We start from the raw sequence: 470,808 nt of genomic DNA, 5'->3' as shown, positions 1-470,808 counted from the left end.
GACTGGGCAAAGTATTGCTCTTTCATTAACTTTTGCTTTCAGGTGGAAAACCACAACACTTTCTTGTACTTCCGATATTCAGAGGATTGTTGCATTATATATCTAACGGAAGACGAAATGAACACCTGCTTCCATCTCATAAATAAGCATTCTAGTTCATAAAGTTCACGAGAGAAAAACCTAAAGAGAACTAGCTGTTTCTCGACACCCAGTTTCACTTGTACAGAGAAAATTGAAGGCAAAGTGATATCAAAAACATAGTTGCAAAAGTATTCCAATTCATTACTACTTGGCACATCTCTGGAAAACTAAAAAGCCTGATATTAAAGATACCAGTCTGAATGTCCGGCTAAAGCCGGACTACAGACCTTCTGTGGTTTTAGCTTCTCCACTGATCAATGAAAATTTACAGTAGCGGCATTTTCTATAAAACTGACTTTGTATTTTCCTAGCAACGCTTTCTTTCTCTTTTTTGTTATAAATTAAGGCGAAAGATTGCGGGATTTTTCTTCTAAACGCGTCAATTCTACATTTGGAGAATATTCAAGCATCAGCTTCAAACACTCCTTCGACACCAGAATAATATAGAACAATTTGAAATCATTACTCGAAGCATGGGGGTTCCTCCTGATTTTCCCCAACAGTTATCACAGAATGCTTTAACATAAAATGACCTAAACAACATAATCGTACTGATAAAGATAACGTCCCCTGTAAGATCATGTAAAGTGTTGGGTACTATTTAAGCAGCCGTTTGTATGGGTGTTTCCACTTTCTAAAGAAGGCTTGCTACCAAGTTGAGATAGCCGCAGTGGTTTCATCTGATACCCAAGGGCGAATTACCTCATTAATTCATTGTCGCATTAAAGGCATCACCCCACGAATCTGAGGTGGTACGGATTTCTTGTGGAGTATTCGTATACGGAATCGTAGATTATGGAGAAAAGGGTAATCCCGTCCATTTCTTCCTAATTGTCGTAAAAAACGGCCTGGAAGATACGGCTTCGAGCGTTCCGGCGCGCTACTTTCTACAACGAGTTCGAATGGAGCGCACCAGCCTTGTGCACGGGCCGTATCTTCCGGGCCGTTTTTTACGGCAATTAGGAAGAAATGGTATGAATTACTCCCCTCTCCATAATCTACTATGCCGTATACGAATACTACAATCCGTACCATTTCAGATTTGTGGGGTGATGCCTTTAACGATGTTGCTGTGCAAGCACCATCAGAGTTTCTTCTCGAATACCAAAGGTCTCATAATTTGTACGGTTTCGCGACACAACAAATAATGACGCTGCTAAGTGAATGTGTGTGATGTTCGTTTCCTTGGTTTGGGCAATACTAAAGGCAGATGGAGGCTTAGGGACTGGGCAAAGTATTGCTCTTTCATTAGCTTTTGCTTCCAGGTGGAAAACCATAACACTTTCTTGTACTTCCGATATTCAGAGGATTGTTGCATTATATATCTAACGGAAGACGAAATGAACACCTGCTTCCATCTCATAAATAAGCATTCTAGTTCATAAAGTTCACGAGAGAAAAACCTAAAGAGAACTAGCTGTTTCTCGACACCCAGTTTCACTTGTACAGAGAAAATTGAAGGCAAAGTGATATCAAAAACATAGTTGCAAAAGTATTCCAATTCATTACTACTTGGCACATCTCTGGAAAACTAAAAAGCCTGATATTAAAGATACCAGTCTGAATGTCCGGCTAAAGCCGGACTACAGACCTTCTGTGGTTTTAGCTTCTCCACTGATCAATGAAAATTTACAGTAGCGGCATTTTCTATAAAACTGACTTTGTATTTTCCTAGCAACGCTTTCTTTCTCTTTTTTGTTATAAATTAAGGCGAAAGATTGCGGGATTTTTCTTCTAAACGCGTCAATTCTACATTTGGAGAATATTCAAGCATCAGCTTCAAACACTCCTTCGACACCAGAATAATATAGAACAATTTGAAATCATTACTCGAAGCATGGGGGTTCCTCCTGATTTTCCCCAACAGTTATCACAGAATGCTTTAACATAAAATGACCTAAACAACATAATCGTACTGATAAAGATAACGTCCCCTGTAAGATCATGTAAAGTGTTGGGTACTATTTAAGCAGCCGTTTGTATGGGTGTTTCCACTTTCTAAAGAAGGCTTGCTACCAAGTTGAGATAGCCGCAGTGGTTTCATCTGATACCCAAGGGCGAATTACCTCATTAATTCATTGTCGCATTAAAGGCATCACCCCACGAATCTGAGGTGGTACGGATTTCTTGTGGAGTATTCGTATACGGAATCGTAGATTATGGAGAAAAGGGTAATCCCGTCCATTTCTTCCTAATTGTCGTAAAAAACGGCCTGGAAGATACGGCTTCGAGCGTTCCGGCGCGCTACTTTCTACAACGAGTTCGAATGGAGCGCACCAGCCTTGTGCACGGGCCGTATCTTCCGGGCCGTTTTTTACGGCAATTAGGAAGAAATGGTATGAATTACTCCCCTCTCCATAATCTACTATGCCGTATACGAATACTACAATCCGTACCATTTCAGATTTGTGGGGTGATGCCTTTAACGATGTTGCTGTGCAAGCACCATCAGAGTTTCTTCTCGAATACCAAAGGTCTCATAATTTGTACGGTTTCGCGACACAACAAATAATGACGCTGCTAAGTGAATGTGTGTGATGTTCGTTTCCTTGGTTTGGGCAATACTAAAGGCAGATGGAGGCTTAGGGACTGGGCAAAGTATTGCTCTTTCATTAGCTTTTGCTTCCAGGTGGAAAACCATAACACTTTCTTGTACTTCCGATATTCAGAGGATTGTTGCATTATATATCTAACGGAAGACGCCCTTGGCTAACCACATTGGGTAGTCTAGTGAGTGTCCAGCGAATGTCTCCCGTTCAAAGTGAAGCCGTGTAACATAGCGCCGGCGTCATATAATAGAATAAACAACAAAGATCCGTTTCTGCTTCCCTTTTATTTCGGATGGTATGAGCAATACAGTGCGAGCGAGTTTACGATAGGCGATTCTGCAGGACTCGGTCGGAGTAGTGGATATACCAATTGCGAGCCTGAAAAGCAGCTAGTCCGCAATCGTGCCCATGACAGGTTTCGTGAGACACCTTACTGCATCATTTGTCAAAATGGAAGGCAAGGGGACTGCGTGTTATCGGGACGTCATCTGTCTGATCACCTTTCAACGATGCGAGGTTGGGTAGAGTGGCGAGACAGAAACAACACCATGTACTCGGGTAGGGAAGCATCAAGATGGGCTCGCAAAATCGAAACCACTACCCTCTTTAGATGTTCATCGCATGCAGTTTCATGACAACACCTCTTTCAAGGTAGCAGTCGCGATCTTGGCACGCGAACCAGACATTCTGACGCGAAAAAATTGGAAGCATTTTATACAAGAGAAAAAAGTCCAATCCTGAATCACAGAGAGGAATTCATCCCTGTGACCAAGGAGTTAGCGCCGTTTCAAGACCTCTTCAAGTCTTATTTACGGAGTCAGATGCAAGGGACATTTATAATAGTTACTATTAGCAGTTCAACTCTAAAAACGGATGTTCGCTAACATCACAGTTTGGTGGATATCGACGCGGGCACTATTGTAGTCTGATTCCCTGACGTCTATGAATAATCTCTTACCCGAACCATATCTTATAAATTGACGAGGCGTTTGAGGAGATGGATTACACGTGTCTTTGATTTTTCAGGCCCTGAAGAAGATGACGACGCGAAAACGTTAGCGAAAATGAAGATCGACAGCAATCTTGGCCTTCTGCTTAAAAAAATAGCACCTGATCCAACTGTACAATGCCTAGATTCAAAAAAGGTCAAACTTGGGACTTAACGAAAATTTGTTTATTTTCATAAGGATGACATAATTTTCCGTATTCTCATTGTGACCTAGTCGAATAAAGTACTTAAGACATTACAAAGTTAAACAAAATAAAATATCTTACTTCCGTAGATAAAATGCAAACTAGATATCGAATATCAAATAGAAATGCTCTTATGATCAGCGATTGTGTAAAATTCTTGAAACACTGAATTGACATTCAATTGGAACCCGACCATAGAAAGCAAAAAAAATAGATCGAAACATATGAAACAACTCAACATATGATCAAATAACAAGAGATAACGTACAAATCTGAAAGACATTATGTGAATGACACTGAAGATGAATAACGAATGGCTGGCTAAGAAACGATAAATGCATGGACAAACAATGTGCACAGTATTTCATTTAATAAATGCAAAAACGGAAAAATAACACAGCATTACTGTAACGAAATATTGTACATATCGAATAAAAAGAAAGAAAGATTTCACCTGAAAGACCGTGGTGCCGGTCCCCACCATAAGTCCTCCTTAGGTGGTTTATCCGAATCACCTCCTGGAGTGAAATAAGGAGAAAACTCAAGCGTAGAACTACATCTAGCAGGTAAACTTGTTAATGAGAATTTGCTTGAACTTCTTTGATGCGGGCCGAGAGGGGAGTTAAGAACAGATCGACTCTTCTGATAATATTTGGCTGTCGGTTTGATTTGTGGAAGAAAAGGTTCTTGATGCATTTTGAACTTATCATCAGGTTTATGAGGGGAGGAGTCCCATTGAGTGCGGCTATCAAGGTTTTTAGATCTACCGTCGGATTTGTAGGGCGAGGAATCCCAATAAGGTCGGCTATAAAGGTTTTCAGATCGATGCTCAGACTTGTGCGGCGAGTAGTCCCATTGTGGCCGACTATAGAGACTATCAAATTTGTCATCGGATTCGCACGCGGAGCTGTCCCAGGTACGGCGACGGTTATGAAGGTTCTCAGCAGAACGAGATATCGTCGCCACCCTGTCCATTGAAGATAAGCTACAAGACTCCTCCAGAGTTAGATCACCAGTAGACTTTGTTATATGTGTCTCGTGGCGGCGGGTTGCAATTTTTCTGCTAATCACTGCATGATGTACAGTTCTCGAGGTGTGAGGTATCTCCTCCTTCGGGAGCGATCCCGTCCTTGACATCCTTACCGCAGTTCCATAATCTGATGTCCATGTCGGGCTTTCCTCGACTTTCTCTTTCAACTGTTTAACATGAATATTGATTTGTTGTTCTCTGTTGAGATCAGAGGTTCTCTGGAATTTGGTTCCTGCGCTGATCTGCGACCCTGACGTTGAAGCTTCTTTGCTTGAATTACGGTTAGGAGAGCGGTCAAGCAGATCCAATCGGTGAACTGACCTTCGAAGAGTGACATCGGGGATCTCTGGCGAAGAAGAACTTTGAGTACTTCTCCTGGCTTTCTTTACTGGTTCTTTAGGCACAGATGTTGATGTGGACGGCATCTGACAAGGCCTAAGTTGTTGACGACCTTGAATATTCGGCTTGATCTCCTTCGTTTCACGTTTTTTAGATAACTGCTGATCTGACGGTTTTCGTTTTTTCTGAATCTCTGGCACTTGCTTCGATTTCGTAGTTAGTGTGCTTTTCTTCGTTTGTTTTGGAATATCAACATCTGTTTGAGTATCTGAAAAGTCAGCACTTGAAAATGTATGCTTCGGTACATAACGTTGCCATTCTGTTATGGATCGAGTAGTATTTGGAGCAGAAATAGAGTAATCTTGAGGCTGGTTTTGCAAAGCTGCTTCAGCTGCAATCTCGGCGCTTTTCTCGGAGATGCTCGACAGTTGGCGTTCTGGACGCCGCAGTTTTCTCCTGGTAAGAGGTATAGTTTCCTTCACACGACCAGTCCTTGCAAGACGTTTGAAGACAGCAACCTGAACAAAACTTTTTTTTAAAAATAATTCTACAATAAATTATCTTGAAGAAACTAAATAAGTTATCGTCTGCAGCAAATTCTTTCAAGTTGGAGGCCGCATCGCGTCTGGTGCCAAGTATACGCTTCCTCTGCTTAGCCTACACTACCACAATAATCTACAGTACCAAATCGAAATCGAACTGAGCTTACCCTCCCGCACATACTGTGCAACACTATAAATCTAGAGAAAATAAATATGTTTACAGGTTGTTCATCAGTCTGCAAGATTTGTCAAAACAGCCTTTAGAAAGAGATGTTAATGCAGTTTTATTTTTTAGGTTTGTTCTCTGAATATGCTGGGGTGTTCGGAAAACACTGCACCGAAAAGTTTGGGGATTCAGATTTCTCCAGAATCCGGAATCTTTTCCAACTGCAAGAACTTCGAAGAAGGTTCTCGAAGCTTGGCATAGGTCTATGATTGTGTTTTGTTAACTTGCAAACATGATAACTGAACAAAAAATTCGAGCGGTCGTCTACTACGAGTGACGCCAACAACTGAATGCGACCACAGCGGCATCAAAAATATTTTGAAGGAGGACACTAATTTGCGTTGGACAATTGGTTCAATTGTCAATATTTGTAATTGACAATTGGTCGAAAATATACGGAAGTCCACATGATGTGTGACGTGCTATGGAAAATCCAGGAATGCGGTGATTGCTTGAGCTAAGAAACCCGGTAAGGACACTTACCGGACCTTCCTGGAAAACTGGACGCCAGCCCACGGCGCAAAGAAGACACTGGGGTGGTGTGAGAGTAATCCTCCAGATTTCTGGACGAAGGTGTTTGGCCGTCAAACTTGTCCGATCTCAATCTTTTGAATTTTGTTTTCGTCGACTTCAGAGCAAAAAGTTTGCTCTTTTAAGCACAAGTCACTGGATTCCTGACAGGAGCCCTAGAGCATAGGGCACGGGAACCGATCGCGCGCCATCTCAAAAATGTTCGGAAGAGATTGGATGCTTGTATTGAAGCTAAAGGCGGTCATTCTGAATGTGGTGTCTGAGAACTTACGTAGAATTTCCTGACTGTTGAAGTTGAAAAAAACTTATTTGAATTAATTGATGCGAAGTTGTGGGTGGTTTTTGCGTAACACTTCATGCGAACCACCCTGTACATGTTTTCAAGGCAACGAGCGCAGTGGACGACCGTGGTCTTTCGACAATGACAAATTAGGACGAAAAGCCACTTCGTAGATGACAAATTATCCCAGCAGCCATCGTGTGTGTGACCTCAAAAATTAGCCGACGCGGAAGAAATGCCCGAAAAGCTCTAACTGTCCGTTTTCTGTGTGCCAACGCAACGCACCCCGATTCGGACACCCGCAAAGAAAATGCAAATCTCGCTTGGCGGCTGGTTGCACACCCAGTTGAATTCACCGAACCACACGCCGTCAAAATATCATTTGTTGCTGCCGGTGAAAAATTACTTGCATGAGGGGAAGCTCGACAAATACGACGACCTCAAAAAAGCGATCGACAAACTTTTCGTGTTGCAGCATCCTAGATTCTGGGTGAAGAGCACCAATGATATGTGCAACAGATAGGCAAAGGTTGTAGATGTCCACAGTCATTATAGTGTTCGATCTTGATAGTTTTAAATAAGGTTATTTTAAAATTTCTAACAAATTTTAGTGGACGAATTTCTGAACAACCTAACAGATGTGGGATAGAACAATGCAACTTCTTCTTCGCTTATGAAATCATAGTGAATCAGTGGTTCTTTTCGAATATTTGGGAACACTATCATTTAGGTGCAAGGGCACATGGACTAGAGTTGATTGAACTGTTCTGGATTGTGAATAAGCTTGTCAAAATGAAGTTTCACGTTTGGTGGCCGGGTCTATCGAATGAACAAAAGAAGGAATATCTGCTTTTCGGAAGTTGCTTATAAATCATAAATGTATAGAAAAATACCGTGTGCAAGAGTCTGACATAAGAATTAAAATAATGGAAAAATTACGGTGCTTTCTCTATAAATTTTTGAGCGATTGCAAAGAATATTTTGTAGTTTTCATCGGAAAATGTACTTCAATGAAAGAGACGTTACCTCTGGATCACTTTCTTCTGTTGAACTGTGCATATATCGCTCCGGAGGTTTTAAAAGTTGTCGAGAACCTATAGTAGATTTTGTTGCGAAGCGGTGATTTGGCGAAGTTTTCAGAGATTCCTTTTCTTTTTGTTGTTCTCGTGCTTTTTTGGGGATGAAAACAGCATTATTAGAAACTACAGACGTTGTAGCAGTTTTCTCCTTCCTCTGACTGCTTTCTTGTTTTCCCGAATCAGATTCCGTCACTTCAACGTCCGGTACAACGGAGAGAGCAGGTAATATGGGAACCGGATCAGCATCGCTATCCGTTTTAACATCAGATTCGATATGGGACGGTAGCGTTATTTGTGGTGCAGTTTCGATTATTTTTTCATCACGTAATAGTTCGGCTTCATTTGTAAGAGGAATCGGGAGCATAATCCCTTGTAATGTCATCTCTTCCACAATCTGATCGTCGGTTTTGTCCAGAGTTCGGCTTTCAGAAGGTTTTTCCTGCGTTGGTGAAGATGAATACGATGAGTCGTCAAGAGTCACTCCAAGCATTTCTGCCAATCGATGGTTTCTTTCGCTTCTGAAAATGAGAAATAAAAAAAAACATGACGCTATGTAAGAAAAATTAGTGGTTTTTAGAAGAATAAGTTTAATTACGTACCTTTCAGTCACGGTTGAACTGAGTGCACTAGATGTTTGAATAGTGTCTTCAGTTTTAGGACCCGGTACAATCACAGACGGCATAAAGGTTGGCTCAGTTGTTGCTGTTGTGGTTGTTGTTGTTGGTGGTGGTGGTCTGGATTTGTTTTTCCGGTTATATCCCATATAAACTAGCGATTTAAATAAGTAACCTACACATTAAACGATTCATTTGGAGTTGCAGGTAAAGGAGCAATTAATGTAGTAGCCATATGCGGATATCGACTATAGATGAGAGCATCTAAGGAGCTGGAACTGCCTTTTCGATCTGGAAAATATGAAAATTTTATTAGATCGGAAATCCAAAATGAAATTTGTCTATATTAATTGCAGCGTACGGCATCAAAATTAAAACGTTAGTGGTCAGCGGTAGACATAATGTTTAGAAAACCTCACTAACTTTATAAGAAAGAAGTCTTAAGAATTCATGGATAAGCTATATACTAGTGTGGGAAAACCTTGTTTTACAGATGAAAAAAGCAGCTGTGTGTGGGAGTTACATTGATCCAACCGCTAAAATTTTATTTTTTTAATCAAACACTTTATTTTCACTAAATTCTATTAAATTATTATATGTTCCAAATCTAAGTATATATATATATATATATATATATATATATATATCAAAGTACTTTATATCAGCAGAGAAGAACGTTTTCTTTGAAAATGCGTTGAAGACCTCCTACCTATGTTATCTCGTTTCGCATAAACGTCACCCAAAGCTTTGTAGGACTCCCAAATTGTTGGCTGTACGCCGACTGAATGAGTAGAAATTGATCGGGCAAGTTTCCTCTAAAAATGTATGATCTGTGAAATCAAATGTTTAGTTTCATTTACGTTTCGGTATGACTTACATCATGCGGCTCACTACTTTGATGAACCTCTACGACTGCTGGGATTGTTGAAGGTGCTTGAGGCTGTTGTGGCGGCGATGGTGGTGGTGGTGGTGGTGGTGGTGGTGGTGATGATGGTAATGGTGGTGGTGGTAGCGGCGATGGTGGTGGCTGGGGCGCTGTTGTTGGAACTGAAGCTGGCGATGGAGCTGCTGGAGGAGGTGCTGGTGGCGGTGGAGTCGGTGATGGCACAGAAATTGGAGCAGCAGCAGATTTCGGAGTAGACGTTTCTATCGGTACTGATGTAATGTCGCCAACAACCGGCGCACTAGTTGTAGCAGAGGGGAAGGCAGCCTGAAAGATAGGTTTTAAAAGGAATATCTTATAGACATAAAGGAGATTTTTGCGAAATTTCTCTATCACATGCCTGAATAATCATCTGAAAAAATCCAGATCAATAACAATTGTGACGTTATTTTTATTTTTGATTTGAAAGGAGAATTTCCGATAGTAGATGTAGACATGACTCCCCGAGGCTTAGGAAAAAAAATGAGGCGATGGTGGTGGCTGGGGCGCTGTTGTTGGAACTGAAGCTGGCAATGGAGCTGCTGGAGGAGGTGCTGGTGGCGGTGGAGTCGGTGATGGCAAAGAAATTGGAGCAGCAGCAGATTTCGGAGTAGAAAAAAAAGTAGGCAGGGCAAGAAATGAAGAATATTCACTCTTGCTTGCAGTATTTCTGTTCTATCAATAATTATCGTTAGAGCACAGAACTATGATGATCACGTTACTATTACTATGATATAGCTTTCTTTTCCAGAAAAAAATTACCAAACATTCTTTTATTCAGCTACACGATAGCCGCTGCTTTCTACGACAACAGGTTGAAACTGATCAAATTTGAAAAATTCTCACAATATTTAAAACACGTCCAAGACCAAAAATGCAGAGAAAAAAAGCTGGAGGACGTTCTTCCAAAAAAAAAGATACCTTGTTCGAATCGGTTACCGTAAAGGAATGCTGTGAAATACTCCTTTGACCCAAGGGATTACGATCTGTTAGGCCGATCGATTTGTCCGGTGTAGAAGGTTTCAACACTTCAATCATTGGTGGTGGAATCTAAATTTTTTTTCTTGAAATACAAATACATAGTTGATATTTGAATTTATTGAATATTTCTTGCAAAATGAGAGATCCTTACGTACCTTGTCTAATATAGGTGTTTCTCCGTATGGAGCTGGTACGGTTCCAGGAATGGATGAGATCTCTTTCATCATTAATGGTGCACCATTAATATTACCACTAATCTGTGTGATACTGTTTGCAGATGGATTGTTAATGATTTTTGAAGAGGTTATCTAAAAACTCGTGGATAATTCTGCAGGATTCTATGAAGTTTCTATAATCACTATTCATATAAAACTGTAAATATTGCCTACGAAATATTCTATTCATTTAACTTACTTTGATCTACATTGTAATGTAAGTCTTCAAATATAAAAAATATGGAAAATCTAAGATTTAGCTATTCGATAGTGGTAATTTTGTCTTAATTTTCTAGACAACGGAACGTCTGGGATGAAAACGATATAAGCATTCCATTACAAATTCATCAGATTTTCTGTACCTTACTGAGGAGTGCAGGAGAAAACTGTTTTCAAACTGTAGTATTTTCGCATAAGGTTTATGAAAGAAACCAAAATTGAGCAAATCATTTACTTTATAAAATTAATCCTACTTTATTCTGCTGTATTGTAATTGATTGATTAAAGTTTGAGATAAACTGATATATTATAGTTTTTCTTTTTCAGCGGCTTCAGCAAAAAGTAGAATGTAACATTGTAGCCACAAAGTGGAGAGAATATGATCATATTGAACTGAAGACCAGGTTACTGATGACTAGGTTGGCTACTTACTCCTTAACACTTCGAGTAGAAAAAATTGACAATTGAGAAAAAAATGAGAAGTTTGAAAGGTAGGACACATCGTTTTTCTTGACATACATACATAAGAGTTCTGCGTCTATTCTGTGTCTTCGGTGTCATTGTTGTAATGCAAATGGATCGACGTCATCTCCCAGCGATCATCTTCTATGACTGGAGCACCGCCCCCCGAATGTTAGGCGACCGCCAACGTCAGTGGGGCGTCGGGCGAGGGACCACTACGCACACTAGCATCAACAATTGCTTCGATGAGAGAAACTTCTCTCCATCTTCGGGACATCCGGGTGCTGTCTTCACGGCGATTTGGGCAGTCTCTTGGAGCAGTTCCGAAACGTCACTTACGCAGACGATGGCTGCACAACTCGACGTTGATAAACGCAGCATCGAGCTTCACTTACGTGCTCTATGCTACAGGAAAGTTCTGTCGAGATGAATGTTGACCGAGACTAGATGTTTATGAAAGGTGAGGATCTGTCAGTCATTACTGGTGCGCCAGCTCCGATCGGAGTTTCTGCAGGATAACCCAGCGGGAGACAAAAGCTAAGTCTTCTATGATAAAAAATGTTGGCGTGCCTACATTTTTTATCTCAGAGGTGTTCAGTAGCCGCGGCAGCCACAACCGAATCAACACCAATAAAAGGTTCTTTTCTGCTGATTCTGGGACTCGCGGAGAATGCTTCAAAGGGTGCCGCCGCTCACAACTAGATGTTCAACGCCGGAGTCCATACGCGACGTGGTTGGCCGCCGCAATCGGAGAAGAGTGACTTGCCGCCGTTCACTTCTTCCACGACAACAAACAGCTGCGAGTCGCGTCGGCCACTCGCCGCAACTTGAGGCCCTGGCTTGGGAAACGGGCCCATGTCCACTTCACTCCCTAGGCCTTGCCCCGTCAAGCAACCACTTGTTCTGGCCCCTTGGCCAATGCCTAAAACAAAAATTCGATTTCTTCACCAGTCTCAAATCCAGTATTGAGCTGTTTTTGAGTCTCTCAACCTGCTTCTACTCCCAGAGAATTGTAACCTCCCAGAAATATGGAACACTGTGACAGACACTCATGTTAAATGCACTAACGCATGGTCATTAATGTGTGATTAAGGAGCTATGAAATACACACGTAAACCACACAGCCCTCCCTTTGATCATTTTCAGAATTCCAACAAATTATTCTTTTGTAAACTTGCGGATGCGCAGAACATAATAGGGACGTCGTTTCAGGTTCCCGTGTTCAGAGACGAACTAAGACCCGTGGTCCGGAGACTTGCGCAGCATTCCCTCTCTTCTTTGCGCTCACTGCCTCGATGAATCGTTCCCGCCTTGTCAGTTAGTCGAATCAGACAGCTTATAGTCGCGGTAAAAAGTTGTTTTATCAGGATGATGCACAAACAAGTCTGCGTTTCTTCTTTTCTTGTTTTTAATTCTTTTCTTTCTTGATAAAATAGTTCACGAATAAAATTACATTCTAGTCTCTCAGCAAACATAGACGGCGAAGAAATGCAGAAGAATAATTAGACCTACAATGAAAAAAGCTGTACAAAATTTGGGAAAACATTCTCGAGCAAAACAAAATTCTGCACAGCTGAATTGCTGCTATCATTTGAATAAAGAGAAGGAGAAGAAAAATCATACCATCATCAGTAATCACAAAAATATTACAAAAGTCACTCACAGAAATTGAGCAAAAATTGAACAAACTCACCGCATGCGCATCCTCAAGCCTGGCCATTTTTGGTTGCGCAGGCACAGTTGTGGTTTTTTCCACCTCCTGCTCTCTCTTTTTCAGTTCAGCAAGCGCCATCTTCATTGCCATCTCTCTAGTACCTTAAAATATTCTCTAAGAAGATTTCGGAATAAATGAAATCAAGGAAAAATAATAGGAAACGCAACAAACCTCCTGCATTTTTCTCCAATAATGATGACATGATAGCAGCGATATGTTTACTTTCTTGGGCACCACTTCTTGTACCGCTTCCTTTTCCGTGAAGATTCTACAAAATTGTCAGTATTAATGCTAGAACGTTCCTAGGTATTCTAACCAATGCTTCCAACAAATTTCCCCTTCTGATTCAATTTTCGGTGTAAGAAAAAGCATTAAGATTATCTGACCCCTCCTTCATTGTCCTTTTCCTAGCTACATAAATTTTCTTTTTTTTTAATTTGTTTCCGTGACATACAACTCCAATCGGCTTAGTTGGGCACTTCACTGTGTGACTTGCAGCACATTATTTTTGCCATGGCATCATGTCTGTAGTCGGGTTAAAACAAGCTGAAAAACTGCAGAGTTCGGCGCAGGCGCAAAAGCGACTGTGCTGTGTATGTCGCGGTGGAGCAGCGATGGTGGAGCGCTAGATTCGGCATCCTCATTGGAGCGATGAGTGATGCCAGCAAAGGTTCCCCAGTCGCTACGGTTCTTCGCGCCGCTTCGAGCGCAGCCGTTTAAAAACAGCGTATTATGATTTTGACGAGGCGCTCAACACGCGACGAAAGTATGCAATTCGGGCGGTGGATTGCGAACTCGGCGTGACTCCAGTCGACTTTCTCTAATCGTCGTAAAAAAACGGCGTGCGATCTGTGCTCAAGTTTATACGAGGCAAGTTAGAACGTGCCTCTAAGTACACGATCCGGTCTCTTGACCAGCCTATTCATGTGTCTCACTTGAATAGGCTGGTGAGATGTCATCATTGACTTCGACCGCTCGCACTTGGATGCGGCGCGCTCACAAGGGCGGTACGTTGCGACTGAAATCGCCGTAAAAAGATCGTTATGTCGTAAAAAAAACGGCGAGGAAAATAACTATCAGGGAACGGAACCACGCTGGGTTCCGCACCACGTCAAAATGAGTAGCCGCTTTTAAACAACTGCGCCGAGCTTCATTTCGTCTTGATCATACAATACGAGTTTGATTATTACCTACACTCGCGGTCCCTCTTACGTTCAACGCAGATGCATTTGCGTCTACAGCCTTCGACACGTACGAGCTATTAAGTTGCATAGTTGATTAGCAGAAATTCTTTAAATGTTGCAAAAGAAGGCCTGTTCACGAACACACCAACAAAATCCATAAATAGACAGATAAAATTTATAAAGGGAGCACGGAATCGCTGGTAACACGCTCCTTTCATTACGCTGAACTGCTAAAAATTCTCAAATGAAGGATCGATCAGGGCAGTCGATAGGCAGTTCTGGCAAGACGCATAATCTCCAAGGATATGCAAAAGCAACAAATGTATGGATTCTGTGCGTGCTTTTACTGTAGATCGTGAAGGTTGGTCAGAGCTGTGTTCAAGGATGACATACCTCGGTGAAGATACAAGCCACTGCGGCAGGCGATTATGTTGGCCCGCTGTTTAAGTCAAGTAAGTATAGCCGGGTCAAGCTTGAAGTGGTCCGGTTGCAATCTATATTGGACCAATACTAACTTCACTCGCTATGCGTGCGTAGCGAAGGTCCCATTTGGATCGCAGCCGCTAGCTCCACTGCGCCGCATATGCAACTGCAATTAACTTCAGGTCCTTTTGACCTATAAGTCACATTTATTATGAAACGTGAAGTTATGCATTCTTATCATTTCTCTAAATAAGCGAATCGATCGATGAGATCAATTAGGTACATATCTCCACAAAGTCTACAACGAAATCTATAAAGCATAGTGAAATCTTCTACACCAGCTTAAAAATTGACACTTCAAAAGAATTTTTAATTCATAACGTAGTCGCCGTTGTTGAAATCTCCTTCTGTTTTTACAGAATTTACTGAATTCCTCTTCTCAATGGCTTTATCTGTGAGATTTTAGAGGAAAAAAATAGAGCGTTTTCTTGATTCTTCTTCAAAATAATAAACAAAAATCCGCAAATTTATGTGTGTTTTCTAAAAACTCCCAGCATTTCGATGATTTCGAAGATGTTCGCTAAGAATGAAGAGAAAGAGTCGTTGCAAACATTTTCATGACAATTTTAGTCAATAAATCTCGTTTCAGCGAAAGCACCCAGTCAAAAAATATTATGTAATGAATAAATAAATAAATAAATAAATAAATAAATATATATATATATATATATGACCTTGTCTTTGAAGTAATTAATTTCCAGCGGGATACAGAAAATTTCAGTCACAACATTGATAAAGAGAATTAATCGTAATTTGATAGAACCACAAAAATATCATTTATTATGAATACGTAAACACATACTATGTATTGTAAATGAAAAATAGCAGTTTCGTTTTATTTTTTAACTGCTGTAAAGAACAAAATAGTTATTCTGTGTTTAGAAATGTGCACATCGAAGCCACAAACGCACAAATATCACTTATTTGTATTCCCGCTCTTTGAGGAACAAGAATGATGAATAAGAATTGGAGTAGAATTTAATTAATTAATTAATTTAATTGATTGAAGAAAACTCTTTTTGACAAGAAACATCACCGCTTCTTAGGAATAAAAATTAAACGACAGAATGTTCTTTTTTTTATGTTCAGAAGAAAACACAGTTGTTAGAAGATCTTTTTAAGGGTTCTGTAATCTGACGCAATATCAATTACGTTAGACTAGACAATATAGATTTTAATGTGTCACAGAACACATTTCGTGCCTTATTTTTTGGATTTATAGAGCACTTACTTCTTATTACAGCAATTAATGCATGATCTTGTGAAGTTGACCGGAAAATTTCCCAAACAATGAGGTATTTTCCGGAAAATATTATAATAAAGAGTGTTTGCTCTACAGAAGTACTTCCCTTTGAAAGCAAATCCATTATAACAAAAGAAAAAAGTGGCTCACCAAGCCATCCTTCTTGGGATGAATTAAGTTCCCTCTTCCTGGGCAACAATGAGAGAGAAGGAATATGAGAAGCGGAACGAGTAGCAGTAATCCAAGCAGTATAATTAACCAAAAGATGAGACATGCGCCTAATATCATAATGCAACTGTAATGTTTAGTATTTTAGAAAAATATTGACAGTTGGCCTTTGTTAAATGTTAAATACATTCAACTTACTCGTCATCTCCCGGAACACCTTCACAAATTCGTCCTAATCCGTTTGACGTATCATTTGTACCTTTTTTGCAGACACATTTTAAATGCACATCCTCCACAGTACAAATCGCATAACGATGACAGTAGTTGGTTGAACTGTCCTCACATAACGGTGCTTCTGTAAGCTACTAATAAGTCTAGTATATTTCATAAACTTTCGAAGCGGAAGTTCTGGAACACCGAATACCGTATGCTTACGTAATTATTGTGTTTTTTCTATTTTATTAAATTTGTTCCCTAATAATGAGGGGTCTGAAGGGAAATGGTGGACAAGAAAAATTAGAAGAGCACTTTTGTAACGTAATAATTCTCAGTCAGCCAAGGTGAACGAAATAAAAACCGATTTAGGTAGGAGCCGATCATATTTCTCCCAGCTCATGGCAGCTAGCGTTGAACATGTCTAACGGTAGAATACGATCGGTATGTGATTGGATGCAGAAGAAAAAGAGAGTGAGACCGTTTGTTAGGGAGACGTGTCGCGGCCATTTATTTGAACATATTTCACGTCGACCATGAAACAAATGCTCAGTCCACACTCAGCACATCCAAGATAGTATTTTATGAAGAAGAATCAAATATTATAAAATTCATATAATTTCATGTTTACCTTCAATCGTCACTTTTCTTGTATCGGACGCTGATTCTCTCGTTAGATCTCCGAAATCCTTTAGAGTACAGTGATTTCCACAGAATGAGTTCACTATCACATTTCCTGCTGAAGTTGTTCTAGCACATGATGGAATCTTCAAGTTTTCGGCGATCTCAAAACAGAAATAACTCAGATAGATCTGTGGACGTGGAAAAATAAGTAATGTGAAATTAACTCTGTGCTAAAGAATACCTTGCCAATTGCTATCCATTTCTTTTGTTCAGTTGTCAATTTATTTTCACCACAAGCAGAATGGATGTCAAGTTTGTAGAAGGCCATATCAGCCTCATGAGCTAAAATTTCACGTACGGATTTATTTGCAAAGATTTAATTACTGTATTTTAGTGGCCTAATTTATAGAAAAAAAGAAAGCTTTGTGAAACCATTCTAAGGATTCTCGTATATTATGCATAAGAAAACTCGAACCTACATTGTTATAAAAGATCAAAAATCTAGTAGAAGCATCGAGAATTTTCTTCCGTAATTCGCAAATATCCATTAAAAAAAAGATTTTTTCTAACGCTTTGTAGTTAAAAGGTAAAGCATCCGACAATTATTAAACGTTTTAGGAAACTAACAGTAACTTCCAACATTTCATTTAAATAAGCAGAAATCTATCAGTTTAGTACAAATGAACATTAACCTTCACATTTTCTTCCGACTGCCCATTCACCGGTTGGACATTCGCATTTGTAGTTCGAATATTTCTTCTTCGAATTGTCCACAAGATCAGCTAAGCATTTATTTTGAACAGAAGCCTCAACTCCTCCCGTGCTAACTGAGGACGATACGTCTTCAGCGGCTCTTCCCGCCGTTTGTACAACATCACCAGACGCAGGCGGTAAGACAGTTTTGTTTTTGGCAGCATCAGTGGATGAATTTTTCATAGACAAATGCGATTCAGTCGTAACGTGGACAACTCCCATCTCTGAAGATGAAGATTTTGCGGATTGTATCCGGTCATCGGCAATGGAATGGCCTGTCAATGGATGTTTTGTTGCTTGGAATTTTGGATTAAGGTTACCGTACACATCTTGCGTTAAATCAATATCATAGTTAGATGTTCGGCTGGATACTGTAACATCAGAAGGTGAAGCATGTGGAAACGTAACAAGTCCTGCCTCGTTTTCTTTTGATGAAAGGTCTACATGAGATAAGGGTATCGTCCTTCCGTTACTGTCCTCCTCTTCGATTCCAACATTGTTTCCAAAAATTTCTAACACATCATTATTATTAGTAATCATATCCAGTTCCTGCTTTCCGGTTTTATTCCCTTCTTTAACGTCCACAATTCCAACTTTAATATGCGTAATTTTTGCAGTTGTACCGACAGATGGAGTAGTGGTTGTTGTTCTCCCCCGACCTCTGACATGACCGAACCCACGTTTTTTCGTACTCGGTGACATTGTTTGTTCACTAGGTGTGGAGCTCTGTATTGTCGAAAACACAGGCGCTGATGTTGCTGAAGATAATGTTTGTAGTCCTTGACCAGATAACGAATAACCAGAATCAATCGGATGAATAGGAGTAATCCCGGTAGTCATCACCGAGTTTGGAGAAACAAACGGATCGTTTGGAGTTGTCGAGATTTCAGGGACATAAACCGTTCCTACTGTAGTGGAATATAGTAGGGAATGCGGTCGGGATGTAATCGGTAAAGGTATAGGATTCGATGGTGGAGGTGTCAATAGAAGTGTCGGATACGGTGGAGGCAATGGTGGTAGACCAGTAATCCTTGAAAGTTGTACAGGAGGTGGTAAGGTGATTGTTGGAGGTGGTGTTATGTGAATAGGTGGAGGAGTATGCGATAGCACAGGAGGGAATAGTGTCGGAAATTGAGGTGGTGGTGGTGGAGGACGAAATCCAGGTAGCATAGGATTAGTGATCCTCAGGAAAGCTTGTGTATAGTTGAGCGGTGTTGGCATAGCGACTTTCTTCGTTCTGTTGTAATAGCAACGAAATGACGTTTCGAGCGTTCTGACATAGCTCTGATCTAAATATGAATCCATAAAATTTCATTCTTTTCGTACAAGAACCATATTTAGCTGGCGTCTGATGGGTTCAACCGTGTTAACGCGACACATCTGTTGCTGAGAAGACTGGCGCAGAGAAGAGAAAGAGTGCGTGAACCCGAAAAAGAGCGTGCGCAGCAGCGTTTACGCGGTTGAACACATTCGGCTGCAATTATGTGTCTTAATTGTGTAAAACGAACCCTCATCGCTGCCATCGATGCAATCTTTTTTACCGTCAAGCAGCCATTCCCACAATACGCACTCACCATATCCCTTGCAGGGAAATGAGCTGGGATCACCACAGAGCTTCTCCTCTACAAATATTTGGTCAGAAATTAAGGATTTTTGCACTACTCTCTGAGTTCTCTTCATGGATTCCTAAGGAAGGAATATTATGGTTACGTAAATCAGCCCCGGAAGCCCGAAATAAGAAATGATTTTAATTCCAACAGTGATGCTGTGGTGTGGATACTATTTATGCGTGCGCAATTCGCGCTGATTCGTGCATGTATACGTAACAGTGTTTACGGATGCAGCGCAACAATGGAAAAGTCTTTGTCTCAGTCGAAAATTCCTCTGTGTGGGCCTACAAAAATACTAAAAATAACAGAGTTGCTTCCACATGATAAGAATAAGATGTCGACATTTGTCCAGTGACTTTTCTTGGTAAACGCTAGGACTTCGTCTTCTGTTCGGTACTGTAGATTTTTTAAGAACGTGTATATGGCCTATGGGGAAAACCATTGCATCTAATTGGTGTTTTTTTTTCTTCACAAGCAAGTTTGGCCTGGTTTTTCTTTGCCTCCGAAAGGCTGAAAAAAACCGTTTAATTTCGGATTACGTCCAACCATTGACCATAAAAACGTAGTGGTGACCTCGTGCAACTGCGCTACAACCGTTGCAGCAGAAGATGTAACTGTCTTTCAAAAAAAAAAAACTTACTCGACAGCGAACACCATTGTGGTTGACGGCTGGAATCGTCACATTTAGACGAAAACAAACAACTAAGCGCATGTGACATATCAACGCAGTATGCGCCACACTTGATATGGCCGAAAAAACACCCTAAACTTCTAGGTTATCATTGGCGCAATAAATGCTAATGAATCCAGAAACTTCTGGAAACTAACACTCATCGCTGCCGTCGTAGCAGTCGGGTTTCCCATCATGAAACACCTTAACTGGTACGCAACGCCCAAATCCGCAGTCGAAGTCGCCTGGTAAACAACGACCGGGTAGTCGAACGGCGACTGCTGAAATTTCCAGTAAATTCATTAAAAATGTAGAATGGATTAGTTCCTAATATGGTCACAAACAATTCTTCAATTCTTCTGAGATTGTTTTTAATAATAAATGATATGGATAAAGGGGGATATTTATTGCTTTTTATTCTAACAATGAATTTTTATTATAAAAAAATCAAGTGTTGTGCACTTTCAATACCAATGAATTTTTATTATAAAAAAAATCAAGTGTTGTGCACTTTCAATACCCCCCACAGTCGGCCGTTAGCTTGAACGTATCCTTGATTGGACGTTTCCTCCATCCAGCATGTCCACTTCCCTGTATAAAAAGAACACCGGAGCTGCCATGTGGAAAATCACGTAGAGATGCACTTCGAAATCGCGAACCAAGCCAGGAAAACAAACTTTGCTTCTATTTTTTTTGAAAAGTACACACTTGCTGTGCGAATTTAGTTTGTGAAATCTTCAAAATTTCCAACAAAAAATCATTTCAATAATCCTCACTAGCTAATCGTAAGATTGACTATTATTAACTTGTCGTATTGTTTTTTTTAAATGGAAATGTCAGATTTCTTTTGAAAAAATATCCGAAATTTGAAAGATTGATGAAACAGATCTACATTTTATTGTTTTGTTAGAAAATTTCAGAACCTTTCATAAGAGTTATGAGAGTTTATAACAGATGGTCTTTTTGAAGGTTAAAAAAGACTTTTACATGTGTGTTGATTCGGTCGATAAAAGTTGAAAGTATGGAGGGAAAAAACTACTTCCCTCCCCCCTTCTATTGCCCAGATATTGCCCTTTTCAACTATGTACCGTTTATGCAGGACTTTTAAACAGTATTCAAGAAATTTTTTTATTGGTTCAAGGACCCTGTAAAATAGAATCGTAGTTGTTTCTTTTTAAAAATCAACTGTTCCCCGAGGTATGAGCCTAACGAATCCAGAATCTAGCTGCTCGAAGAATGAAGGCATTGTATGGTGACTAAAAAGTTGCCAAAAATACCTCTTTTGCTTAAAAAAAGTAATAAAAAAATTCAGAATCGCGAAAAAAAATTGGAAGAAGCTTATGGAAGAATCCAACTGTTAGGGCGAATGAAAGACCGTTAATGCCACATTAAAGGCATCACCCCGCGAATCTGAGGTGGTGCAGATTTCAGGTGGAGTATTCGTATACAGGATGGGAGACTACGGAGAGGGAGGTGATTCCGTCCATTTCTTGCTAATTGCCGTAAAAAACGGCCCGGAAGATGCGGCGCCGCACAAGACTGGCGCGCTCCAATCGAACCTCTTGTACAAAATGGTGCGCCAAAACGAATGAAGCCGTATCTTCCGGGCCGTTTTTTACGGCAATTAGGAGGAAATGGACGGAATCACCCTTCTCTCCATAATCTACGATCCCGTATACGAATACTCCACTTGAAATCCATACCACCTCAGATTCGTGGGGTGATGCCTTTAAGCAGATAAATAGACAAATAAATAAATAAAAGAAAATCATTGGGCAGGAAACTGGAAGTCAACACATAACTTTCATCAAATTAAAGACAAACGATTAGAAGTATGATAAGGTTGTTGATGTTTACACCAACAGACTCCCACAATAAATAAAGTGAATGTAAGAAAGTACATAGTTGACGTGGGAAAGTCATTCACGAAATTTAGAGAGGATACCACAAAAATCAGGAAACTGAAATAAAATCAATAGACAGCAAATAAGACTAGAAGCTTCATTGCGGAGATCAACCGCATTTATTGCACAGAAAAAGTTTTCTTCTGGGAAAATAACGTTGGAATCTTTCCTTTGGGGTCTTTTAAGCATCGATTTCAATTCAGAAGTAAGGTAATTATCACGATATCAAAGGAAGAACAGATTTTCTTTTGGAGGAAAAGTCGCGCTTCTAATAAGGAAAAAGGTAACAAGTAATGTAAATAAACATTTTTTTATGAAACAATGAAACATCGCTTTTTCATGCCTATAATAGTATTTGAACAGCAAGATCCCTTTCCGTTACTACAAATAATAAAATAAAAGACTCAATCGTTATTCCTCTTCATTGCTGAAATTCACACTGTCTCATAAAACATGAAAAACACTGGTAGAGAACAAAATGTATGACTGATTTATTCTTTTTTTTTAACCAAATGTGAATGAAAAAAGAGACACAACACTTTCTCTGGTAGAAAAAATTATTCCCACACCTAACATTTTTAAAGTGAATACAAGAGTTCCGAGAAAGCACTTTCCATGGACACGAATTTAGCTCGTTCCTCTTCCAGAAAACGAAAAGTCTTTTTGCAAGAACTGTTGAGGAAAGAAACGACGCTTTATACGGATAAATTACTATAATCGCTTAGAAGAAATCGACAGGGAACATCAAAGAAAGAATGCTCACCATTCTTTCTGTGATGCTTCTTTGAATTCAATCTTTGAGTACTAATTCTTTAACTAGAACTTTAATGTGGGTGTAGTGTAGCGGTTAGAGGTTCCGCTTCCTGCACGATCGGTCGGAGGTTCGAATCTTCCTTAGTGCACAGCAAGCCTTTCATCCTTACGGAGTCGATAAATTGGTACCATCTTGTCTGGGAGAATAAAAATACTGACCTGACACATCGGTTAGTCCCGGAATTCGATGTATAGGCCAGTTACACGTTCGTAAACTTCAAACAATTTTGAATTGAAGTGGAGGTGATGGCGCGTCCCAAGCGGATGGATTAATGCCAGACACTTTATTTCTTTGTTTTCTCTAAAACGCTATACAAAACTCCAACCGAACGGTAGAAGGTTAGAAACCGCCCTAGTACCAATCGAGCCTTTCAAACACTTTGGAGTCTATAAGTTGTTTGGGAAGATAAAAACATTGACTTGGTCATCACCGGCACCCGCAAGTCATTGTATAGGCCAATACGCGTTCCAAAACCTCAATGATTACGAATCGAGGAAAATACGTAGGTAAATCTGAAGCGGATTGATAGCCTGGGGACTTCATCTTCGTGTCCTTTTAATATCAGCCAAGAACATTTGAAAAGAAAAATATCGAGTGAAGGATATGTTGGAAAGAAAAAGAAACTACTCCAACACCAGGATATGGTTTCACTCCCGTTATATCAGAAATGTTTTCAACATTTTGAAAATTTTCATGCACGTAGTGTAGCTCCAATTACAGTCGGCAATAACTTCAATCGTATGACCGCACCGCTTCTTACTTTCTTTCCTTGACAGAGATTCCTTCATTTACCTGTCCTAACCCATTCAGAGACACATCACGTTCACCCATTCGAAAACACTGTCGAGGACACATAAAGTTACGTCTAATGTCAAAATTACGAGATAATTCTTTCCGGCGAGCGCTATGAGGTGTCAATGCGGTAACATCATAGAAGCAAAGAAAAAAGCTCCAGAGTTTCTGCTCTGACACTAAAATACTACTTCCCGGGAAGTCTTAAACAGCTGAAGGAGCTTTCGTAAGTCATATTTTAACCCAAAGTTTCACAGCAAAGCAAAACATTATCGTGCACGTGACCGCGATAGATTTCCCTGGACGCGAAACAAAATCATGACCGACTGGACAAATGAAAAATGATTGCCCACACTCGGCGCCGAAAACTTTCAACCGAGCGACCACGACGCGTCGTGGTCGCTCGGTTGAACGTATTCGGCGCCGAGTGTGGGCAATCAGCGCACTTGCGCATGATCCACACTCCTTGCCTCCTATTTCTTCCTCTCGCTATAACTTATTCCATTTAAAAGCTCATCGAGTCATCCGGTAGAAAACATGGCAACGTTTTAAAATAAACAAAAGACTAACAGATAGAAAAATTGATTAAAGAAATTAAAGAATTGGTTTAACCAAATTCGGAGAATTTTTGAGGATTCATAAAACGATGAAAAGTGGTTCTATTACAAAATATCCATAGGAACGGTTATACACACAGCGCTATAAAAAATACACGAGTTAACAGAAGGCCAATAAAAAATGTGTCTTAGTTTTAAAGAATATTCGGACGTATGTACCTAAACAACAAAACTTCTGAGTACAACTATTAAGTATTTAAAACAATAATGGAATAATATATTAGTAAGGAATTTAATGCTTACCATTATAGCTAGTGTACTGAGCGTATGCTAGGCGCAAAGCTAGCAGGACAATCAGCATGGAGCCATGAACGAAGTCCTCGCCACAACATCAGAATTGCATGTGAGACACTGCAAGTACATTTAGACAATATTTAAAAGGTTTTTAAAATCCATGCTTATGTTTGCCGTAAAGTAATGACCGGTAATAGTAAGAAAAAAAACCATTTAGAAGCAAGAGAAATTTCTGAAGAAGTGTCTGACGGAATAAAATATCGATGTTACTGATGTTTCCAAGAAATTGTGCAATTCTTCGTTCGAAGAAAGAAATCATCAACAACAATTTTCTCAATAATCCTACTAAATAAGGTGCTTTTTTGATCACAGGCAAATTAAGGGGAAAAAGTAGCAACGCTAAATACCTGAAGTGTCACTGCTCGAGCGGTTCAGGGGCCTCATACTTGGATAATCAAGCTTTTTAGTAAAACAGAGTAAAATAGTAGAGGAAATTATTGTATGCAGATAGGAGATCACTAAAAGCAAGAGAATTCAGAAAATCGCAAAAATTACAAGGATGTGCTTAAAAAGTAATAGGTAGTAATAGAAATGCTTTCAGGAAACCAATATGCAAAAATGCAGAAAAAGTGCCGTTTATACAAAACAACCCATTACAGCACCCCACTGTTGGTGTGGTTTTCCACGGAGTTTGTGACTACAGTGGTTGTATGCACTCCCCAACTTATGCTCTCGTCCTAAACAGATGTAAATGTGGATATATTTTTGGATAGTATTTTAAGTGAAAAGGACGGATGTAGCGCACTTCGATGGTTCGAAACGGCACTAGTGCCAACCAAGCCGTTCATCCCTCCAAGGTAGGTGAATTGGCTCCAGAACTTTCTGGAGAGGATAAAACAGTGACATGATCATCGGCTGATCCCGCGAGTCACTGCATGGGCTTACAAGCGATCCAGAAACATCAACGATTACGAATTGCGGATTAGGCGTTGGCGCATCCTAAGCGGATTGATACGGCAGAGACTTTACTCCTCTTTTTATTTCAAGCAACATCCACTTTCGCTGTTAAAAAGAGAAATCCTGATAATTTGGAAATGAAACTGACATTTAATACGACAGCAGACTTGAGTATAATTGCACTGGGGAAGTATGTATGGAACATATTTGACGACCAGATGGTTACATGGTATCCACATGCATTTCGTAATAGGAACCATGAGTCAGATTGTGCAATTTTTTATTCCGAAATAACATGTTGTTGAGGTGTACTTAAGCTCTACCATCCTTTAGCAAACTAGGCATTGAACGATTATTTCGGTTCCCCGCAAGTGTTAGCGACACCTCGCCTTCCCCTCCCTCTGCCACTTGTTCTGCTCTCGGAATGAGTACGATTAGATGTGAAGGAGTGGAAAAGTGGCCGTAGCGCAGTTCATTATCCTGCATTAAGAACTCAGAAAAACGTTTCGTTGTTGATCTGCGTTTTTCCGCTTAAAATCGTGTGCCGGGAGGCCTAAGCAGCCTAAAGCAGGCTTGTAATGTGCAGCGCGGAACGTTTGGTCGCCCCGTTTCCTACAATTTTCTCCGTGATTGCACTTAGACCTGCCATTGCTACTGCTCGTTCAACGCCTCAGACCCCCACTTTACGTCTCATTTCAAATTTCTTCAATCGTAGGATTAGACAACAATACTTTTCTCCCAAAAAACGAGAAACTATTAAAAATTCCACAAACTTGTGATTGTTTCGAATAAATGTGTAAAGTTATGATGAAGGACGAGTCGGAGAGAATATGTCCAGAAAAACTATGGATACGCTACAATCAACGAATAATTATCTCAAAACAACTTCCAACAATTCTTAAAAAGAAATGGATCGAAATCAAACGTGAAACTTCTGCGAGACACAATGGAACCAATGTGTGCGACTAGTTATTGGTCAACGCTGGTAGGCAGAAAATTGCCCTCAAGGCGGTAAGAGTTTCTTTGTAATGCTCAGTGAAGCCTACATAGCTGGTGGTCACTATAGTTGGGAGACACCAGACAAAGATCAAAGACGTGTGGGTAGTGGATGACGTCAAAGAACAATTTGTGGATTTTTTAGTCTTCTTCAGATGAGATCGTAGAGAACCACTTGAAAATGATGAGGAAACCGAAAAATGATGATTCGCTCAAATTCCTTCTCGGATAAGGGAAAAGAGCAGGAAGTGCAGATGTAACAAAAAGTTCAGATGAAATTTTGATGGAGAAAACCGCCCATGAGTCACCAAATAAGGCCTCAGCACACATTAGGGGAAACACGGATTGATCATGGAATATATAAAAGAATTCTGTTATTGATACAGTAATCAGTTTCAGAAGTACCTACAATCCGCACTACCTCGGATTGGTGGTATGCTGCTTTTAACCCAAGCGCATTGCTCTGACGATGCAGAATTATCACCTTGGGACCCACAATATCTGAACTTGCTACTGTATGTTCCAGTGTTTTTATCCACGGAGAGAAAACTTTTTGAAATCAGTTGTTAATGACAAATTATACTATATGAATGACACAGACTGGTGAGTAATAACGAAGTTATTTTTTGTGCAGTAACCTATCACTTAGTTCAGTAATGTTCGAGTGAATTTTGAGTAAAATAAAAACGAGGAGTCTTCCAGAAGCACAAGACCTGCGCTCCTGAACGAAACAAATCCATAGGTGTCATTATCGAAGCTGTTCAAAATTATCTTTAAAGAACAGGTAATTCATGCACAAAAATTTTGAACCGACACATAAATATGAAGATGCGAAATTCAAAGAAAAACAAAACATTCCAAGTGTTCTTATTTCTACAGAAAAGTGAAGTTGTAAGGTATAGAAATACTTTTAAAAAACGAAAAAGAGAAGAATATGCCAAATTTTGGTTATGCTGGGAGTATTCCTGGTTATTAGGTATCATATTATCTGCCATAAAATCTCCTGTAAGTAAACTATAGGCGAATAATAATTGGATTTCAGTTCTCGTGGAATAATCTGCCAAAGAGGCTATCGAAATGTGCTATGGAGATACACAATACACAAACTTTTAGGACCAGTAAATCCATTAATCAAACAACCAATAAAATTATTAAATGGTTAAAAACAGAAATTATCAGGTATTTTCGAACTTATGGATCCCATTAGAGAACTGCTTTTCGCATGAGCAACTCAGAATGCGATAGATGCTGTTTTGTCGATGATGGTATTACTCAAACCGTGATCGAAATCTTTGTAACACTGAGTTCACTCCTTGCAGAAGTAACGATCCTTAAATAATGGGTTGGTAGTGACATCCTGGCAGGCAATCCCTCCTACGCTGACAATTAAAATTGTTAATTAAATTAAATTAAATTGACAATTAGTTGTTTCAGTTAAAGTACTACAACAACCAAGATGATCCAGAAAAGATGAATGCAAGTCCGGATGTCCTTAATAGTGCAGAAATAGCAGAAATGAGTGGAAGATTTAATAGCGCTAGTTATTAGACAATCGCAGAAAGTGAAACGTAGTAATAAAAATTCGGGATCTCGTCGATAGGTCATTGCGAACGAATGTGTGATTATTGAGAGATTGAGGGAGAGAAAGAGACAAATCGGTGAGTGTAGAGGTAAGTATCGAATAAGACTAGTGCTGACCTAAACAACTTTTGCTTCTGCGTCGATCCGTTGAAGGCGAAAATTGCGCCCCCGTGTGCACGAACGACAACGTGAGGCCCAATAGAGGGTGGCAGCAGCACCAGCGAGGTTGGCCTGGATAAACAGCCCCACTCAAGCCCGGTCAACTTCAACGTATTGGCAGTCAGCCAACCACCACCATCACCACCAAACTTCCGGTCTACACCGAAATATCCTAATAATACGTCTCGATTGTCTTGACAGCGTGCTCATTTTCGGTCAAATACTCCCTCGATCCATAGAATGTAGCCAGCAACGAGTAAAGCTATAAATTGTGATTTTGGCACGGCACGAGTCGTTCTGCTTGAATGCGTACCACTCAACCCCTAAAAGTATCAAGCGCTTGTCAAAATACTCTTATTAGTTGTTTAAAAAATAACCTCCAAAATTACCAGAGCAAGGATAAAGGGCGCACGTCTATCCACTGTAGTGTCATTGTACATCCAGGAGCTACGCAGGTCTTAGCTTCAGGATCAGACAAGCCCTGTAAGCATTATTTGGCTTCCGGTACGGCTCTAGATATATCCGAATGAATAAATAATATGTAAATAAATGTATCGTCAATATACGTGCCCAGAGAAACGTCCGAGGCCATCCATAAGGATAATGTCAAAAATTGAATTTCACTAAAATAAAATTAATAGAATGTAGAAATACCAAATTAATCACAAGCAAATGTAGATTAAAAGCATAAAACCACTTCTCCTATTATGATGTGAGATCACGTGCCAAAGATTTTTCCGCAAGAAGTGAGAACTCGTACGAACTTAATTTCTAATATGCAGAACAGTTCAAGGATGACTTGCATCAGGGTTTGCATGTGATCTTCACCTGAATTCCCTTCATTTATGCTGCATTAAAATCATCCGAAATTTTCAAGATTTTTTTTTAAATCGCCGCTTCAAGAAAGTTCAGGTTGCGTCTCATATTAGAGATGAGCTTTGAAAGTGAAGTTCATTTTGCTTCTATCCTCGTATTTTAACATTTGTAAGGATACCCCCTATTTTATTCGCATTCCCTCAAATTTTTCGAGCACGTGCCAAACATTAACGAACGATTAACGCATCTGTTACAGTCTGTGTTCAGTAATGTGTAATTGTACGTGTACTGTAGAATTTTGTTTGTTAGCAATGCTAGTATTATTACGTTACTCAAAATCAAATTTGTGCGAAAGGAAGGGCAAGGTGCTTCTTTTAATTTGACACGAAAATCCTCTACAAATGTATTAAAAATGGTTGCGAGCTAGCTACAAGGTCCAACTTTCATAACGAGCGCACGTGATCACATTAGGTTCAACCGAGTGAACGCGACGCATCTGCCCGCGGCACATGTTTTTCACTTTCCTTGACGCTAACACACTAAATTCTTCCGTAGTAGTAGTTGCAATATTTGCTTCAATAGGTACGAAACTATTTTCGAATACTCGTGATTATGAATTTTACGTCATTTCATATACAGGTTACGATCTTTGATTATATGACGTTGATGACGTTTGAGCTGCACAGTCGCAAGAAGAAAAATATTTAAGGTATAGCAAATATAACTAATTATAGAATGTAAAAATACCAAATTAATCACATGTGCATTTTTGTGGAACTAGAATCACTGACATTGCTAGCTGCTTCAGTTAAGTTTCGTATCAAAATCCCCCTGTAATGAATTGAACCTATAAAAAATGCTCATATTTTTTATGTTTGTTTGGGAGGATAGGTTTTACTGTTTGGGGGTAATATAGTTATTTGTGAATTTTTTCAGTTGAAAAAAGCGTATTCTTCTTGGGAACATTTAGGAACTTATATAATGCATGTATCCGTGTTTCACTTGGAAGAACAGTTTTTTGTAGGTTTTTTTTCGAGCGGTTTCAAGAAATTCCTAGCTATATTTTGCTTTTCCAAATTTGTTCAACCGGGTGCACGCAGCACGTGCTCTATTCCTGACCGATATTTCACTCTCACTGCTCACTTGGCACGCATCATCATTTTTTATTATTTATATTATTACCTATTATATTTTATCTAGTTTTATTTTTTGTATTATATTCACATTATTTGTCACTTTTTTATTTGCCTACTATTTATATGAATTCGTAATAAATTGTCACTCTCATTATTTTGAAATCCATGAAACGGGTACGAATCATGAAGTACTGAACTTTCTTTCAAAAAAATAATTTTTTCAAAAAGGGTTTTTTTGTTTATCTCGGCTAGGCTATTCACGACGTCTACGCTGTCAAATTCTCAGCCACTTCCGCTTACCATAATATTTGGTATTAATTAATTGCATGCTCCATAAAGTCTAATCCAAAATGTTGGAATGTCCCTCGAATTTCGATCCCGGACGTAGTTGCACTCCAAAGTACAAACCACCAACCGCGAGGCACTTGTTCCCGTTTTGAATGTTCCGGCCTTCTTTGATTGTTCCCTCATAGAGGAACTAGCCGGAAACGGTTTTTTATCCATACTTTTTCTTCAAAAAACTCTCCATTCTTTTGTACTTGTAGTTATTTCAAGACAAATGAAAAATTACAAATAGTGCTGACTCATTTTTATTCCGACAACAAATTTATCCTATATACAAACAATGAAAAATTAAGATCAAGAGACCCGTAAGAGCAGGATATTTACATTGAAAAAAATTCCAATTGCATCAAATTATCTTAGCTAAAACTATTAAAACTATTAAAAGTATTGTAATAGTTGTAGCTATCCTTGTAAGCATTGTTTCCATTCAATGATGAGATTCTGGATCGTCGTAATATCCTGGATAAGGTTGGGCGTTCATGTAGCGGGAAAGCGGCACCGTTCTCGTCGAATGTCAACTCATTCGATGAATCGTAACTTCGTGGCCAAATCTAAAAAACACTACGTATGAATAGCATATTATTATTATGAATAATAAAAGTCTTTTCACTAGTGGGAAACGGTACAGTTCGCCGCCCGATGTAAAACATGCTTCACACGTCGACGACGGTCGCGAGAACGATAAGCGTTGACGTCGCAACGTAAGCGTTTGTTGGTCGTTCGGAAAGAAATGAGAGAGCGGAAAGAAACGAAAGAAAAACATGAATTCTTATTTTCCTCAGTAAACAGCCCCCACACGAAGTGAGCAACGTGATTTTTAATGATTGTTCAACTTTTTTTGTTTAACATTTTTTTGGCTGAATGTGACCTCTACTTCAAATTGAAGGGAATTAAAACAAAGCTAAAAGGATTTTGGCAAACCCAAAACTTGTGTCACTACTTTGAAACGTGTCTAATTGTCCAAAGATGATTATACATTCGAAAATTCACTACAATCAGGAAGAATAGTCGTAAATAGTCGATTATCTGCTTACTCACCAATTCACCACCTACTGATCCAATTGGCCGAATAAGATTGAAAGCGAAGGTATCGTCAATATTTCGTTCTTTTTCTAAAAGTCGTCTGTAGACGTCCACTGCAGTGATCGACCAACATCCTAAAATTCGTAAATCATACCCGTCCATGATTATCCGCATTTATTCACAACTATTAATTGATATAGTAGAAGTTCTTTATTAAAATGTTAGCTTTTCCTTCAGCTTCGATTTTATGGTTAATTGAACTCAGTTTGAGTGTAGTAAACAAACAAATAACTAGGTAAATAAATAAACAGGTGAATAAACAAGAAAGTAAGTAATGTGCTGGTTTTGTCATAAATGGACTGTGCTGACAGTGCCCAGGTGAGAAACAAGATGCACATTCGGCTTAACATACACCTGATCAAGCAAAACGCTTGGAAACTTCTTTAAATCATTCAAAAATTGTAATGATTTTGTTTTCTTTCAAGAAATGAATAAGCTAAGATTAGCTATACCCTTGCAAAACTTTTCATCCTGAACAAGGAACCAATACGAATTTGTTTCTTGAGATTTCGATTCAATTTACTATGAAATTCTGGAAAAATTACGAACCTTGGATTAAAAAACTGATCGAGAGTCCAATGAATAAATGTCTGGAGGTGATGTACATTTTTGTGTACGTTCTCAGATTATTAATACACGCACACAGTAAACGCGTGCTGCGATTTGATACCGCCCATTTTCTGATCGCCTTTATAGGAGCGCCTTTGAAGAACAGGATCGGCGGTGAAGTACGTCACGACCTATAGTCTGTAGAGTAACACATACGGTTCCGCCTTTCTTTTATAGAGCCGCCTAGGAGAGGTGATGAACTCCGAGTCAATAAAGCAATTAGTACCTCAATTCATCGTCAGGATCCTCTGTGGAAAAATATTAATCCGGTGACATGAATGGTTTAGGTCTATTGCTAAATAATTTTTCTTTTCAGAGTCATGGATCGTTGGCTAATATTTTCGACATAATTCTTCTGAATTAAGACTAGATAAAATAGTAGGTGAAGCGCTCTAAAATTGACGTCATTTTCACTGGAAATAAATAGTAGGTGGCTCCAAATTATGCAATAAACGATTAATTTGTTCTTGAAATTTTTTATCACTTACTCCTCTTGTACGTTTGATCTTCGCTTCAACAATCACAAGGTTTAAAATGAGAAAAGTCGCCGCCATAATTGATGATTGATAACAATGTGATGCTACAGGTTTTCAATCAGAATCTTAACAATTTACCTGTGATCAATAATAATTTGCAGACATCTTTTATGGTGAAATATTCGAAAGTTTTAGGAAGAACGTGGCAACAAAAAATAAGACAGAGGCTGTACTCAACGTTTATTATAATCTAGTGAAAGTAAGAAGTAGAAAGTGTGTAGCAAACCAGGAAGATGGCTCACTTGAAAAAAAAAATGTGTACGATAATCTTAGACTAATGAAAGTCTCAAAGCAAATTTAAAATTAATTAAATAAAAACTGATAAAACAAGAAAAGTGACCGCGAAATAAGATTGAAGATCATTTTTGGAAAAACGCAGAGCTATTTAGCATTGAAAAATAAGTTTATTCTATTTTTGTAACATTACTGCTTCTAGTTCTTAGAAATGTAATTTGGATACAAAAAATTAACTTCCATTTCCCTCCACTCATTCTTTTTTTCTGATGACATAGGTGAGATATTTAAATTTTGGATAAAACCTCAGATATCTAGAACTAGACCAAGGACTAGATTGAGAAGCAAAAAAGGAAAATTAAGGTCTCAGCTCATGCTCATAAAAAACGAAATATTAAGTTGATGTAATTTCTACTTTTTCACCTTTTCACCAACACGCACGGAATCCGATAACTTTCCCCTTGCGATTCCTCAGTAAGGTAGGGAAAAGGAAAGAAACTAGTTACCTATAGTAATCAATAGTAGGCAAAACTATTATTTATTAAAATATCAATTTAATAAACTTTTTTATGAGTAGATTTTAAAACACACTTTATACTATGTATCTATGTGATTTTGTCTTGTTCTCTTACTACTTACCTACTTGTCCGAATCTCGTAAAGATTCTGGAGTTTACTGTTATTTCAACGGTTTTGCTGGATATTTTTCGGTGCACATACCCATTTAGGACATGATTCAGAAACTTGAGCAATGTCAACATATAGATCCATTTCATCAGCTCGAAAAAAAGTCCTAACGATTTCTTCCCCAGAGGAGGCCAGACAGATCCTATTTTGAGGGAGGAATTCATGGGATTTTTGAGTGACATGAAACGTTTCATTGGATTTACTAAATCACGTCACCAACACTGCAACATTCTATTTAATAACACTTTTCAAAATCTCATGAAGTTACGTAATCCTAAAAAATACAACGACACGGTGAAATAAGATTTATTAATCAAATAGAACATCTGAGAAGAGAATCTGATCCTTAAAGATATGAAGAACTGGATCAAAAGAAATTGAAAGCACAATGATTAAAAGCATGATTAGAAAAGCGAACACCTGTTACATTATTCTAAATAAATAGGTGAATATTTGTTTTATAAAGATCAATGAAGAGATAGTAAAATTCCAGAGGAATTAACGTTGTCTGGTGCTAATACTCTCCTCTTACTCTTCTATTTTAATGTTGCGCTTTTGAAACAGCGGAGGTTCGTTTCCTGCTAAACAAATCCATTAACTCCCGGTGAATTGTGAATAACCGTTTCAAAAGAATGTTTGATGAATGAAAGTCGACAACGTCAACAAAAGCAAATCGAATTGAGGTCGACGGATTTGGTAAACAAACTCCAAAACAACTACATATTCCTTGACACATCTTAGAAAAAAAAATAGAACAAAAGAATTCTTTTCATTACTTTGACTTAACCAGGAAGCTGTGATCCTCAAAGAAGTTTTGAATATAACGTGACATTGAGGAGAAGACAATTAAATGACAGTAATTTCAAAACTTCAAGAAAACATACACTATTAAGAATAGTTTTTGTATTTTCTGTCGGCTGATTAGGAGCTTGAAGGAACGAAATCACTTGAGATTTTTTATTTTCCAGAAATAGAGAAAGGTGATAATCCCTAAATCTTAGCTGTACTAGTTATCGAAAACAACACCTTAAGTAATTTAACTTTGTTCACAAAATTCTGCTTTGTGGAAATTATTTCTAACTAGTAAGGGCTTCAATACTTCTAAATGTAAAATACGAACGTCCGAATATTCAAATTCTATCAACAATGACAAAATATAATCAGCGCTAATTTTGTCATCGCATACACCCGTTTGAAAAGATTTTGCACTGACTTTGATACGAAAAGGTTCAACGGCTCTATTTTAAATCATACAAGTTCAACATCTTTACTGAGATAAAATATGGTTTAAACCACCTTCAGTTCTTCGGTTTCTAAAAATCCGTTAAAGTCCAGAAACCCAGAAAAAAAAACTCTCCAAAAGACAAGCATGTGGACGTTGAGTACCAACATGTTCACATAGCCATTCGACGGCAACGTTCCAAAAAAACAGAGAAACAAAAATTTTGCTTAAAATGAAACATAAATGTGTGTTTTACATAGGCACAACTGTAGCTATTGTTTTTTCGATCCTCCGACATGTTTGCGTCTTTTTTTAAATACGGTATCTATGCGTAGCAATTTTTACATTACTCAATACATTACTAACATTACTAGAAGGAGTTAATTAAAAATCGTCACAAAATTTGATACGGATGTATAGTTAGACCACTATTAACATGTGTATATAAAACAATAATATATTATTTACAATAATAATGTGGCTCTGCGATGTGCATTTTAAATAATACAAATTATAAACACATTTTCACAAATAAAAAACACTTTCTGGACGGTTCATCCTAAAGAGGATTGAACGAATTCCACCTGGAAGAACATTCTGACAATTTCCTTCCATGCTTTTGTTGTACATACCGTACACGCGAGCGATACACGGAAGAAGAAACAGCTGAAAGATGAAGTACAAGCTGTAATCCTTAAAATCCAGTACCGATCATGTCAGGATTTCACATAGGTCATTAAATGTTGCGACTTAATTGCTGACACTGGAACCGAACTCAAAATTTGCTTACAAAAATCTTGATTTTACTTGAATCAGGAACTCACTGATTGGGACATCGGAAAAACATATTCTGATTTCAGTTACTTTGCGATGTTTCCTCTTCCTCATCCACAAACCATCCTCCATTCGTCCCAATAACTAACGCTACATTTTTCAAACGTTGTTTGAATGCCATTTCTAAAAACAATGAAAATATTCCCCAATTATCCTATGGATCCTCATCTAAATATCATGCTATATAATAACGCGCTTAGTTCGTGTGTATGTGTGTGTGTGTGTGTGTGTGTGTGTGTGTGTGTGTGTGTGTGTGTGTGTGTGTGTGTGTGTGTGTGTGTGTGTGTGTGTGTGTGTGTGTGTGTGTGTGTGTGTGTGTGTGTGTGTCACGAAAACACTTCATAATGATGCAAAAGTCTGCACCGGTGGAGTGCCGAACCATCGCCATGCACCTGATAGGCGAGCGCTCTACCTCTTCACCATTGTCCAAAACGAATATCTGCTTTGATAAGGCAAGTTAGTTTCTCTCATATGTTAGTGAGAGTAAATAAACTTTTATGTGAATGTATACTCCCAAAATTGCAAACTGTCATGCTGTACAATAACGGGCTTATTCTGCCACGTGTTTGCGTCTGTGTATGCGTGTGTCTCAGTCAAAAAATTCCTCAAAGAGAGGGAGAGAAATACTATGGCGTCGGTTTGGTGCGCTGGAACCTCAATGCGGTAAAATTGATTGAAACGTGTACTACGACGTCGAAATCGTGCCCCGGAGCCAGATAGCTGTAAAGTGGGGTGGGGCTCACACGGGGTTGAAATGGTGCGTCGGTGCCAGAAAGCTAGAGGGGGGAGAGACAGGTTCCATTGCGTCAGAGTGCGCGGGAGCCCCAACGCAGTAGAATGGGTTTCCATAGTTCCTTCGCATATCTATTTCCCAGCATGTCTCTCTGATGCTGCTAACATCCTTTCTTCAATGTGAAGAAACAAACGTGCTAACGACTGCTTAAATGCAGTACATAGTAACCAACAGTTTACGCGATCTGACGTAGAACGTTATCTTTATCACTACAATAGTGATATTCACGTCATTCCATGATAGCACATCATTCTTGCTAATAGCTGAGAACGGAGCAGACTCATACTTCGAATAACGCTTCAAATTGTGGAGGTTTGAGGGAAACATGGACGAGAAATCAAGCTGGATTGCTCTCCGAATATAGAACTGAGAGTTTAAGGAAAAACCATAAAATCATTCATCTATACTTAAGTTTTCGGTTTAAAAAAATGGATAAAGCTTTGATAAAAAAGCAATTCTAATTTCCCAAAAAATGTCGCTACTGCTATTTCTTATTGTTCGGTGAAAACGAGCGGAGCGAACACCAAAATAAGCCTGAAGTCCGGCTTTAGCCGGACGTTCAGCCTGGTCAATAAATAAACATCAGATGCCGTATTGACAGGAGGCTATCTCTAGAGGTTTTTTTTTTTTAATTTCCAGCAGTGGACATGGATTTCTCACTTGGGATAACCATGAATAAAGAAATCTACCTAATAAAAAAAGAATCAATATGTGCACAAAGTCAGAAGCGGTGCTACCTACAGAGATGTTTGGATACTCGTGGAATTTCAACAAAACGGAGAAATTTAGAGGGTAAAGAATAAAGTATCCTTGTAGAGTTTACTACTTTGCTATAAATCTTCTTTATAGTGGACGTCAGTTGTGTTCAGTTGGATGGGTGGGTCGCGTCTACCGTTCCTTTGCTCAAGCACACTTTCTCTTGCCTCTGCTCGAATGAAAGCGTCTCGTGCTCAGCTGATCGAATGAAATCGATACCGACATCCACAAAATCAGAAGACTAGAAGTCTAAAAAAACAATAAAATCGTCTTTTCATACTTTCAATCTTGTTTCGCGTTGTAATCTTCCAATAAAAAAGGAACGTCACGAGCTCCTCTTTCATTCAACAAAACATGGACTACCGTCTATTAATTAATAAATTCACCATTTAAAACGGTTTTTGTACTTTCTATATGCTGATTTGGACTTTGAAAGGAAAAAAAAATCATCTGAGATTTTTTACTTTCCAGAGTCCGGGGAATGTGATAACCTGGAAATGACTAATTGTCCATGATAATTTCAGTGAATTAAAATTCACTCCTAAACCGCTCCCTAATCAAAAGTTTTAAAAAGGCATTTCCAATTCTGAAAGAAATTACACCCTTTTTAATGCAGTATTTTTGGTGTTTGTGGGCACAAAGACCATCTACGTATGGAGTAAGCCAAAAGGCTAGTAACGGCAAGATAAATGACTTTGATGACATCCAGTTCCAGTTTATTCTACTAATTCCCAAAATAACCAAGGATATCTAGCTTCACTATTGTTCCTATTAACGGAAAACGTTATGTATGGAACTTCATCAGCTGAACTGGATTACTAGGCACGCGATTAAAAATCCTTGTTTCCTTATTCGGACTACAACTAAACCAGTTTCTAAGACTTAACAATGAGTGCTGACACACAGCGTTTTTACATTTGATATGTAAGAGTTGATTTTTTTTCCTTTTTTGACAATGATTACTTCATTTTTTTATTTTTGTTGGATTTTCAAAAAGTTACCCTCAGTGAATAGTCGAAACGTTTCCGCTTCTTCTTCTTGTAATCGTTGCTTCATTTCTTCTTGAAAACGTGGTTCCTCCTCGGTGTTGTCAACATCGTCCCTCGATTCCTCACGCTAGAACACACCATACCATGTGTGGTGAAAATATAAATTAAGATGGAAAAACAAGAGGATTTTTTTTTGAAAGTTTTGCTAAGACAGTATGAGGTGCTGAACAATTTAGTGCAACAATTTGGAACAATTTGGTGTACAATTTGGTGTGGCGGTTAGAGGTTCTGCTTCCTGCACGATCGATCGGAGGTTCGAATCCGCCCTAGTGCTCAACAAGCCTTTCATCCCTCGGGGGTCGATAAATTGGTGCCAGACTTGTCTGGGAGGATAAAAACACTGACTTGACACATCGGCTAGCCACCGCAAGTCATTGTACAGACCAGATACACGTTCGTAAACCTCAAACGAGTCTGAATTGAAGTGAACGTGGGGGCGCATCCCAAGCGGATTGATTAACGCCAGAAACTTTATCCTTTATCCTTAATCCTATGGAATTTCCTGGTGTAAAATTACGTCATCCGATAATCCAGTCATCCAATAATAAAACGAACTGAACCGTTTCTTATACGAAGTTCGACAGCAACTGTGACCGGTGATGATCGTGTCGTGTACGTGAAATCGCCCAAATTAGGCGCACTGTGACCGCTGGCGAGCGCGCGCGACTCGAGCAACTTGTATCCTGTAAACGTACGCCGAAACCAGTTACCGTATAAACTAGCCGCCATCGCTAATTTGAATTAACGTTATCAGCGTTATGTTCAACAGATCATAGGGATCCACGTGAATCAAACTCAATAAATGTCAAAATGCATTAACGTTGTCTAGGTAGATAATAAGAAAGACTACAATTTTCTAAGGAAAAAGACCAGTTATGTAGCCTCAGAAGTAACGCTAGCAACGAAAATATCAAAATATTATTATACATGTTTGTTCTATGCTGTAATATTCTAATTTTTATACTTATTTATTTCTTTCTTCTTATTACCAATAGTGAACCGAAAAAGGGAAACCATATTTTGTTGTAGCCGAAACAAAACAAAAACCCGCAACTAATAATATTATCGTAATTAATTTATAATTAATTCGATAAGTAATGCATTAACTATTGATTCGGTCAAAAATAAGTCAACACAAGCAGTATATCTAGTTCAAAAAAATCAAAGAACGTGGTTGCACGTGCGTATACTACACGGGTTCATTCGCTTCGTTCTATGCGGGAAATAGCTCTATTAGATGTGAAACTTGATCAATAAACCTTCTAAGGACATAGCATGCCAGCCAAAATTTGTTGATCACAAGGAAGATTCCATTAATTTTCCAGGAAGCATCTGGTAGAAAGGGATTCTTGTGCAGGAACTCGTAACAAAATCCTTAATATTTTTGTGTTCAAGTTATTTTCAGCAAAACCTAGAGAATTCCTTCAAATTTTGAACTGAATTTCCTTACAAGAAAAATGCAAAACTAAATACTACACTTCCTATTTTTATCTCTCAAAAAAATTCGTGCTTCCTGCAACTGTTGTCTAGGTGTTCCTGCATTTTTTTTTGTTGTTGCAGGAAACATGCATAACCTACATAACATCAAGAAAAAATTAGAAGCAATGAAAACAAGAAGAATAAACTACCTACCATTACAATACAAAAAAGACTGACTGTTTTCTTTACAAGGTATCTTAGAAGTTCCCACACCGTTTTTAAAGACGAATAGGAGGAACTGACTGATATTTTCTCATACATGCAAAAATTCTTAGAGAACGAATCAAATGAACTAAATGAGTTATAAAAAAAAACATCATTTCTTTCCTAATAAAAGTAATAATAATAATATTGAATAGAATATTGAATAAATAAATATGAATATTGCAAAGAAATAAAAAAATAACAAAAATATGGAAGAAAGTCAGTGTTTTTTGTATTTTCAGACATGTCTGGTGCTAATTTTTCGATCACAGTGGCATCGATAAAGTCGGATCAGAAGTGGGTACCAATCTATCGACCCCAGAGTATTCTTTATGGAAAAAACAGAGATATAGAAGTTTATTTCAGGAAAATTTGTGAACGCAAATACTTACACATGTAAACTATACAATGCATATAAACATAACAAATACATATGAACTTCTCAAATTTCTACAGTAATAGAATTGAAAATTTTTGTTGTTTGTCGTCTTAGCTGAATTTTTTTTAAAAAGTGTATATTTCTTACCTCAATAACAACCATACAACATGTCTTATACAGAGTGTAATCCTACGTTCAAATTTCAACAATTTGATCATTTAAATTCAACAATAATGATAATCTGAGTAACGATTTAATTTAATTTTAATAAAGGATTCCGACTACTCCATTCTTTTTCTACTCAACTATTTAATTTTCTCTTAAATAATATATGTATGTGTAAAACACTCGCAACAAATTTACTTTTTTTAATTTTTATCACGCTGTGTATTTGAGAGTCAGCTGGATTTTTCCCACCCCTGAGAAGTTTTCCTTTGTCTTTCTTTTGGGAATTCGTTGTCTATGTCTCGCACCAGAGGTGGGCGACATTTCTCAGCGGGAACCGCAGCAAACGTCATTGTGACAATCAGCCTGGAGAAAACAACCTGCCAAAGGTAGCCAAAAAAATATATTATTCTTAATACGTCTAATTACTGTATTTCCCATGTATCGAAAATATTTTGCGAATTTCCTTGAAGAATATAATTTTTAAAGACATCATTGTCAGTTCAGAGTGATCAGTTCGCATGAAAAGCAAAAACGTCATCGAAAACATGCCTGACGTAACTGCTTACGGGCGTTCTCACTTCGAGGTCCAAAATTGAGAACCATCGCGAATGGTTCGCCCAACAAGACGAGATTATGCTTAGAGGTAAACTCAGGAAAAAAGCGAACCTTGTATTGACTGTCGTAGGCGTTTTCGCAAAAGTGTTGTGTCGTCGTAGAGACTGATCCCTCTGGGATCTATTGATCATCTTTCTTCCAAATTTTTGTTGACAAATGTGTTATCCTTGTTTTTTTTTTTTTTTTTGGTGCACCACTCGAGCATGAGAATGAACGAGTGGATAAATGAATGAATTTTCAAGCATTGTCACTGATTTCTAGCATGGACACTTCCGATCTACACCACGGGGCCAGGATACTGTTGGAGAGATCTCAAAATCAGGAATTTACGTGCAAACGGTAGATGCCATACAAAAGTGCTTTCATTTCTATGAGCGTTTTTAAAGTTTAATAAGAACAGAGGGAAAAAAAACTTGTAGAATACCGCAACAGTATAGGTAAACACTTAATTTTGTTCTGCAGCGCTGCTTTTATTATATGATATGTACTACAATACTCTTGTTGTATGGATTGCTCGGTAGCTTCTGGAATACTTCAGCAGGTAGTTTAATCCATTGAGAGCACCACACCTTTGCGAACTTCTTTTCTCTGACGGAGGGTCGTAATTCTCCTTTCGTCCAACTCCAGCTGGAGTAATCTCACGGTCCAAGCAAACAGTAAACAAAATATATAGTAAAAATATATAAAAGTATATATAGATATATATACTTTTATATATTTTTAGATACATCATATAGAGGGAGTACTATATATAAAATATATAGTACTCCCTCTATATGATGTAGGAAATACATAAAGCCAAGAACGAGGATTATGGTGCAAGATTAAAGTAATTTTGAAATCAACTCATTTAATAAGAACACTAACAGAAACAGGTGGCTCGCAGGCAGAAATACTCTAAGAAATTCACAAATAGGGCAGATTTTCAATTACGAAGATTTAAGTCTCCGGAGAAGACACTAGAGCTTGATATTCTTGACACTGAAAGTTTATCAGAAGAAGAAGACTGTATAAAATAAAGTAGAGCATATTTTAGGTTCTTCTTAATCTAGAACATTTTTTTTTGGAGAAGTCTAAATTGAATTTGACTTCGTTATTTCAAAAGATAAAGGGAATATGAAATACAGTATCATTCATGGGATGTCCTAATACTTATTTACTCTTCGTCTTAGTCCATATTACTCCAAAGCTACGAATCCTCATGTTTAATTACATACAGAATATTGGGAAGGAAAAGAAAACTATTTTTACAGAGCAAAAACAAGTTTCCATTAATATGGATAACCGTTTAAGAGTTCTGAAAGATTCCAGCCATCCTTTGGAAAAATTGTTTTGAGTGTCCTCTCTTTGAAAATTGTCAGATAAGAGTACATGATGCCCTTCTGTCTCACATTTAATATTTGCCCGGGCCCAAGAGCCTTGGAAAAGCAAACACACAGGAAATCTTGTTTTTCGCATCAAATATTTGCTGATTCCAGTTGATAGCATATTGAAAGTGTATGACTTTGTTCGTTCAATTGAAGTTCTATAATAAGCGAATAACGATTCCAAATTAAATGCAACAGCAAAGCGATTTCGTAGGAAATGAGAGACATAAAAGATGGTAGAAACAAATGCTACAAAAAAGAGAGAAATTTGTTTTATTATGTTTTTTTGAATAATCGTCCAAATTTTTTGTCAACAATGTTTGTTTCGATCTAGTGCTGTCAAAAACATTTCCTTCTCTACAATTCCTAATTTCTAAATGGATAAATATAAAAAGTTCTTCATTTTTATAATTCTTGCACACCTGTAATGTTTTACTCCCTGATAGCACGCATTAATTCTGGTTAGCATCTCGTATGGATGCTAACAAACGCTTTTATCACCGAACAGGACGAAAAGCAGGTGGCAGGATCTTTCTTTTACCTGTACGTAATTACCCCCCTCTTCGAACTGTCTTGTAACAATAGCTACCTTCTCATGGTCTTGGAAAAACCTACATAACCGGCCTTGAATGCGTTCAACCAGGTGAACGCGACGCGTCTGCCACAATTTATGTCCCACCTCTGCTTCATATACACTTCCTCTTTATTCCACTATGTCCCACTCACTTCCAGGTTGAACACATTCACTAACGCTTCTTTCTATGAAATATTAACATGTTGAAATTCAAGGTGGCGAATAGGTCCCATCGAAACTTCAACTACAGCAGAATTCTACAGCAACCAGCAAGCTAAGTATGGTCCCGTCGAACATTTGCGTTATTCCTGCAATATTCCACTGCGCTGCTTGCAGAACTACAGTTGGCATGTGCGTGGCGGGACCACTGTGCAAGTTCGCCTCCAGGGCACCTGAACCTAAGCTATACTGCTGTGATATGTCGCCATATTGCGCTACAACCTGAGTGGTTTTAACTCCACAGTCTTACAACCACTGAATAAAACGGGAATAGTCCCTAATCAGAACTGAGTGAAATGAGGAAAGGTTTCCGTGGTAAAGTTAGCGAGTAGGAATAGCAGGTTTCTTTCTTATCTCGATCAATAAACAAATTTACTAATTGCATTCTGTGGTAAAAGGCAAAATTTCTTCGCGCATTCATTGTCATGCTGATTATTCGGCGATGTGATTCATCGTCATTACAGAGCTGGAAGTGGAAGTCTTGGAACGTAATTAAAAGTAAGATTAAATAATTAGTTTTATAAGGCATCAATAACTCGAGTACCGAACAGTTAAAGTGTTAAGGAATTCACAAATTGTACAAGAACCTTTTGATCGCCCTTATAGTAGATATTGAGAATCAAAATCAAAAGGAGAAAAATGCGCTCAGTAGAGGAACGGATGACTTTCGACGAGAAAAAGTTCGCATTCATGTTCGCAGCTCGAGAACTAGTTTACAGTAACCGTATTTAGTGGTTCTGGTTCAAACCAATGTAGTAACTGTGAGAAAAAACACTAGGAATTCAAGTTCAATACAATTCAACTCAATATCACCTCAATAACTAGCTAAGGCAGATTCAAAAAAAAAACGATGCAATGATATTTAGTATATGTTGAAAAAAAGAACTACGTAAGCAAGTGTAAGCTAAATTAGGCTCACCTTCTGTAAGAGTCCACATTGATCCAAAATACAGTTGTGTACTAAAGCTTTAATATCAGAATTTGGATCTAGAGAATTCAATACGGACGATAATTGTTCCCGTATCGCTTCGCCTAAGGCTTCCATGGCCGACGGCAGAACGATAAGGTGAAATCAGGTGTGTGGGAGGAGCCGGCGCCAACACTCCTCGGCTGTACTTGAATAATATGAGCCGAAAAATCACAGCATTAATGGGAATGTCGGCACTTCCCGAAATTGTGTTTATTGTGAACAGCATGAAATGGAATCGGCCCCGAAAATAATGTGCCGATCTCTTTCTAATGCGTCCCGCATGCATGATTCAGTCAAGGCCGCTCACTAACATTCCATTTTCGATAACATCAAATGAAACGTACTCACACGTAGTTGATCTGACCTAGCAGGATCCACCTTTGTACCAGAACAATCCTAATTCTTTCCTCTAATTCAATTCTCCCAAGAAAAAAACTATATATCACAGAAATGACTTCGTTATGGACACGAAAACAAATCCAGCCAGGCAAAGAAAGGCAGTTGTTTGGATCGTGCAGAAAGCGCGCTCTAGTCAACATTCCACTTTCTTTCGCTTGCGTCACGTACAGAATTCACTGTAGCATCCAGGAACAGCTGAGTGCGGTGGCATTCATTTGTTGTTATTTTGATCTTCTCGTATTTGTTTTTCTATCCGAATTGCCTAGCCGTATTTCATTCTAATTTGAGGATATGGACAAGCAGAAGTACGTCGCAGCACTTTGGATTTCTTCTCCCATATTTGGTGCTCTTACTTTTCTTTAAGTCGCTGTGGTGCCCCTTTTTCTCTTTGTTTGCCTGTTTTTCATTTCTCACCACTTTCTAGGAAGTGCACGCTATTTTTTACGACTAGTTTGAAGGTCATATTTGGCATCGTCTGAGGGTAAACCTCAGCATTGAAAAATGTCTTCGATTTGTATTTGCCTTGGTCATACGACCCGTTGTTGCTTTGTCTAGTTGGTCACCTATCGATTATTCATTTTCCTTGTTTTTAGTTATATATGTCGGCTGGTTACACCGCTAAAATTTCGCGTACACTTCAAAAATTTCTCATATTAATTTAGGAATGGCGGAAAAAACGGCGATCTCACAGTTTATGAGGGATAAGGCGAGCAGAACCAGACTGGCAATCGAGTCGTTTTACGCACAAACCGTTACACAAGCTGTTGAACGTGACTCTCGTGCGAAGAAACTTGAAGAAAAAATGGCTGCTGAGGGTATTAATTAGCAGACTTCTTTCATTATTTATCATTTGATCAGCGCTTCTCTAAGCAGTTTCTTGTACATTCCACGATTGTAAATCAGTCAACTTTTTAGGTATTAGTGAGGATGAAAAGGAAGAACGACGAAGGGTGCAACACTCGAAAGAAACCGATTTTCTGCGGCTCAAACGTACTCGCTTAGAAGTAACCGATTTTGAAAGTCTCAAAGTTATTGGTCGAGGTGCTTTTGGAGAGGTGAGCGGTCATTTTTTTTCTTGAATGTCCTCCATCTTTTGTAGAATTTACTCCGTACACTTTTTGTTTGTTTGAAAAAGAACTGATGTCAGCGGTGTGAGCATTATTTTATCGTTAGAAAGTTTTCTGTTAAGCATACCGTCAGCACCATTAGTTTTCGCTTGTCGATGATCCGCAGGTAACTAATCTAAAGTATGGATATGTTCTTCTCTAGGGATTCTTCTCCTATTTTGAAAGATGTAGGTAAACAGTATTTACCATATCAACTGCTGCTAAAGAAATAGCGGTAATGATACCCTGCTTAGAAGACTATTCAGCCTTAATCACTTTTTTATGGTGGTTGTGTAATGGTGATTTGGTAAAGAAACGTAATTATGCAGCTTTTTTCAGGTCAGATTAGTACAAAAGATTGATAGTGGTCATATTTACGCCATGAAAATTCTTCGAAAAAGCGAAATGTTGGAAAAAGAACAGGTGTGATTCTGGTTCATCTTTGAGACTTTGGGAAGAATTGTATTATGGATGTTTCCACTAGACTGCTCATGTTCGTGCGGAACGAGACATATTATCCGAAGCCGATTGCGAATGGGTGGTAAAGATGTATTACTCTTTCCAAGACTTCGCCAATTTATACCTTGTCATGGAATTTTTACCTGGAGGTGAGCATTCATGTTGTATTTTTTTTTGAAATATTTGGAGTGTTTATGTACTTCAACATCCTTACTCTTCCACATGATTTCATGAATTTACCAAGTTTTACTTATTGAAGGGGCAGGTGAATTTGGATAGGCAAGTCAGTTCTTTACAACATTTTTGTTGTATTCACGATCGATATGCAAAAAAAAAAGAACTTCGAGTCCTCAGTAACATGTTCGTAGGGAAAGAGATTTCAAAAAAGTGAAAAACATGGTCCCTTTCTGCAGCATAGTTGACATTTTTATCATTAAGGACTTCAAAACTTTTTTATCTGACTTTCAGTGAATTTCGTTTTTGGGTTTGAACAACAAGGACGAAGTTGATATTCAAAGTTGTTCTGTTCATCTTCGTCCTAATTTCGCTTTTTTTGCCGCCGCTTATAGCAGCTTTGTTTTAAGGTGATATGATGACTTTGCTTATCAAGAAGGATACTCTAAGCGAAGAAGCAGCGCAGTTTTATATTGCTGAGGCAGCTTTAGCTATTCAATTTATTCACAACTTAGATTTTATCCATCGCGATATCAAACCAGACAACCTTCTTCTGGATGCCAGGGTTCGTTTGCTATGATATGCTATTAAGGCTTGTTTTTTCTTTTCGAGAACTCCAGGCCTGTTTTAAGGGTCATGTCAAGCTTTCCGATTTTGGCTTATGCACAGGATTGAAGAAAATCCATCGTACGGAGCACTATAGGTACTTTTTTCAATTGCAACAGAAAAGTTTTATTACGTAGTTTTACACATGATGAATGGCTGTACACCAGAATGGACACTCGCGATTCACACTTTGGTAGTTGGCTTTTTTTTCATTGTCGTTTTGATTGTTAATAGTTTCCTCAGCATTCAAATATTCTTGAACTTTTCTTTGTCTGGAAACGTCTGCTGCTTATGTTTCTTTTTTTCAAATTCAGCTTTGTTTTTTTTTTCTTTAAATGAGAACGTTCTACAACAATGCTATCATTTTAAATTACCCGCGAATTGTGAGTTCTGCATCCTGTTTTTGTTTTAGATTGTGTGTTATGGTATGTTATCATTTTCCACTTGTTGCGCACAATGCGAAGGCAAATCACTCTCATGCCCTCTTATACCCAAATTATCTCGGTCTGGTTGCCCTCTATCGTGAGAAACTAGGCGTTTCTGAATTCTGGAAATGAGAGACTATCGTACTATCCTCCTTTTTATTATTCATATTGGAATAATTTCCGCCTTACAGCATATAAAAGTCCTCATAAAACAACTGTAGGCACGTTCATGACACATCTAAGCGAACCGTTCCCAGCAATCATTTATCTGCAATGTTTGTGACTGAGATGAAATTTACAGAAAAAATCGTTACTTAGTAGGGTTTGTATTTTCTTCATTTTTCAAATTTTGGACAACCAGAGGAAAAGTGACTTTCCTTGTAGGAACTGGCCCTCTCAGCTACCTCCTGACTTCGTTTCGAAACCTGTCGAGTCTAAGCGTAAGGCTGAAACGTGGAAGAAAAATCGAAGAGCATATGTAAGTTTCCAATTTTTCAATGGTTTCACATGGACGACTTATTATGCTAAAGGCGGTGGTCTTTCACTTTTTCTTACAATTATTATTCGCGAATATTCGGATATACTATTATATAGTTGTGCGATTCCTATCAGTCTCTTTTCTTTGCTCACCCGTTTTAGATGGATGGTCTGAGACTTTTAAGTGTAATTCTTGGAGTAGCGTGGAGATGCTAGGTACGGTAGAGCAGTCGTTTTTCAATTGTCTTGCAGGACACCACTATTTCTAACGATGAAAGTTTTAAAAAAGAAGGAGAAACTGGTAAGACCTGCGTATAACTCCCATGAAATCGGATCGAAGGAAACTGAGAAGAAAAAAATCAGAAGCCTAGAGTTTCTGAATGAGTTCAGAACATAGTTGGAAATGTTGGTAATTCTAGATTTTAGTGTGATCCCTCAGTGCTGTGGCATGTACCTTTACTGAGAGCTATGTAAGACTTTATGGAGAAATTTATGGAAAACTTTTTTTTTAATGGAAAGTTGTCTGTAGTAACAACTGCGTGCACCTTCTAATTATCTTCTAACTTGTTCGCCAAGTATCTAGTCGAGCTTTTTTTCTGAATTTTACCTAGCAGTTTTTCATTTGCAAGTTTTTCTCCATTAGACCCTAAAGCACTAGTAGCTAAAGTATTAGCTTCAGGAAGTCGGTTTAAAGCATAGATGCGATAGTCGGAGCCGCTGCTCTGACCCCCTTCACTTTTGAACGGTTGGGGAAAGGACCTCCTTCACTTTTAAACGGTTGGCGAAATTACCCCCTCCACTTTTGGGTGGTTGGCGAAAGGACCCCCTTCACTTGAGCTGCACCACATGAATTAACCCCCTTCACCTGAGACGGATCCGGCTTCTCCCTATCGCACCTATGGTTTAAAGGCATCACTCCACGAATCCGGGGTGGTGCGGGTTCCAGGTGGGTTATGCCTGTACGTAGATTATTGGGAGGAGGGTAGTTTCGTCCATTTCATCCTAACTGCCGTAAAAAAATTGCCCGAAAGGTGCGGCACGTGCATAAATTTGGCGCGCTCCAATGAACTCGTTGTAGAAAATAGCGTCTCGGAACGCTCGAAGCAGCATCTTCGTTTTTTACGGCAATTAGGAAGAAGTGGACGGAATCACTCTCCTCTCCATAATTTACGACCCCGTACAGGCATAAGCCATCTGGAACCCGCACCACCCCAGATTCGTGGAGTGATGTCTTTAAGGAAGAGTTCGAAGACCAATCTTTGCTATATTTTTAAAACTACACCAGCAAAAGGAACCTGATAGTTGCTGATTATTTGGCGATTTTACGAGGAGGCTAGAGTGTCAGTGCACATGACCAGCTAGCCGTTTTCAGAACGATTTCAATAGATTTCGGAGGGGACATACATTTTAACCTAGAACTCTCTGCAAACTGTGAGCTGATTGCTTCACTTCGGCTATCCGAGCTATAATGTTGAAGTTTGTTTGTTTCGTTGCTGTAAACGAAGTAATGATAGCTAATCGTTCACAGTCAGAGAGATGTTTGAGCGAGGTAAGTCACAGTTGAGATGGTGATTTTCGCGAGCGGACTAATTTGCTACAATTTGAAGAACTTCTTTTGCCTTCACGTTGTATAACTTCATCGAGACTAAGCTTTTCAAGGGCTTTTCATTTTCTGTCCATTAACTCTTCGCGTTCAGACGCTGAGTTTTTTTTGCACTACTCTAACATTCAGGCGTATTCAACGGTTGGAACTCCTGACTACATTGCTCCCGAAGTATTCCAACCTAATGGATACACGAAAAGTTGCGATTGGTGGAGTCTCGGTGTTATACTCTACGAGATGCTCATTGGTAATTTATTCAGGAATTTGTTGTGCAAACAAAAAACGTTCTTAATCTATGTTGCTTTTAAGTTAACAGAAAATATAACTATTTTAGTGTCATTTTTAGGGTACCCACCATTTTGCTCCGAAACTCCACAAGAAACATACAGAAAGGTCGTGAATTGGCAACAGACGCTAGTTTTTCCGCCTGAAATGCCAATTAGCGTCGATGCAAAAACGGTTAAGCCATGTTCCAATCCAAAAGTTGTATATAATATTTGTAGATTTTACCTATTGAAATGGATGTATATTTAAGACTATCAAGCGATTCTGCTGTGAGCCAGAGCGCAGAATGGGTCACAATGGAGGTCTTGAAGAAATAAAACAGTGTATCTTTTTCAGAAGGATCGATTGGAATCACATCAGGTTGCTTTTTCACGCTAAAATTTGAGAGTTTCTCAAGCTTGTTCAAAGCTATGATTGATGTCAACAGTTTACTTGATAGTAATGGGTCACTAGAATAGAATAAGTGCTGATGTTCACTTGGTGAAGCTATCTAAAGTACAGTTAAGTGAAAGCGTGCAATCCTGTTGTGGCTGAAAAAGAATATGAAAATAAATGGGAATCAGTTATTTTGTTGAAGTGTACGCAGTTTCCCGACATTCCCATTGTTCATCACCTCCACTTCTTATGCGCAATGAATCAGTGGGTGTAACTCTGTTTCTTCTTCCTGTGATGTCTTTTCAAATTGGTAGTAGTAATTATTTTGATCAAATCCATTTCCAAACAAGTAATCTGGCCTGTCATATTCCAGAGAGCGACCTGCACCGATACGGGTTGAAGTGAAAAGTATTGATGATACGAGTAATTTCGATGATTTCCCAGATGTTGACTTGCGATGGCGTAAGTTGTATTCCCTATTCAGAAATATATGTGTTCATAGCATTGTTCCCTCCTTTGACGTCATTTATCTCACCTTTAGCCGTTGTATCTGCTCCTCAAAAGCCAGAAGAGCAACCCGGTCATCGTGGAGAATTCGTTGATTTCACCTATAAACGGTTCGATGGACATACACAGAAAATGCGATATAATGAGATGCATAAGGTATGTGTGAACATTTAGTCACGCCAGGTTTTTTTCAAATTAAACAAGCATAAATCTTGTTCGAGATTAGACGAGATCTATGAGCTTCACTAAGCTTCAGCTGATTAATTTTTTTTTATGCTTACACTAGGAAGAATTTGGCAATAGTCAATTTTGCTAGGAATACTGAAGGCGAAGTTATCTTGGTATGAATATTTTCGACTCAGTAATCTTGCTAATGATGCACACTGTACGCCATAAAATCGATATAGTCGGGTCAAAACGACATGAATCACGAGTGTAGTTGCGGAGCATTTGCGTACGCGCTCGAAATGGAGCGGTGGAGGCAGCAGTTGGAACCAAGTTGGGACCGTCGCAAACTGCAGCGGTGGGTGGTGCCAGCAAGGGTTTCACCACGCTCCTGGCGGCCACGCTCCACCGGAGCGCCTTGAAGAAGCCGCGTACGCAATTGCGTACGTGCTCCATGTCGTTTTGACCCTACCATATATGGAATCTCATTGGCAGATTAGTAGACTTACAATTCTATGTATGACCTTTATATAATTCTATCCTATTTAGCAGTCCCGAGGTTCCGGTGTTCCAGGCGAAGGGACGCAGACCGCTGTTTAGACAACATTATTGAAAAGATTCTCCATATTCAACTGTGATCTTTGAATTGCCTGATATGCCGTCATTTCTCAACTGTTATTAATTGAGTTGCGCCCAATTATTTTGTACAAAACCTTCACAAATCGCGTATTTGCTGCATTCCTCACTATATCACTACATGAAATTGAATAGAGTTTATCTTTTCTCCGCTAGGGTTTCGTTTTGTTCGAAATTCAGGTGACAGGTTAGTACAACGATTTATCTAGAGTTAGATTTAGACGATGAATGAAATACATTGTATAGGTGAGCAGTGGAGCTGTGAGTGATTTTGGAGATGTGGCATATTATATTCATTGCATATTTATTCCTAACCCTAGGAAATATAATGCATGACTGGAGGACTATGACCGGATAACTTTAATTTTGCGCAGCAAAGTTGGGTCTGCAACGCTCCCAGTGACCCTGATCCAGTCTCGTTATAGTTCAAAGCCATACGTTTAAGATCTACGTAGTCAAGTTGAACTCCGTAAATACTTCTCAGGATGTTATCAGCGGTGTTGCTTTGCAAAATATTTGGAAGATAAATGAAGCATCCATTTATTTATCATTTCCTACATGCTGTTACACCCTGAAACCCTACGGTATTTAGTAACCTAATACGACTTCGACAGGTATAACTGTTGCATAAAGAAGACTATCACAGAAGTTCCCAAGGTACACTAAATCTGTTGAAGAGGTTGAAACGAGGAAAAAAAGAAAGGAAAAACTAGCTACGGCTGTTCCTTGTCAATAGTAGGTAAATATTGTGGTTGAGACGCGTCGAAGGATGACCTTGTGGACTCCAACGCTGAGAAAAAGCGTCTTAAATTTACGCGAATTCGAATAATACAATATGATCTCACCTGTGAAATAGTTTGAGCTTGGTGTTCTTATTGGACAAATTTGCGAGTTGTTGCTGAAACTGCAGATTTTTTCACGAATAATTGTAGAATGCTGATTAGACATCAGAAAGGGCATTATCCAGAATAAACCTAATGCACCTAATCCCGAGAATTTTATGTTATACAAGTACTTTATTGTCATAAATTATGTTCCAGTTTGCACCTTTCCCTCCATATAAGAGAAAATATGTGCGTCAATGAATATCGGCGTTGTAATGAGATTACTTCAGAAAGCAGGAACTACAATGTTCCTAACGGCAAGCTACCATTTCCATATACGATATATATATACGATTAGAAAAGATGAATGAATAACGGTTGCATACTGTAATCAGTCCACATTAGCACAAAGTTACACGACAACACTTTTCCCTCAGTGATGTAATACCAGAACGCAGCTATGTTTTCGAGGCAATGATAAATGCACCCAAATCAAACACAAAACAAAGAAAGAAGTCGATATGGTGCGAGTGAAGAGGCATTGATGTGAAATTGGACGAAATTAAGAAATAAAATTAGATGATAGAAAAAAAATACATGCGCTTGAAGGAACAGTATGGGAACAAAATGTCATGGTCGGGTCGGTGCAGGTGCGCGGTGGAGCCGGCAGTTGCGGTCGATGAGAAAACATCGTTAGCTTCACTCGAAAGAACAAGAGAGATGAGTAAGGGCCTCACCTCGATTCCCCCACTACCTCTACCGCGCGGCCGACACAACTACACAGGCTTTAGATCGTCTTGACCCGATAAAAAGAAAAAAAGTTGTCAGTGTTTTTCTCTAATGACCAGGAAATTTCGAAACATTGTAAACAAGTTAGAATTGCTACGTGGTTCTCTTTCGCTTTTTGGTTTTCAAGAGTAGGACGCTCGTGAAATATGACCCACACATATCTATTATGTGTTAAATGTGGGTTTAAGTACTCAGCCGTTTCCCAACAATGAAGTGTGTGAGCAAAATCGGCGACTTACCTTTCGGTTTGCAGGGCAACTGTTAGAAAACTTTCAGATATGCGTCAACGGTGAGCGGAAAATTAAATCATGTTACGTTCGTTTAAGGGTACTGTCGTGACACCGTTTACTTCTTAAAGATAAAACATCTATGAACTGCCATTAGGCCACTATAGTCGGGTCAAAAGGAAATGAAGCTCGTTGCAGTTGCGTAAGATGCTGCGTTCAGAGCGACTCCGAGTAGTTTTACAGTTAGAATCGAGAGAGGACCCCTACTAGCACCACTTGTGAATGCAGTTCGGGATCCCACCACGATCCCAATCGCTACGCTCCACCGCGCCGCTTTGCTGCCGCCTCCGCAACTGCACCGTGCTTCAAGTCGCTTGGACTAGACTATTGCACCGATGTCTTCGCTGAAAGCGAGAAAAAAAAAACTCAACACCATTCTTTCTCATCTTGAATGCAAAAAAGCTAGTGCTGTGTGTTCTACTGTTGTCGGAAGCAGAGGATGCGAAGATTAACTTACCTTTGCTTAGGAGATATCGTACTAGGGCCCTCACCACTGGAAATAGAGGTGTTTGAACGATGCGATGGAGCTGAACATAATAAATTCAAGTGAAGCGAAGGGTTAAAAAGAATTTGGTGATAGAATTGTTCTTCTTACATGGTGGTTCATCGTCTGCTTTTGATGGAGATAAGAAACTTTCAAGATCGTTCAGTAAACGAGGTGGTTTATTCCTGAAAATGTCGGTTTTATATGCAAACAATTACAATTATAATTTACTAAAAACTGTGGATACGATTCTCATTGTTTCTTCACTCAGTGTTAATGAGACTGATATACTGTGCCACTAATTTCAATGGTGGAATGTATTTAGAATAATTAAATCGTTCAGACACCTATCTGTAAAATAGTCCTTTCTATTTGCCGTTAGCATAATCAAGATATGGGATGACTCTACCTCTAGGTAACCGAATTCCCAAAATTTGGAATATTGCGGTGATAAAACACTTTTCAGTTGGCCGCTTCTAGTAGGTGTCACTCTCAGATAACCAAAATAATACAAAAAAAAAAACTTGTACATTCTTCTCACTCTTCCTGTTACATTCGACAATGAGATCAGAAAGTTGGGAATCGCCTAACGCAGCCTCCGATCCGAGTCTAACTCTTAGGAATAAAAATAAACTAGAATTACGCAACTGTAAACAGCAGAAGAGTAATTCAGTCAAATAAATCAAGTAAATCAATGCATGAACATACGCGATCATAATCGTCTCTTGATTCACAGCATTGAGGAGCGATGGATTAGCGATGGCAGACCAGTCAACACTCTTGTTCTCATCTGTGGATGATTGCGTATTATCTTCTGGTAGAGTTCCTATTGTATAGAACAGTACAAACAGTTGCCTGGCAGTACTGAGATTGAAACATGGTGAAGGAAACCGTAAAGAAATTTCAAAAATGATCAACCTTCCGACACAGGTGATTGACGGCGATTTGGTTGTTGAACTGGCATGGAAATATCTGGAGATATCATTTGCACGTGACTACCGGCTGATGGAGATGGATAATTCTTCTTTCGAAGTGAATCTCGCTTCGTTTGTAATGATATCTGGACATGTTTAGCGAGAAGTACCATGTAGACAACGATCACTACCCTAAAATAAATCCAACCTTTCCTCTTGACAGAAGTGAATCATCACAAAAATTCCCGAAGAAAAATGTTGCTGCAAACCAATTTTCAGAAATAAGTCGTTACCTTGGAGAAACTGGAAGTTTTTTTTTTCAAAGCTTATACGATAGATATACAAGCGAGACAATTTCTATTACTCACTTGGTTGTAGGTAGGGAAACTGTTACCTCCAATCTGTCCATGAACCTGTCTCGAAAGCTGTATTTACATGAGTTATCAGCATAGATGTACTAGTTACTATCTCTTCTTTTCGAACATTACGAATATACCGCTGATGCAGTGAAATAGCGTTCGAGTTCAAATAATACAATTCCATTGAACGAAGGCAAAATAAAGTCATATGATTCTGCACTTTCTTTGCATCCAGCGTGTGTGCCAGTCTCCCAGAGAACAGCACCCACAAGATTAATCCTTCCCCAGATCTTTGTGTTGGATTTCGTACAAAGCGCCTAATAACGCCTTCGCTTCCCTCAGCAACCTACTCATACGTTTTGATTGAGCAGGCTCGTGAAGGAACTACATTGGTTTTCGTCCGCTCGCTTTTCCACATGCGGTGCGTTGTAAAACGCTTAGTAAGAATACTCGGATATGAGTGCCGTTTTCCGCGCCGTTTTTCAGAGCAACTAGGGAGAATTGAACTGTGATGACACTCATACAAACAATCTACACCTCTAGTCATATCTTTTCGTGGAGAGATCCCAACATTGTCAATCTCGTTATATGCTATCTTTAAATACACAACTTGTACAATCAAAGGATAAATTTCGGTCTTTTTCTCTCTCGATTTGATGTGTTGTGAGGAGTAATTATGACTTAAGCATCAGCGGAGGTTCTCAATATTGGTTTCTTCCCACTATCAGGTGCTGTGTGACGTATGGTCGGGTCAAAACGATATGAATCACGGACAGTTGCGTAAGCGGCTGCGCTCGAAGCGGTGCAGCGGGTACAGCGGTTGGAAACGAGGTCGGACCATGGCGAACTGCAGAGATGGGTGGCGGTAGCGATGATCCTGACGCGACCCCAACCGCTACGCACCGCTTCAGGCGCAGCCGCTTACGTAATTGCCCGTGCTTCTTGTCGTTCTGACTCATCTATAGTTTTCAACCACGGCAGAAAAACGGGAAAGACCCTCTACAAATCCATGAATAAGATCTGTCAGAAGTGCTTGAAGGTTTCATTTGACCCAAAGAGGGAACTATTTACAACGATAGGACTGCTATAACGAAAACAGTTCCAGCAGCGAAACTGATGAATAAGTTTCCCGCCGCATGTTTCTATGCTAGACGACTACTTCAAGTCGTTGAACTCGTGCTTTCATCGTGCAAGGGGTATCGACAAGCTGCCCGAGCACTGGCGTCGAGTGAAAGACGGCGGTGGTGCCTATCTCTGATCTCTAGGCCTGTTCTTTTTAAAACATTTACAAGGGCGGAAAACGTATGGATCAACCTAATTTCTGATGGGAAAACTGTTTTATCGGTCCTAGTGATGAGATCTAATTTACAAGCACCCGTCTCATCATTCGTGTAAGAGAAAGAGCTGCCTCCTTAGTTAATCAGAAGTCTTTGATGCTCTTTGGACCTCTCCATATATCTCAGTTTATAAAAGGCTCTCCACACTTTTTTGTTGTTCTTAGAAACTAGACCGCAGTGTCTACTTACAGGTAGAGTGAACGGAACATGAAAATTTCCAGCAAACGGTACGTCTATGAAAGACTGACCGAACAGTAAAAGGTACACCCCAGTAGAAATGATACAGTACATAATAAAGTTCAGAAAAAAAAATGAAATTTGGCATAGAGGCAAACATTAGGTTATGACTGACAAACATTGATAGGGAACGTAACATTGAAGGGAACCATTCAACACATGAAATCAGCTTTCGAATTTTTCGGTCCCGCAGTTTTTTTTTTCTTTAGAACAGGATCAAGTTGACGATTCAATTGGATTCTGGATACATGAAGTATATGCATAAGTATCACACATGAAAATCCAGTTTATTTTTGAAATTTCACGTCAGACAAACACATTATATATCAATTATGCTTAACCATACATTCACCGAATGTATCTCTGAGGTGCACATTACAAATGAGAATATGGTGGACCTGCTGGCTCCACGTTAGGACCAGTACGAAAGTTGCACCGGTTGTTTTGTTTAAAGTATAGCCGGAGCTGAAAATGTTCAACATGGTGGAAGCACTAGCCTAGTTCTTAAATCGACCTATGGGAATCCGTCCTATTAGTAAGGGGCGAGTGTAGTGCAGAAGTTAGATGTTTTGCTTCCTGCACTATCGATCGGAGTTTTGAATCCGTCCTAGTGCTCACCAGGCCTTTCATCCCTCCGGAGTCAACAAATTGGTACCAGACTGATCTGGGAGGATAAAAACACTGACTTGACACATCGGCTAGCCACCGCAAGTCATTGTAGAGGCCTGTTACACACAAACCTCAAACGATTCTGAATTAAAGTGGACGTGGGGGCGCATCCCAGGCGGACTGATTAGCGCTAGAAACTTTATCCGTTTTCCATTTATCCCTATTAGTAAAATTCCACTGCAGTTCCCATTTGTTCCGAAAATCTCGTTGTCCCCCAAACTTGCTCGGGTCGGTCGTCGTACACCCGGAGAATGAAACTCCGTATTTAAATTACTGTGGACCTCCCTCTATAAAGGTTCTAAAATACCTACTACGAACTCTTTTTTCAACCAAAACTATTCACAACATGGCACTCAAAAGGAAATTTTGTGAGAGCTGGAAAAAACTCCGAACGCATATAAAACTTGATAGGATATGACACTTACACGACATTTAAGTACATGACAAACAGAACTCGAGTCATTGGATCAGTTCGGAACTTGCGAAGAAAGGACCGAAACGATTTCCGCACATCTTCTTTGGACAGCGGGACATTTGCTTGAAAATCAACCTTTCTACCGAAGAACTGAGTAGAAACCTTGCTCTGAAAGAGAAAATGATGAAGAGTTAGTAAAAGAAATAAACATATGCGAACAGTTCTGAAAATAATACGCTTAAAAAAAGCTCCGAGAAAGCTAACACTTACGTTACCCTTCAAGAATTCTTTGATCTTGGTAACAACTCCACTGGGACCAACAAAAAATTCACTGGAAAAAATTTTACTTTGCAATAAGTTTTTCTTTTCATAAATAAAGACACAGAGACTGTAGGCGAAAATATATTGAAATAACGGGGACGGTAGAGAACACTCCCTTGAAAACAAGCTAATGAGTAAATTCTCACTTATGACGCTTACTTCATTGAATTGTTCATAGAATGAATGAACTTGGGCACTTTCACGGTTGGTACATTTACGTTGTATCCAAACACGTTGATCACATGTTTGTTGTGGAGTGCTTCTTGAGGTCTCTGCAAAGATGAAACATAAATCGGGAAGCCACGGTCGCACAAAGGTATTATCACAAGAAAAGGGAACTCAGATTTCAAAAACGCATTTAAAAAACTACTGATAGTGAACTATTCCACTAGCGTAAATTTTGACAGATGGCTGAACAAAGGGAAACTGGAGAAGAATTATTGAATAGACGTGAAAATTAAACCTCGAGAAAAAAAAGGAAGAAAGTCTTGTTGGAACTCCAACATCAACAACAAAGCTGGACAAACCTTGTTGCCCTAGAGGTCAGCCTTCTGAACAATTTTCAATGTTGGATTCTCTCCAGTAGTAGACAGGGTTAACCACGTAGTTTGCAAATATCATTGCAAAAAGTGCTTTCGTTGAATCCAGAATAGGAGAAATCAGCAGAATCACTGTGATCAATTCGCGAAACCAAACAATTCCTTGCACCTCCCCCAATGATGAAATGAAAGCGTATAAGACGGATAAACGTATCACAAATACCTGCTATACACCACACAAATTTCATCACATGCCTACTCTACTCATTTGCACGGGTAAAACGAGTTTCTTTGTCGTGGAGACAGATCAGTCCACTCTTCCTCGTCTATCTGGTTTCTGGATTTGTAGGTAGTTTTTTGCATTATTGTGAGATTCTCAAACCCTATCCAGGACCTTATCTTAAAAGGGATTACCCCAACACATTCAGTAATGGATTACTCACGCAATGAAATCCCACAGGGCCGATACTTTATCCTCGAAGCAAATTTAATGTTTGCAGCAAATCAATAAGGCAAGTAATACCAAAATGAATATGAATTTGAAACACACTTACATTGGATCTTGTCCTTCGAATCCATGGCTGAACTGACTCAGAATGGCTTACTTTGTAAGGTGGCAGAGAGTGACAGAAGGTAGAGAAAATTATGATTAAGGACAAGAGAAATTTCATGAGTTTCGCTAAAAAGTGTAGAGAAGGTATTGAAACAAACACAGTAAAAGTAATACAACCTACATGAATAGAATTTTTGGAAGAGAACAGCGAAATGTAGACGTAGAATTTTTGGAAGAGAACAGCGAAATGCAGACGGGGCAGCCAGCGGCTCGCTTGCCACCTATCCAATCGAACTCGAAAATCCGGACATGATCTACGCACCTCCTCCAAGATCATGAGCAAATATGGAATTTATGTACTGATGGATATTGGAGATAATGCATTACGATCGAACCGCACATCTGCATATATTAATGAAGTTAATGTACACGGACCATATCGGCATAAGTGCGATAAGGAGGAAGCTGAACCCTCCTCAGGTGAAGGGGGTTTGGCCCATGGGGTGCAGCTCAAGTGAAGGGGGTCCCTTCCCCAACCGGTTCAAAAGTGAAGGGGGTCAGAGCACCGACTCAGACTATCGCATCTATGCATATCGGGCATGTATTTGAACAGGTTATCCTTCTTATATCATCTCTCAGCGCATGAATTATATAATAAAGTTAGAGAAAGACTCGAGATAGAATGCGTTTACCAGTGGACGACAAGACAAAGTTACGCGGCAAAATAAAGGAGAAAAACAACACCATCCGGGAAAATTGTTCGTTTTCTACACATACGTCTATCGATCGCTCAGTCATACAGAAGCACAGCAAGATATGTTCGTACGCTTAGTCCACATTTGGAAGTCCAATATGCCATGGATAACTACGAAATAAGTCTGGACGATTGTTCCGATGTTCAGAATGCCTGTCCAACATGTCGACTACTAACCTGCAACCAAAGATGTGAGCGAGAAAAGGACCGCTGGTTTGCAGCCACATAATGGGGACGTTCGAACGGTAGACATCACAAGCCTAGAGCATGGCACCAGGTAGAGATGAGCAACTGCTCTTGTAATGGGTAAGCAAGAATATAGCAACCAAGCTCAGCAAGCATACAGGACGTTAGTTTCGAAGGTCCTCTCGGTCACCTTTCCCATAGCTAAGAATATTTCGCGAGGTCTCTCACTTGTTTGATATCTTTACTGTCTGAAGAAAGGACGTCATGTACGCGTTTAGAATTACGCGAAGAGAATGGCCACCAGCCCGAAGGAAACCTTCCGATATAAAATCATGCTCGGGAACTGTGCTAGGTTTCATGCTCTTGACCGGAATTCGTGTGTCCGAAGGAAGAAGCTGGGGTGGAGCTTTAACAGCGGGAATGATCGGGTCTGACATAGGCATTGACGAACGGAAAAGTTTCATTTAGAACTTATCCGTGATCGTTTCCATCTCACAACGAAGAGGTACGAATCCTGTCTTCATTCAGCAAAGCTGTTAGCAGAATTTTATGTTAGCGGAGATCCCTGCGGCATTTCTTTAGACTTGTCTTTCATTCACTCATTTATTTCATTGGTACTGCTCGAAAAGAGAAAGATGTCGTCCGCAAAACGAAGATTCGAGAGAAATGGTCCATCAACACGTATGTCCCTTTTTTCCCAGGAAAGTGATTTCATTATCCATTGCAATGCAGCGGTGAACAGCTTCGGCGATATAATATCGCCTTGTCGTACTCCCTTTCCAATGGGTATGGTGAGGGAGCGGTGGAAAAGCTGTATCTTAATGGTGCATCAATCGTAGCAATTGGCTAATGTCCTCACATACGACGCGTCCACACCTTAATCGACCAGCGCTGACAGTATTGCACTCGTTCCTATGCTGTCAAAGGCTTTCTCATAGTCGACGAAGGTTAGAACAAGGGGCAGGCGGTATTATCGATAAACCCCTATCACCCTCGACACGGTCTAGATGTGGTCCAAGCAGCTGAACCCCTGACGGAATCCAGCTTGTTCTTGAGGCTTGGTTTCATCCAGCGTCCTAGATATGCACGTGAGGATAATTATGGTGAATATCTTGTATAACACGTTCAGCCAGCGTATGGGACAGTATATAGATAGATCGGTAGTTCCGAAGGTCCCCTTTCTTATGGGTAAGAACGGTTCGCGAGGTCTCCCATTGGTCGGGGATCCTTTCTTTCTGAAGGGGGACTGTGCCAGGTTTCATGCTCTTGATAGCGACTCGTACTTCCAGAGGGAAAATCCGTGGTGGAGCTTCACTAATGGAGATGATCGGGTTTGACACAGGAGTTGATGAACGGAAAAGGTTCGAGTAAAACCTGTTGATGATTTCCATCTCACGACGAGAAGACGTGCGAGTCTCGTCTTCGCTCAGCAAGGCTGCTAGCGGAATATTATGTTCGCGGAGATCCCGGCAGCAGTTCTTTAGACTCGTTCTTCTTTGTGCTGCTTTCACAATTTTCGTCTGACTGTATTTTCGATAGGAGGATTCTCCTGCAAAGCCTTTCTGCAGCTAGTGTTTGCAACTAACCACTCAATATGCGATGCATTCGGATCAAGGATGGCTTTCCAAATTCAATCCAAATTTGTTTGACATCAACACATCTAGATAATTAAAATTTTTAATCGGCTCCACTAATCCAGATCCTTTAGTCTTGTATTCCTCTTCCATGGGATTTCCCAATTTTGCGTTGAAGATTCCGACAACCAATTTGCAAGATAACACCTCGTTGCGGATCATTTCCTCCAACTTCTAATAAAGCGGGTTAAATTCGGATTAATTAGTTGCTGATGTTGGTGAGAAGAAGTTGGTGATGCTTATGGATTTTTGGCGAAGAGGGCGGAGGCGAAGAATGACCTGATAAGGTGACAAGATTTTGCAAGAATCGGTGACATAGACGACAGACGGGTGCACCACGAAATTATTTCCCCCTACTTTTAGTGCCTCCACAACGGTTTACCGCCTCATAATGGCGTGGAGGTGACACTGGGCGTCGAACTGCGATGCACAGCGGAGGTTCGTCCTCCGGCAGAGTCTCCCAAGCTGAGAAGGAGTTCGACACATCCGACATTCCGACTTCTCGGAATCGGAAGCCTAGCTAAGAGTAAACCACTGCTAAGATTCACCACCGTCTTGGCAAAATGTTCCCTGATCCATATAGGTCGGGCGACGACCTGTGGTGAAAGCTAAGCTCGCCGTGGCATGACTGCTTAGTTTGGGGAAAAGTCTCTTTGCCACTCCAGCATATTCACTACCTCAGTACCCTGCACACTGGGCCCTGCCGTCTCAGACGTCGGACGGTATGGCGACCAGTGAGAGGCGATCAAATCTCAGGTTGCTCACGACGTCATTGATTCTGGACCAAGGCGACACACGCACGACTCGCCATGGAGATTGTCTCAGACTGTGTAGTTACAACGTGAGAACAGTTTCCACAGACGCTGACCTGCATGCCCTTCTCGGAGCTGCAGAGCGTATCAAATTTCACGTGATTGCTCTGCAGGAGACCAAGTGCAGAAGGAGCGACGTACGACAGATGAATGACGGTACACTCGTCATTCGTGGAGAGAAGGTTCCGTCGCGAAATGTAGGCGGTGTTGGTTTTGTTGTGCACCCATCTGTCGTCCATCTCGTCGATTCTCACGAGATCCTGTCACCTCGTCTGGCCATTCTTCGCCTCCGCCCTCTGCGCCAAAAATCCATCAGTATCATCAACTGCTATTCACCAACATCAGCAGCTGATGATTCCGAATTGGACGCGTTTTACGAGGAGCTGGAGGAAGTAATCCGCAACGAGAGGTCCTTTTACAAATTCGTTGTCGGAGACTTCAACGCAAAACTAGGAAAGGCCACAGAAGAGGAATAGAGGATTGGAAGATTTGGACTAGGGGACCGGAATGAAAATGGCAATCGTCTCGCCGGGCTGTTGTCCGCCGCTCGCCTCTTTCATGGGAACTCCCTTTTCATGAAAAAAGATCATCGTCGGTGGACATGGAAATCGCCCAATGGCGCGACTCGTGCGGAGATCGACCACATACTCACCAACCGGAGGTGGTGTTTACTTGACGTCTCAGTAGTACCATCCTTTTGTAGCGGTCCTGATCACCGTCTCCTTCGTGCGAAAATACGACAAGCCACACGATGGAAAAGAACATCTGCAATCGGCAACGAAGGAGAAAAGAAGTCGTCTACGACGATTGCGTACTCGAGGACTCCCTGTCCCAAGGTGACTGGCACATCGAGGAGGACCCAAACGTGGACTACGAGATGCTGCTCAGAGGATTACGAGCCTGTGCTGAACGTGCCTCGAAGTCGCGCACGACAAACTTGGATCGAATTTCGAAGGCCACCAAGGAATTGTTAGGAAGAAGAAGGGCTTTGAGGCTTGATCCGAATGCATCGCACATTGAACGGTTAGTAGCAAACACTAGCTGCAGAAAAGAGTTGCAGGAGGATCTCTTGAAGTACAGGCAGAAGAAGATTCTAGAAGCAGCACAAAGAAGAACGAATCTAAAGAAGTGCCGCAGGGATCTCCGCGAATATAATATTCCGCTAGCAACCTTGCTGAGCGAAGACGGGACTCGCACGTCTTCTCGTCATAAGATGGAAATCATTACGGAGAGGTTCTACTCGATCCTTTTCCGTTCATCAACTCCTGTGTCAAGCCCAATCATCCCCACTGGCGAAGCTCCACCACGGATTCTCCCTTCGGAAGTACGAGTCGCTATCAAGAGCATGAAATCTGGCACAACTCCCGGACCTGATTTTATATCAGCAGACTTTCTTCGGGCTGCTGGCCATCCGCTTCATGTAATCTTAGCAGTGCACATGACATCCTATCTTCAGAAGGAAAGGATCCCAGTGGAAGTTCTCGCAAACCGTTCTTATCCATAAGAAAGGTGACCGAGAGGACCTTCGAAACTACCGTCCGATATGCTTGCTGAGCGTGTTATACAAAGTATTCACCAAGATCATCCTCACACGCATATCTATGACGCTGGATGAAGCCCAGCCTCAAGAACAAGCTGGATTCCGCCAAGGGTTCAGCTGCTTGGACCACATCCAGGCCGTGTCGAGGGTCATAGAGGTTTGCCGGGAATACCGCGTGCCCTTTGTTCGAACCTTCGTCAACTATGAGAAAGCCTTTGACAGCGTAGAAACGAGTGCAATACTGTCAGCGCTGGTCGATCAAGGTGTGGACGCGTCGTATGTGAGGACATTAGCCAATTGCTACGAACGATGCACGACTAGGATACAGCTTTTCCACCGCCCTCTCACCATAACCATTGGAGGGGGTACGACAAGGCGATACTATATCGCCGAAGCTGTTCAATCCCGCATTGCAATAAATAATGAAGTCGCTTTCTTGGGAAGAAAGGGACATACGCGTTGATGGAAGATTCCTCTCGAACCTTCGTTCTGCGGACGACATAGTTCTCTTTTCGAGCAGTACCAATGAAGCAGAAACGATGCTCAACGAATTGAACGAAGCAGGGAAGAGAATAGGACTACGAATAAACAGAAAGAAGACACAGTTCATGAAGAACGCCCACTGCGGGGACGGAGGAGTACAACTTGAAGGGTCCCAAATCGTGGAAACTCCGTCATACGTATATCTCGGACGTTCTATGAACATGGAAAACGACCTGAAGGAAGAACTGAATAGAAGAATGAGAGCAGCATGGGCAGCATTCGCAGCCGTCAGGGAAGCTACGGACTAACTGACGGACCAAGATCTTCGAGCCCATCTGTTCGACTCGACAGTCCTTTCAGCGCTCTGTTACGCAGCGGAGACGTGGGCAGACACCGCGGCCACGTTTAAGAAGCTACTTACTACCCACGGAGCCCTTGAGAGATGTTTTCTGAAGTTTAACCTGCACACACAACACCTAGCCCGTCTTCGCAGCTCCGACTTAAGAGGAATGTCCCGTCTTCGCGACCCAGCGGAATATGTATCGAAAGCAAAACAGATGGGCCAGTCACATCATGAGAAGAATCGACGATAGATGGACTAAAAGAACGCTAGAGGGGATCCCAAGGGACGCTAAACGCCCCCGAGGGAGACCCCCAACGAGATGGGGTGACGTGTTCGCTGCAAGGATGGACCAGCTGAGAGCTCAGCTGGATACGGCTCAAGGACCTCGTCAACGTCACTCACGAAGCTTGAGAACATCTTGGATGACAATGGCGAGGGAACGAAACGAGTGGAAGAGATGCTGGGGCCCGCACGTCGAGTGAAGACGGGTCATCTAAGTATCTAAGTAAGTAAGTATCTAAGTACTTTTAGTGAGGGAACCTTTTCTTCGCAAATGACGAGTGCACCGTCAGTCATCTGTCGCACGTCGCTCCTTCTGCTCTTGGTTTCAAACGGAGCAATCACGTGGAATTTGATGCGCTCTGCAGCCTCGAGAAGGGCATATAGGTCAGCGTCTCTGGATGCCGTTCTCGCGTTGCAGAGCAGAGTCTGAAATAGTCTCCATAGCGAGTGGTGCTTTTTGAGCTTTTATTCAGAACCAAAATTGTCCTGAGCAACCTGAGATTTGTTCTCCTCTCACTGATCGCTATAACTTCCGACGTCTGAGAAGACAGGGTCCAGTGTGCAGGGTACTAAGTCAGTGCAAATACGAGAGCGGCAGGAAGACTTCCCACTACTAAGAGGTTCTGCTGTGGAGAGTCCATCTTTCACCACAGTTCGTCCTCTATCTATATGGATCAGGGAAAAAGCTTGCAACATCTTGAAAGTGAGGAATCTTGGCGATTGCTCACCCTTAGCTAGGCTTCCCAATTTCGAGAAGTCGGAAATGTCGGGAATGATGAACTCCTTCTCAGTTTGGGAGGCCCTGCCAGAGGACTTACCTTCGCTGTGCCTCGCAGTTCGACGCCCAGAGTCACCTCCTTGCCATTGTGAAGCGTTTAACCGTTGTGGAGGGAAAACGGGAACTCACAAATTCAGGTCAGATTGAATTGATGCTTAGTGCACGTGCATTAGCAACCACGTTGCGAGGGAACCAGCAGCTCCGATCGACATGGGATAATCGTTAACTCTGCAGCACAGTGGGATTAGGAATGATCCCACCTTACAATGCAACCGTCAACACAACTGTACCAAATTTCAAGTCGTTTTGATCGAACTATAAATTGAGTGAATCAAACGTAAATTTTTCTCATTTGGGTGATTGAGTTTCGTGAAGTGTCATTTCACTGTCGTATGTAATAATAACCCATCTCAATTCAGGAAAATTATGGGACTGTCTTCATGACTTTCATTTTGTACTCTAAATCACTTTCTATTTTAAGAAATAGGTCGGATGTCTCTGCTTTTTATTGAAACACGACGTACTCGTACTAATTTGTAACAAAGCCATGGAGTACTATAAATTAAGGTCTTTGTTTCGCCACAGTATCGCTGAAAGTCCAACTTTTTGCTTGAAATGATATCTTTTTTTGTCTTATAACTTTTTGCTTTAATCTATTGCAAGGAACTATTCGATATTTTTGGGCCTAAAGGCAGCATACCACAAAATTGACAATGTTGGGATCTTCCCAGCGAAAGATAGGGTTAAGAGTGCAGATTATGAAATTGAGAATCCAGTCAATTCCTCCTACTCGTCCTGAAGAACGATGTGAACATTTGAATCCACACTTCACACAGGAAGGCCGCATTTCATGTTACCTACCAGGATAATTAGGAGAGACTGAGCGCGATTATGCTCGTACTCGTGATCTACACCCTTGACCATATTTTGTTTCCCAACATCGTCAACTTCGTAGTATGCTGCATTTAAGGCAGAAGCGGATGTGTAAGTGTTACTTCGCTCTAGAACCTAACCTTTTGTTACTCAAAGGGGTTTACTCCTCAGTTAAATTGTGAATACACTCAAAAAGGTGGTTTTGCTTAAAATGAGGAAATCAATCCCTTAGGAACTGTTGATACCTGATGTTTTTCTCAATTATAAGAATTCGAGCTCAGAAAATAATTCTGGAACGATGCAGAAAGTTCGTGGAAGGATACTTTTCGTATATTAGGTTGATGCCACTGCATGGTTCCAGAAGAGGCATCGGAGAGCTCAGCATCAACCGAAGCTCGCCTTGGCAGGTCTAAGAAACGAGGAATGCAGAAAGAAGTTCTGCCAACAGTCACGATGAATATTGGATTACAGACCAGGAGGAGAGTCGTCCAGACTGCTGGCTGTACGCCGACTCATTCACCAAATTCGTTCAGAACGCTGCAAAGAAAACGCTTCAATTCAGAATCGTTGGAGGTTTACGAACATGGCTTATACAATGCTAACTGGCTTATACAATGACTTGCAGTGGCTAGCCGATGTCTCAACACAGTGTTTTTATCCTCCCAGACAACTCTAGTAAAAGTTTACGGAGTCGCTGTCTTGGTGGCAACCCTACCCATCTGGAGGGAACATTTCTACACTTTGCTGAACCGACAAGCGCCATCAGTCGCTGAAATCGTGCACGCCCAAAGACAGACATACACCGCGGTCAGCGAAGAGCCAACGACGGACAAATCGGAGGTTCTGGTTTGTATTAAAAAGGGAAGATTGAAAATTTGACGTAGACGATGGAACTCGCGCAGAAATGCTGAAATCTTTTCTTTCCTCTGGCATTCGTGAGATGAAAAAGATAATCGGTTCAATATGGATTGACGAAAGGACACCTTATTCGTAAAGACACGATATTATAATTCCTCTGCACAAGACGCTATCCGTCACGGAATTCAGGAGTTACCGATCAATATCATTGCTGCAGGTAATGCACAAAATTTTACAGAAGATCAACCTGGGTTGGCTAATCCGATATCGCGTAGAAACCAATCGTCACCAGCAAGCCGGCTTTTGCACTGGTCTACCGACGATTGATCAGGCGTTCATTATGAGGAGACTGATTTCAGTGTGGTAGCGGTATTTAGCCTCTACAATTAGGTTCCTTGGACTTTGAAGCTGCTTTCGACTCTCCCCGTCTTCTCAATGCGCTCCGTACTGATGGAGTTCCAGGATAATTCGTACGTCTACTAAACAACATGAATAGAACCACAACTGCTGCGGTTCGAACACCAGCTGGATATACTACACCGTTCGAAGTGGAAGCTGGAGTGAGACAAAGGGTTGTGGCTGGACCCTTTCTGTTCAACTTTGTCGTCGAAGACATGATGCAAGGAACAGTCAAGCAGTGTCCCGCCGATGTCATTTCACAGCCGCCTGCTCGTCTCTTGGTGGATCTCGAGTACGCCGACGATGTATTATAGTAATATTCGCTCCTAGCACCAAAAAGTTACATCATGTTGTTAACCTCGCATCGAAATTAGCTGCAGCCTATGGACTGCGACTCCGCCCCGTTAAATGCAAGCAGATGTGGGTCTTCTCGAGATCTCAACGGAAATCAGGGTGGACGGACAACCGAGCGAACTCATGGATGAGCTCTACTATTTAGGCTGCATGCTGAGAAATGATGGCAGCTACGAGAGAGACATTCAGCAATGATGCACTAAAGCTAATTCGGCATTCATTGACCGAATGCCCATCGCCAACGAAGTCAATCTGCAAGTCTATCTATCCGCAATTCGCCCTATCATGATCTACGGATCGGAGACTCCGGCAGACCCTTCGTCGGTGACGGAGAAGCACGACTACATGGAAAAAAAGCTGCTTAGACGGATGCTTGGCTACTTCTGCTCAATGGTGTACCATAACAATGAACCCTACTCGGAAGTGCATATGGTGCGCCGGCGTGTGACGCGAGGAGAACATCAAAATCATCAATTCCCTCGACTTTGTGGGGTGGTGAGGTTTTTGAAGCATTTACAAAAGAATCTTTGGAGGAAAATTATGCATAACTTAATAAATCCCTTCATTGCTCTTGCAAATGTAAGTCAATTTTCTTTTGAAGACAGTTGAACAGTACACATCGTTCGGTGTTTTCTATTAACACCAATGCATATTTCTAGTATGCTCTTAAGGGCATCATCCCACGAATCTGTGGTGGTGCGGGTTTCAGGTGGGTTATGCCTATATGAAGTCGTAGATTATGGAGAGAAGGGTGATTCCGTCCACTTTTTCTTAATTGCCGTAAAAAACGGCCCAGAAGATACGGCTACCAGCTTTCTCGCGCTCTATTTTCTAGAAGGAGTTCGACTGGAGCGCGCCAGCCTTGTACGGCGCCGCATCTTCCGGGCCGTTTTCTACGGCAATTAGGAAGAAATGGACGGGATCATCCCTTCTCTATAATCTATTATCCCGTATACGAATACTCCACGTGAAATTCGTGCCACCTATAGATTCGTGGGGTGATGCCTTTAGAGTGTGTGTAATAGATACAAGTGCCTGGCATTAATCAATCCGCTTGGGATGCGTCAAAGTGTTTCCTTCCATTCAGAATTATTGGAAATTTACGAAAACGTGTCTAGCTAGTACAATCACTTGCGGGCAGGTCGATCTATCAGGTCAGTGTTTTTATCTTCCCACATAAGTCTAATAACAATCTTATAGCTGCGCTACAAAGAGCTACAATAGTTAAAAAAAACCAGATAGGGAAATATTTATCCATTTTAGCCAATTATTTCTCAAGAATCTAATTGTATAAAACTTAACATGATCTGTTTAGAAGATCCAGCAATATGTTGACATTCTTTATCTTTGCAGCGAGTGTGTAAACGACGTCGGACGAGACGCTTCAAGAGCTTCTAACGATTCAAAGAGATTCAAACGTTTCGTCATTCAATAGCTCCGGTACATACGAAGTATTCAATAGAGTGGAAGAATTCGATAGACAAGATAAAGGTATGACTCCTATCTGCATTTTCTATTTCTTCTATGATATTCTGATATTTACAATAAATCATTATTATTTCTCAGCACACTACCGTACAATACATCCGCGTGGCAATCCAAAAAAGGGTGTTAAGGCGAGCAATATCTCTACAAGTCCATTGACCCCCGATAGAAAGAAACACTTGGCTGGCGTTAGACCGGCTCCAAACCTTTAATTGATCGTACAGTCCAAGTGGAACCTCTTACCGACTGCGCTGCACGTTCCTCACGCAATTTATGTTTTACTTTATCCTTATCATAATTTCCACATACTGCGCATATGTATCACTTTCATAGACATACCAACATTTGAATTCATATTTATTTTGCTCAAAGTAATTGAGAGAAAATAGATTTGGGCAAGACTTCTGATAAGGTATAATTTTTTTTTATAATTTAGTATTTTAAAACATCCAAATAATGGTGAAGATTTTAGTTAAATAAATCTGGTAATAATATCTGGATTGAAACGAGTACAAACCAACATTCAAACAAACAAAGGGAAGAAAATACTTTCACAAAATAATTAAGAGCAAGATTGGGATGCCTTGTAAGCTCTTCATAGGATCACTACGCCATATAAGGACGCAATGGGCAAGAATTTGGATACTATAGCATTTTCTCATATACAAGACTAGAGTGAACAACGGCTTGGCTCATGAAATTCGCAGTGTCAGAAACATGCTGAGAATTACAGTAGTTGAATTCGAAACATGAAGAAAGAAGGATCTGCTTCGGCAGTGGAGAGGATTATGGAGATTCATAACAGGCACACTTGACTAGAAAACACGAGGCTAGAAATCGAGCATACAACAAAAGTGTTAGTTATTCGTCATACTAAAATGTTTCGAACACTTCTTTTGTATGTGGAAGAATTCCAGGATCTCTTCCGAGAACATAATTTATCGCGGAAAAGATCTAATTGAATCATTTGAACCCTAAAAGATCGGTGCTTTGTTCTCATAAGAGATTGATGTAAGTGAAATGAAAGCATGCAGAGGCTCGGGCTACTCGGGCATTCCGGCGGTCGAACCGCTTAGAAACGCAGAGAGCCAGAGCGACGGCATCGCATCCACTCAGTGTTTTGAGTTGGAAAGACGATGATTCACGATTATATAGCATTGAGGAATGAAGGAGGAAGAGGAGGCGAGGACTTTGTTGGTACTAGTATATACGACACACATGACACGTAATGAGTCTAAAACAAGTGGGTATTGCTTGGTTGGTCCCGACGAGAAAGCATATGAAGGTATGTGTTCTCGAATATTCGCATTTTCTGGTTGGGCTTTTTAGACATCGTGCATCTTGCCCTCTTTGTTATCACAGTAATTGTTCCACAACGTTTTCGCAAGTTCATAACATGGTAGCTCTCCGGCATGTGTCGCCACCATCCGTAACAGAAATACTCCATCCTGAAAATTCGTGAAATATCCTCATAAAGATAACAAATTTTTGATGTAGTCGTGGATCCAGGAAAAAATATCAACGTCTACGCCCTTTTGTCTTTATCACATTTTCTTAGGGCGGGGAGAAACGACTGTGAAAGGAAAAAAAGTGGAATGAAATATTCCACGAACACTACCTCCAAGAATGAGGACCTAGTATTATCGAAAAGTCCTTACTTACGGTAGAACATTGCGTGAAAGCTTAGCGCAGCTCACGGCTGGCTTCCAGTTCAGGAACGGAGTTGCGCATAAGTCCTGACGCGTAGACGACTACTGTAGATGCGCCGCGAACACAATGAGAAACGGCACAGCCGAGTCGACTTTTTGACCGTACTCGGAGAGTTTGCTTATCGGTTTCATGAGAAGTACGAGGCAAGTTTTGTTGCATTTAATTAAAGGACTCCAGCTCTCGAGAAGGTGGATCAATTTCAGCGCTGAAGGTGGTGATACATTAAAGGGGAAGGCGAGTGCATTTTAATAACGTTGCATGTTCTTGTCATCTCTAACGCGGAGATTTTCCACGGTATCACAAACTTCTTTGAAAATCATACGAGGATAAATCAAGTCTTCAGCAACTCCGTTGCGTCTTCCATTCATTTCTATTAGGAGAGGAACGGACTACCCATCATTCTTTTTAGTAAGTTATGTTTGCTGAATAGTTTTTTTTTTCATTATATACATTTGGAGGTATTAACGTTGGAACGAATAATGCTGAACTTATTCTAAATTTTTTGGATATTCCAGGAAAAAAAAGGTACATTACTAACCTGTCGTAGAAAATGGAACACAAATCTTCTTAAAGATTGGGAATCCACCATCTTGTATCCCTCAATACCTGTGAGGTACTTGCCTACGAAGTTCAGTTGCCTTAAATAAAAGGTTTTTTTTCTGACTCTTTTTTTTTTCTGACTATAGGGCCACAATAAGTGAAGAAATTGTCCTTCAAGACGAAGGCTATTGGTGAAATGAGATAAAGAAAGCGTATATAATCCGATTTTTTTTTTGAACGGACGTTTTCTTTTTCGAAGGTAAGGACAATTTCATTGCATTAATGGACAACTGATGATCTGATTAACGTTTATCAAAAATGAGCGAGAAATGTAAGAATTCCTTGGGTTTCACTCCAGTAAACATTCACCGTCCCTCTTTATGGATGAGGTGAGCGTTGTAAAAGGAGAATAGAGATCCGGCGTAAGCGAATAACTCTTCAAGAGCCGAGCGCTTTATCGCTTTTATCGGGCGCTCCAATTTTTGCGTGATGAGCACTTGTCATGTACGGGTTTGATAAACAAGCAGAGGAACAACAAACCTGCTCGGCACCACTGATATATAAATCCAGTAGAATAAGGAGCACACAGTGGCACCAGCTAATAAAAAGTACCAGAACCTAAAGTAATTTTGTAGTGAAGTGTACGATACTTATTGCTAGACAAATTGAATCTATCAAAGAAGAATCACGGAAAGGTGAGAGACAAAAGTAAATAAGAACTCACCATAGAAACAGGAATATTTTTTCATTGAACATATTGATCATCAGAACACACTGAACGGTGTGACGATGCACATTACCTAATACCTAAACATTAAATTTTATCACTACTAGTACAAAAAGAAACACACCTAAAAGTTTACAATCCGCCTGCATAACTCAAAAATTGAATATTAGATGTTGCTACACGAGATAAATGGGTTAAGTATGATCGGCTAAGTGCTCGGAAAAAAGCCTGCACCTTCATATGTGTTGAATGTTAGACCCTTGATATACTCTTGATAATATCAATTGTGTAGATTTGTATGGATTTGGATATGCCACTATGCATTTTGAGCGAACATAAAATGAAATAACTCAGAAAAAATGCTTCAGCCAGCACAAACTTGTTGTTCAAACGATAGTACGTTGGATCAGATTATTCCAGTGTAAGCGTTTGCAGCAGTATTATGTCACGACGGATTCACGTGTTGTCCCTATGTGTATCTTTATTAACGTGTAAAAATGAGCGAAATCGGTTATTTAAGCTCACTCATTCAAAAATAATACATTTGATATCATCTCAGCACATTTTTAGCTTCTTTTGCGATTGAGAGATTTGTGACTGGCATTTTTTTTTTAATTTTGTTACTTTTTTGGTAAAATGAGATCCTACGGAGTGATTGAGTCAAAAGTGTTTTGCGGACTTCTAGGATTTTTCCTCCCCCTCCAAAAAGATGTGAAAAAACGCGTAGGCGTTGCTATTGGTTTACCGCATCTACTGCCTTTAATATATTAGAACAGAGATGTGTTATTTTTATGGCGATATTTCATGCTTTTGAGAGTGGAGTATTTCTGTTACGGAAGGTGGCAACGCATCCCAGAGAACTACCATGTTATGGGCGTATATAACGTTCAGGGTGTAGATTACGAGTAAAATCGTAGCCTCACTCAATTCTTCTAAATTGTACTTGTAGCTCCTCTTAATTCTACGGAGTTTATTCCTACGTTTTAACGAGATACGTTAGAACGCGCCACTTTGTACACGCTACGGTTCTCTCAGCAGCCTATTCATTTGTTTTATTTGAACAGTGAGGAGATCTCATTGATTTTTCGCCGGTTGCTCGCGGATGCGGCGCGTGTACAAGAGTGACGCGTTTTCATGTCCCTCGTAAGAACAAACGCTGTTTTTCAATTTTTTTTCAAGACGAGTAGGAGGGATTGAACAGGCCCAAGTTCACAGTTGTAATCTATGTACTCCCCAAACTCTATATTTGAACACAGAGACATTAACATCGTCGGTTTCGTGATACACTGCCTTTAAAATACGCCCACTGGATTTTTGTTATCGGGATCGTTTCATGTCAGTCAGTATTCAGGAATCCATCACATTCTCACCACAATTTGATTTTTTTCCCCTAAGCAACAACTGTGTTCTTTTTCAAATTACTTTTCCAAGTAAGGAGAATTGTGGATTTATTAAATACCTGTCTGAGGAACTAATTTCATAAATGTGTGTCAGAAATGTCTGTATTTCAAAACTACTAATATTCTCACGGCTGAGAAGCAAAAAACAAGATAAAGCAAGGAATTCATCAAGGATTTATCCGTGAACAAATCCATAGCTGTTTTACGGACTGCCCTGAGAAACGTTGGAAATACGTTGCGAAACTATCGTTTTGCGTATTTCCGTTTTTCAAATGATTATTGTATCAATTAATACGGATCCATAATTGTTTTTAAGTGATGAAAACGATGATGTCCAAATCTCTTTTTGTACTATTTTTTTTTTGCATAGCATTGTTCGACCTCATTCATTCATTCATCAGTCATCCCTTTTTTTAGTCACTCGTTCATTCATTCATTCATTCATTCATTCATTCATTCATTCATTCATTCATTCATTCATTCATTCATTCATTCATCCATCCATCCATCCATCCATTCTTCCTTTCTTTCATTCATTCATTCTTTCTTGTTCCCTTTCTTTCTTTCACTCACTCGCTCGTTTGTTCATTCATCTGATTATCCATTCTTTTCCACATCATAATTATTCGAAACTAGCTTTTTTTGGATTACTTCCCGAATCAAGCAATGGAAAAGGAAAGAACTCTAGGAAAAACGGTAATTCCCTACCCAGTAGTAGAAAAACTTTGTTGAATACTGAGAAATGTATAACAATACCCATTAAATTTTCTTTTCAAAAAGTTGACTTGTTAAACGTACTTTAACTTCAAAGTCACAAAGTGTGACACGCGGAAAATGTCCCGATTCTTCCCATTCTCGTCCGTTCATTAAATCATTGAGCACCTTGAAAAAAATTAATTTCACATGATAAACCTCTTCATATAAGATTTAATCAAGTCGGCAATTCCAGGGATATTCCTCGCTATATAGTTGAAAGTGAGTTTGTGTTTGGAAGAATCTCAGTGGAATATCCAAGAAAAGAAGAAGTGAGAAACGAAAGGAGCATTTGTTCTGTCATATATGTACGCACCTGCAATCCATACCATTTGCTTCGATTACCAAGGAACGTGTTAAGAAGGAAGATTTGCCCAACAATATTAACCGTATAGAGTATTTTCACAGAGATGTAGAGGAATGTGACAGCCGCACCCGAGGAACGTGTGCATATTATGAGATTTAGTAGCTTTAATCGATTGCCGCTCATCTGGAATATCCAGCAGTAATAAAGCATTTCAAGATATTATGATGAAAAGAAGGCTAATCATAGAGGGGGATTGCATTCGGCTAGGAGCAATGTCAAATATCCATAAAGATGGAAGGAATCTATGTGAAATATAACAATTTTGAGTCCAAGATGTGCTTTTCTTCTACTTTCTGGACGTTTCGCCAAGATAGCTGAGTGGTTATTAAGTTAGAAATGAATAAGTTAAAGTACATCTATCAGAAAAGGTACAAGTAAAAACAGTTCCTAGAACGGTAAATTTAACTTCATACTGCTTTTCTGGCAGGTAGCAACGAAGCGATTGAAAGACGTCTGATATTAAAAAAAAATAAGAATTAATTTCAGTTCTAGGAGAAAGCTTAGAAGTTTCCATCGGAAGCAGTGAAAGAAAAATGATTTTGGGATATTTAAATAAGTCATGATTAGGCTTGGACAAATGTTCCACTTATTATAAAGAGTTTATGGAATGTAGTCTTTATAAAATCCTTAATTAACGTAAATATGCACAGGAAGGAAAATTCAGAAGAAAATTACCCCAGGTCCTTCAGAACAATTTTTTCAAATCAATTGAATTTAAACAAATTTTTATGGAATATCTCAGAAAAATCAGATCAATAGTAGTATGTTGATGGAAATATCGGAAATGGCAGGACTTGCGGCAGACAAAATCACGTCCGCGCACACAGATCAGCACACAGGTCTATCACGACCAGAAAGACTTGTATTCGTGAACCAGGAGCGTCCCTTGTGAAAATTGTTTTGACTTCACAAGAGAGTAAGATATGATCTTTGTTGATGCTAATTTATTTTATTTCAATATTTGTGGGAAATTAAATAGAAACGTTCAGTATTAAGTTACACAGTAAACTAATAGACTTTTTTTTAGTTGATATTGGAAGTTTTTTTATAGTCTTATAAGAAAACCTCCAACTTCTCCTATGAATATCCGACCAGGTGGAGGGAAGACAGGGAGGAAAAATGCAACCTCTTTCATAAGGTTTTGATAAGTAAAATTTTAACGCAACTTCTTTCCTACGCTGAACAATTAATTTTTTACATTTTTCTAAAAATAAGCTTATGCTTAGCTTCATTGTCTTTTTGGTAATTCTTTACAGTAAAGTCAGACGTTCGTTGGAAATCTCTGCCAGAAAGAAGTCTACAGAAGACCCGTAAAGAAGTAAAGCAGTTGTGGGAACTCAACTATGGTTGTCGTAGCATGCATAGTAATACTACATTATATTACCTTCATATTTTATACTTTCTTCCACATCGTTCTTTCTACTTCCATTATTCTATTTCTTTCACATTTTCTTTTCTTTCCTGCTTCATATTTAGTGTTCCGGCAGAGACAAGCGCTTATTGTTTAGGTTTAACATTTTTACTTTCTTTGGAAGCATATTAGGATGGTTTGTTGTTGTAATTTCCAGAAATTTGGGTAATCTCATGTTGAAGATCGGAATAAATTGTTATTCGCTGCTGTTCTTCTAAGAGAACCATCACCTCACAGAGAATGAAGGCTGAAAGATGAGGAACACGCGTAAGACGTTTTCGTTATTCTTATCTTGCACACTGCGTAAATATTTTTTGCTTAACTGCTGTCTTTTTTCCTTCCGTCGTTATTTTCTTTTTCCAAATCGCACATATCATCACATTCCTCTTCAACCAACATGTGCTTCAAATAGCACAGGTGGCTCGGATCTCTCATGCACACGGGATTGACCGAATCCACAACATTTAAACTAAACAAATCATTGATGGCGTTCTGAAACTATTTGAACAAACATCTGTGCATCTTTTTACTTAACAAACCAGATGCCGACCACATATGTTTACGGATCCATCAAAAATATAGAATATTTTGTTTATGTTTGTAAATACCTCATCAACACTTCATCAATCTGTGGCTCAGAGGCTTAGAGAGGAAAAAAAAAGAAATCCAGATAACAGCGAGGCATTCCTAGCTGGTACTGATTGTTATTGCTGTGCCAGCACAACCATCCTATTAAGTGGTGATTTACGATGTCATTGAATGGTGGAGAAATTTCGGGAGCGAAAACTAGTGTTGTCATGACACGCAGCTGCAGAAATAGTAATTCAGGAGAAGCAGCTGACAAGAAGAATTACACTTGGTTTAGCTATGGAGCACATAAATAATTTTTATTTAAAACAATATGCCAAAAAAGGACTTAACTATGTTTAAGAATGCAAAAAGAAAAGAACAGGTAAAAGTGTCTTTCTATGAGGACAGCATTGTTCATTGTTCATTTATAATAAGACATTTCTGACTACTCAGGAAAGCTCTGATTAACTTTGAAAAAGTAAATATCGAAGAGAATTTTTGTTACTAAGCAAGTTGCTAAAATTCGACGAACATTGGCAGCATTAAAAGATTAATCCAGAACTTTTTCCAAACAAAATTATATGACGTCTATATAAATGTTGCCTTTCCAACATTATAGTTGCCAATGGTGCAATAGGCCAGCCTTGGTTGAGGTGCGAAAATAGCCGGGCCACGAAGTCTGATAGAAAAAATCTCGAATAGTTTCGAAAACGATATCATTCAACTTAAAATGCTGTGGCGAACTTGATGTTTTGTAAATCAAAGGCCGTAGTATTGAAACAGTTGCATAAAATTTAATTGGAAGTTTCATATTCTTCCCTTCTATGGAAAGTTATGAAAAGAAGATGTTATAAGAGAGCGTGAAAATCTATTCAGAGGAAAAGAAGCTTTATAAATTAAAGTACATTATGTGTTTCAAGAGTTCTGCTTAGGTTCTTCCGATTTGAACTCTGTTCTGGTGATTAACGGAGGTGCAAAGTAGAGATGAAATGAAAGGAAAAAGACGAAAAGTGGGATTTTCAAACTTTGCGATACTCTAGTGTACGAGTGGGGTTCGACTGTCTGTATACAATACAAATCTCACAAAATTCAGGAATAGTTGTGCTCAACCGCGATTTTGTAGGCTGTTTTGACAACTTCTTTCTTTGCAACAAAAGTTCAAAGTAAGGGCGAACCGCTATTTTATGCAACAATTAAAATGACTAAAAATGACGCACAAATGACTAAAAAAAATAACAAAACAACAGTTTCAAGTAGTTGTCTACAACAGTTTCTTGCTGTTCTGACCAAATTTGAAAGTTTGAGTCTCTGAACACCCTTTTAACTATAACCTTAGGCTATGTTAGGTTCCAATTATTGCTTTTTGGCGCGTATTTGGCGTCATTTTGCTCCTTTCTCAACAATATGTTGGTTTTTGTATAGATCTCAAAGAGAGGAATCTAATGATATATAAGTTGTCCTCAAGTTTCTATTTTGTGAGCAGTTATGAGCAAGCGACGGTGGCCGACGGTGCCGCACCGTCACTCACCGTCGGTTTTTCAATGTTCATGCAGAGTATTGTAGGTTATCACGTTATGTATCATGCCGCTTTATTTTGCACATGCATTTAGAATTCCCTTAATTCTTCGTTACAAAATAGAAATTTTTTTCAAAGCATGGAAATATAAAAATATTCGCAGAATGAGGATATTTAGAATGGGACGAATCCTTCAAATTGATTCTACGCACATTTCAAAGCTTCTCCAACATTATCTTATGTTTGAAATTAACAACGACAAGAAAATAAGACTTATTAACTAAGCTACATGAGATTAACGTCTATTTCCAGGAAAAAAAAATTTCTGTAGAGAGATGTAGGCCCTTAAATTACCGTACTGCTCCAATGAATCAAATTCTGGGAAATTTGATGGAATTTTTAGCGTTTGTTCAACAAGCTTAGTGACTCATTAATGACTTATTAATATCGAAACAGGAAAATTTTCAACTTATTTTGCTATTTAATAAAATAGGACAAAAATGCGGTGCAAATGGGAGTAAATATTTTTCTCTGAGCAGGATGAATTCTCAGCTGATCTAAAATCAGAAATAAAAGCTTTCAGTTATTGATTACGATTGATTTAGTACTTGTTAGTGACAAATATTGGGGTACAGGTCAATTATTCTTGCATTTGCGTCTAATTGATCCACTATAAGCTTCAATTTGAACCTGAGTATGAATTTATGAATATTTATTTATCTATTTATGGATTTTTCGAATGTTTTAAACCGAACATTTATTGAAACGTTAATTTTGAAAAACAATATTTTAGAACGTTATGGTTGAATTGACGTCGATAACAATACATAACGATTTGAACGGATGACAAATATGTTTTCTTCATTAAAATTTTCCAATTGAGATCCCTAATCGCTTCCCACATCAAATAATGACATTCATATTGAACTCCCAATTCATACGCGTATTATTTTTTTTTCAAAAAAGCTATTATTTCTTATTTCTTTGCTTTTTGAGCAATTTCTCTTTCTAACAAAGTTTTTCCAGTGAATTTGATGGAATGTAGCTACTGTTAGTTCCATATTATTGTATCACAACCGATTAAAATGATTTTGATGATTAAGAAATCCAGAACCTCAAGGATCAGAATGAGAAATTCACTCTTTGCAACGAGTACAGCTCAAAGTACGCATGAAAACTCTGCTCAAGCGTGTGCTAATCAGTCCACATCGTTTTTGTTCCAAAAAAGAGGCATATTAAAGCTTCTCATACGCTTCTTTGCTATTCTTTTCATTCACTAAAAACAAACCTACGAAAGCACCTTAATTACATGAATGTGTCAGTAAAAACGACTAATTCTACCATATATATGTAGAAGACCAATAACGCATGAATAATCAGGGATTCCTGCTGAACGCGTACGTCATCATCGCTCCGGAATGAACAATTGCTTTTCAGGAATGAGCGAAAGGATCTGTGAACTTTTTTTCTGCTTCTGACGATAAAAGCGACAACGATGCACGAAGTGACGGGTCGGTCATAAACCGTCACGATTTATGATGGTTAATGAAAGACTGGCAGGATGCGTCTGCAGAAGTTTTTTTTTTCCTGGCGCCTCATATGTTCTTATTTTCGAACGAGAACGAGTTGACGAGAATTTCTCGGACGTGCTCGTGCTCATTTAAGCACGATGGTGGTTGGCGTGCCAGAAACAACGACTAGCATCGTGTCACATCCGACAATACGGCTCGTTGTGAAAGGAAAACAACAGAGAATAAGGAAAGGAAAAAAAAACGTTGTGCAACATGAAAAGGATATACGAATAAAACAATAGACCTATAGAAACCTGCTTTGCGTCTCTGGATTGAATATTCCCAAATATGAATATGCTTGAATTGTTTCGAGAAGGAATGATTGAGAAGAAGACAATGTCACTTGTTTGTAAGTGAGAACGAGAAAGAGAATGGGAAGAAGTTCAAGGATATTCAAAAAGGAAAAGAAAAAAAGGAAAGGAATGTATAGAGGCATACCACTTGGTGTTTGACATGTAATGCCTCCTCAACATTAGTGGCAATAGTCTGTAGGGCACGATTTCGTGACTCTAAATCCAGCAGTCGTGAATCGCATGCCATTTGTACTAGTGATTGCACGTGAATTCCTAAAAATTTATGGACAATGGTGATCACAATAAAGCACTCCAGTTATTTGCAGCATCATTTTTGTACAAGTTACGAATCGAGACACAACTTTCAAAACATCTAAACATTTTAAGAAGCTGCGCTAAAAATTGAGAAAAAATAGCCATATTACCTTATGTCTCAGTCTAAAAAATTGCACTTTTTTCTTTTCCTAGTAATTACGAAAAATTTGAAGTGCTTCAAAAGTTTTCTTGCAAAAGTAGAATGAAACGGAACTCCTTGTTCTCAAAATGGTCAGCTTATAGCGATGGAAGAATTAAGAGGTGTTGATCGACGATCCAGGTTTGATAGCCTGAGGCACTTCAAAGCGAGAAATGCTTATTGGCTCTCCGATCACTTTTACTACGAAAACAGAGAAAAAATATCGATTTTCAAAAATTTTAACAGTTTTCGTGTTAGTACTATTAGAGCTTAATTTGATAGTTGCTGCACTTATTTCATTTCATTGCAACTGAGTATGTGGAACTTCTCCGAAAGAAAGGGAAAAATCATGCTGTAACCCGGAGAAAAACGCTCTGGACTCTTTATTCCTGGAATATCGTGTAATAAAGTGTCCCTAAGCTAGAAAGCAGCAAGAGTCAAATCCATGCAATATACCTTAGCGGACAATAGACGTGTGACGATGAAAAACAAATTTTCAGTGGTGGTTTCTTTGAGGCAATCAATTGTAAATATTTATCGGTAGCGATCAGCGGATAAACACTATTGTGGATGAATGCGAATAGAGAAAGGCGGATAGCACAATAATTTGTCGGAAAATAGGTGATGGGTTGAAATGCAGTGATGTTCACAGAATGTGGGAATACTTCATGCTTTTAAATATTTAGAAAGTGGAGTTTTCGGATTTGGCACTAGAAAAATCGAGAAGTAACTCCCCCCATTAAATTCAACATACATGAAACATTTCCGAATTCTGGAAATACGCAGTAAAAATTTCAGCGGAAATTTTAAGAAAAAAAAACATCGACAATTGAACTTATAACTAAAAGTCAAAGTAAAGTCACTGGCGTATCAATCCACTTGGGATGCGCCAAAGCGTTTTACTGGAATTCGTAATCGTTGGGGTTTTGGAACGCGTGTTGGCCTATACAATGACTTGCGGGGGCCAGCCGATGATAAAGTCAGTGTTTTCGTCCTCACAGACAAGTCTGGTACGAACTTATCGACCCCGCAGGGATGAAAGGTTTGGTTTGCATTGAGGCGGTTTCGAACCTTCCGCCGTGTGACTACAACGGACCTCTAACCGAATTCGCCACACTCGCTCTTACGAACTAATAAGTCTAAATAATAATATATGCGCCTATAGATCAATATAATCGCTTTAAGTGCAGTAATAGTAAAGTTTTCTACCAAAAAGAAACAAAAAGAAATTATTTACCTGATTGCCAGCTTAATAATCTCCAAACGATAGTTGGCACGTAAAATAGTAATGCTTCCAAGGCTAACACAAATGGCACCCATTGATAATACCTAATAATTATAATATGTAGAACTATATAAATATATGAGTATATATATATATATTGGATTGCTGAGAGGAAGAAAAGCAAAAATCTACCCGATTTGTCGATTTTCTCGTTCTGCATAATTATGCGGAATATAATCATGTAAAGGCAAGAAATAGGTGTTCTGCACCCAACAATAATTTTCTGTGTACTGTTCCATAGGCTCAGTAAATGTGGCCGGTACCCAACACTGTATAGGAAAACCTGTAAACAATACGATTCATGAAACGAAAGCTATGATAGAATTTTAAGGAAATCGTAGAATATCATGTATTCCTTGATTGTAAACCCTTCCATTAACACCATTGTAATGTAAGGTAATTGTAATTAAAGTAATTGTAATTATGGAATAAATGACTAATGCAGGAAAATCTAGGGATTTTATGGTAAGAAAAGGAGTAGACTTGAAAAAATCTACAGTATATATGTATAGCTCCAGTTATGTTCTTGTAGATAGTGAAGCCAAACTCACCAACATACTGCTTAGCTGAGACGAGGATTGCGAACACTAAAAAAGAACAGGATAAGGTTCAAATTCTGAAACATTAATAATGCAAAGAATTCTATCTGTAGTTCTTTTTTTTGCTTCAAACTCTATGAATTTTCATTTTATTTTTTGGAATCCAAGTAGCTGAATGGGAATTAGGCGACAGTTTTTTAAAGTTAGCAAGGACTTGCATAATAATTGATTTCTGTTCAATTCATAGGCAGCAATTATAAAGTGAAAATAAAGGCAATATTAGAAATTGAGAGCCACACCACTTTTTTCCCGCGTCATTTCCGCATAGAGATCCTATATTTTGATATTTGTAGAAGCCTTATGTTAAACATAGACATTAACTATATTGTTACCAGCATCGAAAAAAAGTTGTTGAAGTGAATCACGTTCCCCCATGAGGGCTACAATCACAAATAATTACTAGTCAGTGGAGAATTAGTTATCATGGTAAAATAGTGCTTATTACGCTGTATAAGTAATACTTCAGGCACGAGCACTATATTTTAGCACTATATTTTATTTTATTTTAGTTTTTCAGGGGAACTATTCATTCGAATTACTGCAAAAAATGCTAGTCAACGAAATGTTCGTCATTCTTCCCGGAAATTTCAGGAAACGAGCATAAAATTTCACGAGCACCTTTGATGTACCGGCAGGTTTCTTGTTAGGTTGAGATATTATTAGGCACAAAACGCTCAAAGAGAGCTAGACCAAATGCACAAAATCTCCAGAAACTTTCATATCTATCTTATGGAATTCATTTGTCTAGGATATTTTAATCAGGTGACATCAATGGATTAAGAAGTGAGCAGTGCGTAGAAGGAAAGATCAAAGTGCATGAGAAAAGATCAGCTCCACGAATCTGTAGTTCTCGAATAAGATAGGATCGAGTCATTAACTGCCGCTCATTTCCATAATTTCGAATGTCAGTGGCAACATTTGATGGAACTTAAGAAAAAAACCCGCTTCAGCTTCTCTTAACCTTTAATTTGCAAGGTCTATATACATGCGGCAAGGATTCCATTTCAGTCAGCTTTTGGCCGGGTGAGCTCAGTGACAGATTAAGAGATGGTGACGAGAGTGCCATCTTAGCGAACGCGCTTTTTTTCATGTCTGTGTCTCTTTCCAGAAGAAAGTTTACAGCGTAGCAGTGTGGCTTTTTCCAGGATATTCATTATTCAAAAGAAATTATTAAAGTAGAAATGATCAACGTATGAAAGATAGACCATTTTACACATACAATCCCATTAAACTTGAATCAAGAACAACATCCATGTGTTGGGCCCAATGAAATGAACTCATACTGTGACTAGTAGAGGAAAGAGGAGGAGGTAATGCAATTCATGTCACGATTCCTTCGTTTCAAAGTGCGTGCGTGCTCGTAATAGTTGAGCGGACTGATTCAGTTATGGTCGAGGTCGCCCCCAATTGTGCACGCTAAAATTCATTTAGACGTGAAGCGGTCCCCGCAAATTCATCATCTGGTCGAGATAATTTTAGAGATAATAAACCAATAAAAGTGTAAGACATAAACAACAAATATATAATATACCAGTAATGATGGCAGTAGTATAATAGTAGTTGAGCTTGTCGATAATATCATCGTCCACATGGAACTGTATCGACTTGACCGCGCTCGCAAAATAGTAGAGTAACATGTCCACCGTCTCACACCATGCCCAATCCTATGAGCCCACTTGCGCTACAATCCTTGAATACAAAACTCATGAGGATTTTGAGGGTAAGAGATACGTTGCATAGACTGACGAATAATAGTAAGTTAAGCTATGCACAATTGAATTCGACGGATAGGGTACATCCCTGTAGACAGAGAAGCGATGAAATTATGCAGAATGTAGCGTGAAGCTTGAAAATGGATAGAACACCAAGTAACAATAAGAGATGACGATAAAATAGATGCTGTTAAAAATATGTTCACTGATTCTGGAATGAAAAAAGAGTTTGTGTATTTGTGACACATCGAACTCAGAACGAAGTGAAGAGGCTCCTGAGAAATGAGTCTTTTTTTTCTTGCCTCATTTTGATTACTGCAACTGGTTTGGGTTCCCCGATAATACAGCGGTTATGCAGCCAGAAACATCGTTTTAGCTTCCCCTCTCACCATTTTAATGGAGACGACTTAAACCAGGACAAATTTTAACGTGCACGTGAAATTGAGAATGTAAAGGCGGAAGTGCATAGCGCTATGCTCAAACGAGCGAGCGAGCGAGCTGTCTAGCGCATAACCACCCCGAGGGCCAGAACGTTCAGGTACACGGGGGTGCGGACTGATTAGGGAGGCGAGTGACGCGTTGAATGAATGAGGGACATGAGGGTTAAAGATGGAGGGGAGGTGGGTTTGAAGGGTTCGGCCACACACAGACACATACACAATTCAGGTCTTGCTAGTCTCGATGGGGCGCGGCGCGATCGATTGCTAGCCGGAGGCAATGCACATGCGCCGAAGTCGGGGTGGCGGCCCGTCGGCCATACCCCCACCCTCCACCCCGCCTTGGGACCACTTGGTGTCGCGGGCCGCCACTCAAACACCCGCCCGCGTTAATTATATGCTCCCATGAAACATCTGAGCTTACATTCTCTAACTGATCATCTTCGTTCGTACATCATAAGCCGTGCGTTTGAGTCCAAGAACGTGTTTTCCGCAATAGAAATCTTCTCCTAGAAGGACTTGTGCTAGTCCAGATGCGACAATTGTTCCAAGGAGCACTTTGCTACGAACCTTGCTATACTCTTCAGCGTTTGAAGAGTTCCGCAAAATTAATAAGTGCAACAGCATTTAGCACTGCGTTGCCTTTCACTCGCATTTTCTTAGTAAAAAGGCGAGGAACTCGAGCGAACATGCACACATTTTTAGGATAAAGGTAGAAAATATTATCTCTTCTGCATCGACTACCTCTCTAACATTCTACACAGGAATTAGAAGAGATATGAAAATGTGGACAAAAATACGATGTAAATTTACAAATGATGAAGTCAAGAAAACAAATGTATTGATAAGTGATAGTATTAATGTCCTAATTCCAAAATACAATTTCAATGAAATTAATCATGATAACTTACAAAACTGGTATATAGTAGTAGTTTATACACAATTCTTTTTAGCTGGGAAATTCTGTCAATACAATAATTAGAAGTGATTTCATAGTTCTCAGAAGGATAATTGTACTAGTAAATGTATTGCATGTACAATAAAGCTCTTTTTTTTTACTTCAAGAGTTTTACTCCAAAAATATTGTCTGAATTAAGATAACCTGAACATTATTGCAGCGTTACTGGTAGCATTCACACTCCAACATAAAACGAACGAATTCACTTTCAAAAAGTAATTGTTTGCTAGTATGTGGCAAGTAGAGAAGACTCAGTATACGGCCAGAAAACAGAACTAAATAAAAAAAAATAGAAGAAAAAGTTGTTTTCAAAAATGCTACAGCAATTCTGTTACTGTGAGAGAACTATGGTGTTTTAAATAGCGAAAAAAAAAGAGAAAAAACAATTAAAATCGTCATTTTTCACGAGCTGCTTTTCAATAGCAGCCGCATTCCGGGAAATGGTATGTTTCGAGACTTCAGCAAATGATTTAATGACGTCATTCATTTATTTCAAAGTGAATGCATTGTTCAAGTTGACGTGATGCTAACGTTACTTCACTACTTCACTTAATTAACTATACCAGAACAAATAATCTACAACTATAGCTACTCTGGATAGATATTTAATTAAATTCATGTTGTCAACGACCCCTTCAAAAGTTACATAACAACAGCGGACGAGAAGTGAAAATTTTTTAAAACGTACTATTAGTCACTTATTACTATTTATACTTCGCATTATTTTATTACTTCGTATTATTTTATTTTATTTAATTTTTAATTTGTATCACTACTCTATATTATTATTATTCACTTATCTTCATTGCTATTCATCCTTTCATATCTTAGCTTCAGTATTAATGAATTATCATTAATTTACTAATTATTTTGTTTATTTTTTTCGGCAAACTAACAAAGAGCGCAAAAAATTAAGGTGTTGTTCAAGAATCAGTCAACCTAATCAACAAGTCAATCAAACAATCTTAGTATGAAAATATATGATAAAGAATGCTCAGCGCAAAAACTTAAATTCAAATACAGGGGATAAGATAGAAGTATAGTATCTCCATATTTAATAGCCTTAACCCTAATATTTATGAGATGAGCTTTAGGATTGTGGCTACTCTGATACGATGAGCTATTGACATGAAAATTCAAGCTGGATTTTTTTTTGTAAAAATCATAGTTATTCTGATAAAATAATGCTAATATACAATATCTCTCTAGGATTGAAATGTTAGCAATCGGTGATTTCTGAAAAAAAAAGTATCTAAAAATAACGGAACAGCTGATATAAACCCTTGGAAAGAACAGTTGATCTGTTTCTGAGTGATTTCAGGAAATTCATCTCGCATCTGCTCGTGACATGTGCATTCAGTGAAATATGAACTGATATCAGCTGCTTTTGTGATTTTGTCGAACTCGTAAAATACGCAAGTGTTAACGTTACCCTTATCATAAGTCTCGTATGTTTTATTTGAAAATATGTGCAAATGAGCGTCACGTGCTTAATTTATGAGAATTTTGTCGAGTTTTTTGGCAAATGTTTCCATTATCACAGCTTTACTGCATGTCTATTGGTTAACTTTACTTTTGCCGTTGAGAAAACAACCAGTAAGAGTTCTGGATCGAAGCTAAAACAATGCAACCAATATCCATTGTCAAAGAAATTGCTTGCTGATCGTTCGTAGATGTTCACGAGTGGTGCTGAAAATTTGCTCCTCACTATTCCTGTTCTCTGTCGTTTTTATTCTCTTCTGAACTTTCAGTTTTCTTTAAAGGAAAAAGGATAAAAAATAAAGTGAGTGGCCGTCGGTCAACCCCTTTGGGATGCGCCAACGCTGTTCGATCTGAATCTAGAATCGTAAAAGTTTATGAGCAGGATATACGGCCAATACAATGATTTGCGGGGCCAGCTAAGGCAATAAGCTTGTGTTTTATCCTACTACACAAGTTCGGTAATTTAATTGGTGTTGGTTGGCCTGTGGCGATTTTGAACCATCGACTGTGCACGCATAGTGACGAGCTGTTACCATTGGTCCACACCCACTTTCTATTTTATTTAATTCGTTCAACATTGTCTGTTGCACTCATGTCTAGAAACTTCACAGCAGAGTTCTCAAAAGTTTAAACAGTAACGATCGAAGAAATAACGAAGAATAGGAAGAAAATCTTTTGACTGTGCTCTAAAATCAAAGAAAGGAATCCAGACACTACATACCTTCATCACCAGTGAGTGAATGTAAAATAATTTTGAAAAATGAGGCAGCAATTCGGAATCTGGCGCACCAGCTAATAGCGAATCGATCTATAATGATTTAATACATAGCGTTGGGTGGAAAATCAACGCTAAAAGAGGTTAGAAATAGAAATAGTTATCAGCACTTACAAGATATTTTCAAAAAGATTAACAACACAAATTTTCATGTATAATTGGGTGCGTTTCAAAAATTTTAGTTCGTTTTTGCTGTAAAATACATGGAAAAGGCCTGAGAAAGAAGTTTGAAATCGAAATGCACCCAACTACGTATAAAACATGAAAAATCTATAAAATAAATGTTATCAAGAGGGACATCCAGAATTCGACGAATCGAGGCAGTTGTCTCGATATTTGCGTGGTCAAAACAATTTCGCTTTCATATCCGGTAGTCAAAGACTAAATGAATAAAATGAAGTGATCATCAGTCACTAATTCAAAAAATCTTTACCGTCAGTCATTTAAAGTGAGAAATAGATGTGATATGATGTTCACTGAAATTAGCAAAAAAAAATTTCAGTTGTGTATAAAGTTCCATTTAGTCAATAAATGACATAGACATCGGTTGAAGCAAATTATGGACACATAAAGAAAGCCAAAGTTTAATCTACAGTTTGCGATTACGGTGACAGCAACAGTTACAACGATTACAGTGACCCGTAAATGATGTTTATTAGGGCGTGATGAAGTGCTGTAAGACATTACCTTAACGAAATTTATTTTATTTGGAATCAAAGCATACGGCCGTATTCAACGACGAAAACGACGTGTTGAAATTCACAGTGAAATCCTTAAGCTTTTGTCGGTGTTTCAAAATGTATGAATAAGCGTTGCTTCGAATATTCGGTCTAGAATAAATCACCGTGAGAAAAGTGCATAAACATTAGAAATACTTCATTAGCGTTGAGGAAGATTTTTCAAATTGTTTGAATCATCTTATCCAAATTAATGACTTACTATTATTGATGGGAGTCCAATTACTTTGTTGGAAGTAAAATCAAATGAAACATAAATTTAGTAAACACATGCATTTATAGATATGGTAAGTGTTTGGTTATGGATACTATCCTAAAACTTCTCTCAAATGTCAGAAAAGCTTTAAAACCGTTTGAGTTTTATTCTCTTCCATCTTTCATAATATTAAAGCTGTAGAAGTGAGAATTTTTTTTTAGTGTTCTTTTCAAAAAAAACCAGGTAAACACATCCGAGTTTGCATTCGTTGGGAATTTGGACATTGGATTATTTCACTAGTGGGTAGTATTCAGAACGTAACTTGCAGAAATTTGGAACACTGCCAAAAACTCAGATCTAGGGCTCAGATGGACTCGAAACGCTCATAGTATCAATTCACCTAACGAGACAATTCTTTACATTTATACTTTTGACGAAATGAATCCGCATAAAGTGGTGAAAGTAAACTATCAAGGAGCTTTTTACATCACACGACTAGTGAAATCCGCCTGTTGACGTTTCTCGTTGTCGACCTACAGGTTTGAATAGTCGCCAAGGTGGCAGATAGCTAAGTTGATAATTAGGATGCTCCTGATCCTCCTAGCTCCTGATTTCTCGTGAAATTGGCAGCAGTACCTGCAAACTACTTCTCGATTACTATCTACCAGCACAAATAACTCAACTACGGAAACTTCTCCAAACGTTGAGCTCGAAGGAAGCTCGAGATGCGTCAAGCATAGTCTGTATGTTTTTATTTTGGTTCCTCACTCGTGCCGGATATTGAGTTGTAGAGAAGTTAGGATGATGAAGAAGCATATATTAGGAATGCTTGCCTGACATTACTATACTAAGCTGTAAAGTATCTTATGAACATGACTACGTACGCTCTTGAGCCCTTTTAGAAAATGTCCCGAGTCAAAAAGTTGAAGACCTGATAAAGGATAAAGTTAAAGGATAAAGTTTCTGGCGTTAATCAATCCGCTTGGGATGCGCCCCCACGTTCACTTCAATTCAGAATCGTTTGAGGTTTACGAATGTGTAACTGGCCTATACAATAACTTGCGGTGGCTAGCCGATGTGTCAAGTCAGTGTTTTTATTCTCCCAGACAAGTCTGGTACCAATTTATCGACCCCGGAGGGATGAAAGGCTTGGTGAGCACTAGGGCGGATTCGAACCTCCGATCGATCGTGCAGGAAGTGGAACCTCTGACCACTACACGACACCCGCCCTAAGAGCCTATTACCTGATATTTCTTGATAAAACAGACAGTGAACGCAAGATTCGGAAATAAATCGAATCCAGGCGTGCAGCTTCGGATTATTTGGATAGGGTCCTCCGGTGTTGTCGAATGGTGAATAGGTTTTACCAGGAACAAAGGAGCAGAGTTTGATGCCATTGATAAACATGGATATAAAATGCAACAAGAAGAAAAAAGAAGAAGAATCTCTGTTTAAAAATAAATTGAAGAATAAAATTCGAGTTTCAGTCAAATTGTATCAAAATTCCTCATGTAAGGCAGAGGTGTGAATGAAATATTTGCTATAGTCAAGTGTTTACATCAATTTCAAATCGTAGCAGTATTTAGCTATTTTGATTTCAAGCATTATCGAATTGTTTTTCTTACATTCTCAGGTTTTCTGGCATGTAGTAAATTAGTTTTTATTTCCTGTTCAAGAGAAGAAAAGTTGTAAATAGTCTGGAAAAACCACAACAACCGATTCATCATTGAAAACGTCATAATGTTGATAATCATCAACAACAGAGATGTTTGTTTACACTGATATGACTGAGTGAGCGAGTGAGTGGATGAATCCTAGATTTCGTGAACAGATCACATTTCCTTGGGTGCCCACCTCCATCAGCCATTCTCAAACTTCAAAATGACGTATGTGTTAACGTTTTTCTTCGTAACAATTCCAAATACAAAATATCCAAAATATCCGTGAAAAGAGTTAAAAGCAAATTTTTGAATACAATTTACGTTTCGGCGATGTAATGTAATTCCGAACAGAGGACAGGAGGAAATCCACGATCTGTAATCATCGTATGGATGAGCGGAGAAGTAGCCATGTGGTGGTGGTTGGTTGAGCATTCCAATGCGCACAAACTCTCTCTATGCCGACAAGTGTAATGTCGCAGCTAGAATGTAAGAAGTGCAGAGCTAAGCTGAGAACGGAACATTTAGAAAGCGATTTGATAAGTATGTACATTACAGATTCATCCAGAAAATAATGTACATTCTACGCCGATCTACAAAACAATATTTTTTTCATAAATCATAATTGTTCCTATTTTATGTACATTTCGTATCAACCACAGTTCTGTCCAATAATTCTGCAAGTACTTACACTCTACATTCTTCTAGAAACAGAGTAAACTCTTAACATTATCTGGATATCAGATTTTTCCACAAACATGTCACTCCGCGAGATAGAATCTGTGACCAGCTGCGTAATTTGTTTTTGTTGCTGGTAAAGAATACCAAACATAGAATCGGGAAAAATGCTCGCAATTTCTCAAGTCGATATCGTGGGACTCACCTAATGGGACCTGGTCGTGATGATGTCAGAAAGCAACCAAATAACTAGTAAAAAAAAAATTGGTAAAAATTAAATGTAAACCTTCGATGAATATTGTAAATCCTAATGTGATTTACTGTCAATATAAATAATAAAAATAATAGTGTTATGGGGAAAAGAAAAATTCTCCCGCGTTATAAAAATTGGTTTTTTACAAAATGTTATTCATAAAAGATTAGACTGGTCAATAAAAGCGAAAAAAACATAAAATTTCTCATTCCTTAACCGTACTTTGTCATTATTTGTATAACATTTTAAAGTTCACATTAGCAGAAGAACACTCTTGAGATTCGTTTCTTCTCAAATTAAAAACAATTTTTGTTGTTCTTCCGTTACAGCATACAAAGAAGAGTTAAAGAAGAGATCATATAACTAAAGAGGTTTCTCTTCTTTAATAATAGGACCTCTCCTTTATCCCACTTTAATCTACTACTTTCCAAAGAAAGATCAACGGAATCCATAGCATTTCTGATTGTGAAGCAGGCAAAATTATTTTCTAGTTGTACTGCACTATACATTTTTTGGACTGTTTTTTTTTTGTTTTTGTTTTCCCAAAACTGCCGAACCTCCATTAGTACTGACTAAACTACAATAAGTTATGTATAGTATTGAACTGTATAATATATTAAACTAAAATAAAACGTAATACTGCTAACGCTACCACTACCAAATGCTAAAGAATTCTAAGATATCCGAGGGAACACAAAGGAATATGCACTTACCTCGTCAAAACTATGACATGAGACACCTGTTAAGTGGAACATCACTAATCAGTTAAAAAAAAACAAGTTGAAAATGACGAACACTTCACCTAAAAAATGACAGCAAGCAGAAAAAAAGTACGAGGACTGAAGAACGATTCTGCCGATACAGAATATGCACTTTTGCCTGCCTCTCTCGCTGAACAAGAAAATTCGAAGGCATATTTTCGTGCTTAACTTGTCTTCGTTGCTAAGTTTGTCCCATACGAAGGACAGAATTCATCTATCTTTCTTGGTCAAACATCCCTATATGTCAACAGGACTTTTTCTGTCCATGTCATTCCCATGCGGTTTACTGTCATATCTGGGTTTAGAAACATTTCCGAAACGGAGAGTGATTGCCATTAAGAAGAATAATAAGGAAAGAAGAATGGAGAATGATAACAACAAGAGAAAAAAGGGATAAGATGAGAAATGGAGAAGGAAGTGTACGAAAACAAAGAGTGATGGGTGATACATAACATAGTGTATTCCACCACCATTTGTTCAAATTATACTGCTCGTAAGAGTACAGTAAAGAAATCAATGTTACTATAAGAAACTACGTGGGTGTTTTCTATAAAAGAACGTTAGATTCTTGGGAAAACACCAATATATTCACTAATTGCTCATTGTTTCTATTCTAATAATTTATTATTGGTGAAGAAACACAAACGATTGTAAATTTCAACAAACAGTAAAAAATGAGAAACTATTACAGGTAATGTTACTTCAAAGCAAACGTAGTAAAACATTGCCGAATAATTTCGGGTTCAGAGGCGGAAAATAAATGTTAATGATCGGAAGAGGAAAATGTAGAATAAAAGAAGTTTTTTTTTATAGATACATATCGACAACACGCTGCAAAACTCACTCTGTGACTATTTTCTTTTCATACAAAAAAAAAAACTAAGAAATGTTTAAACAAGCATTTTACCTCGTTTTTATCAGTGCTAATATTTTACAGTTGAATGAGAAAATCTGCGTGAAAGATTCTGTAATTTTATGGATCGATATAGCGCAAAGATCCGGAAGAAGAACGTATATGAAGTGGAATAGTAGTTACTCTAATAGAAACACTATGCTTGCATGATATTTACTAATTTATTTCAATACACAAAATTAGAGACAAAAATAAACAGAATTTAAGTATAACTCGAAATTCATATTCACGCATGTACGAAAGCAAATGTCATGATCAGTATGATAGGTTCTGAAACTACGGAAAGTCTTAACAAGTCCGCGCCGAGATCCTTTTTTCTTAAACTCGGAACACTTTTAAAGGGCAACTTCTACTTCGACTTAGAAAACCAACTCAACAGCCAAACCGAGAAAGAATCTGCCTGAAACCATTGACCAACATATTGGAAGTGTAGGGATGCTGCATCAAACATGAAAAATAATGACCAATGTTGAAGTGTTCAAGAATTCTGGATAATCCTCAACATGTACCTTTTGTCCTGCATTCTTTTCGACCTACGTATTATTTTCTGTGTGTAACGTGAACAACGTATCATTATTCTCATTTCTTCCTCAGCTGTTTAGCAAAAAAAAGGGTTCCGAAAAAAAATCTGGGTAATGTTCACTTTTCTCAGTTTTACTGAGTGTCATAAAATTTCCATTCCACGTGAAAACTTGAAATGGCTCTTCAAATCACTGAGAAAAGTTGACTATCAATATATTTTCAACTAGATATTGAATATTGTGGATGTATAAATTATTGTTTTCTAATGTGAGTCGCAAAGCAGTAAGTAAATAAACAAATAGGTAGGTGTATACAAAGCATATGCTATTGCTACGAGCATCGCGGGAGTAGATTCACTATCATCATCAGAATTAATAGGTAATAGGACTATTTATAGGATAGGAGACACTTTAATGTATTTAGCGTTCAGGATGAATACGGTTGTCCGGTTGATGGATAAAATGAAAAGAACGTCACATACGATGCGTAAACACGTGTAAACAGGATGCTATGCTGTCGGCTTCTAGTGTGCGGCTGCAGTACAACGTCACTAGGCAATGAAATTTCACTCTTTTTCACTACTTTTGCCTCCATTCTACTCCGTAAAATATTCGCGAATTAGACTTACAGTGTGTGCAATCCGTTACTCTTACTTCAACATATAAATGAAAGAGCATCAAAAAAAAAATAAAAAGTGATGATGTAAGAAAAATTAAGTGAAATTTGACAAAGATCTGAAATGTGAAAATACGTCAGAACACATCATAACACAAAAGTAAAATTATTTCAGTTGACGTGAGCGCGTCTTTTAGCTGAAAACGCAAAACACATAGTCAATTCGTTCGAGCAGGGAGTTGAGTTCACGTGAACGATTTTCTGTGAGATTATGAAGGAATTCTTCAGCATTGAGGGAAGTTAAAGAAAGACAATGTCTCTGTTGAATGGAACTTTACTCCTTATTCGAGTCAAAATCGCAAGAAAAAGGAGGTAGAGCACGAATGAATGCTGGCAACAACAGCAGCGCCAGCATTTAGCATCATTTTGAGAATCGGCGAACTTATTGAGAACAAAGTTCGACCTCCTCCCTCCCGTTCTGAGTGGTTCCTGAAAGGTTGCTCGTGCGTGTTGGGCAAAACGTCGACGAAATCTTGATCGAGATAACGAAGAATGACTTCAAAGAAACTTCCGTCATAGACATATTATCTCTGGGTTAAGAGTATAGTACGATGGATATTGCGGACTCATATCCTCATATGTCTACCCATTCAACCGCTAATGCACCATAATTCCATGTTTGATGCAAGTTAAGAAACATCCCATTCGATTTCTGGATACATATATGTTTGGCCGGTCTTTGCCACAACAAGTGAGATGGATTCGGTTATTCGGATGAGGGCTATAGGCGCCGGCTAAAATTCCCTCATGGGAAAAGGTTGCGTGATGTCACTCACATCAAGAGGAAACCGCTTGCATGTGAGCAGACTACGCTTAGAGCACGTCTGATAAATTTGCTCTTTGTGAAGGTAAAATGCATGCTTTGCGTTCTTTAGGATATGTCTAAACGCGTACTCGTAAAAGACCATTTCCTGTTCGGTGTTATTGCTTTTATACGTTCTCGACTGCAGAGACATACTTTTGCAATACCCCCCCCCCCCCAGCATAGAGTTGAATCGAACATTTCCAGAAGACTAGCAATAGTGAAACGAGAACTACATATGTACATCTGGGTGCAATGAATTAAGTATATAGTGCAAAAGTTGGCTGAGGAAAAAAATGCGATTGAAGTAAAGGAAATAACCCTTGGAATAGGGAGAATGTTGTTATAGTGCAGCACGTAAAACACGACACACTTTAGTATTCATGGAATAAACATGGAAGGCTATTCAGCGTTATGACGGAACGGAAAGAAGTTAGAGCAACGAGGAACTCGGATAATAGTATTCTCACGAATAACAATGTAGGGCCCACATACTAAGCTGGGTTTTTATAGTTTTGTAATTTTCACTCAACAACAATTTTGCTTCAATCAATAATGTGAAGCAATTAATGTTCTTTGTCTATTGATCCAACAGATTGTTTGTTCTTTGGCCCAGATCTAAGACAACTGGTAATTTAAGACTTCAGTGACTTGATTTTCAGGGGTCCCTACATTATTAGATAGATTTCTTCCTTAAGAAGGATTCAGGAGCCTCAACCCTGAATAGCAGATGTAACAGTTAGAACCACAGATTGGCTAAGACAAACTTTCTCTTCCCAATTTTTCCAGCTTTTCCCGAAGGACTGAAGACACTTATAGATTTTTTAATGCTATGAAAGAGTATGTCATAGCTTCTTTTTACCGTTTTCCTACAGTCTCCTTCAAAGGAGATCCACACTGGTGGTTCAAGAATTACTTAGCACCTACAAGTTTATATAGTTGCCTATTAATCCTGAAATGAAATATAGCATTTTTAAACGATGTGAAAAAAAAACTATGAAGCAGCCCGATATATTTTTTTTTGCTACATATGAGACATTTGCAGTGACAAGAATATGGAAGAAAAAAGTCCGACGACCCTCATAAACTGATATCGTCTAAAATTTATAGAACTATGTACATATAAGAAATCCAAGGTAGAGTAATTAAAGACTGATTTAATTGCTTGAATTGTGCTCGCATGTGTTTCCAGAGTTCAAACAAGCGATTTGGTTGCAGAGAGCAACTAACTTATATATTTTTGGGTGGCAATCACACACTAAACGTATATAATTAAAGTGCTAGAAATTATCCTCAACATTTTTTTTCGTTGTTGAGCTCTCAGCGGGACGTTCTCCTAACAAATGCTGAGCTGCACGCAAGACCTGCTTTAAAGGCATCACCCCACGAAGCTGAGGTCGTATAGATTTCAGGTGGAGTTTCTTCCTAATTGCCGTAAAAAAACGGCCCGGAAGATGCGGCATTGCACACAGCTGTCGCGCTTTAATCGAACCCGTTGTAGAAAATAGCGCGCCGGAACGCTCGAATCCGTATCTTCCAGGCCGTTTTTTACGGCAATTAGAAACAAATGGACGGAATCACTTTCCTCTCCTTAATCTACGATCCCGTATACGAATACTCCACCTGAAATCCGTACCACCTCAGATTCGTGGGGTGATGCCTTTAAATGCAGCGCATCGCGAAATTGATGTTGAGATCTCTTTCCGGATTGATAGGGATGAGAGTATAGTTCACGAGCATGGACTGTAGTGTAAGTTGTAATCAACCCCTCGTTCCTGCTCATAATCTGGAAAAAAAAAAACATGCGAGGTAACCCTATGTGACCCCGCCTCCCAACGACGCAATTTATTACGGCTGATGTACTGCAAACAATCCGCAACGCGTCCCCGATTTTACGCGAATGAGGTAGCTTCTGGTGCTTATTTGAGTTTTTTGTTGGATCACAGACGTTGGACAATGTTTTTTTTGGATTGTTATGGAGATTTGAGCGTGATCACGCTCATACATGTGAGCTTCGCCTCTACCCTCATCTATCCTTGAAGAGATCTCAACATCGTCAATGTCCTGATACAATGCCCTCAGTGATAAAATGATTTTTTTTCGGAACCAGGTGTGCGAATATAATGTCAAGAAAGTTTTTTCCCTCTTAAATAATCTATCAAACGAGTATTTTTCGTTGAAATACAAGTGAATTATGTAACTTTACTTAGACTTAACCTGTACATATCTAAAACTGTTTTTAAAAGAATAAATTTGGTCACTCTAGTAAGAATTTTGAGAAGACGATTATGTGGAAACCCCTTGCTTATTTGAAGAATGTTGCTCAGCAGTCATTGTTTGTTGCACCAACTTTTTTCATCTTTTCTTTATTTTTTCATTATTATTATTATTATTTTTCACCAGTACTGTTTAGTTGGCAACCTGAATTGGGATATTTAAAAATGCAGAAATTTGCAATTCTCCGAAATACGACCTAATCAATATGGGATTGCATATCCAGAATAATACCGTTTAAAGGCATCACCCTACGAATCTGAGGTGGTGCAAATTCCAGGTGGAGTATTCTTACAAGGGATAGTCTATTATGGAGAGGAGGGTGATTCCGTTCATTTCTTCAAAATTGCCGTAAAAAACGGCCCGGAAGATGCGGCGCCGCACAAGGCTGGCGCGCTCCACTCGAACTCCCTGTAGAAAATAGTGCGTCAGAACGCCTGAAACCGTATCTTCCGGACCGTTTTTTACGGCAATTAGGAAGAAATGGACGGAATCACCCTCCTCTCCATAATCTACTCCCTTAAATAGAATACTCCACCTGAAATCCGTACCACCTCAGATTCGTGGAGTGATGCCTTTAACTGAGATATTGGCTCGCTTTTGATGTTCACCTTCTCGACGACAAATATTAACTAAACATTGCGTTATTGGACTGCTTTTGCGGTATAGCATGCGTAACAGTAGTGTCTCATCAAAAAAGATTTCCCCTTAGGACCCCTTATTTTCCTGTAACATTTTAAAGGAAATTCTCCCATCAAATAGTTTAATTATTTGCGTAGAACTGCACCGTTTGCTCAAAATATCGTCGAGAAACTTCGAGCAGAAATTACATATATAAAAATAACTTCTCAACGTGTTTATCCACAAAAACATCAGACATGAAAATATTCCACAGTCTATGTAGATCTCATATGTAGATCTACAAGACTTCCTGTTGACATTCAAGAAACGAGAAGATAAAAATCCGCATGAATTTTGAAATGTGAAGTTGCTGAATGGGATGCTGACTTGTTGTATGATGTATCTACTCGCTTTCGTCCATGATCCCGGAAAGAATCAAAGCAAGGAAAGGCAGATTATTTCTAGTATCCTTAGTAGGATCTAGAGGCTGACGAATTGAGCAGAGGACTTGCGATAAGACCACTTCGAAACATCCTCGCTCATCAACATTGAATTTGTGCCGCAGAGACGTTCCAACAAATTTCGAGTGGCCTCAAATTCTCAGAAACGAAGTAGTCTATGAACTTGGCAAAGTTTCAAAAAATGAGCTGTGAACTTTGTAAAGCTTAATAGAGGGAAATTATCAAAAATGCGAAAAAAGTGCATTGAGAAAATGTTTGAGATACGTGGTACGGAGACTTAAGATAGTATCGTTTAGCAGTGGATAAGCAAAAAAAAAAAGAAATGAGACGACTAATACGAAAACAACACAAATTTTGAGCTTTTTTCTAGACAAATTTTTCTGTGTTCGACTTTTTGCAGTGCAAATCATAGTATTTTCAATAGAGTGAGGATATTTGCAGAACTATGTACATATATAGCAAATATAGAATTGCTCACATCAAGGTCCACAGATCTGCATTTGGCTGAACCACGAGAAATACCATGTGAATGAAAATTAGTCCTATTTCTTGAGCACTATGTAGATAATTGAAATTAAGAGGAATACACAAAAAAAAACTTTAAATAAGCGTTTTTTAAAATAAAACAGATTAAATCATGTTATCATTTACGAGTGAGTTAAAATCGCTACTATTCCTGATAAATTGGTGCTGACAGAATACTTTGCTTGAATTTTACACTAGTTTTCGTAGACTTTCCATTATGTTGGTCGCATGCAGTGGTTTCTTTTCTTGCAATTGCTTTTCAAATAATTTTTATACTTATATGTAATCATACTTCAAACTCACTATATTGCAACTGCACCAGCCCACTAGTACTATAACAGGTTAGCCTTTAAAATCACTTAAAATTTCAAATTTCAAAATTCTCCTGAAATCCGCCAAAATACTAGTATTCTGTCAGAACCAGTTTATCAGGAATAGTAGCGATTTTACCTCGTTCGTAAATGGTAACATGATTTAATCTGTTTTATTTAAAAAAACGCTTATTTATGTCAAAAATACACATTCATTGTAGTTTTTGTGTATTCCTCTTACTTTCAATTATCTACATACTGCGCAAGAACTAGGACTAATTTTCATTGACATTGTATTCTTCGCGGTTTAGCCAAATGCATATCTGTGGACCTTGATGTGAGTAATTTTTTATTTGCTATATATGTACATAGTTCCGCAAATATTCTCACTCTACTGAAAATACTATAATTTGAACTTCAAAAAGTCGAACATAGAAAAATACTAAAGAAAAATACTAAAGCCTCCGCATCTCAGTGTAATATTTCTCTGAAAAGAAAACTCAGCATACTTTGTCATAGAAAAATTATTAGGTTTTTAAATCTTTCTCTTGAATAACAGAGTGATTTTCCAAAATTACCGATGCTGATAGAGTTTTTTTTCAATATAAAATCAATGCAGCTATTAATAAGTTACCCATTTAAGGGATTCGAAAGAAACCAAATTAAGGTCCTCACGAAATTTTATATACCTTATTAGCTAACGATGGAACACTCTTTTTTGCTTTATAAGTGAAATAACTACTTATAACTACTGATTAACTGACTTATTAATTGACCCGTTGAATATGAAACAGACATCGGCTTATGTACTGAAAATGAGTTTTCTAGAAATGGAAATAGTACATACCTATAGAAATGACAAACACCTTTTTAGAAAATAGAAAAAAACCCACTATATCAATTTAGCAGAGAATCAGCGTTGTCGTGAATAATTCTAATTTTTTATAGTGGTCAAAATCTTTCTACCACATTCGGAATTACCAAGTTTTCAATAAAAAGATAATCCATAAAAATTGCCAGTTCTGTTTGGAGAACGTAATGCAGAAGCATCTTTAACCTCCTCACCTGTTTTTTACTTTTTGCATTTTTATTAGCATTTTTAGCTCATTTTTTAAAATGTTTTTTGTCATGCTCATTTATAAGAGCTCCTCCTTCTCATCTTCTCGTCATTTCGGATGAACCTGAATGATTTCATTTCATCGCAAGGTGCGTCGAAACCCATCCGACCCTCCATCTCAAAAAAGTCAGAGTGAATCTTTATTGTTTGGTGCTGTCAAGAGTATGAAGTAATTGAAAACATACCCAAAATAAACTGTTTTGACTTTTGTGATTGGATCTGCAGGTCAATTCTGACTAAACTCTCTTTAGATGAACAATGGAACACACTGGATATCCTACAATCCTTTATTTTATGTCTTGAACTTAACACATACGCTTTAGCCTCTTTAAAGGAAATATGATGAAGTGTTGCGCACCTGATACTAACTGATTTACAGCCCATGCAAGGATTGCTTCGTTTTGACTGTCTTCATTTGCTTAGAGCGGTTTTGAACCAAACTACCGCACAGGTGCAGCGGAACCTCTTACCACTGCGCCATTCACTTCAAAAGTACTACAAAGACTGTCTTTGAACACGAAATTCTAATCTTTTTTGAGTCCCAAAATATTAAATTTGTTGTTGGTTGAAATGTGACCAGCTAAACAATGAAGTGGACAACCGCACATAAAATTTAAATCACGTTGTGATTCTTATATTATCTCTAGCGATAAAGATCAGTTAAATTGAAATGATGAGTACCTAATATCGTATTTAAAAAGAGTGTGTAACTTATCAACTTCAAATCAGTATGCGCGTATCATTTCAAAATTGCACTCTTCCTCTAAAAAAAGACTTAGTTCCATGTTGAAAGCATTGAAATGCGAATTACTTTTTGGACAAACAGTATAATTATTTAGCCACAGAATACCTAATTTTGCGAAAAAAAAAATCAGATTCATAGTTGAAGGAAGAGACGAAATGTCCTCGGAAGCAAATAAAGAAACTGTGACAGTGTAGGGGTAAAAGGTCGTATCTCATTCAACGTTGTAAGCTTTAATTCAGGCTATTCTTTGTGAAGAAGAAAAGAGTGGAAAAAAATCAAACTTTTTGGTGAGTACTGAAAAATATAAATGACCTAATAGCTGTTTAGCAAAGAAAGAAAAAGAAAACCTGCAGACAAAATTTCCATGATTTTTCAGAACAGAATGATTTAATTTCAACATACATCTTTTAGCCGAATTCTTGAAAATCCAGGTTAGGACCAGCCACATCTAAAAAGGGGTTACCTAGATAGAAGATAGCGCTCATCAAGAAGAAATACCGTCTAGAAGAAATTCATAAACACCATCTCAAATACCCTATCGGACTGCATCCGAGATTCTTCCCGCATTGGCCTACCGACCAAGAAAATGAGTTGTTTTGGACATTCTCCAAAGTTATTCCTAAAAGTGCAATGCCGAATCACACTCACTGAAGACAGTGGATACTTACTACTTAGGTTATAAAAAAGTACGATAGCTTCTGATACTTCCAAATTTTATGCCACACAAACGTGACGAAGGTCTGTCCTGCTAAAGGCATCATTAACCCACGAATCTGAGGTGGTACGGGTTTCAGGTGGAGTCGTTTACGGCTTTTAAATAGACGTGAAAGATCGTATTGCACGACTTTAGGATACGGCTTCCAATCCAAGGATTGAGTACTACGATAGCGAAGAAATATAAGACAGCCCGTTTCGTCCTTGTATCGGCCGACTGACGAGTGAAATCGGGCGAAAGAACTCTGACGAGATGCCGCTGACAAGTCACTTGATGTTCCCAGTAGACTGATGTTCGAATTAATTTTCCGCTTTGAAACGCCTTTTCAATCCCAACTTACAGGAAAGAAAATTACTTTAAATGTTGAAGTCATGAGGATCACGTTGTCACTACAAAACTAACGGAAATCTCGGCTTACTGGATAAAGAAACAAAGCATCTGCATATGTCCGTGATTAACTCACCTATAAATCAAAATTTTATGTTTATATACACTAAAAGTACAAAAAATGGATGAAAACAATATTGTGTCTCAGTCGAAGAAGGTTTTCCTGCCTATTTTCTTAGCAAATAAACCAAGCCTTATCCGTGATGGTAAGTCACATTGTTCTCCTCCTAAAATGACTCAATGACACCCTTATTGTGCCTGTTCTTCGAAACAAAATCCAGAGCAAAATTTCTCAAGAGTCAACATATTTGCCCCACGAAACGAACATATCATAAATGAATCTTCCAAAATCAAATCAAGTTCTTGAAATGCTAAACATTAGTAATTAGGGGTATAAAATAGTTCTAGCAAGGATGTGGGTCTCAAAGATTCACATTTCATAGATTCTTATTTCCACTTTTCCACACTCAAGAGTCAAAAAGTATGAACACGATATGATATATGATTATATTCAACTCGAGTGTCTACTGAAAATGGAGGATTTCAATCTAGACTAGCTCGTGAATTAGCGATCAGATACATGTGAGGAAATCTGTCTTGCAGGTAGACAAGACGATTACTTTCCATCCCTTAGTTTCAGTTAATTCTAAGGACTTCAGAAAAAGTATACAATGACAATTGCTTCCACGCCTTCACATGATGGTTCCTAATTAAAAAAAGTGGTTTGCTCTTGTCTTATATTTCAAAAGGATCGTTATAGTTACTGTAATACCCTCCGCTATATATTTATCCATACCATTCCCACTTATTTGCGTTCATATATGTGTTTTCTTATGCATATATTTCAATCTTACACGATACTTCCCTTTGCAAGCATCTTTATTTTTGACCCTATCCCCTACGCGACACCACAAAGTTGTCATCAGCTTGCAGGGTAGACTCCGTAGATGCAGACTCTAGATTTGAAATAACGGATATTTTTTTACAGTTTAAATATGCACATGATCAGGGACCTTCCAAGGTGAGGCCACATGAGTTCGTCGATCATGAGCGGAAAGGGTTTTGTTGAAAGTTGCCATTACTACCCGGTTTCAGGGAACTCGCCAACGTGATCGCAATCATTCCAGACAAGGTTGGGGCTTTTCTAAATTTTTTTCTAACATGTATGACTTGTGTGGTGTTTGAAATCTGTCGGGTAGAAACTGCGGTCTCCATGTTATCGACAGGCGGGTGTAGCGCAGTCGGCAACATGTTCCGCTGTCTGCACGATCGATCGGAGGATCGAATCCTCCTCAGTGCACAGCAAGCCCTTCATCTCTCCGGAGTCGATAAATTGGTACTGAACTTGTCTGGGAGGATACAAAACATTGACTCGAAACATCGGCTAGCCACTGTCATTGGATAGGCCCATTACACACAAACTTCAAACGATTTTGAATAAAAGTGCACGTGGTGGCGCATCCCAAGCGGATTGATTAACGCCGGAAACTTTATCCTTTATCCTTATGTTAGTGACACGTAGCGACATTATTCAGATGCTTAAGCACTCTGTACGATCACACTGAAATTCTCTCTGCAGTGATTATCATCATCTCCGCGATCAACGAACCAACGGTCCATCTTATTCCACCCTATCAGCGAAGGCGCAGTTTTCAATATTCCTGGGTTTCGAGTTCGGAGCGTTATTTTTGATCTTTTGCATACAGATACTCGTGGATCATATTGTTCTCAGTGGTAGTATCTTGGATAGAGTCACGTGCGTAAACATGTACTGTATAACACACAACTGTCTTTGATAAAAGATTCAAGATTGCTACTGAAAGGGCAAGAAACGCTTCTTGTCGGGAGAGTCGAAACTTTGCACGCAAGTGTAGATAAATTCTACTATTCTAATTCAATATCTTCAATATCGACAATATCATTTCTTCAAAAAGGTCATTATTGGCTGCTTTGGTGTGGTTGTTTCTAACACTGAAGAACTTCAGGGGCCTATGGTCTACAATGGAGCAAAGAGGAAGGGAGAGGCTTCCCGTGTTTGTCATCGTGACTAAGATCATCCATTGAAAAAACACAACATGTATTCTTCTACGCGGAGCGTGGTAATCATCCACTGTCATCGATTCAAGACTTTGTCTAACTGATGTTGCTAAGGGAAAACAGTGAGTTCCACGAAATGAAGATTGTCGTGCCCCGGGTCCGCTCCGAGTAGGAGCAGCGGGCATCGGTGGGGGGACCCAGGGCCGACTGCCCGGATCCGGAGGGGCCCTGCGCTGGGCTAGTCGCCGGATGGCGGCCTAGCCCCTCCGGACCCTGCGGGCTCGATCCGAGGGTCCCTTCCCCCTGCCCCGACTCCCCCTTTGGGGGCCTCGGGGCTGCCCCCTTGATCCCACGTCCCAATGTGTTTCCTAGGGTGCAATGCGGTTACAAGGGTTTTACAATTAGGGTTTATCCTTAATACATCAATACACGACACGGCACGCACAAATATAAACGACATAAGGTGGATCAATAAAGGGGCCAGTCATGGCTAGATGGTTAAGTGGTTCTCGGCGACAGATGGATTAGGGTTGCGGTTCGGACCCCGTGGGCAGCCTGCCAGGGATAGGGTTGTTGCGGTGGTGTGGCGGTGCGGCTATCGAACGAAGCGGAATATAACACGACACCACGAATAATGCGAATAAGAGACTGGTCCGAAATCGGGAGAGTGACGAAAGAAAAACTGGAACCCCGACTGCTCGGTGCCAGCCCTTATATATGGCGGCCGCGTGGGAGCGCTACCGTAATACATTGCCATTGGCAATGTTTCCCACGCGGCGCGCGAGAACGGAGACCGGCTGGCTGGGAAAGTCGTGCCGGGCACGACACTGGGGGCGGCCGAAAAGAACCGCTAGGGCGAAGATGGAGGCCTGATGGTACTGGCCACAAGTGGGACCCCGAAGGGCCAATGGTTGCCGAGAACCGGTCATCTACGAGTCAGACAAACACAACCTACGGGTTATTCTAGCTGCCGCCCATGCTTACCTAAGTCTACCCTACAGGACGGCAGGTGTATGCCCGCAGGTAAAGGTCTTGCCTGATGACGACGTAGACGACTCGTGGCGTTGTACTGGTTCGCTCGACAAGTGGTTGACCATGAAGACGACGTTGAATAAGAGGAGACGGCGATGTGCAGCGGCTCGACATATACAACAACGACATGACATGGGTTCAGCGGCTCGACATGGGTTAAGTGGTGAGGCATGACAGCAGCGGCTCGACAACAGCGGCTCGACATGACGGTGGCTATACATGGACGGTGGACAGTGGGACCCAACTAGTACCTGGAACATGAAGAAATTTATGGATTTTCCTAGGAGGGCCATGGTGAGGTTGTGAGGAAGAATTTAGCTTCCTCACTGCGGTTTTCCTGAGGGGAGTGGAAGTCCCATGTCGAAAGATGGCGTCAAGCAAATGAAGGGGAGTTATTGATTGATCCCTTCCCTCACAAGGTGGGCCGTACAACTATGGTGGTGGTAAATGTGGTGATAAATGCGGTGGTGAAGATGGTTTAGTATGTCGTGACGAGATGGTAGATGGAATGTTGCCGTGTGGTGGTTGATTGGAGATGGTAAAGGTGGTATATGTGGTTTGTGGTACGATGTGTTGATAAGATGGTATGTGGTTGTGGTGTGGTAAGATGGGTATGTGCGTAGTAAATGGTTAGTAATGGGATGATGGAAAGGGCAACTAAGAAGGGAAAGGATAAGGATTAGACAAAGAATAACAGAGAATAAACCTAAAAGAATGACTTCTATGTCAAGAAATAAAGGGCAGAGCGCTATTGCGCAATAACTATAGAGATATTACGAAATAAGAGAAAACTTCAAAAAGATGAGTGTTAGACTACAAATCTAAGATAATGAGTAATATAGTACGAGAAAAACTTATAACTACACACTATAATAAAAGAGAAGGAAAAATAGAAACAATTGAATGATAATAATAAAGGAACAAAAACATAATGTATAAAGGTATGGTGCGGGAGGGTGCGTTGGTATGCGGAAGAATGCGGCAGGGTGCGGAAGGATGCGGATGGATGCGGCAGGGTGCGGAAGGATGCGGAGGGATGCGGTAGGGTGCGGAAGGATGCGGAGGGATGCGGTAGGGTGCGGAAGGATGCGGAGGGATGCGGAAAGGGCAAAAAATAGTGGAATAAAGTGGTAATTAAGTGGTAAACGTGGAAATAAACGGTAAAACGTGGGAATAAGTGATAAAACGTGGTAATAAGGGCTAAAACACAACAATACAGGAAATGGTAAAGTGAAATAAAATGCAATGGAAATGGCACCGAAAGCAAAAAAGACATCAAACTAAAGGTGTAAAAAGCATCAAACGGGAAAACAAAAAGCACAAAATACTAAAGCAAGTAAATACTCACGCTCGCTTCGTACCAAGTGCGAATCGTACCCGTTTGGCTGCTCGTGGTGGTTGGATCCATGTAGGTTGCAGTTGTTGGCGGCTCTTCTTCGGTCGTGGATCTTCCTTTGCAGAAATCTCCAATGGATGTAGTTGATTGATCGATCTCTGCAACTCATGACCGTTTGCAATGCGGACAGTGGCTGATCTGGGTATGTTGGATTTGGTGCGGTGGATAGTGGTTATGATGGCTAAAGGCCATTGTCCACGTGGAACATTCTTATCGGCAATGAGAACAACGTCTCCTACCGATGGAATGAGTGGACTGGACCTTCCTTGATGGATACGGTGTTGGTGACGTGCGGATATTGCGGATAAGTAGTCCTTGTACCAGATGTCCCAGAAGTTGTTTAATACGGCGAGTGTCTCCTTGTACCATTCGGAAAGACGGTTTGGAGGGATGTAGAGAGGATTGTGGTGCGGAGATGGTAATTGGAGTTCCACTTGCGGTGAGACGAAATCTATTGGTCGAAGGACGTGTGGTGAAGATAATGTGTCACTGATGGATAAAAGTGGTCTGGAGTTGAGCACTGCTTCAATTTCTGCAACCAGGGTCTGAAATTGGGAAAGTGGTAATAGGGTATGTTTGATGGCTTTTTTGAATGCGGATTTGAAGAGACCGACTAGACGTTCATAAAATCCTCCTTTCCATGGGGAAAGAGGAGTGATGAACCTCCATTCGATCTTGCGGTTGGCGAGTTGAGTGGATATCTTTTCTATGGCTTTGCGGTTATAGATGGTGCTTTGTAGGGAATCGTTGGCTGAGCGGAAAGTGGTGGCATTGTCGCTGATAATGAGGTCCGGAGTGCCTCTGCGAGCAATGAAACGGCGAAAGGCGAGTAAAAACTCGAATGCGGTGTTGTTGTGGACTAACTCGAGATGTACAGCGCGGGTTGCCATGCAGGTGAAGAGACAGATCCAAATCTTGGCCTGAGAATGGAGCTGATCTCTATAATAAAGTGGTCCTAAGTAGTCTAGTCCAACCTTCTGGAACGGTCTAGAGCGGTTGACTCGTTCCGGAGGGAGACTAGGCATCTCAGGATAGCGGTAAGCGTGTCCTTGGGCTCTTCTACATACTGTACAGAGCCGAAGGATTCTGGTGATGGTGGTTTTGATGGAAGGGATGAAATATGATGTGCGGAGAGCGGCTATTGTGGCATGAACACCTGAATGGAACCTGGTTTTGTGGTGGTACATAACGAGAAGATGGACAAAGTGGTGCTCCGGAATAAGAAGGATTGGTGCAGATGACTGAGACGAAGTCCGAGCATGGTCTAATCGATTCGGACATCGGATCAATCCATCTGCAGCGCGGTGAGCGTTGTACTTATCCAATGGTAGTCGTTTCAACGTGGATTCACCCTCGCGGTAATGCTCCATAATGAGGAGAGTTTCTGCGTTGGTGATTTCCGAGGCTGAAACGTCCTTGGACAGTACAACAGTGGCTAGGTTAAGGGTGTAATTGCGGATGCAGGTTTTTAGGAATAGGGCTTTGATGAACTTAAGCACATACGCGGTTGAACGGATGAGCTTAAGGTAACTACTAGTGGCACGGAAGCGAAGTGGTGATTCATATGCTTGTGTCGGAAGGACACTAAGGGCCTGAAACTCGTGCTCCGCCTCAGGACAAAGATCCTGAGGTAGGGCAAAGTCCGTATCGGCCTTAGGCCAATCCGACTGTGGAGAATGAAGGAAGGATGGTCCATGCCACCAGATGTGGTTGACAGCGTCAGCGGTCGAAAGTCCACGAGTTGCACAGTCAGCTGGATTAAAGTCTGACTGCACATAGTAGAACTTCGTCTGAACGTCTGTCTTGTGGAAGGTGGTTAAAATGGTGCGGATCTCGTTCACTCGATTCTGAACGAATCGTTTAAGTGGACGAGACGAGTGGATCCAATGGAGCACTATCTTCGAGTCAGAAACGAAGTGGATGGTGCGGATTTTAAGATGGAGTTGGTGATGGAGGAAGCGTGCTAGACGCACACTTATTAGGGATGCGAGCAACTCTAATCGTGGCATAGTCATCTGGAGTTTAGCCGTTGCTAACAATGACTTAGCCATGATTAGCTGTGAAGAAGTGGTTGATGGTGAGCGGCTAATAAGGTAGGCACAACAGGCAAAGAGACGTTGTGAGGCGTCTCCAAAGACTGCGAGCTCATAAGTGGTGTTGCGGTTTGCGGAAGCGGTGAAACGTGGAATTGGTGGCAACGGATGTTTGAGCTGCTGGACCAATTCGTCCCATCGCTGGTGGTCTTCTTGGTCAAATGGAGTGTCCCACTGGTATTCCTTCTTCCAGATGTCTTGGATGAATACCTTGGAGGGCACTAAAAATGGTGTGAGAAGACCAAGTGGATCAAAGGTGGATGAACATGCACTGAGCGCTGTGCGCTTCGAGTACACATTCGCGGATGCGGTTTTAAGTGGTATGAGAAGGGTGTCGGTGCGTGAATTCCAAGGAATACCAAGGAGCTTCACGGAGGATGGATTCTTGACTCGATCAGATGGCTCTATGGACTGGTTAACGGTGTTGGAGTTGCACAAGAACTCTCGAAGGTTCATGTGCATGGAATTGAATAGGGATTTGGAAAGGCGGTACTTCTTAATGGCTTGTCGCTCGGACGAGGCACTAAGAAGGATGTTGTCGACGTAGATGTTGTCCTCGATCTCCTTGTGGAGCGGCTTCGATGGTTCAAGATGGAGGTAATACAGTATGGATGCGGCTAAAAGGAATGGTGATGCGGTTATACCGAATGGTACGCGGGTAAACCGGAAGATCCGAAGATTATCCGCAGTTGGTGGTAGGTTAGGGTTGCGAAGCCAAAGGAAACGAGTGGCATCCCGTTGATTACGTTGTAGACGAATCTGGAGGAAAGCCTTCTCTACGTCGGCAATAAGGAGATATGGTGTTAAGCGGCTACGGAGAAGGATTCCTACCATGTCTGGTAGGATTGCGGGGCCAGAGTGGAGACAGTCGTTTAAGCTCGGTGCGCCTCTGTAGTGGGAGGACGCATCGAACACGACTCTCAATTTAGTGGTGGCCGATGTTTCCTTTATGACTGCCTGATGCGGGATATAATAGACTCTGTGGTCGTCGAACTGGTGCTCGTCGACCTCCTCTATTATGCCCTGCTCCAGGTAGTCCGTAAAGGTTGCGGTATATGCTTTCCAAAGGGATGGTTTGGTTTGGAAGGAACGGTACTGGCTCTGAAGACGCTTAAGGGCTAACATTTTGTTGTCGGCAAGGCGAGGATGCGATGACTTCCAGGGAAATTGAACGTGCAAGTAGCCGTCAATCACCTGGGCGGTATCCTGAAAACGTTTCAGGATCCGTACGTCCTCTTCCTTGTCGACAGAGGGATCGGGATCCTCGGTTATGCCTAAACGGTCGAGGTCCCATAGGCGGGTGATGTCGTCTTCAGAGCGAGGTGGTGTAGATGGTGATGTGGTTAGATGGTTCTGCGATTGTCTCAGTAAATCAACGAAAAAAGGTTGAACCCGAGACAACTGGTCCGAATCGCGTGTTAACGAGCATCAATCCTGAGGGTAGCTGCTTCGGTGAGTCCTTTTTCAGGACCTCCCAGAAGTAGTCGATACCCAGCAGGATATCTGGCGTAACGTGGCGACTGATGGTAAGGCTGTCTGGGTTAATGCGGAATGTGCGGAGTGCGTGTTTGTCTTCTTTACTGAGACGATATGGTTTGAACTGGGAAGTTAGAACTTCCTGAGTTCGTAGGGTTACGGGGAATGGTTTGTTTGCGGTATCTAAGAGGGTGGCGTCGACTGTACTGGATTCTTGGGTCGAACGATGACCTCCGAATCCGATGACGATCAGCGGCTTGTGGTCGTAGGGTTTAAGGGATAGGCGCTTAGTGGCTGCGTTGCTTATGAAGCTGTTTTGGGCTCCTGAATCCAGCATGACGTTGACCGTTTCAAGGGTCTTCGTCTTAGGATTACGAATGTGAGCCTTAACAGTCATAAGAAGAGGGCGTTGGTGGTTGGATGAAGTGGTAAGGGTGGTGGGGTCGTCGACCGGACGGCAATCAAGTGCGTTATGCATCTCGTCGTCTGTGTCGGCGACATGGCTACTGGATTCTGGGCTGGAATGGTTTCTGCGGCGTACGGGTGAGAGACTATCGCGCGGATTAGCACGAAATCTGACCCCGTAAGGTGCTGAAGATGGAGACGGTGAGTGGCGGCGTTGGTTGCGGTGGCGCATTCGCTCTGAATCACGTTCAGATCTACGATAGGGAGAATGGTTGCGATGAAACTGATGGTGGTAGTCTCTATCGCGGGGATGGCGCCTAGATGGTGAATAGGGATAATCGTACGATGAAGAGGAATAGCGTGAAGAACTTCTTTCCTGGGACGATTCCCTAGAAGGGTACCGTCCGCGGGGAGAACGATAAGCATATCGATCATAACGAACACTATTATGACTATTACGACGACTATCATTAGAACGCCTAGACCTATCACGAGAAAAGCGCGAAACAAATGAATACGAACAAAGAATGGTGTGATGGTTACGTTGGCAGTAACGAAAGTTCGGAGCCCGGCAAGAGTTGGCCATGTGCCCTGGTTGGACACATTTCCAACAGAGGTCCAGGTTCCGCACTATCATACGGCGAACGTAGGTCTGCATAGATGTGGTGCAGCGGGTCGAGCGATAGCTCCTCGACCCGCAGAAACAACATCTATGCGGATCATAAAGTGGTTCTGGAGATGGAGAGCGGTTGCGGTATGTGGTGGATAATGCGGAATAGGGTTGATCGTGGCTAGGTGGAGGACAGTGGCTATCGTCAAGCTTCTCAAGTTCTTGGATAAACACGTCAATACCCGCAAGAAACTCATGCATCTTCCAAATCGTACCTGACCGGTGTTCCATCCTGTTCACTTCCAGTTGAGTCTCTCGTGGGAACTTGCTGCGAATGAGCTTCTTGAGCGATAGCGATGTTGACGTGTCCTCGAAGCGGTTGAGCTGCAGGATACATGCTTGGATTTGGCATAACGTGTCCCTCTGCGATGAAGCGGCCGCAGACGACGCTGGCAAGTTCTCTAATTTCTGCAAAAAGAAATTATGGGTGAACTGCGGACGGTCATACCGTCTGCGTAGGGCTTCAATGGCTAGGTGGTAGTTGGAGGGATTGGTTATGTCGTACCCCTGTACAACAAGTGCGGCGCTACCTTTAAGGCTGCTACTAAGATGGATAAATTTGGCAGCGGTGGATAGGGATGGATTGTCGTGGACCGCGGTCTTGAATTTGGCCCAAAAATCGTAATAGGTGGAAAAATCCCCGCAGGTAAGCAGCTCTACTTTGCGGAGTTGTACATTCATGGTATCCGCAGCAGGGTATGGTGGTGATGAGCCTCCGGACATATGCAGTGGTGTTAGTAGGGTTATACTGTGGTGTGGAGGATGCGCTTATGTTGGTGCGAAGCCTATCCGCAAGTTCGGTTTCCTTGCGGACAAGATCGTCGAGGGCAAAGATGGTAACGGTTGCGGTTGGTTCCATTTCGTCACCTTTGTGATCGCGCCAGTAGATGTCAAAGGCATCCATAAGCTCTATGGCGTTCGGTTGGTTTTCGATGAAGCTTATGGCGTGTTCGTGGCGCTGTTGGAATGTCTCCAATGCTATTTCAATGGAGATCTTAGCGTTTCCCATGTCCTCGATTCGACGCTGGAGAGTGTGGAGCTGTACTGCCGGGTGAGCGTCCGAACGAAAGACGGTTGGGTAGTTGGAATTCGCCGAGTTGACCAGCCGCGTCAAATTTTTGATCGCGTTGGTCAAGCGTGCTTTGCAACCACGGAGCGTAGACATGATAGCCGTATCGTAGAGTGATACCACCTAAAAATGTCGTATATAATATGCTGTTGCCATGTAGGGTATACGATGAGCCATAGGCTAGTGGTGTGCGACTTCCGATCCTAGGTTCCCACCGGGACCCACTACGCCTTCCCTCCTACAAGCTGCACTAACCGCAAGGCGCTTAAGGAGCCTACATCCCAAAATGCGTGCGCGCAGGAGTGCCAGGGCAACTACCGCTATGGAGATTATACCCCTAGGATTGCTGCCACCAACCCTAAGGGTAACCCTGGTTCAGTCCTCTACATGTGGGATGCAATAGCCCCAGTCGTGACCCTCGCACATGAACCCTTGCACTCGCAAGCCCAACCCCCAGGCTCGAGTGCAGTGCCAGCCCACTGTTGATGGGCACGCGGCACGTCATGGGCAGCGTAGGGCAGCGAGTGCTCCTACGGGATCGCCCAGCGCACGACAACGGGCTCGGTTCGCCGATGCACCATTGTCGTGCACGTGTCGCTCCGAGTAGGAGCAACGGGCATCGGTGGGGGGACCCAGGGCCGACTGCCCGGATCCGGAGGGGCCCTGCGCTGGGCTAGTCGCCGGATGGCGGCCTAGCCCCTCCGAACCCTGCGGGCTCGATCCGAGGGTCCCTTCCCCCTGCCCCGACTCCCCCTTTGGGGGCCTCGGGGCTGCCCCCTTGATCCCACGCCCCAATGTGTTTCCTAGGGTGCAATGCGGTTACAAGGGTTTTACAATTAGGGTTTATCCTTAATACATCAATACACGACACGGCACGCACAAATATACACGACATAAGGTGGATCAATAAAGGGGCCAGTCATGGCTAGGTGGTTAAGTGGTTCTCGGCGACAGATGGATTAGGGCTGCGGTTCGGACCCCGTGAGCAGCCAGGGATAGGGTTGTTGCGGTGGTGTGGCGGTGCGGCTATCGAACGAGGCGGAATATAACACGACACCACGAATAATGCGAATAAGAGACTGGTCCGAAATCAGGAGAGTGACGAAAGAAAAACTGGAACCCCGACTGCTCGGTGCCAGCCCTTATATATTGCGGCCGCGTGGGAGCGCTACCGTAATACATTGCCACTGGCAATGTTTCCCACGCGGCGCGCGAGAACGGCGACCGGCTGGCTGGGAAAGTCGTGCCGGGCACGACAAAGATTAAACACCCTCACTAATTTAGGGCCCATAGCGTCCTTTTTTGGTTTTTGAGGATGTATTGACAGCTTCGACGAAGAATATGATAAAATTAAATGGATAAAATAACATTTTCAAGCTCTACTCTACCAAAAATCTCGCGAGTTTCCGAGAAACCAGAAACATCTGTTTTGAGGGAAGCTTGAACTGATACCCTGTTGTTGATCTGTAGGCAATCATGAACTCACGTTGTACCTCATGAAGCTTTGGAAAGAAGCGGGAAAAGAAGCTGCAGAGGTCAGAAGAAAAATATTCGCCATGTTCTCCTAAACTTTTCCAGATTCAAAACGAAGATTACCATCATGCAGAGTACTGATGGAACAGTTATTGCATCGAGAAAGAAGGCCTAGAAATTCTATTTGTACTAGCACTGCAACGCTGGATAGCTGAAGAAAGTCCTGCGCACCTTTTCTGCTAGATAATGTAACTAGAGCGATACGGATAAGTTTAGCAACATATGGTCTCGAGGACCAGTTGAGAGTTGGACAAATACTGTTCACAGATTTCAAGAAACAGTTGATTTGCAATAACATGTACGATCGTTATTGCCTAACTGCAATGTTGAAGGAAAAAACGACATGGTTCTTAGTGTAGTAAAATCACTACCTTGCTAAACATATGGGAAACAGCAAGGCAAAGTAGAGTAACCATATTATGTTCGTACAAAATATAGACATGAACTAAAATTTGGGCGAATAATATCATCGACGCCATCATCTTAAACGAGAATGAACCGTTTTTACTTCCGAAGACCTGTGTATGCGGTAGATGTCAACTCTCGAAGTTCAGCCGTCAATGCATTGCTGATAGGGAACATTCCTCGCTGAAAGTCTAAAGTTGTCTGGAAACTGCATTCGATTACGACCACCGCTATGTTTTCCCCGACATGAAGATACGGAGAATTCAAAAAATTCCACACCAACAGAAGACCAACATGGAATGTTTGAAGGACAAACAATACAGAAAGGAATTCTGCCAAAGGCTCAAAAGTGCAGTACGGATCAAGAAAAAAGTTAGTTATTCCTACTCTTTCAATAATTTTATTCAAGACGTTGCAAAGAAAATGCTCTCGATTTTAAAGCCAAGGAGGAAGTTCGCTTTCGCATTTGCGGAGACGAGATCCACATATTACAAAGTAGTTGAAAAGTTCGACTTTCAATGAACCTCGGCATAGTTGAATATAGCATCAAGTTTGATTGATGATCCTCTGATCGGAAGAACCATTCGAGATATACAGGTTGGTCGTTTAAATTGTAGATTGAATATCGCTCTTTTCAGGTTCTGAAGAAGGCGATATAGCCGAAACGTTAGCCAATAAATTTATTTAACAACCTCGTGTACAGCTTATCAAACTCGATACGAGATCCACATACAATTTTATATGTGCACTGTTGCTACTGCTGATCTCAGTCAAAAGAAACGCCTGAAGAGGAATCTGCGTCATTAGATGAAACATGATCGCAAGAGTGAATGGGTGTCAAGAGCAAAGAAGTTTGAAAGGGAGTGAGGAGTAATGAACCTGTGGAAGCTTCCGCTCTACCAGGGCAGTATACGACCAAATAAAGAATTGTTCACCTAGTATCGCGCTTTTTCGACTGTCCTGTACTGAATCTTGGCATGCTGAATACGTAGCTATTTGTTCATGTCCTTGAACTGTAGGGCGGGTGTGGTGTAGCGGTTAAAGGTTCCGCTTCCTGCACGATCGATCGGAGGTTCGAATCCGCCCTAGTGCTCACCAAGCCTTTCATCCCTCCGAAGTCGATAAATCGGTACTAGACTTGTCTGGGAGGATAAAAACACTGATTTGACACATTGGCTAGCCATTGCAAGTCATTGTATAGATCAGATACACGTTCGTAAACCTCAAACGAATCTGAATTGAAGTGAACGTGGGGGCGCATCCCAAGCGGATTGATTAACGCCAGAAACTTTATCCTTTATCCTTGAACTGTAGCCAAGATTTGTACAGGTATTTATTAACAGCTAAGGTTTCGGCGTTTTCGCTTTTGTCAGAGCTTGGGGAAAACCAAACCCATCAGTGATTTATTCTCTCAAGAGCCTTTTCACCCTACAGAATTCATATAAATGGTAGTTAAACTCAAACAGCAACACAACGGCTAATTGCCTTGCCTTGATTGCCTTGACTCCCGTTGATCTTCGAACTGGTCGGGCGGGCGCCAGTAATTCTTCCATTTGTCCCGATCGCGTGCCAGAGTAGCCCAGTGGTTCCTCCTTTCGCGTAGGACACGAAGAGCATCATATTTTTCTTTCAAGGACTTCGTGAAGAAATCTGAGCATCGGGTCGGCGGTCTTCCTGTAGTGCGCTCAATATCGCGGGGAACCCAGTCGCTCACGGCTCTGGTCCAACGGTTGTCATCAAAGCGCATCACGTGTCCGGCCCACCTTATTTTACTTTCCTTGGCAAACGCGGCGGCGTCTCTAATCTTCGATCGCTGACGTAGGAGGGAACTTCGAATCCCGTCCCTCACTTGCGTGAAACGGGATACTCCTAGCATCACTCTCTCAATTGCGCGTTCAATGACGCTCACCGCGTTTTCTTCCTGCTTGCGAAATGCCCAGGTTTCCGAAGCATAGGTCAAAGCAGGAAGTACGGTGGTGTTGAAGAGGTGAGCACGGAGCCGGGTGTTCCTGGTCTTCTTCACTACATCCTCGATGCTCTTGTACGCTTCCCAAGCCGCTCGTCTCCTCCTGCCCAGCTCGGGGTCAGGTCGTTCATCATGTTCAGTTCCCGACCCAGATAAACGTAGCTGGTGCATTCGGATATGTTCGTTCCGTTGAGCGTGAATGGGGCATCCGAGACCCATCCGTTGCGTATGAACATCGTCTTTTGTAGATTCAGCTGAAGGCCGATGCATCCACATGTTTCGTCGAATTCGGTCAGCATTCGTTCCGCTTGGCTGATGCTAGGTGTTACCAGTACGATGTCATCAGCAAAGCGCAAATGGTGTAGTTGCCGACCATCAACCTTCACTCCCATGTCGTCCCATTCCAACTTTCGCATTGCGTTCTCGAGGGTGGTTGTGAATATTTTGGGTGAAATTGTATCACCCTGTCGGACCCCCCTCTTCACGTCAATGATGATGTTCTTGTAGAATGGCGAAATTCCGATCGTGAAGTTACTGTACAACTCTCGAAGTACCTTTATATACTGAGTAGGGACGCCTTGGTTGTCCAAGGCTTCCACGACCGCTTCCGTCTCAACCGAATCGAAAGCCTTCTTTAAGTCGATGAAGGTGAGACAGAGCGGCATCTTGTAATACCTCGATGAGTTTCGAAACAGTGTGAATGTGGTCAATCGTGCTGAATCCTTTTCGAAACCCTGCTTACTCGCATGGCTGTCCTTCATCCAAGACTTTTTCAATCCTATTAAGGATTACTCTTGTAAAGAGCTTGTAGATGACGGACAGTAGGCAGATTGGGCGATAATTGCCGATGTCATGTGGATCTCCCTTTTTATACAACAACACGGTCTTGCTGGTCTTCCACTGTTTAGGAACCTTGCATTCCGACAGATAACGTGTAAAGAGCCTCGCCAGGGTGTTGATGAATACTGGCGGAAGGCTCTTCAGGTGTTCTGGTCTTATTCTGTCGGGACCGGGTGCCGTACGATTTCTTACCGACATGATAGCATGTCGTATTTCGGACAGGAGAACCTCTGGAATGACTTGTCCATCTTCCTTCAGATGGTGAGGAGGCAAGTGGACATGGCTGTCGAAGAGATCAGAGTAGAAGTCGTAGATGATTTTCTCCATCCCCCTTCTCGATGCAATGGCTGTTCCCTTTGGGTTCCGGAGAGCAGTCATCCTCGTCTTGCGACTGGCGAAGTCTCGACGGGCATAGCGGATGCTTTTCCCCGCCTCTGCAGCTTCAGCCAGCACTTCTGCTCTTCTCTCTTTAAGGTCTTCCTTTATCGCCTCTCGGCAAAGCCTTGCGAGCTCGGACGTGAGTTCTTGGTTCCCTGCGGCTCGTGCTGCTCCACGCTGGCGTATCAGCTCAAGAGTTTCAAGAGACAGGCGCCTCCTGGTGGTTTTAAAACTCTAAGCCTTCTCCGCGCAGTCGTGAAGGTGTTCGACAAGCCGGTCATATTCCTCGTCGATGTTGTCCATTGCAGAATCTTCCCAAAAGCCGGCTAGCGTAGCGAAGAGATCCCAGTTGATGGTAGTCCTGGGATTTCTCTCTCTGAACTTGGCGGCTTTCTCTGCTCTCCTTGTGAAGGAAAATCTTCCTCGGAGGAGGCGATGGTCCGATCCCGTATAGAACTTTGGTACAATACCGACGTCCGTCAGGCAGAACCTTTTATTGACGATGATGTGGTCTATTTCATTACGGTACCCTCCACCGGGTGACTCCCACGTCCAGCGTAAAGAAGAGGGCTTCTGAAATTGCGAGTTCCCATGGATGGTCTTAGTCGTCATGATGAACTCGGAGAGCCTCTCTCCCTGGTCATTCCATTGTTGGCCGTGGGTCCCGATGTGAAGTTCCTCCGGCGTTCTTCTTGGGCCAACCTTAGCGTTGAAATCGCCAACTATGACCTTGTAGAAGGCATGATCTTCTTGGTAGAACTTCTCCAGGTCCATATAGAAAGCTTCGACTTCTTCTTCTTCGTAGCTTGATGTTGGAGCGTAAACGACGAAGATAGTCAAAGCTGGTATTGGACCACATCTTCTCATCCGCAGACGTCCGATTCGGGTCGTAAGTTGTTCAGAAGAGTCGATGTTCTTTGCCATACTCGTGTTGACGAGGACGCCAACTCCACCAACACCTCTACTGTCGCATGTTCCTAAGAACAGTTCTTCTCCAGTTTCATATACGGCGTTGAGAGGGTGACGTCGTCTCGTCTCGGTCAGTCCGATGACGTCGTACTTGATCTTCTTGGCTTGCATCATCAGATCTTCGATGGCCGCTTCCGATGCAAGCGTACATGCGTTATAAGTACAGATCGCCATCCTAGTCCTTTTCCGTTTTGGTAGCCTACATGACTCCTGCAACCCCTTCCTACTTGGCGCTACCGTACCAGGCTTTCCTCCGGAATCAGGAGACTCTTTTCTATTACTGTGTTTTGCTTAAAAATTTTAAAACCCATGGGCAGGTTGCAAGCCTCTAGTCCCATGAGTTTCTGGGAGAACTCGTTTCGTTCTCCCGGTGTGGACATGTGGAGCTTATTTGTTGGAGGCGACTCCAAAACGCCTCCCTTGCACCTCCCAGTCACTTGATTGCAGGCTTTTGGCCGGACCGACGTGCGGGATACAAGGATGTCATGAGTCAGTCCTGGCTCAGCAGAAACAGGGAGTCCATCCCCTGAATCCACCTGCGTCTCTGGGCAAGCGCAAGGTCGCTTTTGGTCCGCGATTAGCCTATCCGCCACCCGGGGACGCGCCAAGTAGCCTCGCGACTAACCGGCTGTGATCCCTCTAGTGAGGGAGATCCGTGGCATCGGCTAATGCTTACCCCATTTGCTAGATGTGGCAACGCAACAGCCCACCACGCACCACAATTACGAGTCACAACGGTTTCTTATAGGCACTTGTTTTTTTTTTTGGGAAATTGTTCACCTGTTCTCAACACTGACAGCGAAAAACGCTATAGGTGAGACAACCATGCTGAGACAATTTGGAGGGAGATTTTCAACGTCTTTCCGAACCAAAAAGCACAAAAGTCCCTGAATTCGAGCATACACAACGACCGACATGCAGCATGATCACCGAGGGATCACGGCGCGAGTCGGAGGTTCTGGTCTGTATCTAAAAATTGCAGAATAAAAAGTCCGGCAGAGATTATGGCATTAGTGTGGAAATACTGGAATCTCTTCCTCGGTCTGAGAATCTTGAGGTTATGGAAATCATCCATTTAATAGGAAGCCACAAAAGAAAACCTCTCGGAGATTCGCTATTATATTTCTACTCCACTAAACGTTATATGTCACGAAAACAAAACCAATCGAGGAATTTTTGCTGCAAAAGTACAAGGTCTTGAAGTGGATCACCCTGAACTGGCCTATAAAACATCGCGAAGAAACCATCTGTAATTACGAAGGTGGCTTTATTTCTAGTCGATCTACGATCACCAATTGTATATTGTCAGGAGATTAATCGAAGTGCGGCAGCGACATCCAAAGTTTGAGCAGTTATCCTTCCTGAACTTTAAAGCCGCTTTCGACTCCTCATCGACGCCGTCTTCTCAACTCACTCCGCCCCGATGGTATTCCGAGAGAGTTCGTTCGAATGACTGAGGCCATGAATCGAAGAACAGGCTGCAGTGTGAACACCAGCCGGTGTACTTTATCGTTTGAAGTTGAGACTGGAGTAATACTAGGGGTTCGTCGCTTGATCTTTCCTTTCCAACTTTGTCGTCGAATATATCCTGTTGATGTGGCTTTTGCACTATATATTTGGACGTCCACTGATCAACATCGAGTACACCAACGATGTTGTAATATTCGCTTCGAACACTGCCAATCTGCAACATGTCGTCGACCTTCTTTGGAAACTAGCTGCAGCTTACGGTTTACGACTCCGTCCTCATAAATGTAAGCAGATATTGGCCCGTCGAGAAACCTCAATCGAAATCAGTATGAATAAATGAGCGCAGCTACTTAAGAGTCTTCTGATTATATTCTATCATATTCATACATTGCTATGAATAACTATAATATGACACCTGGTCCTGACAAAGTCAAACATGGATATCTTGTGAACATAAGGTCAGTTTTAATCATCATCCTGATAAGGGTTTTCAAACCTTACCTGTCGGAATGCGAGGTTCCCGACCTGTAAGCGCCAGCAAAACCATATTGTTGTAAAAGGTACAAGAGGTATCTGCACGACATGCATCTATCGTGTTTTCTGCTAGTTGCCTACCAATTACAAGCTCTTTACGAGAGAAATTCCAACCGGAATCGCAAGGACTTTAGATGGGAAATGCGAGAGAGCATAGGTTCTCCAATTCAAAAGCAGTCCATAGTTCCTCGATTCTATGGTAGTGGGTGGCTTGAGACTTAGGGTATTTTATCACCCTAATTGAACAGACCAAAAGCGGTGGTTCAGTGGAATGTTTATTAAGTGAATACAGTGAGTGCCAGCAAATAGGATTCAATGAAAAGAGTGGGCACAACCGCACACTTGGACGGTACAAATCGTGATTGCAGCCAAATAACCATAACGGCCAACGGTACCTTATACCACGCCCCCTATCTATCATCGGGGTCGATGATACTGCCGCGGGCGACAACAGAACAAAACAAATTCTAGTTCGACAGGTCTTTTCCTTCGTGCGGCTCGACTGTTGCGAAGTTTGTGGAGGGGCGTGGCTGACGTTGTTGATAGTGGCATGAGTTCGGCTTGGTGCGGGTGAATTGATGACGGCTTGTGGCTTGTTGACGATGACGGCGTTGAGATGGTAGTTACTTCTTGTATGGTCGCTTCGTGGGAGGCTGCAGTTTTTTGGAGCAGCAAAGCAAGAAATTGTGGCCAAGACCACAACTTCCACACTTCACTCCACATACGTCCTCCTGTGCCGTTTTTAGGCAGAGGAGGCACATGTTTAGCTTTGTGACCTGTGATGTTTTTGAGATTGGATTCGGGAACCGTGGACATCTCCCGGAATGGTGATTGTCACGATTCTCGTCCACAGTGCAAAATAGGCAGCTGAACTTCGGAGCGGTTCTTTCCAGAAACGTTTGGCAGGCCTTTTCGAGATTGTCGAGGCCAGGGAGCAGATGATGCAGTAGTGTGGCGATGTCGCATCTGTCCAGATCGTCCAGGAGAGTATAGCATCAGCGGAAGAAGACATGATATTGTGTCTCTTTGATGCTTTTTCACCAATATTTATACGTGTTCAGATAGTCTGTATCTTGAACCCACCCTCAACGAATAGCCTAGATGTAAGTTTCACTGCTCTTGATGGTGCGCCAAAGTGCTTTTGAGTGCGTAATAACAAGTTGTAATTGACTGCGGGCACCCGAGAAGGTACATCGTTGTAATTGGAGAACTTTGTCCAAGACGATGATATTTTCGAGCGAGCCGACTTGGTTAATATGCTTTTGTGCATACGTGTGTGAACATAATTGATAACATGTACATACAATGGATAATGAACAGATATTAACTTTGTACATTTTCTCGTATTGGAACACGAGATCAAACCCATATCACCCGTATCACTGTGAAATACAAAGCTCGCACCTATATAATTTGCGGCACTTTTGATCTTTTGATCTCTGGATTATTTCTGCTTTGCGGTCTAAGCCGCTCAGCCCGCTCGGTAAGCCAACTGATTTTTGCTTGCTTGTGGCTGCATGGTATCAGCTGACCGTTGAATCGGTTGCTGACCAGCGCGCTCAGGCTGTTTCCGCTGCAAGCAGCTCCATGCCGTCACAGTGTTTTGAGAATGTGGAGCAAGCATTTTGCTACGTAAAGGTCCTGCTATGTAGGTTAGGTAGGTTAGGGCTTAGGGCAGCAAGCATTAGTGTAAAGATAGTTGCGGCCACAGCCAGCTTCCAGTGGTTTGTGAAAGTTTGTTTTGTGTAGGGGACTCACGTCCGGCATACTTATGTCCGCGAACCACTGGTGACTCAAGCTAGCTGTGTGAGACTGGTGGTCGAAGATTGAGGAGTTTTGCATATGTATGTGGTAGTACAGGTTACCTGTTAGCACGATTTTGTTGTGACCACACTGGAGTACACATTCTTCCGTACCTGGTTATTTTTGTTTGCTCCACAGCTGAGTGTGAACTGCTGTTCGCATAAGGCTGTGACCAACATTTGTTTCGGAGACTCGCAGGTTAACGTTAGTTCCGCACCTGTTGGAGAATTGTAGCACCCGGTAACATTTGTAGCTGTTTCTAGAGGTAGATTTGTATCGCTGTTATTTCAAAATGTACTAATTGAGCCTTCTGGGCACAGGCAGTTGTTTACTGAGTTGCTGCATTCGTACCTGATCCTGTTTATGCACTTATGAAATTGAGCTTGAGCTTCCCTGTAGGAGGTACACTCTGCTGCTACGCGAAAGTGTTCCGGAAGGGCAAATGAAGCGCCTTTCGATATCGCAAATCGTTGTTTGCGATGGTACTTGCGGGTTTCTGCATTGAAATCACAGTGACGTTAAATACGTCCGTTTTTACCAGCGCATACGGGGAAAACGATTGGGTGAATAATCGTGTCTTGTTGAAAAGGTTCACTTCTATTTCCAACTTAATTTCGGGACTCCAGTGAGGACATCTGGTCACTTCGTACACCCGTTTGGTTATAGGTATTTGTGCAACTCTATAAAAGGTGCAAGCTGCTTGTGGCATGAAACACCCGCACAGCAGTCCCCCGCAGCTACTGAAACATCCAGAGTATCCTGGATATTTTGCTGCCGATTTCAAGTCTGGGATTGTCTCGTTCGCACTGATGGTCTCGCACATTTGTGTAGTACAAGAGCCAGCTTGAGCACATCGCTTTATATGATAGACATGCGTTCTTGTCATTCTTGTAAAGCTCTCGGTGGCTTTGGCACATTTGAATTCCACTGTTTTTTTTTTGACAAATTTGGCTGTGCCCACTGTCTTATTTCCGTGGAAAATTTCAATGCATAGCACTGACTGTAACTTGTTGAAGTACAACTCTCTGTTGTATTCGTAATGGCACCGAGTTTTTCCATTGCAGATTAGATCTGCGTTGTGTCGCATGTAACCATGCTGGCATCCCTGTGCACTTGTAATTACTGCGCAAATTACGGCGCAAATTATAACTGCTGATGAACCAGGAAGAGGAGCTAGTTCGAAAGTGTTCGCTGGAATAGCTGAACAAGTTGGTTGACTACACTCTCGCCTACTAACCATCGCACGTTTGGCTTTTCTCGCTAGCTGGGATGTAGCACAAATAAGGATGATTGACATTATCGTTATCAAGTAGACCATCACTGCCACAGTAGTTATGGCGCCAGCTGGCCAACAGTGTGGATTTCCTAAGAGACTTTTTGTGAGGAGATAATGATGGTCACAAAACTCAGGTCTCTCGCACGTTATTGATTGCTCTTGAGTGCTGTTATATTGTAAACTACGCAAACGGACCTTAACCTTGTCATTGGTTGGAGAAATTAGAAGAGGAAAACTCAGATTCTTGTGATCTGAGAAAATCTTGCATTCATTGTTGATGAAGCAAAGTTCGAAAGGCTGGCCTAGTGGTATTATTCTGACCACACCTTTGTTCCATAAGACATTTGGTGTTAGTGTTTTTGTAGCTAGGCTTGGGGATATCAGGCAAAGGAATGATAATATCGTAACATTAACAAGGAATGATAATATCACAACATTTAAGCTTATGGAAATAGAGCTCTGTGTGTTATCCAATTCTTCTTCGAATTCCTTCATGACATCATATGCTCGCGTTTTTGATGCGCGGGTCAAGATCTGTCTTTTGTTGCTTGTTGAGGGAGGTGCCTCACAGGTTGTATTGTCGCTGTTCCGGACTTTTGCGGAGCTTCGTATTTCTAAAGGAAAAAATTTATTGAGCGGACGTTGGATGATCCGATGATTTGGCATAAGGATTTTTGCTGGTCTTATTAAGCCATCCGCAGAGATCATGACCTCCACTACTTTGCCGTACGGCCAATTTCCTCTAGGTACTACATCTTTCTCGATTAGTCCTATCTCTCCGAGCTCCGGATCTGTTCTTTTCAGATGTCTTGGTTGTTTGTAGTTCATTTTATCATTTTCTCGAAGAGATATCAAGTGTTGAGACTTCCAAGATTCTCAAAATTTTTCTGCAATCGTTTTGGAAAAACGGATTGCTTCCAGCGCTTGTTTTTCAGTTTGTATAAGCGTAGGATTATGTACTGGATCTGTTAGATCGTGCAATGCACTTCCATTTGAGATGGAATACTTGATGTTTCCTTGCAAGAAATCAATGGGGCGAAGCAGAAGTTTTGTGATGTCATCAGTATCGCATTTTGTAAGCGGTCTCGTGTTGGGAATTGCTTCAATTCTTGTCAGCACCGTACACATCTCAGGGAAGTTTAACTTCCTTCGTCCTATTGACTTGTTTAGAGCCTTTTTCACTGATCCTGCTAGTCTTTCCCATACGCCTCCCATCCATGGTGACGCTGGAGGGTTGAAGATCCAGTTTATTCGTTCGTTTGCGCAGTAGGTCATAAGAGAGCTACCTGTTTTGTTATCTTTTTTGAATATTACTTCTATGATGCGCTCACCACTTTTTAGGTTTGAGCCACAATCACTGCGCATGATCTTTGGCACACCTCTACGCGACACAAAACGTATAAAGCTTTCTAAGTATGCTCCTGTTGATAAGTTTTAAAAACTTCGAGGTGTACTGCTCTTGTCGTTAGGCACGTGTATAAGCACACATACATTTTTCCTTGGGTTTTCGAAGTGAATGTCCCCATGAAGACAAACCCAGTGTTTTGGAACGGTTTTGAGACCAGGACTCGATCTCTTGGAAGTGGTGGCATTATTGGAGCCCCAAGGGGAGTCCTTGGTACTTTTTGCATGTTGTGCATTTGCCCAAATACTTTTTGAAGGCACAGGCAAGGCGCGGAATCCAGAATCTTTGGCGTACAATAGTCAAAGTATGATCTTTCTCACAGTGTGCGTTTGCATTGTGAATTTTGAGCAGGATTAGTCGAACCAATTCGGACTCTTTGATGATGAAGATAGATGATTTTGTATCCAAGGGAAGATACGCATTTTGTAAGCGTGATTCATGACGAATTATCCCTCTGTGGTCTTGGATTACTTTCTTGTCACGAAATTGTTTCGTAAGATCTTCAAGTGTATAATGACTTTATTCGGTGGCTATCAGAATTTCCTCGGCGAGTTCCATATCTGACGATGTTATTTCGCTATCAGAATCAAAATCATTAACCTTTTTGAGGCTCATAACAGTAGATCTACCTTTTTCCGTAGATAATGACCACTGCTTGAGAACTTTCCCAACTGTTGCCATTGTTCGCAATGCTTTTTTGAGTGTGGAAAATCGCGTCAAATCCATAAGATCATTCCAAGTCTTTTTTTTAACTTTAGCAATTACGTTTATGGAAATCGCACACTCTTCTTTTGTGTTGGCCACTTCTGCGATTGTATCGGTGGACCTTAACGGCCATATGCCTGTGCTTTGTTCTAACTAGCGTGGTCCTCTCACCCAGTCATGATTATTGATTTCTTGACTTGTAAGACCACGAGTACCAGCATCAGCTGGGTTGTGTGAAGTATCAACATAGAAGAAACCTGAGGGAATTCCATCTGTTTTGAGTTGGTCTCGCAGCTTGTTTATGGGTAGTTTTTTTTTGTTGATTTCAACCACCACAAAGCTATTTCGCTATCTGAGACGATAGAAATCTGTCCGATATGTCCATACATGTTGGATATTACTGATCTGCCAAGGCGTATTGCCATGAGAAAACCAACTAGTTCTAGTCTTGGAATAGTTTGCCGGCACCTTTTTGGGGTTCCGGCATTCCCTTGTATGCTGCCGTTAAACCATTGACCGGAACTATATGATATATATACAACATTTTTTCTGCCCTCCTATAGTAGCACTCACCACCTGGTTAAACACTACTGTATACCATTCGTTAACTAACCTACAAAAATATCTAAGATAACCGACGAATCCGAGACTTATAATAACGAGCTCGAATCAAACACGCGTCGTAAACGCACCGCAGGCGTTAGTCTGTTCCTCGACATGCGATCTTGCCTCCCATGATTCTGCCCTCATCTGGCTGCAACAGTTAGCAGTTGCTTTTAAAAGGTTCAATCTATATGACGAAAATGAGAACTTCCTAGGTAATTCTGTAGATGCCCTTGATCATCCGTTAATTCTTCGCACTCATGTTCTTGTTGTTATGCTCTATTCTCAGCCGGATAATTAATTATTTCGAAAGGTGGAGAACTACTGGAACATGTTCTGTAGTGCGGTAAAATTAAATCTTCGTAGGAACAAGAAACGATTATTTATTAGTTTCTCCTCTTCTAACTAGTACAGCTAAACATTCTCACATCTCACGAAATTGACGATTTTGAGATTTCCCCACGAATAGATAGGAGAAGGAGTGTGACTCAGAAGCATGAGCGCAATCACACTCATTTCCTCCTAATAAGTCAGAAAAGGACCTCTGAAAATACCTTGTCCAGTCTCTCCAACGATGCAACCCACTACGGGTACTAAAACGAGGTCAGCCCACTATGCGTCTGCGATTGTGTAGAGCGGACTGCTTCTGTTCCTTATTTGAAATATACTAGTTGGATTTCGAACTCTAGACGATGGGAGGGTTGCTCGCGTCCCATCGCGTATTAAGTTACATCGTTTGGGAGACGGAATTAGACATGGCTCTTTCATACACTCTTTCTGAATTACTTGGGAGAATTGAGCGTGATCACGCTCATAGTCGTGAACTACACCCTTACTGCTATCTATTCGTGGACAGATTTCAACATCAACAGTCTCTTCAGGAGGAATAAACTCAATCACCTAGTTATTTTTGATTGGACTTCGATTTGGTGCTTGAAATATTCAAAAGCACATAATAACTATGTGATGAAAAGAAGGCATCACCAGCGTCCATCTATTTTGAAGATAGTCATCCTTACAAGATAAGAAGCAAGAAAAATACAAAGCTGTACTAATTAAAAGAGGGGGAGCAAGCCAGTGATCCTAACTATTCAACATTTCTTGAAAGTTTCATTATTATTTACATTATTATTATTTTATTTTTTTTCATTATTATTTTTTTATTACATTATTGTCCCGCGCAACATGTTCTATTAGTCACTCATCTCCTGAAATAGTTAATTCGTCCATTTGAGGATAGAAATAACGATTACCGATTTCATGGCATGCTGCCCATAAATATCTATCCGCAAAGCTTTACATATGCTCAGCAATAAATATATCCAGCCGGGTTGTCACCATGCGCTTTTGAGTGGAATGAGGCAAACAGGGACGAGAAAAAGAAGATGCGTTGCATTCACCCGGTTGAACACGTTTTACACATCTAGCAATTGCATTTTGTATTGTGCAATGACTATATTCGTTTGCCAGGAACGTATATTCATTTCGAAATTGGAAATATATTGCTCACATCTTTCTTGAATGAAAAGAATTTGTATTAGGAAGCTTGTAATGATGCATATTTTAATCAACTCTTCGCTTTGGAAATGTTCGGTAAAGGTCATACCTTTTTGTTTATTTTGTACTTCTACTATTGTTCTGTGGAGACTAGTTAGACGCTGAATATGTGCTTATAATCTAATATTTTTCTGAGAATTTTTGATGCAGCGTAGCAGTGTTAATCCTCAGCCAGGACGTCTAAATAGAATGTTTGTAAAACAAGTTTAAATAAGTAGTTTAGATAGAAGTAATCGAAAAATTCCAATTCATGGCACTGATCATAGTATTTTCTGTCGTGTATTACCGCAAGAGAACATCCAAATTTCTCGTTTCTTCAAATAAAATCCCGAAGGGAGTGAAGCGACGGACTCTTATGGCAATCATTTTCTGAAAATGTAGTATGGTGAACTCAGATTCCGCATTGTGCAGCTTCAGAATGACTTCGGCGTAGTTTTGAGTACATTTTTGACAGAACATTTCGATTTATGATGCGATGTCGCGTAAACACGTTGCGTGGAAGGCGATGCAGTTTCCAGCCGTTTGCAGATGACTATAAGGAGATCTTCGAAGTGCAGTCGGCAGCTGGTTCCTAGCTTGAGGATGAAACAAGCGCGAGGGTCCCGCCGCGCAGACGTCCGCTGTAGGCTCACCATAAATAGTGGATTATAGGAAAGAGACCATTTTAGAAAGATTTTTTCACCGCAAAGGGTAAGAACGAGCTAACGTATGCTTGAAGTAATAGATGAATTTGATCAATGGTTAGATAGTTGTTATTGAAGTCTTTGACTTACTTGACCTAATCGGCGGGCGGGTTTTACGGCCTAACGCGGCTATCCGCATTTTCGCCGGGGTCTGCCGTCCTTGGTGATATCCGAACCCGTCTTGTTCGATCTTCAGCTAACGTTTGCTCTTCCATCGCTATTCCATAAGCGGCCGTCCCCAATGAACTGCCTTTCAACGCCAATTGTCCTCACATCTTCCTTTATCACATCAGTCCAAAACTTTCTTTATGATCAGATGGCCTTTTCCACTTAGGATCTGGAAGTATCCTCAGGACAACTTGGAAGTTGAACAAGACGATCAGACGGTCTTCTCATCAACTGAGTAAAGATGCGAAGACGTTTTCCGAGACTGCTTCAGAAACCCAGGCAAAATGTTGAAATTTTCCACGTTGTTATTCGCCGGTACATCATATCCACTTCTGAGTAAAGTTCTTCGTTATGGCATACCATCGGCCAAAAGTTGCCCAACAGTTGTCTAAACAGCTTTCTCTCCATGCAGTCAGGCTCATCCATCACCGTCGACGGCGCTGCCCAAGTCTCCGATCCCCACATTATGATAGGACGAATTGCGGATAGGTAGACTTGCAACTCGACTTCATTGGCAATGGGGGTCGACTGCAGGCACTTGGTTAACAAGATGAATGCCGAATTAGCTTTAGCGCATTTTTTTTTTGAGTATCTCTCTCGTAGCTGCCATCGTTTTTCAGCATACAGCCCAAATAACAGAACTCATCCACAAGTTAGCTTTTCGTCTAGCCTGATTCCCGTTGAGGAGACCCACATCTACTTACATTTATCGAGGCGGAATCGCAATCTGTAGGCTACAGTTAGTTTCGATACAATATTAACAATGTGATGTAACTTTTCGCTGCTAGGAGCGAATATTGCTACATCGTATGTCACTCCATTCATATTACTACATAATATTACTACTCGAGATCTACCAAGGGACGAGCAGACGGCTGTAAAATGACATCGGCGGGACACTACCTAACTGTTCTTTGCATTATGTCTTCGACGGCAAAGTTGAACAGAAAGGGTCCTGCCGCTGCTCCTTGTCTTACTCCATCTTTCTGTTCGAACGGTGCAGTATATCCAGTTGGTGTTTCAAACGCAGCGGTCGTTCTTCTATTCATGTCGTTTATTAGACGTAGGAATTTTCATGGAACTCCTCCCCCCTGAAGCATATTGCGAAGACGGTCTCGGTGGGAAGAGTCGAAAGCGGCTTAAAATTCCAAAAAAGCCAATTGTAGAGGCTAAATACCGCTCCAATCAGTCTTCTCATAATAATCAACTGATCAATGATTAATAGGCCAGGGCGAAAGCCGGCTTCCTGGTCACGGATGGTTTCTTTGCGATGTCGGATTAGTCGGTCCAGAATAATCCGCTCCAAAACCTTTTAAATTACACGCAGCAATGATGTTAATAGGTAATTCCTGAATTCTGTGACGAATAGCTTCTTGTAGAGAGGATTTATAATACCGTGTATCCACGAATCAGGTATCCTTTCGTCAATCTATATTGAACGGATTATCTTCGTCATTTCACGAGTGCCAGAGGAAAGAAGAGGTTTCAGCATTTTTGCGCGAATTCCGTCGTCTACGCCAGATTCTCCATCCTTCATTTTTTAAATACAGACCAGAACCTCCGACTCGGTCGGTGGTTCATCGTTAACCGCATATGTCGGTCTATGAACGTGTTCGAGTACAGGGACTGACGGCGCTTGATGGTTCAGCTGGTGTAACAATGTTCGCTCGAGATGGGCGTGGTTGCCTCCCCGACAGCGACTCGGTTCGTGGCTGAAGTCACCAGTAGTGCGGGCAACAGATGCAGAATCGTACATGGATATTTTCTTTGCAGCGTAGTGAATGCGTTTAGTGAAAGAGTGAGTCCCACTATCTTCCTGATTCGTAATACAATACAATAATAATTGATGTATATATTATATATAATTGATGGACACTCGTTGGCGGAACTTCTTTATTCCTCGTTATTTAGAAATGCTAAGTCGAGCTTCGGTTGATCTTTTCTGGAACCGTATTATAAAGCTAAGAACAGGGTGGTGGTCGAAATCGAATGCGTCGTCCCAGACAGCTCTATATTTTCGGATATGACAGAGGTATGTTCTTCGTCGGAACGTAGTCGAGCTGAAACCAGGCATCTTCCGTTTTCGCTGCTTCTTTGGCGTTGGTGGGGTTGTCCTTTGCCTCGTAAGCTGATGACATCGATGATTCTTCTTAAACGTGGATGCAATGATGAGCTTCGTCTGCTCGCAAAGGTCTATCAGACCATTTCCGTTGTCTGATGTTTGCTTCGTGGATACAACCATTTTCCAAGTACATCGGATTGTTGTTCAATTCCCATTTTTGCATTCGTATCAATTCTGACAGTTACCGCCTACTGGCTTGGTATCTTGGATATCACCGTATTGAGTTCATCATAAAACGCTTCCTTGTTGTGATCTTCAGCGGTTTATGTAGGCGGGTGAGCACTTACGACCAAGAGTTTGAGTACCCTGCGATCCCGCAATCGTACGAAGGCGCACCTTAACGACGTTGAACCAAACCCCTCCACCATGCACTTGGAACCGTTCCTAGCAGCTATTGCACAGCCTCCTACTTTCCTTCCACAACATTGCCCCAGTAAATGGTGTAATTGTCGATACTGATGAGAGGGCGATCCTTGATGTGTGTTTCCTGCAATGCAGCAAACGGTACATGCAGATATAGCAGAGGTTGGATAGAGCGACTTTTCAAGTTCACATGACAGTGACTGGCAGTACAGTGTTACAAAACGGATGTTTGTTGCCGAAGACTCCATGTTTCTCTCAGGCACCTTTCAGGGTATGAGTTCTAACATAGTGCCGGATGACAGCACTTTTTTGCAATGTGTGGAAAACTTTTGCCATGTAACAGTACAGGTGATATGTCTCGTACGTTCCTATTGCGTATACTCAAGTGCTTGATTGCGTTTAGTAAAAGCAGGGCCACCACTTACAGGAAACAATCAGACTTGTATACACGGCCCCGCAGTGTAGTCCTATAAACGAAATATCTTGGGACGCCTGCACTGAGCAAAGCCCAGAAAATGGAATTTAAATTTGATTATTCTTCTTTTTAGTACTTCAAGGCTACCCAGGCTCATTGCCATGATCAGTTCACGTGTTTCTTAGCGATAGAATGCCTTTCGTTGATCATTCCTTTTGCAACGCGCCAACGAATCATTCACGAATGATCTATCAAAATCCTTAAATAATTCTTCTAGAGCAGAATTTTCGCTTCCCTATCCCAAGTTTGAACATCTAGACAGGCAATACATGAAAGTAGTAACCTTAAACTGAAAAATTGTCTCTAAATGGTCCATGCAAAAGTTGGGATTAGATACTTGTGTTAATTACTACACAATTTTACTTACTACTACACCTTTAACAGCGCGAACAGCATTTGTAATTTTCTTCGACATAGGCCTTTACTGCATGAATAGTGTAAGTTTTTTTTTCAAATAATATAGTAATCTTGTTGGATCTCTGTGTAGCTTACTGAACTTCCTACTAGTACAGACAGAATTTTATAATCCTCTACGTCGCTTACTACAGTTGCGCCATCTTTTCTGTATCTACTTCGCTTCAAGTTATTGTTTGTAAGAGTAGTTTGAAACTTTGCAATCTCTGGACTAAGTCATTAGATTTCTTGAAGCTTGTGTAATATTTCTTCATATTTGTACTCTTTTGTGTGAGAAAAAGACGTCCAAGGTAGCTATATTATTACCACTTCCATACTATAGTAGTAATGTTATTCCTTTTGTATCACTAATGTTTTGATCTACCTGTTCGTCCTGGAAATTTCTTAAAAGAAACTTCATGAGCTTTAGCTAGTAATACGCTACAACGTCATGAGTTTGCCATCACCGGCAAAAAGGAGATGTGCATCTGTACGTCCTACAAGTAACAGTTCTCAAAAATGCGCTCCTGAAAGTAAGTATTGATTTTTTTAAAATTTCGTTTTGCCCATCAGACATCTACACTCGCTAGTCAAGTTTTTTCTCTTAGTTTCTATCACTTGTCAAGATATGAAAACACCTGCTCGGTGTTCTACCGCATCACCACTGATTCCCACAAACGCGACAGTTTCTGATGGATACTATATTTCGAATAGACAAAGGTGATTACAGTTTACGAAACATTCTTCCTTGTGGATTAACATTGCTGTGTGCTTAGAAGTAGCGAAAGCCCCCTTTTGCTCGTTTCTAGCACATATATATCATTTACAACATCATTAATATTTGTATTACTAGTTGTTATTTTACGCGGGAAAAATGTAGTTGGGGAGGGGGGAGGGGGGTGGCACTCGGTGGCGCCCTTATTTCCCGACGCTCTAACTTACTTTTTTCTCCTTACATCTTTAGTTTAGATGTCGTAGATCCTCCAAGACTAATGCTCAGACCTTTGAGCCCCGATTGATTTGATTATTTACTCCGAGAAATAAGGGCGCCACTGAGTGTCCCCCTCACTCCAACTACACTTTACCCTTTTATGCTTAGTCTCATTATTTTGTAGTTAACATTACAGAACATTGCTTCATCCATCTTTTTTCACAATTTTTGAAAACATTTTTTACTTGTCCAGCCTTTGAGCGTACTAATCAAATAAATAAACAGATAGTTCATGTATCACTTTATTAAAAATTGGGTTCAGATCGCCGGAATCTCCTCTAAAGGTTCTACGTGATACACACGCCAACATCACGACCCCAAATGGTAAGCAGTTTCTGTTCTCGTTCAAAAATTAAGAACATTCTCGCTTGGTAAATTACTAAAGGAGCATTTTAGTTGAAGAGCACGACATTTCGTTTGGTTTACTGTAGGCTAACAGAATTAAATTGGATATGGAAAACAAGCAGTCTACCGCTGGTCTCCACATTGCGTTATGCTGCGCTTTCGACAGAACCACTGTAAATGTCTGCGTAGTGAGACCTTCCTGTAGTTCCACCCTTGTATTGGAACCCATTAAGAGTACCACGGTGACACACCCACGCTCGCGTGCGAGGTGTTGAAAACTATTTGCGTAATTATTCAACCTTATTTTACTATAAATCACTTCGACCGGACTCTACCTTATGATGCAAAAAAATCTCCTGATATATTCCTTTGATATACATGTGCAGAAAATTTCGTGTTTTTTTTCATCTTTTGTGAACCATGTGGTGAATTACCTGGCAGGTTTTAACTAAAAGGAACAGCTGCAGCTACCATTAAAGGTAGCATACCACAAAATTGAGGGTGTTGAGATCTCTTCACGAGTAGATAGGGTTATAGGTCACATTCGAGTATGGGGCCGATTACGCTCCACCCTATAGTGATCCAGAAAGATAGCTTAGAAAACGACCTTCCCTTAATAGGAGCATCGAATCTCCCTACGAAACACTTAATAACGTGTCACATCTGCGAGCGGAGGTGTACGCGCCGCATCCGTGCGGGAGTGGCAAGCCGTTAGCTGTCCGCTTGCACGCGCAAGATCACTGCTCCCAATGCATGTTACTGATGCCTAGTGGGCGGATTCGGCACGACAAAGCTGTTTCTCATGGAGTTTTCCTGGATAATTAAGTAGAACTGAGCGTGGTGGCGCCCATGTTGTAACCTTCAGGCCTAGACCTATTCAATCGTGAAGAAATCTTAAAGCTCTCAATTTTGTAGTGTGCTGCTTTAAGCAAGGGAGAGCACCATTGCTTTACTAGTTGTACCCAGTTCCAGTAATCACGACGCTCCAATATTAAAGCAAAGTTGACCATTCTTTTACCCACCCCATAGAGCGACAAGTTGAAGAGATCAATATATAGTCAATCAATCATCTGTATCACCTGTGCTCCCGTTGTTCGTCGATTTGCTCGAGCGCGCACCAGTAATACTTCCATTTATCCCGATCGCCACGCATCTCCCTCACTAGAGGGATCACAGCCGGGTGGCGGATAGGAAAGACCAAAAGTGACCTTTGCTTGCCCAGAGACGTGGGTGGATTCAGGGGATGGACTCCTTGTTTGAGCTGAGCCAAGACTGAAGCATGACATCCTTGTATTCCGCACGTCGGTCCGGCCAAAAGCCTGCAATCAGGTGATTGGGAGGTGCAAGGGAGGCGATTTGGAGTCGCCTCCAACAAATAAGCTCCGCCTGTCCACTCCGGAAAAGCGCAACGTTCTCCCAAAACTCATGGGACCTGAGGCGTGCAACCTGCCCATGGGTTTTAAAATTTTTTGCATGTCACACTGATAGAAAAGTCTCCTGATTCCGGAGGAAAGCCTGGTACGCCAGGAAGGATGGGGTTGCAGGAGTCATGTAGGGTACCGAAACGGAAAAGGACTAGGATGACGATCTGTACTTATAACGCACGTGCAATCCAAGAAGATTAAGTACGACGTCATCGGACTGACCGAGACGAGACGACGTCACCATCTCAACGCCGTACAGGAAACTGGAGAAGAACTGTTCTTAGGAACATGCGACAGTAGAGGTGTTGGTGGAGTTGGCGTCCTCGTCAACACGAGTATGGCAAAGAACATCGACTCTTTCGAACAACTTTTGACACGAATCGGACGTCTGCGGATGAGAAGATGTGGCCCAACACCAGCTTTGACTATTTTCGTCGCTTACACTCCAACGAATCAAGCTACGAAGGAGAAGAAGTCGACGCTTTCTATATGGACCTGGAGAAGTTCTACAGAGAAGATCATACCTCTTACAAGGTCATAGTTGGCAATTTCAACGCCAACGTTGGCCTAAGAAGCACGCCTGAGGAACTTCACATCGAGACCTACGGCCTACAATGGAATGAACAGGGGAGAGGCTCTCCGAGTTAATAATGACGACTAAGACCATCCATGGGAACTCGCAATTCCAGAAGCCCTCCTCTCTATGCTGGACGTAGGAGTCACCCGGTGGAGGATACCGTAATGAAATAAACCACATCGTCGTCAATAAAAGGTTCTGCCTGACGGACGTCGCTGTTGTGCCAAAATTCTATATGGGATCGGACCATCACTTCCTCCGAGGAAGATTTTCCTTCACCAGGAGAGACGAGAAAGCCAAGTTCAGAGAGAGAGAAATACCAGAACTATCACTAACGAGGAAGGTTGAGTTTTATAACCACCAAGATACGCCTGTTTCTTGAAACTCTTGAGCTGATACCCCAATGTGGAGCAGCACGAGCCGCAGGCAACCAAGAACTCACGTCCAAGCTCGCATGGCTTTGCAGAGAGGCAATAAAGGAAGACCTTCAGAAGAGAAGAGTGGAAGTGCTGGCTGAAGCTGCAGAGGCGGGGAAAAGCATCCGCTGTGTCCACATTCACATTGTTTCGAAACTCATCAAGGTATCACGTGAATACAACATGCCGCTCTGTCGAACTTTCATCAACTTGAAGAAGGCCTTCGACTCAGTTGAAACGGAACCCGCTATGGAAACCTTGGACAACCGATGCGTCCCTACTCATTACATAAGGGTACTTCGAGAGTTGTACAGTAACTTCACGACCGGAATTTTGCCACTCTACAAGAATATCATCATTGACGTGAAGAGGGGGGTCCGACAGGGTGATACAATTTCACCCAAAATATTCACAACCACCCTCGAGAACGCAATGCGAAAGTTGGAATGGGACGACATGGGAGTGAAGGTTGATGGTCGGCAGCTACACCATTTGCGCTTTGCTGATGACATCGTACTGGTAACACCTAGCATCAGCCAAGCGGAACGAATGCTGACCGAATTCGACGAAACATGTGGATGCATCGGTCTTCAGCTGAATCTACAAAAGACGATGTTCATACGCAACGGATGGGTCTCGGATGCCCCATTCACACTCAACAGAACGAACATATTCGAATGCACCAGCCACGTTTATCTGGGTCGGGAATTGAGCATGATGAACGACCTAACCCCCGAGCCTGGCAGGAGGAGACATGCGGCTTGGGGAGCGTATAAGAGCGTCGATGTAGTGAGAAAGATCAGGAGTACATCCGGGTCCGTACTTGCTCCTTCAACACCACCGTACTTCCTGCTTTGACCTATGCTTCGAAAACCTGGGCATTTCGCACGAAGAAAGCGTCATTGAACGCGCAATTGAGAGAGTGATGCTAGGAGTATCCCGTTTCACGCAAGTGAGGGACGGGATTCGAAGTTCTCTAGTACGTCAGCGATCGAAGATTAGAGACGCCGTCGCTTTTGCCAAAGAAAGTAAAATAAGGTGGGCCGGACACGTGATGCACTTTAACGACAACCGTTGGACCAGAGCCGTGAGCAACTGGGCTCCCCGCGATATTAAGCGCACTACAGGAAGACCGCCAACCCGATGGTCAGATTTCTTCACGAAGTCCTTCAAAGAAAATTATGGTGCTCTTCGTGCCCCACGCGAAAGGAAGAACCACTGGGCGACTCTGGCACGCGATCGGGACAAATGGAAGAATTACTGGCGCCCGCTCGACCAGTTCGAAGATCAACGGCAGTCAAAGTGATCAAGGTGATCCCGACCGCGCGCAGGCGTTGCCGGGTAGCATCTCTTCTCGCGAGGGACCCGAAGAGCGTCGTACTTTTCTTTGAAGGACTTCGTGAAGAGGTCTGACCATCGGGTAGGCGGACTTCCTCTAGTGCGTTTGATGTCGCCTGGTATCCAGTCGCTTATGGCTCTGGTTCAATGACTGTCGTTGAAACGCATCACACGTCCGGCCCACCTAATTTTTGCTTTCCTTTGCATATGCGGCAGCGTCTCTGATCTTCGATCGGTGAAGTAGGAGTGAACTTCGAATCACGTCCCTCACTTGCGTGAAGCGGGTTACTTCTAGCATCACCCTTTCAATTTCGCGTTCTATGACGCTGATAGCATTTTCCTCCTGCTTGCGAAACGCCCATGTTTCTTAAGCGTAAGTCAAAGCAGGAAAAACGGTAGTGTTGAGTAAGTGAGCACGGAGCAGGACGTTTTTAGTCTTCTTCACTACATCCTCGATGCTCTTGAATGCTCCCCAAGCCGCTCGTTTCCTTCTGCCCAGCTCGGAGGTCAGGTCGTTCATCATGTTGATTTCCCAACCTAGATATACATAGCTGGAGCATTCGGAAATGTTCTTTACGATGAGCGTGAATGGGGCATCAGAAACCCTTCCGTTCCTCATAAACATCAACATAGTCTTGTCTATGTTCAGCTGAAGACCCACCTTTCTACACGTTTCATCAAATTCGGCCAGCATCCGTTCCGCTTGATTGATGCTTGTTGATATAAGAACGATGTCATCAGCGAAACGTAGATGGTGTAAATGCTGGCCGTCAACTTTCACTCCCATGTTATCGCATGTCAATCCTCGCATCGCGTTCTCGAGAGTGGCACGGATTAATTTGGGTGAAATTGTGTCATCCTGACAGACCCCTCTCTTCACGTCTACTATTCATTGTAGAAAAAAAAGAAAAAAAGAAATTGAAATCATTGTAGAATAGGGAAATTTTGGTCGTGAATTTGCTATACAACTCATCTTATCTATCTTAATTATCTTTATGTATGAAATAGGGTGCTTTGATCATCCAAGGCCTCCATGACCGCTTTGGTCTCAACTGTATCAAAGGCTTTCTTCGAATCGATGAAAGTGAAACACAGCGGTATCTTGTACTCTCGCGTTACTTTTATGAGTTGTGAAGCCGTGTGTATGTGGTCAATCGTAGTGAACCTTTTTCGATACACTGTGTGCTCGCATGACTGTCCTTCACCTAATGTTCTTTCTATCTTGTTTAAGATTAATTTTGTGAAGAGCTTGTAGATGGCAGACGGTAAGCAGATTGGGCGATAGTTGCCGATTTCTTGTGGGTCTCCATTCTTATACAAGAGCAGGGTCTTGCTGGTTTTCCATTGTTTAGGAACCTTGCATTCCGACAGATAACGAGTGAAGAGCCTGGCAAGTGTGTTGATGAGGACTGGCGGTAGGTACTTCAGATGTTCAGGCTTGATTCTGTCGGGGCCGCGTGAAGTAATATTCTTTACCGACATGATGGCATGTCGGACTTCGGAAGGGAGGACCTTTGGAATGACATGTCCATCTTCCCTCAAATGGTGAGGAGACAAGTGGACGTGGCTGTCGAAGAGATCTGAGAAGAGGCCATGAATGACCTTTTCCATTCCCCTTCTCGATGATCTAGTTGTTCCATCTGGGATCCGGAGAGCAGCTATTAGTGTTTCACGATTGGCGAAGTTCCAGTGGGCTTAGCGAATGTTTTGTCCCGCCTCTGCAACTTCAACCAACACTTCTGCTCTTCTCTCTTTAAGGTCTTCCTTTATTGCCTCTCTGCAAAGCCATGCGAGCTTGGACGTGAGTTCTTGGTTGCCTGCGGCTCGTGCTGCTCCACATTGGGGTATCAGCTCAAGAGTTTCAAGAAACAGGCGTATCTTGGTGGTTATAAAACTCAGCCTTCCTCGTGCAAGTATATATGGTCTACAAGCCGTTCATATTCGTCGTCGATGTCGTCCATGACGGTATCTTCCCAAAAGCTGACAAGCGAAGCTCCTAGTCGATGATGGTTCTGGGAGTTCGCTTAGTGAACATATCAGCTTTCTCTCCTCTCCTTGTGAAGGAAAATCTTTCTCGGAGGAGGCGATGGTCCGATCCCATATAGAACTTTGGCACAACAGCGACGTCCATCAGGCAGAACCTTTTATTGACGACGATGTGGTCTATTTCATTACGGTATCCTCCACCGGGTGACTCCTACGTCCAGCATAGAGAGGAGGGCTTCTGGAATTGCGAGTTCCCGTGGATGGTCTTAGTCGTCATTATTAACTCGGAGAGCCTCTCCCCTGTTCATTCCATTGTAGGCCGTAGGTCTCGATGTGAAGTTCCTCAGGCGTGCTTCTTAGGCCAACGTTGGCGTTGAAATTGCCAACTATGACCTTGTAAGAGGTATGATCTTCTCTGTAGAACTTCTCCAGGTCCATATAGAAAGCGTCGACTTCTTCTCCTTCGTAGCTTGATTCGTTGGAGTGTAAGCGACGAAAATAGTCAAAGCTGGTGTTGGGCCACATCTTCTCATCCGCAGACGTCCGATTCGTGTCAAAAGTTGTTCGAAAGAGTCGATGTTCTTTGCCATACTCGTGTTGACGAGGACGCTAACTCCTTTACTGTCGCACCTTTACTGTAGCACCTTTACTGTCGCATTTTCCTAAGAACAGTTCTTCTCCAGTTTCATATACGGCGTTGAGATGGTGACGTCGTCTCGTCTCGGTCAGTCCGATGACGTCATACTTAATCTTCTTGGATTGCACGTGCGTTATAAGTACAGATCGTCATCCTAGTCCTGCCACCCCCTCTTTCCTGGCGCTACCGTACCAGGCTTTCCTCCGGGATCAAGAGACTCTTTTCTATTACTGTGTTTTGCATAAAAATTAAAAACTCATGAGCTGGTTGAAAGCCTCTAGTCCCATGAGTTTTGGGAGAACGTTGCGCTCTCCTGGAGTGGACATGTGGAGCTTATTTGTTGGAGGCGACTCCAAACCGCCTCCTTTGCACCTCCCAGTCACTTGATTGCAGGCTTATGGCCGGACCGACATGCGAGATACGGTAGTATTATGAGCCGATTCTGGCACAGCAGAAACAAGGAGTCCACCCCCGAATCCACCTGTGTCTCAGGGCAGAAACAAGGTAGGATTTGTTCAGCGATTAACCCCCCATCCGCCACCTGGGAACGCGCCACGTAGCCTCGCGACTAACCGGCTGTGTTCCCTCTAATGAGGGAGATCCAGAGAATCAATCAATAGTAAGATATAATTGTTATATTTAGAATGAACTTCTGTTCTAGAGTGGCGTTTCGGAAGCAGCTGTCAAAAGATTATCAATTGTGGAAGAGTTTCTCTCAACAATTGCTTATTGTAGGAATATTTCGTACCTTATATTTCATTCCCTATGTGTTGCAATTTTCTAATCAAGGTGTTTTGAGTGAAAAAGTCGGAAGAATTCTGTTTGAGTGTCTTCTTGTTAGTCGTCGATAAAATCCATGCTTGATTACGAAATTCCGTAGTTATAATTATTTTCTCCAATACAATTTGAATAGTTGCTAGTAATTCATTGTTGTAAATATTTGTGAATGTACGTTTTAAAGATACTGGTAACATCTTCGAAATCCGTGTACTGTATGACACCTTCTTTCAAAAAATCTGCTGAGAATAATGTTGTTTTTCAGCACACTTTGAATCTGCTAGTATGGCGCATCTTCCGAAATTCGCCGCCTCCACGTGGGTTTTTCGGGTAATGTTGATTCATTGGCTTTATAAAATTTAGGCTAGGATTCTGGATTTATTTGTTCAAGAATTTTCGGGACCATTATGGAAAGCCCTACTTGACTTGCTGCTTATTGGTGAACAGTATGATTGATTTATGTTTTCCTGTTATGCCAACGAGGTTTAGGTGAAACTTTTTTATTAGTCTGACGTTTCGACAAATTCGTCTTTTTCAAAGGCCTGAAATGGTTTGAGGTCTTTGATACCATGCATATCCCATCAAACTCCTCCTCTCCTCTTGATATTGTTTAAAGTACATCACGCGAGATCTTCAAAAGGAAAACAACTGACCAGTTCCACCGACTAGCGGGTTGGTAAACCACCGCGTTCTTAAAGATTGTCACCAAGGCGAATGAGATCTACGCACTGTGCAGTATCCTTAAGCACCGGCGTCTGGATAACGTTAAGGAACTGCATGTGGGGCAACCTTATAGCTCACAGAGTGTTACGAACGGCAAGAAGTCATTGGTAATAGATGAGCACTCATTTTTGTTATTCATGGACGGATTCCTGACGGAAATCCAGAATGTTTCCAACGCCTTCCTAGCAGATATTTCTTTCTCGTGGGCTAATATCGTACATTTTACTTCAAACTCATTGCCATCATGTTTATCATTTTTGTGGCGCAATAACGGTGTCATCGAATTCCCTCGCCTTTTACCAGCCAAATGTTCCTTGATACGCACGTTCAGCATCCTTCCAGTTTCTCCAATATAAATGGCGTTGCACGTTAGACATTCTATTTGGTAAATAACTCCAGTGTTCGTGCAATCACCGGCCTTACCGAATGGGCAGACCACGCAACATTCTGACACGCATTGCCTATCGTAGAATCTACTGCGAACTAACTGTCGCTTGATGCTGTCGTTCGGGATGTTCACCAACACAACATCATCTTGCAGGTGTGCTCGCAAAAGAATCCGGTGTATAGCAGCAGTTAAGGAGTCAGAGACGAAGGGGATGGACAAAGGAATTCTACCTTCACGTGGGATCCTCACTGTCTTGTTTGTAGTTCGAGATTGGGTGTTGGATTTCGTTCTCGTGTAGCCGTTTGAACTAGCTATGCTTGTGGCTAGTTTTAGTGATTCCTCCCGTTCTCTATCCCCTGTGCACATTACTGTTGCTGTCTTGACCATATTTCGGATAACTACCTTTTTCATACCATTAGGATGGGCTGACTTTGCGTTTATCTGTACGGTTTTCGAGCTTTCCTTGCGATATAATTTTACACTTGCAATGCCATTGTGTAGTTTTATTTAAGCATTCAAATAAGGCAGCCAACTATCTTTTGGTTGTTCTCGAGTGAGTTTTATGTACTGCGATCGTTCATTCAAACTTCTAAATCATTCGCCCATTTCGGATTGCGTTGATGTTATAAGGAAGCAATCATCGACATAACGGCAGTACATCTTTGAAAAAGACGAGTTTGTCGAAACGTCAAGCCAATAAAAAAGTTTCACCTAAACCTCGTTGGCATAACAAGAAAACATAAATACGCTCTCAAATGCCGAGGTTTCAAGAAGAGAGGACTTGGAGATTAATATGATTGATATTTCAGCGAACAACGCATAGCTGAACTCCAAGAAGAGCTAAGGCTAGTCGAAGCCGGCGAGCATCCGAAATTTCTGGAAAAATTACGTGAATTTCAGCAAAAACAGGCGGACGAAATTGAAATGATAGACATCATGTATGAGGTGAGGCTAAACAGTTGTACTTAATATTTTTTGTTAATAAAATTTTGATCTTCTCGTTAAGAGGGAGAAAGAAGAAATTGAAAGAAAGTTCCGCCTCGAACATGCGGCAATTCAACGAGAATTAAAAGAGAGGGAGGATGATCTAGTTCAGGTGCACTGATACTTTTATTTAATTTTCCTTTGCGACGAAAAAAAAGTAGAGTCACAAATTCCTTAAGGCTTTGCTACTGGAAGTCGATGACCGAATTCGATTTATTGAAGCCGAAGTAGCGGTACTAGACGTAGCAGGTCCCGCATGTCCAACCTTTAGTATGAACAAGAAATGTCTTCGTCGGTAAGCCAACTATTATATGTACGATATTTTAATAATAGAAGCAATTGAATTGTAAGGAAGAACATTGTGCCGTTTATTTTGTTTACGTGTAGTCGGCAACGAACGCATCCACCCGAGTGGGCACGAGTATCTCGCGCAACGCATACTCTCTTCGCGCTTGTCTCACGGCTTCTTTTCTCTCGTCTTTGCTTCAATCGAAGGCATTTCGGGCTTGCCCAGTTTAAATTTTAAATCTAAAATCTGAATTTCAGATCCTATTATTAATTACTGATAATTAACTACAGATGCTGACAAATTCAAGTTCCGCTTATCCTTCGACCGAACCCCATATGAGTAGAAAACCCTTAGAACGATTTCAAGAAATAAAAATAAAAGTTAGCGCTGACTACTTATCAAGTTGTATGGATCTCTTTATTGTTCCTAATTCAGTCGACCTCATGACACTCCAACATCAAGTGAAAAGAAGAAAGCTCGTACCAACGCTCCCGCGATTATACATTTACTACCAGAGCATATAATTGCAGAAGATGTTCGACTGGTTTGTCTGCAGTTCCGCTATTAAAGGCATCACCCCACGGATCTGGGGTGATACGGATTTCAGGTGAGTAGTGCCTATGTGGAGTCGTGGATTGTGGAGAAGCGGATGATTCCGTTCATCTCTCTCTGTATCAGTGCGACAGGACGACCCTGAAACGCTGTTTCTTACGACATCTTCTGCTGCAGTGCGTCACCCTTGCGCCGCTCGTCGTCTTCCGAAGTCGTCGGTTTCACTCATGATTTCACATTACTGGTACATTGAGAAATAGGCGGATTCACCCTCTTCCCACAATGTAGGACCCCGTATAGACATAACCCACCTGAAACCCGTACCACCCCAGATTCCTGGGGTAATGCTTCTAAGTTAAAGAGTGCTCCTATCAGGATTTCAATCCTCCTTCTTTTAGCTTGTACCCGCAGAAAGTATTCCTAGCGTTGTTCAGCACCACAAGGTCAGCATGGAGAATGGAAAGCTGATATACGAAGGCAAAACGTTAGTGTTTCCGACTGTATCCTATTCCAGCCATCTTATTCTTTAGCCCAATTAAAGTAATAGTAGTAATAGCAATATCAATAATTTATTAATTAACGGTAATATTATTATCGACGGCGCAGTTTTACTGCTATTACAGACTCCTTGGGCACCAGCGCCCATCTTCGCAGTGTACGCGTTGCGTAAGACAACTTGAGCGTTCTGTGACTGTACAAACGTATTGTCGGGTCAAAACGACATGAGTCACGAGGGTATTTGCGGTGCTACGAGCGTAGTTGCGTACGCGCTCGAAACGGCACGGTGGAAGCAGCAGTTGGAACCGGGATGAGACTTGTGAGCAAGCGTTTCACCACGCTCCTCGCCCCTGCGCTCCATCGAAACGCCTCGAAAGAACTCGCTTACGCTTCATGTCGTTTTGACCCTCCTGTAGTAACACTACTGTTATTATTGGATCAAAACTACATGAAGTAGGGACTGCTGCGTTAGCAGCTGCGCTCGAAGCGGCGCAGTAGAGCGTGGCGGTCAGGATCGTGTAAGGATCCTCGCTACCGCCACCCATCCCTGCAGTTCGCCACGATCCCACATCGATTCCAACGGATGTCTCCACCGCACCGCTTCGAGCGCAGCTGCATACGCAACAGTCCGTGCTTCATGTCGTTTTGACCTGACCATACTTACATTTTTACGTATTGTAACGTGTATAAGCTGTATACTATTAATTCACCTTAACCCATCTTATCTTATCATCATCTTATCCTTATCTTCTTCTCTCTTAAAGGCATCATCCCACGAATCTGAGGTGGTGCAGATTTCAGGTGGAGTATTCGTATACAGGATGGGAGACTACGGAGAGGGGGGTGATTCCGTTCATTTCTTCCTAATTGCCGTAAAAAACGGCCCGGAAGATACGGCTTCATTCGTTTTGGCGCACCATTTTGTGCAAGAGGTTCGATTGGAGCGCGCCAGTCTTGTGCGGCGCCGCATCTTCCGGGCCGTTTTTTACGGCAATTAGCAAGAAATGGACGGAATCACCTCCCTCTAGTCTCCCATCCCGTATACGAACACTCCACCTGAAATCTGCACCACCTCAGATTCGTGGGATGATGCCTTTAATCGACGAGCTGGTATTATCGCCTGAGGCGGTTCCTCACAGCCGAGACGTGTCGTTCTCGAATATAGCTCTGCCCAACCTTTTCGATCTACTGCAAGAACTCGCACAGAATTCAACATAACATATATAATTACCAAATCAACTACTAGTAACAAGTAATCATCAACTACTTCTTTGTTTAATATTAAATGATGTTCTGTTTAAAAAAAGGTACGCATCAAGACAATATTCTGAAGGTATCAACGTGGACAAGCTTTGGTTGTTCAAACGGAAAATTACGGTGCATTTGCTGGAATGATATTGTCAATATGCGATCAATATATTCAATTCAGATCCACTGTTCCAGGTTGGTTAAAACAGTGCTTGCGGTTTCTTTAAGCTACATTATCTGCAGTATTTGTGATAATATTTGTAGGAGATACTCGACAAGTGCTGGCCACAATGGACGATTTGGAAAGTGGACGAGTGATACTTAGAAAGAAAATTGTCTGATTTTTATATGTTTATTACTTGTATCATACATCAAAAATGCAGCTTCCTATTCTTTGCTGTTACGCCGAGCGGGCAAGTCTGTCGCTTTACTTTCTGATACGGTCTGTACTGTTGTTGCATAATTACTTCTTTACTTTATTATTATCATTGGTAAACGTACATAAGTATCGTCGAAGTAAATTTTGAAGGAGTAGTTTTTATTAGAATTGATATAATTTTTATTTGTAAAGTCCTGTAGATGCTGCTATTCATATATGATACAATCTACATTAGATGATTCAATTGCCACAAAATACATGTCACATGCAGTCTATCAATGTCAGCTTAGGTTACAATACTGTTTAATATGTAGACATACCTATACACTAAATTCTAACTTGTAGTTTTTAAAAACAAAAACCAAGAAGAGTCAACAACTCTATGGAGTAAATTAATATTTGTTTGAAACTAGAGATCCATGCAAACAATCTTTCCTTAACAATCAACCTCCGACAGTTTTCAATGAAGAAAAAGACTTAATTATTACATATGACAAAAGTTCGAAATTTGATCACCTTATCTTACCCAATTACCCAATTAAATAAAAGGGAGAGACATTTTATTTTTCAAATGTTTACTTTTTTACATGTCTGCATTCTTTTTATTGTTAGAAAAACTTACAAATCCTATGTTATACCTATGTTTGGGTCTTGCGTAACCATCTCGAATCTATTAAGAAAAAATGCTTTCTTGCCAGTTTCTAGCTGTCATGTAAGTTGTTTTTCACTCTCTTCACTTACCTGGAAGAAATCTATTTTCTTCTTTATTTTCTTATTTCTTTTTCCAATATTTTATTTCCATTCTCATTTCATTTCCATTTTTGTTACTGGGCAGAAGATGCCCAATACACGAAATCCCAAAATCAGCCAGCAAAATCCCTTTAACCTTACTTTGTCGCGCAGCATGAAGTCTCATTTAAGAAAACTCGTAGAGAGAAGAAGAAATTGCTGTTTTTGACTTGAAAGAAAACGGATGAAAAGAGAAATCAAGTAGAAGTAATCTACTTAGGCAGTAGAATCCTAGAGAGCTTTTATCTACCTTTTTCTGCATGACTTCGAACGATGCCTACTGATTCAAATTATGGTCATTTCTTCACATATCGTATCAATCCTGGACCAAAAAAGAAGAACAATGTTACGCACTAGTCAAGTCAGGATTTTTTAACTCAACTTTCTGACTATAGAAAGTGGTAGATATAGATAGGTACAGTAGCGAAATCCGGTCGATCTCCATGTGCGGAAGATGAGAGGTCGTTTTACGGGACCTGTTCTACAAATCAAGACACCTCCACAACATAACATGTCGACCTTTCCTTTCGCAAATCTGATGACATCAAGACCCTAGAGAATAGGCTTCCTAGATAAGATAAATTATTATTTAAAGATTATTTAAGGTATACTGAACCGTTGTTCTAATGGCAGGCGAACAAATGCAAGTGGAACTTCACTTCGAAGTGGTTGAAATGTGAAATGGAATAACTCTGATGAACCGGCAATGGAATAACGATGTCGTTCTTCAAATCGGGAAATCTACAAAAGAATTTGCTAGTTGCTCGTTCATTCCTAGCAAATTCCAAGTCCACGATATTCCAACAGCTGTGTATCACTGATTTATAGAGATTTATAATTTGGTCTATTTCTATTTCTACCCTTACCTTTGAAAATATTTCTTCTTTCACTTCCCTAGAAACCTGCATAAATAACAATGGGTAATTTCAGATATTTGGTGTACTTTGCAACATTAATAAATTTTATTGCGTGAAGCTCTCAAAAAGAAAGTGATGTTTAAGCACTTACTTCCATTGATCGTCATTCTAACATTCCCGAAATTCACATTACGTGTCCCAGGAAATGTAACAGTCGGGGTTGAAAAGACCTCAATCTAGTTGAGTATGGATACCCTTTTTTTATGCTACTCGTTCCAGTCACATGAGGAAAAGTTCCTGTTTAATTGAGAATTGTTTAATCCTACGACCTGAACCTTTGCCGGTTGCATCACGTTCAGATCGCTATGACTCGCTGGCTTCTGCCGACAAAGAGAGACTATTCATATGAAAAGTCATCAAATGCTGCAATACACTGAAAATAGTTCTGCATTCGGTTTCAGGAAATTCTTGGACAGGTATTACGGAAGACTGCAAGTCTTGGAAAAAAAAACCACATGTATTTCAGCAAAACGTCGTATTAGAAAAAAGCATAGTTCTGATTATTCGAGAAAGTCGATTTTTGGGGAGAAGAGCTATGACCTCCAAATGGTCCATATCATTTTAAAAGTGAGTTTGCTAGTGAAATGTTGTTTACTCAGTGTTTTGCTGAAGCAGTGCTTATGTTGACAACATCATACTTGCATATTATTCGACACGCTAACATTTTCTTAGTTAAAAGGGATATTTCTTGGGCATGTTTTACACTCCTGATTCATAGTACACGTATTGTACTCTCCTCTAAACTAATGTTACCTCATATCGGATTAGACACGGTGCATAATACCCATTACATTTACTTATTTTCCCTGCGCAAAGACAGTGCAAGGCAACTCTCGTGAGATGGGGATCGTTGTGGTTATCCTCCGGATATACTGGTATTTCGGATAGTAAGGTGAGGTAAAGTTGGGAGCATCGAATCCTACACTGCAGAACACCTAACGAAAGGATGATCCTGGCGTTGTGTGCCTTTGCACTAGCTGCCACTGCACGTAGCTCTGTTTGTGCTGTTCGGTTTCTTTTCTATCTATTCTTACTTAAATAATGATTTCTAACAATACATTTTTGTGGTAACAGAATTCTTTTTGCTGCTTGAAGATGTAGAGCCACGTTTTCATGCGGCAAACAGAATTCTGTTACTCATTTCCTCCTTCCTAAGGAGAGATGCCTCCAGCTATCGTTACCTGCGCCTCTGTTAACAGAATGTTCACGCCGGAACTATAAGAACTTCACATTTTGAAATCTAGTATAGGAAATGATTTGTTCCTACAGTGATCGCATCATTTTGCAAAAAAAAAATGCGTTATGAAAACGATTTTATTATTTGCCTTAGAATATGCTGATATCAATTTTTAGAATTCGTTTCGGGGATTCTGTACGGTGATGCCCAAGTTTCACATATCACATCATATCCTAACATCTATCGTGGTCTTTTTCACAAAACTAATCAATCACAAACCAATAGCTGAAAACCACATATTAGAATGTTCCTATTGATTTAGAAAAATGTGACTGAACAACTTCTCTCTTCATTTGGTTCGATGCTTTCGTCAAATTCATTACGCATAATCAATGAGAATGCCTCACGTAACGCATAATCCATTCAATGAAACCTGAATAAATGTTGCCTTGAAATATGAGAAATCATTAATGGACAACATCTTTGATCGGTTGATTTTGATGAAAATTTTACTCGAAACGATTCTGAAAAGGAACATAGAAAACGTTAATATAAACATAATAGGTGTATATTTGCACTAGTTGATATATCCAGACACCTTTTGAATTTGTTGTACGCACCTTATGACGACTTACAAATTATCTGGGATCGTGATGAGCATCTGTAGATCGAACCACATTTAAAACCACTACAAACAAACTGTGACAAAATGTCAACATTTCTAGTACCTTTGTTTTCCTTCTTGTCCTTCACAATTTAAAATTCCGAATTCCCAAACATATTAGCGTTATTTTTTCAAATCAAAACAGAGTCTTATTCTTACAGCCAATTAGTATACGCAACAACATATAAAAATAAGTCAACTTGAAAGTCAAATCATTCAATGTCTTCTAGGTGACAACAGCTGGAAAAGACTGATGATATCAGTAGTGCTTAATATTATAATAAGAATGCTCACTTTCAGGCTTTCGGTCGCAAGGAGTTTACGCACTTTACCCCGTATCTTTTTTTCGTCAACATATTTGAGATAAAACTGTGATGAGTTGTTTCCTGTGTATGCAGTGTCGAGGGTTCGACGTCATCTCAGGCCACCCAATGCTTTATCTCGCGGCGGTTAATGTATACATGTCAGACTTCTTTGTGAAGATCAGGATACTGATCTGATAGTGTTGCTGTAAAAGTGCAAGTAAAAGTTCCTTTTTAGAAAAGACTACCTAACACTGAATTGAAGTCGAGCGCGATTCTCCATCCCGGAAGGATTGATCTTCACTTATGACCTACCAGCCTGAACATCCGGCTTGACCTTACTATTGGACAATAAAGAACAGACGTTGCTGTAGGCGGAGGACGTAAAAAAGATGATGTGTAAGAAGAAGCGCCTTACTCACGCCTTTCTCACCAACAAGGTGCCAGAAAAGTGGCAATATTACAGGAAGGGGAAAAGGTGCGCGAAGAAAGCGGTGGCCTGCCCACTACGGTGAAGTTTATAAGGGTTTCGACACAAACACTGCACAAAATCTCATCATCGTCAGTTCGAGGACGCCAATTTTTTCTACGGCGTCAATAAGAAAGATAGAAGTTGAAAGAATGGACCGAAAAACGGTGCTAAAGTGGTAGCAAACTACTTTGAGAGCATCTCCACCATACAAGCAACTCCCATAGCTCTGTCTTCATTGTCAGTTTAGCAGATATTCACTGTGTAAAATGAATCTGCCTGAAACGAACGAAGACCGCGAGGGTAACAGGTCCAGGCGATCTGGTGGCGTAACTGAAAAAGGCACCCGGGGTGGGGTTAGAATGCTATAAACTAGCTAAGACAATTTCTGAACAACAAAGCTTGGAGAAAAAAAGACTAGCAACGGACCATAACAATGCCCATTTGAAAGGAGAAGAGAAAGAAGACAACAGAGACAAGAGTGCTCGAAGGGTTCAGGAAGTTAATTCGGCCTTAACACAATTTTTATGAACGACAATACGCGACCGCATCTAAAGGCGTCAAGAGACGTAGGTCCATTCTTGTCTCTTGTACAAAGTTGAAGCCATATGCTGCTGTGGTTTACCGTGGCCAACCAACTCTTCCCATTCGAGCAGCCGTGTCTGTTGTTCGGAAAACTTCTAATACACGAGAAACGATGGTGTCAGCAATACTAAACTCCCGAGATGCATTCGTCACACTTCGTCCTTCTTCCAGATTCCCTGTGCTTCTTTCCCGCACTAAGCCATCAAAACGATGTCTCCGAGCCATGTTGTAATGAAGAACTATTACAGTGTAACTACTCGCCGACTGATGGACACTGTCTTTTTCGCCCTTTCAAGTGCCTCGTTTTGCGGAGGCAATCACAATTGACATCATAGTTACGCTGACTTCACGCCATCTCAAAGTCCAGCTTTCTGTGCCACTGGGAGACCTCTGGCAACATACTCCTGCACTCTCATTCATTTCCACCGAGTTCCTAATATGCTATGTCACTTTACCCATCTCGTTAAGATTTGTACACAAGTGCATATATATTAGGTTGGTGCAAAAATAATGCTTGTTTTCCGTTGCAAATTCATGACAAATGTTTTCCGGTTGCACTCATCTTCAACATTAGAAGCCGTATAACGTTTTGTAGCACATTTCGTTGTGGTTATTAGTGCTGAAGTGATTTTAAACGAGAGTCAGTAATTGGTCAGTACCAAGAGTTAGAAGATAATATGTCCAGGCAAGATTTTCACTAAATTTTCTTGTACGAAATCAAGCTGGGCAGCTCTGCACCGGAGACCGATCAGAATGTCAACGCTGTTTGAGGTGAGGAAAGCACCACCAAATCCGTGATACGGCGTTGGTTCTAAAGGTTTCGTTGTGGCGATATGAGCCTCGAAGTTAAAGGCATCACCTCACGAATCTGAGATGGCACGGATTTCAGGTGGAGTCTTCTTATACGGGATAGTAGATTATGAAGAAGGGGTGATTCCATCCATTTCTTCCTAACTGTCGTAAAAAAAACGGTCCTGAAGATGCGGCGCGTGCACAAGGCTGGCCCGCCCCAATCGACCTCGTTTTAGAAAATGCCACACCGCAGCGCTCGAAGCTGTATCTTCCAGGTCGTTTTTTACGGCAATTAGGAAGAAATGGACAGAATCACCTTTCTCTACATAATCTACGATCCCGTATTCGAATACTCCATCTGAAATCCGTACTACATCAAATTCGTGGGGTGATGCCTTTAAGGAAGATCGCGTTCGCCCTTCCGAAGTTGACGACCACTTGCTAAAGGCAATCATCGAAAATGATCCACCTTAAAGGACACGAGGGGTTGTACGAGAACTAGGCGTTGACCATTCAACAGTCGTGCACAATTTTGAAAAAATTGGAGAAGTGAAAAGTTGGACAAGTAGGTGCCGCGTGAACTGAGCGAGTCCCAAAGAAACCGCTCATCTGCTGAATCTGCTTCTGTTACGCAGCAAGAACAATCCATTTCTTGATCCTGTTATTATGTGCGATGAGAAATGGATCCTTTACAACAACAAGAAACATTCTGCCTAATGGGTGGACAAGTATCAAGGTCCGAAGCACTTCGCAAAGCCGAAAATGCACCCGAAGAAGATAGTATTGACTATGTGGTGGTGTGCTGGAGGTGTAATCCACTACAGCTCCATGAAACCTGGCGAGGCCATCACTGCAGAAATGTACTCTAAAAAAAGAACGAAATGCACCGAAAACTCCAACTTCTTCGCCCGGCGTTAGTCAACAGAGAGAGTCCAATTCTCCTACATGATAATGCCAAGCTGCAAATATCGAAGGTGACCTTACTGAAATTGTACGAGTTAGGCTACGAGCCTCTGCCTCACCCACTGTATTCGCCAGAGCATGAGCCAGTCGACTATCACTTTTTCAAACATTTGGACAACTGCCTCAGAGGTAGTGATGCCGAAAACGACTTCCGGAATTTCGTGGACACCGAAAGCTCGGATTTTTGTGCAGCGGAAATAATCAAACTTGGTCCTCGAATGAAAGGATGCGTGGACTGTACTAATTCTTATTTCGATTGATAAACTTGATCTTGAAGCGAGAAACAGCGTTTCGAAGTGAATGATTGAAAACATATATTATATTTGCACCAACCTAATAGTACATATATTAGGTCAATAAGAAGATCTTGTTAGTTTTGTAATTTTTTTATTTCTTTATTCAGAATACAACTGAATTCAATCCACAATATAAGCTTGGAGTCGAAGATCGGCAACTAATGTCATGAAACTTTGTGACAGCTTTCATAGCCGAACAAACCTTAAAAGGACTCGATAAGCAATATGAGGCTCAGAGACAGAATGTTGAAAGCACGTCATCCCGTTCGATCTGGCCAGTGAAACAACGTTAGGCGTAGTTAATACCTAGACCGGAGGCGGCTTGGGAATCCCAGCTGTCGTAAACTTTTGCATCTCTTCACTTCGAGAAGTCCTTAACAACGTTAACGTGAACTCGTGAAGTTCATTGGAGGGAATGCTGAGGAAATTGCACGCTTACCTCTACACTACGTTGAGAGCACGCCATCCCGTCCGACCTGGCTGGTTAGACAGCGTTAGGGTAGGTTAATCCCATACATCTAACATATTTCAGTTTTTTTGTTTTAATAACATAGAAGGAATACAGTAGAAGTAGACATACAACATCTCAGGATAACAAAAGGAAAGGAGAAGAGGTACAGGGGAGCAGTGTTTACAGTATCCATGAAAAAGAAGAAGGAATAGGGGATAGGAGAAAGAAAAGTCGACAGAATTGTAAATCAAGTTCTTCTGAGATTCCCATTTTCTTGGTTCAATCTCTGTCAAAGCAACACCGGTTAAGCTCTACTCCTCTCTGCTGTTCCTTCCATTTTGTTTTCTTGTATAATCGCACATCTCGTGTTACAATATCAGGTTAGTTGCTGTTGCATTGTTTGTAACATTGTTGGTGAGAGTACTGTGTTGTTCGTGAGCGCAATGGTAATCGATATGCGATAACATAACTATTATAGGAGCGAGGCGTCGGCTGCTTACCTCGTTCGGAACAACGAAACAAAAGAAAATTGCAGGTTTATGTGGATATTGAAAGTTGATGTGGAGATTAGAGAGAAGAATAAGCATTATGCTTCCCCCCCCCCCCCCCGAAGAAGTTGGAGTTTTCGGTGCATTTCGTTCTTTTTTTAGAGTACATTTCTGCAGTGATGGCCTCGCCAGGTTTCATGGAGCTGTAGTGGATTACACCTCCAGCACACCACCACATAGTCAATACTATCTTCTTCGGGTGCATTTTCGGCTTTGCGAAGTGCTTCGGACCTTGATACTTGTCCACCCATTAGGCAGAATGTTTCTTGTTGTTGTAAAGGATCCATTTCTCATCGCACATAATAACAGGATCAAGAAATGGATTGTTCTTGCTGCGTAACAGAAGCAGATTCAGCAGATGAGCGGTTTCTTTGGGACTCGCTCAGTTCACGCGGCACCTACTTGTCCAACTTTTCACTTCTCCAATTTTTTCAAAATTGTGCACGACTGTTGAATGGTCAACGCCTAGTTCTCGTACAACCCCTCGTGTCCTTTAAGGTGGATCATTTTCGATGATTGCCTTTAGCAAGTGGTCGTCAACTTCGGAAGGGCGAACGCGATCTTCCTTAAAGGCATCACCCCACGAATTTGATGTAGTACGGATTTCAGATGGAGTATTCGAATACGGGATCGTAGATTATGTAGAGAAGGGTGATTCTGTCCATTTCTTCCTAATTGCCGTAAAAAACGACCTGGAAGATACAGCTTCGAGCGCTGCGGTGTGGCATTTTCTAAAACGAGGTCGATTGGAGCGGGCCAGCCTTGTGCACGCGCCGCATCTTCAGGACCGTTTTTTTTACGACAGTTAGGAAGAAATGGATGGAATCACCCCTTCTTCATAATCTACTATCCCGTATAAGAAGACTCCACCTGAAATCCGTGCCATTTCAGATTCGTGAGGTGATGCCTTTAACTTCGAGGCTCATATTGCCACAACGAAACCTTTAGAACCAACGCCGTATCACGGATTTGGTGGTGCTTTCCTCACCTCAAACAGCGTTGACATTCTGATCGGTCTCCGGTGCAGAGCTGCCCAGCTTGATTTCGTACAAGAAAATTTAGTGAAAATCTTGCCTGGACATATTATCTTCTAACTCTTGGTACTGACCAATTACTGACTCTCGTTTAAAATCACTTCAGCACTAATAACCACAACGAAATGTGCTACAAAACGTTATACGGCTTCTAATGTTGAAGATGAGTGCAACCGGAAAACATTTGTCATGAATTTGCAACGGAAAACAAGCATTATTTTTTGCACCAACCTAATATATATGCACTTGTGTACAAATCTTAACGAGATGGGTAAAGTGACATAGCATATTAGGAACTCGGTGGAAATGAATGAGAGTGCAGGAGTATGTTGCCAGAGGTCTCCCAGTGGCACAGAAAGCTGGACTTTGAGATGGCGTGAAGTCAGCGTAACTATGATGTCAATTGTGATTGCCTCCGCAAAACGAGGCACTTGAAAGGGCGAAAAAGACAGTGTCCATCAGTCGGCGAGTAGTTACACTGTAATAGTTCTTCATTACAACATGGCTCGGAGACATCGTTTTGATGGCTTAGTGCGGGAAAGAAGCACAGGGAATCTGGAAGAAGGACGAAGTGTGACGAATGCATCTCGGGAGTTTAGTATTGCTGACACCATCGTTTCTCGTGTATTAGAAGTTTTCCGAACAACAGACACGGCTGCTCGAATGGGAAGAGTTGGTTGGCCACGGTAAACCACAGCAGCATATGGCTTCAACTTTGTACAAGAGACAAGAATGGACCTACGTCTCTTGACGCCTTTAGATGCGGTCGCGTATTGTCGTTCATAAAAATTGTGTTAAGGCCGAATTAACTTCCTGAACCCTTCGAGCACTCTTGTCTCTGTTGTCTTCTTTCTCTTCTCCTTTCAAATGGGCATTGTTATGGTCCGTTGCTAGTCTTTTTTTTCTCCAAGCTTTGTTGTTCAGAAATTGTCTTAGCTAGTTTATAGCATTCTAACCCCACCCCGGGTGCCTTTTTCAGTTACGCCACCAGATCGCCTGGACCTGTTACCCTCGCGGTCTTCGTTCGTTTCAGGCAGATTCATTTTACACAGTGAATATCTGCTAAACTGACAATGAAGACAGAGCTATGGGAGTTGCTTGTATGGTGGAGATGCTCTCAAAGTAGTTTGCTACCACTTTAGCACCGTTTTTCGGTCCATTCTTTCAACTTCTATCTTTCTTATTGACGCCGTAGAAAAAATTGGCGTCCTCGAACTGACGATGATGAGATTTTGTGCAGTGTTTGTGTCGAAACCCTTATAAACTTCACCGTAGTGGGCAGGCCACCGCTTTCTTCGCGCACCTTTTCCCCTTCCTGTAATATTGCCACTTTTCTGGCACCTTGTTGGTGAGAAAGGCGTGAGTAAGGCGCTTCTTCTTACACATCATCTTTTTTACGTCCTCCGCCTACAGCAACGTCTGTTCTTTATTGTCCAATAGTAAGGTCAAGCCGGATGTTCAGGCTGGTAGGTCATAAGTGAAGATCAATCCTTCCGGGATGGAGAATCGCGCTCGACTTCAATTCAGTGTTAGGTAGTCTTTTCTAAAAAGGAACTTTTACTTGCACTTTTACAGCAACACTATCAGATCAGTATCCTGATCTTCACAAAGAAGTCTGACATGTATACATTAACCGCCGCGAGATAAAGCATTGGGTGGCGTGAGATGACGTCGAACCCTCGACACTGCATACACAGGAAACAACTCATCACAGTTTTATCTCAAATATGTTGACGAAAAAAAGATATGGGGTAAAGTGCGTAAACTCCTTGCGACCGAAAGCCTGAAAGTGAGCATTCTTATTATAATATTAAGCACTACTGATATCATCAGTCTTTTAGTCGAGGAAGGTTAGAGCAACGGGCAGGCGGTATTATCGATAAACTCCTATCACCCTCGACGCGGTTTGGATGTGGTCCAAGCAGCTGAACCCCTGACGGAATCCAGCTTGTTTTTGAGGATTGGTTTCATCCAGCGTCCTAGATGTGCACGTGAGGGTGATTATGGTGAATACCTTGTATAACACGCTCAGACAGCATATCGGATAGTATATTGATAGATAAGTAGTTCCGAAGGTCACCTTTCTTATGGATAAGAACGTTTTCGAGGTCTTCCACTGGTCTGGGATCATTCTTTCTGAAGGTTGGATGTCATGTGCACTGCTAAGATTATATGAAGAGGATGGCCACCAGCCCGAAGAAAGTCTGCTGATATAAAATCAAGTCCGGGGGCTGTGCCAGATTTACTGCTCTTGATAGCTACTCGTACTTCCGAAGGGAGAATCCGTGGTGGGGCTTCACCAGTGGGGGTGATCGGGCTTGACACAGGAGTTGATGAGCGGAAAAGGTTCGAGTAGAACCTGTTCGTGATGATTTCCATCTTACGACGAGAAGACGTGCGAGTCCCGTCTTCGCTCAGCAAGGCTGCCAACGAAATATTGTATTCGCGGAGATCCCTGCCACACTTTTTTAGACTCGTTCTTCTTTGTGCTGCTTCCAGAATCTTCTGCCTTCATTTCGAGAGATCCTCCTGTAACGCTTTTTTGCAGCTAGTGTTTGCTATCAACCGCTCAAAGTGCGATGCATTTGGACCAAGCCTCGAAGTCCTTCTTCTTTCCAGCAATTACTTGGTGGCCTTCGAAATTCGATCCAAGATTGTTGTGTCACTCGATGTGCCAGTCACCTTGGGACAAGGAGTCCTCGAATACGCAATCGTCTTTTCTTCTTTTCTCCTTCCTTGCTGATAGCAGATGTTCTTTTCCATCGTGTGGCTAAGTCGTATTTTCGTACGAAGGAGACGGTGATCAGAACCACTACACGAGGTTGGTACTACTGAGAAGTCAAATGGACATCACCTCCGGTTGGTGAGTATGTGGTCGATCTCTGCACGAGTCGCACATTTAGGTCCCCTAGTTCAAATCTTCCAATTCTATATTCCTCTTCTGTAGCCTTTCCTAGTTTTGCGTTGAAGTCTCCGACAACGAATTTGTAGAAGGTCTTCTCGTTGCGCATCACTTCCTCCAGCTCCTCGTAAAACGCCTCCAATTCGGATTCATCAGCTGCTAACGTTGGTGAGTAGCAGTTGATGCTACTGATGGGTTTCTGGCGCAAAATGCGGAGGCGAAGAATGGCCAGACGAGGTGACAGGAATTCGTGAGAATCGACAAGATGGATGACAGATGCACAACAAAACCAACACCGCCTATATTTCGCGACGGAGCCTTCTCTCCGCGAATGACGAGCGTGCCGTCGTTCATCTGTCGTACGTCGCTCCTTCTGCACTTGGTCTCCTGTAGAGCAATCACGTGAAATTTGATACGCTCTGCAGCTCCGAGAAGGGCATGCAGGTCAGCGTCTGTGGAGACCGTTCTCAGGTTGCAGAGCAGAGTCTGAAACAGTCTCCATGGCGAGTCGTGCTTGTGTCGCCTTGGTCCAGAATCAAAGACGTCCTGAGCGACCTGAGATTTGTACACCTCTCACCGGTCGCCATACCGTCCAGCGTCTGAGACGGCAGGGCCCAGTGTGCAGGGGCAGTACTGAGGCAATGAATATGCTGGAGCGGCAAAAAGACTTTTCCTCGAACTAAGCAGCCTTGCCACGGCGAGCTTAGCTTTCACCACAGGTCGTCGCCGAACCTATATGGATCAACGAGCCACCTGCGACACTTTGCCAAGACGGTGGTGAATCTTGGCAGTTTACTCTTAGGTACAGTAGTCTTAGTACACCAAAAGCAACTGGTTTCCAATACAAGAAATTTCCACCACCATTTAGGAAAGAAACCTTTCAAACATGATTGGAAGATACTATTTGAGAATGTTGTTTGTGATGTCCTCTACAACGGTTTACCGCCTCATAGTGGCGTGGAGGTGACTCTGGGCGTCGAACTGCGATGCACAGAGGAGGTTCGTCCTTCGGCAGGGTCTCCCAAGCCGAGAAAGAGTTCGACACTTCCGACATTCCGACTTCTCGGAATCGGAAGCCTACACTAGAATCGCTAATTCTTCGACAGAAGACGAAGAAGACGCGGATTCACGTCTTTTTCGTCTTTTTTTCATAAATCACCTCAGTTTGATCTTTATTATAAGATCTACACATCAATAGATTCGTGAACGCGAACTCTACCGATTGAATATAATTAGAACTTTCAAAACCTATCAAGGAAACAGTTTCCGAAAAAATTACCTGCAGATACATATTAACAAGGCTGAGTCCGAGATAATTGCGCCCCAAGGATATATGATCTTTGAAGTGAACATATTTCTCGAAAAGTGAAATGATTGTTACATATTCTTAATCTACGTAATATTGCGAACAATTTGATATCTCTCACAGCTACAAGTCCGTGACTCTGAAGAGTTTGTAAATTTGACTAAAGTGACATGTTTGAACTCCAGGTACGACCGACATTACCAGCTTAAAAATTGCTTCCTTGCAAAATATGTGAGAAAACTATTCGTTGTAGGAGGACCTTATCTCTTGGTTTTCCGGCTCAACAGGATTTTCTGTTTTTTACAGCTAAAGTTACAACTTCGGTAATTTGCACTTTTTTACTCTGATTTTTGACAGTTCATAAGTCGCTAACAAACTAGGCAAGCCATCTGTCGGCGCAACACAATAGAAAACACTTTTAATCCTATGAATTTTTCCGATTTCTTCTTTGATATGTTTCAGCTTCGGTCACTTTTGAATCTGCAAAGATATAGAACCTTTCATGTGCTTTTACAGAAAACTTATTTTTTGCGGTTTATTGGAAGTTTCTTCAAATATCAGGTGGATATGTCTTTTCAGGAGAAAGAGATCTATTGAATGGAATGGTTATATTCAATCGGTAGAGTTCGCGTTCACGAATCTATTGATGTGTAGATCTTATAATAAAGATCAAATTGAGGTGATTTATGAAAAAAAGACGAAAAAGACGTGAATCCGCGTCTTCTTCGTCTTCTGTCGAAGAATTAGCGATTCTAGTGTAGGCTTCCGATTCCGAGAAGTCGGAATGTCGGAAGTGTCGAACTCTTTCTCGGCTTGGGAGACCCTGCCGAAGGACGAACCTCCTCTGTGCATCGCAGTTCGACGCCCAGAGTCACCTCCACGCCACTATGAGGCGGTAAACCGTTGTAGAGGACATCACAAACAACATTCTCAAATAGTATCTTCCAATCATGTTTGAAAGGTTTCTTTCCTAAATGGTGGTGGAAATTTCTTGTATTGGAAACCAGTTGCTTTTGGTGTACTAAGACTACTGTACCTAAGAGTAAACTGCCAAGATTCACCACCGTCTTGGCAAAGTGTCGCAGGTGGCTCGTTGATCCATATAGGTTCGGCGACGACCTGTGGTGAAAGCTAAGCTCGCCGTGGCAAGGCTGCTTAGTTCGAGGAAAAGTCTTTTTGCCGCTCCAGCATATTCATTGCCTCAGTACTGAACGACGGCACGCTCGTCATTCGCGGAGAGAAGGCTCCGTCGCGAAATATAGGCGGTGTTGGTTTTGTTGTGCATCTGTCATCCATCTTGTCGATTCTCACGAATTCCTGTCACCTCGTCTGGCCATTCTTCGCCTCCGCATTTTGCGCCAGAAACCCATCAGTAGCATCAACTGCTACTCACCAACGTTAGCAGCTGATGAATCCGAATTGGAGGCGTTTTACGAGGAGCTGGAGGAAGTGATGCGCAACGAGAAGACCTTCTACAAATTCGTTGTCGGAGACTTCAACGCAAAACTAGGAAAGGCTACAGAAGAGGAATATAGAATTGGAAGATTTGAACTAGGGGACCTAAATGTGCGACTCGTGCAGAGATCGACCACATACTCACCAACCGGAGGTGATGTCCATTTGACTTCTCAGTAGTACCAACCTCGTGTAGTGGTTCTGATCACCGTCTCCTTCGTACGAAAATACGACTTAGCCACACGATGGAAAAGAACATCTGCTATCAGCAAGGAAGGAGAAAAGAAGAAAAGACGATTGCGTATTCGAGGACTCCTTGTCCCAAGGTGACTGGCACATCGAGTGACACAACAATCTTGGATCGAATTTCGAAGGCCACCAAGTAATTGCTGGAAAGAAGAAGGACTTCGAGGCTTGGTCCAAATGCATCGCACTTTGAGCGGTTGATAGCAAACACTAGCTGCAAAAAAGCGTTACAGGAGGATCTCTCGAAATGAAGGCAGAAGATTCTGGAAGCAGCACAAAGAAGAACGAGTCTAAAAAAGTGTGGCAGGGATCTCCGCGAATACAATATTTCGTTGGCAGCCTTGCTGAGCGAAGACGGGACTCGCACGTCTTCTCGTCGTAAGATGGAAATCATCACGAACAGGTTCTACTCGAACCTTTTCCGCTCATCAACTCCTGTGTCAAGCCCGATCACCCCCACTGGTGAAGCCCCACCACGGATTCTCCCTTCGGAAGTACGAGTAGCTATCAAGAGCAGTAAATCTGGCACAGCCCCCGGACTTGATTTTATATCAGCAGACTTTCTTCGGGCTGGTGGCCATCCTCTTCATATAATCTTAGCAGTGCACATGACATCCAACCTTCAGAAAGAATGATCCCAGACCAGTGGAAGACCTCGAAAACGTTCTTATCCATAAGAAAGGTGACCTTCGGAACTACTTATCTATCAATATACTATCCGATATGCTGTCTGAGCGTGTTATACAAGGTATTCACCATAATCACCCTCACGTGCACATCTAGGACGCTGGATGAAACCAATCCTCAAAAACAAGCTGGATTCCGTCAGGGGTTCAGCTGTTTGGACCACATCCAAACCGCGTCGAGGGTGATAGGAGTTTATCGATAATACCGCCTGCTCGTTGCTCTAACCTTCCTCGACTGTGAGAAAGCCTTCGACAGCGTAGAAACGAAATTCAATACTGTCAGCTTTGGTCGATCAAAGTGTAGACGCGTCGTATGTGAGGACATTAGCCAATTGCTACGATCGATGCACCATTAAGATACAGCTTTTCCACTGCTCCCTCACCATGCGCATTGGAAAGGGAGTACGACAAGGCGATATTATATCACCGAAGCTGTTCAATGCTGCATTGCAATAAATAATGAAGTCGCTTTCTTGGGAAGAAAGGGACATACGCGTTGATGGAAGATTCCTCTCGAACCTTCGTTCTGCGGACGACATAGTTCTCTTTTCGAGCAGTACCAATGAAGTAGAAACGATGCTCAAGAACTGAACGAAGCAGGGAAGAAAATAGGACTGCGAATAAACAGAAAGAATACACAGTTCATAAAGAACGCCTACTGCGAAGACGGAGGACTACCACTTGAAGGGTCCCAAATCGTGGAAACTTCGTCATACGTATACCTCGGATGTTCTATGCACATGGAAAGCGACTTGAAGGAAGAACTTAATAGAAGAGCAGCATGGGCAGCATTCGCAGCCGTCAGGGAAGCTACGGACCAACTCACGGACCAAGATCTTCGTGCCCATCTGTTCGTCTCGACAGTCCTTCCATCGCTCTGTTACGCAGCGGAGACGTGGGCAGACACCGCGGCCTCGTCTAGGAAGCCACTTACTACCCACAGAGCCCTTGAGAGATGTTTTCTGAAGTTTAACCTGCACATACAACACCTAGCCCGTCTTCGCAGCTCCGACTTAAGAGGGATGTCCCGTCTTCGCGATCCAGCGGAATATATATCGAAAGCAAAGCATAGATGGGCCGGTCACATTATGAGAAGAATCGACGATAGATGGACCAAAAGGACACTAGAGTGGATCCCAAGAGATTCTAAACGCCCTCGAGGAAGACCGCCAACGAGATGGGGTGATGTGTTCGCTACACGGATGGATCAGCTGAGAGCTCAACTGGATACGGCTTTAGGACCTCGCCAACATCACTCACGAAACTTGAGAACATTTTGGCTGACAATGGCAAGGGAACGAAGCGAGTGGAAGAGATGCTGGGGCCCGCACGTCCAATGAAGACGGGCCATCTATGTATCTAAGTAAGAAAGTTTGTGATGTCGAGTAGTTCTCCCCATTGATAACTTACTGTGGTTGTATAAAACCACATTTTTATGGTTTTTCATTACTTTCCCGCAAAACGGTAGATGATTAGAATTACATGGTCTTAGTGAAGTCCTTCCCCATTAGTTCTTTCGTTTATTTTGCCCTTAGGATGCCTCGTTGATCTTGTGAGGGAGGTTCTTGTGTGCAGAGATTTAATTTCATTCGTTTTTTTGTTCGCCATTTCGTAGTCGTAGCCCGGAGGAAGCCCTTTTTCACCAGTTTAGAAGTTTCTCCTGTTCCCAGCATCTCCCCAAAGGCTTCGGTTCGTAGGAATAAGATTTGCCCCTTCTCATTCAACTGTTCATAATTAGTCTTCTAGCCAGGACGACTTTTGTAATTCTACCATGATTCCGATTATAAGAAACGCTAATCGTGCAGAAATACACAAAAAGAGGGACAAAAATGGAATTTATACAAACTTGGATCTCATAGGCACTCGAAGAGCAAAACAAACGATAAAATTGTAGAGATAGAACTTTGAAAAAAAATCCCGCAAGCTTATCCATTATGAAAAGCAACAAAAAACTTTAAGGGAAACATAACAATCAAAATGAAAAGAGTGCTGAGAAGTTTTCTGCAAGAAGAGAAAGAACCATCATTGAAGATTAGACGAAGGTTAATAAACGGGCCAACCACAATGTCGCAAACACAACTCCTTTGTTTCTGTTCTCTACACACATTTTCATCATTCATTTTTACATGCAAAAGCACAAATAAAAATTAAGTGTAAAAAAACCGTCCAAAAAACCCTCAAAACTGGCTAGTACGTCTAATCACTAAAAAACGACAAGAAGGCTTCTTTTTCTTCTTTTCGTCCCCTGTCCTCAAGACCATCACTAAATGGAGGTTACCGAACCGACCATACCATACTTCCGAGCTCTTCCTACCGTCACACTAAATAGTAAGAAAGTACACAAAAATTAGGAAACACATGGACAACGTTAAGAAAATCTATGGAAAAAGAAAAAAAGAATCTATGGAAGTGATTAATGGCAAAAGTGAGAGCGGGACTTCTCGCGACCACTTCTATTCGTAGCTATTCGTATTCGGAGCGGCATAGCTGCTTCTTTGTCAGACATGATCAGATAGAAGGATACAATCCAATGCCGCCAAAAGACTCACCGTGAAAACAACAAGTTACAAGTTTTTTTTAGAGAAACTTGAATGAAAAAAGGCAAATAGTTATATCAAAATAATAGGAAATAAAGAATACGACTAATGTCAGAGTAAATTTAATGGAGTAAATTGTGAAAACCTTGTTTGAGCTGTTGGAGCTTATTAATAAATGCTTCCAAATAGATGGTTATCACTGAACAACTAGTGTAAAAGCTCATCTTAATCTTTGCAACTGCAATATTAAAGTATTGTAAAAGATGAGCAGAATACGAAATCTGAGGAATCGAAAAATAAGAGAACTCTCAAAGGATGATTTGTTGCATCGAATATCCGATAAAAAACCGAAGAAAAATCCCATACTGCTAATTTTCGCATTGTGTATCGTATCCTTTAAGAATATGTCAAACAATAAGAGAGTAAGACATGCCCCTAACATGGAGGTGAAGAGCATATCACTTCTATGCATATTCCCAGAATACAGCACGGATTTTCTCAGTGTCAATTTCATTGTGAAGAATGTATCGAAGATTTTGCCTAGATTCCAGGGATGGGGCAAGGACGACAAAAGGCGCAGAACATCCATGTGCCGATTCAGCTCGAACTGTCATAGTAAACGACTGAAAATAAATATAATAGATAGATAGACACTCTTCAGAAATAAGTTTATTCTGCACTACGGAGTCAATATCGAACGGAATGTTTTTTTTAAAGTGGCGCTCTTTACATTTCGAAGAAAAGATGAACAAAAAAGCATTGAGTTGAAGTATGAGTAGTGAGGGTTTTGTGGTGTAAAATGCCAAACGAATAGAAAAATATTACCAAATGTCTCCATGTTTTCTCTTCTTGAAATATCAGCATGGTGGACGAGGTTTATGCTCTCTTGTTTTGCCAACACCATTTTGGTGAAACTCTATTTATGGCATGACGTGTCCACAACTATGTCTTAATCAGAGGCCTGAAATAGGTTCGAGTATGTTTTATGTTATGCATATCACATCTTCTCTCTCCTTGCCAAGCTTCGATACCGTTCCAAGGACACTACGCAAGAATTCCAAACCAGAAAACAAAGTAACCATCATTACGGACTAGCAGGGCTGGTAAACCAACGCGTTCTTACGGATTGTCACCCAAGGTGAATAGGACCCACACACTGTGCAATATCCTCGTTTTTGTCATTCATAGATGAATTCCTGAGGGAAAACCACAATGTTTCTATTGCCTTCCTAGCAGATATTTCTTTCTCGTGAACTAAAATCGTGCTTTTTCTTTCGAACTTATTACCATCATGTTTCTTATCCTTATGCCACCGTAATGATGTCATCAAACTTCCACGCCTTTTACAAGCCTAATGTGCCTTGATATGCAAGCTCAGGATTCTTCTGATTTTCCAATTTTAATGGAATTGCATGCCAGGCACTCTACCTTGTAGATTTGCTACATGCATAGCATCAAAAATCTCAAAACCATTTTCAGAAGATTGAAAAAGACGAAGTTGTCGAAACGTTGGATCATAAATAAAGTTCCATCAAAACCTCGTTGGCAAAACAAGAGAACATAAATCTGTTTCCAAAATGCTATATATCATGTGATAAAAATTTCCTACCTTACAAGAAAGTCCTGTTCTGGTTTTGTTTTATTTTACTGATTCTCACTCTTGGAAAAACTTTGGAGTGGAGGGTCATGTTGGTAGAACATATTAGAATATTTTCGACACCTTCACTCAATTTGCAAGGCCGCTAACAGTGCTTATGAGATGTGGGTTGTGCATGTACAGCATCGAATGAGGTATACAAAATCTAACGACAAGCAAAAAAGATTTGAAGAAACATTTAAAAAAAAACAAAAGAAAGCATTTAGAAACCAATAAGCAGCATAGAAAAACCACTTAACAACGAGAGGAATCTGTTGGAAACGATGAGAGGAGCAGCAGTGCAGAGTATATTTTTGATTAATTTGCTGCTTTGTCAAATAAAAAGGAACGAAAATAGCGGAGGTTGACTCAAACTAATTAGTAATATGTGACATAGTATTGATAGAGGAATCACGAGCGACCATCAACTGGCATGGGTTCAACGAGTGTCCTTGGCCCCCGTACATAAATGATCATAAATGATCAAATGACCATTTTTCAAACATACATTCGATACTTCCCTTTATGATGGAATAATGCAGCTCCATCTTTTCTCGGAGTCATAACAAGTCTAAATACTTAAGTTCAATTTAAAGAAAAGTTAGTAGTCACGCATGGAATAGTGGCCATTACTGCCGTTGCGCTGGAATTCGCGCATATGAAATGATTAAATGACAAGGTGAGGTGTATAGTTAGATGACATCCCATCTGTTGAAGTGGGATCGATGCGCTCTTACAGATTCGTGTCCATGTCTACATTTTCACAAAAGTTCCTAACTCTAAATGGTTAAACGAGTTACAAAAACTCGGGGAATACACAACAAAAAGTAATAAAAGTAAGAACAAATGCTCAAACCAGGAACTATAGACTAGGAGACCCTCATCCTACCAACACTGGGATTGCTCTCCAAAGTTAAGTATTCTTACTAAAACCTGTCTTCATAATCCGATCACGAACATCAGGTCTTCATAAACTCGTTTTCGCACAAGATACTAAGAGAGTATTTGTCAAAGCGTTATTCTTCGCAATTGGCAGGACTGCTTAGAATTGATTTGGACATATTTGAAACTATAAGGAGGAAACTTCTTAAGAAATGCAAGAGCAGCAGTTGATAAAAAACTTAAAAATACAAGTAACCAAAGTAGTCATCCTGTTCTAATATCTTACTACCTCACTATTGCATCCTCTAGGGCGGGTGTGGCGCAATCGGTTTGAGGTCCCTCATAGCCACACGGTCGATAGTTCGAAATCGCCCTAGTGCAAACCGAGCCTTTCATCCCTCCGGAGTCGATAAATTGGTATCAGAGCTGCCTGGGAGGACAAAAAGGTGACTTGATTATCGCCTGGCTCCCGCAAGTAGGGTCAAGCGTGTGATGGGATTTTCCCATCGAGAGGTGGTAACGGCAGAGGGTTGCAAGGGAAGAGGGTCGTAAGAGAGCATGCCGTGGGCAGTAGTGAATGAAGGATAACCTGATAACAGGACCAAATATTATGTAGTATGAAATAATTCCACGGATCTCCCTCTCTAGAGGGATCACAGCCGGTTAGTCGCGAGGCTACGTGGCGCGTCCCCGGGTGGCGGATAGGGGGCTAATCGCGGACCAAAAGCGACCTTGCGCTTGCCCAGAGACGCAGGTGGATTCAGGGGATGGACTCCCTGTTTCTGCTGAGCCAGGACTGACTCATGACATCCTTGTATCCCGCACGTCGGTCCGGCCAAAAGCCTGCAATCAAGTGACTGGGAGGTGCAAGGGAGGCGGTTTGGAGTCGCCTCCAACAAATAAGCTCCACATGTCCACACCGGGAGAACGAAAGTTCTCCCAGAAACTCATGGGACTAGAGGCTTGCAACCTGCCCATGGGTTTTAAAATTTTAAGCAAAACACAGTAATAGAAAAGAGTCTCCTGATTCCGGAGGAAAGCCTGGTACGGTAGCGCCAGGTAGGACGGGGTTGCAGGAGTCATGTAGGCTACCAAAACGGAAAAGGACTAGGATGGCGATCTGTACTTATAACGCACGTACGCTTGCATCGGAAGCGGCCATCGAAGATCTGATGATACAAGCCAAGAAGATCAAGTACGACGTCATCGGACTGACCGAGACGAGACGACGTCACCCTCTCAACGCCGTATATGAAACTGGAGAAGAACTGTTCTTAGGAACATGCGACAGTAGAGGTGTTGGTGGAGTTGGCGTCCTCGTCAACACGAGTATGGCAAAGAACATCGACTCTTTTGAACAACTTACGACCCGAATCGGACGTCTGCGGATGAGAAGATGTGGCCCAATACCAGCTTTGACTATCTTCGTCGTTTACGCTCCAACATCAAGCTACGAAGAAGAAGAAGTCGAAGCTTTCTATATGGACCTGGAGAAGTTCTACCAAGAAGATCATGCCTTCTACAAGGTCATAGTTGGCGATTTCAACGCTAAGGTTGGCCCAAGAAGAACGCCGGAGGAACTTCACATCGGGACCCACGGCCTACAATGGAATGACCAGGGAGAGAGGCTCTCCGAGTTCATCATGACGACTAAGACCATCCATGGGAACTCGCAATTTCAGAAGCCCTCTTCTTTACGCTGGACGTGGGAGTCACCCGGTGGAGGGTACCGTAATGAAATAGACCACATCATCGTCAATAAAAGGTTCTGCCTGACGGACGTCGGTGTTGTACCAAAGTTCTACACGGGATCGGACCATCGCCTCCTCCGAGGAAGATTTTCCTTCACAAGGAGAGCAGAGAAAGCCGCCACGTTCAGAGAGAGAAATCCCAGGACTACCATCAACTGGGATCTCTTCGCTACGCTAGCCGGCTTTTGGGAAGATTCCGCAATGGACAACATCGACGAGGAATATGACCGGCTTGTCGAACACCTTCACGACTGCGCGAAGAAGGCTGAGAGTTTTAAAACCACCAAGAGGCGCCTGTCTCTTGAAACTCTTGAGCTGATACGCCAGCGTGGAGCAGCACGAGCCGCAGGGAACCAAGAACTCACGTCCGAGCTCGCAAGGCTTTGCCGAGAGGCGATAAAGGAAGACCTTAAAGAGAGAAGAGCAGAAGTGCTGGCTGAAGCTGCAGAGGCGGGGAAAAGCATCCGCTATGCCCGTCGAGACTTCGCCAGTCGCAAGACGAGGATGACTGCTCTCCGGAACCCAAAGGGAACAGCCATTGCATCGAGAAGGGGGATGGAGAAAATCATCTACGACTTCTACTCTGATCTCTTCGACAGCCATGTCCACTTGCCTCCTCACCATCTGAGGGAAGATGGACAAGTCATTCCAGAGGTTCTCCCGTCCGAAATACGACATGCTATCATGTCGGTAAGAAATCGTACGGCACCCGGTCCCGACAGAATAAGACCAGAACACCTGAAGAGCCTTCCGCCAGTACTCATCAACACCCTGGCGAGGCTCTTTACACGTTATCTGTCGGAATGCAAGGTTCCTAACCAGTGGAAGACCAGCAAGACCGTGTTGTTGTATAAAAAGGGAGATCCACATGACATCGGCAACTATCGCCCAATCTGCCTACTGTCCGTCATCTACAAGCTCTTTACAAGAGTAATCCTTAATAGGATTGAAAGAGTCTTGGATGAAGGACAGCCATGCGAGCAAGCAGGGTTTCGAAAAGGATTCAGCACGATTGACCACATTCACACTGTTTCGAAACTCATCGAGGTATCACGAGAGTACAAGATGCCGCTCTGTCTCACCTTCATCGACTTAAAGAAGGCTTTCGATTCGGTTGAGACGGAAGCGGTCGTGGAAGCCTTGGACAACCAAGGCGTCCCTACTCAATATATAAAGGTACTTCGAGAGTTGCACAGTAACTTCACGACCGGAATTTCGCCATTCTACAAGAACATCATCATTGACGTGAAGAGGGGGGTCCGACAGGGTGATACAATTTCACCCAAAATATTCACAGCCACCCTCGAGAACGCAATGCGAAAGTTGGAATGGGACGACATGGGAGTGAAGGTTGATGGTCGGCAGCTACACCATTTGCGCTTTGCTGATGACATCGTACTGGTAACACCTAGCATCAGCCAAGCGGAACGAATGCTGACCGAATTTGACGAAACATGTGGATGCATCGGTCTTCAGCTGAATCTACAAAAGACGATGTTCATGCGGAACGGATGGGTCTCGGATGCCCCATTCACGCTCAACGGAACGAACATATCCGAGTGCACCAGCTACGTTTATCTGGGTCGGGAACTGAACATGATGAACGACCTGACCCCCGAGCTGGGCAGGAGGAGACGAGCGGCTTGGGGAGCGTACAAGAGCATCGAGGATGTAGTGAAGAAGACCAGGAACACCCGGCTCCGTGCTCACCTCTTCAACACCACCGTACTTCCTGCTTTGACCTATGCTTCGGAAACCTGGGCATTTCGCAAGCAGGAAGAAAACGCGGTGAGCGTCATTGAAAGCGCAATTGAGAGAGTGATGCTAGGAGTATCCCGTTTCACGCAAGTGAGGGACGGGATTCGAAGTTCTCTCCTACGTCAGCGATCGAAGATTAGAGACGCCGCCGCGTTTGCCAAGGAAAGTAAAATAAGGTGGGCCGGACACGTGATGCGCTTTAATGACAACCGTTGGACCAGAGCCGTGAGCGACTGGGTTCCCCGCGATATTAAGCGCACTACAGGAAGACCGCCGACCCGATGGTCAGATTTCTTCACGAAGTCCTTGAAAGAAAAATATGATGCTCTTCGTGTCCCACGCGAAAGGAGGAACCACTGGGCTACTCTGGCACGCGATCGGGACAAATGGAAGAATTACTGGCGCCCGCTCGACCAGTTCGAAGATCAACGGGAGTCAAGGTGATCAAGGTGATCAAGGTGATGAAATAATTACATACATTATAAAGTAAACAATACAATAGAAAAATAAATAACAACAACATAAAACAATAAATAGTATTGAATAATTGCAAAAAACAAAACATTACACTTATTTTCGGGCGCAGGACAGTATAGAAGCTCCAACATTTTGTTTTGAAAATGTATAACGTGTTGACAACGTAATAATGAGGCTTCATAGGTTAGACATCCCATGGGATCAAATTTTTGCAAAGGAGTTATAAACTTAAAATCACTGTCACTGCTCGAGTGCTTTGCCAGATATCAGAACAGGCTTTATGATGTCCTGTGGGAACTTTGCTATGATGATTTCGCAGAATATGGAGTCACAGGTACTCCGCACATAATATCCTGGTGATATCATTTGGTTGACCAAAACTTGAATTTGATCGAAAACAGATGCACAGCTATCTGCTGAGTTGTTTGCTGGTCTCATATTGACCATTTTTTGGACTATTTGAGACCTATTTGTGGTTGTATTGCAGCATGCTTCCTGCAATGTTTTTATGATCCAGTCGTAGTTTTCTGGAATCAGTTTTATACCTTTTATGGCAATCTGAGCTCTTCCTCTCAAGCTTTCCTTGAGTAGTAGTATTTTTTCTATGACATCTAGCTCTTTGCTTTTGTGAACTAATGTCTCGAAAATCGCTCAGTATTCGGCGAAATCTTCAGCATCTCCGTAAAATTTCGGTAGGGATGCCTGAGGAGGTTTTATCGATCGATAACGGAACTGTTCTGTTTGATTCTGTACCGAGTCGATTGAATTTGGCAACCCTGATTATGAAATGCTCGGTTCACTCTCATTATGGTTGTTATTTTGTTCTCCATAATCATTTTGTGTGTTTTGGGTTTCTACCTCATCTGAATTTTGGTTTTCACCCCTTGTACAACGAGTGGTGTACCCGAGTTTTGCACTCATTCGGTCCAAAATGCAACTGTTTTCGTCGAATCGTGCAGTTAACATGAATATGAGGTTGTTCGCCTCTGCTATAGCTATTTGCAATTGAGATTCATCTTCAATTTGCTCTATTTCGAGAATTACATCTCTCTTGGCTGATTTTTTTTTTACAATTTTTGTACTTGTCCCTTATTTGATTGTGCAGTTTCTCCAGATTTTCTCTGCCTTCTCTAATCTGCCTGATAGCGCTCTTTAAAGGCATCACCCACGAATCTGAGGTGGAACGGATTTCAGGTGGAGTATTTGTATACGGGATAGTAGATTATGGAGAGGTGGGCGATTCCGTCCATTTCTTCCTAACTGCCGCAAAAACGGCCCGGAAGATGCGGCTTCGGGCGTTCTGGCACATTATTTTCTACAAGGAGTTTGACTGGAGCGCGCCAGCCTTGTGAATGCGCCGCATCTTCCAATTCAGAGGCCGGCTTTGCAATAATTCAGAGAAAGATGAACGGAACCACCAACGGATAAGGTGTCTTTAAACAATACGGGCTAAATTGCTTGGCATTGATCAATTCTTTTGAAGTGCGCCAACGCTTTCGAATTCGATGCGGAATTGAAGAAGTTTCTCAACATGTACGAAATGGTTGTTGGGTCCAAAATGGCTGTTGGCTCCAACAATCCATCTGTCAACTGCGTAGACATAATGTTTGCCTCTAATCATTAAGCTACACGTTCTCACAATCATTGATGAACGTTTACAGTCAAGTCAAAATGACGTGAAGCACGGTGCAGTTTTGGAGCGTAGCGGTTAAGATTGAAGGGGAACCCATGCTAGCAATTTTCATCGCTACAGTTGGCAGTGGTCCCACCTTCAAGCGCTGCCGCTTGCGCAACTGCACCATGCTTCATTTCGTTTTGACTCTAATATACGTGGCCTAACACTCACTCCCGCATAAGTGGGGAATGGAGAACCTAGATCCTCAACATGTTTGTGGACTGGGTCTGAAGGCTGCGTCGCAGACATCAAAAACTGTTCTCACAAACTGTTTTTATCACTTTCACTCCATTTCGTAACTCAAAGTAATGAAATAAGTTGACATTTACGTGACAAAGTAAGTTTATATACTCATTTCATACTATGTCGTATATTCATTTTGCGACTGCGAAAAAGCGGGATACACATTAAAACTTAAAGGTAGGATACCACGAATCTGACGTGGTATGGATTTCCCATGGAAAGCTTCTTTACAGGGTTGTAGGCTGCGGAAACCATGTGTTTCCGCTCATCTCATCTTAATAAGGTCTCCTCACCAGTCTATACAAGCTAAACTAATGAATAGAATGTTTAGGTGAACGAAACATGTATATAGAGGCGCGTTCTAGTGCAGATGGTAGGAAGCAGAACGATCCCCGTGTCGTTTCTAACTACGATTACAGAGAGGTACAACCATGTGGTTTTCCGCAATCTACGATCTGGTATAGTGGCTTTCCAGGAGCAATCCATTCCACGTCAGATTCATAGTATGCTGCCTTTAAGCCAACGTCAGTAAGTTGGAAGAGCCCCGTTTTTATTTTCAAGAATCACTGTTCCGGCATCTATCTGGCTGGCTAGCTTTGGTAAGTGAACGCCTCTCCTTCCACATCAACGTGTCCTAGTTAAACACGAAGAATATTGCTCGTAAATTATCCAGAATGCATATCATCACGTAAGTCTCAACTTTCGAGCAAAGAACTGCCATCAAACATAAGTACGTGTAATAAAGAGATTGACGTCACTTCGTGGCACAGTCGAGTAACTAAGCTGCTGCATATATCTAATATGAATTCTTGTAGAATCCTGTTTCTACGTTACACAACACTTGGAACGATCATAATATCCAGATTATCTTAGAATTAAACTCGTGGGTTCTAAGACATTTCTTCCTTACGTAATCAATTCATCCACGCAAGCATTACAAGCAGTAACTTCTATATAGTCTAATTTTTTTCTCACTCTAAGTACTATTATTAGAAAATTGCTTGTTCGGATTAAGATCCGCAATACGCATCGCGCATAGAGCTCTAGCTCCTTCTCTGCACAATAATGTGAACAGTCGTTGAAGGGCCGTCAACTCCAGAGTTCACTGCGATACGTGGGCCATTGCTACAAAAATTCAGATAAATGATACCTATAGTGGTCCTCCAAAAACAGCACGGGTAAATCTTCTTATCGTTGCCTTTCACCGGAAGCTGGGAACAGCTCATTCTCCCCGGATTCAAGATTTGTAATCAGCAACAAGAAAATAGCTACTGTGCGCTGGTGAGGCTGTTAGATGCCGAAGCAGTATGAAGATTTATCTTAGTTTATATCTTAGCATTAATCTTTGTGATAAATCCTATCAAATGTGTACAAGAGCATTAGCGCACAAAAATGGCAAGAGGAGCTGTGAGATAAGAATAATTCCATTCAAAGCAGACTAGTTCGGAATCCAAACAAAAAGGACACGAATAAAGAATACTCATCAGTAGTGCGAAGAACGTACTTGTGATCTGGCAAAAAGAAAACATTCACATAAAAAGACATCAAAGACCCCTACACATTGGAAACGGTTTGCGATTTGACTTCATGAAATTCTGTGACGATAGATAGAAGGTTGCAAGTCTTGGATGGGCCATTTATCCTCAAAGAGATAATATGTATTTCAGCAGATGCCGCACCAGATCACACAAGGCACGTTTTAAAATCGATCATCCGATAACATCGATTTTTTGGGCAGAAGAAGTAAGTCCACCAAATCGTCCAGGTCATAATTAATTGCTTTTAACAAACTTTTTTCCTTGTATAATGTTATTTGGTCTGTCCTTTGCTGAAGCAGTGTGTATACTGACGGGATCATATTTACATATTATTATTCGGTATAACAATATTTCCTTGATTAAACCCGATATTTGTGACGATGCATTGTGCTGCTGATTCATCGTGTATGTATTGTGTCTCCCAAAGTTCAAAAATGTTATATCACAAATCACATTGAATATAATTTATAACATTAACTTCATTTACATATTTTTCTCACATTAACACAGTGTAGGATAACCCGTGCGCGATCCGCCTTCGTTATTGTCCGTGGGCATAGGTGTCGTGGTCTACAAGATGAGGAAGATCACTTGAAATATTGGTTTTCGTTGCGCTCTTCCTTATGTGGAACGTAGTGTTTCGGAATGTCATGCAGCCAACAGGATGCTGCTACTTATCTCCTCCGAGAACAAATGCTCCCTGAATACCCTTCCTGGCTTTTTTCTTTGCCGAACGATTTACAGAGTATCTATAAAAACTTTGTAGTTTAAAATCTGGGGGAGAAAATGACTTGTTGCCTCTATTTCCGAACACTATGTAAAAACGCGTCATGAAAGCGAATCCATTTTTGGCCTTGGCAATTTAGCTTTTTTAGAATATGGTATTTGGAGCAACGTTTCCTATACCAGCTGACGTATTGTTTTTTTAGTTGAATTGAACATCAGGGATTAATCGTTTCGATAAAGGGATAAGCATATGAAGATTTTATGATTGAAGCCTTTCGCCATCTTCATAAAACTGGATAAAAAGACCAAACATTAGTGTTCAATTTATGCAACTTGTTCCCATTCAAGCACCCCATAGGCTTTTCTTAATCGCAGTAGAGCACCGTATTTCGCTCGCAAAGTATAGAAATTGTAGAAAACAGCGCTAGTTTCGTATGAGGAATATGAATTTTGATTAGATTAATCTTGTGGGGATGCTGCACTCAGCATCGCATTCTTCTTTACCTGCATTGAACTGTATAGTTACATACATTCAAAGAAAAGAGTGGAAAATGACACTTTCATATATTTTGTTTAATTATGGGGAATCCCGCAGCATCCACACAAAATTAAATTGCTCTTCGCCACAAACATAAAATAAGACATTTTCACACGTACAGTAACGTACATAAGACTATTTACTACGTATAGGAATCTCATGAATAGGTAGAAAATACCAAGAGGATTACGTATTCGACCCAGTCATTCACACGTGAGATGCAAAGCGTTGTCGAATGTATGTATAGTAAGTTTTTTTAGGACACCATCACCACTACTCATACCTGAGCGTTTCAAACTTCGCTACCACTCATTAAAAGACAATATTGTTAAAGCTCTATCCGCGACAAAAGAAAAGACTTTAAAGTGAACAGAAGGATGGAAACGTCAGCAGTTTGCCGGAGAAAAAAGAAGTTCATAGAATATCTGGGGCGGGGTTAGAGTGCAGTGTAGACGGCTGTACCCACCGCAATGCGTGAAAGAAGGATTGGAGGGGAGGGAGTTAATGTGCGTTTCCGTTCACACAGTCGTTGTTTTGTGAGAGGATTCGTGGAGGCACTAATTCACCACCTCCTCTTCCTCATTCTCGTTGCTCAACCTACATCCTACATCTCTATCTCTTTGCATGCCTTTTCGCTTTCGCTATCTCTCGATAACAAACACCACTCTTCACGTTTTTGCCGGATGCCTCACTAGAGGCATCCGGCAATCTAGTTGAAGTTTGGAATTATCTGACCTCATCCTAGGATCTACTTTCATTCTATCAATATTGCAGCGGATATTTGAATTGAGGATGATTTTTAAACATTTTCAGGAGTTTCTGAGCGAGTTGGCAATGAGTTTTGGCAGAAGGCGTGCTGCCCTCACTTTTCCAATGACAGACGAATTCGAGCAACCTATAATAGGTAAGCATTACCGGAGACTAAGCGCAGTCACTTCATCTCAACCCGACCATTACCCTCCTCACGTTATTACCTTCATCTCATTTCATGTCCCATTTATGTGGGGTCCATATCCACTTGTGCATGTTTTCTTCGCCTACATCCTTGTAAGGGCACAGATGACTAACTTAACTTGGTTTGGAATAGGGAGTTCCTAGAAGTCTAAATTAAACGCGAACTTCTCCTCATGTGACTGGAACGAACAGCAAAAAGAAAAGAGAGTGTTCAGAGTTAACTAGATTGAGGTCTTCTTCTCAACCCCGACTATTACATTTCCCCGCAGACATGATGTGAATTTCGTAAATGTTAGAATTACGAACACTGGGAATAAGTGTACGAGTATCAGTCCTTTTCTAAAAACTCAATGCGATGAATGTGATTTATGCTGCCAAACGCATCAAATATGTAGAATTACCCACTGCACTTTACGCAGATTTCTTAGGAGTTGAGAGAAAAGAGGGAAAACTACTATTCCCAAAAGTAGGGTCATAAATGAAAGAATATCCTACGATCACAACCACACTTCCCGAAAAATCCCACTGGAGAGCACTTCATAAATCAATGATAAATCAATGGGTTTTGAAATATCGCAGACGAGGAATTTGCGAACAATGAAAAAAGTAATTTCCTCTTTAGATTTCACGGATTTCAAGGACGACGTCGCTCTTCTATCGCCGATTCATCAGAACATATTCCGGCCCACAAGTCTGCAACAGGTGTCTGTCTTTTCAGTGGTCAGAAAAACTTCATTGTTTTCGCTGATCGGTGAGGATTCGGTGGGGCTTCGTTGTAATAATCAGCAGAACGCCGTCCATCAAAAGAGCTGGCTTATACCTGCGTCAATCTGTGATACCCAATTTTCGCCGCTCGCCGCTATGCCTACATCTAAGATTCATAGTCGCAAAGTGTATATGAGGTTCTTACCGCGAACATCTATTGACACATATCCTATCTGCAGGGAAAGGAACAATTTGAACAAGGTAGACGATATTTTTCAAATTTCTTTTCCTTTGAACATTTGCATGGATCAGAACAGAACTCAGGAGCTACTCATTTGCCACTTTTGAAAATTGTGAGGATGAAGATTTTTGACGCTCTATTCACATCGTAACTAAATCATATACTCATGTAGGTATATCCTACTCATTGCTCTTACAGCTCGAATATTTCTAAAGAATAAACTCTTATTTATAATGTAGACTAAACCTACATTTGCTTATCTTCTTCGGTAGAATAATTTTTTTGCGAGAGTTTTTTAGATTTTTATGTGATCTGATCGAAACTCCAAAGTATTACTGTTTTGTTTAACACTAGCAAATAGAAACTTTATTCTAGCTTTTATATCGTAGGCATAATATCCAAGAAATGGTCGAATACCGACCAGTTTATAAGAAACCTATCTCTATTCGAAAACTGAGAAGAGACTTCAATAAGTTTAGTCTATTAAAATTTTAAGAAAATCTATCAAACCATCGACTAAGAGTTTGAAATTCGTTCTCTTCTGGAATTACAAAATATTCGCCCAACTGGAAAATATTATGGAAGTTGAAACCCATCGGCAAGGCAAGGCAAAGAAAAAATTGTGGCTATTCTAACTAAACTCTTATTTTTATTGAGAACTGATGGTTCGACATTCTTTCCACTCTTTTAAATAAAAAATATTCGTTCAATTATGAAATCTTACGGATGTTAAAACGTGTCTACGGCGTTGCCCGAAAAATTCGGAATTCCCGATAAGTTTGAAGTCTATTCATCACTATCCTAAATTGATTAACAATGAGGAGCAAAATCCTTGTTTTAATAATGGGTGACACTTATTTGCATAAATCTGTGGCTATTTTAAGCAACCTTTTATTCTTATCAAACGCTTGCTTGTGTTTGCATTCTAAAGAGCTCTCACCATCGAAGGAAAGTGCGTAAATGTTTCCACTTCTGGAGTTTAACCGATCCTTATATCTTTTCTATCCACTAAAGGCGACTACTTTATTCGCTTGAAGTCGACGCACAGAAGAGAGTAAATCTTGTCATCGAATAAAAGTTATAGCCTGAAGAAGAGCAATATCGTTTCCATGAACTCAAAAAATCAGCCCTCCTATGAGTCCGTACTCCAGCTACGGATATTAACATTGCAAAAATATTATCAAATTTGGCAGTAGGAGGATGATGAAACTTAAGCTATCCGTTTTTATACAGTTTTTTCGTTCTTCATTGCTTTGCATCGCTCCAGTAAACAAACTTCTTGAATTCCGCTTTTCAAATGAATTATTAAAGGAGTGATACTCACAGCGGGATATTTTCTTAAATTACTTCCTCATCTCTGAATAGACACTTGTAAGCACTGTTTCCTTTATCTAGCATGAAAGCAGTGACGCTACAACCGAGAAAATTCTTTTCAAAACTCTGAGTAAAATTAAAATCAGGACCAATTGGATAAAAATGTTGTTAAGTTATAAGTTCTTTTATTTTATGGCATGAGCTGGATTTATTCAGGTTGTCGATGAAACACATTTTTCTAAAAATGAGATACGAGCGATCTACAGGGCGTTTAAAGAGACATCTCCTAACGCAGTTATAAACAAAAGTACGTTTTTTTTTTCCTCTATAGTGATCGTGTTTGTGATTGCTAAGACGCCATGTGTTCAAAGTGTTTCGACATTTCATTATTGATTAAGACACAGAAACAAGAGGAAAACTTTTGCCCACTGAATCGAGTTCATTTTCAGGTATTCTGAGAGAAAAATTTGCGGAACTCTTCCCCCACGGCGACATAGAGCACTATTCCGATCTATTGTTCGACACCTTTGACAATGATGGTAATGGAACAATTAACTTTCAGGTATATGGGTTCTTTTAAACTATGTGATTATATTGTATAAATGAATAAGCGTAATAACTAGGTTCCCATTCCATATTCGATTTTACTTCTAGAAGTTTCCACCATCTAGTTTAAAAAGAGTTTGTTGCTCTAAAAAGGTGTCTGCAAAGACATATGTTTAAACCAGAAAAAAATTCGTTTAAGCTATATATTATCCGTCTTTCATACACATTACTCAAGATCTGAGCAAGGTGGTGTTTACGTTTTACCACTGATGATTTCTGTGGTCCAAGCAAACTGACGGAAAGGAAATTCCAAAGAGATGAGTTCTATTGGTTCTAAAATTCTTATCCTGCTTGTAATGGGGTTTAGCGGCGATTGTAAACTCCATTACGAACAGGATAAGAATTTATATATATATATATATATATTAATAATTAATTAATTGATATATATATATATAAATGATAATAAGAAATATGCTCTTTCAGAAATAAATACAATTCACTGATAAAAAGAAGAACGAAAGAGTGAATCAAGTGCAGTTGTTTGTTTAGTTAGTCGAAGTTTTCCAACCTATTCTCGCAAAGATTGAAGAGTAAAGAAAAACTATTCACACTTTCCTCTACAGAAATTCCCTGTTAATTTTTTTCCTAAGTGCAACAAGAACAATTTTTCAAGCGGGCTAGTGCTGTTGTCGAAACATTAAACAAACATACAAATCACGTTTTGGAAAGGTCACTTTGAAGGCGTACGAGATGTCAAATGTTCGGTACATTATTCTTGTAATATTGAGGATAGAGCAATATGTATCGTTGCACAACCTATAATTTTCGAATAAGTTAAAAAGTCAACTTTCATTACTTTTTTGTCATTCTTCATATATGTTTGCATTTTCAATCACTATTCACGTGTGCTCGTTTTAATATCCGCTCCTTTGATGTCCTTAGCCGATTTCCCCGAAAAAAATTACCTATGACATGGTTTAAAGGAAAGTCAAATGTTATATGAATTACTAAGATTGAACTCACAGTTCCACAAAAAAAGTATGACTCAAAATAGCTCGCCCCACCCACTTCTTTGGTGTCATCCGCGTTCAGTGGCTAGTAGCATTGAGTACCGACGTTAAGACAGCTCCTGAGGCGAAACTCACCTCCAGATTTTTCCTTCTCTGTATTTTTATGGCACAAAAACTGACCATAAGGGTAAAAAAACACTTGGAGAAGTGCTCATAAAACAACTGGGTATTTACACACAGCTTGCCTTATCGGAGATGAATTAAAAGCAGTATAGGTGTAGAATAATAGTAGAACCAAGATTGGTGTTTTTGACAGGGAAAGAACAGAGTTTAGAAGGTGAAAGATAGCATATTTTAGAGCCTGAAAAGGCTTTATATATCCTAATTCAAAAACAAATGAAGTGCAGAACAAAGCAATATTAATAAGATGACCCAGTAAATGCTAAACGGGTATGACGAGAGGGACGTCAGAGATAACAATCTCAACCTCAAGAACGACAAAGAAGCTGATGAGATCGAAAAAAATGAAAAAAAAATGAAATGAGCGAACCACAGGAAAACCAGCTTACCTTCAAATTTTCTAATTCTTCAATCTTTCCACGTATTCACCTATGATTTTAGGTTTTATGTGTAGGCTAACGTTCATCAAGTTTGCTCGATCTTCTTTATCAATGTATCAAATACAAATTCACAATTTTTCACGGACCTTCTACGGGTGAGCGTATTTCAGGAGTTCGTGAAAGCCTTATCTGTTCTCTGCCGAGGCACCATAGATGAAAAGATTGATTGGTTATATAAACTATATGATCCCAAGGGCAAAGGTGAAATCACATGGCATAGACTGTTCTACGTGATCACATCCATGGATGACTTGATGGGTAGGAAGTTGAACTCTTCCACTGCTTTGGATTAATAACGACAACGTGAAATTCAGGAAGAAGGGCACGTCCGCTACCCACTCGAGAGCAGCGAGCACAACATGCACATAACATTTTTCAGGTTAGTGCGTAGGTTTTTGCGGCGCACGCCTGGAGGATATGTAACAATCGGGAATTTTTTAGTGTAAATTTCAGAAGAATTAGTATAAAAGGATAAAGTATGAACAGTCTGGTGTTAACCAATCCGCTTTGGATGGGTCACCGCGATCACTTTTATTCGGAATCGTTCGAGGTTTACGAACGTCTAAACAATGACTTATGGGAGCTAGCCGATGAGTCAGCTCAGTGCTTTCATCCTCCCAGACGAATCTGGTACCAATTTGTCGACTCAGTAAGGATGAAGGGCATAGTTGGCACTAGAGTGGTTTCGAACCATCGATCGTGCGGCAACAGCAGAACATCTTACCGACTACGCTACATCGCCAAAGAATTACCATAAACTGAGGGATTCCCTTCTTAAAAAATGAAGAAGAAAATAAAAACGAATATGCAGCAAACTAGCTGATTCTAACTCCGCTTTAAGTTCTCATGCATCGATTAGTCATTTTTTGGTGTGAAATTCAGGAACTATGTAAACTATAAAATAGCAGCTAGGATGCTAAGATGTGCAAGTTAAAAAAAGTGATCTCAAACCACTTCGAAAGGGAAGTAAATTTTTTCCATTCCTCGGCGCAAATATCACTGCTGTGACTTTTGCGCACAACACCTGCAATGTATATGTGCACCATATGATGCACATGTTGAAGCATATATTATGTTCGACTGGATGAAATGAAAGTCACCTTCAGCAAATAAGCTCCATCTGTCTATTCCTAGAGTTCTTCCACAAAATCCACGAAACTAGAAGCCCACAATCTATCCTCGAAAAGTAGACTTTCGAAGCATAGATCTACAAAACTGTATTTTTCCTCACATAATACCCATCCTATACAAACGTAGAACTTTCTACGGAAAACGAACACCTTTGTTCATCCTTCTTAATAGCCCTCCATCTCGAACTGTCATCTTTGATGCATTTTTCTAGACGGTTTAGTGTGCTTGAATGCGCATCTGACAGCTTTTCAAAAGAAAAATAACAAATGTTGATGTGTGACTGTTCAGCAACTGTTCCATCTTGTGTTTGTGAACAAATACTTTCAGCGCTTTTTAATTATTGCTTCATCTTAAAGCTGAAGAAAATTGTGCCTTTTCTCTAAGAATCACCAACGGGGAAATCCTTTGAGCGGATTGAGCGAAGTAGGTGGAACCACGTCATAATATTTCATAATGCTCTCTTCCGACATGTTCTGGCTGTTTATCTTGGGAATTCCGCTTATTTTTCACCCGCAATAGAAATTCTCCCCAATCTCCCCTGCTAGAGGGATTATAACCTATTAGTTGCGAGGCTACGTGGCACGTCCAGTAGTGGCGAAACAGGAGCTGACTTGTGCTACCTTGGAATGCAGGTGTATTCAGGGGACAGAATCCCTGTTTCGTTGTGCCAGAAAAGATTTGTAACAACCTTGTATCCAGCACGTCTTACCGGTCAAAAGCCGCAGTCAAGTGACTGGAAGGTGATCCGAAGGAGGCCGTTTGGAGTCACCATCAACAAATAAGATCCATCTGTCCATTTTGAGAGTCCTCCCACCAATCCCATGCTACTAGATCCCTGAAATCTGCCTATGGATTTTAAAATTAAAGGACGACGTAACAATGACGAAGAGTCTTCTTATGTACTTTGGAGGAACTCCTGATACGGCAGGTGTAGAAGTGGTTGGTCATTGTCGTGGGTTGTACGAGTCATTTAACTTGCCGAAACGAAGGCGGACTAAGTTAACAATGTGTACATGTACGACGCATGAATACATCCCTTCTTCGAAAACGGCCGCCGATCTGATCTGAGCAAACGAGGAAGATTATGAATATAATATAAATATGATTATAAAGATCTGATGATGCGATGACAGAGAGCAAGAGGAAGATTATGTCATCATTTCATCGGACTGATGGAGAGGAGGCGACGACACTTACTGATAGCCTGAGCACAACATCCTCAGTCTAAGGTTTTGCCTGGCAAATGTCGCTGTTTAGCAAAGTCTACGCTACGGAATCAGACCACTGGTTCCTACGAGGAAGATTTTTCTTGACGCGGAAAGGAGAAAAAGCTGCCATGTTCGTGAAGCGAAGTCTCATAACCGTCATCGACTAGGACTTCTTCGCACCACTAGCTGGCTTTTTTAGAGGTACCGTATTGGACAACATCGACGACGATTACTCTCAGTTCGTAGTATATCTTAGCGATTGTACGACGAAAGTAGGAAGTTTCAAACCCATCAGGAGACGCCTGTCCTCGGTAACTATAGAGTTAATGCGCAAGCGTGCAAGTTGTTGCAAGTCGAGTTGCAAGCCACCACGAACTCACGTCCGAGCTCGCCAAGCTTTGCAGCGAAGAGGTTAAAGAAGGCCTCAAAGAGAGAAGACGTGCAGTATTACACGAAGCAGCTGATCTCTTTAACACACACATCCAGTTGCTTCCCTGCCATCAGAGAAAAGATGGACATGTTCTCCCAGAGGTCCTCCAGAAATCCGACATATCATCATACCGCTGAAGAGTCCGATTTCACCCGATCCTGACAAGTCCGAACATCTGAGAAACCTACCGCTAGTCATTATCAAAACACCAGTGAGGTTTTTCAGTCGTTACATGAAAGGTTCCTAAGCAATGAAAGACTTCAAAACCGTGCTGTTGTGTAAGAAGACGGATCCACATGATTACCGACAACTACATCGCAATCTGGGGTGGGTGTGGTGTAGCGGTTAGAGGTTCCGCTTCCTGCACGATCGATCGGAGGTTTGAATTCGCCCTAGTGCTCACCAAGCTCTTCATCTCTCCGGGGTCGATAAATTGGTACCAGACTTGTCTGGGAGGATAAAAACATTGACTAGACACATCGGCTAGTCACCGCAAGTCATTGTATAGGCCAGATACACGTTCCTAAACCTCATACGATTCTAAATTGAAGTGAGCGTGGGGGTGCATCCCAAGCGGATTGATTAACGCCAGGAATTTTATCCTTTTATCCTTTATATTGCAACCTGCCTATTTCTTGTTATCTACAAGTCCTTTGTATTAATAATCCTGCACAGGATTGAAAGAAATAAGAACAATCGTCGTCATTGACCACATACACACAGGTTCAAAACTCAGAAAATACTGCGAATACAAGATGTGCTGCGTCTCACCTCATCGACTTGGAGTAGGGTTTTGATGCAGAGTTCAGATTCAGGAAGCCTTTGACAACCAAGGGTTCCGTACTTGATACATGAAAATACTTCCAGTACTTAAAAATAATATAATACTCGTAAATATCAAAATAAATAATAGAGTTATATAACAAGTTCATGACCACAAATTTCCCATTCTACAGTACAGTGTCACATTTGATGTGAAGAGAGGGGTTCAACAGAGTAACGCAATCTCACTCAAAATATCCAAGCCATTCTCGAGTAAGTAATGTGAGGATTGGAATGAGAGTAGAAGTTTGTGGCCGCGCTTTACACCATCTTCGTTCTTCTGAGGACATCATTTTGATAACATCAAACACCAGTCAGGAACGAATGCTGGTCAAATTTGATGAAACGTGTAGAAAAATCGGTTTCCAGGTGGACTTAAATAAAACGATATTCATGATAAGCGAGCGGATTTCTGATGTGACATTCATGCTCATTGGAACGAAGTCATCCGACTGCTCTAGCCATACAAATCTAGCTCGGAAAATTAATCTGATCACGAGTTGGGTAGAAAGAAACAATCGGCATGGGGACTATACAGAGACATCGGAGATGTAATTGCTCCATCGAAAACTCGGGCTTATCGCAAACAGGAGAAAAATGCGATCGGCGTTATAGGATTTTCAACTGAAAGGCTGATGTTAAGAGTATCTCTTTTTATGCAAATGGAAGAAGGTATTCGAAGTTCGGTCCTACGTCAACGACCAATCACAAACGCCGCTGCATATGCCAAGGAAATTAAAATTAGGTAGACCAAACATGCACTGTCAAAGACAGTCGTTGGAGAGTTGTGAGCGACAGGATACCAGGCGATATCAAACGCACTGCAGGAAGACTGCCGAACCCATGGACTGGCTTCTTTACCAAGTCCTTTGAAAAAAACCACGATCCTCCTCGGGTCACTCGCGAAAAGAGAAGTCACTGGGGAACCCTTGCTCGCGATCAAAACAAAGTATTACTGGCAATCTCTCGAACAAATTGACGAAAGGGAACACGAGCTTCCTTGAAACTAATGCCCTTATCTGCTGGTGAAGCTTTGAGTTTGTAGTTACATTTTGGGAAGACCTCTTCTAAAAAAAATTCTTCAAGCAAAACAACTTTAATTTTATTGAACCATAAAAAGAACAGAATAAGAACATAAAAATGACGGCGGATGATTGAGTAACAATCATTTGCTGTAGTGATCCTTTTTGATTAGGATTTGCGGTAGATAAAGAAAATGACATTTAATGCGCTTTCACAGGCACTGAAATTATACGACAATATCTTAGTTCGTCAATAATTATCTTAATTCCTGATTCAAAGCTCAAACATCATGTATAATAAAGATGAGAAATTCGCCAAGATATACGAAAATCCACACAAGACCAGGAAATATCGGGTGTCAAGTTTTAAAAAAATGTTTCGCTTATCTGCCTAATTTACGACAAGATGGCGGCACCCTCTCCTAATTTCATGTATGTTGCCGAAATTTTCCAGTATATACAACAAAACTGGATAGTTATGAGAACTTATTGAAGTAGTGCAACAGGAGCGAACCAGTTTTTTTTTTTGCGGTGATTTCTTGCGCTACGCAATAAATCGGGCCAGTCCTAGTGATGTCCTGAGTTCTTAGCATAGTAATAGTACAAAAAGGATTTCTACGATGCTGCGATGATAAATCAAAGTTTATGTCTGGAATTCCACACTCTTTGGATCGCAGAAGTTAATATTTATGGACACGAATAATTATCTCGTCTTCTTGCCATATCTAATGAGCACATAGTTCTCATTCATTCAATTTAAACCATTATGTCAACATAAAAGGCATCACCCCACGAATCTGAGGTGGTACGGATTTCAGGCGGAGTATTCATATACGGGATCGTATATTATGGAGAGAAGGGTGGTTCTGTCCATTTCTTCCTAATTGCCGTAAAAAACGGCCCGCAAGATACAACTTCGAGCGTTCCGGCGCGCTACTTTCCACAACGAGTTCGACTGGAGCGCGCCAGCCTTGTGCACGCGCCGCATCTTCCAATTCAGAGGCCGGCTTTGCAATGATTCAGAGAAAGATGAACAGAACCACCTCGGTCTCTATAATCTACTCTGCCGTATACGAATACTCCACCTGAAATCCGTACTACCTCAGATTCGTGGGGTGATGCCTCTAACCATTAAACTACTAATGCTCCAGGAGTCATAAATTCAGTAGTCAACAACATCTTTATATTTGCAGAAATTTGATATCGGCAAACGAGGGCGTATTACTAAAGAAGACTTCTTCACTGTATGCAAGACGGATCAACAAATTATTGAATCTATGTCATCTTTGTATACAATATTTCCAGGATAATTAATACACATAACATATATGCACACTGTATTGTTTTATTTCTAATAATAAGGATTACGATCAAGGCTATTACAACGAAATTCAGCATGTTATAAATCCAACCAAGCTGTGTACAGATGTAAAAATTAATAATTAATCGCATATGAGAGACAATACATTGAAAGGTGAAAAATGACTGGAAAGAAAATAAATAGAAAATGATGTCGTCTGAGAACGTCACGTACACGTATAACCTTTTTTAAAAACAATTTCGGGCGCATTTCATTTATACACAAGATTGCACCCTTTTCCTCGCCGGCCTGGGTGCTTAAGCGCTGGGTTATGTGGTAAAAGCAGGAGAAAAACGTGCAACGGAACGTTTACGTAACAACGAGGTGTTATTGGCCGTGTCAGCGAAAATTGCTTGGTGAAAGTATGCGTTAGATGGTAAATTTGTCGGCAAAACCATAGGCGGTTGTATCGGATTCAGAAGAGGTACAGGTGATTAGAGGTCGAATATTGCAAAATGTGGAAAGGGTGAAAATCGTAGGAAAAGTAAGCTTCAGAACGTCGCAGTGAATTAAACGAAATAGATCAATGCTAATGGGACAAGTTAACGGGCCTGCAGGACAGCTTTTAAACTCGTAAAAGATCCCGAGATTATAAAAAATAACACGGATTATCTGAATTGATAACTAAGGTATCACATACAATATGATAATTTGGCTCATAGCATCGCATCGGTACATAGAACCAGTAATTCGGAAGACGGTTACGTCTGTCAGCAACGAGGAAAAGTGACCACAAAACAAAAAAAAATGAAAATTGAACTTATGAAAGGTGTTGCTGTGAAAATATGAAAGGATGATGACAATAACGCAATTTCAAACTGATGGTGCGTCAGTAACACCTGCAGGTGGCGCACAAGTACGGTAGAAAATGAGATTGTACTCCTCGAAACCACCGTGAAGATGATCCTCACTGGAGAAACATGACTCCGTCGTGAATCCAACGCGGAAACGATAAGCCGATTGCAGGTAGTTACCAACAGACAACTCAAACGTATCATCAGTGATCTGGAAGCAAGAAAAATCAGAATAGTTCTTGCGTTCGCGACGAATCCCGATCAATTGTTACTTCTTTTTTAAAATAATTTGGATTTGAATACCTGGTTCGCCACTGGATTCCTTAAACGTTCCGCTTTGAAATTATCACTTTGGAATGAGCAATACTTGTGCTGGAAGTCAGCCAAATAGCCGCAGTTGTTGATTAGTTTTCCTTTTGGAACCCTACAGAAAATTGTAAACATTATTGCTAAGAAACTCCACAAGAAAACACAAAACTTACGAGAATGTAATTTCTAAAGGAAGGGTTGGTAAATAAGGTGAAACAGGGATGTATATGTTAAAGCGACCACGTTTCCTGTTGCAGCTTTGCTCAATACAGTAGCGATTGTCGATTGTAACGTTTAAGCTAGGAATAGTGATACGAACGCCGGTTCCAAGTGGTTTGCCGGTGGAAATATCTGGAGCACTTCGGGCGATCATGTTCTTAGTCCGCTCACCCAGAGTGACGATAGTATCCATCTGAAGAACATTTGTTAACTGATCACAGTCGACGGATAGAGGGAATAGAAAGGAGATCAAGAACCTCAGTCTCTTCTCTTCCTATGTGGTATGTCGCTCGATCCGCACAACAGTAGGTATGACACTGGGTAGAACGACACGTGGACATTAACGGTGGGGCATCTGGTTGAAGCATCGGCAAATATGGATGTCCTGAATGATCATGGTTGAACGGTGAAAACGGAAAAATTTTAAAAATTGAAGCTATTCTATACCGATTTGATATATCATGTGCCCTACGCCTTCCGTAGAACCGCCAGATTTTGTGGGAGGGGTAGCATTTGGTGGATACAGGTGGTGGTAACCGTAGTTGCGGTTGTGCCAATCAAGAACGTACAAAGCGGACATTGCAATGAGGCAAGCAGCCATCACTACCACGAGGGTGATTATGGTGCCTTGGGTCAGCTTCGAATTGCAGAGCGGTTCTTGTCGATGACATTGAGATCGACATGTTCGGGTCTAAAAATTATTATTTGGAATTTTGGGAGAAAAATACATCCAGATAAGAAAGAGTACGCCTGTTTACCTTGCGCTTGTCACGACCTTCCTTAGCAATGGATGGAGAAGTAGATGCAAGTGAAGTTCTTGAATAGGACAGATAGCTCTTGTTATCGCTGACAATGCCTGATGACTGCTCGCTGAGATTTGAAGCAATCGATCCAATCAGCTTTTTCCTCCTAGCGTACCGTGCGAGCCTTTGACTAATCTCCTCGACCTTCAATAAGATTCGTGTAAATGTACTGTAAAAATTCCTGCTGTATAAAGCCAACCTTGTCATCAATCTTTGTATCCAGATCGCCCGTAAGTCTGCACAGTTCTTGCATAGCCAGAACGGTTTCGTAGAAGATTCTTGATTCATCGACAGTCAAGTGAGTACCAATATCACGCACAGCATCAGGAATGACCTGGAATAAAATCAAAGCTAGAACAACAAAGAAGACCGGGAACGTAAGACAGTGAATCTCAACATACCGCTTGCAATTCCTGCGCAATAAGACCAGTGCGTCTTCTTTGCTCTTCAGTCAACCCCCATAATTCGGCGATCTCGGGTTTATAGCGGAAATCTACTATGCGCAACTGTTGAAGATGTTCAAGTGCATCACGTGACGGTTTCTCCACAATGTCCTCTTTCAGCCGAATATCAGAAGGGCGAGTCATCTGGAAATTCTTCTAGTTATTCGACCGTGACTACTACATACAGTCTAAAAATCTACTTGTCCAGTAATGTAGATATCCCCATCAACTGTGAGCTTAGCAGCTGTGCGATCAGTCCCGATTGCGACTGGACCATGACAAACAAGCGTACCACCATTTCTATACCACTGCACATCACTCTCTGGTGGTTCAAACGAACCAGGATTCGTTGCCTGAAAACAAACCGAATAAAAATAAAACGAAATGAGTTAGCTGAGTTGAGCTGTCTGCACGATCGATCGGAGGTTCGAATCCGCCCTAGTGCTCAACAAGCCTTTCATCCCTCGGGGGTCGATAAATTGGTGCCAGACTTGTCTGGGAGGATAAAAACACTGACTTGACACATCGGCTAGCATCCGCAAGTCATTGTATAGGCCAGTTACACGTTCGTAAAACTCGAAAGATTTTGAATTGGAGTGAACGTGGTGACGCATCCCACGCGGATTGATTAACGCCGGACATCTTTTAAACTTTTTATGAGTTACTCTACCAAGACACCAACAATATAAAAGTGACAACCGGTGCCATTCCACTAACTTCAAAGGTTTCTGAATAATTTAAAGCATAACCAGCGCTTGACAACGGCGTATCCTTCACATCCGCGATGACTGCGAGCGAATCATTCGCTCGAATCATCTCCGTGTCTGTCCAGGATGTATTCGTCAGCTCCGAAGAAAACGAGTTAAAAGCATCCGTCGAAATTGCTAACGATTCGGAGTTAGCCCACTCAGCTCAGGTCGTATTTCGCGGTTATGTGAGAACAACAAATAAGCTAATGTACGAATTTTTACATGAACAAATGTGGATATTTGTGAAACCATGCGGTGAGTTATTTCTAATTGTCGTCATTGCTTTAACCAACATTCGTGATTTTAGAGACAACAACACAGATAGTTGCGGTAGATGTTTGGCTGCCACGATTCCCTCCTTCCATGAAAATTTATGGTGATTTACGAGTAGAATATTCCGTCAGAGCTACTGTTGATCCCTGGTTCATGAATAACCATATCGAGAAGATATTTTCTGTCTATCGCACACTAGTCTTGAAGATGCCACATATCAGTTGCTACCAACAGTGTATTAAAATCAGTGAATGTGTCGGTCACGGAGGATGGTATCACCGGTAAGGTGGACCAAATTGGAACTTGATCACAATCTCAATCATAATATTCTTTTTCAGAAAATGTAAACCTATTAATGGTGAGATTCGTGTAGACAAAGGAGCGTATACATGGGGTGAAAGAATTAAATTAAACTGGCAACTCCAGCTCTACTCGAAATTAGAAAAAGTGAAAATGGCGCTTGTTCAACACATTGCATACAGGTGAATTTTTACTTCTACTAATGTAATAATACACTAACTTTACATTAAAATTGAGAATTCCGAGTCCGGATCATCCTTCGCTACTGGAGAGCAACAATAGCATTGTCGCTACAACAGAAATCTCAATAGAAGAAGGGAAACATTCGAAATGTGAATTGATTGTTCCGGCCGAGCTTCCAGTCACTATGGCAATGACGCTTTGGAATGTGTTAGCTGTGCAATATGAATTGCTCTTCCAAATTAAAATGGAAGGGCATCGACAATTTGTGGATATCAGGATCCCAGTTTTAATAGCGAGCGAGCAAGTTCAGGTGCATGACTTTCAGCTTTCAAAATGTACGAGATCGATGTTATCTAAGCGTGAACGTTTAGGGGAGGAAGACTACTGCAAACGAAGAAATGATGCTTTTCAAAAGGGCACAAGACATAGATGACGATACGGATGATGACGATGATCAAGACTCAGATATAGATGAAATCACTCAGCAGGAATGCGGAGAGTCCTCCATAGAAATCGATGACATGGAAATAAGGGCCGAAGATGAAGGGACACTCATCAATGCTCATGCAAAGGTCACTTTCACAGTAAACAGCGCACAACCTGAGGATCTACGATCGCTGCGATTATTATTTCAAGGAGAAGTACGAGCTGGTTCAGTATGGTACTCATTTTTACGTTATAAAGCACATATCTCATCTGATTCAAAATTTCTTTTCACTCCTGGACAACACGTAGTTACCATCGGGTTACCTTTCAAGGATTCGCAATACGATACCAATATTCTACCTCCAGATTTAAGCGATGATATTCGCTATGTATGCAGTGTAACCACAAAGTCATGGCGAATAAATGACACTGCAGAGGAAAGGACAGTCCTGGTGGATCGAAGTGTGGATACGTGGGCGAAAGAGAAGTTTAAAACTCCCTACTCCGAAATACTCGGCGCCTACGGCATACGTATGCAACAACGGGCCTTTCAAAGAGGAAAGCATGTGTACGTCACAATTATAGGGAATGTACGTAAAGTGCGATTGTGTCTCGAGCAGCAAAGACGTATACGCCTTGCTGGCCTTAATAAGGATGACAGCTACTGTCATGCGAGAGTTGTTTCTTCTATTGACAGCCCTGACAGCAAGGAATTATGGCCAGAGCAGTGGTCACTACGTATTCCAAAGCATATACCGCCAAGTATTGAAATTACCTACTGGAATATTCTAGTTCTAAGTTATACTTTGAAGGTTATGTTCACCATGGAAGATGGCCATGAACATACACATATAGTTCCCGTTTGGATTGGATGTACAGATGACAAACTTCACCCCTCTGAAGCGATTCCACTGCAGATACTACAACCTCCTCCAAATAAAGAAACACTCAATAACGCATCAAAAACCGCTTTTCTCGGGGATTTACCGGAATTCGAAGTGATTGGAAACGAAGAAGCAATGGAACCACCGAAATGGGTGAACAGGTACAATGATCACACGTATTCTTAATTTTTGAACTAGTAATAAAGCTTTCAATGTGAGTACTGGACAACCAAACAAACATACCCGAACGATAACTTTCTCCGATTGCTGCGCCTGAATGAGGGCAGGAGGGCCGTTCTCAATGCACGCAAGTAGGCGAACGACAAGCAGGAAGTATTTCTGATCGGGATTTGGTCGATTATTCTTTCTCTGATTGTTAAGAGTCGTTTCAGAGAAATGTAGTCGAGGTACTGTTACTTTAGTGATTTCGCGAGCGTGAATATTTAGTCTGTAAAGGGAAATTATTGATCATTATCACGTGGTGTGTGGAATAAGCAGCGAGACTTACATGACAGGATCATGGGGAATCGGTTTGCGGTCAGTTTGGGACTGTTTGATTTGAATTTCGGACGATAACATCTCAGCTTTCACTCCACAAAACGCTAATTTAATAGCTTTGATCGGGTGCATTACTCCATCAACTTTCACGAATTTCGGCGGATTCTCGTCATTCGCTTCGATATTTACCGAGATCTGAAAGGAATAGAGAATTGTTAAGAAGAGGTAGCAAACATTTATGCACGAGTGCTATAAGCATACTTGGAAGTGATTCTTTTTCTGATTAACGAAGCATCCATCCGAATTCGAATAGTTGAAACCTTTGTCAGCAACAACGCAAATTTTCAGCTTCGTTAGTTGCTGATGATTTATGTCGTACAAGGAACTCCACTGGTCTTCTTGGAACGTCGAGAATTTGATCACCTTGAACTAATACGTTAGCTTGAATTGATTGAAGCTTATAGAATTTTACGACCATGATCGAACTATATAAAACCTGTTGAGAAAAGTTCTCGTCCTGATAGTTACAGTCAATAGGACTCGCAGCAACTGGTGCTTGTCCTACACCGGGAAAATTTGGTAGAAATTTCGGAGGGTCCAATAATTGACTGTCGTGACGTGGGCGTTTTCTGAACGGTTCAAAAATATCGTTGACAGACCGCTACCTTTGGAAGAAATCTGACATAAATAACTGCGATACCTTGGCGCTTCCTGACTATTGATACTGCCTTCGCTGGAAACGTTCAGTATGTTGAATAACCCTGCACTATAACCGTTATTAACTATGTATTGTTGGGTATCGTGACGAACATTCGAAACAGGTGGTGAAACCTGCAAATATACTACTCCGCTACTCGACAAGAAAGGAATATAAATTAGATGGCAGCAATTGACACCTGTGGTAAACTGCCAGGAGTCGGCTGACTCGGTGGATATGGACTCATAAAACATGCATTTTGTGGAGATGCCATTGGATGTGTAACTGGACCATGAGAAGGTTGATGGAGTTCATGAGTCATAATTCCAGGAACACCCAAAATCAAACCACCATTATTGCTTAGATTGCCGTGAATACCTAAATTCGAAGGGACTTCACCAGCGCACGAAATGGTCCATTAGTTGTGATCTAATAGTTGTAAATAAAAAGCAGATATCCTACGGTAGCAAATGACTCTGAAGTTGCGGGTGCTAGCAATTGCTATACATTCACCAAAAGAATATATGAATCAACCTCTCTGAATTATTTAGCTCTATCTATGAACGATAACGCAGGAATAGGGACAGAACCAGCAGTTTGACAGAAGAAAAAAATCATTAAACTTCTATCAGCTGTTACTTAGCGTAGGGAAAACTTGACTACCTTAAAGAGAAACCAAAACTGCAGAAATTTCAATTTAAAAAAAAAGCGGAGAAAAGGAAGAATTGTTCATATTAGGAAATAAGAGAGCGTTCGTAATAAGCGAGCGGCAAACGAAATGATTGGGAACGCCGCATCTTCAAACTTCAACATATACGCCTTCGCCGCAAAGAATACTGTCAGCTAACCATTTTCAAAATGAAAAAGGCCATAAATCGTCGTTACAGTACTAGCTTCTCCTGAACATGAGATGTTTGACGGAGTAGGAAAATCGCAAGAAGAATCGAAGAATAAGAAAAAATTGAGGAGAATGATACTACGATTACAAGATGTTTGATGACAGCATGATTAAATACGCAGATGGCTTTTAATGGGTTAAAAAAAATCTTACAGTAGTGTTCAATAAGTACGCACCGACATAATTGGGATAGTTCTCTGGAGAATATGGAGCATCTGAATTACTTTCAGGAGAACCTGATGATCCTGCGCCGGAGATGTCGGTTATGGGTGGTGAGTCCGGTAAACGAGTCGCATTCTGCAAGATGTTTTGTATCAGTAAAAAAATGAAAATTGCACTCCCAAAAAGAAATTTCCAATTTTAAACGAAAATTGGAAATTTTTTCGTTCATTCTATGATAGGATGTGTACAGATATGCCGAAAGCTTTGTAAAGGAACGAAATCTGAGAAATATGCAGATTTTTTTCCTCCTCAATTATTCAAGTTGAAAAGTATCCGACATGGTAGGAAGTTTTCGTGACTAAACTGCGATAACTGCTACCTGGAACATAGCGTGTGAATTATGCTGCTGATTATGTCCTAGTCCTTGCACGTTCCTATCGTTGTGGGGAAGACGAGAGGGATCAGGACTGTCCAGTGGTGTACTAAACACAGAATTCAGATCACATTGGGTAAGGCTTCCCCTGTCACAATGTGGAGATTCAAAGTGGTAATAAGGTCAAGGTTACATGGACACCAGAATGAGGTAACGTCAGCAAGTTCGCAACATTCAAACAGACGAAATACACCATCAACGCACTTTTTTTCTAGTGCTGGTCTCGGAAAGGGCCAAAGAAAAAAGTGCTATGCGAGAACCCTTGTTCAACTAGCTCTCGCACCATCCTTTTTTCGCGCATAATCGATTGTGGGGTTTCGTTTTTAGGGAAGCACCAGATAGAGCAGTCGGCACTGCAGTGACCTATTGCATTCGACTACCACATACTTACTCTAACGACAAAACATAATGTTACAACAGCCATTGATGCCAAATGTCCGCTGTTCCGAAGTCGTCGGTTCTAAACATCCGACTCAGCGCACATCTTTATTTATCCAGCGAGCCATAGCTGACCAACGAACTTCTGCACCTTTTTTCCAAAGTAAATATGTCGAGCAAAGAACAGACAATGAATGATGCGAGAGAAAAAAGTCTGACCCTAGTGGTAATCGATTCGTATTACGCATGGGTGGTCGCTCAACAACGTGGATTGGTGACAAGCAAACCGCCCCTTGTCAGGACTTCGACAGATCAAAAAGAAGTAAGAGACATTGTTAAGGAAATGGCAAGCTAAGAGACAAATATCTCGGACTTTAAGGATGAGATTGCAGCAACATATGTAGAAAGTAAAGCCAGAGTGCCAATGAGCTACATGTAAGTATTTAGAAAGACTCACTTATCGTTGTGAACGAACTCCAACAAATTGAAAGTGGAAAGGTTGCTAAATTCTCCAAGGGGGTCAGCAAGCCCCTCCTCTGTAAAATAAATGTTGCAGGAGATATCATACCAGTGCTCACAAATATCTGTTTCATTACAACAAAGATATTTTGTAAAACTGCCCGTTCTGCTACAGAATTAGCCATACTCCAAATGCCTGAGAAGAACCAAGCAGAGGAAAGAAAAATCATGTGCGCGGCAACACAAAAAAGTCATGCGTGCATGCAGTGCACGTCAACCCATTCTCGACGAAAACGAAGAGAACGTTCGAGACTGAAGCAATGTCTGTAGGACCTACCTTTAAAGTTAAAAGATCGGCTCTTAGCCATGCAGTTTCATGGAAGGGAAGCTATGTTAGCGAGGGAGCGCGTTCAGCAATAAGGGCTGCGCCCGCCTGTCCGTACCAGGCCGCGGCCCCCGACGCCGCACGACAATCTATTTTTCTCTGCGTCCGTCTCGCTAGCACTGCGGCTCAGTCTTTCTAGGAATGAGCTCTTGCTCTCCTGCTCAGGCCGTCCTAGGCACATATTCACGAACACCAACATAGCCAACGTTAGTGAGCATTTACATCAAAATACCTGTTTAACCTGCGTGTCAACGAAGATACGGGACTACTGGTACTACCGTCACTCCCTGCACACTAGTTACTTTCAAGATCAGTGCTGTGGGTCATATAGATTATAGGTCGCAAACCTTTTTCATTCATCCTATTCAGTCCACAAATTCAGATCAATACGCAATTGGCCCTGACCTTGCGATGGTTGTTCGTTAAAACGAAAAGAGCCGAGGTCAGCGTGGCTATTATTGAGCCTACAGGTAGTGCCACCCATCTATCAGCCACGTCACCGCATCGTACTTAGAATTAGACAATACGACAAATCTAGGGGTAAGCTGTACTTTACAAATATGCACACATTTCAATGCATACCATAACTCCCCTTTCCTTTCTCCCCTTCAGAATTTCATAGATCGTTTACAATCTTTTTCTTTAATCAACATCGTAGCAACCTTCACTTGTGTGCTTCCACATTTATTTGGTGAAAGTGGCACACAAATACATACACATGTTTTGGGCACCTTTTGGTCAGTTCTCTTGAGTCCCCAAAGGTGAAGGTTCCGTGAGAATCATACACATCACGTGGCACGTGCATTTTGCCGTGCAGGCCGACACTGGTTGGCACGACAAGTCGGCGAACTCAAGCAAACCCATAAAGAGGACGAACCGATGGACCTCACTGTCAATATTTTTATTATTCTTGCAAGCGTTAGAATAAAATGAAAACACAAAGGCTGAATTCATTCTGATTGGAATTTCGCATGCGCTGTTTAGCATGTGTTAATCACGGAAACGTGGCCCATAAGGAGGGAGGATGTTGTCAGAGGGGACTAGTAGTAGAACAGGTGATTCCTTTCTTGGCATATAATCATATCAAAAAGAGAGTTAGAATGAAGGTCAAGCTCAGGTTTTGAGCAATAGATGTTTCATTGGTACGGTGTCAATAAACAGGCTGACAAGCAAACACTGTCGAACGATGGACAGAGTGGACAGAGGACTTAGCTGGATCCAATTGCAACAACAGATAGACGAGCACTGCCCGGGAGTGCTTGTAAGGGTTTCGCGACAAGCCTACTGTTTTTGCGCTTCTCCTGTGCCCCACGTCTTTTTTTCCCCGTTCCTCTTCGTATCGAAGCGTGCCGAGTAAAGTGCGCCGTAAGTACATCTGTCCTGATCGGCAACAACGCAATGGGGCGAGATCGGCTGGCACGGGCATGGCACGGTGATAGCTCTGTGGGTCCGTGCGGCTAAGCTCAAAGTTCACGAACTGATTGACCCATCTCTTTTCCGTCCAAGCAGCGATGAAAATTCCCCGAAATTCTGTCAGAGAAGAATACCGAATGTGTAGTGGTTAAAGAAACTGCATCTCGGCGTTCCCAACAAAAACTGTTTATTAAAGAGACCATGAAACTCAATGTTAGAACGTCCTACTACTCACATAACAGTGAAACAGTGTCCACTCATTTCTTCAAATTATTGGCTACTTCTCATCAATCAAGTTCAAAGAGGTAAATGGTTTGTTTTTATGTAAACCAAAAACCTCTAGTTTTTGTGTTATCATATGGAACTCAATGCTCATTTTCTAATCGCTTCCGGAAAACAAAGCCCGATGTTGAGTCACATGTGTGCGTGTGTCAGCCCGTACCAAGCATACAACGGATAAAGAGTTAGTTGTGCGAGAAGCAAGAGAACAACAGAGATAGCAATGTTTGGAAATATAACAGAAAAATGAAGTGACAGAAAAGGAGGTCGCAGCTATGTTGGATCGCTAGGACCGGCAAAAGCTAGTGAAATACACTTTGCAATTTCACATATATATGTGTTTCGAAAGAAAAAAACCGAAATAATCAGCATACCTTCGAAGACACCGAATTCTTTCGGATAAGGATTTCCGAGCATATCGGATGCGAGAAGCGACGAAAAAAACACGAGTGGTCAAGATGTTAGTCCGTATCAAACGCAGATTTCGAAACTGCAATGGCACATACGATTATTAAAGAACAAGCACACGAGGATAACAATGGGATTTTGTATGCGGATTTTAACGAGAGGCTGCGTAAGGGGAAGCAGAAAAGTGTTGAACAACAACTGTCACTATCGAAAAGATCAGCGCTATACGAATCAGCTGTTCGGAAGAAACGCTTTCTGTTTATCGCCAACCTGGCCGCTATGACACCAAGAGTATTTCTAGATATGACAACGAACTACAACAGAGATGGCATCAACTCGGAATCAAACGCCCACCTCTGGCCTCATAAATGCGTAATCAATGTGTTGTGGATTTACTTTATCAGATGTTCTCATGCATAAATCCGGGAATGTTGTTAAGACTATATAACATGTACAATACTTCAACACTCCATATTCTACGTTCAACATCACAAATTTTCTGCTGTATGGAACTAGTTCCTTCAAAGTTTATCTTAAAATTTGAGAAGGATCTGTATTAATCCAAGTCGTACTGAGAAAGCCAAGGAAACAAGAGGCATTGTAAAGAAAAAGAAAACCTTCCACAAATTAAAAGAGTGGATAAGCAGAGACAAATAGGCAGAGAAAGGGACAGTGTATGCAATACAAGAAAAAAAAACACTAAAAGAAAAGGATCACAATAGAAAAAGAAACGATGGCATGAGCGCTAGAATGTGAAAGAATGGTTGAAAACTTTACTGAGAGTCGATCTTTGAGCGGAACCAAATCCAACACAAATGATATGTTAGAGTATTTCTGAAAAAAAAAAAAACAAATGGATTAGTCAAATACATTACGAGTAACTCGAAAAGTCGAAAACAATGAAGGATAATAGGATTAGATGAAACTTGATCTAATACGGTAATTCTCACAAAACTTCATAACATGGAGACAGGAAATAAGCAAAAATATCAAGTTTACAGTCTATGTTTCAAGTTCCTAAAATTCGTTCGACTCCTTAACATCCGAGTAGCGACGTGTTCTCTTCATGTTCAAGGTTGTTCATTTTCTAGTTGTGAGACAGACTTGTTTACCCTTGATTGCGCAACCAATGCAAACCTTTGTAGAGATTTTATGCTTCTGTTTGAAATATAGCAACCAATAAGACCAACGACATCCACAAATCCTACCTAGATTTCATTTCTTCTTTTTTCTTCGATTCATAGGGTTGTAACTATATTTACGACGATAAGCACGTGCAAGCAAATTGTTGCGCATTTCACAATTATCTCTCAAACAGAGGTCGCTGGATCATTAATGATAAGCCGTGTGCGAATGGAATTGAACACCTGAACAGGTTCTAATCCATCCCCACAAGAAATCCATAGAAACAGAACAATATCTATAGAGCAACCTTTAGTCGATGAAATAAAGCATGACATTGGCAGATTAATAACAGATTCATTCGCGATATGTGCTGCAAAGGCTATAAAAACGAGCGACCAGAGCGGCAATGTATCAGAGCTTCCTAGCAGTCTCAGGTGGCCAGGGAACCGACGTCCTCCACCTTTCGTGTGTTCTCTATACTTAATTTTCACTACGGAACCGGTCGACGCTTCCTCAAGATTGGCACATGGATTTCAATAGCCCTGTACCGAAACAACTTTCGATCCACCATTTTCAGTGCTCCAGGAAACAAATGCCATTGGAAGATCGTTACTAAAGCTAAGCTTATGCAATAATATTTAGACTGTAGGCCGGAATAATTCAAGGAAGGCACGTCATCAAAATTATTGTTAATCAATGCAGCAGCCTCACTCGCCTAACCCTATAGTACAAGGAATGAAGAGAAGAATCGAAAGACTTAAATAGAATTCACATAAAGTGTTCGTATGTTCTTTTTTTTCTGATCGTGCTATAGTGAACGCAATGAAATGAATAAATCCTCACATTAACCAACTGATAAAAGACGAACGGAAACAAAAGAAAGATGAAAACAAGGAGAAACGTAACTGTTGCATTAAACTGTAACTTTTCAAATTACATTTGAACGGTTTCGCATCTTTTCGCAACTGTAGCAACTTATCTTCAGAAAAGAACCTGATGACACTGCTGGGTACAAGCACATATCACACGATAACTGGAAAAAGGATCAAATGAATCGATATCTTGACAGATAGTATGAAACATATCTACTACAAGAACAATGAAAGTGACGTTAACTTATACAAGAAAGGTACGGCTTGGAACGTACTACGACTGATTATCAAGAATTCATGTTTTTCTTTCATGTAATACATATCATATGCGTATCCCTTTTCATAAAAGCGAATGCTAATCTGCTTCCCACCTTGAACATATTTCTAAAACGCCTTTGTATAGTAGGTACGATGACTCTCAGAATTCACCTATATATTGTAAAGGGTAGTTATTTTAGATGTTAGCACGATATTTAACTTCAATTTCGTGCAATAAATACAATATACATGAACACTACTCGTGTCTAAACATACACCGCTGCGGGAGGCCCCGCCCCTTGCACCAATGCTAACGCGCCGTAAAATTCAAAATGGTACACCGAGTGACTACTTCTGTTGTTTCAGAGGAATAAGCTTAGAGGAAGGTAGAAAATGAGTGCTTTACGGTGTTTTGCGCACTATTACCTTAAAGGCATCACCCCATAATCTGAGGTGGTGCTGATTTCAGGTGGAGTATTCGTATACGGGATGGGAAACTACAGAGAGGGAGGTGATTCCATCCATTTCTTCCTAATTGCCATAAAAAACGGCCCGGAAGATACGGCTTCAGGCGTTTTGGCGCACTACTTTCTACAGGGAGTTCGACTGGAGCGCGCCAGTCTTGTGCGGCGCCGCATCTTCCCGGCCGTTTTTTACGGCAATTAGGAAGAAATGGACGGAATCACCCCCCACCCCGTAGTCTCCCATCCCCTATACGAATAATCCACCTGAAATCTGCACCACCTCAGATTCGTGGGGTGATGCCTTTAATGAACCTTAATCCAAGAAAGAAAGGAAGTATGATCTCCGAATTTCAAACTGAGTAAGGGATGAAATTGGAGCTTAGGCTTTTTGAGCCTTATCTTGCAGCTGAGAAAGATAACTGGTAACTAGGTAACTGCATAGCTTACATCTTTTCCTCTTTCTCTGTCCAGTTTTCTTTTCGTTATTCCATTTGTTCTTGCATTGGTCTCCTTATTTATTACTATCACTTATTTAATTTGAGTTTCCATTCTCTTTCTCGTCTATTACATCCCTGTTTTACTTGATTAGTTTTCTCTTCATTCTATTTGTTTTTTTTTTTTTTTTGCAGTCCGACTTCTTTCAACATAATTAAGTTCACTGCCGTTTTCACTTGTTTCCCACACTGTCAATTACTAACACAGTAGCAGGCCTCCCTTTCTTAACCTCACTATTGTTTAAGCTTTAGTAATAGGAGAACAAACTACGTTATTTCTTTAATTTTCTGTGATTTTCCCTCTACGTAATTACATCATCAGAGCTGAATTGCCTCAGTAGTAGATTTGATTCAGTTCTAAGTATTTTTGAGCAGAGGTTTGAGGTTGGGAACTGGTAAAATTCGGAAACATGAATAGTCATACTCTCGCACAGACGAAAAACGGAAAGTAAATCAAACTTTAGGATACAGTGTTCAAAAAAGTACTAGTAGCTGTTGAAAAATTTCGTACGTATACTTCCTATGAAAAGCTCTAGGCTTAACTTTGACTATAAAGAGAGTTTGATTTCCCCCTCTTCGGAAAACCGAGAAGAAAACTGGATAGAGGAATAGTAAAAGATTTTAGCTATGCAGTTACTTGAAGTAATCGTCGTTAGCTGCATTATAAGGATAGAAAAGCCTAAGTTTCAATCTCACCCGTTACTCAGTTTGAAATTCGGAGATCATACTTCCTTTCTTTCGTGGATCAAAGTTTATTGTGATATTCTCCTCGTTCGCTTTAACGTAAGAGTACGTGAAACATGGTAAGGCACTCAGTTTCTACGGTGTAAGTTTAGATAGGAGTCGTAGACACTCTCCATTGCAAAATGAACCAAAGAGTTTGTGATAATTTGTTCGTCATAAAGATATAAAAATGAGGTTGCAAGTGATAGGTTGCTGGGATTCAATAAAAAAGGCGGGTGTGGCACAGTCGGTTAGAGGTCCGTTGTAGCCACACGGTCAAGGGTTCGAAACCGCCCTAGTGCAAACCAAGCTTTTCATCCCTCCGGGGTCGATAAATTGGTACCAGACTTGTCTGGGAGGATAAAAACACTGACTTGATCATCGGCTGGCCCCCGCAAGTCATTGTATAGGCCAGCACGCGTTCCAAAACCTCAACGATTACGAATTCCAGTAAAACGCGTTGGCGCATCCAAAGTGGACTGATACGCCAGTGACTTTTATATCTACCGGTAGACATACTGCTTCCAGTAGGTTTAGTGATAACTGCAAATGTTCCACTATTAACGAAAAACAACTGAAAATTACGAAAAAAAAGTGATGTAACGCCACATGAGGTGAGGAGGGAATGAAAAAGCAAGTATAAAGTGGAGCCTCATGAATAATTTCTATGTTCAGTTATTTAGAAGCACGTGATAGAAAATTCTAGAAGATTACAATCCATTTCACATGCAATATCCCTGCGTATTAGAGGTCGCCCGATTTTGCTGCAAGCACCACTTAGCTGCACATAATGCGACCATTAAAGTGATTGGACAAAGTACAGCCTTGTTGTTTGTTTATCTCTACGGGACAAAGAAGAAAAGAAATCGCCTATCAAGAAAACAATACCTGAAAGCTTTCATTTTGAGATGCTAACTTTTGGGATCTATGTTAGGATCCAGAAACGAGAAGTAAACGTGAAAAATCAGAGCAAAAAGCAGTGTTCAGCAACAGCATTGGTGCAAGAAAACGTGATATATTAGGGATGCCAAGAAGTAATCTCATTCTTTTATTTCATTTTGTTTATTATCGGCTCGCATTAAAAGATAATGGAATACATGTACAGGTGAGTAATACTATGTAGGATAATCAAATTTTGCTAGAAGTGACGGGAAAAGGAAAAATGGTTAGTTAGTGTTTTACGCAAATTAATTTTATTTAGAAACCTCTGTTTTAAAGACCCAGGACTTATTACATACACGCCAGAAAATTGAAAATAGTAGTGATTACGTCACTGACTGAAGGCTACAATAAACTTTAAAAAGTTTTGTTTTGATGTGACGATAAAAAAACGACATCACTTTTCTAAACCGCCAATGGTCGTGTTGAAATTTTGGAACAGCTATGCAAAAGGCGAGCTTCAACTTGAAAAGGAAAGTCCTCAAAATTTTCCTCGATTTACCTCCTACGTTGTTAAGAAAGGTGATTGGTGTGATGGTTCTGTGCAATAATGGGTTCAAAATCAACAAAGGTGGAGTTAGATTCAATCTATGTGTGACGTGCTGTAAAAATAAGGATTAAAAATCACTAATGTTTTAGAGCGGTTTCACGTTACCACGTGCTTGGAAACGAAAACTATACACATGAAGAGGACACAGTAGGAGCCGGTGCTCCAACTCTCTTCACTTTCGGACGGTTGGGGAAGGTATCCTCTTAAAGACATCAATCCAGGAATCTGAGCTGGTACGGATTTCAGGTGAAGTATTCGTATACAGGACAGTAGATTATGGAGAGGGGGTGATTCCGTCCATTTCTTCCTAACTGCAGTAAAAAACGGCCCGGAAGATACGAATTCGGGCGTTCTGGCGCACTATTTTCTAAAAGGAGTTCGATTGGAGCGCGCCTGCATTGTGCGGCGCCGCATCTTCTGGGCCGTTTTTTTACGGCAATTAGCAAGAAATGGACGGAGTCACCTCCCTCTCTGTAGTCTCCCATCCCGTATATGAATACTCCACCTGAAATCTGCACCACCTCAGATTCATGGGGTGATGCCTTTAAGCTACACCACTTGAGCTAGACCCCCTTCAACTGAGGGGTCCTGCTCCTCCCTATCACATCTGTGCACAAGAACCACATGTTCAAAAATACTGCTATACAAAGTCACCAATAGTAAAGACATGTGAAGTCAAACTCACACGTGGATGCCTTTGCGAGACCGAAACAAGCAAAAACTAGGAGGAATTGAATATGAGTTAACAAAAACCAAGGAGGAAAGGAAAAAAAAACGTCGAATACATCATCAATAAATGACATTAAAGCAAGAAGTCTCTGATGTCAGAATTACAATGGAGCACTGAGATACCGTAGACGTGAAAAGTGGCAGTATCACTTATTCTAAATGAATGATATCGTATTGAAGAAGTAAACTGTGGGTATCGAACTATAAGCAAAAAAAAAGCAGCTAAGAGAGGTATGTTATCAGAAATACGGGTAACTTGAAACGTATATGAGAAGCATTAACTAGAACAGAAACAAGTGAATAAAGACACACAAAATTCAGTTACAAGCAAAGAATTATTCCCAAAGGAAATTGTCGGTTGATGGTCACAACGAATTTGTAGGAAAAAAATAAAAAATAAAAAATAAATAAAATATAAAAATAGGAACATACATAAGACAGAAATTCTGTCCACCCTACAAACATATGCAAGATCAGTAGTAATTTTCACCCTTTTCGGCTCATGGTCAGCTGTAAAACGGACAACTGTCATAAATGACGAAGGCGACAACGCCGAAACGTTAGCCGTAATAAATTTTGTTAACAATCTTGGCTGTTGCTTAAATTCGACTATCAACAAGTGTCATAAATGTTGCATTACCTATGAGTTGAGGAAAAATCACGTGCGACAATCGATAATCGCTACTACGACTGATGCACGTCGTTATTTCTCAGACCTACAGACGATGTGTTACGCGATGAAGGAAGTGACGAAAACTTCTGTGCAAGGATTTCGAACTTATCCTTTGATGTATAGAATAAGCTAAACTAACTAAATAGCTAAATAAGCTAAACATAACTGGTACGTGTAAAATGAAAATGTTCACAAGAAAGTCCTAGGATCTCTCGGACAGGACTGACACTCTTTCGAAGCACTGTTGATAGCACTGTTTGACGTGCAAATACCGCTTGGATATGAATCTGACGTCAATCTCCTTCCGAGTTAGTGCTGCATGTAGAGGATTAGTTCAGTAGATGAACATGTACATCTAAGTAAAGGTATAACTGAACTTCATTTTTAAAAAATCATAACTACAGAACGATTATTTATTTATTTGTTGGAAACACCTGCAAGTGTGCCATGAAACAAAAAAGAACAATATGGAACAGAGCTCACTAGAATTTCGCCTGTATTTTACACAACAAGACTGGCCCTTCCAAGTATAAGGGGTGGTGGGTTGGCAGGTCATTCTCCTGCTACAGAAGGTGAGAAATCTTCACGCGAGATCCTTTTCCCAGACCCAGAACGCTACGGTAGATAGTTGGATATCAGGATTTTGGTGACCAACTTAACCTCCAACAGAGGAATCCGTCAGGGACCTGGGCGAACGGGTAGAGGGACCTCAAGCGCAAGAGCTCACCAACTTTGCTATCCTTGAACGGCTTTCCACCACTAGGAGAGAATAAGGGTCAATTGTAGGGACGAATTTGAAAAGGAGCACATCAAGGCAGAATTTCAGCTAGCTAGTGTCATAGTGAACAACAGAAAGAGGAACTAAAACTGTGAGCTAAAAACACATCAACTATTATCCAGCCAATGTAAGTCTACTCTACACCTTTCGTTAGTACCAAAGAATAAATCCACATCCTAATCTAACACAGGTTCCCTCAAGTAAACTACACACGTAGGTTGGAAAGTCACCAAACAGTTAGCCTAGGCGCGAAATATTAAGAAATTGCTGAAACAGAAAATTCCTCGTTAATGTTTAAATATTCTAAGATTCGAAATAGCCAACCATGTTGGCAAGTTTTAAAGAAGAATATTATGAGAAAGCATGTTTTCAAGAAAAAAAGATGTGAACGGTGAACAATCAGGAGATCAGGGATTGAAAACAGGGGAATTGCGATACCAGCGTTGCAATGAGAGTACCCCACTAATCTGATCTTATTCTATATCTTTCATCGACAGTAAGGGAGAAAGCTCACATTCTAACCTATGCTAAGGTCCCCCGAAGTTGAAAGCAAAACACTCGCCCAGGTTGTAATGTTGCTGTCCCTCGGCAGCGAAATGTTATGGGGTTCCTTGAAACAGAAAATTTGTCGTTAATAATTAAATGTCCTGGGGTACGAAATACCTGCACATGTCGATAAATTTTAAAAAGAAAGATCATAAAAAGGCGTATTTTCAAGTAAAAAGAAGTGGACAGTGAAGAATCAGCAGATCAGAGAACGAGGACAATAAAATTTAACATGGTTTTTACATTTGGAGAAAAAAATGCGAATAAAAACAGAATTGGCAGGAATGTACGATAAAAATAGGAGCATCACTCCAGTGATACTGAACACAGTTCGCAAAAACAAGAACCATTCAGAACGCAAATAATGAAGCAATTACAAAGGTATAGGTAAACATAGGTGAATGTTTCTAAGCTAAACGCAGAAGAGAGTTCTAACGAAACATTTTCTTTCAAGAAGAAATAATTATAGTAGCCAATTTTCAATCATAGCAACTGTAAAGAAATGCGAGATTTGACTTTTCGACTGGTTGGCTTTCCTAAACGGCCATTTTAGTGCGCGAAATCAACATCTCACTTTAGTTTCCGATGATAATCCCTTGCCTATAAATACAGGCACTGCATGAATGATTTTATACTGAGAAAGGGTGCCAATTTAGTGATACGCAATAAAGTCAATGAAACTATTTAAAAAAAAAAGTTATGATGCAAATAATAAAAGGTGTAGCAATGAAATATTTCCATAAAATCTATTACGTTTAACAGGTAATTCGTGCACAAAAAAAGACAGGAAACAAAGAAAAAAGTCGGGGAAAAAATAAAAAGAAAGAGTCAAAAGAGTGGTGGTACTACCTAAAGAAATAAAAAACATTTTGGAAATATGATCGAAGGGAACGAAAACTATGACAGATGGTAACGTTGACAGCTGCAAACGTTAGAACTAGGAAGAATGACGCATTGAGGAGTGGCTGCGACGCGCAGCACACGAAAAATCCTGCAGGTGACGCTGTGTTCTTGAGGATAGCGACGATTGTAGGACGGGCACAAGGTTAGGGAGGAGGTGATCGCGCACGTCACCACCACTATCGCAGCAGCAGTTCAAGGAACGAACTTCCTTTGTCAGCAAACAGTGCACTTTTCCAATCGCGCAAACAATATAAGCGCGCCTTACTTGCGAATCGATTACGCATACAAATCGAATACTCGGAGATCGATCTCGTCGATGGTATTCATGTGAACTGCGGATTCGTCACGTGATGTGTTTGTGTGTGCTATTGTACTCAAGAAACTTTTTTTATTTACACAAACCAGAATGTTTGTCATACAGTATTACAGAAAGCAAAGAACGGAACCGAGGAAGTTGATAATGCCATTCATTGCTGCAATTTCCATGTTAGCACTAGTCCTCCGAAGAGTTTTGGATGAGGAACGGAGAGGAGGTGGTTCGGTAACGAATCCAGAACAAAACAACACATAAAGTGGCCACGGTAGGTAGATGAACTACGGGCTACTAGTTCGTCTCACTCCAAAAACTTCAAGGCTTCTCTTCAAAAGGTCAAACGAAATATCTACTGGAATGAAATGTTGTCATGGTTCCTTGGAAACTTTACGCCTTCAAACGGCTTATTGGTCAGAAACCTATTGTTATGTGCTACTTATTTGCACATCTATCACTCTGTAAATGAAAAACGGTGAGAAGGTCCTCGCGTTTGATACCTTCAAGGAGAAACCAGTGAATCGAATTATTTAAGCGATATACAACAAAAACATGGATCAGTATCTCGTTCTCGTATCACCTCTGTTCGTATCTGCCATCACTAATGATTTTTGTTGGAATGATTCATATGGAAGTACAAATCCCCTAAGGATTTACAGTCGCTCTTTTCATTGATCTATATCCTTCGAGATTTGTGCGCACATATGAAGGGGAAGAATGGTGGTCGATGCTGCCCTAATAGGCACATTTGCCGTTGTCGAAAATTACCAGCGCCATTACTAAGGAAAAGATGTAGCGCCAGCCACGTTCTGAAGATTGCTCCAGGTAACCAATCCTGGAACACCCTTTTTTTTCAACCTCTTCGGAAATGACTTCATGCGGGATGCAACACGTACTATTAGAAGTTATTGAATGTGGTAATAGCGTGTTACTGTGAATCATATTTGCACACACCTTTCGCTGCTTCTGAACGGTTCAGTAACAAAAAGAGGGGAAAGCGGATTGTTTCTTTAGATACAATTCAAATAGAGTATATCTCAATATTTCAAAACAAATCATCAGGGTTGAGGAATTTTTGAGAAAAAAACATGGCGTTTTTGATTTGTCATTCGATGAATATCGGTAATTCCACCAAGTAAATAGAGAGTGAAACTGTAAAGTTATGGTGAGAACAAATCTTACATTTTATGTACCTTTGTCTTAAATTGACAATTCCAGTCATTTTTTTCTGAAATTTGGATTTCTACGTTAAACCTTCCCTCAGAGTTTTGCCCCGGAAGCATTTACCTATATCTGTCAATGTTTTTTTTTCGTAATTTCTTCAATATTTGGGTTGTGAATGGTTCCATGCAAACTGTATCCGGCATTACTGGAGTAATACTCATATTTTCATCATGCATTCCAACCCACTCCTGTTTTTACTCACATTTCTTCTGCAAAAGAAAAAAGAACATGGAAAACTGTTGCTCTCGCCCTCCGATCTGGTGATTTTTGAATAATCAAATTTCTTTACGTAAAAGTACGTCTCTTCATTATGTTCCTTGTTACAACTTGTCGACATAATAAAGTTTCCCGAATCCGAAGTATTTTATTACTTGTGAGGAATTTTCTGTTTCAACGATCTCTTAACATTTTGCACATAGAGGCAGTGGCTGGTAACAGAACAACCTAGATGTGTGTTTTGCTAGCAACTTCGAGAGAACGTGGCGTGGGTTAGTACGTGGATTTCCTCGCTTGGTGTCATTACAAGATATAGAAATGGTTCACATTGATAGAATAATCCCATTGTAGCTGTGTTTATGAGAACCTGTAGCTGCATTTAATGAGTATATTTGTTCATCGATCTAATTTATTATATATTACATTAATTTAGGAGGGAACTAATGTAGAATTCATGTCCTCTTGCTACGCGTAGTTCTCCTATCAAGAACCCCACGAAATTACACGGTGCGAAGCACCGTCGCGATATGTAGGAGTCTGGTCGGTTTATTTTTGAGTTTGTAAATTCACAGGTTCATTTTGGTACTTCTAGGTGGTAGTCTGCGAGGATTAGAAAAATCTAACAAGACAAACAAACAAATAATGATAAATGACAAATGGTAATTACAATTAACAAATAATAATCAATATAAAGTCCTGCCTACTGCATTATTTGATTGAACGAGAGACACTAGATTTTAAAACAATTCTTAACTAATTTCAGTAAACATGTCAAATGTTTGCGAAAAACTGAAACATATAGCCGCATACATACAAAAAGGCAGGTGTTGTTTTCAGGTTCCATAAAAGTGGTGTTTCTAATTGATGCACAGTGCATGATGCGGGGTAACTTGATTCCTCAGCAAAAGCAGGAACCATGGAGAACAAACAAAAAATAAGCCAAGTTTTTATAAAACTTACGCCGTCTATGCTCTCCATAACATCTTCGGAACTTCGTTCAACAGAACCGCAAGAAACCAAAGTCTGAGAAAACGAGTTGGCACATTTTTTCTACAGCTAAAATTTAGCGCTAATTTTTTCCTATGAAAACATCAGAATACTGTGATTTTTTCTGAGTACCTCGTTCTAAAAGAACCACATATGTGCCGGTACAGTCCACCTTACTTTTTTTGGATCGACTAATGATAGAGTTTAAGTCAACAGAATTTTGTATTTTCGTTTTTAGGGTTGTTCATTAAGGTACTCAATAGCCTCTAATATGATGTAGGTAATCCCTGGAAAGAATTTATTCTTGATAATGTCAGTACATATAGGCATACAAGTAATAACTATGGGAAGATATTTGAAGAGAATACTGAACAGATCCAGAAGTTCGTAATTAGTGGGTCTGGTCTAGATTTCTCGGGCTAAGAACAAATACAATAATGCATTACTTCATTACGTTTTCGTCACTCCCTACATTTGTGTCCAAGATCAGATAGATTTAAGGGACGGAACCTTCTCGCACGCTTTCCCAGGATTGACTCAGTTTCCGTGTTGGCGTATGCATGACCATGAGTGTATGGAGCTGTTCACCTGTGTTCAATCTGTATACGTACATCCTGTCGCATCGGGCCGTCCACAAGCCTGGAGGCAAGTGACTGACAAGTACAAAGAAGGTAGTTAGAGTTCGCTCCAACTAATACGCTCCATCTTGACCATTCCGAGCATTCTGTTGTATCAGAAGAATAAGGTTAGAGAAAGGTAGAAACTAGTGCCTTACGATGTTTCACGTACTCTTACATCAAAAAAAGGAGGACAATATCACAATAAACTTTAATCCAAGAAAGAAAGGAAGTATGATCTCCGGATTTCAAACCGAGTAAGGGATGAAATCGGAGCTTAGGCTTTTCTATCCTTGTAATGCAGCTAACGACGATTACTTCAAGTAAGTGCAAACTTTTACTCCTCCGCTGTCCAGTTTTCTTCTCGTTGTTCCATTTGTTCCTGCATTGATCTCCTTATTTATTACTATCACTTATTTAATTTGAGTTTTCATTCTCTTTCTCGTCTATTACATCTCTGTTTTACTTGATTTGTTTTCTTTTCATTCCAATTGTTTTTTTTTACAGTCCGACTTCTTTCAACATAATTAAGTTCACTGCCGTTTTCACTTGTTTCCCACACTATCAAGTATTAACACAGTACCTGAACACCCGCTTTTAGCCTCGCTACTGTTTTAGCTTTAGTAAAAGGAGAAGAAACGACTTTATGTTCTTCACTCTTTTTTCAATTTTTCCCACTACGTAGTAGCATCATCAGTGCCGAAGTTCCTCAATAGCTTTGATTTGATTGTCAGAGGTTTGAGGTTGGAAATTAGTAAAATTCGGAGACACAAATGAGTAGTCATACTTCAGCACAGGCGAAAAACGGATATCAAGTGAAACTTTAGGATTCAGTGTTCAGAAAAGTAATCATTGTCGGCAAATTTCGCACGTTTACTTCCTATAAATAGCGCTACGCCTAAATTTGAATATGAAGAGAGTTTGATTTCTCTCTGTATCCAAAATCGTTTGAATAGTAGCAGAAAACTGCTCTTATAAAAACAAAATCCAAAGACACCAAAAACAAAGTATATAAAAAACAAAGGGAGGCCTTCTACTGTATTAACACAGTAGCAGGCCTCCTTTTCTTAACCTCACTATTGTTTAAGCTTTAGTAATAGGAGAACAAACTACGTTATTTCTTTAGTTTTCTGTGATTTTCCCTCTACGTAATTACATCATCAGAGCTGAATTGCCTCAGTAGTAGATTTGATTCAGTTCTAAGTATTTTTGAGCAGAGGTTTGAGGTTGGGAACTGGTAAAATTCGGAAACATGAATAGTCATACTCTCGCACAGACGAAAAACGGAAAGTAAACCAAACTTTAGGATACAGTGTTCAAAAAAGTACTAGTAGCTGTTGAAAAATTTCATACGTATACTTCTTATGAAAAGCTCTAGGCTTAACTTTGACTATAAAGAGAGTTTGATTTCCCCCTCCGTATCCAAAATCGTTTGAATAGTAGCAGAAAGCTGCTCTTCCAAAAACAAAATCTTGAAAACAGGTCCAAAGACACCAAAAACAAAGTCGATTGAAATTATTTACAAGTTCCAAATAAAGTCTGAAAACGCTACCTAGGTTTCCTCATGGACCGCACCGGCTTTCTTCCGTACTTTTTTCATTATCTAGTACCAGTGTTGGAGCTGTATCACCCAGGATGTTTTGTAGAAAAAGTACTTTCTCTAATTAGAAAAAGGTACTGGAAAAAGGTCTTTACTTTCATTTGAGAAACCTCCACTATTTTTTCTATGCGAATTGTGTTCCTTTAGCTTCGATGCTCTTGTCATATATTAACGTGATATAAGTGCCGATTATCATGCAGTACGCATTCGCTAGTTAGGAGCAAAGTAAGCGACACAATTACATGCTAGGAGGTAAAGACAGAATGAAAAAAGGAGAGCAATGTTAAGAAGAAAGAGTGAAAAACAAAAACAAAGGGAAATGAAACTACATGTTAAATAAGGAAAGCAATGCATGAGCAAATGGAAAAACGAGAAGAAAACTGGACAGAGGAATGGTAAAAGATTTTAGCTCTGCAGTTACCTGAAGTGAACGTAGTTAGCTGTGTGATAAGGATCAGAAAGTCCGAGTTTCAATTTCATTCCTTACTCAGTTTGAAATTCGCAGATCATACTTCCTTTTTTTCTTGGATTAATGTTCATTGTGATATTCTCTTCGTTTGTTTTAAAGGCATCACCCCACGAATCTGAGGTGGTGCAGATTTCAGGTGGAGAATTCGTATAGGGGATGGGAGACTACGGGGTGGGGGGTGATTCCGTCCATTTCTTCCTAATTGCCGTAAAAAACGGCCGGGAAGATGCGGCGCCGCACAAGACTGGCGCGCTCCAGTCGAACTCCCTGTGGAAAATAGTGCGCCAAAACGCCTGAAGCCGTATCTTCCGGGCCGTTTTTTACGGCAATTAGGAAGAAATGGATGGAATCACCCCCCTCTCCGTAGTCTCCCATCCCGTATACGAATACTCCACCTGAAATCAGCACCACCTCAGATTATGGGGTGATGCCTTTAAGCTAATAGTGCGCAAAACACCGTAAAGCACTCATTTTCTACCTTCCTCTAAACTTATTCCTCTGAAGCAACAGAAGTAGTCACTCGGTGTACCATTTTGGATTTCGCGGCGCGTTAGCATTGGTCCAAGGGGCGGAACCTCCCGCAGCCGGGTGTAAGGTTAGGTACAAGTCGAGACCGGTCATTTGTGAGTTCGTTCAGCTGTAACTGGACTGTAATTCATCAAGCTATAGATTTTCTCACCTAGCTCAAATGTACTGTTACAGTTCTTCAGGCTCCGGAGAAGGAAGTGATGCAGCGTTCTCAGAAAAAAATGGGGTTGAAGCAGATATCTGAGCTGCCAGTAGGAAAAACAAAAACAGTTACGGTAGTCGGCATGCAAGGCAAGTACGGAAACCAACAACACTAACTATAGTGCCACCACAATAACCAAGACGAGAAGGTATCGAATAAACTAAACTCCGTTTACGATACGTACTGGAGAAAAACCATCCTTTGGCTTCCACTACGAAATGTAGAGACGCAAATGCTCACGTGATATTGCGCCACAAATCAAAAATTTTGATCGATTATCATGGAAAGTACGTTAATGTACAAGGGTCCTAGACACGGCCTATACGCCCCCGAACTGCAATGAGTGGTGCAAGGTCCTTTCGGTTTCAACCGCTCTGCTTTGAGCGCAGACGCTTACACCACTGCACCGAAACTTCGATCGTTTTGAGAATCCTACTACTTTTATTGTAGCAGTGTTCCTAAGCTCTTAAGTCATATCGACGTCCAAGTAAGAAATAAAAGAGGGTAGAGTTTTTTTTTTTTCGAGAGAACCAAAACTTCCCTACACAAAGCAAGGGAGCATACAAACGAAAAAACCTGTCCAAATGATGTGGCTTCCGCTAAAAACTTGCGATATGATGTGAACAAAATAAAAAAAAGAAACAGGAATGTGTCTGTTAATAACTGTAACTGGTAAGAATTCGTATATATCGCAGTATATCCGTAGAAATCCGAGTATTTCATTGTTAATTCAGTTTAGTTTTTATAGTTTAGTCTTCCCATGGAGGTAACTACTTGAGTTTTTTGCCATCAAAACTTCTCCAGTGCATCGGAGAGTGCGCAGTCAAAAGGTGTGATAATAAGTGAAGCAATGTCGAAAGTTTTTCCGTTAAATATAAGTGAGGACATGCATGAAAATGCTGGGTCAACTGGTTGAAGATGGATCATAAATTCACTGCATCTGCCGACAAAGAACGAAGGAGCCTTTGGGTGCTCATTGTGTGAAAATATATCCTGAAAGTTCACTTACCTGAAACAAACGCTCGATGCTTCATAAGCATAGTAATCTAAGTATTTTTAACGGGAAATATCACCACCGTTTGGCTTCCAAAATATAGATATAGTCGCTCATTTTGTAATGTATGCAGACATGTTAGTTTCAATCGGATTCAAGCACTCTCAGCATTCCTATTCCAAAGAAATAATCCTTTCTCTTAATTATGCAGGAAAAATGTGAGCCTATCTATGCGTCACATTTTTAGAATGGAAAGAAAAACAGAAGTAGCGTAACCGCATTCGCAATACATATCTAGTCTTCTGTTTCGTACATGGAAAACTAATTTCATTTATTTTAGCCTGAGCGAAAAGATACTGAACATCGAACATATGCAATGTTGTAAATATTCCTCATCCTCGAATACTAAATAAACCTTGAACAAAGAAGACTGCAAATAACAAAAAACACCTAATAACGCCCAGATTGCAACCAAATAAGAAAGCTCGAAGACACGACCGCACCTGGTCCTGAGTAGATTGCCTTCTATTGTAAATTTTCTCCACTTCTTTCCTCTAAACACGTGTAACTTTTCGTGTTTCATTTAAATTCATTAGTGGAGTTAGTTATGCTTTGGTTCTTTGGTTTTACGCGGATTATTTGTTCATTCTGTTTGCATGTATTACATGTGTTATGGTTTCAGTGTGTCCTTTGTTTCCTCATCTAACACTTTTTGTTTCCGCGTGCTGATTCCTAGATGTTTTTCGTCTAATTAGCACGTATCACTGATAAAATGTTCCTATGTCCTTACCATAGTAACATTTTCGCATTGTTTTCTTCTCATCTTTTAAAATACTTATTTTCTTTCCACATATGAAGAATATATAGGGTTTGCAGACATGAAGTTGCCTGTGCTCTTCTTGGGCTCACTGTTCGCGTTAGCACTAGCTCCTCCCCCTCCTCCTCAGAGAGCCCAAGCAGAACACCAAGCTGCTCAAGAACGACAGGTAGGGAAAAGACGACTTCAACGAGATGAATAGAAATGATTTCTAGCAGTATTACTTCATAGTGGGCCAAAATGTGTAGCCCATAGTGCAATGTTCTATAATCAGCATTGCAGGGTTCGAACGGAGATTCTGATCATAATGCAAACGCGAACACAGGCGACTCGACAGGTCAAAAACCGGTTTGTTGTTGTATTGCTAACAACGTTTCGTATTGTTCTCCATATATTGTGTGTTCTTTGTTGCAGATGTATGAATTCACCTACTCCAAATACCTCGAAGAGGTTGTAAAAATTCTTGAAAGTGATCCTAAGTTTACGGAGAAACTTCGTGGCATGCCGGAAGCCGACATAAAGGTTGCTCTTTTTCCTAGAGATTTCATAAATCCCTCTAAAGTTTTCTTTAGGCCGGAAAAATTGCGGATCACATAGATGACCTTGATAGCCACGTCTTTGACAAGCTAACAAAAGCGAAACTTGACGAACTTGAACGTCTCCGAGAGCAAATTCAGCAACAGATAGAGGTGAGTTTTGTGTTAGAGCTGCTACTTCTTTTGCATTGACCATTTTGCTATTTGAAATTAAAGGCAGATGGTGGTGCGCATAATGTCAAGATGCCAGAACATTTGGATGCCACTAACTGGGAGAAGTTTGGAAAGGAAGATTTAAGAAAACTTATCAAACGGGTAAGTTTGGTTATCGGTGATTTTTAAGCGATATCATAAGCTAAATGATGAGGAAGAGTTCGTCATTTTCTTCTCATTTGTCCGTTAGAACTACTAGTTTCATCCCAAAATTTTTCCTTTTTTTCCAATGATTTTCCGATAGTACTTTTTTTTGCCGGCGATGTTCATCTGAGAGACATGTTGTGAATGTACTGTATAGGAATGTTTTGTGCAATCGCATAGGCACCTTTGATAAAAATAGCCTTATTTTACAAGGCTTATGAAATGGCAGAAGGAAATTATTTTCATTTCGATTATCAGTGGCTTTGATGACTATTATATATTACTCATTATTATGCGCAGAACTATGGTGGCTTCTAAAATCCTGCTTAGGAGGAACCTTTTGTTGTTAGTCGTGGTGTTTAAATGCCTGTTTTCACTCTGACACTTGTTTGCAAGCCAGATAAGATTGTCATTATCCTGATGGTGGAACTTGGGGCTGGTTTTAATGCAGAGTTCCACTTTATTTTTGTATTTGAGGTCTATGCATATTCTAGAACATCACGATACATCAATCGTAAAAATGTCCAGGAAGTGTTGTACAAGTCAATCGAAACGGTTTTTCACGCCTATGGATGTCTATAGATGAACATGTCTCTGTTACGACCAGAATATCAGTTTTTTTTTTTTCGTCATAAATTGCCATCTTGCCACGATGGAGGAAGAAATATATGAGGAACCGGGCATCTCCGTCTTTCGTCTTGTTCAAGTCAGTTGAAAGAGAAAATTCACGTGCGTCGGAATCCTAATCAATAGTATTTTTGTAATTTTTATGATCCTTGACCAACTACAGCTGCGCTCTTAGCATTTTTTTAAAGAACTCCATAGTTTCACTTCTCTCTCTATCTATGTTTGCAAAATGTTCGTTTCATAGTTGTTTCGAGGTATATTCTTATTAGCAAGGATGGAAGCATTAACAAATAGGGAGACAAATTAATATATTAAATATATTTGACTGGGTACTGGGTTTCAGAAGAAAAAAAAAAACGCAACATTCCTTTGGAATTGAGTGGATGTATATGATATTCGTCAGAATGCTTACGTACACATGAAGTTATTTTCTGATCGTTTTTCAATGCCCTGGCTGTGAGTCCATCCTGTAGCAGCAGCAATGCATGTTCATATTCACTGGTGAAAAATGCAAAAATCATTCTTAATATAGTAGAACCGATGAAATAGTCAGACCAGAAAATACAGTGAGTTCTTTTTTTCCCAAGTTTCAGTTAGTTGAAAAACAAATGGTTAGTTCGTTTGAATAAGTATAATTTTTTTTCCTTCGTCGCAGGAAATATTATTTTTAAAGTGAGGGACGAAAGACACATTGAACGCCTGAAAATAAGCATCGTATGATTTGACTTGTGGCCGGAGTTTCCCACCGAATCCAGTTTTAATCTAAAACGCAAAATAACCTAAACAATTGTTGTTGCGAGGAGTGTTTGATCATGTACTGTCCAAGTCAACAACTTGAATTTTTTTAAAAGACATTCTTGAATCAGTCCAGCCTTTGTATATTTACGGAATACAACTGGTTTTACAATCTTTCGTTCTGATCTGGAATTTCAGCAATTTTGAGTGACTGACGGAACTCCGTCGTGCGGTCGCCAAGTACACAACTAGGGGAGCGAGTATCTTGTATATTTCGAAATTAAAGCAATCTTGGATTGCAGTAGTTGAATTCTATTCGACTGTAGTCTTGGTGAGAATGCGATTAACCGACACTTTCGTCTTTGAGAAAACGGATTCGGTCGGATTCAGCTACGAATAAGGTGACAGAAACTACGTTACTTGAAGTAACGTTAACCTACGAGGTTTATGTAGTTAGAAGAACATTCTGCAGCAATGTTTAGACATTACGGATAAATTGTCAGAATCACCTAGTTTAATATGAAAATTGTCCATCTTGATCTGCTTTGTTTTGAAAACTCATCTGTTTGATTTGAAAATTGTCCTGCTTATTTTTTAATCCCTTTAGATTAACTTGGAAATGTCCATCTTAATTAAAAATGATATAATTGGTCGTCTGTACTGACGTTGCCACTTTTCACCGTTTTCTTGCGACACAAGTTCCTCAGCTTGAACCAAAGTTTATTGATTAAACTAAAAGAAAAATCATTAGAATCCACATATTTTTGCCGATGAAAAGCAAGCTTACTTGTTCGTGCTATCTAAAAGTCAGGTGATATGAAGACTACGAAACCATTGAAGGCGGTCAGCTTGATTTTTGAAGGACTGCTTCCGCTTCCTTATAAAAATGTTTAAAGAAGTTAAGGGATGGTATATTGGGCTAACCTTGAACACATCTCATGTTCCGTGTGCAAATCTCAGCCGATTTTATGCATTTGTGTCAAATTTCGCAGACAGGCGCATTGTGATCGTAAGAGGATTACAAGCATTTTAACCTGTGAATACTGATCCGCTTTGAGATTTTATTGGTGTCGACGTGTTCTTGCTATAGAACCGGTAGGAACTTGGCAGCTCTGATTCTAACATGTGATGACTACGATTGGAATAACCAAGAAGAAAGTTAACCCAAGAAGAAAGTGGATAAAAATGAATAAATCGATCTCATCGATTTATTCGTTTTTATCCACTTTCTTCTTGAGCTCATTAAAACCTTACCAGTTAACGCTTAGTATTTCTCCGATTTATTGATTTCCTTTTGTATCTATCCAAGCCTAATAAAACCACCTACAAAAGTTCTCGTATGAGCTATCTGCTAGCTCTTTCATCGTTTGAACAAAATATTCGATCCGTAGAGTGCAGCATTGTATGTCGGTAATGTGGATGTTATGCAGAAATCTATGTTATCCCTTTTTAAACAGTATATTATGGAAATTGAAAATTTTGTACTTTTTAACAAGCAATTATTTGAGTCTCGAGCTAGACACCCTCTTATTTAATGTTTTGTGTATTCCTTTTGTTTATCTTCATGCACCGCATTCGCTACATCCTTCTTTATTCACACTGTTGAAAATATGGATGAGAATCATTTTTTTAAAGAAAAAGAAACAGGAAATTGGGAAAATTTCAATATGTCATTTGTAATCACTTCAGACCGTGGAAGATATGGAAGCTATTGATAAACAACGCCAAAAAGAATTCAAGGAATATGAAATGCGCAAAAAAGCTGAAGAAGACCATAAACTTGCTCAAATGAATGAAGAAGTATCATGTGTTTCCTTATAGTTTTTTTCCTATATTTTTTTTTCTTTTTCTTATTCGTTTTCTTTTTATAATCGTTCTCTCACAATTCTTGAATGAGTTTTTGATTAAATAGGAACGGAGAAGGGCCCAGAACGAGGCTGATGCGGCAAGGAAGAGACACAACGAACACGAAAAGTTAAAACATCCAGGAAGTCGAGATCAACTCGAGGAAGTTTGGGAAGAAAGCGACCACGTATGTTATTTCCTTTCATAATGTAGGATACCCTTATTCACGTATCTTTTTTATTTCAAAACCGGTCTTCCAAGCCGGGATTTAGCGCAACCAACGTCTTTCGAGATAATTGTCCTTATTTACCGAATGATTTGTTTTAGATGGTACTTTTTACAAGTTAGTAGCATTTATTATTTCGAAACGAAGGGTTGAAAGCACAAATTGGAAGACTAGCATTCGATGATGTTGTAATTACTCGGCATTCAGTTCAAGAAGCAATACAGCTGTTTCTTCAAATTGTTTAAAGCTGTTTCTTCCTCAAATTCTCTGAATATCTTGGTTCATTATCAACTTGCGTTTTGCCATTCATGTTTGTCGTCACTGTTCTGCTTACTTGTCTGAGTTTATTTTTTTACTGCGTTTATGCACTTGTAGAAGTATAGTAGGGTCAAAACGACATGAAGCACGTGCGCAAATGCGTGCGCAGCTTCTCTCGAGTTTCGGTGGAGCGTAGTGAAACCCTTGCTGCCTTCACCGGGCCCCTTTCGAGCGCGTACGCAAATGCACCGCAACTACACTCATGATTCATGTCGTTTCGACCCGACTATAGTTTATTTGTCGGGATCTGTAATGGTTGAAATCTTATTTTTATTCACTACAAGGCTACTAAATGCAGTTCTTTGTTTGTAACTTGTTGCTTTAATATTCAATATGGTTTTGCGAAACTGCGTGTGCTCAAATTCTACTGCTTTAGATGGAAAAGGATTCATTTGATCCGCGAACATTCTTCGCTCTTCACGACCTGAATGGTGATGGATTTTGGAATGCTGATGAATTGGAAGCTCTCTTCCAGAAAGAACTCGAGAAAGTATACAACGAAACCGATCCTGACGATGACCCTAGAGAACGGTATTTTTGTGGGAGTTCCATTTTGTTTTTGTTTCTTTTTCACAGTAACTTAGTAGAGCTTCAGAATGGAGGAAATGTACCGAATGCGCGAGCATGTAACAAAACAAATGGATAAAAACGGGGACCGTCTAATTTCTCTCCAAGAGTTTCTCCAGGTTACTTTGGAAAACAATGAAAGCAATCAAATTTTTGAAATTTCTGTTAATTATTTGGTAGGACACAGAAGCACAAACTCCCGACAAAGACCCTGGATGGAAGGACCTCGGCGACCAACAGGTAGTGTTGATTCATCTACGATGTTCATCCTGCTTAATTTTTACCTTGTTTTCTGTGAACAGCTTTCTCAGGTTTACACTGACGAAGAATTACAAGAATTTGAGAGAGAATATGCGAAAAAGCAAGGTATTTTAATTTATAGTTTTCTAGTTTCATTTCTAGTTTTCTTTTTACTATTGCTCTGATTTGATGTTCCTCTAGGTTTTACACGGTTCCTGCAGAAATTAGAAAATTGGTCTATCTTGTTCAATTCCCAGCGTCCAATCGCCGGAACGCTCTTGAAACTTTTATGTTAATGTGCTTTTAATTTTTGCTTCGATCTCTCCGAGGCTAATTTGGATACAGCGGTTTTTAAGATCACATCTTCGAGTGTCTCTATTTGAACTTGTTGCATTTTTCCATTTTCTGAGCTACCATAAATGTCGTCACCTAGGATGGGGAGAACATGCTTATGAAACTACCACTACACCACTTCCGCCACCTGTGAGAACTCAACAAGTTCATCACCAACAGGTATATTCTTCTTCCGATATTTCCTTCCCCTTTCAACAGTTTCATATAATTTTCGCTTCTTATTGGTGCGGTCAGTTGTAGGTAAATGTTGGAAGTTCACCTCACCAGCAAGGAACGGTTCCTCAGGTCGAATTTCGAAATTATAGTCTAAAACTATTAGACGTTATTACTGTTAGTCATTCTAGGCGCATGGAGTTCAACAACAACAACAACAAGAACCCGTTGTCCAACAACAGTACCAGCAATTCCAACAACAACAGGTACGTTTTAAATGCTCAGTCCGCGGTGACTCATCTTTTTAGTTTGGATCTGTTTATTAGTACAGTACGTTCAATTCATTTACTATTCCCGTAATGAAAACCTGCTACCATGTTTAAAGATATGAACTCTCCCCGAATGCTCGTACACTTTACTAGAACGAAAATCATGGAAAAAAAAGCAAACTATTGGAAATGAGATCGCTCTTGCCTGAATTTCCCGGGTAAGCTGCAAGTGCCCTACTTGTAGTACGAAGGGGGTAATTGGAATCAATGCGCCACTACCAGTGTTGTGAATTCAGTCAAGATTTAAGAAAATACGGAGTATTTGGGAATAAAATGTATAGGAACATTTCTCGCAGAACGTTCTGCTCTTTTTGATGCTCTCTGGTGGAAGTTTCTGACGTTAGCGTTGGTTCATTGTATGCAGAAATCGCATGCGCTTTCCGATTTTAATATACTAGATTGCATTTGTAACGAAACGATAGGAATCGAAACGTTTATGCCAGGTTCTAGGCGGATGCATTCACTTTGCGTCAGAGTGGACAGTCAATTTGTGGTATACGTTGTTTTTTCTTCTTCGTTCAGGGTAATGGAAAAGGTTTTCGGAAAGAGATTTTCTTTACGTTCCTTAGTTGGAGAATAACCCCTTATGTTGTCGTAAGGCATGAGAAAGAATGTTGAGTCAAAGTTTGCTTGTGATAAAATGTGGAGATCCTGTTTCAGATCAGTGGTCTTAGTTTTTAGTAAATGAATATGGAATCAGTGACTTCTATCTAATTCATATGCGAATACACGAGAGGAATTTTGCAGCTTCCAGAAAACCGCTTCACTGTATTTTTTAGTACCATTCTCCAATTCCTGAACTTTAGCCTTAATTTTTCGAAGTCTTAAAAGAGATTGTTAAATCTGAGGGGTTATGTGATAATGCGTCTTCAATGCAATTCAACTGATTAAGCTTTTTCATTTGTTCGAAACGTCTTTTTTTTTTATAACGCGTGACAAACTCACCTCTCTTTCAGTCTCTTGACTGTTTTTACTTCAATATTTTACTATTCATTTTGGAAATTACAGAAGGAAACTAGTTTCATACTTATATTAGCTACACGTACGACAAACGATACTTTTTTGGAAGTTTCAAAGCGTTTGTGTGGTCAAATGAAAAAGTGATCATAGTTCGAAAGTATTTACTAGCGATTATGCTGAACAAAGGCTGAAAAGGGCATACTAGTTTGCGGTGTTTGCGTGCTGACAAGAACTATGCTCATACACCAAGTGAATTTGAAATTATCTAATTCCGAGCATGTAAAATTTGTAATTTTATAAACTTCTTAGTGTACTATAATAGAATAACCCACCCTTGCAACAGAGAAACTTCATTTTTGACGTGTAAATTTTGAAGAAAGTCACAAAGTTTCCGAGACTTTCAAAACCACTCCTTTTCAGTTTTGTTGATCAGCAAACAGGTGTTTATTTAGAAGCCGGGGAAAAATTTGAATTATAAATGACAAAGATGTGATCGTGTGCATGAGTTTATTAAATGAGTGAAATTTGAAATCATTTAAGGCTCCGATTCGACATGAACCTATCGTGGAGAAGGCAAAGGACTCCGTTTATGGCATATAATTGAATCTACAGCTAATAAATAGAAGCTTCTCGGTCCGTTCTTTCCTCAATCATCAGAAAGTATTTGGAAACAATAGGAATGTTGTAATTTTAATGATTAATCGTGCAACTCTGGAGAACCTATCATACGGATACTATGCACAGATTGTGATTTCATTCTGCTTTGAAGTCTTTTTTCGCTTGTCTCTCGTTCTCCTTTTACTTATGAGTTTAATTCCTTTGTTTGGGTGTCTGTACATTTTTATGCCATCTATATTTTGTTATGGGAAAATATACAGGTGAGGCTTATAAAAGGACTCGCTATAAAAGAAAGACGAATCTTAATTGTAAAAAATTAGAAATTCGATATACGTAGTATGATATGCATAACGCATTTAAGAAAAATGTAATTAATGCGGTTCTTTTCTCTTTACCCATGCATGAACATTCCTAGAGACAAAGTAGTGGTGTCATATGATTGCGCATATAATCTACAAAGAAGATGAAGGAATGACGAGTACAGAGTAGAAAGATACGTAAGATGGAATTGAAATCTCTGAGAACATGTATAAATCCGTTGTAACCAGTGTGCTAGTGAAATTGTTTCATTGAGACCTGAACTCGGAAATCCGCGAATTATGAGAGCCTCAGCGGTGCTCCAGGTAGTAGATTTCTGAGTAGAGTGCTGGTATTTTGACGATGGAGAGGTTGTATCTGAGCACATCATGAATCTTATCATGATGTGTTGCTGAAACATAGTGTGGTTAGTGCTATATTTTCGTAGATGTACATTTACAAAACGGTGGCTTTGTAACAGACCTAGTTCTCGAAGATAGCATATTTTTGACATCAACAAGTCAAAGATAACCGGATCCGGAGACTCCTCACTAAGCTTTAGCTTCATCGCTGACACTAGCTTATTTTGGATGCGGTCTACCTCGATTTTCGAATGGTAATAGATATTTTCTGAAAATCAGAGATCTTGATGGATGTTTCGACGATATGATCGTTTTGTTAGAATTGAAGAGAATAAAATTGTCACCTTTTGTTGTAAGGAGAATCGCGACGAAAACAGCTACAACCTCATCGCTCACACTTAAAGTACTTATCGATTGAGCGAAAGCGTTCAGTTCATTGAGAAACTGTCCGAAGATCATGTTTAAGAAAGACGACGGTAAGAAAGTTCCATCGGCAAGTAGAAGACCACGAGAAGAGAGACCACGGTAAATTCTCAACAGAAACATACGGAAGAATGATGACTGAAAATTTTGTCGTAATTAGTCTTTGCACCGTCACAAGAACATTTCCATTTACAAACCTTGATCAGGGCTTGCTGATCACCAGAATGCAAGGAAGGGAATCCCGGCACTCGTTTTGCAAATTCAACCGTCTTATGGATGTCGAGAGTGACTCGTTCTGTATAGATTTCCCAAGCACGCAATTGAGTTGTCAGCGATGTATCGGCAAGAAGCTATAAGCTCAAGTATTTTTGCATAAAATTAAGAAGAAATATGAACAATGGGAGATTAATCCTACGAAATCTAATGGGTGTTCTGATAAGATGTGCCGCCTCTTGATCGTCATAGCCGCGAATTCTTCATGGGCTACGTAGACCATCTGTATAAGCTGGAAATTTCATGACGTGCACAGTTAGAGTAGGAAGGATTAAGAAATGATCAGGTAAAGTGCACGCTAACCTGGTTTAGCTCAGTTTTCGACGGTTCTGGAGAAGTGGTGGAGGAGACTTCCTGTTTCTCGTCTGAATCTGATGTATCTACATCAATCACTTCTTTAGTAGATCGTTTTGGTACTCTTCCAAAGCGCACTGCTGGAATTTGGTAATACAATGGCGCACTAGTTGGTGCCGCCGACATTAGAAACTACTTCGTTTCCCAACAACTACGCGCTATAAACCTTCCTAATGTAACATTTTGAGCTAAGAACATCTCCTCTGGAAAGTCCTTCAATCGAGCCTGATTGCACGATGAGCTATGGTGATAAATTTCCTATTGCCCTTTAAAGGCATCACCCCACGAATCTGAGGTGGTACGGATTTCAGGTGGAGTGTTCGTATACGGGATAGTAGATTATAGAGAGGGGTGTGATTGCGTCTATTTCTTCCTAATTGCCGTTAAAAACGGCCCGGAAGATACAACTTCGAGCGTTCCGGCGCGCCACTTTCCACAACGACTTCGACTGGAGCGCGCCAGCCGCGTGCAGAAGGCTGACGCGCTCCAATCGAACTCGTAGGAAATAGTGCGCCGGAACGCTCGAAGTTGTATCTTCCGGGCCGTTTTCTGCGGCAATTATTAAGAAATGAACGGAGTCATCCTTCTCTCAATAATCTACGATAATAACAATCCTGTATATACTACTGTATATGTATATAATACTCCACCGGAAATCCGTACCACCCTAGATTCGTGGGGTGATGTCTTTAAAGGACATCATGTGAAAATATGGATGTGGTAGGGGAAGGCTATGTGCAAGCACTGAATTCCGTTTTCATTTCTGACAACAGCTCTATTATGAATCTCTCGTGAAAATTCCAGAAGTTCCTTTGAATATATTCCTGAAGTAATACTCTACCTGATAGGATCATTCAACAAAAAATGCGCCACAGTTTTGAATATTTCATGGAATTCACTTCAAAAATTTCGATTGTTGTTCAATTTTGACCGATACAAAAGTTTTAGCAATAGATTTTGTACAGGTTCTTTAAAAAAAATGGAAATGGAACTGAAAGGCAAGCATTGTTTGGCTTCTAAACATTTCAGTTCTTCTTGCATTGTCTGATTAGTTGTTGGCCCGTTAGGTTTTCGAAGAATCGTATCTATTCGCTATGATTGTGAGGAAATCCGACTGGTGACGCGTTTCACATTCAAGATTACAATGTCATGTTAAAGCACATGCATGAAATCAGAAATCTCATGCTGTATATAAGTGCGGAAATTTATCGCTGCGTGCGTGCACTTAACGGAGCATTGCGTGGAGGGAATAGTGTACAAATAATTGAAAAGAGGCACAGTAGAGTGAGGCAAAAGTGAGAAAAGTAAGAAAGTGGCAGAAAAACAGTGAATCGAAAGACGAAGAGTTGACTTGTTTTTTTTTTTCAAGTGTTATGTTCTCAAAAATCTTTCTTTGGTATTGGTCCTTCCCAGCGCTCTTTCCAAGACATTCTTCTGTCTGTACTTCTACCGAAAGTCATAGGTGCTGCTTCATATATACACGAGCTGCAGTTGACCAGCTCGATGTGTGAAGCAGCAACGATGCAATCCTTGTACACTTTTCCTCATTCATTTATGACAACAGGTGTTTTTCCATACTACAACTAAATTTTATTTTCATTGGAACAAAATTAGCCCAATTCGGTTTCATTAACTGCTGAAATTGGTAAGTAACATTTGAGATTATGCTTCTTGAAGAATGGATGGATGAGGTGATAGTGTTTCGTGGAAATCGAAGGGCGGTGGGCCACAGATGGGTGCACGGCAAAGATGATGCGCTTTACATTTCTCAACTTTCTTTGTGGGAAGATGTAACGAGTATATCGTCGCTCTATCGTACTCCGTACTCGCATGTCGCTACTCCTGGCCTTCGTCTCATATAATCAGGTCTTAATTGAGTTTCTGGTTCCAAATGATGTCAGAAGAATCAAATTCTCCACCTTGGAAGATCCTTCCTGAAGGCGCACTACCTTTTTGCATGGCAGTACAGTTATCTCTGCGTCACTATGAGGGGCAAACCAACCGTTATTAGTAGATTAAAAATAAATTTTTTTAAAATAGTGACCGATTACTGATCTACTAATGATTTAATGTGAAGAAACCTGATGAAGCTCTTATCAAAAATACCCCGGCGATAATTTCATTGTCGATAATACCAGTAATTTGGTTTCAAAATGGAAAATGTTTTTAAACAAAAATGCACCAGAAACAATGCGGGAATTATGAGACGAACTTAGCAGGCATCAAAAGAAATTACAAGCAAAAAAGGCAGTTTCAGTTAGCACGCACAATGTACGTACTTGAAAATCATGAGTAAAAAAAGTAGTAACAAGTAGTGGAAAATTATGAAGGAGAAGAACTGCTGAGGTCTATTCTTCATGACTCCGCTCATCCATGCCTTCTGTGGAACCTTCAGTTTTGTTTGCGTGCTAAGTGAAAAATTACAAAGAAGGCAAGTGCAGAGAAACAAACGGCTACATAGAAAATATTTCAAATGAGCTTTGACGCTCTTCTATCAACTTGGACAATGTACGTACATTGTACGTGCTTTCTAGAGAGAAGATGAACTTTTTCGCAGCAGTAGATTACCGTTTATTTGAGAAAGTGTTAACAGGAAATAGGGAATCAATAGAATAGAGTTTTGGTTTTTTAAACTCTTTCAATTGTCGCCTCCTACAGTGTTTTTACGATCTGCAGTTCATGATGAAGCAGACGTAACCTTGCTCAAAATTTAGCTTCTTATAGGAGATGATGAATATTTTTGTATACGAAGGTTGTCACTGTCTCCACTTTTTCAATGCACTACCGCTAGTTCTCTGCCAGGGAAGAAGTCCTCCATTCAAAGCAAATTCTTCTCTATCTTTCGATAATTAATCTTGAAAACTATGACACTTACAGTCCCTTGACATTCCAACTACGGCGCATTTTTTGAATCGGCAGGCTTGGCAACGGTTTCTGTTTTGCTTGAAAATAGGACACGATCCATCTCGTAAACAACGATACTCCATTCGTTTTTGGATACTTCTTCGAAAGAAGCCCTGCAAACACAGTTGTTATTACCTACCCGCCCATATACCTGTACCACATCCGCACTCCGCTACCGATCAATAATTAGCTGCAAGTATGCAAATTTTCGCAGACGGTAGGCGCTCGTGTGTTGCGCAACTCACGACAGAAGATCAGGATATACTGTAAGGATGTTGGAGCGTTGAGACGAGCAGATAAACTGCCTTATTAATTTGTCATCGCACCATCGCTCTACAGTATTCAGATATATGTTACTGAATAGACTGTTTGCTTAATATGAACAATGTGAAAACCATTGTCGTGCAAAGATAGAAACTTTTCACCTTTTTTTGCTTTCCACCAGAAAATAGAGTTCTAGAAATAAATATTCCTGGGACGGGGGACACAGAAGAGAAGGTGCGGGCAAGAGTGAAATTTTTGCAGGTGTTCTTCAAAGGAGACTTGACTGGTTTCTTTTTGCCTCGAAATATACAAAATTACACATTATTCATTTTATACCTTCATTTTCTTACTCTTGTTTCAGGAATGATAATATGCAAAGGAAAATATTTCCGAGATTTTATCTTTCCAAGAGTTTCAATTCTACCGCAAAATTTTGCTTTTTATGCTTGTATGAGAAATCTAATGTGATTTCTTTTCATGAATGATGAGCCTTGGTGAACTCTTACTTAGCATATTCGATGAATTTCGTAGAAGGAAAAAATCCACAGGGATTTCGCTAACCTTGCACCCTTCGCAGGATGTCACGCCGTAGTGATATCCACTAGCTTTGTCACCACATACTTTGCAAACGAGAAGAGCTTTACCTCCAGCCGGTACCAATAATCCAACTGGTGGTTGTGGTGATGTACGATCTGGAATGAAGTATACGACCATTATGTTTTATGTCTCCTTTTATCTAGACATCTCGATGTATGGAAATGGTTCTCTTCCAATAGACACATCCATAGATATACCTGCGCCCGTATTGCCCGATTTGAACGTGCCTCTTCACGTTTGCCTATTACTTTAATGTCACTCCTGTTTATGTATATCTATTTAATTTCAATATTAATATATCATCTATTTTTCGATCGAAACTATCACCCACCGAAAAAAAAAGCAGCAAGAATTTATACGTAAACATCAAGTACAAGCAAACGTTCAGTTAATCCAGAACCCTCAAAACGCTTTCTTAGACCGATAGTAATCGAGATTGGTGTTTTGCATATGCATCGGAATGGTTATGTTGCGCAATACAACGCGTCTAATACTCGAAAAATAGCTGCGCACCTTGCCTGGTCGATTTATGGTACACATACCTCGCCAGACGTCTTGTGGATTTTATTAAAACAACTGCACAACAGCGGACTCATTTTTTTTTTGAGCAGAAAAAAAAAAACAAAAAGCACTACATCGGCAATTTCTGACCATTATGACTCAAGTTATTATCTGGAAAAGTCCTGTGAACTTGATAATCAGATGCCGTCGGGAAAACAGTTCTCTCAGCGAAATATGTAGGTTCTTCTTTAAACTGACGATACGTAAAATTATTTCCTTCATCCGATACTGAATTTGCTAGCGAAGGACTGTACAGAGTTTGCGCCTGAAAAGAAAACGGTTCTCTTCGAATTCGAATAAAGAAAATGGTAGTTTTGTCGAACCTCGTAGGATGAATAGTTTGGAGGAGCCCAGGCCTGTGGAGGACTTGGCTTTTCCGTTTTCACGCAAATCAGCTGCGGAGAGGTTGAAATTTGTGTTGACCGATAATCAGATGAGTGATCACTGAGACTCGAGAAATCGTAGAAAGAGGAGGACACATGAGAGGAAGATGGAGAGTGGGTGGAGAAACCATCGAAACTCATATCTAAAAATGAGATGAACAACAACTAGAACTGCTACTTTAGGCCTGAACACATACACTGTCCTAAAAAATGAAAACAAATATTTTAAAGGGATACTCGAAATATGTTTGGATTTCATAATGTGAAGAAAAACAGTAACGAAATCAGAAAAATGGCAAAAACACGATAAAAATTGTAACAGTGAAAAAAATTATCGAGCGGTGATTCCAGCATGAGGTAGTCGACGATGGATCGCCGGAGTATGGCCATAGAAGAGGAGGCGGAGCCTCTTGTCGCACTCTTGCCAACATCGGTTAAATGAGTAAGTTTGCACAATAACGTAACACATAGTAATCCTTATAACTAAGGTTCTACCTACATTGTACCGAATAGCCGAAGTTGATTGACAAAAATATCCATGAACTTGTGAGACGGTAATGTTCGATCATAGTACTGGTGAACGATTGAAGTTGAAGTAATCATAAGGTTCATTCCTTATTTTGTGCTAGTCAGTTCTTCGTGACAGGCATTTCTTTGCTCAGCAAGGGAACTTCATTGTTGATTATTTGCTTGTGATAAGTAAAGCTGTCCCACATTAGACAGACTCTGCTGAAAACAACGCCGATTACAGCATGTCCCCAGAATTGTGTCGTACTATACATATGTAATTGTCTTTTCAGAAATATAGAAGCGGGTGAGAAATTCATGGCTGAGTATGATGGAAGTTGCAATGTCGCAAAAATGATGTTCTTTATGTTTTTGTCATTTGTGACTAAATCCTGGTAACTACAAGACATTCTGAAGAAATCCATCTGATCGCGAAAACGATCGATAGGAATCGGATGTAATGGTCAATTGAGCAGTATCGAGAAACTCGTTATCGTATCGACCTGTGATACTGGTATCTAATGATAAAAACAATCTGCAAATAGCGTTATCGCTAAATGCCAAACTGACCACAACCATACCACTTATGAAAAACGTGGACATTTCCTCTGGACTGTCTGTGAATTCATTCCGCAGCACCATTTAATTAGAACCATAATTCAACATTTTGAGGATTCAAATATCTGCAATTTTCAGACATTCAGCCAAGCAGGAAGCGACTAAGTTTGTTTTCATAAGATAGACACTAAGAACTGTTGCGTTTTCTTCACGAAACACTGTACAATCAGTCATGAGAATGATTGTGATCCATGTTGTCTGATTTTAATCTACATTTCCTGTGCTGGGTATCCTCGAGAAGAGTTTTTAGGGTTTTCTGATGAGAGTGCGGCTGTGCAATTTTGAGTATACCACCTTAAAATACTATAATTAATAAGCGTGACCTGAGCGTTTGAGAGAGCTGGTAATCGAGAAAGTTTCAATTTTAAACTATGTTGCGTCCCAATTGTAAAAAAACGGACTACGGTCACTGACGAATTTTTTTTTCTAAAAAAACCTCATCTTTTGATGAGATTAAGACGGAATTAATTGTAGCTCTGTGGGAGTCTATTGTTCCATATATAACTGTTAGAAAAAGATTGCGGAGCTCAAACATGGTTCTATGAGTTCCCAAAATGTTGAGCGTCCGGGGAGACCAAAGTCCGCTGCAAATAGCGAAAATATTTGTCTTTCTGAGGATGACTTTTAAAACTGAAGAAGTCACCTAAAAAGTCTACAAAACACTATGAAAGAATGTCGGTTGCCTTTTTAATTTGATTTCGTCCCATGTTGAGCCAGAAGGAAAACGAAAATATTTATAGTGGTGATCATATTCCGAATAGTAACATATACGAATATAATGATTGCTTCTGAACAAAATGTCGATTTCATAGGTTTTTTTTTTAAACTGTTTCTGGCTCAAGCAGAACTCGCGCAGAAGTGATGGCTAGCAGTCTCCGCTAAAATGTATTTTTTCTTGATGGTGATTTGAGCAACTTATAAATGAAGGAGTCCTTCCGCTTTTCCGTGGATATGACTAGGGTTGCAGACACCAGTTTCAGTTTCGTCAGCTTTGGTTTTACTAATACTCAACACAGGGATCAATTTTGCTCAATGTTCAATGTTAAATCCAGCCAGCGGGTTTCGTCCCAAACATTACCAACGCATAACGCGACATGTCTGCCCATATGTGTGTGTGTGTGTGCGCATGCATATATGTGCATGTATGTGTATGTACAACACCGCTACTAACTTGTGTCCCAAAATCCGTCGGCGACGGATTAATCCGTCGCAAACCGTCGGAATTCTTGGAAGTGGTCAAAATTAAATTTTGAAAGTACCATGCGGAAGTAAATGAGCTGCTGATTTCAAATATACTTCGAGAATTTAGAATTCGAAAGAATTAGAAGTAAATGAGCTGCTGATTTCAAATATACTTCGAGAATCTGTGTAGAATTGTTGTTATTGTTCATTTATGTTCAAACATTATTGTCTCTCTGTGACGCCGAATCGCCAGAGGAGTCACTTATCGAAGGTGTGAGATGCCTGGCGTCATGCCTGGGCCGCGATAACCATTCCAGCTATAGAATATCGCCTGCTCTATAAGAAGGCGGAGTCAGTGTTGAAATTTTGAAGTTTGTAAATAAAAGTGAATTCAACATCATTCGAAAGAGCGTCTTTTTGTGAGAAGAACTGGGTATTTGAGGTACTGAAGAAATTCATAGAGGCTGCAAAATTACTGTTTTGTGAAAACAAACGGAATTTTCCCCAAATTGATCCATGACCAGCTGTTATCCAATGTTAGCGCCTAATGCACTTCTCGTAAAGGAAGGAGGGCTCTGGGCGAGCACCGAATCGCGAGACTTAAGCGTTGATTCTAAACCGTTGACAGCTGTTCAAAAATTGGACCAAATAAATAGAGTAATATTGTAAGTTTGACACTGGAAAAAGTAGACATTTTCAAAGCTAGAAGCTTACAATATAAACTATTGTCAAGTACAAGTTGTTCACTGAAATATTTCTAAGGAGATTTTTCACAGCTTGGAAAGTATGGTTTTTTATTAATCTTCGATGGAGCACTTTCGTGAATTTCTGAAGAGAATGGAAATTTCGAACCAACATATGATGTGGGGTACCAAAATGTTCTAAATAACCTCCTGATTACGGATGTGATGAACATTTTGTCCAATTTCGAGAAATAAGCGGAAATCCTATGAACACTCCTTCCTTCCATGGAGATGTATCTGCGGGATATACCAATGGCAGGATTGCGGAGGTGTGAAAGTAATTAACGAGGCTTGAGGAAACTTTGCCCATTCTCAGGCCACACATCTGTCAAAAGTAAATTCTCGAAGTACATTTGAAATCAGCAGCTCATTTACTTCCGCATGGTACTTTCAAAATTTAATTTTGACCACTTCCAAGAATTCCGACGGTTTGCGACGGATTAATCCGTCGCCGACGGATTTTGGGACACAAGTTAGTAGCGGTGTTGTACAGTCGGGTTTTTAACGACCTGAAGCGGCGCAGATCAGATCATGTCCACTGTTAGCTGCTATTTGAGTTGCATGCGTTTCTCCAATTTCTGCAGAAAAGATGGTAGCAACCTGATGAGGCGAAGTGCGGTAGAAATCGATATTCCGTTGAGTACATAGGGGTGAAACGCAACACAGCAACTTTCGTGGTCGCGTGGTCCACAACGTTTCGTTTATTTCTTGACAAATTCAGTTTGAGTCATTGAGCGGTACTACTGCACTGCGACGCCGTGATACCCTTCTAGAACATTTTGCCGTTTTCTGGCGCACCAATTCGACGCCATGGGACCCGTCCCATTATAACGGTAATGGGCGCAGGCGGAGAAATCAACCACCGTGAGACCCATTATAGCGGTTATTTACGTTCTACCCCATTATAGCGGTTATTTACGTCAGCACACCAATCGACGCCGCGAAGTTTTAAAACCCGCGGTAAAATGAGATGGGACCCGTCTCACGTCATTTTACTGCGGTTTCTAAAATTTCGCGCATGTCACATTAATAACAAAGAGTCTCCTGACTACAGAGGAAAGCCTGGTACGATAGCGCCAGGAAGGACGGGGTTGCAGGAGTCATATAGGCTACCGAAACGGAGGACTAGGATGGTGATCTGTACTTATATCGCACCTACGCTTGCATCACCTACCATCGAACACCTGATGATGCAAGCCAAGAAGATTAAGTGCGACGTCATCGGACTGACCGAGACGAGACGACGCCACCCTCTCAACTCCGACTATGATCCTGGAGAAGAAACGGTTTTAGGAACATGCGACAGTAGAGGAGTTGGTGGAGTTGGCGTCCTTGTCAACACGAGTATGGCAAAGAAGACCGACTCTTCCGAACATCTTACGACACGAATCGGACGTCTGCGGATGAGAAGATGTGGTTCACTGCCAGCTTTGACTAGTTCAGTCATGCCTTCTACAAGGTCATAATTGGCGATTGCAACTCCAAAGTTGGCCCAAGAAGAACGCCTGAGGAACTTCACATCGGCATCTACGGCCTACAATGGAATGAACAGGGAGGGACTCTTCGAGGTCATCATGACGACTAAGACCATCTACAGGAACCCGCAACTCCAGAATCTCTCCTCTCTACGCTGGACGCGGGAGTCACCCGGTGGAGGGTGCCGTAGTGAAATTGACCATATCATCGTCAGTAAAAGGTTCTGAATGATGGATGCCGCTGTTGTGCCAAAGTTCTATACGGTTCGGACCATTGCCTCCTCCAAGCAAAATTACCCTCCACAAGGAAGGAGAGAAAGCCGCTATGTTCAGAAAGTAAAGTCACAGAACTATCATTAAATAGGATCTCTTCGCTACGCTAGCCGTCTTTTGAGAAGATTCCGCAAGGGACAACATCGACAAGGAATATCACCGGCTCGTTGAACACCTTCCCGACTGCACGAGGAACGCTGAGAGTGTTACAACCACCAGGAGACACTTGTCTCACGAAACTCTTGAGCTGATACCCCAGCGTGGAGCAGCACGAGCCGCAAACAACCAAAAAGCCACTTCCAAGCTCACAAGGCTTCCCAGAGAGGCGATAAGGGAAGCCCTAAAGAGAGTTTTTTGCCTTCTGCAGGAATTTTTAATCTCTGAAAAACTCTGCAAGGAACGTACTGATTCATCTGTCGCCCATGAATAATATTGAAAGGTTCTCTTGATAATACTGGGTTGGTGCAAAATTAATTTCGCTTTTGAGGTATGTGTAAACAAAACAATTTCTTACCCTGAATTATTTTGTCTCAAGGAAGACAACACATCGTTTTGTAGGGTTTTTTTCTGCTCTTTCAAACAAGTATGTAGCTGTCGCTCCGATTTTTTCAGCCGACCTTTTCCAGGGCTCCGAGAAATCAAAAAGAGAAACCTCCGAGAAAACCGACGCGACTATCGAGTCATCATGCTTTACGAATTTAAATTGGGACACTCCGCGACAGAAGCATCTCGTATCCTTAGCAGAGCGTTTGGGTCAGGCTGTCCTTGCAAACAGACAGTGGAGCTCTGGTTTAAAAAATTCGCTTCTAGCGATTTTGATCTCGAAGACAAACCAGGTCGCGGTCGCAGATCGTAGCTTGATAATGAAGATCTGTAGAGAGCCGTAGAAACAAATCCGGAGACTAACAAACGGGCGTTAGCAGAAGACCTAGGCGTACATCATACTACAGTAGTTAGACATTTGGCGGAAATTGGCAAGGTGAAGAGGATGCAAAAATTGAGTGCTTCGCGAGCTGATCGAAGAGCAGCATCTAGGACGTTACGGCACGTTTTCTAACCTTTTGATTCGGTTAAAAAATGAGCCCTTTCTTAGTTGTATTATAACTGTAGATGAAAGGTGGGTTCTTTACGATAATAGGAAACGTGGATTTGTCTGGGTAAAGAAGGATGCCCCCTCAAAACACTTTTCCTAAACCCGATCTTCACCTCAAAAAAGTCATGCTTACAATTTGGTGGTGCTGTAAGGGTTTAATCAACTACAGGTTCATGCGATCAAGCCAGACAATTACAGCAGAGTCCTACTGCTGTGATTTATAATATGTATGAAAAGTTGCAGAAATTGTGGCAGGCAGTGGTGAATAGAGGAGCGCCGATTTGTACTGAAAGACAACGCAAGACCACATACCGCACTAATCACGCGGCAAAAATCAAACCATTTGGGTATAGAAGTTCTCCCTCACCGTATTTCCCAAACCTTTCCCCAACAGACTATCACTTTTTTCGAGCTCTCGATTCACATTTGCGTAGAAAGTGCTTTCCTTAATTTTGTTGATTCCTGTAACCTCAATTTTTATTCTGAAAGCTTAAATTTATTACCAGTTCGTTAGAAAAAAGTGTAGATTCTGATGGTTTTATTTCGATTAATAAAGTTGTGTTGAAGCTGAGTTATAGCAATTTGAAGTATGTGGTCCGTTTCCAAAATTAATTGCGCACCAACCTAATAGTTAGTTCTTTTAAAATGTAAAATGATTTATTTTTTATTGAGATTAAGTTCAGTTAAATGACCTTCTTGATGTAGATTTTGATTATCCTCTAGCGCAAATTATTAAATTCCTTTGCCTCAAGACTTTGTATATATAAATAAATGCTTCTGACAGAAGTATCTCCCCGTCCAACAAATGGCGAGCACGGGAACTACGGACTGCAGGTTAAACTAGCCAACGTCAGCGTCCACTTCGCAGTATTCCCTCCAGCCGTCTGCTTACCAAAGTATCATCTCCCGCTCGTCTATCGGCAGTATCACCTTCCGCTTCTACCCATCCACCCTTTCACTCACAAAGTCCCACCTTCGTCACTTCTACAGCTTCGACATAAAGTGCAACCATGTTGGACAGCGGGAAAACGCGTCGCCAAATTGGAATCCAGAAGAAACCACTTGTTCGTCAGTGCGATGTCATCAAGCGGACTCTTTGCGACCACAACATTCCAGAGAAGGTTGCAACAATTACGCGATTCAACAATGAACATATTGCAGACTCAGAGGAGAAATCATAGGCACACGAAATGAGCTGCTCAAGACGTATTCAAGGTCGAACAACTCCACATGGATTGGTCCAACGCACAAATAGAGACATCGGATGAACTCAACTCAATCAATGCAGAATTCGCACAACGTCACTTGGAAGTACTAAAGACGCAGTCGTCCCACACTTCCGCAGATGAAGAAAAACAGTTGACTAACTCCTACCTGATGCCGGCTTCAACCAATCAACCGCAGAAGAACCATACCTCCACGATAAGCTTTGTCAACGCATCAATCTTGAGCAGACTTGATCTTCCAACTTTCGATGACAACCTCTTGGAATACTTGGGATTTTTCTCGCGGTACTCGACGGTCACTTCCAGTAAAGTCAAGCTGGATGATATAACAAAACTCTCTCTTCTGAAGTCACGTCTACGAGGAAGAGCTCTACAATCGAGTCAAAGGCTTGCTCTCACTGCAACGAACTACCATATTTCGCTCGACATACTTAAGACTCAATATGACGACAAGGTAACAGCACAAGACATATTATTCAGCCAACTCGCAAATGTGCCTTCGTGTTATCCAGAAGGAAGAAACATACAGTCGCTCTACAACATAATGTTCGCTCTTACTCGCCAGTCCTGCACACGACGATGATTCCAAAGAAATTGCACTCGTTGCCATTCTCCTCAATAAACTCCCTTTCAAGGATCTGAATATATGACAAAACCGGCAACTCCAACAACCTTACTCCGACGGAACTTTTGCGTATTTTGATAGAAATCGTCCACAAAGAAGCAACACTCCAGAAGATATACTTACAAAGACTTACAGACTTACTGCAAAGCAGTCACCAGTCTTCGAGAAGACGGTTAATTTAGTGTCCAAAAAATCTCACGGGGGGAAGCTCAAAGAAGAAATTCGGTACTCCCGCAATGCCTCATGAAGGACAAAAACACTACCAACGTCCTCTACTTACTGCTGGCTGTTTTATAAGTATTACGCATATCCAGAGTCGAGATAAAGTCTACGAAGTCTTTAATTGTCCACCATGAGCTCAAGTTGTCATCCAATGTGAAACACAACAGCTCTGGTCTTACATCCTGGAAAAACAGTTGCGCGGATAACATTCGCAGGTCACTAATGAGAACAACAGTACCGCAACTCCCAATAATTTATTGAACATTCATCACAGATGGCATCACCACCGCTCTTACCAAACGAGTATCCTCAGGACACCTCGCTCACACTATAGGACAGTCAGAGTGCAACGACAAGAAGAACGCTCAAAAATTCAACTGCACGTTTTCCACCAATCGTTTTCCACGCATGCACGCGTTCTGTAGACACGAGCAACATGCACATGCAGCAGTGGAAGCGTTGGTGAAAGCATGAAAAAGACACCACTTCTACTCGCCACGAAATACGTCATAATTATCAAATCGGAAAATCAGTGGAAGCAAAAATGAACATAGAGACGGCCCTTTAATTGCACTTGATCGCTGGAGGACTAAAATTAACTTCAACAAAGCAAAATGCTACGAGTACGGCTAACGCCTCGAACGTCATCGGATGCTAAGGGATAAGGGATAACTGTTTCCGGCGTTAATCAATCCGCTTGGGATGCGCCCCCACGTTCACTTCAATTCAGAATCGTTTGAGGTTTACGAACGTGTAGCTGGCCTATACAATGACTTCCGGTGGCTAGCCGATGTGTCAAGTCAGTGTTTTTATCCTCCCAGACAAATCTGGTACCAATTTATCGACCCCTGAAGGACCATCGGATGCTACCACTGTCTTAATGGTGCAAGAATTGAATTGGCCTGTCACTCGAGCGACAGCAAAATCACAGCATAACTCAAATGCGGTCGTCATCAGCAAATAGCCACTTGCTCAAAAACGGGCCACGTGAGCACACTGACGTTCAACTTCTACACATCGCTTGTGAACAAAAACTGTACATTAAGTTGCCGCGGTAGACTGACAGATTTTTCCATCAGTGGAACCCTCGAGCACATCAACGATGGTCTTCAAGTCGAAGAGAACTCACGAACCACCATGAAAGTTATCCAGACATTGATATTTCTGCTGGTAATGAAGTTTCATTTTTGAAAACATCTCTTTTGAATGTAGCTTATTCTCTTTTTTCTTCGACTGACCTAAAATTAATCCTCGCATTACTCATTCTTCTATTAATTCTTACAGTTCTCAACTCCTTCTGCAGACGATTAGAAATTAAGAAAATCATGTAATACGCATCACACGCACGCGTTCTCCTCCGGAGTTTTCTGCATTCTGCAGGAATTTTAAATCTCTGCGAAACTCTGCAAGAAAGCGATTCATTTATCGCACATGAAAAATATTAGAAGGTTCTTTTGTCGAATCAGCTTTTAATATGTGAAATGATTCAGCTTTTATAATACTAAGTTCAACTACATAGCCTTCTTGATGAAGATTTTAATTTTGCTCTGATGCAAATTATTAAATTTCCCTAATAATCCCGACAAAAGCATCTTTTGGTTCAACAAAGAGAGAAGAGCAGAAGTGCTGACTGAAGCTGCGGAGATTCACTATGCCCCTCGATGCTTCGCCAATAGCAAGACGAAGATGACTGCTCTCCGGACCCCGAAAGGCACAACTACTGCATCGAGAGGGGAATGGAGAAAATCATCCACGACTTCTACTCTTATCTCTTCGACAGCTATGTTCACTCACCATCTGAGAGGTGATCGAAATGTCATTCCAGAGGTTCTCCCGTGTGAAGTACGGCATGCTACTATGTCGGAAAGAAATAACACGGCACCCGGCGCCGACATAACACTTGATGAATTTTCCCCAGTACTCATCAACACTCTGGCGAGACTGCTTACACGTTACGTGTCGGAATGCAAGGACTCTAAACAGTGAAAGACCAGCAAAACCGTGTTGTTTTATAAGGGAAATCCACATGACATCGGCAACTATCGCCCAATCTGCTTGCTGCCCGTCGTCTACAAGCTTTTTACAAGAGTGATCCTTAATAGGATTGAAAAAGTCTTGGATGAAGGACAGCCATGCGAGCAAGCAGGGTTTCGAAAAGGATTCAGCACTATTGACCACATTCACACTGTTTCGAAACTCATAGAGTTATCACGAGAGGACAAGATGCCGCTTTGTCTCACCTTCATCGACTTGAAGAAGGCCTTCGACTCATTTGAGACGGAAGCAGTCATGGAAGCCTTGGACAAGCAAGGCATCCTCACTCAGTACATAAAGACACTTAGGGAGTTTTACAGTAACTTCGCAACCACAATTTCGCCGTTCTACAAGAATATCATCATTGAGGTGAAGAGAAAATCCAACAGGTTGATACAATCTCACCTAAAATATTCACCCTCGAGAACGCAATGCGAAAGCTTGAATGGGACGACATGGGAGTGAAGGTTGATGGTCGGCAGCTACACCATTTGTGATTTGCTGATGACATCGTTCTGATAACATCTAGCACCTATCAAGCGGAACGAATGTGAACGAATTCGATGAAACATGTGGTGGCATCGGTCTTCAGCTGAATCTGCGAAAGATGGGTAACGGATGGGTCTCGAATGCCCCATCCACGATCAACGGAACGAACATATCCGAATGCATCAGCTACGTTTATCTGGGTCGGAAATTGAACATGATGAACGATCTGACTCCCGAACTGGGCAAGAGAAAACGAGCAGCTTATAGAGTTTATAAGATCATCGAAGAAATAGTGAGGAAGACCAAGAACACTTGTCTCCGTGCTCATCCCTTCAGCACCACCGTACTTCCTGCTTTGACCTATGGTTCGGAAAACTGAGCATTTCGCAGGCAGGAGGAAAACGCGCTGAGCGTCATTGAACGCGAAATTTAGAGAGGTATTCCGCGATGCTAGGAATATTCCGTTTCGCACAAGTGAGAGACGGGATTCGGAGTTCTCTCTTACGACAGCGATCGAAGTTTAGTGACGTCGCCGTGTTTGCCAAAGAATGTGAAATTTTTTGGGCCGGACACGTAATGCGCCTTAACGACGACCGTTGGGCCAGAGCCGTGAGCGACTGGCTTTCCCGCGATATTAAAGGCATCACCCCACGAATCTGGCGTGGTATGGATTTTCGTTGGAGTACACTTATATCCGGTCGTAGATTATGAATACAGGAGTGGTTCCGCCCATATCTCCTTGTATCACTGTAAACAGACGGCTCCGGAACGCTGCTCCTTACGACATCCTCCTGTGCAATGCGCCACCCATATGTCCCACCCCCGCTTGCGATTTTTCCGAATGGGTCTTCGACGAATCGCAGGCGGGCGCACAGGTGGCCCATTGCAACGGAGGACGTCGTAAGATAGCGCATTCCGAAGCCGTCTGTTTACAGTGAATGCAGGGAGAGATGAGCGGAACCACCCCTGTATTCATAATCTACGACCCGATATAGGTAAGCTCCAACGAAAATTCATACCACGCCAGATTCGTGGGGTGATGCCTTTAAGCGCACCACAGGAATACTGCCGGCCCGATGGTCAGGTTTCTTCATGAGGCCTTTCAAAGAAAATTATGATGCTCTCTGTGTCCACCGCAAAAAAAAGGAACAACTCGGCGATTATGGCACGCCATCGAGACAAATGGAAGAATAACTGTCGCCTGCACGACCACTTCGAAGAAGAACTGGTGTCAAAGGTAATCAAGGTAATCTTTTCTATTTTTTAAATTTTCAGTGAAGATCATGCCTCGGTCCAGTGCACAAATTTGCAGGTGCCTATTGTATGGTTTTGAAGTCGGGCTAAACGCTGCAGAATCCGAAAGTTGAATTTACTAGGATTTGACGAGGGCACTGTCACCATTCGTGATGCTAAGCAATAGTTCAAGAGGTTACGAGAGGGCAATGAGGACTTGGAAGAAATGCCTCAGGAACGCAACTAACTGTTGTAAAAAACTAGGCCCTGCTTGAACTGGTCGAGAGTGGACCGTACCAGACTTGCGCTGCAGCGGCAGAACACTTCGAATGTGATGTGTCGACGAGGTGCAGACGGCCAGGAACTCGGCTACAGGAGAAACATCTATCAATGGTTTTCTCGGCTTCTGACGCCTGCCAATAAAATGGCGCGTTCTAACGTTTGTTTTCAAAAAAATTGAAAAATTGCCCAATTAAGCTGGGAAATTTTACCTCATTCACCATATAGTCCCGAGAGTAGTCCAAGTTACTATCATCTTTTTCTGTCCATGTGTATCTTTTTAGCAGCCAAGAAATATCATTCCTCAAATGATGTCAAAAATGACCTGTCCTCCTTCTTTGAATCCACAAACTCCGAATCCTATGAGTGGGAGATTTTGTCTCTTACTGGCAGATAATAAAGTGTTATTGACTCATGGTGAATATATTGTTTGATTTCCTAGTTAATGAATCAAAAAATTTTTAATGTATAATTCTACGCGAAAAAAAGACAATAAGTATAGTATGGTCAAAACGACATGAAACACGGCGCAGTTGCGTAAGCGACTGCGTTCGAAGCGGCGCGGTGGAGCATAGCGGTCAGGATAGAGAGAGGATCCTTGCTGCAGTTTGCGATGGTTCCACGTCGATTCCGACCGCTGTGCATAAGTCGAACTCGCATTTACAAGTCTCAAACCATTGTGAATCAAAGTCAGGACGTAATGTCAAACAATCTATCCTTCTTTTTATTACAGGAAAAAAAAGCCGAAAGCCGTCGAATCAAGCGCAGTTGGTGTTGTGTAATAACTTCGAACTGATTGTTATAAACCGTTTACCGTTGGGTTACTGAATTATCTTCTTCGAGACCTGTGAAATCCTAATAGAATCAGAGAGCTTATCTATAGAGTATTTTTCCTTTGGAATTTCAGTTCGATTCTAGTTTTTTTTTTCAAAAAAAACATCTTAAAATTGTTCCTTGCATTTTATATTCAACTCACTATTATTTAATATTCCTTTTAGATGACCTGATTATGTAGATAAGTGTGAATCATGCTTCTTATTTTATCATTTTTTTTACCTCGAGTACGATTTATCTCAGAACAACAGTACATGATGTTTAAGTCATCGTTAGACCTTTACATCGTTTAGGTCAGATATGTGGTTGTTCCTGTGAAGCAAGGCGGTATGCAGAGAGAACATGTTTGACGCGGATGATGTGCACGTGTAGCACAGAGAGCGTCGCGGTCGCCCGACAAAGCATAAGCTTTCGCGGCTGCACAGCAATGGTTGAGCGGCGGTCTGATGAAAAAGCGACTTTTTCCTCACAATGGACACTTCAACAAGGTACCGAATGCTCTTGCAAGATAGCTAGTAATATATAATTGGATCGCTTGTTCGTTCTATGTCGGCAGTATTATTTGATTTGATTTAATGGTACATAATTTGGCTCTAAGTTCTCTTGTTCTTCGAATTCAGCATTTTTTGATATTTGTAATTAGAACATAATCACGTTCACATCATAGGTCCTCCTATCGAAGTAACAGACCGCAAATCATAATAGGAGTTATTTCGAAATTGAGGCACATAATATTTTCAATTCCTAACTCTTGAGTCAGAGTTTAAGCCTCTTCCATAAAAACTGGATACTGAACATTTGCGATTTTAACAAATTTCAAACATTTATATAAACACATTATTTACAGCAAAGTACAAAATAGAAAAATGATGCAATGTAAACAGCCTCGTAATAACTACAACTTCCATGTGTTATTTACAAGTATAGAGCTATTATAAAGTTACACGTGACCATGCAATGTTAGTGATAATCATAGTATTAGATTGATAAGAAAATCTTGTCAAAGTTTTTTTTTGTTAACTCCATAACTTTCGGTTTTTGATCGATACTCATGATGTATAATACTATGCATGAACATTGAAAGACCGACGATGAGTGACGGTGCGGCACCGTCGGCTACTGCCGTCCGTTCGCAACTTGTCATAAAATAGAAATTTAAGAACAATTTTCATATCATTAGATTCCTATCTCTGAGATCTATCCAAAATTCCCATATCGTTGAGAAAGGAGCATTGGAACTTGACATAGCCTGAGGTTATGGTTGGAAAAGTGTTCTGAGACTCAATTTTCCACATTTGGTCAGGACATCAAGAAATTGTCAGAGCAAAGCAAACGAAATTGTTGGTTTGTTATTTTTTGAACGCATTTATGCAATTTTGTTTGTTGTGTAAAATTGTGGTTCGTCCTTACTTTGAACCTTTGCAGTAAGGAGAGAATTTATCAAAGTAGCCAAAAAGTTGCTATTAGGAGCCCAAGTAGGTCTGAATTTTGTGAGATTTTCATTGTATGTGTACAAACGAACTTCGCTCGTACACTAGAACAACTCAAAATTTGGAAATTCCACTTTCCTTTCATATCTTCTCTACTTTGCATCTTTGATATTACATGGACAATTCAAATTTAAATCTGACCGAAAGCTTAATATTGCTCCCTACTATGGAAAGTTATGAAAGGAAAGTGTTATAAAAAAGCGAGAAAACCTACTCAGAGTAAAACAAGCCTAACAAACTAAAGTATATTATGTGTTTTAAGAGTACTGCTTAGGTTCTTTCAATTTGAACGCTGTTCTGGAGATTAACGGAGATGCAAAGTAGAGAAGATATGAAAGGAAAGTGGAATTTCCAAATTTTGAGTTGTTCTAGTGTACGAGCGAAGTTCGTTTGTACACATACAATGAAAATCTCACAAAATTCAGACCTACTTGGGCTCCTAATAGCAACTTTTTGGCTACTTTGATAAATTCTCTCCTTACTGCAAAGGTTCAAAGTAAGGACGAACCACAATTTTACACAACAAACAAAATCGCATAAATGCGTTCAAAAAATAACAAACCAACAATTTCGTTTGCTTTGCTCTGACAATTTCTTGATGTCCTGACCAAATGTGGAAAATTGAGTCTCAGAACACTTTTCCAACCATAACCTCAGGCTATGTCAAGTTCCAATGCTCCTTTCTCAACGATATGGGAATTTTGGATAGATCTCAGAGATAGGAATCTAATGATATGAAAATTGTTCTTAAATTTCTATTTTATGACAAGTTGCGAACGGACGGCAGTAGCCGACGGTGCCGCACCGTCACTCATCGTCGGTCTTTCAATGTTCATGCATAGTATTGTACATGTGGTAGGTACAGAACATTCGTTAGAAGCATCTCTGCAAAAGGTGTGTATGGCCAGATACCTTTCCTTAATTTTAAGCACGATGTCATTTTCACGAGAGCAGCTTCGAACCATCATCCTCTATGAATCCCCACTCTCCTTCCCCTATGCAGTCCACGACATCAATAGCGCATTGGAAAAGGATGCCACTACCATTAGAACTGTCCTCCGCTGGTTCGCTCACTTCGCACGAGTAGACACGATCTACGAAGAGAAGTCCTGGTCGGGACGCTTCCGCTCTGATATGCTCCGCCATTCTCGACGCTGTCAAAGAAGATCTGAACGTTAAAACCCGCAGTCTTGCGATAACAATCCAGTGTAGCCCACCAACAGTCCTTCGGGCCTTCAGCTCTAGAAAAGTGCTGGCTCGATAGAACCCTCATACGCTGACGGGTGGAACGCGGTACAGTCGGCTATCCGTCAAGGTATGAGGGTTCCACTCTGTCAGTCTCTCCTTCTCTGTTCGCATCGGAAAAAGTATCTGGAAGACCAGGTTACTGAAGATGAGAGATGAGTACTTTACGACTTTAATCCAAATCTTGCCATGTGGTTTTCTCGAAAAGGACCGCTCACACGAGCCAAATAGGTACCCAAAAATGCCTTGACCTGCTGCTTTCGGGATTCGAAGAGAATGCTGTACTACTACCTACTCCCGCAAAAACACTGTCACCGCCGTCATTTTCGTCACTCAGCTCCAGAAACTCGCGGAACTAACGGAAAAGCAGCCACGACGAGCTTAGGTACATCTCCTTCATGAAAACTAGGGACAAAATATAGCTAAGGAGACCTATCAAAAAGATCAAAGACCTAGGCACTGGGATACACTACCCCATCCCCTCTTCTCCTGACATAGCCTCATCTGATCATCATTTATTCCGCCCAATAAGCCCAATATGCCCAGGAAAACTTTCTCCAAGTTCGATGACATTAGTCGGGTGATCGTCGACTTCTTCACCTCCGATCCTCCCCAATTCTGAGAGAGAGGTTGCTGCCCTGTCCACTGGCTGAAGCACTATAGTAACTAACAGTGGCGACCATATTATTGATTGGTTTCTATTGTATGCTGGATAGAATAATGAAGAAAACACGAAATTGACAGGGCTTCCTTATTAACCTAACACATTCCCTGGTTATTATCTCCTGTCTGAAATAAATCTATAAGTTGCAGTGGAACTATAAATCAGAGGTCCCGAGGATTCAATAGGTCGACCGCAGAATCTTCCTAGACAATCTGAAGAATTTAGCAAAGAAATGATATGATGACACGTAAACCATATTAGATCATCTAGTTCTATTCATTTACCTAATTTATCCGCTCTAAGCGAGGGTGTACTCAAGAAAATGATTACTGCCAAATTTTGCTACGGCATGATGATTCCGCTGTTGGTTCGAAACAAGTAGCAGGAAAAGAGCTGACGCTGAAAAAGAGCATATAATGTAGACGATCCTAATGACTAATGTCGAGCGTAAACAAAACGGGTTCCAAGTGTTGATTGAGTACCTTCCCATCTTTTTGTTTTTACGAAGCTAATATTGATGCACAATACTCTAATTCTGCACAGACTTCAATGAAGAAATCCACAATGTGGAAATTAATTCAGCTCTATTCTTTCCTCAGCTTCTGTATAATGTGCCGCTGCATAAAATATCACCTTTTATTTGAAGAACGTTAATGTGGAATAAAGAGGTGGAAATTTCCTTACAATTATTCAGGAAAAGGACAAAGAGGTGCGCAAAGTCAAATGACAGATGAGAGTCATGATACTCTGGGTGCAAAAATAGAGTTTAGGGTATCCGTCATGAGCGCCGGAACTAGTTTAGATAGCACTCGGTTAAAGGAAGCTGGTTCACTTTATCACAAAAATGATTGTAATCCCTTGGAAAATAGAAGCGTATGATTTAGGAACAAAAGTAAAGAAGAAATTTTAAAAACGAACAAACACAAACCCCCAAAGAAAATGAAGAAAGCCCCGTAAGTTTTCTTTGCTAGTCAGAATGTGTTGTGATGCGTATGTAACGAGAAAGCACTAAGAAGAGGAAAACGTAGAGCTGGGAAGGATGAGAACATGCAAAATGGTGTGATACCTAGAAATCTTCTCTTTAAAGAAAGATCACAAATGAGAGTAGAGAACAAGGTAATGTAGCTCTGTGAAAATTCTTGGGTTTCACTTATTTTGCGCGGCGCTGACAGTCGAATTTGGCTGCAAGTGCACGAACATCGGCGCCTTCTAATCCACTCAGTACTTTCGGTGGCTTCTTCGGTATTGCTGGACGTGATGGTTTGTCCGAATTGAAAACCAGTTTCTGGAAGGAGTCAACAACTCGAGTTATAAAATTTCCACATATACCTAGAAAGCCTACCGGCTGCGATGGAGGTGGAGGAGGTGGAGCTTGAATCGGACGGTTAAAACCTTTCTTCATTGGTACAGTTGGGTCTTCCGGTGGTGGAGTAGTCAAATCACGAGAAGGAAAATTGGCTGCATCTCTGAAGGCATAAATGGAAGATTTTAAGAGGAAAAACTTTCGAAAAATGCAAAGTTCGCCTGAAATGAGCAAACTCCTATAAAGCATGTCCAACTAACAAATTCGTAAATAGTTCCTTGTAAATTGGTCTTCAATCCAAACATGAAGGTGCACAAGAGGTTCAGTTTTATAAACTGATACTGACAAGCAAAAGCATAAAAATATTGCACATTTGCGTTATTCTGCGGAAAGAAATCGCTCACTAATCAAAGCTTTATTCGGAACAACTGACTGGCTCATTCAGCGCGATGTTAACTCAGTGTTCATCACTTTCTAGATCATTGTCAAACAATTTTCAATAATCTAAACTAGAGCTAAAATATCTTTCCATTACTGGAATTCAAGGAACTGACTGAAAACGGCAATTGATTTGCAGTGATTATCGAAAAGTATGAGGGCGGGTGTAGTGTAGCGGTTAGAGGTTCCGCTGTCTACACGATCGATCGGAGGTTCGAATCCGCCCTAGAGCTCACCAAGCCTTTCATCCCTCCGGGGTCGATAAATTGGTACCAGACTTGTCTGGGAGGATAAAAACACTGACTTGACACATCGGCTAGCATCCGCAAGTCATTGTACAGGCCAGTTACACGTTCGTAAAACTCAAAAGATTTTGAATTGGAGTGAACGTGGTGACGCATCCCAAGCGGATTGATTAACGCCAGAAACTTTATCCTTTTACTTTATCGAAAAGTATGACTTTCCAAATTTACAGTGGCACCTGCACACCCATTAGAATCACATGGAAGAAGCATAAGATTAACAGAAAAACAAATATCGGAGGCTGCAATAGCAACCAAATAATACAATCTGAATTCAGAAAGAAAAGTGGACATATTACATCCACAGAGGAAGGTGAAAGGAATCTCTTTGCACATCTCCATAAAGCTCATGCAAGGCTTATGGAATGAAACAGCTTATGGAATGAAACAGCTTATGGAATGAAACAAAACTCACCTCTTAATGCCCATTTCCTCTCCTCGCTCCTTGTACAATTCCTCCAATTTAGAGTCAAGTGGACGTAACGGCACAACAGGTGGTGGTTCCTTAGGTCGTGTAGACGGCACCCTGGTGAAGAGAGGCTGAAAAGGCAACAATTTTTAAAAGAAAAGAATCTTTTCAGCATACGAAGTAATGTGTAAGCAAAACAGTTTTTTTTTAGGTCGAGTAAGTCGCTAAGCTCATGATACTCAAACGAAACCAATCTGTTATTCCACGCAATGTGCAGTGCAAAATGAGTTGAACTGAAGCAGGCATATGAATTAGATACTAAGCTAGAATATATTAGGTTGGCAACTAAGTTCCCGCCGTTTTTTTTTAATTTCAAAATTCTGCATGTTATTAAATATTTGTAACATAATGTTTTGTGCCATTCGAAAGAGGATGCTTTGTTCTGTCGGAATCTATGGCTTATTTTTTGCTCAAGCTAATTTATATATATATATATATATATAAATATATATATATATATATATATATATTAAAATGGAATATCAAGATGAGAAAAATGAGCACTTTCGACACCTCCTTCTTTTTGCTTTTAATCACGGATCTAACGCCACAAAAGCTTTGTGGTGCGTGCTTCAAGTGTCGACAACAAAAATCAACGAGCCACAATCTGCGTTGGTTTGCTTGCTCGTCACCGCGCAACTCATGGACACAATCAACGATTTCTTTATCGAATCATTACTGGCGAGCAGCTTTTGTGGCGTTAGAACCTCGATTAGAAGCAAAATGAAGGAGGTGTCGAAAATGCTCATTTTTCTCAACTCAGCATTCCATTTTAATAATATGAAAATTAATATAAATTAGCTTGAGCAAAAAATAAAACATATATTCCGATAGAACAAAACATCCCCTTTCGAATGGCAGAAAACATAATGCCACAAATATTCAATGACATGCAGAATTTTGAAATTTAAAAAAAAAACGGCGGGAACCTAACTGCCAACTTAATATAATATAGAATTAGAACAACACTTAAAGTTGCTCTAATTATTTTCCACTTGGTTATCGGATCACATGGAGGTAAACAAAAACGGGATACAAGAAACGGGACAGCCTCTCCAAGCGGAACAATAAGAGCATTTTGGATAGGTGCCCGAAGTTCAAAAATAAACGGAAAAAATGAATGCACTGATATCACGCACGGACTAGCGACTCTATTGAAGTTTATACAGGTTTTCACCTACGGAGTGAGCCGCTAAAGCCCGCTATAAAGGAGAAAAAACTTCTTGCTTCACTCCTAGCTGTGGTATGAAGTGGTTTGCTACGTTAGCAGCTTCAACACATACGGTAAGTAATAAGCAATATGTTGGTATGATGCTCCTTGAGTGCGCGAATCGTTTGAATGTTTCTATACGGTAATAGTAAGTTTGATAGGATAAATCACTTATAGCTTTCTAGGCTCTGATGACGTCGATAACGCAAAAACGTTCAAAAATTCTCAAAAAACTCTCAGAAAATCGAGAAGAATTTTGGCCTACAACCGAAGCGATCTTACTAAAATTAAGTACTGAATACAGCAAAGATCTATGGAAAATCGATCATGAGCATTACGAACATGAGAAAGAACTTGATCACACCATACTTTGCTGTTTGTACCGTTAGCTGAGACCGGGACGTGCGGAAGTAGTTGATCTGGACTCCTCGTACTAGGGGTGATATTTCCAGCATTAATTTTCATCAGCGGAATTGCGGGAGGCATAAATGTTGGAGGCCGCTCGTTTACAGAATATGTCACACCACCATCGCCCCACATAGCATTTAAACTTTCCCTAAAATAGAAATAGGGTACAAGAAAACATATATTTCAGATCAATACCACATTTTTAGCTAAAATTTGACAAATCGTACCTCTTCATATGTCTCTTCGGTGGCGGTGGTGCTTTGCGAACAGGTACGAGCACTCCATGTAATTTCAAGGTCTTCCTCGTATATTCCCAAAACCTTAAAGGAAGAAAAGACAATAGGATATTTTCAACAAAAAGCGATAAATCTCATAAAACGCCGCACTTCAAAAGTGTTAATAATTGAATCGATTATCAAACTCACTGAATCGGGTCTTCGAGAGATTTTAAAGCCTTGAAAATAAAGCCTTCTAACTTAAAAATAATAACAACTCAAAATCAATCCCACAATTAAACTAACAACTCAACATCGAAAGATAGTTCCGGGAGTTTTCTCACGCATATTTCTTAACTGAATATGAACGATTCGCGATTTCTCTCACTAAACTGGAATCGTTCCTTTCCGAAGATGGGATGTCACGTTATTCGCTAAAATTGCAGGAACAGAATGCCTCTAGCCCAATAAAAGACGATGTAGGGTTAGTCCAGGGACTGCGCCAAGCTGCATATTCTTGATCGGGATCCGTTTTCCGAATGAAGAATCTGGGGTGCTATTTCAACAGTGGAAATTTGAAAAGGGGTTGAAGAATGGAAAAGTTTTGAGAAGAAGCACATAGTAGACGTCTCTTATGATGAGAGGAAGTGCGAATTTCGAAGGTTCGAAGGAATTTCCTTAGACTGGTCTTCTCCTGCGCTTCCAAGACATTCTTCAGTCTGAGACTTCAAGATTCTCCAGCAAAGATTAGCTGCTGCCTACCAGAAGCTCGATGTTTAATTTTGAGAGTGCAATTATGCCCCAAATCCCGACCAAAGATCGAATGAACTTCACTCTCAGCTGGTGAGTACTTGGTAGATCTCTGCAATGAAAACAATGCTCCAAGTTGGCGCATTGCAATTCCGATTTCCACCGGTGACAGTGTTTCATGGGTAAAAGAGGATTTCCACTGAAGCAGTGCAAGACAGATTCCAGGCTGGATGATTGCCATCTTTTTTTAATTCACAGAACAGCAAGTCTTTCGATCATGTTTTCCTCTTTTGTAGCCCTTCTTCATTTGGCATTCATATGTTCGACAACGAACTTACGAAGGGACTTCTCGCAGTGGGTTATCTCCACAAGATCTCCATCTTCCAAAATCGTCCAATTTAGAATCATCAATTGCTGAATTGAGTAAGCAAAAATTAACGATGCTCCTGGATCCTTGGCGCAACGAGTAGAGATGGACGATGCCAAAATGCAATAATAGGATGAGAACCGAAGAGAATTAAGGAAGTTGTTTCAAAAATAAAATCCTGCAAGTTATGCTGGAACATCTTTCCCCGAATGGCGAATGCATGTTAAGTAGTCGCTTTTCCTGTTCCATTTGTAGGGCAGTCAACGCAGAGTTTAATGGCCTTTTCTGCTTTGATAGGATCTCGTGTCACCTCACCTGGCCATTCTTCGCTTCCGCCCCCTGCGCCAAAAACCCATCAGTATCATCAACTGCTACTCGCCAACATCAGCAGCTGATGAATCCGAATTAATCGGAGACGAGAAGTCCTTCTACAAATTCATTGTTGGAGACTTCAACGCAAAATTAGGAATGACTACAGAAGAGGATTACAGGATCGGAAGATTTGGACTAGGGGACCGGAATGAAAATTGCAATCGTCTCGCCGGGGTGTTGTCCGCCGCTCGCCTCTTTCATTGGAACTCTCTTTTCATGAAGAAAGATCATCGTCGGTGGACATGGGAATCGCCCAATGGCGCGACTCGTGCGGAGATCGACCACACACTCACCAACTGGAGGTGGTGTGTACTTGACGTCTCGGTAGTACCATACTTTTGCAGTGGTTCTGATCACCGTCTCTTTCGTGCGAAAACAGACTTAGCCACACGATAGAAAAGAACATCTGCTATCGGCAACGAAGGAAAAAAAGAAGTCGTCTACGACGATTGCGTACTCGAGGGCTCCTTGTCCCAATGTGACTGTCATATCGAGGAGGACCCAAACGTAGACTACGAGATGCTGATAAGAGGATTACGAGCCTGTGGTGAGCGTGCCTCGAAGCCGCGCACGGCAAACTTGGATCGAATTTCGAAGATCAGGAGTCGTTCGAAATAAGGACTTTGAGGCTTGATCTAAATGCATCGCACATTGAGCGGTTAGTAGCAAACACTAGCTGCAGAAAAGCGTTGCAGGAGGATATTTCGAAATACAGGCAGAAGATTCTGGAAGCAGCACAAAGAAGAATGAGTCTAAACAAGTCCCACAGGGATCTCCTCTAATATTCCGCTAACAGCCTCGCTGAGCGAAGACGGGACTCGCACTTCTTGTCGGAGATGGAAATCACTACGGAGAGGTTCTACTCGAACCTTTTCCGTTCATCAACTCCTGTGTCAAGCCCGATCACCCCTACTGGTGAAGCCCCACCACGGATTCTCCTTTCGGAAGTACGAGTCGCTATCAAGAGCATAAAACCTAGCACAGCCCCGGACCTGATTTTATATCACCAGACTTTCTTCGGGCTGGTTTCCATCCACTTCATGTAATCTTAGCAGCGCACGTGACATCCTACAGAAAGAAAGGATCGCAGACCAGTGGAAGACCTCGCGAACCGTTCTTATCCATAAGAAAGGTGACCGAGAGGACCTTCGGAACCACCGTCCGGCATGCTTGCTGAGCGTGTTATACAAAGTGTTCACCAAGATCATATTTACGCGCATATCCAAGACGCTTGATGAAGTCCAGCGTCAAGAACAAGCTGGATTCTGGAATACAATACTGTCAGCGCTGGTCGATCGAGGTGTGGACGCCTCGTATGTGAAAACATTGGCGAATTGCTACAGTCGATGCACCACTAAGATACAGTTTTTCCCCTCATCATACCCATTGGAAAGTGGGAACGACAAGACGATACTATATCGTCGAAGCAGTTCACTTCTGCATTGCAATGTATAATGAAATCACTACCCTGGGAAGAAAGGGCATACGTGTTGATGGAAGATTTCTTTCGAACCTTCGTTTCGCGGACGACATCGTTCTCTTTTCGAGCAGTACCAATGAAGCGGAAACGATGCTCAACGAATTGAATGAAGCAGGGAAGAAAATAGGACTGCGAATAAACAGAAAGAAGACAGTTCATGAAGAACGCCTACTGCGAGGACGGAGGAGTACAACTTGAAGGCTCCCAAATCGTGGAAACTCCGTCATACGTATACCTCGGGCGTTCTATGAACATGGAAAACGACTTGAAGGAAGGACTGAATACAAGAATGAGAGCAGCATGGGCAGCATTCGCACCCGTCAGTGAAGCTACGGACCAACTGACGGACCATGATCTTCGTGCCCCTCTGTTCGATTCGACAGTTCTTCCAGCGCTCTGTTACGCAGCGGAGACGTGGGCAGGCACCGCTGCTATGTCTAGGAAGCTACTTATTACCCAGAGAGCCCTTGAGAGATGTATTCTGAAGTTTAGCCGGCACACACAACACCTTGCCGGTCTTCGCAGCTCCGACTTAAGAGGAATCTCCCGTCTTCGCGATCCAGCGGAATATATATCGAAAGCAAAGCATAGGTTGGTCGGTCATATTATGAAAAAAAATCGACGATAGATGGACCAAAAGAACGCTAAGGTGTATCCCAAGAGATCTTAAACGCCCTCGAGGAAGACCGCCATCGAGATGAAGTGACGTGTTCGCTACACGCATTGACCAGCCGAGAGCTCAGCTGGATACGGCTCAGTTACCTCGTCAACGTCACTCACGAAGCTTGAGAACATCTTGGATGACAATGGCAAGGGAACGAAACGAGTGGAAGAGATGCTGGGGCCACAAGTAGGTAAGTTTCAGCTTTGACAAACACATATAGGTTGGGCGTCTGAGGATAATATACTATTTTTAAAAATTTCAAAATGCTCCTTAACAAAACCGATCAACCTTTTGAGAATATCTTACCTCTTCGTTGAGGAAATCCTATATTACGTTTAATGCTACAATACAAAGACACAACGTCAGAAGAAAACTAACTCTCCGGCAAGATTCCTTCTCTTTCTAAACCAATAGTAAAAGCACACCAAGACCACAGCTATCGAGCATATTGCCAAAAGCAACAAGAAAACAGTCGAGGGTGTTATCCTAAATCAAAAACATACCATCAATACCAAAATTTTGCAAATGAAAACACAACATTATGCGACGATTCAAAATAAATACCCCCTGGTAGTACTTGAAGGATTACTATTAACGGATCCTCCAAAGCCAGGAATTTCACACGCAATTCCGCCAAAGCCGTTTTCGCAGTGGCAATTACCAACGTTGTTGCAGATACCAGAAAGAAAACAAAGCAACATAAGTACATTCAATTCACTCAATTTAACAGAAAGCAACAATATACCTCTGTAGTGACAATGATCATTACACTTAGATACGGTTTTGGATACTTCACTAAGTGGCTTGCATTTTGCGTTCACACATATCTATACACAAATAAGATAGACATCGTAAAATTAGAAAAACAAAAAAATCCAGAAGAAAGGAAAAATCTCAACTTTATGATCACCACATTCGGCACCATCAAGAACCATCCCAGGATCCGGTTTATTCTTCTGTCCAACAATGTAAGTAGTTTTGATAACATGACACTGGTGAGTCTCAGTTCCTGAAAGAGGTTATTAGTCCGTACTTCTTCATCGGAATAATCAACTTTTCAGTCCCTACATCAGAGAGGATTTCACTCTGTTTGTATTGCAGTAGAAGGTCAAGCGAACGCGTTAAATGAGACTGTTATATGTGCTGAGCGAAAAAGAACACTCACCGACTCTCACATAAGTATAAGCAGACGTAACAGTTGTAGGGTCACCGAATACCGGACGTTCAGCCTGAGTACCGCACTGAAGACGACCGCACATGATGTCACTGAATTAACAACTAAACGAACTTAGTCTTTTAAGCATACTCCATCATCTCTCAACAAAGTTCAGAATTTGAAAAGTCAAAAGGCCGAATCAAGACACTTATAGAACAACGGATAACATACCAAATGAAGGTCCAAAAAGCACTGATTTCTAGAAATGGTAGCAAATCCTTGCTAACCAAATTGAAATGTTCTAAGTTAAAGGCATCACCCCACGAATTTGAAGTGGTACGGATTTCAGGTGGAGTATTCGTAAACGGGATCGTAGATTATGGAGAGAAGGGTGATTCCGTCCATTTCTTCCTAATTGCCATAAAAAACGGCCTGGAAGATACGGCTTCGAGCGCTTCGGTGCGCTATTTTCTGCGAGTTCGATTGGAGCGCGCCGCCCTTGTGCACGCGCCGCATGTTCCGTTTTTTTACGGCAATTAGGAAGAAATGGACGGAATAACCCCTCCCCCTCTCCATAATCTACTATCTCGTATAAGAATACTCCACCTGAAATCCGTACCACCTCAGATTTGTGGGATGATGCTTTTAAAACTTGAGGAAAAAAACGTACTCGGCCAAGCAACGCGTGAATTGCCTTGTGTGTACATCAAAACCACAGTTGCCTTGTATGATTCCATTGGTGTTTTGTTGGTAACAGGCACGATCACCTTCCTTTCCAGTTGGCCCCCAAATAGATACACACTGATCTGGCCGGCTTCCACACTGACCCTCGTAGCAATACTCCTGCAATATACGAATCGAGTGCTGCTTTTTGAGGGATAATCGATGCGGATGAATGTACAAACAGGTCAACATTGCCGCAGGAGAAATCACTTCCTGCCACGGAGATGATGAAAAATAAAAAAAGCTGTATACAAAAAAAGATTACTGACTCTGTGCGCCAATACAGCTATCACCATCACTAGGAAAAGAAGAAAAACTTCTATTCGTTTGTTCCTTTGACAGTTTTAGGAGAACAAAAGAATATGATTTTACAAAATTAAAATGATAAAAAAAATAATTGGAGGCAAAACGAGTTAATCACCAACGTCCTTTCTGCCTGGGCAAACATCTCCATTTTGAATGAAGAAATCAGCAGGACAATCCGCTGTATCACCGTTGCAAAACTCGGGCAAATCGCAAATACCCACAGCAGATCGACACAATGTCGCCCTTGGTTTCGGCTTAAAAGTTTCCGTTACCAGTGAGGAACAATTACAGGAGAAAAAAACTCCATTAAATTCGACTAAAAAACCTTGCATGTGAGAAGATCGCAGCAGTCTCCATCTGCACATTCCGCATTTCCCGTCAGACGACACGTCGTGCCATCGCAACAAGAGTGTGAACATTGCTCTCGGCCACAATCACATTCCTAAAAAAATAATTGCAGCTGAAATGACAACAGAACCACAGATGAAAATTGGAAAGAACTGTTTGTATCAGGGAATGTTCACCTCGCCTGGTTCCACTATTCCGTTCCCACATTTTGCTCCACCAACATTCTTCTCTGGAGGGTTTTTCAAGCAAAGATCAACACCGCGATTGAAACTGCTGTACAGATATCGAAGACTGCAATCGGACCAAAATGATGGAGGTGATGTCCTGAAAAGACGACAACTACGAAACTGCGCAATGTAGAAAAACAAATGGACCACTGACTCATTCGAACGTTGTGCATAATTTAACATTCAATAGCCATAAGTATGGAGAAGTTCTGCATAACTTTTTGCCCATATGCTAATTTTGAGCCTCTGACTCATAATAACGCAGAAACTTACGGCATGATTCAACAATTCACTTCAACTGTTCATATTAATTAATTTTACTATGTGACATATTTAATTTTACTCTCACGTTCGAAAAGCGGGAAAACAGATGTCGTTGCGGTGAAATATCGCTTCTTTTATGTTCGCCAATGAATTAGCAGTATATCTTGTTTATAAAACGAGTGGCTAAGCATAGATAGACGAATTAGGAATGGAGCTAGAGAGGAATTCTTAAGTACAACACCAAAATATTTCTTTTACCTTATCACATAGGTAAGAAAAATCATCACTACAACATGAGTTAGAAAATAATCAGCAGATAGGTCACATATAGACTCCAAGGAAGCTGAGGCGTACGAAAAATAAGCAAGCTCTTAAATGGATGTTTTAACTAACAATGCACTGCACAAGGAAGACGCAACAAAGATGAAGTGAGAAAAGGCGCTTGGTTATGTTAAATAACTGTAACTGACGTTTTTGCAGACCACGTTAAGAGATTACTCGATAAGCAATACTCGAAATACCCTAATTAAGAATGAGCTTTCAAAAAATATTAACTTCCTCAGCATCATGCACAACCATCAAAAATCATAGAACAGTAGGAAAAAGGAAGGAGAAAGAAAGCTAACCCAGTGGATGGCGCCATAACACAGTGATTTCCTGGACAACTGCATATAGTTCCATAGTCCACATCATGTTCCATACCAAAGTTATGCCCCATCTCGTGAGCTACTGTTGCAGCCACAACTGCTGGATTATCACTGTGATCCTAGATATGATCAGCTAGCCTTCATTATCGCAAATAATGGAAAGGAAAATATAGTTTAAATAAGAAGTAAGACGATTTTACCACATCAACACCCCCAGAATAATCATAAGAACACATAGTTCCTTTGAACGCCTTGCCAACAACATTTGCTTCGAAACGGATGTCACTAAAGAAAAACAAAAAGTCAACAGAAACGTCGTGGAAGAAATCTCCACCTAAAAGTCAAGCTTACGTTAACATATGCGCGTTGTCATTGGGATGAGCCTTGATTATCTCCTTTCTGTAATTAAGAAAACGATCTAAAGTGCGATCTCCACTTGTGGCAACCTCGAACTTATCGCCGTCTTTCCATATATCCACCCATACTAACGTTACACGTATGTTCAAAGGATAGTAGAGCTTAACAAACCAGACAGTCAACACTATACAAAGATATGAACAAACAAAAATTTAGTACTAGAAATACCAACCGCGTTAACATGATGCGCAATTGTTTGGAGGCGCTCCATGACCTTCGCCTCGTCTTTGTCATACTTAGCATACTAAAAGATGATAAATAGACAACGAAAATTTTAACATGTAGTGAAATCTGTGCAGTCTTTTAACCAACTAGTGCCCACTAAAAAAGTCCGCTCAAAAGAAAATAGAAGAAATGAACAAAACAAAGAACAGCTTCCAGGAATTTTAGCATCAGAATTTCGAAACGGAAATCATCGGCGATCTTAGAAAATCGGAATGAAATTAGCGTAACAACAAGTATATTATAGGACTGTATCTTTTACCACAATCCTGCAGCGAACAATTCGAGTGGCTTTAGAAAAAGTTTTTTTTTTAAAACGCGATACAGTCAAGGAAAAGAACATGATGTTTCTAAGAATACAAAAGAGTGTAAGGATCTTTTAATAGGTATAACAATGATGCTTAGGAATTAATGCTTTCTCAACAGTTGATCGAGGCTCATTGTTGAATTTCGTTTCAATAACCATATTCAAATAGCGTACTTGTTTAGAAAGGCGGACATTGTTCGACAGTCATTTCTGTTTTTGCTGCTTTAACCGAGGACATAGCGAATTGACTTCAAAACTAATTGGCTTCAACAAGATACAGCTAATTTTTATGGCTCAAGATAATCAGCGGTTTACTTTAAGAAAACATTTTTCTTTGGACACATTACTTCAACGAGGATATTGAGTGGTTCCCTCGGTTCTGTGATCTTTTATTACTGCAACTACTTCTTATGATATCACTTGAAAGATATAAATTAAAGATCATACACTCTTGAGGTCTTTCAGATATCATTTTAAAAAATAAAGAACTAAATACTCAGCTTAGCTCAACCTTCCTTGGGATGCACAACAACTTGAACTCAAAGCTTTAGAAGTTAACGGTTGTATATGCAGCCTTTACAAAATATATAAAATATGGACAATTACTGTTAGATCAGATCCATGACCTTATCTCCCCAGACAAATGTAGCGCCAATTTAGAGAAGACATCGGCCTTAAGGAAGGAGACAGCTACGTTGACTTCGAACGGTGTCGAACCATCGACCGCGCAGTAGTAGCTTCGTATCACTTGATCATCAATGTTGACAAGAAGTAACCGAATACCACAGACTGACACCCACATATGAAAAAGAAAGTAGCGATTTAGGACCACGCGAATGATCATAGGAAAGGAAAAATCGTAAATCTAGTAAACAGTATGAATGAAGGCTGAAAAGTTGTGCAGAATTGCGCCGGGTTTAGGAAAATCTAATCGAAGTTTGCCGGACTTCGAACATATACTTCGTTAAATCATGAACATTAGCCTGGAAGTGTAAAAGCATGTCAATATAAGACGCCCCAAATAAAACTCCTGAAAGTGTTGGTGGCTGCGACAAAACCGGTAAGTAAACTTGGAACGTTCCACATTTTACAACGTAAATAATCAAAGGTGCAGAACCAGTGTCTGAACATATTCTCGTATTTCAGGAGTTTTATTCAAAGATCGTCGCAACAATACCTTTTATCAGGCATGGAAGTGCGAATGTTGCAATATTACTTATGTATGTTCTAATTATTGCCCAAAATTGATCGTTCTTTATGTCAAGCAAGGAAGTTACTGGTTGCTCAGCGTGCTCGATACTAATCAATGTTAAACAGATAAATTTAGCATTAAAAGAAACAACTTGTGTTCTACATCAACTTGCTCTTCTATTTCGTCAAAACCAATAGAGCTTTAGAGTGAAAAAATAGTGTCAAATAACATACCACAGAGTAATCTGCAACAAGCGCTAACTCAACATATCGCCATTTTCCATCGTTGTATTCGGAATAATATCCTGGTAGTGTGCTCTTGTTTGTTTTCCCTTCTCGTTTAAATCGTGTCGATAGTTCTCAAACATGATCACTGGTTACTCAGTAGAGGTCGTAATCATTGGGAACAAATGTCATAAGCAGGCGGCGGAAGTGATGAATCATCGTTGTTCTGATCCTTGTTGAAAACTTACCACAAGAATCCAGTGACTGCGGTAACAGAATAAAATCGGTAGCGTTTTTAACGTCAAGAATAAAGTAGTTCCGACCCGTGGAGATGACGCCAGATATAGAAGAGGGAGTGCAAACAGTGAGGGTGTTAAGGATACCATCAGCCTCTTCTTCAAAATGACAATCGCTCGACTATAATGCACCAAATATAATCATTCCTCAAGGTAAAATAACTAGATTAACGGATTATTATAACTGTTTTCTCTTAGAAAGTTCCGAGATATGCATGCACAAAATGTTTGACAAACAGATTAAAACACTCACGTAAGAAGATGGCGACGTGCTTGAGCGAGGAGATGAGTGCCTAGATGAATGAGAAATGGGAAGCAAAGATTTTTCAACGCTAAACTATTCCAGTCTTCTCATCTTGGAGCAAGGTTGCGATGCAACATATGCTGTGTTGTTTGGTTGCTTACAGATAAAGTCAGAGCCAATTTTAGCCAGACGAAATCAAAGAAGACCAAAGAGAAATCTGAGGAGAAAAGCCTCATCTTCAGCTTCAAAGATACTCAACTTCACTGTAGAAAAAAACGACATTTAGGCTATCCACAACTAATAGGCAACCAGAATAAGTTCTCAGAGTAGGAGTGTTTCTCGACCAGAAAGACAACACAAAAGTAATTGATGCTTCCATTCCTAATTCTATTGAAAGCGAAAACATAAAAAAGGGATTCTAGAAGGGAATTTTGGAAAACGTCAAACATACCTCACACGGCTGAAGGTTAAATCAATAAAATCCCCGGATGCTCCATTTATGGTGAGTGGAAGAATAGGATTTTGTGCAGCAAATATAGTTAGTGATGAGGGTGTAAGCAACTGCTTTCCTTGGGAAGAAATTCGTACATAACATTCCATTACTACTTATTTACAGACAAGACATCTGAAATAGAGAAAAGTAGAAGCAAGTCTCAACAATCCAGAGAATATTCAGAGAATGTGATGAAAAAGCGTTAGGCGGACATGTGACCGGTAGGGCAGCGGTATCATACGACAGACAGTCCTTCAACTCGTGGTATGGCTGGTTGTCAGCAAATGACCTTGTCGACGAACATCGCTTTTGAAGCTGCCACGTAGCAGTAGCGAGGAAGCAAACCACTATCATACTTATCGTAATTAAGTACCGTATATATATACTGTTTACGGGAATCGTAAACAGTATATATACGACGAAATTGCCGAAGAGGAATTAAAATCAAAAATAAACGGATGAGTAGGCGCTTTTGACCGAACTCGACTCACACTAACGCGCGCGTGCGTCTGGTCATTACACACTCGCGCTTTCGTATCGATAAGACCAGCGTTTCCTTACTTCGTACTTTAACAATTCAACGTCTGCTAGAGATGTTCTTTATAGTTGTATCGAATCAGCATCTGTTTGCACATATGCAACACATTCACCAATGACCCATTTGTAATATGTAAGCTTCATTTTACATAGCATTTCTTCAGTAGCTTTTGCACGGTACTTTTCAATTGTTTAATCCAACGATATCACTGTAAAAGTCGTATACTTCTGTACCGACGTCACAAAATAAATACATTCTTCTTAAATTTGTGGTGAGAGCATGTATACGCAACACCCAATGAAACAGGCTAGAATACAAGTCCAAGAGTTCTACGTCTACTAGCAATCAATAGTTCCCCGTAGCAGTGCCGAACGAAAAACTAACGATATCGTACAGATGTATAGGCGCTTCCCATCATTCGACATGAAAGTATAGTCGGTTCGTCTCACCATAATGAGGAATGACTTGTTATAAAAAGCTTCACTGGCAATCTGGTCACACTGTGACCATGAGAAATCAAAAAAGCAGAAACTGCTCTTCTGCGACTTCGCATAATAATGCCAACTCGGCTATTTCTTATGCGCACTCACACACCTTCGATCGACCTCTTCACCTTCAATGGTAGCATCTAGAAACAGACCCTCCCGAACGGTGCATGTTTGCGATCGAGATTTCGGTGAATGTGCATATAAACTGAAAGCGAATCAGCGCAGCGGACGACCAAAAGGAGCTTTGAATGACTTTATATTTGAGGATGTAACTTGACATATATTTCACCCCGCACCTCTTGTCACACGCTGTACTTGACATTTCCACATGATATAAATTGTTTTGGATGATGGCTACGCACATGGAATGAGGATGTGAGCACAGATTTTACCGCGGCTCAGATGACGTTTTCTGCTGTCTACACGAATTCGTTACTATTGGCCATGAATTCTTGGTGGCGGTCCAGCGATCAATAGTCACCAAATTAGCAGGGGCGCAAAATGCCGTTCGCGCCACTGCAAACCCCATTGGATGCCTATACTGCAGAAAAAAATCAACTATAAGAGGAAAAGAGCACGCAGTGATGGAAGAGCGACCTAAAAATGGATAGGGTACATCGTTCAGATGCCTGGAATTTGATCCGTAATAGTTTTTTTCTGCCATTTTGTTACTTTACTCTAAATAATACTCCAATAACTCTACTCAATATACAATGCCGGAGTATGTTTATTGAGTCACTTTCACTTTATTGGTTGATCCAGTTAACTTACCTCAGATGTGGAAATACGGTAGGGTCAAAACGACATCAAACACATACGCAATTGCGTACGTGGGTCCTCTCGTGCACTGGAGCGTAGTGGTTACAAGCGTAGTGGAGCCGTTGCTGGCAGCACCCATCGCCGCAGTTTGCGACGGAACCAGCTCGTTTGCGACTGCTGCTTTCACCGCGCCGTTTCGAGCGCGTACACAAATGCACCGCAACTACACGCGTAATTCATGTCGTTTTGACCCGACTCTATCAATGTTGTATCCAATCATCCTCCTCAACCACTGTAACCGCTTAGTTTCGCTCATATTATCGTATATGGCGACCAATTGTACCATTTAATTTTCCAGTAGTCGATTTGCTGAGGCGAGGGCTCGCGAACTGCAGCAATGAACGGTGGTAGCAGGGGTACCCACTCGTTCCTGACCGCTACGCTCTACCGCACCGCTTCGAGCTCGCTTATGCAACTGCAATGTGCTCCATGTTTTTTGTTGCTGTTTTGACCCTACTGATATTTGTCCCGATCACTATACGTAGACTTGTCCAGCGCCTTCTCCTCTCCTGAAGGAGAAAAAGAAAAACAATTTCTTCCACTTAGGTACTTAGTGGTGAAAAGTCTCATGATCGGATTATCAGCCTAATTTACAAATGTCCTATAGTAACGCAACCGGAGCCAACTCCGACAACTCTGGCTGCGATAGCGGCTCAGACTCTGCTCGGGGCTTTCTATGCGGAGGTTATGGTTTTTTCGAGAATTCCTTCTCCGTATATCAACTGCACTATAGTATGGGGAGAAACTTTCTTGATAGAAAAGCATAAGAAGGGGAAAATGTAGTCGGGGAGGAGTGGAGATCTAATGGTGTCGTTATTTCTTGACGCTCTTAACTTACCTAACCTTGGCTTGCATGTCAAAGATCCTCTAAGACTAATGCTTAGGTCTTAGGGTCCCGACTGATTTAGACATTTACGTGCAGAAATAGAAGCGCGACTGAGTACCCCCCCCCCAACTACATTTTACCCCATAAGAAGTAAACAAAGTGGCGCCGAAGCTATTGGTGAAAGTGGTTAGGTTGGGAGTTGAATGTTTTACACTTTCCGCAGTCTTAGTTGTTAAATCATAGCCTCTCCGGAACCCTAGACATCGAGGGTCTGCTGGTGCTTCATTCATTGTGTATTTGGCTTTAGCAAATGTTTTTGGCACGTTTTTACTTATGAACAAGCTGGTTCAATCGAAATACAAGATTTTCCGTTCATTTTGTTTTCTAGAGAAAGGCTGCGTCCGCGGAAATTTCCGAGAGTAGGGTCTTTCCATTGGTAGATACAGTCAGAACAAAACGGCCTGAAGCTCAGTGCAATTCCATTGACGGCTGCGTTCAAGATGGAGCTAGTGGTTAGAATCGAGCGGGACCTGGGTCAAAGGTATGATGGGATTTTCCCCATTGAGGTGTCGTAAAGGGAGGAGGATGCAAGGGAAGGGGGTCGTAAAGGAGTGTACGGTGGGCAGTAGTGAATGGAGGATAGCATGATAACCAGAACAAAATACTGCGTAGTATTAGATAATTACATACATTATAAAATATTAGAACAAATAACATTAAATGGTCATATAAATAGCTCAATATTGTTTTTATTTTCAGGTGTAGGACAGTAACATGGAAGTACAAAAATTTGTTTTGAAGATGTACAACGTGTTAACAATGTGGCAACGGAACCACACAGGGTGAACATCCCCCTTGGTCAAATTTTTGCAAAGGAGATAGAAACTTGAAACTACACCTAAAAGATGAAGAATTTGATCATACATAGTGTTCAGCAGTTCAAACGCGGATCAAACAGAGTTTAATGACCAAAGAAGCTCAAATTCTGTGGACATTGCAATGTCTGGATAATCTCAAATAACTGCGCTATAAGAGGACCTAAAGAATTAATTTGGGTAGTTTTTTTTTATAGAGGAAGGTTTCCGCTACAAAATAGACACGTCGCTGTTTTTTGAGACCTAGTTTTTTTTTGGAATTTAGATGGGAGAAAATTCAAAATTTTTCGACATTTCTGGATTTTTTCCACCTAAATTTCAAACCAGACGGCCCGAAAAGAAGAAATTCTGCGTATGGGGGTTTCCTACTCCCTATATACGAACATAGGGGTGGTTTTTTGAAACTCCGCCCCATTTTCCTGGAATGGGAAAACTTGCCAAAATACCGGTGTTTGTTCGCTCCTCAAAAAGTGTGAGATCTTGAATGAAATTCAATAACTCGGAGTAACTTATTGCGAAGCAAACCTTGTTCGAGTCTGTTTTGGCCCAGGGTGTTCCCTATCAGATGCTCTTTGATGTGATCTCCTGTGGCATCGATGTTTTTCCAAATCTTTGATGGGAATAAAACAGAAAAAACTTTTTAGGGCGAACCTTCGGAATGCTACCTAAAAGTTTTCGCTTTGGTCGTCTTACGACGAAGTTATTCGCGTTCTCCCAGACCTAGCAACGTACAGAGAATCTGAGCCTTTTTTGGTAATTATATTCCATTAAATTCACTTTTAAACTGCTGAAAACTGCGTATGGTTAAATTCTTCACCTTTCAAAAAGTGGTTTCAAGTGTCTAACTCTTCTGCAAAAGTATGACTCAGCGGGTGTCGAACCTGTGTTGTCTCATTGTTATATCGTAGGAACAGAATGTTGATTTTTTTCGGATTTGTTTCGTCGTTCATCTCTAATTCGACCTACGCACCTGACTCGTCTTTTTTCGTCGTACTATATGGTTAATAACTATTTAAAGATATTATATATATATATATTTTAGAATAGACATAGAGTTATTATCGACCCCGATGATAGATAAGGGGCGTGGTATAAAGACCGTTCGCTGTTATGGTTATTTTCGTGGCATAACGACTTGTACCGTCCAAGAGTGCGGCTCTCAGCTACACCTACTAGTGACAAGATCCCAACCTCGGAAATTTCTGCAAACCCTGCCTTTAATACTTCAGTACCTTGATTACTTTTTTTTCGAGAGGTCGGCCATCTTTTACAGAATATTCCGCTGTCTTTAGTTAAGAAAACGTTTTTTTTTCTAATATTTCATGCTGGTGGGGTCCTAAATGTTCAGAATGCTGATTTTCCGTAATTGGCCTCTGATGCACCTGACTTCAGCACTCATTTTTTCGTCCCCTGCAACAGTCGATTTTGTGAAGAACGCTACTACTGTTGCGAGAGGTACTGAACAAAAAAGTGCAGTCGTCAATAGACTACTGTGTTTAGATTGGACATTAGACTTGTTGTTTTCTTCCCAATTTTATGGTCAATGGCTCACAGTTGTCGCTTACATCGTTGTAATTCACATGGTTACCCAGTTTTCTTTCTTTGACGATTGCGGTGGCGTTTTCGATCTTTGATCATTGGCGATTTAACGTGCACTCGATGTAAAACGTGTTGTATTGGAGTGACACATCACGTCCCCGGTGAAGACGTACACTGGCCCCCCTGTGCTGAGCGAGAAAAGCTTCTCGAAACCCCCTTCTTGTTTTTCTTAGTTGTTCACTATTTTTCTTCGGCGAAATAGTCGGTGGACAGGACAATGTAACCTTAGCAAAGTATTTTTCTAGCAGTTCTACCGTTTGTTTCCCTGTTAGGACTCCTCCAAGATTTTCATTTTCTAGGTATTGGATTTCTCTTCCATGCCCTCGTTCATCTGTGTACGATTAATATTTTTTGTGGTCGTTGGTGTCCCCAAAGGCCTTATTGAAATCTGACTCGTACGAACTGAAGTGTTCGAGGAGATCTCTGACATCAGACGGAACTAAAGCGATAGCGAGAAAAGGGTTTTCTAAGTATTACGACTGTGGAATGGACAAGGAGTTTCCTAGAACTACATAATCCTCTTCATATAATAACAATCCTTATAATCTTTACTAAATATTTTAGGAAAAAAAAGAGGTAAACTGTGAAAGAACAAGAAGAAAACAGCTACAAGTCGCTCTGCGGAGACGAGCCTGTGCCCGTCTTCACTGAGGATGCAATGAATCACCGTGATGCAATATGTTTTAAGCTGACTGTACGTGTTTTACTTGCCGTGAGAGGGGTACCTCTTGCATCCTTTTTTTAATGGTACATTGCACTACGCTGACATTTACCTCGTCATCGCAAAGCATCCAAGTTTCTGATGCGTAAGCTAAACCAAGAAGAGCGGTGGTGCTAAGAAAAATAGAGGCGGAATCGGATATACTCCTTTTTTCCCACTAAATGCTGGATGCATGTCATACGCTTCCGGGGCTTCCGTTTCTTCCTACTCAGCTTTGGAGTGAAGCGACACAAATTACTGAAGCGGTTGGATATATATATATATATATATATATATGTGTGTGTATATATATATATATATATATATATATATACGTTCCATTGAGAGTTACTGAGACATCTACAAACCGTTCGTTTCTCATTTACACTTATTTTTGAGTTCGGCTCTAGGCCGATTTCTTTCACAAAATTCGCCGATCATCCTTCTGTATGATCTGTGTGCTGCACAAAAATTTATCAGCGAAACAAAGCTGGTGTATCTAGAGGCCGCCCATTTCCACTCCTATGTTATTCCATTCCAACTTAAGCATTGATGGGGCACTGAATATTCTAGGTGATGTTATATAACCCGCCGGACCCCTTTCTTCACGTCGAGGACAATATTATTGTAGAATGACGAACTTTTGTCCCAGCTGCATAACTCAGGATTGATGTAGTTTGTGAGAACGATTCCCTTCATCTAATTAAAGCTGTTTGATATGCGGTATAGGATTTTTTTAAAAAGAATGTAGATGACAGACTGTTAACAGAGTAGGCGATCGTCCCCGACATCATCCGAACCTAACATCAACTTCTTATGCACTGATTCGATCTTGCTGGTTTTCAGTTGTCAGGAAGCTTGCATTACTATACGTACCCTATAAAACACTTGTAAGAGAGTTGACAAAGAATATTGAAAGGTTATTCGATGCTTGGGTCCGAACTTTGTCTGGAACAGGTGGCACATGATCCTGTATCGATTTGATGACATGTAAGCGTTTGGAAAGGGGGACTTCTGAGTTTGGAAAGCGAAATGCCCATCTTGCTCCAGACGGCGAGGGAGGCGTAGGACTTATTCTGACTCTTGAACAGATATGAGAACACAAATCTTCCTTCCTCCTCTTCGGTGAGGGATTTGTTTGAGTTCCGGTTACCCGTAGTTCTAGGTATCTTGGTTTATTTTGATATAGTGCCACAAGTTCCAAATTATTCGTAATAGTCAGTATGTTGGTTTCTTTTTTAGCCCCACATTAAAAAAAATTCTGCTTCTCAATAACTTTGATGGTTTTGAATCATTCTAGTTCAGGCTAATGAGTAGCATTTTGAAGGAAGCATTCATTTCTCATGAAAAAAAAAACTCAGTGCTTCAGCAAACATAATGGTATTATGGGATGATGACTTGAATTAGTTTAACTCGAATTTTTGGAGTTATGGTTGCGATTCTAGAATTTATCTGCAACAATTTATCATGCTGATTTTAACACGTTGATAAAAATTAATTACGACATAATTAATTACGTCACACGTTTCGAACATATCCGAAAAGTCGAATATGGAACATGCTCGTAAGAAATGAGGGAGGCAGCATACCTTTATAAACGACTCAAAGTTAGCCCAAGAGAAAAGCGGAGATTACGGTTTCTGCGCGGGAATGCCATAGAATTGTGGTGAAACGTATCTCTATAGTGAAACTAGTATTTCTCTGTTATCGCAACTCAATTATCGAAGCGATGTGTACAAACTCGCAAAATCGAACTTTAAAAAAAAAAACTAAAACTTCCTTACAAGTTTCTTATATCTTAGTTCTGCGAATAAAATAAAAAGACGCATTTTCAATGGAATACAACCTTTCGCTTTTGTTTTTGTGATACCTTTTCATCGAGGGTAATCTCGTTCACCGAAAAAAAAAGTGCTACTGGACGAATCCATTTATATATCTTCCATCTTCGAAACGGTCCTAGGATTAACAGGGAGATTTCTTGCTGGTGTATGAGCATTCTGGTGAAAGATGTAACTAACGCTTAATATGTTTTCGTTTGCCGTTGGTATGGGCTTATATTGGAGTCGCATGTAGCGCAGACGGTAAGAGGTTCGACTGGGCCTTCAGAATCGATCGATGGTTCGAAACGGATTTAGGGGCAACCAAGCCTTTCATCTCTTCAGGGATGATAAATTAGTACCAGACTTTCTGAAAAGACAAAAACACAGATTTGACACTTCAGTTCGCTTCCATAACTCATTGTCCGACTGCACACGCACTCGCTCATGAACCCCAAACGATTGTGAATGAAGTGGAACGCGCAGGCGCATCTTCATACTGACCGATGAACGCTGTACACTTTATCCTTCTATAGTCGAGTCAAAACGACATGAACAGCACGCTACAGTTGCGTAAGTAGCTGCGCTCGGAGCGGTGCAGCGAAACTAGCGTTTGGGATCCTCGCTGGCTTCACTCGTATTGCAGCGACGTTTGGTACCAACGAGTGTCATTTTTCGATATCAATTCGCTACGTTCCACCGCCGTTTCGAACGCAGCCGCCTATGCACCCGCACAGAACTTCAGCTCGTTTTGACTCGAATATATATTATCGTGATATGGAGCTGATGCTAGAGGGGGAAAACTGTCGATAATTAAATCTGCCACCCACCAAACGTTGCAAATCGTGGTGATTACTACCGGGAACATTAGCACACTCAAATTAGCTGTTTCGAAGTAAACTTGAGTGTGCTAATTATTATACTGGCTTGTTGATAGTCGAATTTAAGCAACAGCCAAGATTGTTAACAAATTTATTACGGCTAACGTTTCGGCGTTGTCGCCTTCGTCAGAGCCTGGAAAGTAAGAACATTTGCAATATATCCTCTCAAATGCCTCACCCAGAACAAGTCATCATTCCCTAGGATATTACACCCGGAAACAAAAACCAAAAAAAGCCCAAATCGTTGTGCCTACCTTAGTAGCCGCGTTGCCGTGATGTTAGCGGATATCCGCGTGGTGCTATCGCTCCGCTGATACTAATTAGGATGCGACCCGCATATGACCCCGTAGATCAAACCCGCAAAGGTCTTGATACAGAGCCAGCTCGTTTGTCACGGCTAAGCACTCTTCCTTTCTATTCATTTTTGGACCTTTTGCATTTATCCAAAACGCTTCTAAAGTTCTGCGAGCTATAATTTCGGGTTCGTACGATAGAATTGTGACAGCTACGCAGAAAGGAACGTTTTCATGACATTGTCTGCGGTGAACTCCGAGGGGAGTTGCTGCATTCGATTGTTTCATCCCCCTTAGATGTTCTTTAATGCGAATACAAAGGGGGCGCCCTGTTTCGCCAATGTATTGGTCCCCACATGTTTTGCACGAAATTAGATAGACTACACCAGAGACCATGCAGTCCCCTTCCTTCCCGAATGGGCATATTACACAGTCTGGAGTGAGACAGAAGCGGTCGTACATTCTGTTTCGAACTAGTTGTTTTTTGAGATTTGTTGGAGGTATTTCCACAACTCTCACTTGGTCCTCGAGACCGCATTTCACCAGACTAGCCCGTATAGCTTTACTCAGGTCGTCGGTTATGAAGGGCAGGCAGAAATTGATCTTATTCGACTCAACCCGTGTGGCATATTCTTGCTGCGCACCAAGATCTGGCCTACGTGCTACATTACCAATGTAACCGTTAGAATTCGCGATGCGTTGCGCTAGGTTGATCGCATCGATCCGCTCCTGGACATCTGATGTCACCCTTACGGCTGTCCTAAACATGTTTTTAACCACAGATTTCTTAGTTTTCCAAGGGTGAGCGGAAAGACAATGAACTAAAATGTTTTTGCTGCTAGGTTTTCGGAACCATCGTGTCTTCCATTCACCATTGGACCACTGTATTTCCACATTGAGGAAGGACAGCCAATTTTCTTTGGGTTTCTCCCTTGTGAACCGTATGTAAGGGGACTGTTGGTTTAGAAGCTCGAAGCAAGTGTCCATCTCGTCTTGAGTGGGGCATATAATGCAACAGTCATCAATATAACGGCAATACAGGAAAGGTTTCCGTTCCAGAATGGGTTGTTCTATTTTGGACATGAATGCAATGGCTAGTGTGGGAGCTAGTCTTTGTCCCATGGCCAATCCCCTGACCTGTCTATAGTAGTTGCCGGCCCAACGAAAAATGGAGCACTTTAAGCATTCATCCAGGAGCATCATAATTTGCCTTATGGAAAACCCGTGCAAGTCTAAGGTGTCCCGATGTTCTACGAGTAGCTCGAACACAGCTTGCATTGCAGCGCCGTTGGAAACATTTGTATAAAGCGATGTGACATCGAAAGATTCGATGACACATTCTTTTTCTGAACGCGCTCTTTTAAGCTGCTCAAGGAACATGTTGGTGTTGGATAGATGCGCGGGAACATACTTGAGCAATGGTGCAAGTATAGCGTTCAAAAGCCAAGATATTCTGTCCGTGGGGCCACCTACGTTGCTTATGATAGGACGTACTTTGAATACATCCGGGTCTTCTGAAAGGAAAGCAAAGGAAGAGAGTTTGTGTGTTTTTATTAGCAGGTATAAAACTGGGCAAGTAGGAAGTTCGTATTTCAGCTTTGTGATCATTGTTTTATGTAACCCCGCAGCCTTTCCAATCTCTACCCAAACTCTATTGAGACGGCGACTCTGTTTTATGGCCTACGTGAGATACGCGAACTCTCAACACGTGGCGAGATAAAGGTCACAATCAGCGATAAGGGAGGAGAGTTTGTGGTCATATCACGTGAACTAGACATGGCTATCACTCGAAAACATCTGGATGACGCTACACTCTACCACTCTTCGTCACATGAAGAGTTCATAAAACAGAGTCGCCGTCTCAATAGAGTTTGGGTAGAGATTGGAAAGGCTGCGGGGTTACATAAAACAATGATCACAAAGCTGAAATACGAACTTCCTACTTGCCCAGTTTTATACCTGCTAATAAAAACACACAAACTCTCTTCCTTTGCTTTCCTTTCAGAAGACCCGGATGTATTCAAAGTACGTCCTATCATAAGCAACGTAGGTGGCCCCACGGACAGAATATCTTGGCTTTTGAACGCTATACTTGCACCATTGCTCAAGTATGTTCCCGCGCATCTATCCAACACCAACATGTTCCTTGAGCAGCTTAAAAGAGCGCGTTCAGAAAAAGAATGTGTCATCGAATCTTTCGATGTCACATCGCTTTATACAAATGTTTCCAACGGCGCTGCAATGCAAGCTGTGTTCGAGCTACTCGTAGAACATCGGGACACCTTAGACTTGCACGGGTTTTCCATAAGGCAAATTATGATGCTCCTGGATGAATGCTTAAAGTGCTCCATTTTTCGTTGGGCCGGCAACTACTATAGACAGGTCAGGGGATTGGCCATGGGACAAAGACTAGCTCCCACACTAGCCATTGCATTCATGTCCAAAATAGAACAACCCATTCTGGAACGGAAACCTTTCCTGTATTGCCGTTATATTGATGACTGTTGCATTATATGCCCCACTCAAGACGAGATGGACACTTGCTTCGAGCTTCTAAACCAACAGTCCCCTTACATACGGTTCACAAGGGAGAAACCCAAAGAAAATTGGCTGTCCTTCCTCAATGTGGAAATACAGTGGTCCAATGGTGAATGGAAGACACGATGGTTCCGAAAACCTAGCAGCAAAAACATTTTAGTTCATTGTCTTTCCGCTCACCCTTGGAAAACTAAGAAATCTGTGGTTAAAAACATGTTTAGGACAGCCGTAAGGGTGACATCAGATGTCCAGGAGCGGATCGATGCGATCAACCTAGCGCAACGCATCGCGAATTCTAACGGTTACATTGGTAATGTAGCACGTAGGCCAGATCTTGGTGCGCAGCAAGAATATGCCACACGGGTTGAGTCGAATAAGATCAATTTCTGCCTGCCCTTCATAACCGACGACCTGAGTAAAGCTATACGGGCTAGTCTGGTGAAATGCGGTCTCGAGGACCAAGTGAGAGTTGTGGAAATACCTCCAACAAATCTCAAAAAACAACTAGTTCGAAACAGAATGTACGACCGCTTCTGTCTCACTCCAGACTGTGTAATATGCCCATTCGGGAAGGAAGGGGACTGCATGGTCTCTGGTGTAGTCTATCTAATTTCGTGCAAAACATGTGGGGACCAATACATTGGCGAAACAGGGCGCCCCCTTTGTATTCGCATTAAAGAACATCTAAGGGGGATGAAACAATCGAATGCAGCAACTCCCCTCGGAGTTCACCGCAGACAATGTCATGAAAACGTTCCTTTCTGCGTAGCTGTCACAATTCTATCGTACGAACCCGAAATTATAGCTCGCAGAACTTTAGAAGCGTTTTGGATAAATGCAAAAGGTCCAAAAATGAATAGAAAGGAAGAGTGCTTAGCCGTGACAAACGAGCTGGCTCTGTATCAAGACCTTTGCGGGTTTGATCTACGGGGTCATATGCGGGTCGCATCCTAATTAGTATCAGCGGAGCGATAGCACCACGCGGATATCCGCTAACATCACGGCAACGCGGCTACTAAGGTAGGCACAACGATTTGGGCTTTTTTGGTTTTTGTTTCCGGGTGTAATATCCTAGGGAATGATGACTTGTTCTGGGTGAGGCATTTGAGAGGATATATTGCAAATGTTCTTACTTTCCAGGCTCTGACGAAGGCGACAACGCCGAAACGTTAGCCGTAATAAATTTGTTAACAATCTTGGCTGTTGCTTAAATTCGACTATCAACAAGTTGCAATCTCTATGCCAAGATTCAAGGAAAGTCGAACTTTCGCATTATACTGGCTATTCAGATACTTGTACCTTCGCGATTTCACAGTAACCTCCGCAGTTAAGACCCTACTGCGAAAAAACTAACTACAAAGTTCGATTCAAAAGTCTCACAGTTCCTTGCGAATGTTTGAGTAGTATTTCACTCGAGGCCCATTTATTTATTTAACACATCTTGTAATTCCGAGTAAAGAAGCTGAGCATGCAACCTTGTCCCATTCAAGTAGGTGATCGAACAACAACAAATATTTATTTTATTCTCACTACTACTAAAGCGAGAGCTCTCAAATTTATTACTTCTTCTGCAGAATAAAATCAAAGGAAACAACTGATTATTTTGTGAGTACACCACAACCATGGTATGCTCGATGTAGTGATGCCACGGCTAACAAGACGACTCGTATTCAGCATTTGACAGAAATGGACGAATGGCTAGTAAGGCATATCTGCAAGGCAATTTAGGAGAGACGATTCAAAAAGTGAATTGTGTGTTCTAAAAATCTAGTAAAGAGTGAATAGCAAAACTTGCGTAAACTATCACATCAACTGAATATTACATGAAACCGGAGCATTACGACCAGCACCACGGCTTAGCTTCGCCAAAGCTAATCATGATTGAAAATCTCATTAGAGGAAATGGTGTCATAGTAGATTATAGGAGAACTAGTTAAACGGAGTGAAAGCAATGTCAAAGCTCAAACACCTGAGTTAGAATACATTCATTTATAAAGGAAGTTCTCGCAAAATATAGGGGAGAATAATCGAGGCTTTCCTTATGAGAATCAATGAATGCGAGCTGGGATTATGGGGGTCGAAGCTATTGTTCCACCGAGAGAAATACCGTAGAACCTTTCTTGCGCTTCCATTTCCTCTTGGAATCGGCTTTCCAACATCTGAAACTATGCAAATTAAATTGCTTCCCAGAACAATGAAGATAAGAAAGAATGTCCAAGACTCACCAATTTCCTCGGAGCCAAATCTGCTTGCCACTGTTCCCTCATGCTGAAGTATTTTTTCTCATGTTCCTGCATAGTATTACGCTCCTTTTCCAACAGTTGCTTTCTTTTTTCATTTTGCATTTCATCTAGTTCATTCATCTGCAACTCCAAATTTTCTATAGAAATTAACGACATTGAGATGTTATAATTTTTCAAAAGAAATAAAAAAACTCACTGCTTGTTGATGCTTCTCTTTTAACTGTGCAATTTTCCTAGCACTCTTCAAGTCATGTTCCTCTAAAGCGTTCCTGATTCGCATGTTTTCGTGCTCATCGAAACGTCTTAGCTTTTCGCTCATTTCTGCGGGAGTCATGGTCTGTAATAGCTTGTAACATGATTGATGAAAGAATGTGAATATATCGTTGCAACCCTGGTAAACCTGCATGCTGATGCGAAGACTTTCCTTGAACATGACACTTCTTGTTTTTGCCTCATTTCGGAGCATTTTTGGGAGTTTCTTGCGATCTATGGCAAGCGCTCGAACGAGCTCATCCTCTTCCTCCTAGAAAAAAATAACCGGTGTTTTCTTCGTACAAAATGTCTGTGATCGAAAAGGTTGAATTTTTGAACAGATTTACAAATTATGCCCTCAAGAATCAGAATAAAAGCTTACTAAATACTTAAAAGGTACCTGGTTGATCTTTTGTGCTTGAGCCAACTCTTTCTGATGTCTTGCCAGCATCTGCGTACGAAGTAAAAAGTATTCGTCTTTGAATAACTTCCGGTGCATCACATATCTACAGAGAACATTTAAAGGCATCACCCCACGAATCTGAGGTGGTGCAGATTTCAGGTAGAGTATTCGCATACGGTATGGGAGACTACGGAGAGGGGGGTGATTCCGTCCATTTCTTCCTAATTACCGTAAAAAAACGGCCCGGAAGATATAGCTTCATTCGTTTTGGCGCACCATTTTGTACAAGAGGTTCGATTGGAGCGCGCCAGTCTTGCGCGGCGCCGCATCTTCTGGGCCGTTTTTTACGGCAATTAGGAAGAAATGGACGGAATCACCTCCCTCTCCGTAGTCTCCCATCCCGTATACGAATACTCCACCTGAAATCTGCACCACCTCAGATTCGTGAGGTGATGCCTTTAACTCAGCTATCAAAACAAGAAACACTTATTTCACAAAACAAAATCAGTGATTCTGATAAAGCTACTGCGGACCGCGTGGATTTTGTATCTAATGGGTGGCTAGTGGGTGGTGTATGTCTAGTGTTTAGCAAGTAAAAAATTATTTTAAAAACGTCAAATAGTGAAAGCAAGATGAACAAGAGAAACACTGAACCGCCACACGTCCACATGAACTGTGGGTCACCCATGAATGCGTAGTCGTCAGTAAGTTAAGTACGACCTCCGACGATTGCATCAAATTGTAATCAGCGGATTAATCTCACTTTTCTCCCATCTGTTTCTCCTCCAATTCCCAGTCGCTGTTCTCCTTCGCTCTCAGGAGTAAATGTTTCTGCATCAAGAATTGACGCTCCAGAGCAGCCATTTTCTCCTTAAATTAATATCGATGGCCAGGACAGTGAACATAGAGAAATTATAGAAACCTTATGCTTCTGAGTCATGCGTGCAAGCGTTGCATCCGCGTTCTTCTGCAGTTGCAAAACAAAATCAGCTTCCTAAAGTTAGTCAAAGTTATACTTCATTATCAATTGTACATAGTTTAAATTGAGACTAGAATAGCACTTCATTTGTCTTCTGTGCCTCACAATTACAACGACGAAATTGACGAAATAGGCACCAATACAGGAAAGTTGGGAAAATTCAGATGCCTTAATGTGATTTTCGTGCTCCATTTGATCTTTCTTCATCCTCAGTGCGTCTTTCCTTTGCTGGCGAGGAAGCATGTCCATTTCCTGTTTCATTATTTTCATCTCCTGCTTCAGCCGGTCTTTGAATGCACGCAGATCCTTTTCCTAAAAATAAGAGGAAATAAATACCTCTAGTTTCCTCATAATGTTTAAACAGAGTGTGAACAAGACATCCTAAATGCCTCCATTTAAAATAAAAGTGATTCAGAAGGGACATATAATACCTTAGAATTTTATGAAACTCGAAATAAATAAATATTTAGGAAGATTTGCATTGTTATTTCCAGAAAAAACACGGATCACCTGTTCATATTTCAGTCGTTTTTGAGCCTGTTTCATCTCCTCCTCCTGCAGTTTCTCTGCCTCTTCGATTTCTCGCTTCTGCTTTCGTTCCATAGCTTCCATATCAATTTCATATTGTTTTGTGAGGATCTGTTACAAGCAATTAATATTTTGAAAAAAGTGAAAGAAAAAAGGATAAGTAATAGATATAAAAATATTATAAAGATCTAAACTAGTGTTAAGAGCACCAGTCGAGAATTTCATCGAGCAAACATCATCGAAAATACCCTATAATTTCGCAGGATTAAAAAGCTACTAATCTTATGTACTAAAAAGAAAAACTAACCAGTCTCACGTGGCGACACCGAAAGAATCGATGGGTTTTTGCATGTCGCTCGCTGACAGCACAAATCAGCTGTCCTTGATTAAAACTAAGCGATAGTGAATGGATTCCGTAGAAACAATCAGTCATTTCCGACCATTGAACTTAAATACAGGGCCCAGTTTTACATAAAGTGTACAAAGGACGCGACTTCATCTCGTCTTATTTATCGGACTTCAAATTCCATTGTGAATCGGAAGGTATTCCTATGGAGAATGCTCAGTTTCGGCAGGATATTTGCTTCATATCAATCCAATATAAAAGTAGTCCTGATGAGGATGAGAGAACACCAGCCTGCATAATGTCTATAAAAGTGTAAAGAAAATCCCTATCTTACACACACCGTTACATACTCTGAATTCTGCCACAGTGTAGAAATGGTTTCATTATTGTAATCGCCCAAAATGTATGTTGTACACTCACGTGCGCCGAAAGAAAAACCTATGATAACCATACTCGTAAATTTTGAAACGTGCGTTTTCATTCGTATGTTGACTGAAGCCCATCAACGAAATAACCATAGCTTAACTCACAGCCTTCTCTTGTTGGAATTTCCTCTCTTGTTGCTCAACCAAATTAGATCCTTCAAGTTGCAGTTTCTGTTTCTGACGAACTTCCTCACGTTGGAGTCGACGCAGATCTTGCAGTTGTTGTTTCCTTTAAAAACTACTAAGGTTTTCCAAATTCGTAGTCCATATTAACTAGAAAAAAAAAAGTTTCGTGGGCTCCTCTTAGCGAAAGAAAGGAGGTTTACAGGAGTAGGATGCAACAGCTACTTCAATTGAGCTATGTGCATACCTCATCTGCATGTCTTCTTTAGCACCAAGAACATGCATGGTTGTGGAAGTAACTTGCATTCCATCGATGGTGTACGTTCTAGTTTTCTTTGTCACGGTCTGTCTATGCGGATGCTTTCTCACTCCCAGCCCAGCATCATTAGATTCTTTCTGTATGAGAAATAAGTGTCTCAGAAAAGCATATTTTGTAGAATTAGCCCAAAGAAGTTAATGTAACCGCTAACAGCAAAACGATGCTTGACGGCCTCTTGGGTTTTAGCAAGGTCCTGAGAAATAGATGGGAACACAGCGCCGTTGTGCAAGGATGCTGGAGAAGTGTTTTCTAAAAGTGAGTATATATGACACGGTTGGAAATATTCGACAATTTTACCTTTGGAGTGTTGGTCGTTGTAATCAACAGGGGGTTCAGGTGGGGGCGTCTTTTTACCAACCGAAGAAGGAGCTACGAACTGAAATCCTAACGATAGATACATGATATTCTAAAATGTGAGCAGAATAGTAAGGGTAAATGATGCTGATGCTGCCCGATCCATAGTGTAGCAAAATAGCAAATTACCTTAACATCGAGTGAAGAAAAAAGGTGAAACCCCTCACATATTCATCATCTGTACTTGGCCCAGCCGGGAATTGTTCAAAATAGTTGTACTCCTTTACACTACAAGGCGACTCTTTGCCAGACGAAAATAGTGCGTAATGTAGTGGTGGTTCAGTTTTCGATTTCTGAACACCAGGAGATGATGGAGAGCTTGATGTCGTACCTTGTTGCAATGAAGGTAATCCTCGGAGGGAACCAGTACGACTTAAAGACCTGAGAGAGAATTTCTTTGAATTAAATGTGGCAATAATGTGATGGAAACTTGCTTAGTTCTTGTTGTTTCCTGAAGAGCCTGGTTTAGTTGATTTCTTGCTTGAAGTCCTGCCGAAGGCGGAAGCGCAGAAGCTGGACTCGATGTTCGAGATGAGGGATGCACGCTTCCCGCCTAAACATTGTATTTCAACAATCAATCCAGCCTTCCACAAACGACCGTCTGCGACAAAAAAGTGAACAAATGAATGCGACAAAAAAGTGAAAAGGACACAAAGAAAAAGAAAAGGAAAACAATATGGAACCTACTCGGGTTTCCACAGCAGTAGGGGCGCTTTCTGCTGGACCTTTCCCAATAACATCGCTTCTCTTTTGAACGCCGTATCTAACATCCCGAGATCCAATTATAGTCGACAGCTAAAGTGATGTAAGGGATATGTTTTCTGCAAGACTAAAGAGTAAAGTACTTCCCGTTGGTGAACTCTCTGAAATGTTTACGAAATTCTGCTCTTATCTGATTTGGGTTTGAAACCCACGGAAAGAGTAAAAATTTTGGAGTGAACAGAACAGAACGTATTTCTACCTGTATGAATTCTTAACTGAAGCAAAAGCAAAAATTGTATAGTACTCACAGGTACATAAGGGACATCAGTTCCAACTGCGATCACTGCTGTGTCTTGCCCACCTTGCTGTAACTCAGTTTTACTCAAGGATTCCTGACCGTAGACATTCTCGGATGAATTAGTGGAATGCTTATCTAAAAGAAAAACCAGAAAATATGTTCCTCACTGATAAAAGTTAAAAACGCTCAAAAGCAAGTGAAAAAAGGCTGAAAGTCTTACTTCGATCAACAGTTTTGCTTAAAAGAGGACTTGGAGATTTTGTCGCTGCACGTGCGGCACCAACAACTTAAAAAAAACACTTAAGAAAAGCAGAGTCATAAGAAAAAACTCACTCTGAGAATTATTCACAAATAATCTTACCATCCTTGATTTTATGTTGAGGAACAGGGCTATGTACAGTTACTTCGGTAGCATGTACAGAATCAATAGGGATTGCAGACGGCTCCCGATTTGAGACATCTAGAAGAAGAAGAAAGTCATTAGCTCACAGAATGCGAGAGCATCGGCACACCTCTTCGTGAGCTTTTCAGCCGAACAAGGGACTCATCTGTTATATGTGAGGGGTTATGTAAACAAACCGGCGCCGATTTCCTATAGCCAACAAATTCGGAACCCCGCAGTCATATCATACACAGAAGCGTTCCACATTACTCTAAAGGTTACGAGGAGTCCCCAGTAATATGTGGAAGGTAACCTGCACAAATTGCCAGGGATTTCCCACAACCTTCAAATTTTGGGAGGGTTCTGTCTGTCTATAAGCGAAAAAAAGATTTCCCCGAACACTGTTCTCCTTTGTTGTAAAAATGCTGCGCAAAAAAAAAGGATACCATCGCTAATATTAGCAAGTGAGGACGAGTTCTGTTTATCCAGGGCAGAATTCAAATCCTCCAAAATATTGAGAGCTTCGCGTCCAGGGCTTACAAAATCACTGGTTCCCTTAATAAATGTATATATACGAACAACAAAAGACGAAACATTAAGGAATATAAGAAAAATTGGACTACAAAAGAACCACTTTTACCTCGACAGCGTGGAACGGGGTCGATGCCTGAACGAAAAGCTCCTTATTTGGATCTTTAACATTATTCGACTGCTCCACGTACTGGAAGAAAGACTTCATATTCTAGGAAAATTGAAATGTGGTCCATAATGAGTTGTTGATTTGGTGAACTGAATCCATGGAACGAAGAAAAAAAGACATGAAGAAGAATCCAAGGAAACTCAGAGAATATTGTCATTAACTTTTCACTTCAAAAAGGTCCACCACAACTTCTTTCAAAGTTTTTTTTTCTATAAACTTATCATTCGCTTGGAGGTTTGTTTGGTTAAGAATAGTTAAAGATGCTTGTACGCACCCCTAATTTCGAAATTGTATAAAAATGCCTTCACATTAGGAAGGCAGCAAGTTTTGTCAAGATAATGGCATCCCACGAGCTAGTCCCCTGCTAGATCAAGTTTGATAATAAAAGTAGCACGATGTGGCCTAACAATTACAAATAAGAAGAGAAACATTTCCACTCCAAACACACAGGAAATTACGGCGTTTAAAAAAACACTGAAGTCATATTTAGACTATTTTTACGAAGAAGAACGATAGAAATTAATGGTTTTCGTAATCATTTCATTAGATTTCACTAGATAATATCGTATGACTTAGTTATATGCAGAAGGGCATTCACTCATCATTTGGGAAAACTATAAAACAAGCAAAATAGCGTGTTTACGTTGACAAACACTGAATTCTTCTTTTTGTAACATAACTAACGTCTTTTATTCTCCTAAATGTAATACATTTCCTATGGTTTTTTTTTTGGTTTTTTTTTTACGAATATAGTGTTTAAACCATAATTTGGTACAGGATACAACCTTTAAACCACGAAATTAAGTAAACAGTGGCACAGCGAAGTCGAATAACGTTTAAAATGTCTGTTAAAAGGTAGTAACAAAAGAGAAAAAATTGGAAATAAGAGCTATTTACCATAGGAGAAGGCGGCACAGGTCCAACAGAAGGAGGTGGAGGAGGAGCAGCTCTTTTCTTCGATGGGATATCACCGATTTGTAGCACTTGCTCATTATATTGCGGAATTAATGCAGAACTCGCCCAAGCCGCGTCTTCTGATGCTGCAATGGATTTTTTTTTTTGTTGCTTTCTTCACACATCTGATTATCCTTGTAAGGTACTATTTAAAACAGGTCTAAAAGGACAACTTAATCTCGAAATAAAACCAAATTTAGAATTCAAAGAGAAAAAAAGACAGAACACTGATTCATGGTTTAGCGATTTTGTTTTGAAATGGAAAAGAATCGAAAAAAAAAACAAAAAAATCGAAGGGAAGAAAGAGCTAGCACACATCTGTTAACGGTTGAAAGCCACTACGATCGCAATGGATTACGCTGCACTCATAATAAATCAGGCCGTTCTGATGTAATAATGTAAACAAGCTCAATCGTAGTGGACATAAGAATACTTGTCGACACCACATTGAAAAAGACATGCAGAAATTCAGAGCGATATGAGTGGACAGGTTTGCAATAAGCCGTACTAACGGGACTTTTTTCGCATGTTTGTTTACGTTAATTCTCAACCGAAGATTCAACTAGTTAGCATTAAGTTACTGTCTTTCTGCACCCCTTCTAATTTCGATTAAATGAACAACACGAGGTAGAAATCTATCAATAAAAACTATATACACTGATGAAAAGATTGGCGAAGGTGTTCTACCTTGATCTTCGGAATCCGCGCAGCTTTCATCGCAGCTTGCGCGATCATCGTCAATAATGACCTCTTCTTCTATGTCTGCGTTAACTTCTGCTAGCAAAGCTAATACAGGATGACGGTCGGTTGCATTTGCAATGAATGGGTGCTGAAAATGGCAGGATTTTAAGTAAAGAAATGCATAAATGAGTAGGAGGAGCTCACCGACAATAACTGTTTAGCAGTTCGTCGCTCCAAAGGATTCTTTACCAAACACTGGGAGAGAAAGTCGGCGAAAAAGATAGACCAACTTGAAGGGTTCAAAAGCGTGGGAGGAGCTGACTTTTGCACTTTTATTAAAACACGCATTGGTGACACCTGAAACAGAAACAACACCTTAATAGTCCACAAGAAAGGAGAAAGAGAATTAAGTAAATACCAATATGATAATCTTTTTGAACAAAGACAATTATTTTGCTGGTTTATTAATCAAGTTAAGTTAAGTTTATTGTTGTTTTTTTTTTTTTGGAGCACAGAATCTACCCCAGCTATGGTCGGGTCAAAACGACATGAACCACGGTGCAGTTGCGTAAGCGGATGTGCTCGAAGCGGTGCGGAGGAGACAGCGGTTAGAATCGAGGTGAAAACATCGCGAACTGCAGTGCTGGATGGTGTTGCCAAGGGTTCCACCAGGATCCTGACGGCTACGCTTCACTGCACTTACTATAAGCAATCCTGCGTAGTTTCTTCTTGAGCCCAATAAAGCACTGATCAGCGCTGTCTTAGCATACGCTGACTATGGTGGTCTTTTCTGAAGACAATATAGATGTTATCGACTTGTAGCTTTTAACCATTTTATTTTTATTTGTCTTACTTCTTCTCGGTGCAACGAAGCTTCACCTACAAGTGCTTTCGAGTGCAGTCCAGCAAAAAAAAAAATCGTAATCATCACACTGTGTTATATTGTTGCATATGTTTGTAATGAATCTATCTTCGCAACAGGGCGCTCAAGCATCCTCGCTCAACTCGATCAACTTCGCCTTCGCTCTAAAAGCCAGTCACTTGCGGAGCTACAACAATATGCCAGCAAAACTGTGATTGTGAGCTTTTGGAAACAGTGCAGCACTCCTTAATTGTCCACACTATAAATCAATCTTTCTTGATCACTTACGTACTTAGTGATAGTTCTCCCAAAATTCCAGCTTTTACCGTTTCTAGAGCAGCCGTTAACGCGACTCAGAAGTTCATGCGGATGTTACTTTGCGCTAGCGTAACCCTTAGTCACTCCGTGATCCCGCTGAGACTTTTGTTGCCGCTATTTGGTAATGTGTAGCTCACAAGTCCGTAGTCTACAGTTTTGATGTTGGAGCAGCCCAAACTCCTTTCTCCCAAATACGTGGCATCTGCACACCATACAAACCACCATGACCCAGCTTCCTCCATTTCGGGCATAAGTTATTATCTCAAAACACAGTACTGATGATAGGGTATTATACAGGTTTGACGCATACCAAAGGAATGATCAATGGTGAAAATTTTATCCTTTATCACTCACACTCACTCAAACTGGTTGATACTCTCCTACAAACAGTGAAACTTGCGTTACCCTGCTCCCCTGACTTTTGGTGTAGGCGCACTACTATACATCAAACTCCTCTGACCGCTTCTATCTTCATTCATATCTTCTATCTTCTTACATAAATAAATATATGTACCATGATATATAATAACGGGCTTATTCTGTTACGTGTGTGTGTCACGAAATTCGAAAAGGGGGTGCGACGGGTTCACCGGCGTCAAATAGCTATAAAAAGGGGTGTGACGGGTCCCTCGGCGTCGACTTGGTGCCCCGGCGCTAGATAGCTATAAAAAGGAGTACGATGGGCCCCTCGACGTCGAGTTGGCACGAAGGCGCCAGACAGCTATAAAAAGGGGTGCGACGGATCCAGTGGTGTGGTGTTCCTTGGTGCAGTACTATCACGCAATAACTTCGTGTGGATGTTGCAAAAGATAAATGTGACGTTACAGCCGTTTCATATCTGTGGCCACTTGCCGTGTTGCGTTTCACCTCTACATTTCCGCGCATGTACTTCTTTGCACGTTTCCCTCGGGATGGCAACATCATTTCCTCAAAAGTGGAAACACACATGTAAGCGGCTGCTTGAATAGTAACAAGCTGTTTATATGATCTGACGTGGAACGTTATCCCTATCGATGATGTCGTCCACGTCATTTCATGTTAAAACACCAATCCGTGATAACTGTTAGGGAAAAACGAGATGAAATCCTATACTTCGAGTAATACTTTCAAATTGTGTCTGCATTATATTGGCATCAAAGGAGTGTTTGAAGTTTGAAAATTCTCCAAGTGTAGAACTGACGTGTTTAGAAGGAAAACTATGAAATCCTTCGCCTTTATTTATAATAAAAAAAGAGGAAGAAAGCGTTGTTAGATCAACACAAATTTAACTTGAGAGAATAATACACTACTAATAATTTTCACTGATCAGTGAAGGGGAGCGAGGTGAACACCACAGAAAGTCTGAAGTCCGGCTTTAGCCGGACGTTCAGACTGGTGTATATACAATGAATGTGGGATCGATGCTTTGAAGCCCACGACGACTCTCAGACCTACGCGAATCGATAAGTTAATATACACAGTAAAATATAAGTGTCCATATCGTTCCAGATTTGTGTGGGAGAGCAAGGACGCGACTTGATACGGTGGCTGACCCCCCGTAAATCAGTCTACAGGTTCCATAACGATTCTAGACTGGAACAAGCTGGGGAATCTCAGAAGTGATGAAGTGAAGAGCAAACATCTTCCACCCGGGCAACTTATATATAAATATATATATATATATATATATATACAGTAGCGGCCAAAAATCAATTGACAAACGGTTTTTCGAGGTGTCCTCCTCTGAAAATCGCTGAATCGTCTCGAAACTTGCACCAGTTATTTCTATCGCGTTTTTTAACCTTAGAAAAAAATATCAGCAATCAGGTTAAATCAGGATCCAAAAAAATTATCGATTATTCGATTTTATTGAAACAAGCGAAAAATCACGTAGTCCGTTTATTTGAACAAAAAAACTTGATAACAACTTTCAATAACCAGAATATCTTGAAAATAACAAAATAGCAGCCCTAGTACTTCGTTGCAAAACCTTTAGCATCAATAACAGCCTGGCATCGAGTCCAACAAATTGTCAAGACAAGACTGTGGGATAGCATTCCAGGCTTCTTCAAGCAAATTCGAGCAAATTTTTCGGCAGAATTTCTTGCTTTTTTCCCTTTCATGCGACGTTCCAGCTCTTCCCATAAATGTTCAATCGGAGACTCTTCTTCAAATCTGGAGACTGACTTGGCCAGTCAAGAACTTCCACATAACGCCGGTTGAACCAGTCACGAATATGCGAGGATGTGTGCTTCGGGTCATTATCTTGCTGAAAGATGAATCCTTTGCCAATGATTTGAAGAGCAAATGGACGCATTGTTGTTTCTAAGATCTTCTCATAACCGTATCTGTCCAAACTTCCATGAATTTGGCGAGGAGGTCCGACTCCATGACTACTGAAGCAACCCCAAAGCATATTGTTTCCTCCACCATGCTTTACAGTGGGCAGTTGATACATGGGATAGAATCTTTTTCCGGCTGGACGTCTGACATACTTAATACCACCACTTCCCATCAAATTGAACTTGGATTCATCAGAAAATAGAACTTTGTTCCACTGCTGGCGAGTCCAACCAATATGTTCCTTAGTCCATTTGACACGAGCAACGCGATTCTTTTTTGAAATGAGTGGTTTTTTTGCAGGACGCCTTCCATTGAGTCCGGCATCTTGTAGGAGTCTTCGAACAGTTCTAACTGATGGGATCTGTTGATTTGCGATGGCCGATTCACTTTGAATATCGGAGGCAGTGAGCCTCGGATTAGCACGACTCATTCGAAGGATGTTCCTATCGGTGACTCGTGTGGTCATCCGGCTTCGTCCTGGATTCGGCGTTGCTCCAATTACTCCACATGTTGATACCCTTTTCAGAAAAACGGAGATGGTCACTCTGGAGACGTTAAAGAGTTTTGCTAATTCGACTTGCCTCATTCCTTGATCGATTCCTCGAAGAATGGACTTTCGAGTTTCAATTGAAATATGGCGTGCTTCAAATGTTCTACCCAAAATCCAAATACAATAGGAAACTATAAAATTTAAAAGAATACGGGAGAAAAGCATAAAAGATAAATAAAATAAATCAAGAATTAAAAAAGTGAAAAATGAACATTTTCAGTTTTTTGGAAATAATACTATTCCTGAAACAGCAAAGTAAACATATTTTTTGGAAAAGATTTCTAATACCAAATGACACCACTGGTACAAGTTTGGAGACGATTCAGCGATTTTCAGAGGAGAAAACCTCGATAAACCGTTTGTCAATTGATTTTTGGCCGCTACTATATATATATATATATATATATATATATATATACACATATATAAATATATATAAATATATATACATATATAACTTTATATAAATATATATATATATAACTTTATATAAATATATATATATATATGCATATATAATTCTTTGGGATTCCAACCCTATAAAGATTTATACGGTATCAGAGATATATACATCCTTCAAAAAGTTCTCAAGTGTACAAAACAAACAAAAAAAGTTGATTACAACTGGAGCCTGGAAGAGCAAATAACCATTTCTGGAAGGCCCACTGGTTATGATTTTTAAGACTGAGGGGAACGCTTGATAGTAACTTTATAATGATTATCAATGATTAAACAACCCCACGAAACCAATATTTTCTAATTTCTATGAAGTTCGAATACGCAGGGACAAAACTGACGTACAAGAAAAGATAATCTTTAAACAACTATGTTATCCCAGAAAACAAAGCTCAATTTTTGAGGGAAAAATCTATCTCCATTCACACCCATCCTGACTTCAGAAATGCCAAATAGCTCACTTTAAAAAAATTAAAAAACATGATATAAAGGAATCAATAAGACATCACAACAAAACCTTTTAGCTCACTCAGAAAACTACTACTTTACAAAGAACGTTCAATAATCGTCGACGTCTACAATGGGCTCGAAAAGATGCCAAGTCAGGTGCAACTGTGTAAGCAACGAAGTGGCGGGGGGATCTCACTGATTTCAACAGGTCGATTGGAGCTAACAATGATCCACCCTAAGCGCAGCCCGTTACATAATTTCACCAGGCTTTAGGTCGTTTGAACCCACTGCAGATAAGATTCCCTCAAACACTGCGACATTACTATCATCCTAAAGCAAACAAAATCATCCAGTATGAAACGTACCGTCTTCAATTCGTGCATATATACACAAGCCTCTATAGAACGTTATGGAGAAAAGTCGGAAAGATTGAATCTAACTTCTTAGTGATGAATAAAGTGAAGGTGTTACACTATCTTCGAAGTATGTTCAAACTGCAAAAATGTTGTGAATATATTATATGTATATACAATATTAGACATAACATAGTAACACGCAAGTATTTGGTAATTAAGTACAATGCGCAAATGATTTAGCAAGTGAAATAAAAAAGTGGTTCCATTCAGTTCCGACTAGGATCTAAGGAGAAAATAAGTGCTGCGTTAATAGTTTTCAGATATTAATCAAACAACCATCAATTTGCACGTGATCACAAAAAGTAGCGAACTGTTGAGCTGGCAACAGTATAATTTCAAATTTTCCAGGTTGAACTCTACCCATCTTACACAAAACCTAGATAAATTTACATCACCGAACCTTCACTTCTTTCTGCAGTTCACTGAGATAAAAAGAATCCACATAGGACAAATCTGTGAACGTAAAGAGATGCCGTTCTTACCGCTCATTACAACGGAGTGTCCGCTAGCGTATCTTGGAAAAAGTGAAGAAAGTGCTGCAAACAAGTCTCACGTTGGAATGGGGAGGTTCCATCTGAGCCATCTCGATCAGTGTAATACCAAAAGACCAAATGTCAGACCTAGTATCGTATGGTTGATCTTTGAATGTTTCACACATCATAACTTCAGGAGCCATCCTAAAATAGACAGTATAAGTGGTTTCAAAAACGATGCATTTTCTTTAAGGTAAATTTATCATCAGAAACGACTCAAACATATTAAGTAAGAGTGAACGGAAACATGTGATAAGGGAGTAGATATCTCCACAAAAACCAGATTACGTAACATTCACGACACGTACCAATAAGGTGTTCCAATGAAGGTATCTCTTTTTTCATTCCGATCTTTGAGTTTTGCAGAAACACCAAAATCCGCTACAACAAATATATAAGAAAACAGATTATCATCAACGGTAACCTCAACGAACCCAGTTTAACGACTCCATCATTAGTTAGAAGAATATTACCCGCTTTTAGGTCACGATGGATGACGTTATTGTCATGGAGGAATGCTACAGCTTCGCATGTGTACCTAAACATACTATCTTGCTGAAAATCTTTCATCATGTGAGGAGCAGAAAAACAATTAAGCGAGATGAAGAATATGAAATACTAGGAAATAAATAAATACTAGAAATACATAGAAACATCGAGAACTCTGATTCTGTAGAACAAAGTAACCACTTACCTTCCAATATAAGCAATTTGTTTCTCAGTGAGGGCTTTCTCCAACTCTATCATAATTGCATCGACAGCGCCTCCACCGCAAAACTCTAACATCATCTAAACAAGCTGGTCATCCAATCTGTCAAACATACCCATCAATACTGTACAAAGAATGGCCACGCCATCGGAACGAATAAAGGTGAAGAGAAATGACGAAAACGGCCACACATACATGGAGCTTGTTCTCACAGAAATAACATGCGTAGAGGCCGACAATGTTGGTGTGCTTGCATGAAGTCAGAATTTCGATTTCAACAAGAAAATCCTCGAGTTGTTCTCCTTCCTGGACTTCAATTGCCTAAAATATTTCTGAAATGAGGTAGGTACCAGAGTAGTCCTCACATTCTATTTCTCATAAAGTTGTTGATGTAGCACATTCAGAGCTGTTTCACATTGCCGAAAGTAAATCTCCACCGTTAACAAGTCAAACAGCTTCAAACACAATAATCAGGAAAGACAGATCGAATACTAATGAGTATAGTAGTATTAGTATCAAGAAAGCTAGAAAAAAATCGTTACTATCCTAACACGCTCCCAAGAAAAGAATAATGTACATTACATAGACAGAAGTAAGAAATGGTGGCTGCAAAAACTTCGCTTGAAAGAAAAGAAACAAAAAAAAAACTTCAAAAACTGCCGGACCAATAAGGTGAACAAATAAACGCTGACCTTAGCTGCTGCATAGAGGTTTTTGTCCGATTTTGAAACTGCCTTCTCGACTTTTCCGAAGGCACCATCGCCTAGTTCTCCAACTATATCCCAGAATTCCTTTGGATTGACATTCACCTGAACAAGGTGCAAATCAAAACAAAACACAAGCTCAAAATAGAAAAAAATACAAAGTTGGAAAAAGAAATCAGAGAAGGGTATAAGGAATTTAGTTTCAACCGAGATGAAAGAACTATTCACAATTATGCAATAGTGAAAATTTTATTCTTATTAACTTCTTTCCGCTGGTACAACGCTTTTCGCATCAAATATAAACGAAGGAGAAATGTGCTTCCAACGAGACAATGATAAGAAAGAAGAGGACATCATTGACTACTTACACTACATTTTCGAGAAAACCACCAAACAACCGGTTCATCAAATGAGCTGTGCTTTTTTAGCTCGACAAATTTGTAGATATAACAAATACCTCAATAATCGATGGCACTGGTCTTCTTGACTCCTCTATAGCGGGACTCCGAAAGAGGTTTTTCATTTTACCGAAAAACGACATTTCGGAGGCCTTTGTGGGTATGGATTGGCCCTACAAAAATTATAAGATGTAGTGAAGGTAAGTAAATAAGTGAAAACAAGTCAATATTCGATGTAACACGATGAGGTGTACGCAGGAACATGGATGAGGGTCATGGACATGGGTCGATAAAGGCGAAAGTTGATCAGGCAGTCGGGGACGGCAGTGCGACCTCCATATTACTGCGCCAAAGCGAGCGCAGCAGTGGTGACTCAGCCTCTCTCAGAACGTCACCCGCCTCGAACGTCGCCGCTCTCGTCATGCCGGAGAGCACCGTGTATTGAATAGCACCCGTTTTAGACAAACAACGGACAAGCGTTGAAGTTTACGATTTGTTGCCGGATTGAGGAGATTCAATCACTATGAGCAGCTGGTGGCTGGAAATCTAGACGCCGGACATGTACGTGTAAAATTATGGGTCGATACAGTGTGTACGGGGGTTTGTGACAGGACAGGGAGGTTGCGAGCAAGGAATTGATGCGAATCATGCTTTGCATAAAATGAGCCTTGTATAGGCTTATAACTTTAAAAAGTGCTATTAGTGGTTATATATAGTAGATTTTTCGGAAATAGTTTGCATATGGGACAGTATTTCCGCAATATTTTGTAAAGTCTCCTTAAAAGAATTAAATTCTAAATTTTGGTTGTGAAAACTACAGCTAGACCTGTGTCAACTTCACCATTATTGCGATACTTCTTTGAAAACATGGAAGGGACTTTTTTTTCAGAGTAATTTATGCTGAATTCAATTCAAGCCAGTGTTGTTGTGTATAACCTTGGTCAGTGGACACCATTATTTTTCATTTGGATTTCACATTTCTCTTCTTTTACTCGGGAAAATAATTTATTTCCAATTGGTCAGTGTTTTTCGCAGCTACAGCACGGCCGACACGGCGTCTTTTTTTTGTTCATTTTTCCATTCCACTCGCGGACGGAAATCTGTCCGCCACTCAAAGTTGATGACTTGTGCTGTTATATGCTCTGACACCCACTTTCTGATCCTGTCGTTATTTTTCGTGTTGTTTTCGACTGGTATTTATTCTTCGTATTGATTAACCGAACATAATCCTCAAAAGTTCTAGGTAGCAATATTAGCGTGGAAGTGTTCCAGTGGAGAACGAACTCCGACTTCATTTACTTCATTCTTTCAGAAGTGATTAGAGAAATTAACTGCTATAGACGTTTTGTACTGTTGACATTGATAAATTCATACTTGTGAATAAGGGTGTGACATCACGAATGATAAAGAAATATGATAACATGAATTGATAATGAGGACACTACCTGACTACTTCACTTAAATTTACGAGGTTTCTGCAAATGTCACGTCGTCTTCTAACATGCAAAATTGTCAAGTCGCATTCACAGTTCTTCCGCGTCACGTCGCGTGAAGAAGCGGTGAGGCTGTCTTGAATTCACAGCCGCGCCGGCGGCGCCACCCACGCGCTCTGCGGTTTGGTAGTTATTGGGCGCGTAGTTCTCAACGTTCACAAACCATCAAACAGCAGACGCGCACGGGCAGCGCGTCTGCGCCGCTGCGAACTCTGCGGGCGGGCCAGCGCAGCGAATCCGAGCTTTATTCAGCAGAGATGCGCGAGAGGGACTCAAGCTAACACGCGATTCTGATGGCTTGCGCGACATCGGATGCTATAGTCGAGTCAAAACGACAAGAAACTCGGTGAGACGAGGTGGAGCTAACGAATTGGATTGTGGTGGGACCGTCGCGAACTGCAGCAACGAGTGGTGCTAGCAAAGGTCCCTCCTCGTTCCTACATACCGTTTCGATCGCAGCGCCGAGCTTCATGTCGCTTTGATGCGACAGAACCTACTATTCGTAACCGCGCGGCGGATCAGAAGCGTCGACTTGACTCGCTAGGTCCGACTTGGAGTAGTGTGCCACCTTTGAAGAAAACTGTGAAAACGTCTTTACTTATTGAATGATCTGATTTCTGGCGCAGAATCTGCAGGAGTCCGATGCAGTTTGCAGAGGGTGCAGTGGGAACAATTTTCATATTTGAAAGAACAACAGAAATCAAATCCAAGTCAAGACGATAAAAGCGGATATATATATATATATAGTAGGGTCAAAACGACATGAAAAACGTACGCAGTTGCGTACGCGGCTTTTTTCGAGGCGCTTCGGTGGAACGTAGTGGCTAGGAGCGTGGTGAGATTCCTGCTGGCACCACCCATCGCTGCAGTTGGCGACGGGCCCACCTCGGTTCCAACTGCTGCCTCCACAGCGGCGTTTCGAGCGCGTACGCAAATGCACATCAACTACACTCGTGTTTCATGTCGTATTGACCCGACTATATATATATATATATATTTGGGTCAAAAACGACATGAAGCACGTACGCATTTGCGTACGCGGCATTTTTCGAGGTGCTTCGGTGGAACGTAGTGGCTAGGAGCGTGGTGAAATTCTTGCTGGCACCACCCATCGCTGCAGTTTAAGACGATCCCAACTCGGTTCCAAGTGCTGCCTTCACCGCGCCATTTCGAGCGCGTACGCAAATGCACTACAACTACACTCGTGATTCATGTCAGTCGACTTCAGTACGGTGTTTCCCGGATACCATGAAAGATAATATTGTGCAATTCTACGCAGCAGCTCTGCGGTGGGACCGTCATTGAATTATTCGCACAATACATTCGAGGGGTTCTCTTGTCTATTTTTTGGACCAACATCATACTGCAGTGTGTACTCCGAATTCGTAGCGCAGCATTTCACGTGAACTCGAGTTATAGTTGGGTCAAAATGACCTAGAGCCTGTTGCAGATGCGTTTTTTCTGTTTAGGCCGATTTTGTGATGTTCTTTAGTCGCTAAAGATTGATCTTTTCTAGAACGACTCAGCAGTTTTCGGCTTTTGAGTAATCCGGGAAAAATCTCAATGATCTAGCAAGAAGGAAACATTCATATGAGAAGGCATCAAGAGACCTAACACATTGGAAGGTCTGGGATTTGGTTTCAGGAAATCTTGAGTTAGGATTTGTGGAAGGTTGTAAGTATCGGACAGTTCATTTGGCCTTAGGGAGGTACTCTATATTTCGACAAGACGTATCAGCTCACACAATGCACATGTTTCAGAACGTATAATCTAATAACATGGATTTTTTGAGCATCAGAGCTGTGATCTCCAAATGGCGTGGATCATAGTTAATTAGTTTTTATCTGGCAATTTTTTTTAGAACGTTACCTGATGTGTTTTGCTGCAGTGTATACTGACGACATATTTACATATTATATTGATACATCAATATCTTCTTGATTAAATGGGACATTCATGACATATTTATTGTAATAGTGACATATCGTATATGTATTATAGTCGTCTGAAGCTTAGAAATGTTACTTAATACCTTCTTGGATATAAGGTTTAGTATTCATTACGTTTACGTCTTTTTCCACATGTTAAGCACTGTGATTCAACGCGCGTGCGATACAGATAATCATACCAAGTGCAATAAGTATGGTTGCAAGTAGGTGGTACAGAGAGATACGGGAGTTCTCAATTCTAGGTTTGAAATAGAAGACCGTAGTGAAGCTGTCGTAGAGCGGTTGGTTTTGGGCTATAATGGTTTGGGTTGCTGTTCGTGTTGTTTTGTTGTCAATTTCCATGTTGATGTTAATTTTTGTCACATATTTGCTTATGAAGAGACGTGTAGCTTAACATTTGGGCAAACAGAAATCTGTCATCCATCTCCTACTCTTTAAGAAGGCCCTCCGGATATTTTTGTTTATAAAAGGGTTTATACTATTTTTGTTTATAAAAGGGTTTATACTATTTTTGTTTATAAAAGGGTTTATACATCAACCATAAGAACTTTAAAATGTAGGACAGAAAATGAAGTGCTGCTTCAATTATTCCATTACTTTGTGAAAGTGCGTTATGAGTAGGAACTTTCTACCAGGCCTGGCAAGTTACTTTTTTTTATAATGGAAATATTTGTACTAATGGTTAGTAATGATTAATCACAAGTATAATCTGCTAATGTAATGTAACAAATTTAATTTTAATGTGGTTGCTAAAGACAAATGCCGAACAAAATTTTCAGTTCCATATTTCCATAAGCCTACAAAACTGGGAAACTAGAGGTCCTGTTCGAATTGTTTGCAGTTTATATCAGACCACTGCTGGAGTATTGTTTACCTATACAGTTTCCTAACAAAATCTCACAGGTGCATGGACTCAAAAGCGTGCAACAATTCTTTACATACAGGCGCTTTTTAAGATGAGTTTTCTGAAAACAGTACGTTTAAGAGGAGTGCTCTGAAATTCCTTCATCCTTTCTTTATTTAGGAGAAAGTGGATTTTGTGTTAAAATAAAGATTGTAATCTCTCTCAAAGACTGTAGCCTAGCTAGCGACCTTGCGCTAATGTACTATCAAACAATATATGAAGTTGAGCTTGCAATTACGATTTTTTCAAGATTTTTACCATACAACAAAGGAAGTTGCTTTGTTGTATGGTAAAAATTGCTTTGCTGAAGTTTCCCAAAAGTCCGTATAGGTACAGGTAAAGCGTCCTGGCGCTAAGATTCCTTTGCTTGCAAAAATCATTTGCTGTAGAAAAGTTAAAATCAGAGGCTGTTTAGGTATCGTAAAGCTGTTGCATTTCAAATTATGCAACACCTGCAATCATGAAATCTAATAAAATGATAAATTCCTCTGCATTCACTACCAGCGTCGGTGTTTTGCATTTCCTCGTGATTTTCTCTTCCATTTTCCTCTTCAGCCAAAGTTTCTTTTGATTCACTCCTTACTGTTCTTGCTCAGTGAGTGCTGCTACATTTTTTTCATCTCACCTTAGCAGCTATAGCCTACCAACCTCTGACATAGAATTGTAAGTTCTTACTTCAAAACTCATAGCGCATTGAAAGCAATGAGCGACGTTCAAGCCTTAGTTCCTACAATCTGTTTACAATTTGCGGTATCTCCGCTCTGTCTGATGAAATAAATGTCCTCAATCACGTTTTGAAAACGGAGTATCCTTCTTTTTTTGTTGAGATACTGGAGCGTCGTGGACTTTTAGGATGCTCAGACCATAACGGTGGACACGAAATGTATGGAAACTTCAAGGAAAAGTGGTTTGAAGTTATATCGTTATTTTTGTCCACAATTTTTGGTTTTACTTGAACTATCTCACCTAAGAAAATTGCGTTTTGTGGATTTGCTTTAAAAAAATGCTTGCCATCCGCTCGCATATTGGCTTACACCGAGGAATCATGATTAAACTTTCTAGAAAATGAATCGGTTTCACTTCCATCTCGTCCATAAGCTTTTCCTCCACCTTTCCTCACATTCACGGAGAAGAGATTGCTAATGTTGACGACGCTGCTGGATAATGGACCAGAATATTAGTGTAGCTGCTAGGCGAAGGTGGCCTGCAGTACAACAAAATCAATCCAGCAGAAGGCTGCTACCCAGCGTTAGCCATGTCACAATCTTATGTCTCTTTAAAGTAAATTGCTGGAAAAACAGGCAAACCTTCTTCCTTTTTTTAAACTTCTAGCTGTGGAAGTACAATGTTAACAAAAGGGACTCTGGTGGGATTTTATTATCTCGTCTGTAAGGCCGCCAAAGTAATTGAGTAGAGCTGATAGTAGTGACCTTAATCGATGGCCACAGCTGTTGGCTAAAGTCGATCAGTCAGGCGAAAGTCTTGGACTGAAATAAATCCAACAATCTTAGTGCTGTAAGATTTTTGCCAACGTTTCTTGAAGCTTTCACTGCTTGGAAAAAATCAAAACTGGACACTTCATTGATGTTAATACTTCAACGTCAACAAATATTTATTTTCAACATGTATCGGGTCGTGAACTGCTCATAATTTTAACCTAACACTGTCTCTTAATGATTCCTACTGAAGAACTAAAAATACAAAACAAAGAATAGTTTTTGATTTATCCAAACAAAACTGGAAATTTCCAATTTGATTTTGAGGCTGCTGGAAAATTCTCGTCTGAAGAGCATGCTTTATTCGGTATTTAGTTTACATCAATTGGAGATAGTAAGTTGCATTTAATAAGCTCTGCATGTGATACGTGTTACGTGTATTATTTCTGAAATAGCACTGTTGTTTTGAATCAATATTTTCCAAGAACTATTAAGTAGAGGTTTCAGGGCTTATTAGATGTTGATTCCTTTGCATTGTACAACATAATATCTCTTAGGTACTCCTATTTTTTTCGGAACGGCGTTGAATCAGCGATTTCACTGATCTGACATGTGGTAAGACTTCTGATGCGTACTAACTGAAGCCGTAATTCCTGAAAACACTGAATGTTCAAGTAATACCATACCCCTTACTCTCCTCGATTTTCCTGTTCGAGATGTTAAAAGATCTTGGATCCTCAGGATGCTCAGAGCACAAAGGTATAAAAACTTCAATAGACCGTCTTGAAAATGTTTTGTCGTTTTTATCTATTATTTATATTTAAACGGTCTCGTCTAATGAAATGATTGAGATGACTTTGTGGTGGGACATCCTATTTACATCTGGGCTTGATTCAGCTCGACAGAGCTACATATAATGGCGACCGCTCCGAATTCTCACAGGATTCGGGCGTATCCGATGAGAAATGCATTTTTTTTTCTTCAGGTGTAGAATCAATAATGTCACATACAAACGTCTTTTGAGTCATAATTTCAATATTGGCACAGATCTATGCTTGAACATGCCAAAAAAGAAAATGGAGCGACGAAATGTTGAAATATGCAACGAAATATTAGGGAAACAGCTGAATTCTGGATATAAACTAGGAGGTCGAAAATGATTCGGAGGAAAAGGCGTTAGTCAGTATAAAGAACTCTCTACATACAATTCTTACCAACGTCTGAAGTGAAGTATCCGAGTCCTAGAATTGCAGAATACTTCATAGCTTGTCATCAAAATGTAGCCCGGAAGACTCTAAAGACCGGGAAGCTGAAGAACTCGAATTGAGGGGAAAAAAGAAAGATTTGTCTTTTTAAGCGATAAAATTTCTCCTGGATTTTAACTCTTTTAAATGGTATGATTTGTGGATTTTTTCCTTCATTGAATCGTTAAATACTAGCACTCCGCAGAAAATGTATCACAGAACAATTGTCCATAATTTTAGAAGATTCTGAAAATGAGTTGGAACTCAAACTCTCATCCATGACTTTAGATGACCCGATTACAGAAATGCTGTTGTATTTGTTATTTTCTTCCCTGATTTTCCTATTGAAGTATTCGTTGCTTTTGATTTGGTTGCCTTAAGTAACCGTTGACATTATCACCTGGCACAATTGCCCGAATCTTCCCCGGATTGTGAACATAGGCGTGCGCAAACTTTCGATCCACAGCAAATCTCGCACCGGATCCATCACTCGTTGTTTCGTATCATGTGAGGTTACGCATCTCGCCTTAAAGGCATCACCCCACGAATCTGAGGTGGCAGATATCTGACTGTGGTTGGAAGCAGGGCGCCGCGAGCCGGTAGCAATCAGACTCGAATGCCCGGCTCCGTTTGTTGCACATGTCCATTAATATCGACATCCGATGTCTACAATCGAGCTAAAAAGACCTTACCTATGATGTAGGTTGCGAGGTTGCGTTCAGCGCGACGCGGAGTTAGATCCATGGTCTTGTTTTCGTCACATCATATACATCTCATTCATTTCTTGGATATGCGCGCTTAGAACACAATAAAACTTATGCAGCATAATTCTCGTTAAAGATCTGCCTAACTGTGCAGGCTACTGGCACTCAACGGAAATACAAGTCACATAAGTAACTCCATAAATGTCCTTTTAGCTAGAATCTGAAGTAAATGTTGCAGCAAGCGATTTGCCGCAATTATCTGCACATTACCTGCAATCGAAGCCCCATGCGTCGAGTTCTTTCCTTTTTTGCTTCGACTTGATTGCTGCGCATACCTGAGGGTTGCTGGATCCGTGATCTGGTCTTCGTCATGTTGCATGCAGTATTTTCGTGTACATATTTTTGTGCAATACTGACAAGCTCAATGGATGCTTTCTCGTATTTAAACTTACAAAGCGCTGCAAAAGATCCTTACTTTTGAACTAGCGATTAACCCACCGCAGGTTCAAGCGTTCGCAAGAGTTTGGGAATTTGCTACTACTCTTCGGCGGCGGATAAAGAGACTTTCGTAGATTTCCGATAGCTGACTCTCCTTACCTACCTCTGATCCTACGCTGCATTACCGGGGCTTTAAAAAAGATTAAAAAAGGATTCTGATATTCATCAATAATAAACTGTTAAATACGCTAGCGTTCACTTCGCAAGGCACCAAATTGGTTTCGAAAATCAGACACACTTTCTGGATATTTGTGTGAAAGATTTTGAGGAGAAGTATCACGAAATAAAATGATCTTAAATTTGTAACTCTACCAGAAGCAAGAGAATTTCTCACGTGGAGTATGTGGAAAAGATCAATGTAATACTCTCAAATGAAATATATGGAAATTCTTGCTGAAAACCTGCAAATTAGAAGCTTTTTGTATCCAAATTTGTCTCCAGACGAAAACTACGAGTAATCTCGACAGTTTTAAATAGGAACGGGCGAAAGTGATAGGAAGCTCATGCCCCTCAACTGCCTTTATTGGTTTTACTTGAATTGTTTGCAGGTTTTCGACTGCTCGCTCGTGGAGCGGCGTGTGTACAGGGTGGTGCGTTCTAGCATACCACGTAGGGACTAAAGCCGTTTTTCACGTCGTTTTCAGTACTAATAGCAGGAATTGGGCGGGGCCACACTCATACTCGTAATCTAAATCCCGAATTCTATATTTGCTCAAAGAATTACCAATGTCGTCAATTTCGTGATATGCTGCCTTTAATCACTATTTCCTTCGTCCACTTGAAATTACTCAGTTTCTGAGCCGCGGGAGAAGGCAAAAAAAAAGTCGGTAGCGATAATGTGATGGATCAGTCTTCACTTCACAGACGGTGCTGGCTTTCACTTTTACATCCATACAACTTATTCAGATGTTCTTTTCATTTGCACAAAATCGTAAAAATATCTGAAGTGCTTATTTTTCGACACGTTTTGAATCTGATCATTCCCCGACAACGTAGGAGCTCGCCAGAAGGTGGATACTTTTCAACTTCCACGATATTAGGCGTTTCAAAGGCGTTTTTACTATGCGCTTTGTAGTACACTAATATTGCTAAAACAAGCGAGCAGGGATTTACAAATTTAGGTATTCGGATAGAATTAGAGCTGTGACTTCTGTATTCTACCAAAAAATCTCTTGTGGAGAATTTTCGGTGTTGCACTTATTTCTCGGACGACCTTAGTGGTAGGATGATGTATCCTAATATCTGGTGGCAACGCAACCCCATCCTATCTGAGGAATAAAAGGAAGGAGATCAACTCGAAATTATGGAGGATCAAGATAACTGCTTTCATTCGTATACGAATCCAGTGATAAATCTCGAAATTCAGCAGGAACGAGAACACTTTGGGCGGTCAGGAAAGAAGGAGATGTGAGTGAAACAGTCTTGAACCAATTGTTGTCAACGTAATGAGAAAGTGTCCTAACTACAGGGAGCACCTGTTGCCGACAGCGCCAGGAAGTGCGGAGCCGTAGGTGCCATTTAAGCTATTGGAATGAAGAAAAAACAAGGATGATGATCTTACACACAACATATACTTTGCTTGCATAGAAAAAGAACATTGTAGATCTGAAGAATGCAAGCGAAGAAGATCAATTACGATGCCATGGACTGACCGAGACGAGATGGCACCGCTTACTGATCGCCAGACATGGCAGGAATAACTTTTCCTATAAGCATGCGACGGTGAAAGATCTAGTGGATCTCAATTTCATCGACTTGAAGAAAGCATGCGACTCAGTTAAGACGGAATTGCCCAGGGAAACCTCGGACGACCGGGAAATTCCACCCAGACAGAAAGGTACTTCGAAATACGTACAGTAGCGCCACAACTAGAACTCTAGTATTCTACGGGGACACCATAATCACCCACCCATCACTGCTACCCTACTGCTCTTAAGTACGCAATGCGAAAATGTGAATGGGGTAACACTGGAGTGAATTCGATCCCGAACCCTTCCGAATTGAAAGAAAAACACGCATAGTAACACTAAGGGATGCAGGAAAGGAAATGCCAATTACTGTCACAATATTCACAGAAGCGATTAAACTTCTGTGAATATTGTGACAGTAATTGGCATTTCCTTTCCTGCATCCCTTAGTGCTACCATGCATTTTTGAGGTGGGTGTGGCGCAGTCGGTTAGAGGTCCGTTGTAACCACACGGTCGAGGGTTCGAAACCGCCTTAGTGCAAACCAAGCCTTTCATCCCTCCGGTGTCGATAAATTGGTACCAAATTTGTCTGGGAAGATAAAAACACTGACTTGATCATCGGCTGACCTTCGCAAGTCATTGTATAGGCCAACGCGCGTTCCAAAAAACCTCATCGATTACGAATTCCAGTAAAACGCGTTGGCGCATCCCAAGTGGATTGATACGCCAGTGATTTTGACTTATTCACAGAAACGAATGAGAAATATAGTACAGTCAAAGCGACATGAAGCACGGTGCAGTTGCGTAGGCGGCTGCGCACGAAGCGGTGCGGTGGAGATAACGGTCGGAATCGAGATGGAACCATCGCGAACTGAAGCAATGAACGGTGATAGAAGGAGTTCTCACTCGATCCTAACCGCTACGCCCCGCCACAGTGCTTCGAGCGCAACCGCTTATGCAAAGGTGTTGTTAACTGTACTACCTTGATTTGGTTTTTAAGAAAAAAAAAGAGAAAGGGTAGACTTGCAATTCCAAATCGCTTGTCTGCTGGATGACACGGACACCGATTGTGCGAATTTCGCGCTCAAATCTCGATTCTAGCCCTGTTTACCTCCACGGCGCAACATAGTCTGGGTTTCAAATAAGTATGGTAGTTAAGTTGTTGGTAACATTTATGGGGGGCAGTGTTTCCCTACAATAGCTGCCTAATTGAGTGCTGGTCCTGTGCAGTGTTAGTATTTGCATGGGCTTCTTCCTTGCGACAAACTTCTTCCGTCTGTGTTTGCCTTTGTGTCATCCGCCGTAGTAACATGTTCTGCAATTTGCTTGCGAGTGCTGGTTTCCATGGGTCTGGTCTTTTCTCATATTTTGGTATTTGTTATATAAGTGTTTCTGCTATTTATTACACATACTGTTTGAGTTCATTACCTGTCAAGCTGTATGGGATTTATTTTTTATCTCTGTTTTGTTTCGGATTTGAAGGCGTAGTTCTTGGTTCGCACTGTTTGTTTACACTGATTTTAATGTTCAAGCATTTAGTTTACGGCTCCCGGATATTTCCTTTCCTATGCAAAGCACCACATCCAGCACTTTCCAGAATCCTGTTTCTATCTGGCTAGTTTCATTTTTTTGATTATTTGGAATTCTAAAACTTGTTTGACATTAATGAAACATGGACGGGTTTATAGCCTTACTAGATTTACTACCACTAATGCGTTCTGTTCTTGAAGTTTTTTCCATGTAAAGACACCTTGGAATACTTAAAACTATACTATACTTCAATTGGAATACTTAAAATTATGGAGTTGGGTTCAATCTCAGACCTATTCTAGGAACTCGTATCGTAGAGCTGTCACAAGGACTGAATCGAACAAAAACAGGTAGATGTAGTGCTGGTTTTTTTTTTCTGAAACTTAGCTCTTCAATTCACTATTTTAGCGCTTCATTAAACCGTTACCGCATCCCTAATTCATCAGCCCCACCAACTATTCAAGTAGGGGATGTATCCGCTAGCATTGCCAATGACAAACAAACTAACAGTATGACAGGTCTGTTTGTTGCTGCTTTTAAGTTCCTTACCACTACATGGTTTTGGAATTTTTTTTTTCTGCTTCAGAAAACGAGCTGGCTATGGAAAGGCTGAAAGCAGAAGTTAGGAAGCTAAGACGTCTTGTCAAGAAAAAAGACCTTGTGATCGATATGCTGTTGGAAAGAATAGTTAAGCTTAGAAGGCTTCAGCGAATTTCTGAAGACAGTCTCACTTCTGGAGAAGATAATAATTCGACGCTAAATGCTACCACTGCGGCTGTTGATCCCGCTCTTTCATTTGAAACTAGTTCTGTTTCATCGTTGTCTTCTACTTCTGCTGTGACCTGTCCAATTTATCCCCATTCCTCTGATGGACGTGCTCTGAGTTTCACAGCAGTCTTACCATCACAGGTTAACTAATAACAATAAAACAAATAGATTTACTTGAGTAATGAATTACTCTTCAGGCAGATATGATGTCTCATACATTTGTTCTTCGCAAAGAAGCCAAACGCCGAAATCGTTGGTTAAACAAACGCGGCTTAACAACAGGAACTAGCAGAGTAGTAAGACTTGGTTGCGAAATATTTTTTATCTTCTTCTCTATTCACACTTGGCTTCCTCTCTTTTTTTGGAACATCGTTTATTCTTTCAAGCAATCTTTAGGCTCTTCTTGACGCAAACTGCAAGTCATTTGAAGCGTTAAGTGAGACTTTCGTTGTTCCTGTGTCAAACCAGCAACAAAACAATGACACTGAACAAGAGGTTTGTCTTTACATAGTTTTCTAGCTGAAGGTAGCATTAAAGTAATGTTGGTTCATGTGGAAGTAACGCGAGCGGTGTTGTTTTTGCGGACATTTTGCAAAATTCTGGTTCGGTAGTACGATATTATGGCTCCTGCTGATGGATGCTGTGAAAGGATAAAAGCATATGTAGTTAGAAACATGCTCGGTGGCATTCCCTTTCCTTTAGAATTTCGGTCCTCTTTACTATCATGAGGTGATATATTCCGAGCCTTAACGTTGCACATAAAAATGAGAAGCAGTCAAAATGTAGTCTATAGTCAATATGAAGCTTGGTGTAGCTGCGTCGCGGTGTAATTGAGAGGGGATGGGGCTTGTTACCACCAGTTCTCTGCAGTTCGCAGTGGTCGCACCTCGATTCCAACCGCTAACTCCATCGTGCCGCTTGAAGCGCAGCAGCTTATGATATTAAGGTCGATGCAGATGGCGCAGCTATATGCATCTACCTTCATATTATTCTGACGCGACTGTACTTTTCATCCCAATAGAGAATCAATACTTTTTCATGAGAAGATCTTTGTGGGCATTTCACTCCATCTCTCGTGGACATTGAATGGACCTCAAGATCCCATAATCTTTCTATTCTTTGCAAGACTTACTCAAAGCTTAGATATGTTTTGAAAAACCTTGCATTTCTGAGGCCCTTTCAGCGATAATTGAATTACGTTTCAGCAACTTTACAGGAATGCTCGGGCAGGAATAGGGCCAACGTTAATTGGATCTTTGTTTTTTTATTTTATTCTTTTATTAGGAGTATTACAAGCCTTTTTAGGAAGAAAAGAAATGAAATTCGCTTATGAATAACTATGTCTAAACTCTCTAGAAATATTCACGATCTTCCCGGATCCTGTTTAAAGTAGTGATTTAGTTGCGTGTTCCAAGCGAATCCCACGCTTCGCATAGCGTTCAATGTTTTTTTTTTACCAGTCTTCATGGCTTACATGATTTGAACGACGGGCAGCTGTTACTAACCCGGTTTCTGCATCTTCACCGAGGTGTGTCGTCCTTGAACATCCTGAGCGCATCCCGTTCGATATTCTAGAGCTAATATATCCGGCCGCCGCTATTCCATAATTTGCAAAAAGTTACGTCTTGGTTGAACTGTTTATCAGTGCCGAGTGTCCCCTCTTTTCTCACATCCGTTCAAAACTTTCTTTTACGACCAGGAAGGTTTTTCCACTTTCAGTTTGAGGGCAACGTCGAGGCAGCTTGGGTGAGACGATCAGATGGTCTCCTTATAACGTGACCAAGGATGCAAAGACAGTTTTCTGTGACTACGGAGAGCCGGTCAAGATGTTGGTGTTTTCCACGTATTCCCACGAAGTCTCCGGTCCACACCTTATGAGAGAAGAAATTGCGAATAGGTAGACTAGCAGCTTGACTTCGTTGGGTCGACATGGTCAATGAGTTGAATGCTGAATTAGCTTTAGCGCATCTTTGCTGAGTATCTCTCTCGTAGCTGCCATCGTCTTTCAGCACACAGTTGTATAACAGAACTCTTTCACGAGTTTAACAAGTTGACGGTTCACATTGATACCCGCTGATGGTCTCGGGGAGACCCACATCTGCTTGCATTTGTCTGGACGGAGTTGCAGACAATGTAGCTAATTTCGATACAAAGTTCACATGTTGCAAATTGGCGCTGCTTGAAGTAAATATTACTACATCATCGGCGTACTCGAGATCAACCAATAAACAATGGTGGCAAAACCACTTCAATGTGATACTGCTCTACTGTTCCTCCCATGATGCCATCGACGGCAGAGTCGAACGGAAAGATGAGTTTCGCTACACATCTTTGTTTCAGTTCAGTTTCCTTTTCGAATGGTTATCGGGCTCGTGTTCGAGCTGCAGCAGTTGTTTTTCTATACACATCGTTAATTATCCGTAGCCTTATCATGTTTCATCGGCGCGAGGCACGTTGTTAAGACGGCTTCGATGAGGAGAGTCAAAAACGGCTTCGAAGTCCAGAAAGATTAGTCGTAGACCGACTAAAACGAATGCCAGTTCGATCGTTTTCCATTGTTTCTTCGCGAAGTTTGATAAATAAGTCCAGAATGACACGTTCTAGAACCTTATATGTTACACGGAGCAATGAAATTCCTCGTTAATTCTTTGGTTCTATGACGAATAGCTTCTTGTGGGGAGAAATTATGATAGCGAACGTTCACGAGTTACATGTTTTTTCGTCGATCCATATTGAAAGGATTGTTTTTGTAATCTCGCAAATTCCAGAAGGGGAAAGAGATTTCAGCATTTTTGCGGCAGTACCATCGTCTCCACCAGAATAAATTGTTATAAATTCAAATTGTTTGGCGTTAATCAATTCGTTTAGGATGCGCCAACAGGTTCGCTTCAAAACAGAACCGTTTGAAGTTTACGAGCGTGTAACTAGCCTATGCAATGATTTGGTGAGAGGAAGGGCTTAGCCGACAAATGAGTGATTTTGTTTTCTCCCAGAAAAGTTTGCTACCAATTTATAGACCTCGGAGGAAGGAGAAGCTCGATTGGCACTTCAAATCTTTGATCGATCAGACAGTGGAACCTCATCAACTTCCTCCCACCCGCTCTACTGAATATTTTTTTAAAATGAAGACCAGAAACTCCGATTTGGTCAGTGGTTATTCGCTGACGAGAGAAAGAAAACTCTTAGAAATCACGTCATTAATCTGTTGGCAATTATTGCCGATGTCCATGTTATCTGATTTGTTTTTGAAATGATATCTTAGGTTAGCTGAGATCTTTGCAGACAGAAGTTCGCCACGTAGTTATTGCGACATCTTTGAACGATAAGAGAACGATTGCTCGTCGTGTTAGTGAAGTACCTCATACCTTTGCATCCAGTATGTGCTGTGCTTAATCTTTTTGATTTTTAAAAACAGTATCAAGAACATTTCATTGTAGATGGTGAATTGTCTGTCATCGAAAGCTTCTCATCGAAGTCAGAGGAAAATGATCCTAAATGGAAGCCACCACTGCCTCCGTCTGTACGTATTAGTCTATTTTTTTTGTCTCATTTGTTTCTGTTGGGCACGTACTAATATTTTTCCTATACTTTCAGTTATGTCTACGAGTGAATCGTCCTGAAGTAATCCGTAGAATTGAAAGTCGACAGGCTGCAATAACAGCTGCATCTGCTCTTAGACATCTTGTTGCTGAGGAAAAAATGGTTCGTTTCTTATCTTCTCGTTATTCACACTGATTTTCTTTCTTTTATTATGAATAGGCAGCTGCCCGTGCAGTCATCCAAGGAAAATGCTCATATGAGCGCGCTAGTAATAGCCTGTCTATTGATCCGACCTTAATCAGGGCTTTCCCGAACGCAGACATAGCCAATTTGACTAAGAGGTATTTGATAATAACTCATTATCTGCTTCACACAGTCGCTTCTGGTAATTTTTCGTTCTTTTCAGAAGGTTGCAAACAACGAACACGTACAAAGCAGAAGTTTCTGAAGAGAGAAATAGGGTGGACATTGCTGCGTCGAAAGTTATTGCTCATTCCTTCAGTGAGGTTGGCGTTCGGAATTACTCTTGCATATGTCACAATATAAAAATTGCAAAAGGAAATATGCGAAGAACAAAAAGAGATCTCAGAAGAGTAGATGTGTCCAGAATAGATTCCTTCTAGGTTCTGATTGCTAAACTGTGTTCGATGTCCGTCATGAGTTTTTTTCTTCTTCTTTGCTCCCTCAACGTAGGGCTCTGTTTCAACTATTAACCTAGAACTTTAACTGCTAATTCTAGTTTTATTTCAACCTTTAGTTTTTATTTCATTTTTTCAAATTCTTTTTTTTATTTCATTTAGGCTTGTTCCGTGTTTCTTCATGTTTCTTTTTCCTTACTTGTTTGTTTTTAATGTTTTTTTTTGTGCTCTGGAGAAACTTTCTTGCCGGTCAAACGCCGAACGTTAAACAATCGAAAATCTTTCCGTTGATAACGGCCTCGGCTATTCGCGTAGTGAAATTTTTATTCTTATCACAAGAGAAAAAGGCTTTCTCTACGCTCTACGACAACATGATAGACTCAGGAATACTCTACCTTGCTCTTCCCTTTGTAAAGCTGTCGTTTCCGATGTACCGCTTCAGGCGCCCGTTCTGACTCCGTGATAGTGTTGAAATCACCTGCGTTGTGAGAAGCATGATTTCCGTGTAGCTTCTACAAGTCTGTCTAGAAACTTTGGACTTCATAATTTCGAAGCTTGTCGTTGGAGAGAGTATGTTAAATGTCAGCACTGATCTACGTTATCTAAGCAGATTCGAGTCGTCTGTTGTGCGAAAGAATCGATATTCATTGGCGAACTTGCGTTGAGATGTACATCAACTCTGGCATCTCTTCCTCAGTTATTTATTTCCGTGTTTCGCTAAACAGTTCTCAGTGTTGTGGACTTCGTTCAATGGTGGTTTCGTCTTATCTCACTCAACCCGACAGCGTCGTTCTTGGTCTTGTTGGATTGCACCATCATATATTCAATAGTCGTTTCTTGTGCAAGCTTAAAGGCATCACACCACGAATCTGAGGTGGTGCAGATTTCAGGTGGAGTATTCGTATACAGGATGGGAGACTACGTAGAGGGGGGTGATTCCGTCCATTTCTTGTTAATTGCCAGAAAAAACGGCCCGGAAGATGCGGCGCCGCACAAGACTGGCGCGCTCCAATCGAACCTCTTGTACAAAATGGTGCGCCAAAACGAATGAAGCCGTATCTTTCGGGCCGTTTTTTACGGCAATTAGGAAGAAATGGACGGAATCACCTCCCTCTCCGTAGTCTTCCATCCCGTATATGAATACTCCACCTGAAATCTGCACCACCTCAGATTCGTGGGGTGATGCCTTTAAGTGTGGCCTCCGCAACTCCATTCTCCTTGAGGTTGCCGTACCAGTCGATTATTCGTATTAGGGGTACCCTATATTATTGCTCCAACGAGTGATAAAACCTATGAGCAGCATGCTGAGCTGCAATCCCATAACAGCGAGGGAACGTCACGTGTAGCTTCCAGTCATTTATCCACAAACATTCTGCCGAATTTGCGCACAGGACGCGTTATGTATGTATCACTCACGAATGGATGTGTGAATGTGTGGTACGTGACGTGCATTGATCTATACTTACTGTTATACTCGTAATTTCTGTGCAGACGCCAGCACAGAAATCACGAATCATTGTGAGCACACTAGAAACAGGAAGTCCGTCGGCCGAGTCCGTCAGCCTGGCGCTAGAGGCAGACATGAAGCATTGTAGCACACTTACCGTCTGTCCACCACCTGGATTAAAGGCAGCATACCACGAATCTGAGGTGGTGCGGATTTCAGGTGGAGTATTCTTATACGGGATAGTAGATTATGGAGATGGGGTGGTCCTGCCCATTTCTTCCTAATTGCCGTAAAAAACGGCCCAAAGGATGCGGCGCCGCAAAGGGCTGGCGCGCTCTAAACGAACTCCTTGTAGAAAATAGTGCGTCGGAACGCTCGAAGCCGTATCTTCCGGGCCGTTTTCTACGGCAATTAGGAAGAAGTGAATGCAATCACCCTCCTCCCCATAATCTACAACCCCGTATGCGAATATTCCACCGGAAATTCGTACCACTCCAGATTCGTGGGGTGATGCCTTTAATTAACATAGTCTCGTTACTAACCGGCACTAGCAAATACTTTTCAGTACTGGTGCACCTTTTTCATCTTCACTTCTTTTGTATCTTGAGGTGCGTATTTCTTGCGTGACTTAAACACCCCATGTAACTAACTATCTCTATCGAAGGGCGTACAAGTTTATAGTACATTATACTTGCCATTATTGCGTTACTCTAATGAAACGTTCCATTTTCAGTCTACCAGACTAGCAGTTCTGGAAGGTCGTGCGTCTCTTAGGCGCTAAAATCAACTGACAACCAACACCACATGCTTAAATGTTGTAAATTTTCAAGTTTATTTTTCGGTTTACATTCGTTTTGTAATCGTTTTGTTCTATTTTTTTCATAGTAACTGTCAGATAGGTAATGTCAAACCAAATTTATAGGAAATTTTGTTTTCACTTTTGTCTCACTTATTCAGTAATCTGATCTCTTCCTTCTACACTCATCTCACTACATTATGTGTTGCATTACGCCGGTAATATGTTCTTTCAAATACACACTTATATCCTTGGGATTTGTTCTGATATCAAACAATCTGTCTAACGTTACCTTTTGAATGCGTTGTTTGCAACTGTTGAAAGTGAACTTTTGATTTGATCACCCTCCACTGCTTCATGTACTTTCTTGAGTATTACATTTTGATGCAGTACTTTTCTTGTAGCAGTAGTTTTCAATACCCCGTATCATTGCTGTTGTAGTGGCACAGTCTCTTTATTCTTTATCTTCTTCCTAACAGTGCCAATCTTCTTGTGTATATCTGAATCTTGCATAGGTACCATCTGCTCTTTAAAAGGTAACTGAAATAGAATGTGCGCAACTTACGTTGTCTTGCCTACATAAGTAATCAGTTCATCATTTACTGGCTTTTCATGACAATACAAACAGGAGTAATTCCAACTAACAAAAAGTTAGGGTCTGAGCTGAGTCATAAGATAACTAATATCACCTACCTTCCTATTTTACACTTACTCTGAAATTCATTCCTGTATAGGTTTCTTCCGGCGATATTGCGTATACAGTAGGCTCAAAACGACATCAAGAACGGTGGAGCGTAGCTTTTCGGATCGAGATTCGACACAAGACAGCCGCTTACGCAACTGCACCGTGATATAGGTCATTTTGACCCGACTATATTTTGAGGTTGGTTATCCTTATCCTTTATATTTAGGACGGGTGTGGCGCAGTCGGAAACACTAATTGACTGACAGAAACACTGATTTGATCATCGACTGGCCCCCGCAAGTCATTGTATAGGCCAGATACATGTTCGTAAACCTCGAACGATTCTGAATTGAAGTGAACGTGGGGGCGCATTCCGAGCGGATTGATTAACGCCAGACACTGTCCACTTTATCCTTTATCACGATTTGGAATATCTCTTTATCTGCCACTAACCTGTACATTTTTGAGGATTTCTCGCGAGAAATTGCTGCTTATCTGCTTATATGCTTCACAACACCAAAATAACAACCCATGTAGACTTTGTTAATGCATCCAACGGAAAACTCTGGATCACGGAAACAATGAGGTCTGAAAATCGAATATTTCTTTGCTTCTGAACCCCTTCATCGATCAGTCATCGATAGCTCCATCGATCCCAGAGCAACGGATTTATTTATTTGATTTTTTAACTACGTTTTGCTTCCCTTACTGAATTCCACTATCACTATTTGGTAGTGGTTTTTACATCCTTTCGCATCCCATATGGATTTATACGCCAGTGACCTTATCCTTTTTATCCTTTTCTAATCCTTATAATTTATATTTTGAGGTGTCGAAGAGCTCATCTATCTTAGCGATTCCTATATCATACTTCTCTGCTACCAGCTACTATACTGCGATCGAATAGTTTCCCATGTTGGATGTTGCGCAGTGCATGAGCATTTTGCTGGCAGTATTAAAGGCATCACCCCCAAAATCTGAGATAGTACGGATTAGGTGGAGTATTCTTATACGGGATAGTAGATTATGGAGATGGGGTGATTCCGTCCATTTCTTCCTAATTGCCGTAAAAAATGGTCCGGAAGATGCGTCGCGTGCACAGGGCTGCCGCGCTCCAATCGAACTCGTTGTAGGAAATAGCGCACCGGAACGCTCGAAGCCATATTTTCCGGGGTGTTTTTTACGGCAATTAGGAAGAAATGGACGGAATCACCCTTCTCTACATAATCTACGATCTCGTATATGATACTCCACCTGAAATCCGTACCACCTCAGATTCGTGGGGTGATGCCTTTAATAGTCGCAATGAGATTCAGTTGGTGAGACAGGGTCTATGCTGAAACGCACAACCCTTTTCCCCCTGCTCTGGCCTAATAGTTAGATGAAGGTTAGGATAAATAAAAAAGAATAAACAACGTTGATCAATCCTTGGGAGGTTCGCCAACGCGTTCGACTTCAATTCAGCAACGTTTGAGATTCATAAACGCGTGAGCAGCTTCACAATGATTTGTGAAAGCAACATGATAAATTGTGGTTTTGTGGTTTTTCTCTCTAGATAAGTCTGGTATCAATTTCTCAACGCCTTAGGAAGAATGGGTTAGTTGGCTAGGGGACGGATTTGAAACTGTGATCGTGCGGTCACAGCCGAACCTCTTTCTGACCTACGCTACACCCGGAAATAGAAATTAGCGTCAACAAAACAATTTTATTCTTATCTGTTCTGTAGGAATGACAACATCTGTTCAACGTTTCACAAGCACTGTCGCATCCATTCAAGCAAATGTTAAGTCGGAGGTGGTCTAAGAATGTATGTCGGTCTCCCATTTGTGTTCAATCCAATCGAATTTCCATTCGTCAGGGTGGCCAACGTGTTTCACTTTGTCCTTCTGAAATTCAGAAGACAATTCGCACCGTTCCTAGACTTAGGCACCGCACCTGACCCACATGTTCGACATGTTCATGAACTAGTAAAGATGTCCTATATTGAATATTATTTGCCAGATCCATAGTTATTCACATAACTCTATAAAGATCAGTAATGTCGTTGGAACAAGAAGAAAAGAAGTGGCCGCTCGCAATCGTCATAAAGATTCTTGGAACGGAAAAGTTTTTAACTGCAATAGTTCTACAACATGAGAGGGATTCTTTCGTCCTCCTAGTGTGTTCTAGCGATGCCAATCTAGCGATTCTCTTACTCTTCAGAACTTTTATGTACAGGAACACAGGAGCACACAGATATCGGTTTGGAGCTGCTGGATACATTTTGTTAAAAGAAATCTTATATGTTTCGATTTACTAGCCATCGAATTTGACAGAGTAGGCGAAACTTGAACTGCGCATTTTAGAGAATCATTTGTGATTGCAAATGGATTTGTCACATTCGTATTCAAGCGCAAAAAAAAGATGCACTTCCAAACGTATATTCAGACTTACGAAATCGAAGGTACTCCATTTGAACGGTGGTACGTTGCCCCATGTGGGACCTCCTTGAGCGCGGAACTCCAATTTTTTCATCATATTGACGTTAGTACCCTAGAATAAACAACCATGATGATACTTCATTAATCTGCAGCTACTACTCTCCAAGGCACCTTGTAATCGAGTGCACCGTGATTAACGTGTCCTTGTCCAGGAAATTCGTATGTTCCGTTGGCTGGATTCAAATCGCCACGGGCAGAAATACCGGCTTCTGCCGAATACGGAGGATTGCAAACGCATTTTGAGAATTCGTCGTTTTTGTAATCATTGTATCTGAACAGCAGTCTATTTCTAGTGACATCTATTGCTGCGTTCACAATTTCTTTCTGAGGTACAGTAGGAAATCTCAAATCCTGAGCAGAAGTACTGAGTCTTGTACATACTTGAGCGAACGAATTAATTTCAGAAAATCTTTTTTCTGGAAATTATTGACGTAAAGACGGGTCAAAACGACGTGAAACACGATGCAGTTGTGTAAGTGGTGTGGCGAAGCATAGCGGTTAGAGTCTAGAGCGGACCTCTCCTTGCACCATTCTTCGCTGTAGTTCGCTGATGGTCCCATCTCGGTTCCAACCGCTATGTCCACCGCGCCGCTTCGAGCGCAGCCGCTTACGCAACTGCACCGTGTTTCATGTTCTTTCGACCCTAGTATATGTAGGTGGAACAACGAGGTTCAGAGCATTTCTTGCGAATGAATGCTGAACATGTGGTCATTCTTCAAAGTAACGCATTCCGATCGTCACATCTCTCTTTCTGGAATTACCGAGATCAAGCATCATCCTATTTCGCTTTCAGGTATGATTTTCTAATAACCCATTGAGGGAAGGCAGTATACCACGGAATTGAAATGTTGGGATCTCTCCGAGAAAAGATAGGATTTGGGTTGTAGATCACGACTATGGGCGAACGCTGAATCCTCCTAACTGTATCACGCTGAATCCTCCTAACTGTACTGAAAGCCAGCGCACTAAACAGCATTTTCTCACAATTTTCTTGCAAGGCGCCTATCAACGTGACATTCCTGCGAACTCATGCATACATGCCGCGTCTTCCAACGAGCGGACACACAGACAGCATTTGATATGAAACGCTTCTGTAGTTGGAGCAATATTTAGATGTGCGCTGACTGTTTTGATCTATTTACAGCTGTATATTCAGTTTGGTATTATTTTTCTATTTAATGGAACTTATTTTATATCCTACTCTATGGATTCTTAGCCATGGATCTCCCTCACTAGAGAGATCACAGCCGGTTAGCCGCGAAGCTACGTGGCGCGTCTCCGGGTAGCGGATAGGGGCTAATCGCGGACCAAAAGCGACCTTGTGCTTGCCCTGAGACGCAGGTGGATTCAGGAGATGGACTCCCTGTTTCTGCTGAGCCAGGACTGACTCATGACATCCTTGTATCCCGCACATCGGTGCGGCCAAAAGCCTGCAATCAAGTGACTGGGAGGTGCAAGGGAGGCGGTTTCGAGTCGATTCCAACAAATAAGCTCCACATGTCCACCCCGGGAGAACGAAAGTTCTCCCAGAAACTCATGGGACTAGAGGCTTGCAACCTGCCCATGGGTTTTAAAATTTTTAAGCAAAACACAGTAATAGAAAAGAGTCTCCTGACCAGGCTACCGTACCAGGCTTTCCTCCGGAAGCGGCCATCGAAGATCTGACGATGCAAGACATCATCGGACTGACCGAGACGAAACGACGTTACTCTCTCAACGCCGTATATGAAACTGGAGAAGAACTGTTCTTAGGAACATGCGACACTACAGGTGTTGGTGGGTGATGGCGTCCTCGTCAACACGAGTATGACAAAGAACATCAACTCTTTCGAACAACCTACGACCCGAATCGGACGTCTGCGGATGGGAAGATGTGGTCCAGCACCAGCTTTGACTATCTTCGTCGCTTACGCTCCAACATCAAGCTACAAAGAAGAAGAAGTCGAAGCTTTCTATGTGGACCTGGAGAAGTTCTACCGAGAAGGTCATGCCTCTACAAAGTCATAATTGCCGATTTCAACGCCAAAGTTCGCCCAAGAAGATCGTCTGAGGATCTTCACATCGGGACCCACGGCGTACAATGGAATGAACAGGGGGAGAGGTTCTCCGAGTTAATCATGACGACTAAGACCATCCATGGGAACTCGCAATTCCAGAAGCCCTCCTCTCTACGCTGGACGTGGGAGTCACTCGGTGGAAGGTACCGTAATGAAATAGACCACATCATCGTCAATAAAAGGTTCTGCCTGAAGGACGTCGCTGTTGTACCAAAGTTCTATACGGGCTCGGACCATCGCCTCCTCTGAGGAAGATTTTTCTTCACAATGAGAGAAGAGAAAGCCGCCAAGTTCAGAGAGCGAACTCCCAGAACTACCATTAACTGGGATCTCTTCGCTACGCTAGCCGGCTTTTAGGAAGATTCCGCAATGGACAACATCTACGAGGAATATGACCGGCTCGTTGAACATCTTCACGACTGCACGTAGAAGGTCGAGAGTTTTAAAACCACCAAGAGACGCCTGTCTCTTGAAAGTCGTGAGCTGATACGCCAGCGTTGAGCAGCACGAGCCGCAGGGAACCAAAAACTCACGTTCGAGCTCGCAAGACTTTGCAGAGAGGCGATAAAGGAAGACCTTAAAGAGAAAAGAGCAGAAGTGCTGGCTGAAGCTGCAGAGGCGGGGAAAAGCATCCGCTGTGCCCGTATTCACACTGTTTCGAAACTCATCGAGATATCACGAGAGTAGAAGATGCCGCTCTGTCTCACTTTCATCGACTTGAAGAAGGCCTTCGACTCAGTTGAGACGGAAGCGGATAACCAAGGTGTCCCTGCTCAGTACATAAAGGTATTTCGAGAGTTGTGCAGTAACTTCACGACCGAAATTTCGCCATTTTACAAGAATATGATCACTGACGAGAAGAGAGGGGTCACAAAGTGATACAACCTCACCCAAAATGTTCACAGCCTCCCTCGAGAACGCAATGCGAAAGTTGGAATGGGACGACATGGGAGTGAAGGTTGATGGTCGGCAGTTACACCACTTGCGCTCTGCTGATGACATCGTACTGATAACACCTAGCCAAGCGGAACGAATGCTGACCGAATTCCAAGAAACATGTGGATGCATCGGTCTTCAGCTGAATCTGCAAAAGACGATGTTCATGCGCAACGGATGGGTCTCGGTTGCCCCATTCACGCTCAACGGAACGAATATATCCAAATGCACTTGGGCTTTGGAAAAAAAAGCTACTTGGGGAGCGTATAAGAGGATTGAGGATGTAGTGAAGGAGACCAGGAACACTCGGCTCCGTGCTCATCTCATCAACACCACCGTACTTCCTGCTTTGATCTATGCTTCAGAAACCTGGGCATTTCGCTAGCAAGAAGAAAACGCGGTGAGCGTCATTAAACGCGCAATTGAGAGAGTGATGCTAGGAGCATCCCGTTTCATGCAAGTGAGGGACGGGATTCGAAGTTCTCTCCTGCGTCAGCGATCGAAGGTTAGAGACGCCGCCACGTTCGCCAATGAAAGTGAAATAAGGTGGGCCGGACGCGTGACGCGCTTTTGCACTTTGACAACCGTTGGACCAGAGTCATGAGTGACTGAGTTCCCGGCGATATTGAGCGCACTACAGGAAGACCGCCGACCCGATGGTCAGATTCTTTCACGAAGTCCTTTAAAGAAAATTGTGATGCTCTTCGTGTCCACGCGAAGGGAGGAACCACTGGGCAATTCTGGCACCCGATCGGGACAAATGGAAGAATTACTTGCGCCCGCTCGACCAGTTCGAAGATCAACGGGAGTCAAGGTGATCAAGGTGATGGATTCTTGGTAAGAATAGTTCGGTAATATTATCTGGGTCAACGGTGATTAAAGTGAACATTCGCTTACTCATGTCACTCCTCGATATTTCCATGTCCAGAAACTTTACGTTATTATTGAAAAGGATTTTTCTGCAGATAAATCCTAATCAGTTATAAATGTGCAGTAATGTATTGGATTGCTTAATACTTTTGTGAGGTCATGAGCTATGACCATGTAGCTTGTGAATAAATAAGACGTTTAAATGGCCCACCTCATCAACTTTGTAAGTGAGTCGAGATCTCTAACTGTGTGATGGTCTCTCTCGAATATTCGTGCACGAGGAGATTTTCCCCATACAAACCAATTACCCAGCTTCTTACCCTGGATGAATGGGAAACTCGTTGTAGTAAAAAGAAAAAGCATTTAAGAAAAACCAAAATATTTCTACGACATGATCGTACCTGCCCTACGAATCCGCTGATATCCGTGATTTTTTTGAAGTACGGGATGTTGTATGAAGGAAAATATGAATATTTTCTTAGGAACCAGGTTAAATCTTCATAGACTACCGTGCCTCTAAAGAGAGTAAATGTGAAATGATATCAAGGTAAGAGTAATGTGGAAATATATCTTTCTCTAGGGAAATCTTCTGCGCAAAGCTCTTCAGTTGAAACAGTAATCAGCAGTTTTTTTTTTCTCGTACGAGATGAAAACTTACGGCATTTGTTCCAGGACATAGAATAGTCCGTACTCAGGAAGTGATTCGTAGGGAGTGAATTTATTGTAGTTAAGTACAGCCCTGAAAAACCTTATTTATTTTTTCTTTGAATAGACTGTCGGGGGAAAAAGCCCTATATTTAATGAAGTAGCAATCGGCTAGATAACAACTTTTCTTTTTGCCAGAAAAAAAAAATAAAAGGATAGATTGGCCGGCGTTAATCAATTCGCTTGAGATGTATCAACGGGTTCGACTGCTGTTCGGAATCGTTGTGGTTTTGGAACGTGTGTTGGCGTTTACAATGATTTGCTTGGGCTAACCGAGGTATCTAGTAAGTGTTGTTGTACTCCCAGACAAGTTCGGTACCAATCTGTCGACACCGAAGGAATGATGGACAAATTAGCATTAGGGCGATTCCGAACCACCGATCGGAACTTCTCACTGCTTGCGCTACACCTACATCTGATAGATGGAAAACGACAAAACAATTTCAAGACGGTCTACTGAAGTTCTCGTATCCTTCGCATATATCCTTGTGTTTTAACCAATGTGAAAATCTAAGATCTTTTAACATCACGAAAAGAAAAATGAAGGGAATAACAATATGGCAACTAAGCATTCACCTCCATGTTCGGATTCGACCAACGTAGAAGAGAATAGAGCATTAACCGTGGTAGTGCTAGGAAATTTGGTGTTCTGCAAACCTTCACCTTAAGCTAGTGTGTGTTAACAGCTCTACTACATGTTAGATTACACAAGTCGTTGATATCAGTTCCCCCTCCCCACCCAAAAAAAAAATAAAATAAAGTAAGTATCTATGAAAAGTATCTTATCTCATCGTAAGTATCTATGAAACATGTTGAGCGATAAGATTTCTTTAGAGAGTCAGGATTGGATTTGTTTACAGAATATCTCAGCTCTGCCACAATATTGTTCAAATTATGCGTTCCTGACGAATCGCAATCTCCACAGCGGTTTATTAGTGGTGCAGAGGTGACTCTGGGCGTCGAACTGCAATGCTCAGCAGGAGGTTCGTCCTCCGGCAGGGTCTCCCAAGCCGAGAAAGAGTTCGACACTTCCGACATTCCGACTTCTCGGAATCGGAAGCCTACACTAGAATCGCTAATTCTTCGACAGAAGACGAAGAAGACGCGGATTCACGTCTTTTTCGTCTTTTTTTCATAAATCACCTCAATTTGATCTTTATTATAAGATCTACACATCAATAGATTCGTGAACGCGAACTCTACCGATTGAATATAATTAGAACTTTCAAAACCTATCAAGGAAACAGTTTCCGAAAAAATTACCTGCAGATACATATTAACAAGGCTGAGTCCGAGATAATTGCGCCCCAAGGATATATGATCTATGATATATGCATATATGGGCCGGTCACATATATGGGTCAGAGCTCAGCTGGATGCGGCTCAAGGACCTCGTCAAAATCACTCACGAAGCTTGAGAAGCTCCTGAATGACAATGGCGAGGGAACGACACGTGTGAAGGAGAAGCCAGGGCCCGCACCTTCAGTGAAGGCGTGTCATCTAATTAATTATTAATCGCATGCGTAGAGTCGTTTCTTAGACCAATTAATACAGTACTCGAAGAATTCACGATGACGTGCGGGACTCGGCTGAGGTGTCAAGTCGGTGCTTTTATTCTCTCAGACGAGTTTTCTAACATTTGATCGAACTCGGAGAGATAAAGAACTTCTAGTTGGTCCAAAGAGCTTTTGAGCTATCATCCATATGTAAACTACCGATCCTTTTATGGATGCTCTACATCCGTTCATTCGAAAATGAATCACAGCTTTGAATTCCGCGAGTTTTGGGGATTCAAATGTTGCTTTTTTGTAATATAGTTTTTTCTCACAGAAGGTAATGGATGGAGTATTTATAAAGGCATACCACTGGTTGTTGTAGGTTCCCGAGTTAAATTTTGAGTAAAGTTTGCACCATTCCCGTGCATCCCTTGCCATTTGATTAGAAACGATAGCACGAATCCACGTTGGAAGCTGTAAAATCATATTTGGAACAAAATGTATATAATGACAGCACCAATGACAAACTAACCTGGCCTACAGCCTTTGTCTGATTAAAAAGGCTGACATTAAAAACGCTTATCGTTGTCTCAATTACAGCCTAAATTATTTTTTTTTTTCTTGCAGTAAACAGTGATTAGAATGGTTCCTCTAACATACCAGTCCAGAAGACATCAACGCAAAGTCATCAGATGAGTACAACAGTCCAGGATACGATGCCATAGACGTAGCATAGCCAGGGAATAGCTTCCGATCTATAAAAAAACCCAGATCACGGAGAAACTTAATATGTCCACCTATTTGCGCAAATCTTTCTATTTACCTATCCTAATCTGCATGTCTATTTATTTACATGTGTATATGGGTGCGTATGTATATACCTACGTTGCATACGAATATAGTAACCTCCGAACCGAAAATATTGATTCTAGTCATTCATTTTATACATATCTCCCCAGATTTCCTCCAGAATTTACTTCTGGAGTTCTGTAGCGAGTTAATTACAAATATGAACGCTCTGCACAAAAGATTAAAAGTTACACTTTTCATCGCGGTTTCATTTACCCTAAAAAGGTAGAACGAAAAATAGATGAGTGAATGAGGCCCGTTGTATGAAGCGATTAGTGTATTCACAGCACATATCAAAATACCAGCCGGAGTTTCTATCGCATAGTTTCTTTTGAAATCAATAAAATCGACATAAACTGGTAAGCTCAACATCCAGGACAATCCGCACTCGATATTAGATTGCTTTGTAAAAAGCTTTACATACGACCTACCGTATCCGAATTTGTAAAGCTTGAGTACCCTAAGCATGTTCTGGAAACCACTCATAGTAACTTGGGAAATGAAAAGATCGGTGTTGTTAGGTGCAACCTGAAAGAGTTTTTCCTCAACTTACAACAAACTCATCAAATGGTCATAAGGATCATTAGTTTTGAGGGATGTACCTTAATTAGTCCTGAACAGTGTCCTCCTACTTGGTCGATAATAGGATCTCTGGTTTTGTTCAATTTTTTCTCAAGATCGTAAAAGTCTCCATTCCAATTCATCAGCCTTGAAGCAGAAATCGCGTATCTAATGTGTTCTACTGTATAGAATGGAGTATCACGATGCGTATTACGAAATTGGCGCAGTACGGAAACCCCAAGGGAGAACGTAGAGTTCGAATTCTAGATTACGGAAACGAGCGTGTCCGCTCATTCTCTCCTAGTAAACGTAAAAAATAGCGTGGAATGAACATAATTTTCTACGCAATCAGTTGTGACGCATCACCTTTTACCCGCATCCACGGGCGAATAGTCGAAAACCAACGAGGTCTCCTCATTAACCTATTAGAGTAAAACCAACGAATAGGCTGCGTACTCGTACCCGCTTTTGTGATCTACAATCCGAACTTTACGTTCTCCCTGGGGATTTCCTACCACGTAAATTTCATGCTTTTAGAGGCAGCATCAGAAGAAATTGAGATGTTAGGACCTCTCTACAAAAAGATACTCATAAGAAAGAAGAGGATAAGATGCTGTCCTAAAAATCTCGTCTCGTGTCCTAAAAATCCACATGGAAAACGGCCTATTCGATCGAAATTTCCTAGCAGGCACTCATCAACGTTTTGGCTGCGCTTGCAGATGTGCCTCGCTACCAAACGTCTCGTAGGAAAATTTGATTGCCAAGGGCGTTTCCCACGCCGGTTTCCAGGGCAGTTAGGGAAAATTGGACTTACGATAGCGCTCATTCTCGAGTTCTACACCTCTAACCCTAATGGAAAGATCCCAATATCGTTAATTCTGCGGTATGCTGCCGTTAAGTCTCTAATTTTACTCCTTTTTCTCAGAGGACAATAAAAACCTCAAGAAATACAGTTAAGAAGAGGACCTAAAGCTAAGGAAACAACAAAAGCACTGACTTAGACAGGAGAATTGAAGTGAGGCTATTCCATGTAACGCCTATGAGGGTTAATTGCACCAAAAAATATTGTTTTTTACGTTGCGATATAGATGAGTAGTTATAGAGGTAGTTTTTTTTTTCAGATAAAACGTGTAATTCTAGTCTTTCAGATATGGAGAATCCTTTGATGTATGAATTGACTTTCTTCTGTATACAAAAATCCAGTGTTTTTGAGCGTATTATTTTTACGCTCTGGCTTCAAGTACTGTTCTCTATATAACAAACGTTGGAGACGGGGAAGCTGTACAAAACTTACAAGATGGGATGAATTTCGAATGAAATTCTAGGTGAAATCGGCCTGTTCTCGTATCCATCGATGAGACCCGTCAATTGATGATAAGTATAATTCACCTAGAATAAGGAGAAAATTACTACCCTCTGATGAAGTTCTTGGAGAACGTTCGAGAATGCTTACCGTAACCCAATAGGTTTCGTCTCTCGAAGTTGCTACAAGTTTATCTTTAATGTATTTTTGATTCTCGGCGAGAAAATCTGTCATACGATTACAGTACTGCGTGAAATTTTTACAGTAGTCCTCGACAGTATTCTGGATATGGTAATTCAGTACTTTCCGCGATAAAACGCCTGGAATAGAAGTAGAATCAATGCAAGTGTTCTATCAACATTAAATATTGTTACCTTCAAGATAGCCAGCGGCGTAGGCCTGTAGCTCGGGATCGAAACGAGAGTGAGTTTCAATTTCCAGGAACGTCCAGCTACAAAAATATTTTCTTAGAAATAAGTGCTCAAAGCGAGCATTAAATGTGAATTTTGTAAATAATAATATATGTATGCATGACCTCCACAACGGTTTACCGCCTCCTAGTGGCGTTGAGGTGACTCTGGGCGTCAAACTGCCATGCACAGCAGGAGGTTCGTCCTCCGGCAGGGTCTCCCAAACTGACAAGAAGTTCGACACATCAGACGTTCCCACTTCTCGGAATCGTAAGCCTAGCTAAGAGTAAACCACTGCTAAGATTCACCACTGTCTTAGCAAAATGTAGAAAGGTGATGGTCCCTGATCCATATAGGTTGGGGTTCGACCCGTGGTGAAAGCTAAGCTCGCCGTGGCATGGCTGCTTAGCTTGGGGAAAAGTCTGGTTACACTCCTGCATATTCACTGCCTCAGTACTCTGCACACTGGGTCCTGCCGTCGGACGGTATGGCGACCGGTGAGAGGCAATCAAATCTCAGGTTGCTCAAGACGTCTTTGATTCTGGACCAAGGCGACACATGCACAGCTCGCCATGCAGACTGTCTGTGTACTTACAACACGAGAACAGTGTCCACATACGCTGACCCGCATGTCCTTCTCGGAGCTGCAAACCGTACCAATTTTCACGTGATTGCTCTGCACGAGACCAAGTGCAGAAGGAGCCACGTACGACAAATGAATGACGGTACACTCGTCATTCATGGAGAGAAGGTTCCCGTCGCGAAATGTAGGCGGTGTTGGTTTTGTTGTGCAAACATCTGTCGTCCATGTTGTCGATTCCAACGAGATCCTGTCACTTGGTCTGGCCATTCTTCGCCGCCGCTATGCGCCAAAAACCCGCATCTTCAATTGCTACTCTCCAACATCAGCAGCTGATGATTCCGAATTGGACGCGTTTTATGAGAAGCTGGAGGAAATGATCCAGAACGAGAAGTCCTTCTACAAATTCGTTGACGGTGATTTCAACGCAAAACTAGGAAAGGCTACAGAAGAGGAATACAGGATCGGAAGATTTGGAATAAGGAACCGGAAAGAAAATCGTCATTGGCAATCGTCTCGCCGGGCTCTTGTCCGCTGCTCGCCTCATTCGTGGGAAGTCTGTTTTCATGAAGAAAGATAATCGTCAGTAGCCAAGGGAATCGCCCAGTGGCACGACTCACGCGGAGATCGACCACATACTCACCAATCGGAGGTGGTGTCTACTTGACGTCTCAGTAGTACCATCGTTTTGTACTGGTTCTGATCACCATCTCCTTTGTGGAAAAATACGACTTGGCCACACTACGGGATTGAACATCTGCTATTGGCAACAAAGGAGAAAAGGAGTCGTCCACGAAGTTTGCGCACTCGATGACTCCTTGTCCCGAGGTGACTGGCACATCGAGGAGGGCCCAAACGTGGACTGCGTAATGCTGCTCAGACGATTACAAACCTGTGCTGAACGTGCCTCGAAGCTGCGCACGACAAAATTGGATCGAATTTCAAAGATCACTAAGGAATTTTTGGAGAGAAGAAGAACTCTGAAGCTTGATCCGAATGCATCGCACATTGAGCGGTTAGTAGGAAACACCAGCTGCAGAAAAGCGTTGCAGGAGGATCTTTCGAAAGACAGGCAGAAGAAGATTCAGATTCACAAAGAAGAACGATTTTGAAGAAATGCGCATGGGATCTCCGCGAATGTAATATTCGGCTAGTCCCTTGCTGAGACGGGACTCGCACCTCTTCTCGTCTTGATATGGAAATCATTACGGAGAGTTTCTACTCGAACTTCTTCTTTTCATCAACTCCTGCGTCAAGCTCGATCATCCTCACTGGTGAAGCTCCACCACAGGTTCTCCCTTCGGAAATACGAGTTGCTATCAAGAGCATGGAACCTGGCACAGTCCCCGGACTTGATTTTATACCAGCAGACTTTTGTCGGGCTGGTGGCCATCCGCTTCTTGTAATCTTAGCAGCGCGCATTACATCCTACCTTCCGCGAACCGTTCTTATCCATAAGAAAGGTGACTGAGAGAACCTTCGGAACTACCGTCCGATATGCTTGCTGAGCGTGTTATACAATGCATTCGCTAAGGTCATCCTCAAGAGCATATCTAGGATGCTGGATGAAGCCCAGCCTCAAGAACAAGCTGGATTCCTTCAGGGGTTCAGCTGCTTGATTGTGTCGATGGTCTTAGGGGTTTATTGATAATACGGCCTGCCCTTTGTTCTAACCTTCATCGACTATGAGAAAGCCTTCGACAGCGTAGAAACGAGTGCAATACTCCCGGCGTATTTTCAGTGTTGGTCGATCAAGGTGTGAGCCCGTCGTATGTGAGAACATTGGCGAATTGCTACGGTCGATGAACCACTAAGATGCAGCTTTTCTACCGCTCCCTCGCATTGGAAAAGGGGTACGACAAGGCGATACTATATCGCCGAAACTGTTCACAGCTGCATTACAATGGATAGTGAAATCACTTTCTTGGGAGGAAAGGGGCATACGTGTTGACGGTAGATTCTTCTTCAATCTTCGTTTTGCACACCACATCGTTCTCTTTTCGAAAAATACGTCTAAGTGAAAGTAAATAAAAGTAAAGTAAAAGTGAAAAGAACTTACTCACTATCCACAGAGCCCTTTAGAGATGTCTTCTGAATTTTAACCGGCGCACACAACACGTAGCCGGCCTTCGCAACCCCGACTTACTAACAATGTCCCGTCTTCGCGACCCAGCGGAATACATGTCAAAAGCAAAGCATGGATGGGTTGGTTATGAGAAGAATCGACGATAGATGGACTAAAAGAGCGCCAGAGTGGATCCCATGAGATGCTAAACGCACTAGAGGGGGACGGCAGACGGGATGTGGTGATGTGTTCGCTGCGGCTAAAACCTCGTCAATGTCACTCACGAAACTTGAGAACTTCTTGGATGACAATGGCGGGGGAACGAAACGTATGGAGGAGATGCCAGGGCCCGCACGTCCAGTAAAGGCGGGCCGTTTAAGCATGTAAGTATCTAAGTATGTATGCATGAGAAGTACCTACATGGTCGGTTCAATAAGCTTCATTCTCATTGCAGCAACCGAACACGAAATATTAAGCAGATTAGAAGTAAATAGATTGAAAACTAATATCTAAGTAACATACCCGGATGTGTTCACTGAGTTCTGCCATTTGCCTACCGCGACTTGCTCTCTACAATCGAATCCTGCGAAAATTAGCTTTAAAATTCTCATTGTCAACTACGTTTAGTTGCTTCAGAGGTAGCTCATCACGTAATTGAGGATATTGGATCTCTTCGTCAATAGATACGATGTAGTTTATGAGTATGAGCGATCACGCGCAATTCGTCTTAGTAATCCAAAAAAAGGGTGTGAGCCTGCTTCGTGTGATTTCATCTTTCCAACAATGCAACTTATTACAATTGGTGGGATGCGGGCAACTCTGTCGTTGTTATAAATCCGCACAATCGTGGAAGCGTTGTCGATTACATTCGTTCTATTTCCCATACTAAGTTGGATCGTTGGGAGACGAAGTCACACAACGCTGTTTCAAGAGCCTTTCTTTCTGGATTACTGTGAGAAATAGAGGTTGATTACACTCATGGTCATGAACTACACCTCTCTGTATTCGTGAAGAGATCCAAAAATTATCAGTTTCCTGATAAAAGGATAAAGTGGACAGTGTCTGGCGTTAATCAATCCGCTTGGGATGCGCCCTCACGTTCACTTCAATTCAAAATCGTTTTAGGTTTATGAACGTATGAACGGTAGTTATAGCTGGCTTATACAATGAAGTGCGGTGGACAGATTGGTGAGTGCAGATTAGTGGCAGATAAAGAGATATTCCGAATCGGAATAAAGGATAAAGTGGACAGTGTCTGGCGTTAACCAATCCGCTTGGGATGCGCCACCACGTTCACTTCAATTCAGAATCGTTTGAGGTTCACAAACGCGTAGCTGGCCTGTACAATGACTTGCGGTGGCTAGCCGATGTGTCACGTCAGTGTTTTCATCCTCCCAGACAAGTCTGGTACCAATTTATCGACCTCGGAGGGATACAGGCTTGGTGAGCACTAGGGCGGATTCGAACCTCCGATCGATCGTGCAAGAAGCGAAACCTCTAGCCGCTATACTACACCCGCCCCAGTTTCGTGATACGCTGTATTTATAGTGTATTTCCTTCACTCTTAAAAGAGGTACTTGAAAGTAAATCCTAAAGTTTGCGAAATGAGAAAAAGAAAACATTTTTACTCATTTAAAACCCATCAGTTCTTTTGATGGTTTACACCATACTGCAAAGTTTCCTGCCAATGACGTACCGCATGATAGCGGCTAGGGAAAAAACTGACCTTTGGAAATACTCAATAATTATATCAAATATTGAGATTCAAAACGCACAAAGTAAATGACTGGTGACCTATTACTTGTCTCTAGAATCTGAATATCCAGGAATTTTTGCAAAATGACTTAAATACCAGCATAAATTTACTGCAGAAATTCATATTCATAAATTGTTTGCTATAAAAATGAAGAGTTGAAGGATAATTAACAACAGGAAAGATCACAGGAGCCAGCACTTTTTTTAAAGTTTCTGCCGCACGTTTTTAAAGGCATCACTCCATGAATCTGGCGTGGTATGGATTTTCGTTGGAGGACACTTATATCATGTATGTATGTTTATGTTTATGTATGCAGGGGTAGTTCAGCTCTTCTCTCTATGTTCGGAACCATCTGTTTACAGTGATGCAGGGAGAGATGAGCGGAACCACCGCAAAATCTACAACTCGATATAGATATACTCCAACGAAAATCCATACCACGCCAGATTCGTAGGGTGATGCCTCTGATCTATATTCAGTAGCGTTTTTCTACGATGAAGAAAAAAAATCGGAACACCTCTTCCATTTTGAGAAGCTGCTCAATTCTAGGTCTTTCAGGTACGAAAAAAAAGGATCTGTGGTCTATGGTTATTTTTGTATAGTCAACTCATTATTTTTTATCTCTGCCAGCTGCGGATCTTTTTTGTGCGAGTGATTCTGAGTATACATATGTTTGCGAACAAGGGTGGCGCTCCTCTAGAGACCTGGTAGAGGATAGATTGAGCAAACACGACAATCGATTCAGCCTAAATACATTTCCGTGAATGGGATCCTTGTTTCCACTGGACAAGGATATGCTCATACTTACGTAGCTATATCCTCCACAACGGTTTACCGCCTCATAGTAGCGTGGAGGTGAATCTGGGCGTCAACCTACGATGCACGGCGGTGGTTCGTCCTCCGGTGGGGTTTCCCAAGCTGAGAAAGAGTTCGACACATCCGACATTCCGACTTTTTGGAATCGGAAGCCTAGCTAAGAGTAAACCACTGCTAAGATTCATCACCGTCTTAGCAAAATGTTGCAAAGTGGCTCCCTGATCCACATAGGTTGGGCGACGACCTGTGGCAAGGCAATCAAATCTCAGGTTGCTCAGGACGTCATTAATTTTGGACCAGGGCGACACACGCACGACTCGCCATGGAGATTGTCTCAGACTGTGTACTTACAACGCTAGAACAGTGTCTATAGACGCTGACCTGCATGCCCTTCTCGGAGCTGCAGAGCGTATCAAATTTCACGTGATTGCTCTGCAGGAGGCCAAGTGCAGAAGGAGCCACGAACGACAGATGAATGACGGTACACTCGTCATTCGTGAAGAGAAATTTGCGTCGCGAAATGAAGGCAGTGCTGGTTTTGTTGTGCACCCATCTGTCGTCAATCTTGTCGATGCTCTCTAGATCCTGTCACCTCGTCCGGCCATTCCTAGCCTCCGTATTTGCGCCAAAAACCCGTCAATATCATCAACATGGACTGACCGAGACGAGACGACACCACCCTCTCAAAGCCGTATATGAAACTGGAGAAGAACTGTTCTTAGGAACATCCGACAGTAGAGGTATTGGTGGAGTTGGCGTCCTCGTCAACACAAGTATGGCAAAGAACATCGACTCTTTCGAACAACTTACGACCCGAATCGGACGTCTGCGGATGAGAAGATGTGGTCCAACACCAGCTTTGACTATCTTCGTCGCTTACGCTCCAACATCAAGCTACAAAGAAGAAGAAGTCGAAGCTCTCTATATGGACCTGGAGAAGTTCTACGGAGAAGATCATGTCTTCTACAAGGTCATAATTGGCGATTTTAACGCCAAAGTTGGCCCAAAAAGAACGCGGAGGAACTTCACATCGGGATCCACGACCTACAATGGAATGACCAGGGGGAGAGGCTCTCCGAGTTCATCATAACGACTAAGACCATCCATGGGAACTCGCAATTCCAGAAGCCCTCCTCTCTACGCTGGACGTGGGAGTCACTCGGTGGAGGGTACCGTAATGAAATAGACCACATCATCGTCAACAGAAGGTTCTGCTTGACAGACGTCGCTGTTGTACCAAAGTTCTACGGGCTCGGACTATCGCCTCCTCTGAGGAAGATTTTTCTTCACAATGAGAGAAGAGAAAACCGCGAAGTTCAGAGAGCGAACTCCCAGAACTACCATTAACTGGGATCTCTTCGCTACGCTAGCCGGCTTTTAGGAAGATTCCGCAATGGACAACATCTACGAGGAATATGACCGGCTCGTTGAACATTTTCACGAGTGCACATAGAAGGCTGAGAGTTTTAAAACCACCAAGAGACGCCTGTTTCTTGAAAGTCTTGAGCTGATACGCCAGCATTGAGGAGCACGAGCCGCAGGGAACCAAAAACTCACGTCCGAGCTCACAAGGCTTTGCAGAGAGGCGATAAAGGAAGACCTTAAAGAGAGAAGAGCAGAAGTGCTGGCTGAAGCTGCAGAGGCGGGGAAAAGCATACGCTATGCCCACCGAGACTTTGCCAGTCGCAAGACGAGGATGACTGCTCTCCGGAACCTAAAGGAAACAGCCACTGCATCGAGAAGGGGGATGGAGAAAATCATCTACGACTTCTACTCTGATCTCTTCGACAGCCATGTTCACTTGCGTCCTCACCATCTGAGGAAGACAGACTAATCATTCCAGAAGTTCTCCCGTCCAAAATACGACATGCTATCATGTCGGTAAGAAATCGTACGGCACCCGGTCGCGACAGAATAAGACCAGAACACCTTCCGCCAGTGCTCATCAACACCCTGGCGAGGCTCTTTACACGTTATCTGTCGGAATGCAAAGTTCCTAAACAGTGGAAGACCAGCAAGACGGTGTTGTTGTATAAAAAGGGAGATCCACATGACATCGGCAACTATCGTCCAATCTGCTTATTGTCCGTCATCTACAAGCTCTTTACAAGAGTGATCCTTAATAGGATTGAAAAAGTCTTGGATGAAGGACAGCCGTGCAAGCAAGCAGGGTTTCGAAAAAGATTCAGCACGATTGACCACATTCATACTGTTTCGAAATTCATCGAGGTATCACGAGAGTAGAAGATGCCGCTCTGTCTCACTTTCATCGACCTGAAGAAGGCCTTCGACTCAGTTGAGACGGAAGCGGATAACCAAGGTGTCCCTGCTCAGTACATAAAGGTATTTCGAAAGTTGTACAGTAACTTCCCGACCGGAATTCCGCCATTCTACAAGAACATCATCACTGACGTGAAGAGGAGGTTCCGACAGGGTGATACAACCTCACCCAAAATGTTCACAGCCTCCCTCGAGAACGCAATGCGAAAGTTGGAATGGGACGACATGGGAGTGAAGGTTGATGGTCGGCAGTTACACCACTTGCGCTCTGCTGATGACATCGTACTGATAACACCTAGCCAAGCGGAACGAATGCTGACCGAATTCCAAGAAACATGTGGATGCATCGGTCTTCAGCTGAATCTGCAAAAGACGATGTTCATGCGCAACGGATGGGTCTCGGTTGCCCCATTCACGCTCAACGGAACGAACATATCCAAATGCATTTGGGCTTTGGAAAAAAAAGCTACTTGGGGAGCGTATAAGAGGATTGAGGATGTAGTGAAGGAGACCAGGAACACTCGGCTCCGTGCTCATCTCATCAACACCACCGTACTTCCTGCTTTGATCTATGCTTCAGAAACCTGGGCAATTCGCTAGCAAGAAGAAAACGCGGTGAGCGTCATTAAACGCGCAATTGAGAGAGTGATGCTAGGGGTATCCCGTTTCACGCAAGTGAGGGACGGGATTCGAAGTTCTCTCCTACGTCAGCGATCGAAGATTAGAGACGCCGCCACGTTCGCCAATGGAAGTGAAATAAGGTGGGCCGGACACGTGATGCGCTTTAATGACAACCGTTGGACAAGAGTCGTAAGTGACTGGGTTCCCGGCGATATTAAGCGCACTACAGGAAGACCGCCGACCCGATGGTCAGATTTCTTCACGAAGTCCTTCAAAGAAAAACATGATGCTCTTCGTGTCCACGCGAAGGGAGGAACCACTGGGCAATTCTGGCACCCGATCGGGACAAATGGAAGAATTACTTGCGCCCGCTCGACCAGTTCGAAGATCAACAGGAGTCAAGGTGATCAAGGTGATCGTCAGCTGCTACTCACCATAACCAGCAGCCTAGCAGAAGCATGAATCCGAATTGGACGCGTTTTACGAGAAGCTGGAGGAAGTAATTCGCAACGAGAAGTCCTTCTACAAATTCGTTAGCGGTGATTTCAACGCAAAACTAGGAAAGGCTACAGAAGAGGAATACAGGATTGGAAGATTTGGACTAGGGGACCGCAATGAAAATGATAGTCGTCTCGCCGGGCTCTTGTCCGCTGCTCGTCTCATTCGTGGGAAGTCTGTTTTCATGAAGAAAGATCATCGTCGGTAGACACCAGAATCGCCCAATGGCGCGACTCGTGCGGAGTTCGATCACATACTCACCAATCGGAGGTGGTGTCTACTTGACGTCTCAGTAGTACCATCGTTTTGTACTGGTTCTGATCACCATCTCCTTTATGGAAAAATACGACTTGGCCACACTACGGGATTGAACATCTGCTATTGGCAACGAAGGAGAAAAGGATTCGTCCACGAAGTTTGCGTACTCGATGACTTCTTGTCCCGAGGTGATTGGCACATCGAGGAGGGCCCAAACGTGGACTGTGTAATGCTGCTCAGACGATTACGAACCTGTGCTGAACGTGCCTCGAAGCTGCGCACGACAAAATTGGATCGAATTTCAAAGATCACTAAGGAATTGTTGGGGAGAAGAAGGACTCTGAGGCTTGATCAGAATGCATCGCACATTGAGCGGTTGGTAGCAAACAATAGCTGCAGAAAAGCGTTGCAGGAGGATCTTTTGGAAGTTCCACAGGGATCGCCGCGAATAAAATATTCCGCTAGCAACCTTGCTGAGCGAAGACGGGACTCGCACGTCTTCTCGTCGTGATTTGGAAATCATTACGGAAAAGTTCTACTCGAACCTTTTCTATTCATCAACTCCTGTGTCAAGCCCGATCATCTCCACTGGTGAAGCTCCACTACGGATTCTCCCTTCGGAAGTACGGGTCGCTATTAGGATCTTAATAAAACATAAACATAAAACCTGGCGCAGCCTCCGGATGGCCGCCACCCCGAAGAAAGTCTGCTGATTTTATATCAGCAGACTTTCTTCGGGCTGGTGGCCATCCGCTTCATGTTATCTTAGCAGCGCACATGACATCGTACCTTCAGAAAGGAAGGATCCCGGAGCACTGGAAGACCTCGCGAACCGTTCTTATCCACAAGAAAGGTGACCGAGGAACTACCGTCCGTTATGCTTGCTGAACGTGTAACACAAACTATTCGTCAAGATCATCCTTACGCGCTGGATAAAACCCAGCCTCAAGAACAAGCTGGATTCCCTCAGTTGTTTGGCTGCTTGGACCGGGGAACGGTAAAGAGGGTCCCGGCGGATTCTCCGCGAATGCCTCCGAGACATAACGTGCCCAGTGGATATGCCGGCGGATACGCGAACATATCTCGACGAGGTCACGCTCCAGTCGTTCATGAAGACGCAGACAACCGCCATAAATGTCCTTCCTACCACAGAGACGCAGAAAACTGCGCAGTTACAAGGAAATATGTAAAGAAGAGTGGTGTGAACTGTCGAAATTACCGAATAAGTCAAAGAATAACAGAGTTTGAAGTACATGGGATTTTGTATGGTGTTCTAATAAAGAAAGGGAGTGAGTTTGTCTTTTTATCACCTTCAGAAAGTATAGGAATCTTACCAAATTTGAACTCTTTTTCTTCCTGTAAGTTCCAAGAAGTCAGAGATACAGAAGGTCCCTCTGTCCAGAAATAAGTTAAGCTACAAAAAAGCTTGGGAGTTACAGGATAACGTTAATTCTCATTACTTTTGAGTTACTTTTGAGAGCTGGAATTAACGAAAATTTTTATGCACGTAATTTGAAGCTATTAGCTATACATCCTTATCTCAAACTTCACGTGAGGATTTCTCTTGCTTCTGGTACGATTACTTAATTGAGATCACCTCACGTTACAAAATTGCAGTGAATGCGTCTGATTCTCCAGAACAATTCAACACATAGTGAATTATATCCTAGCCGGTGACGCAGTGTATGATTAGCGGTAGGTAAGCAGAGTCAGTTATTTAGGTGCCAACGAAAGTGAATCTCTTTAGGACACGCACCATCGCTAATTGCCTTGACGAGGCATGACCGGGGCATGCTGGAAATTCCGCCGGGACCCTTTTTACACGCACCCGCTTGGACCACATCCAGACCGTGTCGAGGATCATAGAGGTTTGCCGGCAATACCGCTTGCCCCTTGTTCTAACCTTGGTCGACTATGAAAAAGCCTTCGACAGCATAGAAACGAATGCAATACTGTCAGTGCTGGCCGATTAAAGGCAACATATCGCGAATCTGTGATGGTACGGATTCCAAGTGGACTATCCGTATACGGGGTCATAGATTATGGAGATCGGAGTGGTTCCGCTCATCTCTCCATGAATCACTGTAAGCAGCCGACCCTTGCATGCTGTTTTGTACGATGCTTTCTATTGCAGCGCGCCACCCCTACACGCATAGCGTTCTTTACTGCCTATCGAGGCAGTCCGAATAGGATTTTCAACGAATCGCAGGGCGGAGGGGGCGCAAGGGGTGGAGCGTTGCAATAGATGGCGTCGTACAAAACAGCATTCGGGAGGCGGCTATTTGCAGTGCTGCAAGGAGAGATGAGCGGAATCACCCCCGTCTTCATAATCTACGACCCCGTATACGGATACTCCACCCAAAACCCGCACCACCTCAGATTCATGGTATGCTGCCTTTAAGGTGTGAACGCTTCGTATGTGAGCCAATTGCTATGATTGATGCACCACCAAGATACAGCTTTTTCACCGCTTCCTCACCATACCCTGGAAAGGGGGTACGACATTGCGATACTATATCGCCTAAGCTGTTCACAGCTGCATTGCAATAGATAATGAAATCACTTTTCTGAGCAGAAAGGGGCATAAGTGTTGATGGAAGATTTCTCTCGAACCTTCGTTTCGCGGGCGACATGGTTCTCTTTTCGAGCAGTACCAATGAAGCAGAAACGATGCTCAACGAATCGAACGAAGCAGAGAAGAGAATAGGACTGCGAATAAATAGAAAGAAGACACAGTTCATGAAGAAAGCCTACTGCGAGGACGGAGGAGTACAACTTGGAGGCTCCCAAATCATGAAAACATCGTTACACTTAAACCTCGGACGTTCTATGAACATGGAAAAGGACGTAAAGGAAGAACTGAATAGAAGGATGAGAGCAGCATGGGCAGTATTCACAGCCGTCAGGGAAGCTACGGACCAACTGACGGGCCAAGATCTTCGTGCCCAAGTGTTCGACTCGACAGTTCTTCCAGCGCTCTTTTACGCAGCGGAGACATGGGCAGACACCGCTGTCACGTCTAGGAAGGTACTTACTAGCCACAGATCCCTTGAGAGATGTCTTCTGAAGTTTAACCGGCGCACACAACGCCTAGCCGGTCTTCGCAGCTCCGACTTGAGAAGAATGTCCCGTCTTCGCGATCCAGCGGAATATATATCGAAAGCAAAGCATAGGTTGGTCGGTCATATTATGAAAAAAAAAATCGACGATAGATGGACCAAAAGAACGCCAAGGTGTATCCCAAGAGATCTTAAGCGCCCTCGAGGAAGAACGCCATCGAGATGAAGTGACGTGTTCGCTACACGCATTGACCAGCCGAGAGCTCAGCTGGATACGGCTCAATTACCTCGTCAACGTCACTCACGAAACTTGAGAACATCTTGGATGACAATGGCAAGGGAACGAAATGAGTGGAAGAGATGCTGGGGCCCGTACGTCCACTGAAGACGGGTCATCTTAGTATCTAAGTAAGTAAGTACGTAGCCATATAAAAGAATAAAGTCATTGGCGTATGAATACACTTACGATGTTCTAACGCTTTTTACTGCAATTCGTAATCGTTGAGGTTTTCGAACGCGTGCTGACCCATACAATGACTGAGCTTAGACGTGGCTATATGCATGTTTATATATTCATGTGTGGCTGCGATCACGTATCCAAAATTAGTCTTGCATGTCGATCCGTGAAAAAACCATCATTCCAGCAAATAGGAGGAGGAGGTTTGGGAGACTTGTACTGGAAATCCGACGATGGCACCTATTAAGGTCAAAAACACGAAAGGTTCCGAACGAAACGTTACGAAACGACTTAGGAGATGAGACCAGTATGACTGGAGGAAGGAAGGAAGGAAGATTTCATAAGTTAACCATATCACAATTAGTCGAAAGCTTTGCCTTAGCAATGCCTTCGTCATCTCCAAGTTCTACATGGGATCGAACTCTAAGCTTCTTCGCAAAAAAATTTCCTTCTCAGAAAAACATTGGTGCAGACTTGTAGGAATTCCTAAGCTTGACATGTGCAAGGATCTGCAAGAACGGCTCCCTAGGCTTGCGTTCGAATTGAGATATTTGAGGAAAGCAATGAGCAAAGACATCGGAAAGTGAAACGTGTATTATGGTAAGCTTCGCAAACAGCTGGAACTGTGGAAGCGTTCAGTATTCTCATTGAGAATTCGCTAATTTCAAAACAAAGATGGCAGACCATCGGAATCTAAATTGAGCTATCACTGGATTGAGAGCGAGGTCTATTTATTCACGATTTCTTTTTTTAATTTCTTTTCAACAATCACTTCTATTTCTCTTGCACACCTCCTTCCAGGAATCTGGGAGCATCCCCAACACAAAATTAACGTTGGAATCTCTCTACGAAAAAATATGGTAACGGGAGTAGATTACGAGTATGAGCGTATTCACCCCATTTCCCTCTAATCGTCCTCAAAAATGTCCTAGTAAACGGGCTTCATTGAAGAATTTTTCTACGTGACACTTTATAACGCGTCATTCTGTACACGCCTCACGTCAGCGAGCGAGCGAACGGCAATCAACAAGGTTTTATCAACAGTAACTAGTAAAACCAACTAGTAGGCAGGCAAGGAAACCAGCGCGGATATAAAATTGGCGTTGCAAGGTGCGATGAAGACACGCCAATACTCATAATCCACTCCCTTAAGTTTATTTTTTCTTGGAGAGATTCCAACATAATCAATTTCGTGCTATGGTGCTTTTAAATGAACTGTTTTGTAAACCTTATACTATTCTATATGCTAAGAAGAATCATCAACCGTTTGGGAAGTTTTCCATGATGGAGTGAATATCTAAATGGCTGAAATAGTCTCATTAGAAGATCACATTAGAAGCACACAAATATCGCTGGTCGTAATAGTATATTTGTGCATAAATCAAAAAGAACTTTTGCTAACAATTGCTGCCTTTTCAGTACTTTTGATAAATCTCGAATTTAGGAGCATTTCTTGTAGTCGTTTACAGTCAATTCTTTTGAAATAAATTGAAATATACATAGATATTTTGTCTCGAATCTATGCGGGAAATCCGCGATCATGTGAATCTCAGAAATTTGTGCCCTAAGCTTGGACTAGTACCCACTGTTCTTTCTTCATTAACTTCTTTTTTCATTTCTTTGAAGGAACCCATTTTCTGTTATCACAAAATGACCGTGAACTTAAAGGTGTCACTGCTGGAAAACACCATTGGGAGTCAAAGTCAGGCATTCCAGATTTAGTAGCAAGAGTACAAGTTATACAAATGATGTGACTGGTTTATTGCAAGTGGAGAGATGCTCGATAATTTCAGTTAATGTTTCGGGAGTTTCGGGGAAGAGAAGCTCCTTTCTCCTAGGATACTCGACAATCCTTGGCCCAATTGTTTCTTGATACGATATCAACGGTAGATAGCCAACTGTACGCAGACCGCACTAAAGGGTTAGGAAAGCACACTTGATCCTTCTTTGAGATGATTTGTTGATTTTTTTGGAAATCCAGGTTATCTCACAAAGAAACATTTTGACGGACCACCATGTTGTTCTTTAAAAATCACTTTGCGCTCATAGTTGTAGAGTAATCAAGCAAGTTCTTAAAACTTAATACTACCCAATAGGGGTGTCGAAAAGATGTCTACCAGTAAGCAGGGAATGTTTTCCACTACTTATAGAAACCTTAAATGTTCTTCTTAATTTTTCATGTCAGTTTGTAAAATTTTCATGAGAAAAGAAATATCGAATGCTGTTTCAAAATTTTCGCTTTTCCTTACCGTGTAAAACTGTAAATGTTCCGTCAACTACGCACATCTGGTTGTACGTATATCGTTCATCTTTCCCTTCTCCTTGCGCATTTGCTAATCCTAGGAAGACTCACATTGTTTAGGTTTAAAATAATTCAAGAAATGTAGCTAAACAATCTAAAACAGGCAAAAATGGTCTTACTTAGGAAAAGAATGAGATAAGCTAGGCATGTGGACTGCATAGTGGCTGAAGTTGAGTGGGGGGTTCTGTTATCTTTTTTCGTCCTTTCTTCTTATCAAGTCCAACTTACGACTTCTGACTGCAACAGTGAGGATTTCAAATGCAAGCACAGAAAAGCATGGAATAACACAATATATGTACTGTCGTCATTGTTTCTACATTTACTTTCGGAAGAAACAGAACTTTTCTTCCTAGTTTTTTACGTTTGGATATATACTCTTCTATACACTCTTTGTTTCAGTCAATGCATGCCCGCATTCTAATTATGTCCCGGTGCGGTGTACTACAACTCAGATTACTTCTTCAGTTCGTGGGAGGACTGGCAAGGCGGCGGGGCTGAAGCACCACAGTAATGTATTGTAGGAGCTAATATTCGCTTTCTTATGTCCCTTTTTTTAAAAGTCTGATACCACCATTACATTTTTGCATTACTCTTTGATTTACTAGATTAGTGATCAGATGTCATTTATTGTCATGTAAAAGGTAGAAAAACTGACTCTATTGTTATTCTTCCCGGGACCATACACATTTGAGCCAGCCTCCACACTTATTTTTGTTCTATACGTTACAGTTGTGCCCACTAAAGCTTTCTAGAGGCCGTACCTTACAATTGTCGCCTTCAACATTCGTTTCCATCCTCGAAAAAAACTGCTTTCAATGAGAATGAATGTGATGTACCTGTTATTCCTCCTCCTCGAACATATAGAGCTTTTTTTTTTCTGAATTATGGTTATTTAAAAAAATTAAGTTCTCCGTCCAAAATAGTTACTATCGTTATCTCTACTCATCTTCAAGTTATCATCTAGTATTCCTCCAGAAATGCTTATGAGAGGGTGTGTTTTTGAAAAGTTTCAAAAAACAAAGAGAGCCTCTTATGGGACCGGAAACTTTGCATATTTAGCCCGTTTTCTGGTAATATCGACTTACCAAGAGACTGATAAGGAAATGCGGTCAGGATCTACTTAGATTTATGAGAGCAACAAATTTTCTTGCAATCCTATTGATGTTCCCAATAAGGTTGTTAATTTTTGGTCCCGCTGATCATGTCATTTCTGGGTGATCGTTTATGTAATTGAATTTGTATGTGATGCCAATCTGAACGTGATAGATATCCTCACTTATGAACGTGAAAGAAATGTAGGATGGATCCCTGGTTCTTCCCATGTGTCAGTCCCGTCTTAAATCTCCTGGATTTACTTGTAGAACTGTTTCGATCTTTGCATTCCAACAACACTGTACAAGCTCTTTTCTTCACAGAACTCTTAACACAACAGTTCTCCTGGAAGATGTATTTCAATTGTGAAGAATAAATGTTAGGTTTGTTGTAGTACAGCTGGGTAACTGAAATGTTTCTCCATCTTTGCAAGGATCTAAGAGATGTTTATCAACCAAACTGTTTTTGCAAAACAAGCACAATTGAAACTGAGACATATCACTGTTTACCCACAGTCATGGCCAGTTACAGGATACTCATAGTGATCCGGAATCTAGGCTCACTGTGAGTGAGTGGTACACCGCTTGTACCGTCCTAGAAAATACAATAGTTTCCGTATGAGAAGCGAATGGCAGGGGATTCTCTGGATGATCTGGCAACGTGTGTAATTCAGACGTCGTGCAGGTCCATCGAATACTGAAAGGAATCGAATCAGCATCAGAGAGTGTCGCATTCTTTTCTGCGAATGTTCATCCTAAAAACAGAAATTTTGTTGAACACTGCTCTTTCCTCTGTTCCCTTAATTTAAATAAACTGCTACACAGAGTTGAATTCGATTACAGGTTAACGCAATTCTGCAATCTCCTCGAGAATGTTAGCTCTTAGTTGCTCATATCGTCGTCACCAAATGGGAAAGGAGACTATATGTGAAAGTAACGTGGATTTCTATGTGATGAAAAGGACTGAGAAGTAGGTGATCCAGGATCTGAATCTGAAGGACACAACAACGCATGTTCCATCAGATTTCTAGACCATTTATAGTAACAAATATTTTTGCTACTATAAATGGTAAATACCACTACCAAATAGTGGTAGTGGAATTCAGTAAGGGAAGCAAAACGTGGTTAAAAAATCAAATAAATAAATCCGTTGCTGTGGGATCGATAGAGCTGTCAATGACTGATCGATGAAGGGGTTCAGAAGCAAAGAAATATTATTATTTTTATTATTATTATAAATATTATTATATATATTATTATTATAAATATTTTCAGACCTCATTGTTTCCGTGATCCAGAGTTTTCCGTTGGATGCATTAACAGAGTCTATCTGGGTTGTTATCTGGGTGTTGTGAAGCATATATGCAGATAAGCAGCAATTTCTCACAAAAAATCCTCAAAAATGTGCAGATTAGTGGCAGATAAAGGGATATTCCAAATCGGGATAAAGGATAAAGTGGACAGTGTCTGGCGTTAATCAATCCGCTTGGGATGCGCCACAACGTTCACTTCAATTCGGAATCGTTTGAGGTTCACAAACGCGTAGCTGGCCTGTACAATGACTTGCGGTGGCTAGCCGATGTGTCAAGTCAGTGTTTTTATCCTCCTAGACAAGTCTGGTACCAATTCGTCGAGCCCCGAAGGGATGAAAAGTTTGATGAGCACTAGGGCGTTTTCGAACCTCCGCTCAATTGCGCAAGCAGCAGAACCTCAAACGTTACACTACGCCCGTCCCAAATCGAGATACATTCCTAGAAAACTTGGTATGTATTTCAAATAGGGAGATCATAAAGAAATAAGAAGTGAAGACAAACTTGAAAGCAGAGCCTAGGATCAGTCTCGTCGTCACAGATCGTAATCGGTTTATAGAAGAAATAGAAAAATTCCAATGGAAAAAGGCGCTTTCAACGTCAATTAAAATGGGAGAGACGGAAATAAGCTTGAAACAAGAAAAAAAAGAAAAATGCTAGTATTAACGAATAAGAAATAATATAGAAGCATCGGTTCAATAATCAAAGACATTTATGTTTCTTATGGTGAGATTCCTTCCAGAGGTTCAAATTGGTAGCTGAAAAAATTCAACGGAACGGCCATTTCCCTATCTGAAATTCATTGTATCCTGTGCTCACTTGACAACTGTTATAGCATGCACAAAATATGGTTGGAAAATAGCGCACAGCAAATTGTAACTTCCAGGAGAAAATCCAAATACTTCCATTTATTTCATTATTATTATTATTTACAATTATTTTATTATTATTATTTATTTGAAAAAATATTTCCGTTAAACAGAAATAAAAAAGAAGAAAAACAATAACTATGGTAGTATGGAAAAATCATTTTTCCGTAAATCGAAGGCTTCCTATCAACTTTATTTAAGTGCAGCACACACACATTTGTGACTCGAAGTTTCATTTCGTTTTCGTTAATGGGAAAATCACAGGATAACAACAAGGTGGAGAGAAGTGAGAGGAAAAAGAAAAAAGGAAAAGCAGAGGAAATTCAGGCGACAACTTTCCAGAAAAGGAATATCTGAACTTCTTAGAGAGACGCAAGGAAGGCGAAGTGTTGATATATCAGACCATATATACTATATCAATAGGTATGGTCCCAGTATTTTTTTTAAATGAGAAGCATTCGAAAATCTCCACATATTTCTACATTTACCTTATTTCTGGGATTTACCGCATCACTTGAAACTTGTATGGTTTTGCCAACTGCAGTGTGCAACTCGGAAAGTTCACGCTTGATTAATGCTACAATGTTCAGACGAATATTTATCACGAAATCCGCTTCAAATGTTCAATCAGTAGACTGGCTGTAGTGTTGCGGTTCATATTGCATAATCTTTTCAAATTATACGCTCGAATTAGACAAGGAGTAGATTCGCAGGCAATTTTCGTGAACGAAAATGAGAATGCTTCCTAGAATGCCTGCCATTAGAAACATGTCACGTAGTCGAATACGATAGATACTATCAGCCGAGAAACCTTCGGGCAATTTGTACACGTTTACATTTTCGTTAGCTTTAATAATATATTCGGGAATGACGCGTCCTCCCGAACACCACTCCTGGACTCCTGGAAATAAAATTTAATTAACTGATAAACGCAAAATATATCGGGGTTATCATGTCTGACAGAGAAGGGGAAATTTCTCACCGTTAAAGGATCCCTTAGGTCAACATTGTTTTAGCGACCACTTTCTCCACCTAGCACAATATGAGGCGTTATCGCTTATTGGGGCAGGTGTAGTGTAGCGGTTAGGCTACGCCTCCTGCACGATCGAATGGAGGTTCGAATCCGTCCTGGTGCTCACCAAACGTTTCATCCCTCCGGGGTCTATAAATTGGTACCAGCCTTGTCTGGGAGTATAAAAACACTAACTTGGCACATTGACTAGCCACCGCAAGTCATGCTATAGGCCAGTTACCCGTTCGTGAACCTCAAACGATTCTGAATTGAAGTGAACGTGGGAGCGCATCCCAAGAACAAGCCAGACACTTTATCCTTTATCCTTTTATCAATGGTTGGAAATTCTTTCCTCTTACATCTGAGCTGTCTAGGCTAAGCCATGAGAATTATGTATTTCACTGTATTTCACTTTCTACAGCCTTGTGTGTGTAACAGCACAGTATAAACATTTCTATGGCGTATCATGGATAACAATTCAATGTCTTTGAATGCTTTGAAGGATGTAGTCCGATCATGGTATATAATAACGAACTTAGTCCGCGTTTGTTTGTTTGTTTGTTTGTTGGATGTCGCAAAAACACCATAAATTTGATTTTTTTTTTTTGCAATTTTTGGCGCAAATCGAACCCGGACCGAAGACGTAGTACGCGGTCAATCTTCTACTGAATGACTGTCACCGGCTGTATTTATACGTATGAAAGAGTTGATAGGAGCTTTTAGCTTTGGTCATATGTTATGGATAATGTACAAACCTTTATGAGTGTGTATGCTTCTGATTTCGCGAAATAGTAGAAGTGGTTAGTTCCTCTAATATACAAAGTTGAAAGTTTCTGTTTAGAGCCGTAACAAATCGCAAAATTACCGCACATTCTTTAAAAAACTCAACTTTTTTGTCTCGTTAAAGTTGAGCACCTGAGCGTAATTACATTTTTTGCCCGAAAGAAGTAACCGTGAAGTGAGGCGGCTCCCATTACATCAACTAGCTGCGCCAGTGCCAGAAATTGGTGAGGTGTGATGGCCGAATGAAGAGGGAGTGACCTATGCTTTCGAAAAGGTGAACCGGTAGCAGAAGCAGCAAAATGTTGAAAGACTGATTCCATGGGGTCCGAAATGTTGCGCCGATGGTGAGATGGAGCTTATAGTATTAGATTAGTGCACCAGTAAGATGGGAAGAGACGGAACACATGGCTTCGAATTGGTCCTGAGATAAGAGACAGGAAGATGGAAGACATCCAAGTGTACGCCTTCGCGTATGCATTCCTCTACACGGTACCCTCATCATGTTTGCCAATGCCTTTCTTCAGAAATAGGATACAGGCATGCGAATGGCGTGTTAATAGTAGCTAAAAGTTTACGCGATCTGAAGTAGGACTCTTATCTTTATCAACATGATGATGCTACATCATTTCCTACTAGTACATGACATCACTTCGACGGAAATTGTTGTGAAAGAAGACCAAAAAAACTTTGATATTGTCACGGTGTCGAAGAAATATAGATGCAAAATCAAGTCTGAACATTCCCTAGAAGTAGTACTGACGCTTACATGTATCCAGAAGACTGCAGAATCTCTCAGCAATATCTATATTTCTAAAAAAATGACATACAAAAGCCCTTTGAGCAAAAAAAAAACCGTATAATCTGTGCCAAAATTTCGCATGTAGTGCCCTATCATACATTTTTGTTGACCACTGAATTCTCATTGACCAAGCAAAGCAAGAACTATAAGAGTTCTGAAAGTAAGGCCTTAGCTGACTGGGCTAGAGTGAGATTTGTTCTATCAAAATCTTTTTGGAAAGGTTGTTATTTGAAAGGCTATTAAAACTATTGTATATAAACTTGACTTACTTGACTTAATCGGCGGGTTGGCGTCATCGCCTGACGCGATTACCTGCATCTTCGTCGAGGTGTGCCGTCCTTGAACACAGCTCTGCCCAACCTTCTCGATCTTCTGCGAGAGCTTGCACAGAATCAATCCATTCGTCGCTATTCCATATTCTGCGAAACCTTACTTCTCGCCTGAACTGGCCATCCACGCCGAATGTCCTCAGGTCCTCTTTCACCACCTCATTCCAGAACTTCCGTTTTCCGCCAGGTGGCTTCTTCCAGCTCGAACCCGACGAACTCTTCAGAACTCGTTGGACAAGGCGATCTGCTGGTCTCCTTAATATATGACCAAAGAAGCGAAGACGATTTACTTTAGCCACTTTCGATGGCGGTGCAAGATGTTGGTGTCTTCCACGTGTCATCCGCCGGTATACCACATCAATTTCTACGTAAAGATCCTCATTGTGACATACCCTAGGCCGAAAGTAGCCAATTAGCCGTCTAAGCAGCTTTCGTTCCGTGCAGTCAAGCTTCTCCATAACCCTTGATGGTGCTACCCAAGTCTCCGATCCGTACATCATGATGGAGCGAATTGCGGATAGGTAGACTCGCAGCTTGACTTCGTTGGTGATGGGGGTCGACCACAGACATTTTGTTAAGGAGTTAAATGCAGAAGTGGCCTTAGCGCATCTTTGCTGAACATTTCTCTTGTAGCTGCCGTTGTTCTTCAGCATACAGCCCAGGTAACATAACTCATCGACGAGTTCTGTCGGTTGTCCGTCCACCCTGATTCCCGTTCGAGGTTTCGAAGAGGTCCACATCTGCTTGCATTTATCAGGGCGTAGGCGTAGTCCATAGGCTGCAGCCAGCTTCGATACAAGGTTGACAACATGTTGAAGTTTCGTACTGCTTTCCGCGAATATAACAACATCGTCGGCGTACTCGAGGTCAGTCAAGGGGCACCCTGATGGTGCTAAGACAATGTCGGCAGGACACTGGTTGACTGTTCTTCGCATAATGTCGTCGATGGCGAAATTGAACAGGAAAGGTCTTGCCACCGCCCCTTGTCTTACTCCACTTCAACCGGTGTTGTACATCCGGCTGGTGTTCGAACTGCAGCAGTTGTTCGTTGATTCATGTCATCAAGCAAGCGAACGAACTTTCCTGGTACTCCATCGGAGCGAAGCGCGTTGAGAAGACGGCCTCGGTGAGGAGAGTCGAACGCGGCTTCAAAGTCCAGAAACGCTAGTTGCATTGGTCCAGTCCAGAAACGCTAGTTGCATTACCGCTGCCAGATTTCGATCACTCTCCTGACGATGAACACCTGGTCAATCGTAGATCGGCCAGGACGAAAGCCAGCTTGCTCGTCGCGCGTTGTTTCTTCGCGATGTTTAATGAGTCGGTCCAGGATAATCCGCTCCAGTACCTTGTACATAACATGCAGCAAAGAGATTCCTCGATAATTCCTTGGGTCCGTGACGGATAACTTCTTGTGGAGGGGAATTATGATAGCGTGTCTCCACGAATCAGGTATGCTTTCGTTTATCCATATTGAACGGATGATCTTTGTCATCTCACGAGTCCCAGACGGAGGAAGATATTTTAGCTGCGTATACGAGTCTGATTGCTACCTGCACGTGGTGGCCCTGCTTTAACTAAACGCAATCAGGCGTTCAAGTGTACGCATTGGGAACGTACGAGCTATATAACCTGCACTGTTATATGGCGAAAGCTTCCCATACAATGCAAAAAGGTGCTGTCGTCCAGCACACCGCCAAAGCCAATAACCTGAAAGGTCAACTGCCTGAAGGGAGCATGGAATCTTTGGCAACAACCATTCGTTTCGTCACGCTGAACTGCCGAACACTATCGAGTGAACTCCAACGAGCCGCTCTATCCAGACTTCTGCGAGATCTCTGTGTGCCTTTTGCTGCACTGCAGGAAACACACATGAGAGATCGGCCCGTCATCAGCATCGAAAATTACACTATATACTGCGGCGATGCTGATGAGAACAGAGTAGGTGGCTGCGCGATAGCTGTGAGGAACAATTACCAGAACCTGGTGGAGGAATTCGGCTCAACGTCGTCTAGATGCGCCTTTCTACGACTGCAGGATCGCGGAGGACGTAAACTCTGGATCGTAAGTGCTCACGCACCTACGGAAACCGCTGAGGACAACAGTAAGGACAGCTTCTATGATGAACTCAATGCGTGGTCATTGTCGCAATCGACGCAAATGCGAAGATGGGACTCGAACAGCAATCCGATGTGCTTGGAAAATGGTACTATGCAGCGGAGCGCACGTCGGACAACAGTGACCGTCTGGTCGACTTGTGCGAACAGACGGGCCTCATCATCGCTTCCACGTTAAAGAGGAATCATCGACGCCATCAGCTCACGTGGCAGGGGTCAACCCTTTTACCCTCCTCCCCCCTTGAAGAGCAGCGCAAGCGGAAGATGAGGACTCTTAAACTTCAGCTCGACTACGTTCTGGCGAGGACTCTGACCACCGTCCAGTTCTTCTCAGCTTCAAGATACGGTTCCACAAGAGAAATCGAGGAGTTCCTCTTCAACCGAAAATCGACATGGCAGGTCTGAAAGACGATGAATGCAGAAGAAAATTCCGCCAACGTATGTCTATTCATGTTGGAGTACGGACCAGGAAGAAGCTTAGCGATGCGGATTCCTTCATAAAGTGCATCCAGGACGCTGCAAGGGAAACGCTTCCGGTTCTGTTGCCGCGGAAAAAGTTTGCCTTGCATCTGTGAAAACAAAATCCACATACAATTCTGTATGTGTCGCGTGCAGCGCTGGTGACTTCAACCAGGAAAAGCGTCTCAGAAGGAAGCTGCGTCGTCAACTGCAACAAGACCGCGATAACGAGTGGACGTCAAGAGCGATGGAGTTTGAGAAGACGTGGGAGGACAGGAACCCGCGGAAAGCCTACGCTCTACTAAAACAGTATAGCGGCAAAATGAAAAGATGTTCCCATGTCCTCAACACTGCTAATGGGGTAGCTGTCGGTGAAGCAACCCTTCCAATTTGGAAGGAACACTTCAAGACCTTGCTGAACCGACTAGCACCGTCAGCTCCTGAACTCGAACAGTTCATAGACCGACATATGCGGTTAACGAGGAGCCACCGACCGAGTCGGAGGTCGTGGTCTGTATTCAGAAAATGAAGAATGGAAAATCTGGTGGGACGACGGGATTAGCGCAGAAATGCTAAAATATTCTATATAAACTATTCTATATAATCTTTAACTATATATACATATACATATACATATACATATACATTTACATATACATATACACATACATATATATATCATATAAATATACATATACATATACATATACATATACATATACATATACATATACATATACATATACATACACAAATACATACATACATACATACATACATACATACATACATACATACATACATACATACATACATACATACATACATACATACATACATATACATACGTACATACATACATACATACATACATACATACATACATACATACATACATACATACATACATACATACATACATACATACATACATACATACATACATACATACATACATACATACATACATACATACATACATACATACATACATACATACATACATACATACATACATACATACATACATACATACATACATACATACATACATACATACATACATACATCCTACCATCGTGCTATATAATAACGCGCTTAGTCCGTCGTGTGTGTGTGTGTCACGAAAAAACTACATAATAATGCAAAACTACACCGGTAAGGAGCCGAACCATCGCCATACACCTGATAGGCGAGCACTCTACTTTTATCCATTGTCCAAAGTTGTGCAACCATCGATGTTGTCTTTGATAAGGCAAGTTGATTTCACTCATATGTTAGTGAGGTTAAACAAACTTTTATGTGAATTTATACTCCCAAATTTGCAAACTATCATGCAGTATAGTAACGGGCTTATTCTGTCGCGTGTGTGCTTCTGTGTATGTATGTGTCTCAATCAAGAAATTCCAAGAAAAGGAGAGACTGATGGCGTCGTTTTGGTGCGCTAGAGTATCAACGCGGTAAAATAGGGTGAGACGGGTCCTACGGCGTCGAATTCGTGCCCCGGAGCCAGAAAGCTGTAAGATGGGGTTCGACGGGTACCATGGGGTCGGAATGGTGCGCAGGTGAAAGAAAGTTATAGAATGAGGAGAGACGGTTTCCGCTGCGCCGAATTGGTGCGCGGGAGCCCCAACGCAGTAGAAGCGGTTTCTATCTCTCATTTGCGTATCTATTTCCCAGCATGTCTCCCTGACGCTATAATGTTTCCAAATTGTTCAGGCTTGAGAGGAACACAGATGTAAAATCAAGTTTTATTGTTCTCCAAATATAGAACTGACGCGCTCAGGGAAAAACCATGAAATCTTTCACCTATGCTTAAAATTTCGAGTAAAAAATTTGAAGAGAGCGTTGATAGAAAGAAGCAATTCTAATTTTACAGAAATTGTCGCTACTGTTACTTCTTTTTGATTGGTGAAGCCGAGCGGAGCGAACACCATAAAAAAAACCTGAAGTCCGGCTTTAGCCGGACGTTCAGGCTGGTGTCTCTATATGTCGTAACGCAAATATTCAAAAGGCTCACTTCCCGCAATATCATGAGCAGGATCTCGACGGGAAACATAAGGAGAGAACGATGCCATCCTGAAATATATAGAAGGAAGTAATGCGGCTTCAGTTTATGCCAAAAAAAACCTAATAATGACCGAATCCTCTTTTGTCCAACAGCATATCTCACAGTGATACGTGGACTTCTACACTTTCACAAAAGATGAGTACAAATTGTGAATATTTTGCAGTTAACGTGCACTTTGAAAATGTAGCTGCAAAGGTATTTGTGGTCATTTTGTCTCCTAATGATGATCAGCCAACAAAATCTCTTTTTACCGCTGTGCAAGCGCTATGTAATTGCTGTAATGAGGTTTCGCTGCAAACGGATGTGCGGACCTACACAACATCAAATGCAAGGTATACATCACATCATCGTTTACAACATAATTCTGCAAAAACCTCACGAAAGCACTCGAAAAATCCTTACTCCAAGTCCTAATCCAGGTGAAGTTGTGCGTGATCAAATCAAGGTTTGCTGTTCGACAATGTTTAGTGATAATTGACTAAAAGGGGACCTACAGTTGGGTGGATGTGTTCAACAGATAAGAGCGAATCCATTGCCACGGTACATGGTTCCTTCTTCATCTCACACCCTACTCCTTCTCTCTGTCAAGCTCCTGATGAAAGCGCGTCACTCTCACCTATGTGCCTGAAGCCAACCTGCACCGGGTAACCCCAAGAAGAGAATAGCAGTCATACGGTCGCTAGCGTAGTTGTCGGCATGAGACGAGAACGGTTTATGGATAGCTTTCTCGGGTGATATACATCGCAGTAAGGGTTCCGGGTGGAACAGGAATGGATTGTCAGCAATTCGTTCGCTCGCTATATCTTATGAAGCATTTTCTGCTCTTTTTTCGGAGAATCACCAAACTCCTACAGTCTCAACTGTGGTTTGAACGAGTAGACTCGATTTGATGCTAGGATCTGCCAATGCCAGTCAATCGGACAGTAGTCGCGCGAAATCTCTTGATTTACAGGGAGAACACGTTCGTAGATTTTACTACAACAGTCAGAAGGACTGAGCTAGCACCAAAATTCCACAACTAAGACTCCTCTTCACTACTGAACAGAAATTCAAAGTCAAGCCGCAGTGGCACCCATCTCACCCCGTTTTAAGGCTTTCTGGCGCCGGTGCACCAATTTGACGTAGCGGGATCCGTTTCAGCACTTTGTACAGTCTTGTGATCGCTAAACAAAGGACGTGCTGCCTTGGATCTCTGCCGAAAGTATTTCCGTGGCCACAGCAAACACGTAAGCAAATAGACTAGTCACAGACCCATGAACTACGTTTGACTTTAGTTATTATTGACTTCTGGAACGTCAGACTGGTTGCTTCCTTCTGTCGGGATGCAGCTGCTGACTACTGACATACATCAGGTGTTGTCAGAGGCAGTCCGCTAGCGAGACAGCAGTCTCGTCTCCTCGGCCATGCCACCCGGCTGGTGCGAGTCCCTCTTTCCCCCTCCCCACTTTTGATGTCTTAAACATGTAACAATAAATATATCTATAATATACGCTTGAACTCCCCGAACACATCGAGAATAGGAAGAGCTCCCTATATCTTGATACTTCTATAGTGATCTGTTAAACGAAAGGATAGCACTTCTCTTCGCGGCTTACAGGGCTCAAAATGAACGTTTTCACTTTTGTCATACATGTCCGATGTATACAGATTGTATCATTGATATACTGATGTTTTCACGAGAAGTATAGGAAGAAGTGTAGTTCATTCGGGCTGACTATTAACTGGTGCGGTGATGAGCAGTCCCCTTCTCGATTTCTACAACCATGATGGTTGTACGAAAGAATGACAATGACATTATAGCTGATATTCGCATCCGTTGGACATTTTTAGATTTGTTAAATCTCACGGTTACTATCTTATTTATTACTGCAGTGATGAGATGACATTTCCTGTAAAGAAGCATAATGGCTGTGTGGTTTTTTGAACTGTCTCTAGCTTTCAATTCCCTTTTATGTGTAAATTTACATGGATGCTCATACATTTGAGTTTTCAAGTTTCTTGACGTTACTTCTTTTTGGAGCCATACACAATTAAGGCAACTTCAGCGTTTATTTTCATTTTAAGCGTTAGAATGAACGCAAAAGTTTGCTGAAGGCCGTTTCACGGTTGCCATCTGCAACATTGGTTTTCCTCGCTGATGAACTCGAATATCTTCCATCAGATGATAAGCGTGTCGTTCCACCTTTTTCATCGAATTGAGATAGACGGCCTCTGTCTTTGCCTCCTCTTTTATGTGTAAGTTTATATGGATGCTTATACATCTGAGTTTTCATGTTTGTTGACATTATTGGACACGCTTACAACAACAGCATCAAATATTCACAACATCACTGGCCCAGTAAATGTTGAAACACCTGTATGTGCTAGAATCACGAAGTTTAAAATCCTGGTTACATGAGAATTTCTGCATGGGGAAGTCCGTCATAGATTTAATCACTTTTCAACACACCCGCGGTTGACGGCACATCGTTTGAGAATGAAGACACCGATATGAAGCACAGGCTGAAAGTTAAAGAAGAAATCAGGCTTCTATCCTGGAAAAAAACCTTCGCTGATGTGTATAAATGGCAGCCACACGTACAGTCTGGTTGAAACTCAGAAAAGGATTGCACTGAGCTCTGTCTACTGCTCTCTCTATCTAATAGTGCTTGAATGGGAACACATAGTCTTAGGGAATTCTTATTCCATTAGTTTTATCGCTTGTTTTGCTCCTAGGACGGCTACACGATCGTAGTTTATAGTTATTTAATGTCCCTTTCAGTCGCGAGGCTCGACTTTGGTTTTTCGTGGTCATGAAGGAAACCTCCTGTCACTACTTCAGAAAGTCCTTTTGATTCCAGGGCATCTTCTTCAACGACTTCAGTTCGTAGGAATTGAATTTCTGCTCATTTTGTTTCAACTTTGCTTAGTTAGCCCTTCTCAGTAAAAAATTTTAGAATTTAAAAATAGTTCCTACCACAGAAAACGCAAATCATGTCCAAACATACAAAAAAAATGGAAAGAAAATAGAGTACGTATAAACAAACATCTTAGAGCCATTCTAGTAGCAAAACAAAAGATAAAACTGATGGGGTACGTGCCGCATCGTCACGTTTCAATACAATCTACGCCGACTGTAGTCCCATTTATATGAGTTGAATATAACTATTCCAGACAGATCTAATTCTAACCAGCCTAGTAAATCATGATATTAATCAATAACAACCCAATCGTGACAGCTTACTCCTGTGTACGACTTCTATTTTACCTTCGCTTCGCTTCTAAAAAGCATCTTCAGAAATCTTCAGAAACAAAAGAAGCTAACATCTTTTATTGCCGAAAATTAAAACAGCAATTCAACATCTTACTGTTGCTTTGATTCTGCAAAACCGATTTGCTTTTTCTCAATATCGTGGATGTTGCAAAATTGTCGGATGAATGGATCGCCAAGGAGCCACGCGGGACCGAATCCCATTGAGTTCTGTCCGAAGAAGGGCAGCAAGCAAGTTTCATCATTATTTTTTACTCCGTGGACAGCGAGATTTGGCCCTTTAATTGAGTAGACTTTACCACCGATAGTCAAGTCAAGATTCAGATCTGCGTCGCAGGGGACGAGGTAGACACCACTTCTTGGGTCATGCTGAAAAATATTTTTCTTAGAAATACTTCTGACTTTCCAGTGCTTGTTCACTTGCAATGTCAGTAGCGGATTTGTGGCAGTAAAGAGTAGTTACCTTTGATCTCAGAGCCTGAGCTATTCCTCCAAGAAGGTTGTTAGGAATACCTATAAACGAGGTTCCAGTGTCCGACATGGCTTCCCAACCTTGATTTGCAGAAAACGAACCGGCTGCGACTGCATCCATCTAGAAGCAGTTGCCAAATAAGAGTATAGCTTTCATGGCTATCCTAAATGCACCTTAAACTGCCAGTATGTTGCGGAACTCAAGGGCTCGTAGGCAATCACTTCTCCGCAATTTTCCTTGTCCAAACCTCCGTATGTGTAAACTCCACCAGGGACGTTTTCTTGATCTGGAAGAAGCTATTGCGCTCCTAACACTTGTAAAATTGTCGCTAACTTAGCAACACTCCTTTAAAAGGGAATTCCCTGCAATAACCACTTAGTCTTGTCGGGTAGCTTGCAAACGTATTACGTACAAAAGAGTTACGTATAACCTAGCAGCAGATAGAACATACAGATACAAATAAGTGATAAAGTGCTTACGTTCCATGTGCTTGAGGAAAACGGTGAAAATGGGTTCATCGAGGAGACCTTGCTTTACTGCGTTGAAGAAAGGAGGCAAAACACCTTCCACTGCAAGTTCGGGGAATCCTAACCCGAGGATGCCATCCAGGTGTACCTAAAATTTTTCTGACTGCATCTTACCATCAACCTTAGTAAATATTATTCCTTTTAGCTTCACAAACGAAACACTTCAACACTACGCATAAACTAAAGCCACAACTTTCTATATCGTCAGAACCATATGTGTTGTATGCATGTATGGGACAAAAACCCATAACTTTTTAAGTAGACTACCACCAAGAACAATTTCTGTGCCAGTGAAATATCATAGTGGAATGACTACTTAGGCAACACCGGGTTGACGGGAAACAAAATTCCGCAGTGTCTTTGCCGATTTGGATAAAACGGAAGGTTCATCGTCTTTGTTTTTCTATTCGGAAGTTGAGTGAAGAAGCATTTTTTGGTATCGCATCAAACTTATGTAGGTGCATAGTTACGCATACCTTCAGAGACAACACCGATACTTACATGTACTCCACGCACGCACCTATCAATATAAGGATTATTAGAGGTGCCTTTCAAAGCTCATATATGCTTACTCTTCAAATATTTCTGAAGATATATTTTAGGAAATATCATCGGTTTTGCTCTGGACGTAATTATAACAATGTCATTTCTTTGTTGGAGCCTAATTTTCAGGAATATGCTTATTTTCCATTTTGGAAAACACAAAAATCCTTTGATTGTAGAGAGAGCACATGGATTTCTTGCTATCTTCTTGAATTGTTTCCTTCAGAACTGTACATGCGCATACCCTCATAATGGTAAACAATTTTTTTTTTTTGAAAGCCGAATTCGAATAGTGTGGCTGCCAAATACAAATAGTGTGTGCTGAGTCTCGCTAAACAGAAATAAATTATAGTTATTAGGGTTGTAACCAGCTCACATGAGCGAAGAAGGCAGCAAGGCGGGTAGCTTGGCCAAATCCAGTGTTCGGAACGACAAGTTGCTGAGTTCCCTGATCACCAAATCTTACAGTCTCTTCTGCAAGAATTCCATTTGCTGCACCGGTGCCGTACTGAAAAGTGGACAAGTTAGTCCCACCGGAAATTTTCCGAAATTGTCGAATGATTCCTAATTACAGAGCACCCACCTCGATTGACCACTCTTTGCCATCCTTCTTGTATGTAGAGGACTCCGACGCTTGGTATTTACGCTTGTTTTTGCAAGCAACAGCGTTGCAAGAGCTGTCAGGAATCCACAAGTTGGCGGATCCAGTGTCAAGGACAACCTAATGTGTAAAATCCACTGATTAATCGGTTTAAACAATATCATTTAATACCGTAAATGACTGCTCTGGTGTGCCGAGTGTAATATTTCCAAGATACTGCGTGTCTGTAAAGTCGTTTACCTGAAGGACCAAGATATAAAAAGAAGACAGGAACACTTTTTTTTATAGCGTCTGAGAAAATATTTACCTATTTTGAAACACAGCTGTAAAGTTTTGGGGAATCTTCACCAGCACTTACATTTAAACATACGTTATTTCATATTTCAACAAAGCGTGCGGACTGCGTGTTTTATTATGTTTAAATATAACACGGAGATTATGTATTAGACGAGGTAAGACTAACAACTTGAGGAACGACATCAGCGCCCATTGTGCGTCCCATTACAATACGCATAGCTTCCCTCTCCTCGAGGAACCTAGTCCACGTCCCTTCACGCATCATTCTCAAACGTGGCGTCTCGACCTTTGTGAGAGGAACCTTATACACTCCAGCCATGGCGTATCCCACCAGGGCCAACAAAGCCAACGTCAATCTCATTGCCTGAAAGCACAAGCGTTATCAAAGGAACAATTCAGCTGACTCGTTTTTCAATGAAATTTACATTTGGAACCGTCTTGACCTGCTCACAAGTACAGAGTGGAAGAAAGCATCATAAAAAAGTCCACTAGCCCTTGGTTTTTGACATTACATTACTTTACGAGCTAGTTTCTTTTATACTGTGAGGATCCATTCTGTAGTCTGAAAGCTATACCGGTTGTGCATTTCACTAATGATTGCAAACGTGCTATCCGATTTATGTATAATCGGGTCAAAACGACATGAAGCACCAGTGCAGTTGCACGAGCGGTCGCGCTGCGTCCTGCGAGCGGTCTGCTTGGCACTTAGCTAGAGTGAGTAAATTGACGTCATTCGGACCGATATTGACTGCATGTTTTTGTTTGCCTCCATTTTTTGCTTTTCTTTCTGGTTTTTCGTCTTTCAAGTTTTTTTTCTTCGCATTTTTGTTTTTGTTATGCTTACCGTATTTGCTGTTGTTATGTAGATCTATATTGTATCTGTATTGTTCTTAAGTTATTGTATTGTTTTTGTTCAAGTTTTGGTTTTGAAATTTGGTTCAAAATTGTATTTATTTCTATGGTGATGTCCTTTTTTTTCGTCGAAAACATTACCATAGAAATAAATACAATTTTGAACCAAATTTCAAAACCAAAACAAAACAGTAACTTAAGAACAATACAGATACAATATAGATCTGCATAACAACAGCAATTACAGTAAGCTTAACAAAAATACGTAGAAAAAAAACTTGAAAGACGAAAAAACCAGGAACAAAATTTAAAAAAAAACGAACAATAAATTGCGGCCAATATTGATCCGGGTGACGTCACTTAACGCCAATTTGGCTAATTGCCAAGTAGACCGTTCTAAGTGAGGTCTTTCAGAGTGTTCCTGTTTTATTGAGGAGCACACAAAAGAATTCATAGGCACAAAAAGAGGACGCTTCCGAGTTGGTCCTACATATCCTATCCCTTACTTCTTTGATTACAGTAATCTTCTCTGCTGAAAGATAAGGTGCTCCCCTTTGAGATTGAGGATGAACATGAGTGGCAGCTGTTCAGATGTCAAAGATGTTCATAACGCATACAAGAAATGTTAATACATAGCGACAAGTAATGTTAACAATATTATCAACAAATAGTGTGAATATTTATACTGTGTCGATATCGACACAAACACATTATTACGGTATGATAAGGTGTTATCAACTGATGAAAAATTCATAATGTTTTGATTCTCATTTGAAAAAAAAACAAGGGAGAGATTCAACAATCAGATAAAAAAGTACGATTCAAAGAAATCATATGTTTTGGTTGTAAACGATCTATGTGCTATAACTGCACTACCAATCTTGTTCGAATTGCTCTAGAGGGCTATAGCAATACATCCATTCCCCCGACCACGTGGAAGAGTTGTCCAGTGGTTTTCCTTGTACTCTTCTCCTTTTATTCCGTGGGTAGCACTAGGTGGATCAAATTTTCACCTGAAAGCGTTTTTCATAGAATAAAAACTCTGAGCGAGTAGGTGGTATTCTTCCGCATACAAGATCGCTATGAACGTAGCTGCTCACGGTCTAGAGGTTCAACGGTCACGCATCACGTGTTCGACTCATTTTGTTCTAATTACTTTTTTTTTCTTCTTTTCCTCTCGTTCGCTATGCGGTATCATCTTTAACGTATGATAGCTGACGTAAAACAGAACTTCGAGTCCCCTCTCCCATTTGCGTAAACGAAATACTTCTAGTATCTTCATGTAGAATAGAACTCAAATATACTCTACGTCACAAGTGTTTAGGTGGAACATTGCAGTACGCTTACATTTCGACATTTATGTATTATTCAAAAGGATGAAAATACGCGTGTATTTGCCGTGTACGTTGAGATTTCCTAAACAAGCGGTCGTAAGAAGGGAAGGGAACAAGAGAAGGGTCGTAAGGGGCCATATTCGACACCTCTCTCCAAAATAAAATCGCGTCATATTTGAGTAAGACTCAAAGCATGTACAGAATAATTTAGCTGAAATGAACGTACACAAACCACAAAATAATGAAAAGATCTTATTCTTTAAACTTTTGACAATGGAACTAGTGTGCTGTTCGAGTCATGTGTCATGTGTACTATATACAGTCAGCTGTCAATATGGGAACAAACCGCTGACCACTTGGATAAATATGACGCACGATAAATCACGTGGTGAAAGTTATGAGGGTAATGAAATGGCAAATAAATAGCTTGGAATGCACGTGGCTACTTAAACATTTCGGTCGTCTCAAAAAATTAATTTATTATCACGGCTATGAAATCCAAGCATTACAGATTTTTGTGTAGTTATTTTATGTAAGGGAAATGGAAATAACTGCAGTTGGATTCGTACGAGCAGGAGGGTGGTCGTGAGGGGTCACATTCGATGCTTGTCTTTTGAAATAAAATCGTGTAATACTTGAATAAAGCAAGTGACTTAGAACTGAAGACTAAGAGACCACAGGAGGCAAACTTCATATCTTTCGTAGCTTGCGCAGTCTTTTGACACTCCTTCGTTACAACCAATTCCATATGTTGAAGATCTGGTTATTTATTGAGACAGCTAATATGTACTTCGGTGAGAAGCTCAGAGAGACTTGCAAATGGTGTTAATGTATGGCGCAGTACGGTGCACCGCCGCTTTATTAACACGGACGGAGATCATTTCCTGACACAATTGGGTATTTGAATTCAGCGTGAGAGAAGCGAAACTGGCATATTTCTCATCCAACAATGATGATATTTCGTATTATCACTCAAAAAGAAATTGCGAAATCATTAAAATGCGAAAAAAGACATCCACAACAGGAAGTAGAAGCAAAATTACTGCAAAATAGGTTGCATGAGTTGCTGAATGATGATTTTAGCAGGGAATTTCATGTCCATGTTTGCCCAAGATTTGGTGTATTTATGCTCAAATCTTTACTACTTCTTTGGAAACTAGCTGAGAAAATGGTAAAGTTCATCTTCTATTTCTGATTTTTTCCCAACTAGCCTTAGAGAGAACCAGGAAAGGTGTAGGGATAAAAATTAGCAGTTAAGTTTTTTTTTCTTGATGTTTCCGTAAAAAGGTGGCGCCAGATTTTCATTCGCACTACCGTCGTTGCGGAACGAGAAAAAGTGCGAAGGATTCTTGATTCGTATTAAAATATGTGTAACTTTAAACAAAATCCACTCAACTCAGCTCATACCTTGTAAAACCTGATTCAGTTTGATATACTTTATATGGGAGGACGTCTTCCACTAGTCTTGTTTTGCTCCTTTACGTTTCCTTTCGTTCTCCCAAAAGTTAGTTGAGAAAAAGCTGGAAAATCTGATGAAACTTATTCCAATTCATGAAGCAATCAGAAATCACATGAGTCAATCACGGAAAGCGCTCATTAAGGATGAAAGGATAAAGTGCCTTCCGCTATTCCTCTTGAGATGCCTCAATGCGTTCACTTCAACTAGGAATAGTTTGATGTCTAGACACGCGTGTCTAGCCTATATAACGATTTGCGGGGGCTAGCCGATGCACCAAGTCAGTATTTTCATCCCCTAGATGAGCCTGGTGCGAATTTACCGGATATAGGATCCCGGAGGGATGAAAGGCTGGGCTAGGCCTAGGGCGGAACTAGTAAAAAAGTGAAACTACTACTAACGGCGCAACTAGTAAAAAAATATCTCCCGAACCATGTAAAATATTGGAAATTAAAGGCATCACTCCACGAATCTGAGGTGGTACGGGTTTCAGGTGGGATATACCTATACGGGGTCGTAGATTATGGGTAGGAGGGTGATTCCGTCCATTTCCTTCTAATTGCCGTAAAAAAAGGCGCGGAAGATGCGGCGCGGGCACAAGGCTGGCGCGCTTCAATTGAACTCGTTGTAGAAAATAGCGGCCAGGAACGGCCAAAACCGCATCTTCAAGCCGTTTCTTTCGGCAATTAGGAAGAAATATAAGGAATCACCTTTCTCTCTATAATCTACGACTCCGTATGGGCATAACCATCTAAAACTCGCACCACCCCAGATTCGTGGGATGATGCCTTTAAACATTCCTTGATAGGTGATATTGTGCGTCTTATACACAGCACATGCCGCGCACACGAATCTGATTGCTAGCTGTTCACGGTGAGCCTGTTTAAAGTGGATGAAATAAGACATTCGAGCGTACGCTTTGAGAACGCACGAGGTATACAGCCAGCGCAGATAGCACAAGATTCCCGTATTTTGCGGAAAGGTGGTATCGTCCAGCACAACACCAAAGTCAGCCACTTACCGACCTCATGGTCTGGTTTTTTTTTGAGATACTGGTCAGGTCGTTGGCAACTCTTGTGCATACCACGCCAAGAAAGAAAAACACGTGCGCTCAGACGTGATAATGATATTATTTATTATCCACATTATACCTTGCCTACTTGTCATACCTGAGTATATCCTATCATCAAGCTGCACAATAATGGGTCTAGTCTGTGTATTTGTGTTTATGTGTTTCTGTGTGTTTGGGTGTCACGAGAACATTTCATACAGTGAAGAGGGTTGTAGTCCGAGTTGGTGTTTTTCATTAGAGATCAGTCGAGTGTTATCAGTTTGGTCCACTGTCACCACAATGCAGAAATGATGTGGTAGGTTTCACGTCCCAGATTAGTGCCTAGGAACGTCAACCTGTTTTCGACATTCATAATGTTGTACTAGATGCGATCTTTATGCTTTTAAATGTCCACTGCTTTAGAAGCTGGAAGCCCTGTCAAGATGCTTCATGTCTACGCCGTGCAGTGAATGAGTGAGTGACGCAGACGTCTGATATAACGGTGATACCACAGATTAGAACAGCCACCTCTATCGGCAACCGATTCTACTATGCAAGGAAAGCTAACTCGAATTCTAAGCTGACCCAACCCGGGTGTGATATTAAAGTCGCAGATTTCTGCTTCCTTATTGAGTTGAATAGACTTTAAAGAGAGAAGAGCAGAAGTGGTAGCTGAAGCTGCGGAAGCGGGGAAAAGCATCCGCTATGCCCGTCGGGACTTCGCCAGTCGCAAGACGAGGATGGCTGTTCTCCGGAACCCGAAGAGAACAACCATTGCATCGAGAAGAGAAATGGAGAAAATCATCTACGACCTCTACTCTGATCTCTTCGACAGCCATGTCCACTTTCCTTCTCACCATCTCAGGTAAGATGGACATGTCATTCCACAAGTTTTCTCTTCCAAAATATGACATGCTATTATGTCGGGAAGAAGTCGTACGACACCCGGTCCAGACAGAATAGGACGAAAACACCTGAAGAACCTTCCGCCAGTGCTCATCAACACCCTGGCGAGGCTCTTTACACGTTACCTGTCGGAATGTAAGGTTCCTAAATAGTGGAAGACCAGCAAGACCGTGTTGTTGTATAAAAACGGAGATCTACATGACATCGGCAACTATCGCCCAATCTGCCTACTGTCCGTCATCTACAAGCTCTTTACAAGAGTGATCCTTAATATGATTGAAAAATTGCATGAAGGACAGCAATGCGAGCAAGCAGAGTTTCGAAAAGGATTCAGCACAATTGCCCACATTCACACTGTTTCGAAACTCATCGAGGTGTCACGAGAGTACAAGATGCCGCTCTATCTCACGTTCCTCGACTTGAATCAGCCAAGCGGAACGAAAGCTGACCGAATTGGAAGAAACATGTGGATGCATCGGTCTTCAGCCGAATCTGCAAAAGACGATTTCTGGTGCCCCTTTCACACACAAGAGAGCGAACATATCCGAATGCACCAGCTACGTTTATCTGGGTCGGGAATTGAACATGATGAACGAGCTGGGCAGGAAGAGACGGAGCGTATAAGAGCATGGAAGATGTAGTGAAGAAGACCAGGAACACCAGCTCCGTGCTCACCTCTTCAACACCAATGTACTTCCTGCTTTGACCTACGACCTTCGGAAGCCTGGGCATTTCGCAAGTAGGAAGAAAACGCGGTGAGCGTCATTGAACGCGCAATTGAGAGAGTGTTGCTAGGAGTATCTCGCTTCACGCAAGTGAGAGACGGGATTCGAAATCCTCTCCTACGTCAGCGATCGAAGATTAGAGACGCCGCCGCGTTTGCCAAGGAAAGTAAAATGAAGTGGGCCGGACACGTGATGCGCCTTAACGACAACCGTTTGACCAGAGCTGTGAGCGATTGGGTTCCCACGATATTAAGCACACTACAGGAAGAACACCGACCACCGATGCGAAAGGAGGAACCACTGGGCGAATCTGGCACGCGATGGGGACAAATGGAAGAATTACTGGCGCCCGCTCGACCAGTTCGAAGATCAACGGGAGTCAAGGTGATTAAGGTGGTTGAGTTGAATTATAAGAATTTTAGAGCATGAATATGCGAATGCTATCTGCAATGTTTGATTGATGTGCTTACAACAACGGTATAATCGAAGATGTCCCAATCTGCAGATGTACCAAGATGACATCAGGTCTGTGGTGAAAGAGTTGTGATATAGCAGAGCTGTGGTGTGTAAGGCTTAGAAACAAGTTTAAGACTAAAAATAAGGTTTGGACTCAATAGCCTCTGTTCGTACCAGAATTACTCTGCCTACGAGTGACGGATTGCGTAAGGCCAATGCTTTAAGCTATTTGAAACTTTTGTAAAGCAATAGTGAACTAAGGTCGTCTCGGTCCTTAACTAAATGCAGTCTTCGAATTTGACTCTTTTTGTCAGCAAAACCGCTTGTGTGACTTCATTTATGCATTCACCGTCCTATCTTGAAGGACGAATTTGAGATGTAGACAACCCAGTCCTTGGTTATGAAGAAGGCAAGTCCATAGAAATGGAGTTGCTTGTATGACTGCTAGGTGATGTCCGCCAAAGGTATGAAATATAACGAAAAACCTAGCACAGAATCGGATCTAGTCACGCTATGACGCAGAGAAAAATCTGCCTTTTATCTACCTTTTAAGATAGTTATAGAAATGTATCTTCACTTCTTTTGTAAACTTAAAGGGCGACGGCCGTTGAAACTGTGGACGGAAATGACTAAATAGGATCAACAGACCCCTATTGTTACCAGGCAGATACGTGACATTTGAAGTAATGCGGAACAACTACGAACAATTCAATTTTATGTGACATCTTGCTGAACATTGGAAAGGATTGTTAGGTTCTGCTTAAGGATGTCACACAGTTTTGTGAAGATGTGCACAAAGATGTTAGAACAGATGTCCCTCCCGTCCCGAAGGGAAATAAGTCGAACTGTTACGCTGTGATGGAGTGACATTATGATACATTATTTTGATGTTCTAGCTTCGCGACATATCTCACGAAAAGTACCGTCGAATTGCATCTTGATACTATCACCTTGATTACCTTGACTCCCGTTGATCTTCGAACTGGTCGAGCGGGCGGTCGAGCAGTAATTCTTCCATTTGTCCCGATCGCGTGCCAGAGTAGCACAGTGGTTCCTCCTTTCGCGTGGAACACGAAGAGCATCATATTTCTCTTTGAAGGACTTCGGGAAGAAATCTGACCATCGGGTCGGCGGTCTTCCTGTAGTGCGCTTAATATCGCGTGGAACCCAGTCGCTCACGGCTCTGGTCCAACGGTTGTCATCAAAGCGCATCACGTGTCCGGCCCACCTTACTTTCCTTGGCAAACGCGGCGGCGTCTCTAATCTTCGATCGCTGACGTAGGTGAGAACTTCGAATCCCGTCTCTCACTTGCGTGAAGCGGGATACTCCTAGCAACACTCTCTCAATTGCGCGTTCAATGACGCTCACTGCGTTTTCTTCGTGCTTGCGAAACGCCCAGGTTTCCGAAGCATAGGTCAAAGCAGGAAGCACGGTGGTGTTGAAGAGGTGAGCACGGAGCCGGGTGTTCCTGGTCTTCCTCACTACATCCTCGATGCTCTTGTACGCTCCCCAAGCCGCTCGTCTCCTCCTGCCCAGCTTGGGGGTCAGGTCGTTCATCATGTTCAATTCCCGACCTATCTTGACACTATAACCTAGCGAATTTGTCCGAGCACGGGATCCAGCTTGCTAACTTGGTGTGCCAGTATCAGAAACCTTTGAAACGGGATCACACGGTGTCAGAATGGTGTTTACGCCTCAGAGAGCCGTGAGATGAGATATCGTCGTCCATGTCCCCAGCTTGACGTAGCGATGCCAGAAGAAAACATACCAGTTTCTACGCTCTTATATTGGAAAATCAGCTACAGAAAAGAGAAGGACGAGATGAGAATGACAGGATACGTTTTGCGAAGCATCAGAATGATTCCTGGTGCCGGAAATAAGTGATACTAGAGCAATTGTAGTAGGATCAAAACGACATGAAGCACGGCGCAGTTGCGTAAGCGGCTTCCATCGAAGCGGCGCGGTGGAGCGTTGCGGTTAAGATCGTGGTGGAACCCCTGCCAGCATCACCCTTCGCTTCAGTTCGCGATGGTTCCATCTCGATTTCAATGTTGTCTCCAACGCACCGCTTCGAGCGCATACGCAAATGCACCGTGCTTTCATGTCGTTTTGACTTGACTATACGTTGCAAAGTAAGGTGCATCCGCGCCAGAATGGTGCAGCTGCACCAGATAGTGAAATGGCTAAGCTGATCTGTTGGTACCCTATAACGTCACAGCAAATCAATGTATGAAACATCTAAAAAATACCTCATGGCTTCAGTACTTGCAATAACGTGCTCTAATGCACAATGTCACACGTTTGGTTTTTTGTACGTTTCATCCGTATTCTCATACCCTGATTTCAGAAATGGCAACACACAGCACACAACATGCTTAAAAGGATCACTCCACGAATCTGGGGTGGTGCGAGTTTTAGATGGTTATGCCCATGCGGAGTCGTAGATTATAGAGAGAAAGGTGATTCCGTATATTTCTTCCTAATTGCCGTTAAAAACGGCGCTGAAGATGCGACTTCGAGCGTTCCGGCGCGCTATTTTCTACAAGGAGTTCGATTGGAGCGCACCAGCTTTGGGCACGTGCCGCATCTTCCGGGCCGTTTTTTACGGCAATTAGGAAGAAATGGACGGAATCAGTCTCTTCTCCATAATATACGATTTGGAAAGGAACAGAAAACAAACAAACAAACACCCCTAATAAAACTTTTTGTGCTACTAGGGAAACTTGATCGAGTTTAAATAGTCGTTCTTCTTAGAACGTTCTTAAAAGCTGATTTTTGAGGCGAGATTGCCGAGAAGCTTCATCAACGTAAATACTTGATAAGAAGGTATTGCTTATAATTACTGCAATTTTGATACTGTCGGAAAATATCTCTTTACAAGAGTAATCCTTAATAGGATTGAAAAAGTCTTGGATTAAGGACAGCCATGCGAGCAAGCAAGGTTTCGGAAAGGATTCAGCACGATTGACCACATTCACACTGTTTCGAAACTCATCGAGGTATCACGAGAGTACAAGATGCCGCTCTGTCTCACCTTCATCGACTTAAAGAAGGCCTTCGACTCAGTTGAGACGGAAGCGGTCGTGGAAGCCTTGGACAACCAAGGCGTCCCTACTCAGTACATAAAGGTACTTCGAGAGTTGTACAGTAACTTCACGACCGGAATTTCGCCATTCTACAAGAACATCATCATTGACGTGAAGAGGGGGGGTCCGACAGGGTGATACAATTTCACCCAAAATATTCACAGCCACCCTCGAGAACGCAATGCGAAAGTTGGAATGGGGCGACATGGGAGTGAAGGTTGATGGTCGGCAGCTACACCATTTGCGCTTTGCTGATGACATCGTACTGGTAACACCTAGCATCAGCCAAGCGGAACGAATGCTGGCCGAATTCGACGAAACATGTGGATGCATCGGTCTTCAGCTGAATCTACAAAAGACGATGTTCATGCGGAACGGATGGGTCTCGGATGCCCCATTCACGCTCAACGGCACGAACATATCCGAATGCACCAGCTACGTTTATCTGGGTCGGGAACTGAACATGATGAACGACCTGACCCCTGAGCTGGGCAGGAGGAGACGAGCGGCTTGGGGAGCGTACAAGAACATCGAGGATGTAGTGAAGAAGACCAGGAACACCCGGCTCCGTGCTCACCTCTTCAACACCACCGTACTTCCTGCTTTGACCTATGCTTCGGAAACCTGGGCATTTCGCAAGCAGGAAGAAAACGCAGTGAGCGTCATTGAACGCGCAATTGAGAGAGTGATGCTAGGGGTATCCCGTTTCACGCAATTGAGGGACGGGATTCGAAGTTCTCTCCTACGTCAGCGATCGAAGATTAGAGACGCCGCCGCGTTTGCCAAGGAAAGTAAAATAAGGTTGGCCGGACACGTGATGCGCTTTAACGACAACCGTTGGACCAGAGCCGTGAGCGACTGGGTTCCACGCGATATTAAGCGCACTACAGGAAGACCGCCGACCCGATGGTCAGATTTCTTCACGAAGTCCTTGAAAGAAAAATATGATGCTCTTCGTGTCCCACGCGAAAGGAGGAACCACTGGGCTACTCTGGCACGCGATCGGGACAAATGGAAGAATTACTGGCGCCCGCTCGACCAGTTCGAAGATCAACGGGAGTCAAGGTGATCAAGGTGATCAAGGTCGGAAAATATAGTCGGGTTAAAATATTACGCGCTCGAAGCGGCGCGATGGAGGCAGCAGTTGGAACCGAGGTGGGACCATCGCATGCTGCAGCGATGGGTGGTGCCAGCAAGGGTCCCGGTGCGCTATTAACCGCTACGCTCCACCGCACCGCCCCGAGAAAACCCACGTACGCATTTGCACCGTGCTTCATGTCGTTTTGACCCTACTACAACGGGAGGTGACTTATACATCAAACTTCTGAGCTCTTCATGTGAAGTAGAAGTAAGCAGACAAAGTGTATGACAGTCCAACGTCAGCCGAATTTGGGATGTATACATACCTGATCTGTTGTCTATACAAGTCTGATTGTTACCTGCTCTCGATGGCCCTGCTTAAAACATCGTCGATCTGAAGTACGAGGTGTCGATAAGCACTTCACGTGAGGCGCCGGATTTCGAAGAATCTGGAACAGTGACGAATTGATAGATTCTTTGCAAGCTTTTGCTGTAGATCAAGATTTGGACAGGACTTTGTTCAAAGATGATACGCGTTAGTGAGTTGACAGATGTAACATGGCCTATTGTTATATATATTTGCAGTTTTGCTTCGCTAGTATACATATACCAAATATTTATCAAGGATAAAATTTTTTGAGATCGGCGTACAATACATTTAGAGGTATCTAGGAAAACCGGCAATTTTTTTCAGCACCGTCAACGTTCACTACATTTGACCTGAATACTTATGCGAATATGACTCAACGGACAACTATGATTCTTCTTACGTTTTTTCTGCAAAATTCTGGATGGGAACGAATAGTTATTCTGTTAGTTCATTACTATAAAAAAGTTGGTCATTGAAAGATGATATATGATCACATCATTACATCGGTTGATATCAAATCGTGTTCTTAGGCGCAGTAGTGAGTTGTCTTCATTTCTTTCAAGCTTGGAACCAAGGGCCAGCTGTTGTGGTGAGGTATATACATATCCTGGCAGTGACGAATGAGCATTAGGACCGCTATTCGCAAGACGGCCAAGAGAAAGCACAAATCTTCAGATAGGTGACCTCATTTTCTGTTCTCGAGGATTTTCGTTGCACTCCTCTTTAGCGTTGTATCCGTTGTTTTCTTGAACAGGGAAGCATGGAAACAATCTATGTGTTACTGTTGTTCTATGACGATGAAGCAACAACGAGCAATGTTTTTTTTCACAATTAGCCCCTGTTTTTCGTTTACATTCGCTGACTTCTTCCGATTGGAAAGGAGTTAGCCTGTAAGTATGGTATCTGCTGTATGTTTTTTTTTTGTAAAGAACATTTCCATGCACATCCATTCTGCCATGCAATCTCAAGCATGACTCATTGAACCACTCAATTGAGATGGCAGAGGTAACTGATTTTCATTAGAAGTGAAATTACAAATGAATTTATTAAGGTGAAAATAAATAAGATAGAATGGACTTTTGTTAGGCATCGTGGCTTGGTACTGTCTTATCATTTGTGTATCTAAATATTTTCCGTAGAACAATCATCTACATGTAAAATGGACAGATCAAAAGCGCAATAACGAGTTGGCCGTTTTGGGATTTCTCCCTGTAGTTCCATTATAATCTACGATCCTACTTAAGGTTCGAAAAAAAAATAACGTATAGGTGGAGTAGATAGGAGAATGGATGAAAACAGCTGAAAAATGAACGCCGTTTTTTGCCGCATTATCTGTATTCATCATTCTTTTTGAAGAAATCGTTAATTTCTTAACACTTTGAGGTTTATTGTTCGGAACGTAATGCGAGAGCGCTAGACCTGTGCAAGTACGTACCTCACTTGCTGTTCTTGATGTCCTTGCTTCGTTATGTTCACTTGTCGGATCCGCCACGCCTGTCACTTTACAATCAAACACAATCGATTGCTTCTCTCAATTCTGCTTCCATTGTCGCCCTTATGCTAGAGGAATCAGTGAAAATGAGTAGCCTTTGCGATATTTAGATTTTTACCAATTTAGATATGTGGATCTCTCTAGTATTGCATTAGTGTTCGCGCAAAGTTTCTGCTGAAGTGTTTCGTATGAACATGATCAAGATACCGTTCTTCTGAACTGTTTTATTGTTCTCAAACAGCGTCTCTCAGATTTTACATGAATTGCATCGCAAAGAGATATAGTGTCTATGTCAGTCCCTCCGAATATTTGCTTGCATTATCGTCAAGTGTCCGCGACTCACCTTACCTTCGTCTCAGTTGCGGCTATCCTTTTTCTCAAAGAATCTGACTTGAGTAAGTGTCTATGATTTGGGTTTAGTGTTTTGTTTTTGTTCTTCCACTTTTCTGAACATTTGCACAAACGTCATGTATCTTGAAGACTTACGTTGAGTTATTGCTTTTTCATGAAAACAGCAAAACATTTTCACAGCTTTGATTTGTATACATATATCCACAACTACCCAGTATGAAGAAGCATGTGACCGGAAAAAGATGTATGTCTGTGTTGCAGACATCAAGGAACAAAACATCTCCTTTTTGAAATCTTTGTGAAAACGACAGAGAAACGTTCATTATCGCTTCTTACCGATTTTTGATCCAAAAAAGCAAGAAATCGAGGTATTCAGCCAAGAAAAGGAAAATATCAATAGTTTTAGCACTATTATTCTTTAATTGTAGTGTAGTTAGTGGTTTTCAGAGAAAAAAAAACCAAGCAGTGCCTCTTTCTGTAAACTTTTCATGGTAATTCTTTTGCTCAGAACTGCTCTTGAGGAAATTTCCAAGAAAAAATAAGGAAAATGATACCATTAAAAACCAGCACGCTGTTCTGCTATCGCTTAGAATAAATGCTACAAGCGTAAACGAATGAGAGATATGTACTCAGGAACGCGTAGAGATGCTTGAACTTTTACCCAACTTTTTCTTTTCAATCCCATTGTTCTATAAATTTCCAGAGGGCTTTCGTTGCTATGCGCCATCCAGATCTGCACACCTCGCCTTTTTTTGGAACCTTCATTTTTCTCTGTATCCAATCTTTCAAGAGGACTTCTTTTATCGTATCTTAATTTCTGAATTTGGATCTTGTTTTATATCTTCTCCTCTCACGTTCATGCACTTCTTTTTTGTGTTAAATTCTGTTTTTGTGGTTATCTTCTCTTCAAACGTTCTCTCAATATATGCTTTGTTGCCATCGACATTTGTAATCCAGATAATCCTAAATGCTTCAAAGTTTGACATTTTCTCATTAGCAGTTAAAGATCTAGTATTAGCATACATTTTTGATACATTATAAATGTTGGGATTTTATACAGCTATCGATGATCAGTTTCACTCTTGCGCAATAAAAAATATAGTTTTTTTTTTTTGAGAATTAGACCTGTTTTATCATCTCTTCCCATCAATTATTCAATTAGGATGGAAGGTTTTTTTCAGTCTTATTTCGTAGGTGTTCTGAATGTATTCTATGGGGCCGTTAAATGCGGATTGCCTCAATCAAAGCGAGGTGTCCCAGACTGCACTCACTAATTGCACCATTTGCATTTCATGCAAACATGAGGTTATATCTTTTGAGGACCAGTGGATGCCAAGATAGAGCGCTAACTGACTTTGTCTGCGTAGGTGACGAATATTGATGATCGAGGGTTTTAGTGTAAACTTGCATACTTTCATTCAATCTTTTTATCATATCACGTACTAAACTTCACAATATCACTCATCCGCAATGTTTCCAAGAAGAAAACAACACAGAATATGATTCTTGCTATAATATTGTTCAGGTTGTACACTGTAGCTTCGACTCTGGTGTTCCTCGTTCGCTAACTACGCATAGCGCCGTCCACTTTGGGCCCGTTTCCCTCGTGCCTGAATTCGCCAACCTCTAAATTCGATTAGACTTCCTTTGAAAGAGCTCGTGGAAAGCCATTCAAACACTAATCTAGTCTCGACCTTCCCGATTTGCAGAACTTCTAGTCTGAAATTGAACCTCAGAAATTTCCCCAGCCCTAACATCTGCACATTGCCCTCTCACTAATAAAATCACCTTTGCCAATTTTGCATTGTAAACAACATCTAAGACGACAATTTTCGAGTTTGAATCCATATTATGGGCTATTTATTTTAATTGTTCTACAAGGACTACTAGTACACACCCCATCACACTAGGCACGAATACTCCGGATTGGCTTTTCATCATTCAGTAACCCCATGTTTAGCTTCACTCTCGCTCCCGTTGAAGGATTACCATGGGATTCACGTTCTCGCGTGTTTCTCAGCCATGTTGTTGTGTTGTGGGTGAGTTTAGGAATATTCGCTCACACATATCCCTCAGTATTGAATTCCACAACTTAGGCTATTGTTGTATGTTTCATCTGCTCAACTAATAGTTTTCTATCATTTTTCGAACGGTGTTATGCAGTCCCGGTGTAGTCTCTATACAGCTGTGCTCCATAATCGAAGGACAAAAGGGATTCTTTAAAAGTTGCATACTACGGTATTCGTACTGTACCAACCCAAAGCTATATCCTTTTACACAGTTATTAATCGAGCACCACTGCACTTCTCTCTTTTTGTGATGAACTTCAGAGATTTTATATCCAAGTTCTCGATCCCTTACCTTGCAAAAATTGGTAGATAACGAAAAAAACATACCCTTCAAAAGACTTAAAATGTTTTTTTTTCTTTCAAAGCATCTGTGCCAATTACACACATCTATTATATCTCAGTAAAGCTCCGAAATTTAAGCATTCTTTTTGGATTTTCTAAAACGAAGCAACAGAAGAATTCAGTTGCATGGAAACGTCACTGTCGTATTGGGGAAATGTCATTTGCTAGTTTTCACATACTTCGGCTTACTCACTATTTCCTTTTCATGAGCAGAACTCACTTGAGCTAAAAATATGTAAACGCTAGGATACGAACTTGTAAAAATGGAAATATTATTAATAAATATGTAGGAGACCCACATAGATGTTCATTATGGGTATCCTAAAAATCAAGGAGATCTTCCTTTTCTGAAGGAAACGATGTTAGAACTCCTTAAGTACGCTACAAGGATTCATTTTTCTGTGAGTCTTGAAGAGTGGATAGTTTAGTGTTAATTTATCCTTTCGGAATGCTGCAAAGCGTTCGACTTCAGTTCATAATAGCAGAGGTTTATGAACGCGTACACGGGATATACAACGACTTGCGGGAGCAACCGATATATCAAGTCATTGTCCTTGTCGTCCGTTACAAATCCGGTTCCAATTTGTCGACGCCATAGGGATTCAAGGTTTGGTTGGCCTAGAGTGGTTTCGACCCATCGTTCGAGCAGACCCAGGGGAACCTCTTGCCAACGCTACACCCCAGGCACTCTGGAACGTACTTCGATAAATGAGAATGGTCCCAGTCATTAGGATTCTGTGACGGGAACGCTTTGATGCGAGGAACTCACTCCTCAAGCTCATCTGTTCCTTTTCATTTAGGAAATGGTAAAAATTTATTGCGTTTGAAGACCTGGTCAGTACTTCGGTACTGACCTTGCTGCTAAGCTGATGTTATAAATGTTTCATCGTGCTTCCGTTGCTATTGCGTATTTTTATCCGCCAAGAATATTAGGAAACGCCTTGTCTGCAGCAATAGAATTAAGGTTCTCCCATAGTGGAACATGTGCTAATGGGGTAAATTACCATTTTAAGAGTCTTTTTTTTCGTGGAATCTGGATTTCCAAACTGTCCTGATGTCGTTTGCGTGTAAATAAGTGTGATACAAAAACAACACTCCCTCTACACAGATGACTACAATTTTGTGAGATTTTCAAACTCTCAACGCTTCATGCCAAACGTGTGGCGCTGTCTCAACATCTCTTGCCATTCGCGACTTTGCATAATTGAGCGCACGATTGACTTATCGGCTGTGGTGCATCGCATGAGACATGACAACTCCAGCCTCAATTTCGTGACGTTGTTTCCACTAAAACAACTTAAAATCCAATATTTCCATTTAATCCCCTATGTGTAACTTTGTAGTCGAATTTCGGCCGAATAATTTGTTTTTCCACTAAAATTTGGAATCCACTGTTCGACCGTCTAATTTTCCTTAGTATCGCATGATCGTTTGGTTTTTCTATGACTCATGTGATTGCGTTCGATAGGAAACGTTAGGATGTGGGCGTAGTTTGAATACATCTTAGAACAAACCTCTAGCTGTACATACTCCTAGCAGATAAAGCACAATTTTGCATTATTGATGAGGTGGTCAAATAGGGTTTCCTCCAAATGGGACTTCCTACGTGAAGATCTTATTATGGTCACCACTCCAGTGCGGACTCAAATGACACTTTATGCTCAGTACGTAGTAAGTACACTTTACGCAATTACATAGCTGGATGAAATGCTGGTCGTTTTCATTGTTAAGTCGATGTATCACAATATGTCCTTACCTCATTTTGACATATTGCCGTTTTTCATAGGGCTATTAGGACGTTAACTTATATAAATTCTCTTTTTAAAGTACTTTCACCAGTGCCTGTCCCATGGGATATTCCGGCTTCGCCACTATCATTGTCTAATTATGTTGTTTACCCTCTTCGAACAGGCTACAACCAGCTCATACCTCTGTTCCTTCGTTCCCGAAGCTTATTTTGAGAGCTTCAGTCGATGCTTTTCTGCAGTATTTTTTGTATAGAGGAATTCAGTCAGTCAAATTCAAAATTGAGTGGTCATCTCTAAATTATTCGCAGACTTACTAACAAATCATTTCTCTGCACAACTTTTTTTATGTTTTGTTCTATCACATAAATGGAGCAACCCTTACTTTATCTCCATTCTATTAACATTGCTGAATCCCAACAGATAATTTCCTAACAAAATTAACAACTAACTTTTTCTCATCTAAGCGAACGATCTCAGCAATGGAGTGTTTAACAAAATCCATTCAGAGTTATCGAATCTCGAGATTTCAAACTCACTTTGTTCGTTCTACTCCTCAGTGCTGTCCCCCTTCCAATGGACGGGGTTGTTGATGATCCTGGTATTTTTTCAGGAAACACATATACAAATAATGTGAATGTGATGATATCATCTACCCACAGACTTGTGCGGGTCTTGCTCAGGATATTCCCCTCACTCATCTTAATCAAGTCAGTACTTTTAAGAATTACACTAATTGACTCAATGAAATGTTGACAATAGGCAAAGACGAAAAAAGAAAAGATTTCCGAAGTTACGAAATTTTTGATTTTGGGGTTTCCGGGACAGCAGTAGATAGTAGTAGGGATGTAGTACTGGAATGTATGAAATGTAGGATCACGCTCACTTGCCCCTGCAAATCCAGAAAAACGCGAATATAGTAGCCGTTTGTGTTTTCGTCTCCCCTACAACGCAACTTCTTACGGATGATAGAACTCGTGCAATCCTTAACGCGTCCGCGATTATGCGTGTGAAGCAGCTTCTGGTGCTTATTTGAATTACACCCACTAGATTGCGGACGTTGGACGACGACGTGTTCCCCGCGTTCCATGGCGTAATAAGTTGCATCGTTGCTTTTTCTTGAATTACTGAGGGGGACTGGACTCGACCACGTTCGATATTTATAAGCATCACCACTATCCCATATCCTTTCGTGAAGAAATCATAATATCGTTAGTTTCGCAATGCGTTTGAAGGTAGTATGAACCCATTTCACTAAGTCACAATAACAAAAGCTATAGGTGAATAATTTTGGGACTTCAGTGGGTACGAAGTACGATCCGTGAATACTGCATGGGGGGTTGTGAAAGGAGAAATTGTGAATCCAGATGGTGGCGATCTAGCTCCAGTTACGCAGTTTCTTGGTGTACCTTATGGTGTGGCCCCATCTGGACAGGTGAGCTTGTAATTCATAGACCACTTCATGTCTTTTACTTTATTTATTCTTCAGTTCCGTTTCAACATGGCTATATCGGCGGCAAAATGGACCCATTTACCGAAAGAAGCAAGAAAACTTGCTCCAGCATGCATTCAGACACAACTGCCTGAGCTCAGCGAAGCGAGGTTTGCCGTTTGTATGGGTAGTAGTAGTTGCATTTATATTTACGAAGATTCCTTCTAACTTTCTTAATTTGTAAGGTGGGTCTGAACCTCATCTGGGCGTACCCAACTGCTTTACATTCTTAACGGTACTTTTCAATAATTTCCTCTATTGGATATCCATGTTTTGCGATGGCCGCTGCGCTTATCTTTGCCCGGATCACCGTCTTGGATTCTGGCATGGCAGAGTGAAGAGGGAGTGTGTGCGAGGTAGAGAAAATGTCTCCGTTGCGACTGACGCGTGTCACCTGGCAAAGATAACTGCTGCGGATTGTACGGCTCTTGCCCTCGAATTGACGCGACTGTTCCTAAGGGTCTTGGGATCTATTGTCCTTATGGATCCTTACATACAGATAGTTTATTAGTTTATTCATTAGTAACAGTAGAATATTACATTTATATACTAAAAATAATATGTTGTCACCAATACATATTCAAATAAATTGAAAAGTAATCGATAAACAGAAAAATTCAGGCCGTAGTCTTATCATATGAAACATGATTTTTTAATGAAAGAAATACAAAGATGTGCAAGAAGTGTTTATTAACGAAACACTGGCGGCATTCAGATCCGCTATGGTGTAGAGCAGATAACTCGCATTTGTTTGCTGTCTCACCATCTCTTGAATAAGTAGATAGTCAATATCTGACGATTTCATCTTTCAGTATATATTTATGGTCCTATCCCGTACGCACAAATAAGACATTGAAAAATCTGTGATTTAACGCAGTACGTCACATGAAAAAGTATTAGCACAAGCTTATGTCCTGACTGCGAGGTTATCTGTTTTTTTTCCTTCAATTTTAAGTTTGCACATAAAAATAAAAAGTGTTGTCAGGGTTTTGTCGGGAACTTTTGCCGTCCCGCTGAATAGACTACATGTCATTGTTTTGATATTTTAAAAATCTCATCGATTTTAGTTTTTCTATATAATTGTAGTAAAGTGCCACCGGCATAAAATGGGAAATTTTCGGCACTTTTTGCTTTTTGCATTTGATCGACGTCGCTGCGCAACTAGCAGTCCGTTTCATTGGTTTTAAAAAATACGAATCACTAGAACTTGGAGACTGGAAACAACTGTTCTATAGCGAGAATTCTCTTCCAAGTAATGCACAACTTTTTCCATCACTTTTTATTTCTCTTTGCATCTTTAAGTTGGAAAGGAACGACCATAAATTATCCCTTAATCCAATAGTTTGCAGAATACTCTGGGAAGAACAATGTCAAAACCTTTATGGAAACTTGCTTGAGTTTGTCCAGGTTGAAAAATGGCCATATTAATTAGAATCTTCACATTTGATTTGAATACTGTCCCGCTCCATTTTAAACATGTTGTGACTGATTTGAAAAGTTTACAGTTTAAAATAAAGTGGAGTATGAGCCTCTTTGTCGGGAGCATTCTTTGTGAAACTCGTCGACTTTTTCGGAACTAAAGGATCTCTTAAATGTTTGAAAGCCGTTCCTTCTGCTGAAGGTCCATTAATGACCGATAATCCAAATAAAATACTTTTGGCATATTACCATTTTTGACATGGATGTCTGGTACGACAAATTAGGATAATTAAAAGTCTTCTGGGATACTGTACTTTGTTCGCTATTGACGTAACAAGGAGGCGAGCATCGCGTTCGACTTTTCAAATCTCAGTTTGGATTGAAATTGGATTTGAATTGAAAATTTGAATGTTTATCGAAACAGCTCTTTTTTCTAGCATTATCAACGTTTCCGTATTCACAAGCAATCACAGTATATTCCTTCTTACACGTACTTTCAAACTTATCAATATTTGATCTTGGTCTGATAACTTTTTTTTTTTAATTGAGGAGGGGTGGGGAGATATCTCCTCTGTAAGACTATTCATAAACACATCGACGTCACATCGACGCCTACCTTTTCTATTGATCCTGACTAAACGTTGTTACACACATACTTTTTAAATTTTCTGAGTTAATTTTCCCTGAGAATGAAGTATTCTCGAGCAAGTTAGTGCCAATTTTCTTAGAGAGCATTTTTGGTTCATAGTATTTTTTTTCAGAGCTTTGTCCACTGTCTCTGCTTGGGACATTGTGTTATTAACTTAAACCAGTCTGAACGTCCGGCTAAAGCCGGACTTCAGACTTTCTGTGATGTTCGCTTCGCTCCCCTTCACTAATCAACGAAAATTAAGTAGTGGCATTTTCTGTGAAATTAGAATTGTGATTTTCTAACAACGTTTTCTTCTTTCTCTTAAAGGAAATTTCGGCTAAAGATTCATAGTTTTCTTTGTAAACGCGTCAGTTCTACAATTGGAGATCATACAAACTTCACCTTTAAGCACTTTTTCGATACCAATGTAATATAGACACGACTTGGAATCATTACTCAAAGTATAGGTTTCCCTCTAGTTTCCCTCAACGATTATCACAGAATGATGGTTCACATGAAATGAAGTGAATGATATCATCGTACTGATAAAGATAGCGTTCCACATCAGATCATGTAAACGGTTGGCTACTATATAAGCAGCAGTTAGCATTCGTGTTTCCACTTTCAGAAGAACGGAGGAGTTGAGGAGAAAACCAATGGGAAAATGGAAAGTGGATATGAAAAATTTGCAACGTGGCATTTACATTTTGCGACATGCACACAAAGTTACTGCGCGATACTTCTACACCATGACCCAGGAATTCGACGCCGTGGGATCCGCCTCAGCGCATTTTATAGCTATTTGGCGTCGGCGCAGCAGCTCGACGCCCGTGGACCCGTCGCACCTCCTTTTATAGTTATCCGACGCCAGTGGACCCGTGGCACCCCCCCCCCCTTTTGAATTTCGTGACTCACACACACACGTGACAGAATAAGCCCGTTATTATATATTATGATATTTTCATTATTTCTACTGAGTACTCCAAATCTCTGGATGTGGAATTCATTACAATTCATTTGGTCTTGTCCAGAATAAAAGTTAAAGTTTAAGTTTCTGGCGTTAATCAATCCACTTTGGATGAGCCCCCACGTTCACTTCAATTCAGAATCGTTTGAGGTTTACGAACTGGCCTATACAATGACTTGCGGTGGCTAGCCGATGTGTCAAGTCAGTGCTTTTATCCTCCCAGACAAGTCTGGTACCGATTTATCGACCCCGGAGGGATGAAAGGCTTGGTGAGCACTAGGGCGGATTCGAACATCCGATCGATTATGCAGTAAGCGGAAACTCTGACCGCTACACCACACCCGCCCTTTGTTCAGAATATTAGGGAAAAATTAACACATAAAAGCAATTAAAAAATTTCGAAAAAATTTAAAGAATGTATCATGTAAGTATTACTATTAAAATAGTGAAGAATAATAATATATTAAAATAAAGGAATATATTAATAGCACAGAATATTAAAATTAGATATTTTAGTTTTTGCTTTTGCACACTTGGTATTTCACAGTAAAAGAAACCTTGCGCAGATCTTAAAGTAGGCATGTTTGGATGATATTTGTCAAGGGAAACTCAATATCACATTTTGAAATTTTTTTCATACCTCAAGAAATGGAATGTGCCATGCATCTCGTTGACTAAAGATCCTCCATCGTCAATGACGTCATGTAAATTGAATTGACCTTTCCGATCTGGACGAAGCGTTGCAAATTATCCTCAAGAAAACCGTTGCCGCGCTTCTTATACGTATTTCTGCATTTGCACGGAGAATATAGTGGATTCCAACTGTGTGATGTTAACTGCGTTGAGTTTCTGAATACTTTTAACCTATTAGTTCGTAGTAACTTCGTTTTTGTTGGGTTTGCTGGAGAGGACATTTTTTAAAAAGATTTTAGTCATTTTATGGTAAGACACTTTTTATTTGAACAAGGTTACCTTTCAGTTGAAAAGGAACTGTAATAATACTGTTATTAGATCAGATCGTTTTTTTTTTTGACGATTCTTCAAAACTTCTCGCAATCTTTTGCTGTAATTGCTACCTTGACACTGCTGAAATTTACTATCTCTCCAAACTTTGAGCTTGATATGTTTTTAAAAATACTTTATATTTCTTACTTGCACTATTTAAATACCATTACAGCTAATTCGATGCTCACTTCCGAACTTTTCCACACGAAGGTAAATTGTCCCAGAATGTTGATGTATTTTCATGTCACTTTTAAAACTACTTTGAAAAATTGCAACGTTTTTGTTTTGTTCTTTTAAGTAGATTACAGATGAGTATAACGTCAATGAAGTTTTTTTCAATCCATATGATGTTAAACATAAATAGCTTGATACGTCCCTCAAATGCTAACTTTAAGGAAAACACATCAAAAAATTACGTATTCTAGACTAGATAGGAGTATGAGAGTTGTCTACGACTATGAGCGTGATAACGCTCATTTCCGCCTAGTAGTCAGTAATCCACAAAAAAGGCGTAAGAAACACCCTTTGTTGCACCTGTTACTCTTGCGATGGGTCCTATTTGGCTTCTGGAAGAAGGTTTTTGGAAGCTAAGTCGTTATGTGGCGAGAGATGACAATGATGGTAATTACATATTCGATTCTCGGCTTGTACTAATAAAATACAAATGAATCTTTTTTTTTCCAGAAGTGCGGAAAAAAGACATGCAAATATCCATTAGGAATATTTTTAAAAATGTCAAAGTCGAATAACAGTACTTCCTTTTTCTGTTAATGAATTCGTGGTGTTCGTTTATGTTTTCGAAATATTCCAAAGGTTCTAGCATTCATTGCAAGTGTGCGTTTGGTTTAATTTTGTGGGATTTTAACAGGTTAGGTATTGTTATGTATTGTATTATTGTTATATGTAGGTATTGTTATCCGTTTTATTTGTTGAATCGTCATCTTATAATTTCTTATAGGTTGTGGTTATTAAGATAAATTCCACATTCAAAGGACTCATTCAGCTTCGAAACTACTCTTTCGTTTCAAATGAAAATGAGATTATGTGAAATGATTTTTTTAACGTGAACGACTCGACGGTTTTTTTCTTTTTCGCAGAACAAAAAAAAATAAACAGCTCTAATATCAAATAATTCTCATAACCCCCAATATTTGCTTCGGAATTCGATTATTTATAGATTCCAATTTGAAGATACTGTGTATGTGTATGAGGTGATTTTGTTGTTAAAGGCAGCATACCACGAATCTGGGGTGGTACGCTACGACTTCAGGTGGAGTATCCGTATACGGGGTCGTGGATTTGGTTCCGCTCATCTCTCCCTGAATCACTGCAAGCAGCCGACCCCTGAATGATGTTTTGCACGATACCTTCTATTGCAGCGCGCCACCCTTGCACACGTAGCTCCTTTACTGCCAATCACGGTAAGTCCGAATTGGTTTTTGACGATTCGCAGGACGGAGGCAGCTCAAGGGGTGGAGCGTTGCAATATATGGCGTAGTACAAAACAGAATTCTGGAGGCGGCTGTTTGCAGTGATGCAAAGAGAGATGAGCGGAACCACCCTCGCTCCATAATCTACGACCTCGTATACGGATACTCCACCTAAAATCCGCACCATCTCAGATTCGTGGTATGCTGCCTTTAAGCGGTTTTGCCGCGCCTTCTATGATCGAATTTGCATCTTGTCGAAAAATCCAAGAGGGGGAGGCGTCCTAGGCCATTCTTCCTGTAAAGATTTCTATGTATGCTTCCTTGTTTTGCAACCGACATTTAGGAGAAACTTAGTTATTGGCCTGACGTGTTGTCTTTATCAAAGGCCTGAAAGTGGTTCATGTTTTTTGATGAAATGCAAATTCTTCTCACTCCTTGCCAAGCTTCAATATCGTTCTAAGTACATCACGCAAGAATTCCAAGCAGCAGAAAAAAGTGACCAGTCTCACCGAACACTGGAGCTGGTGAACCACTGGGTTCTTAAGTATTGTCATTCAAGGCGGAAGAGAATTAAGCACTGGGCAGTATTCGTCATCACTGGTATCTGGGTAGTGTTGAGAAACTGCAGAATATGTGTACATTTGCAATTAATTAATATTTATAAAGTAGTAATATTTTGTGTATGTACATATTCTATTGTTAAGTAGTTGCTGCTTCGTTTTCCATTCAGTCCCATCTTAGCAGAATCCAAGGGCTGGAGGGTGTTAGGCCAGGATTCTGGGTTTGGTATCAGCGCTAACGATGTTAATTGATTAAAGGATACTCTGGACGTGGACGTAGATCATACAAGTACATATATGTACTTGCAATATATAATAGATTAACTGTGTTTATGTTTGTGTAATTGCAGCCAACTTATATTACATTACATTTATATTTGTGTAATTTAGGCCATAAAACCTGCTTTTATTAAAATATGTGCTGTACTTCAAGAAATTGTTATCGTTGCTGAACTAGTGGAGGAATTGATTTCTTTCAGAGCTTTCAAGCAAATGTCTGCTCAACGATTTGACTATGTTCATCGCCTGCTTCCTAAGCTGAAATATCAATCAGAGGACTGCTTATACATGAATCTTTTCGTACCCGAACAACTTGGTTAGTTTCTCTTCTAATATCTTAGTATTTGTGAAGTAATGCTTACATGTTGCTTTCCTTATTTCTGCTAAAAATAAATCCACTAACTGAAGCATTCGCAGGTTATTGGTTTTATTTAGTCACCGTTTCCATCATATTCTGTTACCTCAAATCACACATCTTTCCTTGGTATTAAAACGACTGAAAATAATTCAAGAGCTCCTTATTCGACAAGCTGAGAGAAAAGATGAAAAAGTTTCGTTCTATGAAAACCACCCATTAAGCTGGTTATGCTGGTAAATCTCAATGAAAGGATGTTGCTATTTTATACAGAATCCGACAATGTTTTCCTATGACCCAAAATATTTGCGGATTCTGCGTAAAATTCCTGTAAAATTTCAAATTAAAAATTATGCAAAAAAAACTTGCCAATATACATTCTTAACTGAAAGGCCTACTCCAGATGTTTCTCTTTTTGTCTTTTTGTTGTATCTGTTCCGTTTGGTTACGTCACATTATTTCCAGAAAACTCACAACGAGAATCCTCACTTCCTGTACTTGTTGTCGTACATGGTGACGAATATGGATGGAATGCTGGAAGTCCATACAACGGTAGCATCCTCGCATCACATGGACAAATCGTTGTTGTTACGCTCAATTATCGCTTAGGTGTATTTGGTAAGTCATTTTCATCCAAATACCGTATCTACATTTTTGCTAACCATGCCATTGTGTCAGGATTTCTCGGAAGATGCGAATTTTCGTCGTGTTCTGGAAACAGCGGCATTTCGGATTTGGTGTCAGCGCTAACGATGTTAAACGTGATACTGCCATCATTTGGAGGAAATCCGAAGGCTGTCACATTACTAGGTGAGGAATGGACAGATACGAAATCTCAGTGTTTTTTTTCTAAATTATTTATCCAGGGAAAATCTTGGGAATAGTAGAAAAGGAAGTGGATTTATCAATTGGAGAAGTCTTAGCTGGTCTTAAAAATGATTAATGAGACAAAACTACCATTTAATCTTTCTTGATTACATTTATACTACAGGTTGGGGGTCAGGAGCATCACTGGTGTCCCTCCTGATGGCATCTCCGCTGACACAACCGGGTCGGCGTTTATTTCGACGAGCGATACTGCTCGATGGAACAGCACTGGCACCATGGGCTATGGCCCATAATCCACAACAATATTTTGGCCAAGTCGCCGAAAATCTGGGGGTTAGTGTAGCTTGTAAGCTTTATAAAAATTGAGGAAAGAACAATGGTACTGGAAATTTTTAGTGTCTTTCACGGAATCGCTCCTCCACTTTCAACGAAAATGTAGATACTACGTTACGGTGTATGCAGGATCATCCTGCAGATAATGTCACAAAAGCCGTACAAGCGATCGAAATTCCGACGTTTTTGAGTGGTTTTGCACCGATTGTGGACGGACAGGTCAGTATGTTGTCGTTTTTTGTTCGCTTCCAGTTGGAATAACGTCAGGACAACAATCAGAAAACATATTTTCATAAAGGACAATTTAGAAACAAAAGAAAATATAAAGATCATAGAGCGATCCCTAAGCTTTCCATCCTTTATTTCGGTATGAATACACAGTAAAAGTATGGGGGAGGGCAGTGATTTGCTTAAATTCAGCTGAATCTGAAAGTTGTGAAAAACAAAAAAAAAACAACTTGAAGGGACGAAAATGTCATTCTCCTCATTTCTTTCTCTCCAAACACTTTTTGTGATTTTTTTTGTTGCTGTATTATTTCTGTAATTTTTGCTTCTTTGAGGAGTTCTCACACAATGCAACTTCCACAATTTTCATTTATTGCAGTGTAAGTTTTCTCATAGGGGCGGGTGTGGCGCAGTCGGTTAGAGGTCCGTTGTAGCCACACTGTCGAGGGTTCGAATCCGCCCCAGTGCTCACCAAGCCTTTCATCCCTCCGGGGTCGATAAATTGGTACCAGACTTGTCTGGGAGGACAAAAACACTGACTTGATCATCGGCTGGCCCCCGCAAGTCATTGCATAGGTCAACACGCGTTCCAAAACCTCAACGATCACGAATTCCAGTAAAACGCGTTGGCGCATCCCAAGTGGATTGATACGCCAGTGACTTTATCCTTTATCCTTTTAAGTTTTCTCATTCTTGTTGGCTATGCTTAACGAAATTAGCTCACCGAAGCGGTCAGTGGAGTTCGCCGAGGCGATGGTGTGGCTCGATTGAGCCGTTACCAGTTGGCGATTATTGATCAAGGGCTATAATGTGCCAGAGATCAGTTGATATGCACTAATTGGTCGGAAAGTGTTCGTGTGGTGCCACTGCTTCTGTTGACAATTCTACTTACAACATAAACCGCAGAATTTACAGTTAGAAACATCCGGTTATCTTCATAACTCATTCTTCCTTCCAGAATCTCAAATTTTACCATCTTGAATCAACTTTCATTGTCAGATCCCAGTAGATTAGCTTCAGCTGATTCCGAACTCTCCACGCATCTCTTTCTCTCCACAATATGGATCGCTTTTCCGAGAAATTGATCTTCTTGTGGGATTTTCTTCACATCCAGCCCACTACTTGCTGTCAAATGAAGATCTTAAGTCCGGTCTATCAAAAGAAAGGAGACAAAAAATTTTCAGGCGAGTTAATATATTTCATTTTGCTTACTCTCAAGAAAGACAGGCAGCAAATGTATAGAAAAACAGCAAAAACAAACTGATTCAAAGTTTTCATTTGAAATTTAGAGATCTTTGAAATTTAAAATACCGTTTATGCTGAGATCAATTGCATGTTGCCGAAATATTTTCCCTCCTATTTGGAGCGAATTTTTGAAGGGAGTTGGTGGGATTAACTCCGATGATTTTTGTAGTCGATATTCTTCTTTTCTCGATACTCGTCGTATAATTATCACTTACTAAAAATCGTCAATACTTCGTCATAATGTCTTTCACAAAGGATACTTCTCTGTATGCTTTTGAAATTTGTTAAACTTCCCAGTTCTTACCCAAAAAACAGTGTACAGCGATTATGGAGCGTCAGTAAAATATCTGCTTCTCGCACAAAAAATTCGAAATCTTTCAAATTTTGGAAGTGTTTACATGATTAGAAATCTTCTATGGACTTCCAAAGAACCATTTTATATCCCTAAAATCGTTCAGGTTTGTAAACAACCCTGCTGCAATGGCTTCTAGAAGATCTATAGTTTTTTTAAACGATTATTGATAGTACTGAGCAAGTCATATAATACTTTATTACGTCATTCTCTGCTAAACCTAAACAATTTTTTTTACCGAATGCTACATAAATTCGAGTGCTGGCGTTGAGTTCGAACACACCTACCTCGAAAAGACCACTTTTTTCAGAACGCTTGTGCGGAACTTGTACGAGTATCATCGGTCAGAATTGTTAGCAGCAATAACCAACGAATATACCGATTGGGAAAATCCTCGTGTAAGTCTATTTGCCAATATAGGTGTTGTTTTCGTGAGAAACTTCACCATTGCTACAGTCCTCAATGATTAAAAAAACTACATGATGTTGAGGATACGGAGAGTAACCAGAGAAAATCTATCACTATTTCAAGTAAAACCAAGAAAACACTTAGTACGAGGGTTTGGGAAAGGAGCTAAAGTGTGGATGCGAAAACAAATTACAACTTTTTTTGCTACTGAATAGAGGTTAACGTTTTAAAAGTTTACTCGAAATCCTCTATTTTTCGAGCTATTTTATGTTAGCACGTGTCCCGTGTTTGTTTTTTCGTGCACTCAATTAAATACCAAGTCCAGCTTAGAAACTGATGATTTCTAGTGATCTGTGCACTGTAATATTTGGCGTGTGCCTAGAAAGAAGGTCAAGGATTCCCCATTTTTTAATTCTAGCCTATTTTTTTCATGACATTCGTTGTGGTTGAAGGAAACTCCATTAGGCTTTATATATATATATATATATATATATATATATATATATATATATATATATATATATATATAACTATGACTTGACTTAATCGGCGGGCTGATGTCATCGCCTGACGCGATTACCCGCATCTTCGCCGAGGTGTGCCGTCCTTAAACACAGTTCTGCCCAACTTTCTCGATATTCTGCGAGAGCTTGTCCTCAGGTCCTCTTTCACCACCTCAGTCCAGAACTTCCGTTTTCGGCCAGGTGGCTTCTTCCAGCTCGAACCCGACGAACTCCTCAAAACTCGCTGAACAAGGCGATATGCCGGTCTCCTTACTATATGACCAAAGAAGCGAAGACGATTTACTTTAGCCACTTTCGATGGCGGTGCAAGATATTGGTGTCTTCCACGTGTCATCCGCCGGTATACCACATCAATTTCTACGTAAAGATCTTCATTGTGACATACCCTAGGCCAAAAGTAGCCAATTAGCCGTCTAAGCAGCTTTCGTTCCGTGCAGTCAAGCTTCTCCATAACCCTTGATGGTGCTGCCCAAGTCCCCGATCCGTACATCATGATGGGGCGAATTGCGGATAAGTAGACTCGCAGCTTAACTTCGTTGGTGACGGGGGTCGACCACAGGCATTTCGTTAAGGAGTTAAATGCAGAAGTGGACTTAGCGCATCTTTGCTGAACATCTCTCTCGTAGCTACCATTGTTTTTCAGCATACAGCCTAGGTAACAGAACACATCGACGAGTTCTGTCGGTTGTCCGTCCACCCTGATTCCCGTTCGAGGTTTCGAAGAGGTCCACATCTGCTTGCATTTATCAGGGCGTAGGCGTAGTCCATAGGCTGCAGCCAGCTTCGATACAAGGTTGACAACATGTTGAAGTTTCGTACTGCTTTCCGCGAATATAACAACATCGTCGGCGTATACGAGGTCAGTCAAGGGGCACCCTGATGGTGCTAAGACAATGTCGGCAGGACACTGGTTCACTGTTCTTCGCATAATGTCGTCGATGGCGAAATTGAACAGGAAGGGTCCTGCCACCGCCCCTTGTCTTACTCCAGTTACCACTTCAAATGGTGTTGTACATCCGGCTGGTGTTCGAACTGCAGCAGTTTTTCGTTGATTCATGTCGTCAAGCAAGCGAACGAACTTTCCTGATACTCCATCGGCGCGAAGCGCGTTGAGAAGACGGCCTCGGTGAGGAGAGTCGAACGCGGCTTCAAAATCCAGAAACGCTAATTGCACTGGCTTTGAATACCGCTGCCAGATTTCGATCACTCTCCTGACGATGAACACCTGGTCAATCGTAGATCGGCCAGGACGAAAGCCAGTTTGCTCGTTGCGCGTTGTTTCTTCGCGATGTTTAATGAGTCGGTCCAGGATAATCCGCTCCAGTACCTTGTACATAACATGCAGCAAAGAGATTCCTCGATAATTCCTTGGGTGCGTGACGGATAACTTCTTGTGGAGGGGAATTATGACAGCGTGTCTCCACGAATCAGGTATGCTTTCGTTTATCCATATTGAACGGATGATCTTTATCATCTCACGAATCCCAGACGGAGGAAGATATTTTAGCATTTCTGCGTTAATCCCATCGTCTCCACCAGATTTTCTTCATTTTCTGAATACAGACCACGACCTCCGACTCGGTCGGTGGCTCCTCGTTAACCGCATATGTCGGTCTATGAACTGTTCGAGTTCAGGAGCTGACGGTGCTAGTCGGTTCAGCAAGGTCTTGAAGTGTTCCTTCCAAATTGGAAGGGTTGCTTCACCGACAGCTGCCCCATTAGCAGTGTTGAGGACATGGGAACATCTTTTCATTTTGCCGCTATACTGTTTTAGTAGAGCGTAGGCTTTCCGCGGGTTCCTGTCCTCCCACGCCTTCTCAAACTCCATCGCTCTTGACGTCCACTCGTTATCGCGGTCTTGTTGCAGTTGACGACGCAGCTTCCTTCTGAGACGCTTTTCCTGGTTGAAGTCACCAGCGCTGCACGCGACATATACAGAATTGTATGTGGATTTTGTTTTCGCAGATGCAAGGCAAACTTTTTCCGCGGCAACAGAACCGGAAGCGTTTCCCTTGCAGCGTCCTGGATGCACTTTATGAAGGAATCCGCATCGCTAAGCTTCTTCCTGGTCCGTACTCCAACATGAATAGACATACGTTGGCGGAATTTTCTTCTGCATTCATCGTCTTTCAGACCTGCCATGTCGATTTTCGGTTGAAGAGGAACTCCTCGATTTCTCTTGTGGAACCGTATCTTGAAGCTGAGAAGAACTGGACGGTGGTCAGAGTCCTCGCCAGAACGTAGTCGAGCTGAAGTTTAAGAGTCCTCATCTTCCGCTTGCGCTGCTCTTCAAGGGGGGAGGGGGGTAAAAGGGTTGACCCCTGCCACGTGAGCTGATGGCGTCGATGATTCCTCTTTAATGTGGAAGCGATGATGAGGCCCGTCTGTTCGCACAAGTCAACCAGACGGTCACTGTTGTCCGACGTGCGCTCCGCTGCATAGTACCATTTCCCAAGCACATCGGATTGCTGTTCGAGTCCCATCTTCGCATTTGCGTCGATTCCGACAATGACCACGCATTGAGTTCATCATAGAAGCTGTCCTTACTGTTGTCCTCAGCGGTTTCCGTAGGTGCGTGAGCACTTACGATCCAGAGTTTACGTCCTCCGCGATCCTGCAGTCGTAGAAAGGCGCATCTAGACGACGTTGAGCCGAATTCCTCCACCAGGTTCTTGTAATCGTTCCTCACAGCTATCGCGCAGCCACCTACTCTATTCTCATCAGCATCGCCGCAGTATATGGTGTAATTTTCGATGCTGATGACCGTCCGATCTCTCATGCGTGTTTCCTGCAGTGCAGCAAAAGGCACACAGAGATATCGCAGAAGTCTGGATAGAGCGGCTTGTTGGAGTTCACTCGATAGTGTTCGGCAGTTCAGCGTGACGAAACGAATGATTGTTGCCAAAGATTCCATGCTCCCTTCAGGCAGTTGACCTTTCAGATTATGGGCTTTGGTGGTGTGCTGGACGACAGCACCTTTTTGCAATGTATGGGAAGCTTTCGCCATATAACAGTGCAGGTTATATAGCTCGTACGTTCCCAATGCGTACATTTGAACGCCTGATTGCGTTAGTTAAAGCAGGGCCACCACGAGCAGGTAGCAATCAGACTCGTATACGCGGCCCTATATATATATATATATATATATATATACATATACATATATATATACATATACATGTACATATATATATATATATACATAGAGAGAGAGAGAGAGAGTTTCTCCCCTTTTTTATTGATGTGATGTGTTTTATTGTAATGTGATGTAGTTGCAGTGATATATATATAATTGTTTCGAATTACTCTGAATATAAACATCATTATAATTGAGTGTGTTAATTCTTTACCTCGCTACCGACCACTTGTACTCCTGAGATGCATACGAGCCCAATCCTTCACTTTTTCAAAACTGTGGATGTTATGGAGTCTGCTCAACTCTTCGTTATTTACGACTGGCAAATGAAATATCTAATACATACATAGCACTGCTACAGTACCCGAATAAACTCTTCAAAGGAAGCTATATATGAAATTTAAGTTTAGTAAGGTGTTTCAAGTTACCTTTATTAATTTAGGATCATCCAAAATCGATAAGAAACGGTGTGTTAGCAGTCCTCAACGATGTGCTATTTACTGCTCCACTCATTGAAACTCTTCGTATGCATAGCGCTGATGAAGTGAGGAAAGAAGCGAACACGTTCATGTGAGTTAACCATAACTGGAGTCTATTTCGTTTTTATGCACCTCAGAAAAGTAGTGAAATTTTAATGTTCATGACAATTATTCTCCTCCTCTTTTAATTATGTTGTACCATGAGTTCGTGAAGTTTTATTTCATTTTCGTGTTTTCGTATTTTAATATTCGTTTTTTTTTTCAAGATCAATCTGATCATTTTTTGCAAATTTGGCCTGCCATTTTGATGAGTTTTTTGTGCTTTATATTCCTACTGTGATCATTTTCCTGGATAACCTATCCTTGAAAGAAATAAACTAATAAAATGGAATTTGTGGGCTGCAAAAATAAACATTTCTAACATCTTCGACAGCTCGAGATATTTTCGTCGTCAACGAATTGAACGGGGTTGTTTAATTCAGCGCTCAGAAATTGTTTGCCAAGTTAATTTGGATCCGGAAAACTTCTGGTGAAACGACATCAACAAATTGATTCGATCGGAAGGTCGAAAGTTGGGAGGAGATCATCAACAATGAGCAATGAATAACGAGACGAGGCAATGAACAACAGTGATGAAAATTCTTGATTGATTAATTTGTTGTTATAGTTACTGTGGTGTTCAGTAAAAATCTCCCCTATATTAAAAAAAATGAAAACTCCCAGACTGAAGTATAGTCAAACGTGGGTCAACTGCTGCATAGTTGTTTACAGGTGATATTAGAAAGTAATGAAATTCCCGACATTCCGCGACAAGTGGCAGATTTGTGGATACCGTAATTCTTAATTTAAAAAAAGAAAGAAAAAAAAAACTCCACAAATTTATTTCTCGACCCAATAGATCAACCTATGTAGTCACTCACTGTATCGAATCGTTAAGGTTTGTCTTTGGTCACGAAACACGTTCATGGATGAATGAGCAACCGAATTCAGGATTAAGAGGGTCTCTGTCGGGTGATCACATTCCATATATTTTTGGATACCCTCTTGCAAATTCAGATAGGGAAGAGAAAGTGGGTCTCAGTAATTCTATTGTGCAATATTCAATCATATTACGACTATAGTTTTCTTTAAAGCTATTCTCTGGCTTCAATGCAGAAGACAGAGGGGTATCCGAGGTTCTTATGCATTATATAGCGAATTTTGTTAAATCTGGGTAGGTTTTTTTTACTCCACGCTGAAAAAATGTATCCTTGAGCATCTGATTTCAGTGATCCATCAAAACCATCTTCGATCCCGAAATCGCTTCTTATGGGTGACGCTTTTCACTCAACTGCATGGCCTCAATTTGATCAACCTAATCGAGAAGCATACCTCGAAATAAGTGAGCCATTTTGATTCCATTATCTCTTTAATGTCTTATCGAATTAGTCTTGAATGAAAAGAATTTTCTTTCTTACTTTAGCTGACCGTCCACGTGTTAAGAACTACTATCGTAATGCAAGAGTTGGATTCTGGACAAGTTTAGTTCCAGCCCTGCATTCCTCTGGAAAAGAAGGTGGAGATGTACCGGAGGTAATAATTATTTCCATCTCAGGATCTACAAGATAAAGGTCGGCAAAATCCGCTATAGTTGACATGTTCATCGGGTTTCATCGGTATTCTCGATTTGTTCTTGTTCTAGTTTTTAACTCTTTTAATGTTGATTACAAATTGGTAAAGTAAGAATGATATGAATTCTCAACAGTGCATTTTTTTTCGCTTTGAAAATGATTTTTTGATGTCGATCAGTCGATCGAATGTAATCACGAATGTAGTTCTACGCAGACGTTACATTTCCAACTTGGCTAAAGGCATCACCCCAGGAATCTGAGGTGGTACGGATTTCAAGTAGAGTATTCGTATACGGTATAGGAGCTTATAAAGAGGGGGATGATCCCGTCCATTTCTTCCTAATTGCCGTAAAACGCGGCTCGAAAGATACGGCTTCGGGCGTTCCACCGCGCTATTTTCTACAAGAAGTTCGATTGGAGCGCGCCAGCCTTGTGCACGCGCCGCATCTTCTGCGCCGTTTTTTACGGCAATTAGGAAGAATGGGCGGAATCACCACCCTCTCCATAATCTACTATCCCGTATACGAATACTCCGCTTGAAATCCGTACCACCTCAGATTCGTGGGGTAATGCTTTTAATAAACCTCAAAGGCAAAAGTTAGTTGAAGAAGACAAATTAGGAAGTGGAAAAGATGTGAGGAATGAAGGGGGTGAACTTCTGCTAGCTTATTTTTATATGATAATCCACAAAATAACTATAATTCGTAGAGAATCTGATGAGAGATTACATAAAAATACAGAGCAAAGTGTACCAAGGGATCCGTGGCAGGGTCAAGTCCAACAAATTGAAAAAATTCAATAATCGAAAAATAATTGAAAACGATTTCCGGTTCACAGACACCTTAGCACTATGAATTGCCTACTAAGTATAGGGTGTTTGCATATCTTTTTTTCCAGTTTTGAAAGAAAGTGTTGAGAATTTTTACTTTATCAGTATAAGTACAAGGATCAACAATGCAACTACCATTATTATTAGTAACATAGCCACTTAACGGGGGAAGTCTCTATGCTGTTCTCCCAGGAGGGGGGGTTGGGGACGACAAAAAGTTGATGAGTATGTTTATAAGGTTATCGCGATATTTGGAGTTTTTTGGAGCAAGATCAAGGCTACAGGAAACGTGGGGCACTACCATCCAGCATAGATCCCGCAGAAATCGCCGCGTCACCTTTTTCGTGTGCGGTCTCGCGTTGTCATTCAGCAGTGCGACATCGAGACGTTTTGGTCTCTTTTCGTGCTCTGCATCCGTCAACTTCTGGAATTGCTTCATGTAGGGATTGGCGTTGATTGTCAGCTCACCCTTTGCTGGCCCTCAGAACATCTTGAGAATCCTAGAAAACAAGAAAATGCAATGTGGGAAAAGGATATACAAAACTAGTATTACAACTGAATATCATATGTAGCTTCAGGAACATCATCTGTTACCGGATCATTTTCGTAAGGACTCGTTTTTTGGGCGTGTCCGATCTTTTGCACCATTTGCAAATCATCCATTTCCTGCACCTCCACTACCACCTTCACCACCGCCTGACAATGTTAAAAAAACTACAACAGGTTGGTTAAAACTACGCAATTTGTTGCTAAAATGGGCTACATATACGTCTATCTAGTTTGACAACTTTATGTTTTTTCCTGCAGAGTTTGTTGATAAGGTGATAAAAAAAATTAAAAAAGGAAATAAAAAAAGAAAAGAAAATCGAAGTTCTGCGTTTATATTGACTATAAACTCATATTTTAACGACTCATTCTTAATCGCTTTTTTTCCGCAAAACCTCTCATGCCCAGTCCTTCATCGCCCCATGATAACATGGAAGTATCATCCGGTCAGTATAGCACGATGCTTTCGGTTACGGTAGCTGTTGGATGTGGACTACTATTCCTTAATATTTGCGTCTTCTTTGGTCTTTATCGTCAGGTTCGTTGGATTGCTTTAAAACTACGTCCATCTTTTTTTTCTTTGTTAACAACCCTTACAGTGCGATAAAAACAAGCGGTCAAAAAAGAAATTGCAACTACAATACCAGACATATGCCTCTAATCAAGCCACCGTTCCCGATCAGTACAACAATCTCAACTCACCGGTGTGTTTTCGCTGTTTGTGCAAATTTACACAAAATTCGACGTTTCAATCCAGTATCAGAGCAAATTTCTTGGGGGAATTAGTCCAATAACTTTCTCAGAAGCATATAACTTCTCGCTTGTGATATTGTTTAATAATCAATAACGACCGATCATACGGGAAAATGTACGTAAAAACGTAGATGTAACCAAATGATCAACATTTTTATGGTATTTCTAACTAAGCTCGCGATTTTCTTTCTTACACAAGCTTGAAAAGGTAATTCTGCATCAGAACGAGAGGTAAACAGATCAAAAAAGATGCAGTTATACTCTTGAAATAATGATCAACGTTACATACTTTTCATTTCATTATGTGGGTGACTTCCTACAGATATGTAGATCACGAATAACCCATAATGAAATGTTAATTCCAGTGATTTCTTTTTTTTCTTAAAAAAACAGGTTTTAAGCGTTCCTTTCCTACCCGCAACAGAATTCGAAATTAGCGAACTGATGTTAGGTACTGTTACTTTACACACTTTTGGATCAAGTATCCGATGAAAACAAATTCTGAAAGTAGCTCTCGATTTCATTCCCGATTTTGCAAACACGCTCATTAGATTAGTTTTTGTATGCAAAAGTTCATTTTACTCACCATACTACATACTTACATGCACATATTCTAACACTGAACTCATTGGATGAATCGTTCAATTGAAACAAAAGAGTGTATAAGCCCAATTTATATCATGTGATTTTCTCAATAATTTCTGACTTTCAGCCGTACTTTTTGAGCAAGGACTTCAGTTGTTGCCGCTGCTATCGCATAGACTACCTGTTTGCCATAACTGCTATGCATAGTACTTAAAACATGCTGTTTCTCACTATAACGGGGATACACGAATTTTGTGGATTCATACTTAGGATATCTCATTTTACAACACAGTTATTTCTTGTCAAGCAGCGGAATTGTACCAAAGAATAGTTCGCTGCGATCTATTACTATTTACTCCATCATTCAACACGATTCATCTCTATTTCTTCTTTTGCCGTTGGAAGCAAGAGACAGAATCCTAGTTTTGAACTGTAATCCGATTTTCCTTCTAATTTCAGCGGAATTTTTCGAACTAGTCAGGTCTGAAATACGTCAAAAATTGTGAAACTTGAGGCAATTACCGCTCCTCGGGAGTCCAAAAGACAGGGGCAAAAGAATCTTTCAATTTTCAAAGCACCATTTCATCCATTACATTTGCGGTCCTTGCGATGGGTTCCTCAAACTTCGTTCTCCGTAAAATACCTCTCAGGTCCATAAACCCCGTCCTCCATAAAGTCACGAAATTATCTTCAGAGTCCTTAATACCCTAAAGAGTCTGAAAGAGCGATGACGTTCAATTCACAGGTGGAAGTTTAATTGTTTCAAAGGAAAAAAAAGCATTAAGAAATTAAACGTTGACGTTTGTCTACCCTTCCTGATACTTTTATTTTTTGTTTGTTTGAAATTCGCATGAAGGTTGTGTTAATTATTTTAATCTTGACATAACCTTTTTGTGCTAACCTAAATAATCCATAATCAAGTTCCCAGTATCCTTCACTCACATTTATCTTGCAAATTTCTGTCGACGTCCGAGTTCAGCTTTCGTTGATGCCTCCTCCACCACCACCACCTATTACGCTCAACTCATCGACAGTACACACCGTACCCGTACATGAGGAGATTTTCGATCGACCGATGTTCGCGCCTGCCTCGTTAGGGACCGGAACGGACCCCGCCTCAGCGAACCTCGTTCCACGACATTCGTTTCAGGAGCAGGCATGTTCCTTCATTTCATTTCATGCTCTAACTATTCCCATTCTTAAAAGTACTGCTTTAATCACACTACGTTTGTGTTACTGCTTGTTAACGAAGTGTTACTAAGGATGTCTCAGTTGAGTGTGATTGTTGTTCCTACGAGGGTTCTTAAAAAGGAGAACTTCGATGTAGTTTATCCATTTTTCCACATATTTCCTGCGAAGGAAATGATGACATTCTTTAGCTGATTATTTCTAGGAGAACTGAGTATATCTTTGAAGTTTCCTGGTGATTACCTTGTATGTATAATTGGTCTGGATTCAGGAGCCACTACTTTCGGCATCCCATAAAGCAGTTCGGGCTGGAGTCTCACCGTCATGTCCACGTCATGGTCGTGCTGTTCTTTCCCTTCACCCAGGTCGAGGTAGTCTTACACCATCCGGTAACGCTCCAACACTCGAAGAAATTCAAGTGTAGAGAACGTTCAAGTTCCCCTTAGCTTTTCTCCCTTTTTTGCCAATGTAGGATATATTGATAATATTTCATACAGTTGTTCATGTTCTCAGAGATTACAAATTTTTCATTCGGTTAGCCATATAAATATATTTTTGACTGATTACTAGTCCTACCTGTTGGATCAAAATTACCTGCATTAATCAGTGTAACTGCGTAAGGCGGCTTGTGCTCGCGGTGAGAGCTTCGCTCGCTCCAATCGGGCTGCCTAGCTGAGCGAGGTCTGATCGCTCCGCTACGAGCACATCCACTTACGCCAATGCACCACAAAACAGGTTGTTTTGATTCGACTGTATATAACTCATCACTCTTTGTATTACGATCTCTTTTCCACATTGTGCCTGTTGCGTGTTCATGAATAATAATCAGAGGCTATTATGGAAGCTATCAGCTCGTAAAATTTTGGGTCTTTCAAAATGTCATGGTCAAATCACGCATAAAATTATACGGAAATTGTGTTTCATCGAATCGTTCATCGATTACAGGTGTAGTGGATCTATGCTCAACAACAAATTGTCGGAAATATTTTTGTTTTGTTCTCCTACAATGAAACAAGAATAATTCAGCCTGGACTCTGAACTATAGATGTGATATTATTTACAATGCTTCATGATAGAAAGTTTGTATTTAAATTATTATAAGTGAATTGCACGAATTGCAAAACTGGAACTAACCGTCACAGTCGACAACCAGTAGTTTCAAAGCCTAAAGTATTGAGGAAAAAAGAGGACCGCCTCGAGAGGTTTCATCAGTACAGAAGGAAATTTCCTCTAGCCTCATTTAGAGGCGCAATCCTGAACCAACTCTTTTTTTTTGGTTTGAAACATAGATCACGAAATTTCTGAGTTTTAGCATGATCACTAATATAAAGTATTTTTTCGTTGAAGATTAAAGAACAGAATACATTTTAAAGTCTAGCTACCAAGTACACTACTTGGTTTGCTGATTTAGAATAAACAGTCCACTTTCCTGCCTTTGACATTATTTTCAAACTATTATTCTCTCATATTTATCATTTAAACTGGTTTCGTGAACAACAGCACCCCCTGACCAGAATATCAATTGCATGTGAATGCATCGGATCAGGATTTAGAAAATCCAAAGGAATTCTCCCTGTAAAAAAAGATGGATGGGTGGATGATGATTAAGCATCTAATGTCATACTGTCACACAGTGGTCTTGAACTTTTCGTATACTTACATATCTGTCTCAATGACCTGATTTAAACCGGAAAGTTTCCGGAGATGAACGGAATATTTTCCATCACCGTTAAGTTCATATTTCTAGTTGACTGGATTAATATCATAATAACGTACTCCTTGCACCTTTATTGGGCATTCTATCATAACAGTAATTTGGTCAAATTCAAGCAACTTGGCTGGAGGGCGAAAAGGGTGATGCTCATGATAGGAATTCGATTGTAAAGGCAGAAAAAATCACGAGCAGAATATGTTGGCGATGCTATCAACGAAAATGTCTACTTTCGACCGGATGGGATGAAGTGAAAGTTGTCTCCTCCTTGTGGATTTGCCATATATTCAGCCAATGACAAACCCATCGATGCTGAAACTAATGAAATCTTGTTCCTACGAGAACCTTTTTCTAAAATCCAGTAGGATGTGAATTTTTGATTTTGTCGACAAAAAAGTTCGCCTTTTAAAATTTCTTTCTTTTCTTCCAGGTTCAACAAAAATCACAAGAGAAAATTCCATTTTTGACCGGTGAAAGATAAAAAGAGCCATTTAGGCTTTTTATTATACTAAAATTGCAACTTACGACTACGCTTAGACTTCAGGAAAACGGTTCGGTAGACCCTAGCCATAAGCTGGTCCATGTTGCTATCTTCGCTCTGAAATTACAAATAACCTTCCAGTGGTAGTTTCAGTTTGGAAAAAAGAAATTATAATAAGGACATTAACACATTTTAGAAAACGTACCGCATCAGCCCAAGCGAACGCATTCAGGATGCAGACTAGAGCAAGAACGGATAGCAATGTCCACTTCATCATGCTTACCTACAATTAACAAAATGATAAGGTTAAATAAAATGGAACAACTCATGGAAGAATTTTCACACCACAATAGTGGATGAAAAACTCCAGAAATTATCCAGAAAAACAAAGAAGTACCAGTAACGTCAAAGCTCTCAATATTGTTTAAGAGCGACGACGACCACCAAAACAAGTGTGGCTAGAAGTGGTCGGAGCAACGATCAGTCCTTTCTGATTCGCGAACAAAACCGCGCAATTAGACGACGTTACGTCACTCTTTGCCTCATCCAAAGAAAAAAACTTTTTTTTCTCTCAAGAAATTTATAAGGAGAAGATGGAAGCGATTTTGTTTGTTGAAAATGGCGAGTGATGTAGATTGTTATAAGATCGCCATATTCCAACGATAAGCATGCTTATATAGGAAATGTTCATGTAATTAGTTATACGAAGGACATATGGGCCCTTTGTAAATGGTGTTATCCATTTCTAATGATGATTCAATTGCGAGGAATTCCACTTGTGAACATCTAACGATCTGCCTCCTCTTCATACATACATATAATTTTCATATGAATAATCCAGAGAGTTCATATATTTTCGATATTGCTTACAAGTAAATAAGATAGCTGAATAAAAGAGAAGAAGAGAGGAACAGATGTTATAGGAGAATCTTTCACCTTAACTAGGAGGAGAACTATCTGGTTACGCACCTAGGAAACGACTGCACCATTTTTGTTGCGAAAAAATCGAGCGCAGAATTTGTTTTGGTTTTTGTTTCGACTCAGACAAAATCTGTTTTCCTCTTTCTGGTTCACCATCGGTATACAGTAATAAATAAATGAAAAAGAGAAATCACTTTGTGACAGTAGACAGGCAAACACAACATGTTCTTGTGGTGCGTGTTGGAGAAATATATTTCTTGCATTGAGATGAGGTAGTCATCGTCTTACATATTAAAAGTCATCTAATCCAGAAAAAAACTGCTTTGATGTGCGGTTTTCGACGACTGTTCGAGTTTATTAGCGGTTGGTATGGACATGTGTAGCAAAATGGGTCAGAAGTTGCATGTATTGTTCGGGATAATTATCGAAATACGACCAAGGATCTTGACTGCGAAATTCTGACGCGTGGCCAAGTATGACTTTCCGTATGCAGAGGCGTATAATGCTAGGTTTACCACTGCTTCACATTTAATACATTCCCTTCAGTCGAAATAGCATTAAAAGTTGAAATATCTATTTCACAAGTACAAGTAAAAACAGAAACAGCATCGCACAGTGCTCTACGGCACTGTTCGTTTGCAATTAAAATAGAAGTACATAGTACATGTCCAGTGATAGCGGAAATGTACTCGAATAACATCATCGAAGTGTAACAATTCGATTTTGGTTGAATTTTGGAACGAGCTTTACTTGCAGCGATGTTTGGAAGCCAAAACCAATATTGGAAACTGTTTTTAATTAAGGATATTGTTTTAGCGTCCATCATCTTTTGAAGAGCCTGGAAAATCAAAAGTAAATGCAGTACTCACAATTATTACAACCCTGCTATTCCCGTAATTTACATATTTTATAACAATTAATCCTCTCCAATGTTATATTTTTAACAAGTAAGTAATCTACAAGAAAGTATGTATTCCTTAAGCAGAAATGATCAAATTCTACAATTACAGCGATTACATAAATTAGCACATTGTAATGCCATACAGTGTTCCATACAGACATACTGCTAACTTTCAACTGAGAAGTTACGCATTTGTATTCAGTTAAAATGTTGCTGGACAACTGGAGTGTAGAGCTGGAGAAGGAGGAGAGGATAAGGAAAACTGAACAATTTTGACTTCTCTAAATAAGTAGAATTCTACTATTACACAAAAGAATAGTTCCACTGAGCTTAGCAAGTTTGATAATTTTCATTACTCTTTTTCCAATTTTAACATGTTTTATTAAAAAGGGTTCAACATCACCATTCGTACTTTTCACTTAGTTGGTGTTTTTCAAAGGAGTTGATGGTGAATATGTAGTACTCAACAGCGTTTAAGGAATACCTGCTCCAGGAGGTTCCACCTCTTGTTAGCCATTTCTGGATTTCTATTTTAAAATACATTTTTAAAGCACATAAATTTACTTCCTCTCATCACTATACATAGTTCATCAATTCTTAAAAAAATTCCGTAAAGAGGTAAAGGTTGTCTTCTGACCTTTTCTGATACGCCAGTGTGGTTCAACTCTAGACTTGCATTGCTTTTTTTTAAACTGAATATAAAATCAATTTTTAACAGACGAATTTATTTCTTATTATTATCATCTGGTATGTAGATACACGAATAACTAATGACATTAACATATCCCGCGGATGAAGATCCCCGTGGAAGGAAGAGGTGTTTACAGGATTCTATCACCTTGATCACCTTGATCACCTTGACTCCCGTTGATCTTCGAACTGGTCGAGCGGACACCAGAAATTCTTCAATTTGTCCCGATCGCGTGCCAGAGTAGCCCAGTGGTTCCTCCTTTCGCGTGGGACACGAAGAGCATCATATTTTTCTTTGAAAGACTTCGTGAAGAAATCTGACCATCGGGTCGGCGGTCTTCCTGTAGTGCGCTTAATATCGCGGAAAACCCAGTCGCTCACGGCTCTGGTCCAACGGTTGTCGTTAAAGCGCCTCACGGCCACCTTATTTTACTTTCCTTGGCAAATGCGGCGGCGTCTCTAATCTTCGATCGTTGACGTAGGAGAAAACTTCGAATCCCGTCCCTCACTTGCGTGAAACGGGATATTCCTAGCATCACTCTCTCAATTGCGCGTTCAATGACGCTCACCGCGTTTTCTTCCTGCTTGCAAAATGCTCAGGTTTCCGAAGCATAGGTCAAAGCAGGAAGTACGGTGGTGTTGAAGAGGTGAGCACGGAGCCGGGTGTTCCTGGTCTTCTTCACTACATCCTCGATGTTCTTGTACGCTCCCCAAGCCGCTCGTCTCCTCCTGCCCAGCTCAGGGGTCAGGTCGTTCATCATGTTCAGTTCCCGACCCAGATAAACGTAGCTGGTGCATTCGGATATGTTCGTTCCGTTGAGCGTGAAAGGGGCATCCGAGACCCATCCGTTGCGCATGAACATCGTCATTTGCAGACTCAGCTGAAGACCGATGCATCCACATGTTTCATGGAATTCGGTCAGCATTCGTTCTCTTCACGTGAGTGATGATGTTCTTGTAGAATGGCGACATTCCAGTCGTGAAGTTACTGTACAACTCTCGAAGTACCTTTATGCACTGAGTAGGGACGCCTTGGTTGTCCAAGGCTTCCACGACCACTTCCGTCTCAACTGAGTCGAAGGCCTTCTTCAAGTCAATGAAGGTGAGACAGAGCGGCATCTTGTATTCTAGTGATACCTCGATGAGTTTCGGAACAGTGTGAATGTGGTCAATCGTGCTGAATCCTATTCGAAACCCTGCTTGCTTGCACGGCTGTCCTTCATCCAAGACTTTTTCAATCCTATTAAGGATCACTCTTGTAAAGAGCCTGTAGATGACGGATAGTAAGCAGATTGGACGATAGTTGCCGATGTCATGTGGATCTCCCTTTTTATACAACAACACCGTCTTGCTGGTCTTCCACTGTTTAGGAACCTTGCATTCCGACAGATAACGTGTAAAGAGCCTCGCAAGGGTGTTGATGAGCACTGGCGGAAGGTGTTCTGGTCTTATTCTGTCGGGACCGGATGCTGTACGATTTCTTACCGACATGATAGCATGTCGTATTTTGGACGGGAGAACTTCTGGAATGACTTGTCTGTCTTCCTCAGATGGTGAGGACGCAAGTGAACATGGCTGTCGAAGAGATCAGAGTAGAAGTCGTAGATGATTTTCTCCATCCCCCTTCTCGATGCAGTGGCTGTTTCCTTTAGGTTCCGGAGAGCAGTCATCCTCGTCTTGCGACTGGCGAAGTCTCGGTGGGCATAGCTTATGCTTTTCCCCGCCTCTGCAGCTTCAGCCAGCACTTCTGCTCTTCTCTCTTTAAGGTCTTCCTTTATCGCCTCTCTGCAAAGCCTTGCGAGCTCGAACGTGAGTTCTTGGTTCCCTGCGGCTCGTGCTGCTCCACGCTGGCGTATCAGCTCAAGAGTTTCAAGAGACAGGCGTCTCTTGGTGGTTTTAAAATTCTCGGCCTTCTTCGCGCAGTCGTGAAGGTGTTCAACGAGCCGGTCATATTCCTTGTCGATGTTGTCCATTGCGGAATCTTCCCAAAAGCCAGCTAGCGTACCGAAGAGATCCCAGTTGATGATAGTCCTGGAATTTCTCTCTCTGAACATGGCGGTTTTCTCTGCTTTCCTCGTGAAGAAAAATCTTCCTCGGAGGAGGCGATGGTCCGATCCCGTATAGAACTTTGGTACAACAGCGACGTCCGTCAGGCAGAAACTTTTACTGACGATGATGTGGTCTATTTCATTACGGTACCCTCCACCGGGTGACTTCCACGTCCAGCGTAGAGAGGAGGACTTCCGGAATTGCGAGTTCCCATGGATGGTCTTAGTCGTCATGATGAACTCGGAGAGCCTCTCCCCCTGGTCATTCCATTGTAGGCCGTGGGTCCCGATGTGAAGTTCCTCCGGCGTTCTTCTTGGGCCAATTTTGGCGTTGAAATCGCCAATTATGACCTTGTAGAAGACATGGTCTTGATCAGACAGACATGATCTCTGTAGAACTTCTCCAGGTCCATATAGAGAGCTTCGACTTCTTCTTCTTCTTTGTGGCTTGATGTTGGAGCGTAATCGACGAAGATAGTCGTGCGCGTCTGCGGATGAGAAGATGTGGTGTTGGACCACATCTTCTCATCCGCAGACGTCCGATTCGGGTCGTAAGTTGTTCGAAAGAGTCGCTGTTCTTAGCCATACTCGTGTTGACGTGGATGCCAACTCCACCAGCACCTCTACTGTCGCATGTTCCTAAGAACAGTTTTTCTCCTGTTTCATATACGGCGTTGAGAGAGTAACGTCGTCTCGTCTCGGTCAGTCCGATGACGTCGCACTAAATCTTCTTGGCTAGCATCGTCAGATCTTCGATGGCCGCTTCCAATGCAAGCGTACGTGCGTTATAAGTACAGATCGCCATCCTAGTCTTTTTCCGTTTTGGTAGCCTACATGACTCCTGCAACCCCGTAATACCTGGCGCTACCGTACCAGGCTTTCCTCCGGAATCAGGATACTCTTTTCCATTACTGTGACATGCAAAACAAGTTTAAAACCCATGGACAGGTTGCAAGCCTCTAGTACCATGAGTTTTTGGGGGAACTTCCGTTCTCCCGGGGTGGACATGTGGAGCTTATTTGTTGGAATCGACTCGAAACCTCCGCCCTTGCACCTCCCAGTCACTTGATTGCAGGCTTTTGGCCGGACCGACGTGCGGGATACAAGGATGTTATGAGTCAGTCCTGGCTCAGCAGGAACAGGGAGTCCATCTCCTGAATCCACCTGCGTCTCAGGGCAGGCACAAGATCGCTTTTGGTCCGCAATTTGCCCCCTATCCGCCACCCGGGGACGCGCCACGTAGCCTCGCGATTAACCGGCTGTGATCTCTCTAGTGAGGGAGATCCGTGGGTTTGTACGTTACGATGCAACAATTATCAATATAACAATAGATGTATACTTAAGTGGTAAGCTCTAGTACACTTAGTACAACTGCTTCTAGTTTACTTACAGAATAAACGGCCACTGCAAGAGATAGTACTATCCAGAGACCTCCTGGTTATAAACAAATCTTCCAGACCATTTAAACATGATCAAGCATTACTAGCATTCTTAATGTACAGCTCATACTAAGTTGCGTACATATCTATGCTTCTACCATGGCTTTGTAACTATTCTAACATTTCTTGTAGGGCTTCGTTCTTCTGAACATTGGTGCGCCAACACGTTTGACCCCAGTTCGGAATCGTTGAGCGTCATGAGTTGGCCTACAGAATGACATTCCGGGGACAGTTGACGATCAGGCCGGCGTTTTTATCCTCCCAGACAGGTCTGGTACCAATTTATCTACCCGCGATCTCAATGAAAGACTTGGGCGGCTTTGAACCATCGACAGTGCGACAACAGTGACCTCATATCGACTATGCTACACCCGCTATGAAAGTCTCTGAACTATAAGGAAATAACCACAGTTAACTTATCATAGGTGTGATTTTGCTTCTGCTTCCTTTACTGAGAACAAACACAATCTTTCTCATCATATAGTGGTTGATGCTAAACTTTTTCTTTTGCGAAAATCGTTTACTACGATGACACTTCTTATTTAACATCACTATCCAACAATGTACTAACATGCACTTTATTAAAAAGACATAATGTATTGTTAACATAAACTACGAACTCATGTGCAAAAAACAACACATTCTTTTTCGAAGAAGAACGAGAATGACTTACGACTAGTGGGGTGTTGTCGTTATTTACAAATACGTCTTGTTTGAAGTTGATTAGTGATTGTGTTAGTGATGAATTATCAACATTTTGTTAGTGCTAAGACACGTAAGGACGACCGGGGGTGAAGAATGAAATAAGACTGGAACTAGGGAACGAGAAAAAAAGAAGAGATTATTAGTCGCTATTATGCAATTTGAAAATAGTGGCGATTAAAACGAAATCGCGAGATCTGCTGTGAAGGAAAGGAACAACGCATCAACTAGTAGATTATTTCATGAACGAGTGAATAAACATTGTATCGGTGAGAAATAGCAGTTTCGTGGATATGACTTTTTTTCTGATGACCTTCTTTCTCGTGGCTCTGACTCAGCAACGATCGCTCGTTCCCTCCTTGATATGATTCGCAGTAGTTCACGTTCTGCGAGTTCTTGTTCCATATTTCTACAATAAGCTATTGTTAGATGCTTTTTTCTAAATTCATGTTTCATGTAGAAATAATGTTAACCTCACATTTAATTACTTCGAACTATCGCAGTCATTTTCCATGAAAATGCTACTAATTCTTAAACTAAACGTTGTCAACGCTTGCTAACAATTCCAGTCCTTTTCACACGAACCTCACGTTTTCTCCCTCTCACGTGAAACGTTCCCATGGACCAGCGTATTGGAAAGTAATCCAGATTGACAAGTTTCTGTTGTTGAACGTGTTCGGTGGGTGTGAATCAAGAAAAAGGGAATGGAATCGAAACGTTTGCAACGGTAGTGAAAGTGCAGCTTTAAGTGAAACACACATTTCCCTACTTGTTCATGTACACAACTAGAAGAATTTTGTGATAACAGAGGTAGGAAAACACTGAATCATTAGTACATTTACTTAACATAATAACAATAACAACTATTTCACCGACATTTCTACGATGTCCATTCGTTCTAAGAGGTTGAGCCGGGAGATGATTAATTGCACCAAAACCAAGAGATTTTATTGCTTTTCATTTCTGAGAATGCTTTTATAGCAGGTGCAAACTTGCAATCGTTCTTATTCTGACTCATTCAGCTAACAATATCTAACAATATCCGGATTTTTGAGCAGACACCCACACGTCTAGGATCACATGTTTTTGTGGATTTAGTCACATCAGCTAGAATTTCTCCAATAACACGAATTCGAACGTTGCAACGATGCAGCACGAAAATACTAGCGGAGCTATCGGGTTAACTTCATTTCTAAATAAAAATGCCTGCTTACTTCAGTAGAGCCTCGTAAATGGACCTGTCATGACTGATGGAAAGTGATAAGTGCATAACTGTAAGCAGCAAGACAAATAACAACGTTACTGATTTCATTGTTGCCCAATAGTTATCTGAAATAAATTGTTTCAATGTTGGAATTTGTTGATTACGTTTTAAAATGACTATTACGCACAAAGTTAATCTTAAAAATCGAAAAACATAACGACTAACATTTCACGATATTTGAAAAATAATCCTTGTAAAATTGTTTGACAATAAAATTGAAGATAAGCTTACAGGCATATAGGACACCACAGTCATGAGCGAAGCGTACCAGAACAGCGGCCTTGAGATTACTGGCGAAAAACAGAACACTTCAAGGTGCACAATTCATAAGGATAGAGCCACTAGATTTAGGCGGAATAGTGAATAGAAGTAATAATTAATGCATTTTTTTAAGTTGTGGGAAAACCATGTAGATTCTATGCAAGATGAGAAAAAGTTGAGAGATGAAGAGAAATAGGAAACAAAAATGAGGCTTCTGAGATAGATCATATCAGAGTTGGCAGGATCGCCACTTGGGGCTAGGCCAATTTTCGAGAATGTCACATGGTTGATGATGTAAGCTACGAAAATACACAGAATCCGGTAGTGTCTTAAATGCGCAAGTCAGAATAAACGGAACTGGAACTAGCAGAGTGTTTAATTCGCGCGCAGTAACACCGACTGTTCAAGAACGATCACATTGAAGAAAGATGTTGGATTTTTTGTTTATGACAAGGCTTGAATCCGTGTTTTTACGCTCATGTTCAGATATAGAATGTAATAAGACTGCAAGACTAATGTTCAGTGATTTAGCACTACACAACAAGAAGGAAGTGACAATAGTAGGGGTGGCCCGCGACCTATAGACGAGAACATCCAGGTTTCGTTGACAATTCTACATCGATACGACTGATTCGTTGAAGAGTAGGCGAGTAGATAAGATAATCTTCGGGGGAATACCACCGTAAATGGCGGATGAACTTTGCTGCTTGTGAAAACGCGTACGTACTTGTCAAAACAGACCACCATTAAGATGTAGGCTCAGTCAAACCATCATTAAAAGCCTCATTTACGACAGCATATTGTATATTACATACCTTACAGAGAAAGAGGATATATATATATATATATATATATAAATGTAAGTTTCACATGCATAACGTGCGAATTCAAAATTCGTTGAACGGTGACCGCTGGTCCTGCTCAAATAGTGTGCTGAAAAGCCGGTTTGCTCTAAAAAAACACTTTCCCGGAAGATTTTCTCGCTTTCCTGGGGCGGTTCTCGACCGGCTCCGTAAAGGCCGAATGTCTAGAACGATATTAAGGAGAAACACCCGAGACAAACACAGTTTTTTTTTTCCAAAAAGAACATTTTGGTTAGACAACATAGCATTAGTGGTTTTCAATCTCGATTTCACTTCGATTCCTACATCTTAAAAAAATCGTGAGATACGAATAATTCAATAAGTTGCTGGTACATAAACAAAATTGAAGATAACAACTTAGAGAGTTCTGTAAAAAAATGGAAGCGTATGTACAGGCAGAACAATTCAAACATATGAACATAGTTTGGAGGTAGCAGAAACGGATAGGAAGAAAAAAAACTATCCAAATATTCGTTTATTGTGATAACATAGAATTCATTCACGGAAAATAAAGCCACAGCAATGAAAGGACCCATCGGTGAGCTGAGGTCAACATTTCTCGCCGAGTACTTGGGTTTGTGGAGTTAATTGACGCCGTGCATCCGAATATTTTAGTTTCCGATGACCCGCCTAAATCTGCAACATGGCGATTCACCGGAAATGTAACAGATGCGTCAAACGAAAATAAGTATACTCTTAACGGAATGAATTGTTTTTCCAGAGGCTTAAATGATAAGAATGGTATTTCCGATAGTACTTTGCAAATTTCTTCTCAGTGCAATTAAACTATATTTTCTTATGTACTTTTGACTGGTCAAACATATATAAACGAGGATTGTGTAGTTCAATTAAACTAATAGACTGAGATTGTGAATTCGAACTGAAATAATTTTATCAGTTCCTGCATTTGGAAAAAACATGTAGCAATAGACAGAAATTGTCAACAGGATTTGACAAAAACAAAATACACATCACACACTATCCTCCTATATCCATAAAATTCGTGCCTGTATGAGAAAAATGTATCTATATGCTAAAAAAAAATTACTTAGACCCAATCACCACATTATGAATGATTCATCGCCAGCTCTACGGTCGTGATGCAACTCTGGATGTTTCAACAGCTATTTACGTACTAATCAAATATTTATTTTGCTGCTCAGGCGACGAATACTCATGGTTTTTATTAATTCGCAAAGAAAACCACCAAAAATGGCTCTTTCACGAGATAGGGGGGGGGGGGGAGAGAGAGCAGATGTGATATCATGTGATGTTCAGGGATTTACTGAGAAGCGATGTAAATGTAAAGAACTCAAGTAATCCATTCCGTCGTTAAGCCAATGTGGCACCAAATTAATCTCAACCGATCATTTTCCTTGGAAATCTTTTGGTGGATTGGTTTTCCAAACGTTTGAAAAAGTGGAAACACATCGAAAACCAAAAATGAAATGTTACGAATAACGAAAGCTACCAATGGATGCAATACGTAGCGACAAACTGAAAAGAAAGCGCATTGTTAGTGAACAGAAGCAAACAGGTTGTGATAAGATGGAACAAAGAATGATGCTAAAACGTCGACATACAATATTCCTTCTGTTTCTATACAAATTATTCAGCGTAATTGCTGTGTTTATTTGATGTGATGTTTTATGCCACTCCTATTTTATTTGAATCAAGCAACTGAGCATTTTATATGACTGCAAAAGAGAGAAGATATCAAAATCTGATACTGCCTAATGAATTTTGTTGTACTGAGTTTTAGCCAACTACAACTTTATGAAATTCTAAGAACAATGTAGTCTGAAATAGACAGTTCAATGTCCCATATAAATGTTTCGTATGAAAACACTCGTGACTTATAGCTGTGATACGTGGTGGTCTGTTACCACAATGAGGTAAGCACCAGCTGACGTGTTGTTCTTTAGGTTTCCTTGTCGTTTGAATGCTTTTTGTATGGCGATGAGACGCTTGAGAGGATGAATCACTGATGGCTTTGAATTTCCAGGTTCTGACGAAAACGATAACGCCGAAACGTTACTTGCTAGTGAAGAAAGTTCATTCCCAATCCAGGCTACAGCAATAGAAAAACTGCGCATTCAATATACAAAGAACGTCGACAACAGTTCAGAATGAGCACTACTCATATACCGTTTAGTTATTTACTATGACTACTCAGAAAAATAGTTTTACTACGAAAAAACGAGGACAGTCAACCTCTTCTTTTGCTTGAGAAATTTGCAATGATCCTCATGTTATGAGAGGAGATGTTTTAAATCGCGAGACATGTAATTGTAAACTGTTATTGTCACTATTAAGCTGTAGTTACTGGTCAAAGAACAGTCCTTTTGAAAATAGTTTAGAAGGAAAAACATGCTTTGTTTTTTTTTTCCTGTGTACTTGATTTAGTGTTGCCACTTTTATATCGTCATGCAGGAATAAGTTCGAATAAGTTTTTATATCGTTGAGAATTTGAGGTCAACGTCTATGTTGTTGCTCTGATATCGATGGGAACAGTAATGATATTTGGCAGGAGAGCATAATAGTATATAATCAAATATTTTCACTAGCAAACCTTTTAGCTGATTCGTATTCCGGCACTAACTATGATTAGTAGGAGCCAGATATCTTTTCAATGCCAACATCAGCGGTGTTCCATCATGTTGGTTCGGCGTGTAAGTGTGAAGGAGGTGACTGGAATATATAGTGCTGGAAACATAGCGAATTCTAACCGCTTTCATTTATTTTAGTCGTTTTGCAAAATTGCCTCTTGAAATATATTTATGTCATCAGGAATATTGAATATATTTATATAATGATCACATTGTGAAAAGGTGCTGTCGTCCAGCACATCATCAAAGCCCATATCCTCAAAGGTCAGATACTTGAAGAGAGCATGATATCTTTCACAGCAACCATCCGTTTCGTCGCGCTGAACTACCGAATGCTGTTGAGTGAATTCCAACAAATGCTCTGCCCAGGCTTTTACGATATCTATGTGTGCCGTTTGCTGCGCTGCAGGAGATAAGCCTCAGAGATCGGCCTGTTATCAGCATCGAAAATTACACCATATACCGCGGTGATGCTGATGAAAGGAAAGTAGATAGCTGCGCGATAGCTGTGAGAAGCGATTACAACAATCTGGTGGGGGAATTCGGCTCAGGTTCTAGATGCGCCTTTTTACGACTGCGGGAACGCAGAGGACCTACGAATGGGCACTTACGATCCAGGTGGTAAACTCTGGATCGTAACGGAAGATGAGAATTCTCAGACTTCAGCTCTACTACGCTCTGACGACGAACATCTCTAAGTTAGTCATCAGAGAATCTAGAGCTTTTTAAGAAGTTGGGTTCGACTTCGATCACCGTCCAGTTCTTCTCAGCTTCAAGATACGGTTCCACAAGAGAAACCGAGCAGTTCCTTTTCAACCGAGTTGACGTGGCAGGTCTGAGAGACGAAGAATGCAGAACGAAATCCAACCAATATGCGTCTACCCGTGTTAGAGTACGGACCAGAAAGAAGCTCAGCGATCCGAATTCCTTCACGAAGTGCATCTAGAACGCTGCCAGGGAAAGCTCCCGTTTTTATTGCCGCAGAAAAAGTTAACCTTTGCATCTGAAAAACAAAATCCACGTATAATCCTGTATGCACTGCCCACAGCTCTAGCAGTTTTAGCCAGGAAAATCATCTGAGAAGAAAAATGCGTCATCAGCTGCAAAAAGACTGCGAAAACGAATGGACATCAAGAGCAAATGAGTTTGAGAATTCGTGGGAGGACAAGAGCTCACTGAAAGCCTAAGCTATACTAAAACAGTATAGCGGCAAAACGAAAAGACGTTAGATTGATGAGACATATGCGGTCAAGGAAGAACCACTATCTGAGTCGGATTTTCTGTTCTACATCCAAAAGGAGACGACGGAAGTAGCGCAGAAGTTCTGAAATAAGTTCCTCCTTCCGCGATTCGTGAGGTGACAAAGATCATCCGTTCAATATGGATAGACGAAAAGATACCTGACTCTTGGAGACACGCTATCATAATTCCTCTCGACAAGAAGTTATGCGTCACAGATCCTAGGAGATACGGAGGAGTCGCTTTGCTTCGTGTCATATGCAGAGGTTTTGGAGCGGATTATCCTGTACCGACTTGTTAAACATCGCAACGAAAGAGCGCGTGACTAGAGAGCTGGTTTTCTTTCTGGCCTATCTACGATTGACCAGGTGTTCATCGTCAAGAGAGTGATCGAAAGCTGGGAGCGGTATTCGGAGCCAATGCAACTAGCCTATGTAGACTTTGGAGCCGCTTTCGACTCCTCACACTGAATCCGTCTGGTCAACGCGATTCGCATGGAGTACCAACAAGGTTCTTTCGTCTACCTGATGACATAAATCAGCGAACAATTGCTGCAGTTCGAACACCAGCAGGATATACAACACCGTTTGAAGTGGTAACGGGAGTAAGAAAAGGGCAGTGGCAGGACCCTTCGTGTTCAACTTCGCCATCGATGACATCATGCGAGGAGCAGTCGATCAGTATCCTCCCGACATCGTCTTAGCACCATCAGGGTGCCTCCTGACCGATCTCGACTACGCCGATGATTTTGCTATAATCGTGGGAAGCTGCGCAAAATTTCAAAATGTTGTCAACCTAGTATCGAAGCTGGCTGTAGCCTATGTGCTGAGTTCTGTTCTCTGGGCTGTATGCTGAAGAACAACGTCAGCTACGAGAATGATATTCAGCAAAGCATTTTACTCCTTAACTAAATGCCTGTGGTCGACCGCCATCATCAACGAGATCAAGCTGCGAGTCTGCCTATCTGCAACTCGGCCCATCAGGATGTACGAATGGGAGACTTGGGTAACATCGTCCACAGTGACGGAGAGACCTGACTGCACGGGAAGAAAACTTGCTTAGACGGCTGTTTAGCTACATTTTGCCTACGTCACAATGAAGATTTTTATGCGGAAATCGTAGTGGTATGCAAGCGGATGACACATGTGGAATTTATCAACATCTTGCACTTTCATCTAGAGTGCCTGCAGAAAATCGTTTTCACTTCTTTGGACATACATTAATGTTATATATGTCATACACTATTAAGAAGACCAACAGAACGTTCACCTTGTTGGACGTGTTGTGAGGAGTTTGCCGGATTCTAGTTAGAGTAAGCAGCCTGGCTGAAAATAGAAGCTCTGGACTGAGGTAGTGAAACAGGAGTTCAGGATTCTTGGGGTGGATAGGCAGTTCAGGCGAGACGTAAGTTTTCGCCCGTTACGGAACAGCGACGAATGGATTGATTCAATTTGTCGTAGATGATCGAGAAAGTTAGGCAGGGCTATGTTCCAGGACAGCACACCTCGGCGAAGATGCGGGTAATCGGCGATGAAATTAGCTCGTCCATTAAGTCAAAGTAAATCATTGTTGCTTTTATCTGAAATAAGGTCATTATTGTAGACCAGTCATCATTAAAACGTCCGGCTAAAGCCTTTTAATGTTCGCTTCGCTCGCCTTCACCGATCAATAAATAATCAATTAAAAATAACAGTAGTGACTTTTTTTAAAATTATAATTGTTTTTTTTTCTTTTAACGACCATTTTTTCAACGTTTTTCCTCAAAAATTTAGGCATAGATGAGAGATTTCATGATTTTCTTCCGAAGCGCGTCAATACTATATTTGGAGAGCAATCAAACTTAATTTTACATCTATGTTTCTCTGATATCTCTACAATTTGGAAACATTCGAAGTATGAATTTCCTCCGCTCTCAACTATTAGCACAAAATGATGTGCTAACATGTAATTACGTGAATATCATCATCGTAGTGATGAAGATAACACTCTACATTAGAGCACGGAACGTGCGTTGGTTAGTATTGTATTTAAGCAGCCGTATCTATGTGTGTTTCCATTTTTTGAAGAAAGGATGTTAGCAGCATCAGGAAAATATGCTTGGAAATAGATACGCGAATAACTCATGGTTGTTGTTGCCAAAGATTCCATGCTCCCTTCAGGCAGTTGACCATTCAGGTTATGGGCTTTGGCGGTGTGCTGGACGACAGCACCTTTTTGCAATGTATGGGAAGCTTTCGCCATATAACAGTGTAGGTTATATAGCTCGTACCTTCCCAATGCGCACACTCGAACGCCTGATTGCGTTTAGTTAAAGCAGGGCCACCACGTGCAGGTAGCAATCAGACTCGTATACGCGGCCCCATAAGTCGTAGAAACCTATCCTACCGTAGGGGCAATCCGACGCAGTGGGAGCTGTCACATCCCACTCTATGGCTTTCTGGCACCGGGGCATCATCCCGACAACATGGTACCCGTCTTCTTCTCCTTCTGGAATTTCGTGAATGAGGCACACACAGACGCACACAAGTGACGGAATAAGCCAGTTATTATATACCATGATAGTTTGCAAATTTGGAAGTATACATTCACATAAAAGTTTATTTACTCTCGCTAACATATGACAGAAACTAGCGTGACCTATCAAAGTCGACATACATTAAAACACACCACTGGACAATGTGGAAGGGTAGATTGCTCACTTATCAGGTGCATGGCGATTGTTAGGCATCCCACCGCCGCAGAGTTTTGCATAATGGTGGAGTATTTTCGTGACACACAGACAAACACACACACACATACACACACGGACTAAGCGCGTTATTGTAAAGCACGATCTTATGAAAACGAAAAATTCGCGTTGTTTTACTAAACGAATTCAAATTTGGTTATAATACAACGGAAGCAACGCGAAATATCATAAAGGCGTTGGATGACAAGACAGCTTCTGAGCGTAGCACGCGTAAATGATTCGAAAGATTCCGCAACTGGAACAACTGAGGAAGGAGGTCGCGGTCGACCGTCCCTAGTTATTACCAGCTAATTGAAGGCAATAAGTAATGCTGATACGAGTAAAACCCAGTGAAAAGTTGCTGAAGAGTTCAGCGTTGACCACTCAACCGTTGTTCGCCATCTCAAGCAAATTAGAACCATGAAGAATCTCAAACAAGTGGATTCGGCGAATTTCTCGTCTTGACAACATCTACAGATATGATGTTATTTTGGATGTAAAAGCAACAGCACCGTATGTACTGTTGATTGGAATATCTGTTTTTCTGTTTTATCTCTGTTTTTGAATTAAAAAAAAAATTCACGCCTTTCCCTCATATGATTATGATTTTTCGAAACTTATGATTTTTCTTGAGTTCATATTTATTTGGCATTTCAATTATAAAGCTCAACTAACTCTTAAAAAAGTCGTAGATGCTTGTAATTAAATGATTTATTTTACATTTAAACAATAATTTAGATTTTAGGTTTTGTCTCAGCATCAGTAATTCTATTTTCGCTAACTGTAAGGAATATCCTGTTCTAATTCATCGTTTTTAGGATTCACTTAATATAAAATCCGAGAAAATGTGCAAAAATACAGATATGGTTAAATACCAAAGGAAACTGACCAGTTTTCAGGAAGAATTAGCTTCCAAAATGAGGTTTATTTCATAAAACAAACACTGTACTCGCAGCTGTAACAGTGCTATGGTGTAGCAAAGTATTTATATGTATAGATTGAGATAATTGCTAGAGTTCTATAGAAATAACTCGTCATAACATGGGACCCTTGTCGAACTAATATGAGCTAACTGATGAGTGTCTGGAGAAACGTGTTCATCCATGTGAAAGAAAGCCCACGTAATGAGTCAGCCGACATAATGAGTACTCGCAATAGAGAAGTGTTTTCTTCACACCTTTTTTCATGTTACTATTCCTACATCTATACGGTGCTAAAGTTTTTTTTTAGGAAAATTTCTTTTTTTTCTTTACGACAGAGCTGTACAAAAGCAGAAAATCATGTTTTTAATCTAGAAATTCAGTACTATGACTACGTGTTGTTCAGTGTTGACTACTTAGAATTCTGGTCAGTGTACTCCAAGAAATTCCTGCATCAGTAATGCAGTAAGAATAAAGGATAGAATGAAAACACAATTTTTTATCCTCCAAGTGTATTCATTCCTCCAAACAAGTGCGATATCAGTTCACAGATTGCAAAAGGATGAAAGGTATGCTTGGGTTTTGGAGGTTTCGAACCAACTAAACCCAACCTTACCTTTCATCAAAATGAAGACAAAGTGTTAACTTCCTACTAAGCTACAACTGCACTGGCTAGCAATATCTTCCAGTAGCAAATATATGCATGTTGTTCCCAATCTCATTATGAATGAATTTTAAATTTGATAAAATATATAGTCCGCTTCTACTGAAATGAAACTAAATACCTAAGATTTCCAATTGAATGCGAAACCTATAAGGAGGACACTAATGTGAACATGATGCAGTTTTTCTTTTTGACCTTAAAGATGTTGATGGAACCAAATAAACTACGTAGAGACATTACATTGTAGTTTGTGTTTCTCTTGATATAAACTTGCATATTATCACCAAGTTCTGCTCTCAACTTTTTCGTTGAAAATGTAACTGCAACTTCCTTGCAACCTGTCTCATTTTTCAGACTCAAGAACACTTTTAGTTGTTAAATGAGGCGAATCAAAATTGGGAATGAAATGGAGAAACTCCTTTTCTAAACCATATGTAGACAATTAATATGAAGTGTTTGTGAGCTAATAAGTATACTGCGATAAGATTACTAGACAAGATTATTCTCTCATAGTGCATGGTTTCATAAAATATCAATCAGAAGAACAAAGAACTAGGACGCTTAGTACGAGAAAACTATGGAAATAGAGAGGTGTTGGGAGTAAAACTCGTCCATTCTAAAAAAAATTACACCATCGGCGCTGCACACATATAAGAGGTCACAAGAAGTGAGTACGATAATGAGTAAATGAATTAGTCGTCAAACAGCAAAGTTCACTGCAACAGTTTTTGGTTCCGGTCTTTTGTTTGTTGTCCTTGGTGTTTGCGAACTGAGGAAGTGATTACAAAGCTTTTTAATATAATTAGTCGAAAATTGTATTGAGTTATAATTTAAGTTGGCAGAATTTTTATTTCTTGTCCTCTCTTTTTTATTCAGAAGCAATTTGCCTATTAATTGACAAAACGTTTACATCAATTTGAAGGCTTTTTTCTATCCTAAATGGCTGACATAATCGTCTTTTCAAAAAGAATAAATAAGAGTCGAATAACCTAACTTTGAGTAGCAACCTAACCTCTTACCCTTGGCATTACTGGGATTTGAGCGCGGCAAAAATTACCATTTTCGACGTCTACTCTTCTTCACCTTTCACGGAGAACAAACGGGAACGCCACCAAAGCAGATAAAGACATCTACGGATAGAACGTCATGGGCGAATTCATTGCTCAGAAATGACTTGCCATGTTCAAAAAAATCTGCTACGAACGAATTTTGACGATAATAAAACAAGAAATCTGTAGAGAGTTAAAAGAAGGTCACTAATAATGAAACGGAATACAAGATTGATTAATTCATTGTTTGAGTTTTTTAATAGTTTTGGTATTCAATATAGAAAATCAATCAAAAAAAGCCCACACAATTTATTTTGTAACCCTATCAAATGATCTGTTGAAATCCCTGATGTGATATTCGGAACTTGAGCAATATATTATGACGTAATATACAGTAGGATATGATGAAATTTAAGCTTTCATTAGAGTACATCAACCAGTTTAGCATCAAATCTTCCAGCATCTCGCTCTAGATTGATCTCTACACCATTCATTAGCAGGAGAAAGTATTTCCACGTCAAATCCACGTCGTTCTCGCTAATCTTTGCCCAAAACAACAGAATACTTTTTGTTGTCGGGCAGAGCTGCGCCAAAAGTCATATATTTGCGACAACAAAAGAGACTCAAAAGATTAAGCAAGAAAATTAGATCACCTTTGGAAGGAAGCAAAAAGACAAATGCAGCACTGATGCGAGATCCACATTTACATCCCGATATTTTTCTATTTTCAGGAATTACCGTATTCTAAGGAAAAATTCAGCTATTGGTTCAACGATTTTGTTCTCTAGTTACACTGACAAAACTATCATTAGAGCTTAAGAGGTGTAAAAAATAATCTTTAATATATGGTAGCAGACAAAATTTTCAGAAATTTCTCCTCATCTTGCATTTGCCCGGAAATTGCAGAAGGAAAACTAGCAATTTCAGGTTTTTTGAAAGTAATAAAAGTTTAGAAATATTATAATTCTTGTATTGTTTGCGTTAGTTCCCCTTTACTCGTGCTTTTGCAAGAGCTGGTTATTAAAATCGTTTCTTAAGCAACAAAGTTGTTGCATGGTAAATATTTAATGCATACAGTGGCTGCCTAAAGTCATAATGTTCATCGAAGCGCTGTTACCAGAATTTGACAACGTTTCGAGAAGTCGAAATTTATCTTTAAGATTATTTGAAGTGCCCCACTAAAGAAAATTACTGAGAACATTGTTGTCGAGATTTTCAAAGAAGTTGCTAGCAATCCTTATTCAACTTGTAGACGTTCAAAAAGATCTGGGAAAAATTTCAAAGGTTTCTGAGTGTGTCTCAAGACATTGGAACGTCGTTCACGTGTTGACTTACTGTTTGCTAGGAGATCCTGTAAGAAACTGTTGGTTTCCAAGAAGAATAAAATGACCGGGGTAACACTTATAATAACTTCTCTCTTAATGAATGGATTAGGCTCATGTTCTATCCAGTGATTAGTCAAATTTCATGTAGTTTACAACTGATAGGCAGACTTATGTTTGACGCATAATCAACACTAGATTCAATCCTGTATAAATTCAAATTCTTGTGGCGAATGGATCTTGTTCTCTTCAAGGCAGGTCCGACATTCTCAAATTCTGCTACTCAGGTTGAACGTATATTGCATTCCCTGGTTGAATTGGATTGAATTCTTTAAGAATGTAGATGTAAATTCTTCTAGCAGTTTCCTTTGATCTGCCGTTTCTAGGGATTTCCACAACAACGTTCCATTTCTCGAAACGTTAGCAAATTTTGATAGCAGTAATTGGATGGATATTAGTCGGGGAATAACTTTTTTCTTCTTTTTACCCCACGAAAGGGTTTTAATAATCAGCTCTTGCATAATTACAGTAAATTTTTCGTTTTACAAAAAAAACAGAGATTTGTTGAGAAGACGTAGAACATGATGAAAGAGCAGCAAGATATACTCGCCAATGGAAGTAAAGTGTCTAGGATATTTTTTATATATGCACCGGCAATATTGCATCAAAGAAAGTGCAAATGACTTGAAATCAAAACGTTTTCACCATTTAAAAAATTGTGTATTTTAAATTTAGGCGACAAACTACACACATTATCCAAACATGCTGTGACGTAAAAGCCATTAACGAGGTTGAGCATTCTAGGAGCTGATAAGATAAGAGTTAAAGCAATAGTTGCTCGAAATGCTTGTAGCAGGTAAGTTTAGTAGTGAGCTTTTGTTAAATCCACATTTTTTTTTCTAGACATGTATTCATTTCAGTGCTTCTATTTCTTTGCCCATTTCTACCCGTTGAAGGAAGCAAAGTGACTTTTAAAAAGTATGTTTAACTTGTCCTAATGACCTACTTAAAAAGTTCCATCTGTTTGTTAACTTTGAAAGAATGTCTTGTTACAGGATATCCCTGAAATTTTTCTCTTTCGGATGTAAAATGAAACTGTGTTTAAGCAATGTGAATCCACGGTCAGATTTCGCGGATATTCCAGGAATATGGTGGCAATCTCTCAGTAGACACCCGATACCAAATTTTTTCAAATCGTTTTTCTTTTGGAATGGCTAAATCTATCTGGAGTTAAATTGTTATTATATTCTTTGTGATACTTTTATTGAATCCACTAAAACTCAGTTTCTCAGCTTTAGGTTCAAATTTAATGTTAGAATGAAAGGAAATTTGTGAACAAAACTGTTACTCAGGACATATTTCAGTCTGTGTTTGGAGCATGAGAAAATATGACTGTATCATTGTAGTGTTGTCAGTGGAATACTCTAGATTAAGTTTTTCATACACTTGTAACGCAGTAGCTATGGGAATATTCTGAGAAGAAATTATTCAATGAGTCTTACCTATAGTTCGGACCTGCCAAACCCACCAATATTAGGAATTAATTTCAAAAAAAAAAGAGAAAAGATAATACATTTCCTAAGTTTGGCGCTGGCTGATCTTGGTGTGCCGAATTATAAATGTGACGATACGTTGATGAAGGCGAGCAAGAAAATCCCCAGAAATGTCAATTCTGTTCGACCGGCTGACATTAAATTGGTGATGGCCATGGGAGATTCACTTACAGTACGTTGATAGTTTGAAATCTTAAGCAAAAATTATGATTAATGCATAAGAGATTGAGAATTGCCCTTTTCTATAATGAAAGATTATTAACATATGCTTGAAATACTAAACTGATAGAATATTATTTAGGCTGCGAATGGTGCCGGAGCAGAAGATCCTCTAGGTGTTGTTTTACAATACAGAGGTCTCGCCTTCCAAGCTGGCGGAGATAAATCCCTGGACGAGCATGCTACGATTCCTAGTCAGTGTTTCAGAAGGCAGCAAGGAAAAGAGAGAGTGAAAGAGAAGGGAAGGAACGTTATTCGATATTTTAGATATTTTGCGGAAGTATAATCCAAATTTATTCGGATATTCTATTGGAATAGGATCACCGAATGTATGGGAAATTTCAAGACTTAATGTTGCTATGCCTGGAGCAGAAGCTCACGACCTTCCTGGACAAGCACAACAACTTGTTGGTTTATTACAATCACATCCAGAGGTAAGTGAAAATGGTAAAGATAAATGTAAATGAAAGGAAATATGAAACAATTATGAACCCATCGAATATGAGAGAAATATGTGAATCGCCTTCTTGCAGATTAAGTGAAGAGGAATAGAATATCAGCGGATGTTAGTTGCACAAAATTGAACAGTACTGTAGTTGAATTCACTTTGAAAAAATGCCAGTTTCAGAGGAATTATTTACGGATTTTCGCCCAAAAATTATGGAGTATCCACAGAAACTGTTTTTACATCGTGCTTATCGTATTTTTGCAAATCTGCGTTAAGATCCATAATTGGTATTTCACATAGTTATATTTATTTTGTCAGATCATGCCATTTCTAGACCTACAAAGCACTAGTTGTTTTCTTCAGTAGTGGAAGTTAAACGGAGAATGTATAAAAATAGAAAATAAATAGGAAAAAGTTGAAACCAATTTCCAAAAACCTAAGAGAGAAGCCATCACTTCACTAAACACTGTGTGTGTTTCTAAGTACAACTATGTATTATAAGGTGTGCGATTGACACCAATTCTTCTCAAAACATCTGCTCAAAGAAATATGTGAACATCGATAAAAAATGATGTGAAAATCTACCCTCAAGACAGCGCAAGAGCATTTGTCTTACAGATTTCCGTAAAATAGCGAATGAGTAGATACGAGTTAGATTGGGCTGGAAAAGTAATTCTCTTTAGAGAAGCTTGTTAAATAAAGGCCAGGTGCCTTCTTAAAAGCCACGCCTCCTATATTTATCAACACCCGTTACTGAAAACAGAAAGCAGAAAACATGTTAATGAGTTGTTAGGTATGGAAAAGCGAATTACTGCCTATTAGTAGCAACAAGATTTCTTTTCGCCGATGTCTTACTCTTTACACACATGACTTGCGAAGGGAATTTCCATTTGTCAATATGATACACCGTAAAGTATGTCAATTACTGCGGAGGAAAAATGCTAACATTGTATCTAGTCGAGCTAACCAGAAGAATGAGCAACGCAGAGGACTAATCGTAGTGTAATTTCAAACTCGAATCACTAAAATAACAAAAAAATTAGCAGTTTGTAAAAATATACTGTCGTAACTTACATAAGCCTCATCAGTACCGAACCTAAGTACCTTATCAGCACCAGTATCAGTAGTAACCAATAATCGGTCAAGATATGTTAAACAGGATGATCGCGATGCGCCTGCTATTGTAGTAGAATAACGAGATGAGAAAACACAGAAAAGCTGACGCTTCGCGGCCACTTCACATAACACATTCAGTGCCGACTATGCGTTTTGTTCCAATCGTTTGCCGAATACTAGCTGTTTTACGTTCCCCAAACAATGTCGGCCTAGAGAGTAGAATAAAGTAGAAGATGAAGTAGAAAATTGACGACTTAAAACTGGCAGTCTGGAAATATTTTCAAAATATTTCTCCATTCTGCTGTCATAGTAGAAGTAAAGACGTTAAGTAAGAAACTTTTGCTTTGTTTCAGAAATACTGAAAATTTTGTTTTTTTAGCGGCAAATGGTGCAAGAAAACCACCTTCATCACCTTGACTCCCGCTGATCTTCCAAACTGGTTGAGCGGGCGCCAGCAATTCTTCCATTTGTCCTGATCGCGTGCCAGAGTCGCCCAGTGGTTCCTGCTTTCGAGTGGAACACGAGATTTTCTTAGAAGGACTTCGTGAAGAAATCTGACCATCGAGTCAGCGGTCTTCCTGTAGTGCGCTTAATATCGCGGGGAACCCAGTCGCTCACGGCTCTGGTCCAACGGTTGTCGTTAAAAGCGAGTTCCCATGGATGGTCTTAGTCGTCATGATGAACTCGGAGAGCCTCTCCCCCTGGTCATTCCATTGTAGGCCGTGGGTCCCGATGTGAAGTTCCTCCGGCGTTCTTCTTGGGCCAATTTTGGCGTTGAAATCGCCAATTATGACCTTGTAGAAGACATGATCTTCTCCGTAGAACTTCTCCAGGTCCACATAGAGAGTTTCGACTTCTTCTTCTTCGTGGCTTGATGTTGGAGCGTAAGCGACGAAGATAGTCGTGCGCGTCTGCGGATGAGAAGATGTGGTGTTGGACCACATCTTCTCATCCGCAAACGTCCGATTCGGGTCGTAAGTTGTTCGAAAGAGTCGCTGTTCTTAGTCATACTCGTGTTGACGTGGACGCCAACTCCACCAGCACCTCTACTGTCGCATGTTCCTAAGAACAGTTTTTCTCCTGTTTCATATACGACGTTGAGAGAGTGACGTCGTCTCGTCTCGGTCAGTCATGACGTCGTACTTAATCTTCTTGGCTTGCATCGTCAGATCTTCGATGGCCGCTTCTGATGCAAGCGTACTTACGTTATGAGTATAGATCGTTATCCTAGTCCTTTTCAGTTTCGGGAGCCTATATGGCTCCTGCAACCCCGTCCTTCCTGGCGCTACCGTACCAGGCTTTCCTCCGGAATCAGGAGACTCTTTTCTATAACTGTGACATGCAAAAAAAAATTTAAAACTCATGGACAAGTTGCAAGCCTCTAGTGCCATGAGTTTTTGGGGGAACTTCTGTTCTCCCGGAGTGAACATGTGGAGCTTATTTTTTGAAGGCGCTTCCCTTGCACCTCCCAGTCACTTGATTGCAGGCTTTTGGCCGCATTTGGTCCGCGATTAGCCCCCTATCCGTCACCCGGGGACGTGCCACGTAGCCTCGCGACTAACCGGCTGTGATCCCTCTATTGAGGGAGATCCGTGGGTGCAAGAAAATATGACATCTAAAAGGTAAGATGCGATATCGAGCAGAAAAAAACAAAAAAAGAATAGAAAAAAGCGAAACACTCTGCTCTATAATGAATCTGTTAATTCATTAAACCAGCAATCACTAGTCAATAGCAAATGATCGCAAATTTGCACGCATGCTTACTTATGTTATGCATTGCAGCGCAGATGATCATTAAGTTCAGTCTCTGATGTCGGAGAAAGTTCTGCTTATTTTGTTTGCTTCATGTATAATTGAGGCAAAGATGGTATATTAGTTTGGCTACTTATTTTTCCATGCACGGATACCCTTCACAATTTCATGTTTTTTAAAGGCAGCGTATCACGATTTTGACGTGGTGCGGAACTCACAGCGAAACCGTAGAGTTCGGGTTATGATAGTGCGGTAGACGTCGTCATGTTGTGTATGGGTGGTAGACTGCGGAACCCAACGTAGTTCCGCTCATATTTCCCTAGTTGTCGTAAGACCTGCGTGGAAGACGTAGTTTTTGTTGCGACGGTTTCAGTTGCAAAGCGCAAGCTTTGTGCATGCGCCGCGTCCAGGAGCGAGTCTTCGAAGAATAACGAGGTCTTCTCAACAGCAGGTGGAGCCAGTGCTGGTAAGGAAACCGAAAATATTCTTAGAAGCGGGTTCTAACGTGCTGGTAAGGAACGAAACCCCGGTGGGGTCCGCAACCTACCATCTGAACTCTACGCTTTGGATTCCGCATCATCTCAAGATCGTGATACGCTGCCTTTGATCACACATTGACGATCATCCGTGGATATATTCACGACGAGTGTCTATCATATTTTTCTGTCTTTGTGGGATGGTGTCAGCTCACTGAGACCGGAAGCTGTGGATCTGAAAATCAGAGAACAACTTAACAGCAAATTCAAGGTCAGGAAAAGAATTGAGCAGTTTCTGCTTCAGGCAATGCTTCAGGGATCAAAGCAAGGTCTGAGGAATAAGGTGGGTAGGAAACACTTTTCAACCAAGTGCTTCAAGTTGGCGGCGATTGCCCAAAGCGGCATAAGCGCACGCATCGGCCGTTCGGGGTTGAGGAGGTAAACGACGGCACGTCGCTTTTCTTGGATTTCAACGACCAACTTCAACTTCGACTTCAGCGGACTTTGATGTCGATCATCTTGTTGGACGCCTCGGAAGACCCTGTAACCACACCGATCATCGTACTTAGGGCCCGGCTCTTTGTGATAACGATATCGATCAAAGCGTTAGGTACCTCTGGACAAAACTTTCAGGAGTGCAGATGGACCTCGATGGTGCGGTAGACGCCGTTATGTTCTGCAGCCGTCATTTGCACCGTGGAGCTCGGGAACTGCTCTAAAAGACAGGAAAAAAGGGAAGAAAAGAAAAAGAAGTTTCTCTTCTCGAAGCTGTGGAAAAAGTGGTTGACGCTAGAAGTGGTCCCTCGTCCAACGCTTCGTCGATGTTGGCGACAGCCTGACGTGACGTAAGGCATTGTTTCCACACTTACAAGAAGATCGGAGACGACGTCGATTCATTTGCATTACAACGGTGGCACAAAATAGACTTACCCTTAGCTAGAAAGCACTTAGGACTACCCATCTTTTACCTGAGCTCCCTGGAAAAAAGCGTGTACTAGTTTTCAAACATCAACTTTTTTAAAAAGTAGAAAAAATAAATGGCAAACCTAATATTTTTATATCTTCTAAGTCAAAATTTTTGATTCGGTAGATGTTTTTCTTCTGTTATCAGAATCTACTAGAAATACACTAGAGATATTTTCAAAATTCCATCGAATCACACTTTAAAGCATCTATTCTCCATTTATTTATTCGGCTAGGGTATCGGAATTGGCCATATCTCTTGATCCACAGTGGTATGGAATGGTATAGTGTCAAAAATCACATGCTCGTAGTAACAGGCCTAATGTCAATGATGAGTACTATAGACAAGCCAAACATCATTTGTTTGTTCTACGAATTGAAGACTTGTACTCTACAGCTACAGCGACTCAATTAATTTTATGTGCACTAAGAGAAAGTACTTTGATTTGCTTTTGAAGGCTGCTCTCTTGAGCTATTTCGAGAATCATACGCATCACAAAATTGACGACTTCGGGATCTATCCACGAATAGATATTGGTGGGGGTTTAGCACACGAATAAGATCATGATCAGGCTCATAACTCTCTAGTACTTGAGAAGAGGGCGTATGGAGGTAGCCTCGCGTGATCTGTCCAACGGTGAAACTACGTACAAATAGAATGAGCGCAATCCGCAACGTGTCTGCTGTACATTACATTAGTTAGATTGCGGATTTTGGACGATGATGGAGCTACATTTACAGTTCCATCGCGTATACGTGGAATCGTCAGCAAGACGGAATCGCCCGAGGCTGTTTCACTGGGCATTATTACTGAACTGCTATGAAAGTGTTGATTGTGATCTCGCTCGTACTCGTGAAATACACCTTTACTGGTATCTAACCGTGGAAAGATATCAAAATCACGTGACACACTGCGTTAAAGGCATCACCCCACGAATCTGAGGTGGTACGGATTTCAGGTGGAGTATTCGTATACGGGATAGTAGATTATGGAGAGGGGTGCGATTTCGTCCATTTCTTCCTAATTGCCGTAAAATTGCTCCCATCAAACTCCTTGTAGAAAATAGTGCGCCGGAACGCTCGAAGCCGTATCTTCCGAGCCGTTTTCTACGGCAATTAGGAAGAAATGAACAGAATCACCCTTCTCTCAATAATCTACGATCCCGTTTACAAATACTCCGCCTGAAATCCGCACCACCTCAGTTTCGTGGTGTGCTGCCTTTAATTCACGTGAAATACGAATGTGTTCCGCATATGAATCTAAACAACAGCGAAACGTTAATAAGTGCAATATAACGTAGCATTAACTTATTTTTATTAACCGTAAAAGATCATCAAAGCTCTTCAGTATTTTTAGAACAGAAACTATTTTGAGAGCTATGAAGAGGAGAGAAACCAAAACAATTTGCAAATGACTTCGTTGCGACCCGCAAAAGGTTTTCATTAGATTAAGGCCATAATACATTAAATATTTCTGACACTCAGTGCATTTTGCATCATTTTCATGTTGCATCTTCAGGCAGTAAATATGAATAACGACTGGAAACTTCTAAATATATTCATAGGAGGAAACGACATGTGTGGATATTGTCACAATCCGGTTGGTTTACTTTTCCGAGTGTTTGAGTTAGGTCAAAGGATGTTAAATGTAACTTATATGAACCTCTTAGATTCGCAGGAGAAGACCTCAGCGAAACTAGTCTAAAATCTCCGAGAGAACGAAGTTTCAGCGAAATTTCTACCTAGAATTTTGCTTACAAATGAAAACTTTCTGAGTCCTTCGTACATTCCTTTAAAGTCTGAGAAACTTTAAAGGAATGTACAGATGTCAGAGATCAAAACTTCCAAAACGTATTGCTTAACAAGTTCGAAAACGCATTAACATGAATTCGTCTGCAAGTTCAGGAATTAACGAAGTTCTATTCCGATTGGAACCAACATGTTGCATATTGATCGGAATAACAAAAAAAAAATAACAGAAAAAATCTGTTACTGTTTATCCACAATATTTTATTACAATACTGCAACCTCAAATAATCAGAGATGTTCTGCCAAAGATTACGTGTTGAGCGTTGATGGTTAGACTAGACAATAAATTTTTCAGAACGATGCTCCGGAGAAGTGTGTCCAACACATTTCGGATGCTATTCAAATAATTTACGACCATGTACCTCGCGTCATTGTCTCCTTAACCACAATGCTTCACCTCGAGGTGCTACGTCAAACAGATTCCGGACACTTCTTTTGCACTGAATTGCATGTGTGAGTTTTCATTATTGAGATTATTGAGGTCTACGTGTTAATTCATGAAATATAATAGAAGCGCAGAGGAATATCTACTGGTAAGGTGAATTTAAGGCAGTGCTCGAAGGAATTTTTGAGATTCGTATCTCTTCACTCGTAGCTGGGAACTAAAACGTGGAGCGTAGGGCTGTCGAAGTGAATACGTGCAAGTAATTACACAAATTCAGAAATTTAAAAAAACATTAAGAGCGGTCAGAGGCACATGAGCAAAACGAGAATATGTAATATGAAAGATAATAGAGAAATAGGATCATTTGCTAAGTTGTTTGTAACTTGCCTAAGGGAAGATTTGGCTGAAATTTACCTTATTTTGTGAGGGACCAGGATTTGCATGCTGGATTTGCATTTGCAGACTTTGAGTGCTCTTGATGTCTCAAATTTCTGAATTTGTGGTGTAGTTTGAGTGTTCTCAGTATGATACTTCCGAATGACGTCCTGGATCCTAAAGGGAATCTCGAATATTCCTCCAAACACTTCCTTTAGGCGAGGTAAGTCTTAAATATTTGTAGAACAACAATCTTCGTATTTTTCTCAGGTGAAAACCAAAATATAAAATTTACTGCAACAATCGCAAACCTAAAACTACGATCATAACGAAAGCATGCTCTCTTATGTAGGAACGATGCTTGTTGCTTGCTGGAAGAGAACATTAAAAAAAATTAAGATGACCGAAAATCTCCCAAGAAATCCATGTCTTCCCTGCCTTTCGATGCTATCTATGGCTATCTTTTCTCGACGTTGCATATTGTCGTGTGTCCTCAGTTAACGTGGGGCGGTCAGTTGGCATTATAAGAAGTGTTGGAAAAGACGGGAAAAAATGAGAAGAAGGCATCCATTAATTACTTCCATACACTGAGATGTACAATACCAAGAGTAAATTCAATTTATGTCGGGATTTCATTGAAAGAGCCAGACAACATTTTATTTTTGTGAAATCATGCGAACACCTAAATGAGAAGAACACGACCGTTTAAAGCACAGAAATCACTCGGCACCGATTATCCAGTTTTATTATCTATTGGCGCCTATGCTTATGAAACAAAAAAGCTCGAAAAAAACTTAACCTATAGAGTAGTACAATAAATTACGTGAGCCACACTGCTGTAGTTAACATTCTGTGTTTGAAAAATATGAAAAATCCTACAAATTATGGCTTTGTAATTCTTAGAGCAACACCTTAGGCCTGGACAGTTTTTAGAGTAAAAAGTGGAGCAAAAATATTCCTTAATCATTTCTGAATTCTGTAAAAGTTAACGTATTCTTAAATTGTAGTTGAAGCTGAATATTTTCAACCCCTGGGTCAGTAGCTTACCTATTTTCTATCGTTATTGGAGGAGTTTCAACAGCTTTTTTCCAAAGTAGGACAAGATCTAGCAGCTGCATTTTCCACAGCTTGGTACTTGGAAATTTCTCCACGTTATATTTGGTTTGTGGCATGTAAAGAAGTAAAATATTCGAAACTGAAGGAAAAAAAAGTCAAACGATAAAGTCTTATACGTGATTGATCAACATCTTTTTGGAATTACACGAGCTCTATACTATAGCTCTATACCTTATACTTTCGGCAGTCTGATATTAATACCTGAGGGCATCCTCGCCAAAATAATTTGTGCTTATACATCCAATGTGTTTGATCGTCTGCAGGAACTCGCACATAATCATTTATGATACGTCATCTTTCGCCTTAATTAACCGCCAAAGCTGGATGTTCTTTGATTTTCTCCCACCACCGCAGTTAAGAATTTCCGCTACCTCCGCAATGCGACTTTATGAAATTTGGACTCGAGAGATTCCTCAAAGCAAATTGATTAAGACCAGATTTTGGAGTCATCTCACTACTAAGGACACAAAGACGGATTTCCGTGACTATGTTCGGATCAATGGATAAACTGTAAGTGGTTAATAAGCATATCCTCTTAAAGTAAGCATAACTCTTTTAGATGTGATAGCTGGAAACAACCGCCCATCTGCGCTATTTCTTCGTCTTAAAGTCAACTAAAAGTAGTCAAAATGTTCGAATTAATCAAAATTAATTAAAATTAAAATTGGTCCTAAAATTGATGGAAAGCAGATAGATTTGAAAAATAATCTATAGTCAAAAAATCCGCGCTTAGTGCACAGCTGGCTTGGTTTGTAAGCAATCTCTAAAGAGAAACTTGCAATTTCGATCAACATCTGAGATAAAGTCACTTGTTCGATCACAATAAAGTCCTACGGAGAATCAGAAGTAAACTAGAGTCTATTTCAAGTTCCAAATGATGGATTTTTCTATTTTCCAAACGAAGGTACTAAAACATTTTCTAAGATTTTAGATAAATTAGACGTTCTATAGATTTCAGTGGTGAAAATGGTTCTGCTATCAGTCATTATAAGAATGTTCAAAACGCTCTCATCTCTTGAATTTACTTCAGGACTCATCGTTTTTATCTTATTTTTGCAAAACATGGGAGAGAAATATTTACTTACCTAACTTTTCTTACACATATATTCATTTAACTTTTCTGTGGCATGAACAAAAACTAAAAATTGGAAGTCGTTTTGGTGTAGCTGAAATTCCTTGGTGGAAGAGTGTCAAAATAAGCCTTGAGGGAATTTCAAGTACGTAAGCACGTATATACAACTTAAATAACAGGTTCATCATCTCGTAAACAATGCTTGCTCTTGAATATTACATGAATATGAAAATGGGCAGTGGTTCTGAATGAACAAATAATGAGTAGAGGATCATGGTAGTGGTTCTCGTTCCTAAACATGTGCTTCCTTCTTATCACATAGATAAGGGATAGGTAAAAATATACTAAACAACACGCGTATATGGGAAGTATTGAAGGTGTGGAAAAAACGTGTGTTAAGCAGATATATCCGAAGATCATAAAGTGGAGGACAACGTTAATAGTTCAGCTCAGACTACTGATTATTTCGCTGACCATACTGTTGATTGAATATCTCTGTTTTTGAATAAAAAAAATTAGAAAAATATGTCAGAAAAGTTGTTTGTAGTGATCCCACATACACATGCTGTGATAGGTTTTCCGTCACCTTCGAATATCAACCTCCGTTTGTTTTTAATAATAATAAGCATTTTATGGTATTTTAACTTCAACACCTCAGCAACGCAAGCACAAATCAATGGACTAGAATTCTTTCTTTACAGACGATTATTTGCTTCTCATTTCAAATTTACTCTTGTATTAGTCTTATAGAATAATGATTTAAACAAACTAATAATTAGGCTAGTGATATTAATACGTCAACGAAAATATCCAATAATACTGCTGGACTTTTTTGGTCACGTATGACATCGTTTAATGCTGTTGGCGAACAACTTTATAAAAACGCTCCATGAAAAGTTATTAGATATCTATTCTGTTTTGTATTTTGTTTTTTTTTTTTGACATTTTCCGTTGGTGTAGTAATTGGTGCGCAGGCTTAACAAAATATGCCAAAATACGGTCACCACGCGGTGGATATGTAAGAAATAGTGAGTGGCTGCACATCTCTGGTGATTGTTACGAATGTTCAGGGCCTTCTTATCCTCCTAGCTTAGAAAAAAACAGGATTTTCCTCACATTTTCTCTAAAACAGAGACATATGATTTCTCGCAGCTATATTACTGTTAAATTAAAATGAAAAACGAGTGAAGCAGAGCAGTTACAGCTGTCAGGTGCTACTCTTTCATTCTATAGTTGATGTTTGTCATTGACTTGTCACTTGTGATTAGTTGACGTTCCAGCGACGAATGCGGATGTGAAAGCGACAAGTCGTACAACAACACTTTCTTAGCCAATGTAAGTGTATTACTATTGGGTTAGACTCCTTGTCATATTCAGAGTAGTATTCCACTCTACAACAAATACCCTACTACCGGCGGAAGCGATCGGCTTTATCGTGTTTCCGTCCGAGTTATAGAGCCGCTGTTTGATGTGTGCATTAGAAGAGAATTCATTTAATTATTGATTAGTAGTTAATATAGAAGCCTCTTGGTGTTCAACACAAAACTCGCTGCATACAACATACAACTATTCCTCAGCTCTACTGTGCCTTGACATTTCCTCAACGACACGGCCCACGCGACAAGTGGTCGTTAAAGTGAATATTAGATAATTTTCAAACGGCTTAGAACAATACATCGCTAGGTTTGCGTAATCACTTCACATCAAGTGCAACGTATCACAAAATTGAAGATTCTGGGATCTCTACAAAAACAGATAGGGGTGCCAACAACTATGACCGTCATCACGCTCAATTCCGTCTAGTAATCCAGAAAGAGGTGTGTGAAACAGTCCTGTGTGCCGTCTCCGAAACGGTACATCTTATTACCCGATAGAACGCAGGGAATTCGCAACTTATCAATAATTGCATGTTCGGCGCAACTTCTGCTGCTTACTTGAGCTACATTAGTTGAGAGTCAGACAGCGACGGAGTTTCCCGCGTTCTATCGCATGATTAGTTGTATTCCTGACAAAAAATCCGGATTCCTGATGAAAATCCAGAGTACTTATAATGCCTTTCACGCATTGTCCTACTTCTCTAGGAGAAGTTTTCCTGTCGTATCCCATAAACTCTGAGCGGCATTTTTGTAGTAAAAACAAAAAAAAACTCAATACAATCGATGAAATCAAGAGACATTTACCACATGGTATTCGTAGTGATCTGCAACGTCAACTGCGCTAAGGAGCTAGGTTCCGTCCAATTCTATGTATTATGAGCAAGCGAATGCAGATTATCGCTTGAAGCAACGCTCCACGTGTTCTTCACCTTGCCTCCCTTCTCATCACTCTTCAAAGCACGCTCGTTAGAACACTCAAGTTTGGAGGCAGCGTATCACGAAAATAACGTAATTGGAATTATAGAATTCGGGGTGTAGGTTACGAATAAGTGAGTGTCCCCGCGCAATTTCCCCTACTCTTCCTGAAAAACGACGTGGGAACCGTTTTACGATGCAGATTAGATTACCGCCTACAAACGCGCCGTCAATGAACAGACTGCTGAGAAGACCGCATCCATCTTTGACCGCTCACATTTAAATGCTACGCAGAGGTGGCGCGTTCCAACTTACCTCGTATGGACGAACTCTTTTCCCCGCGCCATTTTCTTAGGACGACCAGGATCAGATTACGAGTATGGCAGGTCCACTTTCAGGTCCCAGGTTCCCATAATCTACACTCTAATCTTTATATATTCTCGAAGGTTTTCAGAATACGCCACTTTCGCGATACTCTGCCTTTAATTATTTATTGAGGAACTTTCAGTTTTAAACGTTGTGTTGCAGCTTTTAACGCGCTCTCAAAATATTCCGCTTGTGCGATGTACGATGGAATGTTATGACGAGGGAGCGAGCGCCGGTCTAGGTATTGTATTAACTGCAATATAATACATACTGCGACACTCGCTCTCTCGTCATAACCTTGCAACGCAATTAGCGGCTTAACTACCCACAATTAAGGTGCACAAAAGTTCAAGTGCACGGTAGAATTGGCATCCTATCCAAGGAAAATAACGTTTTTCAATTTGGTATGAGAGAAGGGAGACTAACATCCACGAAGACTGAGCAGTTGAACCCAAATGAGGTTTACAGCGACGTTTTTGCAACAAAAAAGCAGTTGTTACAAAAAAAAATCACTGGCCATTATTTTCACGTTTCTGTCAGCAAAAGTCCTCTCTTATACATCTCTGAAGATCAAATAGATTTGTTTTAAAAGTTCCAAAGCATATCCAACAATTTCCAATAATGACGCAATCCAAGGCTTGTGTTGACTACGCTAATCGAGAGATAAATCTTGGAAACTCCGGAAAATTCGACAAGGAAGACTTCACATTAGTGGTTCAACCTTTCTTCAGAGATATCACGACACCACCAATGAAAGTGAGTCTCCATAATTTTACTTCAGCCGTGACGACCAATGTATGTATGATTAGAAAAATCCTAGAACTTTGCCCCTGATTTGAGTTCTCTTTGAGAGTAGTTTGAGAAAGTCGAGTACTAGAGGAGATATTACCGTAGCCCCTTAAAAAGATTGTTTCTAGGATGGAAAGATAAATATGGGTTTTTTTGCACCTGACTGTTTCCATTTCTCGCAATATGGCCATGCTATTGTAACAACTTGGCTATGGAAGAATATTATGGAACCAGTTGGTGCAAAAACTACACAAGGAAGCCTTACCAATGCTGCGATACCGCTGGCTTGCCCGGATCCAGTACGAATTTTATTTTCTGTCCCTATTCCTTTTACTATGTTTTTGTCTATCCTTAACAATCGCTTTTTTTCAGAACTGTCCATTCATCCGCACAAATCTAAACAGCAAAAACTGCACCCAATACATGACTCCAAGTCAATAAGCACTACTAGATAAATTCATCATTCATTTAAAAACCTCTGCCCCTCAGTTTCGTGGATTTATAATTCATGTTCAATGGAAAGTTAAAGTTAAGTTATCAACAAAGAAAATAATATGCAAAATAATCGTACCATACAATGAATCGCTTAGTGTGTGTGCATGCATACTTAAGAACCAGTCCGCACGTCCTGCGAACGGCTGACTTCTAACTTCTTGTGGTTTCCCCTTCCCTCACCTTCCCTAATCAGAAAAAATTAAAAGTAGTGACACTTTTAGTAGAATCTTGCAACAGAATTGGTTTTTTTTACGCCAACAACGCTTTCTTCGCTTTCATTTTAGAGGATTTTATTGCTAGACGAAAGATTTCATTGTTTCCTTCATAAACACGTCTATTCTACCTTTGAAGAACATTCCTATTTGATTTTCCTCCACATTCCTTCGCTATCACAGTTTGAAGACACTATTCGAAGTGTGGGTTTTTCTGCTGTTTCTTTTTCAACAACTAGCAAAAAATGATGAAAAAAGGTCATCATCGTACTGACAAAGTTAAAGCCAGCATACCACAATTTTGGCGTGGAAAGGGAGCTCCCCGCGGAGGAAGCTAGAGGTGGGGTTGTGTACTGTGGGATCAGGGATGGTTCTGCTCAACCCTTCTTAATCGCTCTAAAAAACGGTGTGGAATCCGCTTTAGCTCCCACGAGGAACGTCAGAACACTCCTCTATGTTGTATTGTATTGTATCTATGCATGTTCTGGTTCCCTCAGCAACATATTCATTGGCTTCACTTGAATAGGCAGTCGAAGAGACTCACTGGGTTTCGACCGCTTCAGGACGGATGCGTGCGTGTACAAGGATCGTCGTGAAAGACGCCGTTTTTTTGCAACGATTAAGGATGAGCGGATCCCCTCTGATTCAGCAATCTAAAACCCTATATGTAGTCTGGGTATGTTGTCTTTAAGGTTCTTCGTCCGATCAAGTGAACTGCTAGCTACTATTTAAACAGCTCATTGCATGCCTTCTACCCGTGTCTTGATTCTATTCTTAATTAACAAAATTCTCAGATATTTTGCAATAGTAAAAATTGCGGGAAAAATTGTATTGGTTGTCATAAATGACTTTGGCTAGTCACAGTTCCTTAGTTTTTTCTTTGAGTTCTGCAACAAAACGTTACACCACTTTTGAAAAACTTCACAAAAAATATTCTGAAAAAGAATGCGATAGTTTGTGATTTGTGAATGCACTAAACAAAACTTTCAATCCATCAGCAAAATCTCAGGGCAAATCACCTTCACTGCTCTGTAGAATCGGAGGTGAACATCCTCATAAAGGTTTACATGCTCACCTTAATACATGGCTAAAAATAACCGATCCTATCACGTTTCTCATAGGTTTTCGTAGTGACTCAGTGTTAGAATGCTCGCCTGTTAGGTGGGTCTCACTGTTCCAGTTCTAACCAATACAATGCTTCAGACCTTATGGACTACTTTCGTGACACACAGGCAAACAAGATTACAGGCGATGAATAGTTCAGTCTCTGCCGGAATCTACAATTTTGCAAAACCGGAAAAGAACCACTGAGAGGAACATTTCACCGATAGTTTTTTTGAAATTCAGAACACTGTTCACCACATATAAAAGTTATATAGAGGTTACTTTAGCGATTAGAACCAGGTTTTAATTGGAAATCATTGCTGGACAGGTCGGATTTTGTTAGCTTGAAATAAACATGAATAAAGGACCATAGTCCGTTATTCATGTTTATTTAAAGCTAACAAAATTATCTCTGTAGAGGAGCACTTACGCAACAAACGGGTTAAAAATTCTTTTTGAGGGATCTTCTGGTTTTTTGAAAAGTAGTTGAGAAATAGTTGAGAAATTTTGTATTTTTTTCTACTTTTTGTCAACTAACTTTCGAGAGAAGTAAAACTATCAGAAAGAAAGCGAAAATGAATTACGATAGCAAAAATCTTCCCCTATCACATACTTCAAACCGATTTCGTCTTTATAAACTAGGAGCGGAGTTACTGGAATTTGTTTGAAGTCAAACAGATTTTGACGCGTTGCTGAAAATCTAAAATTCGGCACTTTTTTCCGTTGCGAGATTACGGCAGCGCCGTTGAAAAATCCGATGCCATATTTGGATCAAGGAAAACCTTTGACTGCAAATTTTGGTCTCTGTAGGTGCTCCGGTTCTCTCAAAAGCTAACTGAGAAAAACTCGAAAATTTGAGGCAGGATTTTTCTTAGCTAGGTTTCAAAAAGACTAGGAAACTTAGAGCACCAAACTTTGTAGAAATATAGAAGAAATCTCTCTCCACAGATCACAGCCAGCCCTATTGCATGAAATTCACTTTGAGCGTCGATATTCAGAAACTCGTGGAGTCTAGTTTGTACTAATTTTAACCCTAATTGCGCCCGTAGATGTCATTTTTTCGTTCAGTAGTAGCATTAAAGTTGCTTTTTCGAGTGAAGATAAGAAACTCGTCACTGCCGGATGGGAAATGTGCTCTTTAAATTCTTTTACGCTAAATGCAATACTTTTGGCAGGGATTGATCCTTGACCTTCACATTAAAAAGAGCGAAACATTGCATTGAGCCATCGTATCACGTCGTCATTTTCCCATCAGCCGTTTTCCCAACAGAATACGTAATAGCCAATTAACAGATGTCCTTATCGAGGTCTTTGTAATTGCGCATAAATATGCGATCGATGGGGAAAGATCACGCATAAACGCTGCACTACACTTACCAGCTTGAGCCAGCGTACTTACTTTTCATTACGCTATTATGCTTCTATTTTTACTTAGTGCTCTTACGCTTCTGTTAGCTTTTAAAGATCTCGTTTGTCATCACTTTTTTTTCCTAAGCGAGTTTTCGACGCTACGTTTCCACACAACTGCGGATCTTCAATATATTGAAGATCCTGCAACGGAAAAATGCCGAAGCACTGTGCAAGCTATGAAGGAAATGAAGATTGCCTCCTATGGTCTCTTAGTGCTCAATACGGAGTCACCTCTGGTTAGTTTCATTTCTTTCATATATAGTAACACACAATTTTGTAGTGCTTAGATTTGATGGGTTCGACAACAAGTCGATTTTTTGGAGAGATCAAAAGTTTTAGGTAGCTAAATGCATTTAAATTCAACAGTTCTGGAAATGAAGGCTAGTCCGATAACTCTGTCCTCCATATTTGTTTCCTATTTCCACCATACTTTGTCCTTTGATCGATACTGCTATTTCAGTTCATGCAGAGAACTAAAAGGAAGCTGGAAGCAAAGGAAATGAAAAAACGAGAAGCTGAAGCGAAGAAACGACCACAAAAAAGGTTTTCTATTTTATCACCTCCACAACTTTACCACTTTATTTATTATGCATCACATTTATTCAAGATTTCAATTGTTTGTGCTAATTCCTTTGTCTACGAACTTCTCCTGTCTGAAGACATCCTTTCCGTTCAGGCAATGTGAACTCCCTTTCCGCCTTGCACGTACGACGACATATGATTTTGCACGGTTTGTGCCGCCGAAGCGTCTACGACGTCATCAAGCATTAATTAGAGCAGCAAGAAAATGCTAAGTCGTCCATCTTCAAGATTGGCTCAAAAAGCACACTAGTTTCATTACCAGAATTATGAAGAATAAATTTTTTAAAAATCATTTTGTGGTTGGTGCACCCTCTTTTTAGCTTAACTATTTATGCTACAATAGTCTTCTTCAACCGCAACCGCGAGTCTTCTTCAATCGTTTTTTTTTTCATTAACGTTTTTTCTTCCTTGAGACAACTCTTCCATTTTTAAGTCGCAGATATCGAGACCTAAAAAGAAAAAAAGACCTAAAATACACTAAATTGTGTACGCCTTAATATGTGTTTATTTAAAATCGAGAACCCCGTCTTCCTTTTCTCATTGCCCCTTTCATTTTTGTCTATTTTTCCGACCCCTCTTTTAATTTTTTCCTAATTTTCCAACTTCCTCTCACGACCCCCTGTTGAGAAATTCTCAACACACGCTTGGCAGGCATCAACGGGCTCTATATTATCGCACTAAACTTCTTAATCAGGCACAGTGCCAAATCAACCGAAATTGGTGCAAAGGTATTCGGGAGAAGGGGAGGTGCGGCTCAACACTGCCCTAATCAAACTGTTCCGGAACTGTACTTAGAGGGCTTTTAATCGTTTCTAGAGCGCAAAACCGTTCTCATAAGAAAATTGTCTTCCAGTTTGAGAAGGCGATGGATCATCAATCGACATTTCATCAGTGGAAGTGAATAGCAGTTGAGTCACTTGTTCCCTAAAACTTGAAGGCATCACCCCACGAATCTGAGGTGGTACGGATTTCAGGTGGAGTATTCGTATACGGGATCGTAGATTAAGGAGAGGGGGTGTTTCCGTCCATTTCTTCCTGATTGCCATAAAAATGGATCGGAAGATACGGCTTCAGGCGTTCTGGCGCACTATCTTCTGCAAGGAGTTCGACTGGAGCGCGCCAGCCTTGTGCGGCGCCGCATATTCCGAGCCGTTTTTTACGACAATTAGGAAGAAATGGACGGAATCACCCTCCTCTCCATAATCTACTATCCCTTATAAGAATACTACACCTGAAATCTGCACCACCTCAGATTCGTGGGGTGATGCCTTTAATCATTAGTCTTCGAGGATCGATGACGTGTAGGTAAAAGCGACTAAGCGAAAAAAGGAATAGTGGAACTAATGATGTTTTGACCTTACCAAACTCTCCAAACAGGCTTCCTGGAAATAAAAGCTAAGTCATACCATCTAGTACTTCCGATGAAGGACAGGAACGGAAAATGGCTAGAGACAACTTTTACGCAATCCGTATTGGACAGTTAAGGACTACTTTTGTGGTTTATAAACGATTTTGTGCGCTCTAAGTGCAGTTAAGCTGCAGTTGGATTAGAGCAGTGTTAAGGCCCGCAACTACCTTAGCACCCCAAATGTGGTCTTGAATTCATAGAATCACGTACCAATGTTTCATTGCTTACGTCCGCGAATCATGTTCCCATACATATATTGTGACCAATAAACCAACTTATACTTTTTACTGATACAAAAACAAGCATTGTGTAATTCTTTCATATTTCGCTGCTGTACCTCATAATTTTACGTGTATTTAAAAGATTTCATTTAGTTACTATATCGTCTTCGACAGGGGTTCAAGAAATACAAACGAAACAGCTCAAATCTCTCTCACCCCTCGCTATTCCTTTTTTCACTTATGTAATTTTGATAGTCCGGGAGTGCTTTCACGCCATGAACCTATCAATTAATTTTTTTTTCAGAAAGGTTTATTCACCCAATACGAACGAAAATAGTCAGTTTTGTATCAAGAAGTATAGCGGTATGTTCTTAAGATCCCATCATGTAAATTCATATAGGGCTCCTCCATCCAGATCAATGTGAATTAACATTATTAACAAAACAAATCTGCCAGAGATAACGGCGTGACTGCAGTGAATCATTCTCATATGAACTGAAAAGTATGTATCACACCTTAGCTGTAAAAATGAGGCAATATGAGTAATAAAAAAACTTCCTCTCGTAAACTAGTCAGTGATAAGTGTAGTTTTTCTCTTAGTTCTGTGTTTGCACCAAAACCTTCTGGTTAGTACTTCAAAAGTGTTTGACGCTACTTTTTAAAATATTTCCTGGAAATTTCATCCTTCTGAGTTTGAACATGATAGCGATTCAACACACACACTCAAACATACTGTGGAATTTTGAAAACAATTCCAATTCAAGAATTTAACAGTCTTGTTCGTAGCAACAATGGTCTACATTTACAATCTGATTCGAAGCCCAGTTGGAAACGAGAGAACAAAAATGATGCCACAGACGAAGATGGTAAAAAAAGGATGTGCTTGAAAAATAGTGACATGTATTAGATAACTATGTTATGCAGTACTTGCAGTGAGAAGGTAAAATAGTAGAAAAGTCACTTTTTTAAAGGTCAAAGATCAAAAACATTTTGAGGGGCTCCATGATTACGAGAATTTAAAAAGAAATATTCGCAAACCTATGCGATAGAGACACTACAATCTGCGCAAAATAACTGAAAAACTACGGGTTTTACCTACAGAGTACATTTATACTCTGCAGTTCAGAGTCTGAACTGAAGAAGAGATTACGAGTAAAGCGCGGTCAGATAATGCCAGCGTCTTTTGCCATAGAGCGGAACAAGCCGCCCTGTCTAGCTAGTAGTACCCGTGGTGAATCAAATTCGACAATCCGCCCTGCTTCCAAAACCAGTAATCGATCACAGTCCATCACCTAGAACAACAAAAACAGCTCATAGGAACAATGAGCGAAATCGATTAGCAAAAACAGTTACCGTATTCAAACGATGAGCGATAGTGAGTACTGTACATTCTGCAAACTGTTCCCGAATAGTCCTTTGCAGTAAGGAATCAGTTTCGGCGTCCACGGCTGCAGCAGCTTCGTCCAGCACAAGTATTCGTGGGCGACGTAATAATGCCCGGGCAAGGCAAAGTAGTTGACGTTGCCCAACACTGCAAAAAAAAGTGCTGAACTTCCATACCTTCATGGCTTACACTCATCAATAAGTATAGATGTAGAGGAAGCAACTGTTTTTTTCTTATTCCAATTCTACAAAAGATTTAGGTGTTGCAGAAATAGCAAGTGAGCAGTAACCCACAAGTGAATTAGGACTTGAATCCCAGAAGTTTTAAAGATAGTGTCTTGTTTCGTGCACAGATGTGCCCTCATGAAAAGGTATGGAAAATCAGTACAGAACTGTGTTTATGAAAGACATGCATGTTCATCAACTGTATTATTTGTTCCGAAGAAATTTACCTGAAATTTTCCGAACTTGATACCTCTTTCATACGGCGAAAATATAGTAAGGATTTCTGAACAGATCTAATGAAGGTTCAAAGCAAACGTGTTCTCGAAATCGTATCGAATCACCAGCTTGCAACTATATTGCAGGACAACGTGTGGATAATAAACACCAAGAGAACGATAACGCGCTCCAGACCCACTCTCACTATTTTGTTCTAATCGTTGTCGACGCCGCGGTTCCCCGCCCTAAAGCAGTTTTTGATTGTTAATGTTTTTTTTTTGTCCTTTCCTAGTGAGGTTTTAGATTCGGCGTCAGCTTCAGCTGGTCGTGCTCATGCATTCTTTGTGAAATGATTAGCTATTGTCATTATAGATAATCAATAACTATCACTATGAAATATCTATAATTTTCAGTTCTCTGAAAAATGAAGTGAATCAGTGTTTAGATTTGAAATATTCAACAGATTGAGGAAAAGTAGAACATGCCACTTCGAGGATCAAAGGACGCCACATTAGAATGAAGCTTCGTCTTCTTTTATTAGGGTGTTCGAAAAGTATCTGCCGAAATATGGCAAAATTTCAAACCACACAACTTTTTAAAAACATTTTGTTATTCGACAAAATAATCTCCATCAAAATCGACAACCTTCTGCCAACGTCTCACTAGATCACGGATTCCTTTGGCATAGAACTCCGGTGACTTGGAGGCGAAGAAAGAACGAAGGTCATTTTCGAGGTGGTCACGATCATCGTAGCACTTCTCTTCCAGGTGATGCTGAAGCGATCGGAGAAGGTGGTAGTCGCTCGAAGCGAGGTCCGTGCTGTACGGTGGGTGCGGTAGAACTTCCCATCCGAGCTCCAGAATTTTCTAGGAAGTCTTCTTCGCGATGTGAGGGCGCGCGTTACCGTGCAGCAGGCGAACGTTGTCGAGCTTCGGGTGCTCTTTGCGGATCTTGTCGGCCAGTCTTTGTCTGGCCAGTCTGGCCAGTTGAGCGCACTAGACCTCGGCAGTAACTGTCGTGTTGTCCGGCAACAGTTCGAAACGGTAGATTCCATGAACTCCCCACCAAACGCTCAGCATGACCTTCTTCTAGTGGATTTCGCCTTTCACAAAAGGACCCGGCATTTCATCGCCAGCGCACAACGTACGTTTGTGGGTGTGGTTGACGTAGAGGATCCATTTTTCATCTCCAGTGACAATGGTGTCCAGCCAGTCTAATCTGCGGCTTCTGGAGAGCAGCTGAGTGCAGATGTCTAGGCATCTTTGGCGGTTGCCGTCGCTCAATGCATGTGGGAGTCACCGACCGAGCTTTTTCACCATTCCGAGAGATCGCAGTCCATCGCTCACGGTGGACAGCGAACAGCCAAGAATGGCAGCAAAACATCGCACACCTTCATAAGGATGCTGCTCCGCCAGATTCTTCAGTTCGTCGAACAATACTGCAGTCGGTCTACAAGAGCGAAACTCATCTTCGAGTTTCTTGTTTCCGGCTTTGAAGCGCTGGAACCAGGCGCGCGCAGACCGCTCGGAACGGGCTTCAGTGCCAAATATTTGACTTAAGTTTCGACGGGCTTCAGCAACGGGGTGGCCAGATTCGAACTCGTAAAGGAGTACGTGTCGAATATGGGTGAAATGTTCGGCCATTATAGGATGAAATAGGTAAGGAAGAGGGAGACAAATATGTTATGTGTATACAAGCGGTAGTGTCCTTGTATAATATATTTAAAACGGGAACTTCTAGAACATCTCAAAAAATCTGAGCTGCTGCGAAATTTTCGACAGATACTTTCCGAACACCCTAATAGTTTCTTTTTTTTCGCCCGCGAACACACTGTGCTGAGTGCCGACTTCTGATGAGAACTTGATTGGAATACAGACTTCCTTCCATTTCACTAGCAACGTTCTCCAAATTCAAAAAGCACTAATCTTGATTTCACTGTTGTACTGTCCAAAGAAAGTTTATATATTTAATGTAATGGAATTAAAAGAAACTACATATATCCCCGAGCTAGCATCGACGGGAATATTTTAAAGGAACAATTTAAGAATACTCAAACCACTTGGATCTTCGTACTATTCTAACATCAAGTAGATTCGTTAAAAAAAGCTACCGAATTTAACAATAGTATAACCGGTTTTCACTCTACCTTTCATTTATCCCCATTTCACCTTCTTAAGCAAATCCCGGTAAGGAATCCAATCCACCGTCAAACGAGGGGAAACATTTCCCAAGGTTTTTGGGTAAGGCAACAATCTTGTGTGATGTTAACAAAAAATTTCGGAGCACTGCGAACTTTTCCTTGATAGTTGTGACTAATACAACATACATAACATATTCATTCATAAGATCGAACAAACTGATTCATGCATTACCTTGACTCCTTTCGAACTGGTCGAGCGGGCGCCAGTAATTCTTCCATTTGTCCCGATCGCGTGCCAGAGTAGCCCAGTGGTTCCTCCTTTCGCGTGGGACACGAAGAGCATCATATTTTTCTTTCAAGGACTTCGTGAAGAAATCTGACCATCGGGTCGGCGGTCTTCCTGTAGTGCGCTTAATATCGCGGGGAACCCAGTCGCTCACGGCTCTGGTCCAACGGTTGTCATCAAAGCGCATCACGTGTCCGGCCCACCTTATTTTACTTTCTTTGGCAAACGCGGCGGCGTCTCTAATCTTCGATCACTGACGAAGGAGAGAACTTCGAACCTCGTTCCTCACTTGCGTGAAGCGGGATACTCCTAGCATCACTCTCTCAATTGCACGTTCAATAGCGCTCACCCCGTTTTCTTCCTGCTTGCGAAATGCCCAGGTTTCCGAAGCATAGATCAAGGCAGGAAGTACGATGGTGTTGAGGCACGGAGGCGGGTGTCCCTGGTCTTCCTCACTACATCCTCGATGCTCTTATACGCTCTCTAAGCCGCTCATCTCCTCCTGCCCAGCTCGGGGGTTAGGTCGTTCATCATGTTCAATTCCCGACCCAGATAAACGTAGCTGGTGCACTCGGATATGTTCGTTCCGTTGAGCGTGAATGGGGCATCCGAGACCCATCCGTTGCGCATGAACATCGTCTTTTGCAGACTCAGCTGAAGACCGATGCATCCATATGTTTCGTCGAATTCGATCAGCATTCGTTCCGCTTGGCTGATGCTAGATGTTATCAGTACGATGTCATCAGCAGAGCGCAAATGGCGTAGCTGCCGAACATCAATCTTCACTCCCATGTCGTTCTATTCCAGCTTCCGCGTTGCGTTCTCAAGAGTGGTCGTGAACACTTTGAATGAGGTTGTATCACCTTGTTGGACCCCTCTCTTCTCGTCAGTGAGGATATTCTCGTAGAGTGGCTAAATCCGTGAAGTTACTGTACAACTCTCGAAGTACCTTTGTGTACTGAGTAGGGACGCCTTGGTCCAAGGCTTCCATGACCGCTTCCGTCTCAACTGAGTCGAAGGCCTTTTTCAAGTCGATGAAGGTGATACAGAGCGGCATCTTGTACTCTCGTGATACCTCGATGAGTTTCGAAGCAGTGTGATTGTAGTCAATCGTGCTGAATCCTTTTCGAAACCCTGCTTCCTAGCATGGCTGTCCTTCATCCAAGACTTTTTCAATCCTATTACGGACCACTCTCATAGAGAGCTTGTAGATGGCGGACAGTAAGCAGATTGAGCGATAGTTGCCGATGTCATGTGGATCTCCCTTTTTATAAAACAACCCGGTCTCGCTGGTGTTCCACTATTTAGGAACCTTGCATTCCGAAAGGTAACGTGTAAAGAGCCTCGCCAGGGTGTTGATGAGTACTGGCGGAAGGTTCTTCAGGTGTTCTGGTCTTATTCTGTCGGGACCGAGTGCCGTACGATTTGTTACCGGCATGATAGCATGTCGTACTTTGGACGGGAGAGCCTCTGGAATGACATGTCCGTCTTCCCTCAGATGGTGAGGAGGCAAGTGGACATGGTTGTCGAAGAGATCAGAGTAGTAGTGGATAATTTTCTGCGTTCCCATTTTCGAGTTTTGAGTTCTTGATGGTCTGCGGCTCGTGCTGAATTTCAAGAGGCAGGCGTCTCTTGGTGGCTTTAAAACTCTCAGTTTTCTTCATGCAGTCGTGAAAGTGTTCAACGAGCTGGTCATATTCCTCGTCGATGTTGTCCATTGCGGAATCTTCCCAAAGCCGGCTAGCGTAGCGAAAAGATCCCAGTTAATGGTAGTTCTGGGAGTTCTTGGCGGGTTTCTCTTCTCTCCTTGTGAAGGAAAATCTTCCTCAGAGGAGACGATGGTCCGATCCCGTATAGAACTTTGGCACAACAGCGACATCCGTCAGGCAAAACCTTTTTCTGACGATGGTGCGGTCAATTTCATTACAGTACCCTCGACCGGGTGACTCACACGTCCAGCGTAGAGAAGACGGCCTTTGAAATTGCGAGCTCCCCTAGGTGGCCTTAGTCGCCATGATGAACTTGGAAAATCTCCCCTTCTGCTCATTCCATTGTAGGGCGTGGGTTTGATGTGGAGTTCCTCGGGCGCGCTCCTAGGGAAAATTTTGGCGTTGAAGTCACTAAGAATGACCTTATAAAAAGTACGGTCTTCCTTGTACACACCTCTCTAGATCCATATAGAAAGCTTCAACTTCTTCCTCTTCATAGCTTGATGTTGGAGCGTAAGCGACGAAGATAGTCAAAGCTGGTGTTGGACTACATCTTCTCATCCGCAGACGTCCGCTCCTGGTCATAAGCTGTTCGAAAGAGTCGATGTTCTTTCCCAAGCTCGTGTTGACGAGGACGCCAACTCAACCAACACCTTACTGTCGCATGTTAAAAATAACAGTTCGTCTCCAGTTCCATATATGGCATTCAACGGATGGCGTGGCTTCGTCCCGGTCAGTCCGATGACGTCGTAATTATTATTCCTGGCTTGGATCACCAGATCTTCAATGGCCGTTTCCGATGCAAGAGTGCGTGCGTTGTATGTACCGATCCAATGACGAGCACACACCGGTAAAACTGCGGAATCTTTCTGCTCTCCTCTGTGCTTCAGTATGACTACAGACCTTATTAAATTCGGCGCAATATTTGTATCTGAATACAATTACCAGCACTGAAAGGGCTGATCTTTCATGACTGTGATCAGAAACTAATGTTATCGCTTCGCTGACTATGCGATAGAGCATATTCTCCGAGCTATAAATAATAGTTACAACAAATAAGGTTCTACAATTGTCGACCTACATTGCCAAGGTATTCAACATCGCTACACATTACAGTCGGATAAAAACGAGCGCCACATTGGAAGCAGATGCCCACGAGTTTTTATCGATATGATAGCGGGTTGTTCTTCGGAGGAAGAAACTCTGGAATTACATGTCCATCTTCCTTCAGGTGGTGAGGATTCAAGTGGACATGGGTGTCGAAGATATTAGAGTAGTAGTGGGTAATTTTCTGCGTTCCCTTTCTCGAATTTTAAGTTTTTGATGGCCTGCGGCTCGTACTGCTCCACGCTGGAGTATTAGCTCAAGAGTTTCAAGAGACAGGCGTATCTTGGTGGTTTTAAAACTCTCAGCCTTCTTCATGCAGTCGTGAACGTGTTCAACGAGCTGGTCACATTCCTTGTCGATGTTGTCCATTGCGGAATCTTCACAAAAGCCGGCTAGCGTAGCGAATAGATACCAGTTAATGATAGTTCTGGGATTTCGCTCTCTGAACTTAGCGGGTTTCTTTTCTCTCCCTGTGAAGGAAAATCTTCCTCAGAGGAGACGATGGTCCGATCCCGTATAGAACTTTGGCACAACAGCGACATCCGTCAGGCAAAACCTTTTATTGACGATGATTTGGTCTATTTCATTATGGTACCCTCCACCGGGTGATTCTCACGTCCAACGTAGAGATGAGGGCTTCTGGAATTGCGAGTTCCCATGGATGGTCTTATTCGTCATGATGAACTCGGAGAGCCTCTCTCCCTATTCATTCCATTGCAGGTCGTGGGTCCCGATGTGAAGTTCCTCAGACGATCTTCTTGGACGAACTTTGGCGTTGAAGTCACTGAGAATGACCTTGTAAAAGGTACGGTCTTCTTTGTACACTCCTCTCTAGATCCATATAGAAAGCTCCGACTTCTTCTTCTTTGTAGCTTGATGTTGGAGCGTAAGCGACGAAGATAGTCAAAGCTGGTGTTGGACCACATCTTCTCATCCGCAAACGTGCGATTCGGGTCGTAAGTTGTTCGAAAGAGTCGATGTTCTTAGCCATACTCGTGTTGACGTGGACGCCAACTCTACCAACACCTCTGCTGTCCAGGAACGGTTCTTTTCCAGTTTCATATACGACGTTGAGAGGGTGGCGTCGTGTCGTCTCGGTAAGTCCGATGACGTCGTACTTAATCTTCTTGGCTTGCATCATCAGATCTTCAATGGCCGCTTCTGATGCAAACGTACGTGCGTCATAAGTACAGATCGCCATCCTAGTCCTTTTCCATTTCGGTAGTCTATATGACTCCTTCAACCTACTCTTTCGGAGAGAAGCCTGGCGCCGCCGTACCAGGCTCCCCTCCGGAATCAGGAGACTCTTTTCTATTACTGTGATGTGCGTAAAATTTTTAAACCCATGGGCTGGTTGCAAGCTTCCAATCCCATGAGTTTTAGGGAAAACGCTAAAGAGGGTCCCGGCGGATTTTCCGCTAATGCCTCCGAGACATAACGTGTCTAGTGGATATGCCGGCGGATACGCGAACATACCTCGACGAGGTCACGCTCGAGTCGTTCTTGAAGACGCAGACAACTGTCCTAGATGTTCTTCTAGCCACAGAGACGCAGAAAACTGCGCAGTTACAAGGAAATATGCAAAGAAGAGTGGTGTGAGCTGTCGAAATTACCGAATAAGTCAAAGAATAGTAGTGTTAGATAGAATTACATGGGAATTTGTATGGTGTTCTAATAAAGAAAGGGAGTGAGTTTGTCTTTATATCACCTTCAGAAAGTCTAGAAATCCTATTAAATTTGAACTCTTTTTCTTCCTATAAGTTCCAAGAAGTCAGAGATAAAGAAGGTCCGTCTGTTCGGAATTAGGTTACAAAAAAGCTTGGAAGTTACAGACTAACGATAATTCTCATTACCGTTACTTTTGAAAGCTGGAATGTTCCGTTTTAACGAAAATTTTTATGCGCGCAATTTGAAGCTATTAGATACATCCTTATCTCATATTTCACGTGAGGATTTCTCTTGCTTCTGGTACGATTACAAAATTGAGATCACCTCAAGTCACAAAATTGCAGTGAATGTGTCTGATTCTCCAAAACAATTCAGTAGATAGTGAATTATGTCCTAGCCGGTGACGCAGCGTATGATTAGCGGTAGGTAAGCAGAGTCAGCCATTTAGGTGCCAATGAAAGTGAATCTTTTTAGGATTATTGTTCTGAAAAGGCATGACCGGGGCATGCTCAAAATTCTGCCGGGACCCTCCTTACACGCACCCCTCCCGGAGTGGACATGTGGAGTTTATTTGTCCTTTGCATCTCCCACCCACTTGATTGTAGGCTTTTGGCCGCACCGACTTGTGGGATACAAGGATGTCATGAGTCAGTCTTGGCTCAGCAGAAACAGGGAGTCTACTCCACCCACGTCTCTGTGCAAGCAAAAGGTCCACGATTAGCCCCTATCCGCCACGTATTCTCGCGACTAACAGGTTGTGATCCCTCTAGTGAGAGAGATCCGGAGTACATATCCATAAGAAAAGATAATAACAGTTGTTGTAGTTGTAGTTATTTCACCTATTACGATTGATTAATATTTGGGACCTTACGAAATTTTCATAAAAGCCAAACAAGACCTGTGCTGAATCGGTGTTAAACATTCTTGAGGTAACTATGCTATATTTAGGAAAAAAGAGTCAAAATCATTATGTTGGAAGCATACTAAGAAAGAGGTATTTGCTACCGTTTTGGCGTTCTTAGGAAATATCCACTATGCGTTGTCAGCCAAGTGAGAACTATGTAACTCCACATGAAAAAAAAAACGAATGTCACCTCAGGTTCTCGCCTCCTTCAGAAATACGGTACTGTAGTCTATCAGCAAGAGATGTGACGAAAGGTTCAAGGTGAGAGTTTCGCAGAGCTTTCCAAATCTCTTCGTCAGCTAGAATTGGAATTTTCAAATAGTAATAGTTGAAAAGAAGAGATATTCACGTACTGTAAGCATCAAATGGATCGAGGTTGAACCGAAGTGTGCCAGAGAACAGAACAGGATCTTGAGGGACAATAGTAAGACGAGACCTCAAGTCCTAAAACGATATGCTATAACGACATGCTGCCTAAAGGGAGGTACGATATGTTTGGCCAGTATGGGCAAGGCTGAAAAACTAAGGGGTGTTTACCTCAAGTGTAAGAGTAGAGATATTCTGGTCATCAATTTCAATACATCCACTGTCAATTTCAACCGTTCGGAATAATGCAAGTGTGAGAGAACTCTTTCCTGAGAAAACAGAACTTGAACGAAAGTCCAAACGCCAACTACGGGCACTTCGAAATTTCAAAAAAAAGGAAATGTTTGAATCAAACAGTCAAGTGAAATGTTTCGCACCTGCTCCTGTTCTTCCAATGATTCCAATCTTCTCCCTTGGTGATATACTCGCCGATATGTTCTTCAACACAAGGTCAAGTCCAGGACGATATCCGAAAAGAATATAATAGAGGTGGAGCACTCATGCAGTTCAGAAAACAACAACAAACCTAAGACATACGTCCTTTAACATGATTTTCCCACTCTGTGGCCAGGAATCTGGTGGTTTTTGTTTAGAATGCGCTCCTTCAATGGTAAGGTCTGTGTATTCTTTTATGCGCTCAACAGCCACTATATTGGTTTCTAGTTCACTTGTCATTCGTACAGCCCAGTTCAAGGTTTGCGTTATCTGAACAGAGCAAAATCCTTTATGTTCATCAAAAAATTATGAGGCTCGATCAAGATATTCTACGAAACATAGTGGACGTGAAGGGTACAACTATATTACTAACTAGTCCAGAAGAAAATATCTGATTTCAGTTGCAAGTTCGTCCGCCAAGATTTTCAAGGTTGGGGTCTCTTAATTAGTAAGTGCTAAGAAGTAATTTACATGTATCACAGAAAAAAAATCGCATCAAACTCCTTCCGGAAGAAATCCCAGACTTAAAGCCGTCAGAAAGATTAAGAGCCATCAATCTGCATGACGTCCGACAAAGGACCTGCGCTCACTCACAAAGCGAAGGAAATTTCCACGAACGCTCAAAGGTTCTATTGCCTTAGCACCACACATAAGTCATGCTTTTACGGCGCACGTCTTTTTAGCGGATGTATTTTTACAGACTCCGTGAGGAAAATTTCCTCTGAGTACTCTTAACTCTTCGAATTTTTGGATTTGTGAGGGAATTATGTTTTCATCGCGATACCTGTAAACTAAGTTCATTCACATATACTGGTGAACAGGTCCCTGACTTAGGCTGCTCGCAGAGTTCAGAACCGCGCAGCCGCACGGTTTGGCAACTCTGCGGTTTTGGCGGCTATTGGCTGTCCACAACAGTGCGCCCAATAACCATCAAGTGCAGACACGCGCGGGCGGCGCCGCCCGCGCGGCTGCGAACTCTGCGGGCAGCTTTGCCTTGAAAATCTGCCCCAACTTTGTTCTCCTAATTTCACCTCAATGAAGAATTCTTATCTGGCTGTGAACAGTATGAAAAGAGTCTCACTAAATGAGGAATACTGTATAACTCGTTACTCACGTTCAGTGCGTATGACACGGAGAGACCAACAAGGCCAGCGGAGATTCCTGGAGAATCCCGGAAAAGTACAGCAAAAAGAGCGGCAAACATTACAATAAGGTTGCCAACCAGTTCCAAACGAACTGCAAGCCACCTGAAATTTAGTATATATGAAGCACTAAGTGTGTATATGGATGTATATGTTCCGCATACAAATCTGGCGAATCGGATGCACCCATTTCGATCATATTTTGCAGGCGAATTTTTCTGGGATAGAGGACAGATTATAAGATCACCTTGAAGTATTGATTGTTTCAACGATTATATCGACTATATTGGATTTAGACGTATTTTGCTCTGGACGCAATAAACCTTGTCTACTGGGATTTTGACATATGCTGAGTACGGATGTGATAATTACTTTGCTCAAAAGTATCATTTTTTTCGATACAATGTTCTTGCTCACTTTTTTTCCGGATGCAGAACATTACCAGCTGACATGCAAAAAATCCTCTACTTACGAACTTCCAACTTTCGAACAATTTCTACACATGCGAACAAAAGCGAACCCCTTTAGGGCACAAAAACATGCGTACTGAGTACATCATCATTATTTATGTACGTAGACTTGAATACAGTACACGTAAAATGAAGAACAACAGCTCACGAATTTCGAACGGTTATTTCGTAACGTCACTTGTAACAATAGAGGAGCCTTTATTCGTATATCTTGTTCACGGACAAATTACAAATATGTTACAAAGACTTTGTCTAAATACATCGATTATATCAGTTCACTGATTTCTTATTCGTGTCTGCTTATGTTTCGTAAAATCTCCATTGTAGAGGCTCCGGCATAGCCCAATTATGGATATAGCAACCGTTTTTGGAGTAAGATATTTCGTCCATAAAGAGGAGCGTTGCAGTTGCGAAAAGGGCGCACTGACCTCTAACTACCCTTTTCAAGCATTCTATCGTAAAAAGGAAGTAGGGTGAAAAAAGCTTGTTAGAAAAGGAAGTGAGGAAGTTGGTACTTTCACGATGAGCGACCATGACTAAACATAGCCAGCGAAGCCGGCTGACCATATAAAGTTTAAAGGCATCACCCCACGAATCTGAGGTGGTGCAGATTTCAGGTGGAGTATTCGTATACAGGATGGGAGACTACGGAGAGGGGGGTGATTCCGTCCATTTCTTACTAACTGTCGTAAAAAACGGCCCGGAAGATACAGCTTCATTCGTTTTGGCGCACCATTTTGTACAAGAGGTTCGATTGGAGCGCGCCAGTCTTGTGCGGCGCCGCATCTTCCGGGCCGTTTTTTACGGCAATTAGCAAGAATTGAACGGAATCACTTCCCTCTCCGTAGTCCCCCATCCCGTATACGAATACTCCACCTGAAATCTGCACCACCTCAGATTCATGGGGTGATGCCTTTAAAGGATAAAGTTTCTGGCGTTAATCAATCCGCTTGGGATGCGCCCCCACGTTCACTTCAATTCATAATCGTTTGAGGTTTACGAACGTGTATCTGGCCTATACAATGACTTGCGGTGGTTAGCCGATGTGTCAAGTCAGTGTTTTTATCCTCCCAGACAAGTCTGGTACCAATTTATCGACCCCGGAGGGATGAAAGGCTTGGTGAGCACTAGGGCGGATTTGAACCTCCGATCGATCGTGCAGGAAGCGGAACCTCTAACCGCTACACCACACCCGCCCCGGCTGACCATATAACATCTCTAAATACAATTCTGTCGCAAAACTTCCAATGCAATAAATATTCTCACCTATTGGCAACTATGCTGGGATAATACACTGCAAGATTCTCATCGACCTTCCGCTCCGACTCTGTGACAAACTCAGGAACTAGTCTGTATGCACGAATGGAAGCGGCGCCTTGGATGGACTCCTCAAAAATTCTCCATCACTACAATAATGATGAGACGATAAGAACAAAACCAACTTGAAAATGAGAATATATCGGTGATCGTGAAGCTGATTCGAGGCGTTTCAATTGACGTGATGTGCTCACGTAAAATCTCTGAAGATTTCACTTTGAGAAAACACTGGAGAATACATGTTGAACATGGAAAATAGTCTTCAGTTGATCGTATGAGAAGTTCATTTGCAGCACAACACATTCTTAAAGGAGACAAAAACTCACTCTTTGAAAAAAAAAACTACCAGTGATGTCAAAAGACGTCACTGCACTATCTCAGCTTGTCTTAGTTCTCATGTACTAGTACAATTATGGAAGGAACTGATCAAAATGAATCCCATATTCATGACTAATGAGTTTCGAGCAAATTCCGCGTAAGCGAGGTCTCGCTGTAAAAATAAAGGGATAGAAAAAAGTAGAGATACATTTTCGAAGGACATTTATGTCTGTGAGAAATTTGTGATGTTATCGTTATCAACACCGTCAAGAACTTCATGCATGTAAGTCTACACTTTGCATCGCACTTAAACTACGAATATAATGTATAAAAAAGTGTATGACGATAAATATCGAACATTGGTCACCATAATTTTCTCAAAAGTGGTATGAAAAAGAGCAGCATATTCAACAAAGCCTAATCAAAAAGTAATGCTAAGCTTGAACAGTTCAAAAAATCGGTTGCAAAAGATGTGTAGTTGATTACAAACAGTTTGTAGATGTATATATGGCTGACTGCGATAATTCACAAAATATTAGGGGAGAATTTCGCTTGTAAATTATGTTGGGTTGTGCTATGAATGAAATGCACTACGATCAACTGAACACTATCCTCACGTTCATTACATAAAGAGGGATAGTTATTAGGGGTGGGAACAAAAGCAAAAGCATACAAGCAAATGAACAGACACTTCAGGACAAACCAAGAACATGAAGTAAATTGCAAACAGAGGCGCGAGTACAACTGTCGACGCTGGTGTCGCCCATAGTATAATCACGACGATCTCGACGGAAGCGATCAACGTGCGCACAAGCGACATTACAGAACGAGGAACAGCATTGTCCAAACAATCCACGTCCTTTAACATAAAGCGATGCAAGTGAAATAGGCGAATACAAACTGTGAGGTGTTGACGCTACCACTTGCGGAAGAATGATTTTAAAAAAGGTATATTTGGATGACCAGGACGTTCATGTGCATTTTTACTCCTACCAATGAAGAGTTCTAAAGAATGACTGGTTTTTTAGTTGCATAACTCTGTTGTCGGTAGCTACTGTTTTATGTACGTCAAGGATCTACATCTTACTCTGCGAAACTCGAGCCACGTAAAAGCTTCTTTTAGGAGTGCATTCAACATCTAGTCGCTTCAAAATTTGTACTGAATCAACTCCTCAATACTTCGAAATAGGGCATGTGCGGTGTTATTATAAAAGTACATATGAACGTTCTAAACACGATAGTTCTGACGATCCGTGCATCAGCACGAAACAATCTATGTTCGTCGCAAATTTGAATTTGGTCATTTTTCCGCTAGCCTCAGTTCAACTACATTGCGCTTCCACCTCCATTCCAAATCGTCCTTCAATCACTAACGAATGTATAACTCATTCTGACAACACCTTCATACAATGTATTTCTTGAATTCATAGCATAAAGGTGAAACCAGGACGAGGCGGAGCTGAAATCGCTTAATAAATAAGGGAGTGCAAAAGTAGATATACAGTTGAAGATGTTATGCCATTTCTTTCGAACATTTCCCATCATTTAATGCTTTAAATTCTTTATTTTTGATTCTTTTTGGATAATCATGGGAAATGTTTCCATAAACTGTATAACCATTACTAAACGACATCTACATTTACACTCCTTTGTGTAGTTGGGTCAAAAATACATGGAGCACCGTTCAGTTTGGCGGCTGTGACAGCGGTAGGAATCGAGCATTATGAACTGCAGCGATGGGTGGTACTAGCAGGAATCTCACAACGATCTTAAAGGCATCACCCCACGAATCTGGGGTGGTGCAGATTTCAGGTGAAGTATTCGTATACGGGATGGGGGACTACGGAGAGGGAGGTGATTCCGTCCATTTCTTCCTAATTGCCGTAAAAAACGGCTCGGAATATGCGGCGCCGCACAAGGCTGGCGCGCTCCAGTCGAACTCCTTGCAGAAGGTAGTGCGCCAGAACGCCTGAAGCCGTATCTTCCGATCCATTTTTATGGCAATTAGGAAGAAATGGACGGAATTACCTCCCTCTCCGTAGTCTCCCATCCCGTATACGAATACTCCACCTGAAATCCGCACCACCTCAGATTCGTGGGGTGATGCCTTTAACCGCTACGGTCCACCGCGCCGCTTCGAGCGCAGTCGTTTGCGCGGCTACACCGTGCTTCATTTCGTTTTGACCCTACTATATGTATATGCTAGCAACAATGACGAAAAGCGGAAATGTTGGACACTGGAAAGATTCGACTTTTTGAAGATTCTCATCAATGTTCTCATACATTTCTTACTCATTTCTTTACAAGAAGGTTCAAATTCTCTGGAACCGAATATCCTGCTTCGACAGCAGAGTGAAAATGATTTATCTAAGCCTTTTGTCGTCGTTTTGAAACTTAAAAGCGGCGTATCACGAAATTGACGTATTAGAAGCTCTCCACGAAAAGATAGGACTAGAGGTGTAGGTTACGAGTATGAGCGCATTCACCCTCAATTCCCCTTATTCTTTCTGAAAAATAGCGTGGAAGACGGAATTCTTATACGAATTTTCCTCGAGGCACTTTATAACGTCACTTTCGTACACGCTTCCCCCACCAGGTTATCCACTTGTTCTACTTGAATAGACTGTTGGGAAACCTCACTAATTGGCATCGGCTTGCTCAGAGCCGGCAGCGCATGTAGAGCTGTGGCGCATTGTAAGGTGCCCCGTAGAAAAATCCATCACAGGAACTCCGTTTTCGACGCAGTTTTTCAAGACGATTAGATAAAATTAAGCCTTGTCACGCTCATATTCGTAACCTACACCTATAACACTATCTTTTCGTTGAGAGATCCCAACATCGTTAATTCTGCGGTATGCTGCCTTTCGACATTATGCGGTAGAAGTAAAGTAAAGTACTACTGCGCTGATTAATACTTGGTGCTAACCAATAGTGTCGAAGATTTTTATAGAGTGAGATGAAGACGAAGAGGAAGAGGAGAAAAGTTCCTTTTGATAGAAAGCTACTGAAGTTGAAAGCTTCGAAGCACGAACTTTAGTTAAAAATAAAAGTTTGAAGAATGAACCTTCAGAAAGTTCTGAGCCAGAAATTGAAAGAGATAAGCAAGTTTGCATGCTAACCAGAATAAAGTAATAGAAGACGAAGGTTGGAGTAAGTAGCAAAACGATTGCAGGCGTTGCGTAGATCGGCATCCACAGGATCATTAACGCCTGTAGGAGGGAACCGACGAACGTCATAACCGCGGACGGCAGTCGAGCATCCAGCATTTCCACGTCCTGCATGCAATATTCACCGCCACACAATAAACTGTCAATGGTTGTTCAGAAAAGTACATTTAGTTTTCTTTTTCTCAAGAGCTGAATAACTCCAGTCGAGAGAGCTAGTCAACGTTGAATTTTTCAAAATCGAACTCACTGCACACACCAAATATAATGCCAATAATCATTCGAGGGCAGACAAAATATAGACATTCTGGAAGAAAGAGGACAGAGCACACACACGCTACATGACGAATTGATTTCAAACTAGAAGGAACATTTTCTCTCGAAAAAAAAAGAAAAATTGGCAAGAGCATTACACGCCGGTCAGTTGTGAGCATACCAGGACCACGATGTAGAGAACAGCGAGAAATGCAAATGGAATGGCGGTCACTGGAGTGGCGATTACTACGACGAGAATCGTCGCGACGACGTTGAACGCTGTCATGATCATCGAGCGAATCGATCCCGGCAAAGTTGTATCGATTGCCTCCACATCCTATGACTTGTTGGATTATTCCCTTCCGAAATAAAGAAAGCTATAAATTTCTCACAAATGCTACATTACATGTGAAATCTAGCAGTAAGCTCAGCATTAAGAGCATGCGAATAAAACAAGGCACAACGAATGTATGACAAGAATGAGATGATATCAAAAATCACGCCAATCAGTTGACCGCAACATATAAACATCCACCAGAAGTCAGTGGACAGCATAAATTCGAGATGAAGCGAGCACATTTACCAGTACTGTTGCGTTGAAGGTGAATATGACGACCAGAGGACCGAACACCCAGGGAGTGGTGAAGATGAGCAAGAAAACCGTAACTGCAATGTCAGTGCCGGTCAGCGTGAGCTCGCCGACGGCTTCTGGCAGCTCCATGTCCACGGTATCCACATCCTGTTTCGTGATTCTACTTTTCAATTTGTTGAACTGCACATACTACTATTATTGAAGATATGAATACACACTCATAAGTGTTAAGAGTTTTTCGAGCTTTAAAGGCAGCGTTCGCAGAATTTTTCGTTGTTTGAGTTTCTCCATTAGTAGGTAGTGTCCTGAATTAGACTGCAAGTATCGCCGCGTAACTCCAATTATCTCCTACAAGGAAAATGAATGGATCAGGAGAACCAAACTAATACGCTTGTAAGGGGAAACAACTCGCAAGATCTTACATACATAAGGCAGACGAAATTCTATTGCCTAAGGTGGATTTCATTACTCGTACGGGTGCAATGAGTTGGTTTATCGTTAAATCCACTTCTGGTCGGCTTTGGACGATTTCATTTCAGTCAGTCACTCTTATGAGTGTGAAGAGTTGCGTGATTGTGTAAACCTATCACTCCATTGCCTCTGATCAATGCTCTATTCGTAGTGGATTTTTCGTTTCTGCAGTTTTCGCAGTTTCTCAATCCTACCTACTGGCGGATAAAGCTTAACATCGTAAACTTCTGCAAGCGCAGTCCTCAACGTTCTGCTAAAGAAGATAATTCAACTTTACCTTGCAATGAAAAGCGAAGAAAAGATTTGCTTGGCATTTTAACGTACCTTCCCGAAACGATTAAGTATCCGCCCGATAGGAGTTGTGTCGAAAAAGAGCATGGGAGAGTGAAGAATGTTCCTCAGAATCCCTTCATGTAAAATTCTAGACGCTCCAACCATTCCTAGAGCCATAATTATGGAGGCTGCACATACGAACAGTGCTATAAAGAGGAATCTTAGAAAAATTCTATATGTTTTCTTTTGCTTTATTCCAATCCACTAAGATGCCGAATATTTCAGCAGTTATAAATGGGTCAAAAGAACCTAAAGCAGGGTGCAGCTGCCTAAGATCTTCACCTGCGCGCTCAGCACCCAACATAACAGAGTGGTGTTTGAATAATAACAGTACTAATCATGGTACATCGCTCTGTTAAACAGATACTTGTCGTTGGGCTGGGAGAAACACTGGCGCTGGGAAAAACACTTTCTGCTACTGAGTGTGTGGGTTTTGAAGGAAGACTTGCCCCTCTTGTACAATAGAAGAAAAAGATTATTAAGAGACAATTATTTATTCACTAACTACTAGAGACGGAATGAGCAGAGAAATAACCGAAGACCCCATGGTACCACGACCAATCCATGATAAATGAAACTTTGTCAAGAACTTTGCCATCGGGACCTTGCTACCGTCCCGTTGATGCTTTTTTTATGTGTGCTCCGAAGGTCACGTACAACATTTTTCCAGTAAAAGTTACAATAGACAATAATGCGATACAATAATGCGCACTGAACCGTCAGCAAAGATGACCGAGATTTCAGGTCTGAAATTTAAAAATTTCTGATGTTTCTATTCTTCCGAACTTCCGGATGACTAAAATAAAACCTTAAAGGCATCAACCCGCGAATCTGACGTGGTATGGATTTCCGATGAACAAACTCTATACGGGGTCTTAGGTTGCAGGAACAAGGGTCGTTCCCATCATCTCTCCCTAATACTAGTAAAAAAAACGGCGTGAAAGACTCGGTTTTTCACGACGATTTCAATTGTAACGCGCCACCCTTGCACACGTGCCGCATCCAGCTGCGCACCGGTCGAAAGCCAGTGAGTTTTCCTCTACTACCGTTAGAACGCTCCTCTATGTAGACGTCCTGGTCCCCTCAGAAACCTATGAATAGGTTGCTGAGGGGACCAGGACGTCTACATAGAGGAGCGTTCTAACGTTCCTCGTAGGAAATTAAGCGGTTGCCAGGCCGTTTTTAGGACGATTAGGGAGAGGTGAGCGGAACCATCCCTGATTCCGCAGTCTATAGCTGGGTCAAAAGGACATGAATCACGAGTGTAGTTGCGGTGCATTTGCGTACGTGCTCGAAACGGCGCAGTGCAGGCAGCAGTTGGAACAGAGTTGGGGCCGTCGCAAAGTGCAGCGATGGGTAGTGCCAGCAAGGGTTTCACCACGCTCCACCGATGCGCGTCGGAAGAAGCTGCGTACGCAACTGCGTACGTGCTTCATGTTGTTTTGACGTTAATATACAACTCCACTTCTAGCTTTTGCTATGGATTCCCTCTCCACGTCAAGTTCGTGGTATGCCACCCTTAAATTTGGAAGAGTCTGTGTTTCGGTACTCTGCCTGATTTCCTTCCGAGCACATACCAACGATTCGAACTTTCTGAGCTTTCACGTACCCTGTACCCTCAGCCGTTTTTTTACTTATTTATTCTGCATTATGGTAGTTCCTTCACCACTCCATTTGATTTCATTCACACTCGTTCTCAGTTGTTTCCTCGTGTTCCTTCAACACTGTTGACAGAAACTACATCTTCTTTGTTACATCGTACTTTTGCTTCTAGCTAGCCTCGTTCCTAGTTATTCAATAGCTGACCGCTCACATGAAATCTCGCATAAAGAGAGAATACAACAAGATTAATGCTGTTGAGAACTCTCCACGAATGTATAGTAAGGTTAAGGATGCAATTAACGAGTATTCGTGGAATCATTCCTCCTTATTATCCAGAATAACGGCGTGGGCCACGGATCTCCCTCACTAGAGAGGTCACAGCCAGATGGTCGCGAGGCTACGTGGGTGCGTCCTCGAGAGGCGGATAGGGGGCTAATCGCGGACTAAAAGCGATCTTGTGCTTGCCCAGAGACGCAGGTGGATTCAGGGGATGAACTCCCTGTTTCTGCTGAGCCAGAACTGACTCATGACACCTTTGTATCCCGCACACCGGTTTGGCCGAAAGCCTGCAATCAAATGACTGGGAGGTGCAAGGGAGGCGGCTTGGAGTCGCCTCCAACAAATAAGCTCCACATCTTCACTCCGGGAGAACGGAAATTCTCCTAAAAACTCAAGGGACTAGAGGCTTGCAACCTGCCCATGGGTTTTAAATTTTTTTTGCATGTCACAGTAATAGAAAAGTCTCCTGATTCCAGAGGGAAGTCTGGTACGATAGCGCCAGGAAGGAAGGGGTTGCAGGAGTCATGTAGGCTACCGAAACGGAAAATGACTATCTGTACTTATAACGCACGTATGCTTGCATCGGAAGCGGCCATCGAAGATCTGATGATGCAAGCCAAGAAGATTAAGCACGTCGTCATCGGACTGACCGAGACGACACGACGCCACCCTCTCAACGTCGTATATGAAACTGGAGAAGAACCGTTCCTGGGAACATGCGACAGTTGAGGTGTTGGTGGAGTTGGCGTCCGCGTCAACACGAGTATGGCAAAGAACATTGACTCTTTCGAACTGTTTACGACCCGAATCGGACGTCTGCGGATGAGAAGATGTGGTCCAACACCACATCTTCCCATCCGCAGACGCAGACGCACGACTATCTTCGTCGATTACGCTCCAACATCAAGCTACGAAGAAGAAGAAGTCGAAGCTTTCTATATGGATCTAGAGAGGTGTGTACAAAGAAGACCGTACCTTTTACAAGGTCATTCCTAGTGACTTCAACGCCAAAGTTCGCCCAAGAAGATCGTCTGAGGAACTTCACATCGGGACCCACGGCCTACAATGGAATGAACAGGGGGAGAGGCTCTCCGAGTTCATCATGACGACTAAGACCATCCATGGGAACTCGCAATTCCAGAAGCCCTCCTCTCTACGCTGGTTTTGGTCTATTTCATTATTGTAGTATTGTAGCCTCCACCGGGGTACGTGGGAGTCACCCGGTGAAGGCTACCATAATGAAATAGACCAAATTATTGTCAATAAAAGGTTTTGCCTGACGGATGTCGCTGTTGTGCCAAAGTTCTGTACGGGATCGGACCATCATCTCCTCTGAGGAAGATTTTCCTTCACAAAAAGAGAAGAGAAACCGGAAGAACTTCACAAAGAAAGAGAAATCCCAGAACTATCATTAACTGGGATCTCTTCGCTACGCTAGCCGGCTTTTGATAAGATTCTGCAATGGACAACATCGACAAGGAATATGACCAGTTCGATGAACACGTTCACGACAGCATGGAGAATGCTGAGAGTTTTAAAACCACCAAGAGACGCCTGTCTCTTGAAACTTTTTAAGTCAGCGTGGAGCAGCACGAGCTGCAGAGAACCAGGGACTCACGTCCGTGCTCGCAAGGCTTTGCAGAGGCGATAAAGGAAGACCTTAAAGAGAGAAGAGCAGAAGTGCTGGCTGAAGCTGCAGAGGCGGGGAAAAGCATCCGCTATGTCCGTCGAGACTTCGCCAGTCGCAAGACGAGGATGACTGCTCTCAGGAACCCGAAAGGAACAACCATTGCATCGAGAAGGGGGATAGAGAAAATCATCTACGACTACTCTGATCTCTTCGACAGCCACGTACACTTGCCTCCTCACCATCTGAGGGAAGACGGACATTCCAGAGGTTCTCCCGTCCGAAATACGACATGCTATCATGTCGGTAAGAAATCGTACGGCACCCGGTTCCAACAGAATAAGACCAGAACACCTGAAGAACCTTCCGCCAGTACTCACCAACACCCTGGCGAGGCTCTTTATACGTTACCTGTCGGAATGCAAGGTTCCTAAACAGTGGAAGATCAGCAAGACCGTGTTGTTGTATAAATAGGGAGATCCACATGACATCGGCAACTATCGCCCAATCTGCTTACTGTCCGTCATCTGCAAACTCTTTACAAGAGTGATCCTTAGTAGGATTGAAAATGTCTTGGATGAAGGACAGCCATGCGAGCAAGCAAGATTTCGAAAAGGATTCAGCACGATTGACTACAATCACACTGCTTCGAAACTCATCGAGGTATCACGAGAGTACGAGATGCCGCTCTGTATCACCTTCATCGACTTGACATGTGATGCGTCTTAACGACAACCATTGGACCAGAGTCGTGAGCGACTGGGTTCCCCGCGATATTAAGCGCACTGCAGGAAGACCGCCGACCCGATGGTCAGATTTCTTCACGAAGTCCTTCAAAGAAAATTATGATGCTCTTTGTTTTCCTGCGCGAAAGGGGGAACCACTGGGCAACTCTGGCACGCGATCGGAACAAATGGAAGAATAACTGGCGCCCTCTCGACCAGTCCGAAGATCAACGGGAGTCAAGGTGATCAAGGTGAATGACGTGAGAAACGACCTCCGCCACAAAATGCATCCATGAGGCATCTAGCAGCGTTTGCGAGAGCAGACATACGGCGCGTCCGACGATAACGAGCGGCAGTCAATGGGCTCCTGAAGCTGTCCCTCCTCCTTGGTGGTAGACGCTTCCTCCTATGCCTCCTCTTGCAAACCTGACACAATGTTGAAGCCGAGCGGGATCCGGTGCGACAAGGCATGTCGTTTTTCTTAAGAGTTAGGGGGAACTGAACGTCATTGCGCTCATAACTCATTATCTACACTCCTGACCCTATGTATTTGTTAAGAGATCTCGACACTCTCGATTTTATGTTTTATTTTTTAAATTTTACTTTATGCATGTTGTCTTAAACATTAGAATGATATAGAAGTATGTGAATACCTTGACCCACACCCAAAGAAGCGTAAATTGCCAAACGGATATTCGTTTCGTAACTGCTGCCATTGCTCTTTTGCTGAATCAGTTCCGCATCGTCGGACCATTTGGCAAGCCATAAATTACTTGCAACCTGGAAGAATTTAGTTGCGGAAGGGTCATGCTTCATTATCATAAGAACAAACCCCAAGTATACTACTTAAAATGTAGACGAAAATGAATAAAAGTGCAACTGTGAGACCGATCGCATGAATGTACGCCAAATACACTGACCATCTTACCTGAAAACATTAAAATAATATTGAAGGCGCTGCTTCAGCCCAATGTATCAACAAGACAACGGTACTTTTCCAGTCTCCACTCCTTCTTTCTCTACTAATTTACTCTTCTGTAGTTGTTTCTTCTCTGCTCCAAGAAGTGCCACTTTTTCTTCGACTTTTGCGTCAGTGAAAGTACACTCTTCTTTTGAGTTTGTTCCGATAATGGCGTTACCATTTCTCGCAGCAGATGGCAAATCAGCTGGTAGAGTCTAAATGCAGAGATAATGAATTCTATTAGGAGACTTCTTTTAGAATGACAACAAGGCCCTCAAAAACCTTCAATTTTTTACCTCAGCGCCAAAAGCGTGGCACTTGCTCGTAACTAACAACTGGTTAACTTTGACGTCAAATCAAGTTTTATTTAAAAACGTGATTATGTTTGATGTCATTTAAAAAACCTTGTCGATGATGATTTCCTGGCTCATATGCGCGTCGATACGCTTCCTCTGTGCAGGACTTATTTCTTCCACTTCTTGGAGTATTTCCGAGACGTCTTCTGCTAAACGTGCAACTTTGCTGCGGAATTCATGAAGCTCCATGAAAGATATTATTAATCAAATTACCACTTTCACCGAAGCTAACACTGCGACCGCGTTTCTTTGTTTCCTCGACTAAGAATTCTTCGAGGAACTCGCTGAAGGCCCCCTGTTTAGCGATCAGTTCATGGTAAGTCCCCATTTCATTTATTTCGCCGTCTACAACGTTTATTTTAGAAACATACGATATCTACAATGTCGGATTTAACGCTATTGAAAAAGCTACACATCCGCAGATGAAAAAACACCGACTAAGTCAAACATAAATCCTCACCTTTCATAACCACCACCTTATCACAGTATTTCAGATAGTTTAACCCATGGGTCACAAGGATCCGCGTTGTGTTGGACAGCATGCCAGTGGTAGAAGCTGAAGTAATTAGGTGTGTGATCCCAAAGCTTCAAGGACGATAAAAACTCACATATAACGTTCTCAAAGATGTGTTTGCCAACGTGCGAATCAACAGCACTTAATGGATCATCCAGAAGCACAATTTCAGCATGCGAATATACTGCTCTGGCTAGGGAAACACGCTGTTTTTGTCCACCGGATAGATTTATTCCCTGAAATAGCATTCGAAGTGACTTGTTGCAACTTATTCGCAATGGATCTGCAAACCTTCTCTCCTATCTCGGTGAGGTCTTCCGCAGGTAGACTTGCTAAATCTTGTCTAATTGCACAAGCATCTATCACTTTCTCATAGAGCATGCGGTCATAAGAGCGATTGAATAAAATATTATCTCGAAGAGTGAGATTTTGTATCCATGCTTGTTGAGGTACATACGCTATGGAACCGCTCACATTCACCCTGCCGCTGACTTTGTTCATTTCACCTGTAATTTCTAATATCACTATCGGTAAACGTGTATTTCCAAGATATACATTTTCTTAACATAAAAAAGGTCAACCTAAAATCGCTTGGAGTAGACTGCTCTTTCCTGAGCCTACTTTGCCAACTATGGCAACAAGTTGTCCTCGTTTCACTGACACGTTGATGTTCTTCAGGGTTTCGTCACTTCCGCCGCTATCCCAAGTAAAAGCGCCACCGTCGATCCTGACGGCTTCCTCTGTAGTTGCTTATATTGATTTTCAGGGAAATATTAGCATACATGCGATAGTCGGACCCGGTGCTCTGACCCCCTTCACATTTGAACGGTTGGGGAACGGACCTCCTTCACTTTTAAACGGTTGGCGAAATTACCCCCTTCACTTTTGAACGGCTATTAAAAGGACCCCCTTGACTTGAGCTGCACACTATGAGCTGAACCCCCTTCACCTGAGGAGGGTCCGGCTTATCCCTATCGCACCTATGAATATTAGGGCCGAAATTTTTTCATACCACTCCATTTACTGCCTATAGCGCTGCTGTCCATTTCTTCTTCAGCAAAGAAAGCAGAGAGGCGTTTGTTACTGACGCGACATTGAACAGCCTGAACAACCTCTACTCATTCGTACAAGTATTGCTTTCTTTTCAAACAGCTCAACAACAACAAAAAGAAGAAGAGATAGACAGAAAATGAATTTCTTACCTGACTGAATATCATAGCAAAAATTGCAAGAGGGAATCGAAGAATGTTGAAAAGAGCTAAAGCTACGAACGTTACTTGTGGTGTTAGAACATTGTTAATCGGATCGATTGTAACAAAAACCGCAAAAGAAAGGACGGCAACCTAAACTGACAAGATAGGAATTTCGAATTCTGTAATTAATTTACAGAAAAGAAAGAAATAATCATACCAAAAATGGTGCACAAGCCCATGAAAGAGTGGTAGCAGCATTAAGGAACGCCAATTTCTTTAGTACATTGATCTCTCTTTGTCGAATGTTCAGAACCTACAGAGATTACACTCTAAGTAAGGATTCACGTAAATGAACGCAACTTACAGTGTTTTCCATGCTTTTCTCCCAAGAATACAGTTTGAGCACTTTGATCCCGTTTAAAACTTCTGACATCAGCTTCATCCGTTCGTCTTTTTGTTTCATTTGTTTGATCTGAGTAAACGTGTATGATAGTCATATTCTGAAGTGTGAAAATGGTACCAAATGATGATTTCGTACATGACATTCCCGCATTTTGACAGAAATATACGAATTAAGAGGTACCATCGTCACTAGTATAGCCAAACCAGCAATAACAGCCACGCCTAATATTCTCCACAAAAATATCACGGATAGAAGGATCTAGAAAAGGCGTGTGGATAATGTTGCCTGATTGTCCAAAGCAGGAAGTCTGAACGCGTTCGGTGGAAAACTTCTCCCTAGTATAATAATGGAAAATGGTTTGACGTAGTCTTCAGGTATCACAGCGAAAAGGCGGAACTCCCAGTACAAGTTCAAAAATCAGAGACCTCAGCCTATCCAACGAGGGAACTCTTTCTCACCGTAAGGTGAAATTCATTTTCCTTACGGGTGTAAACAGTTGTTTTATTTAAGAATCTCACCACTAATCCACGTTGCACGTTTTCTATCCTTCTGGTGCACAGTTGCCTCACTGGATGAACTGCTGCCTGAGTCGCGGCTTTCGGTATGACATTTGCAAACTGCGTGAGTTTAGTCGGGTCCGAATGACCTGAAGCCCGTCGCAGTTACGCGAGTCGCTACGTTCGAAGCGGCGCGGTGAAGCGAGCGGTTTGAATGGAGGCCGGACCATCGCTATTTTCACTCGGGCTGCAGTGATGAGTGGTGCTAGCGAGGGTCCTGCCTCGATCCAAACCGCTACGTTCCATAGCGCCGCTTGAAGTACAACCAATTGTGCGACTGCACTGAGCTTCAGGCCGTTTTAATCCGACTATACCAACACCGACTATCCCTAGGGAATCCATTGAGAAAAATGTGCTTGAACGCTGTCTTTAGTAAACAGGAATTGCTAAAAAAAAACACCTGAAGAGGAGCTGACCAAAATAACATTACAAATGTCGTCATGTCCTGAAGCCTTTGAATATCCACTGACATAAGATTGACTATTTCTCCTGTTGTACGATTCTTTCGTGCGTTGTTGGACAAATACATCGCCTGAAGCTTAGTATGAGCGTTAAACAAAATAGGAAATCACTGCAAGGCTGCAGCAATGGATAGAAGTGTACTTGCCTTGGAGTATACTGCACTGGTTAGAACAGAACGAATGTTCATACCCAATCGGAACATCAGATGGAAGTATTGGTGAAGAATCATGGATTGAAATACAGCAACAACAAACATAAAGCTAGCAATAGCAATTCCAAGCCACATCGGCTGATTACGATCCTGTAACATAGAAATATCTTGATGGACATTCGAAGAATGAAGCAGCACATACCTGAATAAAGTTTATCAGAAGCCTGAGCAAAACAGGAGCGACGAAATGTAGCAAATCAAAAATCAATTTTAGGAGAGCACCAGAAATAAACGACAATTTGTAGGTTTTAAATAGTGGCATAAGAACAGATGGCTGATGTGTTGACGAATCCTCAGAGCTTTGTCTCTGCTTGAGCACATCTTGATGTTCTGGAAATATTGAAGCGCCTTGTATTCCAACAAAAAGTATGAACCCTTATTCATGACTATGTAGATGACAACTGCTCACTCTGTAACTCAGGTGTAAAATATTTGTAGAATTGTGGGATAAGGTTCTTGGCACAGTCACGTTCATCCAGATCCCAGAGATCATCTCGTTCGAGGGGTTTTTTGTAACCTTTCACGGCTAATCCAGTAAACCAAGTGAATGTTATCTGATTCAGGAACGATGCTGACAGCTCAGGGCAGACGTGTTTCTGGAATCGAGAAATGTTAATCTAGTCACAGTCATTCTAAAGTGTGATAAATATTTCGCGGAATGGGGGAAAATGTCGTTGGGGGGACTCAGTGGCGCCCTTATTTCCCGAAGCTCTAACTTACTTTTTTTCTCTTAGTAACTTAAGTTTACATGTCATAGATCCTCTAAGACTAATGCTCAGGCCTTAGTGCCCCGACTGATTTGACTATTTACTTCGAGAAATAAGAGCACAACTGAGTGCCCCCCAACGACATTTTACCCGCGGAACGTTCATTGTCTCTCGAATAATCTAGAAATTCAAACGTACTCCTGAGAAGGCTCCTGAAGGGGTGTCGGCAAAACAAGATAATATCAGCTCTAAGCATATCAAGACATAGTAAACCATATAAAAAAAAAAATGGGGTGAATCTTGTGTTTCTGCCTAAAAGCGCTAAATTGACTTCAGAATCACTTCAAAAACCACATATAACTACTTACAGAATAATGATGTTCTATTAAAAATCGAAGCTCTGGAAGGCCGCATATGACCGTTAGTAACCAGTAGTTGAACAATACTCCGGAAGTGACAATGCCACGGTTTCTGCATGCAATCAACAGGGTCAGAGCTAAGCACAGACCTGAATTTGTTTCTTAACCGAAGTGTATGAAGTAAGAATAACTTATCCATAGGGCATTTTAAAAATGCCAAGGCTCACCTATATATTGGGCACAATCACCTATTAAATAGTGTAGTGTATCCTTCCTATCCAATATTAAATAACTGTACGCATTGTGGAAAAGTGAACAAGAGAGATCAATGACAAGAACGACACAAATCAACTGAACAATAGTTGATTATATGGAAAAGAGAATGTTAGATACATCATCACTTACTATTCTGTAGGTAACTGGTGAGTGACAGCTAGCTTTAGCATGTTCGCTATGGTAGAGATCATATAACGTGAGCGGACAGAAAATTATCAGAAATATCGCCGGTAACCACGAGAAATCAACATGTTGTGCACATTCTGTTACATGAGGGATCGAGTGTAAACTGGTATTCCTCCACTCTCCGCTGAATGTCTGAAATTGGGAAAAAGCCCGTGTAGGAAAGATAGTAGAGTGCTTAATGATTTTCCAGACACCAGAGCATTTCTCGCCACCTAAAAAGAGAGAAGAGAAGAAAGAGAAATACTGTAGAATCCACTTTAATAAAAACAATATAGGATAAAGTGTCTGGCGTTAATCAATCCGCTTGGGACCCCCACGATCACTTCAATTCAGAATCGTTTGAGGTTTTACGAACGTGTAACTGCCTATACAATGAATTGTGGTGGCTAGCCGATGTGTCAAGTCAGTGTTTTTATCCTCCCAGACAAGTCTGGTACCAATTTATCGATTCATCCCGGAAGGATGAAAGGCTTGGTAAGCACTAAGGCGGACTCGAACCGGAAGCGCAACACCTGCTTCAATTATAACAATAATTACAAACAAATAAAAAAAAACAATGAATGCCGGCACATGTACCGTCATATGGGGTTACCGCACGCGGGCGAGCTTCGCCGCATCTGGTTCGGGTAGGTTGGCAATGGTGATGCTAAAACACTCCACAAATACGTGCTTTCAATGCTTCTAAGTCGTACTTCTTATATTCAGCTTGACGTTTTTGTTCCAGTTTTGCTATATTTGTGACTGTAATGTTACGGGCGTTCTTGTTCTTACCGAAGGTGCTGTATATTGTTGAAATGTTCGGTGTACTTCATTTCTGACATATTGTTTTCAGTTCTATCAACGTGAAGGTCTGGAATTGGCTGGATATTTCACCTTGGTGAAACGCTCTCCGCAAATACGTGTTTTTAAAGGCGTCATCCCACGAGTCTGGGGTGGGACGGGTTTCAGGTGGGTTATGTCTATACGGGGTCTTAGATTGTGGGGAGGAGGGTGATTCAATCTATTTCTCCCTGTATCATTGGGAGCGAACGACCCCGGAATGCTGTTTCTTATGACGGCTTCGTTGCAATGCGTAACGTTTGCGCCCCGCCTGCGATTCGTGTAAAAACCCATTCGGAGGAATCGCGCAAAGGTGGCGAGCTGCAGTAGAGGACGTCGTAAGAAACGGCGGTCGTCCGTTTACACTGATACAGGGAGAGATGGACTGAATCACCCTCTTCCCCGCAATCTAGGACCCGGTATAGGCATAACCCACCTGAAACCCGTACTACTCCAGATTCATGGGGTGTTGCCTTTAAGCTGTTGTTTTGCAGCTGCACGATGCTGTTGACAAAATGTTGGAAAATCCCACAGGTGCTTGTAGGATCGTCATGCAAACTATTGGAGTGGGACCAAAGCCTGCTAGTATTCAGGGCCAATGCAAAACTGCAAGTGGATACATGCAGATAGTAATGGTTTACTTCGCTTTCTATGCTTATTTCAAGAGTTTTTAGAGATAGAAAATAAGGGCAGAAAAGAAAAAGAACGAACGGGAATTTATTGACGACTATAGTGACATAGAAGAGCAAGCACGAAATATTTTGGAGAGGGACCGCCGGCTCCTCCAAACATGTTTCATCTGTGGTAAAAGAAACAGACGAAAACGAGGAGGAAGACCAACGACCATTGACTGCTACCCGCACTATAGTGATGTTAATGTTCTGTTGACAATCATCATTATTTGTGTTTGCTACGTGTTTACCATCGCCAGGACCATCGCGGCGAACTGCAGATCGTTTTCATCCAACTGTACTACTATACACTATCGTCCGTTGTTATTAGTGTCATTATTGTTTCTATTGTAACTATTATTGTTACTATTAAACGATTGTATTATCGTTTCATTTTCGTACGGTATTACTGTTGCTGTTATCCTTATCATTTAACCTGCGCTGTTTGGAAAAAACTCACTTCGTTAGAAAAAACTTTGTTAGAAAGTGATGACGAATTAGTCAGTCTATGCAGTGGTGAAGTGCCTACATCTGGTTAGAAACGGAAATTTAATTAATGCTCCTTTCAATTTATGCTTACACCTGAAGAGAAAATTGCATCGATCTCATTCGTCTTCAGTCTTAAGTTGAAGGCATCACCCCACGAATCTGAGGTGGCACGGATTTCAGGTGGAGTATTCGTATACGGGATCGTAGATTATGGAGAGAAGAGTGATTCCGTCCATTTCTTCCTAATTGCCGTAAAAAACGGCCCGGACGATACGGCTTGGAGCGATCCGGCGCGCTATTTTCTACGAGTTCGATTGGAGCGCGCCAGCCTTGTGCACGTAGCGCATCTTCCGAACCGTTTTTTACGGCAATTAGGAAGAAATGGACGGAATCACCCTCTCTCCATAATCTACTATCCCGCATAAGAATACTCCACCTGAAATCCGTACCAACTCAGATTCGTGGGGTGATGCCTTTAATTCAGAACAATCCTAGCAAAAAAATCAGTTATGAAATCAAAATACTCGAATTTTGTTCTCACCAAGAATATGGAAGTATACTGCATAAAAAAAGACAATCAAAAGCTAGTTCTGTAGCGGAAAACGCGTTTTGATGCTCATGAAGAATTTGGCTGTTGACGGAAGAATTCTCTGAACAGATAATTGGTACATAAACATCTTCCTGACAAAAACATTTATGGAACATAATATTAGTCCCTTCGAAACGTTGATAAAAACAAAAAAGGATTTCTGGATGGATTTTTTTCTCAAGCTCAAAAAAGCAGTCTTATGTCCTAAAATGTTTTTGCTCTTCTTTTTTTTTGGGTAAGAAACTGTCATTACGCGATAGTGGATATATTAGAATCTGATCAACAACCTATAATGATTCTGTCTATAATGATTCTGCAGGAAATAAGGGCAAAATGAACCGTTCATTATTACGACAGGGGAGTGACACACACACAAAAATTATCTGATTCATTTGCTTTTACTGCGTTTATGCGAGTATAGGAATGAACTGATATTTTCGAGTATTTTTGCATGTAATTGTGCAAAACGCTTACGTTAACGTACAACGTCTTTTTCAAGAACAAAAAAAAAGAAGGCAACCAAAAAAGTCAAAATCATGGATAACAAAAGGCAAAAGGACATGACAATAGGGTCAGCGATCAGTGAAGAGGGCCTATATAACTAGGTGCAGTAGTGTCAAAACTACATGAAGCTCGGTGCAGTTGCGTATGCGGTACGCTCGGTTCCGTGGAGCGGTGCAGTTAGGATCGAAAGGGAAGCTTTGCTAGCACCACATACAGTTCGCGGTGGTCCCATCTCGATCCCAAGCGCTTGCCACCGTGCCGCTTCGAGTGGAGCCGATTACGCAACTGCACCATGCTTCACGTCGTTTTCACCCCACTATAATCATGGTGCAAATGCATGATTGGAATCTAGGATTGCAGTTGCGGGGTTAAGGTAGAAGCTGACTCGCTTCACCCGTGTCTGCAGTCCAAAGCGATCACAACCGCCGGCTCAATCGCGTCGCGTCGATCGCAGCCGCTACGCTTCAGGTCGTTTTCAGTTGACCATCATAGGTGCGATGAGGAGGAGCCGGATCCTCCTCAGGTGTGAAGAGGGTCTAGCTAATGAGATGCAGATCAAGTGATAATCTCTTCGCCAACTGTAGAAAAGTGAAGGGGGTCTCTTCGCCAAACGGCACAAAAAAGATGATCTGCGGCAGATGCAAGCAACACAATTTCGTTGCCGCTTTTTTCCTGCAAATTTCATACCTCTTACAAATAGTTGTCTGTATAAGTTGTTCTTCGTTTTTTTTTAAAGTAAGGACCGAAGTCATGTTGTCTACATTCCATGGAGAATATAACTTAAGAAGATCTAGATAATTACATTTGTGAAAAGTTCAGCAAAATATATGGCGCTCTCTGGTGAAGAAAATTGAGTGAAAACGTGCACGGATATCAAATAGACATAGGCGCTACGTGAGAGCTATCACGTGCGCTGTAGTCAACGCACGTGCCGATCCACGTCTTATGAAGTACAAGAGAAACTGTATTTCTTGATAGCCATATTCGAGAAAAATTTAATGTTGTAAAAGTTTACTGTACACGTTTCACATTTTTTTGCACATTAAGTGTTTGCAATAATGTAAAACATCACTTTGATTGCATGTCTGAGTAGACTGCGTTCTAAATGTTGCAAGCAAAAAATAATAAGGGGATATCCGCAGTGCAAAAAGAAAATCATTTATCTGGAACTAACCTGCACAGAACTTCGCTCACAAAAGATGCTCCGAAGTGACGTGAACGGCATTTAACTCCACTGTTAGTGATTCTTGCACATCCAGATCCGGTTATAAATAATCTCGGTTACCTAGGAAACAAAGTCGTATGAAATGCAACGGCAGCAAGAAGATTAGTACGCCATGCAATGACAGAAAGAAAGGTGAGAAACTTTGAAAAATCTTTTTAAAAAACCACTACTGGATGTCAAAGGACTGTTGTATGTGCAAATATCAGTTTTGAGAGATCGAAAGTCAAAGGCAACGTAAGGAATGCGAAGAAAAAATCTGTGGAGAGTCACAAACTGCAGCAATGTAGGAAGTATAGCAGCACGGATTATTTACAAAAAAGGATTCTGCCTGAATTACTGTTTAAACCAGAACGTGAAATAAAAAGAAAATTTGTTGTTGAATATTTCCGAATGAGGCTACAGCAACTATTGCAACAAATTTTTGAAGGTAAATTGCTGGAAAACTTGCAATCAAATAATCTAATAGAGAAGTTGCAAGTTTAAATTACAAAAAGTAGAACATTTCTCCTAATATCGCAATATTTTTTCAAAGGAAAAATCCTAAGGAGTTCCACTAAGGAGTTGCAAAGTCCATTCAAAGAAGTTTGAAATAATAGAAAATTAATATGTAGTTCTGAACGAGCGTGATCTACTTAAAGGCATCACTCCACGAATCTGAGGTGGTACGGATTTCAGGTGGAGTATTCGTAAACGGGATGGGAGACTATGGAGAGGGAGGTGATTTCGTCAATTTTTTCCTAATTGCCGTAAAAAACGGCCCGGAAGATACGGCTTCAGGCGTTCTGGCGCACTATTTCCAAGGAGTTCGACTGGAGCGCGCCAGCCTTGTGCGGCGCCGCATATTCCGAGCTGTTTTTTACGGCAATTAGGAAGAAATGGACGGAATCACCCTCCTCTCCATAATCTACTATCCCTTATAAGAATACTACACCTGAAATCTGCACCACCTCAGATTCGTGGGGTGATGCCTTCAACTATACGTTCCTTGCTATGAAGTTTTGATATAAATAGAGGAGCCCTCAAGAAACATCACTGATTCGTTTCTCACGTTAAAGTAAATTAAGAGGAATTGAGTTGACCACGTACCACTTCCACTTCTAACTTCTACCAGGTCTACATTTGAGCAATGAATAAACGTTGAGAATAACAACTGAAACATTTTTTCGCAGTGTACTGAAGTCACCTACGAGGATCGATCTCCTCAAAGTAACATCTGCCCTCAAATTGATCCTCGAAAAAGTTACCTTTGTTGTGACATTGTAGTTGTTCTCGCATTTCTATTACTATTTATATAAGTCTCCAGGTTCTTGCAATATTTAATTTAGTTCATAATAAAATTTACAAAATAACTTGGACGTCATTGAAAAAATGGCTTTCTGTAGGGAAAACAGCCTTAAATCTACCCCTTAAATCCTTACTGATCTGGAAAAATCTCTTTGCTTTTCGCTGCAGAACAAATTTCCACATCTTTCTCTACTGATCGTGATCTACTCCGTGAGACAATATCACAGACCATGACCATGAGAGGATAATTTGTTCTCGATGATGCTTTGAGAGGATAAATCGCAGCCAGTCTGATTCCATTATTACTTTTTTGAAAAATCGACGAGACCGAAACCACCAAAACCTCGACCGCAATAAAAAGTATCTTCATCTTCTCTTCAAATTAGCGATCACTTGACCTTATGGCATGTAAGGCAGTACATTACGAAATTGATGATGCTCAAATCTTTTGTATAAAATAAAGTAGAAATAATGAGTGGGAAAAGGGGCATGTTCTAAGATTACGAGCGTGGTCAAGCTGATTTCCCCCGTTACCAATCCAGACAAAAAGCGTAAAACAGCCTTGTGTGATCCTGTCTGCCTAACGAGGCAACTAATTACGGATGATAAAACGAAGGCAGCTCGCAAGACTTTTATGATTGTGCGAGTGGAGCAGCTCCCGTTGCTTATTTCAATGATATTAGCTGATTTGCGGACGTTGGACAACGGCGGAGTCGGCCACGTTCTTTCACGCAATAGGTTGTATCGTTGGGGAGACAGGATCCCACAAGACTGTCTAATGCTCCTTTTTTTTCTTGCTAGGAGAGCTGAGCATGATCTCGCCTATGCTCGTAAACTGCAGTAGAATGGCTCTTCGAAAGAAGACGAAAAAGACGCGGATGGGTTTCTTTTTCGTCTTTTTTCATAACACACTTCAGTTTGATCTCTATTACAAAATTTATACATTAATAGATTCGTACGAACTCTATCGAATGAATATAATTAGAGCTCCTACCACTACAGCATTTTTTTTTTCAAAAAAAAATTGCCTATGCCTACGAATTAGCAAGGTTGAGGCCAAATTAACTGAGTCCCAAAGATATGTGGTTCTGGACGTAAATATATTAATCGAAAAGTTAAATGATACTTTCATATTCGTAATGTACATGCTATTTCGAACATTTTAGTATCTCTTGCAGCTATGAAGATTTTGAAAATTTAACTAAGGTAACGCCTTTCAGCTCCATAATGGAGCGACATTAGTAGATTACTTTTTTTTTTACAGATTCAGCAAGAAAACTATTTATTGTGGAACCTCATTGTCCCTCGACTTTTCAGCTCATCAGAACTTTCTGCTTTTTTGCAGCTTAAGGTACAATTTCGGTGTTTTGACAACTTTTTCAAATTAGGTTATTACAGTTTAGATCATTATAATTATTTATCATAATTTATTTAGTCATTTGAAGTTATTTATTTAGCCGCAACTAGATAATGTTATTTAAATTATTTTTTTATTTAAATCAGGATTATTAACATTTCGTAATAGATATCATACATATTGAGGTGTGTTATGAAAAAAAGACGCCAATTCGCGTCTTTTTTGTCTTCTGTCGAAGAATTACCGATTCTGCTGTACACTTTTATTCACTCCTGCCTATTTGTGGAAAGATTCAACGTGGTCAATTTAGTGATTTGCTGCCTTTATACAAGATCGTTTTCATATTATTTTCATGGTTCTAAAAAACATCTCTGGATAAAACGCGTTTAATGTTTGGACCTCTTGAGAAACTGAAGCAAAGCATTCTTTCTTAACAAGTATTTAGAGCAAATACAGGAGGAGGATAATCGTTGAAAAAAAAAACTCTCGATATGACACTGCAATAAACAAACAACGAAAATGAGTTGCACTCATCCAACACAAATGAAGTGATAACTAGGTGTTTTCTCAGCATTTCTTTATGATGAGTATCATAAAATAAGCGTATGTTCCTAATGAAATATAATGTCGAAATACAGAACTTTTAGTAGAGGTCACCTTCAGCCACCTTCGACCCGATTCCCGATTTCTGCCGTTATTCTCAACAATTGCCAATGAGGGAATAGTTCCGAAAAAACAAATCTTCGCATAAATGAGATTTCCTCTTTTATCGCTGATCTTTGACTGCAAGACCTCTCTTGACTATATGACTACTATGACTTGGGACCACCAATACTATAAACAAATGAGTCGCAGGTTTCCCCGTGAATTCGTCCTCGATGTAAACTGTGAGACGGACAAAACTCAACTGTCACCTGATTGTGGATTTCCAAGCGAACGCATTTCATCAGAGTTCATTTCTACTAGGAGGTGTGGTCGAAGGAAAATAATATGAAGTATTTTCTGTTTAAAAAATGGCAATATATTATAATTGCAAGGCAGTGTCACGTGCTATCTCTCACACATGCTGTTAAAATCTCGAAGTGGTCTCGCGTTAACTAATTCGGTACGTTGGGTTCATTTGAATCGCATTACGCATTAATGCTCCGTTGGAGAAATGCTGATTGTTGAAATGGAATCAGAGTATTAACGCGGAATTCCCCGCCAAACTTCCAGAATCTATTATAGAAAACTATTCATTGTGAGACTGGATGTATGGCGATGATAGTTTATGACATGCTTTTGAGTGAGTCAAAAGATTTAAGGAGAGAAATGTCTGGAAAGAATCCGATTGATTATATTATTTGATTATTCAATTCATTAAGTACATAGTGTTCTTATGAATAATTGTATTTATGTTTTCTTGTTTTGTCAACAACGAGGTTTTTATGGAACTTTATTTTTTGGTCCGAGGTTTCGACAAGTTCTTCTTTATCAGAGGCCTTAAAATGAATCGAGGTTTCTGGTACTAAGTACGTCCCATCAACCTCCTCCTCCTCTACGTGCCAAACCTCGATATCTTTCTAAGCACACTATGCAAGAACTCTAAACATGAAGACAAACTGCCGTACCGACTAATTGGGGTGTTGGACCGTTCTTACAGATTTTCACCCGGGACGAATGAGATGTGCACACTTCACAGTATCCTTAAAGGCATCACCCCACGAATCTGAGGTGGTACGGATTTCAGGTGGTGTATTTGTATACGGGATGGGAGACTATGGAGAGGAGGGTGATTCCGTCCATTTCTTCCTAGTTGCCGTAAAAAACGGCCCGGAAGATACGGCTTCAGGCGTTTTGGCGCACTATTTTCCAGTTCGTTTGGAGCGCGCCAGCCTTGTGCGGCGCCGCATCTTCCGGGCGGTTTTTTGCGGCAATTAGGAAGAAATGGACGGAATCACCCCCCTCTCCATAGTCTCTCATCCCGCATACGAATACTCCACCTAAAATCTGCACCACCTCAGATTCGTGGGGTGATGCCTTTAAGGATACTGTGAAGTGTGCACATCTCATTCGTCTTGGGTGAAAATCTGTAAGAACGGTTCAACACCCCAATTAGTCGGTACGGCAGTTTGTCTTCATGTTTAGAGTTCTTGCATAGTGTGCTTAGAAAGATATCGAGGTTTGGCACGTAGAGGAGGAGGAGGTTGATGGGACGTACTTAGTACCAGAAACCTCGATTCATTTTAAGGCCTCTGATATAGAAGAACTTGACGAAACCTCGGACCAAAAAATAAAGTTCCATAAAAACCTCGTTGTTGACAAAACAAGAAAACATAAATACAATTATTCATAAGAGCACTATGTAGTTAATCAATCACATTTCTATATTAAATCAGACCTAAGAGTATATTAGGGTACACGCATTAAATGTGACACTAGTGATAAATAAATGAAGAAAGAGCACGTAAGAAATTATCCTGAGATGAGATGACAAAATCCCGCCTGCAAAAGATGTTGCTCCTCCACAAAAAGGCCCCCTCAGCGATTGCCTGGGTAGCGGACACTAACGGATAAAGTATTATGTAGATGCTCATGATTCAGATATATGGATTATAAATGGATCGTCACCGTTGAAGAAGGATGAAAGTACTTCAAGAGTGTACTGTGTCTTCTGAAAGAAAAAAAAGCTAAATATAGGCAATT

At 41.1% G+C, this 470,808-nt stretch overlaps 78 protein-coding genes across 126 annotated transcripts; 42 read left to right on the top strand and 36 right to left on the bottom strand.

Annotated features, from left to right (window-relative positions):
* Window positions 1–4,334: 4,334 nt before the first annotated feature.
* Window positions 4,335–32,027, bottom strand: RB195_025505 (uncharacterized protein; the record flags this gene model as incomplete). 4 transcript variants are annotated; one of them, XM_064213679.1, is made up of 19 exons in its annotated part: window positions 4,335–5,771; window positions 7,859–8,429; window positions 8,511–8,645; window positions 8,705–8,816; window positions 9,235–9,340; window positions 9,403–9,735; window positions 10,369–10,497; window positions 10,584–10,736; window positions 13,018–13,139; window positions 13,210–13,306; window positions 16,099–16,243; window positions 16,315–16,471; window positions 16,961–17,141; window positions 17,195–17,295; window positions 17,646–18,995; window positions 19,215–19,328; window positions 19,957–20,079; window positions 20,145–20,267; window positions 24,357–24,414. In XM_064213679.1, the coding sequence occupies 19 exons, from the start codon at window positions 24,412–24,414 to the stop codon at window positions 4,335–4,337; spliced, it is 5,547 nt and encodes a 1,848-aa protein (XP_064069561.1). The 4 variants fall into 4 exon arrangements, with proteins under 4 accessions (XP_064069561.1, XP_064069562.1, XP_064069559.1 ...); XM_064213680.1 differs by lacking the exons at window positions 4,335–5,771; window positions 7,859–8,429; window positions 8,511–8,645; ... (4 more) ...; window positions 10,584–10,736; window positions 24,357–24,414 and adding exons at window positions 12,023–12,246; window positions 30,714–30,888; window positions 31,376–31,494; window positions 31,970–32,027 and having other exon boundaries at window positions 13,014–13,139; window positions 16,961–17,114; XM_064213681.1 differs by lacking the exons at window positions 13,018–13,139; window positions 13,210–13,306; window positions 16,099–16,243; ... (6 more) ...; window positions 20,145–20,267; window positions 24,357–24,414 and having other exon boundaries at window positions 10,584–10,655.
* Window positions 32,028–34,026: 1,999 nt separating this feature from the next.
* On the bottom strand, window positions 34,027–44,189 carry RB195_025504 (uncharacterized protein; the record flags this gene model as incomplete). 3 transcript variants are annotated; one of them, XM_064213676.1, is made up of 5 exons in its annotated part: window positions 34,027–34,066; window positions 35,292–35,373; window positions 35,572–35,664; window positions 38,092–38,206; window positions 44,064–44,189. In XM_064213676.1, the coding sequence occupies 5 exons, from the start codon at window positions 44,187–44,189 to the stop codon at window positions 34,027–34,029; spliced, it is 456 nt and encodes a 151-aa protein (XP_064069557.1). The 3 variants fall into 3 exon arrangements, with proteins under 3 accessions (XP_064069557.1, XP_013299538.2, XP_064069558.1); XM_013444084.2 differs by lacking the exons at window positions 34,027–34,066; window positions 35,292–35,373 and having other exon boundaries at window positions 35,564–35,664; XM_064213677.1 differs by lacking the exons at window positions 34,027–34,066; window positions 35,292–35,373; window positions 35,572–35,664 and adding an exon at window positions 37,332–37,339.
* A 988-nt stretch (window positions 44,190–45,177) lies between these two features.
* On the top strand, window positions 45,178–51,295 carry RB195_025503 (uncharacterized protein; the record flags this gene model as incomplete). 2 transcript variants are annotated; one of them, XM_064213675.1, is made up of 13 exons in its annotated part: window positions 45,178–45,328; window positions 45,429–45,568; window positions 45,959–46,042; window positions 46,104–46,227; window positions 46,663–46,817; window positions 46,885–46,955; window positions 47,668–47,761; window positions 49,493–49,610; window positions 49,710–49,822; window positions 49,899–50,008; window positions 50,397–50,485; window positions 50,565–50,686; window positions 51,245–51,295. In XM_064213675.1, the coding sequence occupies 13 exons, from the start codon at window positions 45,178–45,180 to the stop codon at window positions 51,293–51,295; spliced, it is 1,422 nt and encodes a 473-aa protein (XP_064069555.1). The 2 variants fall into 2 exon arrangements, with proteins under 2 accessions (XP_064069555.1, XP_064069556.1); XM_064213674.1 differs by having other exon boundaries at window positions 49,710–49,846.
* A 749-nt stretch (window positions 51,296–52,044) lies between these two features.
* Window positions 52,045–62,126, bottom strand: RB195_025502 (uncharacterized protein; the record flags this gene model as incomplete). Of its 3 annotated transcripts, none has more annotated exons than XM_064213673.1 (12): window positions 52,045–52,121; window positions 52,177–52,229; window positions 53,689–53,758; window positions 53,827–53,900; window positions 54,424–54,541; window positions 54,634–54,821; window positions 57,657–57,814; window positions 57,917–57,977; window positions 58,127–58,239; window positions 59,061–59,185; window positions 59,241–59,340; window positions 62,016–62,126. In XM_064213673.1, the coding sequence occupies 12 exons, from the start codon at window positions 62,124–62,126 to the stop codon at window positions 52,045–52,047; spliced, it is 1,248 nt and encodes a 415-aa protein (XP_064069553.1). The 3 variants fall into 3 exon arrangements, with proteins under 3 accessions (XP_064069553.1, XP_064069554.1, XP_064069552.1); XM_064213672.1 differs by having other exon boundaries at window positions 54,424–54,505; XM_064213671.1 differs by lacking the exon at window positions 59,241–59,340 and having other exon boundaries at window positions 61,991–62,126.
* Window positions 62,127–62,357: 231 nt separating this feature from the next.
* RB195_025501 (uncharacterized protein) lies at window positions 62,358–62,921 on the top strand (the record flags this gene model as incomplete). Its single annotated transcript, XM_064213670.1, has 1 exon — window positions 62,358–62,921. One exon carries the CDS (start codon window positions 62,358–62,360, stop codon window positions 62,919–62,921), a length of 564 nt encoding a protein of 187 aa, XP_064069551.1.
* A 275-nt stretch (window positions 62,922–63,196) lies between these two features.
* Window positions 63,197–63,949, top strand: RB195_025500 (uncharacterized protein; the record flags this gene model as incomplete). The annotated part of the gene is made up of 1 exon (XM_064213669.1): window positions 63,197–63,949. The coding sequence occupies one exon, from the start codon at window positions 63,197–63,199 to the stop codon at window positions 63,947–63,949; it is 753 nt and encodes a 250-aa protein (XP_064069550.1).
* Window positions 63,950–64,046: 97 nt separating this feature from the next.
* Window positions 64,047–64,448, top strand: RB195_025499 (uncharacterized protein; the record flags this gene model as incomplete). Its single annotated transcript, XM_064213668.1, has 1 exon — window positions 64,047–64,448. The coding sequence occupies one exon, from the start codon at window positions 64,047–64,049 to the stop codon at window positions 64,446–64,448; it is 402 nt and encodes a 133-aa protein (XP_064069549.1).
* RB195_025498 (uncharacterized protein) lies at window positions 64,408–64,776 on the top strand (the record flags this gene model as incomplete). Of its 2 annotated transcripts, none has more annotated exons than XM_064213666.1 (1): window positions 64,408–64,776. In XM_064213666.1, one exon carries the CDS (start codon window positions 64,408–64,410, stop codon window positions 64,774–64,776), a length of 369 nt encoding a protein of 122 aa, XP_064069547.1. The 2 variants fall into 2 exon arrangements, with proteins under 2 accessions (XP_064069547.1, XP_064069548.1); XM_064213667.1 differs by having other exon boundaries at window positions 64,525–64,776.
* Window positions 64,777–65,005: 229 nt separating this feature from the next.
* Window positions 65,006–65,293, top strand: RB195_025497 (uncharacterized protein; the record flags this gene model as incomplete). The annotated part of the gene is made up of 1 exon (XM_064213665.1): window positions 65,006–65,293. The coding sequence occupies one exon, from the start codon at window positions 65,006–65,008 to the stop codon at window positions 65,291–65,293; it is 288 nt and encodes a 95-aa protein (XP_064069546.1).
* A 2,797-nt stretch (window positions 65,294–68,090) lies between these two features.
* Window positions 68,091–68,315, top strand: RB195_025496 (uncharacterized protein; the record flags this gene model as incomplete). Its single annotated transcript, XM_064213664.1, has 1 exon — window positions 68,091–68,315. One exon carries the CDS (start codon window positions 68,091–68,093, stop codon window positions 68,313–68,315), a length of 225 nt encoding a protein of 74 aa, XP_064069545.1.
* Window positions 68,316–68,583: 268 nt separating this feature from the next.
* RB195_025495 (uncharacterized protein) lies at window positions 68,584–69,790 on the top strand (the record flags this gene model as incomplete). Its single annotated transcript, XM_064213663.1, has 2 exons — window positions 68,584–68,787; window positions 69,671–69,790. 2 exons carry the CDS (start codon window positions 68,584–68,586, stop codon window positions 69,788–69,790), a joined length of 324 nt encoding a protein of 107 aa, XP_064069544.1.
* Window positions 69,791–71,165: 1,375 nt separating this feature from the next.
* RB195_025494 (uncharacterized protein) lies at window positions 71,166–84,673 on the bottom strand (the record flags this gene model as incomplete). Of its 2 annotated transcripts, XM_013444081.2 has the most annotated exons (11): window positions 71,166–71,288; window positions 72,089–72,188; window positions 72,631–72,708; window positions 72,815–72,897; window positions 75,016–75,099; window positions 75,287–75,460; window positions 80,844–80,971; window positions 82,390–82,481; window positions 82,570–82,720; window positions 82,989–83,024; window positions 84,568–84,673. In XM_013444081.2, 11 exons carry the CDS (start codon window positions 84,671–84,673, stop codon window positions 71,166–71,168), a joined length of 1,155 nt encoding a protein of 384 aa, XP_013299535.1. The 2 variants fall into 2 exon arrangements, with proteins under 2 accessions (XP_013299535.1, XP_064069543.1); XM_064213662.1 differs by lacking the exons at window positions 72,631–72,708; window positions 72,815–72,897; window positions 75,016–75,099 and having other exon boundaries at window positions 75,300–75,460.
* Window positions 84,674–105,422: 20,749 nt separating this feature from the next.
* RB195_025493 (uncharacterized protein) lies at window positions 105,423–105,994 on the top strand (the record flags this gene model as incomplete). The annotated part of the gene is made up of 2 exons (XM_064213661.1): window positions 105,423–105,712; window positions 105,790–105,994. The coding sequence occupies 2 exons, from the start codon at window positions 105,423–105,425 to the stop codon at window positions 105,992–105,994; spliced, it is 495 nt and encodes a 164-aa protein (XP_064069542.1).
* A 1,170-nt stretch (window positions 105,995–107,164) lies between these two features.
* Window positions 107,165–112,212, bottom strand: RB195_025492 (uncharacterized protein; the record flags this gene model as incomplete). 2 transcript variants are annotated; one of them, XM_064213659.1, is made up of 3 exons in its annotated part: window positions 107,165–110,662; window positions 110,781–111,444; window positions 112,076–112,212. In XM_064213659.1, 3 exons carry the CDS (start codon window positions 112,210–112,212, stop codon window positions 107,165–107,167), a joined length of 4,299 nt encoding a protein of 1,432 aa, XP_064069540.1. The 2 variants fall into 2 exon arrangements, with proteins under 2 accessions (XP_064069540.1, XP_064069541.1); XM_064213660.1 differs by having other exon boundaries at window positions 110,733–111,303; window positions 112,076–112,197.
* A 327-nt stretch (window positions 112,213–112,539) lies between these two features.
* RB195_025491 (uncharacterized protein) lies at window positions 112,540–113,046 on the top strand (the record flags this gene model as incomplete). The annotated part of the gene is made up of 1 exon (XM_064213658.1): window positions 112,540–113,046. One exon carries the CDS (start codon window positions 112,540–112,542, stop codon window positions 113,044–113,046), a length of 507 nt encoding a protein of 168 aa, XP_064069539.1.
* Window positions 113,047–116,344: 3,298 nt separating this feature from the next.
* On the bottom strand, window positions 116,345–116,743 carry RB195_025490 (uncharacterized protein; the record flags this gene model as incomplete). The annotated part of the gene is made up of 1 exon (XM_064213657.1): window positions 116,345–116,743. The coding sequence occupies one exon, from the start codon at window positions 116,741–116,743 to the stop codon at window positions 116,345–116,347; it is 399 nt and encodes a 132-aa protein (XP_064069538.1).
* Window positions 116,744–116,889: 146 nt separating this feature from the next.
* Window positions 116,890–117,498, bottom strand: RB195_025489 (uncharacterized protein; the record flags this gene model as incomplete). The annotated part of the gene is made up of 1 exon (XM_064213656.1): window positions 116,890–117,498. One exon carries the CDS (start codon window positions 117,496–117,498, stop codon window positions 116,890–116,892), a length of 609 nt encoding a protein of 202 aa, XP_064069537.1.
* A 73-nt stretch (window positions 117,499–117,571) lies between these two features.
* On the bottom strand, window positions 117,572–118,051 carry RB195_025488 (uncharacterized protein; the record flags this gene model as incomplete). The annotated part of the gene is made up of 1 exon (XM_064213655.1): window positions 117,572–118,051. The coding sequence occupies one exon, from the start codon at window positions 118,049–118,051 to the stop codon at window positions 117,572–117,574; it is 480 nt and encodes a 159-aa protein (XP_064069536.1).
* A 234-nt stretch (window positions 118,052–118,285) lies between these two features.
* On the bottom strand, window positions 118,286–119,194 carry RB195_025487 (uncharacterized protein; the record flags this gene model as incomplete). Its single annotated transcript, XM_064213654.1, has 1 exon — window positions 118,286–119,194. The coding sequence occupies one exon, from the start codon at window positions 119,192–119,194 to the stop codon at window positions 118,286–118,288; it is 909 nt and encodes a 302-aa protein (XP_064069535.1).
* Window positions 119,195–123,242: 4,048 nt separating this feature from the next.
* On the bottom strand, window positions 123,243–124,931 carry RB195_025486 (uncharacterized protein; the record flags this gene model as incomplete). The annotated part of the gene is made up of 1 exon (XM_064213653.1): window positions 123,243–124,931. The coding sequence occupies one exon, from the start codon at window positions 124,929–124,931 to the stop codon at window positions 123,243–123,245; it is 1,689 nt and encodes a 562-aa protein (XP_064069534.1).
* A 48-nt stretch (window positions 124,932–124,979) lies between these two features.
* Window positions 124,980–125,378, bottom strand: RB195_025485 (uncharacterized protein; the record flags this gene model as incomplete). Its single annotated transcript, XM_064213652.1, has 1 exon — window positions 124,980–125,378. One exon carries the CDS (start codon window positions 125,376–125,378, stop codon window positions 124,980–124,982), a length of 399 nt encoding a protein of 132 aa, XP_064069533.1.
* A 5,439-nt stretch (window positions 125,379–130,817) lies between these two features.
* Window positions 130,818–137,188, top strand: RB195_025483 (uncharacterized protein; the record flags this gene model as incomplete). 3 transcript variants are annotated; one of them, XM_064213650.1, is made up of 7 exons in its annotated part: window positions 130,818–130,928; window positions 133,008–133,110; window positions 133,204–133,297; window positions 133,831–133,892; window positions 135,402–135,469; window positions 135,531–135,871; window positions 136,381–137,188. In XM_064213650.1, the coding sequence occupies 7 exons, from the start codon at window positions 130,818–130,820 to the stop codon at window positions 137,186–137,188; spliced, it is 1,587 nt and encodes a 528-aa protein (XP_064069530.1). The 3 variants fall into 3 exon arrangements, with proteins under 3 accessions (XP_064069530.1, XP_064069531.1, XP_064069529.1); XM_064213649.1 differs by having other exon boundaries at window positions 133,186–133,297; XM_064213648.1 differs by lacking the exon at window positions 135,402–135,469 and having other exon boundaries at window positions 135,622–135,871.
* On the bottom strand, window positions 131,128–131,466 carry RB195_025484 (uncharacterized protein; the record flags this gene model as incomplete). The annotated part of the gene is made up of 1 exon (XM_064213651.1): window positions 131,128–131,466. The coding sequence occupies one exon, from the start codon at window positions 131,464–131,466 to the stop codon at window positions 131,128–131,130; it is 339 nt and encodes a 112-aa protein (XP_064069532.1).
* A 67-nt stretch (window positions 137,189–137,255) lies between the features above and the next one.
* On the top strand, window positions 137,256–137,636 carry RB195_025482 (uncharacterized protein; the record flags this gene model as incomplete). The annotated part of the gene is made up of 1 exon (XM_064213647.1): window positions 137,256–137,636. One exon carries the CDS (start codon window positions 137,256–137,258, stop codon window positions 137,634–137,636), a length of 381 nt encoding a protein of 126 aa, XP_064069528.1.
* Window positions 137,637–138,035: 399 nt separating this feature from the next.
* Window positions 138,036–138,479, bottom strand: RB195_025481 (uncharacterized protein; the record flags this gene model as incomplete). The annotated part of the gene is made up of 1 exon (XM_064213646.1): window positions 138,036–138,479. One exon carries the CDS (start codon window positions 138,477–138,479, stop codon window positions 138,036–138,038), a length of 444 nt encoding a protein of 147 aa, XP_064069527.1.
* Window positions 138,480–138,661: 182 nt separating this feature from the next.
* Window positions 138,662–139,279, bottom strand: RB195_025480 (uncharacterized protein; the record flags this gene model as incomplete). The annotated part of the gene is made up of 1 exon (XM_064213645.1): window positions 138,662–139,279. The coding sequence occupies one exon, from the start codon at window positions 139,277–139,279 to the stop codon at window positions 138,662–138,664; it is 618 nt and encodes a 205-aa protein (XP_064069526.1).
* A 475-nt stretch (window positions 139,280–139,754) lies between these two features.
* Window positions 139,755–146,091, top strand: RB195_025479 (uncharacterized protein; the record flags this gene model as incomplete). Of its 2 annotated transcripts, none has more annotated exons than XM_064213644.1 (10): window positions 139,755–139,858; window positions 140,953–141,022; window positions 141,334–141,398; window positions 142,989–143,124; window positions 143,186–143,275; window positions 143,343–143,458; window positions 143,888–143,996; window positions 144,403–144,488; window positions 145,836–145,945; window positions 146,015–146,091. In XM_064213644.1, 10 exons carry the CDS (start codon window positions 139,755–139,757, stop codon window positions 146,089–146,091), a joined length of 963 nt encoding a protein of 320 aa, XP_064069525.1. The 2 variants fall into 2 exon arrangements, with proteins under 2 accessions (XP_064069525.1, XP_013299533.2); XM_013444079.2 differs by lacking the exon at window positions 139,755–139,858 and adding an exon at window positions 140,357–140,419 and having other exon boundaries at window positions 141,334–141,385.
* Window positions 146,092–146,235: 144 nt separating this feature from the next.
* Window positions 146,236–151,257, bottom strand: RB195_025478 (uncharacterized protein; the record flags this gene model as incomplete). The annotated part of the gene is made up of 2 exons (XM_064213643.1): window positions 146,236–146,323; window positions 151,073–151,257. 2 exons carry the CDS (start codon window positions 151,255–151,257, stop codon window positions 146,236–146,238), a joined length of 273 nt encoding a protein of 90 aa, XP_064069524.1.
* A 6,687-nt stretch (window positions 151,258–157,944) lies between these two features.
* Window positions 157,945–159,072, bottom strand: RB195_025477 (uncharacterized protein; the record flags this gene model as incomplete). Of its 2 annotated transcripts, none has more annotated exons than XM_064213641.1 (3): window positions 157,945–158,405; window positions 158,751–158,895; window positions 158,962–159,072. In XM_064213641.1, the coding sequence occupies 3 exons, from the start codon at window positions 159,070–159,072 to the stop codon at window positions 157,945–157,947; spliced, it is 717 nt and encodes a 238-aa protein (XP_064069522.1). The 2 variants fall into 2 exon arrangements, with proteins under 2 accessions (XP_064069522.1, XP_064069523.1); XM_064213642.1 differs by lacking the exon at window positions 158,751–158,895 and adding an exon at window positions 158,596–158,750 and having other exon boundaries at window positions 157,945–158,437.
* Window positions 159,073–160,108: 1,036 nt separating this feature from the next.
* On the top strand, window positions 160,109–163,051 carry RB195_025476 (uncharacterized protein; the record flags this gene model as incomplete). 2 transcript variants are annotated; one of them, XM_064213639.1, is made up of 6 exons in its annotated part: window positions 160,109–160,219; window positions 160,286–160,430; window positions 160,730–160,933; window positions 160,976–161,105; window positions 161,652–161,773; window positions 162,297–163,051. In XM_064213639.1, the coding sequence occupies 6 exons, from the start codon at window positions 160,109–160,111 to the stop codon at window positions 163,049–163,051; spliced, it is 1,467 nt and encodes a 488-aa protein (XP_064069519.1). The 2 variants fall into 2 exon arrangements, with proteins under 2 accessions (XP_064069519.1, XP_064069521.1); XM_064213640.1 differs by lacking the exons at window positions 160,286–160,430; window positions 160,976–161,105; window positions 161,652–161,773; window positions 162,297–163,051 and having other exon boundaries at window positions 160,513–160,959.
* RB195_025475 (uncharacterized protein) lies at window positions 162,452–163,051 on the top strand (the record flags this gene model as incomplete). Its single annotated transcript, XM_064213638.1, has 1 exon — window positions 162,452–163,051. One exon carries the CDS (start codon window positions 162,452–162,454, stop codon window positions 163,049–163,051), a length of 600 nt encoding a protein of 199 aa, XP_064069520.1.
* A 4,827-nt stretch (window positions 163,052–167,878) lies between these two features.
* Window positions 167,879–170,719, top strand: RB195_025474 (uncharacterized protein; the record flags this gene model as incomplete). The annotated part of the gene is made up of 1 exon (XM_064213637.1): window positions 167,879–170,719. The coding sequence occupies one exon, from the start codon at window positions 167,879–167,881 to the stop codon at window positions 170,717–170,719; it is 2,841 nt and encodes a 946-aa protein (XP_064069518.1).
* A 313-nt stretch (window positions 170,720–171,032) lies between these two features.
* RB195_025473 (uncharacterized protein) lies at window positions 171,033–186,788 on the top strand (the record flags this gene model as incomplete). Of its 2 annotated transcripts, XM_064213635.1 has the most annotated exons (8): window positions 171,033–171,086; window positions 176,286–176,376; window positions 177,049–177,128; window positions 178,903–178,993; window positions 179,136–179,248; window positions 180,976–181,123; window positions 181,180–181,244; window positions 186,672–186,788. In XM_064213635.1, the coding sequence occupies 8 exons, from the start codon at window positions 171,033–171,035 to the stop codon at window positions 186,786–186,788; spliced, it is 759 nt and encodes a 252-aa protein (XP_064069516.1). The 2 variants fall into 2 exon arrangements, with proteins under 2 accessions (XP_064069516.1, XP_064069517.1); XM_064213636.1 differs by lacking the exon at window positions 171,033–171,086 and having other exon boundaries at window positions 176,307–176,376.
* An 863-nt stretch (window positions 186,789–187,651) lies between these two features.
* Window positions 187,652–198,240, bottom strand: RB195_025471 (uncharacterized protein; the record flags this gene model as incomplete). Of its 4 annotated transcripts, none has more annotated exons than XM_064213631.1 (19): window positions 187,652–187,843; window positions 187,936–188,056; window positions 188,115–188,353; window positions 188,418–188,545; window positions 188,608–188,851; window positions 188,919–189,107; window positions 189,163–189,297; window positions 189,365–189,550; window positions 189,607–189,759; window positions 192,465–192,669; window positions 192,730–192,914; window positions 192,981–193,148; window positions 193,216–193,348; window positions 193,420–193,550; window positions 193,616–193,794; window positions 194,491–194,611; window positions 194,856–194,958; window positions 195,745–195,823; window positions 198,198–198,240. In XM_064213631.1, 19 exons carry the CDS (start codon window positions 198,238–198,240, stop codon window positions 187,652–187,654), a joined length of 2,934 nt encoding a protein of 977 aa, XP_064069510.1. The 4 variants fall into 4 exon arrangements, with proteins under 4 accessions (XP_064069510.1, XP_064069511.1, XP_064069515.1 ...); XM_064213632.1 differs by having other exon boundaries at window positions 192,981–193,142; XM_064213629.1 differs by lacking the exons at window positions 187,652–187,843; window positions 187,936–188,056; window positions 188,115–188,353; ... (4 more) ...; window positions 189,365–189,550; window positions 189,607–189,759 and adding an exon at window positions 192,286–192,402.
* On the top strand, window positions 190,191–192,407 carry RB195_025472 (uncharacterized protein; the record flags this gene model as incomplete). 2 transcript variants are annotated; one of them, XM_064213633.1, is made up of 6 exons in its annotated part: window positions 190,362–190,410; window positions 190,463–190,709; window positions 190,767–190,910; window positions 190,966–191,221; window positions 191,283–192,099; window positions 192,150–192,178. In XM_064213633.1, 6 exons carry the CDS (start codon window positions 190,362–190,364, stop codon window positions 192,176–192,178), a joined length of 1,542 nt encoding a protein of 513 aa, XP_064069514.1. The 2 variants fall into 2 exon arrangements, with proteins under 2 accessions (XP_064069513.1, XP_064069514.1); XM_064213634.1 differs by having other exon boundaries at window positions 190,191–190,410; window positions 190,975–191,221; window positions 191,283–192,407.
* Window positions 198,241–199,301: 1,061 nt separating the features above from the next.
* On the bottom strand, window positions 199,302–202,684 carry RB195_025470 (uncharacterized protein; the record flags this gene model as incomplete). Its single annotated transcript, XM_064213628.1, has 4 exons — window positions 199,302–199,368; window positions 199,440–199,483; window positions 200,350–200,389; window positions 202,542–202,684. 4 exons carry the CDS (start codon window positions 202,682–202,684, stop codon window positions 199,302–199,304), a joined length of 294 nt encoding a protein of 97 aa, XP_064069509.1.
* A 7,894-nt stretch (window positions 202,685–210,578) lies between these two features.
* On the top strand, window positions 210,579–223,096 carry RB195_025469 (uncharacterized protein; the record flags this gene model as incomplete). 2 transcript variants are annotated; one of them, XM_064213626.1, is made up of 16 exons in its annotated part: window positions 210,579–210,693; window positions 215,300–215,418; window positions 215,532–215,597; window positions 215,664–215,771; window positions 215,822–215,938; window positions 216,002–216,100; window positions 219,194–219,304; window positions 219,417–219,536; window positions 220,270–220,424; window positions 220,489–220,579; window positions 220,641–220,700; window positions 220,772–220,826; window positions 221,134–221,213; window positions 221,295–221,339; window positions 221,399–221,473; window positions 223,037–223,096. In XM_064213626.1, the coding sequence occupies 16 exons, from the start codon at window positions 210,579–210,581 to the stop codon at window positions 223,094–223,096; spliced, it is 1,476 nt and encodes a 491-aa protein (XP_064069507.1). The 2 variants fall into 2 exon arrangements, with proteins under 2 accessions (XP_064069507.1, XP_064069508.1); XM_064213627.1 differs by lacking the exon at window positions 210,579–210,693 and having other exon boundaries at window positions 215,311–215,418.
* A 626-nt stretch (window positions 223,097–223,722) lies between these two features.
* On the bottom strand, window positions 223,723–229,673 carry RB195_025468 (uncharacterized protein; the record flags this gene model as incomplete). 2 transcript variants are annotated; one of them, XM_064213625.1, is made up of 10 exons in its annotated part: window positions 223,723–223,823; window positions 223,895–224,041; window positions 224,118–224,334; window positions 224,394–224,546; window positions 224,612–224,701; window positions 224,773–224,903; window positions 227,699–227,840; window positions 228,553–228,683; window positions 229,240–229,414; window positions 229,473–229,673. In XM_064213625.1, 10 exons carry the CDS (start codon window positions 229,671–229,673, stop codon window positions 223,723–223,725), a joined length of 1,488 nt encoding a protein of 495 aa, XP_064069506.1. The 2 variants fall into 2 exon arrangements, with proteins under 2 accessions (XP_064069506.1, XP_013299528.2); XM_013444074.2 differs by lacking the exon at window positions 227,699–227,840 and having other exon boundaries at window positions 228,498–228,683.
* A 4,039-nt stretch (window positions 229,674–233,712) lies between these two features.
* On the top strand, window positions 233,713–234,048 carry RB195_025467 (uncharacterized protein; the record flags this gene model as incomplete). The annotated part of the gene is made up of 1 exon (XM_064213624.1): window positions 233,713–234,048. The coding sequence occupies one exon, from the start codon at window positions 233,713–233,715 to the stop codon at window positions 234,046–234,048; it is 336 nt and encodes a 111-aa protein (XP_064069505.1).
* A 2,605-nt stretch (window positions 234,049–236,653) lies between these two features.
* Window positions 236,654–237,232, top strand: RB195_025466 (uncharacterized protein; the record flags this gene model as incomplete). The annotated part of the gene is made up of 1 exon (XM_064213623.1): window positions 236,654–237,232. The coding sequence occupies one exon, from the start codon at window positions 236,654–236,656 to the stop codon at window positions 237,230–237,232; it is 579 nt and encodes a 192-aa protein (XP_064069504.1).
* A 2,000-nt stretch (window positions 237,233–239,232) lies between these two features.
* On the top strand, window positions 239,233–240,398 carry RB195_025465 (uncharacterized protein; the record flags this gene model as incomplete). 2 transcript variants are annotated; one of them, XM_064213622.1, is made up of 4 exons in its annotated part: window positions 239,233–239,300; window positions 239,599–239,849; window positions 239,900–239,997; window positions 240,060–240,398. In XM_064213622.1, 4 exons carry the CDS (start codon window positions 239,233–239,235, stop codon window positions 240,396–240,398), a joined length of 756 nt encoding a protein of 251 aa, XP_064069502.1. The 2 variants fall into 2 exon arrangements, with proteins under 2 accessions (XP_064069502.1, XP_064069503.1); XM_064213621.1 differs by lacking the exon at window positions 239,233–239,300 and having other exon boundaries at window positions 239,720–239,849.
* A 4,399-nt stretch (window positions 240,399–244,797) lies between these two features.
* Window positions 244,798–245,001, bottom strand: RB195_025464 (uncharacterized protein; the record flags this gene model as incomplete). Its single annotated transcript, XM_064213620.1, has 1 exon — window positions 244,798–245,001. The coding sequence occupies one exon, from the start codon at window positions 244,999–245,001 to the stop codon at window positions 244,798–244,800; it is 204 nt and encodes a 67-aa protein (XP_064069501.1).
* Window positions 245,002–246,914: 1,913 nt separating this feature from the next.
* RB195_025463 (uncharacterized protein) lies at window positions 246,915–260,915 on the bottom strand (the record flags this gene model as incomplete). Of its 2 annotated transcripts, XM_064213618.1 has the most annotated exons (22): window positions 246,915–247,049; window positions 247,107–247,230; window positions 248,223–248,347; window positions 249,856–250,042; window positions 250,122–250,214; window positions 254,121–254,228; window positions 254,307–254,343; window positions 254,488–254,569; window positions 254,642–254,751; window positions 254,908–255,008; window positions 255,569–255,741; window positions 256,047–256,181; window positions 256,253–256,369; window positions 256,452–256,599; window positions 257,393–257,532; window positions 257,614–257,698; window positions 257,765–257,931; window positions 258,003–258,074; window positions 259,785–259,909; window positions 260,024–260,192; window positions 260,325–260,364; window positions 260,767–260,915. In XM_064213618.1, the coding sequence occupies 22 exons, from the start codon at window positions 260,913–260,915 to the stop codon at window positions 246,915–246,917; spliced, it is 2,622 nt and encodes an 873-aa protein (XP_064069500.1). The 2 variants fall into 2 exon arrangements, with proteins under 2 accessions (XP_064069500.1, XP_064069499.1); XM_064213619.1 differs by having other exon boundaries at window positions 254,307–254,569.
* Window positions 260,916–269,671: 8,756 nt separating this feature from the next.
* On the bottom strand, window positions 269,672–271,024 carry RB195_025462 (uncharacterized protein; the record flags this gene model as incomplete). Of its 2 annotated transcripts, none has more annotated exons than XM_064213617.1 (1): window positions 269,672–271,024. In XM_064213617.1, the coding sequence occupies one exon, from the start codon at window positions 271,022–271,024 to the stop codon at window positions 269,672–269,674; it is 1,353 nt and encodes a 450-aa protein (XP_064069497.1). The 2 variants fall into 2 exon arrangements, with proteins under 2 accessions (XP_064069497.1, XP_064069498.1); XM_064213616.1 differs by having other exon boundaries at window positions 269,672–270,922.
* Window positions 271,025–271,420: 396 nt separating this feature from the next.
* On the top strand, window positions 271,421–273,136 carry RB195_025461 (uncharacterized protein; the record flags this gene model as incomplete). The annotated part of the gene is made up of 1 exon (XM_064213615.1): window positions 271,421–273,136. One exon carries the CDS (start codon window positions 271,421–271,423, stop codon window positions 273,134–273,136), a length of 1,716 nt encoding a protein of 571 aa, XP_064069496.1.
* Window positions 273,137–274,230: 1,094 nt separating this feature from the next.
* RB195_025459 (uncharacterized protein) lies at window positions 274,231–291,554 on the bottom strand (the record flags this gene model as incomplete). 3 transcript variants are annotated; one of them, XM_064213613.1, is made up of 32 exons in its annotated part: window positions 274,231–274,341; window positions 274,408–274,545; window positions 274,622–274,762; window positions 274,826–274,948; window positions 275,078–275,183; window positions 275,844–275,950; window positions 276,003–276,074; window positions 276,228–276,371; window positions 276,570–276,698; window positions 277,464–277,587; window positions 277,729–277,877; window positions 277,952–278,049; window positions 278,098–278,176; window positions 278,322–278,535; window positions 278,589–278,707; window positions 278,842–278,949; window positions 279,165–279,289; window positions 279,375–279,440; window positions 279,516–279,614; window positions 279,983–280,091; window positions 280,177–280,257; window positions 281,134–281,276; window positions 281,878–282,019; window positions 282,076–282,228; window positions 287,799–287,922; window positions 288,087–288,159; window positions 288,213–288,316; window positions 288,473–288,567; window positions 288,683–288,808; window positions 289,180–289,296; window positions 289,649–289,762; window positions 291,450–291,554. In XM_064213613.1, 32 exons carry the CDS (start codon window positions 291,552–291,554, stop codon window positions 274,231–274,233), a joined length of 3,738 nt encoding a protein of 1,245 aa, XP_064069492.1. The 3 variants fall into 3 exon arrangements, with proteins under 3 accessions (XP_064069492.1, XP_064069495.1, XP_064069493.1); XM_064213612.1 differs by lacking the exons at window positions 287,799–287,922; window positions 288,087–288,159; window positions 288,213–288,316; ... (3 more) ...; window positions 289,649–289,762; window positions 291,450–291,554 and adding an exon at window positions 283,189–283,302; XM_064213611.1 differs by lacking the exons at window positions 274,231–274,341; window positions 274,408–274,545; window positions 274,622–274,762; ... (20 more) ...; window positions 282,076–282,228; window positions 291,450–291,554 and adding exons at window positions 287,079–287,159; window positions 289,923–290,012.
* On the bottom strand, window positions 285,150–286,088 carry RB195_025460 (uncharacterized protein; the record flags this gene model as incomplete). Its single annotated transcript, XM_064213614.1, has 1 exon — window positions 285,150–286,088. The coding sequence occupies one exon, from the start codon at window positions 286,086–286,088 to the stop codon at window positions 285,150–285,152; it is 939 nt and encodes a 312-aa protein (XP_064069494.1).
* A 9,519-nt stretch (window positions 291,555–301,073) lies between the features above and the next one.
* Window positions 301,074–308,210, top strand: RB195_025458 (uncharacterized protein; the record flags this gene model as incomplete). The annotated part of the gene is made up of 12 exons (XM_013444070.2): window positions 301,074–301,120; window positions 301,339–301,386; window positions 301,445–301,554; window positions 301,623–301,945; window positions 302,002–302,100; window positions 302,201–302,299; window positions 305,087–305,180; window positions 305,242–305,324; window positions 305,399–305,506; window positions 305,564–305,685; window positions 305,751–305,850; window positions 308,163–308,210. The coding sequence occupies 12 exons, from the start codon at window positions 301,074–301,076 to the stop codon at window positions 308,208–308,210; spliced, it is 1,281 nt and encodes a 426-aa protein (XP_013299524.2).
* A 2,499-nt stretch (window positions 308,211–310,709) lies between these two features.
* RB195_025455 (uncharacterized protein) lies at window positions 310,710–321,427 on the bottom strand (the record flags this gene model as incomplete). 3 transcript variants are annotated; one of them, XM_064213606.1, is made up of 16 exons in its annotated part: window positions 310,710–310,796; window positions 311,344–311,442; window positions 311,502–311,661; window positions 315,465–315,574; window positions 315,655–315,769; window positions 315,912–315,992; window positions 317,822–317,928; window positions 317,987–318,055; window positions 318,115–318,209; window positions 318,735–318,831; window positions 318,906–319,011; window positions 320,159–320,253; window positions 320,318–320,487; window positions 320,542–320,618; window positions 320,703–320,857; window positions 321,173–321,427. In XM_064213606.1, the coding sequence occupies 16 exons, from the start codon at window positions 321,425–321,427 to the stop codon at window positions 310,710–310,712; spliced, it is 1,878 nt and encodes a 625-aa protein (XP_064069487.1). The 3 variants fall into 3 exon arrangements, with proteins under 3 accessions (XP_064069487.1, XP_064069491.1, XP_064069488.1); XM_064213607.1 differs by lacking the exons at window positions 310,710–310,796; window positions 311,344–311,442; window positions 311,502–311,661; window positions 315,465–315,574; window positions 315,655–315,769 and having other exon boundaries at window positions 315,908–315,992; window positions 321,203–321,427; XM_064213608.1 differs by lacking the exons at window positions 315,465–315,574; window positions 315,655–315,769; window positions 315,912–315,992; ... (8 more) ...; window positions 320,703–320,857; window positions 321,173–321,427 and adding an exon at window positions 311,907–311,950.
* On the top strand, window positions 312,084–313,397 carry RB195_025457 (uncharacterized protein; the record flags this gene model as incomplete). Its single annotated transcript, XM_064213610.1, has 3 exons — window positions 312,084–312,183; window positions 312,975–313,111; window positions 313,161–313,397. 3 exons carry the CDS (start codon window positions 312,084–312,086, stop codon window positions 313,395–313,397), a joined length of 474 nt encoding a protein of 157 aa, XP_064069490.1.
* RB195_025456 (uncharacterized protein) lies at window positions 314,343–314,768 on the top strand (the record flags this gene model as incomplete). Its single annotated transcript, XM_064213609.1, has 1 exon — window positions 314,343–314,768. The coding sequence occupies one exon, from the start codon at window positions 314,343–314,345 to the stop codon at window positions 314,766–314,768; it is 426 nt and encodes a 141-aa protein (XP_064069489.1).
* RB195_025454 (uncharacterized protein) lies at window positions 321,318–321,737 on the top strand (the record flags this gene model as incomplete). Its single annotated transcript, XM_064213605.1, has 1 exon — window positions 321,318–321,737. One exon carries the CDS (start codon window positions 321,318–321,320, stop codon window positions 321,735–321,737), a length of 420 nt encoding a protein of 139 aa, XP_064069486.1.
* A 615-nt stretch (window positions 321,738–322,352) lies between these two features.
* On the top strand, window positions 322,353–322,628 carry RB195_025453 (uncharacterized protein; the record flags this gene model as incomplete). Its single annotated transcript, XM_064213604.1, has 1 exon — window positions 322,353–322,628. The coding sequence occupies one exon, from the start codon at window positions 322,353–322,355 to the stop codon at window positions 322,626–322,628; it is 276 nt and encodes a 91-aa protein (XP_064069485.1).
* A 3,686-nt stretch (window positions 322,629–326,314) lies between these two features.
* RB195_025452 (uncharacterized protein) lies at window positions 326,315–326,884 on the top strand (the record flags this gene model as incomplete). The annotated part of the gene is made up of 1 exon (XM_064213603.1): window positions 326,315–326,884. One exon carries the CDS (start codon window positions 326,315–326,317, stop codon window positions 326,882–326,884), a length of 570 nt encoding a protein of 189 aa, XP_064069484.1.
* A 1,157-nt stretch (window positions 326,885–328,041) lies between these two features.
* RB195_025451 (uncharacterized protein) lies at window positions 328,042–328,674 on the top strand (the record flags this gene model as incomplete). The annotated part of the gene is made up of 1 exon (XM_064213602.1): window positions 328,042–328,674. One exon carries the CDS (start codon window positions 328,042–328,044, stop codon window positions 328,672–328,674), a length of 633 nt encoding a protein of 210 aa, XP_064069483.1.
* Window positions 328,675–328,978: 304 nt separating this feature from the next.
* Window positions 328,979–331,317, top strand: RB195_025450 (uncharacterized protein; the record flags this gene model as incomplete). Of its 2 annotated transcripts, XM_064213601.1 has the most annotated exons (6): window positions 328,979–329,098; window positions 329,147–329,393; window positions 329,487–329,826; window positions 330,247–330,652; window positions 331,122–331,146; window positions 331,199–331,317. In XM_064213601.1, 6 exons carry the CDS (start codon window positions 328,979–328,981, stop codon window positions 331,315–331,317), a joined length of 1,257 nt encoding a protein of 418 aa, XP_064069481.1. The 2 variants fall into 2 exon arrangements, with proteins under 2 accessions (XP_064069481.1, XP_064069482.1); XM_064213600.1 differs by lacking the exons at window positions 329,487–329,826; window positions 330,247–330,652; window positions 331,122–331,146; window positions 331,199–331,317 and having other exon boundaries at window positions 329,150–329,401.
* A 765-nt stretch (window positions 331,318–332,082) lies between these two features.
* Window positions 332,083–332,824, top strand: RB195_025449 (uncharacterized protein; the record flags this gene model as incomplete). Its single annotated transcript, XM_064213599.1, has 2 exons — window positions 332,083–332,624; window positions 332,707–332,824. The coding sequence occupies 2 exons, from the start codon at window positions 332,083–332,085 to the stop codon at window positions 332,822–332,824; spliced, it is 660 nt and encodes a 219-aa protein (XP_064069480.1).
* Window positions 332,825–334,704: 1,880 nt separating this feature from the next.
* Window positions 334,705–342,636, bottom strand: RB195_025448 (uncharacterized protein; the record flags this gene model as incomplete). Of its 2 annotated transcripts, XM_064213597.1 has the most annotated exons (5): window positions 334,705–334,865; window positions 335,217–335,306; window positions 339,351–339,440; window positions 341,446–342,389; window positions 342,455–342,636. In XM_064213597.1, the coding sequence occupies 5 exons, from the start codon at window positions 342,634–342,636 to the stop codon at window positions 334,705–334,707; spliced, it is 1,467 nt and encodes a 488-aa protein (XP_064069478.1). The 2 variants fall into 2 exon arrangements, with proteins under 2 accessions (XP_064069478.1, XP_064069479.1); XM_064213598.1 differs by lacking the exons at window positions 334,705–334,865; window positions 335,217–335,306; window positions 339,351–339,440 and having other exon boundaries at window positions 341,426–342,389.
* A 467-nt stretch (window positions 342,637–343,103) lies between these two features.
* On the top strand, window positions 343,104–344,564 carry RB195_025447 (uncharacterized protein; the record flags this gene model as incomplete). 2 transcript variants are annotated; one of them, XM_064213596.1, is made up of 3 exons in its annotated part: window positions 343,104–343,665; window positions 343,862–344,014; window positions 344,089–344,564. In XM_064213596.1, the coding sequence occupies 3 exons, from the start codon at window positions 343,104–343,106 to the stop codon at window positions 344,562–344,564; spliced, it is 1,191 nt and encodes a 396-aa protein (XP_064069476.1). The 2 variants fall into 2 exon arrangements, with proteins under 2 accessions (XP_064069476.1, XP_064069477.1); XM_064213595.1 differs by having other exon boundaries at window positions 343,125–343,665.
* Window positions 344,565–349,449: 4,885 nt separating this feature from the next.
* RB195_025446 (uncharacterized protein) lies at window positions 349,450–352,157 on the bottom strand (the record flags this gene model as incomplete). The annotated part of the gene is made up of 8 exons (XM_013452533.2): window positions 349,450–349,725; window positions 349,820–349,948; window positions 350,002–350,114; window positions 350,308–350,443; window positions 351,275–351,406; window positions 351,482–351,619; window positions 351,671–351,739; window positions 351,963–352,157. The coding sequence occupies 8 exons, from the start codon at window positions 352,155–352,157 to the stop codon at window positions 349,450–349,452; spliced, it is 1,188 nt and encodes a 395-aa protein (XP_013307987.2).
* Window positions 352,158–357,229: 5,072 nt separating this feature from the next.
* Window positions 357,230–357,534, top strand: RB195_025445 (uncharacterized protein; the record flags this gene model as incomplete). Its single annotated transcript, XM_064213594.1, has 2 exons — window positions 357,230–357,354; window positions 357,444–357,534. 2 exons carry the CDS (start codon window positions 357,230–357,232, stop codon window positions 357,532–357,534), a joined length of 216 nt encoding a protein of 71 aa, XP_064069475.1.
* Window positions 357,535–357,667: 133 nt separating this feature from the next.
* RB195_025444 (uncharacterized protein) lies at window positions 357,668–358,036 on the top strand (the record flags this gene model as incomplete). Its single annotated transcript, XM_064213593.1, has 1 exon — window positions 357,668–358,036. One exon carries the CDS (start codon window positions 357,668–357,670, stop codon window positions 358,034–358,036), a length of 369 nt encoding a protein of 122 aa, XP_064069474.1.
* A 276-nt stretch (window positions 358,037–358,312) lies between these two features.
* Window positions 358,313–359,443, top strand: RB195_025443 (uncharacterized protein; the record flags this gene model as incomplete). Its single annotated transcript, XM_064213592.1, has 2 exons — window positions 358,313–358,504; window positions 359,342–359,443. 2 exons carry the CDS (start codon window positions 358,313–358,315, stop codon window positions 359,441–359,443), a joined length of 294 nt encoding a protein of 97 aa, XP_064069473.1.
* Window positions 359,444–359,777: 334 nt separating this feature from the next.
* RB195_025442 (uncharacterized protein) lies at window positions 359,778–360,137 on the bottom strand (the record flags this gene model as incomplete). Its single annotated transcript, XM_064213591.1, has 1 exon — window positions 359,778–360,137. One exon carries the CDS (start codon window positions 360,135–360,137, stop codon window positions 359,778–359,780), a length of 360 nt encoding a protein of 119 aa, XP_064069472.1.
* Window positions 360,138–361,594: 1,457 nt separating this feature from the next.
* RB195_025440 (uncharacterized protein) lies at window positions 361,595–380,716 on the top strand (the record flags this gene model as incomplete). Of its 2 annotated transcripts, XM_064213589.1 has the most annotated exons (13): window positions 361,595–361,724; window positions 361,828–362,728; window positions 369,004–369,038; window positions 369,726–369,822; window positions 370,415–370,547; window positions 370,602–370,714; window positions 377,096–377,211; window positions 377,716–377,868; window positions 377,929–378,060; window positions 378,242–378,411; window positions 378,475–378,630; window positions 379,657–379,820; window positions 380,544–380,703. In XM_064213589.1, 13 exons carry the CDS (start codon window positions 361,595–361,597, stop codon window positions 380,701–380,703), a joined length of 2,460 nt encoding a protein of 819 aa, XP_064069470.1. The 2 variants fall into 2 exon arrangements, with proteins under 2 accessions (XP_064069470.1, XP_064069469.1); XM_064213588.1 differs by lacking the exons at window positions 361,595–361,724; window positions 361,828–362,728; window positions 369,004–369,038 and having other exon boundaries at window positions 369,689–369,822; window positions 380,544–380,631; window positions 380,690–380,716.
* Window positions 361,845–362,732, top strand: RB195_025441 (uncharacterized protein; the record flags this gene model as incomplete). Its single annotated transcript, XM_064213590.1, has 1 exon — window positions 361,845–362,732. One exon carries the CDS (start codon window positions 361,845–361,847, stop codon window positions 362,730–362,732), a length of 888 nt encoding a protein of 295 aa, XP_064069471.1.
* Window positions 380,717–381,217: 501 nt separating the features above from the next.
* RB195_025439 (uncharacterized protein) lies at window positions 381,218–382,501 on the bottom strand (the record flags this gene model as incomplete). Its single annotated transcript, XM_064213587.1, has 1 exon — window positions 381,218–382,501. The coding sequence occupies one exon, from the start codon at window positions 382,499–382,501 to the stop codon at window positions 381,218–381,220; it is 1,284 nt and encodes a 427-aa protein (XP_064069468.1).
* RB195_025438 (uncharacterized protein) lies at window positions 381,218–384,079 on the bottom strand (the record flags this gene model as incomplete). Of its 3 annotated transcripts, XM_064213586.1 has the most annotated exons (4): window positions 381,218–382,709; window positions 382,767–383,187; window positions 383,262–383,414; window positions 383,611–384,079. In XM_064213586.1, 4 exons carry the CDS (start codon window positions 384,077–384,079, stop codon window positions 381,218–381,220), a joined length of 2,535 nt encoding a protein of 844 aa, XP_064069465.1. The 3 variants fall into 3 exon arrangements, with proteins under 3 accessions (XP_064069465.1, XP_064069466.1, XP_064069467.1); XM_064213585.1 differs by lacking the exon at window positions 381,218–382,709 and having other exon boundaries at window positions 382,712–383,187; XM_064213584.1 differs by lacking the exon at window positions 381,218–382,709 and having other exon boundaries at window positions 382,712–383,187; window positions 383,611–383,944.
* Window positions 384,080–384,109: 30 nt separating this feature from the next.
* RB195_025437 (uncharacterized protein) lies at window positions 384,110–390,715 on the top strand (the record flags this gene model as incomplete). 3 transcript variants are annotated; one of them, XM_064213583.1, is made up of 11 exons in its annotated part: window positions 384,110–384,184; window positions 384,744–384,871; window positions 385,718–385,850; window positions 385,914–385,993; window positions 386,049–386,161; window positions 386,243–386,352; window positions 387,798–387,946; window positions 388,174–388,303; window positions 388,365–388,469; window positions 390,083–390,259; window positions 390,563–390,715. In XM_064213583.1, 11 exons carry the CDS (start codon window positions 384,110–384,112, stop codon window positions 390,713–390,715), a joined length of 1,353 nt encoding a protein of 450 aa, XP_064069462.1. The 3 variants fall into 3 exon arrangements, with proteins under 3 accessions (XP_064069462.1, XP_064069464.1, XP_064069463.1); XM_064213582.1 differs by lacking the exons at window positions 388,174–388,303; window positions 388,365–388,469; window positions 390,083–390,259; window positions 390,563–390,715 and adding an exon at window positions 387,999–388,003 and having other exon boundaries at window positions 387,792–387,942; XM_064213581.1 differs by lacking the exons at window positions 384,110–384,184; window positions 384,744–384,871; window positions 385,718–385,850; ... (2 more) ...; window positions 386,243–386,352; window positions 387,798–387,946 and having other exon boundaries at window positions 388,166–388,303.
* Window positions 390,716–392,228: 1,513 nt separating this feature from the next.
* On the bottom strand, window positions 392,229–406,082 carry RB195_025436 (uncharacterized protein; the record flags this gene model as incomplete). Of its 4 annotated transcripts, XM_064213580.1 has the most annotated exons (9): window positions 395,592–395,876; window positions 395,935–396,235; window positions 396,481–397,531; window positions 397,581–397,669; window positions 397,766–397,954; window positions 399,498–399,593; window positions 400,399–400,513; window positions 400,680–400,728; window positions 405,945–406,082. In XM_064213580.1, 9 exons carry the CDS (start codon window positions 406,080–406,082, stop codon window positions 395,592–395,594), a joined length of 2,313 nt encoding a protein of 770 aa, XP_064069459.1. The 4 variants fall into 4 exon arrangements, with proteins under 4 accessions (XP_064069461.1, XP_013293610.1, XP_064069459.1 ...); XM_064213579.1 differs by lacking the exons at window positions 395,592–395,876; window positions 397,581–397,669; window positions 397,766–397,954; ... (2 more) ...; window positions 400,680–400,728; window positions 405,945–406,082 and adding exons at window positions 392,229–392,314; window positions 392,528–392,600; window positions 392,689–392,766 and having other exon boundaries at window positions 396,004–396,262; window positions 396,481–397,026; window positions 397,395–397,564; XM_013438156.2 differs by lacking the exons at window positions 395,592–395,876; window positions 395,935–396,235; window positions 396,481–397,531; ... (4 more) ...; window positions 400,680–400,728; window positions 405,945–406,082 and adding exons at window positions 392,229–392,314; window positions 392,528–392,600; window positions 392,689–392,760.
* Window positions 406,083–412,946: 6,864 nt separating this feature from the next.
* On the top strand, window positions 412,947–420,896 carry RB195_025434 (uncharacterized protein; the record flags this gene model as incomplete). Of its 2 annotated transcripts, XM_064213575.1 has the most annotated exons (6): window positions 412,947–412,959; window positions 413,024–413,081; window positions 413,687–413,828; window positions 413,958–414,069; window positions 414,143–414,309; window positions 414,658–414,699. In XM_064213575.1, 6 exons carry the CDS (start codon window positions 412,947–412,949, stop codon window positions 414,697–414,699), a joined length of 534 nt encoding a protein of 177 aa, XP_064069458.1. The 2 variants fall into 2 exon arrangements, with proteins under 2 accessions (XP_064069458.1, XP_064069456.1); XM_064213576.1 differs by lacking the exons at window positions 412,947–412,959; window positions 413,024–413,081; window positions 414,658–414,699 and adding exons at window positions 420,150–420,230; window positions 420,735–420,896 and having other exon boundaries at window positions 413,739–413,828.
* Window positions 416,054–416,383, bottom strand: RB195_025435 (uncharacterized protein; the record flags this gene model as incomplete). Its single annotated transcript, XM_064213577.1, has 1 exon — window positions 416,054–416,383. The coding sequence occupies one exon, from the start codon at window positions 416,381–416,383 to the stop codon at window positions 416,054–416,056; it is 330 nt and encodes a 109-aa protein (XP_064069457.1).
* A 5,769-nt stretch (window positions 420,897–426,665) lies between the features above and the next one.
* On the top strand, window positions 426,666–427,274 carry RB195_025433 (uncharacterized protein; the record flags this gene model as incomplete). Its single annotated transcript, XM_064213574.1, has 3 exons — window positions 426,666–426,800; window positions 426,962–427,132; window positions 427,206–427,274. The coding sequence occupies 3 exons, from the start codon at window positions 426,666–426,668 to the stop codon at window positions 427,272–427,274; spliced, it is 375 nt and encodes a 124-aa protein (XP_064069455.1).
* A 2,785-nt stretch (window positions 427,275–430,059) lies between these two features.
* RB195_025432 (uncharacterized protein) lies at window positions 430,060–433,172 on the top strand (the record flags this gene model as incomplete). Its single annotated transcript, XM_064213573.1, has 4 exons — window positions 430,060–430,290; window positions 430,515–430,597; window positions 430,731–430,784; window positions 433,040–433,172. 4 exons carry the CDS (start codon window positions 430,060–430,062, stop codon window positions 433,170–433,172), a joined length of 501 nt encoding a protein of 166 aa, XP_064069454.1.
* Window positions 433,173–433,428: 256 nt separating this feature from the next.
* RB195_025428 (uncharacterized protein) lies at window positions 433,429–465,482 on the bottom strand (the record flags this gene model as incomplete). Of its 7 annotated transcripts, none has more annotated exons than XM_064213567.1 (35): window positions 442,091–442,203; window positions 442,258–442,348; window positions 442,442–442,539; window positions 442,648–442,708; window positions 442,808–442,975; window positions 443,820–443,952; window positions 445,584–445,705; window positions 445,760–445,837; window positions 449,072–449,227; window positions 449,553–449,708; window positions 449,955–450,110; window positions 450,759–450,913; window positions 455,654–455,780; window positions 455,833–455,928; window positions 455,994–456,176; window positions 456,366–456,466; window positions 456,531–456,662; window positions 456,778–456,873; window positions 456,926–457,067; window positions 457,123–457,337; window positions 457,413–457,571; window positions 457,844–457,934; window positions 458,034–458,174; window positions 458,242–458,337; window positions 458,389–458,496; window positions 458,563–458,685; window positions 459,385–459,516; window positions 459,592–459,747; window positions 459,800–459,987; window positions 460,067–460,253; window positions 460,563–460,676; window positions 460,733–460,872; window positions 460,951–461,074; window positions 461,129–461,317; window positions 465,432–465,482. In XM_064213567.1, 35 exons carry the CDS (start codon window positions 465,480–465,482, stop codon window positions 442,091–442,093), a joined length of 4,578 nt encoding a protein of 1,525 aa, XP_064069444.1. The 7 variants fall into 7 exon arrangements, with proteins under 7 accessions (XP_064069449.1, XP_064069453.1, XP_064069444.1 ...); XM_064213568.1 differs by lacking the exon at window positions 449,955–450,110 and adding an exon at window positions 446,656–446,811; XM_064213566.1 differs by lacking the exon at window positions 449,955–450,110.
* RB195_025431 (uncharacterized protein) lies at window positions 437,009–437,308 on the bottom strand (the record flags this gene model as incomplete). Its single annotated transcript, XM_064213572.1, has 1 exon — window positions 437,009–437,308. One exon carries the CDS (start codon window positions 437,306–437,308, stop codon window positions 437,009–437,011), a length of 300 nt encoding a protein of 99 aa, XP_064069452.1.
* On the bottom strand, window positions 437,403–438,810 carry RB195_025430 (uncharacterized protein; the record flags this gene model as incomplete). The annotated part of the gene is made up of 4 exons (XM_064213571.1): window positions 437,403–437,657; window positions 437,829–437,986; window positions 438,449–438,609; window positions 438,680–438,810. The coding sequence occupies 4 exons, from the start codon at window positions 438,808–438,810 to the stop codon at window positions 437,403–437,405; spliced, it is 705 nt and encodes a 234-aa protein (XP_064069451.1).
* Window positions 440,114–440,533, bottom strand: RB195_025429 (uncharacterized protein; the record flags this gene model as incomplete). Its single annotated transcript, XM_064213570.1, has 1 exon — window positions 440,114–440,533. The coding sequence occupies one exon, from the start codon at window positions 440,531–440,533 to the stop codon at window positions 440,114–440,116; it is 420 nt and encodes a 139-aa protein (XP_064069450.1).
* Window positions 465,483–470,808: the final 5,326 nt, after the last annotated feature.

The sequence above is a fragment of the Necator americanus genome, chromosome X (assembly GCF_031761385.1).
Source record: "Necator americanus strain Aroian chromosome X, whole genome shotgun sequence".
NCBI classification, from domain to species: domain Eukaryota; kingdom Metazoa; phylum Nematoda; class Chromadorea; order Rhabditida; family Ancylostomatidae; genus Necator; species Necator americanus.
The sequence above is the reverse complement of the archived record's forward strand: the minus strand, read 5'-3'. Positions and strand labels throughout refer to the sequence as shown.